This window comes from Salvia splendens, chromosome 16 (genome assembly GCF_004379255.2).
Source record: "Salvia splendens isolate huo1 chromosome 16, SspV2, whole genome shotgun sequence".
Classification (NCBI taxonomy): domain Eukaryota; kingdom Viridiplantae; phylum Streptophyta; class Magnoliopsida; order Lamiales; family Lamiaceae; genus Salvia; species Salvia splendens.
In genome coordinates, this window is record NC_056047.1 from 4,721,495 (window position 1) to 5,258,356 (window position 536,862).

The window sequence follows — 536,862 nt, forward strand, 5'->3', positions numbered from 1 at the left end:
TAGCTCTTATTTTTCTATCATGATTAATATTATTTTTTTGTACTTCTTCAATTCAGCCGAATATTATATTAAATAACAAAAAATAGTTTTAATCAATATTTAAAGTGTCCATGAATTAATACTTTTAATTAAAAAAATTTATTGATATTTAATAATTTAAATTTAAAATTTAGTTTTATAAAATTAAGTCTAATATTGAAATCAAGAAATAAAGTGAATAATGATAAAATGGAAGAAAAATGACAATTTTGAAATAATATCAGATTTAGTATATCAATGAAATAATATCAGATTTAAAAAGTAAAAGTGTAAAAAGACCAAATTGCCCAGCACCCCAAAAGGGCATTTTCGGGTGAAAAAAAAGCCAAAATGACAAATTTTGAAATAAGCCCTTAGTCCAGTGGCTATTTGCAATATTTTTAAAGTCCAGAGACTATGAGCGAGATAAATCCATAGTCCAGGGATCATTTTTTTAGTTCATTCAAAAAAATTTAACGAAGAAGGGTAAAAAAAGTCTTTCCAATAATGAGAAGAAATCGCAATTCATAATTTTGGATTTTGTAAGTAGCGAATTTGTTTTGGGTACAATCAATTGTACTATGCGACACCAACCGATGATTAGATATTCAAACTATGCATATTGTTCTGAAATCAGCTCATATTGATTTCTTAAATATACATGAAATTAGCTCATACTGATTTCTTAAATATACGACATTCCTCAACTCAGATAAGTATAAAATACAACATCAACTTCTAAAAAGACAATTACCAAAAAGAAAAGAGGAGATGGAACGGAGGGACACTCGCCTCAGCCATGTTCCTTTGTTCTTTAAATCTGCAAATAAGGATATATGGCAGGATGAAATAATATTAAATATATGAAAAATAGATCACTCGCTCTTGAATGACTTCGTAAAGAGGGAGGGTTGACCATTCTTATATAGATAAATGTGGGACAAGATTTGAATATTTTAACACGCTTTCGTACATGTGGTTTGGAATGATACATTGGGCTTCTATCACGTGGGTAGGCAAGACACGAGATGGTGAAAACAAATTCATCATAGATTTCAATTATCATGTTGTGCATGATAATACACGCATACATGAGTCCGATGTCATATTAGTGGAAAATGAGTCTCATTTTATATTTAGGAGATGGAAAAAAAATAAAAGAATTGCTATTTTTAAGAGATGAATAGAGTAATAAATAAAATACTAGTGATACAATATGAAATTAGTTAAAATAGAGATTGTGATGATCACAAGAGATTAGTTTAGACATGGTTTATATATTTTCCTCATTAAGTCACCACAGTCTAACAACTAGAAACTTGGGGTTGGGTCATTATCAATTACTAATATGGATGCTCCGAAAGCAATGGCAACCCGACGCCGATCAACGAGGCACGAGGAAGAGTACATGGTGCTAAACGACAACCAACTCCATCATTCAATCCCCCCAAAATATCTTTTCCACATGCTTCCCATTTCTCACCTCAACTCACCACTCACGAGATTTCAGATAGAGAGAGAGAGAGAGGAATTGAGTGTGCATTTCAGAGAGAGAGAGAGGAATTGACAATTGAGTGTGAGGAGACACTGTAGCAATGGCAACTTCCTCGACCGGAGGAACGGCGATCGCGTGCTCTAGGCTGATTCATGTCACCTCCAGATGCCGGAGCTCCAAGGTGTTGCTGCTGAAGAGGGCAAAGCCCTCGTTCTGCATCCGCTGCGTCTCCAGCGAACCAAAGCCGAGGCTGCTCGATCCAATCACTCAAGAAGGTGATGTCTCCTTTTTAGGTTGTTGATTTTAAAATGCGTTGAATTGGTGATTCATTCATATTTTTTCTGATTAAAGCGGTTTTCACTTTTACAAATTTGTGATGGTATTAGGAGTGGGGAGCAATTTGAAGGCTTCGGCTACCGATGCTGCGTCAATTGCATCGAACATCAAATATCACGCAGAGTTCACGCCGTTGTTTTCCCCTGACAACTTTGCTCCGTCGAAAGCTTTCTTTGCCACTGCGCAAAGCGTGCGTGATGCGCTTATTGTTAATTGGAACGCAACGTATGATCACTGCGAGAAAATGAATGTGAAGCAAGCCTACTATTTGTCTATGGAATTTCTACAGGTTCAGCTTTTCAACAGCATCGAAGCGCAGTACTAAGAATTTATGTGCAACTGACTACGTATTTGTTGCAATTTATGATATCCTGCAGGGTAGAGCCTTGCTGAATGCGATTGGTAATTTGGAGCTCACTGGTGAATATGCAGAGGCTCTGCAAAAGCTTGGTCATACTTTGGAAACTGTAGCTTCTCAGGTGAGCACGTTGAATGAATACTTTTATCTTCTGTATATGCGATCGTAACTTGTTTTCTCTCTCAGTTTGATCATTGCCTGCTCCAGAAAGTGTAAGATCACTGAAATTCAGATAACAGTTTGATTTTTGCTGTTTGTTCAGAACTTTGGTCTTTCGGGGTTTTAAATTGGCAAATTTGTTCCAAAAGAACTGTAAAAAACTAATTTTGTTTGTTTAATAGTAATTGGAAGAGAGAACGTTGGCTGCAAATATGGCATTATATTTGGGAAGTTGTTCAAAAGTTTATTTTGGAATCAACATTTGCTCAAAAATATGGGTGTGTGAGCAGGGGTCGATCCCACACTCCCCCTCTCCCAACTAAAAAAAAAGAAAAAAGAAAAAAAGTTGGAAGATGATTTATGTTATAAATGAAAAATCACGTCTTTAAACTGTAGATTTTAAAGTTCTCATGATAAATAGTGTTCTACAAGTAGGAGTTTAAAGTCTGCCCCTGTGTTTCAAAACAAACTCCCTCTTTACCTTCATGTTTTATCAGCATCTGTAAATCATGCATCATGACACATTATCATTTTCTGCCAGTTACGTGCATATATTCATTCTTACTTTTGTTGCAACCAGTAAATATCTGATTTCTCCTCTAATCCGAAATATAAATTTCAACTGAATCAGTTATCATACTCATACATATTCTATAAGACTCCTTTTTTGTATATATAGAAGAAACATTAATCACCACAATTGCCCCTTTATAACTTTTTCGGACTTTGAGTTTGCAATGAGCTAGTATATTCTTCTTTAATACTCACAAGTTCCTATTCCGAGGATTTTTTCGTGGCCCTAGCTAATTTTTCATTCTCACAGGAACCAGATGCTGCTCTTGGAAATGGTGGTCTAGGCCGGCTTGCTTCCTGTTTTCTGGACTCTTTGGCAACCTTGAATTATCCAGCATCAGGCTATGGCCTGAGGTACAAGTATGGCCTATTTAAGCAGCTAATTACCAAGGATGGCCAAGAGGAGGTTGCTGAAAATTGGCTTGAAGTATGCTTTCTCAAAGTTCACTATTCTATTATTTCTTTAAGAAAAAAATCTAATATTTTCTGAGCATTTAATTACGGTCAGTAGACAGGAGCCTAAACAAAGTCTGTTATTCATTTGTTCGTGCTCTTTACATTTTGGTAGCTGCAAGTGCTTATTTTACGGTCATCACAATTCACAACCACATATGCTTAATCTCAGTCCTCACTCCTCAACTTCTAATTTCAGGTTGGAAATCCTTGGGAAATTGTTAGAAATGATATCGCCTATCCAGTCAAATTTTTTGGAAAAGTCGTGACTGGTTCGGATGGGAATAAGAACTGGATTGGTGGGGAAGATATACTGGCTGTTGCATATGATGTGCCAATACCAGGATATAAGACCAAAACAACAATCAGTCTCAGGTTGTGGTCCACTAAAGTTCCTTCTGACCAACTGGATTTATGTGCCTTCAATGCTGGAGAACACACTAAAGCATGTCAGGCCAAAGCTAATGCAGAGAAAGTAAGTTTATCTGATTTTCGTACAAAATCTGTTATGGTATTTTTCCGTTGATCATAATGTGGATCCAGTATGCTTGATTTATGCTTTTGGGAATTGGGACTTCAGTAAGATTTGTTGTTATTCATTTCTATTGTAGCAAAACCAAATTCACAAATGGTTTGATATATATGCATGTGATAGTACATCCTTTTGCATTATTTCCTGATAGCATAAAAAAATTCACAAAAATAAAATAACTCATTTCATACAGCATGCATTCTTTTGCTGTTCACTTCTCCTTCTTCAGTCCATTTCAACGTGCTATTGGTATATAATGGATCTGTATAGTTGCAACAATAATAATTTTAGTACTTTCTTTGATATCAGATCTGTTATATACTTTACCCTGGGGATGAATCTGAAGAAGGAAAGATTCTTCGACTAAAACAACAATATACACTATGCTCGGCTTCTCTCCAAGACATTATTGCCCGGTTTGAGAGGAGATCTGGTGGAAATGTGAGATGGGAAGAGCTTCCTGATAAAGTTGCTGTTCAGATGAACGACACACATCCAACATTATGTATCCCAGAGCTTGTGAGAATTTTGATGGACTTGAAGGGCTTGAATTGGGAGACTGCTTGGAGGATTACCCAGAGGTACCTTCTTGTTAAGCATTTTTCTTGAAAGTTCAGACATCCAACTATTTGATAATGATATGCATCATTGAGTCATTTTTCTTTCGAAATCTTTGTTCCATGGTGCACTCTTAAAAGTGATGCCGCAATATTTTTTCTCTCCAACACTTGGTAGGCTAAGCATTGTATCAACAACCTGACAACTCTGCCGTACATTTGCCAAAATGCCAAACATTATGGATTTATATATTTCGACCACTGTCTGGATATGTTGGTAGTCCAACAAGTTTTTTTGTGATGGAAGTCTCATGTAGCTAAATTTACTAACCCGATTAGGTATGATTTCCAGAACTGTGGCATATACGAACCACACTGTTTTGCCTGAGGCCCTGGAGAAATGGAGTTATGATTTAATGCAAAGACTGCTTCCAAGGCATGTAGAGATCATACAGATGATCGATGAACAGGTAGGGAAGTAGTAATACTTTGAGAAAAATAAAAGCCTGCATTTCATCATTACATTGCTTGACTGTTGTATCCCTGTGCATATCTTTCAGCTAATTGGAGAAATAATATCAGAATATGGAACATCAACTCCAGAAATTTTGAAAAAGAAATTGGAAGCAATGAGAATTTTGGAAAATCTCGATCTGCCTGCTTCTGTTGTCGAATTATTTGCCAAGCAAAATGTAAGCTGTATGGATGAGACAGTTGAGGAAGTGGAATCTGTTGTTGAAGTCAAAACTACTGAAATAGATGAGAAGGAAACACCAAAGAAGAAAAAAGTTGTAAATAAGGAACCTGCTCCTCTACCACCAAAAATGGTCCGGATGGCTAACCTTAGTGTTGTTGGTGGTCATGCTGTGAATGGGGTGGCTGAGATCCACAGTGAAATAGTTAAAGGAGAAGTATTTAATGATTTTTTCGAGGTGGAAATCTCTCCCAACTTTTAATTGTCTCTTTTCGAGCAAGAGTTTTTAACTTGATGTTAAGCATTATCTTTCCCTTTTGTAGTTGTGGCCTAAGAAGTTTCAGAATAAAACAAATGGGGTAACCCCCAGGAGATGGATCCAATTCTGCAACCCAGATCTAAGCGCTGTAATAACTAAGTGGATTGGAACTGACGACTGGGTTCTGAAAACTGAAAAATTGGCAGAACTGCGGAAGGTACTCCATAGTGCTAAGCACAATTTTTGTGCTCATGTATGTAATGGACCATTGTTGATGTTACTAACTCCCCTTATTGATTTCTTTACTTCAGCTAAATGGTTACAGTTTTTAACTTTTCGTAATCAAGTGAGATGCATTCTGACTTGAATGGTGAAATCTTTGACAGTTCGCAGATAAAAAGGATCTCCATATTGAATGGACTGCTGCAAAAAAATCCAACAAAAATAAGGTTGCATCATTCATCAAACAAAGAACTGGATATTCAGTTAACCCTGATGCAATGTTTGACATCCAGGTCTCTTTCTCCCCTTTTCCCTCCCTCCTTGCATTTTCTATTTATTATTTTTAATTTAAATGGTTTCTAGTTTCTGTTTTAGTATGGACTTTTCTTGCTACACTTATGCATTTTAATTTCGCTGTTCCTCTGAAGATATAATGTTGTGTAGACTAATGATGCATACCTTTATCAGGTGAAACGTATTCATGAATATAAGCGGCAACTATTAAACATTTTGGGAATTGTTTATCGTTATAAAAAAATGAAAGAAATGACTGCAGCTGAAAGAGAAGCAAAGTTTGTTCCCCGCGTATGTATGTTTGGAGGAAAAGCATTTGCAACATACGTACAAGCCAAGAGAATTGTAAAATTTATAACAGATGTTGGGGCCACCATAAATCATGATCCAGATATTGGCGACTTGTTGAAGGTATGAGTTGAACCAACATAAATTGATAAAAAATCAAGAGTAGTTTATGGTCAGTTTTGATCATACTTATGTTACAAAGATACTTGTTTTCTTTGTTGATTCATTCAATTTCTTTCTAGGTCATATTCGTTCCAGATTACAATGTGAGTGTCGCTGAATTGTTGATTCCGGCAAGTGAGCTTTCACAACATATCAGGTAATGAAGCTAATATACTATAGAATTACAAGCATAAATGCACCTGATCCTAGATGGAGTAATTATTCTTCTTAAGCAAAGTTGTAAGTTCTTTCTGGTGTCTGCTTCCCCTACCCCTTTCAGTACTGCTGGTATGGAAGCCAGTGGAACCAGCAATATGAAGTTTGCAATGAATGGCTGTGTCTTGATCGGGACTTTGGATGGTGCCAATGTGGAAATTAGGCAGGAAGTAGGGGATGACAACTTTTTCCTCTTTGGTGCTCAAGCCCCTGAGATAGCAGGACTTCGAAAGGAAAGAGCAGAGGGCAAGGTATGGTGCACACACTCCCTGACTCGGTTCTTTTGCCTCAATTTAAATTAACAAACCGAGATACATGGTATTACATGATTTTTGTGGATATCCAAACATTATAAATCACTGGTAAGATCACAATTATGCGATTAGACAAGAAATATAAGTTTGAATCCGAACTCAATGGGATCCTGATCCGTTAGACCGTCTTACACAAGATTCTGTCGTCCATATCAAACGGTTCTTATTTTGGCTCTAAATGTAATGTCCATTGCAGTTTGTACCAGATCCACGCTTCGAAGAAGTGAAAAAGTTTGTGAGAAGTGGTGCTTTTGGCGCTTACAATTACGACGAACTGCTAGGTTCTCTGGAAGGCAACGAAGGATTCGGACGTGGGGACTACTTTCTGGTGGGCAAGGATTTCCCTAGCTATATCGAATGCCAAGAGAGAGTGGATGAAGCATATCGAGATCAAAAGGTAAGTGGTGCTACTACTACAAAGCAAGTTGTGTATCTTCTTAAAACATATATTGTGGTTGAATGTTATTATTTATTTGGCAGAGATGGACGAAGATGTCGATATTGAATACGGCTGGTTCCTACAAGTTCAGCAGCGATAGAACTATTCACGAGTATGCAAGGGAGATTTGGAACATCAATCCCTTGCAAATAATTTAGATATGAGTCGACTTTCAAGCTACCCAAACACTTTGATCCAACATTTTTGTATAGACTATAATAAGTGTATCATGTGCTGGTTGAGTCTCTGGGAATGAGTATTATAATTACTTACTGCTTATTTTACCAATCAAAATCCAGTGCAGAAACACATCTCCAGTATGTTTGTTTAAGACTAGTTAATCATAATTACAGATATATTCTATAATTATTTTAGAATTTTATTTTGACCCTTTTTAGTCACTTGTTTGAAATAGAAAAAACGTTCCTAATATTTAGTATATTAAAATTTTAATACATACTACTCCCATTGAAATAGAAAAAACGTTCCTAATATTTAGTATTAAAATTTTAATATATACTCTCTCGGTCCCACAAGAGTCATTTAAGAAATATAAAGAATAATGAGTTGAAAAAATTAGGGGAATATGAGATTATTTTCTTATATTGATTTTGTAATAAAATATGAGTGAAGTGAGATCTACTTATTATTTACTGTAAAAATAAAGTGTGACTCGTATTATGGAGGATAATACAGAAATAGTAATTTTTAATAGTTCTATGTTTAATGCAACTTCATTCCGAGAGTTTATAATAATGAAAAATATTGGACTGAAAATGAGAGGGAAGACAATCCACAGATTGTTGCAAGGTCATACATATATTGTGAATCCGTTGAAACCCAATCGTGATACAGTTAATGAATGGCCAATCCCCACCTCTGTCTCGCATGCTCAAACACCTATTCTCCGCCACCGCGCCACAATGCGAGTCCCTACTGCACCACTGCGCCACCGCCGCCAAATCCCTTCCCACCACCAAGAAGCTCCACGCCTACATCACTACCTCCGGCCTCCTCTCCACCCATTTCCTGTCCCTACTCACCTCCGCATACGCCCTCTGCGCCAATCTCCACTACGCCTGCAAACTGTTCGACCAAATGCCCAAACCAACCATCATCGCCTACAAAGCCATCATAAGAATGCACACCGAAACCGGCCACCCGCGCCGCGCCCTCCAACTCTTCGTCGATATGCACGGCTCGGACCGTCACCGCGCCGACGAGTACACCTACCCGTTTGTGATCCGGGCTTGTAGGGATTTAGTGCTACTTGAGCTAGGAATGGTGGTTCACGGCCTCACTGTTAAGAGCGGCTTCGTGTTGAACAGTTTTGTGGGGAATTCTCTGATTGCAATGTATCTGAGCTGTGGGGATAGGGATGGAGCTACGGCCGTGTTTGATTCGATGGAGGACAGAACTGTCGTTTCGTGGAACACGATGATTAGTGGTAGCTTACGGAATGGCAAAGCGAGGGAAGCTCTGGCACTGTTATGGAGAATGGTTGATGATGGCGATGGAGAAAACAACGTGGAGGTTGATTCTGCTACTATTCTCTCGGTTTTGCCTGCTTGTAGCTCGCTCAAGGACTTGGAGGAGGGGAGGAAAGTTCATCGGCTGATTATAGATAGAGGCATTGATAAAAGATTGGCTGTTCAGAATGCTTTGGTTGATATGTATGTCAAGTGTGGGAGCATGGAGGAAGCTCGACGTGCCTTCGATGGTATGGTGGAGAAGGATGTTGTGACGTGGACTACTATGATCAACGGGTACACGTTGCATGGGGATGTGGATCTTGCGTTGGAAATGTGCAGATTGATGCAGTGTGAAGGTGTGAGGCCTAATGAGGTGACACTGGCTTCACTTCTAGCGATGTGCGCCGCTTTGCCTGATTTGAAGCTCGGGAAATGCTTGCACGGATGGGCGATCCGTCACCATGTTGATTGTGATGAGAACGTGGAGACTGCATTGATCGATCTTTACGCTAAGTGCAATTCTTTTGGATTGAGTTTAAGGGTTTTCTCTAGGACTTCTCAGAGAATAACTGTGCCGTGGAATGCGATTCTCTCCGGTTGCATTCACAACAAGTTGGGTGGAGAAGCTATCAGCCTCTTTAACCGGATGATGCAGGAGGGGGTGAAGCTCGATGCAGCGACGTGGAAGAGCCTCCTCCCTGCTTACGCAGCTGAGGCAGATCTCCGCCAGGCGAGTAACATTCATGGCTACCTAGTCAAATCGGGGTTTCTGGGGAAACCGGACATTGTTACCGGCATGATTGACATTTACTCGAAATGTGGGAGCTTAGGGCATGCTCATGAGCTCTTTGATGGGCTCTGTATGAGGAACAGAGACATTGTGTCGTGGAGTTCGATAATAGCTGGCTACGGGAAGCATGGGCGTGGGGAGATGGCTGTTTCGATGTTCCATGAGATGGTGCAGTCCGGGATCAGACCTAACGAAGTCACTTTTACCTGCGTGCTGCATGCCTGCGGTCATGCCGGATTGGTCGATGAAGGTTTGAATCTGTTTAACTTCATGAAGCAGAATTGTCAAGAATGTGTGAGAACATATCACTATACTTGCATTGTGGATCTACTTGGGCGTGCTGCTCGTCTTGAAGAGGCGTATCAGTTGATTAAGGCCTCGCCGTGTGAGGGGAGCCACTCCGTCTGGGGGGCGTTGCTTGGCGCCTGCGTGATACACCTGAACGTGCGGCTTGGGGAGATTGCGGCGCAGAGGCTGTTTGAGTTGGAAGCGGACAACACTGGGAATTACGTGTTGTTGGGGAATATTTACTCTGCAGTTGGGAGGTTTGATGATGCTGAGAGAGTGAGACAGATGATGAATAGTATTGGATTAGTTAAAGCTCCTGCTAATAGTAGTGTCATTTAAGTTGTGGGATACTTCCATTTTTTTTAATTACGTACAAATTTTGCAGATATATTGTCACATGATATTTGTGTTTTGTTGTCATATTAATGTTATTGATGTTTGAATTTGTGTAAGAAAACAAAAAACAATGTGCAAATAGAGCATCTCTATATAGTGGACATGTTTTAGATCATCGTACAGAGGAGATAGGAAGTGAGCTTTTGTTCAATTCAAAATTGAGGAACAAATCCTAAAATCGACTATAGTTTATGAATAATCAAGAGCTATGATTCGAATGAGAAAATGGTATGTACAATTAGTTCATCAAACAGATCTTCGGAGACTAAACCAAGCTACCTCAGGTGGCAGAAGCACCAACTCCAGCTCCCAAGCCATGCTTCTTGGCCATTGAAGCATGTTTCTGACCAGCGATGTGATAGTTGAAAACCATGTCGCTGTTGCAGATCACGTTGCATATGTTGCATGCACGCACAGCAGTAGCTTCCGCTCCTCCTTCCAAAACTTTCCTTCTTTTTGTTTCCAGATCTTCTGTTCGAGCAACTGCTTTCTTCCGTGATTTTGTGGGTTTGGTTATCGCTGGATTCTCTTGTGGTCCGATGATTGGTTCACCTGTAGAAGTTGAAGGTAGAACGTGACTGGAAACAGGAGCCGGAGCTGGTGCTGGGACTGGAACAGATGCGGAAGTAGCTATAGTGGCAGGGAGAGGGCCTGCAGTGCTAGTAATTGCGGAGATGGGGGCTGCAATGACAGGTGTGTATATAGTTTGAGCTGCTGCTCCTAATTTTTTAAGATTTTTGAGGTGCTTCCTCCCCAATTTATGCTGGTCAAGAACACCCTTGCTGTTACAGTCGACTTTGCACACCTCACACCAAGCAGACTGCACGACCGTCGTCGTCTTTTTAGGGGCTTTTTTCCTGATTTGTCTTCTTTGTACTTGAATTGCTGGATTAGGCGTGCTTACACCCTACAACCACAAAATGAACTGATTGATTCTAATTTGAAGTAGAAAGGGTAGGAATTAAACATTATAGACATGCATCATTTAACATAATGAGAGTTATTTAAGAAATGCATGAAGACAATAACAAAGTAGATTGACAGAAACAGCTCCCCACTACGGTCACTGATAATTATGTATTTACAAGCTTAACACAGATTCATCATTTTATTTGTCCCCCTCTGCCAAAGTGTTCTCAAACACAATCTATACCTTCCCAAAGCATAGCAGTCGAGAACTAGTATAACTTTTCAATATGTCCGATATTTTCTTTTTTGATATGGAGATCTTTGAGGATTATATTCAACCATCATCCAGCAATTTATCTAAAACTCATATGATTGACACTATTTCGGAACATGGGATGCAATCTGTATGTTTTGATAATAATAGTTGGTCTGAGGCAAATATACCACCCTACCTCATCTTCAAAATTCAATGTGGGAAGTGCATTACAATAAGACACAGCCAATAGTAAATCCTAGTATTTAGGGACATCAGATATAGATGATTTACTAGCATTCAATAAGACTGATTTAAGAATCTTCCACTCTCAAGTTACTTAAACAACTTTTCATGAATGCTTAATCCTATAATAAGTTCCAAGTACTATAGCCATCACCACCATTTCAAATACTAACCCCTAGTATTCCAAGTGACAAAAAAACCCTTCTCCCTTCTTCTAGAAAGGGATGCATCTAGGATGTTTCTTGACTGCAACAACTAACTTTATCCAATCTTACAACATCTTTCCAGGATGATGATAATCTCGAACTCCATAATTAGGTTGCTGAACTCTAAAATCCCTATAATTATCAGAACAATTAGTGTAGTAGCCTCACCAAAACGTTTTAAACAATTTTTTCACTGTTTTCTTTCCATCAAGAAACCAATAGCAGTAAGTCGGATAATCTTGATTCACCATGCCAAGACTCATGCAGTAAGACCAATATTAAAAAGCTTCCCTTTTTAAGTAGCTTCTCTAGCATAAGCAATTCATTTATAAAAAAAACGTATAATTCACAATTGGCCGGAACGATGAATGAGAATACAACTCCAATTCCCGCAAAAATGATTAGATATTCTAAAATGCGCAGAGAGAGAGAGGGAGAAGGAGAGCACTTACAGCGGCATATGGAGTCGCGCCATATTGCCGGATAGCAGCTATCCATCTCGCATTTGGTTCCGGATAATAAACAGCACCAGCCGCAGCCGCAGCCGCATCAGCACCCTGCTGAGCCTCGTAACTCGGTTGCGGCGCGTAGTTCACTGGCGCCGGCGGTGGAGGTACGCACGGCGGATCAACGCCCGGCGGCTGAGGTTGAGTATGAGGCTGAGGAGGTAGAAAATAACCAGTATGGGAAGCGACATTTGATTGTTGGTAGGGATCGGGGACGAGATTCGATTGTTGGTAGGGATTGGGGGCTAGATTTTGAGAGTAAGGCAGTGAGTGATTGGGGACGTGCAGCACTGAGAATTCAGGATTAGGGTTAGGGTTTTGGCTTTGCTGAATTTCAGCCCAATTGGGGTAATTCATGGTGATGGAAAATCGGTGCTATAATCCAAGAAAATTGAATTGAAATTCTACCATAACCTCTCATTATACTCTCATTTCTACCATTGCAGCTGTACACTAATTTCACCTCTCTTTCTCTGTATTCATTTTTTTGGCCAAAAGATTTTCCAAAAATATGAAAATATATTTATCACGAATTAAGCGAAATTAAAAAATATGTAAACATAATGAAAAAATTATTGAAAAATCATGTATATAAACTTTGAAGGTAGACCTTGTATTGATAAGATTGTAATGATTTAAAGAAAATGTTTCTACTAATGTAATAGTTGGGTAAACCCTTTACTACATTTACTAACTGGAATGATTCTGTTCTTTTATCTTACTTAAGATTCAAATAAGTCCAGCCATGACTATGCTATATGATAAGAAAACCAAAAGAAAGATAAACTAATAACTGATAAAACTTCAACCAAATAAATACTTCAACAAAAACAACCATCAGCCATCATTAGAAATAAAATTCAACTTAGAAATGTTTACTAATACCAAAATAGATAATGACCCCAACCAAAATCCATACCTATTACCTGATGTAACATAATCCAACTATTAAACCTCTAAAAAACTAAGATGACATTTTAGAAATGTTCAAAACACTTAAGCAAGAAATAAAAAACAGATAAACGCTTTAGATTTCCCAAATCTAATCAGCACCAGACAAATCTTGAGTATAGCTGACAGAAGCCTCATCTTCATCTTCAATCACATTCACTTTCTTCATCTTCTTCTTTATCTTCTCAAAACAGACATCATCACAGCTATCAAACTCATCTTCCATTCATCGCTTCACACTTCCGTCAGCAATCCATTCAATCCCATTTTGTTTAGTAACAACTGATAAATCAGGTGTTACAAAACCTTTGCCAGAGACCTGAAAAAATCCATAAATGAGAAACTTAGTTGCCCTAAGACATGTAACAGAGGTCGGCTTAATTTTCTTAAAAAAATACCTCCACAATATCAGATCCAAAGAGTAAATCAGCCAAATTGACATCAGTATTGAGAACTTATGATGCAATGTTCTGAGGAACAAATTTCTCAACCACTTTTGGAATATTACAGATTTTGTTGACCGTATATTGATATCTACGATAATATTCCTTGCTATTCATACTTTGAATCTTAAAGAACACTTCTTGACCCACAAGCAGCTCCTCAATCTTCTTAGGAACATACTCCATAGCACAATTCTAAAACAACAATAAGACACATTAAAATAGAAAATATAACTACTACTGAAGCTAAACTCTGATTTAAACAGGCAGATTACCTCCATATTACTCCCTATCAAGTCATTCACCCTTTTTCCAATAAGTTGAACAACTTTTCTAACTCATGGCAAAATGGATGCATTACTTGAGTCATCAACAATGTTCACAACAAACTTGAACCTAAATAAGAGGAAAAAGGTATTGAATTTAATAACTTCTTGCAAAATATAATAAAAGAAACCAAAGACACACCAAGAAAAAAAAGAAAACAGATTAGTACCTCTTAACAGCTACATAAAAATTCTTAATACAGAAGTCACACCTAAACTTCTTGTCATCCAACACTCTAACTTTCTTCACACATGTCTTACATGCTAAATAATACCATTATCCAAAGTGAGGTTCAATTGATTCAACTTTTCCAAAAACCCAATAAGATCCATCCTGATGACCAAATTCAGAAATAAACTACTCCAATATTAAATAAAACTACAATCTGGAAATTAAATACAATCTGCTTTAACAAATGATATGGATATATAAAAACTTAATTATAAATAAGAACATTCTATACCTCCAAACAAACAACATCACCAAGAGACTTGACATCAAGATCATCAAACTCTCTACTAACCCTTACTCCAGTTTGATCAACAGAAACTTGTTCAAGGAATGTATCATCATGTTTAATCATATACAGTATAAATCAAATCAATTAAAAACATACACAATTAAATAACTAATAATTATCCATCTGAAGACCAATGCATGTTCCTAAACTCCTTCACTTCATCAATATCATAATTGATTAAAATTTTGGAAGCTTGATAATGAGTGAATACACCAACCTCGCCTAAAAATATAATAAAGAAATATTAATCCCAATACATGACAGCCATAAAACTGAACATTAATAAGATAGAAACACACCTCTGAAAACATTAGGCTTACAAAACTGCACTATGATTATAGGAACAGTCCCTTCAGCCTTTGTCAATTGAGACAAATAAGATTCCACATTGGAATCCCAAACTGTACACAATATTTTATTATGGCTGTTACAAATGTAGCACAGTTAGTTTGAAATAGAGAACCAGATAAATATAATTATGATATCTGAATGTTTAAAAATGGAATAAAACTCACTGTTCATCACTTATTTCAACTTCAATCAATCTATATCTACTTTGCTTAACAACTCTTCCAGGTGAAGTAATGACCCCAATGATGTCTGCCAAGAGAAAGATGACATCAGTCTACCAAACAACTGAAAAATAAGATCTGCAACACAAAATATATCAAAAGATTTATACCGAAAAAGGATGATTGTTCTTCATTCTCATTGCTTGCTATTTCACCAAATGGTTTAAATGAAAAAACCATGGCTGGAAAATCATTATCTCTGACTTCATACATCTCAATCCTGTAATTCATTATGAGTCTATATGGATGATTAGTAGCTTTGTTTCTAAGGGTGTTATCCCTAACAAAGAAGTTTTTTTATGTAATAGATGTCTCCTCTAAGTTTGTGTTCCAGATTCTGAAGTTCTTTCTTGAGAAATGTGGCTTGAATGTATGTCCCCTGATAATAATATAATTTAGATTTTAGGGATTAGATAAAGATCAGACATGAGAAATAAATCAATATGATAGATATTAAATATTAGATATATAGATATACATCAGAAACCTAACATACACTAAAATATATGTCTTTTCTTTTGCAAGTGAAATCTATTCTCAATTGCATGATACAGTTCCAAAAATGATAAAGGATGGTGACATTGAAGATCAAATGAAATACTTATAAATGACAGAAAGCTGGTAAATAATCCTAACCCTATTCTATTATAAATAATGTTATTCTTAATAACTTCTTAATCTTTTTTATACACTTCAGCCTAAAAACTATGGAATAGGAAGATGTCAAAGTAGTATCAATGGATTGGAAAAATATGGAGAGCATAAAAAAGAAGAATGAAACAGAAGAAAAAAGAAATCAAAGGTCAGAAAGGTGGTAAACAATCCTAACCCTATTCTATTATAAATATTGTTATTCTTAATAACTTCCTAATCTTTTTTATACACTTCAGCCTAAAAACTGTGGAATAGGAAGATAGCAAAGTAGTATCAATGGATTGGAAAAAGATGGAGAGCATAAAAAAGAAGAATAAACAGAAGATAGCAAAGGTCAGTTCTTCTATACTAAACTGAAGTATCATTCAAATGAGTATGATTAATGAAGTAGTAATGTAGAGTTACAGAAAAACAACAATCTAATCTATATAGACTCTAATCTAAATAATCTAAATAATCTAAATAACTAAAAATAACAGATATAAGATTAGGATACACTTTAATATAATGAAATTTTGAATATACCTTAGTATCATGAAAAACGGATTTTGTATTGATATCCCTATTGTCATCAGGAAGACCTCCAAAGACACGAACGCAACAGACCTTAACAATAGAGTTAGTTATGGCAGTGTGAAGATTCTGGAGCAAGGTAACATAGGGAGCCATAGTGGAGACTGTTTCCGATGTAGATAAAACAAATACAATAGAGTAAAATACACATATACACTAATTTTGATCTTCATTGCTTTCAGGTAGACAATATTAATATTCCATGACATGAATATAAGTGGATGACAAATATGCATGGAAGAGAACTACAATGTTAGAAAGATGGTAAAAATTTCTTAACATAGACTACACAATAATTTATTTCTTAAGAAACAGAACAATGTACTATAAATACAGAACTATCAGATAAGCACAATCATTTATTGACTTCTGTTTCTTCTTTTCAGGTGCACAAATAAAAGTGGATGAGAATCAAGATCAATAGAAAAAGTTGAAAACAAAGAAAAAAAGGGAAAGAACTGAAGATATCAACATATCAAAGGTGAGATATACTAAACTAAACTGCTTCTCCTTCAAATGAATATAACAATTGAGGTATTAGCACTGTCTAAAGTAAAGTTGCAATAAAAGAACAGAATCTATCACATAAGCACAAATTTTTTTGACTTCTGTTTCTTCTTTTCAGGTGCAGATAATCATCATCTATCAATGATAAAAGTGGATAAGAATAATGATCAACAGAAAAAGGTTGAAAACAAAGATAAAAATGGAAATAACAGAAGATATCAAGACATCAAAGGTGAGATATACTATACTAAACTGCTGAAATTTCAATTGCATATAAAGATTGAAGTAGTAAAGTAGACTAAAATAGAGTTGCAATAAAAGAACACCATCAATAGCTAAAACTACTGAACCTAAGATTAGGCAGAATAGATGAGGTGTAGGAGAATTAGATAGATTAGATAGATGGAAGAAACACATATACCAAAAGTAGAATGGTATTCTAAGCTGGTGAAGAAGAGATTGCAGAGTGAATAAAAGAGATGTAGAAGGGGGTATTTATAGATGTTTGTTGATGTATATTTACAGACACAGCAGAATAAAAATAAATAAATAAAGAAAACAGACATAATCATGAGTGAGACCTTTCAAATAACACGGATAAATGATAATCAAACAAAATCAGAAATAAAAAATAAAAATTCGATTAAAAAATATAGACTGATATGAAGAAATAAGTTATTTAATAGAACTACTAAATATATATTCAATCAATTTGGATTTTTATGCATGTTGTATTAAATATAGGGCTCATTAATTGGGCCACCTAACACAGTAATAAATTAGTATTAGTTAGTGTTTCCCTATTAATATCAACCCTATTTTGCAGGCATACCAAGAGATAAAAAATCTAATGAGAGATGAGTCGCCTCTCATTTTCAAGGATGAAGAGAGAGAAATACTGCTGCAACCAATAGAAAATAAGCAGGCAGAAGATGCATGCCTATATACCTCTTCTAATCTGCAAATATGTCTCAATGTGAAGGAGAAGGATAGAGAATAATAGATGCAATCATTACACAAAGAAGAAAGAGAGAGGATGCACGCTTAAACCTTTAATATTCTACACTCTACAATGTTGAAAAGAGAGGAGGAAGAAGAAAGAACACATAATAGGTAAGTACTTCCATTTATTAACTTTAATAAATATATTATTGTGAGATTAAGAAACTAATCCATATTTTATATGGATTTGCAGGATTCCTTAATATTCTATAAAGACAGAATTTTGACATCTTACAATCTAGAAGAAGAAGAACAAGAACAAGAATGAATGAATGAATATAAATTAGGTAACATATTTAATTTAAACACCTTTAAGAAGTATATAGTTTATAGTAAAATACTAACCAACAAATGATTCGATCTGCAGGTTACCTTAACATATAATTACACGTATGCTTGAAGACTTTAAGATTACACACCAATCTGTGTAATACAGAAGAGGAAGAAGGAGCAAAACAAAGGTAAGTTCATTAATGTATACAACTTTAAGCAATCTATTAGTTTTGAATATGAATTGAATGTATAGGTTTTTCAATCATATGATTTTAATAAACTGCAGGACTAATAAATATAACAATAAATGATTATTTTTTTATTAATGTAGATACTATTAGTTAAATTAGCCCTGACATCCATGTATTAATCACCACTTTTGGAACAAAAAAAATTCCAGTGGCTACATATAGTGCTGAGGTGAATACTAATAGTCCAGAAGATAATTCTATTAATCCCTTCCAATATTAAACCTCAAATATATTTATATCCTCCATAATATTCTACACAGATTCTCTTTATGCCTTGCAAAATCAGTAGTAATTAATTGTGTTCATCTTTTATTGAACATATGCATATCATACTAACTATGTCTATTCTATTTCTCTTAATCTCTATAGAAATCATCCAAGCTAAACTATATGAATATCCTTGCAAAGTGAGTTATAATCAACTGTGTTAATCTTGTATTGAAAATATGCATATCCTCTTGTATTGAAATATGCATATCCTGTTGATTTATGTCTATGCTATTTCTCTTAATCTCTTCCATGATTCAATATGCATATCCTTGCAAAGTGAGTAATAATCAATTGTGTTCATCTATATTGAATATATGCATATCCTAATCATTATGTATTTGCTATTTCACTTAATCAATTGTTCATGTTGTAAATGTGCAAAACTAATATATCCTTTATACTTGTTCAGGAAAATGAAGCATTGGAATTTGGAGAAGATATATATCTCAATCACCTTTGAAAAGTGTGATCTTATTGTGTTTTGTGATTGTAATAAAATAGGTATATGCTATATGGTGAACTGCACAAACCAATCAAACAAAGGCTAAAAAAACGAAAACCAAAAAAACATACAGCATTGAAACCATGAATGACAACAACAATATTCACAAAAAAATGCAAAAAAATGAAAAAAAAAAGATAACAAAACTTCATTTCCTGCCAAAATGCTGTCAGGTGGCGTTAGAAAAAACTGGCACTTTATATATTAATAGATGTCCAAATATAAGTCAAAATCAACTCATGAGCATCATTTTTATGACTTGATAATGACACGATTTGTCGTCACTAAACATTTCTTTTCTTTTTGTATACAATAGATTTAGAGCTCGATCCACAACCACTTTCTCTACATCATATAGTTAAGATGTTGTCATCTTCAAATAATCAAGATTGAAGCATATTTTTCCTCCCAACTCAACAATTTCAACATGGTTTGAACAAACTCTAAATGCAAATGTACATTGATTGATATACACTGATCAAAAAAACTGTTTTATTGATTGTATGTGAAGAATATGTGCAATTCTGCAAAAGAGCTAACAATCAAGAATTGGAAAGATTTCACCAAATCACAGCCACTGCATCCATCTCAAGTAGTGAGCTGCAGCGCCTCATACTCGCGGCTCCCCTCAACGAGCCACGAGCTGATCCCATCTCTTGCTCGACCCGATCAAATCCCATCGCTTCCATTCCATTTGATGCAACAACACCTCCAGAGTGATCAGAATCTGAGACGAGCTTCGAGAAACTTCCCACACCCCTAGAGAGCATCACCAAGCACCTAGCAGCCTCCTCTGCCTCAGAGGCGCCACAATGAGAAGCATCCACACCCGAAAACGAAGGATTCACACTCACAGTGCCCTTATACTTGATCTCGGATCTCTTCCTCCGAACCGGGCAGAAATTCTCAACAACAACACTAGACACCACCTTCATCACCACTCTCTTAGTAGAATGGCTCTTCATGTGACCAAACACGGCCCTCATGGATACGAACCCTCTGCCACATTCCTTGCACGAATGCACCTCCTTGTCGTTCTTGATGGAATGGCACCTCATGTGGCCAGAAAGAGCCCTCAACGAGGCGAATTCCTTGCCGCATTCTCTGCAAGAATTCGTTGTCTTTGCAGTAAGGGCGTGTTTGCTCTCATCACTATCTCCGAATTCTTCCACACAGTTGGGATTCACAGCTGATTTCTTGGAAGCTAAATGAGCCCTCATATGGCCTCCCAAAGACTTCCCACTAATGCAGGGTTTGCTGCAGATTTTGCACACGAATCTCTGTTCTTCAACTTGCCCCATTTTGATCCAAGAAATGAAGAAATTTGTCAAGAAGATTCGATTGTGGCGAAGCCAAGCATCGCATTGGGAAAAAAGATGAAAGATTTTATCAGAAACAGAGAGATTAGTAGAGAATCGGATCAGCAAAAAGTGGTCTTTTGGGAATGAGAGAAGAAGCAATCAACATAAATACAAGATCTGGTGATGAGAGGAAAGGCTCAAATGAAGACAGAGAGGTGTATATATGCTCAAGAAAATTGAGGAATGAAACTGCAATTCCTCTCTCTCTCTCTCTCAAGAACCATGAGAAATTGTATGGCTATGGAAGCATTGCATGTTAGCAAAGACACGAGGAACATACTATACTCGCTGGAAAGTGCATTAATCTTCATTTTTTCAAATCTTGAAATGAAAAAAGAAATTTCATTAGGCGTTTAAATAGCTATTTTAGGGTGTAAGGGAGAGTTGAAATGTATATTCACTTGAATTGTTATCATATCTTATTCGAGGGGAGATACAAATTCATAGAAGCTTATGGAATACGAAAAGAACCTTTCTTGATTTTATGTAATGTTATTCATTAATATCACATATCTCAAAAGAGGTAATTTGATATCGATTCTGCAATGAGACTTTAAGAGACCATACCAAAATATTACTCTATGAATTTTAAATATAACTATAGGGTCTAGTTTTTTTTTAATAAGATATTATGACATACCGTATTTATAATTTTGCTAGGATTTATATCTTAACTTCGATCTGTCAAATGAGGAGTATTAATTCTTCTCACCAAGAAATTATAATTATACATTTTGCTATAATTATGCTTGCTATTGTGCACTTGAGCACTTTGGATTGGAAATAATACCTTAAATTCATTTTATACATATGAAAGTGTGTACACAGTTTAAAGCGACTTTTTCATGCAATTTAGTGTGCTTTATTTTTAATTGTAATTGTGGTTATTTTTACAAACAGGTTAAAAGTAGAGATCACAAAGTAGAGAGAGAGATTAAAAGTATGGAAGAAGGAAAAAATAAGTAATACAAGTGTAAACAGATCATAAACTTAGGCCCAATATGCAGATCTTCCAAACTAAGAAAGGCATCATCACAGAAAAACTCAGAAACTGATCCTCAATGTTTAAATGAAGCAAACAAAACCCCCTCCAAAAACAGGAAGAGAAAAAAAAATGATTGTATAGTTAAAAAACAAGAATATAGAAGTTCATAGCCTGCCTCCGCACCTTCCTCCAATCCAGATTACTCATTTATGCAACAGCGGGCATGTCCTTGAGCCAAGCATCCAGCGGCTTCCCGATCGAGTAGACGATGAAACCGATTTCCCTCAGCTTGTTCGCATCCACCACGTTCCTCCCGTCAAACACGAACGCCGGCTTCTGCATGTTGTCATATACCCTCTGGAAATCGAGCTTCTTGAACTCATCCCACTCTGTCAGGATGCACACCGCATGCGCGTCCTTGGTCGCCTCGTAGGCGTCCCACACGCAGTGCACCTTCTTCTTGGTGGTGGGGCTCATCGGCTGTAGGTGGAGGGGGTGATCCCAGTCGAACTTATTCATCGAGAGGTCGCGTTGAATCTGGTCCTCTGTCACCTGAGGATCGTAGATGCTCAGCTGGGCCTTGTCACCGAGCAGGCCCTGGCAGACGTCAATGGCAGGAGTCTCTCTCGTGTCACCGGTGTCTTTCTTGAAGGCAAACCCCAAGATGGCGACTTTCTTGTTCGCGACCGTGTTGAACATGGATGAGACAATACGGTTCACAAAACGGCTCTTTTGATAGTCGTTGATCTTGATGACTTGCTTCCAGTATTCGGCAACCTCAGGAAGGCCGTTGCATTCGCAAATGTAGACCAAGTTGAGGATATCCTTCTGGAAGCAGGACCCGCCAAAGCCCACACTGGCATTGAGGAACTTGGGGCCTATTCTTGAGTCCGTGCCAACAGCATACGCCACTTGAGAAACATCTGCTCCGGTAGCCTCACACAGAGCGGACATGGCATTGACAGATGAGATTCTTTGGGCCAAGAATGCGTTAGCAGCCAGCTTTGAAAGCTCAGCAGACCACAAATTGGTGGTGAGAATGCGATCTTCAGGAACCCAATGGGCGTAAACATCCTTCAATGCTTTAACAGCCTTGAATCCTTCTGGGGTTTCCCGGCCACCAATGAGAACCCTGTCTGGGTTAAAAAGATCTTGAATTGCAGTCCCTTCAGCAAGGAATTCTGGGTTCGATAGGATCTGGTAGTTTATTCCCTTGCTGTTGTGAGTCAAGATTTTCTCAATGGCCTCGGCAGTTTTGACAGGAACCGTGGACTTCTCGACCACGATCTTGTCCGACTTAGACACATCAGCAATCATGCGGGCAGCACTCTCCCAGTAAGTCAAGTCAGCAGCTTTGCCTGCTCCAAGACCCCTAGTCTTGGTGGGAGTATTAACCGAGACAAAGACTATGTCGGCCTCAAAGACGTGTTTCTCAACATCTGTGCTGAAGAACAGATTCTTGCCACGGCAGTGCTTCACCACATCATCAAGCCCTGGCTCGTAGATGGGAAGCTGGTCACTGTTCCATGCACTGATACGAGGGACAGAAATGTCAACTACAGCAACCTCGATATTAGGACACTTGTAAGCGATCACGGCCATGGTAGGGCCTCCCACATATCCAGCCCCAATGCAGCATATCTTCACCATTTTCCCTTTGTTTTAGTTCCCTGGAAAGGCAAAACTCCTCATCGTATTGCAAACTTTAGCAGAATTATCAAAACTCGAGGAAAAGAACATCTTTAACACGAATTCTACTTATAGCTATCAGAGTCAGAAATTTACATCTATCAGCATCGCATAAGTACACACTAAACTAATATATGACTTTACATAGTTCAAAAGACTACATACAAATCCAACAGTTATGCAACAAAAGCAGCTGTTTTCACACAAGAGAAAGGGCAGATTGATGAACTGACCATCCCGGTTCCTGTTTTCATAATTCAATCAAACAGTAGTTAATTAGACTCCAAAAGACCACAAGCTCAAGTGTACCAGAACACTTAGTGTTTTAAAGATCGGATCTGATGTACTTCAAAACGAATTTACTCAATCTGAACAAGAGATCGTGCATATAACTAAAGTATCTCGATCAGATCTACCTAAAAAACACACTGCATGTTATGTTATCAGCTCCAAAAAATCCAATACGTGAAATTTAAGCTAAATCATACGCCATCGGAAGCAAGACTTTCCCACATCTCATCAAACTAGCATAAATCTACTAAAACTCAACAAATCAATCAGAAATTCATATGCAACCGTACACGGAATCAGTCAAAATGAAATATCACTCAAATCAAGAGAAATGCAGGCAGCTCCGTTTCAGATCAGACGCGGGAAGCACAAACTAGACCCTCAAATTAATCGAGGAACCCCTAACTTACACTCACTAACGCAAAAATTCATCAACACGCACAACTCGCTAACACACAATAACAGATTCAATAAAAAAAAGCAAAATCAATGAATCTCTCACACTATAACTAACAAACGAAGAATTCACCTCCAGATGGCGCGATCTGTTTCCTATGAGGAGAGATCTGCAAAGTTGAATGTGAGTACGAAGGAATTAAGAATTTCTTAGGAAGGCGTATAAAGCGGGGAGCTTTATATATAGTCGATTGGTGTTGCAAGATCTGCACCGGACATCGACTTGAAAAGACAAGACCACCCTTCCGCCCACAGCTTCTGGGAAGGAGAAAATGTGGAAAACACTCTTTCGGTGAGGTCCTGAAATACCAAAATTGCCCCTGTGGGATGTGTTTGGGAAGTGGTGGAGGAGTATAGGTGTACGCGTTTTAGGTGGCGGTGCATGAACGGTACAACGCTTCACCGGTTGTACCCTACGCTTCGTGGATGGTGCTCTGTTGTTGAAATGTCGAAATGAATAAATGTTGTTTATTTAACTAATGCAGATCTTGATTTTTACACCTTATTCTAGTGTGATTATGTAGTCTCTTGTTGTATGATTTATTATTTGTTCGATTAAATTGTAGTAAGAATATTTAAAATCTATTTAGTTACAATATTTATTGAAATTTAATGAAACTGAAAATGATGTGGCTATCCAAAAATCACACGTGGACTAGTCAATCAGTCATTTGCTAGGCATTGTGATGATAACATGGAATAGCGGTTTTTAACGTGTATGACTAGTTTATGTGTAATCCGATAAATACGTAATTATTATTTAGTTTAATAAAAAAGTAGATCGGTATTGTAAACTACAAATTGTAAAGATATGCTAAAATCAAAATCTTGTTATGCTTTAGGAAAATGATTACATTAATAATATGCTGTCTTAATATAAAATCACCAGTTATTTCAAATAAAAAAGGATAATTTGAGTTTTTTCCCTATTGGGTTTGAATAGGTTACCTTCAATGGAAGATTTTATTTAAGATACAAAATTGTACTCCCTCCGTCCCCCAATTTGAGTCACTCTTTGACTCGGCACGAGTTTTAAGGAAAAGTTTGAATGTGTGGTGTAATAAATGGAGTTAGGTAGTGAAATGTGGGGCCCCTTTGACTTTTGGTGTAATGAAGGGTAATTTTGATGTCCAAAAATGGTAAGTGGGAAGAGTGACTCTTATTAGGGGACGGCCCAAAATGGAAAAGAGTGACTCAAATTGGGGGACGGAGGGAGTACTATAAAATGTGGAGTAGTATAGTACTCCATAATACTACCCCTTCTTTCCACGTGACTTGTTTTATAATGTTATATGGGGGAAAATATATATGTAGAGGGATATGCTTTAATCTTTATAATTAGAGAATGAAAAATAGCATTTTAACTTTTTCGATTTCTATGAGAATGCATATGGAATGTTTGATGCTTTAAATATATTTTGTTGCATGAATAGAAAAATGTGGTCCATACACTGAAATCAAATTCAATGCGAAGATGTAATGTTTACTAATAGAAAATCAATTGAAATAGGTAGTTTTCTATTATAGCTAGCAAATATTTATCACATATGCTTCATTGTTAAATAATTTGGGGAGTATTATTTAATTTTTTGTAGTTACATGTTTGATGTCTTGAAACCTAACGGTTTGGTTTTAAATTTTTTTAAAGAGATTGCGCTAACTTGAAGATTAAATAAAGCTGATATTTAACTGCATAAATTTTAGCATTTCTTGACATTTAAGCTACAATGAAATAATTGGCTGGCGTTACTAAATAGGAGCTTTTCTTCATGATGAATTCATCATTATTTTGTTTTCTTCAAAAATCATGATTATTTTGCATTGCAAATGTGAACTCAATCAATCTCTTTTTGGAAAAACAGAGTATAATCCCCCTATTTTAGCCTTCTTCTTTTTTATGGTTAAATTTATTGATTTTATTTATTATAAACTTAATCATGAAAGGAGCCTCTCAATCGCGAGTTATAAATTTAATTATTCAAATGAAACTATAGGTTGAATCAAATGTCATGTCACTCATGTGTTTTTAATGGTTTAACATTTTATATTTGTAGTATTTTGTTTTTCTGAAGAAATGAGGGGATTTCCTTAGTCGAAATAACAATCGTTACAAATTTGTTGGAGACATTATAGTAGTTCTAGAGAGTTAGGTTGGTAGAAGAGGATAAATTTAGTTTGGCTCTCAAATTATGATAAGCTGTTTTTCAAAATTGATTAAAGAATACAACCAGATTATTAAGGTAACAAAATACTGATTCACCATATTAGAAAATTTTACTGGTAAAAATATATTAATTCTTTTATAATTCTTTCAGCCGTGCTATATATAGTTAGATTTTTAGTGAGGTTGACTATGGCTTGTAATTGTATGATGGTAATTCATTCTACGTATATGTTATAGTGTAGACTACTTGATATACATTGATTTTGGTATATATTATAAGTATATCGTATATGTTGATATAAAAATCATAATATTATCGTATTGGAATCTTCGATAAAGTATGATATTGTATCGAAGAATATACCAAAAAGTTGATATTTTTAAATATTTGGTACTATAAGTGCGATACACATTTTTAGTAAAGCTTTATATGAAAATTGTTTAATACGGAGTACTAATAATAACAATAACGATAATATTTTTTTGCTTAAAATGAAGAATGGTGAGATTTGAATCCAAAATATGTTTGTTACTCCCTCCGTCCACCAACAAGCTTTTTATTTTGTCATTTTCATCCCTCCACCAATAAACTTTCCATTTGGTTTTTTACTATTTTTGGTAATGAACCCACACATTCAACTAATTTTTATTACTCACATTTTATTAGAGTTTTCCATTTTTCATAATCCTTTTACCATTTTTCATAATCTTTTTAGCTGAAATTCTAAATGGTCAAGCAAATTCAAAATGTAATAGGAGTATCAACCATAATCAAGAAATGCATGACAAAGTTTATTGTATTGTACACATTATCTTTCTTTTTTTATCACATCATTATCCTATTCATTACCAATCATTATTTTAATTGCACGAGTATTATTATAGCAAGCCAAAAATCCAAAACACAACGGCAATGTAAAAGGCATAAATCCCACGGTTCAAATTCACGGGAATATTCAAAATAATCAATCCAACGCTCCAAAATCAAATCATTGAAACTAGCCGTTGTAAACAGAGCGTCCGAGCTCCAACATTATTTTCTTCATTTCCTCCCATTTTCCTTTGCCAATGAATTATCGATTTCATTCTGTAAATCCAGCCAAAATCTTCTCTCTCTAGAAACCGAGTGGTTGAGTAATTTTCCGGTGAATTGAATTTCCCCATGGATTCAAGCTCGAAATCCGGCGGCCCGGTTACTCCAGCGAAAGAAAAAATCGCCCGATCGAAGTCCGAGAATGTAAACCCTAACGTGAAGTTCTCGAATTCACCATTGATCACCAAATCCGAAAGGAGCGCCAAGAAATCCGCCTCCAGAAACGCAACCTCCAACCCTAAGCAGTTGATTGTTGCCTCGCCGTCGCCAAAGAAGAAGATTCGAGAGAGGAAGTTCGTGATCGCAAAGAAGAGGGTGCGAAACCAAGATCAGAGTTCCTTGGGCGCTGCGGCGGGGGCTTGTGAGAAGTGTAAGAAGGCGACAGGTAAATTGAAGTGCTTGTGCGTGGCGTATGAGAGTCTGCGCGCTTCTCAGGAGGTTTTTTTCAAAAATCGGGATGAAATCGAAGATGAGGTTTCCGATAAACTAGAGGATTTCGATTTGATGTCTCTGAAGGAAGGCCTAAATGCTGAGGGGAGATTGGAGGGGGATGGAGCCTTATCAGAGATTAATAGGGAAAACAAGGTTGATTTTGATGGGTCCACGGAGAATGATGATGGGGGTGTAAAGAGGAGTAGAGATAGGTTGTTGGAAGAAGCAAAAGTGCGAGTACGGACGCCAGGGTCTGGCAGGGTGATGAATTTGGTGAAGGAATTTGAGAAGCTTACGACGTTCAAATTGGGGAATTCTGAGGAAAATGATGTGGAGGAGGCGGAGAATGATGAAGTTGGTACAGATTTGGCATCGAGTGGACTGGAGCCACCACCTAAGGCTCCAGAGACACAGGTTTCATCTTCTTCGTTCTGTCCATCGATTTTTCAGCTGACATCAGAGAGCTTAGGACTTGATCCTCGTCGTTCATATTCATTAGACAGCAACGATGGAAGGTTAGTCAGTGTTGTAACTCAGATATACTTGATTGATTACATAGATAGTGTTCCTTTTTGTTGTATTTATCCTGTTTTGTTACATAGATAGTGTTCAAGTTTTGGGTCTCAACTAATATATGTGTCTTTGCAGTAGTGTTGCAACCATGACGACTGCTGGTGGTCAAAAGAGCAGGCGAAGAGTGAGAACTTTAGACCTTAACTTCTCTTATTGTGGCCAATTGTTTCTCGATTTTTGGTGTTCTTATATTTGTTTCCCATGTGCAGAGCACCGAATCAGCTGCAAATCGTACTAGAAGACTCTGGAAGAGAAAGCAGCGGAAAGTAACCTCTCTAAAGCCTTTCATGCTTAGAACAGAGGTATATGTCTTCCACCATAGTCTGACTGATGGCTGCCTACTACTATATGTACGTTGTAAAAGATAGAATGGTGATTAATAGGTTCCTTGCACATATGCATTTTGATTCTTCATACCAAGCAGATAATGGTGATAAAGGTTTGAGCATATTTTTGAGAAGCCAGTTGAGTTTTATAGTTAAGATGCAAAAAGTAGAGGCAACGGTTACTTGGTTCTATTTAAAGCAGGACTGAGTGTGATCATGAAATTGATTGCTTCTTAAATAGATGCTTGATGTGTTCTGCCGATTGCTTTCCACTACTTGTTTGCATCTCTTTACAAAACTGAAAAATTGGCAATTTCCCTACTGCAGGAAAGAGGAAAATGCAAGGAAGAAGTATTCATGAAAAAGTTACAGCAGATGATTGAAGAAGAAGAGAAGATGAAGGTACCCATAGCGCAAGGTCTTCCTTGGACCACAGACGAACCCGAGGTAAAGCTTTTATGGATATCTTTTGCTCAAAGGGATTGACAGCTTCACAGAGCTAATGATAGGCTAATGTTGGCATGGCATTATTGTTAAGAGGAACTCCTTTATATTAATGCTCTCAGTATCATGTTTATAGGTTGTGTTACATCTTTTATTAATATGTAGGGCTAGATCTAGTTATAGTTTACTCTTGAATATGAAAGTTGTTTTCGGTCATGCTCAAAATATTTAGGCCATACACAACTCTGTTAACCAGTCATTAATTCTGAACTTGTTATTATCTCAGTATTTGGTGAAACCTCCAGTTAAAGAAGTCACAAGGCCAGTTGACCTCGTGTTGCACAGTGATGTGAGGGCTGTAGATCGATCTGAGTTTGATCATCAGGTATTTTTATTGAATTAAACTGAAATCTAGTAACTCAAGTTATGAATGCCAGCATGTTGAATGATATGTGTCCCAATCTTGTGTGCTTTCCATCTACATCACAGTTCTTTGAATTTTATTGTTACCTTTTAATTCCATAAGGTATTTTCAAAACTTCACACTACTAATTATGGTTCGATATCAATAGTAGTAAATACTAGGCCTCCTCCCGCTTCATATTTGCTTAGTTTGGGGTTGGTTTCTCTTGAACTAAAGTGAAATATAATGAACAAGTTAATGGTTATGAATGCAAACATGTTCAATAGACTATCTGTACCAGTCTTGTGTGTCTTTTTTGTCTTATTGAATTGCTTGAGCAATCTCCCTCCACCACAAAGCTGCTGTACACATATCACAATTCTTTGATTTTCAAATGTCACACTTGGTTTGCCTCTAATTTTTCTTTGCTTGGTTTCTCTTGGACTAGAGTGACATAAAATGAACTCAAACTATGAAAGCAAACATGTTAAAAAGCTGATGTTTGCATATCACAATCTTCACTTTTAAATGCCATACTTGGTTTGCTTCTCTTTTTCTGTTCTTGGATATTTGAGTGTGTTTTACAACAAAGTGTGACCAAAATTTATTGTCTTTTTAAAGATCGCAATGAAAATGAATATGGTTGAACAATACCGGCTGGAAAGAGAGAGACAGCAGAAGGTAACTAACTACAGAACTACATTCCAAAACTGCCAGTCAACAAGAAGCTATTCTCTTTGAGATTGTTAATTCTCCTGGTTTTGCAGGAGGCAGAAGAAGAAGAAATCCGGAGGCTGAGGAAGGAGCTAATTCCGAAAGCTCAACCCATGCCGTATTTTGACAGGCCCTTCGTCCCCAGAAGGTCTGAGAAGAACCCCACCATACCCAAAGAGCCTAAGTTCAACTTACCTCAGCAGAAGAAGACCAAATGTAACTTGTCTTTAGATGACTTCGTAGCGCATTGCCAGTGAACACAAGCAAATAGCAATTCACTTTCTTGGTCATTCATTCTATCCGTTTGTATATGTTGCAATAATTTGTGAGAGGCTTGCAGTTTTGGGTGCTAAAAGATGATGTTTTGCTTGGCACAATGGTGTGCCAAATTTATTGATTTCTTCTTTCCTCCATTTCCCCTGAGTTCATCTTTACTTACATGTTTTCTTCCTTCTATCATATCTATATACAAGAATATATCATTTGATACTTCTCTCGTTCACTATGTATATCTTTCATTTGAGCAGGATGGACAGTGACAAGTCGCACAATTCAGGAGATTGTAACATGACATATGGCATAAATATGGAAGGCGAAATAGGATTAGAAAATATTTACTACTCTCTCCCCTTCCGTTACAATTTATCGCAGTAGAGACATTTCTTTTCAGCACGCGATTTAAGAAAAAAGTGTGTTAAATGAACAAAATAAAAAAAGAATAAAGTAAGAAAGGAAAAAGGTAGAGAGACAAAGAGATAGTAAAGTGAGAAGAAATGTTAGACTTTTACTAAAAATGAAAATGACTCCACTGCTGTGAAATAAAGTAGTGTATTAAGTACTACAATTTACAGACGTGATAATCTATCTTTGTTCACTTTGAGAAATAAATGGTAAATCTTTGGTGGTATATCAATGGACATTTCATTGTTTTCATTTTTATACATGCTGCGATATCATTCAAAAATAGCATGTATAAAAGTGTAAATTATAACGAAAAATATTAATATGAAGATACTTCTGTACACGTTTGTGAACAAATTATTATATAGTGGTTGTTCGGTTTGCAAGATTGTATCCGAGATTAAATTTAAAGTGAACAAGACGTCACAACTCAATCCTTAATTAGTCATAGCTAACCCTTATGACTAAAATAATCTCACAACTCAATCCTAGATTGTATCTTAGTATTATTTTATCTTAAAAACCGAACACCACCATAAAGAATAGATTGAATCTTTGAAGGCGTTAAATTCTTCATTATACGAAAATAAAATTTAAAATGTTTTCATAAAGTAAGATTAAAAACATAGTACCACTAGACTACTAATACTTTACTTTATTCTAAATCATGCTCGTTGCGAATAAAAATAATAGATTTACAACATGAAAAAAATAAGACCTTATCTCAAAGATAAATATAATAAAAAAAAATAGCATTATTAGATTGTAAGATAATACTTCACCAACCACGACCAATATTAATTTTATCAATTTTAGCCAGTCCATAAAAATCAAATAGAGTAGTTGTGACTAACTAGATGATATATTAAGATAAAACTCAAATAATACAAGTATATCTCTGAAAATTCAACAAAAATTAGAATAGAAAAAAAAAACATAAAACATTTCAAACAAAAGATTGTTCAACCATATTCGCAATGAGGAAGTTCTCAACAGACACAGAAATTAATCTATGGAGCAACAACAACAATTCTTCCAGCAACTTGATCAAGATCTCTTTGGCCGCTGGATGTGATCTTTCTTCCTCTGTAAAACAATCAGTGCACAACAGAAAATTAGAGGGTCAGACATGCTAACTAGGATTCTAGAGATCAAGTTACAAATGTACATATGGGATGCTCTAGCACCAGATCATTTCATATTTCTGTATTTGCATTTACAATACACATTAAAGATTATAAGTAACAAGAGAGAACTGAACTCCAGGTAGCCAATCACCACAAGTGAGGTTGCAAATAAGTGAAATCGAACAAAACTAGAAGACTTGCACTTACCCCCTTGTATCTAGCTCAAGAATGTTCATGTTCTGCAGCTGCTGCAGAATGTGACGTGCAACTGCACCGCTGCTTTTGCCAAAATGGCGTGGACGACTTCCATTCCTCTTGCTTCCACCATAAATCCTACGGAAGGCACCAACTCCAAGACCTCCCCTCATGTATACCTTTCTAGCCATGGAAGCTGCAAAATCAAAACACTTATTATCAAGACAGCATTGCAAAGCAGAACACCTTGATATATACCATAACATGATGAACCTATTAATAATATGGAGTACTAAATAATAGATAGAATTACCCCAACTTTGCAGAAACATGATTATGTAACAAAATAAAGTTATATGTAGAAGAGGTAATTACCAGCCCTAATGTAATACCAGTCCGGATCGTAAGGGGCAAGTTCTTTCAACACACCAGTTTTCACGATATCAGTCCACTCCGGAAGCTCCATCTATAGTAAAAAAAACAAAGCATCAAATGTGCTGAGTTAGTATACTTGAATCGAATTTGTAAACTGTAAACGAAACTACCAACTTCATCAATTTTGCTTCTCGGGAAATAAATATGCATATCTTTAATAAAACACAATATATTTTACTCTCCATCGCTCTCTATACTGATTCACTGTGTCTGTCATCACACTTTATGTCCAGGTAAAGGGGTTTTATAAAACCTAGCAGCTAAATACTATAGTAACATAAAGCTTCCACACTGAATTGAATTAAAACGAATAATACTCAATCATTATACTCGTGTATTCCCTGAAGCATACAAATTACAACACAAATTACGAAACAGATTAACGACAAGAAAAAAATATATAAATATGAAGCATTAAACAAGAAAATTTGGGATATTACATCTTAAATCGTCAAAAAAAACGTAGAATTTTTTTTAACCTTGCCGGAGCGCTTGAGGTGAGCGGCGTAAGCTTTGACGAATTCGTGTGGGGAGACGTCCTTAACATTTTTCGCAGTAGCCATTGTCGGAGAGATCTGTAAATCTCGAGCTGTTGCGCACAATACTACTCTCGGATGCTGTGGAGGAAGCTAGGGTTTTGGAAATTAGGGTTGTTCCACATTTTATAACTCTTCCCTCTGTAAATATTGGCCCGCTTTGGAAGCTTTGGGGTTTCAGTTTGGGCTTGGGCCCATTTTGGAGAAGTTAATCGGGCTTTTAGTTGTAAATGACTCATAACAATTCTTAGTTATTTTATTTTGCTTAAGGTGTCTTTTGGAAGATAAATCAACATATGTTTTTTTTTATTTTTAAAGAGACTTCATACTACCACGTCTAAGAAAAATAATTTTGTTTTCTTTATTTTGGTCCATCTATTAAAAACATTCACTATATATATTACTACTATCTTCAATGAGGTGAATCCCATATTTTTTATTATCAATATTTCAAACACCTTTTATATTTATCTCTCCCATTCTTTAGTAATTTTGTATTTAAAATTTGTGTTGTCCAGTGTTTTTCATGGACACGGATTGGACGTTGGAAGTACTTCCTCCATTTTTGTCACATTTTAACTGGGCATGAGTTTTGAAAAATATAAAGGAGAGAATTATAAGCATTAAAACAAGATGAATTTTTGTTATAAAATGAGTCTTGATTACATCTCATAAACTTAATGTAATGGTAGAAAGTGTGAATGAAGCAACATAAATAAGCAATTGAAAGAAGTAATGAACACATCCAGAGTCCAAACAAACAAGGTCTGAGAATAGAGGTGAATTAAAGAAATTATCCAACATTACCCAATGCCCTTCAATCTTCATTGTTTTAGTTTTGACAAATTAAGTGAGCGATATCAAACCAAATCAACACAAGTTTCAAACATTCTACCCGAGGCAGACAATTGATCAAGTCAGCACAAACAAAAATACCAGAAACTAATCATCTTTATGGCCTCAAAATATTAACATCACAAAACTTTTTAACCTGCTATCACTGCTGGATAAGATACAATAGCATCATGCATTCACAAAATTGCCCTCTCAGTGTCACCTTGGTTGAACCTTCATCTACAAGCATCAATCTACTTTTTCTGAAATTCCTTCACTTGATTATCTGATCGTCTATCTAAACGCAGACCCTATCGTTCGGTTGCTATGACTCATTATATTATGATTATCTATCTAGGATGATTATCCATCTAAGATTCACTCGCATGAATCAAACATAATAGATATTCGATTATGAGATAAAATCTTGCAGACCCAACAGGCCATCTAGGCAATACTAAAAGGCAAAAGACTGGATCCTGATCCCCAAAATCAACAATATTCAGACTTCCGATCAACATTCTTAGAGTCTGCCTCCCAATTATAAAACAGATAAAAAGGAAAACCCCTAAAATCAGCAAATCTGATTGATTGAATGAACTTACAATTGGCGTCTTCGGCCATCCATTCCTTCCAATCCAAAGTACCATCTTTCTCCAATTTCCTCCGGTTCATTTCCGACCCCTGCTGACCGCTTTCCTTACCCCCGGCTTTCCAATTCTCGGCGACTTCTTCCTTGGCAAAATCATCTTTCTTACTGCTTACACTATCATCACTGTTCGCTTCAGAACATCCCCCATTCCCCACATTCCTCTGCCGCAGTGCCCCGTAAACCGATGAAAGCGTGACCTCGCAATCTAAATCGGGCACCACGGAAGCAACCTCCGTGACTGTGCTCAGCGTACAGCAGTAATTCAAATCTCCGTTGATCAAGAGGGTCTCCTCCGTGGGGCTCTCGGAAATGAGAGACGATTTTCCCTTCCTGCTCTTCCTCTTCTTCCTCTTCCGGGGAGGGGAGGACGCAGAGGCACCATTCTGGAGACGCTCCGGATCGGAATGGGAGCGGGGAATTGCGGAGTACTTCTGTTACGTTTGTGAAGATATTATAGAGATTCGATTGAAGCGTTAAATTCTTCAACATACGAAAATAACATTTAAATTGTTTTCATAAAGTAAGATTAAAAACATAGTACACCCTTTACTTTGTCCTAAATCATGTTCATTGCACAGAAAATTACTAAATTTACAACATGAATAATAAAGACCTTATCAATCAGATAAATATTAAAAAAAAGAAAGAGAATTATTAGATTGTAATAGTACTTTCCCAACCACAACCATAATCCATTTTAATCAATTTTAGCCACTACATAAAAATCAGAATCGAGTAGATGCCTAACTAGATGATATATTAAGATAAAACTCCAATGATCCAAGTACATCTCTGAAAATTCAATACAAATTAGAATAGTAAAAAAACACGAAACATTTCAAACAAAAAATTGTTCAACCATTTTCGCAATGAGGAAGTTTTCAACAGGCTGGAAGATTAATCTATGGAGCAACAACAACAATCCTTCCAGCAACTTGATCGAGATCTCTTTGGCCGCTGGATGTGATCTTTCTCCCTCTGTAAAACAATCAATGCACAACGGAAAATTAACTAGGATTCTAGAGATCATGTTACGAATGTACATAAGGGATACTCTAGCACAGGATCATTTCATATTTCTGTAATTGCATTTACAATACACAAAAAAGATTAGAAGTGACAAGGGAGAACTGGACTCTAGGTAGCCAAACACTACAATACTTATGCTACAAGTGAGGTTGCAAATAAGTGAAATCGAACAAAACTAGAAGACTTGCACTTACCCCCTTGTATCTAGCTCAAGAATGTTCATGTTCTGCAGCTGCTGCAGAATGTGACGTGCAACTGCACCGCTGCTTTTGCCAAAATGGCGTGGACGACTTCCATTCCTCTTGCTTCCACCATAAATCCTACGGAAGGCACCAACTCCAAGACCTCCCCTCATGTATACCTTTCTAGCCATGGAAGCTGCAAAATCAAAAAGCTTATTATTAAGACAGCATTGAGAAACAGAACACCGAGATAAGTACCATAAGATTATGAACTTATTGATAAGATGATACTAAATAATGGGTATGATTACCACAACTTTGCAAAACATGATTATGTGACAAAAAGATAAAGTTATATGTTAGGAGATAGTTACCAGCCCTAATGTAATACCAGTCGGGATCGTAAGGGGCAAGTTCTTTCAACACACCAGTTTTCACGATATCAGTCCACTCAGGAAGCTCCATCTATAGTAAAAACAAAGGATCAAATGTGCTGCATTAGTATTCTCGAATAGAATTTGAACTGTAAAAAAAACTACGGACATTATCAATTTTGCTCCTCGGGAAATAAATATGCATCTCTTTAATAAAAGAATATATTTTACTCTCAATCATTGTCTATACTTACTCACTGTGTCTCTCAACACACTTTTTATATCGAGGAAAAGAGGTTTTTTAAACCTAGCAGCTAAATAGTAACATAAAGCCTCCACATTGAATTGAATAAAACGAATAATATTCAATAATCACATTCATGTATTCCTTCAAGCATACAAATCACAACCCAAATTACGCAACAGAATAACGACAAGAAAAAAAAATACCTAAATTTGAAGCAACCAACAAGAAAATTTGGGATATTAAATCTTATATCGTCAAAAAAAAGTAGAAAAAAAATTAAACCTTGCCGGAGCGCTTGAGGTGAGCGGCGTAAGCTTTGACGAACTCGTGTGGAGAGACGTCCTTAACATTTTTCGCTGTAGCCATTGTCTGAGAGATCTGAAAATCTCGAGCTGCTGCTCACAATACTACTCTCGGCTGCGAGGAAAGTTGTGGCAGGAGCAAGGGATTTGTAAATTAGGGTTGTTCCACGTTTTATAGCACTTCCCTTTGTAAATATCGGCCCGGCCCGCTTTCGAAGCTTTGGGGTTTCAGTTTGGGCCTTGGTCCATTTTGGTAAGTTAATCGGGCTTTTAGTTGGAAATGGCTCAAAACAGTTTTTAGTTATTTTATAGTATTTCTTAAGGTGTGTTTTTTATTTTTAAAGATCTTCATGCTATCAATTTTGGTGCCATCTCTTACGAGGTGGATCTCATTTTTTTTATCAACTTCAAACACTTTTTATATTTATTCCTCTCATCATGTATTAATTTTGCATTTAAAGTTTATGTTGTCCACTGTTAAAAATATTTTTCGTGGACATAGGTGGAAAGTACTTCATTCGTCCTATAAAGTGTGTCTCAATTTGATCCGGTGCGGGTTTAAGAAATTGTTCTACTTTGAATTAAATGGAGGTGTATAGTAAAATAAGGGCCTCACATTGAGAAAATTGAAGAGTGTATTTAATGTCTATTTTTGGTAAGATTTCAAGTGGGATAACTTTGTGGGACGAACGAAAATAGTAAAATAGGACAAACTTTATGCGACAGAGGAGTAATAATTTCCCATTCATCTTGTGGTCATATTGACTCAAACTCTCAATCTATTGATTAGAGAAAAATGTCCTATCTACTAAGATGTATTTAAATAGTCAATAAATAAACTATACTCATCTTCAAATAATAGTCTTCTTTTTTTCATTTTGGTTTGTCCCATAAAATTAGTTTAACTTATATTTTAGGCAAAACAAAATCTCTTATATAGGTGAGCCTCAATATTCAATAATACTCTATTACATTTTATTTCTCATATTTTACTAATTTTGCATTAAATTCTTTTAGTCAGTGAAGTCCCTATTTTTATGCGACGGAAGAAAGGAGTAAGGGTATACCCATAGTATCAGATTATTTCCTTCCCGACCCGATACACGCCGGGTATCGAGTAATCGCTATCGGACAACAACAGGAAACGTGGGGATCAGTAGTGTGCTTTAGAGTTTTGCGTGTACCAGGTATACCCGTTAACCCCGATAATACCGAATATTATTAGTATAAGCCATATACCATCTTTTAATACTTCATGTTCAATTATTGTTGTGAGACTCATCAAGAATATGTATACATGTCGAATAAAAAATAAGCCATCAAAATGAATATTGTAAACTGGGGAACATTATTGGCTATATTATTATTAGGAAGATGGAAATTTTCAATATTTTTATACATGGTGATATATTGTTTTTCTTTATATCACACAACAATAAAATTTTAATACTCCTAATATTAAAGGAAATGTGAAAAGTAAAGCTTCAACAATCTTAATGGTTTTATGAATCCAACTTTGGTTTGAAGCACTTTCGGTGCACAATTGAATGATCGGAATCAGCGTACTCAGATTTGAAAATCTTACATTCACATATAGAAGCACTAGTTCCGGGTCAAGTACGGGATATGCAACACGGATATCAGGTAATCCCAATATATTATGGGACAGATATTGGGACAATAAATTTGACTGAAACAAGGTATTGGGACAACCCCAGAAAGGAGTAAAACTTTGCTCTATTAGAGAATAGGGAAACTTGAGTATCCACTCCACTTTGATTTGTTTGACTTTGCTCTATTTTGTAACTTGTTCTGTATAGTGTAAATAATTATATGCTGTATATAATTTCTGACAGAAATGCCAATGCTACACGTACACACGATTCCGAATCAGAAGCCCAAGATTATTTTACTATTCAAAACAACTAAAAAATGAGTAGTATTACATAAAAACAAATGATAAAGGGAGATGACTTCATTACGAGATGATATCAACATAATGTACAACTGCCATCGCCCTAAACAAACAAAAATTTCCCATGTTCCCTAGAGATGGTAACAAATTTCAATTTCCCTAAATTCTATAGTAATATTCTTCTTGTAGTAACAAAATAACTACTATGAACAGATGAACACTAATTTAGGATCAATAGTAGGGCTGTTTTCAACCTAGGGAACTTCTAAATTTTTGCTTCCACTCCCATTCTATGAGCTGTACATGTTAGCTTTTACCTGTTAAGTACTTACAACTGTTGTCGCTGCCTCGTTCTCATGTAACTACCTCTCTTGCCGGCACTCTTGTTCATCATGGCCACACTGTTACCCCAATCTTCATCATCATAGCCATCTTCATCATCCATATCTGCCATTCGGACAGCCTTCCCTCGTCTTGTGCTCGTGGAGGGTGGCCGTTTCCTCTTGATGTTTGCTGAGTAGGTTGAATAGTCAACCGTGTCTTCCCTTAAGGCATTCTTGAATTCCTGAGAAGAAAACAATTTACTTTAAAATCCATTTTGTTAAGTATAAACAATTTATACTAACAGAGTTGTGAGAGAAATACAAAACCAAAAATCCGTAGTGTAATAGGAGTACATTATTATATATATATATATATACATTGATTCTACTAATATTCACAAATCGCAGCTATATGTGATACTGTAACTTATTTATTTAACATCTATATATTCCCTATTGTTAAGTACAGGAATTTATACCACAATTAACAAAAATATAATGCTGGAGAAAATTGGAAACCTAATAATGAAGGAGTTCTGACATATAGAAATAAGTCCAATAACGTATTCTACATTAAGGAGCCCATGTTAATGACGGACACAAAGCATGATCATGTGTTTGACAATCATGGTTAGACAAATCACAAAAGTATACCATGAGAACTTAAATCACCTGATATCTCCGGATGACGTCTTCGTAGGTGTTGGGAGGATCAATGTTAATATCACTGATAGTGAATGGAATATTCTGCCGTCCTAAACTTTCGCCTGGTTTAACCGGTTCATTAGGAGAAAATGCCTGACAAAATATAAGACTGAGTAAATGATTTTCATCCAAATAAGAATCTGAAGAAAGCACAAATTACCTGGCATCGGATATCATCTAGGCCATAAACAATCTTCAAGTGCCTCTTGAGCTTTAGAAGCAGTTGCAGTGCACCAGCTGCTAGAAAGCTGGCCTGAGAAACCCATAGTCAAGTTAAGCTACTTGAAGAACATAATCGTTCAATAAAAGCATCCCCACAATATTCTAATTCAACAAATGAGCAGAATGCTAGAGATGACAAATTGGTAATCAAGTGCGATCATGGGGAATGATTTTGATAGACAAACAATGTGGGACAGATGAGACCTATTTTACGATTCCGAAATAATTAACAATTGCATTTGTTGCTACTATGATATGTCCTGAACGAGGGAATATATATTACACCAAATAGAGGGGATTAATCAAACTTCATATGCTGATCTCTCCCATAGCCTTTTCTCCAACCGAATAGGAATAAAGTCTGATAAACATTATACACTACTCTATTTCTCACAATTATGAATATTTTTCCTTGTACACATTGACAAGTAGCTGGATAGGACAATTGCAACAAATCATTTCCTGGAAACACACTGGTTCAACTGAAATGTACCTGGATTTTCTGAAAATCACTTGCAGAGATGGTATAGGGATCTCTCGAGGGTATGGGATTTGTATTTGGATCATTACATGATTCTTCCCCATAAAGATGATTCGGTAACTCCATGGGTAGTGTCTGGTTCCCCTCAGTTGCCATGTTTATTTCAATACCAGGGTTTGTAGTGCTATCCAGTTGAGCAGCTTGCACCATACCATTCCCATTGGTTTTATGAACGTTTCCTTGTAATAAATGCAAAAAGTCCTTAATGTTTGATTCTACTGCCCCCGAGCTAACTTGTACCACTCGGTTTATAGTATAGATCAAATAAAGAGGCTCATCAGGTAATGTGAAAGGTAGTAGAGCAAGAATCTCTGCGCAATACCTGCAAAAGAGAGAAAGCAATCTCAGAAAACAAAAATTAAAAGTGGTGGTACCAACTTAGGTAGGCTGACGGTGCTTACATTAGAAACGGTATCACAGAATCACTGCAGGTCGGTGTTTCAAATTTGTGTACAATGGAGGACATGAATCTGTTTCTTGAAATACGATTTCCACGAATGAGCTTATAGATTCGAGCAACACCATGCCGCGCAAATGTTGAAGACCCAACATCTCCTTTTCCCTTAATATTGTTAAATAATTTAGCTGAGGACTTATTATTGGACATTTCAGGGAGATCTCCACTCATGGTACGAATGAAAATAAATGACAAATGAAGTCCATCACCAAGACGGCTTTCGCAGAAAGCTGGATACCTGAATCATTACAACTATTTAGTTTGTGTAAGACATCTAGAGCAAATACTAAATGTTACAGAGAGTAACCTACTTCTCATTCATATTCATCAAGAGATGATGAGACAACTTTGCATTTGCTTCCTCCGGATCTGTTTCAAGTGCAATGAGATATGGTACACAAGTAATAGGATGTACAAGACCTTGGCGCAGCACAATTTCAACAATCTGGAATCAGAAAAATCAACAATCAGTAATCAAAACTTTAGGAGAGCTCCTATAATAATAGCCATTTATTTCGCACATAACACTTTGTAGACCAAACCGAGTAATAACTTCAGCTGTTGTTACCCTATCAGGTCAACGAACAGTTGGTCATCATAATGTCATATTTATTCAAAATTATTCGCCAACAAGTTGTCCAAAACCTTATGACTACCAGCTAGACAGGGCACATTGTTTGGCAAATACCTTAAGAGCAGCTTGACGGACATGTTCATTTGCATCCAGACATCTTGCTAAGATGCTATTCCAATATAGCTGAACTATACCACCACAAATGTTAGTATCGCCAGCACCGGCAGCAACAGGGACACTGGTACCATCAGCAGATGGATTATTATCATCATTGCTAGCTTTATCTTTCTCCATTCGGCTTTCCGCATCCAGAAGATACTCGTACATGTTCTGTAATGATTGCATCTGACAAAGAACGCAATGAGCATAATGCATAGAGAGAACACGTGCATAGCTGACACAAAATAGTACCTTCAGACGAGCATCAGCACCAGTGGACAGAGTTGCCTCCAAAATTTTACCGACATCCTTTTGCAACATACATTCAGGACAAGCAATAAAAACATAACCTAAAGCCTGCAGAATTAATACAGCTAAAAGTCAAATTTTAAAAATTGTAAGGCAATAGAATCTCAAAAGGCGGGTACTATGCTAATACCTGTAATGCCCGGACTTTAATAATGAAGTCTTCAGCCTGAAGATACTTTTTGAATAAGTTGATATTGCTTGCTACATCCATGTTTCTTGGGTTGAAAGCAGACATATCCAACAATGGGCTACCATAGCGTATCAACAACCCAAGACAAAACAGAGATCTACCTACTTGCTGAAATGAAAGGTATACATCACTTAAAACGTAAATTTTTCAGCAAAATGGAAATATTGTGAAAAAGGAAACATTGTAAGTTTGTAACTGAACAGAAACTAAATATGTTTAAACTAATTTCTATTAGACAGCAACATAGTGCATTTTTAAAAGGGTCTCATCTAGGTGTGACATGCAAAGGAAGAGAAAAAACAAGCATAAGTCACAGTTATCCAGCAGCATTAAGCAGTTGCAGTGCAAGATATCTTAATCTGCGGGCAAAGAAATAATTCCACAACACAAATTTGCATTCTGACTATAAAAAAAGGTTAAAATATGCTCGACTGATAGAAGATTACAGGAAGAAATGTTGCCTCTAAAGAGCAAAAACGCTTATTTTTCAAATTGAAAGGACAAAAAAAATATTTCTGTATGATCACTAAATACATGTCAAACAGTAGACAAGAGCGAGCCAAGAACCATAATAGTGAAATTTCTAAGAAGATTACTAACCTGCTTGTTATCAAACCCCAATGCGTCCAGGCGTTTGTAGAACAACTGGATAAGATACTGAATAACACTTGCACCTTTTCCTGATACTTTCCCCACAGAGCATAAACATCTACAGAACACAATATGCAGATGAGCTAGTCATGAGCAAAAGAGACAATGTGGCTCCGAAATTGACAAATCTAGTATGGCACTAAAGGAAAACAAACGAGGGCTTGAGTGAATGTTGTATGGGAAGGCATCACAAAAATCTACCATCAAATGATGGTATCCGACTGACCTCCATGAGGAATAAGAGAGTTCCCTTTGAGAGAGATCGTGAAGAAAGCTAGAAGAAATTTACGAATACAAAAAAAAGCAACATAAAAGAACTTATAAGGAAAATGCAAAAAGTGGCAACCTTCTCACAATATGGATTGGGGGTATAAGATAGTAAATGAAAATCAATACATGTCCTAGTTATAAAAAAATCCTAAAATCTCTGTTCCTAATAAAAAAATTATGTGGTTCTTGTGAAAGCATATTCACAAAAGTAGGACATATTATTTAATCAAATGCATTGCTTAAACACAGATGAACTAACTAGTACAAGAAAAGTAAGCACATTACTTTATGCAAGCGTGGACAACTGTCAGAAAAGAGTGTCGGACTATCATTTGTTTGAGGTCTTGTTCAAGCTCCTCAGCAACAGTCTCGGGAAGTTTCCGCAATAATGGCAAGACAGAATCAATTATAAACAATATGCTCTCCAGCATCTGAGCAGCCACTCGATTGTCAGACTGTAAGGGGAGAAGGAAAAGGGTCACTTAACTTCATATCAAACTTTTGAAAACCTAATCCCACTCGAGAGTTCAACAAGAAGATCAAACAACCAAGACATAGTAAGTGACATTCCAAGTGTCATGAATGCTTCAACAAATGAAGCGATCCATAAGCATCAACACCACAATCTAATATGTATATCGTTAAAAAGGCTTGCATGCACCTATTATACAAGTCAGCAATCAATCATTATTCAAACTTTTTTATCAAAAAAGGATGCCAATGTAGAATCATAGTCATAACTGACAAGCTATTTTGGCAGAATCCACGCTCATACATGAAACTACAAGAGTATATGACTGGACACATAAAACAGCTACAAGAATAATTTATTGTGGGAAATTAGTTTAGCCTAAAAATAGAACTCATTTAACCTGACTCTTCAAATATGGTTGTAGTGTGATAATAAACTGTGAAGGGTCAGAGGCTGGTGCACATAATGTAGGATCCACCAGACAGAATGAATGCAGTAGAAGAATATATGGAAGCATGCGGACTTCTCCTTCCTCACTGTTTGTCTCAGCAACCTGGAATACAAGAGTATTGTTATATGATTTGATGTGCACTTAAACAAGTTTCAGTTCAAGAATAGGGAATTCAAACAATTAATGCACAAGGTCACCAAGTGCATGCACAACATTATTTAGTTAGTCAACTGATTGTTAGTGTCAAGGGAATTTATAGTGCCATAAGAAATTAAGGTTTCAGACAAGGCCAACATAGACTTTCGGGAAAATCACTCTTGCCATATTTGCAGCAGTGAATGAGAAGTAAGTAGGACCACTCCGAGCAACCAAACACAGTTTAATTTTATTGACTTTCGTATTTCCTTACTATGGTGGCTTCAAAAAAAAACTTTTAAATGTTTCATTTCAATTATATAATTCAACGAGTTGGACAAACTGAGGTTAATGGTCTTCAAAGAGATACACTACATGTCCAGGGACCACAAAGCAATGATAAGGGCTGAAGTACATTTTGTATAAGGAACAAAAGTGTGTTATATCAATGAAGCACGTTCTGTTAAACCAATACCTGCAATGCTTTTTCCAGCAGACACTTGCACATTAGCTCACAGCGCCTGCGTACGGATGAAAGTAATACAGGGTTTATCCCAGCAGCTTTAGCAGATTGGGGAAAGAAATCAAGGGCTAAGATTCTTTTAATGACAATAGCAAGGGGTTGGTGACTGGACATCCTTCTCAAAGTCTCAGCAACCTGTTCTGTCTTCTTAGTCACTTCTAGAGGAACCGAACTGTTATCTTTAAAAGTGCGGTTTTGCCAACCAGAAGGCTCCTCAAACCAAAACTCATAAAATGTCTTGCAGACCAGGTCCTACAGGAGGACATAGTAATACTGCTATATCAGCAGAAAAGATCTTAACATTTACACTGGTAAAGTTTTCTAAATATAGATCTTTAAGTATTAAAATTATCCTGACTCAAGCAATTTTCTTGGACAAGACATAAAAATTTCATACTGAAGATCATACTAGTATCATACAAACCTTTTGAGTAAAATTATTCTTTCCTAAGGTGTAAAAAAAAAGCAACACTGAACTAACGAAACTACACAAACAACAGCACATAAATTAGAAAACCACTCTTCAAAGTAATAAGCTTTTTGGTGGCTATTGTCTATTCTTCAAGTAATTTTAGCACATCCTCCATTTAGGAAATATATATAGGGAGTGTTACATACTCGCTACAAAACAAATATGCATGTCAATTCCATGATTCCAACAGGTAGTATGCTCAATAAACAAGCAAAATTAATAGCATAAGTATTCATCTGATAAAAAACTTATAATTTATAAAGTAAAGCCCTGGGCTTGAAAATAATTATGCACTTGAATTCAGTACCTGTATGCTGGATTCTTCATCATTGATACGAGAAATTATCGCCACAAAAGCAGTGGTGCTCTGTGAAAAGTCAATGGAGGAGGTACACATATCCTTGATAATTTTAATAGCTCGTTTTCGGACACTTACTCCAGTATCCTTAATCCTCTCTGCTACCTTTTCAAAATACTAGAAGAAGAAACAGGGAGTTAGAGCGTACAAGCAGACAAAAAAGCATTAAATATGCATAAGCATCCAAAGTACCTTTATGCCAACATCAGGATGTGAAGCAATGTGCTTTCCAACAAGCTCAAGTGCTGCTTCTCTTACTGATATAGCAGAGTCACAAAACCTCCCTTCAACTGCCGTTTGAACAAGCTTGTTACCCAAAACCTCAGGATCTGCTTCTACGATAATACTAACCTGTTACGATTGAGGAGTAATGCAGACGAAAGATGAGTCTCTTATGAAAAAAAATTATTCCATATGTACTTAATACCAGGACAAATTCAAACATAGATGAAAACAGGAAAGGAGGAGGAAAGGAGAGTAGCTAATGCTAGTTATTCATGACATACCGCTCGCATTGCCTTAGCACGAATCACTGGTGAGTTCTCCCTCAGGCTGGCCTGGTAATAGGATCATATAGAAATAACTAATCAGTCTCAGACTCCTAAATAATCTAAGCAAGAAGCAGTTTCACCCACCAAAAGCACTTGAAGTATCTTGTCAAATCCTCTAGCAAACGAACTCTTTTGACCCAATGCCAAAGTAATTTTTTTCACTGAATCCCTCGTCAGAAGAGAAGAAAAAGAAAACGAGTCACGCAGAATTTCTCTTGATTTCATCCTCGCGAGGAAGTAGAGGAACTTTTGAGGAGAAGCAGGATCATCTTTATACCAAAGGCAAAGATAAAACCTGCAAGTTAATATTTGCACAAAGTTATGGCACATAAAAATATTCAATTTTATAAAAAAAAAAAATTTGCTTTAGCAACGGACCAGCGCATAAAGAGGTTTAGTTCATCTGCAGACCCTGCATCCTGCAAATAATTTAGGAGCATTTGTTGAATAATCTCCTGTTTTGTTAGTGAGGATGAAGCTCGGGAAGATTTTTTGGAAATACGATTTTGTTTCTGGTCATCCTTGGATTCGGACTCGCAATGCGTTTTTAACACAAGAAGTTGTTTCTCGCATAAGCAAACCTGACAATCAAAGGTTCGAGAAGAAACATCCTGCTCTCTTCCTCCTATACAATCAAGATGGAATGGCCTATGACAGCCTTGACATTCGAGACTAGACCTTTCAGCAGTTGAATCCAAACAAATAGCACAGACATCTCTCAGATAGCTAGGGTCACTATTTTCACTATCCATCAAGACCTGTACTATCCAAAACTTTTCATTCCTACACACTACCGCATCATGTTTTAACCTTGCAGCAATTGTACCGAGAAGGTCAATGGCCATTGTTCTGGCAGAAATATCTTTTGATTTCGGCCCAGCATTCTGAAGTAGTAATACACACAGAACCTGCACAAACATTCTGTAAATATTGAGTCATGTGATCAATTCGTAAATCCACTTTGAAAAAGTACCTCTAGAATAGGAGCTGAAGCTGGATACTCCGGTAAGTTCAGAGTAGTGAGCAAATCCATCACAAGATTTTCCATCATTGACTTCAATTCAGATGCATCCTGATTTTTTGTGCTTGTATACCGCTGAAGAATTCGACTCCAAAAGAGGCAGCATGACTCTGTAACTGCCTCATGACATTTAGAGGGGTAATCAGCATCAATAGAAATGTCCAGTGAAGGATTTCCAGGAGTTAGCCTCACAGCTTCAGGAAGATTTGCACAATGATGAATCATTTGAATCAATAGAGCAGTGACTAACTGAATCTGCCTTTGTTCTTCATCCGGAAGATGATAAGTTCTTGGTACTCTTTTAGAAAGTGGCAGCTTTAGAAGTATTTGAATAGTTTCATCCATCATATATGTCCGATGCTGAGTGTACATATAATAAATCTGCACATCAAATTCGGAAGCAGAAAAAAAGTGCAGATCAGTAAAAGAAAGCAAGTACGAGGTTTCAGATGCAAACAGGCTCAGAAACAAGGTGTGCAAACTTCATTACCCCACCAATTAAACTGATTGCTTTCAGCTGCAAAAGCTGGATATTATCCACCAAAAGAGTCTGTAAACTAGTTCGCACAAGTTGCAGAATGCAACTATCTGATAAGCGTTCTATCAACAATAGCTGCTTAAGATAACTGACAATGGTACACAATTTCTGAACAATAATGTTTACTGTACCAGACATCCTGCCAAAATTTGAGATACCACAAAGAAAGAAGAAAAAATATCAGAAAGTACATGCAAATACAAACCGTGAATAATCAAAGCATTGTATTGGAAGCAAAATCACGCTACACAGTACCGGTTTGTTGTTGATTTTCTAACTCTTACACTCTTAGAAATTCGCCTCTTCTTACTGCTTGAGCCAAAATCCTCAACTTCATCATCTTCCTCATCTGATAATCAGAAATAAGCAATCATATCACATTAAGGACTAAGGTTTTGTTTATTACAGAACTACTCAAAGTAATTTTTTTCCACTCATTCTTCCATTTATAACCAAAATATGTTCTCCATGTTTTTCTCACTTATCCTCACATCAAACTTCTTTTTCAGAAGAACACAAACAAATAGAGAATCATATGATATCAACGAAAATAAGAATATGTTTATGCTAGAATTATTCATTATTTCTCACTCTTTCATTTATACATAGCCGAACACATGTCCTCCATGTTTTTATCACTGATGTAACCTCACATCAAACTTCTCTCATAATAACTCAGATCATAACCCAAATTAATATGAAAATTTTCATTTCCTCTTTTAGAGAAAACATATGTTTGTAAATAAAAATTTGAGAACCAAATTGGCAAGCATGAAACTACGAGGAAAACATTTACATCCTCTTGGAGAATGTAAGACCTGACAGCATGAAACTACGAGGAAAACATTTACAGAGAAGTGACTACACTTTGACAAATCCACATATGATAAAACAGTAATAATGACTTTAGATTGACAAAATTAAAAGCAATTCGCAGAGAAAGCAGCATCACGTACCATCCAAATTATAATTGGGTTTGTGTAGGGCCCGGTATGCTGGATCACATGCAAACATAACATCCAAAATTTGATGTCTTGAAAAATCCAAGATCCTTTCAATATACTGATACCAAGTACACCATAATTACAAACAATTGATACCGATAAACCTGCAGAGCTTCTGCCCACAATTTATGCCTACATAAAGCATTAAAATATATTTTCTCATAGATAATGAGAATACCTCTTCCTTGTAAATCTGTTTAGGCATGCCATCATGAGCCATAATAGCTAAAGCTGCATGAATCGACTCCAGAGCACAATAAAGGGATGATACCACCTCAGCATCCAACTAGAATTTCAAGGAACAACATGTAAATGATGTGTATTAGGGTGGAATATAATGATGTATATTAGGGTGGAATATAATGATGTGTATTAAGGTTGCATATAATACGACTGGGTTCAACCAAAACCATCCCCGACTGTCTAGCAAATGGAATACCCATGTCAGCCTTGCAAGTTGCAACAACGTCTATAAAGTAATAAAACATAAAAATTGGAAAAGCCCTTATCTCAAGAGATTCAGAAGCATACATGCACTATCAAACGATTATATAGCCCAAGAGGGAGTGGAAAAAACAAGCACATAAGATCAAATAATAATTCAATTTCAAGTGTGGCAGTCCAATTTTGTGAAACATATGATCTCATTATCAGTGCTTCTATAACAATTAAGAAAATAACTTTAACAATACATACATATCAGTTAACCAAGAGATTGAGATCAAAATAACTCCATTCCTAGTCACAGCCTTGTGTGAAGTGTGAACACTGAACAGCCTCAAGAAAAGTTTCCAATAACTTATGTTAGAGGTGAAAGTTATTAGCATATATTCGAATTAAGTATCTTTAAAAAACATTATATATGCATCATCACCCAATCGCTACTCAGAAACCACTAACAATTGCAAGTAACAATCAATCTAGTTTGTGAGTCGGCTAGTTGTACTTCTGCCGGCTACCAAATATTTGCAAAGTAAAAAATTAACTTCTCAAAATTAAAATGAGCACAAAGCGGATGCAGCCAAATCAACCATTTGCTGTGTCGTTAAGGTATTGGTCGCTTTCACACCTTAAAACAGTTACCTGGTCATCAACTACATCGATGCCTAATGACAATACGACATAACAGATTTATTTCTGTTAGTACTAAGCAATTTTAGTCCGAAAGTATCACATGCACTAAAACTAGGGAACAACCCAAGAAAACTATTTGTAGGAAAACCTGCAAGTAACAAGCATATGCAGAAAATGAATGTACACTGGTATAGGAAGTTACCTTCTCACAATCATCTATTGAAAGTCCTTCTGCTCGATGAATCTGGCGATCTAAAACTTTTAACATCCTTGAAAGAGTGTCAGCTGGAACTATGTGGAGTAAATTCTTTGATCGAATTGACATGATTTCATTGCCTAGAGCCTTAAGATCAGATTGGGTCAATGATTGCCATTCTGTTTCTTCTCTGTCATCAGAAGGAATTTCTGCTCTGTTACATATGTCCTCCAACCTTTCACAAAATCCCCCTACAGCTGCATCTGATGAAGCATAGCAAATTCAACCCCACAAATTATGAAGGAGGGAAAGAAAGCAAGAAAATTAGAAATAACAAAAAATAAAAAGAGAAAACAAGATAAACCAACACGAACACGCATCATATAGAAAGAGGGTGAGGGCAGAAAGTAAAACCTTGACCCTCACGGGAATCAGGAAAAGGAGCTGACGGTATGTCAGCTTTTGTTCTCCTTTTCACTTTTGGTTTTCGGGAAGAGTTAATAATATCCTGTTATCCGTGTTAAATTATCAGCCATAGGAATAGACAGTATTTACTCCCTCCGTCCACGAAAAATAGGGCTATTCCATTTTTATCCCTCGTTTTGGAAAAATGATAATAAATAGTTAAAGTGGATAGAAAGGAAAGTAAGAGAGAGAATAATATAGAGAAGTCTCTTGTCTATATTATTCTCTCTCTTACTTTTCTTTCTCTCCGCTTTAACTATTTATTATCATTTTTCCAAAAAGAGGGATAAAAATGGAATAGCCCTATTTTTCGTGGACGGAGGGAGTATAACTGAAGTTGCAACATTTTCCCGTGGAAAGTGACTAACATTATTAGAATTGTGATCTTGCTGATAATTGGTTGTCCCTAATGAGTCAGTTGGCGCTTGATTTATGGCAGGCATGCTCCACTCAAAGGACTTTGATTGGGTCAAATTACCTCGATTTGTTGACTCCATACCAGGACCTGAGAAACTTGAACAGAGAGACGGATTAGATAAAAAGTTCTTGCGGGTGATGCAGAAAATTCTTAATTCGGTAACATGCAAGGTTGAGCTGGTATCGATTATAGACCACAAGCATATTTAACGATGACATAATTGCGAGGAGTTGTTAGAAAAACAAAAATTGATAACAGAACTAGCCTAGTCCAAGTGATGGTCGAAATTTAAGAAATCAACATTTATTCAATTAAGTCAAATGATTGTTATCAATCTCGTATGGCGGCTTATGGCGGTTTGCCTAAAAACCGCCACAGGGATATGGCGTATTAGTATGGCGGATATGGCGGTCAATAATTAAATAAATAAAATAATACTTATATATTTATATATAATTCAGAAATTAGAAAATAATTAAAATATAACATTTAAAATACTTTAAACAATTAATAAAGTATAAAATACAACTCTAACCTCCATGTTTCTTGCATAATACCCCATTCCTAAATACAGTACACATGCAATGTTGTCAAATGTCAGATATGGCGGTGCTATGGCAGCGACATGGTGCTATGGCGTTTCCACCACTGAACGCCATGCCATAGCGCCATGGCGCCGCCATATCCGCTATTTGATAACATACTCAAATCCTAGCAAGTTCAAGTTCAAGTTCAAGTTCAAGTCCAGCCACCATAAGTATCTGCTTTGATACTTATGAGGATATGATAAAGTTGAAATCTTATACACATAAAAAGAATTCTGGAATGCCAATGATGGACCAGTTTACCTGGAGAGACATATTCAAGTGATTCTGCCTCATGTCTCAAAACATCATTGGTTATATTTAACTTGCCCATGTAATCATCTGGTTGAATGATTACTTCATTTTTAAGATTCCTACAAATGAAACCATGAAAACCCAAGCATATCAGAATATCAATCAGAAAAGACACAATTGTTATTACTTTTTTCCCCATCCAAGGGGTATAGTGGAGTTGAAGTGTTGAACCAATCTGAGCAACCTGGTCAGTAAGTATATATCAAAACAGTAAATATTGATTATTTTCTTAAAAAATATCTTTTCTTGAAATATAAATTTTAGTTATTAAATATTCATTATTTTTTACAACTAAGCTGAATTCGATACTTTATATCCTAATCAATAATTAAAAGTATAAATATAAGTTGTATATTAGTAATACTTCTGATCTAGCTTGCCAAATTCTTGGCCACGAGCAAATGAGTCAAGTAGTGCTGCCACGCTCAAATAGTATCTATTTTATGTTAACGACTCTTACTAAACGAGCCTTGTCAAATTGAGATCTTCACTCATTTGCGGCCTTTAGTTGCATGACAATTGGTTAAACATATCCAGGCGAGCTAATGATGATATTTCTTGTAATAAGTAACAACGCTAGTAAATTGATCATTTATAGTATTAGTAGGTGAATGCCAGCTTAATAATTACTCCCTCTATCCCAAGACAAGCGAGTCATATTCCTTTTTGGGATGTCCCACTATAAATGAGTTATTTCAATTTTTAACAAAAAATCATCTCTCTTACATTATTCTACACATACTTTATTCTCTCTTCACTCATCTACTTTACTCTCTCTCATACTTCACTAACTCCACTTTAACTATTTAAATATCAATTTCTTAAATCTTGTGTCCAAAAGAAGTGCTTCGCTTATCTTGGGACGGAGGGAATATTAATTAATATGCCTCCGCCTTAATAAAAGCTGGCTGGTTTATACATCTTCTCTCCCCCGCCCGAAGTGCAGAAAACCGCAGTAGTAACTTGGGCATCTAAACTAAATTATGTCTCAGGTGCCTTGAGAACAGCCATCAATCTTTTTTCACGTTTTAAGTTGTAACTGAAGTACAATCGGAGCCTTCTCGAACTGACATGAGTTGTATTCTCAAATATTCAACATGAGTTACACATGATCAAACATTTTCTATCTTGGCATTAAATGACGCCCAATGACTACCATATATTATATCTAGTCCAACTCATTTTTAGAGCATCTGCCACTTATCCAGACCAGTATTTGCCCAGCTACAAGCAGCAAAATCATTGACAGCTGGTGGGAGTTATAGAAACCATATTATGGAAGAAAATATCCTATTTCGTGTTGTTATAGGAGATAGGATAGTTTTATCCCATGACAGGAAACGGAGTGAGACTTGCAAAATCACCATTTTGCAGAATTTGGACAAGGTAAGTGTAATATCTATGATTACTTCTTTTTTAGCCTTGCGAGCAGGTACTTGGCCAAGGAGAGAATTGTGTTTTCATTCTTCGAAATATCTTAATGAGGAATAAATTTAAATAATTACATTAACTTACACCCTGGTTATGCAATCTACAAATGACAGCTATAGTTCATTGGCTTCTTATCTGGATTTTCTTAGCAATCCAGACATATTTACTGTAACAATTATCAGTAACTTAATCAGTGTGAAACAAAATTTCACTCAACCAAAGTTAATTTTATTATTTAAAACAAATGAATCTGCTTGAGAAATACTAGTTTCTTTGCTATTTCTGGTTTTGTGACACTTAAACCAGCTATTTACAGAAAATTAAAGAAAAAATTTTAAAAAAATGCCTACAGAAAACCATACAAATTTCTCATTTATGAATATACAAATTTTGTTATAGTACAAAATTATACGTATTTTTATAACTGAAGCGGATTGCATTTGTTTGTCAGTATTGAGCACCCTTATTAATGAAGCACAACAGTTTCAAGCTATAATTAGTAAATATGTATTACTACAATTTACAGACAAACGAAACGCCTAGAAATAGGGAGATAATTAAGGATCCAAAAAGGAGTAGGAAAAAGCTACATTTCCAGCTGTATGTTTATGCGTACTCTAACTCTCTAAGTGTCCGTTTGGTAGTTATGTTTCGCTTGGATAATGGGATTTATCCTAGCTCCACTTCCTGTTCAATATGCAAATTCAATTATCTCTTGAAACGTGTTACTTTTCCGACCCGCCTTGTTTTTCATGTTTTGATTTGTTAAATAATGGGTTGATTAATCTACATTCAAAATCTAATCATGATCTAATTCAAATTACTTTATTGCCCCCAGGCTTTCACATCTCCTATTTTGATTGAGATTTACTAGGGATATTTTATACAATTTCAATTTAAGCTTAAATACAAATTAATATGCCAAATATAGATTTGAAATATCTGTTAATTTATCTAGTATATCAAACACCAACTCATGTTAGTTTATTCACACAAGTTTAACTTATCTTATTCATTAACTAACATGACAAATTCCTACTCGGCTACCAAACGAGTCCTAGGATTGATAATAAGCCTAAAAATTTGCATTTATTTTTTAGCACCTGTTTCACAGCTTATAATCGTACTCAGTATTCAGAAATTCTTCATAATAGGTGATGTGAATGCAGAATTGGTGATGGTTTTAAAATTGAAGAAGCAGAGGAGAAGAAAAAAGTCAATTAGTTACATCCTGTGAAACTACTATACTAAAACTGGCACAATTAAATGTCATTTCCCAAATTTCTGAAATCCCGACCGTATAATCATTCCAAGCCGGAGCCAAAACCCAAACGTAACATTCAGTTCCACTAGAGCACCAAAAATCAGACACCATAAGGAAATCCGGAAGTATGAAGCGAGCTTACAAGTAAGATACATCAGCATTGCGGAGGAGATCAGCTATCCTTCCCGCCACATCAGCGTCGCTAGCATTCCTCCTGGAAGCGCCGCCTCGGTTGTCGAATAGTCGAAGTTCCTGATCGCGCCCGCCGCAGAATACTGGGAGCGAGGGCAGCGGCAGGCACGGCGCAACCTCCGAGTGAACTGTGTTCGAGAGACTTATGCCCCTGTGGTGTCCCCCGAAACCGCCTCCGCCGGCGGGATTCGACATCGAGAAGTAGAATTGAGCGGAGAAACTACCGATTGCCGAGCAATTTGAGTTTGAATTACTTGGGGAAACAAGGTTTGCCCTAGAGAGAGAAATGGGGGTGGAGAGAGAGTGGGCGAATGGCGGGGAAAGTTAATAGAAATTTTGGGATTTTTTAACAAGTGAGTGTGTGTTTTTGCGCTGACAATTTATATGTCGTGGTAAAAATTGAGGTCAAGACGCTTAGTTACGGTCCACGTATGAATCAACAATTTTGAATTTATTTGACCATTCTGTGACAATTTTGAATTTATTTGACCATTCTATGAAAATTTTAATTTGTAGTATATGAGATTCTGGATATAGCTAAGGTCGTGTAATGCGATTTTGAAAAAATGTTAGCAAGGCAGTGATCAAATATGATTCAAATAATAATTTGACTTTGTCCAGTTGATTATAGTTTTAAAGTATAATATATATTAATCATACTGACCCTTATAATTTCCCACGCTAACTCACATTTTTAACCGAACGAAAATTCAATTAGATAGATATCTATAATATGAATATGTACCCACACCGAATAATCATAACAATGGTCACATACCTTAAATTATAGTACTGTGTTTTATTTGCTATATTCATTTTGGAAATATATTATTTAATAAATAATTGAAATATAGAAAAATTAAAGTATAAGATAAAATAATATAAAAATATTGAAATGCATCTATTAAGGTAAAACAGAGGGACTACTATTTAGTAATTTATTATCCTAACAACTATGTTTTGTTCCATAGTCGTGTTTTGTATATTACCTTGCGTCAATATTTATATATATATGTGCGATCAACAAGTCAAGTTCGTATAGGTTATTTGACATAGTACATTGTATATGCTATTTTTTCACGTAATAATAAATGGTTGTCGTAAAATATATGCATATAACGGTTAATGAACAAAGCCTAAAATTCGAATATAAAATCACATGTCATGCTAGGTTTGAAAATCTATGTAATTGTAATATAAATTGAAAATCAAAATTAAAATTAATCTTTGATTATTGACCTAACATTTATGAAATATACATTGGTGGTAATATGCACTACGTGTATTTGCAACACGTGACTAAAGAACAACGTTAAAGTTATATTAGAATCACTAGTGGGGTATCATTGAAGAGTCTTCGACGTTTTAAGTTTGCAAACTGATAAAAAATTGATGTTCGAGAATAAATGGATGATACAGATTGAATACCACGAGATAGTGAGAGAATTTTCGGTAAGACGTGTTAGATTGGTTGATCATAATTGAGCAGTGATTTGTTGCAGTGCAAGGGGTGGTCATCGTCCAACTAGTGCAATTGGTCGAACGAAAACAACCTTCATAAGGTAAGAGTGTGGACTTAGGGATATTGCACATGTGGATTATTTGATTGTTCGTTCAACCTAGTTTTATATTTATACAAGGCAAGATGATGAGGTGGCCTTTAGGATTTGGTTTGCATATTACTATCGCAATTAATCAACTCAAGCACGGCCCGACAATGGGGACAACAATATTAAGTAGGGATAATCCAAATTTTTATTCGTCTCTCTATGTATATATAAACCAATTTCATCTATTAAGTTTCAAAGTCAATTGAAATAAAAAATGTTCATCACAAGTTAAGGTGAACTGTATCATCCACTTGTCACACAACATTTAGCCGAAAGAATCCCCAATTCTCAGTTTCTGACAATGCAACAAAATTCATTAGGTTTTTTTCAATCCAATCCACATTCGCGCTCTGCAACAACCGAGTGCGTAATTGCAAAAGGTATAATGCGTTCCAATGGATGTTGATCTTAATCATCGTGAACGATGTTTGGCGATGTTAAATTTGCTTGTACTTAAAATGGATTTGTATGTGCACATAAAGTTATCATTGTTGGATATGATGTAAATATGTGCACTTGGATACCAAGGGATTGACAGATCCGCTGGTTCTATTATAGTGCTGCCATTTTAATTTCTCCTATATCTTGTTTGAGTTGTGTTCTCGAATCTTATCCACTAAATGGTAATTGTTGTTGTTTCAATACTAAATTTTGAGAATTTTATGATATGGGAGGCATATATGAGCTCAAGGTGGCGGAGCACAATTTGTTCAACACCTTTGATTATTCGCTATTATATTTTCTTTTTGGGTTTGCACAAGTGTTTTGATCACTTCTAATTACAAAAGACTAAGCTTTTTGAGCAACACTCTGGCAGTCATGGTAAGCTCGTTACTCCAGGTTCGTTATTGGTTTATTATATTTATGATAAGATTTTACTACTTTAATTCACTGTTACTACTCTCCGATTGTGGTGAAATAGTTGAAGTTCGTGTGATAAATGACAAGAAGGGTATTCAAAGTCAATATATGCTTACCACATTTACATTATTGTTGGAGATTATGTCTCTTGTGTTGTTTTTCGTCTTTAGTGTTGTTACCATATGAAAGATAAGGTATAATTATGCAACAACATGGATACAACCTCATTTACATTGCTCTTTTTTGGTACTACTACTTATTAGGGAAAACTGAATTTTGGTGAGAACTGAATTAACTTCTCATGAATGCTCTCTTCTTATGGAGTTTCCTTATTTTTGGGTGGTTTTTTTCTTTATGTTTACTTTAATTAATATTTCTTGTTTTGATTTGCAGCTTGTTGAGTGTACATTATTCAAACAGCACGATGGGAAGAAGACCGAGTGCTTTCATCAAGTGAGCAAGAGACTCTATACTTCGGAAGAAGATTGGAGTGCTCCATCATGTTTTACACTTAGAGCATCCACAATGGCGCTCGTCGGGGTGGAATTCCCATCGGCGTGCAGGAATTCCGTCGCTGACGTCCGCCATTGTGCATGCCCGCAACGGACACGGAATTCCCCCGAGGACGTTGCAGTTCCGTGGCGTTAAGCGGAATTCCGCAATGGCGTACGTCAGAGCGGAATTCCCACCGGCATGCGGGAATAACGTCGCTGACGTCCGCCATTGTGCATGCCCGCAACGGATACGAAATTCCCCCGAGGACGTCGTAGTTCAACAGCGTTAAGCGGAATTCCGCGGGGAAGTCCGCCATTGCGTTGACTCCCGCGGAATTCCGCTTTATTTCATTTTTAATGGAATTTTTTTCCCTATTTGTGTCGAAATTTTAATTACTTAAATTGTTTACTTCCGGAAATTGCTTAATTTGTGAATTTGTGAATTTTTTTATTGAGGGAATTCCGTCGGGAATTCTGCGGGGAATTCCGCCATTGTGCAGTGGGAATTCCGTATGACGTGGCAGTGCAGTGAGAAGTCTTTATGACGTGGCAGGAGATGTTTTTGGGAATTCCGCGCCACTACAAATGCCCTTAGTACATTTTTAATTATTTGTTAAAATATTTTTCTTCTTTTTTAAAAAGTACATATGTTCTATGATTTTAATTATTAAATGAAATGATTTTATAAGAAAAATAATAAAAAAAGAATAGGAAAAAATGGAGAAAAATGACAAAAATCCTGAAAAATTCACATATCCTTGATTCCATATTCTAAAATTATTTTAATATTAAATTCGAAAAAGGTCAGCAATTATTATTTTTTTTCCAAAATTTCTCCTCATAATCTACCTGACATCAACTCATTTTAGGGCTGAGCTCAACCGTACTCCACCTCAAGAAATCCCTAAATTATCATCTTCTTTTTTCAATTCTGGCAATCAATAGACGTTGTTGAAGAAAAGCCAGGAGCCCTAACCCAAATCACTCAACGTCTCTCCAACGACCTAGGCCCCTGAGAAGGTCAGTGACATCTTGTAAACATATGTAGATGCATTTTCTGTTCTCAATTTGCTCTCAAAGGAGACATGTTTTAGCTGCTAAAACGATATTCATAGAATATGTTGCCGTTTGCCCTGCACGATTTCATCGATTATCCTTTTCTTCTGTTCACTCTACTTATCTAATTCTCTTCGTGATTTCTGCCTCTCAGATTCTATAACTGATAACGTGAATAATAATAAAGCTATTAAAGTCAGAGACAGAAAAAATAACACGCACACAATAAATTTAGTTCACAGATGTGCGCATTCAATCAAAACTTCTTTTGTAGGCCAATGGAAAAATTACAATTATTTTGCTTAAGCTTTGGAATCTGTAAAGTCTCAATCTTTCCCGATAAGTTATCGACGCACAAGATTTATATTATGCTATGGAAGCCATATCTGAGCTTAAGCTGGCGGAGCACAGTTCGGCACCTTTGATTATTCACTTTTACATTTTCTTTTTGGGTTTGCGCAAGTGTTTTGATCACTTCTAATTACAGATGAGCCAGCTGTCCGAGCAACACGCAAGCGATCATGGTAAGCTCATTACCCAAGGTTCATTATTAGTTTAACCTATATATGCCGAGATTTTACTAATTTAGTTCAATACTGCTATGCTTGTCTGACGGCTTCATGATTTTTCCATTCCGTGAATGCAGCAAAAGGGATTGAGGTTTTTGTTGGTGGGTTGCCTCGGACCATCGATGAAGAGAAAATTCGCCAGGTCAGTTCCAATAATATTTTTGTGATATACCTGTGTTTGGTTGATAATGTTTGGGATAATGAAACCAGTGCCCCCCCCCCCCTCTCCCAGCAATTCCAACGTGTACGTATCTATATTACGTATCCTAAATTTATGAAACCTAGTAGTACCACAACTGCTCTTGTGAGAGGTCGTAGAAACATTTAATTTCCATGGTCTGAGTCCGATTCCTTAAGTGTTATTTTTATCTTTTATTTTTGTGTTATTTTCTTAGTATTTTTCATTTCTCGTGTTATGTGGCTTATGCCCCCCTAGGTCCGCCAATGTATGATACCATACTGTGAAACAAAGGGCCCACAATAAATAAAATGGGTGGTGTAGAGATGTTGAACCATAATTAAAAGCAGGATTGTGCAGGTTCATCGGGTGATTATGATAGCTTCATAAATCATATTTTGGGGTTGGTATAGAGATTTGGATGTATTAGTATAAAGTAAACATTCACTGGAACAATTGTAAGTAAACAAGGTAAGATGACGATGAATTTAATGAACCTAATTAATATAGTGGGGGAATTATTCTCCATTAGGTCAAAAAAATTCTGTTCGGGTCGGCTGTTGATTGATTATGGCAGCCGTGGAGGAGTTGCGTTATACTTCTTGGCTAATAATTGTGTATGTTCTATTTGCATACACACACAGTCGAATTCCCTTATAATTACATTTGGTGTTTTGAAGGGTTACTAGGTCTCTGCTTGCAGACACTCACTGGGGATTGCCAGATCTTTTGTATATATTCCTTTTTCTAGGAAAAGTTTCAAGAAGATGTGCTTGTGTTGCTTATATCAACGTTGCTTTATTGATGAAATCTAATACATTGCTTCTTTCCTCAATCCATAAATGAATGTAAATATTATGAGCTGTTGGTTTTTAGCTATATTTGTCTAAATTTATTCTTGAAATAACTCGTTCTCTCAGGCATTTTCCGATTGCGGTGAAATAGTTGAAGTTCGCATGATAAAGGACCAGAAAGGCTATTCGAAGGTCAATACATGCTACCTCATGTAAATTATTGTAGGAAGATTATGTTTTTTGTGCTGTTCTTCATCTTCACTGTCGTGACCATATGAAGGAGAAGGTATAATGACGCAACAGCATGGATACAATCTCATTTCCATTGCTCTTATATTTTATTCACAGGGATTCTGCTTTGTGAGATTTTCGACGAAAGAATCCGCAGCAAGAGCTGTGAAGGAAAAAACTGGAATATTGGTGAGAACTAACTTAACTTCTTAGGAATTTTTTCTTCTTATGGAGTATCCTCATTTTTGGCAATTAATAATCTTCTGATTTTTTCGAACTATTGAACTTGACCGACTCATGTGGTGCTTGGTGGTGTCAATGCATTTATAAAAGATGCTCCCCTGCCAATGTATGTCTTTTTTCCTTTCCGATTTTCTTTATTAATATTTCTTGTTTTGATTTGCAGCTAGATGGGAAGAAGATTGGAGTGCTTCCATCAAGTGAGCAAGAGACTCTATACTTCGGAAATTTGAACAAAGGTTCGATACCTTGGTGTTATTGTTGATGTGATTTTAAAGGCACAGCAATATAAATCCATCAATCTTCTAATGGGATTCGAAACCAGGTGCTGCATTTATCCAGTATGGAGATGCATCCACTGTATGGGGTAGGGATCCCGTTAAAATCATATATTTCCTGAGAAATTAGAATGATGAACAAGCACATAAAATCAATGAATAAGAAACAAATGAATAAGCATTAAATTTCCACTACCAGGTGCTGCATTTATCCAGTAAGGATATGCTTTGCAATTTCATCTATTTGGTAATAACATTGCTAAGGGAACTATAATATATGTGCAAATAGTGTGCAAATAATGTGCAAAAGTGCTGGTACTTCATGACTATTTTTTGGCTTCGTTACTTTCCCTGAAGCTCAAGTGATTGAAGTCATTATTGTGCCTATTTCATGTCCTAAAATGTCTCTCTCGCACACATATATGCACACAGACCTCCATTTGGTTAGTTGGGATGATATATTATAATGTCTGGTTCCTTCACGATGGGCTTGCTTAATCTACCCATATGTTCTTCTGATGTCATTGGTCTGCTTTTATGTGTGGAAGACTAATTTTCTCCCTGATCTCAGCTTGGACTGCCGATGAATTTAAGAGAATGGTGCTGCAGGTACCTTTCTTTTGTTTTATGGGGGTTCAAGCAAAAGTTCCCATAAATTTCAACCAAGTTCCCATTCTGTCTCATTGATTGGTTCCTTTTTATGTGCTACAGATTTTCCCAGATATTGAATCCGTTGATCTTTCAATGAGTAATGACGCACCAGGTCAAAAGCCGCGAAACCGTGGTTTTGCCTTCGTCAAGTTTTCCTCTCATGCTGTGAGTTCTTTTCATTCTCTAATCTAGTTTTCCAGATAAAAGTCCTGAAATGCCATTGTTTTTAGTTCTGTGGTGAGAAATTATGACTTTCTTGTTGCATCTTAAATTATACAGGGTAGAAGCTCAGGTTGGTGGTTCTGATTCTGAGTTCCAGCATCATTTTTTGACCCATTTGTTAGAGGAAATCCTCATAAGTACTTAAGTATTATATTGAAAAATGAATTCCCAAATTTGACCAATCCTTAAAATATTTTCTATCTACTCACAAAACTGGAATTCTTTGCAAGTCTAATTCCATACAACTTGAAAACAAATATACCATTTAAAAAATAGAATGAACTGTATTTTTATCCATAACATATGGTCATTTTACGATTTTGGTCAAGAAAAATTATGTTCGATAGCTTAGAGTCATTAACATTATGAATTGGTCCATTTTTAGTCCTAAAAGTGACGACGCCGTTACATTTGACGGTCAAAGCGATTTTGACTCAATTAGTAACTTAAACACTAGACTAAACTCAAATTTTGTCCTTAACATATGAGCATTTTACAATTTTGGTCCATAAAGTTATGATTGCTAGTTTCAGCTTCTAATTTTTTTGAATTAGTCCTTTTTCTGCCCAAAAATGACAGAGCTGTTAAATTGTGACACATATAGGTTTCATAAGCTTTTGGCAAAAAGAATGGAGCAATTTATAATGTTTAGACCAAAGCTAGCAAAGATAATGTTCTTGACCAAAATTGTAAAATGCTCATATGTTGTTTAGGACAAAAATGGATTTTAGTTAGTTCAAGTGTTTAATTAATAGTAGTGTCTCAAGTTATTGAGTCAAAATAACATTTTACCATCAAATATAATGGCAATGTCACTTTTGGACTAAAAATGTACCAGTTCATAATGTGAGAGATCCAAAGCTATCAAACATAATGTTTTGGACCAAAATTATAAAATGACCATAGGCTTAGGATAAAAAAAATGAACTAGTCTTAAAAAAATCTGAAGAACTGTTAAGTTGTTATGCATGTTTTTTAGTAAACTTCCATCTCAAACTGTGAGATCTCTGATGATAATCAGTTCTCAACAATGTGCCATTGCACATTGGCATCAATTGCAACTCGAACCATACCACAACCAGTTCTTCTATTGTTGAATGTGCAAAATAAAACTAAGGGTTGATGAAGAATCCTTTATCTTCTGCTTCGTAGTCATTCTCTTCTTTCTTGTGTCAACTAAATCTAAAAGTATTTGGAACATGCCATCCTCTGTTTCACCTCTTGACTCTTGTATGATTCATGCCATACCTTCCAATTCATGCTGGATGCAGGAGGTCTTTACATTGTCCTGAAGAAATCATTATTCTCCACTCTATGCAGTCCAGTTAAATAAAACGGTTTCTTTATATTCATTACACATCACATTTATGTCATTCTACTGCATTCTGGCAATCCATTTTCTTCTGAAAACACAACCAAACACATTGACATTTCCCAATAGAAAACTATTCAAATTTCTTGATCTTCATCCTTCCTCAAAGAAAAGGATAAGAAGACAAAACCCAAAAGCTTCCAAAAATAGTCTGATTCTCCTGTCTACGTGCTAATGGTTAAATATTTATCCAGTAAACTTTCATGGTTAAAGAAGCTAACACTAAGTTTCTTGATAGTTAGATCCTATCAAATTCTTTTTTGTTTTATGGATGTGTCATACAATTGTATACCTTTCTCCTCTACTTCAATATACTACCTGAAATTCAAATTTGTAGCTTTTATGAATTATCAACTGTTGTTTCTGCTCTTGTATGCTCTTCTGAACCCTCATGTTGTTTGGTCTTCTAGAATCCCAAATTCATCCTTCAATTTTCATATTTATCACCTTAAACCATGTCCATGATGTCTATCTTTGACCTGGAATTTTGTGCTTTAGGTTGTTTTATGCCTGTTAGGAAAAAAAATCAGCAGTTTTAATGATTGTAAGGGATAATAATTATTGAATGACTTCCATGTGGCCCACTTTACACGTAAGTAGTTTGGCAGGGAGTTCACTTTGAGTGATGGGATGAATAAATAAAATATAGGCTAGTCCAGCATTTACTTTGAGGATTAGTTAATTTTGAACTTGCTTGATCATCTAATTCTTCAAGTACTGAATCATATGTTTTATCTGTCTATCTGTCTAACCTATCACACAAAGTAAACACCTTCTCACACAAACAAAATTTGATTCATTTCAGAGAAGAATTATTGTGTAAGCTTCCAGATGTAATTCTCATTGCAGAGCCTGGGTTCTCTTTACTTAGCTCATGTCTATCTCAAATCTATCATCTTGGTTGGTCCCCTCCTTACTTTTGATCAGGTGGGAGAATTTTAGCAAAAAAACTCAAAGAAACCATGAGCATGAAATCAACCCTCAACAACTTAATTGAACAACACTGAAATTTACCTCTGCAATTTAACATCGTTAATTCTTCTGCATCAAATCTGCAGTCAATTGTTCTAATTGAAGCAGAGGCCAATAAAAAATGAATGAATCCATTCTCTATCAGAAATTGAAAATACCTACTTCAAAATTCTTTAAACACAGGCTGCTTCACGCTCTCTACGAGTGGGCTCTCAACCAGAGTTTCGTCTTGGAAGTGTGCACCCAATTGTTCAGTGGGCAGAAGACTCTGAAATTGATGCAAAAGAACTTGCTAAGGTCCATAACCAATATTCTTATGAATAATAAGCTTAATAACTTTCAGAGATGCTGCTGTATCGTTGATCTTCTTTTCTGTTATTCCAGGTGAAAGTAGCCTTTGTGAGAAATTTGCCTGCTGATGCCGAGGAGAAATATTTAAGTCAATTATTTGACCCCTACGGGAAGGTCTCTACATATTTTGGCATTGATTTCAGCCTTTCTTTGATATATTACACCCACTTATCATGTAATGTTGATGCTTTCTTTCAGGTTGAGAGAGTGGTGGTGTCCAAAAAAGGTAGCTCATCTGTTGGGTTTGTTCATTTCACTGAGAGATCGGTAAGTTGGTTTACATTTTGTCATGTTCGTGATACATATGCCTCTCAAGCCGAGTTATTTTGTCTCCATAGGGTAGTTAGTTATATTTCTCCAAATATTTTTATTTGACTTGATAAGTATGTCTTCTTTGATAAAATCTTATTTATTTTCTTGTCTCCAGCACTGACTTCTATATAGTTACAGCCTCAAAACTCTATTAATTCTTATGCAGGATCTTGAGAGAGCCGTCGATGAACTGAACGGGAAAACAGTCAGAGGACCTAGGGAAGGCCAAGAGTATGTAATCCAGGTAGGTAAAGGTAAACTTACTGAAACTTCTGTGTAGTCTGGTTACTGCTATCTAATATTTCGTTCTCTCTCTACAATCTACTTTTGGTTTTCATTATGTTAACATGCATTTGAGAATAATATCTGAAATTTTTGCCTGCAAACAGGTTGAAGTTGCGAGACCTATGGAGAAAAGCAAGAAGCGAGTTCGTGAGTATCCAGAAAATACTTCTTCTATTTCTGACCAATCTAAAATATTAAGATCAAGTATCCATAATTCCCACATCTCGAGGGTAAATACATCTCCATCTCAATTATTATTATTTAAACATGATGACGATCACAATTTGTAGTAAATACTAGTAGTGCTAATTGTGGTGTGCAATAGCACCAACCAAAAGAAAGCATGGGACACTCAATTTTCAGCAGCACATTATAGCATTTGCAACACAGGAATTGGTGATATCGTATTTACATATTATTGTTGATGTCAAAAAAGAAGGCATAATTAAGAGTTGAGGCTCCGAAAATACTTCTTTCAGTTTCAGCTATATTTTAGTTTCTTGCTTGGTGATATTATATCTATAGTAGTATTATTTTCTTGGGCATAATGGGTTCCTCAACGCTAAAGAAACACAACGGTTGCATATGAAATCCAATCTTTCTCTTATTGAAGAAATTTATTTACAGAATCCAGTACTTCCTTTTTAGGATATCTTTTGTATAATCACGTTTCTTCATGGTCCATGACATGTCATCGCTGTCCTACAGGAATTGGAGCCTGCTGATCCTTACGAGGATGCCGTAATAGCGTTGCCTTTAGCTGTTAAAGAGCGGTTGCTTCGAATCCTACGACTTGGAATTGCCACCAGATTTGATGTAAGTAGTTCAAGTTGCTAATGACTGTTTGGTGATTGGTAATGCAATATAGTTCTTGAAGTAGCCCAAGCATATGAATGAAATCAATCAAGGCAGAGCAATTCCATTCCTTTTGAATTTGTTGTGCCAACCAAGCAAGATAATTGTGATTCCTTTCCTACATTGATTCAATTCCACTCCCATTCCATTCCATTCCGTTCCATCATACCAAGCATGACCTTAGCGTTCATCAGTAAACATGTACAATACCGTGTCTGCCTTCACTCTTAAGTTATTTACTGAAAATAGAATAGGGAATTATGAACATTAAAATATGTTGTGGACTTGTGGTCTGGCCACTTTGATCTACACACCCTGGTAACAATATGTTGTGGTCGGGCCTCTTTCAATTTGTTTTCACAGAGTTCATACTTACGCATACGGAGTAGATCGGTCAAAATCAAATGAACTTATCACGATGAATTAGCAGTATCTTTCAATGATCATATCATTTACTATTGTTTATTAATACTCCCCTAAATAGAAGATTAGAATGGAAAGGATTTGAAGAAATCTCGGTTGCACTAATTTTGTGTAAAGATTCGTGTATTAGATACAATACGACACAAGTTGCATTTTCTATATGGGGCCTGCAGTAGTTATTGCTTCTATATTTCGCATGAGAAATATTCTGCAAGTTTCACAATTTTCTTTTCTTTCAACAGATTGATGTCAACAGTTTACGCACTCTCAAGCAATTACCCGAGCCTATTGCTATATCCGTTCTTGACCAGGTTATAACAGCCACATGTACAATACGATTTGATGTTTGTTTTCCCTTGCAATAAAAGCTACTAGTCGATATGATGATTACGACAACAAGTTTCATCTATTAATTTCTTCAATCTTCTATGTAGTTTATGATATCAGGATCAGCTTCACACAATAAGTCAGCATACCTAGCTGCAGTGATCTCTGAAGTATGTAACTCAACTCTAATCTACTGGCTTTAAGCTTATTGCATTACTCATTGTTGAGCCATTCAACTTCTTTCATAGCACCTAGTCGATAAAGTGGGACCGGATCAGAGCTTGGTCAGTTTGTTGCGAGCTGAGGATGCTACTAGGAGCGAATACAAGTCATTCAACCTCTCGAATCATTTGTCATCCCCCGTTGGTTCCTTTACATCTCATGTAGACACTACAGCTAGGTATATTTTCTGTCTTGTGATGTATGTGCACACTTCACATAATGAACCTGGTCATTACATAACTATACTAGCCTGGTTGATTGCTAAATATTCCTTCGATGTCAAAATATAATATCTTCGATGTTCAGAATACATTACTTTCTTGATTGATTTTCAGGCATAACATTTACCATTCATCGCAACACCCGGATTATCCTTTATCTAGTCGAGCAATGTTAAGAAGAGCAAAACAGAGAGGCCGATCTCCGTATGAATCCGAGAGCATCCCGATTCCGAGAACAATACGGGATGAAGGAAGCCGATCTCGTTATGTGCCCGAGACCATCCCGATTCCAAGAACAATACTGGAGGAGGGAAGCAGTTCTCGGTTCGAGGTAACTCCACCACACCCCAGATCTTATGGCAGGGTAGCAATACAAACCGCGGAGCGACATCTATCTCCACCCCAAGCAGCACCAAGTTCATCTTATGCTAGATTAGATCCGAGTTTGATCTCCGACGTTAGAGGTGGTTCCAGACAGCAAGCGTCTCGACCTCAGATGAGATTCGATCCATACACTGGTGAGCCCTACAAGTTCGATCCTTTTACCGGGGAACCAATAGTTCATCCAGGCAATCCGGAGCACCACTTCTAAGGCTATTTTGGTTTATGTTATTTTTCTACTGTAATACTATTAGTCGATGATTGGCTGTGCTAGCATTCCTGTTACTTACTGATTTTCATTTCAGTGCTCCTGGAATTTTTCAACGTTTATATGGAATTAAACGTTCAGACAGTTCGATCCCAAAACCCAGACGTAACCCAAGTAACCCGAACTAGTGAAACTGAACCGGAATGAAATAAAATTAGCAACTTATACGGTTTCCCTACTTTTATTGTTTTTTTACGGGATAACTGCCTTAAAAGTCATCAACTTTGCACAAATTCCGATTTTTCCCACGATCTTATAAAGTCACCAACTTTGCCGGGTCGCTAGTATCTCCCAAATTGACCCGGCCCTGTGTTTTTCGGCAACTAAGTATCCTATGTGGCATGCTTGAATGTTGACGTGGATGACATCGGAAAATCGTAAAACGATGTCGTTTCTAACACCTAAAACGACGTCGTTTCTAACACCTAAAACGATGTCGTTTCATCCCTCACAATCGCTTTGCTCAACATCCAATGCTACTCTTCCCTTCTCTTGTCAACAATGGTGGCCAAATCGGGGAACTGGATGGTGCTCGCGGCCACTATTTGGATATAGGCCTCACGGGGACTAACCTCGACTTTTCGGCCTACTCTTCCGAGCTCAAGTCGGTTTTGGGGGTTTCGCAGGTCCAGCTCAACTATCTCGCCACCGCCTCCGACCTCGGCAAGGCCTTGGGCTGGTCGGCGGGTCTTGCCGTCATATGGATGCCGCTTTGGGCGGTAATGTTCGCTGCCGTGGCGATGGGGCTCGTCGGCTACGGCGCGCAATGGCTCGTCGTTGCTAACGTGATTACGCTGCCGTATTCGGTGGTTAGTTGCTTTCTCTTCCCCCCCAATTTGATTAGGTTTTGCTGATTCAGCTCCAATTCTATATTATCGGTTACAGTAAAATGCAATAATGCAATGTAGTATCTCGTAACATTGCAAATTCGATAGTAATTTGATTAGGTTGTGGATTGATCTGGAAATATTTGAATACATGAAGAATTATTTGCTCCTTTGTAAATGAAAGTTTTTATCACTAAATTGAAATGCCAATGCGTGTTTCTCCCCAATTTTAATCATTTTGATTGAATTGAAGCCTAAATTTCAACTGTAGGTACTTATATTTTGCTTGTTAGCTGGTTGCCGCATCTGCTGGTTCAACACAGTCTACTTTGTTCTCTGCATCAAGAATTTCCCCTCTGCAATGCCGTTCGCGCTCTCCTTCACCGTTAGCTTCAATGGTGTAAGCGCTGCTCTATACAACCTCGTAGTGAAGTCAATCGATCATTCCTCATCAGCTGTGTACCTCCTTCTCAACGCCTTGATCCCCCTCTTCATATCCGTTGTGGCTCTGATTCCCGTTCCTCGGGCTAAATGTGCTAGCTTTCTTCACATGCTATTTTGTTTTTAAATTTTATTTTTTAAATTTATTTTTTTATTTTATTGCACAGTCAATAATTGTTGACCATGTCAGCCGCCACGTCAATTAAAAACGACACATCAGCTCACTCGTTCGCCGGAAAAACCATCATGGGAAATCGGCGACTAAATGCAAAGTTGGTGACTTTATACGTCAATTTTAAAGGTCGTGGGAAAAACCGGAATTTGGGCAAAGTTGGTGACTTTTAAGACATAGGTGTGTTGACAAAAGTTTTAAATTTTCGTATTGAAATTGGAACAACACATGCATTGCTAAGTTAAATAAATTATATGATCCCTTGTTTTGATAGTTAATTCCTAGTATTATTACAATTGAGAGCTAGAAAACCAATTAAAACAAACAGTTGTAAACTTGCATTAAGAGTTTGGGCAGCTCGGTGTTGAAACTACAGCTTTTTGCTTAATCCAAAACCATACGACTTGGTTTGCTCACCAATGGTATATGTACCTTGCAAATAAAACTACCTTTTCTAAACCAACATAGTTGGGATGGTTGTTAAGCACCTCGTCCCTTAAGCTGAGGTAAGAGGCTTGATCCATGCACATATAAATGGACCAATCGCTTAGAGCGCTAATCATTGTCAATAGGAGAGATACCTCAGAAAAAAAAAACTCCCGAGAAAATGGAAGGGATTATGTAATGCAATTTTAAGCAGGAAAAAGCCATGCTTCCAAAGAAGAACCTGTCAATGGCATTATGGCAACATATACACATTCTAAAACCAATTTCATGAAAGCAAGTGAAACTGACACACTGCACTATATCAAGGGCCGTTCATTCATAAAAGAAAGGGAAACTGTTTCCTTTAAAACCCAAACAATGGAATTGCAGTCAGTCAATGGCCACAAACATTGATCACAACTCAACTGCATTACATAATTATTCAAATACGAAAAATAAAGAGAATATACACACAAGATTTGTTCTAAACAGTAGCTATACCAGAGAGGTGACTTTAGCCATTAGGCAAACTATAGTTGATATATACTGATATTTACTTCCAATCGAGCATATCGAGGAGCCACAGCACCTGGTCCTCTGAGTCTGCAGCGTCGCAGAAATCCAGCTCAATCCCAAAAACATCAATGTCACTTTCATTACCATGGTCCATGAATAGCAAAGAAATCCACGCCCTAATACCCGACACAAAAGGGTGTTCAGGTGAAAAGTCGAGGTAATCAAATGCCAGGGCCCGGAATGTGGAGCGATCAATATAATCACAAATAGACTTGTTTATAATGCAAGCAACTTTCTGGGTATCCCTTCGGCCTACAAATACAGAGACACTGACAATCTGACCCAAAGGGATGTTAAACCTCGGTTGCATTGGAAATGTCATCTTGTAGTCCGGGCTCGTCAAGTGCAACCTAAGAACATCAGAGATTCCATTTGGTGGTGTCCAGGACCCCTTTTGGAGTACGGGTCCTGGAACCACTTCTGAGAACATGAGTTTATCTTCAGTCCAAATGTCGATATAAAACTCCAAATCCTTCAAGGATAGTTTCGGTGGAAGCAGGGCTCTATACATCTTGCGTTTATAAAACGACTTGAATAGGTTGTGATAAGACAAAATAGGAGGGGATGACTGCTTGCAGACAGACGGCCATCGATTTGCACACAAGCATTTCCATAAGTAATCATCTTGAGCAATCTCTCTCCACTGCTTGCAAACTGACATACACGTCGCCAGATCTCTACCTTCTAGAAGAGGGAACACAACCTTCAAAATTTCCTCGGATGACATCTCCATCTCCATCTCCAGAGGAATAAATACTCGCAAGGCAAACTTTTTGAAGGCACCAGTTTTGCAGCATTAGAGAGTTGGAGACAGACTACCAGTACTTATTAAGTTTGTATCAGTTCCTGAAACCAATTGATGTACTTGAATATCAAATGCCCCTTATTACTGAATCATATGACAAGACTTTTCATTTGGATCCATAAAAAATGAAACTTCAAGTGGTTATTAGAAAACGAAACTAAGGAAGAAGATTGATTGCATTGAACATTCATGATAGCTAAACACATGAACAAGATTTCAACATAAAATGCATCAGTGTATTTCATCTGAAGTTAGCCTTATTGATGCACAAACACACAATATTAACATCACAAAAAATGATCAAAATCACAATGCTTTCCTCAACACATCAAAACCAAAAAAAATTGAGGCTTGCGATTTGATTTATACAAACTCCAACATCGATGAGACTTTTTTTGTAAAATTTTACTAATACCACAGCAGATCACGAAAAACAAACACAAGCCATTAATAATTCCAGGTCAAATTTAATGCATATTACCCACAAATCTCATCAATGGTACAAACAAAATTTCAAAAAACATTTTAAAGCATTATTCCAAAAGCACAATGTAGCAGAACATATGCATCTCCCAAAGCAATAAAAAGCCAAATGAAATCCAACCAAACGGACACAACGTAAACGCAACTAAAATTTCCAACACAATACTCATATCTAATCATCAATAAAAAAATCAATAATCGAATCCTAATTTCAATTTCTATACAACCGAATCCAACCCTAACTGATACTGTAATTGAACTAAAATCCGCGACGAAAGGAAAGGAAGAAAATTTTACCGTTTACGGTTCCGCAGCTATAAAAATCGATTCATCCCAATTTGAAGAAGAGGAAAATGAAAATGATACAGAACAACAAAACTTGGACCTTCAGATACTGATTATTAGTCTGCAAAGAAAATGCACAAATAAAATTAGAAAGAGAGAGAAAGTTTAGAGAGAGAGAGAAAGCAGCAAGGTGGTGGAATTCAGTGCAACGCGGCATATAAAAATGTGGGCCATCTACTCTTTGATAATTGGTTTTGCAAGGTGGCATTTGGGACAAAAATATCATCTGCTGTCAGATTTAATAATCATAATAATGCAGAAATGGATAACTTTTTTTTTCATTTTTCATTTTTCATTTTTCATTTTTAAAAACAGTTAAGCTTGTGCCACGATATTGATTATGTGATTGTGCATATAGTACGGATAAAATTTTTCCATAATTTATTTAGTTTGTGTCTTAATAACTGATTTTACTTTTTTTTTTACAGATAATTAAACATACTCCTCCGTTTTTTAAAAATAACAACTATTTCCATTTTGGGTCGTTCCTTAAAAATAGAAACTTTAAAATTTTTCTGTTTTATGACATGTAACCCACAATCCACTAAGAGCATCTCCAATGATCGGCTAGCGAGGCGGCGAGCGGCAAAACGACTAGCCGATCCGCTAGCCGCCATTGTAGGCCCGGAATCGGCTAGCCGATTTTTTTTTAATTATGTAATTTTTTTACAATTTACTTTTTTTAATTTAAATAAAATTATTGCTTTTTCCTGTATCTGTGTCGTAAATTTAATTCCGTATTTGCGTGATTGTAATTTTTAATTTTGTAATTCCGTAATTTGTGTGTGGAAAAGGGGTTTTTTTATTATATAATTTTTTTATAATTTACTTTTTTTAATTTAAATAAAATTATTGCATTTTCCCGTATCTGTGTCATAAATTTAATTCCGTATTTGCGTGATTGTAATTTTTAATTTTGTAATTCCGTAATTCGTGTGTGGAAGAGGGTTTTTTTAATTATGTAATTTTTTATAATTTACTTTTTTTTAAATTTAAATAAAATTATTGCATTTTCCATATCTGTGTCGTAAATTTAATTCCGTATTTGCGTGATTGTACTTTTTAATTTTTTAATTCTGTAATTCGTGCGTGGAAGAGGGGTCTTTTTTAATTATGTGATTTTTTTAATGAACTTTTTTTAATTTAAATGAAAATTTTGATTATTCTCGTATATGTGTCGTAAATTTAATTCCGTATTTTGTTTGATTGTCAATTATTTGTTTTATATAATTAGGGGTGATGTGGCTAGACTATTGATGGGCTATTTGCTTGTCTCGATGATGTGGCAGAAGGATTTTTAGTGCTGATGATGTGACAGGAAGAGTTTGTGGCTGGGCTATTGCTGGGCGAAAGCCACTGGAGATGCCCTAACTCTACTTTCACTATTTTTTCTCTTCATTTCTCTTACTTTACTCATTTTTCTTTTTCTCTCTCTTACTTTACCAATTTTACATTAAAACTCGTATCATTTTAAATATTTCTATTTTTTTTAATACAATTGTTAAAGACGAGTATTGGCCAAACATATTAACCATTTTATCTTTAGGCCTAAAGACTTGCACAATAATTGATTGCAAGGAAGTGTGAAAGAGAAGTTTATGATCGAGAAAGAGAAGGAGGCCCAAAAGTGATATAACCCAAACTTTTCTCTAGGCCTATAATTTCATGGGCCATTGAAACAACCAAAACCTACCTACATTATTTATTCTTATTCTTGAAAATCTAGGTTGTGAAAACTTTTGAACTTTATGACATTTTATCTTACAAAAAAATTATGACATTTTTATGTGTAGCGTTGAAATATTTCGAATTAATCTTCAGTACTTTCTCTTCCTCTGGCTCAAAAGTAAAAAAAGATTGGTTAAATTTTAAAGGAATGCTTATTTTGAGTAACATAATAGATCGATACGCAATAGAATTCATTTTCGAGTAGAAGATAGCGAAATAAACACAAATTACTTCAATCTATGGGTTTTAACTTTGTATACTTTTATCAAAGACATGTCTCATTCCACTAATTGGGGGAGTTTATAATGATCGAGGGGGGTCGAAAACTCTAACCATTCATTCATCTTATCATTTAAATTAAGTGACCATTCTCAAACTAAAAGGAGTGATATTCCTTTATGGAAATAAAATTATTTGCATCCTAACCTGCGTCAGCATTTTTTTTTCTTTTGAAACTTTGGAATAATAACTATATAAATTTTAGTAAATATTTTCCCCAACATTCCAAAATTCTGAAACATAATATATGAGATATGTTTTTGGGTTTCCCATACAACTGAGGTCTGAGGGCGACCCGTTTGGATAACCCATTTTTCAGTGGGTTATTTGAGTGAGTATGTGACCCCATAGAGGACTTGGTGCACACTCACTAAAAGATTTAGTATAATAATTAATTATCGACTAAAAATTGACCACTTATGATCACAATAGGCCTTCTCGTGACTACGCAATTTTTTTCTATAATAAGGTGAAAAAGGCAACGTGTTTCGAAAAAAATATTATTTTTGAGAGCAAAAATAAGAAGCAGCATTCCTCGTATGTAAGGCCAAATAAGGGTTTAAGTTAAATAACTTTGAATTTATATGAAAGAAAAGAGACAAAAGGATTTCCCCGATTGTCGCATTTCTCAAAAGCACGAGGTGTAGTTCTTGTCTGTGGGCGGCCACGCCATAACATGGCATGTGGACTCATTTACATAAGTGGGACACTGCTGTCTGTTTCCCTCAGATATCACATGAAATATCACTACCATAAGGTCCATAATAATTATACTACTTTTTTTATTTTTATTTTATATAAATTATTACTCCTATACTCATCCACATGCCCTCACTTCTCAATTTTATCTGAGTAACTACAAATTTGATTTATACATGAGGAAAGTAAGATATGAGAAAATATGAAATATCAATTGTGCTCAATTTGAGGCAAGTTTTATTGATATTCATGAAGGGAGTTGTCAAATTCTGGTAGATTCATTAAAATCTGAAAATTAAATTATGAATGAAGATAACTTCATAATTATCATATCTGCCTCATTTTTGGCAACATTTGAAAATAATATGTTACTCGATTTTAAAACACCAACGTCCACATAATTAAACACGCATCACTCTAAAGAAATGAGTTAACATAGCCATAACATTTTTACGTGTTTAAAACCCGATTGTTATAGCATCGTATTTTTCACTGAGAATAAGATAGATGAGATGATTGTCAAAATTCTTGTTTCGTGATTTAATTTTCAAATTTTTTTAAAAAAATGTAGACGGACCAAACTTTTTTGAGGAATTGATATTTATGGAAAAATGGAATTTTGGTGTACATCTACAACCTGGTGGCAGCTGCGTGCTGTCATCTGCTGCTGCAGGCTGTGAAAGAGAGGCCTTTGTCATGCAATATGGGAACACATTTCTATGCTCCCTTCCCTTCATTTCATTCACTCAAATCTTTACGCACACACTTCATAATTCATACAGTAATGTCGCATTTGAGAGAGAGAGATATGATAAACAAAATCATAAAACTGATCTAGGCAATGACAATAATTCATGAAAAAAACAAGAAGAAATTTTATAAAATGTAAACTAATTAAAGTAATCTAATTCGAATTAGTACATAATTGGCATGGAAACTGATAAATTAATTCATACTAATAGCCAAAAGGAAAAGAAGCTCAACCTTCTTCTTCCTCCATTCACCTTTTTTATCTTTTTTGGGGGGAAATTGTCCTCTTTCTTCTTTCCGCTTTTTTCGATGTATAATTTCTGCAACACTAAATTCCACCGATTTTTTGATGGAACATCTACCATCCATTCGCAAATAACTATATACGCATCAGATCGCGCGCACATCCGCAAACAAACGATAAATTACGCCGATTGATCGCACCTACAAAAACCCTAGGCAACTACTACACACCGTCGCGATTCTCCTGCGACTGCGATCCATAAAAATCGACCAATTTCTGCAAAACAAGCACCTGAGTTTTGAGGAGCACGATGTAGTCGGCGGTTTCGAGGAACAGCTGGTCAGGCTTCGCATCTCCGATTTCGGAGGGGATGAGGCTCCTCAGCGCCGCTAGCTTGCCGGAGACTGACGAATCGCTGTTGGTGGAATTGCGTGGGCAGAGCTGGCGCTTTCTGAGCCTCCTGCTGGAGTTTGAGAGCCTCCTCTTCAGCCTTCCAGCGGCGGTTGTGGCCGGGATCCTCGGCTTTGAGCCCATGGCAGCGGCGGTGAGTGGCGGAGTTGGTGGAGGGAATACGGCGTAACGAGAATGGCGTTATGGGCGTATATAAGTAGGGGCGGTGTCGACTGTGGCTGAAATTACGGAAATGCCATTTTCTACTTTTGTTAATAAATAAATATGGGAGATTTATTATAACATGTGTACTGTGTGGGGTTGGATTATTTAATTGAGGGGTGACACATTTGGTCTAGTATGTTATTCACATGAATTTCAGAATTGGATTGTCACGTTATATAAATAAATAAATTCACCAACTATTTTTCTGTTGATCAAATATAGTATATTCTTTATGTAATCAGATTGACTATGGAAAATCATAGTGAAAGTTCAATGGTATAAATATCAATCGCATTCATGTAGATTTGTAGTTAGTGGTCACAAATATGATGATGTTATTGGAAGTTTAAGATATTTCTAGAAATGTTATATATCTACTTAGAATTACCATGCACTACTCCTTAATTAACATGAAACATCCTCATTTGCTATATAAAACACCAATGAAAAGTAGAAGTACCCTAGCAAATAAACTAAAGCACAATATTCATGGGAATAATTCAAATGATAATGCATCACATTATTATATTAATACTATGCTAGAGGTTTTTTCCCTTTAAAGTAGATTGATAATGATTTACCATATTTTCTTTATGCACTTTCTACGCTCGAGCTCTATAATTGAAGGAAATACGTACAATTTTTTCGCATTATAGTAAGTGTTAAATTCTCTAAATTCTGTCCCACATCGACTTGGTGAAGATCCATTCTAATCTATATAAGTGTGGATAACCCTCCCCCTTATAAGGCATTTTAAGGGGTGAGTGGCCCATTTCTAATATGGTATCAGAGTGGGACCAAGTCGATGATGGTTTTCTCTTTATCTCTTATCTACCTCACGAGTGGAAGACCGATGTCTTTTCCGTCCCACATCGATGATGGTTTCTCTTGCATTGCCTACCCACGTGATGGAAGACCGATGTCCTTTCCGGCCCACACGTGAGGGGGCGTGTTAAATTCTCTAAATTCTGTCCCACATCGACTTGGTGAAGATCCATTCTAATCTATATAAGTGTGGATAACCCTGCCCCTTATAAGGCCTTTTAAGGGGTGAGTGGCCCATTTCTAATATTAAGTACAATATATACTAAAATTGATGTAGAATGCAATGATTTTATACAATAATGAAATAAATATCTATGATTTTTTGTAAGCAGAAAATAATTTACAGTTTAATCTATAAAATAATTTAACCTATCAAATACTACTTCCAAATAGGGATGTCAATGTAGCCCGCAACCCGTGGGCTGGCCCGAATAGCCCGCCAAATTTATAGGGTTAGGGCTGGAAATTTCTAGCCCGATAAAATTAAAACCCGATTAGCCCGCACCCGATTAACCCGCGACCCGTTAGGGCCAGACCCGAAAACCCGATGGGCTGGCCCGAAAACCCGATAAAATTTCTATTATTCTATTTTTTACTCCTAATTCGACACTTCATTGATTAATTTTATAATATAGATAACTAAAAAAATAACTTTCAAATTTTATATTAAATATACAAATTATGTATTGAATTTTTATTAATATAATAATTGATAAATAAATTAAAAACTTCAAATTCACTTAAAAATATTTAAATTTCTAAAATATGCATTAAAATTTCACGAAATATCTCAATTATTAGCATTTGATCATGTTTATGATCGAGTTTGACCATATATCTCAAATTTATCATAATTAAATATTTTACATTTTATGAATATAACAAATTTTCATCATTATTTATTGGATTGATCGCATGTTAATCTTATCGGTAGCAACCCGATTAACCCGTTGGGCTAGCCCGAAACCCGAGTTTTTAGGGTTAGGGTTGAACTTTTACAACCCGAAAGAAATCACAACCCGATTAGCCCGCACCCGATTGACCCGCAACCCGAGTAGGGCCAGCCCGAAACCCGATGGGCTGGCCCGATTGACATCCCTACTTCCAAACTTATTTTTATTTTCTCTATCTCATTTTTGTTACCTATCTTTTTCTCTCTTCTACTCGGTGGATGAGTCTTAATAATTTGAACACTAAAATCGAGTTCCAGAAAAATATCCGCCAGTATGGAAAGGGAATACAAAATTTTAAATAATTTGGGCGTTACATTTAAGAAAAAAACTGCATTTTCCTAATAATTATAGTTAAATTAAATTGGATCATGTGCCACCCATTGATTGGGCAAGTCATTGAGTGCTACAAAAATAAGTCCATGTGGCAATGAATGATTGGTGGGGGCCACGCCACGCAAGAGATATTTCAGCAGGGGTGTTTCCGTAATTTACAAAGAAGGGCACCACCAAATTTACCATCTCAATTGGAAATACGTTTAGCGCGGGAAGACGTAATTTAAGCAGTGAAAGCTGCAATTTCCACATGCATGCGACTCATCGAGACTCTTCTACTTGATTTCCTAAAATACCCCTCCATATCTAAATTTAGTTGTCCGGATATGGTGTATTCAATCAATCGCGATTAAATACACCACATGTCAATATCTCTGGATCGCTGAATTTTTATTCCTTGTACATTGAGTTATTTGATTATAAACTCTCATTTATTTATCCATCCAGCTTGGACAATGTTTATAACATTTGTTAAAAGTTTATAGTTCTAAAAGTATATTTTACCTTAAGCTAATTGTTAATCAACTGAGTTTAAATTATAACATACGTAACTAAGTTTAATAGGAACCTTTTTGCATTTATTCTTGAATTATAGTATAGTGCATATATCATTGTTATCTATTTTCCCACACCACACAAGACTATGTTACAACTCACCACACAATATTTCCCCCAAATCTGCCATCGTCTATTTCTAGTTAATCCCAATCAATATACACATTTTGACAACATAACAAAACTCCAGCAGTTTTATTCAACACATGAGTTGAAATTGTGATGATTCAAAAAGGCAAAGGAGAGCCAAAAAAGAAAAGAGAGAAAAAGCAAGTTCATGAGATTGTACATGGAATTAGTGAGACATCTTTATGAGTGGTGACAAATGCCACCCAATAATATTTGGAGGAAGCAAACCAAGGGCATTAGTGGCATGAAAAGGGTGTTGTGGCTTGTAAACCAGTTGGTTTTTTTGGGGGGTTGTGGTGGCCTCTCAAGGGCACATGCAACTGTGAGATGGTCCACCAAAGGTAGTAAAACCAGAGAGAGAAGGATGCACATGGAGAGCACATGCAGTAGGGAAAGAGGAGTGTACCTTTGATGAGAGAGAGAGGGAGATTGCATGTGAGAGATTAGAGACAGTGAAGCAGCATGAATTGTATTCCATGTTCTGCACATTCCCTGCATGCTACCACCTCTTTCCCTTTTAAGACCATTTATTGTTATTAGTAATAATTTTCACTTTCAAATATATATATTCTGATTAATAACTTTAACTCAAATTCAATGAGTTCATTGCCATGAATTAGTGGTCACATATTAATACATTAAGGGCAAATTGTTATAAAAATCATGAAATTCTGATTAAGTCCCCAAATTTTGAAAAATAGCCAATTATGTAATGATTTGGAAACTGAAATACTTTAGGCTAATCTAATATTTTAAGATTTTCATACTAAAATCAACGACTTTTGTGAGTGATATAAAAATTTACAAAAAATCATGAATTTCGGATACACAATTTCCTTCAAATACAAATAAACGAGTTAAGAAAAATATCAAAATTATGATATAATTGGCTATCTTCGTGGGATTAACTATCATTTAACCAAATTTCGTGTTCCATAAATTTGTACATAAATTAGTACTAAAATATTTGAAAGTAGTAGTAATTCCCTATTTTATCATTTTGCTGTATTTACTAGTAATCAATATGTCTACGAAAAGTAATTTTGGTAATGAATATGACGAATGTTTATGCAAAATTAGTATAGTAAGAGGATGAGAAAATGAAACCCGAATCATTATATAAAAACTTACCACAGATAGATATAGACTAATTTTTATGGACAAAACACAATAAAAATAAAACTATTTTTTCATGGACAATTGAAGATGCCATTTCAATTTCATGATTTCATCTTAATTAAAGGGACTATTGGTGATGCGCACGGTAGTATAAAAAAGGGATAATAGTTGCAAATTATAATTTGATGATAGTTTCGCTGCCTGTGTTTTTACCACAAATTGATACTAGTAAGTCTAGTATTAACATCACTACTGCTTGAGAACCATTTAAATAAATTGGAAAATTGTTTAAACATATATTAGTAATTTACAAACAGAATATATTAGATAATACAATGTTAAAGCTACTATTATTCATAACTTTGCTTTTTGAAAAAAATTAAAAATATCAAGAATAGAAGGATATAAATACAATAGCAAACAATTGAAGCACCCTTTATTCAACTGTGTAGGCAATAAATAAAGTAGAAAAAACTGGTGCATGAAAAATTGGAAATCTTTGCCCCATATAAACCGTCATTAATTAGTGACCACATATTGTTTGGCTAATTAGGGTTGGAATTCAATTATGTCACATGTCTGCACGTGGTTATTCGGATTAAACAAAATATTCACGTGAGCAAGGGCGGCTTATGCACGTGACGGCATTAATATAATTAAATAATTTAACGTAATCTCCACTGTCTTATCTCTCCTACCCCATCCAAAAAATTGAGATTCACAATTAATTGTTTATTAACTTAATTTTCGCATAAACATACCATAATATTAAAATAATAGCCTAACATTTCTTTGTAGCTTTGTAGTTGTTGTGCATGTCAGAAATTCTATTACACACAAATGATTGGTTATTAACTTAATGAAATTATATTATGGTCACTTTTGTACTTGAGAGAATATATATGCTTTTGGAATTCTGAAATTTCAATTGAAAATGTATGAGAAAACATTGATTTACGTAACTTAATGAATGAGTTTGTACGCATTTGTTTGTGTATGTTTAATAAAAACTAAAACCAATTTGAACTTTATAAATAAAAAAGAATGACTCATCACTAATAAAAAAACGTCTGAATATAATTATTGAAACTCAAAAGAAAGACAATGATATATTTGAAACGATTTCGCTTTCAAGTATTTCAAAATCAACACTCAATAATCATTTATAATGAACACACTTTTTTTAACATAATAAAAAAAATAAAATTGAACACACCAAAAAATCAAATGATTGGTCCTAAGCATGAATCAATTAGTAGTTTCCCTTAAAAAAAGTCAATTAACAGTAAAATTATTAATTATAGTATATAAAGATTATTCATGAGAAATACTATAAAAGAATTACAACTGCACTAACACGATAAGGATATTATTATTATTATTATTATTATTATTATTATTATTATTATTATTATTATTATTATTATTATTATTATTATTATTATTATTATTATTATCGGTTATGTGGCTTACAATTGAAATGAAACTTCTAATAAAATAGGAAAATGAGTTTTAATATACTTATTAAAGAAAGTGTACCTAATATTAATTTTTTTTGTTTTGGTAGCTTTACATGAACTAAAGATCAATATTTTGTTACACATCTATCAGATACAATTATACAGTACAATGCCGCCTAATAAATTTTCGTCCTTTAATTTGACTTATGCTTTATTCCTTTTGTTTTTATGTGGGTCCACGATATTTATATCATGAGCCAAAATCTGTTGTAGTAATTTCTTCGAACTTAAAACTCAACTAATTAAGAAAAAGTCCAATTTTATTTTCTCGATTCATTTATTCACAATTATTTGTAGCTCTTATTTTCTTGCATACTATGTATAAACAAATTCCGTGCTGATCTCTTATGAAACCACAAACTTTTACTACAACTTGATTTTTCTCAAAAACTTTTTTTTATCGTAACGTCAATAACATGAACTTTCAGTTTGTTGCTATTTTCTCAAAAAACACTATTTTGGAAAATTATTCTCTAATGCATCATTATGCATGTCACCTGTCAACGAGCCACGTAGATATTTCCAACTGCCACATATATTATTTTTTTCTGGTAAATATTGTAACAAAATGACAGTTATTTTTATAAGTGCTGCAACTTTAAGTTTATAGGAAGAAACCAAACTATGATAAAAATCTGTGGTTTAAATTTGTGGTCGTATCCTCTTTGCAATTGGTAATTTGGGCTCGACCTCTTTTCACAATTTCACTTGACTCCTATACAACTTAGCCCACCCCAATTCTACATAGTAGTATCATTTTTATGTTTATATTTCAAGATCCAATTTTCAATTTAATTTTTGTGCATATGTTTCAATTGATTACTATGACTTACTAGTATTATATCTCTTTTGAAAGATATTAACATTTAGTGATATAGTACATACTTATTAGGGTTATCATATAATAATACCTCTTTGCTTTTAAAATATTTATTGGATAAAAAAAATGTATGGCATCATAGTAAAAAATTAATAGTTCAAAAATATTTTCACACTAGTATATCCAGCCAATCACAATTGCAGAAATATATCCGGACTACTAAAATTTACTTCCCTTGATGGCATCCCATGGATAAACCCTAATTCAGTTGATTTGTGTGTTTTCATAATGGAAAAATGAAGATATCAAATCTAAGTTGATAAACTCCTAGTCTTCCTTAATCCAATCAACAAAATCACATAAATTCTTATGAGAGGAGCCTCCTACAACACTACTAGCCAAAGTCTTCTCTTGAAGCTCCATCACCCTTTCCTTATACCCTCCATCTCCCAAAACCATCTCCACCTTCCCCTTAATCTCCTCCCTCCCAATGATCCCATTCCCACCCTTCTCCAACCTCACTCCCACCCCCCAATGATCCACAATATAAGTCTCGTTAAGAAACTGGTCCGCAAAGTAAGGCCAGCACACCACCGGGACCCCACTACTCACGCTCTCCACACTCGAGTTCCACCCACAGTGAGTCACAAAGCACGCCACGGCCGGGTGGGCCAGCACCTCCTGCTGCGGGGCCCAGTCAACAATCTTTCCCCGACTTCGCACCCTGTCCTCAAACCCGGCCGGGTAGGCCTCGCTGACGTGGCAGGTTATGTCACTCCTCACCACACAGAGGAAGGGCAGCCCGGTCAGCTCGAGGCCGAGGGCCAGTTCGCGGAACTGGGCTGGGTCGAGGAGGGTGAAGCTCCCGAATGCCACGTAGACGACGGAGCGTGGCGGGTGGTGGTCGAGCCAGGAGAGGCATGTGGGGTTCTCGGGCCAGAAGTGGCCCGCCTGTTTGGCGAGGCGGCGGGTGGCGAGGAGGGGCCCGATGGGGCGGCAGTTGTGGAGGAAGTCGAGGGCGGCGGGTTCGAGCGCCGACGAGGAGTTGCAGATTAGGTATTGAGCGAGCTTTGCGGATTTGTTGTTTTCGACGATGGATTGGAAAATGGCTCTCCGGCCTGCTAGGTCTGGGAGACACACCCATGCGAAGTGGTTAGGGTTCATCTCTGGCATGGACGGCGACAGCCGGATTGGGTCGCTCTGCAGGGGCGTTCCTGCTCGAGTATCGAAAACAACAAATATTCCAGTGTAAAAAGATAAATGAAATGACTATATATTATTCACATAGGACTATAGTTGAATTTGGAACCCTATGGACTTTTACTATGATATCATCTTCTGTGTAGACAGAAAATTTAACTAATTATAACTAATCTTAGAGGATTAGGCGGTCCAAATTAGAAATAAATTACAACTCGTGTTTGTGTTGAGTATGGAGTTTGAAGGAAAATGAATTAGTCCACTACCGCGACAATCCAACTCAACCGCGTATGAGTCTACCCCACTTTTTATAGTGGAAACTGAAAGGATTAGAATTCGTGTTTTTTTTTCGTGCCTATATATGTACATTCTCTATTCGAAAATTATGCTCCTTCTGTCCCGAAACATTTTCCTTTTTGGATTGTCCTATTAAAAATGAAACATTTCTTAAAATAGAAATAACTTCATCTCTACCTGTTCATCTCTCTTACTTTACTCTTTCTTCATTAACATACAAAACAATACTACATAAAATCTCATACCGATAACCAAATGTTCCATATTTAATGACAGAAGGAGTATAATGAAATCATTGGATTGTATATTCAAATATAGTGAAACTATTGGATTTGACAATTGACATCACTCCATAGGTAGATTAAGATACGTATCGTTTCTAATTGGATAAATAATTTAAAATTTATTTCATTTGTCTTCGTGATTACCTATGTTTATTTCTTGATAGTTTGGGGGATGGCGTTAGCAAATGAAACAACAAAATACTTTACATCAGCGTAAGGAGAAAACCAGTAACAAACCGTCAGTGTCAATGACTCCATCGACGACGAGTTTTTCGGCGCTGGTGGTCAAGGCAAGCAGCGCGGCCGCTCCAGGGAGGAAAGCCGCCCGCTTGAGGTCGAAATTCCGGTAGGCCTGAGTGATCTTCGCCATGAAAACGTCAGTGATGATGCACGTGACCGCGTCGGCTTGCGTGGTGTTGATAGATCAGATGAGCGCCTCGAGCTCGGCCGGCAGCACCCGGCCGAGCGCCTCGACCGACTTGGCGAAGTCCATCCGGTCCTCCCAGCAGTCGAGGCCGTCCGACACCGACACCAAATGGAGCAGCTTCTCCGTCGCCTGCGGCGGCAGCGCCTCCACCACTCGTTGGTGGTTGGATTCGGTGTTGACGAACGTCACTCTCACGCCGTTCTTCGCTAGGCGTTGGCTCAGCTCCATCATCGGAATCACGTGCCCTTGTGCTGGATACGGAATCGCCACTACATGCGCTCGTCTCCCCATTTTCTCTTTTTTCTTTTTTTTCTTACACTGGCTTTATAATTTATAGGTAGAAATTCGAAATGTAGTGTTTGTCTAGTGTGGTTAGTTCTTGTTGGAGGTGATTGTTTTGAGATAGTTTCAGCCTTATATTAATTGAGTTGAGGCCGGCATGCAATGTGACAATATCTATACATCTTGCTGTCTCTAGTAATCTATTTTGTCATTTTCATTTAGCACAATGGAATTTTCCAAAATTTAAGTGGCGGCTGATGTCTCTTTTCTGCCAAATTTGTGTTTGCATCATTTTTTCCATCAAAATCTTTCTTCTTGCTCTTTCTTGTCAATACATAGCAATGTTCTAGTGCTTGGATACCACAGCTCATTCAAATATTTTGGGAATGAGTTTTAAGAAAGCATAAGTATAAGTGATGTAGTTATTTTGGGAATGAGTTTTAAGAAAGCAATATCAAAAGAGTTAATTGGATAAAATAAAGTAGAGAAGTAAAGATAGAATAAAGTAGGACATGAAATAAAATAGTAGATATAATAAAGTGAAAGAGAAAAAAAAATTGTATTTTGATTTTAAAAAAAGACTAATTTTAGGTGAGATGTGGAATTCAAATCACATATGGAGGGATTACTACTATCTCGTCTCTCTTTTGTCTTCTTTGGTAGGCTTTCAATAATTATAAAGTTTTTTCTTTAATAAATTTAAGATAATATTACAATCAACTGGTTCACAATAACATTTCAAACGGATATTGATGATTATAGAATTAACTTGGAAGATGTGTAGCTTGGGGTTTGATCGATTGTTTAGCATGTTCTCTGGTATTCCTTTGTGGCTTGATCAAGACCCGCGGTAACCTATGATATGTGTGGACTTGATCTTAGCTTAAGATCAGGGGTTTGTAGGGGTGCGCGTCGTTAACCTTTAGGAGAGCAACCAAAAAATAAAACCATGAAAAATATTGCTTGCAACTTTTACTTATACTCGGATGAGGGGATGTAGTTTGCATCCCAACAACTTTGAAAATCTTACTAGCAAATTAACTGATAATCACTCTAAACAATTTCTATCATCCTTTATCCATTCAACAAAACTGGAGAGATTCTTGCAAGAAGACCCTCCTTCTCTCACACTATCCACAGTCTTAGATCCAAGACTCTTCGCTCTGTCCTTGTACCCTTCATCACCAAGCAGAATCTCCACCTTCTCCACAATCTCTCCGGCCGCAATAACCCCGCTCCGGTCCTTCTCCAACTTCAGCCCCACTCTCCAAACCTCAACAATGTAGCTCTGGTTAAGGAATTGGTCCGCAAAATAAGGCCAGCACAAGAAAGGCACCCCACCGCACACGCCCTCCATCGTCGAGTTCCATCCACAATGACTAACAAAACAAGCCACGGAAGGGTGGGACAGCACCCTCTGCTGAGGTGCCCATCCCACCATCTTCCCGCGCTTCCTCACTCTCTCCTTGAACCCCTCCGGGAAGCATTTCTCCGCTTCTTGAGTCATGTCCGGCCTCACGACCCAAAGAAAAGGCCTCCCGGAGCGTTCTAGGCCGAGGGCCAGTTCATGGAATTGGCTCTTGTTCAAGAGAGTGAAGCTCCCGAACGCCACATATACTGTGGAGTTCGGGGGCTGCCTGTCCAGCCAGGATAGGCAGGCCGAGTCCTCTGGCAGGAGAGGGCCCACTGCGATGAGGTCGGGAAGGAGCTTCAGAGCTCCGGCCTCTAGCTCGTGGGACGAGTTGCAGATTATCGAGTCGGGGAGAGTCTCTGTCTTTATGTTTCTTGTCATGGATTGGAACATGCGTTGCTGTGATGCGAAGTTGCCAATCTGCAGCCATACTGATTCTTGGATCTTCATTGCAGGCATCTCTGGTGAGAGGCGAATCACATGTTCCTCCTTCAAGGGTGTCCCTACGCATCGCACGAGAGTAAAACTAGTTAAAATAAGCAAAGGAAAGAGATAGCCGTCATTTAAATCACGAAATTTGATCACTCCTATTAGATTAGAAAATGAAATATTAAATCACGAAGTTTCTGTTTTTCTAGTCGTGTACAGACTAGTGAATTTGAGGTACTAAAAGTTTGTTATCCCAGCTCGTTTGGACTTCCTAAGCTCATGATTACCAAGGACGTCGTTTTATACACAAATGAGAAAATTAAGAAACTTTGTGATTTAATACTGACCAAATTTTGTGATTAAAATGACAATTATCTCTAAAGAAAACGAAGCAAGGCTCTCACCATCGCCGTCAACGATCCCGTCATCGAGGAGGCTCTTGGAATGCCTGGCAAGAGCGAGAAGGGCGACCGAGGCAGGCAAGAAAGCCGATTTCTTGATCCCCAGTTTGTCAGCCAAAGCCAGAGCCCATATTAAGCCATAATCAGTGATGAGACAAGTGACTCTATCACTCTCTGTTGTGTTTATCTTTTCGATGAGAGCCTCGAGTGCTCGAGGGACGGCCCATCGATGCTTCTAGCTTCGCAAGGTCGTTTCTGTCCTCCCACGGCTCCAGGCCGTCGGGGACAGAGGCCAGAGTGATGAGCTCACTTATGCTTGACAGCGAGCGCATGACTCGGGCGTGGTTGAAGTCGGTGTTGACGAAGGTGACTCTGATGCCGTTGTGTGCCAGCCACTGTGCGAGCTCCATCAATGGGATCACATGGCCTTGGGCTGGATATGGCATGGCTAACACATGTGGCCTTCCCATTTTTTCTTTTTGTTCTTACAAAACACTCCATGTTTGTTCATGATATGAGTTTATGTAGTGGAAGAGTGTGAGAGTTCGACATCATTAATTTGTTGTTATGTTTGCGTTTCTTTGTTGATGACGCCGGTTTTCAACGGTTGTGGAATCTTGATTCTTGTGAGTCGGCCGGCTCAGGAAGATTTGGCTGTTTAGAACGGCTGAAAATCTATCTATTTTCGTAGAAAGCCAAATGGGCCGAAGCAGTCTCTCCTCAGCCCAGATCAACGGCCCAATACTATGTATGCATTTGAGATATGTACTTGAGACAGAGGTAGTTTCATTATCATATAGGGTTAGGCTTTTTTTTTTAATTATGATTATAAGAATTTTACAGTTATATCCTTTTCATTGTCCAAGAATATTAGAGATTGAATTAACCTCGGTTATTACTTTAAGTTAATTTTTCCATAGGAAAAAGTTCAAAACTTATAATACGAAGACTAATGTTATGTGACAGGGGAATTAGGAATCCACCTAACAAAATTAATATCCTTAGGAAGGCATTTGATAGCTATATTAGAGCAAATTAAAAGCTAACATATGGCTTCAACAGTGTGTGTGGATAAGAATGCTAATCTTCGTGAATAACTCATGTTATTTTATGACCAGAGAATCTCACCATGTAGTCAAATGTTTCATCCTATAAAATTAATCCCCCATTTTGATGGGTTACAATACACTAACAATTTTGAAAATTAGGCATAATATGATAAAATTACTAAGCTGTCCTCTATATATCTTTCTCATTCTCAAATCTCAATATGCATAGACATATTATTGAGGGTATTTTAGTATCGCCCCAAGCAAAAATTAAGGATATGTTGAATTTTTAACTAAATTATTGAACATATAGAAGTACATAATTAGTACTACTACAAATCATTATTTTCAGTCATTACAAAAACGAGAAACGTCAAGGTGAAGTATGTATATTCAGATATAAAAACACTTGTCTTTTTCTTCTCCCATGATTAAATCAGATGCTGTTACCTCGTCAGTTCAGTATCTGTTTTTGGAGAATTGACAGTGCAGACAACTAATAAGTCGATTTTTTATTTGTACATTTTAATTCTTCATTCGCTGACCTGTCGTACAAAACTACATTCAAAGGGACCCTTACATTTTGCCGACAAAATCATTTTTTTGTTCCAGTTCTGAAGAGCGATAACCTTGTACAGTTGTACCTGACAGAATCTACTATAAAGGGAATAGAAGCTTCTAGAAAGGACATTGGGATATTCATTTACTAAAAGAGCTACGGAGATGCACGTGGGCTAAAAAAGTTAAACCTAATGATTCATATTTTACATAAGACAAGAGTGAATCAAAAGTTTTTTGTTCAGTTCTAAAATTTTCATGCACAATACAGGAAGAGCCATGATTTACACAATAATGGGGACAAATATTAATTCATACTACTATCATCATAAAATATTCTAACCGTGTATATATTGCTTGTCTTTGTTTAAAATATTCTATATGGAGTACATTATTTAGTAGTGTGCTTTCCAAAAGTGAAAGATCTACTGAAAAACAAATAGCATAATAAATAAATAGCTTTCCTGATATATATCCTGCCTCTATAGTGGAAAAGGAAAGGGTCCTTCTAATTCAAGAAGATCACTAACCTGGCTTGCATTCATCACATGATGCATTTTATCCCATGTCAGTGGAAATGGTAACTCGAGTTCTAATTTGGTCTAAGATCACAAGGAAATACATTCTCCGTCTTCTGGTATTACCACAGGCATTGGAGATGCTCTGACATATGTCTGAGGGGTGGTTTTCTGCACGGTTGATAGGCCAGAAGATGATGCAGGATCAGCGTGCGCCTTGCAGTGGAACTTTGCAAAACGGTTGAGTGTAGAGAACTTTTCAAGTTCCTGGCTTTCCACTTTGATGTCCACTACTGATAAACTTCGATCAAGTCTGCCATCATCAGATTGACCATGATTCGTTTTTTCTTAAAAGATATAATTGAAAGATAACTTTGGCTCAAAGCCTCAAAGAAAACTGGATCAGAACTAAATGCTAACCTGTTAGTATTACAATAATCATAAAATTGTTCGATAGTAGTAGTACTTAACAACTTAGAAAATGCATATCCATTCAATGGAAACAATTTGATCTCTGCAATAGGTGAACAAATTCTTGCTTCCTTAATCCATAGTAATGCTAATCTAATATGTGCAGATGCTTCCATGACTAAAACATAGATATTCTTACCTTGAGAGGTCACCTTCAAGCTTCTCTGCCTGAGTAATTAAGCATTCGATAGTTTTTGAGAAACCGGATGGATTAGTTCTCTTCAAAGTGTTCAACTTGCCAGGTGACCTGAACGATTTATAACCAAGAAACTAGGCGTTCATAATGAATTAAACTGATATTGGATTGGACACTAGCAAATCAAAGTAATAATCTGGAGTACTAAATAGAGAAGAATTAAACTTGAAAATAGCAATTCTTACACGTCAATGCTATCCACCGGCATTTTACTGTTCAGGTTGCATGCGTTTCCTAGTGTAGTTCTCGCAGCGGAATATGCCAAATAGTCACAGTTTGAACTGGCATCTCCAGAGAGAATACCTTCTACTGGAGGTCTGAAGATCTGCTGCACAAGTTGTGTCGTGAAGGTAAGTCGTCTTTTCGCTTGTACCACAGGGTGCACATTAACAATTTCGGCTTCATTTTTCGCCTGCCAGTGAGGAAATCTCAGCAAACATGTCTTCGTTCATAAAAATTTTAGGAAATTATTTAAGCATTGCAGTACATCACGAGACCGGTCTCACCTCTTCCTGCCTTCTATTCAAAGCTTGCGCCCATTCAAACTCAGCCATGCTGCCAATAAGATAAGATTTAGCAGAGGGAAAATCAGATAACCAAAATAGTAAGCTCTTACTTATGCAGAAAATATGCCTACATGAACATTGAGGCAGAAACAAGAAAAAACAAGGCATCAGAACAGCAGAACCCATATGAGTTAGCTTTACATGGCCTTACCTGATGTTTTGAGGCCTTGGTGCTTCAGAATGAACTTCTTTGTGCCAAGGTTCCAAGTCAAATGCAACAATTTTACGCTTCCCCAGTTTTGAAACAGACAAATGTTGGTAAGAGACATCCGAAGGCAACATACTAGGGGATGATAAATGTTTACTCGCTATCAAGGTGGCAGCTGAAGAAGGCCAAGTACCACTTTCGTGAGAACCGTTGACAGAATCAACCTGCATATTCAATCTACTTTCCGGTAAATTTCCAATACATATTCCAGAGAATGGTTGCATTGCCGCAGTCACAGATTTCTGGTTATAGGTTGGTATGGCCTCAAAATTCTTGTTTCCATTATGCTTAAACCAAGATGGGGCCATTTGCAAACTGATCTGGGATTGGTTTGCTAGGTTTGAAGCTTCCTTGTCGATGGAATGACTCTGGGATTCATTCCAACGAAGTGACTCCATCTGTTGGGAACTCCGAAGGGAATCTGTCGATGAAGCTTTTGCTGGTTGATCATTGGACTCTTCTGTGAAGTTCCCCTTAACATTACCAGGTAAAAATGCACCAGCTTTATCTTTGATAGCAAAACTCTGCCCTCTAAACAACACCTCTCTAGAATCGGCAATTTCCGTCTGATGATTAAATGGAAACCTCTTACCAGAGTCTGTTTGACCATCTCCGGGCCGATTATACTGGTGGAGCATGGAGAAATTTTTATGCAAAGGATGGCCAGAGGCTCTGCAGTCAGTAGCAGAAAAAATCGCCGATTCAATGTCTTTCTGCTCTACTTGATAAGAGGGATGAGGAGATGCATGCCTCATGTATGAACCAGACGCCACTACATCTACTTCTGAATATTTTCTCAAAGACTGTTGTGAATCAGTATTGCTGCTGTGTATCTTGGTTGAGCTCTCGGGGAGGAAATTAGTTTGCTTCTGTTCATCACATCCTATTTTATATTTGTGTTTTGACCAGTCGAGACTGGATTGCTCTGGAGCCCAGGAAGTAGTCTCCAAACTGCTAGAAGCTGAACCAGGGGTACGAAACAAACTGGATGAGAACTTGTTGGCTCTTGGAGAAGTCGTGTCTTGCTGAGTGGTGACAGCTGTCCTGAGAGGCAGAAGCCCTGTTGGAAATCCAACACGCTGAGAAGAAACTGATGTTCCACACGGTTGAGCAGCTGCAACGTTCTCCATAAGGGAGGATCTGGGACCAGGGGAAGAGGCGTTGGTTCTTGACTGCAACATGTAACTTGGTAATGATGGAGTGGGATTTTGATTCCGGATATAATCCTTCTCATAACTATTTGGAAGATATCTGGCATTTATGTTTCCCTGCAGGTAGAAGGTTGACAAGTGAAGGATTACACTGATACGGTGATGAATCATTTAGATATATATTCTCGCCGTCACAGAAAACCGTTCTATGATTACATAAAAAAAAAATTCTACCCACCAACGACGAAGATGGAAAAAGTGAGTACGACTGTGGAGTACTTGAATCTGCAGGCCCTGGTCTTAAGCCAAGTTCTTGTGAATTGGGAATATTGCTGCATTGTTCAGAACACACAAGTAACAGAAGAATCAGTTCGCTCATGGATATGTCATGCTTGTTAAATAGATCAACCTTGATGCAATATGATTAACTCGAAACAAATACCAAATTAAGATTTGTGTATAGGCTACCGAAGTGATGTTACAAGCCCTAAAAAATGGAACATAATCTGATTTACTAGTTAACAATCCACATTATAAGTAAGTGTCTCTCTAAAGATATCATAACATATTCGGACATCTTGTATATTGTACCTACCTTTGAGCAGCCACATTTTGACAATAGAGATCTGAAGCACCTAATCCAGGACCCATCTTCTCTGACTCTACCGGATACCAGTGGAAGTTCGGCTGGTTCAACTGTAACAAGAGAACAATATAGTCACCGATTACTGTCCTTTCATGGAGAAAAGAAACAAAGTTATCTTTTGCAATGTACTCAAAAAGGGTTTAGCTTCCAACTAAAGGTATATTGGCCGGTACTGACTACTTCAATAATTTACCATGTCCATTGGACATAAGTTTATACAGATCCCTAATCATATAAAATTTATCAAAAATAGACAAACACTGCAAGGGTAAGACATCTCCGAACAACCTGACCAAAGGGCGTTTGAAAACCTCCAGAGATAGGATTTGAATGCCATAAGGTGTCTTGCAATTCATGACCTGCATAAGATCAAAATCTTCATTATTGTTATTGTTATAATAATAATACTAATAATAATAATTATTATTATTATTATCATTGCTTGTGATCGATACCCCAAATTTGCATGAAGGTCTAGAAAAAGGAAGTAGGGTACTTCTTAATATTTCAATTCTAAAGTTTGTCACAGAAGAGATAAACCAACACTTTGCCTCCGGAAGTTTTTCAGAAAAAAAAAAAAAACTTATTCAGTCATTATGGGATTCTCAGCAATCACGAGCAGTAAAGTTAGAGTATAAAAATGTGAAACATAAACAATGGAAGATATGGTGCAATGTTACCACCAGAGAAGGTAATGCAGGGCCTTTCTTCATATAAGCACATACAAAAGGTTAGGCTAACCAGTTTTTGGATTCTCCCTATATTGAGCAGTTCGAGTATTTTCTGAATGCAAAGAAGTTTGAACCGGCTGATTCCTTCCGATAGGATGCTTCAGCTGAGAGTTATAGCCAGTCGAGCACTGGCCTGAGATGTGGGAGCTCTCGCACTGAAATTCATCTTTCTGCTTACAGAATTGCTTCCCCGAGTGCTGAAAACCAGGGAAACTACATTTCATATCAGGTCTGGCGAACAACTGCTCGGGCTCTGAGCTTGGAGAGGAAACATTCTGTAAGTTTCTATGAACCCAATTATCTTGCAGATTTTCTCCATTACTGAGATTTGAGGGCTGATTATCGCTTGATGGTTCTGGATTCTGGAAGCTCAATTCACTCCACTCCTCTTGCACTACAGTATCACTGCTAGAAGTTTCAGTCACAGCAGACTGCATCAGAGCACTCCAGTGACCAATTTGAATAGACAGTAATGTATCCGCAAATGATGGGTTCTCCACTGTACAATCAAAATCTCCATTACCATTTTTGGCCCTGGTGTCAAATGATGACGACCAACCACGGTCATCCGAACTGTACAATATCTTTCGTTCCAAGGGATCCAGAGTAGCAGAAGCCTCAGATGTGTCAATTTTTGATACCTCTCCTGGAGAATAACCAGGCCAACCAGTGTCTTCAACTTCAAGCCTCCCCATGGATGTACTCCGCTGTGCTGTGATTCCTTGTGCGGAATAGTTCATAGGCAAATGATTGCTATCAGAACTGTGAAAAGGAACTTGCCCATACAGATTCTTATCATCAAACACTTGACTCGATAACAAGGAGCCATCTGACACAATGCTTTGGTCATCAGAGAAACTCCCTTGATGCACTGGAGACATGCCTAAAAGGCTGTTATTGCTATTGGTCGACAGATTAGCAGAAATATTACACGGATCTTGGGGATAAGGATATTGATTTAAATTCCTATTAGGATTCTGGCCGGGATCACCATAAATAGACATGTCAAATTGTGGAGGTGACAGGCCTTGTGAAAGAACCAATCCACTGGGGAACCCTTGAAAAATGCTGGATTCACCTTGTTGTGCCATTTTCGTGTTATCAAACATTAGCATTTGTAAATCACGAATAGAGCCCCTGTTTGCTGTAGGGGAAAGCTGAGCTGCTGAAGGTTGCCTTGACGCCATCAGCTGATCCACATAAACATGATTATTAGCATCACCAAGTTCTTGAAGCTGCTGCCTTCGCTGCAGCTCCTGCAGCTGTTTTAACATAATTTGGCGTTGCAACATCTTTACATCCACAAGCTTTCAACTGCTGACCCAAATTTGTGCCCAAAAAAGCAACCTAACCCCTCGGATAACCGAATCATGCTGCTTTACCCAAAAAAATGGAAATCCCTGTCACATTTGAAGAGTTTAGAATTACATGAAATATATGAGCGTCAAGCGATGCATAAACAAAAATGCAGATGTCCTAAAGGTTAACTAAAAACATCTGCAATAAATACTTCTGATGTCAAATTAAGACCAGTAAGAAATCCAACCACCATTGCCACCACCAAACTGCTACTAAATTTAGCTTCAACAATTTCTTTTCAAAAGTAATTTTGCCACAAAAGTAACCATGCAAAAACGAAAATTTAGGGCACAGCTTAACCAAAAAGAATCACATCAACCAAATTAGACAACCTAATAACACTTGCATAACACGAAACTATACACGAATTCTTCAGAAAACACAACTGCACCCTCAGGAATATCTACTCCAGTAGAATTTCAAGTGAATTAAAAGGAAAAGAATCTGATCCCAGCTGATGGTACTAGTCAAGCATTCAGAGAAAGCTGAAACAAAATTCAATCTTGATGAACGCACAAGCAAGAAGAGCGGCAAATAAACGAAGCTTGTGCAGATTCAGAGTTTGATCTGAGTAGAAAATAACTGTATTAACATAAAACTGCACGTTGTAAATTTAATTGTTCAACTTACTTTGTAGAAATATGAAGTGATTCGTGAAATGGAGATCAAATAGCGCAAATTAGCAACTGTTTTCTCTCTGTGTATATACATCCACAAAGCATGTACGTATACTTCCCTCACTGTACACTGCCTGCTTCTAGCTTTCTCTCTCTGAACAGTGAGAAGGTTGGTTTTTGCTTTCACACAAAAATTCTTTGAAAATAAAAGACATCGATTTTTTTTAACAGAAAATTAAAGAAAAAGAAATACTTATAATAATATGGTAAATTACCGTTAGGTACGGTCCCGAGCCTCAGGCTTGGGCTGTGGCCTTGCAGGCGTGTTGTGGCATGCGGAAATCTGAGCCGTTGGGCTAGATATTTAGCTTTAATTGACGGTCAGGGATGAAGGCGGAAACTCACGCACCTAGTGTTGTCGTCACGCGTAGACGCAAGCGCGTGGACGGTGATTTCATACTTCACTTTTTTGGTGTTATTAAAACAAAGCGAAATATTTTAAACTTTGATTTCAAAAATAATTAATTCGACGAAGTAAATCGGATTTGTGTAACATGTACATGTTCAATATTTAGCATAGGTGTGTTAAATATCGAATAAAATGCAAATTCAATATTAAACTTTTTCTTGTTTGGTCTATCAAATATCAATATTAATGCTGCAATCACGTTTTGGATTGAGTTTTTTCTATGGTATACGAATTATTTAGTTCATATAAAAACACAAATTTTATAATCAAGTATTGATGTTTTCAAAAAAAAATTAAAAATTAATACACTAAAAAATGGAGATGCGGGGGATCGAACCCCGTGCCTCTCGCATGCAAAGCGAGCGCTCTACCATTTGAGCTACATCCCCATTTGCTTGAAATCAATAGGTTTATTTATTTAGCTAATAAATATTTGCTGCTATCGTCTTTCTGGAGCTCATAAACCCGCGAATTGTTCTACGTTTTTTCACACAACACACACTGGCGTAGAAAGGGTGAGACTAATTGTCGCGCAATTTCAATCTAAAATCCAATCAGCTACGGAGCGTAGAAGAAATCCAATGACGGAGGACAGTTGCCCTAGGGTTGCATCATCATCGGAATCTGATTCATCGGTGACCAAACAAAGGTCCGCTGCTTTGATTTTGTTCTCGTTTACTTCAATTGCTCATCTACATATATATGTTCAATTACGACTCTTATTGCTCTTTCATCAAAACATATTGATTTCGCTATTATGTGTGGTTTGAGCAATAGATCGGAAACCTTAGTTAATGTATCGACAACAAGAAGTCAATAACTTTTTTAATGATGCTATTTGGGTTCAACTGATATGCTGATGAAGGTCGTTGTCCTAGCACCAAAATTTGCCATTGAAAAACAGGAGAGGATTTTTATTTTATTTTATTTTTATTATTTTCGTATTTTAGAATTGAGATATGAAAAATGATTCGAGGGGGTAAAGGTTAGGGACATTGTTGGCTTTATGATATCTAAGATGAAATTTATACTGACTGTTTCTTAGGGATGCATCTTTCGAGTTTACGATTTGATTTCATAGAGTGCTAGTATAGCTGTATAGGTCATTGATAAACCTACAATGTCGTAAGATTGCATCCCACGTGAGAGCTGCTGAGGTTTTAACGACAAGTTCTTTTGTAGAAGAAAGAGAAAGTGGGATCAGCCGGACGAATCATTGCTTTCTGCTGGAGTAGCAGTTCCAGGGATACTCCCTCTAGCTAACATGGGATATCTGCCCATGCCTGCTGTCTCCTTAGTACCAGGGGCTCCTCTTGCAATCCCTTTTTCCACTTCCAACTCCAACGCGCTACAAGTTATTCAGGTGCCTTTGCAGCAACATGCTGCTTCCATCATCCAAAAGCTAGTTCAAGTAAGTCTATGTTTAGTTTTCAAGAAGACATCGTGTTAATGATCCTTGCAAGTACTGCAGAGTTCTTGTTGTTTCTCATTCTCATCCTTTTCTTTGGTTTCTACTAATGATTTTATACAACCAAACTCAATTTTTTGTCGTCATTTGCTTGAATTTTCACGCTATCCACTTGGAGATCCATTGAAAATGCATGATTGCTCACAACTGTATGGCTTTTTCATTATAGCCGAAAATCCAAGATGAACTAATAGCTAGAGAAATTATCATAAACGATGCTGACTCGGCTATCCGGTATAGGCTTACAAAGCGCCAAACTCAGGAAGAGGTAACTATGAATGTTTTTGCTTAGTAACCTAAGACATTTGAAGAATAACATATTAAACAATAAACATCTAACAGAATTTAAAGATGCACAAGACTGGTTTTTTATTGATCCAGAGTTGATTATTTTTATGCAATTTTCAGATTCAGAAGAGCACTGGAGCTGTCGTAATCACTCGGTACATAGGCCTGCAAGTAATTTTATTTGCTTTTACTTTGCCTTAACTTATATCATCTGTTTTTTAATGTATACAGGGGGAAATATCATCCACCTAATGCCCCACCTAATGGTGAGAGACCTCTATATCTCCACATATCCGCAGCCGCACATGTAAGTACTTCAATTTTTTGTGTGATCAGAGAATTCACTGAAGGTAATTGATAAGAGATGGTTTTTTAATGCTGTCATGAAATCACAGCAATTGCAGTATGTTATTGTAAATATTGCTTTAAGCATTGTGTTTCTTTTGATTACTTGATTTCCTCTTCACTTTATGTGATGATATGCCGTAATGTGCCTTCAGTTAGAAACAACAGCAGAACGAATTAAAGCAGTTGATCATGCTGCTGCAATGGTGGAAGAAATGCTGAAACAACCAAATGCAAACAATGGAGTTAAGGTTAGTCTGATCCTCAGTAATATTTCAAGTTATATGATTCATATACCTCTGACCAGCGTTATGATTACTGTTCCAGGTTGATCATTTATTAAGTACCTGTATCTTTTTGGGATTTGAGGTAGACCCATCAGTAGACATCGCTTCCTGCATCCGTGGCCCAAATGTGAGATTTTCCTTCAATCATACTCACTGATTTTTCTTTGCCTAATATTTTGTGTTTCGTTTAGTTTCCCTTTTTGTTTTCCTCCATTCTGCTTCTTCCTTTGTCTTTTGTAAGTAGTGTTAGCGGTCGGTGTCCTTACGCATAGTAGAAAATGAATGGTGTCACTTCTTTGTGGAAAATGTTCAACAATTTTTCCAGTACCTCAATCATCTGTCTCTTATTTTGTTTCTTCTTTTGGTAATTGTCTGTCTTATTATTCGACTTTAAGCAAGGAGTTTTTGGATACATGATTTGTAGGGATCTTAGGTTTAATATATACTCGTGTATGTTTCTCTTACCACATGCATGTTGTTAGCTAGATTTGTTCAACAACCTATTTCAAAATAAAAGTATCTAATGTCTGAAGCTTTTTCTGACATCTCCATCAAATCTGGAGAGATTCTTTTCTGTTGCTGCTGGTTGGGTTTTGTATATGCAGGACCAGTATGTAAACCACATTGTGAATGAAACAGGAGCAACTGTCTCACTAAGAGGACAGCGTTCTGGGTTCGCTGAAAATGGACAGTGTGAAGGTTGTTATTGTGGTCCAGTTTTGTTGGCATTTCCATTTTCATTTCCATGTCTGTGGTAATTGTTCTTATGTTTTTCCCTGCCTGCAGAAACGCAACAACCTTTGCATTTGTTCTTGTCAAGCAATGATGCAAAACTCCTTGAACGTGCTAAGCTCTTGGCAGAAAATCTTTTGGATACAATTTGTGCTGAGTTTGGTTCATCTAGGTAATTAGATTTAAGTGGTGCTTGTTTTTAAAATGGATTGAGGACTTTGCCAATAACAGAAGTCTGTATTCCTGCTGTAGCTATTATGCATTTTTCTGTATCTGTCTACAGCTTCCAACTCCATCTGCTTGTGTCTAAGAGATATTGATAGTGTCTTCCTCATTCCGTCAAGATGAAACTAAGCTTCATATCCTTCCTGCATACTTTCCATCGTTGATATAGTACTATTTTCTCATATGTAAAATAGACAGGGGAAAAAAAATAACTCCCCTAAAAAATAAAAATAAACTGAACAATAATGTTAGAAATATATAATACTCTTGTTTCTCAAATACATAGATGGGTATTAGAACAGACCAAGTTATGTAGGCATACTGTGAATCTTGAATGTTATGAGAAATAACTGGAATGATATTTTGTTTTCACTGTTTAAGATATTATTGGCTTGTTATAGGTTCTTGATGGATGCACACAAACTGAGTTAGACATGCATCCTATGTGTTGCCAATTTTTGAATTAACAACTGGAAGAGTGTTGGTATTATGATTATTTAAGATTACTAACTGGAGTGGTTTTTATGAAGGATATCTTCATGTAAGGTGTATGGTGCTGTTCCACCTCCACCTCAGTTGCAAGCTGGGGTCAACAGTCCTGGAAATGCACCAAAACTCAATAATATACCTGCTTTCACGGCAACTACCTCTGGTTTAAGCATTATTGCCTCTCAGGGTTCAGTATCTCAATCTGGATTGCCAAATTCTGTACTACCTCAGACAAACACTTGCTATCCTCACGGGTTGACGAGTGGAACAAGCTATATTGGTTATGGTGGAATATATCCCCAAGTGACGCCTTTGCAACAAGTTGCTTTAGCCCTTAAGCACACGACTTCACCAGTTACTGCTACAATTTCTCCTGCTATCACAACAACACGCACAAGCATAGACCCACCGAGAGAGGTGCCCTCCTTTGCGAATGATAAACGTTCCCAAAGACGGAAGTTCCAGGAGTTGCCTGCTGCTGCAAAAGGCCCTGCAAGCATAAACCAGGTATTACCTTTTCTACTAATTACAGTAATGTAGGGGGAATACAAGGCATTTACTTGTCCAAAGCTTCACTGTAATAGGTTGATAATATCAATGGCTACATTTACTCTCACCACTGCATTTTGTCAGTAGCTTTTCTAGACTAGCTTATGTTTTGTGTCTCGACTCTCAAGTCAAATATGTATATACATGATTTGGAATAAAACTTTCCTTACTTTTGAATTCGGCCCTATTATGTGTTGTTTTTTTCTAATCTGTATTACTTCTTATTCCAGGTATTTTCACTGACCTTCTATGAAGCTTACAGGCTGGTACTGGACCTCTATATTGGAGATTTGCATGTCTCACAGGGTGCTAAATTGACATGGCATGTGATACTTTATGCTGTTCCATTGCATCTTTCTGGTGCTGGTCGAGATTCTGCTTATTGGGTTATATCTATTTATGGCATCTGAATGAAATGATTAGCTGTTTCTGCAACTTACTTTTCGAAAAATATATTGGAAGTCAAGTTCTCTTGTAGTTGCCTGGAAATAAAAACTATTGATAGGATAGTGCTCTGGCTTTTCTTATAAACCAGTCATCATGTTTCAAAACCATGTTTGGAGTATCTTCCGTTACTTGTCCCCCCATGTATACCTCGGTGTGCGTATAGAGTGTGCATTCCTTCTTTTAGTCTAGAAGCTTGAATAGTTTCTGAATTTTCCCATTTCCTATATTTATATTTGAGGCAGAAATTCTGGTTTATACTTGCATTGCTACTTGTGTACATGGTTTATGACACCTTATATTTGCTAACTTGAGGGATCTGTTGTTATATGCTTTCCCAGAAGAAAAAACAGGGATCCGAATTTCCCATGCCACGTGAACTAACTTCACATGTAGGTGTAAGAGATATTTCAGCTGTTCGAGATTCTAAAAATTCATCATCTTTTCAAATGCCTCCTCCTCCTCCTAAGAGTTTACTGCCACCTCCTCCCCCGCCAAAGTTCGACTCAACACCGCAACTGCATGTAAACAGCCATGAGACACATGAAACTGTCCCTGGTAACTTACATTTTTAATTGCTTTTATCTTTATCATCTTAGTTATCACATTTTCAAGATTGTATAGCTTCTTTTTATACATCTGTTGTTATTATCATTTCATCTCTTTTCCTCTAATATGATGCTGTGCTAGATACTCTAATCAAGTTAATGGAATATGGAGATGATGATGATGACGACAATGAAGACCTGAGAGAGACGCCACAAGAGGTGTTAAAAGAATGTTCAAGTTCCCCTCCCAAACCAAAACCTTTCTGGGCTGTTTGAAGTATGATATGACTGCAGCAGTCATATAGTCCACAAGACTACATTCTCCTTTTTTAAGTGATACCGACTGAGACTGACTGAAGGATACGTTGCTTGCTTGCTGGCCAGACCAAAAACCTTTATGGGCCGGTGTGAGAATCACGGTTTAAAATTGGTTAATTTATACACATCTCATGAAACGTACTTGTATCTCATGGACAACCAGAGAATGTGTAACTTGTTCACACCCACTGTTGAATTTTGGTTTGTACAAGGAAAATTCTGATGAGTAAATTTTACGACGAAAGATGCACTTATATACTTCCTCCATCCTTTAAATTTTGTCACATTTTTCTATTTTCGTCCGTCCCACAAAATTTGTCACATTTCACTTTTTACCAATTTTGGTAGTGGACCTCATATTTCACTAACTCATTTTCACTCACATTTTATTATAAAATTAATATTGTATATAAAAGTAGGGCACACTCTCTACTAACTTTTTCAACTCACTTTCCATTACATTTTTTAAAACATGTGTCCGGTCAAAGTGTGACAATATTTAAGTGACGGAGGCCGTAATAATTTTGTTGATTCAGAACACTTGGTATTTAGTAACACACAAATTGGGATGAAACCTTCTCACAAAGTAAGGATCCCTCTATGTCCTATTCGAAGTGATGTGTTTTTCTTTTTGAAACGTTCCATTCAAAGTGAATTATTTTTAAAATAGAAATATCAATCTCTACTTTATTCTCTCCTATATTCCTTTCGTCCTAAGATAGTTGAATTGTTATTACTTTTCGAAATGTTCCAATATAGTCTGAGTTGTTTCTTTTTCTGCACTTCATTTTCACTCATATTTTATTCTCTTTCTCTCTGATAATTTATTTTCTCTTATATTTAATTTTATATATACAATTTAACATTTAACACATTCATTGTTTAAATTTCATTTCCAAAAGAAATACATCAATTACCCTGGTGAGAGTACTACTTTGAAAAGAGTAAGAAAACCAAAAACACTTATGATGCTAGTACCCTAGTTTTAAAGTCATTACACAAGTCACATGGCATTGCAATGAGCAAATGGCAGATGCTAGAATTCAAAGAAATGACGGCATTAAAAAATATAGGTATAGCCCAAGAATCCAAGAAGATTCCTCCTTATGATGAGAAGGAAAACCTACACATTCATAAAAATAATCCACTTAAACCTCAAAAAGTCGTGAAACACCTTCTTGCAACAAGTCTGCCGAAATGGGAATGAAGAAGCATATATGATAGCACCCGAGTATTGGGGACACAAGAAAGTGAAAAATTTCAACTTATTTCCACATTATGAGACAACCACTCCTACAATTATTGGTAGCGTCTTCATTTCTGAGTGTTGGCATAATCACTGGGCTCCTCATTGTCATCCTTACCGAAACTGTCCTGCCCAAAACCTTCGTCTCCAGCTTCTGTTTGACCACCAACTGCTTCGGGAATTTCACCAGCACCTCCAGTTGTCCCAAAATCCGAGAACGAAGAAAAGCCAGTTTGTCCACTAGAGCTGTAGTTTCCATCAGCTTGTACAGAGTTACCACCACCACCAAAGGCACCTTCTCCTCCACTAGGGTAGTTACCAGAACCACCGAATCCACCACTTTGACTAGGATATTGGTTGCCACCATCATATCCACCTCCACCACTTTGGTATCCTCCGCGCCCATAGTTACCACCCTGTCCACCTCCGTAACCCCCACCACCAGAATATCCTCCACCACCATATCCCCCTCCACCAGAACCATATCCCCCACCTCCATAACCCCCACCACCACCACCATATCCGCCTCCAAAACCACCGCCACGAGGTTTTTCAGTAGCATAATTCACCCTAACCCTTCGTCCATGTAGATCCTGGAAATTTCATCATTAGTTTCACAATTCCATGCACATAAGATCAGATTAGCTCAAGTTTATCCATCTTAGTCCTGAACTGATAATATTACATTCAGCTTCCAGAACACTAAGTAAAACCAAAACAACCTTTAGGCATACTTAATGTCCACACATGTATTTTACAAGTATACAAGAAATTGCAACTAGGAAAGCAATATAAGATAACCTACTAAAAACAACATGGAAGGTAAAAATCTTTTATCAGATAAAGATAGCTTCAGTTACCAACTTTGTAGTAAAAACTGATTACCATTAATTCAACACAGACAATTACTAAGTGTTCTAGAGAGTGCAATACATCTTAGTGGAAGGTTAAAAAACAGAGCTAAGTACCTGGCCATCAAATGCCTGAATGGCGCTACTAGCAGCCTCAGTTGAAGTGAAGGTAATAAAGCCGAATCCTCGGGATCTACCAGTCTCACGGTCTAGAATAACTCTAGCTGCAATATAGAAGAAAAGGATTTGCAAAATTTGAATTTGTGAAAACAAAAATGTCAAGACAATGCCACTACATGGAGCTTATGCATACAATAAAGACACATGAGTCCATCACACTAAAGAAATTCAATTGATAAAATATTATTTACCACCACAAATGTTCTTATTCAGTAACTTCATAAATATATGTAGCAAGCGTACCAAGTAAAAGGAATATGTACATGAGTCATGAGTACATCAAGTTTACTAGGAAGACAGTACCTTCGACCACTTCTCCATACTGGGAAAAAGCTTCTTGTAAACTAGTGTCATCAGTGCTATATGAGAGGCCTGCGATGATATATGGAATTTCGTAAAACAAGACTCAGGAAAAAAGTTATTCACAAAAAATACAACTATTGTACCTCCAACAAAGAGCTTTGCAGAGGTAGACATGCTCCTCATCGCCTGAAACATCGAGGCACTCGGAGCCAGATATTGTGAACTAACATGCTTGCTGACAGCTTGTTTTAGAACATTGCCCACTCTGTTCAGAAATGCCATTGTCTAACCTAAAAAAAGAAAGCACAAGAACAGAAATAGAATAAGTAAAGGGAAGTACACATGACAAATGAATATATGTTTATTTAACCATTCGCCGACAAGTAAAATTAAAAGAAGCTCTGCTGATTTTTTTCTTAATTTGTTATAACCTGCAGTCGTGGAACTAAGTGATTCAATAGTCGATATCATTATCAGCGTAGACAGTGAATCAACCAAAACTATTTAACCATTTTCATATATTCTCACAATTTTTGGAGACTTCATACCCGAAAAATAGTCTTTGGATCTTACACAGGCAATATAGGGTTGAATATCCAACTTAAAAGTGTAATATCAAGTTTATTCAGAACAAATTCAGATCCCTTTTTCAGGAACAGAAAGGAGAAGAATAACAGGGAGACCAGGAAGCATGTATTCTTTTTTTGTGTTTATAAACACATTATATTAGAAATCAATAAAAAAAATCGAAATCTAACCATAAAAATGCAGTATCCTAAAAACTAGTCAACTATACATGCTCACACTGCCATAGCACAAAAAAATGCATAAAAGTACAGTCCACTTACACAATCATACATTTCCACATATCTAAAACGAGAAACACAAAAAACAATAGCCCTGAATTGGACAATTGGCCATTAACAAAACTCCCAATTTTTTAGGATCAGAAATAATTCGTAAAAAATCGCAAACCCTAAAAGCTCGTCCGCGTGAGAAACGAATATTTGAGAGGCAAATCGTCGGTGAATCAACAAAGGATAGTGAATTGTGAAAAAAAATATGAAAACGGGATGCAGGATTTTACCTGAGAGATGCAGAAAATGAAGAACAGCTTCTAGTGTCTGCTACTTCGCAAATCGCAAGGGTTTTAGCCTTGATAGCTGTAATCGTGTGTGAGAGAGTGTACACCCATACAATGTGCCGTTTGGACTCAGGCCGTTGGATTACCCAAAATATGTTTTCGACTCTACGATATACTATTACTTGGCGGTGTAAAGATCTTGATTTTTCAATGTTCAATTTTTTCGAAAAAACAAAAAAATGTTTTATAAAAAAATTAATACTAGTAAATGTTACTCCCTCCGTCCCACTTAAGATTAACCCACTTTTCTCCAACCCATCATATACTTGTTCCATTTTGACTAGGCTCGGATTTATAAAATGTAGAGAAACTTAAGTGAAGTGAAAATTGTCCCCTCATATCAAAATAATTTTTTTCCATTTTATTTTGTCTTTCATCTGCACACTCTTTGATAAAACTCCATAGAGTTAGAGGGTCATCGATCACAGAATTAACACATGTTAAGCACGTTAATTTTAAAGTTCTCATGAGAAGGATGTCAGGAAAGAAAAAGCATCTTGTTATTATGAGTAACATTTATTAAATCAGTTAAACTCTCCTCAATTATAAGTCTTAATTTTAGTGTGTTCGGTTCTTCTCTACTCATAATAACAAGAAGCATATTCTTTTCCGACGTCCATCTCATAATCCCTTTTATTTTTGGTGTGTTTGGTTCATTCATATAACTCTTTGTTTTGAAAGTATGAGTCGCTCCTTGTTCATACCATATGCACCGACATTAGCTCCCGATGAGCCACTCTTTGTCCATGTATATATGAACGATTACTCCATATTTTCCCCTAAGATGTGACCAGCTTCAATTCGTTCTTCCCCAAACCACACGCACACTGTATAATGAGAGATTCGGTTATGATATAATCTAAATCTCACACAGTCCCCATAATATATATATAGTACTAGTAACTATAAAAGATAACAGTACAACTTAAAGTAAAGAAATTGCATATCAAGGTAAGATCACCCAAACATTATAATTACATAAGAATCAAGATTAGTCATATTTTTCTACAAAAGTTAGAAATCATATTAAATGAGACATGTATTGAGGTCAGGACAAGAAAATATGGGAGCATATGAGATTTATGACAGTATCAACTCATGGATAAAATAAAATCAAGAAATGAACACAAAACTAATTCTCAAAAATCAATGTGAACAATGTATTTGATACACACAGCAAAAAAAAAACAGGACAAAAGCTGTTAGATATACATATAGAATGGAATGGTTTAATTTCATCAAACTCAAAAAATCACTATCTTTACATCATCATTTCCTATGGCTTCCATGCAAAGATTTCTGTGACCCTTCAAAAAGATCCAAAAGGTAATCCTCCAAATCATCAGCACTGTATTTGATGTGTTTCTCACTGATATGATTGCTGTGTCTCCCCACATATGTCCGGTACGCTTGGATCACCTTCAGCGACGTCGAGATCCGAAGGTCGTCTCGTAGCTGAGCGTCCGGGATCGACCACCCCGTCTGGCTCTTGTACACCTCCTCGAACGACAGGTAGAAGCTCTGCAGTCTCTCCTTGAGACTCTTCGACGACCCCGGGTTTTGGTAACCCTCATCCCTCAGCAGGGCGAGAATCGAGCTCCACGTGGCCCTCTCGTAGTTCATCGCGTGCTGCTGGAACTTCCAGTTGTGTTTCCGGATCCAATCGTCGCCTAGCACGGTCCGGAGATCGGACCCTTTCACCTTCTCAGCCATGTAATGGATGTTGTTCATCAAGAAGAGGCGTTGGAGAGATTCCTCCTTATATAGCTTCGCTTTCCCATCGAGGTTGGCTTCGAGAATCGAGTTCAGGGACTTGAAGTGTACGGCCATGGCTGAGGCGGACGAGGATCCGCTACTGCCATCCTCCTCGTCCTCACCCGATGGACTGGCATCGGGCGAGGCTGGGGCCGGATCATCCACTTCGTCACGGCCCTTCAGCACGACGTCTAGGGTCCGTCTGTAGTCCATCAACGCCTTGAAGTAGTTCATCACGTATCGAGTGAGCGGGTGGACCCCGCCTCCCGGGAACGCGTTGCTTGACACGTTGGACGCCACGGCGTGCTCGAAGTCGACGAAGGTCGTCTTCGCGCAGTCCCCTAGCCTCTCCAGCACGTCCTGGCACTCGGTCCTAACGCTGGATCCGGCCTCGTCCGGGTACAGAGCTGTGATGTCCGGCATCAGATCGTCGAGCACCTCGTACATGTCGAGGATCCGGATCAGCTTCTCCGGCTGGTGCGGCCCGATGGTGATGGCCTCGCTGAAGTTGAGAAGCTGCAGCATCGCGGATTTTGATGACTCCGCGAAGCAGGCTGATCCGAGCTCCCCGAGTATCTGATCTGCCAGTAGCTTTTCGCTACCAAGGGAGACGCGGACGAAAACCTTCATCACCCGGATCCATCTCCTGATCTTCGAGTTCAAAGCGTTCCACTCCATCTTCAACACATCCTCAATGCTCAGCTTCTCAACTTCAAGACTGAAGAGACAGTCATCCAAAGCATCCTTTTGGACATTCACAAACACCTGAGAGCACTCCCTCTCGTAACCCGAGTCGAACATCAAACCAGCAATGCTCTTCAAGTCATGAACCACATCCTGGTTCACGAGCTCCACCGCGTACTCCTCAGAGGTCCGGCCCATGCTCTCCCTAACATCCTCTAAGGAATCATCACCAGAGGAAATCACAGAGCCGGCCTCAATCAGATCATCCTCAGTCGAACGAAAAGACATATGCTCTGGCTCAAAAGGCTGCCTGTTCTGAACCAGCAAGTGCCTGAACTCCTCTTCAAGCCTAGCCATCGCAGTCTGAAGAACGTCGTGAGCCCTACGCAGCGAAACAATGTCCTCACTACCACTCCTGCTCTCCAAAACCTCGACCAGCCTTCGAGTCTCATCAACAGCTTTCATATAATCATAAGCCTCTTCACTGCTACAATCCCATATCATAGTAGACTGATTATTCTCCCAACTCATGACCTTCTCTTGAATCCGATCGAGCTGCTGCTCGATCTCATCGATCCCCTCTTCTTCCACTTCCTCCTCCGACACCTTATCCCGGTTTTCGCTAGCCATAGCTAAGCTGCTCAACAGAGAGCCAAGATTTGCCAAAACATTTCTAGCATGATCAGAGAGCTTCATATCTGATTCCAAAGCTCTCATGATCTTCTGAGCTGAAGCAATCAAGTCCTCTTCTGCTTCCATCATCACTTCTTCTGTAGCTGAGCAATCCCCCATACCACAAAACAAAACAAAACAAAACCCTAAAAAAATCAAGAAACTTCACAAAATCCCACCAAATGAAGCCTCCACCACCAATCCACAAATTCCAATCAATAAAGTGATTTTGATGACAATAAAACCCCCAAATATCCAATCCGAAAATATCAATGAATCACACAAATTTCACCCAAATTTACAGAAATGGCTCCTCAGTTTACAGGAAACTAAGCAGCAATCATGAAGGTCTAAAAAAGGGTGACTGCAAATACTCACAAAGATCAAATTTTTAACCAGTGCAACAAAGTAGCAACACATATATAAACTAACCACAAACAAAAAGAGGCTGGTATCTAACAAAGAAGAGCAAAGACTCTAAAAGGATGAATCTTGCAGCAGCTTTAGGAGAGAGAAAAACAGAGAGAGAGAGAGAGAGAGAGAGAGAGAGAGAGAGGAAGAATCCAGCTGACCCTTTACGGCTTAGCAATTGATGAAGGTGAAAAGGACAGTAATTAGTGGCTAATCAATGGGATCTCCACTGTATTAAATCTGAAGCACAAAAGGGTAAAATAACCCCAAAATCTCTGACTGTTGTTGCAGCTTCCTCGTGGCAACTGTGCTCCTGGCCTTTTGAGTTGTTTTTGACTGTCCCATAATATCTTGGTGCAAAAGATATTTATTTGAAAAGGGAGCTCAACTTGATCAACGAAATAAAAAGTCAATTTCAAACATTCGTGGCTTGGCTTTTGCTTTTGAGATTGGAGACGATGGTTAACAGCGATATAAGTAACAAGTTATTACAGTCGAATGATTCGATGATTGGGTTAGAAATTAGAACTTTCTAGGTTTATATTTTAACCTCAACTGACTCTGCATTGATATCTGTTTTTGGATCTTGTATTCATTGAATCTTGTCTCTTTGCACATATCTCAAAACAAAATTGTCACTGTCAGTTTTACTTCCATCCCATTATAGAATTTGTTCGTTTTGAAATGTTTAATTGTAAAATAGAGACATTTCTAATTTTCATTATTTCTATTTTTTAATGTTTCTTTTTAAAACAAGTTAAGATTTTTTCTCTCTCTTTTTTATTTGATTATTATTTTATTTTTTATACATTTCATAAATTAAATATTTTCTTTTGATAGTTTAGTTGGAAAAAACATTTACGGATTGTGTTATTTACTTCTTTTTTTGTAATTTTTTTAATAAGGCGAGTTTCATTCTCTATTAACACCCTCTAATAATTTCTTTTTTTCATTTTTCTCTTATTTTCCTGCTTATCAGATTATACATTAAAACTTATACGGTCTTATTTAGTTGAAAACTTATACATTAAAACTTATACAGTCTTATCAGATTATTATTTTATTTTTTATATTTCATAAATTAAATATTTTCTTTTGATAGTTTAGTTGAAAAAAACATTTACGGATTGTGTTATTTACTTCTTTTTTTGTAATTTTTTTAATAATGCGAGTTTCATTCTCTATGAACACCCTCTAATAATTTCTTGTTTTCATTTTTCTCTTATTTTCCTGCTTATCAGATTATACATTAAAACTTATACAGTCTTAAATATTTTTTTTAGGGTACTGATGAAGCTTAAAATTTTGAGCGATAGAAGTATATTATTTGCATAACTGGGGGAGGTTATTCAACGTGAGAAACTATGTAGTGTGTTACACATATAGTAATAAACTTGGTTTTCATTTGGTCGGTTTGGAGCGAATTATTTATGAAAAACAACTAATTAAGTTTCATTTCAATAGATATACATTGGATTCGGTTTGAAAATCTTCTCTAATTAAAGCAATAATTAATTTGATAGTTGGACGTTCACATACAAATCTATGTGCTACACAGTAAAACAAATGCTATAAAAGTGTGTTTTTAGAGTGAGTGGGCCAAATAAAAACTCTTTAATTATTCAAAAAAAGTTACACATTTTGACCGAATTTATAAATAGCATTTCTCTCTATAATTTCCTATGAAAATATGTATCAAGAAGCTTCCGTGATTGAATATCTTGACTTGCCCCAAATGGCATGCAATGAGAAGGCTTGATTTTTCAAAGTGGTAGTAGTTTTTCAGTTGCCAAAGATGACTCCAAAAATAAAAATCAAATTATCAAAATTGCACCAGTTTGTTACTTGAAATTGTCAGAGTCTAAAAATAAACCAAAGTCGACATTTAATTATTTATGTAAATGTCTAATTTCTTAATAGTGAGAGGCCATGATGGTTTCGTAGCTACCCACTCCAATTTGTATCAAATTAAGAGGATTAAACCGTTGAACTGAGATGATTATTTCTCAATGTTGGTTGGCTTTTACTTTTGACCAAATTTCAGGTACTGTACTTTAATCCAATTTGAAGTCAAGTCAATAAGGCCAACAGTAACGCGTCACGTGGGCAGCCCGTATTCCGTCACGAAGGAACGAGACGGTGGCGTGACGTGTTGCGGCGCTTCGTCTCGTTCCCAGCCCGTTCCTAGTTCCGTCACGCCGTGACGGTTGGCAAGATGTCCCGCCACACGCCGAGGAGACGTGGCGCGCCCCGGCGCCATGCATGACGCCCACTCGCCGGCCCGCAAGTGGGCATTGTCATGCTGACGCAATAATTTATTTTTTCAAAAAAATTCGAATTAAATAAAAAAAATCATAATAATAAAAAATTAAAAATGGTAGTAATATTACCGTTTATAGTCGTTTTCCATTTTTTTAATTTTTTTACTCTATAAATACTCATAGTTCATCCTCATTTCACACAAAACTACATATCTATTCTTCCCAAATCATCTTCATTTCCTCTCCAATTTTCATTTAACATCGCATCACAAAATGTCCAGTGACAGAAACTCCGGCGGGTGGGATCTCAACGCATTCGGCGACTGGGGGAGCATATACAACACATTGGGTGGTTCCGGTTCGTCGACGCCGGGCACCCAGGGTTCGTTGACGCCGGGGGTACCAACCACCCAATTTTGACGTGGATGCATACGTCCGTCCCTCCGCCACGCGGTATTCGCAGGGATTATCCTAGATTCAGGGGGATTATTCTGTTGAACCCACTCTGGAAGAAGGCCGAGGCGGTGGAAGGTCCAGGGCGGAGGCGGAGGAGGATGCGGATGAGGAGGATTTAGGCCGGCATCCGTACGGCCCCAAAGAAACGCTGGCGGTGTACAACGCCTGGAATACTCGTCTAGTGAGGGCGGTTCGGGCAGCGGGCCACAAGAGTTTGCCTCGCATGAGGTTGAGACCCCGGCAGATGATGTCGGGGGGTCCTCCCGTGGGCGCCGTCGGCCGCAAGGGAGAAATGCGGCGAAGGCGGCTAGAGGAAGGAGGGGCCGAGCCGAATCAAGCCAGACGGGCTCGGGCTCGGGGGACCCCCCAACTCCCTTATGGCCATGTACATGACCGCCATAATGGCGGACACTTCCCGCATGACGCCTGCCCAATACCAAGCCTGGCTTAACGGAATTACGTTTATGGCAGCACAACTTGGCATTCTGCTTCCTCACGGCTTCAGTGCACCTCCACCGCCTTCGGGGGATGATTTGCCGGCAGAGTAGTTTTTTTTATTTTCTATAAAATTGTATTTTAAATTATGTCTTTTTTTTTTGAATTTTAAGTTGTATTTTTATTTTATGTTGTAATTTTATTTTATTTTTAATGAAGTGTATTTTTTAATTGAATTTGGCTGGAAATAAAAATAAAAAATGAAATTGAATGAATAGCAATTTAAGGGACGATTAAGAGACGGAGGGTTGCAGGTTCCGTCCCTTAGTTAAGGGATGGAGTAAAAAAGTACAGTGAGACCCGCGAATAGTAATTTAAGGGGCGGTTTAGTGACAACGTTGTAGATGGCCTAAGTTTTCAATAGTATAACTATAACCATATTTTCATATTGAAATTGAATAACAGAATAAGGAACGAAGCATGGCTACTTGATCAACCACACAATCATTATAGATTAACCAAATTAAATAAATAAAATGATATTCACATGTACGTATAAAAACTTTTACAACATTCACCAAATTAAAACTCAAAATTGATAATTTTCACTTTTATTTTAATTTACTAACGGTGAATTTTTCCAGCCGCTTTTACATGTAATTTTCATTGATGTTGTGAGACGCATTGTGTCGTGACCCTAATCCCTGAAACGTATATCACATATGAATTATTAACTAAATCACAATATGTCATTATTTCGATCATGCTCATCCGCGACTGAACAATTCATTATTTCAATCACTTTTTCAATATTTGTATGATTTTCCTCTCTTCTACACTCTTAATATTCTCTCAACTTAACCATACATCTTTTTGATGATTTATCAATAATCACACGATTATAGTATCTTTTTATATTAATTTTAATAATATAAAGTTAGATATTAAAAAAATATATTTAAACACCAATAAAGTTGAGCAAATAGCCCCTACCTCATTGGTGCCTTCATGAAAAAAGAGAGAAAAACCAAGTGATCTCATTTCCTATATTGATAGACCACAAGTGGATGAAAGAGAGAGCTCATCATCCATTTTTTTAAATTAACATGGAGAAGAAACCTAATACTTGATAAACTTGGTTTTATGTTAATTTAAGCAATTTTGTCATCTACGACATCTTCAAATTTGAAAATTTTGACTTTAATTTTGTGATAAAATTATTACATATTGGAAATTGGTGTATTGCGACTATTGTCTTATTAATATTTAAGTTTATGCGGAGTCATGTGATTTTTTTATTTTATTTTTGTGTGTGTGTGTTTACATCTCCACATCCCTTAAAAGTAATTAGTTGAAAGAAATAATTTTACATTTCGGTTATATTTATCTTTTTTAATAAAAGGAAAAATAAAAAATAGAAACAATGTCCAACATCTCTTGGATTGGGTAGTTGACATCAGAATCAAAATTTGAAGAGAAAGATGACACATTAAATTTTGAAAGTATAGGAGTACTTCTTATGCACTAAAAATTTCAAGAAAGACTTGGATTGGGCCTTGTTTTCAGTAAGAACAATACCTCAATAATTCATCATGCAATAATTCATGATAATACATTAATGACTAAATTTATGTAGGGCTATCCAATCACAAAAATGATAAGGTCCAAAGTTAATTATCCAATATTCCAATATGAAAATTTAACGAGTATTTAACTAACAACATGAGATGGTTATAACATGAGTAATAAAAGTATTTTCCTGGCCTACAAATTCGATTTGTCCACCTCAAATTTGAATTGAATAATTAAAGTTTCATAAAATCCAATTAAATTATCGTAATGAAAGAAAACTAAGGTACAAATATTCTAGAACTTCAACACACAACTCGGCGACTTCTGCCAAGATCAACATAACTAGAGGTACCACAAATCAAAGAAAAAAAGAAAAACAGGGTCAAACTGCAAATCACGATTTAGGTAGGGGCTTCCCCTGCAAAAACGATCCGAATAACTGAAGCGCAGCTCTCGGTTTGAACATGGGCACTTCGTGACCCGCCCCTCTCACCGTTGCAAATGTTAGCCCTTTGTACACTTCAGTCCACCCTCCCACCTAATTCATTATTTCAAATTAATCAAATTGTGTACAATTTTCTATATTCATGAATTTTAATTTAAATACTCCATATGTCACTTACCTGTTTCTTGACATACCAAGGGTACCAAGGGATTTTGGTGTCCAACTTAAGTTGTGCTAAGGAATATCTTGTTGCAGTCACTGGCACAACTGAATCCACATCCCCACTACAAGACAAATATTGTATAATTAATTAACAAAATCCATTTATGGAAATTATTTTTTAAACCATAAAAGAAATTTCAGAAAATATCTTGACACAGTACTAAAAGCTCACCTAAACACCCAAATTCTCATTCCAGCTGCAATTAATTCTCTGTATATAGGGAGAATTGAGGCGTCCGAGTCATTCCAATTTCGATTCAAAGTCTCACTGCAACATTTTTTTTCAATATCAATTCAAATAATTCAACAATCAAAACAAAACAATCAAATATACAAAATTCACCTGCAAGCAGTCCATGTATACGGAATCCGTCCGCTTACGTTAGCATGTAGCGCCTTTTGCACGTCGGGCCTGTTATAGTAAATTTCCGCATATTTCTCCATGCACGGGTCGTATCCCGCCAGCTGTCTCATCAAACCCTGCAGTGACAGAGCCATAAATTTCACTCAAAACATTTTAACAAAAATAAAATAAATACTAGTAGTATAATTTAATTAGAGTGGATGACTGGATTTATAGACAGAAAAATCTGTTGGTAATACCCAAAAATCCGTTGGTAAACAAAAGTTTACCAGCGGACACTGGGCATCCAAAAATTAATCCGTGGGCAAATCCCATTTTTATAGTGTCAAACGTGATTACCGAGCGAGGATGGTGGGGGAGGCGCATGGTGCGACGAGTGGAGGCATAGGCGGAGCGGGAGCTATTAACGGAGCAGGGAGGGGCGTAGATGTTATACTGGTCAATGTTGCCAAACTCTTGGTCCATGGCGTAGTAATAGAGGGACTCGCACTCATTGGATTCCTTCTGGCGCTGGAAGTCGCACGTGCTCATTAGCCGGCGGTAGGTCTTGTCGGAGATCATGGCGTGGCTCCACCAGTAGTTCACCGTGCCAAGGTTGTCGTAGTGATTGTCGGTCACCGCATTTCCCACCTGCATCCGACGAGGATTCACAACTTTTTATTGATTGGCAACCTTCATTTTCCAACTAGGAATTAATGCTCGAAATTAATATATATCAACCAATTGTAATTACTTGTCGTCTTCATGGAAGCATATTGCACGTGAATGTTACATTTCGAAAGGGAAATATCATATTAGTACCAAATTTTCTTATCAATTAAACCACTTTATATATGTGACCGGAATCCTTTTTGGCGTACATGCAATCATTTAAATGGAGTACATACACAATAAAGCTAATATGAAAAGGGCAATTGAACAAATAAACTAATGAAATTGGATCAAACTTGCCATGCATCGTTAAATTAGTATTTACCAAATTTCATAATTTTTCCGACGTACCAGAAAGCCCTTGAGGTTAATTTTGTGGGTAGCATGGGCGTTGTAGTCGACAATTTGCTTAGCCAATTGAGGAACATAGTGGCCGGCGTAGCTCTCGCCGCTCAAATAAATCTCGCGATTCTTGTAGCGAGGGAATCGATCCAGCCAGCGCACCAGAAATTGAAGTGAATCCTTCGCTGAGAAATTTAAAAATAAAATAAATCAAAATCCTCAAAAAATACAGTACTACTCCTATAAATTAAGGCAGATGTTGAGAGAATTACCGGTGCGGCGGTCGCCGGTGTCGAAGAGGTCGGAGGATCTGTTGGTGTAAGAGAAACCGACGCCAGCTGGAGTTTCTAAAAAGAGTAAGTTCGCTAATTTGTTCCATGAAAACTTGTTCAGATTTAAACCAGATGAAGTTTTGTTAATTCTGAACGGTCCGATCTCCTCCGACGCACCGTACCCCACCGATGAACATCCTGGCCCTATTTAACACACCAAATTTATTAATTCAGAATATGGATCTCACATTTTTTTTTCACTCCACTGGTATCTTTTAATGCAAAATTATGGGATTATTGATATTGATAATAAGGCTCATAATACTATAGTCTGTCTATACACACATTTTTTTCAACCTTTAGGAAATTTATTAGAGTGTCAGTAATGCTGCTAAATTAAAGAAAATATGTTACATTTTTTTTTGTGCAATTAACCTGTTTATTGAGAAATGAAATACTAATATACTACTGTACAATAGTAAACAGTAGGGAGACTAGCACCTACAAATCTGTATTACTGTTTGCACGAATTAGGTCATGATAAGTGGGCCTAACCAAATAGTTCCATCCTTTTTCTGAGGCCAATATTTTGCAACCCAACTTTCTAAATGAGTCCAAATTATTTTTAAAAAATGCATTTGAATCCCTCTCTAAATAATCCTAAATTTAGAATTTTAATTACAGTAGGATTTATGAATTATGAATGACCTAACCTAATCCTTTCCGGGTGCAGGAAGCATGCTGACAAATTTAATATTCTGCAGAACTGTAATAGGCAGATGGATACCAATAAATGAGGACTTCTCCACCTTATTTATTCACTCTATTTAAATTTTACTGCATGCAAAAGTTCGATTTTTCAAAAGCTAAATCCAGCATTCAAAACTAATATACACGTTACATATTATTTTATCAGATACTATATGTTGCATAATAGCTAAGTAACGGTGAATTAATAGGGGCAAATATAATGCACCGGGCTAGAAAAAAAATCGAGATAAAATAAATCAAATATTAAAAAAAACATATAAATGACACACCTTTGAGTCTATATCACCCTTAATTTCTGCTTGTCTTCGATGAGACAAATATATGTATAAACTATTTAAATCAAATAATTATATAGTCAAACTTAAATGTCAGTGAAATACAAAGATTAGGTAACCATGAATGACAAGAAAAGATCTGGGATTTCTTTGATTTTCGTCAAATGCTCAACCAATTTGTCGGTTCATTTTTCATTTGTATTTAATCAAGAAAAGAATTAGTAAAATTGTAAAAAAATGCAATACATGCATCCGTACAGTAAATAAGGAGATGAAACAGTCACAAAATCAAAAAGTTTGCCGCCCTACCTTCTTTAATGCATGATTAATTTCCCACACCATGCAAAACTTCGTGTGTGTGTGTGTTTGTGTGTGAGAGAGAAAGAGAGAGACTTTTCTTATTCATTTCAAGATTTATGTTTCAAAATAATATACTTCATTTGATTAGTGTCCCAACTAAAATTAAGCGACCATAAAAACAAAATTTAATTATGTCCAACAATTTTGCGTTTTTATAAGAGGAGTTTGTTGTAGTGAGGCAATTAGTACCTCCGTTGAGCCAAACAACAAGGGGCTTCGACACGGGGTGCTTAACCGCCTCCGTAAGCCAGTAGAAGAGTGCGCGACCGGCAGCAGCGTTGACAGTGACATAGCCGGAGAATTGGTGGAAGGCGACCTTGGGCTGGCCCGGGAGCGCTATGATTCTGTCGGCTTCTTCCTCCTCATCAGCATGCGTTGCCGTGGCAACGGCAACGTGCAGCAGCAAGCTGAGTGCTGCAATGGTGGCGAGGAGGAAGGTGAAGGTTCTATCTCTTCTAGCCATTAGCAAAATGGCTGGCAACCTTTAATTATTGGTGGAGAGAGAAGAGAAGCGTGAGAGGTGGGAGATTTGATCATGTATATATTTGGGGGGAGGTGTTATTATATGTGTGTGTGACATAAAATTTATGATGCCATTAATGTGCACCAACTTACTACTTTCTTGGTTCAACTTCATCCTAAGAGGGTGAATTGGTAATCATTCATGGTATTAGAATGGGTTGATCAAGATGTCCCAACTAGAACTATATGCACTATACTACACATGTACACGAATCATTTTAATTAATTGATGTGTATAGTTCAAGGAAAGGAAATGTAGGTATTTCTTGAGTAAAGAAATAGTAATTTAAGAAAGATGGCTCAAATATGCATGGTGGGGGAGGGTTAAGTGAGGATTTGTAAATATCGTGAGAATGAAGAATCATTTTCAGTCATTCAGTCGTGTTATTGTTAGTAGCACTCCGTATTTCAAAACTTTAATTAATTAAGACTTAATTACAAAACTTGTGCCAAGAGATGATTTTAATGTCGCTATTTTAATTTTTGGATTGGGATTTTCCTTAGAAATTTAATGGTGAATCAAACCTTAGTAGTTTTTTCCCTTCTTCAATTTAGAAAAAATGTATATATGTAGTACTTTTTAGAGAAGGAATCGGTACAATTTTTTATCATCATCACATCCACCCATCATTCATCTCCAACTCATCGTTTCTCTCTTTTTTATAGTATAAATATTATTTTTTTTTATCAATTTTCAATTATTACAGTACTATATAACAAGTAATAATAGTTTCTTTATGATCCCCAAATTACCTCTTGGTACACATGTTTACTTTGTACATGTCAGAGATAGGTATATATCGTGACCTTTTCATGATTTATAAGTTCAAGTTACATCATATATGAAGCTTAGTCATATGATAAGATGTATGTTTATGAATTCGATTTATAAGTCAAACAATCTATTGTTTAATTATAGAATACTATGATAATTCATAAATGAATTAGAGGCGGCGAATAGCTAAAAACGAACCTACACTTAATTTTTTTTGAATTGAGGAAAACATTTTTTGTAATATCTTGTTCTTGGAAATTTAGAGATGGTCAAGGATGCATTAATTGTGAATTTCCAGTTTGCTGTATTAAGCTGCAGAAACCTTGAAATGCTCGAAATTTTCAATGTCAACATTTATTTCAGACAACTACTACTTTTAGTCTTCCAAAATTACCCGATTTTCTAAAAGATAAACATCATCCCTCGACCTCTATAATTTTACTCATCCAATTATTACTACTAAAAAATGCCTTGATTTTTTTAAAGGTAAAGGAGGACTTTATCTTACACGATCACAATATTAAAGCTATAAATAATTTAATTTTTTTATTAAAGTTTGTATTGTCTATTATATTTGCATATACTTAGCTTTGTATGGCAATATAACTAGTACTCCAATGTTTACACATTATCTACAATTTATCTATTATTATCATAAAAGTGTTTAAAAATTTTTAATGTAGCTATATATGTTCTATATACTATAATATTGTGTTTTAAAAGTCATAAAAGTGTATTTTAATAGTCATTATCTTCTTAAAACTTTCACACCCTTGTTTGTTTTTAGTTTTCTTTTTCACTTGTAGGTGTTTTATGAGTAATTCATATAAGGGATAAATAACACAATAATTTTCACTCAACCCATTGTATATGTAATATTAATATATTATTAAATGAAAATGCATTTATTATAAATTTTAAATTATTATAAAGTTGAGGAGATATTTTATTGGAAAAATCAAAAGTGGAATGATGATAATTGAATGGCGTTGACCAGATGGAGGGTTTGAGCGATATACAGTAGCAGTGTGACATACATCACTTCAGCATCCATCCATTGTTGCACAAATTATCATACAATCTGACATTTTATTCAATACATATATCAACTGCCAGACTATTTATTTACCACGCAACATTAACATCCTAATAAAATACTCATATAAATTAAACACCCTTCACATGATTTAAGCTATTAATCTTACAAAGACTCTGAAGATTTGTAGTACTAAACTATTTATCATGTTAGTGTTGATTGTTGAATTCTGATCCTTTATTTACGGCCAGGAAACTGGACTTAAGACAAATAGCTAAGCTTATTTTATTTTATAATAGATCTATGTCGTGATTATTAATCATCTAATCTCCAAATAAATTTATTTAGAGACATGCATGTGATATGCTAAGCTGTGACTTACTATATCTAGTTATCAATGTCATTCAAATAGTTTTTATTTTTTACTCCTTACCTTCATAGGTACTTAGGGTGGAATTATATAATCTTTTTTTTTCTTTCAATTTTTTACATATATGTAGGTCATTATCAGTGCCACATCAAGATTTAAAATTCATTCGAAATGAGATTTTTGTTAGATTTCAAGTTTATACCTTCATAGCGAAGATATATCACTACAAAAAAAAAACGGGATTTATCGATTTAGTTGAATTCGTAACATATACCGATCTATATATTATGATCACATATTAAAGAAATTCCCATAATCTTTCTAAAATTCTTGAAATTAGACCACTCGACATAAAATTGGAGGTCATTAACTTCATAGATTACGATCACAATAATCAAAACCAATCATCACTGTAGATTATAAAAAATAGAAGAGCAGATCTTTATAATTAAGAAGAAAAAGACCTGATTGAATAAAAGTACTACTATATGGATTATAACGAGGGCTATACAGATTTGTCATATTTGTAGAGTTTGATTTTGATGTTAATAATTTACATATGAAATTTAAAATTAAAAGCTTATTATTATTATTATTATCATTATTATTGATATTGCGCTATAGTATCACATGGTTATATTGCAATTTGAGTCCAAGATCAATAAAAGAAAGCAGCCAAGTAGCGTTAATTATTTAATTAGGCTTTGCAAATCCAATTCTCATTTAAGATGTATTTGGACTGAGCTTAATTCTAGACTCGGTCCTATAAATGAAACGTAACACCATAAAATTAGAATCTCGTGTAACGAATATAGTTGGTCTATGGAATATTGGTCAATTGTCCATAGCAATGTAAATAGGAATAATAAAGTCAAGGGTCCAAATATATTGTGTTATCATCTTGACTAGACTATTAATTTATTGTCGATAAAGATTATTAATAATGAAGCTATGACTTCTTCTTTCATTACTTAGGATAAGACTTTTGAGTTTTGAGTATTCGCCAAAATTTCATTTGTCTATGAAAAACTCGTTAGTGTGGTGTATAGTATATTAGTATGGATTGATTTTTTTTTTCATATTGATTAGTATGGTCGGTATAAAAAGATAAGAATGTAATGCTCGATCAATCATATTTTTTAAACTAGCAAGCCCCACCATCTAATACCGAGTAAACAATATATTAATTCACTTTTAGAAAATTTTTAATTTCATTACATAATAATGGTACACTATGATCCCTAAGAAAATATCGGAAAAATCTATTATAATCTTTTGACAAAATAACTATTTCTATACATCTTCACTACCTTGGTAACTTTTTCCTCCAACGAATTTATGTATTGATAATTATATACCTCGTCTCTTAAAAATAAAAAATTCTTTCCTTTTTGGCCCATCTCTTAAAAATAGAAACTTTTCATTTTAAAGTATTTTTATAATGCATATTATCCATACACATTAATTTATACCACTAATATTGTCGAGATGCATCCACTAACACTAATTGATAACTTTTTTCTCTTTTACTTTACTCATTTTTCCTCTTTCCTCTTTCTTACTTTACTAATTTTACGTTAAACTTAAGAGTGATGCTAAATGACCATAAATAATTTTTTGGAAGTAAACCGGATCGGTCCCGTCACAGTTAATGCACATAAAAAGTATAAATTTTTTTAAGACGATTATATCCTTAAGCCTTAAATATTAGTAAATGCTAAGCAAGGCTCTTAAATGATAAAGCTGGAGACAAAAAAACAAACTCAGTTTCCTTTCAAAATATAATTACGAGACTTGGGTTTCAATCGAAATTCCCCACGACACAATATAGCCTGTCATTACTTCTTTTGTTTGAATTTTTTAAGCAATATCCAAATTTATTTATACAAAAAATATATCTAAAAAATATCAAATCTAGACACCCCCACTCATCGGCTCCCTCTTTTTTTCTTTACTTATTAATATTATCCTTCATTTTCTATCTTTTCAGATTGTTCAATTATTAAAAATATATTACACCATATAGTTGTAGCACCTATTATATTCTTAAAATTTATATCGTAGTAGTAAATAACTAAATAGTACTGCATTAATTAATAATATTGTGATAACTTGCAGTCATTTGTATTTCATTGAGACTATTAATTTATAACAACTCATAATATTATAATATGTTAAACATAATAATCCCTAATATTAAAAATTCTAATAACGATTTATAGTGTATAAATTAATAATATCAAGGGTTGAAAATAAAACATTATTAATCTTAAGATGTTACTATATCACATGATAATATAAAATTTGACAAGTGTATAAGTTAATAGTATATTATTACGACATTATAATTGAACATTTAGATTTTTTATGTATACACAATATGCAGTGTCAATTTTTACATGTATAGTATGATCCTACATTTGTGATACTACTATAGATTAATTAACAATGATAATTGTATTATCAATAATTATAATTCTGTTAACAGTTTGTTATATTATATAACTATAGTATGATATTTTATAACTTAATAGGCTTAATCTACTTATAATTAAACTTCAATTATTTATTTCTAATTGATCTTTAATGCAACTAAAGATTAATTATTTCGATCGTATAATTTGATATTCAAATTAATTTTCATTCATTTAAGTAATTTAGATCATGAGTAGATTTTCGATTTAATTGGGTGTCATCTAGTATTAGATTAGATTAGAGATTTGAATTGATCTTCAATTTAACGAAGAATTTTTATTGGTCTTAGATTTATTTAATAATTTGGGATCAAATATTTTCAAGTATTAAATAAACCACAATGTAAAATCAAAGAAAAACTTAAAAATAAAATAAATGACACTAAAGAGAAAAAAAATACACGTAAAAGATGAAAAATAGAATGTTTAATTGATTTTCCAAAACTTATGATCTACTCCATTATTTTACTATTATTATTTATATTTTATGTATGATGTTTTGATTTTTTTTTTAACATTATTAATATGTTAAAGTGTAGTAATTGCTATCCTTTGTATACATCCCATTGTGGATGTACTTAAAAAACAATTAATTTTAAAATTGCAATATATTTTCAACTTTGTGCTGCCACGTGACACGTAACATGTAATATTGTAAAAAAAACATGAAATATATATTTGTAGAAGTTGTAAATGGATTTTCACAAATTGCATTTTAGTTATAGGCAGATTGTAGATGGATTTTCTGCAGATTCCCGGTGTCACAGAAGCATGCTTCAAAATCAATTGAATCTTCAATAAAATTTAAGTTTGATTGAACATTTACTTGTTCAGTTCATTAATTGAATAGAATGATAGAAGATGAAGTGAATCCCAATTGAATTTTATAAATTTTTAAATTGTTCAAGTGAATCAAATATCTATTGAATCTAAAATCAATTGGGAATTTTCGATCTTAGATCAGTTATTAGTTATTTGATAATAATTATAAATTGCGACACCACATAACATAATTAGTACTCCATTATAGTTTAGCTAAAACCTATAATTATCGGATAATTGCGACAATAACAATAGTAACTGATAATATTACATGACTCCATGTTGTAATAATATATTAGCAACAATATATTAATATGAAGTTGTATTTATAATTTTTAATATTTGATATTATTATTGGTATTGTCAATATAACCTATAGTATATTCTTGTAACAATTTTAAATGGTGTCATAATATAGTTTATAATAATGATATAAAGCTACTCATACCATTACGGCCAAACTCCTATAAGTAGTACAATGACCTTTAAATGTATTTTGCATTTAAAATTTATCCATGTTATCTATATAAGTCAATATTATTACTATTATATGTTATTATTAGTATTATTAGCAAGTTTAGTTATTGGCGTGTAAGTTGTATTATGTCATATAATAGTTATTTTTGCAATAATATGATAATTATATAATAATAGTTATTTTTGCAATGTAACAAATTAAATTATTTTACATAATACAGTAGCATCTAAAATACGCAATAATTTACAATATTAATATGTGACTTATATTTACAGTTTAGAAGACATGATCCAATTCTAATACACTTTATATGATATGCAGTACAATTATATAACTTTGCACATTCATGAAAATTGATTACCAAATTAGAATAGCTAGGAGTAACATTATATTTAAGATTAGTTGATCTTATTAAACTAGATCATAAAATATATATGCAAGCATATATATACTACTTATTACCATAATTTATTTATGATATATTGTGATGTCTCTTAGTTAATAGGTATGATATGATTATTTCCAATACAACATACATATAATTTGACATAAATTGTGCATAAATTATTTCGTAAATTGTGCATAAATTATTATGGAGAGAGAATATTGTAAATTTAAATTTGAAGTAAAAAATTGAGAAAGGGTAATTAAGTAAAATTATCTTAACACTAACTATTACTATTAATTTATTGTATTGACTTTTATAATTATTTACAAAAATACCATTGTGTGGCTGGCTACATTATGACTGCATAACATTACTCTAAACTTTAAGTTCAAAAAAATTATTTTAAAAAATAAAGGAAGTTAAAAAGTCTAAATCTGATAGGAAAATAGGCTTTTATTTTCAAGAAGTCTCCTCGAAAATGTGACTTCTATATTCTAATAGGAAAATAGGGTTTTAATAAAATGAGAAAAGAAACGATTTCATAACAGTCAATAGACTCGCTTGCCGTCGTGGACTCGTGGTGTGTTTCTGTGTGCAATAGTGCGTGGCTGCTTTACAACGTGTATAAAAATATTCAATGTGGCTATAAAATCATTAATAGTAATCCCTATGCTCTATTAAACGAGAACGAGAAGCGTCTTATAAATTATAAATTAAGTTGAAGTATCATTATTTTGTTCAGTAACACATCCACTTTTTTCTTCCCTTTTTAGATATCTAAATCGACCGTTAGGAACCCAAACGGTCACCTTTGGCAGCTGAATGACACCATCATCTTTTGACACTATTAAACTCCCAATTTCCATTTCTTGACACACAAACTCATATTCTCTCATAACTAACCAATTCTCAAATTCAATGGACACTGCTATGCTTCTCCAAACCCCTCCCAAACCCACCACTTCCGATGCCGACAACAGCCCTCCCAACGAACCAAACTCGCCGCCGCCTCCTCCTCCGGCCTGCAACTCCGGCAAGAACAGCACGCCCGACCGCCTCAAGGTCCCTAAACCGTTCAAATACGCGGAGAGGTACACTAGCCCAACTGATCAAATGATGTCCCCTGTTACCAGAAACATTCTTGCTAGAGGCAGAAAGGGAAGCAAGCTAATCCCACCCTCTACTAATCACCACAAGGTATAACCATTTTTTCAAGAATCTTATCATTTCTTGATCACCAACGTATTGATTCTTGAATTCTGATTTTTGCAGATTCAAGCTTTTAATCTTCAGGAATCAAGCCCTCTTCCAAATTGAGGAAAAGGAGTTTTGAAGTTTCATAGCTAGTTATTAAATACTCCACATGTATTTACTTCTGTAATATACAAATATATTATCAATTCAAGCATTTCATCGAACACAAAAGGGGCATTATTCAATAACATGATTAACAAACAAAATAGCTACTCCAATCGGACTTGGTACCACTGAATTGAGCCGACATCGCCATCGATTTCGAGCTCACAGACAGATTTAACTAGGTATTGAACAGCATCATCGATGGAATCAAATCGTGCAAGGTCGGGTGGAAGAGATTTACCCGGCCAATTCTGCAACCATTGTTTCAACTTGTCGCGCAATTCGTCTTCCGACACGAATTCCTCATCCTCGCCTGGCTCCATCAACACATAAGTCTCAGACTCCGTGTTGGATCTCCTTCTTCTCCTCGAGCTATCGACCTAATTGAATTAAGCAGCTTCAACCAAATCCTAATCGAATTGGGTAGGCTGAACAAATTACCTTGAGTAGATGACCTCGGAATTGGGTGTTTCGGAGATGAATCCATTTGTGGGGAAATGGAGTTGGCGTTTTGGATTGGGAGAATGGTAAGTGTGGATGAATTCTGGTGCTTGATGTTAATAATGATATCTTCTCCATTAAATCACATAAACACTGCTTCAAACCCTACAAAGAAAACAAAGGTTTGTTGTCAAAAATATTAAGGATAAGATGAATACCAAATATCATCCATACTTTTTCCTTCCTTATTTTGTTCTATATTGTTTCTTATATTTTCTTTTCACTTTTCATAGTTAGAAACTTAGAATTGCTAGCTAATACTATTTGTTATTGACATTTCTGAAGTAAAGTTGAAAATAATACCCATATAAGTTAGAGCAAGATTCAATCATCTAACATGTAAAATTCTCGTATACAAGACAAGACAAGACCTGTATGGTCAAATTGTTTTCATGTTAGTGAACTAATTGTAACTGATCTAGATTTGGGATATGTAATTACTAATAAGAATGGGTAGTTTTATAGATAAGTTATAACTACTTTATTAACCATAGTTATAATTGGCAAATGTCCGAAATGGAAGGTCGACCATCCTCATCAAAACGGATGCTTTCTTCCAAGAATAAACCCTCAAAAATCAACCACATTTCGTCGTGCAGCCCTAATTTGCACCACATTTGCAACGTTTCTTGATTCAACCAAGGTTTTGTTTGGTGTGTGATTCACTGGTTTTGGCTTCCACGCTAAAAGGGAACACTCCGATTGCTGCTTCCTCCACCATCTCGATTTTAGGTACGTACCATTTGTTGAATCAGATTCAGACAAGCCCTTTTGTCTCAAATTACAAACATGGATCATAGTTGTACAATTTTTGTGTTTCAACTTTTGCATGTCTCAATGATCAATGATGTTTTCTTTCCTAATTGCATTTGAATTTACACCTTCTTGATAATTGTGAGGTTTACCATTTTTTTAGAAATTTGAGGCTTTGTTGACGAGATAGTTGATAGTATATGGTAATCAATTAAACAATTCGTTGATCACGTCGAATTCAATTTTCTCAATTTGAACAAATTGGGATAAAAATCATAATAGTACTATAGATTGCTCTGTTTTTACATGTGAAAATCTGTTATTAAAAACATATGCTGATAGATATGTGATTGTGTTTGAATCAGTCATTTGAGGACTTTCAATACTCGGATGAGCTATAGAATCCGAGCAAGCAAACGGAACCATTGAGGACGAGCACGTAAGAAACATGTCTGAATCCGAGCAGGCGAAAGGAACCATTGAGCCCAAGGTCATAAGAAATGCCTCTGAACCAGAGCAGGCGAAAGGAGCCACTGAGCACGAGCACGTTGGAAACACATCTGAACCCGAGCAGGAGAAAGGAACCATTGGACACGTTAGAAATGTGTCCGAATCCGAGGAAGAAGACAGCCAAATAGTCGAAGAAGCAAAGGCTCGACACCTTACACCATCGTCTTCTGCATCCTCCTCCTCCTCCTCCTCCTCCTCGTCTTCGTGTGCTTCATTGGAACATGATGTTCCCATTGCCAAATCCAAGTCCTATGGAGACCTGCAGCTCGGCCAAGCATCCGTTTCCATGCCCAATTGCCCTCCTCAGACACCGGAATGGAGCATGTCAAGCGTGTCCCCTATTGTCGGTCCAGAGGGGCACTTATCTCCTACAACATCCCCTCCGGTCCAAACCATGGGGCACCCTTCCGATTATGACCCTGCCCGGATCCCTGCCTCTGTGTTCTCTAGCAAACCAGTGAATGCCTCAGATTGGAGCGTGGCCTCAACCGACTCGTTGTTCAGCATACACGGTGGGAACACCAGCTTTGCCAAGGACCAGTTTAGGTCCGAGGAGCTTGCAAGATTGGAGGAGTCGAGCAACGGTCAATCATCCCTTTACGCCTCAGAAGCCAAGCCTAATGAAATATGCAGTCTCCCTATCAGCCTTCCTCCCCTCATGGAGGTGCCATCGCACGAAGAGGGAAGTGTAAAGTCGAGCAACGTCTCTAGCCTTGAAAAGGAGGATTCCATCACCTCGGGGACCATGAAAGGAGGTCGTCTCTCTAACGAGAGTGGCACCTCTTCTGCTTTCCCTGCGTGAGATAACAGTTCTTTTTCTTTCTTTTTTTATGTTTTCGCCTCGTGTTAGATGTGATTGATCATTGTTGAATTTTACGAGTTTTTCTCATTTTTTGACCTCAGATTGGATAGCGAAGGCGGAAGGGCTAGCTCGTTGGAGAAGGTTGAGGAGAAGCCGGAGGTGGAAGCACAGGATACTAATAGTACGAATCCGGAATCCACAAAGGGGAAATGGTTTTCGTGGTGCCCGTGTTTGTCTCGTTGCTGCTAACGATCATGATGTCCACGACCGATATACACATATATATGCACCCTTTTGAAAATAGTCCCCAATGATTGGTGATATCTGTTATTGGCGTCGCGTGCTCAACCGGATGCGTGCCTCGTATCTCGGCTGCTGATACACTGAGAGTTGGTTCTTCCTCTTGGCAGCAAGGCTTGATGAGTAGTTTGCTCTGTTGGAAGCAAGCTGCAGGGATGATGATCAAATGAAACTTTTGTGATTTGATGCTGTGATCTTATATTCAGATTTGAGAATCAACTAAGCTAAATCATAATGTATGTATGTATCCATATATGAAAATGTGGTATCTTATTTTGTGTACGTGTTTGCTCTCTCATTTCAATATCATGGCACTAAATCAGTACCTGGCTTTTAACCACTCTATCATTAGATCAACACACGCACAATGTCATTGTTTACACAGTGATCCCACAAGCAAGAAATGATTACAAAATAAATGGTTTGGGATCGGAGGAATATGATTGCATGTGTGTATCATTTTCCACCAATAAAATTTCCTACTATGTATTAGCTTGAAAAATACTACTAGTACTTAAAAGTTTTAGTTAGGTTTGGGATTTTGATTTTTGGGCATGTGCTTTTAATTGTTAAATAATTAATTGAACGCCATTTATTAGATGGAAATTGTGTGAATCAGTTGGACAAGCAGTTCCAAAGATGGAATTTGTGTTCACAACCAATAAATTAGGGTACTAAATTACTTTTATTAGTTATTAAAGATGATAAAAATAACATTAAATAATATTTTTATAGGTATATACCTCATTCTCAACTAGTAGTAACTAATTAATCATGATACCAATCCATAGAAAGAAATTATAGTGCGTCTTTTAAAGCGAATTTTCAACTTTGTTGTGCTAAATTCATGACATGATGTGTGAAATTGATTTTTGTTAGGCAGGTGATCCCCTCTCCCTTTCTCAATATAGGTGTGAGTTAATTTCTTATTACTATAATTTAAAGATTTATTTTTAATAGAAATATAATACAAATATGGTTGAGAAATTGCATATAAGATAAAAAAATTTATGGTGCACCTTTTTAGGAACTTAAAAGTTTGTATCATCTAAAGAATTGATAGGGCGTGAGACTTTCCCTCTAATAAAAAAAACTAAATGATGGAAAGAAAAGTAAAATATGGAGTAATAAAAAAAGAAACCTGCCTTTTACGAAAAGAAAATTCAAGAATTTTTATCATGGGTCCAAAATAGTAGACAATTTCACACGTTAAGTAAGAGAAAATAAAAAAGTTAGGCCCATTAAATCAAACTTCAACCCAAAAACCCCATTGAAAATTGGGTGTGGGGACGCGGCGGCGATTCTAGAGAGAGGCATTTTCGTATTATAAACATAAAAATTGCTAAAAATAACAACAAAATTTAGAAAATGCTAATTTACATATATTTCAATGTATTCTACATCCAAGTTTTATCACTATTAATTTTGTAAAGTGCCAATAACCTATTGTTCACTAATTGCTACGGAGGAGAGAGAGAGAGTGTTATTGTTGACGAGTGAACATTATTTAATAAAAATAACTAATTTCTAAAAATGAACATTATTTTTTTATTAATTTATTCTCTTTTTCACTTTAACATTAAAATTAAATAATGCAAAAAAGGGCATATTCTTTATTAGAGTTTAGGATGAAGAGAGTGTTATTTATCAAGAAAAAGAATGCGATGATCAAGGAGTTCAATCTCATCGAATAATAATAGTAGCATAGTTAATCGACTTATTTATCGATAGAAAAATTTTCATCTTTAGCATAACACACCTAAAAAGGCAATTATTTATCACGTCGTAATCTTTTGGAACAAAGAGATTCTATAATAGGCCATATAGTAATGACGTTTCAACCTCCCAAGAAGTTTTATTTTATAATAAAAATAGAAAAAGAATAATAAATAAATAGAATAATGAAAGTAGAATTGAAGAAGATTGATGAGGTGGAGTAATCACCAGTCCTACTTGTAGTCTCACCAGTCAATCTTTAAGACCAAAATTTTGTGGAATTTTATAATGTTAAAATTCACAAACATTGAATTCAATGCTCAGACAAAATGTGAACACCAAACCGTTTATTCCACAAAGAAAACCAGCCTACTGTTCGTCTCCCTCCCTCTCTAGATTCCATTTACATCTAGGGAAAAGCTACCTGCGAAATTAGGGTTTGAGCTTCCACACTCGTTCTTGAAAGAGGGCTACAGCAAGGGGTCCGGGCTGAACTCGGGCTTTTCGAGCCTCAGTAATGGGTCCTTCTCCTCCTGTGGCGAAATGGCGCCATCTCTGTTCCCCGTTGAACCTCTTGATTTTCGTTCTTGCTCTGTTTTCAGCTCGGTACGACGCCGTTTCCTCCTCCGATTCGGACAAATCTGCCCTCTTGGAGCTGAAGGCGTCGCTTTCGGACCCTCACGGACTGCTGAGCAGCTGGAATCCCCAAAGCCCGGATCACTGCTCGTGGGCCGGGCTCTCCTGCGATTCGGGCTCTCGGGTCGTGGCGTTGAACATTACTGGCGGAGGTAATTCTCTCTCTTGTGCTAGAATTTCTCGATTCCCACTGTATGGTTTCGGAAATAGGAGGCCTTGTTTGGGTAAAGTTCAAATCTTGGGTAAATTGTCTGCTGCTGTTGCTAAGCTTCGTGAACTCAGGATTTTGTCACTGCCTTTTAATGAATTGAGTGGTGAGATTCCTGTGGAGATTTGGGGTTTGGAGAAGCTCGAGGTTCTTGACCTCGAAGGGAACTTGATCTCGGGCTCGTTGCCTAGCCAGTTCAGTGGGTTGAGGAGCTTGAGGGTTCTTAACTTGGGGTTCAATCAGATCAATGGTGGTATACCGAGTTCGTTGTCCAATTGTTCGGGGCTCCAGATTGTTAATCTAGCTGGGAATCAAATTAACGGGTCGATTCCACAGTTTATTGGTGAATTTAGGGATTTTTGGGGGCTTTATTTGTCATACAATCTGCTCACTGGATTGATACCAGTTGAGATAGGAGACAATTGTGGGAAGCTCGAGCATTTGGATCTTTCGGGGAATTATTTGACTGATGGAATTCCAAAAACGATTGGGAACTGTCGGGGGTTGAAGACGCTGCTTCTGTACTCTAACCTGTTGGAGGATGAGATTCCGAGTCAGCTTGGTCAGTTGAGTGAGCTTGAAGTGCTGGACATCTCGAGGAACAGTTTTAGTGGTGCTATACCGAAGGAACTTGGTAACTGTACAAAGCTGTCTATCCTTGTGTTGTCGAACCTATGGGATCCTCTTCCAAATGTTTCGAGCTTAGGGGGTGGTTATTCATCGGATAAGTTGGCGTATACTACCGATGACTACAATTTTTATGAAGGTTCAATCCCGGTAGAGGTTACTAGCCTCTCAAATTTGAGGATGCTTTGGGCTCCTCGAGCAATTCTGCGAGGAGATTTCCCTGCTAACTGGGGCTCCTGCAGCAATTTGGAGCTGTTGAGTTTGCCTAATAACTTTTTCTCTGGAAAAATCTCAGATGGGCTTAGCAACTGCAAGAAGCTTCATTTTCTTGACCTGAGTTTGAACAAACTTAGTGGAGGGATCAACGACAAACTTCCCGTTCCTTGTATGACTTTCTTTGATATCAGTGGAAATTCGCTGTCGGGTCCTATCCCCGAATTTGAGTATGAAGAATGTCCTCCTATTCAATCCATAAATGTGGATGCTTTCGATGTGTATGATCCTTCATTGGCATATGTAACATATTTTGGATACAGAAATCAGATCGAAACTGCTTTGCCAGTGAATAGGATTGGTGCGAGTCTCTTGGTTATGCACAACTTTGGTTCTAACAACCTTAATGGCCCACTGCAGGCAATGCCCGTTTCATCTTCAAGATTAGGGAAGCAAACAGCTTATGCCTTTCTTGCTGGCGGAAACAATCTTACCGGAAGCTTTCTTGGAGCTTTCTCCGAGAAGTGTGATCTTGCTGGAGGTATAATCGTTAATGTCACAAACAACAGGTTGTTTGGTCAAGTTCCAGCAGATATCGCCGAGTTGTGCAAAACACTGACTGTGTTGGATGTTTCCAGTAATCAGATTTCTGGAAGTCTGCCTCCCACCATCGGAGACATGGCTTCATTGCGCGTTCTTGATGTAAGTCGGAATCTGTTGCAAGGTCCGGTTCCTGCCAGCCTTGGCCGGATAAAAGATCTCAGATTTCTTTCGTTGTCCGGAAATAAGCTTGATGGCCCCATACCTCCAAGCTTGGGGCAGCTGCAGTCTATTGAAGTTCTTGATCTATCATCGAATGTGTTATCCGGTGGAATTCCCGACGTGCTTGTGAAGCTGAGAAACTTGACAGTCCTTCTCCTCAACAATAATAGGCTATCTGGGCCGATCCCCCTCGGTATTGCAAGTGTATCTACCCTATCGGCGTTCAATGTGTCATTCAACGATTTGTCCGGGCCACTGCCTGTGCTCAGTAATGTGATCAAATGTGATAGCTTTGTTGGGAATCCTTCTCTACGTTGTTCTCCCTCCTCACCATCTGATCAACGAGGGGGCACAGGAGATGACGGCACGATTTCTCCTGCATCTCCAAGCCGGAAACGAGGGAAGGGTTCCCTCCGTTCTGTCGAAATTGCCTCTATAACATCGGCGACAGCCATTGTATCGGTGCTGATTGCTCTGGTTGTACTTTTCTTATACACGAGAAAGTGCAAGCCGAGGTCCAGAGTGAGTGGAACTGTTCGGAAGGAAGTAATCGTCTTCAACGAAATAGCAGTGCCTCTGACGTACGAGAATGTGGTCCGTGGCACGGGGGGCTTCAACACGAACAACTGCATCGGGAATGGTGGATTTGGAGCAACATTCAAAGCGGAGATCGCTCCCGGTGTCCTAGTGGCCATCAAACGGCTCGCCATCGGGCGTTTCCAAGCCATCCAGCAGTTTGATGCGGAGATCAAAACCCTAGCCCGGCTCCGACACCGGAACCTTGTCATGTTGATCGGGTATCACGCGAGCGAAACCGAGATGTTTCTTATATACAACTATCTGCCCGGTGGCAACCTAGAGAAGTTCATCCAGGAGAGGTCCAGTAGAGCCGTTGATTGGAGGGTGCTGCACAAGATCGCCCTCGATGTCGCCCACGCGCTCGCCTACCTGCACGACCAGTGCGTGCCCCGCGTCCTCCACCGCGACGTGAAGCCTAGCAACATCTTGCTGGATCAGGACCACAACGCATACCTCTCCGACTTCGGGCTTGCTCGGCTGCTCGGGACTTCGGAGACGCACGCGACGACCGGCGTGGCTGGGACGTTTGGGTACGTCGCGCCCGAGTATGCCATGACTTGCCGTGTCTCCGACAAGGCCGACGTCTACAGCTACGGGGTCGTGCTTCTCGAGCTGATTTCCGACAAGAAGGCGCTCGATCCGTCGTTCTCTTCCTACGGGAACGGGTTCAACATCGTTGCTTGGGCGTGCATGCTCTTGCGGCAAGGCCGGGCCAAGGAGCTGTTCACGGCCGGGTTGTGGGACGTGGGCCCGCACGACGATCTGGTCGAAATCCTCCACTTGGCCGTGGTGTGTACGGTTGAAACTCTGTCAAACCGGCCGACGATGAAGCAGGTGGTGCGGCGGTTGAAACAGCTTCAACCACCATCTTGTTAGAGGTGAAAGGTGAACACACACCATATTTGTAGAGGCTGCACATTACAGGATATAAGTGTGATCTTTTTATTTATTTATTTTGCTTTTTTTGAGGTGGTGTTAGTGTTGATATTGTAGGTAAACTGTAAATTGTAGAGTAGTTTTGCCCTAAATTTCTAAAAAAAAATGTTATTTTCGGTATGAAGACTTCAATCTCATTTTATATATTCTCTCAAACAATTTTGAATAAAACTGAACCACATATTATTGCATTTTTCCAAATGTAGAATCGTCATTTTCAAATAACATAGAGCATTTATAGTTCGTTTTTAGTTAATTTTAGAAAATTTAAATTTTAAAAATACCAATTAGATCACTTTTTTAAAATGAACTAAAAATGATGTCAATGTTATCTAAAAAAATGATCTTCGTGATTTGATTTAATTGTTCGGCAATAAAATTAAGTTTTGTGGACTCTTTATTTGAGAAGACAATACTACATCTTAGTCAACAAAAATAATCAAATACATATTTAAAATCAAAACCGAAAATAAAATTCTTACAAAACAAATTAAAAAGGGAGGAATTTGGAAAGAAGAAGAGTAGCATACAATGTCATCGAATTACAAAGCATTGATCGTTCTTCATCAGCTCTACTCATCAAGAGAGGGAAGAAAACAACACTCAATGCCGGAACTAAGCCTTCGCGTTACAAGAGAGGGAAAGGGTTAACTACGATGTGCTTCAAGGGGTGCTCGACGTTGCCCCCACCACCGTGCTTGATGAATTCAGCCGGCGTGAGGAACATGCCATGGCAAACGCACACTATCCTAACTTCCTCGCCTTTCTTATATCTGTACAAGAATCCCTCTATCTTGTGGCCGTTGGGTCCGTCTCCCTTGGTGGAGACGTAAGGCATTTCACACATCGGGTTCTTGCTAGGAGGAGGAGGCGGTGGCTTGGCGTCCCTATTGGACGCTGCCCGGGTTGGGGGTTCCTGCTCGCTCTGGTCTTGTGATGGCCGGCTCGTAGGGGGTGGGACGTCGGCCTTTTGGGTCCCTCCTGCAACAAGAGAAGTCCATATTTAGCACCAAAATGAAACCATGAAATCAAATTTAGATACCCTTTACTTTCTATTTATGCATTATACTCCGTATAATCTAAATTGACAAGAAACAATCACTAGATACAGCTTCAGAAAATGAGGAAAAACGCTTTCAATGCTGAAGTAGGCTTTCCAAATAGGGCAAAAACCATCTTGTGTGAAATCAATGCTAACCTACTCCTCTCTTTCAATAACTCAAGAACAAAGAAGAAATCTGATTTTGCCATCATGTTCATCAACTCAAAGCTATTGATCTCACAATCTAAGGGGCCGTTTGGTAGGGAGATAGATAAGAACACACAATTTAGGTAAATTTAGATAAGATAACTCGAGTTATCGACTCTAGCAAACGGACCCTTAAGTGTCGATGAATGCGTAGAGATGGATACAATGTGAGATAGGAAAGGAATGGACAATCTAATATGATAAGCTATACATATCTAGATAAATACCTATACATCCATAACACTTGCACAACCAACCAACTCCACCACAACAACAACTTGCATATTTATGAATCTAACCATCCACTATGAGCTCAACCTATGCATCAACAAAAGCTCCATCATACAATACACCAATCAACTCCATCACCAACAACTCTATGTAGAGACAAGCCATCCATCTCAACTCACCAAGTGTGCAAAACACTAAACTATACTCTTTATCTTTCCAAAAAAGGAAAACATAACTAACACAGATTCATAAGCAATCCATAATCAAGAACATAACTTTATCAACAAATTAGGAACTAATTAATCCAATTTCTCAAATAAGATAGTTACTAATTAGGAAGGATTTTAAAGATGATTAATTACCCTCAAAATCAAGATCGGAAATCCCAGAAGAGCCCTGTGATCCAATGGAGCCTTGCGAGGATGAGAGTTCATACCCATTATTACTACTACTCTCCTTGTGCTGCACTCTCACATTCCTCAGCTTCTCCATCCTCTTCTTCCTCGCCGCCATCCGCCTCATCGACTGGAACTCCTTCCGCCTCCGCCACTCCTCCTCCACCTCCGCCGGCAGCGACCGCGTCCTCGCCAGCGGCGCCTCCACGCGCCCGTCGTCGAACCCCAAATTCGAAATCGAAGACGAGCGCTTCAGCCTCTTCCGCATTGGGTCCACCCCGAATCTCCCATTCATCGACAGCCCCAAGCTCAGCTCCAGTTCCTCTTCTTCTTCCTCTTCTCCATCTCGACTGCAGCTCTGTTTCATAACAATTCCGCCGCAAAGACTGAACCTTTCTCGCTTCCCATCAGCGCAATCCATCGAAGAAATGGGGCCCACTTGCCGGAGCTAGCTGGTTTGGAAAATATCAAGAAAAAAATGCGTCAAATCTGAATGAAAGAAAACTGGAATTGTTCTACTATTTTGTTAAGTTATAGTAATAAAAACGTACGGAAGCGAAGCCACGGATTCTAGTAGCCGTTGACGTGGATTTGGGTGTTAGTTGCAGAGGAGAAACGGAGAGGAAGGCACGAGGAGGAGAGAGGGATTTGAGGACTCATGGGGAAGAGTGAAAAGACGAAAAGGGTATTGGTGGAGAAACGTGAGGGGGCCGGGAGACTGACACGTGTTGACAGGAGGAGGATTGCTTGCTTTTTCTTTAAATTATACCAATTTCTGCCGAATATATCGCGATATTCGACACGCTTGCTGGCAAAATCCAACTCATGTACAAAATCCCATTTTTTTAATTTCAATATATTTACATGCAAATTGCCTATTACTACTATATTATTACTAAAACGACCTTAATACTATACTTGATACTCCCTCCGTCTACGATTTAAAGAGCCCTCCGTGTTTTAAGAAATTATTGGACTTTGTGAAGAAAAGTAAAATGAGAATATGAGTAGAATGTGAGACCTATTTAAAATATTAATTTTATATTAGATTGTGAGTGTAAAAAATGGGTGGAATATGAGGTTTGCATAATAAAACTAGAATAAAGTAAATAGTTCTATAAATCGTGGATAAATCAAAATGGCAAAAGAATCCTTTAAATGGTGGACGAAGGGAGTAATTTTATAACAAAATATAAATATGTAAATGCTACTCCTAGTCACTTCTTATAGTAGAATACTCTGTTTTGTAAAAATAATCTTAATCTAAATTGAATATGCTATACCCAATATTATTGACTTATTGTAGTGATTCTTCTATTTTGTCTCGGTATATATCTAGATGGACAATTTTATAGTTTGCGCCTAAACTTTAAAGTTATAATTTAATCTGATTTTGATTTTAATACAAAATTAAAGACATAGAAAAGCTTGTATTCTCAATGAATATCGTATCAAAGGTATTTAGTCAAAATATTTGATTGGTGAAAATTTTGATTTACATGATGTGACAAATGATCATAGTAAATTTCTTACAATGAGAAGTTATCAGAGAAGAACATGTCTGTACGTGAAACAAAAATCAGAAATCACGTTTCAAATAATTCATTCAATTTAGACATGAAAAAATGGGTATCTTTTGAATGGGATAAGTAAAGTACAATATTAGTTTAATTGTTTTATTCATTTTGTGAATATTATATAGCCAGTTGAGACCACAAGTGGGGTGGATTTGAGTTCGACAACATATAGAATGACCACTTTCATATACTTTATTATTCTAGATTAATATTATATTATTATCAATTAATGTCTAACGTGGCAATGCTATTATAATGTTACCTTTTCATGTTTTGTTCTCATTTTATTTTCAGATGTTATTTGGTAATCTAAGACGTGCTTTACTATTTCAGCCAAATTTTGGAGGTTGATCATGTAAATTTAGTTTTATTTATTTATTCTATGTAATATTACTATTGTTAACTTTTACTTAGATGGTATATATGAAATCCGATTTCTACTCTAATAATAAAATTTTAGAAATGTAAAGAATATGAAATCCATTCAAAATCATAAAGATAGTTTTAAGGTTAGTCAGCTCTATTTCACATTTGCATAAAAAATTGGAATTCAATTGCATTTTAAATATTGTACATTTAATTATTAATGCAACATGACATTGAATATGGAGTGTATTAGGGATCTCAATTGATCGCTACACCATGTATTGTCTTTCAGATTAATTATTTTAAACCAAAGCAAAATAGTATTTTTATGCAAGTTGTTTACCTAGTGACCTTGATTAATTACCATAGAGAAATTGATCAAAAAATTAATTTGACTTCAACAATAAACATAAGCAACTTGCCCCCCACCTTTTGTGTGTGTATTTTTATTTATCCTTTTATTTTTCTAGCCACTTGCAAGCTAGGATATGTTTGTTGAGAATAATGATACATTATCTTGACTATACAAACCAAGTTGCTATAATTGATTATAAGAGCATCTCCAATGGCGAACGTCCGGTCGGACTTTCGCGACGGGCGATCGGGACGTCCGCCATTGTAACACATACAGTCGGATACGGACGTCCCATATGGACGTCGGATGTCCTTGGATATCCGCGCGACTGGCAGGGTGGACGTCCGCCATTGTGGCGTGGGTCGGACGTCCGCCGTGGACGTCCGAGTTATAATTTTTTTTATAAAAAAACTCTATATATACGGCTCGTTGAACTTCATTTGTGAATTTTATACGGGTGGACGTCCGCCATTGTATTCGTGTTGAAATTTTATTTCCGTAAACGTAAATTGTTTTATTTGTGAATTTGTGATTTTTTTTTTATTGCGGGAAGTCCTAGTGGGAAGGGCGATGGGAAGGGCGGATTGTGCAGGGGAAGTCCTAGTGACGTGTCAGTGAGATGGGAAGTCCTATTGACATAGCAGGAGGTGTTTTTGTGAAGTCCTAGTGGATGTACGAGTGAGACATCCGTGCATTGGAGATGCTCTAAGGGCTTCCCCCAGCTTTCTTTTATTTCAGTCAGATCCTAAAATACTATTCCATACTCTAGTACTATTATTTGTTGTTCTTAATTTTATTCATTATTTCTTTCTACAATTATTTAATTAATGGGAATTTATATTTGATCTAAATTTATGATTTTACCGTTAACTTTGCCCTATACGATGTTACTTATATTATTTTTATATAAATTTAAAGGTTATAGGTATATAAATACAAAAAACATTCATATAATTTGATTATAGATTCAAATTTTAGTATGACACTGATTTTAATTCCGAGGAACACCACAATTCAACCATTGTCCTCCTTCTCTGATTCGGCTATTATCACCCCTACCTTTAAGAAAGAAAAAAGAAGATTATATTTATAGCCCTTGAACGGAAAACGTAGTTATTTAACTAATAAAAGCGCACCTAGTCCATCTTTTTATATGTCAGTATCAAATCGATAAAAATGAATGTTATGTCAATTAAAGTACTATGCATACATAGAAAAACTTTGTGGTAATATCATAAGAAATGAAACGAAAACATACCCAAAATTTTAAATTTGTGTATAATTTACTGGCACGAGTAAGGGTTTTAATAGCTCTAAATTTGGTTAATCATATTTCGATTTAATAGATCACTAAATAAATAGGATACTCATTACTCATTGAACTACAAATCATATTCAAATAGAATCATGTAATTGGTCCAAAATATTTAAAGATATTGAAAAGCACCAAAAAAAGCGCAGTTGTAGGGGAGGGGGTAAGATGTAAAATGAATAAAATAGAAGGGCAAATGAAGAAAGAATCAATGCACCAAATCTGAAGTGGGCCCTCCATCAAAATTTTGAAGTCGCGCTGTTGGGTGTGAAACGAACCACGTGTCATGTTGTGGTGAAGACTGACAGCTAAGGACCATGCAAGTTGGTGAGGGCGACGCGTAGAGGAACCAAACCGCGCCAGCAAGATTACTACGTCATGCGACTTTCACGTGCGACTTGGCCGCTATAAAATTGAATCTTATCATTATTTTTCCATTATTCGCATAGCAAAAGTTCTCTTTATTTATACAAAGGTTCTCTTTATTTATACAACGACGTCAACGTCCTTCAGTCGTCGCCCCTTTTCAACTATCAGTGCATAGGTATTGGTCTAGCCATCAATTTCATTGCCAACTATAATTAGTACAATATGAACTATTATTTGGCGGATGAGATATATCCTATTTAGCCCATCTGTATGAAGACAATTAGAAGCGCAACAGACGAAAAGAAGATCTATTTTGCGGGTCGTCAGAAGACAGAGCACAATGATGTGGAGTGGGCATTTGGTGTGATCCAGGCTCGATGGGCGGCAGTGAAGGGTCCATCACGACTGTGGTATATTGACAACATTGCTGATATCATGTACGCTATATTATCATGCACAACATGATTGTCGAAGATGAAGGTCCAGCATTGACTGATTGGACCAATGATGATGTTGATGCAGCCGGTCCAAGCCACGGCGTGGCCACCGCCAATGTACGTATGTGGATACTTCATGAAGAGGCCGACCGAGCCCGTGCATTTGCCGACATGCGCCAACAAAAAGCCCATATTCGACTACAGAACGATATAATTGATGAGCTATGGATGCGGATGAGTCTTCGTTGATATTTATATGTAATTTGTTTAAACTTTTTTTTGTTGAAATGTATTTTTTTATTTTTTTATTTAATGAAATTATCATTGCACTTTCTCCGTCCGTATTCGTGTTGAAATTATAATTCCGTAAATTGTTTGATTTGGTGAATTTGTGAATTTTTATTATTGTGGACATCCTTGGGGACGTTCGTCATTGTGGAGTGTAATGTTCTTATGATGTGGCAGTGCAGTGAGATGTTCTTATGACGTGGCAGAATATGTTTTTGGGAAGTCCGTTGGGATGTCCGTCGGGACATCCGTCCCACTGTGAATGCTCTAAACATTTTGGTTTGCCCCGTTATTTAATTTTTCATAGGATTTAAAATTAAGTTAGTTTCTGAATAATTAATCTTTAGAAACCTTTATAGTACTTACTTCCTTGTTAACTTATTCATATTGTTTTTTTGAGATGTCTAAGATGAATGAGTATTTCATTTTCTATTATTCTCTCTTAATTTTTTATTTTTACTTTATTTCGTTCTTATTTTATTTATCTTCACTTAGTATTAAAATATCATTTTTTTTAAAATTACGTACCGTCTCATTTAGTAAATGACGGAGTAAGTAGCTTTTTTATCTACTAGAATTTGTATATGTGATTTCTTTTCTAGACTACTAGTATCTCTTTTTAGACAACAAATGATCTTGTAGCCATTATTGGACAATGCGATCTGAATATTTTTACAAATTAAAAGTCTAATAAATCGGTTATAGTATACAATTATAATGTGAAGTCAATAATATTCATAAATCATAAACATTTTTCTATATATTCTTGAAAAAATATCAGATAACGTTCAAAACTTGCAGTATTTCAAAGTAACAACTGCAAAAGTATCCACGTCATCTAGAACGTGGAATTGAAATTTTCTAACTATCCTCTGTCAGGAAAATTGTCAAAGTTAAAGAATTCACAAATTTAATACTAAATTAATAAATTAAAAAAAGAGAAAAAGAGAAAAATAATTAAATATTTTTAATAGAAAATAAAATTTATCTTATTAGAAATAATTTTTTTAATATAAATATAAAAAGCTAATTTTGATGGACGAAAAAAATGGAATTACATAACTAGTTTTCATGAAATGAAAAATGAAAAAACTATATTCTTGAACTATATTAACATGAAACATATATATAATATATTCATATACTACACATCTAAAGAAGAACGACCAACATAACATAAGATAAGATATAAAGAGAGTGGTTAATGTTGGTGACCTTGACCAATGGTCACGCGTTCAAGTCTATCAAGACACAGCTTTTAGAATTTGATGTTTATCTCCCAATAAAAATAAATATAAACTAGTACTATAAAAAAGAGACTAGTAAAAAATCAGCAACATTCACATAAAACACTGATCATAAAACCAATTTTCATTTTTCCCCAAAGATAAAGATATCATAGTCATTTCAAACTACATTCCTATAGGCTGCAAGTATCCCCTCTACTCTAGTCAAAATTCTGTTGCAAAAGAGGGCTAAAGGAGAGATTTAAAACTGATACTACTACACTTAATACCCATTCCGATAATCTAAGGTAAACCCCCTCTAATCTTAACTTTTGATATTGCTGCCAGGATTAACACACATTGATGTTCAGGCATCACACCTCTGTCAAAATTGCCCCCAACGTCCACGGATCTTATGCTGATGTAGTATTCTGTGTTGGGTTGGAACGATGACCGCCCCTCCCTCTTCCTTGCTGATAGCCATCTCCGCTGCGCCCACTGCTAAAGTGTCCACGGCCTCTTAAGCTATCGCTTCTGACATAGGTCTGGCAGCCATTATAATTTCCACGACTCCTGAAGCCATCGTTGCGATATCCTCCACGTGAAGGAGTAAATCGACCCCTCCCACCACCAACTGTGCAGAACCAACGTCAATGTCAGAAGAATGATTTTCTCAAAGAAAATAGTTTCCAGAATAAATGACTCAATCTAAAATTGAAGTCCGCATATTTCAAGGATTAGAGATGGTGAAAGTTAGGCTCCTACTAACCTCGGGTGGTTGTCCTTTTTATTTCCACAACAGCTTGGCGATCACCAATAGTTATCGGAGAAGCCTAATGAACAGAGGCAATTTTACAATAACGTAGACTATGAATATAGTTTAAAACATAATTTACGACAATCTATAAGAAAATATATCAACAAATTTTCAACAATTTTTGTTCAGCTCAAGGTCTACAGGGAGTTCTTTATGTTGACAATGGAGGCAAGCATCAGTACCATCTCACAAATGCAGCCACTCGCAGAAAAGTAGCATACAGCATAAGAAAATTAACGTCCCAACTGCTTCGTATCTCTTACATCAAAATAAAAATGCCATCACTCGTCTATTGACCAGAATGCCACTTCATCATATCAACCTATTAACTAATACACTGTAAGGGTGCCCATGAATAAATGTATAAACAAGGTACCGTGGAAAATATAAGGGGGCTTTGCCATTCATTTCAGTATTAGAAGCATATTGCTGAGTCCAAATTTCCTAACAGATTGGGTTTATGTTTTTCTAGAGTCAATAGAGATTGTTTCAACTCAAAGATCCCATCAAGTGACTGCATATCCTTTTAAATTAGCTTAATCCATGATAATGAGATACTAAGAATTACAAGATGGCCATGATGATGAGAGAACTTCTGAAAGGAGCAGCAAAGTCAGAGTGGCATTTCAGCATAAGAAAATGCTCCCAAGTTACTTTAAACAATACCAGATTGGTCACTCCCTCACAAGTCTTGGCTATGTCATATGGTCATGGCTAAGCGTAGAAGAAGAAACGAAAAAGGAAAGAGAAGGAGAGGACATAATTTGAAGATCACGTACCTTAATTGCACTTTGCATGGAGCTAAACTCTTGAAATTCAACAAAGCCGAAACAGAAACCTTGTTGTAGCTAGAGGAGATGTAGAGTCAATATCAATATAATATTCGAGTTGAAGAATGCAGAGCAACTAGCATTAATACTAACCTTGTTACCCCTGACTTGGACCCCATGTGGCTTAATAGCTCCGAATTTCTGAAATTCAGATTCAAGCTGAGAAGCTGTAACACTTAGAGGCAAATTGCGGATATATACGGAGTGGCCCTCAACTGTAAGAAATAACAAACAAAAAGCATATAAGCTGCTGCAGAGATAAGGAGGGGTCATGAACAGACAATATTTTGTCGACATCCCTAACCTATCATCACATCTTAGAGAAGGTTTTGCTTTTTTCTTATGCTAATAATTTAAGTCAAGTTTGTCAGTGCTCAGTCATTCATCTAATATGAAAAATACCAGATAAAAAAGAATACCTTCGTCCTGAGTATCTCGACTTTCCAATGCATTGGTGGGTGCAGCAGGACTTGAAGATTCAGGAGCAGGATGCTCTGCTGTGTTGACTGGCTGCTTCTCTTTTTTTGCTAAAACTACTTTTGATGTGTTAGTAGGAACATAAACTTTGATAGAACCCTTTTTTGTCTGCGAACTAACAATAGAAGCATATGATTTTTTTGGAGCATCCTCCTGGGGTGAGCAAGGAAGTGATTCTGCAGCCTCCAGTACACGATTCTCATTCACACGAGGGTCAGCTTCTGCCATTTCATCAGTATCATTAACGGCATTCCCATCATAACCCCCATTAACCACTTCATCATCAACTACCACTTCATTAATTACTTCACCATCAACTACCCCCTCATTAATCACTTCACCATCAACTACCCGCTCATTAATCACTTCACCATCAACTACCACCTCATTAGTCACGTCATCATCAATGACCCCCTCAATATTCTCAACTTGAGGCACTAAGGAAGACGCATGGTTGGTACGGGGGGATTCAACAACTTCAGCAGGTTCTAAGGAACAAATGAACACGATGATAAAGCAAAGACAAATCAATTGATAATCATGAAAAACAAAAGAAACAATTATAAAGCCAACCTGCATTTGGCTCCAAAGAATTTGACGGTGTCTCTTGAACTCCAATGTCCACCACCGGAACCATATCTGATCCATTTACATCTACATACCTAAAAATATCATTTAAAACATAGTATCCTTTGTCTTGAGGAGCAAGAAAAAAGGTTTGCGTGAATTTCCTTCTTAGGCTGTCCTTTCCGGTCAAGCAGCCAGTCACTAGGACAATTACTCCATCCTTATAAGAATCCTGTGCATCAGCAGTCTTTATCTCTGCCTTGTAGTTCTTGTAGTTCAAGGAGCATATTTTATCATTGATTCCCTGGTATAACAAGAAAACAGACGATTGTTTATATAATTTGAATAAAATCTGTGAGATAAACTTAAGTAGGTTGACTTCTTCACGTGAAATAAGACTGATAGTAGTCCAAATGGACACTAATTAACTTTAAACTGTATATATATGTATATTAGCTAAAAGTTCCAGTTCTCTATGATTTTTCTATTATTATAGCCAATGTTTCTAAAATTATACTTGGACTGAAAAGCAAAATCATAGCCAACTTTTATGCCGGTCAAAATAAACTGATGAGGTTTCCGTTCCGTGTAGATCTAATGTAATTATATATCATGATCATCATCAATATATGTTCAAGAAATTTAACCCCAAATATCAAACAATCACACATACAGACAGTGCGTCCTGATGACCGTGGCCAATGGCGTATGGCAACCACAATGATAATTTTCACTTCCAAAGGGAAGAAAAATAGCTGTTTGAAAATAAAACATGAAAACTTTTGTTCTCCACATTATGCTATTATAGAAAACTAATGATTAAATCGAAAAGGAAAGAAGAAAGGCTAATCGAAAGAACACTATTGCCAACCTGAACTTGAAGAGGTTCCTTTACATTTGGAAAAGTGGGTTTGTCATGATTATTATTATAGGGTGAGAGAGAGGGAGGCCATTTGAATTGATGCCCAAATTCTAATCTAGCATTATTTCAATATTCCAGGAACAGATTAGGCATCAGAACTGAAGACAACAAAACAAGCATGGAAAAAAATATTTGGAATTCGCGTTCTGGTAATAGCAGTAGTCTGCGAGTCTGTGGCAGACTAGGTACTGTTTGATTTTCCTGGGTTTTTTAGTTAATATTGATGATGAGTAATTGATATAAAATGTACGTTGCAATAACATTAGTTAATGTCAATCAACATCATAAATTAGCTATACATTCACATAACTGGTCAAAGTATGGCTAAAGTAACAATTAATAGAATACTTGGTGTCAACAAAAATTTGATTAATTATAGCTATTGCCTATTGGCCTATATAATACACACACCCACACCCACATATAACTTTGGAGAAATTTACAATTGTAATATACCTTGGGGAGATCTTAGCTACAAGTATATTGGGTTATTTTTTCAAAAAATTAAAGCACGACCTTAGTAGCAGCTGCTTACCAGTTTACCTAAAACTTTTACTTTTTGATCTTTAAATATTACAAAAAGCAACACAGATGAATATGCATGTTCGATTTGATCAGCCATCGAAGGACCTAATCAGCAACGGAATTCTTTGATAGGTGTAGATGTAACCATAGTCATGGCTAGAGTGACTAGTGACTATTTAGTGAAATGATTGAGGGAGGACCATAGAGGTCAGGGTTAGGTTTTGCTATTAGAATTTGAAATTCTATCACTGAATGGAAAAAATTGATTCAGGGGAAAGATGGGATGGATCATGGAGGAAAGGGAGTCAGTTGTGGTTGCAACTCCTGCAGCCAATGACAGGATACAGCTATATACAAGTAGCAGAAGCAGGAGTCAGTCTTGGAATGAGGGCTTGATGTACCAATAGGCAACATTTAAAAGGCTCGTGCATGCTTGCACATTGATCCAGAGTTCGTGTTATTTTTCAAGTAACCCTATATACGTCATCACAATACAACATGGATAAAAGACGCTCATAATAAAGAAAGACTCAACCAAGTCCTGTGGACTCATCGCATATAAAAATGCATAAGTTAACACTATTAAGATGTTTGTATGTCGACATATTAGTTTTCTTGATGTTGAGACTTCAATCTTTCAACAATGAAGAGATCACTCCATCTCGGTTTTGGTCTCGCTCTTATTTAGCGAGTCTTCCCTATCCCTTCATACTACCAACTATATGTCACCTAATCTAAAATTTGAAGCAAAAGCATGCTTTGATGATCCTGTGCCCACCTCCCACTCAAAAGGAAGACAAAAAACATGGCCTAGTTAATAAATATAATTCCATAATAACGCTCAATGTACATTTATATTTGGATGGCATATACAAAGATGAGTTGAAACATATTATTGCATGACAGGTGTCACACTCCTCGCACCCCAAGAAAAGTATCCCATATAAATTTCAGAAAATGTAAAATAAAAGAGGAAATGTATTAATATTAGTAGTATATTAACAATGGAAATAATCACTTTAAGGATAATAAAGTATTCTGTAAAATTGTCATACTCACTTTCATCGTTGTCACAGTGGTCATATGGCCATCAGGCTCTGGTCTACTCAGTAAACTTGTATCATGGTAAAATCTGAAGACCAATTCAGGAGAGTGGTGGAGAATATGGTAATACTGATCCACAAAAGCATTTCCAATCACTTGAGCACTTGGAGTTGGGGGAGGACTCACACTTTGCGCAGCCATTCCTGCCAGAAGCTGGAGTCAATCTTAACATGTATTTGGAGTTTTGGACTCTTTCACACACAAAGTGGGAAAATAGAAGAATAAGAAAGGGAAGTCTGAGACAACTCCTATCTGGCTTTTAATTAATATGAAATCAACATCTTACGAGTTAGCTAATCAGACATTAGAGCCTACAAATGCTGAAATAGAATCATTTGCCATTAGTTGACTTACTATAGGCTGTTACATTTTGCTACAAGTGATTTGTGCAAGAAATATTTCCATGTTTTTTTTAAAATTTCTAAAACAAAGAACGGTGGTCCAATATAGCCATACTGTTTTTGAAATCAAGAAGCCCATCAAATAAAAGATTAACAACCACAAAGACCTAACTACCCACCAGGACAAATATAAACCCAAATCGCAATGATAAAATGAGCATAAATCGTCAATAATTACTGGCTGCGGTAACATATAAACACAAACGTCCTAATCATCTAGCAAAACAAATAAATCATAAGAACAAGGAAAATTGAGATAAACCATTTTAATATTTAATAACAATGAATAGTAGACACTTTTGAAAACTTCCAACAAACACATAATGATTAATCTTCAGAATTTAGTAAAAATATTCCATCGTATGCATCAATATTTGCACAAAACTCCAAATCCCACAATGGAAACAAAACCCTCAGTTTTTCCTTATTCCATCAGAAAATCTAACCATTAAAGTAATCTGATAAACACATTAGCAGAATTATGAGGGTGGCAAATGAAGAAATTAATAATCTCTTGGTTCCTAAAAAAGCACATATTTCCAATAATTTAAAAGACAGAAGTAAATGATTCATATATATCCCCCTTTATTCTGAAAAAGCAGACAAATACAGCAAATAAACAGCATTCTCGAAAACAGTAGTTCGAATAAACAAAATCAGTACAGGGTTACTGAGAATAATTGGAATTTTTGGGGGAGGGCCAGAAGGCAGGATTGGGTGTGGGTGGGCGACTGAATGCGTGTGTTAGAGAGAGAGTGATGGATAGATGGGTGTTTGTGTTTGTGCGTGCCAGATGAGCAAAAGTGAGCAACTGTGTGTATATATAGACAGAGGCCAGAGGGAAAGATTTTCGACGAAAGCGAGGGGAAACCCAGTAGCCTGGAACAGCTAGGCAATGACTTAATGCTTATCTGTTAAAATTCAAATAACATGACCGTTGTCCATTTAAAAGTAAAACTAATCCACAGAAAGCCACGATCCCTTTTTTATGCTCAATTTACGAGATGATTTAACCGTTATCAGTGAAATTATTTTAATAATATTGGGAATTCACCCCAATCTAGTAGTACATCTACCATTATTGTTGATACGAATGAAACATAAGAGTCAATCAAAAATTAAATTCCTTAGCAGCGAACCATATTCAATCTAAATGAAGCAAAAGTTCACAAGCTGATACATATCACCACAATTTCAAGGGAGTTTTTAGCATTCACCCACTGTGTATATAGTATTCCCTCCATCAAGCCATAGTAGAGGCGTTTCTTTTGGGCACGAAGATTAATGAATAGGTGTTTAGTGAGTTGAGTGGAAAGAAAATAAAGTAGGAGATAATAAAGTAGATAAGTGAATAGATAATAAAGGAGATGAGTGAAGAGATAATGAAGTAGATAAGTGAAGAGATATGAACAAAGAATCAAATAGATAATTGAAGAGAGCACAAAGAAGAAGAGACAACAAAGTAAGGGAGATTAAATGTGTAGAATTTTGCGATAAAGAGGAATGCCTCAATTACAGTGGGGTGACCAAAAAATGAATATGACTCGGCTAAAGAGGACAGAGGGAGTACAAGGTTTACCAATATATCACTCCTAGTACAAGCATATGACAATTCTATAGGGATGTCTTCTCAGCTATAAATAATCCTTTAGGCAAACGTAGTAGCTCTGACTCTACCTGGAATAAGACTCGCAGTAGACCAATGATTCTAACATAACTCGAGAATGAAAGAGGAACTGAATGAAACATTATCACAGGGGTGAAATATGTCAACACGTTTGGTTTTTGGTACTACCCCATTGAGCTTCAAGGAGCAAGCAGCTCACTTCAGAAAAATAGTACTGGCCACGTTTTGTGTAAACTCACACCTTGAATAATCCTCGTCAAAGTATTCGTAATTTCTTGAGCACTAATGCACAGTGATGTACACAAAAGGTTTCAATAAACCTAAAACCCATTAAAACAAAGAGGTAGAAGCAAAAAAGCCTCAGCACTCTTAAAACAACATTAAAAACCAAAAGGCCAAGTGTTGAGATAATGCTACACCACTGATGAGCGGCACAAAACCAGTTTCAACCAGATACCCCAACCATGAATCAGTAAACATTAGTCTATAACAACTACAAACAATTAAAAGGATCAACTTATCCCAAAAACCCTAATCAGTTTGTGCATCAGCCTATAAACCCACACAATGCCTAAAAATGCAGCCTATTAAGCAACAATGTTGATATAAACCCCCAAAACCCCAACAATGCAAACTAACCTATTATCAGTTCTTCACTAATTCTACCATCAGATCTGGCCGTGACGGGATTCGATACTACCCCGGAATCAAAAGCCGCCGCAAAATGTGGGAATCGTCAGCAATCTATTCACACAATCACACATTTGCCATCATTTAAAGCCGGAGAGAAAATAGCGTCGAGTACATCACTGATCACGCTTAACTAGGAAAAGCAGTAAAACACGTAGATAGCGGTGTCGACATGATCAACTTGATTGAATGCGATTGAGTACCTGATCAATTGGATGTGGAGAGAGAAAGAGAGAGATCTACGCGATCGTGAACAAAGAGAAACAGAAGAATCCAGCAGAGTTGGAAAACTACTCGCTGCTAAAGCATATAATTTGTGCTCAATTAAACGTTTATACATATTTTTGCATAGTGACGAAAAATTAAAATTGTTTAATCCACAAAGATTAAGCTGGATGGACTAGAAAAGGTTAATCAATTATTTCAACTAGCTGGATATTTTTTTAGATTACGAAATAAAATGTGATCTCTTATTGTGCCAATGATTGGTTATATATTCCCTCCGTCCCCAAAGAATATAGGGTTGGCATGTGTTCTAATGTAAAATTGGTAAAGTAAGAGAGATGTAGAGAAAAAAAAGTAAATAAAGCATTGTTAGTAGAAAATAAGTTCAACCTCATTAGGGAGAAAAGACTTTCCAAAATTAGAAAGTGCATATTTTTGTGAGAAGAACTATATCGCAGAGAGAAAATAGATTAGGGAGAAATATTTTTTTATTCCATCCATTGCTTAATCATGGAAGATTATTACAATTTCTACGATTGATATATTACTATACCAACTAAACTATTCCACTCCACTCATCCCTTAAAAATAGAAATTCTTTTTTTAGCCCGTCCCCTAAAATTAAAAACTTTATTTTGTGAAATTCATGGGATTCATTTATCACTAATACACTTTCTCTCCATTTCTATGGCATTTCAAAAATTCTTATTTATACTAATAATTATTAATAGATCAAAGTAAAATATGTGTTCTTTAAAAATACAATTATAATAAATTAGGTATTTTTAAAGAAAATATAGTTTAGTTTGACCTATTACAATGGTATAAAAGATAAATGTAAGATAAATAAAATTAGAAATCAACCAAAGAACAAAATGGCATAGATTTAAAAACGTAGTCGCTTTACACTGGTGGCGACTCTATTTTCGATATACTCACATCTTTTTGGATATTGATTTTACACAGTAATTTCTGAGCTGCAATAGAAAGAAAATCCCCAAATTGGATCAATGGCGTCCGCTGCGAAATCCCTATTCCAAACCCTCCGCCGCTACATCAAGAAGCCATGGGAATACACCGGCCCCGTCGCCCACCCTGAATACCAACACTCCATCCCCAAGGCGACGGACTACCGGGTTTACTGCCCCGCCACCGTCCCCGGCAAGGCCATCGTGCCCAACTCTCTCCCCGATACTGTTTACGACATCAAGTATTTTAGCCGAGATCAGCGCCGCAACCGCCCCCCGATTAAGCACACATTTTTGAAGAAGGCTGACGTGGAGCGGATGAAGAAGGAAAAGACGTTCGATCTGAGTGAGTTCCCGCAGCCGTACCTGACTGCGACTGTTGTCGAGGACGAAAATGCCATCGGCGGCGGATACCAGAAGTAGAATGCTGGTATGGATTTTGTTCTTTAATTTAGGTATTTACTTGGGAAGAATATTTCGTGTATTTAGCTATTTGACTTGAGATGGGGAATTGGCTCATTAAGATTAGTTTACAGTTTATGTTATGTTTGCTACTTTGGTTGTCTCACTGCCGATACTTCTTTTGATGCTATGGAGATTGGTGTTTGGATACGAATCTTAATTATGTTGTAATGCGCTCATATGAGTTGGTCTTGCACGATCTGCATCCTGTTTTTTCAGGGTTAGTAAATCATATCTTGATTTGTTGTGCCGCAGATGCTTGAGTATGAAGTTTAGAAGTATCCAATATTTGTGAATATGTAAATACTCATCCTAGTTTATGACTGGAGGTTCCAGAAAATGTCGTAGGCTAAGTAAAATTTTGATAATTCTGGATGATATGTGTTGCATGACCTAACTGATCGTGCCACTGATCTAAACAGTTTGGTGGGATTCATGTATGTGGATTTTAGATGTGGGTGATAAAGGATATCATTGGATGACAGTATTTCTGGATTGAAGCTTATGATACTACTATGTGGGTTATGAAAATACCTGTTGTTAATACGTTGTGCCGCCTAAGTATTGTAGACAGGAGAATATGGACCATTTTCTAGCTTCTAATTGAAGTATCTGTAGTTGTTCAGTATGATGACATATAACTACCCAAAAGGTAACCTGGATTGTGTAAACTAAGCAGCCAAGCATATACTCCCTCGCTAGACTTTCACCTTTGATAAGGTTATTTCTGATTAGTGTTTACTTTTACAGGACGTGTGTAATAATCTCATCCTTTTTATCTTAATGCTGTAATCCATATTTGAGCTATGCCCTTGCTGCCAAATTCATTTTGAAAGCACTACCTGGTTTGTACTCGTTTCATTGCTTTACTAAATTACTCTGGATATGGTAAGAGCTGCCTAATTTGAAGTACAAAACTCATAGTGGTCCTATTATAGGCCCAGGATAAATATAAATATGATACAAAATTGGTTTTGTGCAAGTAAAACACTAAGACTTGGAAGTGATGTTTTATTGCCTTTGTATGCCATGTGTACCAAACACTTGATTTCCATGCACATAATTTGATATCTTCAGTTTTCCTAAGTACTCATCAGTCTTATATCTTATCCAAGCAATGATTTAGGACATCTACCCCAATATTAGAGTTGAGAATTGCAACAGACAGGTTGACCACCCTTTTTTGTCTATGATGTAGAATCTACCTGATCAGCAGTCATTTGTCATAAACTGTAATGTATCCTAAGCCAGTTTCCAGAATAACTTGTATAACTAAGCACCTAACTGGAAGTTTTATATTTCTATCCAGCTGGCCCTGCTGTATATTCTGTCTTCCAGAATATACAATAGTCAATCTAACAAGCCCACCCACGGTTCAAAATTCTGGGCACGCATGTTAAAAGAATTAGATCAAACTAGATTATGGTGATGTGACAAACTTCACAATGACTTTGCAGCATTTCCTCATATTCATGTCTTGCTTTCTTGGTGGAGATAAGCATCTTACCTGATTATTAAGAAAATCTAAATTTGTGCATACATTGAGAAATTTATCTTGCTATTTCCATATTAGATGACCTTCTTCATCCACCCCCCCCTTTTTTTGATAAACTAGGAAGATCTGGTTTATCACTCTGAAGTCTGAATGTCCTAAGGGTAATTTTCTTTATGTAACAGGCTCGTGAGCTGTGACTGCTATCTGGCTGCTTGAAGTTCTGATAAAATGTAAGCTTGGTTTTATGCAGCTGGTTTTCTCTGTCCAGATAATTTTCTTGAAACGAACAAGTTGTATTCCATGACATGTACTTTCTTACCCGAGTTGTTTCCCCAATAATGTATTCTCACCTCAAAGGAGTATTTTGCAGCTCCAATGTGTTTTATATCTATAATCATTGCTAGATGTGCCTTATTAGGCTTTTGCTTTCTGCAATTTGAATTATTACAGATTTTAAAGCTTGTATTTTTTTGGGGATCAATTGCTTCAATCTGCACATTATAGTTCTCTGCTTTCTTAATGATTTAAGATGTAGTCAGTTAAGATTAAGCTTAGTGAAGAAAAGGAAGACATCCTTCACATGAACTCCCACCTGGGCATATGACTTTTGGTAGATAGCATTCATTTTCTATTTCACCTAGACAGCTAGACCCAATTAAGTTTGCTGCCTTCTTTAATAACTATCTCGTGCCTTCCATTCCCCAGACTACTGTTGTTGGTTAAGTTTTCAACTGAGTAATGTTATTTTGTTGCTATACTGAGACAGGCCAAAGTGATAAGTTCATTGTTCACATCGTGAATTAAGAGCTCATGATGATAGATTGCATTGAAGACTTCATAATTTGTTGTTGAAGAAGCTTGATTGTTCTTGTACCTTGATGAGATTTTTCACTGGAGGAAAATTATTCAGTGATTGTTAGAGAATATATGCTCCTACACTATTGTTCTACTCAAAGTCCAGTTTCAAGTATGTTGTACATAATTAAAAACTTGAGTAAGGTATAGTATCTATACAGGAGGCAGATGCACGAAATAAAACACAGTAGTACATATTCTCCACGTGTCATACAATGTGCGGTTGGATGCATTTAGTATGATGAAAAACTTAGCTGGCTTGAGCATTATATGGATTTCTACCTTAGCGATAGCTACTTGTGACATTCCTTGCTTACATCTGAATCACAGTTTTTTAATTGATGGGAGTTCATTCTTGTTATGTCTCATCTGGTCCATAGCTTTACATTTTCACCATTGTGGTGTGGAATTTCATTTTCATGCATCAAGATGGAATGAAATATGAATAATGCATGAACTTAGATTATACTTGTAAAATATGATATGATAGTAGAGAGATATGTGTATGGGGGGAGTAAAGTGCAAGGGAAGCACACTCAGTGTGTTGTAGTTATCCATCTACAGTTGCAACCCTGCGCGTGCCTATGCATATTACCTTAGCACAAATGCAATGTGTGATGTGTCATTTCATAAACCCACTATTTTGCATTTTGTAACTACCAAAAACATGTGTAAATTTTTGTATCACTTCAGTTTTAATGAATATGAATTTTATAGGCTGGACAGTGGGTCCTATAATTAAATTTGGTAAAACCTCAGAGCATCCACCATGGGACGGATGTCCCGGCGGACATTTCGACGGACTTCCTAAAAACACCTTCTGCCACGTCATAAAGACATCCCACTGCACTGCCACGTCATAAGGATATCCCACTACACAATGGCGGATATCCCGATGGACATCCACAAAAAACAATAAAAAATCGGGACGTCTGCCGGGACGTCCGTCGTGTCAACGCAACGACGGAATCCTGACGGACGTCCCGGAAAGCCGCAGAACTCCGGTGTCCGCAGCGGACGTCCGTATCCGTATGCATGCTGCCTAATGGTGGACGTCCCGCGCGGACGTCCGACACGCCGGTCCGACGTCCGCCGGGACATCTGCCATTGTGGATGCTCTCACAATCAAGATCCCCATCCCCAACATCTCTTTATTATTACTCTGTATCTTCTTGTAAAAGACAATTTGGTGATACTATGGATGATGTATGACACATAAATCTTTTTCCCTTTCTTTTTTAATTTCCTCTCTTTTTCAGCCTTTTCTTTCCCACTGTTCATATTTGGTATTCTTGTCGTGCACGAGTTAATATCTAAAAACAAGACAATAAAAAGGTAAGCAATAATTTGCTAGAAAAATTCAAGTTTGAACTCACTTTTCATTTTTTTTCAATCTCCTTTTTCTGTAAATAATATAATGCGTCAATGAAAATATAGTACTCCTATACAACTTTCATTTATATGCAAACATTAAACTCCCTCTGTTCTAAGGAAGATGACCCATTCTTTGAGTGACATGAGAATTTTTGCAGTTTTATTTTGTGTTAAGTGGAGAGAATAAAGTAAGAAAGATATAAGATAAAGATAAATAAGTTTCTATTTTTAGTAATGAATCATCTTGGGTGAGACAAACTAAAAAAGAAAGTGGGTTATCTTTGGTGAGACGAATGGAGTAATTTTTTATTCCTTTATGATAAATTACTTTAATCAGTGAGTAATATGCATTTTCATTTGAGCTTTGCATATTGCTCTCTCTGTCCCTGAAAAGTATGAATATTTGGTTTGACACGAATTTTAATGTGTAATTGAAAAAGTAAGAGAAAGAGAGAAATGACATTGTAAATAGTTTATGGAGAGTAAATTCCACATCATAGTGGTGTAGTATGATATAAGTTGTAAATAAAATAATGTTTATGGGTAATGAGTTGTTTAACTTTTCTTAAATTAGAAAATTTCTATTACTACTAGGGACAGACTAATAAAAAATACTTTTCGGGGATGGAAAGAATATTTTAATAATAAAGCTAGGCATTATATTATTATTTATTGTAGCTTATCATAGATTAGAAAGATATTTTAATTGTAGTATTATTTTCTATACGATGAGACAAAGCTCAACAAAACTTTGTTTACATGTCTTTACTTAGGTAGATGTTTATTGTCCAATCAAGTTAAGTTATTGTCCAACCTAAAGGAATAAAAGAGAGGCGTTGTGGTATTATACAACTTTTATTCTTGTATTAAAATTAGTCTTTATTTTTTATTTAATTATAATTTTCTTTATATATAAATTATAATTAGTTGAACTCCCTGAATAAAAATTACGGGTGCCTTACTGGTCTCAAGGGTCAAAGTAAAAAATAATTATAAGAATATTGTGTAATGATGGCTCAAATTGAAGGCATGAATAAATAGGAGTAATTGGGTGTTATGTCTGTGATCCGAATTCCAAACGATGAAAGAAATAAAAGCTTGAAGAGATTGAAAAAAGTGTTTGATAGCAAAGATTCTCTATTATCAACACGATTTAGGTGGGCTGATGATACAAAAGCAAGAATGTGGAAACAAGGAAAAGGAAGAAACAAAAAATAGAAAAGAAATGACATGCGAGTGAATTTAGGGTTCCACAAGATGAAGTGAATTTGACCAATCTCTAAATATGGAAGCAGTGAAGAAGAATTGTCTTATCTTTACTGTACTGCTGCTTCTGTAGATGCAGGTTTTGTTATCATATCATCTCATGCCCACTGACAAAGACATGCATTTATACACACACACACACCCTATGTCTATATATATATAAATGTGTCACTCACCAACAATTTTCGACATGATATGAAATCGGGTCGGGTTTTAATTGTGTAAATAATGTTTTTATCGTATAATGTCTACCCATATTATATCATGTTGTATGAGTTAGGTTTGGGTTCGTGTTCAGGTTAAGAATTTGGGTTCAAATTAGGCGTTATTGAGTTGAGCTGCTATTAGGTTGACCTGATAACGACTCAATCTGCTCGATTTAATATTTATCATCCCTGTGTCGCATTAAGTGTTATGTAATCATGTGTGTGTATGAACCCAATATAGCAGAGATTAAGCAGAATTGAAGGTGAGAAAAAGCAAGTAATTAAGAAGGATTAAATGCTTCTATGCAATAATGCAAAAGGTGGCAGAGGGAATAGGGAAGTGCACCTGCAAGACTGCAAAACCATGAATTATATACTAGTATATCATTTTTATAAAGATATCTGAACACCATTAATTAATAAAGCCCACACCATAATTAGCCTCAATAAAGTAGCATTAAAGTAGAAGTCCCTCTTGTATTTCTCCAATATTTGTCTTTGCACAACAAAAAGGCCATAGAGTGTAAGGTCAAGAATCTAAGCCTTCCTAGGACTGGTGATACTAGAATTCCTCTTCCAGTTATTGGGAAGTCCAAAATCTAGCTAGTGTGACATTTAGCATTTTTCAACAATATGCACTAATTAATCAATATAAAAAGGTTAACTATATGGTCACATTAGGAGAAAGCACTTTAGGAAAAAAAGTTAATTTTTTAAAGTGCTTTTGATCATGTAGTGTGTGTGTTTACATAGTCCTTGACTTGAACATGATTTTTCCACATGGTGTGACTTTAGTGTTTAGACATAATGTGTGACCAAACTTTAAGCTCAAGTTTTGGAAACTATGAATAGTCACACACTCACACAAACTATCTTCGATCCTTAATGTGCTCTAAGAGTGGTCCCTTTTGTGTACCTTGACAAATCATTTCTATATCTAACTTTTTTTTCTAATTGATTGCTAATATCATTCAACACTATAGTGCATTTCTCTGTAATTTTAATTTCTAATACTTTATCCAAAATAATGTTAAAGTTGGAAAGTACTCCGTATAAGCAAAAGTTCTTGTGTAAACCCATTTTGAAACCAACAAATTAAATCTATATACCAACAAATTTTGTTTACAAATTGTGGTTTTGCTCACTATATATATATTCTCTAATTATATACTACTTAATTTAAAGAAAATGGTATAATACGTATGATATATTGTAATACTATCATAAACATGTGTATTTTTACTAATTTCATGAATTGTACATATTTTTGCTTATTTATCTAATAAAAGTTAGTATTGAAACAAGATTCATTTTGTATTAAAATTAATATTTTCTTGAAAATTGTAATAAGATTCGTCTATTTTATACGGTTTATTTTTGTTATGTAAATTCATTACGTGTGTCACATATGTCATTTGCTGGCTGTAGAAAACCCTTTACTTTCTTGCTACTTACAAGACTCATGTGTTCCATTATATACCATGTTGACGATTTTTATATTTTGACTATATATGATATAGGTATATGTATTTTGTTGTGTGACACTTATATTACTATGTAAATTTGTATCAATACTATTTTGATTAAATGGAATAGTGATGATAAAAGGGATGTAACACTGACAACTCTGAGCAACCCCTTGTCTGGGATCAGGGGACCATTTATTTGGCAATAATGCAAAATGGGTACCTCTTCTAAATCTAACTGCTTCTTTTTTTTTTTCCATAGATCCTTATCACTGCCCTAATTTTACATATTTTGATTTTTGAATAAACAAGAAATTTATAATGATTTTTATTTTATTTTATAAAAGTCACTAATTATTTCCTATTTATCTCGTAACTGTTGTGACTCGATCGAACCCTAAGTATTGGTTGAGGGAACGTACTCAAATACGAAAAAATTGACAGTTTGTTTCGATAGTTATGACTTGATTACCATGAATGAAAAGGCAAAAGTTGGTGTGTGACATGATTGTTTGAAATAAATTGTTGCAATAAATGTTTGTTTGGTTATCTATCTCTTCATTGCATGTGTAGTTATATTGATTTGAAAAGTGAAATTTTGAAATGTAGTTAAACCTTAAAGAGCCTGCTATATGATTTTTTTTTCTTTTTAAGTTGTACTCCCTCCGCTCCTTGTTAATAAAGGCGTTTCTTATCGGCACGAAGATTAAGAATAACGTGTTAAGTGGATTGTGAATGAAGTAAGAGAAAAAAAAAGAGATGATTATTTTTTGCTAAAAATAGAAATAACTCAATTAACTTGAAAGTTCCCGAAATAATGAAATGATTCTATTAACATGGAACGGAGGGTATATATAGGGGTGGGTTCAACATACTATACTACATAGTTATGTTAATTTAATAAGAGAAAACAGGGACGAATCTTGGTCTAATTTGGCTTAACATAAACAATGAACTTCATCACGTAATTTTTCTCTTCTACACTATTTATTTTGTGTGAAGCAAAGGAAGTGATCAAAATTCAAAAGACATTAGTCACTAGCTCTCTCTTATGTTCTACCACTTTCCATTAGAAATAATTGAGGTTTCTGGCATCAAATTAGCAGTACGTACATTCAATTATTTTTGGTGAGTACAAATAATTTCTTAGCTAGGAAAGTAGATGCTAGTTTTATGCATACACATTTAGTCCTCCAACAACAGAGTAAATAGCCTTAATGAAAGTGTGTGTGCAGATACACAGCAGCAAATAATGTTGAATTCAGTTATCTATAAATGCAGTTTGCCACTAACATCCAAAAAACCTATTCATAGCCCTTGTCACACATTGCTCATATTTACCCTTTTGAGATGGATAGTAGTAGTAATAAATAAATACTCTACTATAAAGATAGGAAATATACCATGACCAATCTCAACCCTAATTTCTTGCATCCACCATTTCTCAGCTCATGATCTTCCTGTCGATAAGCGATGAGTACGAATCACAGTGTGAAACCTCTATGTATGCCTTAGATTCTTGGTAGGCAGCCCACAATTTTTTTTAGAACCAAAAGATAAGCATTTAATGATTGAAGAAAAGAATCACATTTTAAATGCCAATCCCTTCAGAGAAAGAAAAGTTCAACTTCAACTCTTGTATTATGTTATATTCCTACATATCATGATCTGTTATGCTCTAAGAGCCTCCATTAAAATCATGCAATAAAATTCACCTCTCTCTATATATACAGCCTACAATTCTTTTAATTTATACATCAACAAAATATATATAGAAGTGTGGTCCTCTTCATCTTCTCTATAAATCTTGAAGAAAAAATCAATTGGAAATCAGCTGGTCCCTCACACCCCAAGCCAACATCAGAGTGACGTTACTCTCATTCCAAAAATTCCAAAAATCCAATTTGAGGTACCTCCATTTTAGTATCTACTTGTATCATTTCATAATTTGTATATATTGCTGTCACACCTAACTAATTCTTGGCATAAGTTGTAATGTGTTACTGATAAAGATTAGTGCTTAGGAGATCAAATATTGAAAAGAGATTAGAACAAATTAATGTAGGCGTGCATCTGTCAAAACCATGTGATGGGAAATTCACTATAGTGCTTTTTGTAGTTGTCGATAAAGCATTAAAGCCCACTTTTTTTTTTTCTAGAGAAGAAATGGTCCCATTGATTGGAAATGCACCGTCTTCTTAGCTAGATTTTGAGAAAGAAGTTGTCTTAGTTGAAACTTGGATATTAGTCCAAAAACTTTGACAGCTACTTAGCTAAGCTCAATTTACCACAATTAATTTTCAAGATTTGAGAAGGCTTTGATGAGATTTTGACTAACACATTCTGATGCCGGTCTACACGTGGCGCCACCTCCACCATTCTTTGCTTTTTCTTTGAGCATATATTGTCAATCCAATGCCCAAATATCTTCCCTTCTTCTCCAATCATCACATTTTTGTATATCTTTATATGCTATTGCTAGCTAGGGAAATTGAATTTCTCAGTCACAATTTTTCCTCTTGATTACTACTGCAGCAGTATTCTGTCTCACAAAATCATTTCAGACAAGCTGGAGTAAGTGATTTCTTGATTTCATATGTATATATTGGAAATCTGAAGAATTCAATTGATGTTCTTGATTTCCCCTAACTTTGTTATAGAAAAAGTCTTGAAGATTTGGAAGAGGGCTCTTGTTTTCTTTAATCCTATTTCTTGAAAAAAGAATTAATTTGTGTGTGTATATATATATGCAGGTAGATTATCAAGATTCATGCTTACCTTAAAGATAAAATACATAATACATGAATGATGAGATGAGTACAAGAGAAACAGCAAAGCAAGAGAGCAGCGAGGGTTTGAAGGCGGGGGCTGGGCCGGGGCCGGGGGCGTCATGGAGGATGAAGGATCCCCGGATAGTCCGCGTGTCGCGAGCCTTGGGAGGCAAGGACAGGCACAGCAAGGTGTGCACTGTCCGCGGGCTGAGGGATAGACGCGTGCGTCTGTCCGTCCCCACCGCCATCCAGCTCTACGACCTCCAAGACCGCCTTGGCCTCAACCAGCCGAGCAAGGTCGTCGACTGGCTGCTCAATGCGGCCAAGGCCGAGATCGACCAGCTCCCTCCCCTCCAATTCCCCCCTCCCGCCACATTCCTCCACAACTTCGATCAACAACAACAACAACACAAATCCAAAAATGTCTCATCACAAACACAAGAGAGAGATGATCATCATTGGCCAACATCAGTTACATCACCACTCCCTCATCATCATTCATACCCTAACCCGAATCCGAACCAAAACCCGAACCCAAACCCGGCCTCGTTGCTCATCAATACTACTACCACTTCTTCTACATCTTCAATTCCGTTCAATTCGTTTGTGAGATGGGATCCTTCAACCCTAACCCTCTCCCACCCGCCGCGAAGCCCTAATTCCTCGCCGCCGCCACATCAGCAATCCGATGACTGGCACAATTTCAACCCGGTGGCGCCGCTCCACCACCACCACCACCACCAGCAGGTGCTAGTGTATCACCAGCCTTATTTCCAGTCCCAAATCTCCGCAGCCAACGGCGAATTCGACATGAAGCAGCTCAACAACTACCAAGCCTCATCCACACCAAATGTGGATGAGCCATCCACACATTTCAACATGACTACAGCCAATCTCCTCCCCTCACAAAGCAACGACGGAGGCAGATGATCGATAATCGAGATTGTGATTTCATGTTGATGAGAAGAACGTGACACACAGGTAATTAAGGTGCTTATGTATTGAGTTTATATAAATGTTGTGTCATTAATTTTTCATTTTATTACAATAGATGAATTCAAGGGCTTGTGTTATTACATGTAGCAAATCAAATTATATATAGGATTGTAGTAGTAAGTAGTAAGTTTATAAATTATTATCATAGTAACATTATTTTCCCTTCTTTCATTATTTCTTGTGCTACAAACTGATGACTAATTCCCCCAAAATTTGTTTGCCAGACTGGAAATTGATTGAATAATCTAATTATTTGCATGTATATATGACTAATTATCAAAATTAAAAATCTAGGTAGCATGGTCCCTGCTCCGGCATAAAATAAAATCTCAATTTTTCTTGTTCATGTACTAGCTAGCAATAACATTAAAGTGATGTTGAAGAATATAATGAAATCAGATTAAATGCTGCTGATAATAAGCAGAAATGTCAACAGAGGAAGAAGATTAAGGGTTTTGTGAATGAGACAGCTTCAGATTTGAAGATCCAATTGGAATATAACAGATCAAGAGTACTGGTGAATGAGAAAAGAAAAATGGAAATAAAGAAATAAAGAAAGATGAGTTGTGGTCCACATTAACAAAAAGTGAAAAGAAAAAAAGAAGGAAAATGTTAGGTTCAAGGTACATGCAGTTGATTAGGGTTTGGTTCTATCTTTTGTGAATCTGTGTGTGCATGTTACAAGGACCACATCTTTCTCTCTCTATATCTCCATCTCTCTCTCTCTACACATATACATAAGTGCTCAGATTGGCTGAGCTTGGGGGAGCTGGGGTGGGCTCAAGCAGCCCCAACAAGTTCATTATTATTAGTATTTTTTAAAATAGTTTTCAGTTTAATTATAAGTTAATTATTTCGATATTAATTAGTCTACTTGTATGTATGTGCATGTGTGGTCTTTTTTAGCAACTGCTCTGCAATTTAGGGCAATTTTTGGGTTCTCTTGTCAGTATATCCGAATTAAGTGTTTTAATTAAATTAAGTAGGCCTATGATCAATATCAAACCATTCTTAAACCTTAAACGCCGAACAACATCATAAAGTTGCAATGAACTCCGCATTATTTTATAATGATGTATTTGGCGTTTAGCGTTTAAAACTAGTTTGGTACTGTAATACAACCCACTCCTATATATAACATGGATGATTGATGTTTGGCCAAGAAAAGGTGAAGGACCATGTATTTATTATTGGTATAGATGTCTGATTTAGAAGTAATGGATGTGTCTGTTGATATATTCTCACTTCAAAGAATTAAGTTCTTCTTTTAAAAGAAAAAAACGATTTCAAGGGATTAGGGTTTATAGGGTTATATGGTTTTGCTATTTATATATTCGTATAACTCTTACCTTTGTTATATTATATGGCTGCTTAATTAATTAATTTCAAAATTATTTTCCTTTCATTTGATTGAGCTAATTGATAGTATGTGTATATTATTAGACAAATGAACAAAATATCTAATTATTAGACAAATGAACAAAATGTCTAATCTTTTTCAAATATTATCTTATATGCGGGCAAAAAATGCATATTACCGTTGCTAAAAATTGTTTTTATTTAATTTTCTAAAGTTCATACCATTTTAAAAAATTTAAAAAAAATTTCCCACATTTTTCATTTTTTTAATAATTAAGTTCATGTCATTTTATAACTTTGATAAAAAGTTGGGACAATTTTGTAGTTGTCAATGTTTAGGCTATTTTTACAAATGACGGTAAAGTTTGGATCCTAATTAAATTGATCCTTCTAATATTAACATGCCATATATTTATAAAATTATGTCTATATTACTTACAAAAAATTACGCGGAGATTTTATGATGTATTGTTTAGTATTAATTAAACGAAGAGAAAATGAATTATGAAAAATGATAAAGTAAATATAAAGTCGTATTGTTATTTTCATAAATATGTAGTGAGATATCATAAAAAGAAAATTTCATATACTATGACTTGTTGTTATATTCGATTTTCATTAATTAGCTAATCACATATATCAAAATTTATGTATATTTTCTAAAATAAAACAAACCCTAATCGAAAACCTAACGTTAATGCAAATTTCTTTTTTTATGAAATGCATATTATGTTTAAATGATATAGCCGAACTAAGCTGTCACCAGGCCCTATATATTTTTTGGGGGTTGGACTAAAACGCAAGGTCCACATCCTGATCTACTAATAATTTTTTGGAAGAAAACATCATTTTGACATTTTAGAAAATATTAAATCCAGAAATTAGGGGTTTCAGTTCATTCCGGTGTGAGTTGTAAGGAAGGATTTATGGAAGAAAACAACACCATTTTGACATTTTAGAAAAAAATTAATTTCAGAAATTACTCTGTAGCCCGCCCCATCTCCCATTACGGGTTTCAGTTCATTCCGATGTGAGTTTAAGAAATACTCCTTCCGTCCCACTTCAGGTATAGGTCGCATCTTATTTTAAGATTGGAGTTTAAAATGATTTTATTTGTTGAAGAATGCTTTAATACCTTTAAAATAGTTTTTATCTGAAGAAAACATTAACGGCACATTGCTTCGAGAAAAAATTGAAAGAATATTGCATAACTAATTGACTCTAATTAAAACTCAGAAAAAAAATTATTTTTTCGAACCGAATGAAACAAACCAAAAAGTATCCACATATTTATAACATTTCATGCATCGACGTAAACTCGATAACTAGGATATAAATATTTAAAAAACTCCAAATCATATAACCAAGATCAAACTCAACTATAAACATATTTGAATAAAATCCCTTTCGCGTTGATCCAGCTGACATGGACTCGACCAACACTTGTTCAAACAATGATATGAGAGGATATCGAGATCACATCATTCCATTGCAGCAAAAGGCGATTCCGTCGCCTTGGCGGCCCCCACACTCCGGCCCGACATCATGTGAGGGGGTTCAATCAGGGTACGCAGTAGCCCGTTAAGGGGGAGACCTTAACCCACTGGCTGTCAGAAGCCCATCTCCCAATGCCTCACACTTGTGACTGAGAGATGGAAGCAACTACACGACAGCAGTGGGATCGAACCCAGGCTCATTGCAGCAAAATCTCCCCCTCCGTTGCCAACTGCGCATCATTCCATCTTTTGATGCTCAGGGCTTGATGAGGGCTCGTGGACTTTGGGCCTTCGGCCACCATGTCATGGGCCTTGTGATGTTTTAGAGCTTAATGGGGGTTGATGGCTTAATTGGCATGATTTGAGTGATTTTTCCTTTTCCAAAGTGTCATTGCCTAATGCCAAATGGCACTCTTGCATAGACCAATAAAGTATAAAAATAAATTCCATTAATAAAACAGTAAATATAATTAAAGATTAAAAAAAAATTGTCTACAATAACTCAGACTCTCGCAAACATCAGAAATAGAGTAGAATGCACAAAGATTGACTAGTTAAGGAGTAACAATGTTTAATTAGTTAGTAAAATGACCTAAATAAAAAAGCCCGTCTAGCTCAGTTGGTAGAGCGCAAGGCTCTTAACCTTGTGGTCGTGGGTTCGAGCCCCACGGTGGGCGTTATATTGTTTTTTCGTATAGCCATAAACGACGTCGTGGGCGTTTATTATTATATTTTTTTTCGTATAGCTGCGAAACGGCTTTTCGTATAGCCATAAACGACGTCGTGGGCGTTTATTATTATATTATTTTTTTCGTATAGCCGCGAAACGGCGTCGTGGGCGTTTATTATTTTTGAAAATTAGACTGATGCGGCAATATTTTCTGTTTTACTGAAAATTAATTTATACCGACAACAATAAACGACGTCGTCAGCATGAACCGTATGCTAACAGTTTCCCGCTTTTTTTTTTGGACAGTCACAGAGTAAGCTAATTGTCGCCAGATAGTTAATGTAGTGCGTTTTCCGTGTTTCAGGGTCTCAGTTCCGTTTGCAAAACTTTTTCAATTCTGATTGAACCCTAGTTTTGCTGTTGATACTTCGAAAATTGCTGATTTTGTTTATGCACAAGTACTTGTGAACATAACTCAGCAGGGCTGTCAAATCGGGTACCCGCGGGTATCCGACCCGAGATTTTTGGGTACCCGATCCCGAAAATCCCAAAATTTGCTACCCGATACCCGATCCGATTCGGGTATCCAGTCCCGAAAAATCGAGTACCCGATCCCTATTTAATTTTTTTTTTGATTTTTTTTCATATTTTTTCAAAGTTCAAACTTGTTAAATACTTACAAATTCCAAATTCTAGAAGTTCCTAATCCTAATAACAATACAACATTCAAAGTTATAATTTTCCAATCACAATTCACAAGTTATAACAATATAAGTAATAAAGTAATGTACCTAAAATCACACACGTTGGCCTTATTTAGTATTTCCTTCAAATTTTAAATTTGGTTCCAAAAGTAATAAATTTATTTAATTTATCTCTTGTAGTGAATTTTCCATCAATTGAGGAAAATACTAGTGGGAAATCCACTTCTAAACTAAGTTTATAGTATTTGAGACCAATTTATAGTGAAAAATATCATGTTTTGGCCAAGTGTTATGATTTCAAGTATTCTAATATCCCAAAACATATATGTGATTTTGGACTACAACATTTTGATGGGATGGGAATACAACAGCAACAACAATAACAACAGCCGTGGTTTGCGAATTTGCTACAAATGCTGAAGCCAAGGTTTCTGATTTAAGGTACATGTCATTTTAGATTCTTGTATTTCAGAATCATTTGTGCCAATAATACTTCTACAATTTTCTGAATTATCACAAATCAACAAAATTGTATCAAATCGAACTAGAGTTCGGATCCAAACACAAATTCAAAACCCACGTTAAACCCCAAAAATCCCAATTCCGCAAACCAATAAAAATCCAAAACCATTATCAAAGATCCAATCTTTGACATCACTCCCAACCAAAAATATAAATTGCAAATTAAATAAAACATTAGTAAAATAATATAAAATTTTCGGGTTTTCGGGTATTACCCTAAAATCCCAATAACCCAATACCCGATCCTGACCCGAAACTCGATTTTTCGGGTATCCAATTACCCGATTTTTTCGGGTTCGGGTATCGGGTATCCAATACCCGATATCCATTTTGAAGATGCCTTGAAGCAATTGGTAACATGATGTTTCTTCATATTTATTTATACATAAATCTGGTCTTGTTTCATTTAAGGATTTGCCCAGGCACTTGATAATGCTTTGAATTTCATTTGCTTAGTCAATGTATGGGATCCATTACTTGATAATTGATATTCGGACGACCCTGGTTGTTTTAATTTAATATACTTGTTAACCGCGGAAGAAATTATTCAGCTTCGTATTGGTAAACTTAGCTGGAAATGTTATATTACAGCTCGTGAACTACTCACTGCACTCAGTTTGTATGACACAAGGAGTAGTTCACTATCCGCAGATAAATACAGCTAGTATGCCAACTCAAGGCCCTAAGTCTGATATGTGAACTATGTTGAATCTTGGTGCTAGCATCGTATGCAACAATGTCGTTCACTTAATTTTGATGTCTATGTCACTGTAGTTTGGTTTGTTATAAATTGTGCCACAACATAAACAAAGTGACTGTAATTCGACATAAGTGAGATGTACTCTATATTCTAGAGGGGTTATATTTCTTTATACTACATTACACCAGACATGTTATAGAGAGGAAGAATTACATACATCTAAGCATTATGATATATCAAGTAAGATAACAGCAGGCAACATACTACTTTCCAAAGAGTTTCCTGCAGTGCCGTTTTGGCCAGTCAGTGACATCCATAGCATCACCTGTGATCACTTCATTTATCAGGTCTTTGAAAATCTGACGTTCAATGTCCAGCACCAGAGCAGGAACCTCACCGCTGTAATCTACCCAATCATCTGAATTATGCATCATATCTGCATTTAACAGCCTGGTCATCTCATCTTCCTCCTCAAGATCACAATCGGATATCCTGCACAGACGGTCCATCTCCAAATGTACTTCCGTCAACAGCCCTTGTGGACTAGCCCGTTTCTTTTCCACTGTATATAATCTGCTTGAAGTGATTTTGCGGACTAGTATTTCATCTACCAGATCAAAAATCATCTTTCTCTGGATTCTCTTGTCCAAATTCATCTTGTCATTCTTTTCAATGACAGCTCCATTCACTGCCTCTCTGATGTCCTCTGTTTGTTCCAGGACATGAAACATGTCTGGATTGATCAGGTGGTGCGAGGAAAAGAGCTTCTCAGTCGTTGAGATGATACTTGAGTCTTTGAGGAGCCCAGATGTCAGTAGTATCTTGTTAATGTATCTATAATCAGGATTGAGGCTGTCATTATGATTCACAGAAGCTCCATCTGTTTTCTTGTTCAACTGTGTAAGCTCTTGAACCGAGTATCCCATGTTTTCTAACTTCTGATTGTACTTGAAACTATGATTCAGTCTTGTGCAGTCCATTAAATGATTTAGATTCTGACGACACCATTGTTCATCAGGACTTTGGCCTTCATCTGTCCAGTCCAAAAAAAACAACAATAATATACCAGTCAGATATTGCTTTCAAAATCTTGTGCAGATAAGTTATGAAGTATACGTCAAACCATGTCATGCATACTAGTTCTCTGATACACACACTTTCCTGGTGATATTAGCCGATTTTTTAGTTTCACAATAACAATGTGACAAACCTTCATCTAGGAACATTTAATATGCAACTTGTTTCTGCAATTTTAAAAGAATTATGGCACACTGTACTGCGAAAAAAAGGCAAAGAAATGGCACAAGGGAGTATACAGATATCTATGGTATTCATCATTCGCTTCTAGATATTTTAGTGTTTCAGATTAAATACATATATAGAGAATCATCATGGCTGGATGAATTAAAGTTTATCACTACCAACTATCACAACTATGTATTACTAATCTCATTTCAATTAGTTTCTATCAAAGACCTAACTGGTAAATGAGAAATAGTCTCCAGCTATTAATGTCTGACACATGCTAAATCTTTTACATGTGTTGGAAATGCATTGAGTCAAGTATTCAAGTAATTGTAATAATCTTGTTTTGATGATTTAGGTAAGTGTTCCAGATTGTTATACCAAACTTTATCTAATAAACAAAAATCACTAATCAAGTTTATAATTTTGAAGACTGAAATTAGGTTGATATTGAGAGAAATGGAGTTATACCTTGAAAAACTGTTGTTATTTTCTTTATTGGAGATGGTGAATCTTCACAATAGAATGTATTGTCAAGAACCGAGATCGGGCTAGGTTGTTCCAGCATGGCTACAACACTTTCAACTGCTGGCATGCGTTCTCTAGTTGTTGACATAAGATTCTGAAGGCAAAAAAGGACACTTGTTAGTGAACCAAAACTAGCTAACTATACAAGCTTGGCATACTATCAATTTTGCACATACCTTATCTTGTCTAGTATTTGTTTTGATTGAGCGAGCCAGACTTGTCACCTCTGTTTCCGACTGTGAGACTATGCTGTTGTTGCTTTCTGATACAACAGAAGCTGTGTCACCTTGGTAGCTCATGTATCTCGTCTCACCACTAATCTCGCTCATTTGGTCATCACTCAACTGATGATCCTTTGCTTTCACTCTGTTTTTTCTGTTCTGAGAGCCTTTTTCCATGGCTTTCTTGCTGCCATACTTTCCAACCCTCGCCAATTCTGATTCTGCCTTGACAGCATTTTGTTGTAATCTTGGACTCACTGTTCCAGAACTCCTACCAGGACTAGAGTAATTTTCAACTTTCATGCGTGGAGTTGTTGTCGAGACTCTATCCAGTTCTGAAGAGCTCCAAGAAATCTTCTTTTCACTAGAATGAAGATGTCGACCTTGATTCTTGACATTTCTATTCTCTGGTATGAGATTGTTAGCTTTTTGGCTGTGAACTGAACTTTCCCTGTGATATTTAGGGGTGAGGTTCTGCAGATGTGATGTTTCTACAGTGGACAACCGAGCGGGAACTGAAAGTTTAACTTTCTCCATCACTTTGGCTGGTTTTGCGATCACAATAGAATCTAATTGCTTCAGACTCCGAGGCTCCTTCACCGTAGGATGGCAGAAAGTCTTGTTGTTCTTCCACATTGCTAACTTGGAATTCTGATGGGGGCAGCTTTCTTCCAAACACCCTCTCCTTTGCGATGTGAGCTGTACAGCAACTCCTCTTTCATCCTCCATCCTTGCTCTCGTTTTCTGCATTGCTTCAAGTATCTGTTTAAGAGCTCTGAGGTCCTTACCCGACTTCTTGAATTCAAGTTCGGTTATCCTCTTCTCAATCTCACCATAAACTGAAGTTTGATGCAGGGTAGTTGTGGCAACTTTTCTGCATTTGGAAGCCATTTTCGGAGAACATTGACTGGAATCCTGTTGCCTCCAGGGAGCTGGTTCCACAGGAAACCTTGAAAATGTGGTTGGTTTCCTAACAGAACTGGCGCTCTGCAATTTTGGTGATGGCAAAGCAGGAGTGTTTTGTGAAACACGAGGAGAGTGGTTCAGTTGAATTTGCTTGTTGTGTTCCTCTGCTGGCTGTGAAAGGAACGCTTCTTTGATGCATGACTTCATCGTTGGAGTCCTGATCTCGTCTGTGGAAATGGCTCCCGGGAAAGCATCCAAACCCATTAGCCTTGCTACGACACTGGATGTTCGTTGATGGCTTCCAAGTTCTTGATTCAAATGGAGAACTTGGCTGGATTTCTCATTCTCCACTTGCATTTCCCTGCCAAGAAAGTTCAATCTCGACTCAAAGGCCTTCATAGAATGGGTTTTGCTGTCTAAAGACAGTCTTGGCAGTTCTTTGGGCTTCATGGCCGACTTATACACCTCCCTTGATTCTCTTCCATCGTAAGAGAAGCGAGGAAGTGCAAGCCGCTCGTCTTTGGCTAGACCACGAGGCACTCCACTTTGACTTGCAGCTTTCGGCTTCTCGGTTTTGAATGGCTGCAAGGGTCTGGGGGAGTCGATGTGTTTCATCACGGTCCCTCTTCTTTCATCATTGCTCTGGGATTTGATGGACAAACTCCGGACTTCTCTGTGCATCGAGTCCTTCACTACATCTCGAAGATCTTGCGATCCGGTGCCCTGAGTCGGTGAAGGCTGGTGTGCTTTTGTAGATGTGGTTTGAAATGGGCTTTCAGGGATACTGATTTGTCTTAGTGAAAGTGTTTCTGGCTGAATGGCTTTATTGAAATCGAGCGAGGAAAATGTTGATGAGCACGAAGAGGATGAAAAGGAGGCTCGGGATGATTCACTGGAGATTCTTGGTTTCTCTTTCTGCATCTCCACACCCTTTTCCTGAAAAATGTAAGTCGTTCGATTATCTCCAAAAGTAGTTGTAAATACTAACAGGTACAGGAACCGTGAAAGGAAACTCATTTCTTCCTTACCACAACGGATTTTGTTGCATATTGCTGCCCCATTTGGTGCTGCCCACCTTCAGAAACGCAAAAGGTGCATTCAATATTAGCAAAATTGTAAGTGAATAAGTGCTTTGAATGTGATAAAAATTAATTGCTCTTATTTACATGAATTCTTGGAACTGGTCAATGTCTTAGTATTCTTTAACTAAATTCATCCAGCCTTACAAATGTCTCTGCTCCTATCCAGTAGTATCTTGTCTTAAAGTAGATTACCACAACTTACTTCACATTTTCATGCAACATTTTCAGTTAAGAGTATTAAATTATTTGATATCTAATAGTGACTTAAAACTAGGACACTTTCCCCAGCTATGAGAGAGACACACACTACTTCAATTAAATTTTATACTACCATAAACAGCCATAGAGAAGATGAAATAACAAATTCTTGTAGCAATGAATTCATATATATTATGGAGTTTAATAAACTGAAACTTAAGGATTACCTTGGAGCAGCCTTTTGCTGCTGCAGCTGCTAATACGCCTCCCGGTAATGAAATGGTGACGGTCGAATATTTGAAAAATCCCATTCATGCATCCCATCTGCTTCCGAAGATCTCGGTTTTCATCTCGTAGAGACGACGACATCTTCTTCTCCACTCTCTCTGCTATGCCTCTACAATATTTTTGTGAAGTTGAGTCACCTAAAAAATGCTACCTAGTTCAAGAAATCATGCATTTACAATTATATATGTGCAGGGATAAGCTTAAAAACACATGCATCATAGATCTTTCACAGATAAGTAGCTTCAGTTTTAGGATATTTCTTGTCAAGAAAAAGTTTGGAGTTACAATCTATCTGTCACCGAAAGGATATTAGTCTTGTCAAACATTTCTAGTGTTTGGCTTTTATGAAAACTCTGAGAAAAAGAAAGAGAAGACAGTGCACTTACACAGAAGGTGCAAATGATTTGTTTGATGACTTGAGATCACTGGTCTAAAAATGATCACTTTTTAAGATTCCAGTGATAAAGGCAGACAGTTTCCTCTGTTGAATGCCACCACCAAATTGAAGAGACTGAACAATGAACCTAGATCCCAATTTCTCACCTCCAATGTATCAGTGGAAAAAAGAAAAAAACAATCAAGAAAAGATGTTATTCCTTTTGGGTTTTTTTCCACAGAGAGAAATATAAGTTTGTACTAGTATATCTTTTGGCTCTCAAAAAAGGCTGCTGGATTTAGAGGAGGCTAGCTTGTAGTAGGAATGGGTTATCTTATTTATAAAAACAGGTTGTTTTATTTAATTGTTTGAGGTGAGAATGTGGGTCAGATCTAGTGTGAATAAGTGGGACATATTCTTTTGTTTTTTTTAGTGATTATTTTCTTGAAATTTCCATGTGGACAGTATGAGGTGGGGTGGGTCTGAGTTCTGGCAGGAGGACCTCTCTATATGGGCATGTGGGCTCTGTCAGTAATGCAAGAAAGTGGATTGGTGCACTGGCAGTCCCCTTTGAGTCTAAACCTGTTTTTTTCTTCCCAATCATCTTGAAAGCAACATGAACTTTTTTCTGAATAAAGTATTTAGCAATTTGTTCAATCATTACATGTATCTACTCCAACTCATGAGCTTTTGATTTGATGGTGGGATTATTATTTTCATTTCTTGATTTTTTGAGTTGTGATATGGAGTTGAGTATCATGATCATCAGCTGGCTGTAATAAATTCTAGCTGCAAACACTTCCAAACTGGGCTAGCTGAAAGTTATTATTGGGTGGTTGAAATTTAATCCTCTGTCTCACATCACTTCTGCTGCCATAAAACAGATTATCAGTTTCTGTACAATGTCGTTGGAACTATTCAATGCTAGATTTCTCATCAGAAGCTTCACTTGTAAGAGAACTTCATTTCACTAGTCCCACTGGCCATGATACGGGGCCCGGTTGTGGTTCGGGCCCTTGCCCCCGTGGTCGTTATATGACTAAACCTACATTAATCGCACTGAGGTACGATGAATTCCTAGTTAGATGCATCGTCGTTGTATGATTATAACCTGTATTGATCACATTAACATATGATATCTACTTAACATACTCTTTTTGAAAGGAAATAAAATACTAGTACTATATTTGATTTTAGTTCTGGCATTTTCCTAAAATTCAATTTTAAATGATGAGAAATTGTTTTCTGAACTATTCTTCACATATATTTGGAATTCAATTCAAAGACTGACCTTGCAGTTTGGCATCTTCCCTCTGTGTATGTGTAAGAAGTAAGCACTGTAAAATCTGTGTCAGTTTAAGCCTTTCATCAATAAATGAGCAACTTTTTTTCTTACATGTGGTCCGATTATTAGGTCCATCAATTCATCAAATTTATATGGGAAAGATTGCACAATTTTATAGAAACACAATTTTTTTCCCATTTAAAGAAGGTTTTGAGAAGGTTTATGCAAGTATCATCTGTCTATGTGCCACAATCATCTCGAATTTTAGTGTACTTTAGGAGATTGAAAGTAATAACATTGAACTATGTAACCTACATTAATATCTTATCACGTCACTTGCACTATTCATGAGTCTTTTGTCTTCTTTTCCCTTATCACTTAACGTTTGCTACCATATTATTATCTTATCACTTCACTTGCACTATTTTGGGTCTATGGGAATAATCGATAAACAAGAATTCACTAAAAAAATTAAATACATAATAAAAATTTTAAAAATACAAATCATTTATTGAGCATACTGAATGTCCCTATAATTTTTTAGTTAAAATTAAATCTTGTCACATTAGATGATGCGAGTTGTTAAAAAAACAGAAATAGACAGAATATTGCAATTTTGATGAAGTTTGAGAGAATTTGAGAAGTATTGTATTTAAATTTGAGCAAAAAAAATTGACACACTTTTGATGGTATGGATGATGAAATATTGCTGTTTATTGGCTTGTGCCTCTGCATATTTTGGGACATTATGGTTCCCCACCCAATCAAATATAGCCAAGAAATTGCCTACTTGTTACCCTCCATTAATTAATGCCATGTCTTACTGTTTCTTTTATTTTCTGAATTTCACATACTAAACATTAAAAAAATGAAATTTTAAATACAGATAACAACAACAATAAAAAAATTCAGAGAACTTCACTAAGTTAGAATGTCTGGATAGTTAAGTTATTTTGTATTTGTAAGGTGAGAATTATATTGAAGAACTTGCATTTAGTTTTAAGGTTACATAGTCACTAACATTATTTTGCTAATTAAGTACACTATTAATCCTTTTTGATGGCCTAACCAAATAAAATTGCAAGATGTTATTGGTAAGGCAAAGGGTTTTGTTATTAATGCCAAAAATTGCATTTTTTAGGCGCCTAATGATTCGGCTTGTCAACTTCATCGTGTTATATTATACTATACACTTGATAAGTGGCAATTATGTGTAAAATACTAAAATTGCATTTTCTTAGGATTTAGGACTGTATGTAGTGCACTAATTATAGCATGCCTCCTTCTCTTGTATGTGTTATATTATTTGTCATTTATTATAAGGACAATACGTGAGATTGCACTTGCAAATATAAATTTTAAAGAAAATATATGAGTGGAAATTGATAAGAATTTTAAATACAAAAGAAATCTTATCTTATACTATCAATTTAGAGAATCTATATAAAAGTTTTATTATAACACTAACACAAGTGATCATGCTATAGGTATAACTGAAATTAGTTAGCATAATTAAACCAAATCTATATCTTTATAGTTTATAATGATAGGTATAGGCAGGCATACATATTTGCTTTCAATGGACGAACTCTACCCAACTTATTGCAGCTCTTGATTAAGGAATAATTAATAGGGGGCTAATGTATAAAAATAGTACTACTAATTTTCATTGTCTAACGATACAAACTAGTATGAATATTAAGAAAAGAGATAACAATGATCATTTAATGCTTAATGAGTTAATGTATTGTTTTGTCTTAATTGGCAAATAAGTGACTATGCTTTGTTGGTTGCGAATTACTCCCATTTTTTAAAATAATTCACAAGTAAACACACTCTTGGTCGTAAAATATTTTTAAATATAAAGATATAAAGATATCAATAGTTTTAAATTTTTTTATACTACTAGTATTATTACATGTATTTACTTGTGGGAATCCGCAACTAACTATCTTTGGTCATGATTATATCGCACACAACCAATTTGTTTAGTCTTTTTTATATTTTTTAACTGAGGGAATCTGCATTGACTTGAAGAAGCTTCAACTTTCAATTTCATAACATAAACAAATAAAGTAAGCAAATTCATTTAGTTCCTTAATTAGATACTCAAACATTACTTTCTCTAATAAAGTAAAGTAAAGAAAGTGAAAAGTAAATTATTTTACGCGTACCCTAATCTCGATCTTATCGCCTATTTAATTGCAAGAACAATATAGGCAAAATGGGAAATGGGCAAGTGGAGAGCTTTCTAAAAGAAAGGGGTGTAATTACCAAGAAAGACATCTACCAACTTAACTATCAAAATTATTTACTCTCTTCAATAAGTATTTCTAATAGTCAAACTTTGTATGATAAGAAAAGAAGTGGTAGATCGTTTGAAAAAATCATTAAATTGATTAAATTGGTGTTGATTTATGACTAATATTTTTATTGCGATTATCCCATGATGTTGGACTGGACAGTCGGAAATGTTACTTGGACAAAACGTTCGACCACTTAAACGATACTTTTTCGTTTGTTACAATAAATTTTTAAAAAAATTATAAAGTTTGGTCAAATTCTAATAAGTTCTACAAGATTTAGAATCAGTCGCTGATATTATGATTTACCAGCAATATTATACCCTAAAAAATTGATCTTTTAATTCATATTTTTCCTAATTATTGCATTTTTTACATTAATAATAAATACTCCATAAAATAGAAGGTTTTGCTATATTTTTACAATGTAAATCTTATCCGAATACAATGGAAATCATAAGTATTATATATTAGTAGTAGTACATGTATAAAATAGAGGTTCTTGGCAATCATATAATATACAAAATATAAGCATATACTCAAAATGCAAATAGTACACCACATACATAGTACAAAAACTTAGCTTTCATATAATATGTAATTCTCAAGTTATTTGACTAGACATCCCAAACTACTAGAAATTTGAATAAAATTGATAGTTGAGAGGTTGGAAAAAGAGGAAAGGGGATGCATTGCCACATAGGATAAAGTAGAAGAAATGGCATGAGGGTTGCCTCAAAATTATAAGGCAAAAACCAACTAACCTATCTTAATCAACTCAATAGCTAATACTATGTTCCAAGAAACCCCTACCCCATTCCCTTCAACATGATTGCCACTTCCCACCCCCACCAAATCAACCCACCATCATGCATTTTTTTTAAATTAATTAATTATTGGGATTATTTTACTTTAATTTTTAATTTATGGTTAGTCAAGATTGGGATAATTTCCTAATTATTATACCATGATCATGTGTATGTGATATTAATTAATCTTATCAGTATTGATGGGTATGAATAGCATTAGGCAAGAAAGGTGTTGAAGTTCGAGTGATCATTAAATAAGGGACCATTAAAGCATCACATGTGAAGTTTTGAAATCAATTACATAAATGGAATGAAATAAGTTCTTGAATTCTAGCTCAAACTCATTATCGTTGTCATTCAAGTATTTATTTGAGCCAAACATTTGCCAAATTAATATAATGATGATTCATACATATATATTACTCCACTCCCCAAAGTTTGGTATAGTGTATTATAAGAAAATATTTTTAAAATATAGTAGAATGTATCTCCTCGAGGTAGCAAAGATAATTAATCAGGTTTATGTTAGATGAAATCCATCAACTGGTGCAATTTGCAATTAAATAAAGGGCTCTATGTACTTTCAATAATCAAGATACTATTATATTAATGACTTCGAAAATAGTCAATATAGTATAAAAGTATAATTAACTAGGTCTAAACGATTTTGGAGCCACTTTTACATTCCTCTTTGTAACATTTTACTAAAATCCAACAAGCAATCATAAAATATTAACCTGATCTAGATAATTTTATTAATAATTGTCATTTCCGCAAATTACATTCTTGCCACCAAGAAATAAAAATTTAAAAAAAAGTAGAATTAGAATTGAAGGTGCTTGATGACCAAGAATTGTCAAATAAAAGATAAAATTAAATTATTGATTGAGAAAAAGTCAAGGAACAATTAACAAAACCAAGTTTTTGACAGATCATTAGATTTTGAATTGAGTTAGTCATCTCTGTGCACATGCCAACCTCAAAAAACACTCTTTCTCCTTCATTGTTTTCTGCACTGTAATCCATTGGGATCTGAAAAACAGAGCATTTATTATACTTCAAATAACCATTACTTTTTAACTACTACTAATTTAATTTGTTATCTTGAGATTAGGATGCAATTTGTGTTAGGTTGAATAGATATCCAAATGAGGAAAAAGATTGGAATAGGGATCTTGGGACCATGTAGATTCTCAAGATTCAATCTCTTCCCTTATAAACTTTTGATTCTTTAATATAATAACTCTAAAAGGGATCTTAACCACCAATGTATTGGGAAAAAATCACTAATTTTTTGTGGTTTATTTATGATTATGAACTATGTGTAGTCCAATTGCTAGTTATCAAAGATTCATAGGATTTTTGACAGCTAACTTAAGGAAAGATTAATTGGATTTTATCATACTATTTGATTTTGGAAAAATTAAAAATGAGATTGTACAGTTGCATAAGGGATGATGTCACTTTGTATATTGTGTCAACACCTACTTCCTGTACAAAAGGAAAATAATGATGAAGAATCATGAATATTATTGAACTCATTAAAGTCATGAATTTTTCAATATTGTGACAAAATGGTAAGTACTATGCACGTTATTTTTTTTGGTCATATTAATTTGCAATATGCTTTTAGTTTGTGATCATATAAATCCATCTTTACAGAATTAAGTGATGAATTATTAACTTCATAATATATAAGAACAAGCAAGTTCGAAGTTAGCTTAGTTTGGATATTATTTGGTTGTGGATGAATGGATATATACAAACTCCCTACCTTTAAATTATTGGGCTTAACTTAAATAGGACTATTCCTAAAATTCCTCCACTTGAGTAGTTCAATGTTCATTAACTATTGCCATGTGATTTTGGCTTTGTGCAAATCTATTCATCTTTTCCTACTTTTTCAAATGGCATAGGCCCTCAACGCATAACATGATTATAATTTTTAACCAATATTGTATGCTTTGTTTCACATGTGCAATTAGTGGGAATAGTACTAATTTGGTATGCAAGTCTTATGGTTCCCATAGTTATGACAAGAGGTTAATTTTGGTGAAAATTTACATGTGGTGACTAATCTTATTTTGCGTGAGATGTCCTATTTTGGGGTAATACATACGAGTTTGCGTCAATTTTAGTATAATGAATCGGTGATACAAATAGTAAAAAATTGAAGAAATTACAGTTGTTGCTATAGTAGTTTGTCCGAGTAGTCTCAAGTGGAAGTTATTTTAAGAAATAGATAGTTCAAAATTTTAATTAGTTTCAAAAGACTAAAATCAAAACATTAAATCATGAATTTTATTTTATTTTTCTCAATTGTCTCTTCTGTATGCAAAATTGCGTCTTTTTTAAGATCAAAACTCCATTGCTTTATTAAAATAAAATAAGAAAATAAAAAAAATAAAGATAAATATTTATATTAATAAAACGATTCTATTGTGAGCACCACTAAAAGAAGGTGTTTTGTTAGGGGTGGGTAGGTACGGTATACCTTACCGAAACCACCATACCGTGTACCTTACCGTAAATTCGGTATGCGAAAAAATCATACCTTTACCTTACCAAAATTTTCGATATACCGAACTTCGGTATACCTTATTTTCAGTATGGGGAATTTTCATATCGATACCGTACCTCATTTTCGGTATGCCGTACCGAAATTCGGTAAGTATGCGGTATACCTGACTTTCAACATCAATAAAAATAGAATATTTGAGTTTTTATAATATTATATATATTTTATTATTTAAAAAATATATTAAATATATTTTTTTTCATATCTATATTTATATTTCACCATACATTTTATAATTTAAAAATATATAAAATATAGTATTTTATATATAATTATATTTATATTTCATGGTATATACCTTAATTTACGGTATATACCGCGGTATTTTATAATTTTCGGTATGTCGCGGTATATGAAAATTCATACCGTTACCTTACCAAAAAATTTCGATAAGGTATCAACCTTACCGAAAATTGCGGTATACCGAAAATTCGATATTTTCGGTATTTTTTCAGTATGAAAAGAACGGTATTTCGGTATTTTTCCCCAGCCCTAGTTTTGTACTAGTTTTGTACATGGATGAGACAATTGCAAAAAATTGAAAATTAATAATTTAATATTCTAAATTCAAACTTATTAAACTAACCAATTTTTAACTAAATTTCATAATTTTAAATGATTATTAACCCTTTAAAAAAATATCAATTAAAAACAATTTGTCTTTTACGTGTACCAAATCGATATATGAAATTAATGTAAGATGAAATAACATTCCTCAAAATAATGAACCTTCAACTTATTTTTGGTAATTTCACCTTTTGCTTATCCATACATGAATGCAAGTGTGCGTTTCTCCTTAAATTTGGGACCAAAACTCATGCACCTTGTCCTATACCTGTTGGCATTCATAATTTTGATGGACATCAACATCATAATTATCTGATTGTCTGCTCTCATATTTTATACACTATGAAATTGTGTCAAATACCTCCTAGAAGCCAAAGACAAAATATACATACTTTTTTTATATGATACAAAACAATCAAGCCAAGAAAATAACGAGCTAACATTACAAAAGCAAAACACGAATATACAGACTTAGCAAACTATTTAATAAAAATCAATTTGTATATAATATATACATCCAAGTCCACCTATTATTTTCAAAATTTCAAGATCGTACATCCGGATGAAGTTAGTACTGTAGGTCAATATTAAAATGCAAAATTCTTGTTAAATATACATATAATCCAAATCCAAACCTAACTTTCACATGATGACATCCATGTTCCATGTGGGAATAAATATGACTCCTTTAATATTTGTCCAAACAACAAAGTTCATGGGTTGCTTTTTTAGACATGTCCAAAATTTAGCCATTTAGATTTCCAAACCCCATTTCTCTAATAGTTGAATCATATACTAGTATTAGATAGAGATTGGAATAGAACACACCCCAATCTAATTACTTGCTTCATTTGCCCCAGCACTCTAGGTGTTACATTGCAATCAAACAGTACTAATTAACAATTTATGATGCCTTTAGTCTTCATGTGGGGCATTCTCTTCTGTGGTTCTTGCAACTACTACGCATGCTTTGTCTCATGACTCATATTCCCGTTGCTTTCACTCTCGCTCCCGGGCACCCACGTTTTCCTTCTTGGGAGGCTGAAACGACGTCAAATGTTGAAACACGAACCATCCGTTCCTGTCCTCTTGGGAGGTTGAATCTTGATTTGATCTGCATTTTTTCTCAGCAGCCAAAAGCAACAGCTGTGAACACCCAGAAAAGAGATTCTCATTTCTCTTTCTGTTAGAAAACATGATGCAACAGATCTCCAATTATGTCCTAACAGAGCTCATTAATTCATAAAAGATTTAGGCAATAATTATAAAGAGTTAAGTACATGTTTCTCTCTTGAGAAGAAATCAAGAATTAGAATAAATTAGAATAAGTTTTTTAGTACAGATTATAACACTACATAAAGAAAGAATGGGTGAATCTTCTCCAATGATGCTCCTCCCACAAGAAAGAAAAACTCCAAACACTATCTGTATCTATTTCTTTCTATATCAAATAAACCTAGCTCTGCTATCAGATTGGTTCTGAAACCTTCCTTAAAAAAGAATATCAGGAAACAATGAAAGGTAATAATGCGTAGTGTTTGTCGAGATCATTCATTAAGCTCACTTAGCGTAGGTTGGGAACCGGGACTGTGTCTTGCAACTCTTTCGGCATACTCTGAAGAACGCCCGAGTAAAAGGTCCAAGACAAGTTACTCTCGTTTATAGAACTTTGGCCAATAGGATGCTGCTCGACATACTTCTGCACGTTTTCAGATTGCAACAGTCCTTCTAAATAAACTCGGAGATCGCCTCCAGGGCCTGCAATGAAATTTTTCATTAGTTAATTACCGGACAACTAAATTTTAGGCCAAGTTATGATACAGTATCTGATGGCAACAGAAATAAAGATATCGCGCTTTCAGAATTTAAATTTTACACTGCCAGACTACCAATGCTCTCAAGTCTCACCTAATGAATTATCATTTGAATCCTTGTAATGATACGAATTTGGGAATATTGCAGTATGCACCTACAGAGTAATCAAAACATACTAAGTTAGGGCGCAAAATAAGCCGAGCAAGTAAAGTAAAGAAACGTGAATATATCTTACTGGGTTCAGTAAGGCCTTGTAAGGAGAATCATCTAATAATAGTGTATTTGATTCATTATAATCTCCATTCTTCCAAGGCAGACTAGGATCATCATTTTGCCAAATTTTCCTTAGCTCCTTGAACACCAAGGGTTTATAAACGTTTTCAAGGGTATTGAATCCTGTTTGAGTACTGTGAGACATATCCTGCATTAAATTTTGAAACTTATGTATCATAAAATCTTACATTGGTTTTTGGTAAAAACTAAACTTAATTATCCAACCAACAAGACAAGACAGGACACCAAACAGGTATACTCGATTTGCATCAGTATAATTCACATCACACGTACCACAGAAAGTATTACTGTATTAACTAATTTGATTGAGAAGGCATGAGTAAAATTGTAGCGTGACAAACTCTATGGTTTTAGTTATTGAATGCATTAAAACAAGAAGGCAAATCAAGACAAACTATATAGAATCGATCGAGATATCTGGAAAAGGATATTTTGCACCACATTGATGAAGCAAATTGTGTGTTGCAGAGCAGAATGCTTACCCAACAAAATAGCAACTTGTCTTTCTGATCTCCCAACAAATAATCAACAACTCTTTCAATAATTCTCCTACATATGAATAATGGATATTTCAAAGGCATGAAAATCAAAAGAGGAATTGTTGCATCAGACACAGATACAGAAGTCACAGAAATAGATAAAAAAAGATAGGCATACAAAAATATACACACACACAGGTGAGAGATATTGGAAAGCAGCAGGAGGTCTGAGAATTACTTGGATCTTGATGACCAGACACCCACATCGAAGTTCTGGAAGCAAAACTTAAGAAAATCATCACAGAAGGGCCTCTTGAAAACTACAAGAACAAAGAAAAAGGAAAGTACTAATTTGGTCAGAATGAATCTAATGGTTGGACATTTAATCAAGAAATTTTCATATAAATGGGAGGGCAAAATCTTACTTGCCCGTCCTAGTATATGTTTGTCCGCTCTATAACCTTGTGGTGCAGGCATCACAATGTGTGCAAGTAAACCATTTACATCAAGGACAACAAGGTTTCGCTTAACTGAGTGCACAGGTGTTATTCTCGTATAACATCCTAGATCCTTTGACAAATATTCTGCTCCATTCACCCTAGAGAAAGAAACATTGGAAGTCCTCTCAGCATAGTAAGTGGAGAAGCTCCCACCTTCAGCAGATAAAGCTGATAAAGATGATTCTTTTCTCACAGAAAGCTCAAAATCTTTAGCTGGACATTCATTTTCAGTTACCATGCTGTCAGTCCCTTTTTGGTTGCTTTCCCATAAGTGAAAATATGATGAGCCAGTGACCGGGTTCATGATTTTGATTTCATGTCTTAGTGGAGTCCCCCTTGGTCTTTTCCCATTCAGATTCACTTCAGCAGAACTTTCTGTTGACCTTGTATCAATACTACCCTGGTCCATATTTCGAATTTCACCCTCAGCAATCTCGTCAGGAATGTTCTCTGTTGACCCTGCAGATGCTTTAGGATTTTCTGCCAGCGATTCCACTGTTAAATCTGCTTCAAGAAGATCCTTTTTGAGATCAGTATCCCATGTATCTCTAGAAGCTTCCAAATTAACATCCATCTGGCTTGTTTGTGCTTCAATTTTCTCCATAGCCTTTCTATGCCTACGTTTCTGTCTCTCTCTTTTTAATGGCAACAGAACTATCTCAAGCTAGGTTGTGCAATAACTCTATGATACACCTTGTAAACTGTTCTTGACTGCAATATGCTTATAACAATAAAATTTCAAGTAAATCCAGATTCCCTCCTACCCTGATTAAAATTATTTTGTAACTTTACAGATTGACCTGAATCATAAACAATAAAAACCAAAGATCAGAACTTCCATGACAAAAGAAGAAGAAAATACAAAGAGTGAGAATATAAACGGCATAGAACATCAAAACAAATATACTACTGTACTAAGGAAGACATACAGAGATTCTACATCCTTAACATTTGACATGATCATCAATAGAATGAGAACATTCATATAAATTAACATTGATTCTAATATTAAAACAAGGGATATGAATTATCTGATACTATTAGCCATCACACGAAAAGAATAGTTATGAAAAAAGGGAATAGGGCATACTTAACAATCACTTTTTCTATCTCAATGCAACCAAACAATTCCTAAATCAACCACTTTGTAAACCAAAACAAGTCTCAGCATAATATTGAATGCCATTTGTTTGCACATAATCTTCAATTCTATATTTGGTTACACAACCACATACACTTAAATCTGGTCTTCATTCGAGAAAACGGAAAAAAATGTAAAATAACTGCATCGCCGAAGTTTGAAACAACAAAAGCGGATTTGAATCAGAACGATAACTTCAAACAATAACTTGATACAATCGAAAAGTGAGAAATTCCATACCCGTATGCAAAATTCAATCCAAATTCCACACAGAGATAGAAAAAAAGCACGTCTCTGCCTCAAGAGGAGATGAAACAGTTGCGAACTAATAGATTAATTAATAGTTACTGAATATGTATAGAATCACAAGTAAAGAGAGTAAGACGCCTCCGTAAATGCGAGGAGATGGTTGACCTGAAGATGAAGTTTCCATGGAAGAAGACGAGCGGCTGCCAACGTTTTTAACCGTTCGTTTAGTGAAGCGTTAAGCAGAGCCGTCGATTCAAATCTAACATTTAATCACTGATTAGGACCTAATGAGTAATGATATTAGTATTTAGCAAGTGTAAATAATGGGTAATATAATAAAATTATAATATTTGGAATAATAAGAAAGAATTACTATTATACTCCAAATATTTAGAAGATAAGAGCATGGTACACAAAATTCTAAAATTGGATTCGGATATAAGATTCAGATTCCCTATTAGATCTGAATTAATTAGTATAAAATTAATTCAACCATAAAAAAATTACTCGCTAAATATAACAAGATTGGAGAGGATAAAATTACGCAATCCATAACGGATTTTCGAACTGAATTGGACCATATTTTCCTTTTTAGGAGGCCAATTCTTTTTATTAACTAACCTTTGTCCCAGATTTGTGATTCTATTTCATTTATACTTATTAAATTTAGGAAATAAATTAGACTTAGTAAACTGAATGGTCATTCTTTCAAGCAAAACTTGTTAGATAGTACTCCCTCCGTCCCCGAATAAGAGTCGTTAATTTCGATTTTGGGTCGTCCCCCATTAAAAGTCACTTTTCATTTTTACCATAAATGGTAGTAGGCCCCACATTCCACTAACTCACTTCACTCACATTTTATTATAAAACCAATATAAAAATGTGGGTCCCACATTCCACTAACTTTTTCAACCAACTTTTCTCTACATTTCTTAAAACTCGTGCCCGGTCAAAGAGCGACTCCTATTAGGGGACGGAGGGAGTAATATATAAAACTAATAATTTATTTTCAGAATTTTTTGTGAAAACTGCTCCCAACTTTTTTTCTAAAGAGAAACAGTAATTATTCTCGTGAACCATATTTTTAGTTTATTTTTTAGGCCCAGCCCAATCTAAGTCTAAAATTCAGTGGACAAAGTGATTGGGCCGCTTCCTCTAGGGGCTGAATTTACTGGGTTTGAGTTAATTCAAGAGTACAAAAATATTAAAGAAAATGCCAGAATCATCAGTTCATCAAAATCAATTTAAGTATTCCCTCCGTTTTTCCATAGTTGAGTCATTTTTTCATTTTGGGAAGTTTCCTCATAGTTGAGTCATTTCCCTATTTAGTAACTTTTTTCTCTCTCTTATTTTACTCTCTCTTACTTTATTCACTTTCTACTTTATTCACTTTCTACTTTATTCTCTCGAGTAATATGGAAATTAATTTCATAGGCATAGGTAAGTCGTTTGAGTAACATGGAAATTAATTTCATAACCGATTTCTAGGGTACTAGACTATTAGTTGTGCCTAACTTGTTATTAGGTGGGGCTTTCTCCGTAGTAAGCAAATTCCAAATGATTAAGGCGTCTAGGAATAAGTACACCTATGTCTTTTCGAAGAAATCATTTGCATAAATCTTCCCAACTAATGAAATGAAAAAAAGAATAGTCTCGAAAAGAAATCATTTGCATAAATCTTCCCAACTAATGAAATGAAAAAAGGAATAGTCTTTTTTCCTACTCAATGAGTAACCCAATATAGTCATATATAGTGTGCAACCACGAGCACCCCATATTTGTTGATACAACATGAATTAATTATGATACACATACTCTTTAGTCTTTTTTCACTATGAAGTGGTCCAAACATTTGAACTAGCTACTTATTCTTAATTTATTACAATTAATTGTTGGACCACATATGTATCTAAAAATTAACGACATTAATTAAGTTTGGCGTTTTTGTGCCAAACATGTGTAGCTACTACTCTTCTTTCACAATCACAGAAACCACCAAATTGTCCGCACGGATAGCTCAAATGGCCTTCAAGAAATAATTGAGTCCAAGTACAAGGAAACTCCGCAAGTTATCATTCTTGCTGCCGCAAATCATGCAAAGTATCATTCTTGCTGGCGCAAGTTATCATTCTTACACTGGCGGACTATCATTCTTGCGCAAGGAAACTATCATTCTTGCACAAGGAAACTATCATTCTTGAGCAACTCATTCACGTCAAGCTGCTGATTTGATTAAGTGATAGAGCCGTTGGAGCTCGAGGAAGAGATCAAGAAAGGAGCTCGGTTTGGTGAGCTGAAACTAGCCGTTGGGAATCAGCGGTTATAACTGTTTTGTGTGAAATCAGTTGATGGGTTATTTCTTGTTCTTCGCATATATAGCTCGATAGTTTCCAGTTGAAAAGATAGAAGAAAGAATACAGAATACACATACACAATTAGGAGATTATTGCTCTAGCTTGCGATTAGTTTGGAGTGATTGAATTGTGAGTGTGAGTTCATTGTATTTGAGAGTTGTTCATCAATAAGATTCCGGTCATCTTCTCCGTGGACGTAGGTGGTTTATCACCGAACCACGTTACATCGTTGTGTGCTTTATTCTTTCGTTCGTGCGTGTGTGAGATCGGCGGTATCACGACCCAACAAGTGGCGCCGTCTGTGGGAAGATCCCAGAGTTTTTCTTGTTGATTGTTTTTCTGGGTGAGTTAGGGTCCAGAAGCTCTGGTGTCTAAGCCGATCTTGACGATTGTCCACCGTCTGTTCGAAGAAATGTCCACGGCCAAGTTTGAGGTGGAGAAGTTCACCGGCAGAAACGACTTTGGGCTGTGGAGGTTGAAGATGAAGGCTATCTTGATGCAGCAAGGCCTATGGGATATCTTGAAGGATGGCACCGAGGCTAAAGAAAAGCCTGAGGCCGATGAGAAAGAAAAAGGAAGGCTTCAAGATATGCAATATAAGGCTTACAGCACCCTGATCTTGAACTTGACAGATAGGGTGCTGAGGGAAGTTTCCAAAGAGGAGACGGCTGCGGGCGTTTGGACAAAACTTGAGTCATTGTATATGACCAAGTCTCTTGCAAATCGTTTGCATTTGAAGCAGAAACTTCTTGCTTTCAAGTTTTCAGATGGAAAGAGCATTTCTGAACAGCTTGAGGAGTTTGGGAAATGCATAGATGATCTTGAAAACATTGATGAGGTGATTAAGGATGAAGATAAGGCTTTAATGTTGCTCAATTCCCTGCCCAAGAGTTATGAGCACTTCAAGGATGCAGTGCTTCTTGGTAGAGAGGCCAAGGTTACATATGAAGAGATACATTCTGCATTGAAGCTGAAGGAATCGCAGAAGGCTGATGCTAAACAACCTGATCCAGTGGCTGAGAGCCTGCATGTGAAGAACAATCAGAATAAGAAGGGTTCCAAGAAGAAGTTCCAGAAGAAGGAAGAAGGTGGGGGGTGGAAGGAGAAAAGGAGCTGTCACTACTGTAAAAAACCCGGCCATTTAAAGAAACATTGTTTTGCTTGGAAGAAAAAACAAGAACAAGAAAGGGCTGGGAATGCAGAGACCGCTGATCTGGCTCAGGATGTTGAAGATAATGAGGCTTTGAATATCCACTCAGGGGCCAAGATTGAAGAATGCTGGATCATGGATTCAGGTTGCTCCTTTCACATTTGTTCCCACAAGTCTTGGTTCCAAGAATTATCAGATTGGGAAGGATCAGTGATACTAGGGAATGATCAAATGTGTAATGTCAAGGGCATTGGGAATATCAGACTGAGAATGAAGGATGGGAGTGTGAAAACTCTCACAGAGGTCAGATTTATACCTCAAATTAAGAGAAATTTGATATCTCTTGGAATGTTGGAATCAAAGGGGTGCAGGTTTGATTCTGGTAATGGGGTTCTTAGAGTAACTAAAGGCTCCAGAATTGTGATGGAAGCTCAAAGAAAGAACAGCCTATATTACTTGGTTGGTAAGACAGTGGTGGATTCTGTCAATACTGCTCAGTCAGAGAACTTGAATCTTTGGCATGCCAGGTTGGGGCATGTGGGTGAGAAGGGCATCAGAGAACTTGCTAAGCATGGGGTTATGAAGCTGGGTGCAACAGAGAAGTTGAGCAAGTGTGAGTCCTGTATGCTTGGGAAGGCCAAAAGGTTGCCATTCACTGGAGGAAAGCACACATCTACAAGACCTTTTGTGTATGCCCACAGTGACCTATGGGGGCCATCTCCAACAGAATCCATAGGTGAAGGTAAGTATTTTATCTCCATCATAGATGATTACTCTAGGAAAGTGTGGATTTATATTCTGAAAGAAAAGTCTCAAGCATTTGAAAGATTCAAAGAATGGCATACAAGATATGAGAATGAAAGATGATCTGTCTTGAAGTATCTGCGGACTGACAATGGGATGGAATTTCTATCTGCTGAGTTTGATGATTTCTGTAAAATGAAGGGAATAAGGAGGCATAGGACAGTGCCTAGGACCCCTCAGCAAAATGGATTGGCAGAGAGAATGAATAGGACATTGCTAGAAAGAGTGAGATGCATGTTGTTCTACTCTGGGATGCCAAAGAAATTCTGGGCAGAAGCTATGTCTACTGCAGCTAATCTGATTAACAAATGCCCCTCCTCAGCAATATCAAATGAAACTCCAGATCAGAGATGGTATGGAAGCCTTGGTGATTACTCCACTCTGAGGGTGTTTGGATGTGGTGCCTATGCACATGTCAAGCAAGATAAACTGGAACCGAGGGCAAGAAAATGTGTAATGCTGGGGTACCAAGATGGAGTGAAGGGGTACAGATTATGGAACTTGGATAGAGCAGGCCAAAATATCATTGTGAGCAGAGATGTGACATTTAATGAAGAAGAGATGCCATTCAAGAAGAAGAAAGAAGTATCTGATGGTGAGAGCAGCAGCTCAGGAGTGCAGATTTTCGAGTTTGACAAAGAATACCACAGATCAGATGGTGATGAAGATTCTGAGATCACAGAGAACCAGGAAGAAGGTGGAGCATCTAACCATCAACCAGCTCAGGACACTAATAGCCAACAGTCATCAGAACAGCAAACTGATGCAAGTCAAAGAGTTAGAAGAAATCCCAGAAGAAATGCAGGATTGCCTAGCAGATTTTCAGATTATGATATGAGTTTCTTTGCTCTTTGTGTGGCTGAGGTGCTCATGTTTTCAGAACCCTCAACCTATGAGGAAGCCATAAGTTGCAAAGAAAGTCAGAAATGGGTCAGAGCCATGGAAGAAGAAATAGAATCCTTGCTGAGAAATGGGACTTGGATTTTGGTAACTGATCCAGGGACTCAGAAGCTGATAAGTTGCAAATGGCTATTTAAGAAGAAGGTAGAGGTGGGGGAAGTTGAAAGCATACGGTTTAAGGCAAGGCTGGTTGCTAGAGGGTTCACACAAGTGGAGGCACACAAGTGGAGGGTATTGACTACACTGAGGTGTTCTCTCCAGTGGTGAAACACACATCTATTCGGATCTTGTTGGCCTTGACAGCTCATTTTGATTGGGAGCTGCATCAACTTGATGTGAAGACAGCTTTTTTACATGGAGATTTGGAAGAAACAATCTACATGGTGCAGCCTAAAGGCTTTGAGAAGCCTGGAGAGGAAAAGAAAGTGTGCTTGCTGAAAAAGAGCTTATATGGCCTCAAGCAAAGTAGTAGGCAGTGGAATAAGAAATTCCATGAGCAAATGGAGTTGATGAATTTTGAAAGGTCAAGCTTTGATAGTTGTGTGTACATCAAGAAGAAGGGAGATCTGATAATTGCCTACCTGTTGCTGTATGTAGATGATATTCTACTGGCAGGTTCAAACAAGAATGAGCTGCAAACTGTGAAAGAGGAGCTGAGGCAGAAGTTTGAGATGAAGGATCTTGGAGAAGCCAAGAGGATCCTGGGTATGGATATTGTCAGAAACAGAAGAAAGAAGGAATTGAAGTTGTTCCAGGCTGACTACATCAGAAAGGTGGTGGAGAAGTATCAAGTGAAAGATGCGAAGCCGGTTTCCACTCCACTGGCAGGTCATTTCAGACTTAGCAAAGAACAAATGCCAAGAACAGAGGATGCTAGGAGAGAAATGAGCCTGATACCCTATGCGAATATAGTGGGCAGTGTGATGTATTTGATGATATGCACAAGACCGGATGTAGCTCATGCTATAAGTGTGGCTAGTAGGTACATGGCTGATCCGGGTAGAGAGCACTGGGCTGCTCTGAAATGGATTCTGAAGTACCTAAAAGGATCTGCAATGATTGGTTTAAAGTTTGGCAGTGAAGCTTGGTCTGAAAAGGATGAAGTTCTTGAGGGATTTTGTGATTCGGATTATGCAGCCAACTTGGACAACAGAAAATCTCAAAGTGGCTACATATTCACCTTATTTGGAACAGCAGTCAGCTGGAAATCGAATCTACAGTCTGTGGTTGCGTTATCCACAACCGAGGCTGAGTATATTGCATTAACAGAGGCTGCAAAGGAGGGAAAATGGCTGCAAGGGATCATGCAAGATCTGGGAATGGAGTTGGGAGCAGTAAAGATTAACTGTGACAGTAACTCAGCAATATGTTTAGCCAAACACCAAATGTTCCATGAGAGGTCGAAGCATATAGATGTGAGGAGACACTTCATCAGAGATGAGATTCAAAGTGAAAAGATCAATGTGGTGAAAGTTCCTACCGAAGAAAATGCATGAGATATGTTGACAAAATCTCTGCCAACTTCGAAATTCAAACATTGTTTGAAGTTGGTTGAAATTGTGGAGTGTTGAGATTTGTAACAAGGATTGAGAAGGGAATCTAGATATTGATGGAGCTTTGCAAGGACAAGGTGGAGATTTGTGGATGTGTGTCCATGCAAATCATGCAAAGTATCATTCTTGCTGCCGCAAGTTATCATTCTTACACTGGCGGACTATCATTCTTGCGCAAGGAAACTATCATTCTTGCGCAAGGAAACTATCATTCTTGAGCAACTCATTCACGTCAAGCTGCTGATTTGATTAAGTGATAGAGCCGTTGGAGCTCGAGGAAGAGATCAAGAAAGGAGCTCGGTTTGGTGAGCTGAAACTAGCCGTTGGGAATCAGCGGTTATAACTGTTTTGTGTGAAATCAGTTGATGGGTTATTTCTTGTTCTTCGCATATATAGCTCGATAGTTTCCAGTTGAAAAGATAGAAGAAAGAATACAGAATACACATACACAATTAGGAGATTATTGCTCTAGCTTGCGATTAGTTTGGAGTGATTGAATTGTGAGTGTGAGTTCATTGTATTTGAGAGTTGTTCATCAATAAGATTCCAGTCATCTTCTCCGTGGACGTAGGTGGTTTATCACCGAACCACGTTACATCGTTGTGTGCTTTATTCTTTCGTTCGTGCGTGTGTGAGATCGGCGGTATCACGACCCAACACTTGTGCACTATATACACTGACGGGGCCAGAAAATTTACGGAGGGGTGAGTTACTAAGAGTTGTAAGTGAAATTTAGTGGATACAATATTGTGATTAATAGTAGATGAAAATTTAATGAAGGATTGTATATGAAGTTAAGTATAGAACGTGTTACTTTGTGAAAAAGGTTCACGTGCATATCATGTATTATCATCATGGTTTAGAACAATCGTATCTCTACATGCTTTTAGTTGCTATTCTATCAAATCACACAAAGTCAGAAACTCCACATGATTTTCATGATTTTTTCTTGCTAAATTTAACGCAATATGCATTGCCCATAAAGGGTATTATATGTCATCTTATAGTAATTAGTAGTATCAAATTGTTCCGGATTTGTGTTAAATTCTTTAAAGTCTACACTATTTCAAACTCCAAAAAATTTAAATAGATATTCATATATAGCAATGTCACAATTGGCCACCAAAAACAGAGGTGGCAAAATGTGAAAAGTTGAATAGGAAAAGATGGAGAAATTGATTGTAAAGTAGTGGTTTTTTTTCCTTTGTCGTTTTAATAATAAAAAAAGGACTAAGAAGACTAATATTGTATTTCATCCGTCCATTAATAGAAATCCTATTTTTGACATCACAGGTTTTTTAAAAAATTTAAAAATATAGGCAAAAAAATTATAGAGGTATGGATATCACTTTTATTTATACTCTCTGTTAAAAAGTACTCGCACCGAGTATTTAAAATATCCAAACTAATTTCGGTTTAGTTGTGAGTAACGAGTGTGTCTCATTTTCATGTGCAGTTATCCGCGGATACCCGGTTTTGAACCCCTGTAATATTTTCGTGGGAACAATTTGGTTTTTAGAAGTTTAATGAGAAGTAGTACTTTAGTATGGGTTGATTGATACATACTTATTTAATAGTGCAGTTGGGATTCGAGGTGGGAGTTGCATTTAATATAGAACTACAAACCAATATGGATGTCGATCCCCATTTATGAAAACAATGAATCTAAAAATATCAAACCGCCCCCTTTTGATTTAAATGTGGTGGATTTGTAATATCATAAAGTTTCTCCATCACACTCCTATGATTCTATCTATTATCAACAATTTTAGCAGCGAACATACTCCTTCGTTAACATATTTTGGGTACGGATTTTAATGCATAAATAGTCAAATGGAAGAAAGAAATAAGTTGATTAAATTATAATCACATCAATAGAGAGAGAAAAGTTATCAAAAATAGAAATATGTGTATATATAAATAGACATGAGTGGATAATATATTTGGTGGAGTACTATATATTATAACTATCAAGTTGTAAAGATTACAATATTTTTGGCTTGTAAATGAGTTGGGTGTTTATAAAAAATAAAAAGAAGGAAAGTGAAAAGGGATGGGCTGAGTTTGACTGGATGTTTAATGTGGAGTTGTGATAAATGAAATAGTTTTCCAAAAGTTTAGGTTGCGTTCTATATTTAGTTAACTTTATTTTAATACAAATTGAATTAAGAAAATTGACTATATTATAATTGAATTAAGAAAATTGACTATATTATGAGATATCCTAAAAAGGAAAGGACGACTAATTTATTAGTATATAATTGATTGTATAATAGTATAAAATATTCAAACGAATAAATGAGACCATACACCAATTTTATTTTCGATTGCCATTCTTGGGGGTATCAATTAAATTGTATTTATGTGAAACACCAAATTTTATTTGTTTATTAATTATTCCCTACAATTTCACACTTGAAAAGTTAAAAGTAATAGATTAGAGTTTAATTTTCATTCCGGAATTGCTCAAGCAAAATGATCTGCTTTTTATTTTTGTATAATCGATTTTAATAATGAAATCCATATTCAATTAGTAAATAGCTAAATGTTTGTGGGTCTACTTTTAATAATTTGTTATTTGATTACAAATCCCTAGGTGAAGAAGGCAGCTTCCTATATCATCCTCGTTTAATGATAATTAATTTTTAATACTAGCTGAGTCAACTATGACAGGTTAACAAATAATTAATGGATTACCACTTTAATTCAAATCACAACTTTATTAACGGTGAAAAATAAAATATGTTAACGTGATGTCGTGTTTAATTTTACCCTTTTTTGACTCAACACCTGAATATTAATAGTGACATGCAATTATATTTCTATTAATTTCAATATTGAACGTTAACGTATTCGAATTGAATTGAAGCCACGTCGCAATTTCTTCTCGCCAGTATGCTTTTCAGTTTTCAGGTAACAATAAGTTCCGAAAATTTATGAAATGATGATGTTTTTCTAAATATATTGTTGGAAAATTACGAAAACATAAATACATAATAGTAATAATTGAAAAAATATGGTGTACTGGATCATGAAATTAATGAAAGATTGTATTAAATGAATTATAGAAGTCAATATATATAGTTACAAAATCGGTGAGAGGTTGGGAATTAAATTCAAATTCTCGTGTTAATAACATTCAATTTTATTGATTTTGATGTCGTACCATATATTTCCTTAACAATGTAGCTAATATATCCATGGCAAATTTGGTATAAACAAAAAACAAAAACTTGATGCCGACTGGAATAATAAATCAAACCGACACGCATCTCTTAAAAGATTCGTAGGCTCAAAATTAGCTAAAGGCTGAAACTCTGTTCGTTGTTCGTTCCCGTGAAGACATTTATTTCCGGTACACAGATTAAGAAAAATTGTGTTTAATGGGTTAAATAAATGGAGAATAAAGTAGGAAATGAAAAAGATTGAGAGATGAAGAGATATTAAAGTAAGATAGAGTAAAGTAAGTAGAAGAACTGAGAGAGTATTATCTTGCAAATTCAGAGTCTAAACAAAATTATACACTTTAGATTTCAGGTTAAAAATAATTCATCTTCTTTTTATTAATACAAAACACAAATAGATTCTTTAAGTATAAGAAATCTGCATCTTCCAATTGTTTTAGGGTGTAGACAACAGGTGTGTGTGTCACTTTACGCACAACTAGTACAAGCACTACCGGTAGTGGCAGATGTAGAGTTATTTACCGATAGAGACTGCGATTTCTAAATTTTATTTTAAAATATATTTTGAGTAATTTAGATTATTTATAGGGATTTTCACATAATAATTTACACTAAATTTGAATAAAATTAATAAAAAAACTAAAAAAAAATTCAATGAGTGCTTTAGCCCCTCCTCCCTATGACATGGGTCCGCCCCATGGCTACCGGTGGAAAGGAGAGTGCACACGCTTCCCCATCTAATCGGTATCACGTGTTAGCGTGTGCCCTTCATTTGCGAGTTGGGCATTCAAGATTTAATTCAAACGTTTAAAATAGTTTTTTAACAATTAATTTTGGAATATGTGTCTTACATATTTGAAATTAAAAAAAATTGTAAGAGAAATGAAATTCAATTTTCTTATATTATGTAGTACTAGTAAATTAAGAATTATTTTGTAATACTCACACCACACTCTTGTCATGCATTTTCGATGAAAGATGAAACATAAAGATATGTGAGCAAGACGTGGGGGTGATTGAAATTTCAACGTGAGATGAAAATTGTAAAGTTCATCCACACGGCTATCTTTTATATATATATATATATATATATATATATATATATATATATATATATATATATATATATAGGTATTTGATCAAAACAAAAATGGTCTTAAACCAAGAATTGCAGACGGGTTTTTGTCCATTGGATTAGACAATCTAATCTTTAGATTACATTAATTAACGGCTAGATTTATTAGGAAGATATTATTATTTTAATTACTTATAATCTAAAAAGGTTAATTAAGTAAATTGCATATTGTCGTTAGTTATAGTATTTCCTATGATTGTGCTCCTTCATCTCTCTACTAACTTCTCTCCACTAACTGCTCTTTAGCGTAGGTTATCAGCCCATAATTTCTTCTCCTTTAATCTTTCGTCGAATTTTCATACCCTATTCCATTTACTGTAGTTCTGCTAAGTCTTATCATTTGAAGATATGCAAAAATTCTCTGTCGATGTAGTTATTGTGGTGTAGTATACGATGCTATGACCCAAATATTCATTTATTATGACACAAATTAAGCATATGATGCTATGACCCAAATATTCATTTATTATGACCCAATGTATGAATTCTCATATACTATTAGTTTTTTTGCCTAATTATGCTTATTATGACTCGTACATGCATATATTATGACATGAACTGCTAATTTACATAATCAATTTTTTCTCACAAGTTAGCTTGGTTATTGTACAAAATTCCCACAACAAATTAATGATTTTATTTTTATCTTTTTTGCTCAAAATGACTCTAACATGTACGAAGTATGACATAGAGTCATCTTATACTTTGTTTTTACTTTTCAGAAGAGATCAAACAACCATTATATTTTTACCTTGGTCATAGAGTCAGAAAAATAATTCATATTAAAGTCTAATTTGCAGAAACAATAAAATCCAAAGCCATTTTAAAGTATCACCCATTGATGAAATAAAATATTTGAAAACCCATATGTTAAATACACACATAATTATATCAATAAAACATACTTTAAATCCAAAATTTATGACATGGCCACTACAGAAGCTCTGTAGCTTGCTATCATCTTTTCAACGTCGATCATCATTTTCTTGTTGTCCGTTGCATAATGTTTGGATGTCGATGTTTTATTGGAAAGGGAGCTGTGATTATTTTCGGCCAACTTCAACACAATACTTTTTAGCTCTTAAATACTTAAGCGCACCCTTATATCTAGTCGATAGTCCACAATTCCAATGGCCTTCTCTCACCCATGTTGACTTCCATCTGAGAAAATAAACATTGCAGTCACTTATGACATAAAAGTGATACAAACATGACCTAATTCATATATTTCACTTATGACATAGAAGTGATACAAACATGACCTAATTCATATATTTCTACTACATAACCCATAAAACTATTCCAATGCTAATCAATGACCATACATTTATTTTAGGTGATTCCAAATTGAATGCAACCTATAGAAACAATAACAGTTTGTAAACATGACACAAAACTGTTACATATATGACCTAATACACTCATATTCTGATATGACATATATAATTGTTTAGTATGACCCAAAAGCATATCTATTTTTTTAATAATTGTTTTTGCATGATTCAATTGTATTACCTCTCGGAGCCTTTGGGATCTTTTGTAGCTTTGTCTTCGCGGATGTTCTCTCATACACTACGTGAACAACAGATTTAAATTACAAATCGGCATGATTTTGTCAACTTTAAGTCATGGGTTACAACATCGTACTAACCTTTTCCGTCACGAGGTGCGGATCCAGAGGCTCTAGTGTTGACCATGGTTGTAGTAGCTTTTTTGTTATCCTTCTTCGTCAAGTTTTGAATTCTGCCAAGGTTTTATGGTAGAGGAATCAGTTTTTATGGAAAACTCGATTTTTGGTGCAGACGAGGTTGAGATAGTGGAGGAGACGACTAATGTTTACAGATTTGTATGGTTGGGCGATTGGGTAGAGATTTTGGTGATGGGGTTGAGATTTGGGTGTTTTGTCGTGTAGATTCTAGGGTTTGTTGGGATGGGGTTGAGATTTTGGTGAGAGAGATGCATTGAATGGCGAGGGAACCGAAGAATCAACTTAGAAAACGTGTGGAGTAATGATCCCAATTAATCTGGTCTTAATTAACGGAAGGGCGGTTGTTTATATTTTCTATACCTAAATTGCCCTTTCATGACATAGATCAATCCTATTATGACCCACAGAAATTGTTGACAAATCCACATCGTGGCCATTCATTTCCATATCTTACGGTCCATAATTGGTCTGTATTTCTATACTTAAGGGCTTCTTTTGATAGATTAAGACCCTATATATATATATATATATATATATATATATATATATATATATATATATATATATATATATATATATCGGGAATAAGATTTATATCAAATGTTATTTAGCACTATGAACTAATTTATGAGCATTTAATGTTATTTACCACTTAACCATTGGACGTACCATTTAATTGATTTAGTTTTTCCCTTTTTTTCATGAAGCAACACCCTTTATATGGAGTATATATTATATGTAAAAGAAAGAAAAAAAGCCGTTAATTCTAGGATTTTATAAAATAAAAAATTGGTAAATGTAGTGTAGAATGTATGAATGTTTGGTGTATAAAATTCAGATACTTTTATGCTGTGGGACCTAGTTAAGGGGAAGCACATTGCTAATATCCATTACTTTTGAGGTCAAATTGTGAATTATATATCTCACTAGGCCCTAATATCCCTCAACCAGAAACTAAAAGGGTCAATTTATAAATAAAAGAAACAGTTGTTACCCACGCACGTTCTTAACCCCTAACCCCGCCCCCTTGAGCATTCTTTCTATGTGTGAGCTGCTTTCCTTTCCTCTTTCGTCATCTTCACATTCACAAAACTGCCAACTGTGAATCCAATCGATAGATTTTCGCACCTATCCGTATACATTTCTACGGCGCCGTACGCATATACACACATACGGTATACATCTACTTGCATGCGATGATCCACTAGCCATCGAATTCTGAAACAATCGTGCTGTTTTCTATGGGGACGTGTTTCTCCCGCGGCGACAGATCGCCGCCGAAGAGGAGAGGCTCCAGGCGAGTCGCGAACCCCGCGGCGGACGGAGGAGGAGGCGCGGGGAGCAATCGGTGGGCGAGGATGCGCTCGTCGAGGAAGGAGGAGACCTTGATTCACGAGCGGGCGCTCGCGGCGGCGATTCTGTTCCAGCAGCAGCTGCAGAACGGCGACGGCACGGCGGCGTTCGATCGGTCGGCGTCGCTGAGGTATCCGAACGGGCACTCGAAGAGGAATCAGGCCTTGCCTCGGAGCTCGAGCTCCAGAGCGCGGTCGCTCACTGACCCCCTGCTTCAACCTCATCAGCTAATTAATCAGGTAATTTTACAGAAAAATGGCACAATTCGTTGATATATTATTTTATTAAATCTTATTTTTACCCGATAACTATGCCTGGGGTGGTGATTAATTACAGAGATTTTGATTTGTGTTTTCATTATGATTATGATTGCTCCTTTTCCCCAAAATATAATTAGTTTGAGTTTTATTGAAGTCTGTGTTGCTTTAAATTGTTAAACTAAAAGCAAAACCAAAATCCTTTGTTTGGTATGAATTTATTATAGAATTTAAAACTGTGCCTATATCTTATTTCATCATTAATGACTCGAATGAATGAGCTTTTAACAGTAGAACCAAACTCTTCATTTATGCTCACACTTATTGATTTCAGTTAACCTGGTCCAAGTGACTGTTTTCAGTTAACCTGGTCCAAGTGACTTTCCAATCTCAAATAAAAAAGATTGGTCGTGTTTGTTTTATAGTTAAGTAACTGTATTCAAACGATTTTTTAATGATAAATGTCAAATTAAGTACATTCACATAGTTACTTTATTATAGGACATTGTTCCTCAGTTATGTTGAACATTCAGCAACTCAGGCTTGACACTCTTGCTTATTAGAACTGTATAAATGTTTCTTATTTTTGGTATCCCAGTTTTGTACTATTTTTCAATTGTTTCTGGAGAATGAGAATTCTTGACCTCTGTGAAGCATGAAGAGATTTTTACTGTATTAGTTACTTCGTTTAGCAGATAAAAGAAGAACATTATACATCATTTGTAATCTCCTAAACACATTCTTGATAATACCGTTGTTTTAGCGGTCTCTCTGCCTTCTGATAACATTTCTTACATTGGTACTGCTAGTTCGAACTTCTGCCTACTTGCTTCCTCCAGTCTTATGAGTTGGTCAATTTGTTTTTCTAACTGACAGGATATCAAGCTTGACGACCTAGAGACTAACCATTTTGTACTTGTTCATGGAGGTGGTTTTGGTGCCTGGTGCTGGTATAAAACTATTGCTCTATTGGAAGAAAGTGGATACAAAGTCACAGCAGTAGATTTGACTGGGTCTGGTATTCATTCATTTGATTCAAACAATATTACAAGTCTTTCCCAATATGTGAAGCCACTGACCGATTTTATGGAAAAGCTCACTGATGGTGAAAAGGTTATTGTTCTAGAACCTTACATGATGTTTTGGCTCTTTTTATTTGTACATTTCTAAGTTTAACCAGTAAAAAGTAAAATGTTTGTAAGTTTCTTAAATTTTGTTTACTCCTAACTAATCCTTATTCCGAATATTCAAGTCATTGTTTCTCATTGATGTGCTTGATCCTTGATATATATGCAGGTTATTTTAGTTGGTCACGATTTTGGGGGTGCATGTATATCATATGCCATGGAAGCGTTTCCTACTAAAATTTCAAAAGCTATTTTTCTTGCCGCAGCTATGTTGACGAGTGGTCAGAGTGCCCTTGATATATTTTCTGATAAGGTTATTTTTCTGCTTGACTACTACCTAATTTTATTTGTGGATTGACTACAACCTAATTTTATTTGTGGAATCAAATACTCACTCCCACTTGTATGGTGGGAGAAAGTGAACTTTTTATTGTTAAATGTTAATCTTCCACTCAAACTTGACAATTGTTTCTTACTTGAGATGATCACACTTTGTTGTTTCGATTTGAATCTATGTTCAGTGGATGAGATATCTTGCTGCATTGTCATGGTGATGGGAAATGAAGTATGTTTGCAATTTCAGGTCGAGTCAAATGAGTTGATGCGACAAGCTCAGGTTTTTCTGTATGCCAATGGGAGGGATCAGCCTCCAACTGCTATTGATTTTGACAAATCTATCTTGAAAGACTTGCTATTTAACCAGAGTCCCACCAAGGTATTGTGTCCCGTTACCAGTTGAAAGTGAAATGCTCTCTGTCCGATTATAAAAAAAATAAAACCCTCAGTTTTTAGTATGTTGTACTAGTATGTGCTGCTAGCTAATTCATTATTCAAATTCTTCCCACAGGATGTTGCATTGGCATCTGTCTCAATGCGGCCGATCCCCTTTTCCCCGGGTTTGGAGAAACTCTCCTTTTCAGAGACAAACCATGGGTCTGTGAGAAGATTTTACATTGAAACACTGGAAGACAATGCTATCCCGATTTCTGTACAGGAAAGCATGGTAAACAAAAGTCCCCCGGAGCGCGTCTTCTGTCTTAAAGGTGCTGATCACTCACCATTTTTTTCCAAGCCTCAAGCGTTGCACAAGCATTTAGTTGAAATATCTAGGATTCCTTGAGCCGTACCTGTTTTGAGTAGCTCCTTCCTTGATTCAATTGCACTGGCATCATCAAATATTGTGGTAGACAGATTAGGCGTCCTGAGTTTTAAATGGCATCAGTGATGCTGTTGGAGATAATTTGGCTGTCATTCTCATTTTAACTGATACTGAATATTTTAGTGAAGTATTTTATTTTCTTCTCGTTCTCAAAATATTTATATCAAATGAATGGGATATTCTTGTTCTCAAAATATTCCCATTAAATGGATGGGATAGTTCATTTTTGGACGATCACATCAAAGGTGTTACAACTTTTAGACTCTCAAGACGACAACAAAAGTGATACTCCTATTTCTTTTGTGATTATTTCTGTGACGTGAGAGACTGTTAATTTGGAAAAATTTTGTGATTATTTTTGTGACGTGAGAAACTGTTAATTTGGAAAATTTTTGTGATTATTTTTGTGACGTGAGAGACTGTTAATTTGGAAAATTTCATCATTAACACAATTACAAGTGATATTTTTGTGAGATGTGAAAACTTGTGTTGATTTGAATAATTTAATAATTAACAAAACAAAATTGAGTAAAGACTTGTGAGATATGCATGCTTATAACTAATCTACGTTTCAAGATTAACCAATAACTTGCAATAAAATTTAGATATTCATGTCATATTTATAAAGTACAATCTCAGCATAATTTAGAGCATACAAGTATTTCTTTTCAAATAAATCAAGGCAATACTAGTATTTCTTTTCAAATAAAGCAAGGCAATTTTTCCAACACGAGATTAATATAAAGGTTGATTTTTGACAAATTAGAGCACCAAAGGAAATAACTCCTAATTTGCAGGCCCAATCAACATGCATCAACTAGAAACTATATGCAAACACAAATAACTTGATTAAATTGAATTCAAAATAAAATCAAGTCTGCATCAACACATCAACCAAGCCTATGAGACAAGCATCGGAAATACTACAGTCTCATCCCAATCCCCAACTCAAAGTAATTGTCACATGCAAGCTAATTCCACCCAATTCTTCAACAGAACAAAATTAAATAGGAGTATAAAAAAAAGGCACTCAAGCGGGCTCAATAGTTATTCATTCATAGAATGTGCATTCTAGCTGAAAGAAAATGCATCGATCTAACACCAAAACTTCACTACATAGCAATCCACAATAACTAGCTATTCTAAATTGAAGTTATCACAGTTCCAACCAATTCTTCAATCCAACAAGTTAATAAAGTAGATATAAAAAACAAAACATTTAAGCTTCAAGAAATTGAAAGCTCAATAGTTATTTCATTGATATTGCATTCTAATCCATCTCTCCATATCCAATCCATCTAACACGAAAACATCATTGCAATTTGCATAGATATCCAAAATGGAGTAACAATTTTGAAGACGCAAGTGAATAAGCATAACAAGAGAACCCAAATACTTTGATTCCAAATTGTGCTTCGTATGGAGTTCAATAAACAAAACAAAAGTCATACATCAACACTATAATCACTACATCGATTCATCACGAGTTATCGGATCTAAGCGAAACAAAACACGATATAAAGGGGAAGAACAAAAAAAGAAGCCGACCGCATTTAAAATCCGAGCTTGGTGCGGCGCCAGTGGCGGCGCTTGGCGTTGTAGCGGATGGTGTTGTCGGTGCGCATCCGGATCCAGTAGGGGATAGGCCTGTTCTGCCTCTGCTTCTTCGCCAGCTTCTTCTTGATCATGAATGTCTTGTGCGACGGCTGTCAGATTAACAATTAAACAAACAGTTAGAGATTGAATGCATTACCAATCAGATAAATTACAGAAAATATGTACAGAGAAAGAGAGAGATGCCAACCATGGCTGTGTCTTCTGCGAGCTCTGGTCCTCTAGGGTTTGCAAAGCGGCAATGCTTCTACTTATATAGCAAACCCTAGTTACTGTTAAATCATATTATCGATTTAATAATTAATTTAATTCTGTTGTGAAAAAATAAATAAAGAAAATTTGCAAATCTTTCCATTACATTTATACATGATATAACTATAGTGGAATATTTTACGAAAATGGTAAAAGTTGGAGATATTTAAAGAGTGTAAACTATATAAAAAAATAATATAAAACAAAATTAAGTATAAAATGTATTTTTAGAAAAAAAAATACTATAAAATTGAGAATACAAAACAGCATTAACCCTTTTTTTTATTCTATCATGAAAATTGCACCTACCAACTTAAAGTTCCAATTCAAATTAATTTTAGGAACAAAAATATCAATTTATAAAATCTTTCGTTAGTATAATACGCAATATAAACTCTGGTAACAAATCCTAAACCACAAAAAAAAAAAAATCTTAAAAGTATGGATAATGTTAGTAAGTGATAGATAGGGTCCATTAGGTGCAAGGATTTGTGGTAGGAATATGTGAGTCAAGAAGTACTAATTGAAGAACAAAGAAAAGAGTCGAGTTTTACAGATTCACATCAATTTTTGATCATCACTGCTTCACACAGTTTATAAGAAAATAGCTAAAACCATTTCTCATCGGCAAAAATCGATGTAGGGCTTTGAAGCGCCTATCATTCCCCTCGCCGCCGTCTGCCATCTGAGCACTCAAATGTGCTTGTTCGCAGGTCGTTGTTTGTTTGAAGGCCATTAATTATATTCCCAAATTTGCTTGGATCTCATTTGGGCGGAACTTTAAATTTAGGGAATATTTGGCTTTTGCTGAGGAGTGATTGTTTGATTACCTTTGTCCTTCCTCATTGGGTTGCCTTTATACAAACAACGGTGCTGAGTTTGAATTCGATAATGGGGGGTAACATTAACGAAATGTGATGATATTTAGAACTGATTAGAATTGGTTAAGTTCTTCACAGATGAAGTACTAAAATGTCAACACATGCCATTCTCGTCGGCAGAAAAAGTTTGTGACAAAACTCAAAAGTTGTGTTTTCATACAGCACAACACCATCTTGCCACTCTGGTCAATGTTCATCATGAACCTTTGAAATTGATTGGACACGGAAGATGAAAAATGAAAACAAGGGCTGCCATTTTTCAGTTGCTAAGCGTAAATGTATCCTTTCATACTCAAGTGCCCATCATTCATCTCCTTCACACATCACAACAACAATAATAGAACCATGAACCTGTGTCGTTTTTCAGTTTTGTGTCTCCTTATCACTATTACAATGATCAAGCTCGCATCACAGGTGACGTCTCCATTAATTGTGGGAGATGGCTGGGAGATGTTCGAGCGAGAGTTTCTTCAGGGCTGCAATTAAGTGGCTCGTCAACAGTCTCACTGTAGTCCACAATTGGGCATCTCTGCTGATCCAACTGCGCGCCTCTCCAAGTCCAAGTTCTCTTACTCATTCCAAGTGAATGCAGGTCACAAAATTATTCGTCTTCACTTTAACCCTTCAGCATATAGAGGTTTTAAAGGTCTGAAAGACTTATTCACTGTTGAAGCCTGCTCTTTCACAGCGCCTTCCATCACAGCCGGGGCTCTTGGTGTGAATACTTTTGAAAAAGATTTTTGTTTAGATATACCAGAAAACCAACAGCTTAATATAGTTTTCTCTGCTCAAAGTAGTCCATCCTTAGATACATATGCTTTTATAAATGGTATTGAAATTATCTCAGTACCTACTAGTCTTTCTTACTTTCGGGGTGGAGATGTTGGACTCCAGATGGTTGGCCAGAAAGCCCTGGTCTATGTTGATAGCAGTATCGCACTTGAAATAGTCCACCGTATGAGCATTAAGCAGGATTTGGTTTCATCTGCTGATGGTTCCAGTGACGTGTTTGCAATGTGGTTGACTGCCCCCAAGCAGAAACCTGGCAATATCAACAACATAACCTGGAACCAACCTGTTGATGTCGGATTCAGGTACCTGGTTAGGCTTCATTTCTCCGATAGACGACTCAACATGGCTGAGACTATAGGCCTGAATTTCAAAGTCCTGATCAATGAAATAGTTGTAAGCACTGATGGTGGCATAGTCGAAGTAAGGGATGGTAGCATCCCCTGGTACGAGGACTATGTGGTGTTGTTGAATGGCCACAAACAAGAGGGGAAGCTCAATCTGGTTATTTGTCTGCAGTCAAATCAAGATTTATAGGATATGCTTGGACCTCTTAAAGGATTTGAAATACTGAAGCTGAGCAATCCTGATAGCAGTCTAGCCGCTCCAAATCCTCTGCCTCCAGTTCAGGATTCACCACTGTTGACTTTCTACACTTTGTTTATGATTATTGGTCGTAGAAATGCAACTATGACTTTTGCAATAGCTGTATTTTCTCTAGTGAATATTATTGTTCACTTGTTACTGAAAAGTTGGGGAAGTTGGGAATCTAGCAGTAGTGAGGAGGAAAACAAGCCATCAGCTGGGGCTGAAAGGCTCTTGCGTCGTTTTTCACTGGCTGAGATTCGATTGGCTACAAGAAATTTCAATAATGAACTTATAATTGGAAAGGGTGGATTCGGTAGAGTGTACAGAGGCCACATTGATAAAGAGCAAAAGACTGTTGCTGTAAAGAAGTTAAAACGAAATTCCAGGCAAGGAGCACATGAGTTCCTGACTGAGATTGAAACTCTCTCGGAGATCTGACATATTAATGTTGTGTCTCTTATAGGATATTGCAACGAGCATAGGGAAATGATTCTTGTCTATGAACATATGGCATGCGGATCACTGGCTGATCACCTCTACATACTTCCAAAGGACAACCGTAATTGTTTCTCTTTCACCTGGAAGCAACGCCTAAATATCTGCATAGGAGTAGCTCGAGGCCTAGAATATCTTCATACAGGCTGTGGCATCATACATCGTGATTTAAAGGCCTCCAACATCCTGCTTGATGAAAATTTTGTAGCTAAGGTCTCAGATTTTGAATTGGCCAAACCTGAACAAAGAAATAAGCTACAAAGCCATGTCAGCACAAAAGTTAAGGGCACAGTTGGCTATGTGAATCCCTATTATGTCACAACCAGTAAACTAAGAAGGAAAAGTGACACATATTCCTTTGGTGTAGTGTTGCTGGAGTTATTATGTGGGAGAAGGGCAGTGGATTCAGAAGTTTTAATGGATGAGCAGATTCTGACCAAGTGGGCTCGAGATAAGATTAACAAGGGGGAAGTTGATCAGATTATAGCTTCAAGTTTAAGTGAGGAAATTTCACCGAACAGCTTGAAAACTTTTGTGGCTATTGCAGGGAGATGTTTAAATGATGACCCAAAAAATCGGCCAACATATGTCTGAAGTTGTGCTACAGCTTGAGTTTGCACTTAAGCATCAAGAGGGCAACTATGATATACATCAAGAAGGCAACCAAAATTTGGTGTTGAATGAGATAACAAGTGTTTCAGTTGACTTACACCCTTCAACTTCTAATGATAGAATTGATGTATCTAGAGATGCACCACCGATAATTACCACTACACAAAGGCAGAATCTCACACTTCCTCTCGGCAAACAAACTAGTGGAAAATTTGGTACATCTGGAAAGAAACAATGGACAAGATTCTCAACTGTTAAGCTATTCAGATTTCGGCCATGCATGCATTTCGGAAAAGAGCCAAGCCTTCCAAGAAAAATGAATTGTTATTTCAAGGTATAGTTGCAGTTTTTCTTTCATTATAAATGCCTAGATTATTTTCTTCTGTATTGAAACCAACGAAGCCTACCCCAGCAGATGTTCAACTGATAGTGCCCTTTTTACTTTTGAAACAGAAATTGCTGTTGGATCCCTGCAATATGATTTTGCTAGAATCAGAGCTGCAACCAATGATTTTTCATTTGCTAACAAGGTTGGGCAAGGTGGATTTGGGTCTGTTTATAAGGTAATTGAATATATTATTTCAGTATATAAGAAACACACAATTCTCATTGGTTAATTTAGTATTCTTTTATTTTGAAATCAGGGAATTTTATCAAATGGTCAAGAGATAGCAGTCAAAAGGTTGTCTTCTAGTTCAAATCAAGGCAACAATGAATTTGTAAATGAACTCTTGATATTGGTGAGGCTTCTGCACAGAAATTTGGTAAAACTCTTAGGTTTATGCCAGGAAGGAAATGAGAGGCTTCTCATATATGAATTTGTTGAGAGATCTAAGTCTAGACCTCATCCTATTCGGTAACAATTTTCTTTTATTTGTATGGAACATCAATCTTTATGCATGTTGGAACCCATTTTCACTATACCAAAAATATTGTCACTGGAGCTTTAAGAATGATATATGCTTATTATAATATGCAGACCCAATGAAATGTTCGTTGTTGGATTGGGATCGGCGATACAAGATTATACTGGGCACAGCGATGGGACTTCATTATTTGCATGAGGGTTCTGAACTCATAATCATTCACCGTGATCTAAAAGCTAGTAATGTACTTTTGGATAAAGATTTGAACCCCAAAGTTGCAGATTTTGGCATAGCAAGAGTATTAGAGGCAGGTGAAAGTTCAAACACCAGCAGGATTGTTGGGACTTAGTGAGTATCTTGCTATGCTTATACTGTTTAAAAGACTATATTTACAGTCACAGGTTGAAGTCATTAACCAGAAATTATGAATATGTGCCTTACTAAGTCATTTGTTTGTGTTGCAGTGGATATATGGCACCCTAGTATGCAATGCATGGAACTTGCTCTGTTAAGTCGGATTTGTATAGCTTTGGAGTGCTGGTACTGGAAATCCTGAGAGGCCAAAGAAACAAGAATTTCATGAATGTTGGGGGCCTCATGAATCTTGTAACTATCAGATATGGATGTATAGTTATATACCTTATTGCAAAGTTAATCATATGAAACCATATATGGTTGAATCTGGCAGACATGGAAAAGTTGGCGCGAAGGAACAGCTGCAAATATGATAGATCCTATCGTGAGGAGGGGTAGCACGGATTCTCTGGACATAATGTTGAGATGCATGCACGTTGGGTTGTTGTGCATTCAGGAAAGCCCAGCTAGTAGGCCAACAATGGGTTCTGTCACTCAAATGCTTGGTGCCTCCACCAGCATACTCCCTACACCTTCAGAACCAGTAGCTCATATGGTATCTGAGGAATATCGTCCAACAAATACATATTACAGGCAGGCTGAACCTGAAGCATCTGTCTGTAATATGGATATGTCAGAAACTGAGTTTGATCCGCGGTAATTTAGATATAATTTGTCATACAGTGGAGGATTTGTGTTTATGAACTCTAAAATTGTTGAATCACAAAATATGCAAGTTGGATATATTATACTTACTATATATGTTTATTCTGCACTTCTATTTGCTCCCCTTTTTCAGTTGCTTGTTAGTGTTAAAGAAAATAAAATCTTTAAATCAGCATCAGTAATAAACTAAGAAAGAATATATTGATGAGTGATGACTATGGTATGGACATTATGTTTGGTCCATAGTCAAGTCAAGTCAAGCAGTGAGGTACATCCTCCCCGCCCCCCAAAAAAATAAAAATAAATGAATATAAAAAAACAAAATAAATAAAATAAAATGAATGACACAAGTACTTATATGTTTATTATTCAAGAAAACGTACAAAAATAATTACATTTCTACATAATCAATGTGTATTTCCTAAACTGCATTGGAAGTACTCAAAAGTTACATACTGCTCCACAGCTCTTGTTGCTGCGGTCAGATCGCGTCTCTATCCAGCATCTGAAGCACGCTACACATGGTTGGTCGGTCACGTGGATGCTCTAATGTGCACTGTAAACCAACTCGAATGCACCTTAGCGCTTCATTGGCTGGAAAGTGCTTATTAAGTGAGCCATCTACCATGTTTAGTGCTTTTCCTTCGCTCTGCAGTTTCTGTGCCTGAAGATAGAATACAGTTTTCTCATATATACCATTCAAGTTTACTAAAACTAGTTTTAAGATTGCACTAAAAGTAAGTCTAACACTTACATAGTCATGAAGCTTCATCTGTTTTAGCGTATGAAATCTCCACGCTCCCTGCCCACTTACGATCTCCAGTATCACGACTCCGAAGCTGTAAACATCTGATTTAACTGAAACTCGGCCGTGCTTCAAACGATCTGGAGAAATATAGAATCTGTAAAACACAATTTAAATAAGACAGTTGTTTGTTGCAAAGATGCACGTTGGAAAAAGACAGAAGAGGAGCGAGAGTACTTACGTGGTACCTGCAGCAAATCCTGTTTCTACTTCGGTTTGATGTTCTAACAATTTCATAGAAAAGCCAAAGTCTGAAATTTTAGGAACCATCTCATGGTCCAGTAAAATGTTGCTTGATTTCGGATCTCCATGAATGATTCTGAGTCTAGAATTTTGATGTAGATAATCAAGTCCTCGAGCTATCCCCTTTATGACTTTGAACCGGACTGGCCATGGAAAGCTTTTCTTTTTCTCGTCACCTAGGAATGAACTTTATAATGTTCAATTGTATCTCTGTAACACTGACCATATTACTAACATACTGTAAACTAAGAAAATGAAAATTTGGAGTCCATAACATCTTCCAGTGGAGATGATGTCAAGATTATGAAGGAACCAACCTATAAATTTATCTAGACTTCTGTTTTCCATGAACTCATATACAAGGAGTGATTCTCTGCTATGACTGCAGCAACCAAGTAGCTTGATAATGTTTTGATGGTCGAGATTGGGAAGCAGATGAATTTCGTTTTTGAACTCCTTGAGTGATTGATCGGGAGATGTTTTGTGCCTTTTCACGGCAACTACTTGTTTTGTAAGTAGTACACCCTATTAAACACAAATGATTTTAGTATCGAGCAAGACAATTCTAGTTAGGGGCCTCTATATCTAGTACTCAAAGGGTTGAAATGGTGTTAACTAGAAAGATAGTCACCTTGTAAACAGAACCAAATCCACCCTTGCCGACTTTATTTGAGGAGGAGAAACGATTTGTAGCAGCTGAAAGTGTATCCCAATCAAAAACTTTCAATCTTAGCTTTGCATCTCTGATTTCTGCAGTCACAACCAAATGACCAATCATATGTTTTTATTATTTTACCAGTAATTATGAAGTACAGAAGTAGTAAAATGCTTCACAGTTTCATTACCTGATAGTAATAGATCATTTTCCTGGGATGAATTACTTCTGTTACATGGCCATCTTGATACCTTTTGGCTAGTTTGCTTTTTTGGGGAGCATGTGAGAATTTGCAGTCCTATATTAGGCACTGATGACTGCACTGTGTCTGCTGGTAGTCCAGTTTCTTCATACGAACTTAATATCTCATCTGAAGTCAAAATCTGTTTACTTAACTGTTGTTGCTCAAGTGCAAGTTCAAGCTGCTGCACAACTTGGGACATTGTTGGCCGATTATTTGGTTCGTCTTCTAAGCATCTTTCAGCAACCTCCACAAATGTCTTGAGGCTGTTTACAGAAATCTCATCCCTCAAACTCTGATCTACAATCTGATCAACTTGTCCCTTACTGTTCTTATCATGAACCCAAAAGCTCAAAATCTGCTCATCCTCCGTTACTCTTAAATCCACTGACGGTCTCCCGCACAACACTTCCAACAACACCACCCCAAATGCGTATGTGTCACTTTTCCTTGTTAGCTTACGCGTGCGGAAATAATGTGGGTCTAAATATCCCCTCGTGCCTTTGACATTTGTGCTGACATGAGTTTTTGACTTGCTTCTGTCCTCTGGTTTGGCCAGACCAAAATCAGAAACCTTAGCTGTCAATTCTTCATCAAGGAGGATGTTTGAAGCTTTTACATCGCGATGTATCACTCCATGGCCCGTATGGAGATAGTCTAGCCCCCGACCAGCACCGATGCAGATATTAAGGCGTTGTTTCCACGTGAGAGAAGAAATGTGGCGTTGTTTCCTTGAACGTCTGTATATGTGATTACCCAGTGTTCCACCAGCCATATAATCATAAACGAGAATCATTTCCCCATGCTCATTGCAGTAACCTATCAGTGAAACTAGATTAACATGACGCAACTCAGAAAGGGTTTCGATTTCAGTCAAAAACTCACGTGCCCCCTGCTTGGAGTTTGCGTTTAACTTCTTTATAGCAACAGTCATTTGGCCTTCATCAATGACGCCTCTGTAGACATTGCCAAACCCACCCTTTCCAATTAAACGCTCCCCACTGAAATATCTGGTGGCCAGTTGGATCTCAGCTAGAGAGAAGCGACGACAGAATCGTGCAGCTTTGGGTGATGGATTATTTTCTTCCTCAGTGCTGGTGCTATCTTCCCAAAGTTCTCTCAACTTGTGAACAATGATACATAATAGGGATACTATTGCTATTGTAATAGCAGCAGTTGCATTTCTACGGACAAGAGATGCAAGGAAAACTAGGATTGTTTGGGATAGTGAATCCCGAGAAGGAGACAGGGGATTTGGACTAGCCTGACTGCTGTCTGTGTTGCCCAACTTTACTACTTCTGATCCTGCAATGACTTCATTGCTACCGAGAATCTCGATGCCATTTATGAAGGCGTACGTATCCATTGTTTGACCACTTTTAGGAGAGAAACTTATGATGAGTTGTTGGTTTTCTTGTATGTTTAACCAAAACTCCTTCACAAAAGTATCCACTCCAAGAGCCTCAGCCGTGAGTGAAGCACTGAAGCCACTCAGCAAGGTGAATGGACCAGCTTCAATGCTGAATAAGTCAACTAGCCCTTCAAAGCCTCTGTATGAAGCAGGATTAAAGTGAAGGCGGATAATTTTTTGACCGTGACTGACTTGAAACAGGTAGGAGAACTGGGAACGCGAGAGTCGGGCTGTCTTGTTGGGAACTGGATCAGCAGAGGTCAACTTATGGTTGACAGTGGAGGTCGTCGACGAGCCTTTTATTTTCAGCACGGAAGATAATCTTGGTTGTGTATCTCCTACCCATTCTCTCCCGCTGCGTGCTGCAGAGGTTTCAGATGAGCCAGAATTGATAGAAATGTCAACTGTGAAGTAAGTCGGATTACTGGTCACGGCTATGATTGTGATGAGCAAGAAGAGAAATGGTGTAGTATGTGAAATTCGAGCCGGTTTCATGGTTCTGTTTTGTGTTGGTGTGTTAATCATGGTAAATCCTGGTGATCCACTATATAAACTACTGTCTGATTTTCTGTTAGTTGGTGTGTTGATCATGTCAAAACTGTCATTCTCGCACCCATTTTTCAACTGGTTTTGAGGCAGGTGTTGAAAGATTGTTGATGTTCCTTTTAGATTTTTATTTTAAACCAAAGTCATAGGTTAGATACTTATAATAGAGTGACAAGCTTGAATGAAGATAATAATATTGGTTTAAATCTCAAGCAACACCAAGGGATTGGATAAACTACTGGAAGGCTGAAGCAGCAAGGCAGTAATTTAATTTTTAGTCAAAATGGGGGTGAGGAGTGATGTCATCCGAGTCTGAATCCAAAAGTATGAAATTTTTTATATGCATGAGTCATGACTGTAGTTTGCTGGTTGATCTGTAAATTTAACAACTAGTTAGCAAGATTAAGATCCCTCGGGAGATTGGTTTCGGTTTGGGTTTGGGAGTTCAATTTCAGTTTGGAGTTTCGGTTATTTTGGTATGCAAAACATGTTATTCTACTTAACTACGTTTTAGATTTGTACTATCCACTGATGCTGTCCGTTCTCTATCTGTTTCTGTCATAACTCATCAACAGTCTATGATTTGTATCACCGAATTCCCCTAACTCGGAGCATGAATCTGTGTCTGGTTTCCGTTTCTTTTTTAATTCTCTGCTTATCAATCACATTCTCATCTTGTAGTGTTTATCAAGTTGACTTCACAGGTGATGTATCTATCAACTGCGGCTCGGCTGGAGCTTCTCTGGCTAAGGCTCGGAGAATCACCCCCGCCTTCATTTTAATCCCACGCCATGCAGCCCTTCCCGACGAACGAGTGAGAGCTGGCTAGGTGCCATTGACTGTGCAGCTTGAATGAGATTCGTGGCTTGAGGATAGCACACTATTTATATTTATTGTAACAAACCCCTTTCGGTTATGCTGTTTTGTATACTAGCTAAACTATAGTTTTTGGATTGTAATGCTGTATATAGCATGGAGTTAATGCCTTTGAAAAATATAAGTTTCATTCCTATGTCTAGCTTCTTTCCTTCCTGTTTGTCTATTTTCATGGAGCAGCTGACAAGAGCGACAGCGTTTGATGCTGCAGCTCCGGGATTGTAGCCGCGCAGCCACTGTGAAATACAGCAGCCCCCCACCCATTGTAGAGTGAATCGGGAAAGGGGGTGTTTACAAGTCTTGATATATCGAAAACAAGTCTAGATAGCACGTGCTCATAATCAAGAATGCACTGTGCCTGTGATTACGATGTTTAGTTGCAAAATTAGGTGGAGGAGAAAGGTCATTTGCAGCTCAAGACAAAGCCACATTAATTGAATCTTCATCAAATCCAGAAGGTCAACGTCAAATTTGTTAACTATATGAGAACAAAGGACCCGCCAGCTCTGACATTTTTCATTACTATTGCAGGTCAACGTTGGCTATCAAAGTCTATTCAACATTCTATGATTCTATCCCCAAATTGAACCATCATCCCTATTCTCTTCTAAAATCAAGCTGACATTTTTGTCAACTGGTAGCACAGACGGCCGACAGAACTCGTTGATGCAGTTCAACTCAACTCAGATCAGAAAACTATCCCACCTTCACTTTAATCAGTAAGTTTAGTGATTCTCAATAATTTTGGTAAAATAGTCATGTTTTATGATAAAAAAATTATGGTGAAAAGCTGGAAATCTTGATATACATTAGCAGTTTCTGTAGTTTACTGCTGCATTATAACTTGTTCCTGTCCCTCTTTCTATATATAGTAGTACATTTTATGTTATTATGGGAATATTTGGTCTCTCTTAACCATATGCCTTTGGAAATTTTCAATACCTACCACAGCTTCTTTGATCAAGTGTGATCATTACTAGTTTCCTAATATCCATTATCACCGACGTCAACAGCACAAATGGAGCCATGAAAATGTCTCAAAATTCACTTCCTACGCTGTTTCTCTTCTTGTTCATCACGATCACAGTCGTAGCTAGCAACCCGACTTACTTTACAGTCGACGTCTATGTCAGCTGTGGCTCAACCGAAACTTCTGTATCACGCGGCGGAAGAGAATGGCTAGGAGAAACACAGCCAATATTTTCTTCTCTGCTGCAATTAAAGGGCTTGTCGATGACCTCCACAGTCATCCACGAGTTGGCCTCTGCTGATCCAGTTCCCCACGAGACAGCCCGAATCTCGCGTTCCCAGTTCTCCTACCTGTTTCAAGCCAGTCCCGGGCAGAAAATCATCCGCCTTCACTTTAATCCGGCCTCTTACAGAGGCTTTGAAGGGCTTGTCGACTTGTTCACTGTTGAAGCCGGTCCCTTTACCTTGCTGAGTAACTTCAGCGCTTCACTCACTGCTGAGGCTCTTGGTGTGGATACTTTTGTGAAGGAGTTTTGGTTAAACCTTCAAGAAAACCAACAACTCATCATAAGTTTCACTCCAAGAAGTGGTCAAACATTAGATACGTACGCCTTCATAAATGGCATCGAGATTCTAGGTAGCAATGGGGCCTTTCCTAGTCCGAATCCCCTGCCTCCTCATGATTCACTATCCGAAACAGTCCTAGTTTTCCTTGCATCTCTTGTTCGAAGAAATGCAACTTCAGCTATTGCAATAGCTATTATATCGTTATTAAGTATCATTGTTTACACGTTGAGAGAACATTGGGAGGAAGTTAGCAGCACTAAGGAAGAAAACAAGCCATCACCGAAAGCTGCACGAGTCTGTCGTCGTTTTTCTCTTGCTGAGATCCAACTGGCCACTAAATATTTCAGTGACGAGCGTTTAATTGGAAGGGGTGGTTTTGGCAATGTATACAAAGGCCTCATTGATGAAGGCCAAATGACTGTTGCTATAAAGAAGTTAAACCCAAACTCCATGTAGGGGGCACAAGAGTTTTTGACTGAAATCGAAACACTTTCTGAGTTGCGCCATGTTAATCTAGTTTCACTGATAGGTTACTGCAACGAGCACGGGGAGATGATTCTGGTTTATGATTTTATGTCTGGCGGAACCCTTGAGAATCGCATCTACAAGCCTTCAAGGAAAAGACGCCACGTTGCTTCTCTCACTTGGGAACAACGCCTTAACATCTGCATTGGGGCTGGTCGGGGGCTAGACTATCTACACACGGGCCATGGAGTGATACATCGTGATGTGAAGCCTTCAAACATCCTTTTGGATGAAGAATTGACAGCTAAGGTTTCTGATTTCGGTCTGGCCAAACCAGAGGACAGAAGCAAGTCAAAAACTCATGTCAGCACAAATGTTAAAGGCACGAGGGGATATTTAGACCCACATTATTTCCGCACGCGTAAGCTAACAAGGAAAAGTGACACATACGCATTTGGGGTGGTTTTGTTGGAGGTGTTATGCGGGAGACCGTCAGTGGATTTAAGGGTAACGGAGGATGAGCAGATTTTGAGCTTTTGGGTTCATGATAAGAACAGTAAGGGAGAAGTTGATCAGATTGTAGATCTGAGTTTGAGGGAAGAGATTTCTGAAAACAGCCTAAAGACATTTGTGGAGGTTGCTGAAAGATGCTTAGAAGACGAACCAAATAATCGGCCAACAATGTCCCAAGTTGTGCAGCAGCTTGAACTTGCACTTGAGCAACAACAGGAAAACAAACAGATTTTGTTGTCGAATGAGATGGAAAGTTTGTACGAAGAAAATGGACCATCAGCCAGCACAGGGCTCTCGTCTATGTCGAATGCACAATGGAAAAATCTTACTAGCTCCCCAAAAGTGCAGGCTAGCTTCAAGATGGTTAATGCTATGCTATCAAGATTTTCGCTGCCGAAAATAGGAGGTAACTCATCCAAGGAAAACAAACTTTTATTAACAGGTAATGAAACTGAAAATCACCTTACCACTTCTTGATTCTAGTTATTATTTTCTGTTGCTTTAATTCCAACAAAACTAATGAAAGGTATAAAATGTGTGTGACTGCAGAAATCGGAGAGGCAAATGTAGGATTGACCATGTTTGATTGGAATACACTTTCAGCTGCTACTAATCGTTTCTCGTCCTCAAATAAAATCGGAAAGGGTGGATTTGGCCGAGTTTACAAGGTGACTGTTTCTCTAGTTTACACCATTTCATATGTTCTTTGTATCTGATATAGGCCTTTGCGATCTTTCGACTGATTAAACCATTCATGTTGAATAGGGTGTGCTACCTACAGGACAAGTAGTTGCTGTGAAAAAGCGTTCGACATCTACCCCACAATCAGTCCAGGAATTCAAGTGTGAAGTCCTTTTGCTTCCCAATCTTCACCATCAAAACATTATCAAACTACTTGGCTACTGCATTCATAGCAAAGAAAAGCTGCTCGTATACGAGTTCATGGAAAACAAAAGTCTAGATACATTTATCGGTTGGTTTCTTCATAATCTATACACCATCTCATTTATCTCTCTCTGTCTCAACAGGGTGTTAGTAATATATCAGTTCTATTGAGCTACAACTTTACATGATAAATTTCAATCGTAGATGATGAGAAGAAGCGACACTTTCCATGGCCAGTACGATTTAACATCCTAAAGGAGATAGCTCGAGGACTAGTTCATATACATCAACATTCTGGTGTGCGAGTAATTCATGGAGATCCCAAATCAAGCAATATATTACTGGACCGTGAGATGGTTCCTAAAATTTCAGACTTCGGATTTTCTAGGGCTTTGTTACAACATCAATACGAACTAGAGACAGGAATAGCTGAAGGCACCCCGTAAGTATCAGGATGCGTTTCCTCCCCTTCTCTCTTCTCCTACATGAACAACTGTGTTAATCCTTGTATGTGTTGCAGCTTCTATATATCCCCGGAGCGTTTGAAGCAAGGCAGAGTGTCGGTAAAATCAGATGTTTACAGCTTCGGAGTTGTGATACTGGAGATGGAGAGTGGGCAGAGAGCACGGGAATCTTTCTCAGTGAATAAGATGAACCTTGTTGACTATGTAAGTCTCCAACTTATGTATAGTAAAAATCTTAAAATTTACATATATGATTATGTCTTACTAATGCTATATATAGTGATTTTTGATGAGGGAAATGAATGTTATGTTTAGGCACGGAAGCTGCGGAGTGAAGGGAGAGTATTAGAGGTGGTGGATGCGACAGTTGGTGGGACGGATGAAGCGCTGAGGTGCATTAAAGTCGGGCTGCGCTGCACCTTAGAGCATCCAGACGACCGGCCAGACATGCCTACCGTGCTTAAAACGCTTGAAGGAGAAGCTCTCTGACTGCACATTGGAGATGTGAACAAGATCAGGAGAGTATAGACTTATGCCAATATGCTTTATGTGGTGATTAGGTCCATCAACACTTGTTTGTTGGATGTATGTTTCTGGTATAACAATTTTATTTTATAAATTTTTTTGAGGTAAACTGCAAAGAAAAAGGCTCCAATGAAATATCACCCTGCTCCAAGCCATTATCAAAAAGTAAGATCACCAACTTGTTTTACATACTATACATGAATAGACAAAACATGAAACTTTCCAGCAAAGTTACAGCCAGTTCACTTCACTGTAATAAATCTAAGAAAACAAGGAACGTAAGGTGAAACTTTCTGCCAATTCATTAGAATGTCTCCAAGCCAATGGCGACCGTTGCATGCTGCAGAAGCTCCGGTTGAGCCGCAGTTGATCGAAACATCACCTGTGATGTCAGGTTGATTATTAGCACAAGAAGAGAATGTGATGATGAAGCAGAGGAATTGCAAAGCAACTGAAATCGGAAAGGGATCCATGCTCTAGGAAAAACAACTGAATACAGTGATGAATGATGAGTTGGATACCTGCAAATTCATTAGAATGCTAGTTGTCCTACTTTGTTGAATCAATCTTATTTCCAGAGTGCTTTATTCCAATATATGTGTACGAATTTATAATTACGTAAGGGAGTTTGTGATTAAATTAACTTATAAACCACACATTTACATTAGTTCATCTCCGAAGGGATTTCTTTTTCCCTTTTTAAAACGAACATGAGACTTCACCTTGTTATACAACAGTACAAGAAGGATTGTAATCTCTTGTGCATCTGTAACTAGTTTCTATCTTCAGTTTTAGTCGAGCCAAAATCGGATACCTTAGCTATGAAATTTTCATCCAGCAAGATCAAACTCCACTTTGGACACAATTCTCATATCTGAAGAGGGTTCCAGATAGATACAGCTCATCTCTTACTGTAAGCCATGTAGTTGACTTGCAGTGGCTCCACACTGCAATACATGGTGACATTGACCAACAAATCAGAGTCTAAACCAATACCAGACAAAGGCACAAGGAAGAATTTGTGTACCTCCTTGACTCAGCCATTCATCTCTCTTCTCCTGTTCTTGAAGAGAGCCTCATCGCCCTGCTCGAGTTGGTCATGCCTGGAAGGAGCAGTGATCATAAGAAACTGTGTTTCACCACACCATTGAAGCTAGTTTGTTATGTAAACTTTGTTTGACAGCTAATATAAAAATTGCACCGCCAGTTATTAAATATAGATTGAAACTTCTAAATGTAAAAGTTCAGTATATATGTCACTTTCAGAAAGAAATCAGAACATCCACCAAAACTATATACTCTTCAAGAAAAGTGAATCGACAGCAATGCAGTTTTAACAGAGAAAAAGACACTAATGAATTCAACATCCAACAATAGTTTATATCAAAAAATCATATGTACATGAAAATTCATGGATCTCTACGACTACTGTAGGACCCATAGATGTTGAGAGGAAGCTGCACTTACAGTTTCCAAGAAGATGAACATTTAAGTAGTTTGACATCTGTCTCTACAGATCGTTGTGACCGACGAGTATGAAACGTATGAAAAATGAGAGGACTAAAATGATAAAACAGCTGGATTGCAAAGGTGATCATTTAACACCTAATGTTTATTCCTCTGGTTCACTGCACAACTATGAATCCCTGTCAATTTCCATTCATTCTTGCATTTCTATGCTTCCTCATCGCACTCGCAGCCGCTAGGAATGATGATCCAACTCAACCAACACATGATGTTTCTGTTAACTGTGGCTCTAGAGAACACCATGTAGCGCCCAATGGCAGAAAATGGCACGGAGACAGACAACAGAAACATTCTTCCTTGCTGCAGTTAAAAGGCTTGTCCACCGTGTCGACTCCCATCCAGAAGTTGGCCTTGGCCCAACCAGTTCCCTACAGCACGGCAAGAGCCTCTCGTTCCCAATTCTCCTACACATTTCAAGTGGATGCAGGTCAGAAAATCATCCGCCTTCATTTTAAACCCACTCCATACCAAGGCTTTAAGGGCTTACATGACTTATTCGCTGTTGAAGCCGGTCCTTTTATCTTTCTCAGTAACTTTAGCGCTTCTCTTACTGCTGCCGCACTTGGTGTCAATTCTTTTGTCAAGGATTTCTGTTTATATGTCAATGAAAATGAAAAACTAAACATTTCTTTCACACCTGAAAGTAGTCTTTCTGTGGATACATACGTTTTTGTTAATGGCATTGAGATTATCTCAGTGCCCGATACCATTTCTTACTTTCAAGGGGGAGATGTTGGACTCCAAGTTCTTGGCCAGAGGTCTGCGATCTTTGTTGATGATAGCAGTGCACTCGAGATAGTTCATCGATTCAAGATCAAAAAAGATCTTGTTCCATTTTCTGATGATTTGGACATCTTTCCAAAGTGGGCAACCCGAAAAGCAGAAAATGTGAAAAGCAACACATGGAAAATAGCAGTCCAAGTAGGATTCAACTACTTGATCAGGCTTCACTTCTCTGGTCTCGGACTCAGGATTTCAAAGACCAAAGAAGTATTGTTTGATGTCCTAATTGATGAAATGGTTGCTTTCACTAATACTGACATGGGAAAGGAAAGTGAAGAAAATGGCATTCTTCGTTATAGGGACTATATGCTGACAATGAGGGGGCTGAAAAGAGAGGCTAAACGTGATATCTCAATATGCATACGCTCATACGATGAACTCGTAGATGGGAATGAATTACTTGAAGGATTTGAGATAGTTAAGTTGAGCAATATCGATAACAGCCTAGCCAGTCCAAGTTCCCTATCCCTACCAAAAGATTCACCATCTCTAACCATCCAAAATTTGAACTATGCTTTGGGTCATAGAGATAGAATTGCAGCTGTCATAATCACTGTTATTTGTCTGGTAAACGTCATAGTTCATAAGCTGAGGGAACGTTGGGAAGCTAACAGTTTAGAGGAAGGCAACAAACCATCAGCCAGGGCTGAACGACTCTGTCGCCATTTCTCGCTAGCTGAGATCCAATTAGCCACTAGAAATTTCTGTGAGGGACTTCTAATCGGAAGGGGTGGATTTGGCAAAGTCTACAAAGGCCTCATTGATAGTGGACAAACCACTGTTGCTGTAAAAAGGTTAAAATCAAACTCCAAACAAGGAGCACATGAGTTCTTGACAGAAATTGAAACACTTTCTCAGCTCCGGCATGTCAATCTAGTTTCTCTGATTGGTTATTGCAATGAGAAGAGAGAGATGATTCTTGTGTATGAGTATATGGTCGGAGGAACACTAGCTGACCATCTCTACAAACTTCCAAGGTACAACATCAACTATTCTTATCTCACATGGAAGCAACGCCTTCATATTTGCATTGGGGCTGGTCGTGGACTAGACTATCTCCACACAAGCTATGGAGTTATTCATCGTGATATAAAGGCTTCAAACATTTTGCTGGATGAAAATCTCATAGCTAAGATCTGTGATTTTGGATTGGCCAAAACTGAAGACGGAATGCTGAGCCATGTTACTACAAATGTCAAGGGCACATTTGGCTACTTCGACCCTAGTTACTTCCGATCACGAAGACTAACAAGAAAAAGTGACACCTACGCATTTGGGGTAGTGTTGTTGGAAGTATTATGTGGAAGAGCAGCTGTGGATTCATGGGTTGCAGGAGACGAGCATATTTTGTCATGGTGGGCTCGAGATATGATTAAGAAGGGAAGAGTCAATCAGATTGTCGATCCAAGTTTGAGAGATGAGATTAGGTCAGACAGCATCAACACATTTGTTGGGATTGCTGATAGATGCTTGTCTGATGAACTAAGAAATCGGCCAACTATGTCTCAAGTTGTATCACAGCTAGAGTTTGCACTCGAGCAACAGGAAAGCAAACAAAATGTGGTGGTGAGTGAGATACAAAGTGTTCCTGATAATGAAACTGATCTTTCAGCTAACACAAGGGAGCCAACAATTACCTCAACATATCCACAGAAAGCCACTCTGTCGAGAAAACAACAAACTAACAGCAATGTTGTTAGTGCTCATCGTTTTCCATCAGAAAAGAAACTCGCGAGGAATGCAGTAATGAATAAGCCACCACGGCCTTGGCTCTGGGGGGAACTTTGGAACAGAGTTAAACCATCCAAGAAAAGCGAGTTGTTTTCATCTGGAAAGCACCATAGTAAAACCAATATCCATATTCAAGTTTCTGCTGGAAAAGCAGAAACTTTTGAAGCAGACATACCACTGCCCAAGTTTAGTTGGGCTACAATTGCAGCTTCCACCAATCGTTTCTCATCTTCAAATATAGTCGGGCGTGGAGGATCTGGCAAAGTTTATAAGGTTAGTTGTTTCTCGAATGACCAATCGTTATAACAAGTTTCATTTTCACGACCTCCCCCTAACTGAACAATACATTTTTATAGGCTGTGCTACCTACAGGAAAAGTAGTTGCAGTTAAAAGGCAATCACCAGCATCCTCACAAGCTATGGAGGATTTTAAAGCTGAGATTCTTTTGCTTTCCAGTCTTCAGCATCGGAACGTCATAAAATTACTAGGCTATTGCACTCATAGAGATGAAAAGTTGCTCGTATACGAGTTCATGGAAAATAGAAGCCTAGAAACTTTTATAGGTTGGTTGGTGCCTCTACAGATTCTTTTTTCTTGTTGGAAAATAAATGAGATCGCAAGTTTTGGATTCCACAATATTATTTTCATAATCAAAGTTTTTAAGAAATTAAATTATTTACTAACTTTTAATTTCATTGCTGAAGCACAACATCGGCACTCACGCCTTCAATGGCTTCTATGGTCTGTACGCTTCAAAGTCATATTGGGGATCGCTCGAGGACTTGTCTATCTTCATCAAGATTCTGGGCTGAGAGTGATTTACAGAGACCTCAAATCCAGAAATATTCTGTTAGATGCTGATATGAATCCTAAAATCACAGGCTTTGAGTTTTCCAGGACTTTGGAAGAAAATCAGCATGAACTAGAAACCACAGAAACAGCAGGGACAACCTCGTAAATTCAGGATCCTTCCCTCATATACCTCCTATGTCCTCTTGTCATCTTTCCAAATTTTTTTTATAACCAAATTTAATTTTTCTGTCTTTGCAGGAGCTATATGCCTCCAGAATACCTCGAGCAGGGGAAACTTTCACTAAAATCGGATGTCTATAGCTTTGGAATCATAGTCCTAGAGATTGTAAGCAGCAGGAGAGTCTGGAATATAGCTTATGGGGAGGCCATGAAGTTCCTTCCTAGCTATGTAAGTATCAATGAAAAAAGACATGCATATGGTTATGTAAATACAAAGTAATGATCAGTCTATAAAACCGGTCGTTTTCTAGGCGTGGAAGCTCTGGAGCGACGCGAATCCATTAAAACTAGTAGACAACTTACTTGGAGGTGCATTTCCAGTAGACGAAGCACTAAGATGCATTCAAGTTGGTCTCCTGTGCACACAACGGGACCCAAACTGCAGACCCGAGATGCCTTGTGTTCTCAAGATTCTGGAAGGCAATGAGCCACAAGTGGAGCCGAAAGTAGAGCTACAAAAGCCGCCACTCCCCGGAGAAGATGTACCAACTGGTGGTGTACACAGTAACGAACCTGTCAGCAATGCAACGATGGAGCTCATTGAGACGCTGGAAAGATGAAACTGTCTGTTTTATTTTGACAGAACTTCATTTACAGAAGAAAAAAAAAAGAAACAGATAAAACTGCAGGGTCAGGTAACACAGTATCTTTATATGAATGGAATTTGTGGTGCGTTTACACACTGCATTTGTATTGTACGCTTCAAATTTGTTGTTCGAGATTGAAGAGAGCTTCAAGAAAGGGTTTACACATACGTATACAATCAGAATCATGATCATTGAACAGGGATGACATGTAATCAAGCAACCATCTATTACCGTTTTACGTCTATCCATTTTGCAAAATTATTATGTGAAACATTCAAGTCTACATGAAATATCTCATTACAATCATGCAATCAAATCTAGGATTATCTGAATTGAATTACATAATCATAGCTCAAGGTAGGCAGTTCAAACACTTAAAGCAGAAAAATTCACAATACTCAAGTTCAAACTTTTATTTGAAATTAATTATAAGATCACAAAGATCAAGAAAATAACCCCCAAAAAAAATGTGCTATTTAAGGAAAGATTTTTAAGACGGACGTCCATCTATGGCGGAATAACGACGGGAAGTAAAATTAGCAATGGATTATGGCGGGAAAATATAGCTAGCTAGCCAGCGTTCATACTCTTTCCCAATCTGCGAGCCCTAATCGAATTTCTTACCCAATTTTCCTAATCTTCTAGCCGTAATCGAACTCCGTCCACCTCTCAATATCACCTGAGAATCTGAAGCTCTCGTCGTCAACCGATGACGATTGCCGAGGCCGCTCGCTGGAGAAGCTTCAAACCGCTGCAATTTTGACGTCTTTTGCCGCCACCGCTGGAAATTTTTGGAAACCTAAGTAAGCCCGGTTAGGTCTCAATTTCTGATTTTGTTATTTTCTCCATTTCGATATCACTCAGCTTTTAGTTTCTGGATCGTCAATTACTACTACAGCATCGTCAACATCATTGAATGCTGCACTCATTTTTTATGGCCTCTTTTTTGTAACGAACAGTTGATTTGCTCGAAAATCCCATCTTTTGAAACGATAACCATTGAAATCGACGACAAGTGTTCATCCTAGTGGAGTATCTCACCGAATTTGACCGAAAAAGCTCTTCCAAAAACCAAACTCTTTTCAATGCTTCAAGTAAATAACTTGGTTTTTGTTGATTTGTTCATTACAAACTGTGTATTAGTATTAGCTATGTTAGAATCAATATCCTTCTTTTTGTTTCGTAGTCTTATAGTTATGTTGATTCCTTCATACATTTTGATGCTTAAAGAAGTACTCCAGTTATAGCCAGGACAAAGTAACTAGTAGAGATGCAACATCATTACCACCACCACCACCATCATATGATAATCTTCAATCTATAACTAATATACCAATCTATATACTCCAAAGTAAGATAGAAGTGTGCAATGATTTTGCAGAATTGTGTGAGGCTGACATAAGAGTGCCAAAGTATGAATTTAGCAAGCTTGCGGCTGCTACCAATCTATTCTCCGAAATATGATTGGACAAGGTGCATTTGCTCGCGTCTACAAGGCTGATTATTTCCCTTTTTTATCCCTTTCGATATTGCACTGGTAAATGACTGGATGAGTTTATCCTTCTCCAAACTAATTCTAATCTGAATCTTCGTATAGGCTGTTTTACCCACAGGAAGGACAGTTGCAGTTAAGAGATGTTCTTCATCACAAGACCATTTCTGCTTCTTGATCTTGAATGTAATGGAACATTTGCACATAGATGAAGAGAGACGTTGTAGGTTTCAATGGTCAGGACGCTTCAAAGTCATAATTGGAATTGCAAAAGGAGTTACTACTATTTATCTCCATCAAGAGTCAAGTCCGAAAATGATTCACATGGATCTTAACCCCGCCAATATATTACTGGACAATGATACGAAGAACTATAATTTTGGCATAATTTTTACTCCCTCCGTCTCTCAAGAATATGCAATCTTTGCTTTTTAATATATCCCACAAGAATATGTATTTTTCAATTTTGGAAACTCTTTTCAATTAATGAGGCGGGATCTATTCTCCCCTAACAAACAATACTGTAATTATTTTTTTCTCTCTCTCTCTCTTAAATTACCAATTTTGCAAACTCATGTTAGAACCCAAAGTGTATAGTCAGTGACGGACGTAGGATGGTCTAATTTACTATTTGCAGTGGTGTACTAGTATTTTTCAATATTTGTCTCACTGCAAGTAGTTGTGGTATGTTGGTAGGAAGTTACGAGATATATATAAATGAATAATGAGTAATGAATAATAAAATGATGGTGACAATAACTCCTTTTGTCCCACTAAATATAATGCATTTGTTTTCCTACATGAAATTTTATTTAGTGTTATTTTATAAGTAAAGTAAATGAATATACTTAATAAAGTAAGAGAGAGCAAAATATAGATATGATGTTGTTTCCATTTTAATGGGAAGTAATAAATAAGGAGAATTTTTTTATTGCAAAGTGTGCGAAACAAAAAAATGAAGTGGGGTGCATTTGTGTTTCTGCACTGAGATTTTATTTAGTGTTATTTTATAATTAAATAAGAAATAATAAAGTAAGAGAGTGAAAAAAAATAGAGATGATATTGTTATTATTTTTGGGAGAGTAATAAATAAGGAGAATTTTTTTATTGCCGCACAAACTAAAAAATAATGAAGTGTGTGCAAGTTAAAATTAAAAACTCATGTATAACAAATAAAGGTGGTGTGTGAATGGATACATAAAATTGTCCTTCCCCGAAGATGAATCTATTTATTCATCTTCTGAAACTAATAATATATATATAGTACTCTATTTATTCATCTTGTAAAACTTATGAATATTGGGGGTTCCATGGGAGTATAATTTTTTAATATAACATATAAAATATATTTGAATTTTAGGTATAAATATATATCAACCATACCACTTGTTAATAAAATAAGGGGAAAGGGAGACTGGGCAGTTGGAGGCCACAATATTACTTTTTGTTTTCTTGTAAAATTGAATCGGTAACCCAGCATAGACTAGGATCACCGATAATGGTGGTCTTTATATTCAGTTACTTTTTTTTATTGAGTCTGCTTTCCTTTATTCTTGGTTTAATTTGCAGATGTTGGAACTGCAATTTGAGGGAAGAAGACATCATGGAAGGTAAGAGGAATCCAAATTTACGTTATTAAACCTGTGTATTTCTGAACAGAGATTCTAGTAGGTGTTATTACAACATTGTGTATTTTAACAGAGATTCTACTACACGTGTTATAAAGCTAATTAAAGATGAGTTGTGAGTGTTGGAACAGAAGTCTCTACCATTTTCTAAATATTTTGAAGATGATTTTTTGAAATCCACTCTTATCTCAATTAAATTGGCATGTGAAGAACATGATGTTAAAACCTATCCACGTAAGTTTTATATGGTGAATTTCTCTAACACCTAATAAAATCAGTTCCATGTTTAGGATTAAAACTAATAAAATCAGTTCCATGTTTAGGATTTCGTCTTACCAAATCAAATCTCCAAGCAGAAGTGTTTTTATCAGCTCGCCAAATGTAGCTCCATTTACTAGCTAATCCAGAACCACAAGAAAAGATGTAGAAATCGAAATTAAATAACAGCAAAAAAATTAACCAATTCATTCATAAAATTCTTATTGGTTGCAAATCTTGTGTAATTCTTCTCAACAACAATGGAGTGTTGAGTTTGTGTTTTTCACTGATGTGTTCATAAAAAGCCTCAATTATTCGCAAAACACCTTAATTTTCACTAAATCTAAGTAAACTTCATACAATTCAATAAATTTTCATATCCGAAAATATCACCTGAAATTTTTTTGAAGATATTTAACGGCGAACAAAAAATAAAAGGGTCAGAATATATAAGTTGGGAACTTGGGATAAGAAAAAAATTATAGCACTTCTACATTCATTGATTTATCATTTATGCAGAACGTTACTGTGGCCAAATTTATGGTTTGGGCTATCAATTTCATACCTACCTATCTCACTTATCATGATACTATGATATTTCTGCAAATTAACCAAAAATAAAAAAATTCTAGACTGCAAATAAAATTACCTTCCTACTAAATTGTTGATCATGTTGACCTTAGTAAGGCAAAGTGTAGAATGCGGCTTCAGCTGCTTCCCAGCAAACTCCTCGTCATTGAGCTTGATATTCAGCTGAGATGAGCATATGTGGTATTAGCCAATATCTTGGTCATCTGACCGAGGAGCATCACGTTGGCTTTGAAGCAGCTGCATGGTACTGGCATTTTGTAGACGTGGTTCGGTTATTCCCATTTGTCTCTATCTATTGGTGGGGAGGTATATGAAGGAACGAATCAGTGGACTGAGGAATGAAAGCTCGAAGACAAAGAGAACCGGGCTTTTCCAAAGAATTACTGCAGCTTTCCCACTCCCTTTGATTATCATATACAAAAAAGTATCTTCCACTTTCCTACCAAATCTCTCTCTATTCAGGCACATAAATGAAGGGATGGAAGAGATTATGGCGGATCATGTTCACCACGAAATGACTCGAAATTGGATCTTGGTCTATTTGAGATTCTTTCTTTTAATCGTAATCAATTCTTGTCTCTCCTTTCTTTTCTGAACAAATCGAAGAACCTAATGGATCGAACTCATCCTTGGCCTCCCTCAGTTTGTGCCATCTCATAAGTATCAACCAATGAAACGAAGTCGAATAGGTCAACTCCTTCTGTGAAACATTATTGATTTCTGCGAGTTTGACACAAAAGCTGAGTCAAGCTCCGCAGCATCACGAACAATCTTGATTGATATTTATTATCACCCCTATTTGTTTTGCCTTCCTACCGAAAGCAGGTATGGGAGTAGACAAGAAGCAAGAAAGAGTGTAGTTGTTCTTCGGATCTGTATCTAGTTTTTGCTGCTATCGACGTGTAGCTCGAAAACCGCAAGAAAAGAGCAACTTTATATAAAGTTCCCAGCCTTGTTTTGCTATCCATTCCACTGATGAAGAAGCTAAATTCCGAGACTAGGCATTATCACATACGAAATTGTCATATATTGATGTTGAATAGATTTCTTTTTGAACTCAGGTGCTACCGTCTTCAACAACCAAACTTCAATCATTGAATGGGGAAGTAGCGATAGCCCATCGAGCATAGAGATCATAGCTCCGAAGCTCAACCAAGGTGAGTTTAGTCGATGTATTATACGGGGGAAGTCAAATTGGGGTCAGAGACCCTACCTCTACTTGGCTTGGTTTTGAACCGAAAGTGGTCAAGTCAAAGTCTACAAGATCAGCTGCTGATGCTTCTAAGTTCTAAGCAACCTCCTCCTCTTTGACTTCGAAATTCATCTTTCCGACTAATCATTCATTCATTCCAACCAACCAGATCCTCAGATTCCAAGAAACACAAAGATCACACCAGAGAATAATGCATCACTTTTCACTTTCCATTGCTCTGTTGCTTCTTTTTCACCTTGGTGCATTTCCAGTAGCAACTAGTAATGATCCAATTACAGCCACATCCAAGCTTTCCATCAGTTGTGGCTCGGTTGCCACGTCTGTAGCTCTCAACGGCAAACAGTGGATTGCAGACATACAACCAAAAGGATCATCCCTGCTACAGATAAAGGGTTCATCAACCGACTCAACTCTCAGGCATAGCTCCACCTCTGCTCATCAAGTTCCCCACAAGACAGCAAGAATCTCTACTTCTCAGTTCTCCTATGCATTTCGAGTCAGCCCGGGTGAGAAAATTCTCCGCCTTCACTTTAATCCCGCTCCATATAAAGGCTTCGAAAGGTTGAACGACTTGTTCAATGTTGAAGCTGGGCCCTTTATTCTGCTGGCTAACTTTAGCGCTTCATTAACTGCTGCTGCTCTTGGTGTCAACACTTTTTCCAAAGAGTTCTGCATAAGCCTAGAACAAAACCAAATGTTTAGTGTAACCTTTTCTCCTGTAACTAGAGATACTACATATGCTTTCTTAAACGGAATACAGATAATCCCAGTACCTCTACGTCTTTCTTACTTGAAAGGAGGTGATCATCGAGCCCAAGTGGTAGGCCGCAAGGCTCCAGTGAGTATTGACAATACCACTGCACTTGAATTAACACACAGGGTTATGAAACAGTATTTAGTTTCATTTTCTGATGAATTTGATGATAAAGAAAAGGAAAATGAGATCAATGGTCTTACCAGGAAAACATCAGTAGATGTTGGCTTTAGGTACTTGGTCAGGATTCATTTCTGCGACCTAGGTCTCCAAGGTGAGGGACTCAAAGTCCTTCTTGATGAAGTAATTGTGGATGTTAACATTTCTGTAGAATGGGATGATGAATATGGCATCATAGAGTACAGAGACTATGTAATGGCAGTTAAAGGGAGAAAAGAGGAGGGTAAACGAGAGCTCTTGATTTCCCTGCAGTCTAATGAAGAGTTTGTTGATGCAAATCAACTCATCAATGGATTTGAAATATTCAAACTGAGCAATCCTGATAACAGTCTTGCCAGTCCGAATGTCTTCCCTCCAAAAAGTAATTCTCCCCTTCGGATTATCAACATCTTACTGCCTATTCTGTCTCAAGGAAATGCTACTGCAACTCTAGCAATAGCCATACTTGCTATGATGAATATAATTGTCTATAAGTTGAGGGAAGTCTGTGAAGCAAGAAGCACTACAGATGAGGAGAACATACCATCAGCAAAGGCTGAACGACTCTGTCGACGTTTTTCACTGGCTGAGATTCAATCAGCCACCAAAAACTTCAGTGGAAGGTTACTCATCGGAAGGGGAGGATTTGGTAAAGTTTACATTGGATTTATTGATAATGGACGAGAGACTGTTGCCATAATGAGGTTAAAATCTGACTCAAGACAAGGGAAACATGAGTTTTTGACTGAGATTGAAACACTTTGTGAGCTCAGACATATTAATCTTGTCTCTCAAATAGGCTACTGCAGTTATCAAAGGGAAATGATTCTTGTTTATGAGTACATGCCCAGTGGCACACTGGCTGATCACCTCCATGAATATGCAAGGGAAGGCAAAGATTCATGTTCTCTCACTTGGAAGCAACGCCTAGATATCTGCATAGGAACCGCCCGAGGATTAGAGTATCTCCACACAGGCAACAGAATCATATATCACGATGTTAAAGCTTCTAACATCCTCTTGGATGAAAATCTCATAGCCAAGGTCTCCGATTTTGGGTTAGCTAAGCATGAAGATCGAATCAAGCTACAGAGTCATATTGGCACAAGAGTTAAGGGCACACATGGGCACATGGACCCATATTATCAAAATACAGGCAAGTTAACAAGGAAAAGTGACATATATGCCTTTGGTGTTGTGTTACTGGAAGTATTGTGCGAGAGAAAAGCACTAGGTCCTAGGTTCGGAGAGGAAGATTTATATCTCACCATATGGGCTCAAAACAAGATTAAGGAGGGAGAGGTTGATAAGATTGTGGCTTCGACTCTGTTGGAAGAAATCCTACCAGATAGCCTGAAGGCATTTGTTGAAGTTGCTGAAAGATGTTTGCACAAGGAACCAAAGCAGAGGCCAACGATGGCTCAAATTGTTGTTCAACTTGAGTCTGCACTTGAGCTTCAGGAGAGTGGAAAGAGTGCTGAGTCAAATCACGTAGTTCTTGTTGCTAATGATGTATGTCCAACAAATGAACATATGACATCTTCTGCAAACACTGCACTATCAGCAGAAGCCTTCTCAGATGTATATGTTGATACATCTCCTCCTATGGAACAAAGAAATCTAAACTATTTTCCAGATGGAGAAGAAGAACCGAAATCGTATAAGGCACATTTTTGGGCATTAGATGCACTATGGAACAGGTTAAAACCATCTAAGAGAAAAGAAATCAGATTAGCATCAGGTATTAAATCATTCCAAACACTTTCTTTTATATGCTAATTCTTCAACCTATAATTAAAACACCAAATCTTTATACTCCAAAAGTAAGATAGAAGTGTGTAATGATTTTGCAGAATTGTGTGAGGCGGACATAAAAGTGCCAAAGTATGAATTTAGCAAGCTTGCGGCTGCTACCAATCTATTCTCCAATTCCAATAAGATTGGACAAGGTGGATCTTCTCGAGTCTACAAGGTGACTCTGACAAGGCTGATGTTTGCCCTATTTCATTACTCTAGATATCAAACTGAGAAATGCGTTTATTCTTCTCCAAACTAATTCTATTTTGAATCTTCGTATAGGCTGTATTACCCACAGGAAGGACAGTCGCAGCTAAGAGATTTTTTCATCCATAGACCGCGACGTCCCTCTGTTCAAAAATGAGATTCTTTCAGTTTCCAGTCTCCATCACCAGAACATCATTAAACTACATGGATATTGCATTCATGACAAAACATGGTTGCTTTTGTATGAATTCATGGAGAATGGAAGTTTAGATAGATATATATTTGGTTGGTGTTTTAGACTCTTTCCCTAGTTTTTTTCAATTTCAAATGGATGGATAAATATAGAACCTAACATTTTTTCTTTTGTTTCTTGAATGTAATGGAACTTTTGCACATAGATGAAGAACGACGTCCTAGGTTTCAATGGTCAGAACGCTTCAAAAGTCATTATTGGAATTGCTAAAGGGATTATCTATCTTCATCAAGAGTCAAGTCCAAAAGTGATTCACAAGGATCTTAACCCCACCAATATATTACTGGACAATGAGATGAATCCTAAAATTTCCGGCTTTGGCTTAGCCAGAATTACTGAAGATGACCAATCACAAGTGCCCACCTGTATTGCTGGGTCCACGTACTATCATGACATATATCCTTTCCTTTCCACCACTCTAACTTTGTCTTTCTGAGTCCTGAATAACGATATTTTGTTTCTTTGATTTGTGTGTGCAGAGGTTATCTTTCACCAGAATTTTATATCGGAGGACGAATTTCAGAAAAGTCAGATGTCTACAGTTTTGGTATATTAGTCATGGAGATATTGAGTGGAAAGAGAAGTAATACAGAAATGGAGAATCTCATTGGCAGTGTAAGCATAACTAACTTTCGTGATATTCTATGTATAATGTGAATGCAATGCACGTTGCTCATGGATAGTAAGGATTGAGGTTATGCAAATAAATGAACGAGAGCAGTCTTTTCAGCTACTATAGATGCATGAAACAAAAGAGCAGAACGCAAGTGAAGATGCAATTTCAAATAGACAAATGTGTCTATACAGTGCAGTGGTCTCAGAGAGCATTTTCCAGTTCATTCAATTGTTATGATAATATGATATGATGAATGTCCAGGCTTGGGAGCTGCAGAGAAGAAATATGAATGTATTAGGGATGGTGGATGCATACCTTGTTGGAGAGTTTTCAGAGGAAGAAGTGCTGAGATGTGTACATGTATGTCTGTTGTGCACCCAGTCAGAGCCGCAACATCGCCCAACGATGGCATCTGCCATAAGAATGTTGCTCGGAGAAGACTTATTGCTGCGAGACAAGGTGGAACAAGCACAATGTCCTTCCAATTTCACCACAAACTGGCCATATTGCGTCCCCTCTACTTCAAGAAATTGGTCAGAGGAGACCCAGGCGAGTCAGAGACACTGAGTTATTCTACTCGGTAGCTTCCAGTTGACAAGTTTACACCCTTTGCAGAGCTCAGTTACCCCTCCTCTGCTTGTTTGTCTCACTACAAATGCATCATTTCATCAAACAATGGAGGAGCAATGAAGCTAAAGATGAGTTCAAGTGTTCAAGAGTAGTCTCAACCATTTGTAGATATTTAAAGATGATTTCTTGGAATCCATTCTCACAATTAAATTGATTGTGAAGATGTTAAAATCTGTTAAGTTACTAATACTGATGGGACCACGTTATTTTTAAATGGTCAATTTTTCCATTAGTTTCTTGTGCAAGAAATTTAAGAAATGAGGACTCTTGTGATGTCTTTGCTTGTATGTTCGTTTGATACCACAAAAACCTGAGTGCTACATTAAGAAAAGATTGTAAGAACATGTCAAACATAGCTCTAGGCAATTCGAGAAGACTAAATATTTTGCTCTAGGCAATTCAAGAACATGTCAAAAATATCTATTCATAAACGGAATTAGAGATAATCCCAGTACCACTATGTCATTCTTTCTGAAAGGAGGTGATCATCGAGCCCAAGTGGTAGGCCAGGCTCTGGCCTCTGGTGAGTATTGACAAGTACTAGTATTTAGTGTTAAATTCAAGTATCATATGCAAAATGATTATAAAAAACTAACGGAGTACTACTCCCTCCGTCCCATTCAAAATGAACAATTTCTTTTTTTGGCACGAAATTTTATGCAATGTTGTTTTTATGTGTTAAATAAAAATGATACAACCATTATAAAATGTCATTTAAGTGAAACATCTCAAAATGACATGTTTCTAAGTGAAAAATTGTCAAGTGGGACATTTAAGTCAATATAAGTGGGCTATATCACAGTCACGTTATTATATACAAAATGAAACTACAAGGTTATTTGAAGTAAGTTAATAAGAAATAACCTTTCAGTGAATTGGCCCCACGAAGAAAGATTTTTTGATGGGATGAAGCTTCCATGTCCAATTCTTCTCCGTGAACACGGCTAAGAAATAAAAAGGAACCAACCAAGAATTGAAAAGATGCGAAATGGAAATATACTGGATAAAACAATAGCCGACATCAGACTACTTTACCAAACAAATCTTGTGACTGAGCAAGAGCAAGATGATGCAAATCGACAATTTAATCTTTAAATAAAACAAGAGCCTCTAGAAGTTGACTTGAGAATAAAATATACATATCACAGTATAGCAGGATATGATCTATAGCTAGCTTACATTCTCCAACAACACAACCCATCTTTCGAGAAAACAAAGATTAAAAATGCCAGTTTCAAAATTACCATTTATTTTGATATTCCTGAGTTCGTTATGCCAAATCTCTGTCATCTTTGCCAGCCACATTCCTGCTGCTACTAATCCCCTGCCTAACAGTATTGCCATTTCTTGCGGTTCTTCGGGCAGCTTGGCTGCGCTGGATGGACGTTTTTGGATGGGGGATTCTGGACTTGAATCCACCTTGTCACTCCAGATCAATGGAAAGCCTTCCAACTCAAGAGCCATCCACCAACTTACTTCATTCGATCCTGTGCCCTGCAGGACAGCTCGAGCATCGCACAACACATTCAGTTACATCTTCCGAGTCAAACCCGGACAGAAATTCATCCGCCTGCATTTCTATCAAGATTCATACAAGGGGTTTAAGAGATCGGAAGCTCTGTTCACTGTTAAAGCAGGTCCTTACACACTCCTCAGCAACTTCAGCACAGCTCTTGCTGCTGATGTTTTGGGTGAAAAACATATCATCAAAGAGTACTGTGTCAATATTGATGATGGGCGGGCTTTGACTATAACATTCTTACCAGCTCAGGGGAAAAAGAAATCAGATAAGTTCTATGCATTTGTCAATGGTATAGAGGTTGTCTCAATGCCCACCGGTCTTTATTTCACTCCTGAAGGGGAGTTGGGTGCTCTTGTTGTCGGAAAGAAGTACAGATTCTACGTTGATAACAGCACGGCATTAGAGCTGGTTCAACGGTTGAACATTGGTGGAACCTCCATCTTGCCGGCTCAAGATTCCCGCCTGTTCCGCAGATGGGACGAAGACTCCAAGTACTTGCTCGAAAAAGGTGCTCATCCTGTTAATACTTTAACTACAGTTAGATATGCAGACATGTTAACATATGTTGCTCCAGTTAAAGTCTATCAAACGGCAAGGGTAATGTTAGCAGACACTAAATTGGGTGCCAGTAGTCTTAAATGGAAACTGCCAGTGCAATTAGGATTCAGATACCTAATTAGGCTACATTTTTCCAAGTTTGATCAGCAGACAGCAGAGAGTCCCAACAAGGACTTCTCTGTTCTAATCAATAATCAGATAGCTGAGGACAATGCCAATATCATTCAATGGGGTGGAGTATCTGGAGTTGCAGTCTACAGAGACTATATAGTGATGATGGACGGAGATAAGATAGAGGAGAAGAGCTACCTTACCATCCTGTACCAACCAAAGTTTGAATCAGCAGCAGAACAATTCCATGGCACATTGATTGCTATAGAAGTATTTAAGCAGAGCAAGCCCGACAACAATCTAGCAGGGACATGGCCAGTTCTTGAGTTGCAGCACTTGACATCAACACCGCAGCAAAAGAAATCAAAATCAAGTTACCGTATTAACTTGATCTCGGGTATCCTCACAACTGTACTAGCCTTAATGAATGTTGCAGTTTACAACCTTAGAAGAATTTCAGACTCCAGCTCCAGAAGGAACATGGGATCATCCTTGGCGGAAGATCGATGCCGGAAGTTTTCAATTGAAGAAATACGTTTGGCGACCAACAGTTTTGATCCTCAGTTTCAAATAGGCAGTGGAGGATATGGCAGAGTTTATAAAGGGAACATCAACAGTGGGGCAACTGTTGTTGCAATCAAGCGATTGAAAACAGAATCTCGGCAAGGAGAAACTGAGTTTCAGACGGAAATCAAGATGCTATCCAAGCTCAGGCATGTCCATCTCGTTTCACTAATTGGTTACTGCAATGATGGCCAGGAGCGGATTTTGGTTTACCAGTATATCAGCCAGGGAACACTTGCCGATCATCTCTACAAAGCCAACAGACATGGAAGGTCTAATCCTCCACTTCCTTGGGAACTTCGACTCAAAGTCTCAATTGGTGCTGCACGTGGCTTGTATCATCTTCACTCACGGCACAGGATCATACACAGGGATGTGAAAACCTCAAACATTCTGCTGGATGAGAATTGGGTTGCCAAGATCTCAGATTTTGGGCTGTCCAAAATGGGACCACCAAATGATTCATTCACCCATATTAGTACGAATGTCAAAGGCACCTTTGGGTACCTAGATCCAGAGTACTTCTTGACTCGTAAATTGACGAGAAAATCAGATGTCTATGCATTTGGAGTGGTTTTATTTGAAGTTCTTTCTGGAAGACCTCCAGTGAACATAAGACTTGACGAGGAGCAACACAGCCTGGCTGGATGGGCTCGATATTGCATACGAGATGGAAAAGTGGATCGACTCATTGACCCCAACTTGATGGAGCAGATATCACCTGCGTGTTTAAAAGTGTTTGTTGGAATTGCAGGCAGATGTTTACACATTCAACCCCAGGGAAGGCCTTCAATTGCAGATGTAGTGGTGGGCCTTGAATTAGCTTTGTTATTACAACATACCAAAGATCCAATAGAACAGGAGGAAGAGGATGAAAATGCTGGAAGAATTTACAGCGACCATAGTGATGGGGTCATTTGTATGGATGATATAAGTCTCCCAACTGTAGAATCAGACAGGATTAGCAGTGAAGATGATCCCAGCCCCAGTACAAGTAATGGAGACAATGATCAGAAGAGTAGAAAAAAGAAGGCCATGGATAATGGCTCGAACAATAATTCCACACAAAGATGGTGGTGGGACCCATTTGGGATTTTACCAAGAACGACATCAAAGTCAAAACAGCGACGTGAGGTAATGCACCAGTTTTCCCTCCAGGAGATTCAGAGAGCCACAAATAATTTTCACAAAAGTCTCATGATTGGCTATGGAGGATTGGACAGTGTTTATAAAGGATACCTAGATGGTGGTAAAAGAAATGTAGCAATCAGATGCTCAAGAGCTACAGAATCTATAGTATCCATGGCCCATGAGTTGCAAACAAAGAAAGATACTCAAATGACATCTTCACCAGCTCAAGATTATGCTCTGTCTCTGATAGGGTATTGCAAGACAGAATCAGACATGATTCTTGTGTACGAGCACATGGAAAATGGGACACTCTATGAACATCTGCATGATGCTTTAAAGGATCCCCTTCCATGGAAGCGAAGACTTCAAATCTGCATTGGTGCAGCTCGGGCTCTAGAGTACATTCATTTCACAGTCAAGCAGACAATGCTTCATCTTAACCTGACGTCAACCAACATCTGGTTAAATGAGAACTGGACTCCCAAGATATCTGGATGGGGTTTATCCAAAATTACAGGAAACAATCAGGTACCAGCAGTCATCAAGAGTAACTGGGGGATTTTGGATTCAAATTACATACGTGGAGAGCAGCTAACAGAAATGTCGTGTGTCTACTCGTTTGGTCTGATTTTGTTTGAGGTGCTGTTTGCTGAAAAGGAATCAGACCGCTGGCTCAATGAGGATCATGTGACTCTTGCCCAGTGGATCAAGTCATGCACGAGGACTAACCTATCTGGTTGTATCGATCCCTTTCTAGTTGGGAGAACAGCACCAGACAGCCTAAAGATATTCGTAGAAACTGCTGGAAGATGCCTACTGGATCGTGGAATTGACCGGCCAACAATGACAGATGTTGTGGCAAGACTTGAGGATGCATTACAGCTCCAAGAAGCAACAGAAGCTACTAAGGGTATCCAAACCCGAAGGAGATGACCAGTAACCCATATCGGGCATGTTTGCAAGCAAGAGGATCAAGAATGTTCCAATGAGTCGACGCGAGTCAAATGTAGTTCAGGGCTCTGAATTCCCCTTTCTGTTTTTAAATAGTAAAATAAGTTGTGTGTGTAAACTGTAAAATACTAAGATGATGAAGCATATCCTTATCCATTGTACCATACTACCATATAAGCTCAAATTTATGCCTAATGCTCTTCACATGTTCTTCTACTGGATTCTTTCATGTCAAGAACAATACAAAAGGGGAAGCAGAAGTTCAGCAAGATAATGTCTTATTTCTCCAATTTGAAATCACATCATATTCTGGCATTCGCATTGCTCTTCGCATTCATTCTCAGGAGTCGGAGAAAACTGAAAAATCTTTGATAATAGGGGGTGTTTGGTTTGAAAGATTGTATCCCGGGATTAAATATGTAGTGTGTTTGATTTATGAGATTCAATACCACAACTCAATCCTAGATAATCATGAGATAATTAGTCATAGCTAACCCCTTATGACTAAAATAATCTCACAAACTCTATCCTAGATTATATCTTGGGAGTACCATTTTATCTAGGAAAACGAACACCACCTATATAAAATCTTAGTTAACAACAGCCTATGATACAATTCGAACTGAATCACCAAGACGGATAAAACAAGCAAAAGCTCAGCTAAAAAATCAACAATGCGGACTCAATTCCAGAGAAGCGCAAATTCATATGTCACATAACTAATGCATGGAATTCATACTGTCAAATTATAAAGTTGGAACTTGGAATCAAAGGTGCAATCAGCGAGAAGCAGAATTGAGAGGAATATACCTGAATCGCACCCAAGACTCCTGCGCGCATCGCACATATTTTATCTATATACTCCATATATATATGAACATGATTGATTAAGTTTTAATTGTGATAATTAAGGTTTAATAAAGGTAATTATGTGAACGTCAATGATGCTATTCAAATAATTATGGTTTATTGCACCGAGGGAAAATTAATTAGTAAGAATAATGTTTTTATATTAGAAAATATTTAAATTGAATGAAGTGTTCAAATTATTATGAATACAGGTTTATTTTATACTTTCTCCGTCACATGCAATTCAATGTTTTTTTTACTAGTTTATTTCAACTAAGATAATCTCTTTATTTTGGAATAAAACATTCAAATATCCAATCACATTTTTTAACAAAGTTCATTTTTAGTGTCTTTTAAAAATGTGATCCTCTTAATTAAGATTGAATTCAACCGAAAATTGGGAACGGTTTAATCAATATTTAGGCACTGGCTTTACGTACCAGTAAAGATTTTCACCCCTGCCAAATCGTGCTTTAACTTAACGTAATTAATTAACACTTGGACTTAATTTAAAATTGATACCAGTATTTTTTGAGGCTTGATTAACTTGATATCAACACTTGGCTTATTAGTTAAAAATAAAACACGTCTCATTAAAAACGTTTGATTTTCTTATAATATTAGGGAATGTATAAATTTGAGCTATTTTATTGGTATTAACATTGTTGTTATTATTGCAGCAAAAAAGGCGATTCCGTCGCCTTGGCGGCCCCCACACTCCGGCCCGACATCATGTGAGGGGTATTAACATTGTTGTTATTATTATAGGAGTACTATGTGGCACAGATTGTTCAGAATCAACCATTTAGGCCACTATGCACGATTAGGAATCTTTTTTTGTCACAAATTTTAAGAAATATAAATTGAAATATAATAAGTTGGTGGAGAAAATGTCTTCTTTAGAAGCGTTACTAATATTGGCTTCTCACCTTCAAATTACTTCATCAGGGCATGTCTATCAAAACTAAATATACCTGTAATCTCATGCCTCCGAAATTTCGTTTCATGGCTTTGAATCCGGATGCACGACCTAAGAGTGTCCACAATAGGAATGACACTTCAATGGACAAGTCACTTTTTTTTGTCAACGGCCACTTTTTTGTCCACGGCCACCAATAAAAGTATCTGCAGCAATAGTAGACACTTTTTTGCCACATTTTTTTTTCAATTGTTTGTATATTTTAAATTCAAATTTGGAATAGAGAATTGGAATTGAGTGAAAATAATGAGGGGGATAGGGTTTGGAATATTAGTTAACTGCATATGATACAATTTGAACTGAATCACCAAGACAGATCAAACTTTGATTCTTCAATCTAGCATCAACATCTTATACTAGTGTAATTCTATTTCTCTCATTTTCGACCAAAGTTGTTGATATTATTATTATTATTATTATTTGAATTGTATCACAAATTAAAGCAGATCAGTTAAATTTTTAAAAATACTAAATACTAGTATGACCCATACAAAATAATTGTAAGTTATTATAGTTCACGGCATAAAATTACCAAAAATATAAATATAGACTAAAACACATAAATGATTCAATTTACAAACAATCAAAACAGTTTTCTAATCCTTTAACATATCTAAATTTAGTGTTTATCAGCAATTCCAAAGTTAGACTTGAACAACGAATTTGACGCTTATAACAAATTCGATTTGCTCATCGCTGGTCGATCAATCCCTTGAACAACTCACAAATCTCTCTCGCCAACCACATTTTACTGTTAACAATAATATCCTGAAATTATAGTGTTTCAACTTCCAAAACAATCATCCTTCTCCGGCTCTCACTATCCTTTTCCTTTTCTGTTGTCGGCTTGTATTTCAGATAATTTACATAGCGATGGTATGAGACTAGTCAAAAATGGTGTTGATGCATAAGGACCATGTTCTAAATTTTGATATGAAGCAAAATTGGAGATAAGAGATAAGATATAAACAAGCTCAATTATTAAACAAGCTCAATTATACTCCATACAGCTCCATTCACCTGCAAACTTACAAATCTTTGCAAACTTATAAAACTATACATTTTTTATCATCCACCTCAACGACCATGAAGTTCCAAACTATTAATAATCTCCTTCTTCTCCTCCTCCTCCTCCTCCTCCATATCTTCCCAGCAACAAGTGTTGCCACCACAGTGCCTGCTTACACCCCAGCAGACCATATCCTCCTCAACTGCGGTGCCTCCGGCGTCTTCAAAGACACCAGCCACCGGAGTTGGGTGGGTGATGCCGGGTTAAAATTCATGCCAGCAAATGCAGCCGCCATATCTTTATCATCCACAGCCTCCAATATATATCCCAATGTTTCTCCATTCCCTTATCACACCGCTCGTATTTTCAGTAACTCTTTCACCTACACATTTCCCATCACCAAAGGCCAGAAATTCCTCCGCCTCTACTTCTACCCCAACACCTACTCCGACCATAACACTTCTAAATCTCTCTTCTCTGTCTCTGCAAATTCCTTTACTCTACTGACCAATTTCAGCGCTTTCCTTCACTCCCAGAATTCTTCACAGCCATCTTTCATGAAAGAATTCACCATCGATGTCCAAGATTATAATCAAACACTAGTTTTAACTCTCTCCCCAGAGCCATACTCCACCGGTTTCGTGAACGGCATTGAAATTGTGTCAATCCCGGATGAAATCTACTTACACAGAAATGATTCAATCAAACATGTCGGCAAGAACACTCAGATATTTCATCTGGGTCGCAATTCAGCTCTTGAGACTGTTTACAGGCTAAACGTTGGCGGCGGCAGAGTTAATATTGAAGACGACAGTGGCATGTACCGGGCGTGGTACCCAGATGATGACTACTTAAGTGGCCAAGCTTTTGGTTACACTCAGGCCATCGGCAATTCCGAGGTTAATGCCACTGTTCCATACATTGCTCCAGATATAGTCTACACAAGTGCCAGAATGACCTACAACACCAGCAGCTTAAATTGGGAATTTCCAATGGATTCAGGGTTTAACTATCTTGTCAGGTTGCATTTTTGTGAATTTACGCAAGGTGTAACCAAGTCAGGACAAAGGACTTTTTCGATTCTCTTAAACAATATCGTTGCTGATATTGCAGCCGACGTTGTCTCTTGGGCCGGCGGCCATCTAATTCCCACCTTCGAGGACTACACTATATGGCTACCTGATTACCACAACGATCGTGGGAAACAAAACCTGGGTCTGTCTTTGTCTCCTAACTCTGCAAAAGATCGACAGTATCGTAATGCTTTCTTGAATGGCCTTGAAATATTCAAGCTCAATCGTACCAACGGGAGCCTAGCATCTGCCAACCCTGAGCTTTTGGTCGAATCTTTTGAGCTGACGGTGAAGCCCAAGCAGGAGAAGAAAATTCGAGTAATGTCTATAATTTTTGGGAGTGTGGTTGGCTTCCTTGCGGTGGCTGGAGTCTCGGCTTTCCTGATTTGTCGAAGGCTGAAACCATCTTATGGCAGTGCTGCCGAGTCATCATTCCAACCTTCTTCAACCACGTCAACATCCACAACTAGTACTAATGCAGATTTGCATCCTTGGAAATCCTGCAGATATTTCTCGCTCGCTGAGATCAAAGCTGCAACATCCAACCTAGATCGAAACTCCATCATTGGGAGAGGAGGATTTGGGTGCGTTTACATGGGAGTCATAGATGATGGTGCCACCACCGTGGCGATAAAACGGCTCAACCCGTCGTCAAATCAAGGGGCTCATGAGTTCCTAACCGAAATCCACATGTTGTCAAAGCTGAGGCACCTCCACTTGGTATCACTAATCGGCTACTGCGACGAGGACGGCAAGATGATCTTGGTGTATGATTACATGGCCCACGGCTCTTTACATGACCATCTCTACACCTCCCACAACCCCCAATTATCATGGAAGCAGCGCCTCCAGATCTCCATGGGCGCTGCAAAAGGATTGCACTATCTCCACACTGTGGCTGAACACGCTGTCATACACCGTGACGTCAAGTCCACTAACATCCTACTCGACCGAAACTGGGTCGCCAAGATTTCCGATTTCGGACTGTCCAAAATGGTGGATTCAAATGATTTTTTCACGCACATCAGCACCAATGTCAAGGGCACCTACGGGTACTTGGATCCGAAATACTTTTCGACTCATCAACTGACAAGAAAATCAGATGTGTATGCATTTGGAGTGGTTCTGTTCGAGCTTATTTCTGGAAGAGCAGCAGTGGATGTGAGGCTGGATGAGGAGCAGCATAGCCTGGCTGTATGGGCTCGATTTTGTGTGCGAGAAGGACGAGTGGAAGGACTCATTGACAGCAACCTTGAGGGGCAGATTTCAGCAGGTTGTTTGGATGTGTTTGTTGGAATAGCAGGGAGATGCATACACATTCAGCCATTGGAAAGGCCTAGCATGGCTGATGTGGTGATGGGCCTCGAATTAGCAGCGGCGTTACAGGAGACAACGGTGGTGTATGATGATGATAATGATTCCGGAGGGATTCGCAGCGATCAGAGCCAGGTGGTTGTTTCTATGGATGTGATATGTGGCACAAATTGTTCAGAATCGACCGGTTAGGGAACTTGAAATATTAGCAAGTATATATACGAAGTATGTCTCTACACAATCAGGAGTCCTTTATTTGTCGCAAATTGTAAGAAATATGAAGAACGGTGAGTTGAAAATGTAATAAGTTAATGGAATATACGGCCCACTTACTAACTTAATGAAATGTGAGTAACGGTAAAATGAGACTTGCATAATACAAGTGTATCATGTGACTCTAGCCCAGTGGATCAAGTCATGACTAACCTTTCTGGTTGTATCGATCCCTTTCTAGTTGGGAGAACAGCACAAGATAGCCTAGAGATATCCGTAGAAACAGCTGGAAGATGCCTACTGGATTGTGGAATCGACCAGCCATCAATGACAGATGTAGTGGCAAGACTTGAGGATGCATTACAGCTCCAAGAAACAACACAAGCTATTAAGGGAATCCAAACCCGAAGGAGCTGACCAGTAACCCAGATTGGGCATGTTAGCAAGCAAGAGGATCAAGAATGGTACCCAAAATATAAAGTAGACGATGGCACATATCCTTATCTCATGTAGTACTACCATACTACCATGTAATCTAAATTTATGTCTAATGGTTTTCAAATGTTTTCTTTAGGATTATTTTATAATAAGAACAATACAACAGGGAAAGCAGAAGTCTATATAAGCAACAGAGACACAACTATTGGCTCCTCGCCTTCAAATTACTTTATCATCTTAATAAATAAACGGCATGTCTATCAAAGTCTTTAGAATCTACCTGTAATCTCATTCGTCAAGCCGCAATGCTTTTGCCGAATGTTGGTTTCAAGGCTTTGAATCGACCTAAACAAGTCCAATAGCCAGAACAAAGATAATTAACAATAGAATAAACTAATAAACATAATCAGTTACTTTTAACTCTCACCTAATTCAAACAACAATGCAACCAGCAAACTGTGGATTTCTTTGGTCCAATTTGACATTTACATCATATTCTGGGCATTCGCTTTGCTCTCCGCAGAAATTCTCAAGAGTCGGAAGAAAACCGAGACTTCCATCATCAAACACCACATAACAATTCGAATTGAATCGCCAAGACGGATAAAACAAGCAAAAGCTTAACTGAAAAAGATCGACGCTGCGGTCTCAGTTCCAGAGAAGCACAAATTCACACTCTCAAATTATAAACTTGGAATCAAAGTGCAATTAGCGAGCGTCTGATATAACGTTTAGTACTAATCGTTTCGATTTATATATTTAATTTAATTTTAATTTCTTAAAAAATGTTAATTGAAAATTTTAATTTCATAAAATTGATAAAAATCAAAACTTAATTTACTAGTTGACCCTATAATTTCAAATTAATTAATTAAATAACAAATTGATAAGGTGCCCATGTCGGAGTTGAAGAAATGGTCATTACACGAGGGCAAAAATACTTGGTCTAGTTTGCAAGCAATGGAATTTGATGAATATAATCAAGTGTCTAACTCCACTATCCTCCTTCCCAAGTTACAAAATAGAAAACACGTAGTATAAAGGAAAACGAAGAAGAGGCTGGCCTCACCATCATTTAGCTCTTGATTTACATCAGATTTTGAGAGGTGCTTATAAAGTGTGTCAGTTACAAAACTGCCAAAAAACATATGGAGTAGTACATTTATAGGAGATTCTTCTTCCCATATTCCAACATGAAAGCTCTTGTTGCAAAGGCATGTTTCCCTTGTCGCACGGAAAAGGTATTGGTTCCTCCCTCAACGGGAACACAGTCTTGACAATTTTAATCATCCAATATCGGCTTAACTGAGAGAACACCTCCGGTCCAAGGATAACACCAACACAATCAAGTTTGAATAACTCACTGAGAAAGCATAAAAGCTGTGAGTGGTGGAATGAGAAATATGAGGACTATCACCAAAACATTATTGAATTTCAGCTGCCTTGCATCTATGTTTCGAGTAGTGTCGACCTCAGAGGGGGGATTATCCTGCCCTGCATTGGCATCGGTTTTTGATGAATCATCCTCCTCCATCTAGAAACAAACATTAATCACGTGTTAACCCCAGAAAAGATATGTTAAAAATCGCTCATAATAAACAATAGCGTCTTGCAAAGTATGTCTCCAAGACAGATTCTCAAAAGTGAAATTCAAAAAACGTAATTACAGGAGAGAGCTGTGTGATAGAGGAAAGGATAAGCTTGAGACAAAAGCTAATAATCTGATGCACACCAAACATCTTTTGGTAACTAAAAACGTAGTACTTGATTGATACATAGTACTTTAGTTTATTTTATTCTTTTACGTGCCTCCCAATTATATAAGAGAACTTAGAGAGTTAAAGAGTAGAACTCTTGTATGAGTGAATTCACATGATTTAAATTTAAAATATCCATATTGACGGCTTGGAGCAGCACAGATCAAATAAGAAGCTTACAATTAAACTATAGTATTAAGGATGGAGAAAATAACAGAAGCACCAACCTCATAACTGATGGCTGAAGAGCCTGTATTTTCCTCATTAACTTCTTTTCCAGGACTTCCTTTCTTGTTATTATTCTTAGAGAGCTTAACTGCTTCTACTTTAGCCCGTTGTAAGAACCTCGCTGCAACTTTCTTCTCCTTCATTAAGGATGATATCTTGGACATGAAACAGAGATACTCGTTAGTGGAAAAATGGAGATTCCTTAGCAAAAAATGAATATTCTAGAATTTCCAAGTATGGTATAGATCTCTTACATCACAGTCACTAAAATACTCGCAACCTCCTTACTACGCGAAATTTCTTTTATTTGTAATCTATTTGAAAAGGTAACAAGCCTATAATTAGTGAGTAAAAGGATAAGGGAAAAACAGGTACATACTTTTTTAGCATGAAAGCTGAAGTAGACCGATTAACAATTTTTTTGCGTGTTTACAAGTCAGCTCTGCTATTTACCTATCCCCATCCCTTTCATTCAATTCGTGATACCAAACCCACAGTGGAGTGTCAACTGTCATTTGACATTCTAGATTTAGAACTTCATCATGTCAGTATTATTATGACCCTCCATGCCACATATATCCATAACAAAACACATGATGCAAATGCAGAATTCTACAGAAAAAATGGATTGACTTTGATCCCATAACCGACTTGCATTTTGGTACAATATTGAAAGAGGTTTTTAGCCTGCATCCTCCTTAATTCCAAATAAATTACTATTAGACTGCAGCATTATGAAATATGCTGGTTCTGCCCCCATAATCTTTCAATGAAACATCTTTTAATAATAATTAAGAAAATAAGTGCAATACATTGAAGATCCTACTAGGATAAAACTGTGGCAGAAACACATAAATTAACTATTGATAAATCTTCAAATATTAGAAAATAGAGATAAGCACTGAAGCATGAGGTAAGGAAAACCACTTTAGAAGACATGCAACAAAATAATTTGATTTCTATATTTCAGAACAACACCATAGTCATAAGCCATGCACATATACTAGCTAGAATAGGACATATCTCAAAAATCAATAGAAGCTTACAAGCATTGGGAACTAAAAGTTAAGGGGTAATGCAAAAGCATTGTGCTCCTTAGGCAAATACCATGAGAACATTTCTTAGAATAGTTTAATCAGATCCTTTCCAGAAGCTCCAGGCACACCCCATAAAACAAATGTTTTTAATTAAAAGGAGTGGAAATCCAATAAACAAATAATATGACCAGCCACTATGACCAAAAGAGGCTTTGTTACCAACTTCTCGAGTTTAAATTGTGCAAAGAAGTGTAGCTAACCTGCTTATGAAGGCGCTCTCTTTCAAGTGCCAACTGCAACACCAAATCTGTAATCAATTTAGTACGCACCCTAATATCTTTTGCAGTTTCATTCTTGGCTTCATTGGCATGCTGCAAAGAGGTTTCTAAGTGTTCCACTCTATTTGTTAGAAAATTTATGTCATCAGTCAGTTCCGCATTGGATTCAGATAATAAAATACACTTGTCTTCAGCACTCTCAGTCTGACTTTCGGCCCTTAGAACCTTGGATTTTAGATCTTCAATTAAGTTTCCCATGTCCTTGATTATGCAATCTAACATGGATTGCTTCTCTTGACTAGCTTCAGCAGATGCCACGGCATGATCTCGCTTAATCTCAGAATCCTTCAATTGTGTCTCCAATTGTTCCACCTGATTAGTTGCATGAGTAATGCTACTCTTCAAGTGGATGACATCTGTTGTAAGCTCCTTGTTAGACATCCTAAGCTTTTTACAATCAGCTTCAGCAATCTCAGCTCTCTTTTCAGCTTCAGAAGCCTTTTCTGTCAATTCATTATTTTGCTCATTAAAATTTTCAAGTTTAGATCTCAACTCCCCTTCTCGTTCAATCAACCGATTCATACTAAGCTGTGCCATCTGGATTCTCCCACTTAGTTCTTTTGAAACCCCGGAGAGTATTTCGGCACTATTTTCTGCCTCAAACAATCTTTCCCATGTATCATCAGCTTCAGAAGCCTTTTCTGTCAATTCATTATTTTGCTCACTTAAATTTTCATGTTCAGATCTCAACTCCCCACCTCGTTCAGTCAACCTATTCATACTAAGTTGTGCCATCTGGATCCTCCCAAATAGTTCTTTAGAAACCCCGGAGAGTATTTCTGCACTATTTTCTGCCTCAAACAGTCTTTCCCATATATCTTCGGCTTCCTGTTCCATGCGAAATACTTCTTGCTGCAGCCGGAGTTTTAACTCTTCTTCAGTTTCTCTTGCCTCAGTTAGTTTCTTCTCAAGATTCAATTCCCGAACTAAAGATTTCTCCAGCATTCTCAAGCAACTCTTCTGCTGTTCTGCTGTCTGCGTTTTTATCTTTGCACTCAAATTTTGATCGTTGTTATTTTCCAAACAACCAACATCTTCGTTATCTTTCCCTGTCAATAGTTCAAGTTATTATTAGATAAAGAATCACGTTCTCTATAAGATATAACTCTCAGGGTCACATCATTGAAAGTGGATACGAAAGACCAGCGCAACTCCTGATGGACAACATGGCCTCACAATCAAAAGTGACTACATCCCATGTTAAAGAGGTAAAGTAAAACAAAATGTAATTTAAAAACTTACGTTTTTCATCATCAAAAGAAGCTAATAAGATCCTCTGGAAGTTGGCAGATTGCTCCTTTAAGCCAGTAACCTGCTCGAAAGACTGCTTCAAAGAATCCTCACAATCATGCAACTTATCTTTTATATCATAAAATGTATCACCAAGTTGCGTGAATGAAGAAACAACATTGCGAGAGCTGACAATCTCAGTATGAAGAGCTGATAGGAATTTCTCCAGTTCTGTAACTTCAGAGTCCAAAAACCCAGATAGGAGGTCATATTCTAATGCTTTCAGCACTGGACCTTCCTGAGTATGAATTTCTACCAAAAACGCCTCAAAATCACTTCCCCTTGAAGCCACATGCATGACAAGTACATCTAAATTAATCAACTTCTCGGAGGAACGTGCTATATCTAACTCAACTTTTGTTAAATTTTCTGCTACACTTTCTACTTCACGCATAGTGTCTCCACCAGAAGATACAACTTCAAGTGAATCAACATTATTTGATTCAGACTCTAATTCACCATGAATGGCATTTTCAACTGAAGAGGGTTTGTCTTCAATACTGTCTGAGTCCATTTCAAGTCTTACAGTAAATTCTGTACTTGTGTCCTGAAAAAGAGAGAATACTTTGTGGTTTATCATATTGTGAACAACCAGAAGTTAACCTAACCCAGTAAAGAAGATGCATAATATCAGAAAAAAGAACGAAGTACTATACACAATCCAAACTACTGGCAAGTATAAAGAACATTTGCATGTTATATGGTCGAGTGAAACAGGAAACATGAAAGATGAAGAAACAAAAAAAAGTTCAGTACAAGTGTTCCTTAGAAGTTTCAGTAAAGCTACCTAAATCTGTAAATTGTGCACTAAACAACATAACTTTTAACTACCAATAAAAAGTTTATCGCATTAGTGACACATGAATGCCACCATTTCCACACTGTGAAGGAGAAACTGTATTATAGATCACATAGGATCATAACAAAATTCACAGGTTCAATACGAGAATGATAGCGGTGTCTAAATCTAAATGCACACTATCATATTTTTTCATGTCCCTATGCCTTTTAATTCTATGCATTTTCCAAGCCCAAATTAACCCCAATGTTTCACAGCTTCATTATTTTTCTCTATCCCAGTCTGTCAGTCAAGTGGAGATACAGATACTCTAAATCAATAAACTCATTTTATTGGAATACCAACATCCTAAATGCACAATTTGCTTCTGCCACTTCCAAAATTTTAAAAAGCAAATAAACTCGAGTATTTGTGATCAAATTTTTGTATCCATGTAAACCCAATCCTACAAACATAAAGCCACCTGCGGCGCCATTTATAATTAATTAGTGGCAATATAAGGTTTTAGAAGTACAAGGTCTTGTTCTCTCTAGATGATCCTGAAATGTTCACTAGTCAGTGGCCATGATTGAAATTTCTTACAATTATGGAAGCACCAAATCCAAAATACAAGCAATCATATAGCATCAATGGTTTACTGATTGAATTGCTTAAACAAAAATATCATATTATTCGATCGATATACTATCATTTGCTTTTACATGGCGCAGGCAGGCAATCATGATTCATGATGATTGGGGAAAATCAGCAGCTAAAATTTGCCTTCTAATTCATAATTCAACTCAGCAGAAGTTTCCATATTACTTATAAGAGAAACATAGTTCCGAAAAACGAAACTTTGTGCAGCTCCAACAAACTACAGTATCATTGCTTACACACACAGATGCAGCAGCACGAATCAATTCTCGATAAATTAAACGAAAATGCTCAAAGAGTAATTAATTCGTCAGCTGACAACAATATGGTGCTACAATCAATAGACCCGATTGAGAGTGATTACAGAAGATATGAATGATGGAAAGAAAAAAAAAAAGCAAAGGAAATCATTAAGAACGAACAGTTCAGAAATGCCGCGGCTTGGCTTGGTGAGTGGTGACTGTGGAATTAATTTAACTGTTTTATTTATTATTTCACTATTTCTAGAAAATATGATTCAAATTAACCGACTCAGAGTCTGTTCGGTGTGGTCACGTGCAGATGATGCAGGCTGTCTGCTGCTTTATTGAAGCTTTTGGGCCCTACGATTCATCAACAGCTTGGGCTTTTTCTTAAACAGAATGCTTCCTAAGCCCAGTAAGAAACCCACTTCTTCAGATCTCAATAGATTTTTTTGGGGTGAAGCTTAAACTTTAAGATTATGGAGTAATAAATAACATAAACTTTCATAAAAGTTGTATTTATCACCGAAATTTGGAAAAAATATATCTTCAAATTTCAATGAAGTTATAATATGATTGAGCATAGACTTTGAGGCTCGCTATGACGTGAAAAAGTTAAGGTAAAAGACTTGGAAATTTTATATTCCACTTAGCGAGTTTTCAACGCGGGCTTAAAATTCTCTCATCCATTTAAAATATTCAGGCCTTTGTTGAGATGCTCCAAGTGGAATTTGGAAGCCACATCAACTTCAAGTAGGGACATGGGCGGATCTACTTGGAGGCTTGGTGGGGCATTTGCCCCTCCTCAAAAATTTATACCCGTGATATTTTTCTTCAAATTTAAAAATTTATTTTAAATTCTCTTTTAAATGCCCCTTCTCATTACAACAAAATTTGATTATAACTCTATTTTTGCCTCTCCTCTCGTCAAACCCTGGCTCCGCCCCTGAGTAGGGATGTCAATTGGGCTAACCCGCCCCGGTTTGGGCCAATCCGCTCGGGTTTTCGGGCTATATGGGTCTGGGTTTTTCAGGTTGTGAATTTTTTGGGTTATAAATTTTCGACCCTAATCCTAAATCTTCGGTTTTCGAGCTAACACACGGGCTATTCGAGTCCAAAGTAATCTTACGTGTTACTTTCTATCCAATCTAATATTCTAGCTTATAAAAAATAAATTGTCTCAAATAGTAAAGTATTATCAAAGTGATCAAGAGAAAGAAAATAATAACAATTGAAAATTGAAATAAAATATATAAACAGATCGCTTAATTAGTAGCACACTTGAATCTGACTGCAATTAAATCAAAATCATGCATTTCAAATGAGTTGAATGACATTCTTAATTGTGTACCTGAAAAATAAATTATAAGCCGTTAAAAAAGATAGTTTAGATAGTAGTATGTCAAAAAATTGTACTTCATGTCAACCATATTTCATATAACCCTAACTTTCAATTTGAGAGAAGACATACTTATCATATATACTTCATATCAATGTTGCGTTTAATATTGAATTAACATATACACTTCATATAGATATATAACCCAAAATTTTAATTATGTTTTGTTTTAAATGCTGGACCAACCCGCAACACACTCGGGCCAACCTGCATAACCCGCTGACCCGAACGGGTCAACTCATGTAGCCCTATTCTACATTTGGGTTCCGATATTCAGGCCCTAACCCTATGATTTTATCTGGTTATTCGGATCGACCCGCGAATTTTGGGCTATATTCGGAGGCACCTTGATCGTCGATTGGGTATGGCCGGTAGCCACTCGGAACGCCCGAATCTTGGGTGAGAGGAGGGGCCGAATATTCCGTTTCCGGACTATGAAACGGTTGCGAACCGAACCATTCGGGGTTCCAACCGTGAGAGCCGCTTGGGTTGTCGTCGTTACCGGACATAGTGGTGTTGTAGGGTGTGAGAGGAAGATGAAAATGGATATGAGAGATTGATGATGAGAATTGTGTAGTGAAAGTGTGAATTTTTTGGAGTGAAATTGGGGGTATTTATAGATGAAAGTGTGTATTTTTGGGGTAAAAAAAATAAAAAAAATTAAAAAGTGGGGAAAAACGGTTATAAACGGATATAATTTTTTGGGGAAGTGAAATTTTTTTTTTTTTATTTTTTATCGATTTTTTTAATAAAAATCCGATTTTTTAAAAAAAAAAATAAAAAAATGTTTGAAACCAACGGCTATGCCGTTGGCGAATCAGAGACCGCCACGTGTGCGTCCGCTGGCACGGACGTGCTCGATACATCGAGCAGCGCCGTGCCAGCGGCGCGGTTGCAGCGGTGGCGGTCCTTCGCCTTGCCTCTGGCACGGACGGCGGTGGCGCCAACCGCCACCGCTGCGGATGCTCTTACACATCATAATTCAAGTTCAAAAATGTAAGCTTGTGCCATTTTTACATTTTTTATGAAAATTCAGGTATATATTTATACTTAAATTTAATTCAATTTTGCATATGTAAAATAATTGAGACGAAATCCGATTAGAATATATAAACATTGTAAAAAAATTCTCCACATTCGATTGATCACCATGTGTTGTCCAGCCATGAAATATCTCCTATTGCATGCAAAGTCTATTTTAAAGATTCCCAAGGGCATCCGTAGTGGCGTCTCGTTGCGAGTTCGGTCTCGGCCCGGCGAGAGAGCCCGCAGCGAGACGCCGCTGCAACCTATCCGTCTCGTCGCTTAGCTCATGGGGGAGGATGGGTTGGCGGGCCATCTCGCCACGCGGCGTGACGCCCACCCGCCGCTCCGTGAGTGGGCATCGTCATTGCTAGCGCAATAAATAATTTTTTTTAAAAAATCAATTTTTCGCATAAAATAAAATAAATAAATAAAATTTTCAACGGTAAAAAAATATATTTTTTCTTTTTTTATTCTATAAATACTTCTACTCTTTCATTTTACACACAAACACACTATCCCTCATCTTTTTTTTCTTCTCATCATCACTATCCCTCATATCATCTCTCTTTCCTCTCCAATTCTTCTCCCAAATTTAATCCATTCATGAATCCATTTGAGCAAATGTTGTCTCTTAGTTAAGAGATGGGGTAAAAAATACAGCGAGACCCATGAATAATGAAAGAATGAGACGGTTATGAGACGATATTGAGACACGGATATGGATGACCTAAATAATACAATAGAATTATTTGACTTACATAACTTAGAATCTTAATTGTTTGCACATCATAAAAGTTACGGTATTTAGTTTATCAAAAGTCATTTCTCTTACACGTTCGTCCTAGTTTACATATCACATCTTCAATGTGATCCCTTGTTAATAAAGATTACCTTCAAATGTTTCCAGAATATTCTAATTCTAATTTTTAAAAATCTGAAAAGGATAAGAGCAAAATCCCATTGATGTTTTCAGAAAGTTCAAATTTTCGTATTCAGACTTCTGGAGTATGTGAAAAAAAAATTGATTTATGAAAAAGATGGATGAAATTTTGCTTTTGTCGGATTCAATAAATATAAACAATCGATTATCTATTCATATTTTTATTGGTCAGAATATTGATAATTATTTAGACGTTACCCTACCCATTATTTATAATCCCTAGATACCAAATTACTCAACGGTCACTGTTTTTCACATCTACTACTATACTATATATTACTGTGACTATTTTTCAAAGAATTGACAAGTAACTCCTTGCTGGCCATCAACCTTAGTGGATTTGCAACATGATTTGTAAAATCATGGACTTGCACCCTTTAATTTTAATTATAGTGCATAACAAATTATTTTATACATACTATTTATCACTACTATTATTATGAAATACATGCCAGTGTTATGCTAAAAACAATAGTAATATTTGCTATAGTATTTTATATTTATGATAGTAGTTATTTTATTATTTAAATCTGGAAATATGATCAATTTTTTTTTATCAATTACTACTATATCATATTTTAAAACATAATACTATGACATTTAATTTTTTTAAAATTATGTGAAAGCCGATCAATGATCATCATAGCACCGGCCACCTTATATTGACATGAAACCCACCAATGTGTACTGGTATTCGTCAACTCGTAGTAGCCTTCACAATCATATTCAAATTCACATTATTTAAATAAATAAATTTCGTATCATCATGCTACTATTTTATTGTTATTAAGACTTATACTTACGCGGCGGCCACTATTTTCCTAATAGATTAGCACCAAGTCCTAATCACGTAAATAATAAAATAGAATTAAGCTTTCTTTAGGCATTCACAATCATTTTAGAGGCCAAGAAGATGCGTCGTGATTCCGAATATTTAATCACCCAATCAAAATTACTGCGTGATTCCAAATAATCACCCAATCAGCAAAAAACAATAATATGTGTATCTAGGTGTCACAATGGGAGTCACATATTATTTTAAAGATATTGTATAGTAATGTTCAATGTGACTGTGATTAACTATTTTGCCCAACTCCGTTTTTCCATGTCCACATATTAAAATAAATGATCAAATATTGAAACTGTCAATATGTAGAGTATATGATACCATAAGTATTGGCCTTTTACCCATGAAATCATCGAGGAGTTTGCTTTGATTCGGTTTTAGATTCGAGTTCTATTATTGAAACTTTATTTAGTGGTTTTTATTTTTCATCTGTAACAAAAATAGACAACGTCAGAAATTTATTATGATAAAAATGTAATGTGACTCCTTTTTAACAATATATTGTGAGATAGGTGAAAATAAATATTGATGTACACAAAACTAAATTTAAATTTAGAAACGCAGAACAATATCATGCTTAGGGTAGTTTTAGGTTATTGTTAGTTTATTTTTAGGTCATTTTAACAAAATATGACCTAAAATGATCTTAACATGACATCAAACCCGAATTTTATAATATGACCTAAAACTGCTTAATTAGGACCCTCCGTGTTTTTAGTTATTTGTTGACCATTATATCATCTAATCCTAGGGCCAAGATTTGGGTTGCATTTTTGGATTTAAATGCATACTTGTTTTGATCATCTCCTGGGGTGTTATAATATTTAAGAAATAGAGTAAGATAATAAATTATAGAGTGAATTACATATTTAGGACCTATACTTATCACGACGAACGTTTGCGGTCCTTATACTTGCAAAATATCATTGGTTGTCCTTATACTTGTACTTATGCACGTTTTTAAAGTTCTTTTCACTTTTTTAATACCTTTTTCAAGATGAAAATACCCCAAATGAGTAGGGGGCAAATTTGTACACTATTTTCCTCTATCTATAACAAAATTAGAACTGAAATTATGGATTTGTTAATCTTATTTCCTTGTGTTCTGTAATTTTTTTGAGGTGATAAATTTTACATTTTCATGTCGTTTTCCTTCATCACACTAGAGTATTTGTGATTATGCTTAGAATGTGGAGTATTATAATTAATGATCTCGTAAATAAAAGATTAAAAATTTGAATGACGAATTTCAACAAGTGAATATTTGAATCTAATCAATCGTAAAGCGAGGAATAATAAGCGATAAATGGAATGGTGAAATTATGGTAATTTTGTTTGAGTGTATTTAGCAAGTGGGCGGTGCCCGACGACTTATGTGGGTTCTCATATCAGAAACTTCACTTCGCAATTCTAACAAAATAATGTAAAATAAATTTCTTAGCTGAACATTTCATTTGTCTTATTTCCTTGTTAAAATATGTTCCGCCTCAATTTGTCTTGTAATTATACAAGTCATTTACAGAAAGAGGGAAAAGGGAGAAGAAAGAAAAAGGAGAGAAAATAGTGTATAGATTTGGCCTCCATTTATTTGGGGGTATTTTTGTCCTAAAAAATGTCAAAAAGTGAAAAGAACCTTAGAACGTGCATGAGTACAAGTATAGAAACCGTAAACGATATTTTGGAAGTATAGGGACCGCAAACTTGCGTCGTGATAAGTATAGGTCCTAAATATGTAATTCACTCTAGATTATATATAAAAAAAATTGAAGGGCATTTGCCCGTCCTAGCTAGAGGTGTCGAAATGGGTACCGGTTATCACTCGACCCGATGCCTATTATCCGCTACTGTCGAGGTTAGGCCCGAGGTTTGATACTAGAAATTGCTAAATGGCATGTATTAGTGTACCAGATTAAGATCTGTTATCCAATGTCATTTGACATGTGAATTGAATTTATAAGCTTTCACCTTTTATTGTTCACAAATCAGAAATCCCGATTCATGCTTCCCCGCACACGGCTAATTGGTGTCCTTGCCAAATTTCCACCCTCAACCAGATGATAATGCTTTCTGCAGACCGCGTCGATAGTCCTCAACTTTTCATTCTACTATTCTAGATTGCTACTAGCAATTTGTCAAATGATGCATCGTTATTATGTCTAATCGTTTGCTTAGTTACTTGGATAAATTTACTTAATACTAAATCAAATATAGAGTTGAGGTTGGTTTATAAAAACGTACTGGTGGTACCCAAACGTCACATCATTTATCTAATCACCCAATATAACCTTGAATAAGTTTGTGAGGTCATCGAATCGTGTAAAAAAACGACATCGAGCAAAGTTAGTGAATTTCATGAAATATTCAATTTATTTAGTTAGTCACTTAGTTGGTTATTCTATGCTAATATGGATTCATGATCAAAAATTTATAAAACTCATACTCCCGTGCCCGTCTCGTTCTAAGTGGAACATTTCTTTTAAACACAAGATTTTATGTAGTGTTGTTTTGTGAATTAAATGAAAATATGATAAAGTAAAAGAAAAAAAATATAGAAAGTGATACATTTTAGGAAATGACTATGTTTTAGAATGAAACATAAAAAAATGAAATGTATCTCTTAGAGTGAGACGAATGGAGTGGGTCGAATGAAGTATCGTTCATTTAAACGCTAATGCCAAAATATGTAGACATTGAAATACTACTGCAACTCGTTTACTATAAAACTTTATAGAACTCACACAATTCATTTAAATATTGGCAAATTAGGATCGAACGATGTCATATTGGCATGTGTTTCAAATTCATTTAAATTCTTATCCCAAATTCAAATTTATTCTACTTGCGTATTTATAAATCATTCATATTTTGATCTAAATAAGCTTTGCTAGACTTACCAGCAATTAAACAAAAAACAAATTGAGACTTCATATAATTGGACAAACAAAAATAAATCAAATTGTTAACGTGTCTCTGTCCAAGTAGGGAGTTCACGTACCATTATTGCCCTAGGCAAGCTTAGTTAGGAGTAAATAAATAAATTTATGATTAATCATAGTAGATTAGTAGTATGTAACAGCTAATTATTGGACAAAATAAATACTCTCTGAATATAGAACAAAAATAAAAACAAACATTCCACAAAAAAATATTCACGTGTCTTCATCTTCTTCATTTGGATTTTGTATAAAGCATCGAAAAATCGATCAGCAAACACACCATTCGCGTCCTCTCAAGTTTTTGGAGGTCACCTTTTTTCTCTATCTGAAACGAAGGGGACCCCCAAAGCGAAATCATCCATTGAAAGCGACACCTGAGGTCGTCGTTTCACCGCTGGAAATTATCGTTCCATTTTCTGCTCGCAGAAAAATCTAAGGTTTGATTTTTTCTCTTTTTTCGATAATTTTATGTTCAATAGTGAATCCTCATTATTAATATTATATACAATCGTGAGAAACGTTGCGTGAAGGAATCTTCTTCTCTCTCTTTATATTCTATATGTGTGTTGATTGCCCCTCTGTATCAAAGCAGTCATTTGGCGAGATATCGAGTTTTCCTTGTTGTTCATTTGTTATTTCGGATTTCAGATCGTTCGATTGTTTGTTTTTCTATTTGTTTCGGTTCACAAATTTTGATAAGAATATACGAAAATTGATGTACACAATTGTACAGGGTTTCTTTAATTTTGCTTCGTCAAGTTGAGGGATTCGTTTTGTCAAAATTATTGATAAAAGTCAATTTCTTTGAAGGATCCTTATTAAGGTAAGCGAGTACATTAGCTCATCCTTCAATTGCTCTGATTTATCGTAGATAATTTGATTTTCATTTTGTGAAAGTTATCAGATTTATCTTGATTGGAGAAAATTGATTTGAATCTTATTCATTTGTGCAGATTTTTTGTAAGGACTCAAGAGTTTTGTCTATTAATACATTCTAAAACTCTCCTTTAGATAATTTGAAAAAAAAGGTTTGAAAATGACGATTGGAGGTGTTAAGCCTAACAGAGAGAAGAAGCCAAGGAAGAGCAAGCAACCACTTGTTGATGAGAAATCCCCGTTGCTGCCCACCAAGCATGGGGAAGATAGTTTTGATGAGTTCAATGGGGCTTCCTTCAGCGGGGCGGTGTTTAATCTGTCCACCACAATTGTAGGTGCAGGAATCATGGCTTTGCCTGCCACCATGAAGGTGTTGGGACTTATCCCAGGGGTTGCTGCAATCATCTTTATGGCATTATTGACGAATGCTTCGATCGAGTTCTTGCTCAGGTTTAGTCGGACAGCAAAGTCGGTTTCTTATGGTGGTCTTATGGAGGATGCTTTTGGGAATTGGGGCAGAATCTTGATTCAACTTTGTGTATTGGTTAATAACATCGGCGTGCTTATAGTGTACATGATTATCATAGGTAACATCTTGATTGAATTTGAGTTGTTTTGTGCCTGATGTGCATCCTCCGGATCTCAATTGATTGGACTCTTATTCATTGTAGGTGATGTGCTTTCTGGAACCACATCTGATGGAGTCCACCATGCTGGTGTTCTGGAGGGTTGGTTTGGAGTACAGTGGTGGACCGGACGATTTTTCGTTCTCGTTGCAACCACACTTGCTGTATTTGCGCCACTGGCTAGCTTAAAGAGAATTGGTAAGCTCCCTTTTGTTCAGTCTATCTATTAATTGGAAGATAATACTTTCTGCAATCTTCAATTACTTGATGAAATTAGACTGCATTGGAGTTGATGGAATACTTTTGAAGATCAGGTGCAGTGTTCTTTAGATCTGTCAATATATTTAATGATTGGAATTACATTGTCAGTGAACACCACTGCACACATAAGTGAGAATACTAATATGATCATGATGATGATCATAACAATAATAATATTCAACTGCTCATAAATTTCGGAATATCAACCAATGTAGGTCTTTCCTGTTAATATGCAACATAGAACCTCATAATCTTAAGCATAAGAGGAAACTTGCTTAGTTTTTTTTTTCATTATGAATCTGCTATTTGCATGTTTTGTTCGTAGGTTGTATCTCTTTCTGCATATTGCTGGGCTAAATTATTCTTATATTTGTGTTTGCAGATTCATTGAGATACACATCTGCTTTATCAGTTGCTCTTGCTGTTGTATTCCTTGTTATTACTGTGGGGATAACACTCTACAAGTTGCTAGATGGAACCATCCAAGCGCCTAGATTGTTCCCAGAAGTTGCAAATCTAACGTCGCTCCTCAATCTTTTTACTGTAGTTCCTGTACTTGTAACTGCATATATCTGCCACTACAATGGTAAGTAATGAATGTGCATTGACTAGCTTGCATTCTGATATGCCTTTCCATTTTGGAGGTTCATTGGCCATTTGAGAGTTACTACTAATTTTATAGTATATTTGAAATGGTCATCTTGGCACTAGCTTTTCCCTAACATTATTCTTCCTCAACATGATTACTTTGATATTTGATATAGTCCTATCTTCTACACAGTAATAGATTATTCATTAAGTCTTTCGGATGAAAAATCTCTGGTATCATGCAAGTTTGAATATGCTTCTTCTGTGAACTGCCGGAGGAGAGAATTGTGTATGTTCACTAGGAGTTGCTTATACTGTGCAATAGCAATATTCATTTAACTGAGATGTTTCATCATTAGATTTCTAAGCCTCGGATTAATTCTGAATCACGTAGCTATTTGCTTTCTTGACTATGATTCATTTTCTTTTATTTGAGTTATAGTACTATTTTAGATGGAGTAGCCTATTTTGACGACAAGCTATGTTTGCAGTTCATTCAATAGACAATGAACTTGATGATAACACAAAGATAAAGGCAGTCGTCAGCAGTTCCCTTGCTCTCTGCTCAAGTGTGTATGTGATGACTAGCATCTTTGGGTTCCTCTTATTCGGTGATGAAACTCTCGATGATGTATTGGCCAACTTCTCCACTGACCTCGGGATTCCATTTGGATCCGTACTTAATGATGCCGTGCGCGTTAGCTATGCAGCCCACTTGATGCTTGTCTTCCCTATTGTATTTTATCCATTGCGGTTAAACTTAGATGGTCTCATTTTTCCAGTGGCAAGTCCTTTGACTACAGATAATACGAGGTTTGCATCACTCAGTATTGGGCTCATTGCTGTTATCTTTGTGGCTGCAAATTACATACCAAGCATTTGGGATGCTTTCCAATTCACTGGAGCAACTGCAGCTGTTCTAATCGGTTTCATCCTTCCTGCTGCCATTACTCTCCGGTAAGTCAATAATTTAGTCATGACTCAGGCTGAAATCATAACAACATTGGCAAACTGCAATATTTCACCAAGAACAACATTCTGTCTGTAATCTCTTTATAGTTTACTTATAGTAGTAATTGTTAAAACTCTTAAATCTTGTCCCACATCGACTTGGTGATGATCCTAGCTCCTCTATATAAGTATGGACAACCCTCCTCCTTATAAGGCCTTTTAAGGGGTGTGTGATTCATTTCTAATAGTAATATATACTAAGCTCTCTTTACATGTATTTCCTCTCCTGAATGTCTGGTCTTCAGCTCTGTGATATATGGTGTTGTTGTAATTCAGCATGCTAATCAACAATGAAATGTGGTTTTGTTTGTGCAGAGATCGGTACGGCATATCCACGAAGAGGGACAGGATCCTAGCCATTGTCATGATCGCCCTTGCCGTCTTCTCCAATGTGATAGCGATATACAGTGACGCCTATGCATTGTTGAAGAATGGCCCATCTACTCGAGAATGAAGCATCCACCGATCGTTTGGCCCAACTTGGTAGAGAGGTAATCCGAATGCGACTCGTCTTATTAGCAGGATACAGTATCGTAGAACTGTGCTCGGCCAAATTCGATTGTGCCATCGATCTGCTCAACTTAGATGTTGAGTGGCGTTTCTAGAAATGTACAGAGTTGTTTGTGCAACCCAGCATCTTCTATTCCTATGCCATTTGTTGTATTTCAGTGTGTTATAGTAGTAATTTTGTTTGCGAGCTAATAATGTGTATAAACAATAAACTATAAAAAATGTGTATGAATATGCCTCTGTTTTTGGTTATGCAGATGAGTGCAGTCTCCTTTCCTCTGTAACAGACTATTTTCAATTATATTGGATTTGAGACATATTGGCTTTTCTCAAATTATCTTTCTTTAGATTAATTAATTTGTAGTGCATGGATTTTGCATTTTCATTACCTAGTTGGCTAGTTCCATAAGATATAATTGAAGTAGAATTTTCCCAACTTGGTGAGAATCTGAATTGTATTAGTGTATTTAGATTTATTAATTCAAAGTTAAAACGAGTTATTAATTCTTTTTCTTCTCGCCTCCTACCACCATATTAAGCTTTCCATCGATCGACTAAAATAATTTTTTTAATATTTTACCATCATTAAACACAAAAAGTAATTTAAAAAAATTTAATGATAATTAGTAGAGTAAAAATGTTTTGTAAAATAAATCAGATAAAAGAGAAAAAATAATAGAAATGTGAATTATAGAAAATTACACTCATTCCGTAAAAAGAAAAACTCTCTATAAATAAACTAATTTTGATAAATGACTTTAAACTAAAAAAACATGACTAGGAGTATTTTTTATGAACAAAGCTGTAAAGTAATATTACTACAGTAGTTACTATCTTCAAAGAATGACATATAATTTAAAAATGAATGGAAATGAGTAATTATTATGTAACCCTCTTCTCAAAATTAGAAATATTTTCGTATTAGTAATTTATCCACATTTTTAAAATTTTCGAAATTTTCTAATTAGTGAGAAAGCTTCTGTGGTCTGTGGACTCTGTTCCTAGGAAAAATTTGGCGAATTGCTTGCAAATCACAGAACCAAACCAAACGCCGTCGTTTACGGCTGCACCACCGCCACCAATCCACCTATCTCCGCCGCACGCTCAGAAGAACACACACCATGGCTACAAGCATGGGCTCTCCGCCACCTAAAAACACCACCGCTGATGATGCTGCCGTCAAGCCTTCAACATCCGAGCCAACGGCGATGCCGCCGCCTCCACCTAGACTCTCGAATCCTTCCAAACCTGAACCCGCCGCTGAGCTATCCCAAGGCCGCCAAGAAGAAGCCGAATTAAACACTAACAGCAGTATATCTCCAGGAAATTCGGATCAAGCTTCTAATTCCAGCGAGAATCCGAGTAATGGTGAAACCAAACAGGAGCAGCCGAATAGTAATTCGGCTGTGCCGTACAAAATTCCTCCGTGGAGTGCACCCCCTGGCCATGAGTTCTTCCTTGAAGTCCTCAAAGATGGGGCAATAATCGATCGATATGATGTGTTAGTAGTTCTCCCCTTTTCTGTGGCTATTGTATCCCTTTAGTTTTAGTTTATGTGCACATTGAGATTTTCATCAGGAGTTTGTTTTGAGTTACGCCTCTGCTGTGTCTAATTTCAGACACGAGAAAGGGGCTTACATGTTTGGCCGCGTAGATATTTGTGATTTTGTGCTCGAGCATCCTACTATTTCTCGGTTTCATGCTGGTATAATTTATTTGCCTGCCCTTTCTACCGTTATTACACTTTATATCTTTTTTATTGTTTTTTGGATACTGTATATGGCTCCAATAAGCCTTTTGAAGCTTCAGATGATTTCTTTTGTGTGAAATATATAGCTAATTCACTTGTTTACTCATGAGATTCTTAGTACTTATGTCCTCGTGGAAAACTGTTAATTTCTGTGGGAGGGAGATCCCTATGAGAAATGGAACATATACCTTTGGGAAATATTTGACTGTTTCTGCTTTGCATTGTTTTGTTGTGGTTGATGGAAGATATATCTAATCGATGCTGGATCCTTCTACAAAGAAGGAACATGGGAAATGTAGGGAATATTTTATGCTTCCGAGTGTTATCTTCATGAACTTGAGAAGTCCATAGTTATTAATTATCCATAAATCGTAGCTCTGTTTTTTCCTGTGTACTTTCTGTTCAGCTGTGCTTTTCTTATGTTCCATTGGTATTTGGTAATAAAATATGTAATGAAACTGCCAAGTATATCTTATAGTACATCTTTTGTACTATATGAGTATATCTTATATTTGGAGCTTGATAAAGTCTGGAAATTCCTAAAGATGTACTCCTATTTACTAATTTTCTATTATTAATTCCTTGCTTGGTTCCAGTTCTTCAGTTCAAGAGCGACAGAGGTGTATACCTCTATGACCTTGGCAGTACACATGGGACATTTATAAACAAGAACCAGGTACAATTTCCTTTACCGAACTCTCGCGCATGCATTACATCTGCTGATCTGCAATAACTTTGGTTTGCTGTTCGTTGAATTTGTATAGTATTACTTTTACCTATCATTCATGCAAATTTTTTGGGTATCATATATTCATATCCCTTGGTAATACACTGGGCCCTGGTCACTATTTATTTAAGGCGAAATATTGAGATTATGTTTGAACCTTAAATTTAACGATGTCCATTGGATCATTGCGCTGATCAGTAATCATAGAATATAATTATCTATGGATACAACTAAGAGTCTTACTTAAGTCATATCTCCATCAAGTGATTACTTGATAATTCATACCATATGCTCCTTGAATAAGGAGGTGAATGTTGTGCCTCTTCATGTACTTTTGCTGTATGATAGACTTCCGGTAAATTATGATATTCTTTCTAATTAAACTGTTGGGCGAACATCAGGTAAAGAAGAGGATCTATGTGGATTTGCATGTCGGTGATGTCCTCCGGTTTGGCCAGTAAGTAGTATCATTAATAAATTTTCCATGTATTGGATATTTGCATATTTTGATATGTTTTTTACTGTGGCATAACTTGTGACCTCTTTTTCATGCCTTATTTTTTTTGGGTTTTTGTGCAGCTCATCTAGACTGTACATATTTCAAGGACCATCTGAATTGATGCCTCCGGTAAGTTCCTTTAATTTAGAAATCATAATATTAACAGCATCGCTTGTATAATAGCTACTCCCTCCGTCCTCTAATAGGAGTCCTATTTGGCTGCGGCACGGGTTTTAAGAAATGTAAAGAAAAGTAGTTTGAATAAGATAGTGGAATGTGGGTCCCACTTATATATATATATTAGTTTTATAATAAAATGTGAGTGGAATAAGGTGGTGAAATGTGGGGCCTACTTACCATTTATGGTAAAAGTGAAATAGGACTCTTAATGGGGGACGGAGGGAGTAGTATAATTTGGAAGGCAACTGATATATTGTGGTATTGTTTTGATAGGAAGCTGATTTAAAGAGGCTAAGGAAAGCAAAGATGCAACAAGAAACAAAAGACATGGAAGCATCACTTTTACGTGCAAAAATAGAGGCTTCTCATGCTGATGGGATTTCCTGGGGCATGGGTGAAGATGCTGAAGAGGAATTGGAGGTTTGTTGCTGATATTGTTCAAGTGTCATGTGAATTTTTTACAAGATTTCGTACTCCTTGATAGAATATGAGTGAATATTTAGTATGTTATTCCTCTACATTCATGGTCTGCCATGTTTCATTGATAATATGTTTTTGTCCAATCTTGCCAAATGGGTAAATTACTGGGAGGCAGGTTAATGTTCCTGCTCTCTATTGGTCATTGTGGTTGGAAAGGAGTAGGTGAATTCTTGAGGATAAAGAAGAGAATAGATATGTTTAATTTTAGTTGCTTGGTGGGTCTAATAATGATTCTGAGGATTTATGTTTGCTGTGTTTCAGATGTAGCTAGATGTTGAAATGTAATTTACCAAAGGATGTTAACACTGTTTTTTTTTGTGGGGGTGGGGGGTACTTGTGCTTTATACAAATCTCATTTCTTATACTAAAAAGTGGGATAAAACTCAAGGAACACTAATCCTATGTTTTCCTACAATGTTTATTGGAAACTAAGAATGAAATTTGTGTAGATATAATAAAGCCTTCGTGAGAATTTCAAATTCATATCGGGTGTTCAGTGTTGAAATTGATCTCTGTTTAAGAGCTTTTAATTCCGTATCTAGTTCTTAGTGGAATACGGGACTTGCTCATGTAGGCGCCGGCCTTGATGAACAATATGCCCTTGTTTTCTTCATATATATGAATTCTTGTTGGTTTTGTCATGGCCCATAACGTGTGAATTAAATTTTCGTACTGCAGTAATACTTTAGAATGGCATTGGCTTAGTTTAGTTTACTTATTTATTTTAAGTTCTAGTGTTCTACAAACCAAATATACTAGACACTAGAGTACCTATAATGTTGTTATTTTCCTTCCAAATTGTGGCATGTTTTCCTCGTCTTATGGAATATGTCCTGTCCTTTTGCTTTCTCTAGTTTCACAAAAATTGCATGATTTGTCTTTCTTCACTAATAATATGATTTCTTGTTCTCCACAATTTTCTGTTTCATTACTCTTGCATGCTTTATCGAATATCAAAATTTTGTAGCTTCTTTTTATCTTCGTCTTCTTTTGTTGAAAAACAATTCTTTATGTTTAGGATGAAGCTGAAGAAATAACTTGGCAAACTTACAAGGGGCAGCTTACTGAGAAGCAGGAAAAAACTCGAGATAAAGTTATTAAGAGACTTGAAAAGGTTTGTTGTGTGTTTATTGCTTTCATGATCAATGTTACTTAAAAAGCGGCCATGATCCTGCCGTGGCAGCTTTTTGTGATTGCTTAATCATCCTCTGTATTATGTCTCTTGCATCTATTTGCATCCAAAGACATTACTGTTACGATCTTCTTGACATGTAAGATCAGAAGGTGAATTCATGTGATACATGATTGTAACATGCATATTTTGGTCCTATTGATCTGTAATCTGAGAGGGAATATCATATGTTTGATTCCCTCTAACATAGATCAACTTTGTTTTTTCTAGAAACCATCCAAAATTGTTGAATGGACAGTTTCATGGCAGCTTATCTGAAAATGGAATGCTAATTATGGGAAGAAAGATTCAAAGAACTCTTTTACCTCATATAAGATTCTAGTCTGAAAGATGTAGTGGGTTAGTTGCACTTGGAAGTGCTGAACCTCTAACCTAGACCATCCTTTTGTTGCAATGTAGCATATCTATCACAGCCATTTAATGCTCTGTCCCATAGAGACTTGGTTTCAGGTCTACGGCAAAATATTAGTATGGCTGAGGAATATTATGCTTTATTAACTGGTTCCGCCACTTTTGTAGATAGCTCATATGAAGAAAGAGATTGATGCTATTCGAGCAAAGGACATTGCTCAAGGTGGCTTGACACAAGGACAGCAAACTCAGATTGCTAGAAATGAGCAAAGGACGTCACAGGTATATGAGTTAGGGTTTATTTGTTACTTATGTTCAACGTCTTGTGCTTCTCTTTCATATACCATTTAAGTATTTTCTGTATTCCTCTTAGCTGAGTATCGTGAAATGCAGTTTTATTACATCAAGCAGATCTGACAGCTAAACTTTATTCAGTAGCATTTATCGACCATCGACCTATCTATCAACCCCATGATCAAGATGTATTAAAAATACCAAAAGAGAAACAGATAGGGAGGGATATGAGGACCATAATATGATTTGGATTTTTGAATTTACTGCATTTTTGTTCACCACAACGAGGGATATATTAAGCTGGAAATTAGTAACTCAATAATTTAGTGATTGAGCATTTATTTTTCTGTTTTCTCCAATCCCCTTAACATAAGGATAGCATCTTCCAATGTGGGTTCACAGACTGCCTATTATCAGAATATATAATGTATTAGTGTTCGGAATTTGAATCAAATTCTGCAATTCTAATACCCAAAGCTTTATTTAGATAATGGAGGAGCTTGAGAACTTGGAAGAGACTTTGAATGAAAGTATTCGGGAAAGTATAGGTGCAAAAGCTGGTAAGCTGCCTCGTGGTAAGCACAAAGGACCCATGGGAGATGATGAAGAAGATTATATGAGGTACTACTGTAAAAAAGCAGGTTCTCTTTCTGTTTAAGAAGAAGCCTATGAATGCTTAATTTCCATTTATGGTGTGTTCTGCCTCAGTTCCAAGTAAGGTCACTGTAATGAATTCCATTGAAACAGTCAACTGCATTTTCTTTTTCTAACTGCTGCATGTACTGTATGTTATGTGATTACTATTGATTATGAACATCTTTTCTTGTCGGAATGGTGCATTTACTGTCTTCTTGATCAACAGTGACGATGATGATTTCTATGATCGGACAAAGAAGTCCTCAAAACCCAAGAATGGTGAAAGTCAATCAGTGGAAACTGCTGATTCTCTTCTTGATAAGAAAGATGCTCTGGTTAAACAGATAGAAGATAAGGAAAAATTACTTGCGGATGAGGATAAATCGGCAGCAGTGAATGAGATTGCTGAAGCTGGAGATGCACTTGATGCATACATGTCTGCAGTGTCATCTCAGCTGGGTAAGCTAGTTGACTTATTGTGATATTTAGTCATTTTCATAAGCCAACTGTTGTCCCCTTTAATTTAAAATGGATGCTCTTTTGGTTGCAATGCTTGATGTCATGCATTCTAATGTGTTTAAAGATACTCACCTTGCATCATGAACTGGTTATCAGTTACCATGCTGATGCCATTTTTCTTTCATATGTTTTCAAAACTTGCCAAAGCGCTTACAGCTTTGTGCTTGTGCAGAGAGAGAAAATTCAAACGTAATGGAGCTAACATGAATGCTGCATCAATTCCCGTTAAGAAAATTAGGGAAGTAATGTTTCCCTTGAGTTTCATTTGGAGTTGCATTTCACACATGCTGAACAGTATAAGGCTGGAAGTTTAGCTTATTGAAATGAAAATTTGACCAGTCCTTCTAAATGGTTGATTTTCCTTTGTTCAGTTAAAGCAATCAAATCTACTCATGCAGTTGTTCCATTGTCATCTCCTCTACCTTTGACTTTCCTCGTAATTATGTGTCTGTTTCATCTATCAGCTTCCTCTCCGCCGCCCTTCCAGTGGCCCCAGCTGCTCTGTTCCGTTAATTGGTTTAATAGTGGTTCCTGGTAGATATTAGCCATATATTAGTTTTCTGACCGTGTTCTGTTTTGTTTCCTTGTTCGGTGACAGTTTCGGATAAAAAAGGAAAGATCCAAAAGGATCTGTCGACTCTCCAATCAGAGTTGGATAGGATTGTTTACTTGCTGAGAATAGCAGATCCATCCGGAGAAGCAGTTAGGAAAAGACAATCCAAAGACCTGAAGCCTAAGATGACAATCGAGAAACCTGTTTCTCATGCAGGCAATAAATCTGCACCAGAGACGAATAAAAAGATCGACCCTTCGCCAGTAAAGAGTAAAACTAGTGTACCAGAGGTTTCATTAGTTAAAACAATGAAAGAAAAAGCTACAGTTAAGGCAAAATCAGAACCTGACAGTACGAAGGATGAACCAGAATTTACAAACAATGAGAGTACTTCTACCGCGTATACTGTTGCTAAGCCTCAATGGCTTGGTGCTGTAGATGATATCAAAAAGCAAGAACCTGTGCTGAAGCCAACAGAAACGCAGGAGAGCGATGAGTTTGTAGACTACAAAGACAGGACATCTATTTTGAACAAACCAGATTCAGCGGATGGGATAGAAGATGCAGCACCTGGTCTAATCATAAGGAAGCGTAAGCAAGTTGGTCCGTCCAAGGCCAGTGATGCCGTAGATTCTGAAACAGCTGCTGCTTCCCATTTCAAGGCAGAAGATGCTGTGGCCTTGCTACTCAAACATTCTAAGGGATACCATGCAGCAGATGATGAAGATGGAGCTGCGACTGAAGACGTACCTGAAAATGAAGAGAAAGAAAAGACGGGCGGGAAAAAGAAGAAAGTTCTAGGTCCAGAGAAGCCATCGTTTCTCGATGAACCAGATTACAGTTCCTGGGTGCCGCCCAAAGGTAATTAGTTTACAACTTTACTATCAAGGTACAACATAATGAAATCTGATATGCGACTTTCTGTGCTCACTTTTCGTTCCACTCTCATTTTCAGGTCAATCAGGCGATGGACGAACCTCCCTGAACGATCGTTTTGGTTACTAAGGCAGCTGCTTGTTGGGATGGCCTTGATTGTACTTCAACGTTTCTCATTATAATTTGATCTTCTAACGAGCTACTGAATGTACCTGATTATACGTGAAACATAGTTGAAATTTTGAACATCACTAATGTGTATATTGATTGCAAAATATGATTAGTTTTTACGTTTATTTTGCGTTTATGCTGAACACTTAAACTTGATTCAAATTTAATTGTCATGAACACTAAACAAGTTTCTCGTAAAATTGCAAAGACTAAACATATTTTCTCAAGGTTTGGAAAAGCACAGTACCCCCTTCTATCATTGCTCTAAATACACTAACAAATATTCCCTTCATCTACTGAAGTTTCACTATTTTTTCATTTTCGTCCGTCCCATAAAATTTGTCACATTTCACTTTTTTTTTATCATTTTTAGTAATAAATCTTATATTCCGCTAACTCATTTTCACTCATATTTTATTATAAAACTAATGAAGTATATAAAAGTATGACTCACGTTCAACTAATTTTTTCAATTCACTCAAGGGATAAAGTTAGTCATTTTTATTACTAAGTATAACATTTCTTAAAATCCTTGCTCCATCAAAGTGTAACAAAATTTATGGGATGAAGGGAGTAGAATTTAGTCATTTTTATTACTACATGACGTGTTTCTCAGTTGGTGTGAGTGTTTAACTATTAAGTTTGTCATTCAGAAAAACTTGATTTAATTTTCTCTCAGATTTTCAATTATTTTCAAGGTCGTTCAAAAACTATAATACTGAAACCAAAAATAATTCACTTCAAAATAGTTCAGGTTTACACCATTACATAAAGCAACATATCAATTAGGACTTTGCAAACTAAAAAATGCACTAATTCGATGCCATGATAGTCGACATAACTGAAGCCGCAAAATATTGAGGCAGAATCATTAGAAAGTCGAAGTTGTAACATGGTATACCAAGCAATCTACTACAAGGACAGCAGCTTCCTTCCCTAAGCAAAGTTATCATCTACATATCCGTTTCCCATTTCAAAACCTTGATCCAAATGAACCAGCCCAGGAGTTTTCTATTGGGACAAGGCAAGCCAATGCCCCATGTATCATTCTCTGTCGCTCTGTATCTGGTAATAACAAATAACAATTCCAAAATTACTAAATTAAGTGGCTATGCTTCTTCTAACCATATCATTGGTGCTAGAAGTCAGAATTGGAAAATTATGAAACTTCCTCCATAAACCACTTCCACCAATCTAGAGCCGAAACTACAAGAGACTGGTAAACCATACAGTGTTGGACATCTTTGTCCTTCAACATATGCCCAATTCAACCAGTATCTATTGACAAAAAACAAGGTATTATTTCATTTGGATGTGCGACCTGTTGTAATCATCAGCTTCTTTGTCATGGAGGGAAAGAGTTTTCAATATGAATTAAGCTCGTTAGAAACAAATGGATATGTGTACGATGGCAATGAAAATACATTATCTGCAACTTGAAGGTGTTCAAAACATGAAACTGATAACCAATGAAATGTTAAGATTACTCGCCGCCTGGAAAATCTAAATACTAACCCAAAGGAAAGAATAAAAAAAAGGTCTGAGCTATTTCAACTGACCTCCCCTCCATCGTCAGACCTTTGTCCCCACAGGCTTGAAACAGTCGATATTGCACAAAACAGCTGATCTCATCATCTCTCCGAAGCTGCCATAATTAAAGTCTGACGGTCAAGGAAAAGTTTTGGCAAATTTGCAAAATACGTAATCTTAGGAATTAAAGGAATGATAATAACACACATATACAGTGAAGGAATTTCAGATATCTAAGTTGAGGCCAACCGATCTATGCTGTTCCTAGCTTTCTCTGGCTGCTCAGCAATATTACTGGGCTTTTCTGCTAACTCCGTACTCTTTCTTGATCTTTCTCTCTTGTCAACACTGGCTCTGGATTTCTCCTTTTGGTCTATACTTTCCCTAGGCTTTTCTCTATGATCTGTGCTTGATCTAGACTTTTCCCTATGATCTGTGCTTTGTCTGGGTCGGGAATCTATACCTTTTTGTGTGTCCATTTGATCCACAGATTCTACAGATCCACTTCTCAGATGCGCTGATTTCTCAACAGCTAATATGAATTTCTTCAAATGCTTTATGTATTCTGGGTAAAGCTCCAGGTCACAGTGATTGCCCCCTTTAACCCATAATGGCTCGTACTTCTCTTTGCACAGCTCCCAGAGCTGCTTACCATGAGAGCAATCTACCACATCATCTTCAGTGCCCTGTTAAATACCAGATAGAGATGCATGTGTTAAGAAAGAGTAGATTGATCTCCTACGTACCATAAAAAACCTACGCAAGCATGATCTTAGCTATATATAGCAAAAAAGTGTAGGTCATTCCTTGATAACTTTTTTTAAGGATGTTGGGTTATGGGAGCATGGAAATGTCTTCATAAAACATTTACAGTATTATATGCATTTTAGAGTCTACATAACGGGTATGTGGTGGATCGGGTGGTACTGTTCGAGTCTCTACAAAGTGTCCAACTGACAAACTACCACCGACTTAATAAAAAATACTACTATAAATGTCATGATTTAACAGTACATATACCACTAAATCCAACTATTATGCTAGAAAATTTTACCTATCTGAGCATATAATCCCTAATTTTTTTCTGTTACAGTATTTCTAGGTAGGGATGATGCACAAAAGTGTCAAAAACCATTCACATGATCTCAAGTTCAGTGACATGTATTACCAAAAATAAATTTAAGAGAAAATGGAAAAATGGAAACAACTGTTGATATTTAACAATGGGCAGTATACTATAACAAAAAAAAATATGATTTAAAAGCTTCAGTTGAGGATTAATTCTGTATTTTCTATTCAGGGTTTATTTTCTATCCTTGTTTTGTTTGATCTTTTTTGTTCTTACTGTTCGCTTACAGTCATCCTCTGCCTTTACTCTTAACACATTCACAAAGCAAATACAAATGATGTTCTAAAATCAGCCCACTCATTAAGTACAAACCCCGCAACATCCAAAAGGCAAATTGATTATAAAAAATAGGAAAGGCATCACATGACCACCAACAGTAGGGAAAATCAAGCCAAGCCGGATCAGTTATGCTTTCAAATTGCGGAGAAATCAGTTAAACCGCTTTGATTCAGTTCTTAACTTCCAAAAGGCCAAATATCTCTCTCTCTTAATCAGTTCAGCAGTCAAAAGTTCTCACTCCCCATAATAACTTTCTGTATACCTTTCTGTGCAGCCTCACATCTTGCCATTTTCTACATATCTTCACATGGCTTTTGTATCTCGTTTGTTCTCCTATTCCCATTTTTTTATTTGAACATCTTGTTCTTCGAATCATGAATATGGGGGTTCTTTGCAATAGAAAGATAGAGAAGGAATCATGGTACATGATCCACAACTATTTTGTTGTTTGAGATGTCCAAATGAAAACAAGAAACTGAGCCAACTGAACCATAATTTGGGTTTAGAAGAACTGTGGCCTCCATTTATTCAGTTTTGATTGGGTTCACAATTTATGTAATTTCATATTTCAATTTGGTCTATTATGTGACTAACAGATGGTCACTCTTAAGAAAATAGCCTTTGTCTTTCAAAATAATGTCTGCACTGTGTTGGAGCATTAAAGGTAAATGGAACTAACATGTTTACCAACAAACCTAATGTAAAATGCTAGAGTTTACAACTAGTCTTATAGATTTATACAGCCAGCAAACAAGAAAAAGAAGATAAACACAATACTTACATGAATAACCAGCACTGGGCACTGGACCAATGGGATTTTGTCAATATTCTGTAGAAAGAGCAAAAAGAACAAGATATTACAATGCTATGCAACAAAAGTGCAAAACATGAAACACTTATGGGAAATAATTACCTTATAAATGTCAAACCAGTATGTGCGTTTAACAGGATACATAACTCTAAGTCCTGACAGGATTGGGCTGTGAAGAACCACAGCCCTTAACCTGGACAAACGTGATGAAAGATCCAAAGTAGGACCACTCCCTACCGACTGTCCATACAATATTACATCTTCCTCTTTTACCCCATAAGTTTCTTTCAGGCACTCATATGCAGCTTCAATGTCTGCATAAGTATTCTGCTCACTTGGCTAAGAAAAGAATGACACACAAAGTTAGCCTTTTTTCAATTAAAAGCTCCTCAAAACTAGAATGATGTCCCGCTTCCCATACCTTTCCTGTGGATTGTCCATATCCGGAATAGTCATACCTGCAGCCAGGAAAAAATTATATTCAGTAAGCATCCACACTTCATATTCACTGTTTAGCCGGATTTGAAACAAATATAATTCTTATGAAATAAAGTTCAAATAGGTTCCAAAAATATGAGATCTATATAAGAAAAACTTAATCTGAATTAGATACTCCACATACAATATAGTAGTAAAAGGTAAATCAAGTAGATGAATAGATAGTATACATGAAATTTAACTAGATTGACATAATTATGACAGTGGCAATATAAGCAATATGCCATCACAATTCAAAATCAGCTCTCAGTTACAATAACAAATATCCGTATCTAATCCAAAGCTCAATCCAATTCTTATTCCAATCCTAATCTGTTGCAGGATGTCAGTGTCCTAATCTTCAATAATTCACCTATAATTCCTTATCCTTTTGCAGCTGATGCAGGGAAATTGTGATTGAACGCTGTCCTTGCCCTAACGAGGAGCGAGTGATGCCATCAAGCTACACCGATCGTGGCTAATTTACCACTCATGAAATAATTTCATGATCCAGAGTTCCATTCATAACTAATCTCACCAGTGAAACATCCAAAACCTAAATATGAACGAAAAATGTAATCACATATCTCTATGAAAAATACCCCATCAAGTTGACTCGGAGGTGGAAGCTGAGTTCACTGAAGAGATCATACATCTGCCCTAGATCAGCAGCGTTCCCGTGCGAGTACAGCAGCGTCAGCTTCGCCGAGGGATTCTTCACGTACACCGCCACGATCTCCGTCCCCCTCTTCGTCTTCACTTTCAAAACATCGACGTTATCGTGGTTCGCCACCTCCGTCATCTTAAGCTTCCCCGTCTCCTCCGCCACCATCCGGTACGACGGCGGATTCGGAGGAAAAAACGCAAACTTCGCCGCCATCGACGACGTCATCCCCCCCATCGCACACTCACAATAATTTACACCCTAGAAATTAATCAGCACACAAAGAAATCGAGCAATCGAAAATTGAACCCCTGCCTCCTGATTCCAACCAACAGAGATTGTTTTCATGAAAAAATTACAACGAATCGGGTGATTGAACCGAATCTAGGTTCAATTATTGACGTTTGAGAGAATGTATAAAACGATAGATACAGAGGGGAAGCTATATGTAAAGGTGCGCGTTTGTGTGTATGTGATTTTGAAAGGGGGAAAGGAAGGAGGGATTTCCGCCGTTAAAGTGGATGGTGACACGTGTGAAATCCCCAATGATGATCGCATCGGAGGGTGAACAGTGATCCTCTTCTTCTTAAATCGTCGATTATGCGAAAGCGATTTAAGGGGAGGTCTGTCGACACGTGGCGGAGGAGGATTGGATTGGTGTAGGTAGTGCAGTAGTTGCGGGTTAAAGTGTTTTTTTAATAAGTTACAGTTTTTTTTTAATAAGTTAAAGTTTTTTCTTTTAATAAGTTAAAGTGTTCCCCATCTACCCCCGAAGTGACTCGGACCCCCGGCCTAACGGTCGGAGGTGAAACGTCTTACCATCGAGTTGCGCTTCGTTGTCGGGATGGGAAGGAACGAGTCAGCCAACCTTTCCCCAAGCACGGGTCCAGATCAGTTAACCTATCAACCCAATCAAGGGGACGTCGTTAACCTATCTCCCCCAGCTCCTGGGTCCAGGCCAGGATTCAAGAACCCCCAGGGGAAATTAATCCCCAAGATGCGCCTCACAGGGGTCAAACTCGTGACCTCTAGGATGACGCGGTATCCTTATCTCCCTCCTCAATCACTTTTAATAAGTTAAAGTTGACTAATAGGGTTTTCTCAAAATTAATAAAATGAGAAAAGGGAGAAGAACTTAACTAAAAGTGTTTTTTTTTATTTGTTTTTCAAAATAATTGAAAAGGTGATTTTCTAATAACATGAAAAAAGTTGATTTCTTTTTGTGTGGTGGGGGTTTTCCTACATGTGCTTAACATCATTGCGCAATTTGTGTTCATTTCATAACATTTTATGTGGTAGCTTTTGGCAAAAATCCAAATTTTACTTATGATTTCATATGGATCCTGAACAGTGATGGATTGTCTTTTAATTTTTTGAGTTATTTACATTGAGAGGCATGAGATGATAATTACTTAGATAGATCATTTTAGTTTCATTTGATCATATTCCCTTGAGAATTAAATAAATATTTGAAAGGGGTGAGATTTGTAAGGATATAGACTAAATATAAATGAGCATTTTACTTAAATGAAAGACTTATCGAAATGTTTAACTTGCATATACTATAAATATACGTTTCATTTCATTTTATCGATTCAACTTATATTGTCAATTTCATCGTTGAATGTTCAGAATTCAACTTGAACAACCGAAAAGCTAGAAATTCATCACATTGATGTTAACCCAATTGTACAAACATTAGGTGTCAATTGAGAAAATTGATAATGAGAGATGATAACATAAATAACGGGTATGTTAATTCTTCAATCAATTATGATTTTAAATGTAGAATGAAAGTCTAAATCTGAACTTCAAATTTGTAAAAAATTATAGTATCATATACTAATAAGATTACGACATTACTAAAATGTGTTAATAATTGAATGTATTTACAGCAAGGTTTAAAATTTGAAATTCAAAATGCAATTTTATCTATTTTGTTTTATTAAATGGATATGGATGTGCTATTATACTGCAAAATTCAAACGGTCCAAAAGCCCAGTGGGTGGGCTGGCTGCGTTATGAATGTTCTTTATCAGTGATAAATGACAGACCACCAAATAAATAATGATTCAGCAATAACTCTTCAGGAAATTAGGACTTTATTTATAGAGAACTTTCTTCCAAAATAATAATCACATCGACATTTTTTTAATATAAAAGTCAAGCTGCAATAATTGTGATTCTATTAATACCTTAAATACTTAATTTATGTGGAGAAGTTGGTGAGTTCATCATTGATTGCTTATGCTTATGGGAATGAGTATTGTGAGAGCAAATCTAATGCTCCTACTAATTGATAGTTTGAGACGATGTGTTTCGGTCATATTTATACTTGTTAAATCCTAAAAAGTATTTTTGTATTACTCTAGATAACCATTGTATTGTACTACTCCATCAAAGATATCTTAGATTATTAACTTTTTCCATAAATTCGTAATTGAAAAAAATTGATTTTAGAAATAATGTAGTTATATAGTGTAGAAAATGTGAATAACAATATCTTTTTATGTGGGATTTTTCTATTGGTGATAAGCATTAAAATTTTGATATGGAATACAATTTTTTTTTTAAATGGAGTATGAATTAAAAATCTGATCTTAAAATAAAAGGTTCGGATATTGTGCCACGCAATTGAGAATCGTTATGACTTATGGGCATAAAAATCACTAACCATTTTTAATAATGGTAACTCATAGTAATATAGTAGTTTCTAAATAGGAATATTTTAAGTTCATGGCCACCCTATAATTGCATCATAAGTATTGAATTTTCTTGTCCTCGGTGGCAATTAAGAATCCATTGAATATATATTACTATCTGACATTGTCTAATTTTCTACATCTATACGTCTTAAATTGCAATTACGTTTTCCTTTAATATGAATCATCATTGCTTATTTAAAAGAAATAACTTTCTAACAAATTTAAGGTAAAACCTATCTAGCTACATCAACACTACTCGTTATTAAAAATTTAACACTTAAAGAGAGTTTTCACTTTTCAATATTATTTCAGTGGTTACTTTGTATAGTGAATCAAATAACATTAACTTCATTCAATTAGAGCGCGTACAGTTTACAACAATTAACCACGTTTTTATTAATTAAATAATTATTATAGGAGTATATTTTAACATAGTTTGTTTATTTTGAACCCATATTTTGAATATTGTAATCGAATTAAAGATTTTTCGCAATCTTTCTAAAGATGCATATAGAATATTTATTTAGAATGACATTACATGAAAATAGAAGTTTTTTGCGTCCAAAATACTACTACTACAATGAATGAAATTAAAAAGAAAGAACAGATAGAGTAAAATGGCATTAGTAATAAAATACTATGAGTACTACCCCTCCGTCCACGAATAAAAGTTCCGTTTTGCCATTTGAGTCCGTTTGTGAATAGGAGTCTCGGTTCACTTTTACCATAAATGGTAATAGGGTTTCATCTTCCACTAACTCATTTCACTCACGTTTCATTTAAAACTATTATATACAAGTGGGACATTTATTCCACTAACTTTTTTCCACCCACTTTTCTTAACATTTCTTAAAACCCGCATCGTCTAGAAATGAGACTCCACGACGGAGGGAGTATTTCACAATTAGTTCAGAGAAATATATTTTGAATATTACATACTTACTCATATATTCCGTTCCAAAATAGTTAAAGTATTTAACTATTTTTTTATTTATTAAACAATTTAAGTTAAGAGAATAAAGTAAAAAAGATAACAACTGTTACGTTAAAAGTTTCATATTCAATCAAGTCCCACTAACACAAATAATTTTAAGAAATGAAACTCGAAACTGGGCATTGCTCAAATAAAACAAATCGAAACGCAAAATTTGAAGTATATGTGAAATCACTAATCACTTTCTGATAGGGCCCTCGATCTTGTGAATCTCGTCTAGTAAATCTCGCCGAATATCATCTCCAATATTTTAGCGTATCTTTTATTTTAGTTATTTATCTTTATTTATTTTTAAAATCTTTTGCAATCTTTTATTTTAATTATCTTTCTTGATTAGCAAGATATGTTTAGGGTTTAGAATTCTATAAATTATAGAATTCTATAGTATTTTCATTCATTTAGAAATAAAGTTAATTACTTTCATTCCCGGTTCTGGCGGAAATCGCCCCCTAGCACCCACCTCAATTAGTGTTTATCTTGTTCTTCGTAATCGTTCGAGTGCTCTATTGCTGATCGATAGGATACAAAAGCCTATCAATTGGTGCTTTTACTAGGGATCATGACTAGACTCAAAGTGAGTGGGAGAATAAAATGTGGAGTAACAAATTAGTAACTTCACGTACTTTTACGAGGGATCATGACTAGACTCAAGGTGTCCACCTTAGAATAAAAAATGTACATGTAAGTATGTAACTATTTGTTCACGGTGATGATAACTATTGAGGTAATTTCCTTATAAAATAGAGTATTTTTTAGATGAAACAGTATAAAACTATATGAGTGTGTACAAAGTTAAATTATTAGTACATTAATATAGAAACCACTTGATCAAAATCCGTCTCCACTTTGCCCATGGATTTTAATTAAAATTTGCTTTGAACAAAAAGCTTTAGTTAGCAAAGAAAAAGTTATTGCACTTTCTTAATTAGCAGGAGTATTTTTGTTTTAATTATGCATAAAAATTCTTTTTTTTAAGAGAAGATTGACTGGGTGCTATAGATTTGGGACTTTAATTGATTTTATTAATCAGGGGTTTAAGTGTAGAATAAAGCTACATGGTCATATTATGGACAACCATAAATTGATTAAATAGCAAAAAAAAAAACTGATTTTTTTTTAATTTTTGGTTTAATACTACTTGATTTTACTTTTATATCATTTTCATTATTTATTGCTCAACATGTTACTGTTGTTCTTTCGCAGTTTTTGTTCAACTTATTACTATTGTCATTTTTTTAGTGTTGCTCAACGTATACAGTAATTCGTGATATTAATATGTTTTACATAATGGAATTCAAAGATAAATACCAACTCACAAGTTCATTCACACGCATATAAGGTTATATCAGTAATTCTAATTTTTTTATATATGTAAATGGACTAAATTAACTTTTTATGGCCGACCATAATATGACCATTTAGTATCACTCTTAAGTGTAAGGGGTATAAGGACCAAAATGTCTAGCAACTCTTTTATACGTGACATGTCAAAAATTTTACGTGGCTTAAAACGATATAGTGTTGTTACATTGATAATTGAAGAAAGATTTATCAGTAACCGACTAATTAAGGATGATAATTGAACACTGATATCAAGACCAAATTCCTAATAAAGATTAGTAACCGACTAAGGATGATTAAACACTGATATCAAGATGACTAATGCTCCTCGTGGCCTAATGAGGTGCTAACACCAAAACTACTTTCTTAAATAATTCCTTAAAAGGGAAGAAATTGAGTAATTCTATGCAAAAATAACTAGTAGCCCACGTTCTTGATGCTCAGGTTAATTTTCTTTGGGAAAATCTCTTTGTTAATCTCAAAAGGAGTGTGTTTACTTTCCACACACCTCACGTTTTAATCTCCAAATTTGGTGATTTTCTTTTCCAAGTAGTATATTAGACTCCATTGGTGAAGTGAGTTGAGTTTGTGATCAATGATTATGAGCTGAGTGGTATATTAATAACTAAATCATGCATAAATATTCTAAACAAGTTGTTTAAAACTAGCAAGATTCCTTTCCAAATTTTGAATGAAGTCATGCTGAACTTTATAATTAACTCATCAAGTATTAGGTATCCAAAGATATGATTTTCCACTCTAATCCCTCTCTCTCAGAGATCATTCAACACTGGTAAACGAATCTCTGACTACTGATAATTGTTTACTTAAAAAAGAAATTAAAAACAACCCTGATGTTTTAGTTTCACCTTTTTGCTCATGAACTTTCTAGTATAATAAGGGTAAAACAGCTCATAATCACTGTCAACTTTTGACCTTGTATTTCACGTGTGACTTCCAAGAAAGTTTAGTTTGAAAACATTATTATGTGAAATATTATTATTGCATGGAATTTCTATTACACACCTCTTGTGATATGTATATGGAGTACTTATTAAAATGGTGCAAGATCAGCAGTATCTTTGGGCAATGCAGCTACACCACTATTCGAAACTGGCATCTGTTTTCATATGGTTTATTCAGTACATTTCTGATTATTAAATGTGATTATTTTATCTATTGAGTCTTCCTATGTCCTGTTTGTAGCCAGAACCAAGCTTAAAATATTCGAATGCAAGCAGCTAGTTGTCGGAATCCTTACCTTTGACTCCGGTTTGAACTCTATAAAACCACACATTGCACTTTCTGGGCTTCTCTATTCACTACTTGTTGCAATCTAAAATCTAAAATTGAAGTCATTTTTGAACAAACTCTGGAGAAAACAAAGTAGATGGCGCATCGATGTTTTTCAGGATTACTATTGAGTGTTGTGATCATTCTGGTTGCTCTTGGATCTGCAGAGTGTGATCAAGGTAGGTGTAATTCTTGTTATATGAATGTTCATGTTCAAGATCCTTTTTTTTTTGCTAAAAATTGAATCTTTTTACAGGCAATCTTGGAACATAATCACAGAAAGATGTGTTTCTTCAGAGTGTGAGTCTCTTTCTATGTTTGGACACTTTGTTTCATATTACTTGATCATGGTAATAATTATTCAGTGTCAATGAAACAGGATGTTGAGATTCTTTTGGGGAGAAAAATGTTGCAGCATTCCCAAGAATCCAACTCCAAGAAGACCGATGAAACAAAGGCGTTGATTGAGGCAGCAGACAAGGTAGCAAGCCTAATGCGCAAGGACTACAGAGGGATGGCGCGGCGAAAGCCACCAATCAACAACCATGTGCCTGAAGACTGAGGGATGATGCAGTTTCTGTTAGCATAGATTAATTCCTATTGGCTTCACAATTTTGCTCCACTGAGTGGGGCCACTCCACATATATATAGTTTATGTAGTCCTAAACAAAAGTTAGTCATTCAGATAGTTGTCTTTTATAGTTGTCTGATCACAAAAAAGCACATGATAAGTGTAGGAGTTTGTGTTTGTGTTTCTTTAGCATCATCATCATCAATAGAAGACTTGTTAGTATTGTACATTATACAATACAGTTGTTTAGTTGTGTTTTATTTTGTTTTGTTTGTGTCAAACTTTTGAGAGAAATAAGTTGTAGAGACATCAAACCAGTATTGTTATCAGGTTGTTGTCAAGCAATTTCTACCTACACAACCATACATATGCACTCAAAATTATTATTTTGATTTCACAACACAATCCCATTTGTGTATTTCATGTTTCTTCACAATTGCCAGCCATTCTTTGAAAAACAGAAACCAACAAATAAGAACTCCTGCAGAGAAATAGGCGAAGAGTTAATTAAGATTAGTCTATTATAAGGTCACTTGCCATCAAAATTGATACATGAGCTTGAATTACACTACTATTACAAAAAATATTCCAATCTCAGTTAGTCCTGCTTCTTCTTGCACCATCCCAAGAACGCCCATCAAACTGCCTCCAACGACCGATCTCTCTGCCCCAACTCGGACACCAACACAAACACGAACATGGCCTTTGATCCATGTCAACAAGCAGGCATTCTCAGTTCTCACACGTTGGTCCCGGAAAATCCTATCCTGTAGCTTCAATCAGGTGGTATCCATACCATACGAAAGCCATCTGTACAAACGATCAACCAGATCATCTCCGTCACCTTTCCCCACCTTCTAGCTCTTCTTGATCATCCATTTGTGTTTCTTCTTTGTTGCTCATCTCTACTCCACTGCCTTCATTGCTGTCACCGACTTGGCGGAAGAGAACTGCAGCATCTGGCGAATCCGGGTCATCTTTGTAGACATCATCCACCTCATCGCTTTCCTTGTCCCTTGGATTTGAAGTGGCATTCCTGTCCATCCAGGACGGGCACTTTGCTATAGAAGCTAACACTTTGCGCAGGGGTGGTTGGCTTAGAGGGGCCGAGGTATTAGCCGGAACTGCACCAGGTTGGGAACCCCCTGAGCAAGAGCACTCGGCGACAGGGAAAGACAGAAAAGACAATGGTTTCGATCTAGTGAGTTCCTCTGTTAGTCCATCAACTATGTTCCTTCGCAGATGCCTGCGTACAGACGCTATCCACGTCCCGTTGACTTGATAAAGGTGGTCGCGTATCTCATCTAAGACTTTCGCCATCACTTTCCTATAAGAGGAGAAAAAGCACATTATGTCATGATAGGGGAGTCGAGACATCATCCCTTGCCACCAAACCACCCAATGCAAGAAGATAACATTGCAAACTTGAAATGACAGCGTGAAAATATAAACCTCCCAATATATGGCAACGTATTTTTACACTAATTGATTATTGAGCAAACAAGAATACAGCATCAGTAGTATTGAAAAACTACCCTAATATAGGAGGTAGAAGTTAAGAATATGGGACTAATACCTGTCTATTCGAAAAGTTTTCAAGGAGGCAGCCTGATAAAGCCTGTGTCCCATTACCAAGCTAGCAAAATTTGGGTTTCCTCGACCATCACGATCAAATCCTGGCACGAACGCATCTGCTTCTACACATATAGTGTAGTCAATTGCTTCCCACAGCAATTTGTGTGCATTGGTTCTCAACTCCATAACTGTACTCTCTGGTTCGTTGTCGCTCTCAGCTACCCAACCCCACCAGCCTTCAATGTTGTAAGGATATTTGAATCTTGCTGGGGGTGGCGGGAGTGGACGGGGGCGAAGACCAGAATTTTTCCAAGCATCGGGTTTCTTTTCCACTTTAAGTGGAGGCGAAGTCTTAGGTTTGTCTACAAGGTTGGCTTCACGGCCATACATTTTGTCCAACTCCCATACCATGCTTAAGGAAGTCCGATCTACAACATTCTCGAACATAGCATGAAGGGGAATCAACTTCTTCTGCCCACCAAAGACCTCTCCACCAGAAACGTAAATAATAGTGTCCCATGAATAGCCATAAGCACGAAGAAGAATACCAATCTATAGGAAAAAACAAGGAACCATATCAATTGTCAACCATCATATCACACATGGAATGCTTAAAACAACAAGCACTTGGATCAGGATATTAATCATTAATAGCTCAACAAGAATAATAAAAGCAAAAAAACAGATGATAATAAGTCAACATACTTCCTCAGGCATAAGTGGACATAAACCGCGAACTCGTTGCTCAGCTGAATCCACAGTGAGGTTCCCTTTGACGATTCCACGTTTAATCATCCAAGCTCGTTTATGTTGAATGAGCTCAGTGTGCACATCCTAGAAAAATTGGTGGCACAACACTAATTAATAAGCAAACCTTTGCAGATGAAATTAATATCACCAACTTTTGTAAACCTATCAGACATTCAGAAGTTCCCGAAAGATACCTGAAAGAGTTCAGCACAGCCATTATAAGCTAATGCATCTCTTGTCATTCCAGGATCATAGGCTATAAACGGCCGGCCTGAAGATCTTAATCTGTATAGGATCCTTGAGGCAAGTTCTTGGACCTCCTCTCTGAACTTCAGAGCATGGAAAGCAACCCGACACCTTAGCCTTTGATATTCTTCTAACTGTGGAGGAAGTAAGGCCTAGGAGACAAAAAATTCAACCACAACGACATAAGTAACCAGTTGCACAAGCGGAGATATTCAATTAACGTTGAGACTTAAACAATTAACTATTCAACCAAACTAGTTCTTTTACAAATTATATTTGGAAATGCATAATGCAGATTACTCATTGACCCAATGGCCAAAGAGTTCTGAGCTACCCGCTTTCTTTCTGATATTGCTTTGATCATAGTGGCATCAATGATGACAATTGTACAGTATAAACCACCAAGAGACTAGGGTACCTGCAAGCATCCACCATCTGGGACAACAAGCTCGACAACCGCGTGCTTTTTCAGCACTGGCAGAACATGATGAAGATAGAAATATGGAGACGCGGAGCTTGGTACTTTGAAAGAAGGAATTTCTTTCTTCCTTCTTGCTCCTTTAAGATCCTTAGGCAGTGTTTTCACAACTCTGATATCTCCAACCAAAGCTGTCATGAATTGATCCTCGCTATACAGGTAGGCAAAACTCTTGAACTCTGTGCTGAATAACATAAGAGAAATTATAGAGAGATAAAGAGATAAGTTCAGAAAGCATTCAAGAAAAATTAACACAACAATGACAGCATCCTTTGGTTGTATTGTAAAAGCATGTAGCCATGTCAGGAAAGGAACCGACCTGATCCCTTTGCTACTCGTTGTGGATTGAATCTCGGGAATCACTAGAGTGGCATTAAGAAGCCGAGCAACCACAACAACATCACATATCTGCAAACACATAAAGTGATGAACCTTTTTAATAAGATTTTTAAATAAAATAAACCAAACTACTGTATGCAGTAATTACAAGAGTTCATACTCACCGAGTTCCTTATTTCATGAAAACCCCCTCGTATCCTTACAAATATAAATCTGTCCGTCTGTGGAGGAGGAGCTGCAGTGTATTGAGAACAGAGTTAAACAGCAAAGAATGCATTTCTTCTATTCCCAAATATTGAAAACAAAGGACATTTACTAGTAAGTAGTACTACTAATTTCAAATCTTAAACCAAGTTCTTGAAATAATCAAGATAAGATATACAATCAACACCCCCAGATATCATAAACATAATTCAGCTCTAAGTTTTGATTTAAACCCTTGATCTGGAGAAAGGAAGCAATGCTGTGTGTGAATAGTATACTCCATTTTGAGCATTGAATAAGCACACACAGAAGCAGATCTAACCTACATAGTTTGCTCTAGGATTTGCATAGGGATTTAAAGATTCAAGATGCTTCACAGGGGCCCAAAGTCTTCTGTACAATCCAGGCTGCACAAATCATGAGATTCAAATCAGCCAAGAATGAAAACCAAACATGATTCTTGAATTAGATTTAAAAAACAAAACATGTACAGTATACTACAGCTAAGAATTTCCCAAAAAAGATAGTAATACAGAGTCAAACAAGACATTCTTAAACAAATAAACATTATGATTCTGAAACACAAGAAAAGAGGAAAACTGGCATCGGAAATCGAAAACCACATTTTATAAGCTAGCAAAAGAACAATAATTAAAAAATTAACCACAAAAGATTGACCCCACTAATCTCACCACATAAACAAAATTATTACACAATTGTAGCTTGCATCAAACACAAAAAAATCACTACTTTCCATGATCCACACCGCTAAATTCTGCGTTTCCGAAAAGCAAAAAAGGTGCAATCAACCCAGATTCAAACGAAAAACGACGCCTCAAAGCGAAATTGGAGGAAAATTAGCATAAAAGATGAGATCTTTATGACATTACAGGTGAGGGAGAATTGGCATTCTCGAAAATGGGCCTCCAAGAGAAGATTGTGATTGAAGATTTATACTCGGAAACAGTAGCACCAACGCTGTATCTGGCGAGAAGAAAGTGGGTGAAGAGAGAGAAAGCGGAGAGGACAAGACCAAACAGTCCGACCCACTTGAGCTTGGACTTGAAAAGCAGCGGCTTCGCCTCCCCGCCGGCGCCGACGCCACCGAGTTTGGTGGGGGAGACCCACTTCATGGTGTGGAGCTATTTCACGCGCAGGAGCAATGAGTGGGCGTGAGAGGGAAAATGAGTAAAAAAGAATAGTGTGAGGAAGCGATTGCGACAGTGCGAGGAGGTGGGATGTGGGAGAGTGGGTTGTGGTGTGGAGATTAGGAGCATAAAAAATTAAAAATCCTTAAGACAGGTTTGTTTGTCGTTTTATAATTTCATGCACTAATTCATAGGCTCACCCGCACTCTCGCTGGCGGCGCGTGCACTATACGACAGGAGCTCATTGACTAACGCCACATCCACATAGTTAAAAGGCGAGCCAAAATTTCAAATTACAGCTGTACTCATTCTAATTTCATTATGTTGCATTTTTTTGAGATCTTCTCTGAAAAAGCTTGGATCCTTTACATGTTGCTATTCAGAGTCTTTGAATATGCCGATGAGATGTATGTTAATAATTTGTTTCATCCTACAAATACTTCTTGTTGCATGCGCTTAGAGTGTACGAATTTTTTGTTATTAAATGAAATGGAACTACAAATACTTCTTGTTGCATGAATTTTTGTTATTAAATGAAATGCAAATGCATTTGGGGTGTACTCCCCCGTTCCATAGTAATAGAGTCATTTTGTCATTTTGATATATTCCATAGTAATAAAGTCATTTCTCTTTTTAGTCAAAGTCAACACATTTTTCCACATCTACTTTACTTTCTCTTACCTTTTCCTCTCTTCATCTCTCTACCTTTTTTTTCATTTTTCACTTTATTCCCCATTTACTTAACTCACCTAATACATTTTTTTTAATTTCCGTGCCGAAAAGAAACGCGTTCATTACTATGGAACGGAAGGAGTATTATGTTAGATGATAATTGTTTGAAAAATAAATCATAAATTTATTGGTGCCCCTTAATCATATGGGATGTAGCATTATGTACTATAGATTAGTTGAGCTTAACGGTTTTCAAGTCGTAACTTTTTTTTGTCATAATCAATCTTTTCTTTTTATCTACAATGATCATCAACTCGTTGATTCAAGTAAAATTGGCATTTTCTTTGAACCTATAGATCAATAAACCAAATTTAAAATGTCAGATAAACTTTTACTATAAATCTAGTGTGATGATTCGATCTACAAGGTCTTAATGTGATTCTAATTAATTAATTCAAATCTTATGTTACACTTGGATTAATGAGTGGATTCACTGCAATTAGTACACATAATTAACATGATTACTCGGTGTAGTATGAGACCAGATTAGATTGATTTGACCCAAAAAAGAAAATATTGCTGTATGATGAAATTGGTCGGACATCATCATTTAAACAATAACTATACTTTCTAAATTAGTGTTTATAACTAGTCATTTTCATACTGAAAAAGTATATGCAATTCGTAATAATTCTCCAAGGTGAATAATTTCTAGTACAGTGAGCTACAGTTTGTCTGCAATAAAACCATACTCTTCTTCTGCCTTATTAGTAAATTATTCCTGCAAATCACTAAATTAAATTAAGCCATTAATTAAAGTCATTAAAAGGGTGAAGACGTGAAGTGGTGGCGCGTGCGCCGGAGTCAACGGCAGTAGGAAGTCACGTGACTTTGCGCTGTGCGGCACGTGGATATCTGTAGTGGCGGGGTCCTCCGGGGGCATTTTGTGAATAGTATAAAATGTAAGGAGTGCAGAGAAAGAATCTGGAAGTCGGGAGAAGGTGGATTTGTAGTGGAAAGGTGGAATAATTGGAGAAAGGTATTTGCAACTTGGTCCCTGGGTGATGGCCCAATCAAAGTATTTGGGTCAGATTTGGTATACATATGTGGTCAAGCTATTTAAGTTTGATATGCAGAAGATTGGGTGCAATAGGTCACACTCAATTTAATGTTGACTATGATCAATTCTGTGATTTTGACATGGGAACTTGATAGTATGGATCACATGAAAACAAATCCTATTCTATTACTTATCATTGCAGCAAAAAAGGCGATTACGTCGCCCCCCCACACTCCGGCCCGATATCATGTGAGGGGGTTCAATCAGGGTACGCAGTAGCCCGTTAAGGGGGAGGCCCTAACCCACTGGCTGTCAGAAGCCCATCTCCCAATGTCTCACACTTGTGCCTGAGAGATGGAAGCAACTACACGACAGCAGTGGGATTCGAACCCAGGCTCACTGAGAGATGGAAGCAACTACACGACAGCAGTGGGATTCGAACCCAGGCTCATTGCAGCAAGATCTGCCCCTCCATTGCCAACTGCGCTACGCCCCTGCAGGCAATTCTATTAGTTATCATTCAATTAGATTGTGGTGGAAAAGAAATAGTTTAGGTAATAGGAGTATGTTGCATTATCTCTAATTCTCTATCGAGTTATAAATGGATAATGCATCCACGACTCAGGTCTAGAGATGGGCGAAAAATCAAATTATAAATATTTTGAAATACCATGTTTATTTTCAATGATTAATTACTGATCTTCCAATTATCTAATAATAACATTTGATATAATTGTTTTATAAGTCTTCCATCAATGAAAAAATATCCATATTTGTTACTATTTAATTTGTCCACAAAATGATGTCTACATTTGTTTTTTCCATTAGCTATAGTAATATATAAAAGTGGGATCTGTATTTCACTAATATTTTCATTTATTTTCGTTCTTATTTTTTTAAACCTGCACCGAATCATAGTGAAATTAGTATCCTTTTAAGTCAACTAAGAGCACTCTAATTATTTAACAATAACATTTATCAATCTTCGTCAACTAAGAGCGTATAACACTTGTCTTATTAGATATCTACAAAGTCCACAAAGGTTAAAGAATGTGCATCTATCCTTTTTGAACGCTACTACAATACTATAATTTACAATCACAATATTTCTAACTATTGATAAAAACCATATTACATCCAACATCTAACTTGATATTTATACACTTCCTCTACTAACCAAATACTACTAACATATAATTATTTTATTAACACGCCTCATTGTCAATGTTGCACACACTTATTAGGCACATGGAATACTTTTTTTATCATAGTATAATTGATGTAATAAGAATATATAAATGGATGTCGGGGTGAGAAATATTTGTGATTTAAGATAATTCTTTTATTGGGGTTCATAGAAAAAAGATAAAGAATAAATTATTGGAGGTGTGAAATGATGTTATTATGTGTTGAGCAAACAGACATCGCATGAGGTATATAACTTTCAAACTATGCAATATCGCTGTCTGTTTATAGAAATCAATAACTACGTTTTTTTACATTGATTTTTTGGGAGTTATCCAAAAATGATGTTGAGATGAATTATGATCTGGATTTGTATGTGGTTGGTCATGTGTTATTTCACTCAAATCATTATATCACATCACATAATAATTACAATCGATGGTTAATCGCATACAATTGATAAAGTATCAAGAATAAAACCTTTCTTAAAATGAATCATTGCACCTTTTTACTAAATTAAAGACTTTTTCCAACATTCATTTTTAGGGGAAATCGACCAGTATTTTAATTTTGCCACAAAAAAGAAAATATAAATAAAAAGTCTTAAAATATTTGATTGTTCTTTTACCTTTCAAATTATTGACAAACTCTTAAAAATAGAATAATACAGTACTCAATAATTTACTTTTTCCTTCTAAATAATTTGGTGGAAAGAATGAGGAATGAAAGATTAGTTGAATACCTAAACTATTGATCTTTTGACATGATCATGCACAAACTCGATTTAATTTTAAAATATCCAAATTATTGATTTTTTAGCATAAATTTCTGGAAGATATGCCATTTATGCAAAATAATTGACTCGAAATAAATTAAATAATTGATACGATATATTGGCACGCTTCACACACAAAAAAAGTGTATAGAGATATACAGATACTCCCACATTTCATTCAATTTACGCGGCATATCATTATTGTTAATGTATGGGAGGAACAATTAATGGTTTAGGTACGGATCCTATTAAATTGACAACTTCAAAACTAGAAAGTGGAAACAATTCATTTTTCTCTTAATCCACTAGTTTCTATAAAATCAGTAATAGATTACTATTAATTAATGATATGTGTCCGTTTTATTAATGTCATTTAATGCATTTTCTTAGTTTAACAGAAATAATGAAAAATATTACCGAAATAGTATTTCTCTATAGATTCTTGTTATTAACATGTTCACATTCTTGTTATTCACATGTTCACAACGCACGTTGTACTAGTAGGTGGTATTCAGTTGTCATTACTAATATCATGAGACTATCCATATAGGATTAAGTTGTGGGATTATTTTAGTTGGAGGGGAGAGACTATGACTAATTATATGAGACTATCAATTTAGGATTAAGTTGAAGGGTTCAATCTTATGAACCAAACATGATACATATTTAATCATTAGATTTAATCTTGCCAACAGAACACCCCGTAATGTATTAATGACTTTGGTCCACATTTTGTGCACACAAATCACATGACTCACGACGCAGACTGCAGAGGGGTCCAACTTTTTATTTTTTGATAAATTGGGGGCCAAATATCTGTTACGTTTTATTCAATCCAATTTTCGAATATATTTTAATGCTATTTTTGTTGTTAATATTGTTTTTCTCTGACACGATATTTCATATTTGTAATTGCAAAGGGAATGCATAATAACTTATTTACAGTTCATGACCTGTATATGATTTCTTTATTATAAAGAATAAGAAATAGAAGTATCTATATTCTGAAAACCATAAATTTTTTTCACTGAAATATGTAATTGTTTAAGCGGATTTGATAAATTTCATTATATAGAATAACCTTTCAGCATATGTGTCGTTGCGATAAAAGTAGGACCAATTCATTGAGAAATATTTAGTGTATTTAAACTGTTCATTAAATAATAGTGTCACACTTTTATATGGTAATGTGAAATTAGCAATATTATTTCAAAAATAATACATAGACAGTACAAAATAATTTGAAAATTAAATTTTGAAGTGATTAGAAAATCATAACCAAAATTTTAAAGAACATAAAATAATTTTCCCGGTGAATGAATAATATCTATCATTCCATCTCAATTCCTATAAAATAGTAGTAATAAATTTATAATAGTGGCAAACATCAAATGAAATCTGCCGTAAACTGAATCACATTTTGGACTGTGCTAGTGGGCTTTTAATTAATAATAGAGTCAAGCCCAAAAGAGTAATAAGCCCAATAAAAAAGAAGTTACTGAAAACACAACAAATAACGCAATAGATAAGCCATTTTAAGGGCTTGATTATTGTGTTTATCTTCTTCTCGATATCTATTAGAACTGGTATTATCTTAAATTCATAGTTACTCCCTCCGTCCGGTTTTAGGAGTCCCGATTGATCAAAATCGTGTGCCCCGCTTTAGGAGTCCCGGTTGGGATAAATTAATAAAAAAAATGCTTACAATTCAATTTAAAAAGTGTTATAAGTGGGTCACAATATCCACTACAACATTTATTTATTACATACTCAAATACTTTTTAAGACGTGTGTCAAAAGTGAGTCTCAATATTCACTACAACATTATTTATTACACACTTAAACACTTCCTTAAAACATGTGCCCGACTCAACCGAGATCCTAAAGCGGGACGGAGGGAGTAGTATTTATTTATTTTGTTTGAATTCATATTTATTATTTTTGTTGTATATCATTAAATGATAACATAAATTTGTTATAATGATACTACTATATCATTGCACTTGTGAAGATAGTAAATGGCATTTCAACCCTCTTTTTTTAACATAGCCACTTTAAGTATACATACTTATTACTTATAAAAGTACATAATCATGCATTTATCGAAATTAAAACAATTAAGAGAAATATCACAATAAGCTCCCATATAAAAAGTACAGAATCATTGCTATCAAAGTAGTGCAAAGCACCAATTGGCGTTGACGTTGACGTTGACGTTGACGTTGAATATTCTTAGTTGTACTATTTGATCTCTCACCAAACGTTTATGAAAGCCATTTAATTCAATTATAAATTACTATTTATTTATTTCAAATTGGGATTTTGTTGCCCTGCAATCTAACCACTCCAACCGTGAGAACTAAGATACAATTGTCCACCTTTAATTTTCTTAATTTTTGGGTAATTCTATATTAAATTCCACAATGAAGTTTGTATATTATGCTTTCTTTAGTCTTTACCAAACAAATTATTGCCCATTGAAATTAAACTCGAGTATTGATTATAAAGCCAAAAGAAGAAAGGCAAAAAACAATAAAATCGCCTTCTTACCTCAAACTTTCACATCATTGCCATTTTAATTGTATTAAAATTATTTATGGGATAATCCGATAATAGAATACTTTTTCAAACAAAAGCAAGCGACAAAGAAATGCAAAAATTATACTAGTAATTCATTTTTTAGGTAACATTTTGGATCATAATAAATTAATTATATTAATGTTTTCTGATCAAGTTTTTAGAACACAATCCATTCACTGCGGCTAATTTGATTAGAATTATTTGTTTATATTTTTATTATTATGTGTTAATAAAATATTCATTGTTAAAAAGAATAATAAAATACTCATTGTTGAAAAAGATGTATAAATAAACCATGAAATTTCGTATAAAAATAAGAATTAAAGGCGGACTTGGCCAAGACCAATATACTCTTTATGGACCAAACCAATGATCTTATAAAGTTTATTAAAATCAAAAGCTGTCTGCCTAAATGATGAATACCAATAAATTTACATAATTTCCTTTCACCAAAACCCCATGTGGTTTAAAAATTATTTTGTTTTCCATCTAAACAAAGAGGCGTTTCATTAAATCAAGAACCACTCCACCAAAACTATGTGCAGATTTGAATTTTTTAAGTTGATCAAGTCATACGCAGCTGATCAAGAGTCTTCTGTTGCTGTGGTTTGAAATGGGTGAGTTTTCTCTTTGAAGTTCAGTTTTTTCAAAGAATTTACTTAAAGTTTCTTCTTATTTGTGTCGCCATCGTCAGTTTTTGTTGGTTTTTGGAACAGATTTGTAACTTGCAAGCAGTTTATCTTTGATGAGGACATCCATGGTTGTGATAAAAATCTGATCTTGTTAATCCCTTTTTCGTTCTTTTCTGAAAACCCTTGAGAATTTGAATTCCTTTTCTGCGGTGTTTCCAACTGTGGTGCTCTGTTTTGTCATGTTACTGAAATTCCATAATTTGTAAATGAATGGGTAGCTGGAGTTATACGAGATTATATTTAAGGGCATGGAGAAAAAGGTGCAGTTATGTTGAGAAATGAATTAAGTGCAATTGAGAAGCATGAAGATGAGGGTTTTTCTTGTATGCAATCTTTTGCTCTATGAAATGTTGGGATGTAAGTGATTGGATGTATGTGATTATAAGGCTGTTATCAAGAAACTGATCATGAACCTTGGTGTTTTGTTATTTTCTTCTAGTATTGGTTATTCTGTGTGTGTGAAGTATTATCAAGGAAAAGAAGTGAAGGGGATTTGGAACTTTTCTTCCCAACCAAAGGACTGTATATGTTGCCTTGAAATGTAACATACCAGCATAACCATATGATGGTGTTGAATTTTCTGTTACTTCTTGGTAAATATATGTTCTTGTATCAGTCCGATCTAGTGCTGTTGTTTTCCTCTTTACTTTCATTTCCACTGCCATTTAACTTGCACCTTTGCCATGTACAGTTACAGTGAACGAAGTACGCTTGCTGCAAGATGTTCCTGTCTTCTTTTCCTAACAAAAGACCAAAGGATGATTCAAAAAGCTGATTTGGTTATTATTGGAATCTGTGTTGGCTTGGCAGCAGGCATACTTATAGCTTCTCTTATATTTTTTGGCATTCGCTGGCACAAAAAGCATGCTCGTCTTCAGCAACGTGAAAATGAACGTTCTCCATCTACTCTTCCAATACGTAGACATGGCTTAAATATGAGCGTTGATTTTAGTGCATCTCTTTCAAGTTCTGTGACTAACGGACCTACTGAGCCCATCCAGAAACCCCATCATTCTTGGTGGAATAATACTACCAAAGACCGATTTGCTTCTGTATCCGGCATTCTAAGATACTCGTACAAGTATGTAACCTGAATGGCTTAGTTCTCCTCCTCATTTTACATTTTCGTCAAGTGTTACTCTCGTCGCCTTCTTGAATAAAGTATATTAACAACTTATGAATGGTAGTCATTGGTATATTGAAGAATTATATATAACTCGATATACTTTCTTGTGCATATTCAGAGACATTCAGAAGGGGACACAGAACTTCACTACTATTCTGGGACAGGGTTCTTTTGGCCCTGTGTATAAAGCTACAATGCCTGCTGGTGAAGTGGTTGCTGTGAAAGTTCTTGCGTCAGATTCAAAACAAGGGGAAAAAGAGTTTCAAACTGAGGTAAATGGCAATGTCCTTGATAGTTTGCTTTGATTTATCCTTGAATAAGTAGTACTATATTTTACACACTCCATGTCCGAGCTAGGCATTACTGTGAGCTGCCATGATATCATATGCGTCAGTTATCACATACCTTATGAAATTATTAACCCTTTGGGGGGAAGTTTGCTTTTCATGATTGATAAGAGATATATTGTTGAGTATTTTTATCCTTATTTTTTGGATTTCTCCAATCCTACCCTTTCAATGGGATATGAATGAAGCAAAATTGGCTCAATGATAGAAGTTATAACCCATCTAAGTTAACAATGGATTAGCCTATACTAAAGTATTACTTTGAAAAAGTAACAGAAACGGTGGAGCAGTTGAGTTCAAGATTTTCTAAGTGAACCTTTTTCGAGTTCAGAGTTTTGACTGAATATTCTTAAGAGGTTTTGTGTTTATTTTATTGGTGTAATCTCATATATATTTGTGTGCATGCTCATGCGGATCAAGTCAGCTTCTTTATCTTATTATAATTTGCTATTCTTCTTTTCAGGTTTCTTTGCTGGCTAGGTTGCATCATAAAAATTTAGTGAATTTGGTCGGATATTGTGTTGATAAAGGGCAACACATGTTAGTATATGAGTTCATGAGCAATGGAAGCTTGGAGAACCTTATATATAGTAAGTTAATAAGTTGAGAGTTCTTTAAGAGCTACTGTGTGTTTTAAATACTGTGTTTATTTTAGAGTTCTTGAAGACCTACTGCGTGTTTTAAATGATTAATTCTTGCTTCTTTATCTTGGTTTCTTACACCTCAATTATTGCTAGACTTCTTTGTAGGGTATTAAAACCGATTAATAATTTTGTGTTCAACTCTAGCTTACCATGTAGCCTTTTTATTTCTTATGAACTGCTCTCTCTCTATCACTCTCTCATATTGTTTTGGGTTTAATAAGACGTGCTCGTATATGCTCAGATGATGTGGAACAAGCATTGAGTTGGGACGATCGGGTTCAAATAGCACTAGACATTTCACATGGCATTGACTATCTTCATGATGGGGTAGGCTTAATGGTGTGATGATAATTTAATTATTTTGCTATCTTGGGCTTTTGATCAAAAATTTGTTGGATTTTTTGGAATAGGCAGTGCCTCCTGTCATACATCGAGATCTTAAGTCAGCTAACATATTGTTGGATCGTTACATGAGAGCAAAGGTAAACATGTATGAATACAACCGCACACACCTTTTCTCTTCTTTCTGTTTGATGCAATTTTTACTGTCATGAATGCAACAAAAGAAAGTTCCTAGAACTAGATTCCTGAACAACGGCATGGCCTGGGGATTTATTTGTGTAATTTTATCAATGAACTAATATACATCAAATAAAAAATATGAACAATAACTTTGATTGTAATTCTCAATAAATCACAATCTCTAGTAGTAGGTTCTGTATTAGGATGTGAGCTAAACCGTAGAAAATAGCAAGGAAAACACTCTGAGCCTAATTATTTTGTTCATGGACAGATCATATAACAAAACAATAGAGAAAAATAAAATTCTGTGAAACACCAATATGAAGATTTGAGCATACAATTGAGTCTATTATTAAACTGCATCAGTTAAATGACCTTATTTTTTCCTTGAAGTTTTTCTATAGGTAATCAATTGTTGATATCACTAAAATATAGGACACAAACACCTTTCGTACGTACCATATGTAGGTATGAGTGATATATTCCAGGAATTGTGTATTCATGCAAAATTCGTTTAACAGGTTGCTGATTTTGGGCTGTCGAAGGAAGAGCATTTTGATGGCCGCAACTCGGGCCTTAAAGGTACATACGGATACATAGATCCCATGTATATATCCACAAACAACCTCACAACGAAAAGCGACGTGTACAGCTTTGGTATTATACTCTTTGAGCTCATCACAGCCATCCACCCCCACAAGAACTTAATGGAGTATGTCAACCTTGTAAGACCTATAATTCTCCCTCTGCTGAATTTCGCTGACACGAGCTTGCACTTTTGTCGATTTCCTGACTTAATTTTCTCGATCCCCTCTAAGGCCTCCATGAGCCTGGATGGCGTGGACGATATAATCGATGCAAAGATGGCAGAGACATGCAACATCGAAGAAGTGAGGAGTTTAGGTAAAATTGCTCACAGGTGCTTGCACAAAACACCCAGAAAGCGCCCCTCGATGGGGGAGGTTTCCCAGGCCATTGTGAAGATAAAGCAGCAGAGGAGGCGCCTTGTTAAAGAGGACACCATGTCTTTTGCAGGAGAGGATTTATCGATGGCTGTGAGTCGAATCGAATGCCAACAGCTGGAGCTGAGACGAATGGCCAGCATTGAGGAGAGGCCCAATGAATGATTTTGATTCTTTTTGGAGAAAGAGTTAAACAGTCTGTAGTGTCTATATAGATTTAGGACTGTTAACCGTAATGTGAGTCAGGACTCACTACTTGAGTCACCACAAATATAGAAGGCAAAAATTTATTTAGGCGTTGAAAAGGCGTATAGCATAGCATCTCTCTATAAATGATATTTATCATTTGATATTGCAATAAAAATCTTGAAAGTGTGGAATCATTTCCTAAAGAATTGAAATACCAAAAAGATGGTAAGAAAGCCAAAAAATGTTTCTGAAATGTTATCCAACAATCAGCGGCAGACCTATTCATTTTCCTAAACAGAGTTTTCTACAATCCTGCAACTCAAAGGGTGATTTGAATCTGTACAGATTCTTAAATAAAAGAATTGTGTAAAGGCCGGCCTCATCCTCATCCTTGTCTTCGTCCTCCTGCAAGCATCTGTTCTCATAGTCTACACACGAGCTGTGTGCTGTCAATGTAATCTACACGAGCATAATATACGTGCCAAAAATGTCAAGTATCTGCAGCAAGGCATTCCTGTGGGTTGCTATAAAAGTAATCTTCCTCCTTCGGTTTGTCTGAGATTATAGCACGCTTCTTGGGGCTCCCCACTCGGTTTTCATGAGCCTCCTTCATGTGGGATGAGAACTCATCCCAGCTCAGCGTTCCTTCGTTGTATTGATCGATCAAATCAACCAAAATTCTCCTGTTAAGTAGAATAGTCTTCTTGAAACCTAAATACCTGGGAAAAATTACAAAGCTTTTTTAATCCACCTAAATAGTTGAGTGGGAAATCACAATGCAAAATGCTGTGTATTTTTCCTCGACCAAGATCAGAATGCACAGCAAACCAGTGCATATGTCACAACAACGAAAAGATGGCTAAATACACACCTGCGATGTCCTTCTACAACTCTAGCCATATTTCCATCGTACGTGGGAACAAAAACATCACTCTCCAATGAAACAAGATAGTCCAGAGCAGCCATCTGTGACGAGTGATTCTTGAAAAACGACAAATCAGAGGGCTCCAACAACATTTCCTTTGTAACCTGTTTGCAGATTCAGCGCCATGCTCAGAAGAAAGTATACTTTTTTAACAGGCTACATATTTAGGTCTAAGCACGATCCTTTACTGACCAGATTGGGGAACGCGTTAGTCAAACTTTTCAGTCGCCTTTTTCCACCATAAATCTCTCCAGCTGCTATGTATATTTGAACATTAGGATCAATACCAAGAGCCCTAAGCACTAGAGCAGTTTCTTCAGGCGTCAAAGGGCATAGACCGTCTTTCCTTTTAAGGTCGGGATCTATGACTTTCTCCTTCCACCCAGGGTTAGAATATCTAGTTACATCAGGTATTCACAATCAGTAAAAGAATGTCACACGTTGTCCTCCATGTTTTCAAGTAAAATAAATTTACCTCATTGCAGTCAGTTCATTAATCTCATTGGTGTTGCAGCCTCGAGTGCAGCCAGAAAAGGACAGCATGTCCATTTCGTATCTAAGGTGGAGCACAAGGAAAGAACCTTTTCGTCTCAGCATCCCGACCACTTTTCTGCCCAACTCCTGGATTGGGGCAGTAAATCTCAGTGCATTGAAATTCACTTTGCAACGTAGCTTCTGAACTTCCAGTGGCAATCCGTTGTTGGCAAGGCGAGCATCAGTTTTATTCAAGCGTACAACTTTATGCCTTTTAAGAAGTGGAAGAATCTGCCAATATCAGAAGATCATCATCATCATTGCTAAGAATTCATACATGCCATTGGGCCCACAAATGTCAAAAAAGGTAAGATATAATCATATAAGCAACAAACTGTTATTCTGCCATCCGAAAGACCAACCTGCTGATGGTAGTAAGAAAGATTCGACCAACTAACAGGAGGCAACTCATGGAACATTCCACGTTCTACTCTCCTTTTAAGCCGTGGTGGAAGTTCTTTCAGTATCCGAACCTCATCCCTCAATGATAGAATGAAGTGATCAACATCGAATATATCCTGAAAATCACTGCAGCAGAGAGAACAAAATCTAATAAGCAAAAGACACTGGTGATATAGGATGTGAGTACGTGAAGTAATATCTATAATTTATATTGACCTCGGATCTGCCCAAAACGATGTTTTATCCAATTCAGGGACAATTAGAGTAATGTTAAGGTGTCTGGCTATGGAAACCATATCACAAATCTGCAAAGCAGTAGATAAGAGCAACTCTGGTTAGGGAAAAACCAACAAGTTGTCAGAAAGAACAAACCAAAAACTATGAAAAACTCACAGCTGCTCGCATTTGGTTGAGCCCTCCATTGCAAGAAACAACAAGGTAACCATTATTGTTGTATACTCCTAAAAGAAACCAGAATCAGATCAAGCTGATTTCAGCAAAACAGAAAGCATAATCATCCAAAAATGGAAACAAGTATCTTAAACAATTTTGGAAAACCTACACATCTCCCAAAACAATTAAACAGGTATCCAATAATCAGCTAGAGATAAACTAAAAAAGCACACTATCCCAGAATCAAACACTAGACACCAAAACCAAAACAAGAAAAAATCTTGAAAAATGAAAACTAACTCTTAGGTGGATGATGAGGCCGTTTGGGCAGAAAAGAAGACACAGTAGTTGCATCATGCATTATGGGAGGGATGGAACAAGAAGGCCAGCTCTTCAACAACTTTGGCCCCCAATCTTCTCCAACTGCCACAAATTGCATAATACATATCCATATCAATAATGTGGTGATTAATCTCAGAATCCATAGCTTCATTCTAGCTTGAGAGAGCCTCAAATACATGGTCTCTGCAACTTCCTTTCCACCCAAGATATTCATCCCCACATTCCAATGCGGATGCCTCTCGTCTGCCTCAACTCCATCCTCCAATTTACACATTTTCACGCCCTCAAAACTTCATGATCAAGCAATGGATTTTCAAGAACCAGAGATAGTGAAAAGAAACTGGCAGATTGATGCAAAAAGTCGTATCAACCGGCAGCAGAATACATATATATGGTTCAGAAGAAACACAATAAAGATATGATTTTTGAATAATTTGAAGCTGTCTTTACGCAAAACAAGGCGAATCTAAATTGCGGAAAACTGGTATTAAATGCAATCGCCTCGAGAAATCAAGATTTTCTAATTGGAAATTCACAATTTTGTTAATCTTGATGGCAACAATTCAAACACACGCAATTGTTTCATCTAATTAAAATCCAGCCACAATGCGAGACTTCCACATGAATCTTGAAAACGAACGGATGAAATATGAGAAATCGAGAGACCCTATTCAAGAATTAGGAATTGCTGAGTGATGAAGAGCAGTTGATGGAAAAAGTGTGGGGGTTTTAAAGATGCTAAAAAAAACTGAAAGTGGCAGTAGTTACGGTCGGTGCAAGCCAATTTTTTTCCTTTTTTTTAATTTGTTAATTCATTTTTAATTTTTGATGAGAACGAGGCGTGTATTTTGGTAATATAGTTTGGTTTAATTCTAAAAAGATACGGTAAATCTTGCTAACAGAATATACATAATCTTTTTTTTGAAACTATATTGATTTTATTCCTTGTGAATAAATCAATAAAAATTATATGGAAAACACTAGTAAATAAATAACTCCAAATCAATACTGCTACTATAAAGTACTATAATTAAGTTTTGTAGCCTACTTAAAATACAAACTATAAAATATTTTTGTTTCATAAAAGAGATTGTGTTTTGAACTCTAAATTGGACGTGAATTGTTCACTAATTGTAATGTTACTAACTACATTAATGTGTGTAAATCGTATTAAATGTCGATGGACACAACATAATTGTTTAGGTAAATATTATTATAAGTAGCCAGTAGGCTTCAAGAATAACTTAGTGGCGATAGGAGTTAAAATTTTTACACGTGGAAATATGTTGCTGTCACAGGAATATATTAGGTGGAACATTAACAATTTTAAATATAGCAAGAAAACTACTCCCTCCGTTTCTTCATAGTTGAGGCAAAACTTTTCGGCACTGTGTTAGATAAATAGATAAAAAAGTAAAAGAGGGAAAAAGTAAAGAGAATAAAGTAGAAAGTGAATAAAGTAGAGATAATACAGTAAGAGAGAGAAAAGTAAGAAAAAGAAAAAAGTTACTATATAGGGAAATAGTTTTCCAAAAAGGAAAAATGAGTTAACTATGGAGAAATGGAGGGAGTATAATAACTCAAAATTTGGAATATTTTGGGTACGATAAAAATCCAGGCTATTTTTGGTAATATTCACGTCAATTGATCTTGGTAAATTCAGTGAGAGATTTATGAACTGGCGCAGTCCAATTTTTTGGTTGCATTTGTCTATATTAAGCTTTGAATATATTTTTTAAATTACATGGAAGATATATTAAAAAAAGGAAGGAAATAAAAGCATTTATTTTATTAAAATAATATTGCTTAAAATATTATTAAACGAGTGAGAGTCGTGAGATGATCGAGAAATTAAATTGTAAAGTTTTGATTGTAAATACAAATTTTATACCTTGTGAAAATAACCCTAAATAGAACTGAGGTTAACTCAAAATAAAGAAATGAATTAAAATATAATTAAGAAATCAAGTCTAACATTTTGAATTGCTTTTCAATTGGTTATGATTTATTGTATGATTGACTGCATCGATTAGTTCCGATTTTTGGCAGGAAAAAAATATAACTTGGTTAATGGAGTAATTTATTTTTGAGCTGATCGAGTAATTAATTTTTTTATATTAGTACTTTAAAATGGAGTATATTAAACATAGGAGAGTGATCAATTGCTAACTCACTCTCTAACTACAACTAATTTAAGACCATAAGATTTTAGAAATCGGTCTAAAATTTGTCACGTGTAATTTTCATTTTTATTAATTAAATCGAAAAAAATTTAAAAAAACTACCTAATTAGGGTTTTGGATAAAAATGTTAATATAGTATTTTGAAAATATCAACACGATGCTTTGAGAATGTCAACACATTGCTTATGTCAACACATTGCTTTAACAATGACATACTACATATATTATATTGACATATTTTATATACTATATTGAAATTTGTTGGTGTACGAAAAAATTGAAAATTTTTGAATTTTTTTTCAAATTTTGACATCGGAACATATGCAAGTGAGATCTCGTTAGAATCCTTATGAAATTATCTTTAATTTGATATATGTTGTGCGAAAAATTAATTTAAATCGAGAAAGTTATATGCGTTTTAAAGTTATGTGATATTTTTCAAAAGTTAGTTATAATAAGTTGACCTTAATATCTTTATTGACATTTTTTTTATCGTATTGACATTTCGGAGCTGATTATCTAAGCATTTGATTTGAATATCTAAAAGCTATTATTTAATTATAATTAGCAATTAAGTATTGAGTAGGAATATAACACTCCCTTTAAACATAATGTATTAATTAATTTTTAAAAGTATTTAGTCTTTTTAACTATCAATGTGAATCAGGTTGGATGGGCAAGAGTCTTGTTTGATTCCAAGTCAAGTTTTAGGTAAAACATCAATAAAGGAAGGGGAAAAACCTTATGCACTCTTAAATTTATTCTAAGTGGTCATTATTGATTTCAAAAAGGCTTCCCTGAGTTTTGTATCATTTTAATAAAGAGTGATGATTTAGAGACATAATGTCTCCAAACCATAATACCCCTATGTCAATTTGCCATAAGCCAAATTATAATATGGACTAATATACCCTTATTTTGAATTAAATAATAATTGAATTAATAAATATATATCAATTAATCATAAAATGAAAGATAATTCATATCAAATTACTATCTTTTATCTAAATATACATTAATCAAATTATTATCAAAAGTCAACTCATATCAAATTACACTATTTTACCTAATACACTCAATCAAAAGAATATATAATTAATTTTTTGATTGGGGTACATTTGTAACGTTTTTTAAATTTAGAATTTAAAGAAATTAATATATTGGAACGTAAAGAATTACTACTATCAAAAGTATGAAATTCTTAAATTTTAATTTGTCGTATGTTACAGTGAACTGGAGTAAGAACTCTAATATTGCATAAGAAAAGGAGAAATATTAACTATGTACTTTAAGATATTTAATAGATGAGTTAAAAATGTGTAATAGGTTCAACATAATGTTCTAAAAATTAAGAATTTAAAGAAATAAAAATTTTGAATGTAAAGAGTTAAATTAAAATTATGAAATTCTTAAAATCAAAATTGTAAACTTCATTAGTAACAATGTATAATTTCTATTAAATATAAAATTGTTTAAATTCTTAAAATTTTGAAACTTTACTTTGAATCCCGATAAAAAATAATCAAATACGGAGTACTTTTAATTCATCTAATCAATATTTTAAAAATATAACTACTATTTTATATTTTTTTAATAAATTGAATCTGGAAAGTAAAGGTATATAAATTTTTTCTCATTATAAAAATATGTATTTTGGAAAGTAAGATATAACCTTTTACAATTTGTATTTTAAAAGTAAATGTATATAGTTAACGTTCCAGAATTAAAACTCTTATAAACAAATAATCTGTTTTATAAATGTAGGAGTAATAAGGTATATGAACATCTTTTAAATTTAATTACAAATAAAATACATATAATGTTAAATTAAAAATATCATTTCCCATTTCAAAGCTTCAAGATTTTGTTCACAAGATTTGAATAATTGAATTGTTAGTTGTTACAGGTAGATTTTATTTGATTTTAGAGTATATATTTGCTTAAATCATGTCATCCATATAAATGCACACAACTTTCCTAAGCAAGTAATTCTTAAATATAAAAAAATGTTTTTATATGCACAAGGGTAGTATGGTATATGTACAAAACATTTATTTAAATAAAAATATAAAATAAAATCAGTATATGCTTTCAAGGATATTAATATATACAAAGAAGTACTCCGATTCATAAATTTTAACAAAATATAAAACATATAAATGTCACAAGTGGAGCAGTAGTTGAGTCATACAACTTTTACTCACCAGCCTTTTGCTTCCACATTTTCTTCAGCTAAAGATTCTTCTTTTAATTTCAATACCATATGGTAATAATCTACACTTGTTTGTAACAATTAGTATTATCCTTTTGAAATTGATGAAATAATAATGTCATATCAATGGTTTAAATGAACAAATATTTAATAGGATACACAGTTCATAAGAAGCTAAGCTTTGTGAGCTGTGAAGTGATTTTGTACAAATTTGGAATTTTCGAAGGTGACAATAGCCCGTGAGTGTTTGGGATGAATTTGTTATTTTTGGCACAACATTGTACAAATCTTTTGACAATATATCCATACATTTCCTATATATATAATCAATGATTAAATCCTGCTTGTTATGTTAACCCTAATTAGGGTTAACTACAAGTTGTTAACAATAAAATAGCTAGAAATTCGGTATCTCATTAATAATTCACAGTGCATTTATGATATAGTAAAACATTAAAGAATAAAGATTAATTAACAAAAATTATTCATACAAAATGCCCTTAAATTTTAAACCGGTTTTTATTTTAACCGATTTTCTTATTAACTTATTATCTCTTTACTTAATTGCCCTTTAGCTATATTTGTAAAGTTAAATCAATCAAATTACAATGATTATATTTGGAAATAGAGTATGCAAGTATTAAATACGGATGATCACTTCACAACAAAAATGTGCCATTTATTTAGAGAAAATCGCATATATTAAGGTTACACTAAGAAATTGGATGATAACACTATTACTTTTCTAAAGCATTCCAAATAATTGAATGTGAATACTATTATTATTTTGTTGGATGGCAAAAGTAATAAAGATATAATAATAAAATTTAAATGTAAAATATTAATTATTCCATTACTTTTTTGATGATAACACAAATAAATTAATTATATAAATGCAGGCAGTCATTTTTTAATTACTTAGATATAAGAATAATTTAACGATAAAATAATTGAAAATGAATGACTATGATTATTTCGTTTGATGGTACACTAAGAAATTAAGTATACATACAAATATAGGCATTTTTGTAATTTATATATTTCAAATTTATCTAAAAATAAAATAATATGATATGAATCACAATGATTAAATTGTTGGAGAGTGACACTTAAGAAATTAGTATATATACATCTATTCGCTTTTATAACTTAGAATTTAAATGTACTATTATTATTTAATTGTACGATAAAGCTAAGAAATTAAATATATAATCATGTAGTCACTTATAACTTGAAAATTGGAATTTTCAGATTTTTTTATAATAAAATAATTGGATGTGATTGACTATCATAATTTCGTTTGATGGTAACACCAAGAAATTAAGTATATATGCTTTAGTCATTTTCATAGTTTAGAAATTTAAAAATTATTTAATAATAAAATAATTGGGTGTGAATGACCATGAATAAATTGTTGAATGATAACATTAAGAAATTAAGTATGTATGCATATAGTCGTTTTTATAACTTAAAATATTAAAAATTATTTAATTATAGAATAATTGTAAAATACTATTATTATTTTTTGGATGATAATACAAGAAATTAAGTATATATGCATATAGTCATTTTTTAATGTTTGAAAATTTAAAAATTATTTAATAATATATATTGGATGCGAATGACTATGATTATTTCGTGTGATGGTAATACTGAGAAATTAAAGAATCAAAATAAACAAAAAAAATTAAAAATTAAGGAATCAGATTACTTTCCAGACGGAATCTTGGCAACCAAACACAACATAAGAAATTAAGCATATATGTAGTCGTTTTTATAACTTTGAATTTTAATAATTATTATTACTTCTTTGGATGATAACACTAATAAATTGAGTATATATATGCATGTAGTCGTTTTTATAACTTATAGAAATAAGAATGTTTTAATAATAAAATAATCGGATGTGGCTATGATTATCTCGTTTGATGCTGACACTAAGAAATTAAGCACAATATATATGCATAGAGTCATTTTTGTAATTTAGAAAGTTAAAGATTATTATATTTAATAATAAAATAAATAAATGTGAATGACTATAATTAAATTATATACAACAATTGTAAAGAAATTAAGGATATATTCATGTAGTCGGTTTTTATAACTTAAATTTTTAATAATTATTCAATAAATACAAAGTACTAATATTATTTTTTGATGATATAACTAATAAATAAGTATACACTCCAATGTAGTCATTTTTTATAATAGAAATTTAAAATTCATGTTATAATAAAATAATTGGACGTGAATGACTATGATTATTTCATTTGACGATAGCACTAATTAATAAATTAAGTACGTCTCATTCAAGATGTCCCCCTTTCTTTTTTAGTTTGTCTCATTTCTTATTTAAATATTTAACTTTTTTTCTCTACTTACTCCACCTAACAACTTATCCTAAAATCTCGTGTTACTCAAAATGTTGACATCTTGAATAGGACAGAGAGAGTATATAATTTCTAAAAAGATAATTGGATGAGAAATACTATTATTACTTTTGATGGTAACACTTAGAAATTAAGTATAACAAGTTTTTTATAATTTAAAATTTTAAAAATTATTTAATCATAAAATAATTGGATGCGAGTGACTATTTATTTCGTTTGATGATAACACTATAAAATTAAGTATATATGTACTTAGTCGTTTTTATAATTTGAAAATTTAAAAAATCATTCAATACTAAGATAATTGTTTCATTTGATGGTAAAATTATTTAGTCGTTTTTATAACTTAGATTTTTAAAAATGATTTAATACTAAAATAATTGGATGTGTATGGCTATGATTATTACGTTAGATCATAAAACTAAGAAATTAAGTATATACGTTTTCATAACTTATAATTTTAATATTACTTAATATTAAAATAATTGTATGTGAATGACAATGATTATATCGTTGGATGATTACACTAAGTATATATACACGTAGTCATTTTTATAACTTTAAATTTTAAAATTATTTAATAATAAAATAATTGAATTAGAATGACTATGATTATTTCGTTGGACAATAACACTAAGCAATTAAGTATATAGACATGTAGTCCTTTTTATAACGTAGGATTTTAAGAATTATTTAACAATAATAATAATTGGATATGAATGACAATTATTATTTCATGATGATAACACTAAGATATGAAGTATGTATACAAGTTGTCATTTTTATAATTCATATTTTTTATAGATTATTTTATAATAAATTAATTAGATGTGAATAGCTATGATTATTTAATTGCATGATAACACCAAGAAATTAAGTGTATGCATGTACTTGTTTTTATAACTTTAGAATTTTAAGAATTATTTAACAATAAATAATTAAATGGCTATGACTATAATTATTTCGTTGGATGATAACACTAATAGATTAAGTATATATACATGCAATGATTTTATAACTTAAAATTTTATAAATTATAAATAATTGGTTGAGAATGACTTATTTTGTTATAAATAATAAGACTAAGAAATTAGGTAGATATACATGTATTTATTTTTATAACTTATAATATTGATATTATTTAATAACAAAATAATTGGATGCAAATAATTATTGTTTTTATCATTGAAAGATAATACGAAGAAATTAAATATATATGCCTATATTTATATTTATAATTTAAAATTTTTAAAATCATATTATAAAAATAATTTGGTGTCAACGACTATTAGATGAGTGAATTTAAAAGTTAAAATTATTGTTTAAATATAATATAAAATTCTCTATTTTAGAAGGTAAGTCGGTTCAAATTCTTTTATTATTATTTTGCAAATTTGAAGAAAGCCAATCTATAATGTATCTATCTAAAATATTATAATTTATTATGAATTTGTTTTAATTTATTCCTATTCAAGATATTCATCCAAAATTTATGAAATCATGAACCATATCAGTCTAATTTGTAGGGGAGAGTTTAACTTTTGACACAATGGAGAAGAAATATCCTCAATTTATTGTTAATGGAAGAATAAATTATGCAACGTTTAGTCTACAAATTACTGTAGTAAATCATTCCCTAATTAAATGTATAAATGCTGATTATGAAAGATTCAATCTTTCCTAAATGATTATAAAAGGGTAGTAATGTAATACCTTAAATTAATTAATCATTATTAATTTATTATAAATGTAAAATTACTAAAATACCCCAAAATTGTATATTAAAATACCCATCACCAACAAAATAATTTACATGTGGTACATGCACTCTGACAACATCCTTTATTACTCTTTTATTTGTTTTGCAGCACTTAATTCGGCCAGCTGATTTTTCTCCGGAAACGTTAATTATAACTTAATTTATCGTGAAATTAAAATTAAAATATGTTGACCCAGCTGATTTTTCTCCGGAAACATTAATTATAAACATTAATTCGGCCAGCTGAAATTAATTTATGGATAGTTGGAAGATAAAATCGGGCAATTTAGACTTAAAAAGACAGAAACAGGAAATTGTCACCAGGGAATAAGTATAGGTGAAGAAAAAATATAATTTTCCACAATCCAGAAAAATTAGAATGATGAATCTTAGAACACATTTTTTGGTTTGGAATTGAGTGTTTAGTCAGCTTTCCAAATGCAATTGTCTCTGCAAAGTGCCTTCTTTTCTCTAGCTGCTTTATTCAATGGAAAAGGACTTTGAAATGAATGGGAAGAGTTGGAGTAGTAAAAATAAGATTTAGGGCACTAAAATAACACTTTGATGTTTACCAAACAAATCATTTAAAAGAAACATAAGTACATATTCACTAATAACTTTCTCCCTCTCTCCGGCGATAAGAGTCTCATTTTTTCATTTCGATTCAACCGTCAATAGAAATCTCATTTTACTTTTACTATAAATGAATAAATGGGTCGCAACTGACTGCAATCGTAGACCACATTCCATTACCATATTCAACTCACATTTCTTAAATCTCATGCGAAAAGAAATGAGTCTCTTAAACGTGCACATGTACTGATGGAGTAACCGTTAAATGACTTGAAAGTGAAAGCCCTTTCTGCAACATCGAAGAAATAAAGGAAGTTGGTTTTATGTTTGTGTAAGAATTGAAACACCTGGGTCCATTTATAGTCACAGTTGGCAAGGTTGGGATGTACATTTAAAACAGAGGCAAGGGAATTTATTAGACCATAAATGAATACAAATCTGCAATGGCAACATTAAACCTTTTTTGGCCTCAGTTTCTTGCACATGTAATGTAACTATACAAAAAGAGCTAACAAAGTAACAAGATGGTCATTTTCCTAGATTTATGGAAGCATTGACGAAATCCTCGCATCTGGTATATCCAGAAGCTAAAACATCGGATAAGGCATCCATGATGTCAAACGACTCCTGCAGATCGGAGGCTGAGGTGATGTCCTCCAGCCATGAGAGTAGCTCCTTGGAGAAGGCTACCATATCCTTCACATTCGATAGTCTCTCTTTCATGACGACCTCCCAAGTGGTTTGGTCTTCCCCTCCCGCCCCTCGTGTTTGGACCGTCGAAGACTTTCTCACCTTCAAGTATCTCTGGAGCTGTTCAATCAACCCAGTGTACACAAGCATGGGCTGAATGCTGGAAAATAATTCGTCAGACCCACTGCCATCTCCCGACTCTGCTCTATGCTGTGTAGAGCGACCTTGACGTTGCACGTATGCATGATATATTCCGCGCTGTAAAAAGGCCCGCCGATGTTGCAACCATGACTCGTATGATTCTGAAAGGAGTGAGCTGACCATCATGAATTGGACAGTCTCCTCTGTTCCGCTTGAAGGTGGTTGTGTTCCAGGAGAAATTGTGGAAGACAAATAAGTCGAAATGGATTTAGCCAGATTATTTCGTTGAGAAGAGTCGTGGTCTAAAAGGTGCCATGCCATCTGTATCATGAAAGGTAGAAATTTGGAGTTGCTATCCTTTCCACCACCTCTACAATCAGTGCTGAATGATGCGCCAGTGGCAAACCGAGCTAGCATCTGCAGATACATTTTACATTGTTAAAAGTATGACTCTTAAACCTAAGTAAGGCCAGAGAAAGCAAGAGGTAGACTAATAACCCACCAAAACAATGTCATATGTTAACAATCGCAGCCGGCTTCCATCAGCGCGTCCCAATGCAGTAACATAGTCCCAGTACTGGTCAACATAACGCAAGTATTGTCCCGTTGGAACAGAGGGTCCTCTCAGGGGAAACAAATTATTGCAGAGAGTTTCATTGTTCCTCAAGGCAGCACCATCCCATTCCTTCTTCGGAGTTCTTAGGCCAGCATCAGCTCGTTTAGCCTCTTGATGGCACTGGAAATGTATGATGTTGAAATGGCTGACAGTTGTATAAACACAATCACCACGGGCACTTCCAGAAGTTCCACCACCCAAGTTTACACGCTTACTGTAAGTATACACACCCAATAAATCAGTAGGTCTCAATCGGTAGCCCTCCCGGCAAACCATGCAAGCAAGCCCATCTTCCTCATCTTCAACATCTTCAAAACCCTCAAGAACGGGCTGAGCAACAACAATTCGCTCACCACCATCTGATGTCACTTGCCGCATTCCAAGCCCCTTAAACCACAAAGTAATATATTAGACTCCAAAAGTAAATAAAAGCAACTTACACACATCTGCTTTCAAGTCATCATCTGCTTTAAATATTACACGTAAAGGTATAAGCTGTACATCATCCCTGGTTTTATTCTACAGTTTTAATATTATGTGATTTTTGGCGAATCTTAAAGCTACATGTTCCAGCCACGTATTTGATGCAATTACTTCCATAGGAACCACAAGACTCATCCTGGGTGTGATAGGGAAAAAGATACATTACTTAAAACTGAATATTAGTTACAAAAGAAATGAGAAGTACCTGAAGCAACTGTTTTCTTTTCTTCAGAGCTAGACGCCTCATCTCATCACGGGTTGCATGTCTTAGTTGGCGAACTTTTTCTGCTAAGAACCCATTTTCTGTTCCTTCCTTATCAGTAAAGGTATCCAACAAGTTTTCAGCCTTCGCCCCTATCTCCTTTTCACCAGAAACACTCTCTAAAGCATGGAGCAAAGGTAAAACTCCTTCCTCATCGATGCACCGCTGGGTACCCATGTGACCCATTGACAACCCCCTAAGCATAGAGAGTATAAAGGGAACAGAAGGCAATCTTAAATTAGCAGCCCAGTCCTCAGTTGATTTAAAACCAGCCTGTGCAACACACGCAAAACACACCTTCAAGTGTGTCACAGCAACTCTAGTAATCCCTCTCTCCAATATGATATCTTTCAATCTCTCACCACAAGAGCTTGTCTTAAGAGATTCACAGACCCTGATGAAATTCTCCAGTGCAAATTTTTGTTTGGCAGCTTGCTGAGCAATCTTCTCATCCTTGGGGTTATCGTCAAATTGCTTTTGTAGCTGGTCAAATTCACTCCAATTTTGCAAATGAGGCTCAAAGTGCTGAATAAGAACTTCCATTGCCGCAGGTTCTCCATAAGTCAAGTATGGAAGGATTCTCGCAACCATCTCTGTATTCCTCTGCTGTTTACTAGATTTCTTAAGTCCTGAAGGATGAGATAATCGTTCCAGGAACATGAGAACGATTTTCTTAGCTTGTTCACTGTTACCAGCATCTTCACTAGAGACTGTAAACACCCCTGGTGTAACGCTGATGTTATCACTCTCGTTTGCTTCCAGAGTGAGACTCTCCACAATTAAAAGAATTCCCTCGGCTGGTTCCATAGCATCAACCCAGAAGGCACGTCTTGCGGTTTCAAGCAGTAAACCCAAAGCCCCCAAGCTTAGTAACTTTCTTCTGTTATCCCTTGTCTTACAACAAAGCATTAACAGATTTAGCACAGTAATTAACTGCTCTTGGTTTGACTTCAGATCATCTCGCACACGCTGTTCATGTAGATCAAAGATTAGAAAACCCAGAAAACTGAACTAACAAGGATTAAAACATAAAATGATGCAAGCTTCTACTCTTAGGTTTACTCAAGACTTCTATTCAGTCAACAACCCTCTCCAAAAGGAGGGGCTAAAACAAAATAAACACACACACACACACAAATACACCAAAAAGGATATAAAAAAGGTTAGTAGGGTGTAAAACCGTTCGTACTTGAACCATGCTCAAGAGAATTTCCAGACCACCACATTCTCGTACAGCGCTGGTTATTGCAAACTCAACCTCAGGATCTTGAGATTCCTCTCTATCCTCATCCAATTCTTTAATCATGGGCTCTGTAGCTTCACCATCCAAACCCTGTGGATATTGAATCACACATTACATTAAATAGGGAGATGAAAAAAATTGAAAGAAAAAAAACTTTCCATTTGTTAACAATTAATCAACCATGGGGTGAGTTGCTAAAAGGTGTAAACAATGAAGATTGTAAAGGCAACCTGAAGCCGGTAAGTCACTGTCATTGGAGGACAGTCTCTGGTTGATGTGGTAGCATTAACAGACAAAAAACCTGTCCCAGCGGCTGCAGCTAAAGTCTGACTATTTGATTTTTTCCAAACTTGCTCATAAACTTGAGGAACACTCAAATCAAGAGAAATAATGTTTCCTGCTACCAGCAATTCCATCCCATAATCATCTTCTATCAGTCCCAGGAGGTCCAACTGGTGGCATATCTTATTTTTCACATCACGCATCAGAGGGCCAATTTCAGCACTTGAATAAGGATTCTTGGTCATTGATCCCCTAATAAATTCCTCCTGGGTATGTGCTTTGTTCAATATTAATAGATATACTGGCTCAGTTTTCGTAGGGCAGATCAAGTTGCAGAGCTGTTCCAAAATAAACTGTGAAATAGACAGCGTGATGGTTAAATTTAGCTCATTGTACAGAATCAATAATTTTGAAATGAAAGGAATCGAAGGGCTCTTGCATCAATAAACAACAATAATAAAATATGAAATAATAATAATAATAATAATAATAATAATAATAATAATAAAGTAATTTTCAGAAAAAGATGCATTTTTTCAGGCACGACTCTTTGTGAAAGAACAAGTTTTCTGTTATCAACTTGTTTTTTCCCAACAAAAAATCAATAATAGGATAATACAATATCAACCTAATAAAGAATGAACATAAGATAGACAAAATTAGCAACCATATTACAGTGTCCTCTATAGTCAGAAAAGTTTCTTTCAGTTAATTTTCATAGTAAGGGTTGAAAAATAAATCAATTACATACCATCGAAGTGCGCCTTTTCTTATCCTCTCCATGAACCTGCAAGCCACCAATACATGCCTGGATGAAATGTCTTTTGTTCTCGTCGCTCTCAAGCAAAAGACTGTCAAGAAGATCTTTAAGAAGCCGATTACAATCGCTAATTAGTTTAGTCTTTTGAACAATTAATCCCCTAATCACAATCAGCGCCTCAAGAACATCGGATAACAACTTCTCTTGCATGAACCTGACAGACAAATGGGAAAAATGTTCTTAACCAAATATAAATGTATGCAAAAACACACACATAATATATTTAATTGGAAGGAAACTGAACATGATAAATACAAACCTTGATCTGATATTCGGAACCTCCAAAAATTTGCCAAGGAGCTCTATGAGCTTATGAAGAATAAACCCTTGTGATATATCAATGTGGAGGCTTCTCTCCAAAGATTCAACATTGCTCACTTCCCGCATGATTAGCTTGCATATTGTAGATAAACATCCTCTAACAGTAAAAAATATACGAGCATCATCTGAATCTATCATTTTAAAGAGCAAGTCAAAATACTCAGCTGCATTTTCACTAGCAGAAAGAGTAGCCGGCAACAGAGACAATAACAAATTCAGCAACCGAAACTGTCTGGATGAACTTTGACCACAAAGAAGATTAACTAGCATGCACATCTCAGATCTTATAGATTGTGAACAAGCACTTAGTATTAGTTCAGTAACCCAGGAGCCAAGTTCAAACAATTTTATTTCGCTCTGAGCTGCCTTACAAGAACGCCGCTTCCATCTGAGACCATATTTCATGGCCAGATAATCAAATATCTGAGGCCGAGATTTTTGGCTGACTCGGACTGCCTGAGAAACTTTATACTGCCTCCTCACAAAATCAAGATAGGATGTGCCCTTTTCCCATTCAGAATAGCTTAGTAACTGCATGTCTTGAGTCTTAGAAGAGCCATCCCAATTTTTCTCAGACGGCTCTGACACAGATCGGTTCGCATTCGCAACTGCACTAGAGCCAGATTCATATGAGTTGTTTTCATTTTTCACGGGTGGAAGTGAAGTTAGCTTTCCACTCACTGGCTCTTTATCCACCAAATCAGGTTTTGGTGGTGTACATGCATGCAATATGATCTTCAGGCAAGGTAGAATAACATGCTCAGATATAGCCGGATGTTTGGCACCCAGCTTGATTGATTTAAATAACAACTGGAAGACAATTCGTAATCTTGACTCCCAGAATTCATCTGCTAAGAAGCAGACATCTGAAAGCAACATTAGTTCTTCACGAGTTGTCATAGCTATATCAATGGAGTGATGGTGTTCAAGACAGTAAACAACTTTCTTCTGTAGCAAGCCATTTAACTCTGCCACTGCATTGGCATCTCCCTCTGAGAAGGCACAAAGTGCTGCCCTCGCTTGAACTCTAGCTGTTTTTGTGCCCTGATGTATGTTGTTCTCAAACAACTCTCGCAGAATGCCAGAAGCAACAAGTTGCTTTTTAGAACTGGCATGTTTTGAGAGCACTTGTAATATCTCGAGACACTGGGTCACAAATGTACTAGCACAGCCATAACAACTATTTGGAGATCTCAGCACAACAAATCTCGAGGCTGCAGCATGATTATCAGCATTCTTCTGGTGCAAATAGTTCATCAGCACCCTCCGGAGGCCTTGAAGAGTCTGAACACTTTTACTGACAGAATCAAAGGCTGCTTTGCATTTCTCACCATAGAGCACACCAAGAAGGGCAATTTTACGGTTGATCTTACAGGATGGTCCAGGCAAAGATACCATCATTTGCTGCACGGAATCTTTCTGTTGAGAATCCATTTCATTCTCAACAATGCTTGAGACAATCTTCAGTAATGGTTTCTTGAAACCCAAGAGCTGTTGATACCGTCGATGAGCATTTTCTGATTCAGACTCTATAGCAGCTAGTCCTCTTTTCATATCGTCATCATTTTCCATGCTGTCAAAAGTAAAGCTAGGCTTGGCCATGAAGTTGAATTCAAAGCGACCATATTTGCTGAAACCACACTCATTGCACAGAAACGAGTCCAGATTCTCATAATTAATATTACGGCATTGCCTGCATTGATAAGCATTCTCATGGCAGTTGCCACAGATTCCATGTTTGTCAGTCACAGGTCTACTACATCGTGGACATTGCAGAGGTTCGAGAGATAATGCTTGAAGATTTTCATAGAAAGAATCCAACTCAATCATAAAATTACATGCCGTTATGGGAACTGGAAAGTCCACTTTGAGTTCTGTCTGATTGAAAGCAAGATGGCATACCTTTGCCCTCTTCCACAAAGACCAGTTGTTTTTCAATTCTGACAAATCAGCTACAGGTCTATTGTTGTAGTACAAATTCAGCACTTTCACTGGTTTTGATTTACGAGCATCATGAACATTCATTGTGACACTCTGAATGGTGTAGCTACCTGTGCATTTAACAATGATACGATTGTCAGTGAACTTTGTGTCTGACTTCAGACTCTCTAGCTTCATTCGACTATATGGGACTTCAGGTGAGCTACACGCAACACAAGGCTCACTCTCAAGATAATAACCATCAAATTCAACCAAACCACTCAATGTGTTGTAGATGCGTGAATTTGGATGGTTAGCCAGAAGTTCATTCTGTGAATGAAGCGTCTCAAAGATGCATTTAATTACATCAGAGGTTAAGCATCTGTCAATGATTTCACCATTTTGTTGCTTTAAGGAGTTGTCTGGTGTTTTTCCAAGTAACAAAGCCAGAAGTTCAGTATATTCAATGATGTTCTGACCATACAATGGTAAGTGTTTCACTTTTTGCAAGAGAACCGTTAGCATAGTCTCCTTGAATAACTGCTTACCATGGTACCAGGCACCAAGAAGAACAAACTTGGCTTCCCGACGCACAGTACTTGAATTCCATTCCAATAGAAATGTGTCAACAAATTGCCTCAGGCAGTCATCACCACGGTCAGTAAAGACAGTCAGTGCCTGTTCCATGTCCATGTATGATTTCTCCATTGTAGATTCACTTCCTTCTTCACTTTTCTTCTTTTTCTTAGAGTCAAGCGATTGTCCCCCAAACTTATTCGAACTCATTCCTCCGTCTCCATCTTCAGCCTTCTGTGAGGAGTGATTCATATCCTTTCCAGTGTAAAATGCCAAATTCAAAAGTTTCAGGGACTGGATAATGCATTCTTCACCAAAAAAGAAAACTCCATTCATGAGGAAGGATAAGACACCTGCATGCCTCAAGCAATACTTCTGCCAGTTTCTAGGTCTGGCTGCAGATACCTCAGCAATTGTAAAAAGGCACTTCACCATTTTTACACTTCTTTCATAAGAAATGGCGCCCTGGAATCCACCAGATTTACTAATGTGTTTATTGAGCTTACTAATTTCAGTAGAAAATTGCCAGGTATCTCGTACACTGTAATAGTGTGTCTTGCTACCGCAAACATGCAAAAACAGCCGCCTAGCATACCTCCTTATGAAAGTTGTATGTGGATTGTTGATGTAACTGCAAAGGACATCCTGATAAGCATCAAGCTTCAAATCCCTACCAGAAGGAATCTTGTGCGTCTTCTCTTTCTCCCCACCTTTATCGTGCTTTTCAGGTCGAACTAAACAGTAAACCAACCGAAAAGTATTCTCGAGCAATAGACGGTGGTAGTCAGCAAAAATATCTGAACGGTGTGATTTGGCATATGAATCTGAGAAGAATGGTGAAAAATTGCCAGCAGGGAGCTCTCTTCTGATTGTTAACAGTGCACCACAGCCAGGACCAGTATTTGATCCTTGAGTTTCAGCACTTACAGAGGGAGACTTAAAGACGTGCACAAGCTGCTGCAGAATGTCCATGAGATAATTAATAAAGACTTGTTGCCTAAGAAAGCTGCACGCTCTATGCAGAGAAGATGTGAAGTCACTTTTCTCTAGGCCGTCAGAGGTAGATGAACTTGATAATGATATGGAAGATAAGATCTGCAAGGTCGTCTTGTCCTGGGGATCTGTTTCCCCACCAGATTTTGATACAGTAACATCACCCCCCGGTTGGTTCCAGTTACGTAGCATAAGGGTGAAGAACATAAAAATAAGTATCATCACTTCCCCAAAAGATGAACGTGTCCGGGCTTCAAATGGTTTATCCATTTTAATCTCGTCAATGAACCACTTTATTAGCTTCTCCAAATTTAAGCTCTCAATCTCCACACTACCAGCAAAAGGACCACCAATAGCTGAGGACAATCTGTAAAATATGTGCATCACAGGAATAGCTTGAACTCCAGAAGTACTCTCTGTCCATCCTTTTAGTTGTCCAAGGAGCTCAGAGAGAAGTAAAGAATTGACAGCCCTTTTAGATGCAGATATGGTAACAGGGTCAACTGTTGAGTACTCCCCTGACTCATTAGGCTCCAATTCATGAATTGATGGATCTGAATTCTGTATGTTGACATCACCAGCAACTGGCAACATATTAGCGTCACTTAAATCATCTGTGGGCAGGTGAACTTCATTACCGTCTCCACTGAATGTCTCTACTTCAATTGAAATTGCAGTCATTCGATGATCTCTAGAATGTGGTTGAGCAAGTCTCTCTGCATCTAGTACTTCATAACATGCTTCACATAAATCAAAATCAGGACAAACAGTACAATGCCATCTGCGCCTCAATATAGGAACAGTTGAGCAGCCATCACAACAGTATTGCACAGAAGAAGTAATGGAATCTTCCTCTACCATAATTGGATTAGTTCCACTAGTAGCATTTATAGCATCTGCATGAAGGGAAACAGATGTTGCATTCTCCATGGCATCATCAGCACCTAACATTGTCTGCTTTGGAAAAGGGACCTGAAGCAGTCTAGAAGATATAGCCAAGCTGAAAAGGGAGCAGCAAATGTAAGTGCATGGGCAGTACACGAAGGTTAAATCAGTTCACAATTCACAACTTTGATTATAAATTTACCTGCTGGCGCTTTGAACAGCCTCATTAGTAGAGAAAAGAAGCTTTTTGAATAAAGTAACAGCAGGGGCTACAGATGGCAATCCTGAATCTTTTCCATGTAATGTCAGGCATTCCGCAAAACAATAGATAAGTTCCACAGACGAGATGACAATGTTGTTCATAGTTTGTGAGTTTGGCTGCTCTACATCCAAAATTCCCCACAGCACTTGCATAAGTCCATCGACTACGTCAGAACCTACACGATAAGCAATGCTTCTATATATGATTTAACCGGGGGAAACTAAAATCATCTCCATACACAACGAAACACCCTCCTTATTATAAATTGAACTTGTGAAAGCTCAGTGAATAGATAATCTAGTAATGGAATTATTGTATGTATCTAGTACGGCATCGATTAAACATTACCATTACTCTCAAGAAAATTTGCTAAGTTTGAGCGCCGATGCAGTGCAATCTTGGAAACTGCTCGCATCTGCACAGTAAACTCCTCAATAATCCACCCTGCAGCAAGCTCCCCCATTCCCAACTTCAACAAGAGTGTGGCTATAGACTTTACCACTCCACTAAGACGCATGTTGTCCTTCACCTGAACAGAGTATCCAGAGCCAATATAAATCAAATGCATAAAAAACTTCACATAAAACGAAGTTTGGTGAAATATGAATAGATAAGCAAGTATAACATCAGATATCAGGAATTACTTGGTAATAGATCTCTCTTCTGGGAAAGACAGCCTGCAGAACCCAGCTGGCAGCAGTCTGTAACAAAGGCTTCCTGTCGCTCTCGAATATTGTTTCCAGTACTTGCAAACATTTAAGGTGGCTTCCCTCCACTTTATTATCTTCAATCTTCGGGGATCCCTGAGGTTTCCCAGACATATAGATCCTAGATAGGAGTTTAAGACCGTCAGCTACCACTTGCTCCTGTATAGAAGAAGATTGCATTGCCGCCGGAGACTTTCTGGCTGAACCTATGGACCATGAATTACCACCGAGCACCCGACCTTCCATATCCAAAATGGCATCCATCTTCTCTTTCCAACCAAATTCATCTTTTGCTCGGCCATATACTTCTAAAGAGTCTATTCTTGGCAAAGCAGATCCACTAAAGGTTCGACCAATAGATATTGTGAATTCTTCATCAGCTAGGAGTGATTCAGCAACAGTGAAGGGAACATCATACCAGGAGCGCATTCCTTCATCCAGTTTTATCACTCTCTGAAATATAGTGATTTCAGAAGGAATGTGGCTTACTGATGTGTTACCAACGTGCAAGCGAAAACCAACCATGACAGTGTCAGGATTTGAATTGGACACTGTTATCTAAAGACCAAGAAAGGTATTGTTAAATAATTGAAAATATGAGCTACAATACAACTAGTTGCCATACACTGCAAAATAAATGTCCATGTCATAGTTCACTACAACAACAAATAAATACTCAGTCCCATTCAGTTTGTTAATCTTCCTGAACTTTGACACACAAATTAATAGATAAAAAATTGCCCAAATTAACCTTAATTAATGAGAAGAATGTGAAAACTATGACATTTGGGAATCAATATACTTTGAACTAATTAATGAATGCAAAGAACTGAAAACTAAAAAACAACCAAAAGAATGGGAGAGAGTGAAAATGAAAATGCACAGCTTCTTCAGCTGTAGATCAAGTTAGAGTAATCATATGATGAAATCTTATAATTCAATTAACTACACCACATAAAATGTAAATCCATTATCATTTTTATTCTTTCTAGGAAATATGTTCACATAAATCTACCATTAGAAGTTATTGTAAGAGCACATTCCATTCTGATTAGCCCGTATAATGTTCCTAATGAATGCAAGTGGGTAGCCAGAAATTAATGCAGATCAACTCAAAAGGAGTGAACTACGTTTATTGCTCAACTGCATCATGTTACCAAGTGCATGCGTGAATAGATGAACATTACGTATGATCTACAGTGAGGGAAGTCAGATCGAGACAGAAGCATACTAGTGTAGTAAGAAAAAGGAGACCTGTAAAGATGCTTTAATCCAATCAAAACAATGAAGTAACATTACCTTGAATCCAGCAGGGTTAGGCCCCTCCAGAAATCCATCTTCAGATGCTAAAGTTTGGTTTGCTCCCTCAGAATCACTATTCCTAATGGCATCACCAGTGAATTTCACATCTTGTGTAATGCAGACAGTTTTCTCAAAGAAATCAAGTGAAAATTCTGGTTTTTCACCCCCATAAGCTTTGTTTTTCAAAATACCAGAACCCAATTTCTTAACCTTATCTGACATCAAATTTACACCGGTCTCCACCCCAGCATGGATGTGGGAGTATATCTGAAGACTTCCATCTTCATGCAGAAGAAGACAATGGATTTTGTCTTTTGTTAAAGGCCTATCAGCAGTAACTCCAACCAAAGGAGAAGTTGAACCCCCGGTGTGCTGCAAATTCTGTGCAAGCACTTCATGTTGTCCCAAAGAGATAGCAAGCATCCCATTGGATTTTAGATTAGAATAGCAGACAAATAGCCCACTACCACCCAGTAACTCTTTCCATCGATGCAAACCAGCAGGCTGGAGCTTACCATCAACGTCATTCTCATGCACTGCAGATGTGTCTATCACAGATGTTACATCTGGATTAAAGCGGCCAATTATGGAACTCCCATCTTGATATGACAGAAAGAGCAATTTGTGAGTAGGTGAAAAATACAGTGAGGAGCCCTTTCCAGTTTCAGTTCTGCCCTCAACTTGAATAATTTCCTTTAAGGGCATGCTACTGACATTTGCTGTTGCTGACAATTCCAACCTATACAAGTTTCCAGACTCTGAAAGGACAATGAGAAACATTCTACAGCAGGAAGCCACCAAAAGGGCAGCATCAACAATTGTATCGTCAGGCAATGTGATATAGTGTACAGGACTGATATTGTCTTGAGAGAGATCATAAATTTTTATGAATCTGTTCGTCACCACCATCAGCTGAACCTGGGAACTGGGAACCCATTCAACACGTCTGATATATGCACCTTGTAGAGCAAGCTCAATCGCTAATCGATCAATCACCTCACCTCGGTGATTGACGGTAAGGACCTGACAATCTTCATAGCCAGCTACAACCAAATAATTCTCAACAAGTGCATTGAAAAGAAGATGAACGATCTCAAATCGAACAACATTTTTTGAAAGAGGCTTCACATTAGCCTTATCTGCAGTCACAGGAGCAATAGTAGCTTGCCCAATTAATTGCCCAACATCAAATATGGCCACTTTATCACCTTCACCAACAGCTAGTCGACCTCGGCCACTGACACTAAGTAATGATTTGACTAGAGATCCACTAGTCAGATGAGATTTGAGCTCCTTTGCATTTGAATAATCTGCTTTTATCTTCAAGTCTAGTGAACCGCTTTTGTATGCCTTCTTCAATTGTAAGAGGTCATTACTGTAGTGGGGCACTTCCACTTTTGCTAAACTAACTTTTTTATCTCTCATCATGTTGGAGTCTCTGTTTCCAGTAATGTAAGGTAAGAATGATGAGCAAACCCCTAATATGCGATTTTCAACCTCCAGTTCGTCAAGAAGCAGCGGCATCTTTTCCTGGACTTCCATTGGAAGAGATAACCTGGTAGAGGAATCCAGGTCTATCAGTAAATCCTCATCAACATCTGACCCACTGTCAGGAAGCTGATCACCATTATCTGAAAGAGAAAGAAATGGCTGAAAGTTACCAGCACTACGTTCAGGTGCACTATTACTTCCAGTAAATTTTCGAGGTTTCAAGCACTGACAACTGCTACCTCGAACACCTCCTGCACCACAGTCACAGAAAAACCTACTGGAGCGGGAGTACACAACACGATGACCACGATGACAAATTTTTGCACAGACGGAGCAGCAGCCTTTCGAGACAGTAAGATCACACGTATAACAGAAGTACCAGTGCTGTTCCATAAAGTTGCTGCCACTAGAAGTGAAGGTGCAAACTTTAGATGCAAGAGCTCTCTCAGTGTTACTATCCTCCTCCTCGTCCTTATCAATGCTACCTAACTCACCATCTGAGGTCCCATCATCTTCATCGTCGTCAACGGAAGTTGCATCACAGTCAACAGATGCTGGAGCTCGATTAGCAGAGGGAACCAAATCATCAGCATTTTTCCTTGAACCAAGAGTTCCAGAAGACAAAGTCCCTAAACCTGAACTACATCTAGAAAGGGATTTCCCAGAGGACTTCTCCAAGGTGCAAGTGGGAGACCCACAATCACTGGTGATCATTGTAAGGAATCCAAAAAGATACTTCAGTCCTTGAATCAAGCGCTCATCATCAGCCAGTTTCTCCATCAACTCAATAGTTCTCTGCAGCAGTGACTTAATCAACAATTCCCCTTTGGAGAGCGGAATGATAAAATTGTAATAACTTTTAGATATACTGAAATCATATAGAAAAAATGCACTATCTAGAGGAATTAGCAAGGCTTGATGTAGATGGATCTGCGCTTCCTGCAGCTTGGATTCACTAGTGGGAGACACAAGACTCGTAAGAAAGTTCATGGTTGATTCTCTTAACGAAACTGAACCTCCCAGTAACCTCATCTCTAGCCACTTCGATAGAGAAATCAAATCCATGCCAATAAACTTCATCTGCAACTTCACTTTGACTTCAGGGTAATCACCAGACAAAAGATCTGTAAAGAAGTTGAGCACCCTCATATTTACAGATTCAGAAAGGCAGTGATCTAGAGCATCAAACAGAACCAATATATCTCCACGTTGGGACTCCTGGAAGTTCTTGTTTCCAGAAGTATCCTGCATAGAGAGAAAATTTTTGAAAATACTGCTCCTTGAAGGATCTCCCTTTAGGCTGTTGGCCATATTAACCATCTTCAACACTATGTATTCGTGGATACTTCTATCAAAGTCTTTTTCTTTATTAATACTTCGCAGAAACTCTTCCATGCGCTTCATAATGAATAAATTGATGTAGTCAGGAGCATCAGGACCCATTTTCAAGGCTTGGCAAATGTGATCAAATTTACCATCAAGACTTTGAAAAACCTTGTCACACTTCATCGACAAGACCAATTCAAGAATTTCATTGATCACCTCATTTTCCTCCAAATCAGCTCCTCTTGAAACTTCTATATCAAGTAGTCCGTCAAGGCTAACAATAATTCCTTTCATGTTGAGGATACATGAGGACAGAATTTCTGTTGGAAGTTGAAGATGCAGGGGAAATCCATGGAGTGCAACTTCCCAGAAAATTTTAGATTGAATTCCCAGAGCAAGTTTTTCAATGATTTTACTTAACCTCGACGGAAGCTCAAAAAGAGAGTCGAGAAGGCATGGTTTGGTGCCCAACTTTTGGGGAAATTCATCCTGCATGTTGTTATCTAAACCATCATATTCAAGAAGCAGAAGAGGGAAAAAATTAACAGAAGAGTGAAGCCCATTTTGGAACACTGAAGCTAAAGCCCTCTGATAAACCCATAAGTATCTCTTCAGTAAAGATGACAATACTTTGAATAGCATCGCAATTTGTTCAGCAGTGAAAGATTTGTGGACAAGTTGTTTAGTCAGCCCGAGAAACTCAGCATCCAGATCAGTGATATCTGGTTGATTAGCTGTCTCTAGTTGGTGTGAATTTCCATTGTTGAGTCCCTTGGTGCTAGTAGAAAGCATGGATAGTACAAAAGAAAGCCAGGATCCAGTCCTGAAGAAGTCCCACCCGAGTTCCTCGAAATCATCCCGCATAAGTGAACCATGCAACTGCTGAAGCAAATTTAACATAACACCTGGGGTGGTGCTGTAGTCATTGCTAGGGTGGGATTGACCTAATATAAAATGACTGGTAAAATGAAAGTTCTCCATATCTAAGACATCATGAACCTTGACACCACTGAACGGAACTTGCATATGTTTCAGAAACAATCCCTCAGTTGAACTTGGAATATCCCAGCAAAGCACAAAAAGGTACCGCTCAAGAATAAGCTCATCAGCACTGGCAGCCTTTTTACCATTCCAAAGTCTAAGAATCTGTGAGAAAGTGACAATTGTATTTTCCCAACTCAAACCAAACCCTTCCACTGCTGGAAAATCTCTACACAGAGAAGCTGGAAGGGGAGCAATATCAATTAACTGATTCAGCAAAGTCATGTTTGCTTGTGTTCCACTGGAATTCATTATATCCTCCAGAGCAGTGGCTGGCCAGGATGACCAATAGTTAGTAGAACCAGGTGTGCTTAGCTCGGAGGATCCCCTCAATTTAGTTCTGAAGTCCAGCAGTAGCAATGATGGACAAGCACGCGGGTGATACATCATATGACGCAGTACCAAAACCAACCTTGAAACCAGTAAAGACCAACATGACAACTGCATACTATCAGAGGTCACGGAGGGAATATCAATAGCTTTAAATGATGAAAGTATTTGATTTGCCAGCACACCCTTTTCCTCATCAGATGACAAATGAAAAGCCATTAACATAATCTCAATGTGAAACAGAGAGGGCAGAGTTTCAACAATATCTTTCAAATCAGAGCTTGTTGAGCAAATTGTTTTTGCCTTTTGATGAATAAATTTGAAAAACAGCTGGTAGATTTTGGTTCTTAATCTAGAACCAGAAGAACCCTCTCGACAAACAAGTATGTGGGCAAGCAAAGCTAGCATCAGATCATTGTAAAGATGTGCACCATTCTCAACTTTCAGTATTTTGTCAACAACTGACTCCTCAAGAGATTCAGGGAAAGCTCGAAGCAGCACAAGTTTCTGCAGCAGTTCAAAGCAATACAAATGCACAGTGCCAAACTTCTTTTCTTCATGCACTAGATTATTACCACAAGTCCTTTCTTCAGGATTATAGACCTTACAATTGAGTATTGAAAGAAAAATATCAATATGGTTGCCATTAAGCTCATTAATCGCATTTTGATACATCTGTGGATGTGACTGAGGAGAAAATACACAATTTTTTAGGAAACTTAGCAATTCAGTTGCTGCTTGAAATGGCATATTACTGAACCGGGGTACAGAACTGGGTGTAGCATTTGACTGCTCACATGCATCAGCAGAACCAACAGAGCGAGCACCCTCAGAAAAAAGATCCCCAAAAAGGGCTTCATCTTCATGACAAACAACACATTCCACTTCACAGGTAATAGAAGCTTTTGTCCTGCTGGAACATGATCTTTCCAATAATGGCTCTAATTTTGTGCTCTTGGAATGAAGGAAGAAAAGAAGATTCATCACATTGTCCAGCCATTGAACTGATGATGGAAATAATATTTCAAGCAAGTCCACCACAGTATGCTTTTTCAACAATATTACTTTCCCAGAACCGACATGGCATGAAGGAGAATCGAGCCCTAAATGACTGTCTGGAAGCCAAGCATCATCTAACTCAATGAAATGAAGAGCCTGATCCTTAATATCTGAAATGAGTTTTAGAACAAAAACAATCACCCTCGGAAAGTAAGCCAGGGGGGGTTTGTGGCTGGGCAAGTATTTATCAAACCTCCAGACATCACAACCCAAATTCTGCAAAACAGAAGCCGCCACACATGCTTGGATGTTCTGGAACACAAAATTCTTACAGAAAGTTGCTTGCATTACTCGAAGAAATTCCTCCAATATGTGGGCAGCAAGACTTTCATAACTACTTTCAACAATAGTGTTGGCATTTACGAACTCAAAACCAGTTCTGAACAATATAGGTAATATATCGATGAAGGAAGCAGAAGAATGCAACAGAAGGTTGTCTGAGTACAAAATCGGATGACTCTTAGTAACACTTCCCAGCAAATTCAGTATCCTTAGACAAGTTGAAAATTTTCTCCGTAAATTTAGACTGGCCTGTTTTTCATCCGATGACACTGGAAGTTCTACAACTTCTTTGCAGAGTAAGATGAGACGATGATTACATCTGAGATGAATAACAGCCCAGTGCTGAGAAAGAGTTGTCAACTTATTTGCATTGGCGGGAATAGACTGTGCAACTGGATTCACAAGATCAACTTGTATGGACTCAGAAATAAATTGTATCAACAGATCATTGTCTGCTTCTTTTTCCAGAGAGCAAATGGACCCTTTAGAAAGAAAAAAAATTAGGAGTCACATAAGGCAGTGAAAGAGGATAACAACAATCTATGATCCTATCTTTTCTATGAAACAATACCTTGAAGCATACACTTAACATTGTCCTGCCAGAAAACAGCATCGTCTTTATCAACAGAACTAGGCAACAAGTCCACAGGAATGCTTGTTGGACATGACAGAGAAATGTCTGAATCCTTATGCACCCCATCAACTAGCAATAACTCCAACATTTGTAGCATTGTATTCTGGAAGAGGGGGATAAGCAAGACAAAGAAAGAGGATGTTATAGGAATATTTCTACAAACAAAAATATAATAAAACAGTTGGGAAAAAAGAACAAATGAGTTGCCCAGACTCAGAGGAAGGTCTTATTTTGTTCACAAGAATGAAAGTGAGAATGAACAACTTGCTAGATTGGTTTTTATATCCTACAGTGCACTCAACCCAATCATATACTTGTATCATGAATATAACGCATGAAACCTTAAATCAGTATTATTAAGAAAACAAAAAATTATAGTTCTAAAAAGAACTTACTGCGAATCAACAACGGCATGCATAGGGGTTCAGAATTATCTAGACATAATTGATCCAAATGAGGAAACCGCTGAGACAATCTCAGGCCAGCCAAGAGCATTATAACTAGTAGATATGAACGAAGCAAATCATGTGCATAAATGGAACCTCTATAGTATAGTCATATTTGGAGTGAGCTACAGAAATTACACATCTCCTATTTTCTAACAGGACCGATCATCACGCTGGAATCCACCCAATAAGAAATAATATCCATGCTGCAATATGTTATCTGAAGATAAGCGAATAGCATTGTGAAGGTTTTCTACCAAGGATCAGGAACCAACACTTATATGCATAGATTTTACCCACAACACTTATAAGAACAGCATGACAACAGAACTTGAAGTAAATCAGTCTCTTCAATAAGTAGCGAGAAAACCTGAAGAGTTGAATCATCACTTTTCCCAATCCATTTCTCCAAATAACACAGAGCGAATTCAATCGATTGTTGGACCACCGCCACAACCACAGGCTCTACTTGCTCAACTGCCACATTACACATACAACAGAACCACAGCCATTATCACTCATTCGAACGACATCTATAAACCCAAAGCCAAAGTAATAACTACCAAAACACATACCAGACAGAGATCGGATTGCTTTAACAACAGCAATCGAGACACACGCCAGAGCGTGTATTCGAGTTTGTTCCCAAACCTCCAGCCCTAACTTACCGCCACCTTTACCAGCATCGCCGCCGGAATCAAAATCCACCGGCCTCACCGACTGCCTGAGGATTGAATAGAGCATCTGGAAGCCTACTCGGAGTACGGACGCCGACGCATCGGAGCGGAGCCTCTGAGAGAAATCGTCGGACGACAGAGCGGCGACGAGAGCAGCGATCTCCTCCGCCATGACACTCCAGAGGGCGTGCAAATGCGCGATCAGCAAAAGTTCATGAAGGCAATTGATCGGAGAGCGGAGGACAGCTCTCGCGGTGGAAATTAAAGAGTGAGGAGAGATTTCTCGAAAGGAATTTGCATAAAGTGAGTGAAGAAAGCTGACAGAAAATTCTGTAGTGGTGTGAGGGTTTAGACGGGAAGCTCAGGGTATCCATATCCGTGCTCTCGCCAACGAGTACGGATGTGTGCGGGACCCACTTTTACTCCCTCTTCTTAGGCAATAGCACAACACCTAAATCCTTGCTCTTCCGCAAATACATGCTCAAGGGTCCACCATTTTATTATTCAATTTAAATAAAAACATTTAACATCAATAAAATACATTAAAAATAACTGAAATAATATTACAAATTTAAAAAAAATTAAAAATTACATAATTAAAATCCTAAAAATGAAAATTTTCATAATTAAAATCTTAAAAATTAAAAATTACATAATTAAATTAATAAAATTAAAAAAAACTCACTACTCGTGGTCGAATTTCGCCGAAATAGATGATGAATGTGTGTATTTATAGATGATTTTGGGATTAAATTTTTTAAAAAAATCAAAAAAAATTCAAAAAAATGGTAATAAAATCGTTATATTTTTGGGAATCCAAAAATATATTTTTTAAAATTTTTGGTATTATTTTTTATTTTTAAAAAAAAGGAAAAAAAAAAAAAGAAAATGCCAACGACGCATAGAAACGCATCATGTCGTCCTGCTCGCTGACACGGACGTGCTCTTAGCTAGGAGCAGCACCGTGCCAGCGGCAAGAGCGCAGCGGCGGACATCGGTGTGCTCTACGTTGTGGATGCTATGAGAATTGAGTTGGAAAATAGAAAGTGTAATTAATTTTGAATTTCTCGTTCATAAAATAAGATTAGCATTTCACGTTGGTATAAAATACTGTATTTCAACTAAACAGACGGAGTATTTTGATATAATTACATTTCAGTTTGATATGTTCCGTGTCAATGACATTAATATTTGTTCATCCACGTAAATAGCAAAAAAATGATTAACATAGTCTTGTTTTTGATCTATACAAATAAAAACTAACTGTTTTTTCTCATTTAGATCTATAACTTAATGCCACGGAGATAAAATTTGAAGACGTCGAATGTTCGATGATGAAATGTACTACTATATCATAATGGGACCTAATGGAATAGTTTTTATTAATCATGTCAATTTTAAAACTTTTTATAGCAATTAATATATTCAGTTTGCAAGATTGTATCCGTGATTAAATTTATGGTGTGTTTAGTTCACGTGATTCAATTCCACAACTCAATCCTAAATGGATAATCATAGGATAATTAGTCATAGTTAACCTCATATGATTAAAATAATCTCACAATTTAATCCTATACTATATTTTATACTCCTATTTTATCTTAAAAATCAAACACCAACTTTTAAAGGTAATGGAGTTTATAAGAAAAACATTTTAAATCATTTTAGACAAATAGGCTCCAATAAGTCAGAAGTGGAATAATTTACCATATGTATCTACTTACTTAATTTTGTTATTTCCTCAAATTAGTTCAGAATAAAAAAACAATCAACTCTTTTTTCGTTTCCCGTGACATAATATACTATAGTTTAACAGTTTTCAATGAACAAACATATTGTATTAATGGTATTAATCGATTATGTGACAACACTTTATCATGTATTTGATCTCATGATAAAAATTAATGTTCATAATTAATTAAATCGTGAAATCTGATCAAGAACTTGTCAATTTTGTGTGGTTTGAAATGGAACATTAAATGACGACGATTACATTTTTTAAAATTGTTTTATCTTCTTATAAAATATTGTCTTTTGACAACATTCAAAACAATATTAGTAATTACTTTAGGTGAAAAGTATTATAATTAAACGTAAAAGACGATATTTGAAATAAACAATTGGAATGGCTAAGACGAATATAGATGAGAATTACATGTAACATGATTAAGTAACAAAGGTAAAACCCAACCAAGCAACTAAATTTATTAATTCATCATTATAGGAGTACATGTATAGTATATAGCTGCAACATCATCACGGCTTAGAAGAGACCTCAGCCGGCGGGCCTCCCGGAATCACAGGTGGCAGAAACGGAACAGGAGGGACAGGCAGCGGAGGTAGAGGAACCGGGAGTTCTGGCGGTGGCGGCGACGGAGACGGAACCACACCCGGAATAACCGGCGGCAAGGGCAAGGGCAAGGGGAAGGGGAAGGAAGGTGACGAGGGCGGCGTCGGGAGAAGGGGAGGAATCACCGAAGGCGGCGGAGTAGGCAGCACTGGCGGAATGATTGACGGCGGAGGAGTCGGCAGGACCGGAGGAATCAAGGAAGGTGGCGGCAGAAGGGGGTTGGGAGGCAGTAGACCGGGATTCAATGGATTTGGCGGCAGAAAAAACTTTTCCGGCGAGGGGGGGTGATGCCTGGCTTCTGACAAGAATGGGGAAGTGAGCAAGATGAGTGTGAGAATCCAAGACATTCTGACTAGTTGGGATTGTGTACTTCTCTAGTAGATGGGAATGCTCCTTTTATAACAAGTTCATGGCTAGTGTTGTCTTGTGACAAATTTGTAATATTAGAAAAGGGCAATTAAATCATTGGCAGAAGGTGGCAGCAGTTATTTTATTGAAGGCAAAGGAGATTGAGTGTAGGAATTTGGGGTAGGGATAAGTTATCTTATCTTGGTTGGCTGATTTTAATGTTGATTGAAGTTTGTTTGGGAGTAGGGGTGTGGTGTCCCACATTTTATTCACGAGAAGCTTATAGGATTGGAATTCACCACACCATATGATTGAACTCACTTTCATAAATTTAAAAAATTAAGTTGGAGAATGTGTGTTGAATGTTACCACATCAAATTAATATTGGGTCTTTTTTTGTAGAATTGGTAAAACACACACAAATGTGTGGGTTTTAAAAATTACTATATTGAACTTGAAAATGCATACAGCCTATGGTCTTTGAAGACGCATTTGGCGTTCACATTTTTTTTTCCTTTTATATTTTTTTTAAGGAGGATCAGCGCCGCCCCCAACATGGGTAAAGGCCAGTGAACCCATCATTGTCTGGGTGGGAACAAACGAGTCCACCTACCTCCCCAAGCACGGGTCCAGGCCACCCCCCAGCTCCTAAGTCCAGGCCAGTGAACCCATCACCCCCAAGGGAGATTAATCCCCAAGATGGGTCTCCCAGGGGTCGAACTCGTGACCTCCGGGTTAGACGCGGTATCCAACGCCCTTTATTGCTAAGCCAATGGGCTTGGATGCATTTGGGGTTCACATTTACATATAATGGGTTGCTCAAGTAGTAAAGCTGAAAGAATTTAGTTAATTTGCAATGTGGTTTGAATCCTACTGGCCACGTTTCATGTTATTTTCGTTTGATTTTGCCTCCAACTTTGTAACTCTAAATTTGAATTTAATAAATCTACAAATATAGATGTTTATCTAATAATATTATTTATATAATTATATATTAAAATTAGTAGGAGTCATTGAAATATGGTAATATTTAAATTTAGTTGGATTCATGCTTTTATTCTTTGACTTTCTAATATTAAATGAAGCGGAAATTTTTGGCAATCAACTATATTTGGTGTGTGCTATATATATTATTCGACTATATCTGGAGTGTGTTTTACATGTTTATGGATTACAAACACTATCTATATATTAACTAATTATATCCGGAGTGTGTTTTACATGTTTAATTATAGATTACGAACATTATCTATATATTAACTGACTATATATAGAGTGTGTTTTACATGTTTATGGATTACAAACACTATCTATACATTAACTGACTATATCTTGAGTGTGTTTTACATGTGTATTGATTGAGATACTATAATATGTCCAAATTGTTCTATGTCATAATTGCTTTTTGTCTGAAATTTCAAATATCATTATCCCATCATCAATGCAACATTTTTAGATGAGAAATAAAATTGAATAAGAGTCCAAGTTTTTAGTCCATTATTTAATTCCAAAGCCCTTTAAAAATGGTTAATGGTAAGTTGATATCGGTATAAAATATGATAGTATGAAAATATTATTGAAAGAAAATCGAAGTGATTTAGATGGGCAATGATATAGATGGGTTTATTTCTCTTTCTTCACGGGCGTGTGTTTATTCTCTTTTAAATATCGTAGGCGACAATAGATTTGGACACGTTTTTTGTCGGTATATTTACTATTTATATCGCATTGGGACATAATACATGAGGTATGTGTCTTGATATAGGATGAGAGGATCATAATATATCAACAATTAAAAGTTAAATAAAATTTACGACTTATCTTTTACACTCATACAAATGCATACTCTCACACACCCTAGTTTTTTTCCTTTTTTTTAGTTGACACTAGTTAATTTCTTTATATTATTAAAATTCTCAGTCTACAAATTCAATTAAAGTATCTTACACGAGCAGAATGTGTGCGGTATCCACTCTAAAGTAATTTACATGCATTTTCGAGTTAACAAATTCCCCCCATTATCGGACCTAAGGATTTTGATTTGTTTGTTATACTGAGTGTGCACCATATTGTAGAACAAAGTAAACTTCTCGAAAACATCAGATTTAGATTTCAAAAAATATACCCATGATAAACGTGTGCAATCATCGATAAATAACAAAAAATACTTAAATCCAAGGCTACCCAAAACTGGTGCGGGGCCCCAGACATCAGAGTGAATCAAAGAAAAGGTGGTGTCCACACGAGAATTATTGAGTTTATATGAGTGTCTATGGCTCTTAGCAAAAAAACAAGTATCACAATTGAAAGAAAACTGAGTGCTGGCTAAGTCGGGAAAAAGCATACGCATGTATCCTATGGAGGGATGTCCTAACCGGCGATGCCAAAGCCAACCATGTGATTCTGTTGTTCCGTGAGTCAGCATCGCAGTACCGGGTTGGGCCATCTTGTCCACATAATACAATCCTTGTTGTTCAGTGCCACGCCCAACTGTCATCCCCGTCTTGATATCCTGTAAAACACACAAATCGGGCTCCATTAGAAGTTTGCACTTTAATTCTCTAGTTACATGACTAATTGAGAGTAATTTGTGTGCTAATAACGGCACATATAGGCAATTCGAGATCTGCAATGTTGGAGTGATCTTGATTGTGCCCGCCCCCTGGACTGGAATTATACTCCCATTTGCTGTCTGAACATATTTCTTATGTGGAGCAGAGATATTAGTAAAATCAGTAAGTTCATAAGACATAGTATCAGTAGCACCACAGTCAAAGATCCATTCATGCTCTTTATGTTGATTTCCGGATAGTGATGAATTTGCGAGGGCTTGGAATTTATTGTGGCAAGGAATGTTGGGGTTAATTTCCAATTCTGGGTAATTTGAGGGTGTTTTTGCGAAAACACAAGAACTGGTGGGTGTATTTAGATACTTTCCAGAAATGGGTGGGTGTATTTAAAGGTTCCTATCTTTTGGGGGTTTGAACCATGAATACCGAGAGTTGGTTGGCTCTGGGCGACATTTATAGGATGGCTGGGGCAGATTCGCAATTTCGGAAACATTAGAGATTAAATTGCACAAAATACTACCTCCTTCCCAAACCCTAGCCGCCGCTGCCTTGGCTGGTTCGTCGGTGTGGACCGCTCCTCCAGCCTCCGTCTCCTGGCCTGCTGTGCCGGTGCTACCCGCCGGATTTCCGGTGTCGGCAGCCCGGTCAGCGATCGCAACCGCCGCTCGACCACCGCCATTTCTGTTCAACGCTCGCATCGCCCTCGCCTTTTTCATATCGTCCCACCAGTCGGGGAATCCGATGAGGTGGAAGCACCCATCCTTGGTATGTCTCTTCCCGCAGCAGTGTGAGCACGTTAGCCGGCTTTTATCCTCGTCGGAGCGCCTGTTCCACGGTCGATTGGCGGTGGTTGGTGGCTGAGTTGGGCGTCCACGATCGATGACCGCGAGGCCGGAGCCTATTCCGTCTTTCCCGGTTCCTCCAGATCCGACTCCGAGTATGGCATCGTTGTTTGATTCTCGGCGAACTATACCGTAAGCTTCGCGTACCGTTGGTAATGGGTCGCGCCTAAGTATCTCCTTCTTGATTGCATCATATTTATCGTCTAATGCGGTGAGAAATTGGTAGAGGCGTAGTGTCTGCTTGTCCATCGGCTTCAATTCCCGTCGATCAATTGATATCCATAGTCCTTGGAACTTATTCCATATGGCTTCGAGCGATGCTCCTTCTTGTCTGACTGTGTTTGTTTGTCGGTGTAGGTCGTAGATTTGGAGTGGGTCGCCCCCGCTGCCATATGTAATGGCGAGACCTTCCCACAGGTCATACGCCGTCGCATATTGGGACACTTCATTGACCAGGTCCGTCTCTATGTTGTTGATTATCCAATTGAATACGCAGTGATCGCGTTGTTGCCATTTCGGAAAAAATGGATCAGTTCGGGCGGGCGTGGTTGTAACTCCATCTATGTGAGACGACAGCCCCTTTCCCCCGATTCCTCTATCCATCAGATTTGACCAGAGAGGATAGTTTCTCCGTTTAGTTTCGGCTTGACTGTGATCTCACCCAATGATTCTGGGTGATGAGGGTGATATGGTGGTGGTGGGTTCTCCTTGGTTGGTTCGGATTTGAGGCTGGTTTGTTTAAGGAACTCCGCGAATTGTGCGGCTAGTTCCGGTGGAAACACCATCATATTTTGGGTGGATATTTCTGTGGCTTGGGTTCTAATGTCGCCGGAGTTGAATTCCTCCGTGTTCGACATGTTTGCTGATTTGCCAAAGAGTTGGGAAAGGTTTAGGGATGATGATGATAATTTTCTGAATCCTTACCCGCTCGTGATACCATATTGAAAGATTGAAAGATTGTAATATTTCTTTGTATTGATGAATCATTCGATAGGTACACCTTGATATAGGCCATTTTACATTCTCATATGGTAAGGAATAATCTATTCCTAGACAATGTAATCATGTATCAACCCTATTAAATGAATATCAATTATGCACTAATCTTGTCTTCTTGATTTATGGTAAGTCTTCGTGACACAGTATATATAACCCTCGTATGAAAATATTTATTGCATAATTGCATCTCTCATTGTATTTATGAAATTTTTAGTCATAACTCTCGATGAATGTCAGATTTTTATTTTTTCGTACATACAAATGAGTCATAGCTGTGGCTAGCCAAAAGTTTAATTGTACTATAAAATTTGTAATAAAAGTAAATAATCCACGTTATAGGTCCATAATCCTAAGAAATCTAGGCTACAAGGACCGTGAGATAAAATTGAGACTATATAATCCCATTTAAAAACCACATATTGGAAGAATTATAACAAAATAAAGTTGTGGAAAATAATCACACAATTCATTAGGCTTTTAATCAAATTAATTAAGTGGTGAAAATATTCACAAAATTTTAGAAGATTCAAATTTTACCCAACATCAGCACAAAAATGAAATTATAGCCGTCATAGTTTGAGGCTTTGTGTTTTAATGGTTATTTTTTGCCATAACCAAATGTTTTAGTATAAAGAGTGAACTGTACAAAAGGGCCCTAACTTTTCGTGCTGTAACAGCAGAGGCCCATAACATTTAAAAATCCCACCATAGGGATCTAACAAAATATACAATCACAAATCGTGTTTTTTCAGACCATAACACCCTCAGGGCTTGGAAGGGCAAAATTACCCTTTTGTATGGCCGCCACTGCAGTAGCTGCTGCATGTACTGTGGATGATGTGACAGGAACATCAATTAGTTTACTTGGTAGCAACGGCTAATACCTTTTTCCTTACTGTCACATTCTTTTCATACCTTTTTTTCCATACTGTCACATTCTTTTCATACCTTTTTCCTTACTGTCACATTCTCTCTCTCTCTCTCTCTCTAAATTTGAATATGTGTTGCAAGCTGTAAATGAATGTAGAACCCCTTTATTTTGTATTGTTCCTCACTGCAACAACCTTCTCCTACTTCTTCAATCTCAAAATTTAATTTTTTAAATAATTAATTATTGATGTTCAGCAGCAGCATTTCTGTTTCCTTATAACCTCCATTCAAATTCCCCCATGGATTAACACTAATTTTTACATCTCAATCTCTCTTTCTAACTGAGTCGCATTGTAGCTCAAAACCCACTCCCAAGATTCAATTTTGTTCCACATTGCTCCACAGCAGAAATCCAATTCGGTAGCAATGGCGCCGTGGTGGGGGAAGGAATCCCACATAGGCACACCGGTGGTGGTGAAGATGGAGAACCCCAACAACTGGTCAATGGCGGAGATAGAATCCCCTTCCGACGAGGAATTCCTGAACGACGCCGTCTCTGATTAATGATGTTAAAAGTGACTTTTTATTGCCTAACTCTGATTAATATAATGATTAGGTTAAGATTGGTGGGTGGAATTATATTACAATCCCCAATTTCTTAAAAGTTATCACTTATATTGACAATTTGGGAGAGAGAATATATTATACTACTATCAAACAAACTTTTATTTGAAGAAAAGTCACCAATCTAATAAAAGTCAGAGAGAGAATGTGCATTGGAAGAAAAGATACCCCATTAACAGAATAGAATGACAGCGCACACAGCAGACAACATAGAGTGTCAGAAATGGTAGGTAAAGAGACTAAACTGTCCTTCGGCCCATTTTGGGCATTTTCGTCCAAAAAATGGCAAAATATGCAAGGTTTGTGATTGTATATTTTGTTAGATCCCTATGGTGAGATTTTTAAATGTTAGAGGTCTCTGATGTTACACAGCGAAAAGTTAGTGTCCTTTTATGCAGTTCACTCTAGTATAAATGGAACTGGTCACCAGAGTTTTAATATGGTCAAGTCCTCTTTTAATTTGGTGCATGTCATATCATAAACTATACTTAATAATGCATTAATTTGTTGACACTGGAGCTTTAATTTGGTCAAGTCCATTTCAACTTGGTCAAAATCCTAAATCATTGAAAACTGACTAATAATGGTTATTAATTTCTTGGCCATAAGCTAAAACAAAACACACGATTCATCGGTGAGATGGGCCTAAGGATCCGGCCCAATCTGGCTCAATATTTTTCAATTTATTAATCATAGAGGAGTGGTACTTCTCAACTCAATGTCATTTTTACTACTGAAATTTCAATCCAAGCACATGCAATGTTAGAAGAGGATTTTTAATTTGCTCTGAAAAACAAATTGTATACAAAGATAGTAGCATATCTCTTTAATAGCTAATTAAATATATACTTATAATACTACTAGTATAATTTTATAATTATGTAGCAAGTACATAATTTATGTTGTATCAATAATAATATAATATTATTATGGTCATGATTATTGAGGAAACTCAAGAGGCAAAAATGCAAAAATACTCCCATTATTTATTTTTATAATAAAAGACCAATCAGTCATAAGGTCGACGGCAAGTTTGGCCCCACAATTGGTTTCACAATTATACGGACAAAGCTAAATCCAATAATTAATAATACGAGTAATACTTCAACCATAGTTTTATTTGTTTTCTAATTTTTTTTTCCTTCTTTTTTCCTTAGTTTCCCCACTCATTCTAAAGTTTCGAAGAAGTCAGGGGAGGAGACTGGGTCAATATTTAAAACCAATTAAAAACTATACATCGTCAAAAATAAATTTTAAGTCAACCGATTTTTATTGGATTAGTAACTGATGATTCCGCGAATTATTGATGATGATAAATGCTCGTAAAAATAAATCACGACACAGAGAATTTAACGTGGTTCGATTTACTGAGGTAAATCTACGTCCACGGGGAGAAATGGGGGCAGGTTTGTATTGCTTGATCTGCCAAATACAGCTTACAACACAGACTTGCTATATGATTGTTTCTCTAGAGAGATTCTAACCTCTTCTATCAGATCTAAGTTCTATTTATATAATGAACTCAGATCATGGCTTGCGTCACCACCCTAAGTCGTGGATGTCGTGTAGGTTATGGCCTAAGATCGTGGGTGAAGCGTAGGTCATGGCCTACGATCGTGGCCTGAACTGACATCACGTGGTAGTGGGTGTGTTGGACATCCGGTATGGGTCCACTAACTCCTTGTTCGGTCGAATACCGAGACCGAACTGCTTTGGTTGCCGATCTGAGAGTAGAGCTTGATGCCGACCTGAGAGCAGAGCTTGATTGGTTGGCTTTTACCGAGCTGTAGGCTGAGGCCGAACTCTTTGGTAATGCCGAACTGAACTCTTGGGCTTTGGGCTGGCCGAGCTGTCACTGCTATTGGGCTTGTTTAGTACGTACCCCATCACTACCCCCCCCGAAAAGCGAAGTGATTCATTTCGGCGAAGCGAGTCACTTCGGCATTCTGGAAAAGGGTACGGGGGAGGCTGAAGTCAGGGGACGTGCCCTGCGCGTGACTGCATTAAATGCGGCATTAAATGCGACAGTAAAATCCGGCCGTTGAATCCTGAAAAGGTGGGATATGAAACGGTGCGATGATTTGAAATCTTTTCCAAATCTGATAAATACCGTCTTTCTTCATCATTTGAACACCTTTGCTATTGGCTTCTTCTGCACTCTCTATCTTCTGCGTGAAAAATTTCCTTCCGCTTTCAAAAATTTCTTCAGACTACCTTCACCTTCAAAAAGTAAGAAAAATGTCTTCTTCTTCTTCTTCGGAGTCGGGTAGCGTTAGGAAAGGGGGTAAGGGGTCTTCTAGCCGGAAAGAATCCGGGGAGAAGACCGTAGAGTATTTTCACAGTATCTTGAGTAAGGATACTGTGATATCCCTTTACGAAAAATACTCTTTTCCTGGGGGGAAGGCGGTGGTACCTGACGGTGATCACAGGGCTGACTCCCCGCCGGAGGGTTACGTCACCGTGTACGAGGCCTGCTTAGAATGCGGGCTTCGTTTCCCCCTCCCTTCTGCCTTTATAGATTTACTAGATTTTTTTCAGCTTCCTTTAGGCCAGGTGACTCCGAACTCTTGGAGGCACTTGTCGGCCTTCGCTGCCGAACTCCGTAGGTTAGGAAGGGATTTGTCTTTGAAGGCGATCCTTAAATTCTTTCAATTTAAGAGGAAGGGGTCTTGGTTTTACTTGATCCCTTTACAGCCCTTTAGGGCCTTTTGTAAAACGAAGTGGCCGAAGTGGCAAAATCGCTTCTTCTACTATGATAGGACCGCGGCTCCTAGTTTTCCCTGGAGAGGGCCGGAGTCCGTTATCCGTCACCCTCGGCCTGAACCGTTGGACGAGCTCGATGGCGAGCTCAACAAGATTCCCATAGTTAGGAAACAATACACGGAGTCTGAGCTCGTCAAGGGCGACGTCGTGTTCGACATCTCGTCTTCGGACGAAGAGGCCGAGGGTGAGGATTTCTCTTTATCTTTATGCTCTACTGCTTTAACGAAGAAAATCTGACTTTGCTTTCTTGCTTTTTGGCAGTGTTCATGTTGAATAAGGCTATCAGAAAGTCCTCCGAGCTTGTGGAGCCGGAGAGAGAGAAGGCTACCAGCTCGGCGCCTGATGCCGAGAAGAATCCGAAGAGGCAAAAGACCTCTTCGGGTCCAAAGAAGCCGGAGTCGACTTCGGCAAGCAAGAAGGGGAAGACCCAGAAGCCCCCAAGGGCGCCAGAGAAAGACGTGGTCTTGGCGCCTCCTTCGGAGCATATCTGTGAGCCATTTTTATGGCCCACGGACTTCGCCGAGGTGAATTGTCTTCTTGATTCCTTGGCTTGGCTTGTCTTGTATTTTTGGTGCCCTCTGTTAACTTTTTTCCTTATCCATTTTCAGAGGAATGATATGCTCTCCAAGCTCGTCGCCGTCGAACTCTCCAAAGCGTCCAACGACTATGCCGAGATGCAGAGGAAATTGGCGGCTGCTTGTCACCGGGCCGAGCAGGCTGAGGCAAACTTTGAGAAAGCCAGGGCTGCTAGGATTTCGGCCCAGGATGAAGCTCAGTTTGCCAAAAACCAGCTCGTCATCCAGCGAGAGCAGACGAAACGGAGGGATGCTGCCGCCGTGGTTGCCCAAGGAGAGGGTCTCCGTGCCTACACGGAGAGACTCTTTTTGAGCAGCCAGTTCTCGGCCTTTGTCGGTAGTCTGGTAAGGCTAATTGCCGATAAGGGCGAGCAGGGGCCCGACGTCGTGCTGCCTCTGTACAGCCGAGAGATAGCTGCTCGGCTTCAGAATCTGCCGCTCCTTGAGGAGCTCGCTTCATCCTCGGTCCTGCTTTCTGCAGACCGAGTCCGGAGTTGTCGAGCTGATCGGGACGAGAACCTGGAGGCTATCTTTGCCTCCGTGGGACCCGTTTCACCCGCTTCGACTTACAACGGAGAGGGTGAGGCCGAGCTGCTGGAGCCGGAGGCCGAAGTCGAGCGGGCCGGGCATCCGGAGGAGGAAGCCGATCAGGAGGCGGAGGCGAGGCCGGCAGGAAGCGAGGCCGAGGCTGAGGTAGCCCAAGAGAAAGAAGCTGTACCAGACCGAGGAGCCGGAGACGAAGCTGGCGGAGTATGATTTCGTCTCCCTTCTCTTAGTCTAGTTTCTTCCTTGTAAAATGGCCTTGAAGCCCTAGTGTAAAAAATTTTCCTTGTGAATGAAAAATTCTCTACACTTGTCTTCGTATAGCTTTGCGTACTCGCCTTTACTCCTGTTGTATTTTACTATCTGCTCGGTATAGCTGCCGAACTAATATAGCTGCTTTGTACCCAAGGAGATGGAGATACTTCACTGGAAACGGCTGTACTCTTCGGCTTTGGACGAAGCTGAGAGAAGAGCTATAGCCGATCAGACGAAGAATGACGAGCTTCTGGCTCGTTTAGTGAAGCTGGAGGCCGATATCAAGGACTTAGAGTCCGATAAGAAAGATCTGGAGGCCGAGCTGAATACGGCCATTGCTGAGAGGACTGCGTATGAGGATTACATCCGTGTGCGCGGGGGAATGACCATATCAGAAGTTCAGGAACGAGTTGACGAACTGTGGGAGGAGTATAATGTACTCCGGAGGAACAATGTGCTGGAGAGCTCGGCTTGCCAACAAGTCGTGAAATCATTGCGGCGCTGGGCTTCTCGGTATGACATTGTTCTTGCCCGGCGTCCTTCAATTGAGAGATTCCTCCGGCATATCGCGCCAACAGATGCTCGCACTCCAGATCAAACCTCTGGTTCCCTTGTTCAAAATCCTACTCCCAGCCAACAACGAACTCCGGAACAGCCGGAAACGTCAAGACGAGAACGGGCTCAGGAGCAACCGGAATCGTCAAGACGGGGACGGACTGAAATTCGCCGAGGAGTTGTGACTATGAGCGAGCAAGATCAGCAGATGCTTATTGCAGAGACTCTTCATCGCCGAGGTGTTAGGACTTCTCGGGCTCGGGGAAGAGGCGTTGGGTCGAGGATAGCATCTCGTCGACCTGCTTATTCTTCATCTGCTCGGAACAACCGAACTCGGCTTCCAGAGGATTTTGCAGATAGGTGGCTTAACTTCAGCAACCCTGGACAGTAGAATAGTCCTTTGTAATAGCGTAACGCCATTTTGTAGGGTAGCGGAGTTGTATGCCGAACAAGATTTGATAAATGAAATTTTGTTTTCGCTTCTAACACTGTATTTACAGCTTAGCGAAAAAATTTCATCGTACTTGTCCTCGGTCTTATGAAGTAAACTTCTTTGACCGGACTTGGTCCTTGGTCTGATGAAATAAACATCTTTGACCGGACTCGTCTTTGGTCTGATGAAATAAACATCTTAGACCGGACTCGTCTTTGGTCTGATGAAATAAACATCTTCGACCGGATTCGTCTTTGGTCTGATGAAATAAACATCTTTGACCGGACTTGGTTTGTGTTCTAATTTGGCGATTTTTGTCGCCGGGATCGAACTTTCCCTTGTCCTAATTCGGCGAGTTTTATCGCGTGGATCGGACTTTCCCAGTTAACCGAAGTGGTCTTATGCAGTAAACCTCTTTGACTAGACATGGTCGTCCCCGGTCTTATGAGGTAAACTTCTTTGACCGAACTTGGTCGTCCTAATTCGGCGAGGTTTATCGCGTGGATCGGACTTTCCCTAATTGCAGTTCGTTTCAGACGAAGTGCTTATTAAGCTGAATTGCGGTCTTGTATCCTCCTTGGAAGCTTGGACTCACAATCGTTGGCTTATTGCAGTTCGTTTCAGACGGACTGCTTGTTAAGCTGAATTGTGGTCTTATATCCTCCTTAGAAGCTTGGACTCACAATAGTCTTTAATAATCGATCTAAAAAGGGGATCAGTCTTTAAAGAACGATATACTTTGGTACCATTTGTAAGAGACGACAAGCACATAGGGACAAAACACATAGAGAAAAAATGAAAAAGACGAAAGAAAAAAACTTTAAACTTTTTATAAAACGACAAGTAAAAGGTGCAAGTAAAAAACAAACAAATAAAAACACATACCCCTATGACCGAACTAGACACGAGACGGACTGACCGGACTTGTCTCTTACAAGTGGAACTTCTTGAGGTTGGAGACGTGCCATGTTCGGGGTACTTGTTCTCCTGACATGTGAGTCAATTTATAAGACCCTTTGCCGAGAACTTCGGACACCCGATATGGACCCTCCCATGTGGGTTCGAGTTTGCCCAGCTTTTCTGCTCGGCTTACTTCGTTGTTTCTCAAGACGAGATCTCCCACTTGAAATTGAAGCTTTTTCACCCTTTGGTTATAATACCGGGCTACTTGCTCCTTATACTTGGCTGCTTTTATGCACGCCAATTCTCTTCTTTCTTCGGCGAGATCTAGTTCTGCTCTTAGTCCGTCGTCATTCATTTCTGAGGAGAAATTTAGGGTTCGGGGACTGGGTACGCCGATCTCCACCGGAATTACGGCTTCAGTGCCGTACACCAGGCTATACGGAGTTTCACCGTTGGAGGTTTTGGGTGTAGTTCGGTAAGACCATAGGACTTGAGGGAGATTTTCTACCCATTGTCCTTTGGCTTGTTCTAACCGAGCTTTTAACCCTTTCACCAGAATCCGGTTCGTTACTTCCGTTTGTCCGTTTGCTTGGGGATGGGAGACCGAAGTGAATCGCTGTTGAATGTTCAGCTCTTGGCACCAATTCTTGAACGTCTTGTCGGTGAACTGAGTCCCATTATCCGAGATGAGGATGTGGGGTATGCCAAATCGGCACACTATGTTCTTCCAGACGAAGTCCAATGCCTTTGAGCTCGTTATCGTAGCTAAAGGTTCAGCCTCCACCCACTTCGTGAAGTAGTCCACGGCAACGATAAGGAATTTCATTTGCCGAGGAGCTTGAGGAAGTGGTCCCACTATGTCTATGCCCCATTGCATGAAAGGCCAAGGGCTTTGCATAGTGTATAGATCGGTCTGCGGCATCCTTGGGACATTTGCATGAATTTGGCACTTCGTACACTTCTTGACGAGCTGCACTGCCTCTTGTACCATGGTTGGCCAATAATATCCCCATCTCAGAACTTTTTTAGCTAAAGCTCTGGCTCCGATGTGGCTACCGCACGATCCTTCATGAACTTCTCTGAGGATGTAGTCCGTCTCTTCTGGTCCTACGCACCGCAATAACGGCTGGAGGTAAGACTTTCTAAAGAGGACTCCTTCATGAAGTTCGTACCGAAGAGCTCGGCAAGTGATCTTCCGAGCTTCTCTCTTATCCTCGGGCAATTGTCCTTGATCCAGATACTGCAAGATCGGCGTCATCCAGTTCGGCGAGCTGGATACAGAATGTACCTCGGCTTCATCAATGCTTCGATGCATTAATTCTTCCGCCTTTGAGCTAGGATCTGAGGCCAACTTACTTAAGGTATCTGCTCGGCTATTTTCCGCTCTGGGAATGCGGATTATCCGGAAATAGGAGAAACTTCGGCTGATGCTTTGCGCTTTGTCCAAATACTTCTTCATTCTCTCGTCACGGGCTTCACTTGTACCCAACATGTGATTTACTATGACTTGTGAATCACAATGGACTTTGAGAGATTTGACGAGTAGACTTTGCGCTAACTGGAGTCCGGCCAGGAGGGCTTCGTACTCGGCTTCATTATTAGTAGTGGGGAATAGGAAACGAAGTGAGTAGGTTACCTCGTGTCCGTCGGGAGCGACAAGTAAAATACCAGCTCCACTTCCCATCTTGTTTGAAGCTCCATCTACGAATCCGCTCCAGCAGTCCGGCGGCTCTACTTCGGATTCCAAGGGTTGTGCTAGTTCGGCATTGGCAGAATTCTTCTGTTCGGCAATAATAGGAATTGCTTGATCGAACTTCGCTTCTGCAAGAAAATCTGCCAAGGCTTGTCCCTTGATGGCTTTCCGAGGTAGATATTCAATTGTGTGCTCTCCCAACTCTATAGCCCACTTGGCGATTCTGCCCGATGCTTCTGGCTTGGTCAAAACTTGCCGAAGAGGTAGATCGGTTAAGACGCATACCTTGTGAGCATAGAAGTATGGCCGCAGTCTCCTTGCTGCATTTACTAACGCCAGAGCAATTTTTTCCAGAGGTTGATACCTTGTTTCTGGACCTCTTAATGCTCGGCTTGTAAAGTAGATGGGAAACTGCTTTAGGCCTTCTTCTCGTACAAGCACCGCGCTGATGGTTTGATCCGATGCCGCTAAGTATAAGAATAGTACTTCGGCTTCGGCTGGAGCAGAGAGAATAGGAAGCTCGGCTAGATAACTTTTGAGCTCGTCAAAGGCCTTTTTCTGCTCGGCTCCCCACTCGAACTTTGGTGCCTTTTTCAACACCTTGAAGAACGGCAGTTGCTTTTCGGCTGCTTGGGAAAGGAATCGACTCAGTGCGGCTAGACATCCGGTTAGCCTTTGCACGTCATGTATGGACTTCGGCATCGCCATGTTCTGAACGACTTGAACTTTTGAGGGGTTTGCCTTGAGTCCGTCTTTTGAAACCCAACAACCCAGAAACTTTCCCGAATCTACCAAAAAGGTACACTTTTGGGGATTAAGTTTGAGGTTGGCTTTCTTGAGCACGTTGAGAGTGGACTTGAGGTTGTGCTCGTACTCCGAGGTGCTTTTGCTCTTGACGACTATATCGTCAACATATACTTCGACTTCCTTTCCAATCAGGTGCCGAAAAAGCTTGTCTACCATCCTTTGATAAGTGGCTCCGGCATTCTTTAAACCGAATGGCATCTTTTTATAAGCGAAAATGCCGAAATCAGTAATGAAGGCCGTTTTTGAAGCGTCAATCTCATCCATTAAAACCTGATGGTATCCTTTGTATAGATCAAGAAAACAAAAAATTTCAAAGCCTATCAGAGCTTCTACTTTTTTATCTATGTTCGGAAGGGGATAGCAATCTTTGGGACAGTGCTTATTTAGATCGGTGAAATCTATGCACATCCGCCATCCTCCTTCCTTTTTCTTGATCATGACAGGATTGGCCACCCACGAAGGGTACTTCACTTCGAATAACACATCCGCCTTCAATAATTGACGGACTTCGTCATGGATGACTTGACTTCGTTCTGCCGCAAAGAGTCTTTGCTTCTGTTTTATCGGCCGGACCGAAGGATTAATATTTAAACGATGAGTGATTACCTCGGGGGGCACTCCGGTCATGTCCAACGGAGACCATGCAAAGACGTCTTTGTACTCCTTGAGGAGCTGGATGGTTTTTTCCCGAAGTAGAGGCGTTCCCGCGAAGCCGATCTTAACCGTTCTGGATGGGTCGTCTTCGTACAGCTGAACTGTCATCGAGTTCGGCTCATGTATGACTTCGGTCATCGCCTCTGACTCCGGCTGCTGTGATTGCTATGCTTGGTGGTGCCGATCTGACTGCTCGGCACTTCTAAGCGCAATTTGCAGACATTCCTTTGCTCTCTTTTGGTCACCTCGGATGACCGCTATCCCTCCTTTAGTAGGGATCTTGATGGTGAGGTGATAAGTGGAGCAAATGGCCCGAACTGTGTTGAGCCAGTCTCTTCCCAGGATGACGTTGTACGGGGACCGAGCTTTCACCACGAAAAACTCAATCATCGTACTGGAGCTAGTAGGCGCTTTCCCCACCGTGATCGGAAGGCTGATAATACCTTCAGGGCGGGTGTCCTCCTGGGCGAAGCTCTTCAGGGGAAGCGGAGCCGGGCTGAGCCGAGCTGGGTCCACTTCTAGTTTGTCGAAGCACTCTTTAAAAAGAATGCTGACTGACGCTCCTGTATCCACAAACACCCTGTGGATCAGTTTGTTTGCCACTCCGGCTTGGATGACAATGGCGTCTTGGTGAGGAGAGATGGCCGGGACGGGATCAGCATCCGAGAACGTAATCACTTCGTCCTGCTTCAGCCTTTTATGCGTTGGCTCCTCTCGATTGGAGCCCCTGCGCTCTGACTTCAGGGACGACTTGGTCTTCCCGGCAGGGAGAGCGTCAATAGTCAGGATTACTCCATCATATTGCGGCTCGTCATCGTCTTCGGGATCCGGCTGCCTTTTCGGATCCTGAGGAGCGCAGTTCGCACCTCTCTGCTTCTTATTCTTCTTTGACTGCTTGCTTTGGTATTTTTTCAATGTCCCTGCCCTCACAAGAACATCGATACCTGCAGCCAAGTTTCTGCACTCCTCGGTATCGTGACCGTGGTCTTGATGGTAGGAGCAGTAGTTATCCTGGGGTCGGCGCGCGGCTGATTTCGTCATCCGCTTTGGCTTTTCGAACAGGTCAGAGTGCAGTTCGAAAATTTCCGCTCTCGGCTTGTTCAGCGGTACGAACTGAGCGGGCGGCTTCTCGGGATTGAGACGGGGTCCCAATCTGTCTTGCACCGGAGTCCTTTGAATCCTTTCAAAGGGAGTTCGGCGAGGATGTCCCTGATCGCCAAAAGGAGTCCGGCGAGGATGTCCCTGATCGCTATGATCGGGCTTCCTCCTGTCTCCTCGGGACGATGAGCTGTCTAACGACCGTTTGCGACGGTCTGCCTCATCGGCCCGGGAGTACTGGTCCGCAATGTCCCACATTTCCTGAGCTGTCTGCGGACCGCACTCAACGAGCTTCCTGTAGAGAGCTCCGGGCAGGATTCCATTTTGGAATGCCGAGATGACAAGCAGATCGTTGAGATCGTCTACTTGCAGGCATTCCTTGTGGAATCTTGTCATAAAGTCGCTGATCTTTTCGTCGCGACCTTGACGAATGGAAAGCAGCTGAGCCGAGGTGATTCGGGCTTCCGCTTTCTGAAAGAACCTCCTGTGGAAGGCCTCCATTAGATCTCGGTAAGATCTGATGCTGCCCTGGGGGAGGCTATCGAACCACCTTCTCGCGTTCCCGATGAGCAGCTCGGGAAACAGCTTGCACATGTGGACCTCGTTGAGACCCTGGTTCGCCATGTTATACTGATAGCGCCCCAAGAAATCGTGAGGGTCCACGAGCCCGTCGTAAGTCATCGACGGAGTTCGGTAGTTCTGCGGTAGGGGAGTTCGGGTGATGTCGTCCGAGAACGGAGTCTTCAGTGCTCCGTACACGGCGAATCCGATATCTCGTCGGTATGGAGGAGATTGAGTTCTCCTGTGATTCCGGTACCGAGGAAGATCAGGAATATGTCGGGGTTGAGGATTCTTCTTCCTGGAAGACACGGCACTACTGCGGTAGTGACTTTCATGTCTGGATGAGGAAGGAGAATCCTCCGTTTTCGTCTTCGGCTCTTGGCTCTTTTGCAGGAAGGCTAAGAACTCATCCTGCTTCTCAGCCAAGAACAGCTTGACAGCCTCATTCAGATCAGGCTGCTGGGAAGACTCAGTGGGACGATTTTTGGAGCGGCCTGTTCCTTCGCCATGAGAACTGGTGGTGGATTTATCCCTAGGCTGTTTTCCAGACCTATGGGATGGATTGGCTTCCTCCGGGTTCTCACGGGCAGGAATGCGGGTATTCTGCGATCTGGTATGCATTTTTTGGGTGGAAAAAATGGATCAAAAATTCGCTTTATCACAAATTTTGTTCTTCGTTTCCCACAGACGGCGCCAGTGATGATTCCGCGAATTATTGATGATGATAAATGCTCGTAAAAATAAATCACGACACAGAGAATTTAACGTGGTTCGATTTACTGAGGTAAATCTACGTCCACGGGGAGAAATGGGGGCAGGTTTGTATTGCTTGATCTGCCAAATACAGCTTACAACACAGACTTGCTATATGATTGTTTCTCTAGAGAGATTCTAACCTCTTCTATCAGATCTAAGTTCTATTTATATAATGAACTCAGATCATGGCTTGCGTCACCACCCTAAGTCGTGGATGTCGTGTAGGTTATGGCCTAAGATCGTGGGTGAAGCGTAGGTCATGGCCTACGATCGTGGCCTGAACTGACATCACGTGGTAGTGGGTGTGTTGGACATCCGGTATGGGTCCACTAACTCCTTGTTCGGTCGAATACCGAGACCGAACTGCTTTGGTTGCCGATCTGAGAGTAGAGCTTGATGCCGACCTGAGAGCAGAGCTTGATTGGTTGGCTTTTACCGAGCTGTAGGCTGAGGCCGAACTCTTTGGTAATGCCGAACTGAACTCTTGGGCTTTGGGCTGGCCGAGCTGTCACTGCTATTGGGCTTGTTTAGTACGTACCCCATCAGTAACCAATTATTCTAGAGATGGTATAGTTTAATCTATTAACAAATTAAAACTAAATGATATAATTAAAAATTAAATTGCATAATTCAGGTAAGAGTTATGTAAACATAATACAGAAGATCTAAATATATCATATCATATGATTTTGGTTGATCTAAAACTACGAACCATATGGATATATACGTGATATGTGATCACAGAAACCATATAAGTCCTGATTATTATATTTCAATTGGATTTCGACAAATCCGCACATTAGTTTGTCTATATATAAAAAGAATGAGTGTATACATTTTATGGTCACAATCTTTATATAAATTCTCAATTTAAGTATGGCTTTTACTTTTAAGTAATGTAAATGTAAATAATGGTAACAAAAATTGAGTTGTTTCAATCTCAATATAACGGCTGGAAATTCTTTGTGTGATTAAAATATTACCATACATGATAAAATAACAAAATCAATTCAATTTAGTTACAAAATATATGCAAATAATAACAATAATAATAACAGTAATATGTCTATAAACTGATTTCTTTAATTACAAAACTATTAAAATGAATTAATTCCTTATTCGTAAATAATTTCATTGCCCTCAATTTCCTCGTCGGCAATAAAAACAAATACAAAATCCAAAATTTTGTTGCCTTCTCTACTTAAATACGCAGATCAATATCAGTTCTCTACCAGAAAATATTTAGATAACATCCTTGTGTAATTGACCTCTGATTATTCGGCTCCTCTTCTCCAGAATTACCTACCCTCTTCATATTGGTTCGTATTTTATGTTTCTTGTTCTTTCTATTTTCCATTATATTTTGGTTTCGTTTCTTTCGTTTTTTGATCAACCAATTTAATATTTTGTGGGGTTTGGTATTTCCTTTGATTGCTGATGTGATCACAAATTTTGAGGTGATTATCCGTTTCTTGGTGTGAAGGAAGTGAAAAAACTCTAAAAAGATTGCACCTTTATCGTTTGCAATTTATTTTCTAAATTCTTGCTATATCTGTAGCCCTGTTTTCGATTGTTGATTTTTATGGTGGCGTCATAGAAGCTCTTTTTAATGATATGGAGTTTCTGATTTTTGAATTCTGACTTTTGTGTATTTGTAATCTTGTGTTGTTGGGAGAGTTGCTTCTTTTTCTCCAATATCCGATCATGCAATTTTATTTTAGTTCTTTGGCCTTGGCAGGTTGTTTGAGGTCTCCCCCTATAAGAAAAGGCAGTTTTTTACTTGTGGGGAGAGGCTGCTGGTTCGCAAAGCTAGCTCAACTTCTGCGAGCTCGGGGGCCTCTCTCTTAGTAATTGAGCTACATTTGGGTGGTGGACATTAATCTTTTGCTATCTCTGTGATAGATAACAGGGTTTGTTGAAGACATTGAGAAACAGGACAGGTAGATTTTGTGAAGGTGTAAAAGGGTGGAAGGGGGTTTATAGGGGTTGGAGTCGAGTATCGACAGTAGCCATGGGTGCTTCTTGTTGCTGCTTGAGGGATGAATTTGAGGATATTGCTAATCCAAACAGCCCAACATACAGGAATTGTGTATGCCTTGGTTCCTTCCTTCCGAGTTTCGTGCATATGGTATGTATGCTATGATGATACATTGTCTGTTTATGGATCAGTGTGTCTCTCAGAACTCAAATCTATAATCATATACTATTATTATGCATTATCTTACCTGTAGTTACATGAGTGTTTAGCACGTCGTTCTGCCTGCATCATGGTCATGTTTTGACAACAAATAGTTCACTGGATATTTAGCTTGCTTTTATGTCATGAATCTTTGCGAGTGATAAAAACATTCTGGTGCAAATCTGATTTACTAAATGTTGAATTTACAGTATGCATCTCTGTTTGATAGAGGGGAAGAAAATGCCTTATCCCCATCCACTCAGGGAGGATCATCATTACATCCTATTGTATCGCTAGATAATTCCCTAGCTGAGATGTACCGCGCTCCTCCAAGACCTCTTCCATACGATGTAGATCCAAGAAGCTTCCGCTTGCAGCAGCTTGCTAGGCTGGACTTAAAAAGAGAGAAAGGATCGAGTCATTCGCATGACGAAAGTGAACAATTGAGAACTAGCGGAGTAGATGATCAATCAGAACTCTTGAGTAACAAAAACAAATGGAACGAGTTTGCATGCCAAGAAGGATCAAAAGATTATGATTCAAGATTATCATTTAAGCTCTCAAACTCCAAAATGGCAACCGGATACGCTCATATTAATGCTTCTACAGAAGATGAAGATGTTTGCCCGACATGTCTTGAAGGTGGGTTAAATACATACTGCATTTTTTCATTATTCCTTCGCATTCGTAACAAACACTCACATTGCCCAAAATGTATTTGGGTGCAGGGGGAGAGGTTGCTTGATAGAGGGCTGAAGCTATTCCCTTCGCATGGCGAGCTTTGGGTGGTGCGAGGGATGAAAATCCTTTATCCTCCGCATCACCCTGAGCTCGCCATACGAAGGGAATAGCTTCAACCCACTATGAAGCAACCTCTCCCCTGCAATGCCCCCCTTTTATTTGTGCATTAGTTTTAATTTTATACACCTAATGCTTCCTTGTCTTGCAGAATATACTACAGAAAACCCAAAAATAATTACAGAATGTTCCCACCATTACCATCTTGGATGTATATATGAGTGGATGGAGAGAAGCGACAAGTGCCCTGTTTGCGGGAGGGTATGTAATATCTGTCGGTGTATATATTCCCTCAGAACTTTTGTTTTGTTACTCTTAACTAATAAAAATCTTTGTTGTTGTATTATCGTTCTAAAAATCGTTCAGGAAATAAAAACTTAGCTTTTAAATTTAGTAGTAGGATATGTTGATATGAAGTGGCATGATATAGTTCTGCTTATGGTCTAACATCACTTGGTTGGATTCCCAGGTGATGGCGTTCAATGAGACGACGTGATATATATATTCGTGAAGTTTTTGTTGTGGATGAACCAACACCAACAAGGAAAGGAATAACAAACGAGGTCAAGAAAATGCAGAATACACCTAGCTAGAATTGGTTGAATCTTTGTAAGCTGATTCAATTCAGCATAAACACCCATGGCTTATAATAATTTTGGAGCCTCCAAATTACTTCCTCTTCTGTAATTGTATAGTGCACAGCCCTTTTATCTATTGTTTTCATGAAGAAAGTCTAAATCCTTTATAAAATTAATTGGTGTGAAGAAGTTTATGCACATAACAATCAATTTATTTTATTTCTGTTGCATGGATAGAACTGATAAGTGATAACAATCATAACATCAGAATTCAGACATACATCACAATTTGTTCCATAATGTAACTATTTTCTTGAAAGCTATGCAGGCTTGATTTTGTTGCTCGATTTTAAGCGCTTTGTTACCCTTTTGAAGTGTTCCAACAGGGCTGTGCTGTCCGGTAGATTTTCTTTGATTACAGGTTCTTGTTTGAAATCCAGAGTCCATCAATGCAGCCTAGGAAGAGTTTCAGGTAGCAAAACCGGTACCCCACTTATGTGTTCCATGCATCCGAAAGGGTAGGGCGAGTCAGCCGAAAAACAGGTCCACTGTATTAATAGTGTTTCCCCCGAAGAATTTCTTATCTCCTAGGGCCTCCTCTTCAAGGATTTTCAGAGTTTCCAGTACTTGTGCTGCTGTCTTGTGTGTGTCTTGAGTTCTTTTTGTGTTTTAGGTTCTGACTGTGATTACAGGTGAAAAGAAGCATAAATTTTACATTTTGCTGCCCGAAATCGATCCAAAATCGAGCCATGGCTCGCTCGTAAGGATCTTCTGGCAGTAAGGGTGTCCTATCAGGCCATGTGTCTTCAATATACTGTAAGATCACAGCCGACTCTACGATGGGCTTTCCTTTGTGAACAAGCACCGGAACCTTCTTGTAAATCGGATTGTACTCCAAGATGGCTGTGCTCTTGTTGGAGAGATCTTCTTCGATGTATTCGTATTCCACACCTTTCAGCTTGAGTGCCCATATCACTCTCTAATCACATAAGGGCTTGCCCACATGCCATGTAGCCTTACTTCCATTGATGGAGGAGGTAAGCAAATTATGAACTCTATAGTTAGCTAACATATGACTTTTATATTCCCACATATATTTGTTTTCTTGTAAATTTTTTTAAAACCATCTATAACTTTATACAAGTTTTATTCCTTTCCAAGAAACTGCCAAAGGGAGTACAAGTCAAACAAATTGGGTTTGTTCCTCAATTCCACTGTGATGTGTTCAAATTAGACTTCTTGTGCCTGATGGCGACGTTGCCAGACTGGAAAAGAATCATTTTTGAGAATGTTTGTCTGTGATTTTCTATTAAATATTCCTTTTATCTTCTGAGTTAGTTTTTTATACAATGTTTTTATCTTTAATGCATAACCGATGTTTACTAATTACTATCCTGCAACTATGAGTTTTATATACTTCCGAATCATTAAGATATAATTTGGTAGCAACATTTGTTGATATGGAGTATGTGTAGTGTTGTTTTTTTAATCTAATTAGAGGATGTGGAGAAGACAATCAGAATTCAGACATGGATCTAGATTCAATCATCAAGTAACTTGAACTGTTATTGCAGAATGCTAGATTCCTATCAAGATTCATATCTGTTCTTGATCGACAGAAGATGCTTCCTCAAATTTACGAGCTCCGGAAACTGTGCCTCTGTGTCAGGAAGATTCTCCTTAATCCCGGGCTCTTCCTTGAAATCCTGCATCCACCGGTGCAGCCTCGGAAGAGTTGTGGGCCCCAGCACCTCCACGCCCACAACTCGTTCCACTTGCTTGAACGAGGTAATCCAACCGTAAAACAAGTCCACCAAACTAAGCGTGTTCCCACCGAAGAACTTCTTACCTCCCAACGCCTTGTCTTGAATGATCTTGAATATTTCCAACAGGTCTTCCGCTGCCTTCTCTTTGCCTTCCTCCGAGCATTCAAGGAAGCTTTGAAATGCGTAGCCCTGCGCACACGATCACGAGATACACCAAATATTAGTTCACTCCAAAACAAGAACAACGAGGAGATTGCCTAATAACAAGGTCTCACTCGATTTAATTACCTTTTGATCTCTCCATAGGCGATCCAGAAACGAGCCATGGCTCGCTCGTAGGGATCTTTAGGGAGTAAGGGTCGACATAGTCCTAGTCGAGACCATGTTTCCTCGATGTATTCGAGGATCAAGGTCGACTCCGCGACAGGCTTCCCGTCGTGGATGAGAACTGGGACCTTTTTGTAGACGGGATTGTAGCGGAGAAGGGCATGACTCTTGTTGGAGAGATCTTCTTCGACATAGTCCTAGTCGAGACCTTTGAGTTTGAGTGCCCATATCACTCTTGGAACAAACTGGCTTGCCTCGGTCCCGTACAACCTCAGTTTGCTTGCCTCTTCCTCCATTGATGATGTAAGAAACCAAAACTATGAATTTATAGATTCTTTATTGTTCCAGTTAAAGATGTAGATTACTATTCCTTGATATATTTCACTATCAAGTTTTAATCATGAATGTCGATGGTATTGATGATTGCAACTAACATCTGATCTAACACACGACGCGGGTTTCCTCTTCACCACACATTTCGACTGTTCATAGTCACACATTCGGAAAATTTTAATTTATGACTTTGGTTTATTTTTGATATAAACCAACCACTTAGCCAATTCTAAATGGCTTGACATGATAAGATAAATTAAGAGATTGTGTATACTTTATAACTATGTTTTGAATTGATTCTTGACAAAAATGCAAAATTGAGAGCACACGAAATGGACAATAATTTTTATGAGGGTATTTTTGAAATTTTTTTATTATGAATACGAGGATAATTAAATAAGAGGTGATAAGGATGCTTAGGGTGCACATGCGAGCCTAATTAATGAAATACTTATTTGAATAATTTGATTTTTCTAACAATTATGTTTTATCACCCGACCAGGTGTATCCTAACAAAGTATTCTCGTTGAATATAAACACTGTTTCAATGAAATATGAATACCACAACCAAATTATTTGTCCATTGTATTTTAAAAGATCAACTCATATAGTAGCTTCAATTATAATTTACAGCAATGAAAACCTCATAAGTTGGCAGCACAATACTTTAATAAATTCAACACAACACCAAGGCTAAGTTTAAGATCACCTCAAACACATAATAATGAGGCTTGACACAGACGCACAATCAAAGAGACTATTGTCCCTCACTCGGTTCAGGCACCAGTCATGCAGCCGCTTGAAAAGCTCGTACGAAGGTCTCAGGTGGCTGACCTCCGTTCAGCTGGGTCTTCCCGTTTATCTGCAATAGTCGGTACCAAGCTCTTAGTTACCAATTCCCTCATGTTTTCACAGAGTTTTAAGCAGGGCCTACCGTGTAATGAGGGACTCCATTGATTTGTGATGTGTAGCGTTTGAGGTACTCGTTAACCTTACAACAAAAAGAACAAGCGTGAATTGGTGATACGAGCGAGACAAGGAAGCAATGGGAATTGTTTCTTGTTGGAACTATACCTCCTTGAGTCCATTGTTGGGATCTTGTAGAAACTCGGCTGCTCCTTCTACTCCAACCTTTTTGGCACACTCCACGAGAAATTCCCTTCGGATACAAAAGAGGGGCAATGTCACGAGCATTCAAGCAATACACACCAAATGTTTGATGCCATAAGGCACAAATAGATCAGCATTTTCATCGTGTGGAAGAATGAATAATACTACGATTACTAGCAAATAACAACAGCAAATAACCCCCAACAAAATAACAAAAGAAACCAACTCCAGCCAAGAATGATATTGTCATAACTCATAAATCCACCATTAACATCCCCAACACGAAATATACGTATTCGATTTAGGAGTGATAACAACACTTCCAAAGAGAAAACAAAAAAGATGGACTTCCATAGTAAGAAAGGGGACACACACCTATTCTTGCCAACACTCTGAAAAAGACAAAACATAAAAGCTTGAAAAATGATTTGGTTCACACAATCACACTGAGTTATGAAGAAAACCAACGCTAGAGAGTTAAACCGAGCTGAAATAAAAAGGATTACTAACCTATCACCTATATACTTCCCCTGAGTGAAGTAGCCATTGTCAAGCTCTTCAACAAGTTGATGCTGCTTGTCTGACCCCTGTGTCCCCGCAAACCATATCAACCTATGGCTATCCAATGTGTTCCCTCTACACATCCAAGCAAATAAAAAAATCAACAAATAAAAACCTTCTTTTTTCCCATAAACGAAGTTATAAATCGACGACATACGTGAGCCCTGATGTGTCATAATTATCCATTCCCAAGCCCTTAAAAATCTACACAAACCAACACAAATCAGCACCAAAAACAAACAAAAAAGCAAAGGATTACTTCAAGAATCATAAAACTAGAACCTCAGCCATTCGAGATTCCATCTGTATAGAGCGAGGCCCAAATCGATTCAGGTAATAGTCCTTCTTAACAACGCCTTCTTTAGGCGCATGAGGATTAAGCATATAGGGATGCCATTGGATCTGTAATCCAAACAAAATTCAAGAATGCTAACAAAAGCGAATAAGGCCAAAATTAAACGAACATGATTAGGTGACCTCGAAATCGAATTGATCACTTGATGAAGCTATTGCCTTGTCCAAATTCTTTTTCCCCACGTAGCACCAGGGGCAGACAGTGTCAGCAACGACGTCGATCTTAATGAGTTTCTTTGCTCCGCTGCTACTCATCGCGGCTATCTTGATTGATCTACAAGAAGAAATCAAGATACAAATTCAGACAGCCGAAAATCTAGATTAAGGTTGAGAATCAGACAGAGAGAATAAGCAGGCAAACCTGGAAATCCGAAGAAGCTGAGGGTTATTGGAACAGTGGAGAAGCATACAAGATTTGTGGAATGATGGGAATCGAAATATGCGTATTTATCACGTTTGACTTGTGGAAATTCTCCGCGAGAAAATGTTCGATTAGTTTCAATTCTAAATTATTGACTGAGCAATTTCAAAGCTACACACAAGGCAAATTGATTATAATATTTTCTGTCATTTGAGATATACAAATATTGATCTTTACAAGTGTCGGCATTGCAGGCTTGGCCACGATTAATGCCGTTACAGTTTTATGACACGTTTTTTTAATGATAGTTGACTAAGAGAATTATTACTCCGTATATTGTAATGTATATATGACTACCCTATAATTTTAGGTGAAATGAGAAGGGAGGTGAAAACCAATGAAAATATATGTTAGTACTAGTTTATTTGATAGTTGAGTGAGGGAGAGTTTAAAAAATAATTTAAATTAATTAATTTATCAAAATAATTAATATAGAGAGATTGTTTTATCAATATATAGACATTTTGAAAATCGAATTTAATAACTTATTGGATACTACAACAATTCTCGCGTCAAAGAAAAAATCAGTTGGAGCGGGCAGGTCGGGCAGGAATCTGAAATCACGTACGGGCAGTCCGCCCCATTCTTTCGCCAACTTCTTCGGAAATCCGATAAACCATATTTTCCCTCGAAAATCAACCCCAATTCTTTCCAACGTAATTACATTAATCATTTCTGTCACTAAATCCATTCGGTACGCGGGAATTTCTGATCACTGCTTGAAATTCCTCCGACTATCTTCCCGCGACTGCGATTGGCAATCCCCAATTTTGATTAGACCAAATGGAGATCGACGAGATATTGGGGGAATCGAAGCTGGCCAAGATTCCCACCAAGAGTGTGATATACGTTTGGGGTTACAATCAGTCTGGACAAACTGGCCGGTCGGGCAAAGAAGGGAATTTGCGGATTCCAAGGCAGCTGCCGATGGACCTCTTCGGCTGCCCGGCCGCCGGCGGAAACTCGCGGTGGCTCGATATTGCTTGCGGCCGCGAGCATACCGCCAGCATCGCATCCAACGGCTCGCTTTTCACGTGGGGTAGTGTTGCCTTTGTTTCTCTATTTGTTTAATCTCAATGCTTTCCTAATTTTGGATTGGATGATTCTCTTTGCACTTTGATTATGTTAATTTGTGGCTGCAGTAACTTGTCTTGTTTCAATGAAGAAGAAGATTGCTTGATGTTGTTTTCTATTCAATGAAAATTGAATCTTTGAAAGAGCTGAAATTTGGGACATTGTGGAATAGGGTTAATTCCTATTTGCACACTTGCAATTGTGTTCCTTCTGAGTCCTGTATGTGTATACTGTAAATTTTTTGTCTTGGATGGAATAATCTAGATAAAATGGATACTTTGTATTTTGTTTGTCGTAGAAGTTTCGTTCTAGTTGGAATTTGGTTAATGGGCATATACAGATAGCCTCAATATGCATCCACCATCCATGTTGGTGTATGTAAATAACGGATTTTGCTAGAATTCTGACTAAGATTATACCAGTTCCTGATTAATTGGAGCTATCATTTTTCTTGGCTGTGCCTGTTTCATGATCTTGTCTGTATCGGTATGAAGTTCTGTCTGGTGCACTGTACTAGTGCTTTTATGCGGCAAACTGGAAAGTTCTTAGCATGTTTATGTCATCTGTCGACAGGGGCAAATGAATATGGGCAGCTTGGAGATGGAACTGAAAGGGGGAGGAAATACCCGAAGAAAGTGAAGCATTTGCAGTCTGAATTTGCAATCTCTGTATCCTGTGGGGCACATTGCACTGCTGCCATTGCTGAACCGCGTGAAAATGATGGTTCTATGTCAACAAGGAGACTGTGGGTCTGGGGGCAGAATCAGGTATAATGGGTGACTTGGTTAATATTACAACTTCTTTGCTCAGCAGTTTGGCTCGATGTTCTTAAAGGAGGCTCTTAATAATTTTTGTTAGGTCCCCCTTGTAGCTTGTACTATTTTTTTAGCATGGTATAATCTGATGTCACTCACATCTGGTATACTATAGAGTAGAAGTTACATCAGTATAGTAAAGCTTACTTCAGGAAAGTATATACACTTTATGCTCATTTGTTTTTTATTAGAAAGTAAATTCTTATTTGTGGCGCATAGGCTGATAAGATCTACTATGTATTTAAGTTGCATTGCAGTTTTAGATTTTGTGTACGTATGAGAAGCTTCTTCTAATAAATCACTTTTTGAAGATTATACTTCTTTGGGCTTCGTGACTAAGTAAATTTTCTTGTTTTTTCCTTCACAGGGTTCTAATTCTCCACGTCTATTTTGGGGAGCCTTCACACCAGACACAGTACGCAACTCTGTCCAAAATAATCATAAATACTCTCCCTTTTTAAATGCTTATGTTAATTCTAAATAATTCTTCCATTGCACATTTGCATGACATGTGCTCACTTCATTTGGTTTACATCTTGGCATTTTGCCTCTAGATATTTTCCTCAACAAGGTTTTTAGTAGGGTCTCTGAGATCTAATCATGTACCACATTCACAAGCTTTAAACTATGTATAGAATGTGGCAATTCAAGCTTTATTTTCCTTGTATACATTCAGATTTTTTTTCTATATGTCCTTGTAGAATAAATTCAACTATATCTTTTCTTCCTTGTTCCAGGTTGTTCGCCAAGTTTCTTGTGGAGCTGTTCATGTGGTTGCTCTGTCAGAAGATGGCATGCTACAAGCATGGGGTAATGTCAGCCTAAATTCAATACCTTATATTAGCATGATAAGATAATCCTTTTTTTTTCTTTATTCATTTTCATTGTACTTGTTTGTTCTGATACTAGATTGCAATTTGGATTAACTTCTTGATTCGATCTGTGTTTCAATTTTTTTTATTACATCGTAGCCTAAATGAACTGTGACATTGAAACTACTAAAAATGGTTGTTTAACATTTATTAATCAGAATTCTATCACTGATCTGGTAAATCAGGCTATAATGAATATGGTCAGCTCGGCAGAGGTATTACCAGTGAAGGACTTCAGGGGGCTCGTCTAATTAAAGGCTATGCTAGGTTCCTTGATGAAGCCCCCGAGCTTGTAAAGATTATCCAGGTTTCATGTGGAGAGTACCACACTGCAGCTATATCGGACACTGGCGAGGTGTAAGTGTTCAAGGGTTCTATTAGACTCTTAGGAATAAGAGTTTAGGATGGAAAATTTTATCGAACATTTTGTTGTGCAATTGTCACAGACAGAGTTCAGATAGTTCCATTTTTTATTTCTGAGTTCTCACACTGAAACATCATTTTGTTCCATTGGTCCAGAGTTGTGGACATTACATGTGGTTGAAGATCCTGACACCTATTTAATTTCATTTCATTTTTTTGGGGTTTTCACTTATAGCCTAGTTCTCACCCGTTTCACAATTACATACAGCTACACTTGGGGACTTGGGAGCATGGGCCAACTCGGGCACTGTTCACTTCAGTGTGGTGATAAGGAACTGTTGCCTCGACGTGTAGTTGCTCTTGATGGGATTGTTATCAAGGATGTCGCCTGTGGAGGCGTGCACACATGTGCATTGACTGACAAAGGGGCTTTGTATGCTTGGGGTGGAGGTCAGGCCGGTCAGTTGGGCATTGGACCTCTTGCCGGATTGTTTTCTTGCAAGCCTAATGGATCCGACATGATGCTCCGCAACTTGCCCGTCTTGTTGATCCCATTCGGTGTTCGACTCGTCTGTTGTGGTCATTCCCACACACTCATTTGCAACAACGAAGGGAGAATATATGGATGGGGTTACAATAACTATGGACAGGCCGCTAACGAGAAGTCTACTTACGCATGGTACCCTTCTCCTGTTGACTGGTACGGTGTAAGCTTTTAGGATAAAAGTCTTCAATTTTAAGAATTAATCGCATGGACAAATGCTGAGCGAAGCTTCTTTCACGTAGGTGTGTTGGGGAGGTTAGGAAGTTAGCCGCCGGAGTTGGCCACTCAGCAGTACTCACCGATGCATTTTCTTTGAAGGAGCTGTGTGAGTTTGCACTTGCGAACAATGTAAATCAATCGAACGCATCAGTGATTGAGGATGTTGCCTCGAGAACTGGTTCGGATGCTCTAGCCCGCTTGTGTGAAAGACTGAGGTAATAAAAAAAAAAGTCTGTTTATTTTTGCAAAACTACTTAAAAATGCATTAGAAAATCCTCTACATTTTATGGTTAAAAATTCATCCAAAAAATTTTGCAGGGAGCATTTTCCGAATGATGGAGTTTGCCACAATGAGATATAATATTGTGACAGCATAGTTAGTGAATTGTGGGTGCAGCAATTCTATTTTTAGTTGTAGGTTTTAAAGTATGTTTGGTAAGTAAAGACTAGGAAACACTGGTACTTATATTGTTGTCTGTAAATGTTGTAACAAGCATCAGCTTGACATTCTTGCTGGGTGAATACTCTTCAACTGTATTACTATGATTTATCATTTGCCTTACTTTTATCTAATAAATGTACACTTGGATTAATTAAAATATTTTGAGGATGTATTTCTAAATTTTCAAGGCTGCACTTGTGATTGTTTTCGTCTTATCAAGAAACCTTCGTGGCTCTTTAATTTACTCTTCAATCTGATGTTCCATTTCGTAATTGTTGAACCTATCATAAACTCATTTCGCATATTTTATTATGAACCATATATTATACTATAAAAATTGGATTCATAATTTACAAAACTTTTCTAATACTACTCCTTACTACTAGTCACTGTAGTACTTATATTTCTTACAACTCGTGGTGAGTTAAAATGGTTCAGTTATCCATGGATGAATCGGGAGTTGGTATATGCTACTACAAGAATAGCTATATATTGAACTGGGAACAACTTCTATTTTTCAAAGGCCCATTAGCTCAGTTGGTTAGAGCGTGGTGCTAATAACGCCAAGGTCGCAGGTTCGAGACCTGCATGGGCCAATTGCAGTCTTTTTTGATGTTTTGTTGAGTAATGAGAGTGAATAATCTCGATTCTGATTAATATACAAGTACATAATTTCGAATCCTGTTATTGAGTTGAGTATCAATCCCACAACCAAACTAGTCCACTAAACAAGAAATAGCAAAATTACAATATCACCATTTGATTCTATCTCAAAATATGTATCCTCCTCCACTGATATAATCCATAGCATCGCCTCCGCCACCGCCGCCGCCGCGCGAATAGCCACCAGCCTGATTATGAATGGCCGTCTTACTGCATCCACTCTGCTCATCCATATCCCATAATCCACCAACATTCAAGCAGTTGTCAAAATCAGACCAACTCCACCTGCTATTATTGTTATTATCATGAGCCGTTCCCGACATTAATCCATCACTCTCCATCACTCTCTCTTTCTTCCCTTCTCTCATCTCGCTTGCTTCCTCATTACCAATCTTATCATCAATTCTTGCTTCCTTTTTGCATTTCCCATTCATCTCATCACGCCATGACAACGACGACGACGACTTCCTCTTCTTGAAATGCGTCCTCCAGTAGTTCTTTATCTCGTTGTCCGTCCTCCCCGGCAAATACCTTGCTATAGTTGACCATCTACACAAATTTAACAACTCAATACACACTCTGTTACAAACCAAACAAAAGAACTCGTCCCAATTAATACTACTACTATCTTATCAAGAGATAGTCTATTTATTTCGTCTATAAACTCCACATCAGTTGAGAAAGAAAGATGCATACTTATTTCCCCAAAGGGCATGGAGTTCAATGATGATCCCTTCCTCTTGTGGAGTAATATGGCCCTTCTTAAGCCCAGGCCTCAAATAATTAACCCATCTCAGCCTGCAGCTCTTCCCACTCCTGTTCAAACCTGACACCAAAATAAAAATAAAAATTCAATGCAATGAAACGCAGCTCAGCTGGTATTATTCATACTCTTTAAAAGAAAAAGTAAAAACAAAATTTTCAAAAACTCAAAAACACACACACACGTGTGTCTGTGTGTAAGTACCTGCACACTTAGAGACACAGCTCCATCTCCCCTCTCCATAGCTGCTAACATACTCCACAAGCAGCTTATCCTCTTCAGGCGTCCACGGCCCTTTCCTCCATCCTTGCTCTGCTACTGCAAATCCCATTATTTTCAACCTCCAACTCTTGTATTGTATTGTATTGTCACCAATTCTTGAGACAGACAACCTAATCACAATCCTCTCACATATATATATTAATGCGAGTTGTCGCCTTCGCTGATCATCTCAACATAGCACCACGGATTAAAGAAATCAAGACCAACGTCTTTAGTCATCAAGGATATTTTGTTCTTTGCTTGGAGATATGTATTTTTTTTAAAGTGATCCTTACATAGCCCGCCATGTGTTGAACAGCAAGGATGGGTTGTGCTGACCAGTGAAGTTTCAGCAAGTGTTGATTCCAAAAACACGGTTTTAGTACGATGAAGGACGACCCCAATTATTATTAAAATCGTGCTTCTTCTTTTTACACCTTTATTTGTTTTGATTTATTTGTATCCTGTCTTTCCGCTCTTAAAAATGAGATATGACCCAAATATGGATTTTTCACAAACATAAAACTTGATTGCAACAATTGATTTTTTTGAGAAAATCAAATCATATGTGGCCTTAACCTATTATGCATTACCGTATCTAATCTAATCTAATCTAATCGAAGAAGATAAAGAAATTCGATGAAGGCAACAAACTAATATTGTTTACGAAAAAAAATCATCTAAGACCATGAAAAAAAAATATTTGGGATTGAGGTTTAGCCTAATATTTGAAATGACATCGTTGTTTTTCCTGTCCGATTAGTACATCTAGACTATCCGGCAAGATGCATATGATTCGATTTCACCGAAGTAATCAATTTGTGGGAAATCCCAAAAACACAGCCAAAGCTCATAAGTTTGAAGCTGTGGAAAATTTTAGTATTCGACTATAGAGTGAAATTAGACACAATAATTCAAAATTGTTTAATTTTATCCACGAACTTACATTTTTTGTAATTTTCTCCAGATTCCACCATTAATACGCCAATTCAAAATAATGTAACAACGACGTAGTTTCTTAAATCAGCGTGTCTGGTCCGAAAACGATATAAGAATCAATTGTTAAACAATGGGTTATCTTGAAAAAGAGTTCATTAATATCGTTCTGACCTTAAAAAATATTAGTAACTTAGCAGTTAGTTCAACATAATTAACACGTAGCTTTGAATTTAGAAGTAACGGCGAATTTGGTTAGCACTTAATTTCAATATTATATAGTAATAAAATTTGTGGATTCTAGGGTAATTATTCCAAAAAGAGATAGGAATTATTAGATTCAGATTGCAACGTGCATTGAGCCGTAAACTATATAGTGGGTTGTAGTTGTGTGTTTTTTTGTCTAGGAAAATGGCTTATTATCCAATCAAAACGAAACACATGTTGTTGGTCGTATCTTTAGATTTTATGTTGGTGATCATATTGGGTCGAAAACGACGTCGTAACCTTTTGAGATTGAGAAGGTTCTTGATGCCAAAACCAGTAAATGGGGTGATTAAAATATGGAAAGGCGACGAGAACAAATGAGTCACTTCATGGACGCGTGGACTTAGCCATTTAATTATGCTATTAATTAATTAGCATAGTGCTATATATAGGTAATGACGTGGTCTCCCCTTGGGAATTAAATATGTGACACCGAATTTTTTATATGTAATTGGAGAATAAAAGGAGTCAAAAGTGCAAAGATCCTGGATGCTGGATTTGGTAGCTAGCTAGGGCATGGCATTCTTATCTTTAATTATAAGTGAAGTTTTGCTACATGGGAGGAGTATTTAGGGACCTAATCAATAATAATTTAATTTATTGTGAAAACGATTGCTTTGTTTATACTTTTAATTTTGTTGTGTCAATACTTAATTGTTGAGTATTCTCGTAATAATCGATGAGTATGAGATGAGATATACTATCAATTTGTACATTAGAAACATGGAGATGTGTGTGACATAGCCAAATCTTTTTAACTTTGTTTTTACTTTGTTATTTGTTTATGAAGTTAGTTCTAGATTTTTTTTGTTTTTATTGTATCCCAAATTAAAGATTAATTCATCCTAGCAGCTCAATCCCTCGTCGGCGGATTCCCTGCTTTGTTGCCGATGTCTGGTATTTAACATCGCGCATTCCCCACCCTGTATCACATCATCTCGGGATTTCATATATAAGGCTCTTTAGTTAAAGCGTATTTTTCAATAGTATTTCTCGTTTTTTTTCATAAATTGACATATAGTTGGTTGGAAATGTTTGATAAAAAGTTTAGTTCGGTTTGAGCTTCAAAGAGATATTGTTAACTTGAGCTTATAACAAAACAATCAAATTTTTCATACAAATATTATTGGAAGATATACTCAAATTATAAAAAATAGAGAAATAGATATATTTAAATAAATGTCTATTCCTTATAGAAATCCATGTCATATCTTGTATAAATATCTTTTGGCGATTAGAGTATCAGCAATGGGGGCGAGATGTGTTTCAAAATAGATATCTTCATAAATTCATGTGCCCCTTGTCCGACTAAATAAACCTTGATACTCAATATAATTAATGGCATTTTTTTTCAAAATCCTACTAAAAATGTTAATGATTATGCCCTACGTAATTGATGTTTTTAATTGATAAATCATACTACAAGTATACAACAAAGAACGTAACTACGTAAGTAAATTATAAAAAAAACGAAATGAATATCTTAATTGATGGAATAGTGGGGGAAATGCATGTTAACGTCTGAAGTTGATATGCTTCAGAAAACACATCTGAAGTTGATCTTGTCACTTTTGATAAAGATAGAATACAATGATAAATTAATTATATATGTCGAAAAAAAGGCTTCTAGATGTAATTTTTGGTGCATGAACAAAGTCTAGTAAAATATTTCTATATCAAAAAAATGGAACTCCCATCCCACGTACAGTATGAAATTTATGGGCATGATTATTTTTACTTTGATCACTTATTATTTTCTCGATTAGTCGATGCTCATTTTATTATTTTGCTAGTCTTTATTTGTATTTGACTTTAGACACTTCCAACAAAATGCATTAAATCTCTCATACACAAAATTATGTACGAAAAGGAATAATCTCTGATTAATCTTGAATGCGTTGTTTTCATGGTCAAACATTTGAATACGGTAAAAATAAATATTAATCATGAAGAAGAAGATTTATATACATTTGACATGTGTATATATATGTCAAATAATGTAAAAGTAATTGTAATGACCCTATAAAGTATTTTATGAGGCCCAATAGAAATTGAGAATGGGCTTTGTGTGTAAACTAAACAATATTTACTACTTGCTGTTATATGGGCCAGGCCCATTTTCATTATTTTATTTGCTAAATTTTTATTACTAAAATAACTTGCATATTCAACTTTGCCCTTCCCCTTGTCCTTAGTGATGGAAGAATATATAGTTTTTTTTTCTATACCAAATGAATATTTTAAAGGGGAAGATTATGGTTTTTATCTCGTTATTTGAATCATGTGTTTTCCTCTTGTCTTTTTGGAAAATCGCCACTAGTTACAAACGTGAAAATGGGATTTTGTAGCAATGTGTCATTGGACTGAAAAATAGGTGCAAAGGTTTGAAATTTTGGTATTAGTTCTTGTCACTAAGTCGTTGTAAATATACTTGGCTCATTGGCTGTCTTTGCACTTGCAAATTCATCTTAGGATTAATTACTAACTGAACATAGAGTTGTTCATAAATCTAAATTTAATTATATACATAAGTTAGAAAAATTAATTAGAATGAAACTGATTGTCCATTTCTATTTTGCATGTTTCTTTAAGCTTTGATTCTTGTGATTGTCCTACTAAATAAAAACATAAGCACCAAACCTATGTACGAAACACACGTTAAATTTTTTATTATTAGTTGACAATTGCGTCCTTAACATAGTTATTGTAATTACTATTATGAATTTGTAATAAATTGAGAATCAAGACAACCAACAGTCCAGAAATGTCCACTCCATAGCATCATTAACAAACACCAACATTTGTATTATGCTATTGTATTTTTCTAATACTCCCATTAGCTAATTGCCCTACATCAAAATCAACATTTTCAACCAAGAAAAGATACCTTTATCCATTCATAAATCTGTCTTCCCCAACACTTGCATTAATTAGCTAGAAATCCTTAATTACGAGTTCTTCATCTCAATCACAAAACCTTGATGTAACCTTGTCACTGAGCTTACCACCAAGAAATGATGCCCTAAATCCCCAAGAAAGAGGTATCAAGCTCATCCAACTTTTGCTAAGTTGCGCCAACCATGCCTCCGCCGGCAACCTCCACCACGCCGACACGTGCCTCCGCCACATATCAGAGCTTGCCTCCGTCACCGGCGACTCCATGCAGCGGCTGGCCTCTAGGTTCGCCGCAGCCTTGGCGGCCCGGCTAGTCAAGCGATGGCCGGGTCTTTACAAGGCCCTAAACAATGGTGGCCTTGTTGGTTTTGATTTGGATCGGGCCAAGTCCATTTTTGCGCGGGCTTTCCCTTGTTTGGGCTTCGCCTACGGGGTTATAAACCGGACCTTGGTTCAAGCCATGTTGGGAGAGCCAATGGTCCATGTTGTTGATTTGGGCTGTGGTGACCCTAAATTATGGGTACCTTTTGTTCGGGCCATGGCAGATGGGCCTAATGGGCCGCCTCATTTGAAGATCACATCTGCTGGTATAACCAATGAGGCTCAACAGAGATTGGTGGGAAGGATTTTAAAAGAGGCTCAGTTCGAAAATGGAGATTGAGTTCAATCATGTGAATGCTAAGCTTAGGATTTGACTTTGGACATGCACAAGGTCAAACGAGGTGAAGTGTTGGCAGTGGCGGATCCAGGATCCGGAAATGGAGGGGGCGGAATATATAGTATTAGCTTGGTTTAGTGCGGACATGGCTATTTTTTTTATTGTTCGGGGCGACGCCGGAGGCAAACGGAGGGGGCGGACATGGTAAATTTACATCCCGATAAGGGAAAAATAGTCGCACGGAGGGGGCGACCGCCCCCTCCTGCCCCCCTAGATCCGCCACTGAGTGTTGGCATTGACTTCAATTTTGAGCCTTCATGTCCTATTGGCCGAAGACGGCAGCATGGACGCTCGTTTCCATCTAAGCAAAACCAATGAATGCAAGCAAATGACGAAGTTTCTAGAAATGGTAAAATCGGCTAGGCCGAAAGTCGTGCTACTATTTGAACAAGAGTCGAATCACAACTAGGGTCGTCTAGTGGATCGCTTTGTGGAAGGGTTACACTTCTATAGTGCCTTATTTGACTGGATAGATGCGACATTTGGTGCATCATCGTGCTCAGATCGAGAAACCCTAGAGGAAATGTTGGGGCGGGAAATTGAGAATATCGTGGCGAGATCAGGGTTGGAGAGGGAGGAGAGGCACGGGAGATTTGCGAAGTGGAGGGTTAGATTTACAAGTAGTGGGTTTAGACCGGTTCAACTGTGGTATGACACAATGGATGGTTAGATTTACAAGTAGTGGAGGGTTAGATTTACAAGTAGTGACAAGTGGGGAATATATTTTATTTTTCTTTACTTAGATTTTATTGTGGGCGGACGAGTATACCACTAGAGCTGGGAGGATTCAAAAAAGCAAGGTAAGAGATGGTATTTCATTCTCAATTCTTGACGCGAATTTCAATGTTGTTACAATTATCACCCTTTGCAAAAGAAATGAAATGAAGAGATTTCTTAAGGCTACAGTGCGGGGCGTGGTTATCTATAAGGCCAACAAGATTTGTATCAAATACACTGAACACTCATTAATACTTTGAATTGAGCCTAAATCCCGCTATATTTAGAAAGGTGAACACACCCTAAGGGCTAAGGACCCGTTCGCTTTTCATGGTGGGGAATGAGTAGTATTCCCTCCGTCTCATAATAAATGACTTTTTTTGATGGATAATAAGTAGTACTTCCTCCGTCCCATATATAACATCTTAATTTAGACAACTTTTAAAGTTCAAGAAAAAACACATGAGTTTAGGAAATAACAAATTTGGGTCATCCCATATATAACATCATAATTTAGATAACTTTTTAAGTTCAAGAAAAACACATGAGTCTAGGAAATAACAAATTTGGGAAAACATGCCAATATTTATTACTCAATTGTCCATAATTGATGTCACACTTTCCTCTTAGTTTGTACCACAAAAGATGTCACATTTTTTTTGGAAAACACTCTCCCTCACACTAATGTAAATATACTATTTTCTTTTTTCACCTAACACACAAAATAACATCGCTAAAACTGGGTCACTGAACACACACACTCCCTCGGTCCCACTTTAAGTGGAGCATTTCTAATTCGACACATGATTTTATGTATTGTTGTTTTGTGAGTAAATTATAGAGAATAAAGTAAGAGAAAATGAAAAAGTAGAGAAGGGGAATATTTCTATATTTGAAAATATGTCATTTAGAATGTGACGGAATTTTAAGAGCAGTTGTTAGATAGAATAAGTAGTATAAAAAATAAGCAATTGAGAATTTTAACAAGGAGAAATAAGAGAAATTTATTTCCAAATATAAGATAAATTAAAATGGAAAGATGAACATCTTAGAACAAAGGGAGGACAGTCTTGGTGGACACGTCCTAAATCTGCCTCTCATTTTACTCTAAGTTTGGGCACTCAGAAGCAAAATTCTCTCATTTAACCTAAAACATTCTACTAATTTCAAGTAGACACCGCTCGATTCAATTCCATTCCAACCTATATCATATATTCAAATTACAAAGAAAAATATGTGATGTGTGTTTTTGGCTAAAAAAAATCAATATATAAAATAATGGAGAATGAATTCAGTGTTCATAGTTTTTTAATCTGATATTTAAAATTACAAAATATATTAGAATTTAATAAAGTTTCATGTTTTCACCACTTTATCATTTTAAAAATATTTTTTAGATACTAGTTTTTACTATGAATTTATTGTATCATTATTAACATTAAATTAAATTAAATTAGTACTAGTACTCCATAAAACAATTTTATGAATTCAGCCTTCACTTAAAACCCTTATTGTCTATAATTAATTTCAGAATTCCGTCCTCATTTAAAACCCATCTTCTTTATAATTAATTTCATCCTAATTTTGCAGATTTTCCACACGAGGTAGGGTTTTGCAGGAATCCCCAAACAGTAATCATACTCTCCTTCTATAATATGTGAATCTCATGTTTTCCCAATTCTTTAACAGCAAGTAGAATTTTCAGAGGTTGCATATCCCTCCACCGCTACCGTGTTCAAGTTATGGCCGGCTCCGATGAAAAGATGGGAGATGAAGAGAAGCGCGCTCCGGAAACACCGGCATCATTGGATATCAATGATTACACTGTAATCAAAGAAGGAGAGGCTGAGATTCTGATGCACGTTAAAAACCAAGTCTTTTTTAACAAGGCCCAGGTTTATTGAGACATGCTAATTCGTGTTAATTGTTCATGTTTAGCTAGGGTTGTATTTTTAAGAAACTGAATCCGTGATGACACAATTGGATTTTTGCAGTAAATTTGATTGATTGCACGATTTATGAGCTTATCTTTAGTTTATTTAGTTAAATTAAATGTTGTATTGCCTTAATAACTTATTTTTCGCAAAGATTAGCAGTGTGTTGGTTATTCAAATTGGGAGAAGTCTTAGTTTTGGATTGTGATGCCAGGTCAATAACAGAGACATATCTCTAGCTGTTTTGCGGACATTTATATCGAAACGCCAGCAAGAACACGAAGCTAGGCTGCTTTCCAAGAAAATGAAAGTTAGAGCTAAGGAGGTTGTTAAACCGGAAGCTATGGAGCATGATGAGAAATCTAATGGGCAATGTGATGTCTCTAAAGATATATCTCAAGATGAACCCTGCAGCATCTCGGAGAATTCAGGAGCCAACCAAGGGGGAAAGGTACCAGAAAAGTTGAAGCCGCCACGAGTTTTGGAGGTTGGTATTGTGCTATGTGTTGCTTATGTTGTTTACTCTCGGGAATAACTATACTATTGGTTTCGCATTTTGTTGTATCATCTGATAACATGCTTTACTTATTTGACAGGCATTGTCAGCCTCTGGTCTTAGAGCTTTGAGATATGCTCGTGAAGTAGAGGGAATTGGGAAAGTTGTGGCCCTGGATAATGATAAAGGTAGTTCTACATTTGTCATTAATTATGCAACACAAACCAGGAAGGAGTGGTTTTTCTCCCTTTTGTTTCTTTATTATGCACGTAATTGGTTTTGTGGCTACAAGTCCAATGAAAGAATCTTCTTGTCTTTCTTTTCTCGTGCTCTACTGTTAATTGACAGGGTCCAAGATAAAATGCTGATATTACTCTTCTTCTGCAGCATCTGTTGAATCTTGCAGGAGAAATATTAAACTTAATGGTTCAGTTGCAATTTCAAAGGTGGAGTCCCATCTTGTTGATGCTAGAGTCTACATGCTTACACACCCAAAAGAATTTGATGTGGTATGTACCTGAAGGTCAATGCATTGTATTTTGCAACCCAGCGTTGTGTAACTTGCATTCTGATAATATTTGAGATTATAAGCTAACCTTGTAGTATTATGTAACATGAAAAGGATAGAATCAAATTTTTCAAAGAAGTTTCTTGCTTCCACATTATCATTATCATTCTATAAATGTACAAGTTTAAATTTGGCTTTCACAATTCTAGAATTCTCATATTCGGATTGGATGCGCTATTCCTGTGTGACTTGACACATTCTAAAAATCTCATATTCAGATCGGTTGCGCGATTCCACATTATTGCGCTCTCTTTACCTTGTGTTATAGCCTGTGTGACTTGACACATTTTACTTTTTGCGCTGCAACATCTTCATACTCCTTTCATTCAATCCCTTGATTTGTATTCCAGGTTGATCTCGACCCTTATGGTGCACCATCTATTTTCCTTGACTCTGCTGTTCAATCAGTTGCTGATGGAGGCATATTGATGTGTACAGCAACAGATATGGCAGTGCTTTGTGGGTCCAGTGGAGAGGTTTGCTATTCCAAGTAAGATTGGTTTCTAAGATACTCCCTCTGTCCGCGAATAGGAGTCCTGTTAGATAATTACTATAAATGGTAAAGATGCCCCACATTTCACTAGCTCACTCCACTCACATATCATTTAAAACTAATATATACAAGTGGGGGGATGTATTCAAGTTCAACATGTAAATATTGTCCAAACATTCAACTGAATCTCAGTCCCACGATTTTGTCATCTAACGGTTAGATTAATGCCACATGTCATTTAATAATGTAGATTTTCATTCTAATAATGTACACTGACTAATAATGTAACATTATAGTCTATTAATGTAGATTTTCATTCTAATAATGTACACCGACTAATAATGTAGATTTTTCGTCAAATAATGTAGCTCGGCTATTTTGATCATAACCATCCAATTCAAGGATCCAAGGGCTTTGATTTGGTTGAAGCTTAACACTAAAGAGCTGCGACGACCCTAATACACCCCTACAAGGGGGACCCATATTCCACTTAACTTTCTCCCACCCACTTTTCTTTACATTTCTTAAACCCGTGCCGGATATAAATGGGACTCCTATTCGCGGACAGAGGGAGTTTTTTTTTTTTGAGCTATGATTGCTAGTTCAAAGAAGTAGTATTGACTAGATGCTTGTTGAACCAGATATGGAGCCTACCCAGTGAAAGGAAAATATATGCATGAGATGGCTTTGCGGATCCTTCTTGCATGTATTGAGGTGAGTTGGTTTTACTGAGGTATTCTGTTAAATAATTGAAATTCTTGGTTCCTAATTAATTGTGCATGCACTCAAACACAACTTCCCTTGGAGATACCTTATTCCTCTTCTTTTCTCATTGATTGGTGCTTTTGTTCTTTATCAACTGTCGACTCCAGGAGTATTGTATGTTACTTGTTTAATTCATGGTGAAAAGATACACACAACTTCACTCATCACAGTACATTCCAAATGAAGCAAATTCTTAATGGGAGGGTCCGGGGAAGAGGTGGCTTGGTCTAATAATAATGAGACTGATATTTATAATTTTGAATAAAGATTGATATCATTAGTTTGTATCTACTCATCGTGCATGACAGTAAGATATGTGCATTTTTTTTTCTCCAAATAATGGTATCTCAAGTTATGCTTTTGACTGGATTGAAAACTGTAGCTAACCACTTGCTTCAGACAGCAGTTAAAGTAGCACCCCATCCAACAATTAATTACTTTTTTATTTAATCTTATTGCATTTTCACCTTATCAAGTAATGTAACCATTATGCAGAGCCATGCAAACCGCTACAAGCGTTACATTGTCCCTGTGCTATCTGTTAAAATTGATTTCTATGTGCGAGTCTTTGTCCGTGTATTCACGTGAGTATCTCTCTTCAAATTTCTCATTTATTGAGATAGTTACTTAGATTAATATAATTAACCCGATTTGGATCATCATGGGTGCTCCATTTACTAGTTTATTGATTTGTTAGCACGATTTGTAATTGCTTGCAGCTCTGCAAGTGCAATGAAGAACACTCCTTTGAAGCTGTCCTATGTTTATCAATGCTCTGGCTGTGATTCTTTTCATCTTCAACCAGTTGGGAGGAATGTGTCCAAGGTAAACATACAATATTTTGAGATGCTTAACTCTGTGATACATAAACATAGTGGCATTGATAGTGACTTAAACATTCACATCACTTAAATTCTCTAGCATAATATTGCGTATCTTAAAGTCACTTGCACTTCTCAGAGTGTATGCAAATGCCTGAAATCGTGCTATCGTTCTTTGCATAAACATCTTGGATAAGTCAATTATTTCATATTTTAGACCATTTAGCTCTTAGTTTTCCTCTCATGGGTGGTCGCTGGCATTTACCTTTGAAGGACGCGTGAGGCTTGATTAATACAAGGACTTAAATACATCTGCTTTTATGAGTGTACAGGCTGACAAAGATTTTGTCCAAAATTATTCTTCATTCCATAACCAGAACTTGAGCAGCTATGTTTTGGTAGTTACCTTAGTAGCTGTATGTCTTAATTTTAATTTTTTTTGTGATCTCTACTAAATTACTAATGCCTATGTATCTGACTGCAATTTTTCGTCGTTTTTATTACTGAATCTAGAATACCAGTGTGAGATATCTTCCTGGATTTGGCCCTGCTGTTGCCCAAGAATGCAGTGATTGTGGGAAGAAATACAACATGGGTGGGCCTATATGGTCTGCTCCAATCCATGATATGGAATGGGTTAATTCAATTCTGACAGACGTGAAGTCTATAAAGGAACGGTATCCTGCTTTTAATAAGATTTCTGCTGTATTAACTACAGTTTCTGAGGTATGTGCCCTTATCATTTTCAGTCAATGCTTATTATTTAAGGAGTTTAGAAATTTTTTCAATAGACAATCAATTTATCTGTGTGGCTGTTATTTCAGAAGTCCACGTTTCCTCTTTTAACAGCAATAATCTTTCATTTCCCCAAAAACATGAAACAGCTGAAATTTTTTGTAACTTGTCAGTGTTTTTCTTAAAACATGCAACTGTTATTGCAGGAGTTACCAGATGTCCCACTATATCTTAGTCTGCACAGTCTCTGTGCAACTTTGAAATGCACCTCGCCCTCTGCAGTTATGTTTCGTTCTGCTGTAATTAATGCGGGATATCGCATATCAGGAACTCATGCATGTGAGCTAGGTTTGAAAACCGATGCGCCTATGGATGTTATATGGGATATCATGCGCTGCTGGGTAAACACAGTGTTTCTTTTTCCCCCGTGGTCTAAAATTATACCATAGTAATCCGCTGCATTTGCTTTTTTAATTAATCTGGAAAAACCTCCCATCATTTCTTAAATTTCTATGGGAAAACAATGCTTCAATATTAGAATGAACTCCTAGGGAAATGACCATTGCCTAGTACAAAACAATTGATGATTTTTTTTTCTTATTACTAGGTGAAAACTCATCCTGTGAAAGCTCAGTCACCTGGTATGGCTGGAAGTGTAATCCTAGCCAAGGAACCTGTTCTGCAGGTGAAAACTTTATCTTGGTTTTCATTTCTTCGTGGTTTTGTGGAACATATGGGATCACACTAGCGCTTCGTTATTCAATACCATTATCTACTGGAAATTGATTTAGTTGAGATATCGTATGTGGAGATCTCTCTCACACAAAGGTTGGTTTACTTTGTCGATTGGCAGGCTAATTTTGCACGAGCTGCTGCTTCCCTTAGCAGAGCACAGACGAAAAAGGTTGCAAGATTCCTCGCCAATCCGGAGAGGCATTGGGGGCCTAAGCTCAGGGCAGGACGACAGATTACAAGCAAGCACGCCTCACTTCTGGGTCCAGAGGTAGTGAACAGACTACAGAAGCTCAAGGAAGTTGAGGATGAGCCAGCAAGTAAACATAAGAAGATAGAAGAATCCACCCCCAAGGAAGTTGAGGACGAGCCAGCAAGTAAACGTAAGAAGACAGAAGAATCCACCCTTAATTTATGATAATATGACTCTGGCTTGGCCTAGCTGCTGGGAGTCAGTCTGCTGCATTTCTCCTATGCAGAGAGAAATATGCAATAACCGCACAAGATTCTCAGCCCATGAAATTCAGCATTCAAACCAGCATCAGTTTTGTTCCCAGTTTTTATCGTTATTATTATTCTACGTCTCCAACTCAACTTGTGTTTTAGATTTTCATTATTTAATTGATGAGGATGACACGCTAAACAAGTTTTGTTTGTATTTTTGACTTGCAATTTTGCTTGATTAATAGTATATTTTTTTTAAAACCCAGATTTCTTCGTCTTGTTGTCATCTTGAACTTATTTCTAAAAATGTGACATGGAATATGTGATGTTCATCAAGAAAGAAGACTATATTGATGGTGAGAAAATGTGATATAGTATCCCATTTATTGTTTAATGATGATAACAAAAGTGATGATATTTGCAGAGTTAAACATGTGTTGGTGATCACTTAGTAAGCTTAGCGGTTGGAACCAGCTTGGCAGGGGGGTTGAGGTCATCCCAGGCCTGAATCCACGTCTCCATTGCGGCGGACAGCTTGACGAAATAGGGGTCAATTTTGCCAAGCTTGTCCTTGACCTGTTTGGCAAGCTCAATGTAGCACTTCTGCACAGTTGTGGAATCCTTTGAAAGTATGGCTGATTGGAAGAAGGGGATGATCTCTTCTTGCCAGAATATCCCATTGTACTCTTTTCTCAGGTTCACAAAGGGGTTGCTTGCTTTGCTGTGCCAAATGTAGGGCAGCCCCGTCTTCACTCCCAACCCCAAATGATCGCAGATGACCTTGATGCACCAGCCGGCCCACATGTCGTCGTAGCGCCCGATGGGCTGGCCATCTCCCATGAGGCCAAAGTACATGGCTGGGCCGATGAGGTCTCGGTCAAACCCCAGGTTCATCCCGCACATTGGGAAGAGGGTGCCCTTTGGTATCGTCATCACTGCATCTACATACCTAGTAGTAATATATACACAGTGAGTTGGGATGATGAGATGACTTTGTTGTTGTTGTTGTTTACCTGGTGTTTCGCTCTCGTGGCTTGACGAGCTGCGTGGGGGCGTCGTAGTCGGGGATGTTGAGCCAGAGGCCGTGGGAGACGGCGGTGGGGACGCCCTCTCTGAGGCTGAAGGGGTAGCCCCGGACAAAGTCAGCTCCCTCTCTGTACGGGTCGTACAACGTGTTGAAGAAGAGCGGGGTTGATGGGCACAACAGATTCTTGATGTGTTGGTCTAGGGCGTTGATCGGCTTACCAGAAGGGTCGCTTGCAACCTGCGCATGGTAACTTGTCTCAGAAGACTATCAGACAAACAAACATGAGAATTTATTTCAAAAGACTAGTCTGTCATATCAAGAAGATGATGAGGGAGGGGGTTGTTACGAAGCAATCGTCGTCGATGGTGAAGATGTACTTCTTCTTGGAGACCATGTAGCCGAAGCAGCGGCAGGCGGAGTCCTTAAAGGAGATGCAGGAGGCGCGGGGGCCAAGGATGCGGTTGATGTCGTTGCGGTTGTAGAGCTCGTAGTCGAAGCCGTCGGGGACTCTGATGGTCTTGGAAGGGTCGCCGTCTTGGACTATGATGAGGTGGTAAGGTTGGAGGAAAGGCCTCCACATCTCCAGGAAGTCGAGGTTTCGGATCGTCGGTATCACGATGTCGAGCTCGTCTTTAAGCGGCGGCGCGGCAGTGGCCATGGTGAGAGAGTGAGAGAGTTAGAGAAGGAAGTGGTGATGAGAGATTAGTGTGTTTATTGTAAGAAAAGGGGAGAGGAGGGGCGGATGTGGCGGGAGATTTCTGGAGGGACACGGTTCTCGTGTAACGGATTCTTTTTCTATTTTTAGTTTTTGCATGTTTTTTCTATTGTTAATTAACTTAATTGAAATAAATTTTAGTTTTTTCGTATAAAAAGTAAAATTTGATTTGAAACAATCACATATTCATGTAAATGGGGTTTGATCAATCCCATGTTCATTGATTGAGAATGTACATATGGAATTAAAATTTATTCTCATTTCATTTATATGAACATGTACACAAGTGTAACGAATTAGTATGAAAATAAAATGTACCAAAATGAATAAAAATATAATGGAAAATATAACATTTCATTTTCAAATGAAGTGGCTAATTGATAAAATAGACACGGTGCAAAACTGCAAGCTAAATTTACTAATAAAATTTATGAAATTAGCAGGGATAAATTTTATTCATTCGATATAAAATAACATTAAGTATAGATTTCAAAGGGGTGTTTACAATTATGGTCAATAAATGAATTTGAATATTGTCATAGTCAAACGTCGGAATGTATTTATTTAAAAGTCAAAGCATTGAAGGAGCTCGCATCACACAAACGCAACCCATATGTATACCTATCAAATCAAATCCAAACAATTTAGTTTGATACATAATCTATCATCAACAAGCATGTAATAGCTGGACTTGATTTTGGATTCGATTTGAGTAAAGAAAAAAAAAGACTACAGGAAGGGGACAAATATAGTCGCATATTCTCTGAAACAACTAAAAGCCACTGAATAATATATTTAAATAATAGTAAATTAAGAAGTCCATTATTTAACAATATGACTTATTAGATGACAACCTCATCAAATTCTAATTGGTCTTCTCAACATCGATCGTATTAGATTCTCGTGGTTTGGTGGGAAGTTCCCCTACACATTTTGTCTTCTAATTACTAATTATTACTACTTTCCCATCTCAAAATTGAATATGCATAACATAGACTTGCTCGTAGAGTATATGTAATGCTCTACGAGTCTATGTGCAATCTGCAATGTCAAATATGAACCGTCACTTCAAAAAATAAATGATAAAAATCTAAGATATGTCAATAGGGCATTCACTTCACCTAGAATATTACATACCTTACATTTAGAGCATTATTGCAATTTGGACATTAGACAACGCATATATTAAGAATGAGTTTTGATATGCTCCATTCCCTCGTAGATATACATCCCTCAAGCAATTAAATAAAAATTAACTGTAATTGTCAATTAAAATTAAACACATTAAGATTTACTATTTAATAATAAAAGAAGGAATAAAATAAAATAATTAATGGATAGAATAAAAAGGGTGGTCCCGCCAAAAGATTAATCCCGCCTAAAATTTCAACCTAACAAAAAGCTGCAGAGAAACGTCAATGGCGGAATACAGATTTTTCTATCAGATGAGAGGAATCGGGAGACGAACTATGGCGATTCACCGAGCTGATAAACCTTGTGAACATGCATTTGGTATCTCAGCAGGATTTTCCGCGAGTAATCGGTAAATCAACCCCACCAGTCATACCCTAATGTTCATTTAATTTTTGTTTGTTTGATGTTCAACATAAATTTCCATTACTTATATGATGTGGATTTTCAATTACAGTTCACCTGTTTACGTATGTGTGGAATTTGGTTTCTCTACTCTCATGAATCCATAATAAAAAGTGGAAAATTCCGTGTCCATGGATCTCTGATTGTGAAGTTTCAATGAGGCAAAAAATAATTGATGATTCCTTTGTACAGTGCAAATTATTGAACCCTAGTAAGCTGGGGAATCGATTCTCTAGTGGATGGTGTTGGCTCAATTTTTTTGTACATTCACAAAAGCTAGCTATAATCATCTGATACGCTAAAAGTTAGTTGTTCCTCTTTGTACAAATGCTCTTTAGGGAGTAGAAACCCTAATCTTGAGCCCGTTGGGCGCTTCGACTCTAGGAAATTTCATTAGCTTGTTTTCCTCTACTTCTTCCCATCTGTATCTTGTCACAAAATAGTGAAGGAATGTAGAAATTTCCGCCAGACCGAGTTCCTTTCCAGGGCACTGTCTTGTTCCTCCTCCGAAAATCAAGAAATGGTGCTGATTTTCTAGGCATTTTCCCTGAATTTCAGTAAAGTATTAAGGTTGTTAGCTATTGCTTTTTGAGAACAAATTATAAAGGGTCGTTTGTGTGCTAATTTGGGTGATATACTAACCAGCCATCTCCATGGATTGAAGGTATATGGATCGGGATAAAGGCATGGGTCGTAGTTGACCTCCCTCGTGTACACATATATCCTCCATCCTTTGGGAATTAGATAACCTGAATAAGTATATAAGCAGAACACCAGATGAGTGACTGTACAAGTAGTATGGAATTGTGTGTATTGCAGCAGATAATATTAGTCTAATTTAAACAAGAACTGATATCATTTGTTTAATTATCTCTCTTAACAACCTTGTACATACATCACCAGGCTAGCTAATCGTGGGATTAATGATTACATGAAAAAATAGATTGCATTAATTGTTTTTAGCACTTGATATTGACAGGTATAATTGTTAAAGTTTCTTATTGGAAGGACAAAGCAGTGATAGTATTGAGCTCTCTCCTCTTATCCAAAACACGGACAAAATAATTCCTTAAGACAAGATGGGGTATCAATGGAATGTCTTGGGTTGTAATGGTAGGTTTTCCATGTGGATCATGATAGAGTAGGGTCCATACATAAAGGTGATCGCTTAGTCTATGATTGCTTGTATATGCAACTGTTGCTTTTTATGTAATGCTTTAATTATTGATGAGAGAAAATGTCAAAATTGCTTAATAATTACAAACTAGTCTTTGAAGAAGTAAATTCAGAACTTTATTTTTGTTTTCTGTGGCTGCTGAATAATAAAGGAAGCAGAGAGGAATATAAGGAAAATTTAAAGAGATTGTGCTGCTCACCATTAATTTCCATATCTGTAGTTGTCTTTCTCAAAACTCCATTTACTATTGTAGCCAGTCTGGATGTCTCGTATATGACCTGCAGTAGTTATATCACATGGCATATATATTTAGCTCGAAATTCTATTAAGTTTAACCGAAGTAACTATTTTTGGTTGAAAGTTGGCAACACTCACCGCACGTGTGAAGCGCATGGATCTGTAGTCTTCATAATCAATAGGATCCTCAGGATTTTTTCTTTCCCTTATCGCCATATGTTCTTTCTGGAAATTTAAAGTTGAAACACAAGTTAAGAAATTTCCACTTCAAACATGTGTGCTTCGTGACTGAAATTTTACTCACCCTTAATTCTTCTAGCACTTTTGGATGATCATGAAGATACTTGACAGCCATCATTGAAGTAGTCGACATGGTCTCGTATCCAGAATACAAGATGGTGATGATCAAGTCGATCATTTCCTCATCACTTAGCTTGTATTTGTTCTCTTCCCCTACTAGAAGGCCAAGCATATCCCTTTGTTTTTCTCCAGAAGCTCTTCTTTCTTCAACTAGTTTCCTTAACCAGCATGTAATGTTCTGTCTTGCCTGTCGTGAATTAAAACTGTTAGCATTCATAGATTTAGACGAGTCCACTGCGGCAGTAAAGAAGTGTTAATATTTTTTACCTGAAATCCACGATGGTAATTTGTGCCGGGAAGGTTGATGGGGAGGGAAAGGGTTCCCAGGACCAGTTTGAAGAATTCAGGCATGAATGCTTCTGATATTGAGCTTGCTTCTGTGCTTGCAATTTGTCTAAATGATGATAGAAACGCCATCTGAAACAATATCGAGGTTTTTTATTGGATCAGAACAGAGTTTCAAAAGTAAATTCTACTGCATGAACCAGTGATTAGATCTAAAGTGCTAATACACACCTCTTTTGTTTTCTCTTGGATATCAACAATCTTGTTATCCCAATCACTTAGGTGAGATCTCATGAAATCGTCGATTTTGGGCAAGAGTTGATCTTTAATCATCGTGGGGCTGATAAGAGAAAGCAAGGCCCCTCTCATGTACTTGTGAGCAGAGCCGTGGACGGCTGCAATGTTGCATTTCCCGAGTATGTCCAACATCGATTGAGGATAGCCGGGGACAAGGCCCTTTGCTTCATTAACTAGGATGTACCTGTTTAACTCCGGATCCATCGATACTATGGTAGGGCAACCTAGTATGTGTGATTTGAAAATACTCCCAAATCTGCAAGAGCAGTGAAGGTGAAAGAAGTCATGGTTAGTAGAGCACACCATTTTGATTTTTGGTATAAGAAAAGTTGTATCTTTTTATCAGTCATCATGCAATAATCATGCAATTGCAAGTTCCTATATTGATGATGTACTCTTTTTCGACTAGATTAGAAAACATGACATTCTTAACTGTGCTAGAAATAATGAGAGTGACCTTGATCTTTGGTTTTTCATGAAGGCTGGGCCTTGTTTTAGAAACTCAGTGGTCTCTCCGAACAGTGGCCACCCCATTGTACCTGGTGGCAATCCTTTCTTCCTGTACCTTACCTCGTTCCATTTCAGGAGAGCAACACTCAAGATGCAGAGACCCCAGAACCCCCCTAGAATCACAACAAAGCTGGCCATTGATCCTCCCTAAAAGCTCACAACTATTAGAGAGGGGGAGGGAAAGGTCGAAAGGGAGAGCTGTAAAAGGTGTGTGATTTGCTCTAGTTGTACTGGTTGGTTATGACTCATGAGTTCGTGCGGGTGTTTATATAGACCTGATGAAATCAGTGTGTGTGTGTGTGTGAGAGAGAGAGAGAGAGAGAGAGAGAGAGAGAGAGAGAGAGAGAGAGAGAGAGAGGGCTGGGGTATAGGGGATGCCTAATACGCCAAAATCATGCACGCTAGAAAGGTAGGACCTAGTATTAAAACCTGAAGGCACAGTAAATAAATAAGTTTTTGTTGAAGTAAAATTTTGTAGATAAAAAAACTGCTTTAGCATTTTCTTGATACCACAAGAGCTTCGTTTTACTGTCCTGTCAAACTGTATGTGGTGCACTGTCCAACTGGAAAATTTTAATTGTATGTGGGGAAATAAATTACTTTACACAATTTTCTAATACCTTCTTTTAGTTGTCATTCTTAATCATTTGGTTATCTATTAAACATTGGTTTGTTAAAATGTGTTGCATAAAGAAAACTGCCTTGGGCTGATGTAAGAATTATATGCCATTGATGAAAGCACATGGGAAGCCATGGGACTAAGTTGTTCACATGTCTGTCAAATAGATCTGTGCACCAAATTACAACAGTCACTGGGGACATGTTCTTGGTTAGAGAGAGTGAGTGATCCATTAAATAACAAAAATCACCGAGACACGTTCTTGATTATTGAACCGAATAGTGTTTTTTCTCTTGAGTTTGAACATAAAAGTCCTATCCTTTTCCTTGTGATTAGATTGAAACTGGGATCTATAGGTTATATAGTTCCTAGTAACTTTTCACGTGAAGTTTGACTTTTGGACTGTTTCCCACTTTTTAACTTTTCCTAACTTTGTTATCCAATAATTCCCCATGTTCTAATCTTTCATCACATCTCAAATTTCAGTAACTTTTTGAAGCCTTGTGCACAGGAAGAAGACTATAAAAAATGGCAGACCAGAGACCCCTTTTTCCTGCCTAGCTAATGGCCATCCACTAAGCATGATTAAGTTAGGATTTCTTTTGTCATAATACGGTAATAAACATAATTTTTTTGCTTATCTTACCAAACCCAATTTGAAATGACTCTAGATTTGCGTTTCAGCATTCACACATGTATGCTAAAGGACATTCTAGTTCCACTTCTACCCCATGTTAGGAAACTGACTGCTACTCTCCTGAAATTCTTGATAATTAGTATAAATGTCAGAATTTATTATGCTTGGTGTAGTTAATAATAATAGTTATGTTGACTGTTTTGAACAACGTTTCATTTAAACGTGGTTTTATTATTTGAATATGAATAGGTCGGCATAGAGGTAGGTGTACACATTTAATTGGAAAACCCATTTTTTAGACATGGAACACTTGAGCTACTAATTTTTACTGTACAAAGCTGTTACTCATTTGATATAATGATAATTTAATAGGAACACTTTTACAATGACACGCAATTGTTGGTGTCGGACATAGATATGGAAATGTGTTGGTTGTTAAAACTTAATACTAGTACTACAATAGATTGGATTGTAACTACATACAAAATGATGCCGTACAGGAGGGCGTACATGGTCGACTAGTCTCATCAGTAGGTGTGAGATTATTTGAGAGAGGGTATTTGCATATTTATTCTCCTAAAACAGGGTTTGTCTTGTAATTTTCACACTTATATCATCATCTCTCATTTTGCTTATTGACTTTGGGTATGATGCTGATGCCTTGTCGTAATGTGGCGCAAAAGGTCGGTCAGAAAATGACTTGAAGAGGAGTGTGGATCCTTGAGGAGATCCTTGGAAAGGGATTTGACACGACTGACACAGTGCCACTTTTGCATTTCTCAGCAAATTGCTAATCATCGCCCACTTTTATCTCAAGGTAATCTTAAACTAAGGATCTATCTCTCTTTTGCTGTATTTGATTAATTATGTTGTGTATTAAATTTGTTACGATTATCTATGTATTCACATAGTACATATTTAGGTGGCTATCCATAAAAAATGGAAATAGCTAACATCATTTCAATTCATTAGGGGATCATTTGGTTTGATAGATGATATATGGTAGATTAAATAGATAACACAATTTTGAGGTGTTAAATATTCATATTATTGGAAGATTGGAGTGCAAGTCGAATTGTTGAAATAATAAGTGCACACCGATTGAATTGATCCTAGATGTAAGAACCCGAAGCTCGAGTTTGGAAAAAATTAACCATTTTGAGCTACATTATGTGGGGATCAATACGAGCTCAACTTTTATTGAAATGTTTCAATCCTATTTTGGATAGTGTAAAATAATAGTATTATGACTAAGTTATTCTTTGAATTAAAAGCGAAATATTAATACACCTTAGTATTACCATCGAAATGTACTAGACCCATGTGTACTTAGCAATGTTAGTAGCAAAACTATCATAACTTATGAACTACACAAAATAAATTTACCTATTCTAAATCATGTAAACTAGGAGTAATTTTTATGATTGAGTTATGTATGCAAAATATTTAGATAACCAACTCTTAAAACAACTAAGCCATGACTAAACCTCTATGGTGAGATAGCTAAACTATTTTGATGTCAATTTATTTATTGCCGTCTTAAGGCCACCCGCAACGCGTCGCGCGGGTGGCCCGTATTCCTTCACGAAGGAACGAGGCGAATGTGTGACATGTTGCGGTGCCCCGTCTCGTCCCCAGTCCATTTCGCGTTTCGTCACGCCGTGACGGTTGGCGAGACGTCTCGCCACGCGCCGAGGCGACGTGGCGCGCCCCGGCGCCATGCGTGAAGCCCACTCGCCTGCCCGCGAGTGGGCATCGTCACGCTGATGCAATAATTCATTTTTTTTAAAATTCGAATTAAATAAAAATAAATAAATAAAAAATTAAAAACGGTAATATTACCGTTTATAGCCGTTTTCCATTTTTTTTTATTTTTTTACTCTATAAATACTCCTAATTCATCCTCATTTCACACACAACTACACATCTATTCTTCCCAAATTATTTCCATTTCCTCTCTAATTTTCATCTAACATTTCATCATAAAATGTCCGGCGACGGAAACTCCAGCGGTGGCGGCTCCGGCTGGTGAGATCTCAACGCATTCGGCGACTGGGGGAGCATGTACAACACATTGGGTGGTTCCGGTTCGTCGATGTCGAGCACCCATCGTCGACGCCGGGGGTACCAACCACCCAATTTTGAAGTGGATGCATACGCCCGTCCCTCCGCCCGGCGGTATTCGCAGGGATTATCTCAGATTCGGGAGGATTATTCCGTTGAACCCACTCCGGAAGAAGGCCGAGGCGGTGGAAGCTCCAGGGCAAAGGCGGACGAGGAGGAGGAGAAGGAGGATCTAGGCCGGTATCCGTACGGGCCAAAAGAAACCATGGCTGTGTACAACGCCTGGATCAGCGTCTCGTACGATCCCATCGTCGGGAATCAATAAACCCGGAAGTGCTTCTGGGAAAAGGTCACCGAGGCGTACCACCAGATTAAGCCGAAGGGGTCCCACCGCCGCACATATAAGATGCTCCGCGGTCACTTTGATCGAGTGCCGACATTCTGAGGTCGGCTTTACGGGTCTACTTCGACGACACCGGCAAACAATTCAAATATGTCGATGTTTGGGAGGTCGTCAAGGACGAGGAAAGGTGGGCCGGCGGTGTGCGGTCCAGCACGAGCTCGACCTTGAAGCGCACGAAGCACACGACGAGTGACCAATACTCGTCTGGTGAGGGCGGTTCGGGCAGCGGGTCACAAGAGTTTGCTCGCAGGAGGTTGAGACCCCGGCTGACGATGCCGGGGGGTCCTCCCGTGGGCGCCGTCGGCCGCAAGGGAGAAATGTGGCGAAGGCGGCTAGAGGGAGGAGGGGCCGAGCCGAATCAAGCCAGGCGGACTTGGGCTCGGGGGGACCCCCCAACTCACTTATGGCCATGTACATGACTGCCACAATGGAGGACACTTCCCACATGACGCCCGCCCAATACCGAGTCTGGCTTAACGGAATTCCGCCTCCTCACGGCTTCAGTGCACCTTCATCGCCTTCGGAGGATGATTCGCCGACGGAGTATTTTTTTTATTTTCTATAAAATTATATTTTAAATTATGTCATTTTTATTTTTTTAGGATTGTAATTATATCTTTTTTTATTTTTTTGAATTTTAAGTTGTATTTTTATTTTATGTTGTAATTTTATTTTATTTTTAATGAAGTGTGTTTTTTTAATTGAATTTGGTTGGAAATAAAATAAAAATGAAATTGAATAAATAGTAATTTAAAGGACGGTTAAGAGACGGAGGGTTGTCGGTTCCATCCCTTAGTTAAGGAATTGAGTAAAAAAAGTACAGTGGGATCCGCGAATAGTAATTTAAGGGACGGTTAAAGGACGGTTTAGTGATAGCTTTGTGGATGGCCTAAGTTGAGATAGCTAGCTCTGGTGCACTTTGATGGTGAGTTTTGTGGTGTAGTTGTTAACATAGATTAGTGGAATTGCGTCATAGAGAATTATTTGATGCAAAGATAGAGGCAAAAATACTGCCGACAAGACTAAAACTACTACTATATGAGAGAAACCGTGTTAAATAGTAATCACAAAAAAATTCGCAAATATAGTGGGACAGAAGAAAAAGATGGGGTTGCATGAAAGAAAGAGATGTGGATGTAAGAACTGTAGAGCACAGGTGGATCAAAAAGATGTGCACGGAACTGCAGAAAGGAAGCATACGATAGGCTGCAAAAGGTTGCATATATACTATACATACATTAATAATGTTAGAGAGAGAAGGTTCGTGTGTGTGTGTGTGTGTGTGTGTGTGTGTGTGATAGAGAGAGGAATGCCTACCCACACGCACACATGCAAAGCTGAACTGGAGAAGTTTTTGCTTCATTAAACGAGTGATATACAATCAAAACTCCAGAGGTGCACGAGGGCCTCCATTTTGTTCTTTTCTGCTTTTTGCTACCCCCCTCCCACCCCACCCCTACCATTATTTTTCCTTCAAATTATTTTCTCCATTTGCATTTGCTTCCCTCAATTATATGTAGAATAATGTTTTCTTCTATACTTCATAAAATCTGCCCTTCTACATTTATCCTAAATTATTCCACTCTACGATTTTTATACTCTCAAGTTTATAGGCACACTTATGTACATCCAAATTTATTGTTACATAATTACTTAAATAAATTAATTCTAATTAGGGCTTTTAATTAGGATATACGTATCTGTAATCAGGTTTTTGCCTGATTTTTGTTAGTCTTATGGTTTAAGTATTATACTCTACATACATCATGCATATGCATCTCTATTGGTTTTGGCACTAAACTTGTGAAATTTGGTTATCTTATCAGAAATTTTGGTGCTTTTTACTTCTATTGTGCCCATTTTGCCTTCTGAACCGATTAGAGATGATTTTTTTACTTTAAATGTTTTCTCATAAAAAAAGAAGTTTTTCAAAGGAGAATAGAAAAGAGGGTAAAGATAAACATGTCTTTTTGAAATATGGGATAATGCCCTTATATTAATTTTCTATTTGTAGGTTTTGTATGCTTCTTCACTTTTATATTTCCAAAAGTGCGGACTACTAGACAATATTCATATAATGCTTAAATTATTGATAATTCCCATAAAAGATATCGATAGTATACAATTTAGGCAAGTGCAAGGGGCAAAATGATTTATAGTTAATTAAAGTTGAGAGGACAATATAACTACCCATTGCACTAGCAAGAGCTACAGATATCTTTGGAGTCAAGTGGTGTGAGGATAAATGATTTAAATTAACACTACTGCTATATTTTTATCCGGTAAACTTGTAATTGTAATTGTAATTGTTAAGAGTTACTGTGCACGGAAAATCGTAAAAATAGTTTTTTAATAGATTTTTCAGTTGCTTCACGTTTGATTTTTTTTTTCAGTACTTGAAGAAGTAATAAGGATAGGATAATTTGATATTGGAGAAATTCGATATTTTCATACTAAAATATTAATATATCAATATATGCATACATGGGGATCAATATTATCCTTATTTGTTAATTGGTGGGTCAAGTAATAAATAAGGATGAATCATTTTGTTTGATTTGAATTTATAATCTGAAAGTATTAATATATCAATATATGCATACATGGGGATCAATATTATCCTTATTAGTTAATTGGTGGGTCAAGTAATAAATGAGGATGAATCATTTGTTTGATTTGAATTTATAATCTGAAGCTTCCTTACCTAATTGGTTATAGATATTGCATATCACAATCTTGAGATGATTGCCAATCATGTATACTATTCTCATACTGTTGTTGCAATTGAAACTCTATCTTTCACTGAAATATAAACTAGGCATGGGTGTGAATCATTCATTAATGTTATTGTTGTTCGGTGCATCTATTTCACACACATACTTTGAATTCACATTATATTCCCATTTTCCACACAAAAAACAAGAATTGTATGGATTGAATGCTTTGGGATATTTGCGTTCATAGTTAAAAAAAATTATTTCATATTTATTTGGCACTCTTAAAAATTATTTCATATTTATTTGAACTTTCAATTTAATTGTTAAACAGAAGGCCTATGCACTTACAGTGTTAAATTTGTCTGAGATTTTTAAGAGTGTTGACTAAAATAGAAAAAAGAAACGATTTGTGTGGACAATGTTTGTGGTGTATGTTACTATTTGTAATTTCTGTCTTGGATGTTACTGTGCTTGTTACAACGTGTGCACAATCTGCATAGTGCATGTCTGCATTTCTTATCGTGTTGCGTAGTGGTGTTGTAAATGTGTGTGTATTCTCACGTTGGCAATGCGTGTATTGTGTAGTGCGTTTGTCATAGGCAGTTATGTTTTTGGAAAATTTGAAACTGAAAAAATGAACTCGTTATAATCTATCATTATCATTATCATTATTAGTAATTTAGTATCATATCCATTCTTACAATTAATATGCCTGTAATATATCTTGTGTTATTTTATATCCAAGGTCAGTTCAATAATTTCATAATTAATTTACTTTTTCATTTTGTATATAGGTTAAGAATAATTTTGTACTCCATGTAAAAATATTTTACATACATTTGGCCTTTTTCATTTTATATTTAACAAGCAATTTGGAGTATGTTTTTGACAAGTTGTGTATATTCCGTCGCCTCATATCTTGTAGCAGGGGCGGACGCAGGATTTTTTGTCAGTAGGAGCTTTACTGAATATTAGCATTGTCAACAAAAAATAGTCTTATCGTGAACAGAACAAGTTTTAATGCATATTGATGACGTAACAGAGATAAAGAGAAATAATAGGTATAAAATATAACAGACAAGGAGAAAATTTGGTAAAAAAATATCCATAAATACAAATGACAGTGGACATACCAAAAAAAAAATTAGATAATTTTTCGTAAACAGATAGAGAATTTTTTGTGATAAGAATATTATGTAGTAATAAAAATACAGAAAAAATGTTTTTACATAAATAAATTGAAAAGAAAAATAAGATAAAATTAACTTATTATTGTTTAAAGTCATTATGAAAACGAATTTTAAGTTTACTTGGATAATTTGTAAAGAAAAAGGAAAAAGTTATAGTAGAGAAGAAAATTTAGAATCTGTTGAATTCATAAGGGAAAACCCACGTAAGAATAATTAAAATATTTTATTAATTAAGCCGCGATTTTAAATTATAGAAATTATTCTTACAAATAGGTTGGAGAAACCCACGTAAGAATAATTTATCCCAGATGCCATACCAATAAATAAAAATTCTTTAATTGTAGTGATCCATAAATAAAAATGATGAAAGAAAGAAGTTGGGAAAGAAGACTGTTTTACCCAGAACTGTAGAGTGAAATTAATGCGTACGTGTGGAAGTGACAGAGACAGCAGCAAAAACATGGGCCTCTGATGATTGAGTGAGTGCACGTGTGGGAGATGCATCCACGTGCACTCGTTTTTATTCACTCAAAAAATTGATTGCATTTTGTCTCTTTGCTCAACGACTATTAATTTTTGCTATGCCTTGTGATATTTGTTCATACACAAATAGAATAGGACCGCCGGTTCACAAACAGGAACCGGACGGCGGTTCAGGCGGGCTGGTTCAGGTTTAAAAAAATCGTAAATCAGAATCGGCGGTTCACCGGTTCCAACGGTAGGATTCCGGCTAGGGCGTAGGTTTTCAGGCTATGTGTGCAGAAAAACTGGCGGTTTACGTCAGAAACCGGTGATTTTTGATAAAAACCGCCTGTTTCCGACGGTTCAGGGCCTGAAAACCGGTCAGAAACCGCCGGTTTTCGGCCAGAAACCAGTGATTTCCGTCAGAAACTGTGGACTGAACAGCTGGTTCAGGCGGTAAACCGACCAAAATTTGAAATTTGAACTTGTTTTTTATTTCTTCAAATTTTACTTCTATAAATACCCCACTTCCCCCATTATTTTTACTCACCCCATTCTTGTGTTAACAATGGTTTCCTTCTCAATCTCAATTTCTCTATTCTCTATCCTCATTCTCTCTAATTGCTCAAGTTGTTTACTACTATATTTGTTGTTGTGTTCGTAATTTACCATTTATTCAATACTCCATATTCCATACTACTTTCATTTTGCATTTATTCAATACTCCATATTCAATACCTAGTCGTCGAGAAGTTATGGAAGAGGTTTCCCGAGTGGCGGCTGAACGCATGCAAGTAAGTTCTAAAAAATAAAATTATTTTTACAATTCATAATTTCATAAGATTGAGTTTTTTAATTTTTTTTTGTGTTACTAATTAAAACTTCAACTTATATAATATTTATAGATAGAAGAAGATCATAGGGCCGCCATGCTACTCGCTCAAATGCATCAAGGTGGGGGGCAGTGGTAGTTCCGTGCAACAAGATGACGAGTAGGACGTGGCTATATCATCGGACTCGGACAACAATGATGATAGATCTCGTTCTCGTATTTCGTCTAGCACCAGCGGAAACGAGGACATGCCTCCCCTGATCCACCCACTAAACAAGCATTGAAATCTGATATTTTTGTTAAACACTACAAGAAGGTTCCGATGGTAATTTCAAGTCCTAATGATCTGATCTCTCAAGAAGAGACATCGACAGCATGCATATTGTAACTATTGTGATAAAGTCTACAAATTTGTGAGTGGTGGGGGATATGGCACCCTCCGTCGTCATTTGGTGACAAAGCATCCGGTAGAATGTGGCACTGCCGCTACCCAAACTCAACTAAACTTCCAACCCGGTGGCTCAGGTTCGTCAGATACGCCTCTTTTTAAATATGATCCTAAAAATTTGCTGACGTTATGACTAGATGGGCTGCAATGAAGCATTTTCCTTTTAATCTTTATGATGACAAAAAAATTAAGGTTACTATGCAAAGTAGTTTGAACGTAGCTGTCAAAAGAGTAGGTCGAATGACCGTTCAACGATCTACCGTTCGACACTGTTTGGAGAAAAAAGTTGAATTATCAAGTTATTTACTCAACTTGGGACACAAAGTGAACTTTTGCTCAGATATATGAGCTGATTCTTTTAATAGTCATTCATACATAGGCATTACGGTTCACTTTGTGGACAATAGTTGGACTTTGAACAAGCGTTTGATTGGTTTTAGAGAATTTGAGACACCAAACACTGCGCCCGAAATTGCTTCTTTAATTATTCAAGTTTTGAATGAATTTCAATTATGCAATACGATATTTTCTGTTGGTTTTGATAATGCAACTGCTAACACTGCAAGTATTAATGACTTGATTGCGGCTTGTGCTCCGGTTATCGGTGGTAAGTATTTTCATCAAAGATGCATATGTCATATTTTGAATTTATGTGTACAAGATGCGCTTGACTTATGGCAAAAGCATGTTAGTCCTATTAGAACTTCAGCTAGATTAATCCATCAAAAGCCGCCTATTGACAAAGCTTGAAAGAAGTATTGCCATCAAAAGAAGGTAAGATATACGAATTTTACCATGGATGTGTCTCATAGATGGAATTCGACATACGATTGTCTGAATTCTACTTTGGAGCATAAAGATTCTTTGTGTGATTTTTTTAGAACCTATCTCGTTTCTGATTTATATCTGTCGCATAGTTGTTGGGATCATAGCGTGAGTTTATTTAAATTGTTCAAATATTTCAAAAATGCGACTGTTGAATTATCGAGTGTTTATTATTGCATTGTTGTTCGTGTTTTAGAGCATTGCATGTATATATCACTTGGTTTTAAAACTGCGATGAAAAATGCTTGCTTTTCTCCCGAATTGATGTGTGTTTTATATTATATGATTGACAAATGGCTTAAGTATTTCACTGAGATTCCAACGGTGTTTTTGATTGCAAAGGTCTTGGATCCAATATGGAAATTAGACGGTACTTCCAGGATTTTAGATTTTTATTATAACAATTTGAGTTCTATTGATCTTGGTCCACTTCAAGCATTGCAAGCGGATACCAATGACCAATGAGGAGTAAATCTTATCGAAACATTTCAAATAAACCTCCCTGATCGGTCAATTGTCCAACAAACCTTAAAGTTTAACTTGCGTGCTCTCTACACCGAATATGAAACCAAGTATAACAGTACCCACCAAGTCAGAAGACCTACCCCTCCTCAACAACATAATTTTGACTTGGCATTTCAAACTGATTATGATGACCACGACGTGCAATCCCAATTAGCCGACCTATACAGCTACAGCACCGGCGGAAGGTCGACCTCAGGTATGGTAAGTGAGTTAGATTTATATTTCGATTCACTCTTTCCTTTGGTGATGAAGGTCCTACTCCTCCGCCCAAATCGACGTCCTCGATTGGTGGAGAACACATGAGAAAGATTTTCCCATACTTGCGTCAATGACCAAGGAGATTTTTCAGTTCCGTCTTCCACTTTCGCCGTCGAGTCCGCTTTCAGTGTTGGATCACGTGTGTTGGGTGAATCAAGAAGTAAGCTCTCCGCGAAAAATATGTAAGCCGTGATGTTACTTGATGATTAGGCCAAAGCTGACATCAGAGAACAAGAAAATGATTGGGATGATCGTCATGAGGAATCACAAGAAGATTTCACAGGGGATGAATCGTTGGCCAACCTTCAACCGTCGGCCAAGCCAAATACGTAAGTAAGGTAAGAGAACTACGTGGGCTTTGAATCCCTAATGCAAATGAGCATTGGGGATACGTAGGCACCTCAACTTAAAATTTAAATTTAAGTTGAGTTCAAGTCCTTTTTCCTCAATTTCTTTTTTTTTTTCCATTTGTTTCTACTTTAGAAATATGCAAATACAATTAAATAATTATATTTGTATATACTCTAGTCGGTGAAGTATATTTCTCTATAAGGCTAAATCTGGGAAAATTTTAACAATTCTACTGTAATTATTGATTGTTAGACTAAACTCAACATTTAAGGTTGAATTGCTAAAGGTGTCCTCAATTTAGTTATGTAGAAACATCTCATTCGCCGACTAAGAGTATATATACTTATAAATTTATTGTTCAGAGCTTCAAGTCTTTTTTGTAATTTGTAATTAGTTTCGTTGTATTTAAATTTTTTGTTTAAGACTTCAAGACTTCAAGTTTTTTATGATTTGTAATTGTTATAACTTGTAATCTCAATAAAATTGCAATTTTTATCGTGATTTTTTGAATTTTATTTACGCACATTTCATAGATAAATAAATAAGAAAATGCAAAAAAAATTACGAACCGCCGAACCAGCCCGGAACCGGCGGTTCTGAACCGCCGTCCGAACCGGCAGTTTTTTGAACCGGAACCGCCGGAACCCTTGGCGGGCCGGTTCAGGTTCATGGAAATGGTGAACCATGAACCGTCGTTTCCGAACCGGAACCGGCGGTTTATGAACCGTGTGCATGCCTTGTTCTCATCCATGGTTTTCATCTTTCCTACTTTTCTTAATCACATTGAATGGCATTGGATTTCACAAATTATTATAAAATGGAATTTTATTTTATAAATACTAATCCCGTCCATAAAACATAGTCTTGAATGTGGATGAAACGGATTTTGCCTCATTGGAGAGGAAAACCATACTATGAATAGACGGAGACTAATTTTAATGGACGACCTAAACAGAAATATATGACTGTTTTTCATGGATGGATGTACGCATAGAACTGTTCTTATTGATAGACAAGGTCATATACAGTCAGTCTTGATTCATGAATTTTCTTTTCATATGATAGAAACTAATCTTGGATAGTCTTGGATCAACTCAATTTTGAATAATCTTTTGAACAACCAAACCTAATGTAGTGTTATTCATTGCATTTTCGCTCTTTTCAAACTATACCAACTCATTTAAATTCCCATCCCCATTTTAAACTACTTTTTAGTATGAATTTAGCGTTAGATTCGTTGCATGGGAATCCCACAAATTAGTTGGGTTGTATTTAATAATTTGGTTTGTTTTTATTTAAATAAAACTTATCAACTCGTTATAGGGATGATAATGAAATTAAAATTGTCTCGGGGCATTTTTCTATAGGTCATATTAGGTCAAATCTCTAAGTGTTTCGCCTCTTTGAATATGATATACTTGGATTTAAATTGACCTGCAAATCCAACTCATTGGTAGTAGTTCTTAATTTTACACTACTGCCTAATAATTCCAAATTTGACATAATTGAAAAATTAAAATGGACAAAGTTGATTCGAAATACAGAGACGTCCCAGTGCATTCAGTATTCTGTCTGGTTTATCTGATCACATCATTAAATAAAATTAAATGAAGGGATTGCTTAAAATTGGCTAAGTGTCACATTCTTGAATGGTCCCTTTCGGCTGCAGGGTTAAATTCAAATTTTACTGTGTTGGTGGATGGATAATATTAATGCAAGTATATAAATGGTAGCCCCTCCTTTTTCTTTATTTTGTACTTAATCATTTAATCATTTTTCTTCAGTTTGGCTTATAAGCACATATATGTAACCTACCATTTATTTTATTTTGGAATTAGTATCACTTTTGTCATGCACGAAAAAAGTTATGATAATGAGATTCCATCTAATTGATTATGAGCTGGTGTACCTTTGTTTAGTTAGGTTTTAGAGTAGTGAGTTGGAATGTGTTTTTGGCTTGTCTAATTCTTGCATCGATGTTTCAATACCTACCTATTATTTTTTAACTTTGGGGGTGGGAGAATAGTGGTAGGAAAACAGTGTGATATTAGAGTGTAAAATAACAAAAAGAAAAATCTCACGCAACCTAAGGTGGAGATAGTGTAATACTCCCTCCGTCCCACTACTAGTGAGACATTTTTATTTTGCAAAAATGATAGTAATAAATAGTTAGAGTGAGAAGAAAGTAAAAGTAAGTAAGAGAATAAATATATATATGACTTTCTTCTGTATTATTCTCTCTTTTACTTTACTCTCCACTTGAACTATTTATTATCATCTTCGCAAAATAATGGTAAAAAAGAAACGTCTAACTTGTAATGAAACAGAGGGAATATTAGGGTGTAAAATAAGTAAATGGAGTAACTCTAACTGCTTCGGAACGACTATGATTTACCCTCTCACTCAAAAAAAACAAAATAATAGGAGTAACAAAATAAATGGTAGGTGGACCAATCCGATTGTAGCATTGAGCATAAGATTTTGGTTATAGATATGCACCATGTCGTATGCAATATGAATTTGAATTACAAGGCATTTCCCCTATCGTTTCTCTGAATCTTTAGCTGTGAAGTGACGTTTGATTATCTACAAGTATAAAACCATTTTCACGAGACACGTGTTTCAATAGTATTCCTATTAAATTTTAGTAGTTATTAGACCATCCACAATGCCGCCCAGCCGACTGCCCAGCCGAGCGCCGGCGCTAGGCGGTTCGCTGGGCGGTCAGCTCGGCGCTATTGCAGCGCCCGGATCGCCCAGCGCACCGCCTAACGCGAAATTTAAATTTTTTTTTTTCGAAACACTATATATACGCGCTTTGCTCGTCATTTTCATGCGCACCACTTGTTTTAACGAGTACTCTCTCGTTAAATTGGCACTCCTTTTTATTATTGTATTTTTTTTAATTAATGTATTTTTTTAAATTATTGTACTTTTTAAAATTTTAATATTATTATTAAACTTTTCCCGTATATGTCTCGTAAATTAAATTTCGTATATTGTGTGATTGTTAATTATTTCATTTTGTATATATTTGTTAATAGTGATGTGGATATTATGTGGCTAGGCTATGGCTGAGCTATTGCTGAGCTATTTGCTTGTTTTGATGATGTGGCAGGAGGATTTTTAGTGCTGATGATGTGGCAGTGGCTAGGCTATGGCTGGGCTATTGCTGAGCTATTCCTATTGTGGATGGTCTTACGAGCAGAAATGATCATGTTATAATAGTACTCTCTAATTCAATTCAAAGTTTCATCCAATCTCTACTGGCATTCCCATATATGTATATACTACTCCTTCTCCGTCCCACAAGAATATGCACTCTTTCCTTTTTAGTCCGTCTCACAAGAATATGCACTTTTCAATTTTGAAAACTCTTTTCTCTTTAATAAGGTGAGACCCATTCTCCACTAACAATACTTTAATTACTTTTTCTCTTTACATCTCTCTTACTTTCTCAAATTTTTTTGCATTAAAACTCGTGCCGAATTCAAAGTGCATATTCTTTGGGGACTGAGGGAGTACTACTATATTGATTGGTTATAATTATGATCTCCATAATTTAATTACGTTTTATAATTCATTAGATCCAGTGACCAAATGTTAAAAATGAAGAGAATTATGGAATACTATTATTTTGTCCACTTCCATATTAATTTTGCTCCAATGCACGCCAAAAATAATTAAATCAAAATGGTAAAAAGGGAGTACTATTTTTACAAAATATATTTATAAATTACAAAAAAAACAGCATAAATGGTTGAATTAACTGATATTAGAGTTTGGAGGGAATGAATAACTTGAAGGAAAAGGGCCTTGTGATTGTTAGTGTATGATGACATAAATCGTGTATGTACAGACCGAGACGTGTGCGACCAAGTTTTTTGCTATCTCTTTTTTCTATGTATTTGTTGCTCTTTCCTTGTTTTGACTTTAGTGTATTTAGTCTGTTTGTTTTGTGTTTTGCTGTGTTTTCAGATCCATGGATCTCCATGTTAATTTTTTTGAAAACTATTGCTCAAAGACTAAATGGAATTCAGGGCTGGCAGGAAAAATGAAATCCCAATAGATTAATGAAGGCAGAAAGTAAACATGTTGGACTTATTTCTGGAAAATAATGTTGTCACGAAAGGGGGGAATATCGCTAGTGGCCAATAATCGAATTTTTGCATTAATAGATGTACTCTTATCTTAGGCTGCAACTTTAGCAATGGCTTTGTGTGTGTTATAATTATTTATAGTATCTTGTCAGAGAAACAGATATATTTTTTAAATCAAAGTTCATGTAATTGGAAGATCGTTATCTGGAGAGAATATGTATGTCATTTCTAGTGTTTTAAATTTGATGCATTTGATATTTTAGTGATCAAGAATCTTTCGATAATCTAGAGCTCATGAAGAATGACTTATAAATTGTAACATAATAAAGCTATACAGTGAGCCAGACACACTTATTTTAGTAAATGTACATATATTAATAAAGCTATGCATATATTTAATTATCCAATTTTAGTAATTTATCAATAATTAAAATCTAATTTTTTAAATTTATTCTACAAAATTGAAATCCATTTTGTGTAGACAACAATAATGTCGCTGATGATTCCGCGAATTATTGATGATGATAAATGCTCGTAAAAATAAATCACGACACAGAGAATTTAACGTGGTTCGATTTACTGAGGTAAATCTACGTCCACGGGGAGAAATGGGGGCAGGTTTGTATTGCTTGATCTGCCAAATACAGCTTACAACACAGACTTGCTATATGATTGTTTCTCTAGAGAGATTCTAACCTCTTCTATCAGATCTAAGTTCTATTTATATAATGAACTCAGATCATGGCTTGCGTCACCACCCTAAGTCGTGGATGTCGTGTAGGTTATGGCCTAAGATCGTGGGTGAAGCGTAGGTCATGGCCTACGATCGTGGCCTGAACTGACATCACGTGGTAGTGGGTGTGTTGGACATCCGGTATGGGTCCACTAACTCCTTGTTCGGTCGAATACCGAGACCGAACTGCTTTGGTTGCCGATCTGAGAGTAGAGCTTGATGCCGACCTGAGAGCAGAGCTTGATTGGTTGGCTTTTACCGAGCTGTAGGCTGAGGCCGAACTCTTTGGTAATGCCGAACTGAACTCTTGGGCTTTGGGCTGGCCGAGCTGTCACTGCTATTGGGCTTTGGGCTGGCCGAGCTGTCACTGCTATTGGGCTTGTTTAGTACGTACCCCATCACTACCCCCCCCGAAAAGCGAAGTGATTCACTTCGGCGAAGCGAGTCACTTCGGCATTCTGGAAAAGGGTACGGGGGAGGCTGAAGTCAGGGGACGTGCCCTGCGCGTGACTGCATTAAATGCGGCATTAAATGCGACAGTAAAATCCGGCCGTTGAATCCTGAAAAGGTGGGATATGAAACGGTGCGATGATTTGAAATCTTTTCCAAATCTGATAAATACCGTCTTTCTTCATCATTTGAACACCTTTGCTATTGGCTTCTTCTGCACTCTCTATCTTCTGCGTGAAAAATTTCCTTCCGCTTTCAAAAATTTCTTCAGACTACCTTCACCTTCAAAAAGTAAGAAAAATGTCTTCTTCTTCTTCTTCGGAGTCGGGTAGCGTTAGGAAAGGGGGGTAAGGGGTCTTCTAGCCGGAAAGAATCCGGGGAGAAGACCGTAGAGTATTTTCACAGTATCTTGAGTAAGGATACTGTGATATCCCTTTACGAAAAATACTCTTTTCCTGGGGGGAAGGCGGTGGTACCTGACGGTGATCACAGGGCTGACTCCCCGCCGGAGGGTTACGTCACCGTGTACGAGGCCTGCTTAGAATGCGGGCTTCGTTTCCCCCTCCCTTCTGCCTTTATAGATTTACTAGATTTTTTTCAGCTTCCTTTAGGCCAGGTGACTCCGAACTCTTGGAGGCACTTGTCGGCCTTCGCTGCCGAACTCCGTAGGTTAGGAAGGGATTTGTCTTTGAAGGCGATCCTTAAATTCTTTCAATTTAAGAGGAAGGGGTCTTGGTTTTACTTGATCCCTTTACAGCCCTTTAGGGCCTTTTGTAAAACGAAGTGGCCGAAGTGGCAAAATCGCTTCTTCTACTATGATAGGACCGCGGCTCCTAGTTTTCCCTGGAGAGGGCCGGAGTCCGTTATCCGTCACCCTCGGCCTGAACCGTTGGACGAGCTCGATGGCGAGCTCAACAAGATTCCCATAGTTAGGAAACAATACACGGAGTCTGAGCTCGTCAAGGGCGACGTCGTGTTCGACATCTCGTCTTCGGACGAAGAGGCCGAGGGTGAGGATTTCTCTTTATCTTTATGCTCTACTGCTTTAACGAAGAAAATCTGACTTTGCTTTCTTGCTTTTTGGCAGTGTTCATGTTGAATAAGGCTATCAGAAAGTCCTCCGAGCTTGTGGAGCCGGAGAGAGAGAAGGCTACCAGCTCGGCGCCTGATGCCGAGAAGAATCCGAAGAGGCAAAAGACCTCTTCGGGTCCAAAGAAGCCGGAGTCGACTTCGGCAAGCAAGAAGGGGAAGACCCAGAAGCCCCCAAGGGCGCCAGAGAAAGACGTGGTCTTGGCGCCTCCTTCGGAGCATATCTGTGAGCCATTTTTATGGCCCACGGACTTCGCCGAGGTGAATTGTCTTCTTGATTCCTTGGCTTGGCTTCTGTCTTGTATTTTTGGTGCCCTCTGTTAACTTTTTTCCTTATCCATTTTCAGAGGAATGATATGCTCTCCAAGCTCGTCGCCGTCGAACTCTCCAAAGCGTCCAACGACTATGCCGAGATGCAGAGGAAATTGGCGGCTGCTTGTCACCGGGCCGAGCAGGCTGAGGCAAACTTTGAGAAAGCCAGGGCTGCTAGGATTTCGGCCCAGGATGAAGCTCAGTTTGCCAAAAACCAGCTCGTCATCCAGCGAGAGCAGACGAAACGGAGGGATGCTGCCGCCGTGGTTGCCCAAGGAGAGGGTCTCCGTGCCTACACGGAGAGACTCTTTTTGAGCAGCCAGTTCTCGGCCTTTGTCGGTAGTCTGGTAAGGCTAATTGCCGATAAGGGCGAGCAGGGGCCCGACGTCGTGCTGCCTCTGTACAGCCGAGAGATAGCTGCTCGGCTTCAGAATCTGCCGCTCCTTGAGGAGCTCGCTTCATCCTCGGTCCTGCTTTCTGCAGACCGAGTCCGGAGTTGTCGAGCTGATCGGGACGAGAACCTGGAGGCTATCTTTGCCTCCGTGGGACCCGTTTCACCCGCTTCGACTTACAACGGAGAGGGTGAGGCCGAGCCGCTGGAGCCGGAGGCCGAAGTCGAGCGGGCCGGGCATCCGGAGGAGGAAGCCGATCAGGAGGCGGAGGCGAGGCCGGCAGGAGGCGAGGCCGAGGCTGAGGTAGCCCAAGAGAAAGAAGCTGTACCAGACCGAGGAGCCGGAGACGAAGCTGGCGGAGTATGATTTCGTCTCCCTTCTCTTAGTCTAGTTTCTTCCTTGTAAAATGGCCTTGAAGCCCTAGTGTAAAAAATTTTCCTTGTGAATGAAAAATTCTCTACACTTGTCTTCGTATAGCTTTGCGTACTCGCCTTTACTCCTGTTGTATTTTACTATCTGCTCGGTACAGCTGCCGAACTAATATAGCTGCTTTGTACTCAAGGAGATGGAGATACTTCACTGGAAACGGCTGTACTCTTCGGCTTTAGACGAAGCTGAGAGAAGAGCTATAGCCGATCAGACGAAGAATGACGAGCTTCTGGCTCGTTTAGTGAAGCTGGAGGCCGATAATAAGGACTTAGAGTCCGATAAGAAGGATCTGGAGGCCGAGCTGAATACGACCATTGCTGAGAGGACTGCGTACGAGGATTACATCCGTGTGCGCGGGGGATTGACCATCTCAGATGTTCAGAGTCGAGTTGACGAACTGTGGGAGGAATATCTTGTACTCCGGAGGAACAATGCGCTGGAGAGCTCGGCTTGCCAACAAGTTGTGAAATCATTACGGCGCTGGGCTTCTCGGTACGACATTGTTCTTTCTCGGCGCCCCTCCATAGAAAGATTCCTTCGGCATATCGTGCCAACAGATGCTCGCACTCCAGATCAAACCTCTGGTTCCCTTGTTCAAAATCCTACTCCCAGCCAACAACGAACTCCGGAACAGCCGGAAACGTCAAGACGAGAACGGGCTCAGGAGCAACCGGAATCGTCAAGACGGGGACGGACTGAAATTCGCCGAGGAGTTGTGACTATGAGCGAGCAAGATCAGCAGATGCTTATTGCAGAGACTCTTCATCGCCGAGGTGTTAGGACTTCTCGGGCTCGGGGAAGAGGCGTTGGGTCGAGGATAGCATCTCGTCGACCTGCTTATTCTTCATCTGCTCGGAACAACCGAACTCGGCTTCCAGAGGATTTTGCAGATAGGTGGCTTAACTTCAGCAACCCTGGACAGTAGAATAGTCCTTTGTAATAGCGTAACGCCATTTTGTAGGGTAGCGGAGTTGTATGCCGAACAAGATTTGATAAATGAAATTTTGTTTTCGCTTCTAACACTGTATTTACAGCTTAGCGAAAAAATTTCATCGTACTTGTCCTCGGTCTTATGAAGTAAACTTCTTTGACCGGACTTGGTCCTTGGTCTGATGAAATAAACATCTTTGACCGGACTCGTCTTTGGTCTGATGAAATAAACACCTTTGACCGGACTCGTCTTTGGTCTGATGAAATAAACATCTTCGACCGGACTCGTCTTTGGTCTGATGAAATAAACATCTTTGACCGGACTTGGTTTGTGTTCTAATTTTGCGATTTTTGTCGCCGGGATCGAACTTTCCCTTGTCCTAATTCGGCGAGTTTTATCGCGTGGATCGGACTTTCCCAGTTAACCGAAGTGGTCTTATGCAGTAAACCTCTTTGACTAGACATGGTCATCCCCGGTCTTATGAGGTAAACTTCTTTGACCGAACTTGGTCGTCCTAATTCGGCGAGGTTTATCGCGTGGATCGGACTTTCCCTTATTGCAGTTCGTATCAGACGAAGTGCTTGTTAAGCTGAATTGCGGTCTTGTATCCTCCTTGGAAGCTTGGACTCACAATCGTTGGCTTATTGCAGTTCGTTTCAGACGGACTGCTTGTTAAGCTGAATTGTGGTCTTATATCCTCCTTAGAAGCTTGGACTCACAATAGTCTTTAATAATCGATCTAAAAAGGGGATCAGTCTTTAAAGAACGATATACCTTGGTACCATTTGTAAGAGACGACAAGCACATAGGGACAAAACACATAGAGAAAAAATGAAAAAGACGAAAGAAAAAACTTTAAACTTTTTATAAAACGACAAGTAAAAGGTGCAAGTAAAAAACAAACAAATAAAAACACATACCCCTATGACCGAACTAGACACGAGACGGACTGACCGGACTTGTCTCTTACAAGTGGAACTTCTTGAGGTTGGAGACGTGCCATGTTCGGGGTACTTGTTCTCCTGACATGTGAGTCAATTTATAAGACCCTTTGCCGAGGACTTCTGACACCCGATATGGACCCTCCCATGTGGGTTCGAGTTTGCCCAGCTTTTCTGCTCGGCTTACTTCGTTGTTTCTCAAGACGAGATCTCCCACTTGAAATTGAAGCTTTTTCACCCTTTGGTTATAATACCGGGCTACTTGCTCCTTATACTTGGCTGCTTTTATGCACGCCAATTCTCTTCTTTCTTCGGCGAGATCTAGTTCTGCTCTCAGTCCGTCGTCATTCATTTTTGAGGAGAAATTTAGAGTTCGGGGACTGGGTACGCCGATCTCCACCGGAATTACGGCTTCAGTGCCGTACACCAGACTATACGGAGTTTCACCGTTGGAGGTTTTGGGTGTAGTTCGGTAGGACCATAGGACTTGAGGGAGATTTTCTACCCATTGTCCTTTGGCTTGTTCTAACCGAGCTTTTAACCCTTTCACCAGAATCCGGTTCGTTACTTCCGTTTGTCCGTTTGCTTGGGGATGGGAGACCGAAGTGAACCGCTGTTGAATGTCCAGCTCTTGGCACCAATTCTTGAACGTCTTGTCGGTGAACTGAGTCCCATTATCCGAGATGAGGATGTGGGGTATGCCAAATCGGCACACTATGTTCTTCCAGACGAAGTCCAATGCCTTTGAGCTCGTTATCGTAGCTAATGGTTCAGCCTCCACCCACTTCGTGAAGTAGTCCACGGCAACGATAAGGAATTTCATTTGCCGAGGAGCTTGAGGAAGTGGTCCCACTATGTCTATGCCCCATTGCATGAAAGGCCAAGGGCTTTGCATAGTGTATAGATCGGTCTGCGGCATCCTTGGGACATTTGCATGAATTTGGCACTTCGTACACTTCTTGACGAGCTGCACTGCCTCTTGTACCATGGTTGGCCAATAATATCCCCATCTCAGAACTTTTTTAGCTAAAGCTCTGGCTCCGATGTGGCTACCGCACGATCCTTCATGAACTTCTCTGAGGATGTAGTCCGTCTCTTCTGGTCCTACGCACCGCAATAACGGCTGGAGGTAAGACTTTCTAAAGAGGACTCCTTTATGAAGTTCGTACCGAAGAGCTCGGCACGTGATCTTCCGAGCTTCTCTCTTATCCTCGGGCAATTGTCCTTGATCCAGATACTGCAAGATCGGCGTCATCCAGTTCGGCGAGCTGGATACTGAATGTACCTCGGCTTCATCAATGCTTCGATGCATTAATTCTTCCGCCTTTGAGCTCGGATCTGAGGCCAACTTACTTAAGGCATCTGCTCGGCTATTTTCCGCTCTGGGAATGCGGATTATCCGAAAATAGGAGAAACTTCGGCTGATGCTTTGCGCTTTGTCCAAATACTTCTTCATTCTCTCGTCACGAGCTTCACTTGTACCCAACATGTGATTTACTATGACTTGTGAATCACAATGGACTTTGAGAGATTTGACGAGCAGACTTTGCGCTAACTGGAGTCCGGCCAGGAGGGCTTCGTACTCGGCTTCATTATTAGTAGTGGGGAATAGGAAACGAAGTGAGTAGGTTACCTCGTGTCCGTCGGGAGCGACAAGTAAAATACCAGCTCCACTTCCCATCTTGTTTGAAGCTCCATCTACGAATCCGCTCCAGCAGTCCGGCGGCTCTACTTCGGATTCCAAGGGCTGTGCTAGTTCGGCATTGGCAGAATTCTTCTGTTCGGCAATAACAGGAATTGCTTGATCGAACTTCGCTTCTGCAAGAAAATCCGCCAAGGCTTGTCCCTTGATGGCTTTCCGAGGTAGATATTCAATTGTGTGCTCTCCCAACTCTATAGCCCACTTGGCGATTCTGCCTGATGCTTCTGGTTTGGTCAACACTTGCCGAAGTGGCAGATCAGTTAGGACGCATACCTTGTGAGCATAGAAGTATGGCCGCAGTCTCCTTGCTGCATTTACTAATGCCAGAGCAATCTTTTCCAGAGGTTGATACCTGGTTTCTGGACCTCTTAATGCTCGGCTTGTAAAATAGATGGGAAGCTGCTTTAGGCCTTCTTCTCGTACAAGCACCGCGCTGATGGTTTGATCCGATGCCGCTAAGTATAAGAACAGTACTTCGGCTTCGGCTGGAGCAGAGAGAATAGGAAGCTCGGCTAGATAACTTTTGAGCTCGTCAAAGGCCCTTTTCTGCTCGGCTCCCCACTCGAACTTTGGTGCCTTTTTCAACACCTTGAAGAACGGCAGTTGCTTTTCGGCTGCTTGGGAAAGGAATCGACTCAGTGCGGCTAGACATCCGGTTAGCCTTTGCACGTCATGTATGGACTTCGGCATTGCCATGTTCTGAACGACTTGAACTTTTGAGGGGTTTGCCTTGAGTCCGTCTTTTGAAACCCAACAACCCAGAAACTTTCCCGAATCTACCAAAAAGGTACACTTTTGGGGATTAAGTTTGAGGTTGGCTTTCTTGAGCACGTTGAGAGTGGACTTGAGGTTGTGCTCGTACTCCGAGGTGCTTTTGCTCTTGACGACTATATCGTCAACATACACTTCGACCTCCTTTCCAATCAGGTGCCGAAAAAGCTTGTCTACCATCCTTTGATAAGTGGCTCCGGCATTCTTTAAACCGAATGGCATCTTTTTATAAGCGAAAATGCCGAAATCAGTAATGAAGGCCGTTTTTGAAGCGTCAATCTCATCCATTAAAACCTGATGGTATCCTTTGTATAGATCAAGAAAACAAAAAATTTCAAAGCCTATCAGAGCTTCTACTTTTTTATCTATGTTCGGAAGGGGATAGCAATCTTTGGGACAGTGCTTATTTAGATCGGTGAAATCTATGCACATCCGCCATCCTCCTTCCTTTTTCTTGATCATGACAGGATTGGCCACCCACGAAGGATACTTCACTTCGAATAACACATCCGCCTTCAATAATTGACGGACTTCGTCATGGATGACTTGACTTCGTTCTGCCGCAAAGAGTCTTTGCTTCTGTTTTATCGGCCGGACCGAAGGATCAATATTTAAACGATGAGTGATTACCTCGGGGGGCACTCCGGTCATGTCCAACGGAGACCATGCAAAGACGTCTTTGTACTCCTTGAGGAGCTGGATGGTTTTTTCCCGAAGTAGAGGCGTTCCCGCGAAGCCGATCTTAACCGTTCTGGATGGATCGTCTTCGTACAGCTGAACTGTCATCGAATTCGGCTCCGGTATGACTTCGGTCATTGCCTCTGACTCCGGCTGCTGTGATTGCTATGCTTGGTGGTGCCGATCTGACTGCTCGGCACTTCTAAGCGCAATTTGCAGACATTCCTTTGCTCTCTTTTGGTCACCTCGGATGACCGCTATCCCTCCCTTAGTAGGGATCTTGATGGTGAGGTGATAAGTGGAGCAAATGGCCCGAACTGTGTTGAGCCAGTCTCTTCCCAGGATGACGTTGTACGGGGACCGAGCTTTCACCACGAAAAACTCAATCATCGTACTGGAGCTAGTAGGCGCTTTCCCCACCGTGATCGGAAGGCTGATAATACCTTCAGGGCGGGTGTCCTCCTGGGCGAAGCTCTTCAGGGGAAGCGGAGCCGGGCTGAGCCGAGCTGGGTCCACTTCTAGTTTGTCGAAGCACTCTTTAAAAAGAATGCTGACTGACGCTCCTGTATCCACAAACACCCTGTGGATCAGTTTGTTTGCCACTCCGGCTTGGATGACAATGGCGTCTTGGTGAGGAGAGATGGCCGGGACGGGATCAGCATCCAAGAACGTAATCACTTCGTCCTGCTTCAGCCTTTTATGCGTTGGCTCCTCTCGATTGGAGCCCCTGCGCTCTGACTTCAGGGACGACTTGGTCTTCCCGGCAGGGAGAGCGTCAATAGTCAGGATTACTCCATCATATTGCGGCTCGTCATCGTCTTCGGGATCCGGCTGCCTTTTCGGATCCTGAGGAGCGCAGTTCGCCCCTCTCTGCTTCTTATTCTTCTTTGACTGCTTGCTTTGGTATTTTTTCAATGTCCCTGCCCTCACAAGAACATCGATACCTGCAGCCAAGTTTCTGCACTCCTCGGTATCGTGACCGTGGTCTTGATGGTAGGAGCAGTAGTTATCCTGGGGTCGGCGCGCGGCTGATTTCGTCATCCGCTTTGGCTTTTCGAACAGGTCAGAGTGCAGTTCGAAAATTTCCGCTCTCGGCTTGTTCAGCGGTACGAACTGAGCGGGCGGCTTCTCGGGATTGAGACGGGGTCCCAATCTGTCTTGCACCGGAGTCCTTTGAATCCTTTCAAAGGGAGTTCGGCGAGGATGTCCCTGATCGCCAAAAGGAGTCCGGCGAGGATGTCCCTGATCGCTATGATCGGGCTTCCTCCTGTCTCCTCGGGACGATGAGCTGTCTAACGACCGTTTGCGACGGTCTGCCTCATCGGCTCGGGAGTACTGGTCCGCAATGTCCCACATTTCCTGAGCTGTCTGCGGACCGCACTCAACGAGCTTCCTGTAGAGAGCTCCGGGCAGGATTCCATTTTGGAATGCCGAGATGACAAGCAGATCGTTGAGATCGTCCACTTGCAGGCATTCCTTGTGGAATCTTGTCATAAAGTCGCTGATTTTTTCGTCGCGACCTTGACGAATGGAAAGCAGCTGAGCCGAAGTGATTCGGGCTTCCGCTTTCTGAAAGAACCTCCTGTGGAAGGCATCCATTAGATCTCGGTAAGATCTGATGCTGCCCTGGGGGAGGCTATCGAACCACCTTCTCGCGTTCCCGATGAGCAGCTCGGGAAATAGCTTGCACATGTGGACCTCGTTGAGACCCTGGTTCGCCATGTTATATTGATAGCGCCCCAGGAAATCGTGAGGGTCCACGAGCCCGTCGTAAGTCATCGACGGAGTTCGGTAGTTCTGTGGTAGGGGAGTTCGGGTGATGTCGTCCGAGAACGGAGTCTTCAGTGCTCCGTACACGGCGAATCCGATATCTCGTCGGTATGGAGGAGATTGAGTTCTCCTGTGATTCCGGTACCGAGGAAGATCAGGAATATGTCGGGGTTGAGGATTCTTCTTCCTGGAAGACACGGCACTACTGCGGTAGTGACTTTCATGTCTGGATGAGGAAGGAGAATCCTCCGTTTTCGTCTTCGGCTCTTGGCTCTTTTGCAGGAAGGCTAAGAACTCATCCTGCTTCTCAGCCAAGAACAGCTTGACAGCCTCATTCAGATCAGGCTGCTGGGAAGACTCAGTGGGACGATTTTTGGAGCGGCCTGTTCCTTCGCCATGAGAACTGGTGGTGGATTTATCCCTAGGCTGTTTTCCAGACCTATGGGATGGATTGGCTTCCTCCGGGTTCTCACGGGCAGGAATGCGGGTATTCTGCGATCTGGTATGCATTTTTTGGGTGGAAAAAATGGATCAAAAATTCGCTTTATCACAAATTTTGTTCTTCGTTTCCCACAGACGGCGCCAGTGATGATTCCGCGAATTATTGATGATGATAAATGCTCGTAAAAATAAATCACGACACAGAGAATTTAACGTGGTTCGATTTACTGAGGTAAATCTACGTCCACGGGGAGAAATGGGGGCAGGTTTGTATTGCTTGATCTGCCAAATACAGCTTACAACACAGACTTGCTATATGATTGTTTCTCTAGAGAGATTCTAACCTCTTCTATCAGATCTAAGTTCTATTTATATAATGAACTCAGATCATGGCTTGCGTCACCACCCTAAGTCGTGGATGTCGTGTAGGTTATGGCCTAAGATCGTGGGTGAAGCGTAGGTCATGGCCTACGATCGTGGCCTGAACTGACATCACGTGGTAGTGGGTGTGTTGGACATCCGGTATGGGTCCACTAACTCCTTGTTCGGTCGAATACCGAGACCGAACTGCTTTGGTTGCCGATCTGAGAGTAGAGCTTGATGCCGACCTGAGAGCAGAGCTTGATTGGTTGGCTTTTACCGAGCTGTAGGCTGAGGCCGAACTCTTTGGTAATGCCGAACTGAACTCTTGGGCTTTGGGCTGGCCGAGCTGTCACTGCTATTGGGCTTTGGGCTGGCCGAGCTGTCACTGCTATTGGGCTTGTTTAGTACGTACCCCATCAGTCGCTCTATATAAAATTTACATTAATGTCACACCTAGCAAACGAATTTCTAAAATAAATCATCAAATTCGGAGGTATGGGGATTTGTGTTACATTTTGAGTGAAAATCATGTTTCTTATTATCAATGCATGTAAGTCACATGTAATTATGGCATGCCACTATATCAGATGACATACAAAATACACTCACATGATCTAATTAGTGATCGTAACATTAAAAAATCTTATTTTGAGTAACGGTGTTTAATTAATTGATTAATTAAGATTGAAACGTTGAATGAAATGTAAATTAGGTGCCTGATTCCCTTTATAAAAATAAAATAAATTTAAGACTTTTGTATGGATAAATTATAAAATATGCTTAATTTTGGGCTCCCCATGATATGATAGGTCTAAACATTAGCATTGGGCGAGTTACTTTCCAAGTATTGACATATCGGTACATGCATGTGTTAATTTTATCATCCGATAGCGACAGGTTTTGAATAATCATTTATAGATATTTTTCATACCAATAATTCCTTACATCAATTTAGTGACTATACGTACATTCATTCGTAGTTAATGTTTCGTTTTGGGATATATGTATCTAAACCAAGAATGCATAATATTGGTTGCCCTACTTTATTATGAGTGTGTTCAAGCAATGTCTTTGTACGTAACATAAATGTACATCCTCTTAGATTGGTTTTCTATCTATCATATGTGTAGATTACAAAATACTAGTCCAAATATTAAAATGAAAGGAACATGTAAATTTTTTTGAGTGAATAACTATGTACAGTATATACCACGACTCCTAGCTTGAAGTTTGTCGTGATGTTTTGAGGTCATGTAATTTGATGGGGTACGGACTAAACAAGCCCAATAGCAGTGACGGCCCATCAGCCCAAAGCCCAAGGAAGAGTATCAGTTCGGCATTACCAAAGAGTTCGGCCCCAGCCCACAGCTCGGTAAAAGCCGACCAATCAAACTCCACTCTCAGATCGGCAAAAGCTACTCGGCAATAGTTCAGCAGTTCGGTCTCAGTATTCGACCGAACTGGAAGATAGTCAACTCATGCAGGATCACATGCAGGATAGTGGACCAAGCACAGAGATAGTGGACTCATGCAGGATAGTGGACCCATGCAGGATCTCCATGACCTCCACGACATTCACAACCATCATTAGTGGTGATGCAAGCCACGATCTTAGTTCAATGTATAAATAGAACTCAGATCAGATAAAGAAGGGTTAAGTTCTCTAGAGATAAAATATCAAATAGCAAGTCTGTATTGTAAGCTGTAGAAAACAGATCAAGCAATACAACTCTGCCCTCTTTTCTTCCCGTGGACGTAGATTTACCTCAGTAAATCGAACCACGTAAATCTCTGTGTCGTGATCTGCATTTTCCTGCATTCATCACCATCAAAAATTCGCCAAACCATCACTGGCGCCGTCTGTGGGAAACAGAGAACCAAATTTGTGATAAAGCGAATCTTTGACCCTTTTTCCACCCCAAAAAAAATGCATACCAGATCACATACTACCCGTAATACCGTTCGTGAAAACCATGAGGAAGCTAGTCCAGCCCGCAGGTCCGGAAAACAGCCTCGGGAGACATCTACTTCCAGTTTTCACGATGAAGGAACAAGCCGCTCAAAAGGTCCACACACCGAGTCTTCCCAGCAGCCTGATTTGAATGAGGCTGTCAAGCTGTTCTTGGCTGAGAAGCAGGATGAGTTCTTAGTCTTCCTGCAAAAGAGCCAAGAGCCGAAGACGAAAACGGTGGATTTTCCTTCCTCATCCAGACATGAAAGTCACTACCGCAGTAGTGCCGTGTCTTCCAGGGAGAAGAATCCTCAACCCCGACATGTTCCTGTTCCTCCTCGGTACCGGAATCACAGGAGATCTCCATCTCCTCCATACCGAAGAGATGTCGGGTTCGCCATGTACGGAGCATTGAAGACTCCGTTCTCGGACGATATCACCCGAACTCCCCTTCCACAGAACTACCGAACTCCGTCGATGACTTATGACGGGTTGGTGAATCCTCATGACTTCCTGGGACGCTATCAGTATAACATGGCGAACCAGGGTCTCAATGAGGTCCACATGTGCAAGCTGTTTCCCGAGCTGCTTATCGGGAACGCAAGAAGGTGGTTCGATAGCCTCCCCCAAGGCAGCATTAGATCTTACCGAGATCTAATGGATGCTTTCCACAGGAGGTTCTTTCAGAAAGCGGAAGCCCGAATCACTTCGGCTCAGCTGCTTTCTACACGTCAAGGTCGCGACGAAAAGATCAGCGACTTTATGACGAGGTTCCACAAGGAATGCCTACAAGTAGATTATCTCAATGATCTACTTGTCATTTCGGCGTTCCAAAATGGAATCCTGCCCGGAGCTCTCTACAGAAAGCTCGTGGAATGCAGTCCGCAAACAGCTCAAGAGATGTGGGACATTGCGGACCAGTTCTCCCGTGCCGATGAGGCAGACCGTCGCAAACGGTCTTTAGACAGCTCATCCCGAGGAGACAGGAGGAAGCCCGATCATAGCGATCAGGGACAAACTCGCCGAACTTTTTTTGGCGATCAGGGACATCCTCGCCGAACTCCTTTTGAAAGGATTCAAAGGACTCCGGTGCAAGACCGATTGGGGCCACGTCTCAATCCTGAGAAGCCGCCCGCCCGCCATGATTCCGGTTGAGATCGGCGTACCCAGTCCCCGAACTCTTAATTTCTCAGCAGAACTGAATGAGGACGGACTGAGAGCCGAACTAGATCTGGCCGAAGAAAGAAGAGAATTGGCCTGCATAAAAGCAGCCAAGTACAAGGAGCAAGTAGCCCGGTATTATAACCAAAGGGTGAAAAAGCTGCAATTTCAAGTGGGAGATCTCGTCTTGAGAAACAACGAAGTAAGCCGAGCAGAAAAGCTGGGCAAACTCGAACCCACATGGGAAGGTCCATATCGGGTGCCAGAAGTCCTCGGCAAAGGGTCTTATAAATTGACTCACATGTCAGGAGAACAAGCACCCCGAACATGGTACGTTTCCAACCTCAAGAAGTTCCATTTGTAAGAGACAGTCCGGTCAGTCTTGTGTCTAGTTCGGTCCTAGGGGTATGTGCTTTCTTTGTTTTTTACTTGTGTTTCATGTTTGTCTATGTGCGTTTTGTCTGTCTATGTGCGTGTCGTCTCTTACAAATGTTACTGAGGTATCTTGTTCTTCGAAGGCTGATCCCCTTTTTAGAGCATATATAAGCCAACGATTGTGAGTCCAAGCTTCTAAGGAGGATACAAGACCACAATTCAGCTTAAGAAACAAGCAGTCAGTCTGAAACGAACTGCAACAAAGGGAAAGTCCGATCCACGCGATAAAACTCGCCGAATTAGGACAAGGGAAAGTCCGATCCACGCGATAAAACTCGCCGAATTAGGACAAGGGAAAGTCCGATCCCCAAATTAGGACAAGGGAAAGTCCGATCCGAGCGATAAAACTCGCCAAATTAGGACACAAGCTTAGTCCAGTCAAAGAAGTTTATTTCATAAGACCGAGGACCAAGTCCGGTCAAAGAAGTTTACTTCATAAGACCAAAGACGAGTCCGGTCAAAAAAGCTTACTTCATAAGACCGAGGACGAGTCCGGTCAAAGAAGTTTACTTCATAAGACCGAGGACGAGCACGATGAAATTTTTTCGCTGAGCTGTAAATACGCAGTGATAGAAGCGAAATGAAGATTTCATTTATTAAAACTTGTTCGGCATACAACTCCGCTGCCCTACGAGAAGGCGTTACGCCATTACAAAGGACTATTCTACTGTCCCTGGTTGCTAAAGTTGAGCCATCTATTCACAAAATCCTCGTGAAGCCGAGTTCGGGCGTTCTCGGCAGCTGAAGAATAAGCAGGTCGACGAGATGCTCTAATCGACCTACCGCCTCTTCCCTGAGCCCGGGAAGCTCTAGCACCTCGGCGGCAAAGAGTCTCTTCACGAAGCATTTGTTGATCTTGCTCACTCATAATCACAGCTCCTCTACGAACTTCAGTCCGTCCTTGTCTTGACGTTTCCGGTTGCTCCTGAGTCCGTTCTCGTCTTGACGTTTCCGGCTGTTCCTGAGTTCGTTGCTGACTTGGAGTAGGGTTTTGAGCAAGTGAATCAGGGGTTTGAGCTGGAGTGTGACCATCTGTTGGCGGGAAATGCCTAAGGAATCTCTCGATTGAAGGACGCCGGGAAAGAATGATGTCGTACCGAGAAGCATAACGCCGCAATGAATTCACGACTTGTTGGCAAACCGAACTCTCCAGCGCATTGTTCCTCCGGAGTACATGATATTCCTCCCACAGTTCGTCAACTCGTTCCTGAACTTCAGAGATGGTCATTCCCCCGCGCCTGCAGATGAAATCCTCATACGCAGTCCTCTCAGCGACGGCGGTATTCAGCTCGGCCTCCAGATCTTTCTTTTCGGACTCTAAGTCCTTATTGTCGGCCTCCAGCTTCACTGAACGAGCCAAGAGTTCGTCATTCTTCACCTGGTCAGCTATGGCTCTTTTCTCAGCTTCGTCTAAAGCCGAAGAGTACAGCCGCTTCCAGTGAAGTACCTCCAGCTCCTTAAGAGTTCAGAATATAGAGCAGCTATGTCAGTTCGGCATTTCAGATTACTGAGCAGGTAGTAAACCACAACAGGAGTAAAAGAGAGTACGAAAGGCTATACGAAGACACAAGAGCAGAAAGAAGAATTTTTTCATTCATAAGAAAAAAAATTTTCTACACAAGGGCTTCAAGGCCGTTTTACAAGAAGGAAGAAACTAAACTAAGAGAAGGGAGACGAAATCATACTCCGCCAGCTTCGTCTCCGCCTTCTCGGTGAGGTTCAGCTTCCTTCTCCTTGTCTGCTTCAGCTTCAGCCTCGGCCTCCCTGCTCTCCCCAGCCTGCTCGGCGCCACCGTAGCCGATCTGCTGCGCCTCCTGCTCGGCCTGCTCATCGCCGGTCTGCCGCTCATGCTGCTCGGTCTCACCCTCTCCATGGAAAATTGGAGCGGGTGAAACTGACCCTATGGAGGCAAAGATAGCCTCCATGTTCTCATCGCGGTCAGCTCGGCAACTACGAACTTGGTCTGCAGAAAGCAGGACCGAGGACGAAGCAAGCTCCTCAAGCACCGGCAGACTCTGAAGCCGAGCTGCTATCTCTCGGCCGTACAGCGGCAGGATGACTTCGGGACCCTGCTCGGCTTTATCGGTCATCAGTTTCAGCAGATCACCGACAAAGGCCGAAAATTGGTTGCTCAGAAAGAGTTTCTCCGCGAAAGCACGGAGAGCCTCTCCTTGGGCAACCACGGCAGCAGCATCCCTCCGTTTCGTCTGCTCTCGCTGGATGACGAGCTGGTTTTTGGCAAACTGAGCTTCATCCTGGGCCGAAATCCTAGCAGCTCTGGCTTTCTCAAAGTTTGCCTCAGCCTGCTCGGCCCGGTGACAAGCAGCCGCCAACTTCCTCTGCATCTCAGCATAGTCGTTGGACGCTTTGGAGAGTTCGACGGCGACGAGCTTGGAGAGCATATCGTTCCTCTGAAAATGGAAAAAGCAAAAAGTCAACAGAGGGGCTACAAAAAATACAGAGAAAAAAAGCAAGGCCAGAAAATCAAGAAGAAAGTTCACCTCGGCGAAGTCCGTGGGCCATGCAAAAGGCTCACAGATATTTTCCGAAGGAGGCGCCAAGACCACGTCTCTCTCCGGCGCTCTTGGGGGCTTCTGAAGCTTCGCCTTCCTACTTGCCGAAGTCGACTCCGGCTTCTTTGGATCCGAAGAGGTCTTTTGCCTCTTCGGATTCTTCTCGGCATCAGGAGTCGAGCTGGTAGCCTTCTCTTTCTCCGGCTCCTTAAGCTCGGAGGATTTGCGGCTAATCTTATTCAGCATGTACACTGCCAAAAAGCAAGAAAGCAAAGTTAGTTTTCGCCGCAAAAGCAGTAAAGCACAAAAAAGAATTCCTCACCCTCGGTCTCTTCATCCGAAGACGAGGAGTCGAACACGAAGTCGCCCTTGACGAGCTCAGACTCCAGGTACTGCTTCCTAATCATAGGAATCTTATTGAGCTCGCCCTCGAGCTCGTCCAACGGTTCTAACCGAGGATGAGGAATCACGGACTTCGGCCCTCTCCAAGGAAAGCCCGGAGCCGCTGTCCTATTATAAAAAAAGAAGCGATGTTGCCACTTTGGCCACTTGGTTTTGCAGAAGGCCCTAAAAGGCTGTAAAGGGATCAAGTAAAACCAAGATCCTTTTCTCTTAAACTGGAAAAAATTAAGGATTGCCCTCAGAGACAGATCCTTATCTAACCTACGCAGTTCGGCAGCAAAGGCCGATAAGTGCCTCCAAGAGTTCGGAGTCACCTGACCTAAAGGGAGTTGAAAAAAATCAAGCAGCTCTACAAAGGCAGGGGGAAAAGGGAAACGAAGCCCGCATTCCAAGCCGGCTTCATAAACGGTGGCGTAACCCTCCGGCGGCGAGTCAGCCCTATGAAGGTCGTCGGGAATCGCAACCTTCCCCCCAGGAAAAAAATATTTTTCGTGTAGGGATATCACAGTATCCTTGCTCAAGATGCTGTGAAAATACTCTACGGTCTTCTCCCCGGATTCTTTCCGGCTAGAAGACCCCTTATCCCCTTTCCTACCGCTACCTGACTCAGAAGAAGAAGAAGAAGACATAGTTCTTACTCTTTGAAAGTCTGAAGAAATTCTTGAAAGCGGAAGGAAATTTTTTACGCAAAAGAGAGAGATTGCAGAAGAAGCAATAGCAAAAATGTTCAACTGATGAAGAAAGGACGTATTTATCAGATTCGGAGAAGATTTCAAAATCATCGCACCGTTTCGAATCCCACCTTTTCAGGATTCAACGGCCGGATTTTACTGTCGCATTTAATGCAGTCACGCGCAAGGCACGTCCCCTAACGTCAGCCTCCCCCGTACCTTTATCTAGAATGCCGAAGTGACTCGCTTCGCCGAAGTGATTCACTTCGCTTTTCGGGGGGGGTAGTGATGGGGTACGGACTAAACAAGCCCAATAGCAGTGACGGCCCATCAGCCCAAAGCCCAAGGAAGAGTATCAGTTCGGCATTACCAAAGAGTTCGGCCCCAGCCCACAGCTCGGTAAAAGCCGACCAATCAAACTCCACTCTCAGATCGGCAAAAGCTACTCGGCAATAGTTCAGCAGTTCGGTCTCAGTATTCGACCGAACTGGAAGATAGTCAACTCATGCAGGATCACATGCAGGATAGTGGACCAAGCACAGAGATAGTGGACTCATGCAGGATAGTGGACCCATGCAGGATCTCCATGACCTCCACGACATTCACAACCATCATTAGTGGTGATGCAAGCCACGATCTTAGTTCAATGTATAAATAGAACTCAGATCAGATAAAGAAGGGTTAAGTTCTCTAGAGATAAAATATCAAATAGCAAGTCTGTATTGTAAGCTGTAGAAAACAGATCAAGCAATACAACTCTGCCCTCTTTTCTTCCCGTGGACGTAGATTTACCTCAGTAAATCGAACCACGTAAATCTCTGTGTCGTGATCTGCATTTTCCTGCATTCATCACCATCAAAAATTCGCCAAACCATCATAATTGTTTTCGGATTAATTGGGGAATGGTTTCCAGGTTTGACAGCCATATTTATGAGTGAGCTGCTTGTCTTTTTTTTTTTGATTGCCACATTTTGCCTTTTGGCTAGGTTGTGTTTTTCCTTTCTAGAATTGGTAGTTTGTTTGGTTTTTTTTTCCACTCTTTTACTCTATATCTGACTTTGGCCTGCCTGCATTTTTGAATCATCAAAATATATATGAATCATGACTACTAAATCAACACAAGATGTATTCACTCATCATCATCAACAAAGAATTGAAAGATTGAGAGAGCACAAGCATGTATGTCCCAAATGGTGTGCTCTTCCAACCAACATATTGCAGAAGAATCTCACCTTTAGGTTGGCTCCACTTCACAAATTCAATAATCCCAATTTCCATGCATAAAAAATAAAATAAAAGAAGGGAGGAAAAGAAGAATACCCCCACCCCATGTGTAAATAAGGTCCCCCCATATAAGCATTTGAGTGTTTGTTTGATGCCCAATTTTTCCATTTGCTTTGTCTTTGTCCTTGCCATTGTTTCAACCTTTATTTCTCCCTTGTACCAATCCTTTCTTCATATATACCTATTCATTATTAGGTTTAATTATTTTCAATTTTTTCCACATGATGTCAAAATAAAAGGCGCGAGTGCCATGTGATCTGGTGACTGCTTGCCCACAATCAGCATCAAGATTTAGCCCTCTCCTACAATTTCATGCTCACTAAATCTAAATTGCATGTTACCCAATTATATTCTCTTCCACCCTCCCACATTCCTCCCCAACCCTACAAGTTTTTTTCTCTTCTTTATTATTATTATTATTGAATTGAAATATGAGGTAGGAAGGAAAGCATTACATACCCATTTATATCCCTATTTAGGTTTTTGACAAAATTAATTAAATACTAGCTAGTATATATATTAGGGTTTGTGGTTTTCTTGGATAAATTAGCAAAGCATGAAAGCATCGTTACATGCACATTTATTTGTCTTATTTCTCAGACTCTATCTGACATATATACCATCTTTTATGGCGTCCGATAAAGTGGGGGACCTAAATGGAAAATGATATTCTAATTATTTTAGGTATATTATGTTATCTTTATGAGTGCAATTGTGTGTGAGTTGCCATATACTACAATTTAGAGCTTTTGTTATGAGCCAGGTATTTATATGGTTCAAAAGTTTGTAGTCTTGTAGATATTATTTATCCACAATGAAATACAATGACATAGTTCATGTTGATTGATCACACGAAGTGTTGATGATGCTGTAGAAAAAATCATTACCAAGTCGATGTGAAAGAAGAGAGTTTTTTCTGAATCGATACAACATTTGTCTAGTAATTGTGGTTTAGAAAATATGTCATTCTTTCAAGAAACAATATATCTTGAGAAAAAACGATGATATTTATAAACATTCATTGCAAGCACGGTCGATATTTAGTTTATATACATATATATATTAACTCGTATATACTCATAATATACATGAATTTCATGAATGTGGGCATGCATATAAAGTAGTCTTACATGTAAGGCAATAGTAGATTTTGGTATTTTTAGTTGGTCCTTTTTCTAATCATTCTTATTGTCGATTGGATTGGATTTTCTTTTGTGACTTAGTTATGATGTGCTAATTTCAATTTCATTATGTATGATAATGTATCAATTTTAGGTATCACTTTATCTTGGAATTTTTTAATAGTTATCTGTTAGCGCAACATGAGACACATTTAAATTCTAGTAAACTGTAGACTATCGCAATTTAGAGCAACATAAAGAAGCATTTAAATTCTAGATAACTTTCTATACATGTATTTTCGACATTATTTATTGTTGTATCTTGTATATTTTAATTTTTTATTGTTAGATAATTGAGTCGCCATATACATATAAATCTTCTAATTAACATTTTTTGTTACATAAAAAAAACTGGTCTATTTGTAAAGAGTCGCAAAAGAAATATGTTAAATTAAAGACGTTAGATTTACATCTAGCTATATATAGTCGGAGAGGGAAAATAATGTTAGTATCAGTATGTGATTCACTTTCATTAATAAGTTAATAATAATAAAAATATATCCAACAAAAATGGACGAAATTTAATCTAGTATAGTATCTATAGTCGTTTAAGCTGCCAACTAACAGGACCTAAGATTATCTGATCAAATTATTGACACTAACAATATGTCTTATATTAAACTAATTTACATAATAAACTAAAAATGAAGTGAAATCAATTTCTGTTCAAATAATAATGTGAAAAATTACACAATATATGGTGCTATTTTCAAGAATTTTTGGGGGGCTGGGCCCCACTCGGATCCCCTCCTTACACCGGATATATAGAGGTATGAGTTAAGACGAGGCATATTTTCTTGTGCGTTATGAACATTTCTATACTGAAAATAAAATCACCCAACAAATGAATACTAATTACTACTCCCTCCGTCTCAGCTTAAATGAGACGTATTCCTTTTTGGTACGCCCCACCCTAAGTGAGACGTTTCCATTTTTGGCAACAATCAACCCACTCTTCCTCCTACTTTATCCTCTTATCTATGTTACTTTATCTCATCTCTTACTTTATTCTCTAATTCCCTTTCTTACTTTATCTTTTCTCTTACTTTTTCTCTATTTCTCTTTCTTATTTTACTCTCTCTCTCTTACTTTACTATTAATAATTTATTTCACTAAACACCACTACCTAAATTCTTGTGCCGAAATAGAAACGTCTCGCTTAAGTCGGGACGGAGGGAGTACGATATAACCATGTACAAATATACACATGAACAATTAACTATGGGATTGCACCTGCAATTAAAGAATTTTAACGAAAATATAATTATCATAGCTCAAAACAATCATTAGTCGCACTTCATGAGTTAAATAGGAATAGTAGATTTAATTTGATCAATAGAATATATCAGTGTTCAATTTCCATATTGGATTTAGTTTGTACTATATTCCAACAAGCAACATATGCTCTGATATATGTCATTCCAACAAGAAAGCAATGTTACAAATCTAAATAATTAAGTAAGACTGATTATTGTACTCTTGAATATATTTTACAAGCACTTCATAAAAAAAAGAATCTTTGAGAAATAATTAGAGTGCCTTTGTTTCGTAGCTACTAATCATATTTTCTAGTTTTGCAGGCACCAATAACATGAGCCCCATTATAATTGGCATCGATCAAATCAATTCTTTAAACTTTTGCATATTTGACCATAAATGTTTTCACAATGACTTACTATTACTTAAGGAAAATGTGACAACATAGCAAAAACAGTACATATGTTTTTCACATTTGCAAACATATTAATACACGGCATATTTCAAAGGGTGACATTCATCTATACAAATACAAATAAATAGTAAAATTAATCATATATTTAGTAATTGTACATTTAAGTGTAACACACGTCCGGATTATTAATTAATGAATCAACTACTTTGTACTAAACTAAGGAAATAATTGGGTGGATCTCTTTAAATTCTTGTTTTCGGTAATTATTGTTTGGATTTCTTTTAATATATCTTAGGATTGGTAGCATGTGTAAGATGCCACCTAATCACATGCTCCCCACCTATAATAGTAAAGACGGATTAAATAATTTTCTCAACAAAACACTTTTATTTGAATATTATTGTAAAGCTCTTGATTTATTGTAAAACACAAGGATTCTTGACATAAATTAAGCAGCCGTAGTGGGCGTCTCTACCATTAAAAATTCAAATTTTCATCAAATGAAATCACTTCATTTAAAGGAAAATCTAGCAAAATACTTAATAAATCATTAATTTGCAAATCACATCTTAAACAATAAATTAGTCTTGCTATTTAGATTCAGGAGGTTTCTAAGTATTTTTAACAATATTAATGTTCTTAATTTCACATATTTTCTCTAATATATCCCATCACACAATTTGAATATTGCAATGGCATTATTACATCAAGATTTTGAAGCATAATGCAACCATGTTATAAAGAATATGCATAAAGTTAAAGGGGTCTGAAATAAATAGTTATATTGACCACACAATAAAATAGCCTTTAATTAAATCCAAAACGTTCATTATCATATAATCATAGTAGTCATCATTTTAACTTCTACTATTACTGATATAACACAAATTAAAACAAATAAGCACACCATCATGTCACCACATATGGGAAAGGACTTCAAAATTGTGTTTGTAATCTTTCTTTTGCTTTTCGAGGGGAAAATCATAATATTATATATTTACTTTTATTCAAATTAGGTTAAGCGCATAAATACCTATAAGGGTAACGAAATAAAAAGTAGGTCATATTCAATGAGAAAAAATTACATAGTCATGACATACCAAAGTGGCAATATAATGTGGTATGTCTTAGTAATGAAATTTTGACATGTGCAAACATTTAAGATCTCACTTCCAACTAGATAAACTATAAAAGTAAACTATGAAATTAAAAGAATTTTTTTTGCAGATTCCATATATGATAGATGGACCATATATAACGCATGAGGAGCTCCATCTTTTCATAATTTTAAATTTAATTGGTACAACATATATACGCATATATTTACAGGGAGATGATCAAAGTATAACTAATATTAAGTGTATAACTAGAGAACAAATCTCAGCCATTAGATCAAAATGATCTAGTTCACTATATGGGTGATTTAGTTCACTACAAGAGTGATTTAGTTCACTACAGGAAGGAGTGAACCAAAACACCATTATAGTGAAGTATTTACTTCGTGAAGGATTTAGTTCATTGTAAATGCATTTTGGTTCACTCCTTCCTATACTGTACTAAATCACTCTTATAGTGAACTAAATTCGTGTTATCTAGTTATGCATTTAAGTAGTGGTTTCCCTAGATCACTACTCTTTATTTACATGTTCGTAATAATTTTAATTATTTTTTACAATTTTGAATATAATGACTATTTCGTGCAGCAATCATCTATTATATTTTTAATGAAGTTTTGACATGATATAAAGTAGTGAAATTTAGATATTATTATTATTATTAACTATTTTATATTTTAACATAATAAATATTCATTTATATAGTTAATGTGCAATACTAAAATAAAAAAATTACATACACGATTTAATTTTTAGCATTCAATGCTAATAAAATTTAATTATTATTTTTTATTTGTGTAGATTTTTGTTTATATATGTATATATACAAACCCAAAAAATTTCATCAAATCTTAAATGGGGTGCAATATTATTTTAACACTCACTTGACTTTTGATCGATTATTCATTTTATTATCAATTGTGTGGATATATATCTATATATTTTATGACTATATATGATTGTCTAAATTGGCATTGTTTCCATAATTTACAATAATACCTTCTTTTATAGAGCAATTAAATGTATTTCCATAATTTATGCATCTAGTTAGAATGTAGTTGGAAGTGAGACTTTATATGTTTCCACATGTCAAAATTTTATTAGTAAGACATACCACATTACATTGCCACCTTAGTATGACATGACTAGGGAATTTTTTCTCCATATTCAAGACGTACATATCCCTCTTATAGTTTGTCCCAACCAATATTACTATTTTTCATGTTTGGAATAAACTTTTTCTTTTCTCTCACATTTTTTTGATGAGAAAAAAATACTCAAACCAAATCACTGGTGGTCTAGGAGTTTGTCAACTGAACGAGCACAATCGAACAAGCACAACGTCATCACAAAAAACAAAAGAGAAGCAATATCTAAATCTATTCTAAGCAGATTCCAAACGCAAAAATCACATAAGGCTACACTACCATGCCAAGCCACGCCCACAGCCACCCAGCTAAACAAGTAAAAAAAGTACCAGCAAGCAATATCACATTCAGCAATCCCTACTTCTTTGTTGATACGAAAAGTTCTAGTCACTTCTAATCTCTTCGAGACTATAAGTCATACTATGTGTCAGTGACAATGAAGAGTTTGTGCACCAATCTTTAATCCGTGTACCAAGTCTCAAAAGTAATCGTTTCTTCTCAAAATTCTATTTTGGCTTCAAATCCTGAAAAATAATCATATTGCGAATATAGCCTAAATGGACCAAAAGATAACATATAGTAATTAACTATTTTATCTCTCAACATTATTACCGTCAATAATTCTACCTAAAATCCCCTGTATTATATAACCCTTAATTGGGCTCGGGTGGAATTAAATCTGAATGAAATGATGTTTTGGAAAGTGCAACAGTGCATCATTTTTTTTTGCTTTTGTTTTTGAGAAAATAGTGCATCATTTATTAGGTGTTTGGGGTCCATATTAATGTAGCGTATACATAAAGCAAGATCTTCTCATTCTTTTTTAAAAAAAAATATTTTAATATAAATACAAGTCCACATGTACTCCAATTTTTTTGGCATATATTTAATACAAATACATACTGGAATGAATCATCACTCATAATAAGCTGTATTTTGTAGCCCACTATTCCTTACATAACAGCGGTACGTCCACATTGAAAAAATCTAATATGAATTGATTAATTTCTGGCCCACTTTTATAACATATCCTTATTTTAAAAATATTTAATGAAGCACAATAAATCCTAACTTTGAGTGCGATTCATATGATTACGCCAATATAAGTAATAAGTTCCATGACATATAATACTCAACCTTTTAGATAGTAGGAAGTCAACCTGTAGGGTTTATGATTATATCTAATGGAGTATATGTATGTGATAAGTAAAACATGAAATTATAATCTCTCTCCATCCCTTTCATTTTTGTGCATGGGAATTCTAACTTTATTGAAGGAAAAAAAAATGAAAAATCCACATAGAAGAGAGGATTATTGTGGTATATTACGACATATTATTAGTACTATAGTCTTAGATTAGTGAATAGTGCATCTAGTTGTATGAACTTGGTGTTCTTATCCCAAGCTGAAAGAATAAAACAAAATGGAATTTCGAATCTGTAATATTAATATTTACAAACTACTGTTTTGTAAGAATGATATACAATTAAAGAGATCATGTTTATATATATTTGACATCTTGTGTTATCAAATAGTGGAGGTTGAGGAACATGTTTGTCATTCAACCACAAGTTGTACCATATTCTGTATAACATCTCGTAATTAAATTTGTTCAATAAAATCTTTGATTTTTTCTGGTATAGTTTTGAGTGATTTGTGAAAGTGTAAGTATTTTTCCTATTGTTTTATCTGCCGTGTTTTCGTGATGATAGGTTTTTGTGTTACTAATTTTTTATAATTTACAATTCAATGGTATATTTTTGCAACTCAATTATAGAACAAGTTACATATTTCTAACTTCAAAAACTATAATTTGGAGCCAAAGGTGTTTCGATTTGATATCACTTAATCTAATGATTTGATTTCCGAGAGCTTCTTCTAACATGTTTTTCACGAGCGTGTACATTTTGCACCATGCTGCACATTATAAAAAATAAGATAAGTTAATAAGACTGCATTAAAAATGAATTCGAAAGCCCAATCTCTGAAGCCGAAGCCCAAGCTATATAGAAATCTAGCCCAACCCCAAGCCCAAGCCTATGTTAGTTTCCTATCTCATTAATTAGATAGGTATATCAAATTAGAGTAAAACACATATAAATAAGCACTCTATGTCATCTTAAATTAAATTTGCATGTACTTAAATTAGAAAACAAAAAAAAAAGAATTTTTCATCTTAGACCTGATACCTCTATTAATAGTTTTTTTACTTAGGGAAGGGGAAACGAATTTAATCTGTGGACCTCAATTCAACTGTAATACTCATATCAAACTAAGTATATTACTCCTTCATAAAGATTTTACTACTATATAATAGTAGTATGTGTATTAAATTTATAAAATTACGAAAATCAAGAATATAAATAAAGAATGATATGTGGCTAAAATAAAACAAATTTAGCTAAGAACTTATTACAACGCAAGAATGGACGTCGTTGCATCCGCACAAGAGCTCTCCATTTAACAAATCCGTCGCTTCAAATGTTCCTCCTCCTTCACTCCTCTGCACCAAAATTTAATAAACCAGTCTCATATTTCACTAATAATATTTTAATTACATTTTCTTTTTTCGAACTCAGTGTCATCCACTATCAACTACTCCTGCTCTATTTTTTGTGAACGAGGTACCTTATAATAATCGACAGCCACAAAATTAGCCCAACGGTTGCCGGTAGCGGCATGACACGTGTGTGGCATATTGGCGAGGGCACCAGAGTTCTCCACACATGTGAGCAGTTTCATCGGCACCGACCTGAAATAGTTGACCAGAACCAACGATTTCGAGGTGTCGCTAAGAACCGAAGACTCTCCTCTATTGAAACACTTGTCCTTCATTCCATCATCCCCATCTGCAATTATTTAATTCGATAGATAAGATAATAGTGAGATATAATATAAGAAAATTTAAAAAAAAATTATCCAATATACACAAAAAATCTTGGCATTGTGGATGGAGACAGACCAAGATACATTATCAACTTACATTGATTTTTGACCATGTAATTCCACTGGTAAGCGATGCCTTCGGTGGCTTCCTTGGATTTTGAAGAAGTGAACACGAGCAGCCTTTGATTGCCGGCCACCATGTCGGCGTCGCGCGGCCAATCACCGCCGTTTTTCGGCATTTTGGACAGGGAAACCAGTACTTCATTAGACCTGTGTCTGTGGAAAACCTTTGTCAATCCCTTCGGTGTCTTCACGTAGTCTTCGAGAATTATTGTCACGATTTCAGATGGATTTCGCGACATGAACGCCTCAATTTCCCTCAACGTGTTTAGCGCAGGTTCCTAGGGGTCGTTTGGCAGGAAAGATAAATAAGACAAAATATGATAAGAACATACATTTTAAATTGATTTATGTCGGATAACTCCAAAGATAGATAGAGGTGAGTACAAATTTGGTGTAATCGTAGCATTGGCCTCCAAAGGAATGGCAGAGCCATATGTCTCCCTCGAAGTCGTAGGTATCGAGCATCAGAGCGCGAACGCCGTCCTGAGAAGCCGGAGAGATGTGATTAGTGATGAATTTTTGTGGATGAAAATGAGAGTTTGAAGATTATACATTGAGTTGTTGAGTGATGGTGTCTTCCTGGTTCGAGAAGGTAAGCCTTGGTTGTCCATCTTCGATTGCAAAAGCGATATGGGTTGTCAAGAATGCGTATTTGTTGAATGGTAGTGAATTGTTCTGCAACAACCATTAAAGTATCTAGTGTAAGCAATTGAATAAACATGGCTATTTAGATATTGATACAAAGTGAAATAACACTGTGCGGGCAGGGGTTTTTTCTTCTTTTGTATTAGACTACATATATCATTCCTCGTTTGTACTGCAGTTTTTTTTTTGTTCCGGATTTGGGAGAGACGCATGACCCTCATGCGTCACCCGTTAATGAAACGCATGACCATGATGCGTCTATGGGTAAGACGCATGAGGGTCATGCGTTTTTTAATTTTTTTTTATTTTAATTGAAAGACGCATGAGGGTCATGCGTCTTAGGGTAAAACGCATGACACTCATGCGTCTCTCTTAGAAATTTAAATACGCTCCATAGCTTAGTGGTAAGAATTATGTGTTGTCATTGTGGAGACCCAGGTTTGAATCCTAGCGGCCACATTGCAATTTTTTTGGGAAATTTCTAGTACATATTTATTTAAAAGTTAATTAAAAGGAGTATTTTATGTCAATTTCTAGTACATGATTATTTAAGATATTTATGTTAATTAAAAGTTCCAATAATTTATTTGATAACCGTTTTGAATTGTTACTAATTATAATTTTGAAATAGTATTTTGTACTAGTAATTACAATTTTTTTGATTAATTGCTAGTACATAATTATTTAAAAGTTAATTAAAATGAGTATTTTATGTCAATTTCTAGCACATAATTATTTAAGATATTTATATTAATTAAAAGTTCCAATAATTTATTTAGTAACCGTTTTGAATTGTTACTAATTACAATTTTTAAATAGTATTTTGTACTAGTAATTACAATTTTTTTGATTAATTGCAAGTACATAATTATTTAAAAGTTAATTAAAAGGGGTATTTTATGTCAATTTCTAGCACATAATTATTTAAGATATTTATGTTAATTAAAAGTTCCAATAATTTATTTAGTAACCGTTTTGAATTGTTACTAATTACAATTTTTAAATAGTATTTTGTACTAGTAATTACAATTTTTTTGATTAATTGCAAGTACATAATTATTTAAAAGTTAATTAAAAGGAGTATTTTATGTCAAATTTTAGCACATAATTATTTAAGATATTTATGTTAATTAAAAGTTCCAATAATTTATTTAGTAACCGTTTTGAATTGTTACTAATTACAATTTTTAAATAGTAATTTGTACTAGTAATCAAAAAAATTGCAATGTGGCCGCTGGGATTTGAACCCGGGTCTCCACAATGACAACACATAATTCTTACCACTAAGCTATGGAGCGTATTTATATTTGTAGGAGAGACGCATGAGTGTCATGCGTTTTACCCTAAGACGCATAAAAAAAAATTAAAAAACGCATGACCCTCATGCGTCTTACCCGTAGACGCATCACGGTCATGCGTTTCATTAACGGGTGACGCATGAGGATCATGCGTCTCTCCCAAATCCGGAACAAAAAAAAACTGCAGTACAAACGAGGAATGATATATGTAGTCTAGTATAAAAGAAGAAAAAACCCGTGCGGGCAGTCAATAAAACGTCCAACTACTTACACGACCTAGTTTAATACACCTGGTCAATCATATCTTTAATTTGTACACATATACGTAATACGCATATAGAAAGTCTGAAATTTTCGCTACGAAGAGAATTTAGAAAAATATCAAAATTCTGATATATATAGTCATTTAAAAAGTTAGGATTGATTAGAAATTGACTAAATTTATTGGTTTTTCAGCGGATGGCCCAATTTTAAAATTAGCATTTCCTAAATAACAAACAAATTTTTCATTAGAGCAGACCTTGCAAGCTCCATTAGAGCAGGCCGAGCCGAGCCGAGCCGAGCTTTAACAGTAGCAACGCTGTGATTGCTGCAGCAAACACTTTCCGAATCGCCATCAAATTATATAAATCTATTCCAAAAAAATGAAATTTTCCCTCACATAATCAGAATTAATTTAATTTGTCCGAGTAACCAATGGAGACGATTGTTTTATACTCCTATGTATGTAAAGTTGAGCAATAAAAGACGAAATTTGATTTAGCATTCCATGCCAAGCTGCCTAATCAATGCTCATACGACTTTTGGTATGAAAACATGAATCTTTCATTTTTGTGAAATAAATGTTTAGTGGCTTTTACTAATATGACAAGATTTAATTTTAACATTAATTTGGTCAGTTCTTGCGACTTTAGAGGTTATATCAAGAAGACAAAATCAAGTGTTTTGCAGATTTGCAGTTAGTTCAATTTATGGCTTAGTAATTAGTATTAACACATGCATATATTGATGAGATTTCTTTTCTAAAATATATTCAAGTGAATATAAATATATACACATGCATACACATACACCTGTAATTAGCATTAACTATTACATACACACGAAACACATACATACCTGTAGTATAAATATCATTCATTAAGTTTTAGTAACAGTTTTTACTCACTATAGCTAGATTTATTATAGTATAAGGTATTTAAATTGAGATTATAAAATAATACTAGTACTATAATTATGATATTTAGGATTATTATTGTTTAAAGTAATTGGGCTGGACACCTATAAATGGGCTTGAAGCCCATAAAGAAAATATAGATGGAAAGTCATTATTAAGATCTGCAGCTATCTTTGCTTAAAACTAACTCAAGCCCAAACACGTGGACTATACATACTTTTTCCTTTCTTTCCTTCAACCAAAATTCTTTCTACATTCATCTAACTAAATCATTATCAACAATTCCTAAAATATTAGTTGAAGAATAAAGACCATCATTTTCTTGCCATTTTTCATCTTTTGGCTAAAAAAGCCCCTTCAAAGGTTTGGATTGCAATCACGTTCAAAAGTGCTAAAATATGTTGATTATCAATTGATCATAGTATATAAGATTATTTGATGTGTATGATCAGATAAACAACACAACTACAAAATAGTAGATCCAATCTAACCGGCATGGCATGTCTTCAATGGTAAGTAGGTTAGTTAAAGTGGCTCCCTCAGCTTCAAATGCATGTTTATGAACATTATTCTGTTTTTCTAGGATAAATGGTCGATTTTGTCTCGTCGTTTGAGGAGTTTATTTGAAAATGCCTCATCATTTGAGTAATTTAACAAAAAAAATTTAGGTAAAAAATGTCCCTTAACAAACACAAACAATGTGGCAAAATCGACCATTTATCATTTCTTTTATTCCTTCAAAATACTCCTTTCTTTTTATTTTCAAGAAAATCATTTTCTTGGCCATTTCTAGAAAACTGTTCTCTGTTAAGGAATGTCTTAGCACTGATTAACCAGAAATTCGATTATGACATCTGAACCAAATTGGAGAATCAATTGCTTAATAACACATTAGATTAATACATAAGTAAATGTGTTCTCTAGAATGTTTGTTGACCAAAATAGATTATACTAAAAGTTCAACAACAAATTGGCAATTTCATATTTATTTTTGCTTCCAACATTACAAGCTCTATTTTATACTCCCTTTGTCCCATAAAAGTTGAATCACTTCATTGTGCACTCGTTTTGAAAAAATCGTAATAAATAGTTAGTAAAATCGAGAATAACATAGATAAGAGTCTTATCTACGTTATTCTCAATTTTACTTTACTATTTATTACGATTTTTTCAAAACGAGTGCACTGAATGAAGTGACTCAACTTTTATGGGACAGAGGGAAGTATATAGTAAAGCTATGTTTCCTCTTTTATGGAGTACTATTATTTATTTATAAAGTGACATGAAGAAACATGAATTCCATAAGTTTTATATATACATGCAGCAGCCTGCAAATGTCACTAACATCCAACTACCAGAGGGTGGAGACATTTCAAATACTCTACAAAAACTTTCACTTTACTCATATCTTTCTTACATTCTAAACATCTTCCCTCCAACAAAAAGATACAAATTTTGGCTCTTACACAAACATAAATTCTGACATTGTCTTTCTCAAATTCAAGAAAACATGAATTTTTTCATTGCAGCCTTCTTCCTCTCTGTGCTCTTTTCTTCCACAGGTAAATATGACTTGTGCCTCTTTCTATCATTTCTGCATTTACATGGTTGAATCTTCTCAATTCTGTGTTTTTTTTTTCGTCGCAGCCGCCTACGATCCGTTGGATCCGAACGGGAACATCACAATCAAATGGGATATCATGTCTTGGACACCAGATGGCTATGTGGTTAGTTACTCACAATCAAAACAAAATCTTGTTTTCAATGACATTTCATCTATAGCTTGTCTGAGTCTTCTGTTTCTTTCCCATAGGCTGTGGTGACGATGAACAATTTCCAAATGTTTCGACATGTCATGAGCCCCGGTTGGACTCTGGGGTGGACGTGGGCGAAGAAAGAGGTGATATGGACCATGGTCGGAGCACAGACCACGGAACAAGGCGACTGCTCCAAGTTCAAAGGCAACATCCCGCATTGCTGCAAGAAAACGCCGACCGTGGTGGACTTGCTCCCCGGGGTTCCTTACAACCAGCAGTTCAGCAACTGCTGCAAAGGTGGAGTCTTGGCCGCCTGGGGCCAGGACCCCACGGCCTCTGTCTCCGCCTTCCAAGTCAGTGTTGGCCAAGCCGGGACCACTAACAAGACCGTTAAACTTCCTAAGAACTTCACCCTGTTAGGCCCAGGGCCAGGTTACACTTGTGGCCCTGCCAAGATCGTGCCTTCGACAAATTTCCTCACCCCTGATCGTCGTAGGAAGACTCAGGCGCTGAGTAAGTCAGCCATTTTTGTGATTTTGATGTGAATATTGTTGTTCTGAGATCTGATTGTTGTTTGCAGTGACATGGAATGTGACATGTACATACTCTCAGTTTCTGGCGCGGAAACACCCGAGCTGCTGCGTCTCCTTCTCGTCCTTCTACAACGAAACAATCACTTCTTGCCCTTCCTGTGCTTGTGGCTGTGAAAACAAACACAAATGCATCAAGTAAATCTTGCTTTTTCTCTTCACAGTATAGAAGTTTTTCCTCCTTACATATTAGTATAAAATGAAAATGGTTCTTGAAACAGACCCGAGTCGAAGCTTCTGAGTGTGGTGGGAGTGAACACTCCAAGAAAAGACAACACGCCTCTGCTACAATGCACGCACCACATGTGCCCGGTCCGGGTGCACTGGCACGTGAAGGTGAACTACAAGGACTACTGGAGGGCGAAGGTCGCCATCACCAACTTCAACTACAGGCTGAACTACACGCAGTGGACCCTCGTCGTTCAACACCCGAATCTCAACAATGTCACTCAAGTTTTCAGCTTTGATTACAAGCCTCTAGTTCCCTACGGCTCCATCAGTAAGTTCTTTCATATCTATCCACCAGCCATCAATAAAATCAAGAAACTGTTATAATCAGACATCTGATGGATTCCGATTCCAAACTTGACCTGCAGATGACACAGGGATGTTTTATGGCATGAAATTCTACAATGATCTGTTAATGGAAGCAGGGCAATTTGGTAATGTACAGTCTGAAGTGCTTCTTCAGAAAGATAAGGACACTTTTACCTTCAAGGAAGGATGGGCGTTTCCCCGGAAAGTCTATTTCAACGGCGAGGAATGTATGCTACCCCCACCGGAGTCTTACCCGTTCCTGCCAAACTCTGCGCCTCAGAGTCGAGCTTTCCTCACAACATTCATAATTTGTGTTGCGTTTTTCTTTCTGGCAATGATGTGATGATGATTGGCTTCCAAACCTTGTAATGTTAGAAATTTTGAGGATATGATCAATTCTACAGAACCAGATGAGATAATATACTTGATAGTGCAATTTGCACTGCCATTTTTTCCCACACTGTTAAACTTTTTGGTTAGTTAGAAGAGATGGAGATGATGAAGATCAAGACATGAAGTAAGTAGCTGGAAATAGATAATTTAATTGAAGTACAACATATCAAACTGTCCTCGTCTCATTGCATTTATATCAAAAATTTATGAACATGAACAACACCACAGAAAATAATGCAGATGGGATTCACCAACAATTACAGTTAGAAATCTTATGCTCGTCGCGGGTTTTGTGCACCTGAATCATGTGAAATACATCAAAACGACACAGGGACGAAGAACTTGAGTTGGTCAATTTTCTTGGACTTTCACAACGAAGTTCTGCAATGGCAGCCACACTGACATAAACCTTGCTGTTAAAGATGGACGATTCTCAAACACATGAGAAGTGGAATGCGATCACTATGAGCATAGTGATGAGCAACATCAGCAGGGAGACGTTTTGTCGTAAACACAGTTATCCCCATTAGGATCAAGCGCGTCGTATGCTTCTGAAGATAGACAACGAAGTAAACATTTTATAAATCGAAGACAAAGAAAGACATCGAACATCAAATCATGATGTAGCCCCGCATTCTCAGCAGGTACTCAAATTTCAGTACAAATGAATCAAACACAACTACAGCAAAAGCTACACTATACTATTGTGATCTGCAAATACAAATCAAAACCTACTGAAAGCTTAACAACAAATTAAATACATCAATTCTGTTGTTTTACACCTCAACACATCAAGATTAACTAATCCTAAATCTCCCTCGATTAAGTTAATGAAATCACTAGCATTCTGATTGAATTTCCATACGCTCGAAAGCAGTAGAAGAATCAAGATCGAATTTTTATTTTTCTACAACAACTCAAGATTGGCAACCGAATTCACCTTAAATTCCCAATTACTAACCAAAGCCAATTCCTGATTTAAGAAAACTAAGCAGTGAATACCTTAATCTCGAATTAGCCAACTAAAGCAAGCTAAAAATGCATCCAAATCACAAAAGATCCGAGCTTTTTAATCGGATCAAACAGGGAAAACATCATTTATTATTCCCAGATAATTTGGAGCCCACCAAGAAAACCTTTCCCACCAACCAGATTTACAGTAACTAAAAGAAAGAGAAAAGGCAAGAATTACCTATCGAAGTGAAGGTGAAGCAAGAGAGCAAGAAAAAAAGCAAGAATGTGTGAGGAAATAGAGAAATGTACCTTGATAGTGTATTAGTATGAGGAGATACTTAATTGGTGAAGATAGAGAAATACCTTGATAGTGTCCAAAGTTATACACTTAATATTAGTTATACTTTGATCTATCTCCCACGTATATAAAAGCAACATACTATTAGTGTATTAGTATGAGGAGATAGAGAAATGTACCTTGATAGTGTCCAAAGTTAGTGAAACCGTGGTTGCGTACCGACTCCGTAATTGGTGAAGCATAGTAAGAAAGTTGGTATGATTGTGATGACGACATAATTTACTCTTATGAATGTCTAAATAGACTTGTTCTAACATTGGGAGATTCGCGTCTTTACACTCCCAAACATCAGGAGACTTGTAGGTAAAGGAGGTAAGCAATGGAGCATAACTGTGTCTGACTACGTAGCAACCGTAGAGTTTAAGAAGTCTGAGCATTGGAGCTTTTATAACAAGAGGGACATCACGAAAATACTTGATGAGAGTTAGCTTCTCCATCTCGGGGAGGCGGGAAAAGGGCTGAATGCTGTAGAAACCAAACTCTCTGATGTCGAGCTCCCGCAGCGTTTTGCTGGCAAGAAACTTTGCGGGTAGCCTCAGTAGGCTGTAGTCGGGATGGAGGAGGTGGAGGTGGAGGTGGAGGGATCGAAGGCCGTGATTGATGGCGTAGAGCACGCAATCCTCCATGAATGAGCTGTCAACTCCGCCGGCTAGGAGAATATTTCCGGCGAATGAGCGGTGGAAGTGGTGGACGGCGGCTGCGGCGTCGCGGTGGGAGAGAAATTGGGAGTGAGAGCGTATTAGGGATCTTCTCTCTTCAAAGGGGGAGTCGTAGCTGCTTTTGGGGAGGCTGAAGTGGAAGCGGAGGCCGGGGTCACAGGTTTTTCCATCTCTTGGAGAGAATAGCTGTTTCAACAGCTTCAAATATGCCGATTTTATCCAGGATCAGACGGAGAATATCATCAATGAGTTGGCTCATTCGGTCTTCCGCCATTCTTTAAACTTTAAAGTCGGAGCTCTGATTTAAATACAGAGAGTCGCGCGATTCCCACACCCAACCCTAATATGTGTATTTAATTAACAAATCAAAATCTAATTAAACATGGAAAGTGGAAACACATACTTATCATCACCGACTCATTTATTTACGGCAAAGATTTGAATGTATATTCCCCAATTTTTAATTAGGTTTATTAGTTTTACTTAACTAAACTTTATATTATAGTAATAAGATCTTTACTAGATATTTTGCCATTAAAATCTTTAGTTTCAAGAAGATCGGCTCTAAGCCTATACCACTAAGCTATTCCCTATGGCTCCAGCCACCAGCAAAATCAAGAACCTGTTAAGTATAATCAGACATCTGATGGATTCCAAACTTGACCTGCAGATGTTTATCTTCTACAATGATCTGTTAATGGAAGCAGGGCAATTTGGTAATATGTACAGTCTGAACAAGTACTTCTTTAGAGCATCCACAATGGAACGCCCTATGCTCCGCCACATCATCATTTTATCCAGTGGCGAAGCCAGAAATTTTACGATGAGAGCCCAAATTACTATTAATAGTTATAGGGGACCAGAGGCCACCTAGCCCCAATGTGGCTTCGCCACTGATTCTATCCTCCTACCCTTCCACCTGCAATGAGACGCCATAAAGTCCGCCCTATAATTTTAACTATTATTTTGTTAATTAATTTTATGTTTTAAAATATGTCATGCAAAATAATAAAAAAAAACACCACGATTTAAAAGCAAATCATACATTACTTAATTAAAAAAGTTACAAGAGTGGAAATAAAAAAACAAGTTCATTATAGATAAAAACCTGGTCTAAAGCATTCCCAACTTGCGCTGGAGATCGTCGATCATCCTCTTGAGGTATTCGGCTTCACCCGGGTCCTCGCACTGCCTAAGGGCGTTGTGCGTGTCCAACAACGTCCTCCGGTTGGCAGCCGCCACCAACTCCGCGTAGGCATGTCCCGCAGCCGTAGTCGGGGCCGAGGTCCGGGCCGGGTTCTGTGAGGACGTCGCCTTCGCATTGCCCTTGTTCTTGGCAGTCTTGTTGCCAATCGGATGTCGGGAGGACATCGGTGTGCCCGAACTCTCATCCTCTCTGGTTGAGGTCCATTGTAAGTGCGGCGTTGTCGCTGCTCGTATAATCACCGGCGGCGGTGTTCTTCGTCCTATTCGCCGCAACCGATATGGGCAGAATCCCTCCTTGGAACTTCTGTTTGTCCTTCAAGATGAGCCAGGAGTTCTAGTGCTTGAAATCGCCGTACAATGAAATGTACGACGCAAGCGCTTTATCGCGCACATCAGTCAAACTCTCACCGTCGCCCTTCTCCCTCAAGCACTTCTCTTATTCTGCCGAGAACAAATTGACCTGCTTCTTCACCTGCTTCCAGTGCTTGCAGAGCTGCTCCCTATGGCACTTGTAGGCGACTGTCGACTTTGCCTTGTTGTAGCGATCAGCGATGCGCTTCCAGTACGCGATTTGGCGTTGGTTGTTGGCAAACACCGGGTCCTCTGAAATATAAACCCAACACTTCGTCAAGACAATGGTTTCTTCTAGGTTGTAGTTCGTCCTCCTTGTGGCTAATTCTTCATTCTTCTCTGAATGTGGCAACTTCTGGGCTCTTTGCATGTTTCTCTTCTTGTAGGGGGCGGAGCCCGCAGCGGCGGCGACGGAGGCAGAGGTGCGGCCGTGGGGGGCTGGGGCGCGGGTGGGAGACGGCTCTATGTCTGACAGCGCGTACGAATCCATGGTGAAATCCGGATCGTACTGGGTGTTGGAGTCGAAGGGCCGGTATTCATCAGGGTCTATACCCGGCCACCGTGCACCAACACCGAGCATCAAAAATCCATCGGGACTATTCAATTTGGGAAATCACCGGAATTCATTATAAATTGAAATAGAGAATGAGATGAAAGAGTGAATGGAAGAGTAAAGGAAGAAATAGAAGTGTGGTGTATATATATATAAATTTTGAAGAATTAAAAAAAATGGAAAATGTGTTGCATTGGGCGCGCTATTGTCCGCGTCGCCCGCAATAGGGCGGACGATAGCATGCCCGATCCGTGCTCCATGGCCAGTGGTGGATCCAGAACTTTTGATTTGGAAGTGCAATAAATTTTTACATGAAATAATAATGTTACTCAGAAATCATCTTTTACATTATTTTGGGAAAGTATTATTGAAAATATTTTCAATGGTTACAGTTCTAGACACCAACTTGTTTTGACAAAATAAGAAAATTAAATTGGTGGCCAAATAGAATCAAACACGTGATCTTAGCAATGAGAAATGAGTGCAACACCATTGGACCATTGTGATAGCTTTGACATTAGTTACTCTCAAATAATAATAATTACAGAATTTTGGAGTACCACTGTCCCCCCTTGTCATTAATTGGCTCTGCCAGTGTCCATGCCCTATCGTCCGCATAGCTACAGTGGCGGACGATAGCGGATGGATGCTCTCAGAAAGATAAGGATACTTTTATCTTCAAGGAAGGATGGGCGTTCCCCCGGAAAGTCTACTTCAACGGCGACGAGGGGAGTCTTACCCATTCCTGCCAAACTCTGCACCTCAGAGTCGAGCTTTACTCACAGTGTTCATGTTCTGTGTTGGGTTTTTCTTCCTCACAATGATGTGATGATTATTGTGGTTCCGAGTTTATAACGTTAGAAATTTTGAGGATGTGTATCGATTCTACAGAACCAGATGAGATATACATGATAGTGCAATTTGCACTGCCATTTTTTCCCTCACTGTTAACTTTTTAGTTAGATTAGAATTTAGATGATGTGAAGATGATCAGACATGAATATAGATAACTTAATTGAAGTACAACGTATCAAATCGTCCTCGTCTCGTTACATTTATATCAAAAATTTATGAACATGAACAACACCACAGAAAATAATGCAGATGGGATTCACCAACAATTACAGTTAGAAATCTTATTCTCGTCGCGGATTTTGTATACGCCAAAACGACACAGGGACGAAGAACTTGAGTTGGTCAATTTTCTTGGACTTTCACAGCAATGGCAGCCACACTGACAAAAACCTTGCTGTTAAAGATGGAAGATTCTCAGACACATGACAAGTGGAATGCAACAGATATGAACATAGTGATGAGCAGCATCAGCAGGGAGACGTTTTGTCGTAAACTGGAATTTGGTAGAAACGGATATGCATCTGGAGGCGGCATAACACAATTATCACCATTGAAGTAAATTCTTCTAGGGAAACCCCATCCCTTTTCAAAAGTGAAAGTAGATTTGTCCTTCCGGAACAGAAGCTCCGACTGCACGTTCCCATTGTGGCCGGCTTGCTCAAGAAAGTCATTATAGAATTTCACACCGTATAACATCCCAGTGTCATCTGTCACAAAAGAAAATAATGCAATGTGAAAAAAGCAGTGGAAGCTGAAATGTGCAGTACTCTCTGAAGTGAAACATACTTATGTTTTGGTATGGGTTTAGTGGCTTGTAGTTGAAGCTGAATATCTGTGTAAGATTGTCGAGGTTGGGGTGTTGGACAACTAAGTTCCACTGGCTATAATTCATCCTGTAATTAAAGTTCGTTATTGTGACCTTGACCCGCCAATAATCCTTGTAGTTCAGCTTCACATGCCAATGGACACGAATCGGGCACATATGACTTGTACATTGGACAAGAGGCGACAAGTTATTACTTTTTTCACGAGCAGATACAACTGAAGCAATGTATGGTGAATCCGGGCTGCAAGGAGCAAAAGGAAAATTCCACAATTAGTGGCAAAGTTTAATTTGGGGAAAAATGCAATGCAGAAGATAAAATATAGAAGCAAGAACTCACTCCACACAACTTCCTGGCTGAGTAAGGTTGTTTTGGCAACCACATGTACATGTAGGACAAGGGACAATTGTATCATTGTAAAAAGACGACAGTGAAACACAGCATGATGGAGTTTTTTGAGCCAGAAACTGTGAATACGTGCATGTCACGTTCCATGTCACTGCAATGAGAGAGAAGAAGTATGAGTAAGACTAAATAGGGCCAATTTGAAGGTCCACTTTGCTATCGGGAACCAAATATAAAATCAAACAAGAATGGACAGCTAACGAGACCCCATTAAAAGATCATTTGATGCAACCCCACCATGTTTCTCATTATCAAGAATCAATCAATATATTTGTCTGAACAGAGCAATGGCATGCTACATAGTTCATCGTTATAGTCAAATACCCGATGTATGAATAGGATAGCACAAAGAGGATAGCTTACTCATTGCTTGTGTTGTTCTTCTTCCATCAGAGGTCACAAATTTAGTCGGTTTCACAACTTTTGCAGGTCCACAAGTATAACCAGGCCCTGGTGCTTTGAGTGTGAAGTTCTTAGGCACCCTAACTGTTTTATTGGTAGTTCCCGCTGCGCCAACACTTATCTGGAATGAGCTTGCAGCATTACTCGGATCTTGTCCCCACGAATTAATCACCCCTCCCTTACAACAATTTGCGATCTGCTGATTATAAGGAGTTCCAGGCAATAAGTCAACAACCGTGGGGTCTTTCTTACAACAATGTGGAACATTCCCTTTATATCTCGAGCAATCTCCTTGCTCGGTGGTTTGGCCTCCCATCATGCTCCAAATCACTTCTTTCTTCGCCCATGTCCATCCCAAAGTCCACCCCGGTGCTGCAATGTGACGATATTGTTGGAAGTTGAACATTGTCACAACCGCCTGCAAATTTCAACAGATGCACGGGGATATTATATTAGTATGTTAGACGGTCAGTATAAACACTTGCACACAATATAAAGTGTTGAAGGGTTGCATTCAAGGTGACAATAGAGCAAACTGCAGATGTGATAAATCAAATTAACACCTACCACATAACCATCGGGTGTCCACGTGATAACATCCCACTTAATTGTGATATTGCCATTAGGATCAAGGGCATCGTATGCTTCTGAAGATAGACAACGAAAGTAAACAAGTTATAAACTGAAGACAAACAAACACATCAAACATCAAATCATGATGTAGCAACACATTCTCAGCAGTACTCAAATTCCAGTACAAATGAATCAAACATAACTACAGCAAGGCTACACTACATTACTGTGATCTATAAATACCATAAATCAAAATCTCACAGAAACCATCACACTTCAACACATCAAGATTAACTAATCCTAAACCTCTCTAGATGAAATTAGTGAAATCACTAGCATTCTGATTAAATTCACATACACCCGAAAGCAGTAGAAGAATCAAGATCGAATTTTTATTATTCTACCACAACTCAAGATTGGAGCAACCAAATCCACCTTAAATTCCCAATTAATAACTAAAGCCAATTCCCGATTTAGCAAATAGAAGCAGTGAATACCTTAATCTCGAATTTGCCAACTAAAGCAAGCTAAAAATGCATCCAAATCACAAAAGATCCGAGCTTTTTAATCGGATCAAACAGGGAAAACATCATTTATTATTCCCAGATAATTTGGAGCCCACCAAGAAAACCTTTCCCACCAACCAGATTTACAGTAACTAAAAGAAATTGAAAAGACAAGAATTACCTATCGAAGTGAAGGTGAAGCAAGAGAGCAAGAAAAACAGCAAAAATGTGGGAGATCTGAAGGAGAGCCCCATTTCCACCAGAAGCTAAATCTCGTGATAAGCCACCGCCTGTTAAGATCTGCAATTTGTAGAGGGAGAGGGATGGCAACTGGAGCTCACTGGACTTTAAATAAAGTCAATTAGTTAAACATGTCATCACATTTAAAAATCATTTCTTTAATCTCAAATCGCTGCTAGCTTGTGATTTTTATACAACCCTCATTTTTTCAAGATTTTAATAAATATATATAGTGGCGTTGATCGATTCATAATGAATATGACAACTAAGCGTGAAAAATCAGTGAGAAAAGACAATTTTCCAATACTAAATTGAGTTTGATTTGACTAAGCTTAAATAAACGGTGTTTTCTTAGTGACTTTTGTATTCTCTCAAAAATGTAGTAAGTGGCAAATCCTTGGTCTGGCAATTTAGTTGCCGGCTAAATTTATAAACTATTTTATTTTAAATTGTGTATATAATCGATACCTTATATTATTATTATTACTAGATAGGAGATTTTCAATTTAATTGATTGCAAATTGCTTGGGTGGCAATTCTCAAAAATATTAGTAGTATAAAAAGATAAAATATTTTCATTTTTTCAATGGTATCTAGATTAGAGAATAGTCTTAAATGATAATTGAGTCGATGATCTCTTCATTAGAAGTCTATCTACCCACTTGGACAGACTTGGTTCGAGCCATTTTTTATGCATTGATTTGTGATTCTATTGTGGATTCCAGGCAACCTATTATGACATACACTTATGAATTAATGTCCAATTAAACACACGGATTCCATCTTAAGCAATCTAGTGATTGTCGTTATTATCAATCCCTACTTATTGTTGCTATCATCAACCCCGCTTAAGGTTGCACTATATTGCTTATACGACACACAAGACATAGATTCTGTTTTTTTTTTCTTTATATTTTAATTATTACGGTCATTCAAATGATCAAATCTAAATATATTTCTATACTTTTTCTGCGAATAATTGTCTCGTATTTTTTTATCGTTCATCCATAAGTAATTGTTATATTTTTATACTTCCTCCGTCACGACTAAGATGACACATTCCTTGGCCGGCACGAGATTTTAGAAGTTATTGGTTAAAGTGTTTAATTAGAGAGAGGAAAGATGGGTCAAAGTATTAAAATAGAGAGAGAAGTAAAGGATGAATATTTTAATATGAGTGAAAAAAAGTTATTGGGTGTATTAATTGGAGAGACAACGTTTCCAAAGGAAATGTGTCATCTTAGTTGGGACAAACTAAAAAGGAAAACGTGTCATCTTAGGGCATTAGCAATGGGGCACCCTATGCACCGCCACATCATCATTTTATCCTCCAACCCTTCCACCTGCAGTGGGGCGCCCTATAAGCCGCCCTAAAGGCTGCCCTATAGGTTTCACTATTATTTTGTTAATTAATTTAAATGTTTTCAAATATGTCAATGCAAAATAATTAAAAAAAAAACACCATGATTAAGTAAAAACGGCAAATCCTACATTGATTAAAAACGCCCTATAGGACTATTCGGACTTGGGTATTCACCAGAATCCATTTTATAGTGTAATTTGAGAGTGGAAATGTGAATGGAAATGTTAAAAATGTGAATGTGGGGTAGGGGGTATTTATATAAAAATAATTTTTGAATTTTAAAAAAATAAAAACGCGTTGCATTGCCCGCGTCATCGTCCGCGTCACCCACGGTGGGCGGACGATGGAGCGGATGATGCCCTATCGTCCGCGTATCGTCCGCGGACGATCTGTAGGGCGCGGAAGATGCATCAGGCATCGTCCGCACACCCACAGTGGCGGACGATGGCGCACCCGAGGCATCGGGCAGCCTATCGTCCGCCCCATTGCGGATGCTCTTAAGCGGGATGGAGGGAGTACTTGTTTTGTTTTAATTTTTAAATTTTGTCTTGATTTGATTCTCCTTGATTGAGATGTGCTTTAGACTATCTCTAATCATACAACAAATCTCATTATTAGTGTAGAAAACTTCAACAATTATATTGCAAGTTCAAACTCATTTTTAGATGTTTCAACATAACAACACCAAATATAGGGGTACACTATAGCTATTGCAAAAGTTTGTTAGACATATACTAAAATGATCTAAAGTTTGAGTTTGATATAAATGATTGGAGTAAAATTACTTTTGGGTGTACATATACTAAAAAATGTGATGTAAATGATCGGAGATGCCCTTATAATATTCTTCATCAGACTTTTTGATACTTGGTTTAAATTAGTTTGATAAATAATTTATATTCATATATTAAAGTTATTATTTTCATTAAAAGTTAAAGAGTCATTTCAGAGAGTTGTTACATTTCTTTAAAGTTTGGATTCATTTTAAGGAGTCAATTCAGTCTCTACTAAAAGTTTGCTCATTTCAAAAGCTTTTCAATTTTGACTTGTGTGTATCGATAATTTTTGCTTGTTTTCGTGAGTATTTTTTCCTTCTTCACACTATATTGGATTTTTCATCAAATTATATTGTATCTAAATGTAATTCTTCAGGAGTTGGAGGCTTTTGTGTAATAATAATTTATAGGTAAACGGTCAATCATATATTGGCAAATTGAAAGTCCAAAATGTATATACGACATAAATGAAAAGATTGTGGAATGGAGTTGGGAAATGAAGTCCCAAATCACTCTTTTTTGTGAGGATGCGCAGTGGGCTACGTTACGTTGTCTTCAAAAAAAGTCCACTTCCACAATTAATTTTCCAATCAATCGTCTCCAAAATCTAATTTATTACATTGAAATAAGTTGAAAAAATTCCCACTAATTATCTTAGAGTCTCCACTATGGGACCGCCACGCCTATAGCCCCGGCGGGGCGGTCCCGGGACGGTCTATAGTGCAGGCGACGTCCGCCCCCGAGGCGGACGAGGAAATGGGGGCGGTAGGCGGCGGACGGGCATTCGGCGAAACGAGGGCGAGGACGCGCCGGGCGTCCCTTCGCTGCGGCTATAGGCGCGCCGGCCATAGTGCCCGGCGATAGGCGCGCCGACGGTCCTCGGTGGATTTTTTAATTTTTTTTAATTACCTCTATAAATACCACTCTCCACCACCTATTTTTCACCATTTTCACACAATCCCTCCATTCACTATCTACACTTTCACTCTCTAAAAATGCACGGTGGAGACGACGAATCACCCGGCTCGCAGGAATCGGGCTATGACGGCAATCCTTCACAGCCGTCGGCCGACTATCCTTCACAACCATCGGGATATGGCGGCTATCCTTCTCAGCCGTTGGGATATGGTGGGGCTCCGTCCCAGCCGTGGAGTTGGAGTCAATATCCCCCACCATGGGCATCGAGTCCAAACCTTCCTCCATCTTAGTCGTGGAGGTCTTCTCCAACGTCCCCATCTTTTTCAGCGAAAATCTGAGTCGCTCCGCATTTGGAGATTACAGACCCAACCTCGACGCGCTTAACCAGCCGCGTCCGGAGTCCCCTTTCCAATCCAGCCAATCTCATTTCACCGAAGCAGATCAAGACGCACTGGATACTATGATTGGTCTGCTCACTTCCGGCGTCCCGGATACGCCGGCAGCACGGGTGGAAACGCACGTTCCGACCCGAGGCTCTGGGGGGTGGCGACGGTGGCGGTAGGGGCTGAGACAGCAATGGCGGCACACGTGGCGGCGGTGGCTCCAGTGGCGGCTCGGGCAGCGGTGGCGGCAGTGGCGGGGGCGAGGGCAGTGGCGTCAGCGGTAGCGGTGGCTCTGGCTCCAGACGGAGCAAGCTCTACACCAAAGCGGAGTCCATTGCCGTGGCGAGGGCGTGGGATGCCATCACATCGGACCCGTAGTGTGCTCCGATCAGACCGAGGGGAGCTTTTGGAGGCGCGTCATGATGGCGTACGACGAGTTCAAACCCGACGGCGCCGAAAAGCGCGACCCAGAACAGATCCGCAAAAAGTGGGGTAGGATTCTACTGGGTACCAAGCGGTTCACGTGCATATACCAGAACAACCTTCTCCACGCTGAGAGTGGCCGAAGCGAAACAGACGTGAGGGCCCTGTCGCTGGGCCAATACAACACGGAACGCTGGCCGATGTTCACAATGTGGGAGGAGTATCGAGTCCTCGCGGATTGTCCGAAATTCAAGGCCATCTGAGCGCAAGAGGTCAATACAGCTCCTTGGCCGAAGCGTACAAGGCACAACCTTGTCGGGGACTACAGCAGCGGAAGCGGCTCGCACGAGTTCGAGCAGCCCGACTAGCAAGTCGAAGAGCCAGCCGCTACACACACTAGACGAGGACGGCCCCCGGGACAACAGACCTCTATCCGCAGCGTCAAGAAGCTCATCTCTCGGATTGAGCGTCGGCTAGGGTTGGCTGATGATGCTCCTGGGGAAACCGCGGCCGGCAGCAGCGAGGGAGGATAAGGAGAAGAAGAAGAAGAAGAAGAAGACGAGGAAGCCGACTCCGACACCAAGTAGACGGTGGCAGAGTTTTTAGTTGTATTTTATTTTAAATTTTCGTTGTATAAGTTTACCCTTTTGCAATACAACGAATATTCGGCCCCAATTACCTCGTTTTCTAATTATTTACATTGCGATGATTTTAATTATACTTGATTGAAACTAAAAACATTTTAAAATGAAATTTAATTATAAAATTTGGGGCTATTGGAAGTGTCCACCATAGTGGCGGAAACAAATTTTTGGGGCTATGGACAAAAAAACTGAGATTATAGACAAAAACTAGGGCGGGGCTATTGGGGTGTCCGCCTTATAGTGAACACTCTTAGAGCATCCACTATAGGTGAAAGGGGGCAACGAGGGGGCGATCTATAGTGGCTGGAACGTTCGCCCCGGGGCGGACGAGGGTAGCGGCGGGAAGGGGGCGAAGACGGGGCGGTGGGGGATAGGCGCGCCTATCCCCCACCGAGGCGTGCTGGTCTATAGTGGGGCGACGGCCGGCGCGCCTTAGCCCCCTCGAATTTAATTTTATTTTATTTTTTCAAAAATTTCTCCTATAAATACCACTCCTCCACCATCCATTTTCAACATTTTTTATTTGTATTTTTATAGGAGGAATCGGACTCCGCCACCGATTAGACGGTGGCGGCGTTTTTATTTGTATATTTTTGGACGTTCGTTGTATAATTTTACCTTTTGCCAGTACAACGAATATTCGGTCCCAATTACCTCGTTTTATAATTATTTCAATTCTGCTGATTTAAAAACGAAATGAAAAAATTAAAATGAAAATTGGTTATAAAATTTTAGGGCTATTTGGAAGTGTCCGCCTATAATGGCGGAAACAAAAAATTGGGGCTGTGAATAAAAAAAGGGGTGGGGCTACTGGGGAAGGCCGCTTAGAGTGGATGCAACGTCATCTCTTTTTACTTGACTTGGCATGATTTTTGTGCTTTTGTTTTATTTTCCTTTCTCCACCTTGAGAATTGATTGGAGAGGTAAAGTGTTAAGTAGTTTCTCTATCAATATGATATAAATAAAATATTATGGATTGGAGAGGTAAAGTGTTAAGTAGTTTCTCTATCAATATGATATAAATAAAATATTATGGTTATTATTTCTTGCAAGAAACATAATGGTTGGTTTGAAAATGGTCCCATGGCCGCAAATACTAAATAGAAGTACGGATGATGCACTTGACAATTTTCACAAAAGAAAAAAAATTATTTTGGAGTTAGAAAATTAATTATTTAAAACTTAATCAATAATTAAAGAAGTAGTCAAGGAGTATAAAGAAAGACCGAAGGAAACTAATAAAACACACCTATTTTAAATCACAACTAACAATAAAAAATGAATTAAATTAATTTAAATTCAATTCAGCCCCAAAAAAAATCATAAACCGTAGCCACGCATCAATTTCTCTATGGCAGAGGTTTCCAATCTCCACCGGCGCCGGCAGTCACCGCCGACATACCGGCGATCCATCGCGACTACCATTGTCTCCCACCTAGAAGAAGCCGTGCACGAGGAAGAGGAATTCTTCAATCAGCCGCATCCATTCGTCTTCGATTCATTCTCCCCACCGCACAATTCCTCAAATCCCTCTTTCTTCGATGACTACGCGACGTCGTTCGATCTAGGGTTCAATTTGAACTCAGAGCCCGAGAATCCGGGGGGTTGCGAGTACGAGGACCCCAATAGCTTCTTCTTCGGGGGCGAAGAAGACGACGACCAGATGAATTACGTCACAGATCTGTTCGAGCCACGCCACCCGCACCCGGCGGAGGATCTGATTTGGGAGCTCGATTCGCGCCGGGTGGAGGATCCGGGCATGGAATTCGGATTCGGACCGGGTCTGCGGGTTGTCAGCATGGATTCGGAGTCGGATACCGAGGAATTCGAGGTAAATGTTGGCTTTACTAACGATGATGACGATGATGACGACGATGATAGTTTGTTTGGGGTTAGGAATCATAGGTATTACGCTGGTGACAATAATAGAGAGGAATTTGAATGGGAGGAGGTTAGTGAGAGGGTTCAATTTGATGAGAGGGAGAATTTGAATATGGTGATTAATCGAATCGAAGAAATCTCGGTTTCATCCAATATTTCCTCCTCGGATATTGATAGTTCGGATTTAGGTGGTGGTGATGGTGAAGGTGTAGAGGTAGGGCGTAATATCGGGTGGGAAGTGCTGTTGGCAGTCAATAACCTAGAGAGAAATCTCGAATTCGAGATTCCTGGAGAAAACAGCATCATCAATGGGGGTGAAGGTGAATCTCTTCCGCATACTAATCTTCCAGATGATTATATCTTGACAATGGAATACGATGCCCTTTTCGGGCAGTTGGTGGAGAATGACAACACGTCGAAAGGCAGCCCCCCGGCTGCAAAATCTGCGGTCGAGAAGCTGCCTTCGTTGGTGCTGACAAAGGCAGATGTTGGGCAGAACAATAGCGTGGTCGTGTGTGCTGTTTGTAAGGATGAGTTTGCGATTGGTGAGAAGGTGACTCGGATGCCTTGTTCCCATCTCTACCATGGGGACTGCATTCTGCCGTGGCTTAGTATGAGGAACACGTGCCCTGTGTGCAGGCACGAGTTGCCAACGGATGATGCTGACTACGAGAGGAGGAAAGGCGGGAGAGGAAGGGTTCGTAGTGGAAATGCTGCTAGCTTGTTTGATGATTTTGAGGTCAGGTACAATTTTGAAATTCTGCCTTGAAAAGGCACATTAGAATATGGGTTAGAGACTCCATCTTTGTTTTCTGGTATGTTTAAATTTCATCCACGTGTATTTATTTACAAGTATTGAGGTGTTGATAGGGCATTTGCAAGTTATATAGATCCTTGGCTGAGTATGAAACTACCTTGTAATATTCAGCATTAGGAGAAGGAGATATCAGTCATAGAGACTAGTCAGTCGGAGGCATGATCTTGTAGGGTCTTCTTGGTGCTATCGAACTTAATGAATAATTTTTCAATACGATATTAGTGATCGGAAAACAGAACAGCTTGATAACTTGTGGAATTGGTGGGTTATCAGTTTGGAAAATAGTGTAGGACTAAGTTGCAGAATTTTCAGTTGAGCAGAGCTATGAACTATCGCGTTGCTGGTGGCTGGTGAAATAATTCAAGGTTGCATTCTTTCATTTCAAACTATCATGTTTAGCTTTTTGGCATAGCTCAATAGTTCCCGGCCTTCTGCATATACTTGGGATCATGGTTAAGGCTAGTTTTTATTGCTAGCAGTTGTGTTTCATATGGATTGCGAGTCTCTCTGTTTATACATTAGAGACATAGTTTACAACATTGTATATGATATACACCAAACATTCCCTTTTTGAATAAATCCAATATCATTTGCTTTTGCCAGATAACAGATTGAGTGCTTGAATGTTGAAGTTGAGTGCTTGGTCACTCAACTGAATTAACAAATTTTATGGAATGAGATGTTAAACACTTCTAGTCTCCCACAACTGCAATCCCATTTGAAATAGCATGGATCTACGTTCTTTAGGTTTGAATGCCATATTTAATGCATCTTAAACACTCTAGCTTTTGACAATGAGAAGTAGAGGGTTGTCGAATAAGTGCTAGGTAGAGTTGAAATATTTTTCTTATTTCTTTGCTTGTCAGCTATAATGGTTGAATTCTCCTAAAAATACCATATTATGGGTGATACATATATGGAGTAATATAAATATAAAGACGTATTCTTAAAAAATCACATCATATTTTTTTTAATTGGATGGTTCTCCATGGGTTTTATTACATATGAGTATCTTTTAGAGAGGGGTGAAAATAGGTCAAATTATGCTCTATTTAGCTTCAAGGTACTCGACCTATTCCATTGTAGCTAGACCTAACTATGTCGTTTTTTATGTTTCTAGATTTAGGTCCATAGTTTAGCTCTTGATTCCTTTGCCGAACCTCCCCACACTTATAATCTTCCCTTTTATATGAAAACTAGCATTACACCCGTGCTATGCACGGACTAAGATATTTCCAAAACATTGATTGTTAGTTTCTATATGATTGAAACAGAATTATAAACAATATTATTATTCAAAAATTATAAACAAAAGATCATAGCATATAATAACAATGAACAAAATGAATAATAAAATTTTAAGTTATATGAAGGTGAAAATATTTACAAATCAATATTGGAACATAATTAAATTATAGATAGAACTTTCAACTTCATCCTTGAAAACTAAAATCCTTATCAATTCTAAAACCTTTTTTATGGCAACCAAGAATGCTGCAAAATCACCACAGGCAGCATATGTTGTTTTTCAGCCCACCTAATCGTTGCATATAATAACCGTGAGACTAAAAAATAAAGCAACTTTACATCCCACAAAACAAAAAAAAAACCTAAAGAATGTATAATTACCACTTTCCCTGATGAGATTTAAGATATTGTTCATCAAAAGCTATAATTTAAGATTGTCCTGGTGAGACACTTCCTAGTCGAGTTTCATTTCATTGCAATATAGTGACCCTATACACTAAAAACTCAAACCTTGAAACCTAAATCCTAAACCCTTAACTTTAAAATATACTCATCATGACCAACAAGTGAGCTAAATATCAATAAAATTCTCATTCCGTCCCAATTCAATTTTACTTTGTTGATCACTTATTCAATTTTGGGGGTTTTAGATCTGTATTCGATATCTTACACTGGGTCGGCCTACGTGATAATCCTTATTGATAGTAGATGTTTTCTTACCTGAATCATGGCTGTAAATCTGTTTATGTGCTCATATCAAGAAAGTGCTTTACAATAGAGCTATGTGAACCGTAAACAAAAAAAATCTTGCTTGCATTCATCCAAACATCTAATTCGGATTTTATTTTATTTTATTTTGGTGTAATAATTAGTTTTAATAAAATGTGAATAAAGATATAATCCGACTTATAATGATTGGCCATATTCTTGGTAAATAAGTACGGAAAATTAGATATTAAAAAATGTTCTGAAAAGGGAAGTTAGAAAATATGTTAAGTTTTTTAGAAATATTCAAAATGACAAAATATACTATTATTCATGTATTGAGGATATTATTATGATTTAATTCGGTAAGTGCACCAGTGTGTGTCTCATTAATAAAAATATATTTTAAAACATTGATTTAATAATATAAATTAATTAATTAAATAAGATTAGAAACAATACCATTATATGAAAATTTTAAAAAAAAATCTACGTGAATAAACCTTTTTGAATTTCCTTAGTTATGACATGATTTTATAGCAATTATATAACATTTATGCTATTTCCTTCACCCGCACAATGCACGATTCATTATATTTCTTTCAGAAATGTACTCCATATAATAGTATTAAATTTTTATCCATTAAAAAAGCGTAATATAGAAAAATCACTTATAAAAATTAGCACATAAACGTTGATTAAATTTTTTTGGATATTTACAAAAATGCAAACACACGTTAATTAAAAACAAATAAATAAGGCAAGAAATAACTCAAACTTAAAAGTATGCAAACTTTAGTTGAATAAGTGGATGTCCAAGTAGTAAATACGAACACTCCAACAAAAAATAATCCTTCAATTATTTGCATGAAATTAATGTAGGCATTACAAAACAAACACCAGTCTAACATATGAAATTATGAACTAAGATATGACCACCATGAGTTCTCGCGGAAATGGGAATGAATTGGATATGTGAAGATAATACATTTGGGAATTGTAGAATACTTTAGAATTATCATTTTCTTTAGGTTAATAAGTAGACCGAAGTTGAACTACTTTGTAAAAGTTTTTCACAATTGGGACCAAAGACTTCCACATTATTTAGACACTGTAAAAGTTTTTCCCACAATTTAATCAATTTTTTCCCTTGTTTAATACAAGAATTAAGTATAGTGATTCTTACTCCATAGAGGTGAAGCATTACATACCTCTTAAACTTTCTATGGATCCAATTATATGATATGAAATCTTTTTGGAGGGATTGATTACACGAAGAATATCATTTAAAATCTGCTCAACCTGATTATAGCCATTCATTTTGATTGTGCCTATGACTATAAGCACTCTGCATATAAACCAATACAATTTATAAATTATAAGGAGTAAATTTCTGATCTTTCCTTACGTAATAACAAAATAACAATTGAATCACAACATAGCAGTGATAGCACATTAAGAAGACTCCATTAGGAAATGAAAAAGTAGCCATATTTGTTAGCATAAATATTTCCACTTTCAATTTACACAACCTAAAATCAAAAGGACAATGGAAATAGGTAAATACTAAAACCTAAAATATAAAAAAACAAAGAAAAAGAACCTCAAAGTGCTCGTCCAATTTCAGGAAGCATGAGGTGTGGAGTAGTGTTTTTATAGGAAGAAAGAAGTTGAAAACTTAATGGCATGAAGACGTGGGTAGAAGAAAGGATTTATCATGGATGTTCATCAAATAAAAACCTCCACTCAATCACGTAGGCTTTTCATAGTTCACACGTTTTTAGCTTTTAATCAAACATTTATACATTTTTAATTTAATACAAATTTTTAAATCAAATGGCTATCTTGTAAATTTCTCCAAAACTCCCCTTTTATCAAATATATATGACCGCATAAGAGACTATTCATATGCTATTTCCTCCGTCTCACTCAAGATATATATAAATCGGTATGTATGCAACAACAATTTTGCCTTGTACAAAATAATGAAAAATAAGTAAATTCACAAATATTACGACACAATAATGTTGTTTTTTATAATAAACCTAAAATTAAAATAAAGAGTATATAGCAATTTTGGAAAGATTGAATTATAATAAAAAATAAAATATTAGTATAAAACAACATTCACATAAATAATCAAACATTATTTATTGTAATAAATAATCAAATATTATTTATTGTGATAAATAATACTTTTTCCGTCCCACAATAAGGGTCGCATCTTGTCATTCCGGTCCGTCCCACCGTAAGAGTCACATTTGAGATAAAATTATACAGGCGACATTCTAACTATTAAAATCGAAAAAAACTATAATAAGTAGAACAGAAATCACAATGAAAATAATAAAACAAACCGAACTATCATTAGTGGAGTCGTGAATTCCCTCTTTCTGCAAGACAGATTATGTCGCGCCTAATGCTCTCGAATTGACGTATTGTTTCAAAGATAAAACTCTCTTAGCATATAGAAGCACCTCAAACCAGCTAGACACCGACGAAATTGCTTGAGCTTCGAAAATCTAGAATACAATGCTTCTAAAATACACACTAAAATGTAGTGAGATTGAGAGATAAGAGAGTATACTTTCGTTGGTGTGTAATCCATATACAACTCCATGCCTCCATAAACAACTCCATGCCCTTTATAGCTACAAAATAAGGATATGGAAGGTCATAAAATTAACACACTACAAACCACAAAATTAAGACAATTAAGATTACTTGACGTGAAAAGGCAAAGGACTCCCATGATCACCTTCCACTACTCACACCATTATTCCCACAAGATAATCTTTTAATTGTTTTCTTAATTTCTTTGCATGCTGTTACATGTAATTTGATGTGGGGAATTGATCTACATGATTGTGACGTAAAAGTAGTGATGGTTTATATCAAAACATGATCACACATTAAACCCAATAATTAGTGATGGTTTAGTCATGTGTGCATTTAATGCATTAAACTGATCAAAATTAATATTTTTACTGAATGCTCTAAACGCATGAAAATTAATCCTACTACATAATAACCCTATAAATTTCTAAACGCATATTGAAAAAATTAATTATTTTACATAGTGGATTGCATTTATACATCTGAAACTGCCGTATAGAATTTCAAATTTTAATTAATTACAATGGCACCCAAAACTTATAAATTATTCAAAATTTAGCCAAAACTCACCTTTTATATTAGTATAGATGAGCATTAAAAAATACTTGTTCTTCTTTTATTCATCTTGAAAATTGATAAAATTTCATTTTAACTAAGCCCAAAACAAAGTACTCACTCCGCAGCCTTTGTTCGCAGTCATTAATTATTCTACTACTAGGTTGACATATGAAAAAAACATCTTGATTACCTTGGTTCATCGTAAAAAAATTAACAATCAAATTGGGTAATTTTGTACTCCTTTCCCCTTTACCAAAAAAAAAAAGGAAAGAATTGGAAAATGAAAACTGGTTGGTTATGTTCAATGGAAAAAATCTCCCACGTGAAGACAAATAGTAATACTCCAATTCATAAGTCCACAATTAGTACTTCAATAAATAAATCTTCTTTTATTTTTTGGTAAATATCTCTCTCAAATGAATAAGATCTACTTTGTTATCCATTAATAATATTCGAAATACTTTTATTTTCATTATTTTCATACTTTATCAATTTTATATTCAAATTTATGCCATCTATGATCTGTTACTAAACTATTGGTAGTGAAAGTATAAACTAAACTCTGGCCGACAAAATATTGACAAAGTTGTGAAATTGAAAGAATTAATATAGAAGTGCCCCAGTCAGATAAAGGCATAAAGCTCTTTGATAATCCCTCAATAAAACCATGACTATTAGAATGTGTAGCTTTCTTCAATCATCCAACCTCTTGTACTCATTTTTTATAATATCATCACAATAAATAAGTATCATCTGGGGAGAAAAAGGAATAAGATATTAAAAAAGGCACGATATCGATTAAGAATGACGATTCATATCACACAAAATCCTCGTTTTATAATAAAAATCGTTGTATAAATACTAAAGTATTGGAAACATACAATATTTCGAATTTTTTTTTCCAAGTAGTGTGTTCATAAAAACAGAAATTTTAGGCTTATTGTAATCAAAATGACAAATTTATAGTATTAATATTAATTGAGAAATACCCATATTTTGAATTTTCCCAACATAAAGAAGCTTACTCAAGATTAATTAACCAATTCGTTCTTGCAAACCTTATTCATATTAGATATTTTTAATCAAAATCACTTAATAATCTCACACAAAGAAAATTACTAGTAAAAAATATCATGACATCCGGCCCAGTATTGTAGACATATTTCGGCCCATTAGCCCAAAAATAAGGTTGCACTTTCCAACACAGGCGTCGCCACCGCACCAGATTGAGAGAAACAGAGCTCCACCACCGCCTGTTGCACCGGCGCCGCCATTAATGGATTTCTCCGCTCTGAATGAAGCACTCGCGTTCAAGTCTTACGACAAGGTCGCAGGCATATGTGATACTCTAATGTTCCTGGTAATTTACAAGCATACCCAATTATACCCTCCCATTCCCCGCTGCAAACCCTAGCTTTCTCTCGCTAATCACTTTCATCTTTCGCCGATCACAGGCTGCATCTGAGGGCGTCTCGTATCAGCAAGATTGGCCTTACGCCATTCATCTTATCGGTCACATCTACGTCAATGACATGTAATTTTTGGTCCCCTTGTTAAATTTTTTTAAATTGGAGAAAATTTGTTGTGATTATGTTTTTTTGTTTGATTGTGTTATCTGGTTGCCGTGGTGTGATGGCGATTGTGACTGTTATTGTGCTATTTGAACTGTTACAGTAACAGCGCAAGGTTCTTGTGGAAGAAGATACCTTTAGCAGTGAAAGAGAGCCAGCCAGAAGTATCAGCCGCGTGGAAAATTGGGCAGAGGCTGTGGATCAAGGATTACGCTAGTGTTCATGAGGCTATTCGTGAGTTTATCTGGAGTCCACAGTGTCAGGGAATCATGGCAGCTTTCTCTGGTGAGTTTGTGTGTGTGAACTAAATTAGTACTCCTATTCATGCTCTCAGCGACTTGCCTCAGTGAAAAGAATTGATTGCATTGTGTATTGTGTTGGAGATTCCATTGATTTGCTGTGGGACATTGAGTAGTTTTGCAAACGTAGCCTAAGTCGACGCAACATTACTTGTGCATCCAACAGCTCCATGAGCTGTTTCTGTTGAGTATGTGGCCGTAATGAGGAAAACTATATGCATACTACCTTCTTTAGCCTTCATATCAACAATGTTTTCTTATGCCATTAATTGATTTATTGTAGAAATGTATGCTATCTTGCTCTGTTGAGATACATTTGATCTTTTTGAACCTGTGCTGATTGTGGTACATAGTCGTGGTTCTTTCATGATTCATTTTTTATGTCTTTTCATACTCCACTTATAGTCATTATCTGTGTAAGTTAAAAGTTCCATTCCTCTTCCATATGTGATGCTAATATCAATATAGTGACCCATGATAATGATTCTTGCAGTACTGATATGGATTCACCAGAAACTTTATGTGAATAAGTTTTAAAATTAGAACATCTACTATCTTTACTTGATTTTTTCTTCAACTAAATTGCATTCTAGTGTCCTTTTGTGTGGGATAATGTTAAAATGAGTATGACTTGTCAAACTTTAAAAGGAAACCGGTTGCTAAGACCTTTATTATGAGTACTGGATGGCCTTAAATAGCTACAACATAGTCAACAGGATAATGAACTACTGACACTATATCGATTATCGGGAGCCTACTTGCAGCTTGATCTCCTTTGTCCTATTTGTCATTGATCTATAGGCATATAAAGAATACACAATGCAAGGCGACTTTTCCTTGTGATTAAATAGAGACTTCAATCTTGCATCAAGAGTTTAGATCTTTGTTTGTACTCTCTCACTCTCTGTTGATTCTTGTACTAGTGTAGAGGAGGTTTTTAAGGACGCTTAGCACATTGTGTAGTAGTAGTAGTAGTAGTAGTAGTAGTAGTATCATTTTGCTGCTGATCAACGTTGATTACCGGAACATACATCTATCGTTAAGGCTCATGTCTAAACTATTGCAGAAATGTACACCAAAAGGATGTTTGAACTTCTACAATCTGCTTATTCAACCATAAGCATTCAAGATACTGCTCTTTTCCTTGGAATGAGTGAGGAGGACGCAACAAATTGTAAGCTCCGTCCATTGCTTAGACAATCACTTATCTGATAGTTAAACGATTGTTTGAATGATGTCAAACAAATGTTGCTGTTGAGTTTCGTTAATAGTGGGTGATTGCTCTCTCTTTGCAGATGTACTGCAACACGGCTGGACTGTGGATCCTGCATCCCGGATGCTCACCGTGAAGAAGCAGGCCGTCGTGACTAAACAGAAACTGGATCATAGTAAATTACAGCGGCTGACTGAGTACGTTTTTCACCTCGAGCACTGATACACCAAGTCTGGATGCATATCCACATCGATGACACGCTTGAGCTGTTCATATGTCTTCCTTTATTCGACATAGATGTTTTAGCATCTCTTCCATGGACGATCTTCTGTCGTTTTGTAATCTCATAAAATATTCACTGGTTTATGATGTCAGAATATTTGTAGTTACTTCATTTGGGTTTTTAGATTAGTTAATTGCCATTGGCGTATCTCATTTGTTACTAATATCAGAGGAGTATTAGGCATCCGCAACGCTGACTCTTATTTGTTTCTTAACCGTCTTATCTCTTAACTATTCATGGGTCCCACTGTGATTTTCACTCCATCTCTTAACTAAGAGACAGAACCTGCAACCCTTCATCTTTTATCCGTCTTTTAACCATCTCTTAACTTACTATTCATTCAATTTCATTTTTTATTTTTTTTTCCAACAAATTCAATTAATAGAAAACACACTTCATTAAATAAAATAAAAATACAACTTCAAATCCTAAAAAAATACATAATTTAAAATACAATTTTATAGAAATTAAAAAAACTACTCCGTCGGCGAATCATCTCCCGAAGGCGGTGGCGGTGCACTCAAGCTACCTGGAGGCGGAATACCAATTTGTATTGTCATATACTCAATTCCGGCAAGATGGACTTGGTATTGTGGAGGCGTCATGCGGGAAGTGTCCGCCATCGTGGCGGTCAAGTACATGGACAATAGGGTGTTCGAGCCCGAGCCCACCTGGCTTGATTCGCCTCGGTCCCTCCTCCCTCTAGCCGCCTTAGCCGCCTTGGTCCCTTGCGGCCGACGGCGCACACGGGAGGACCTCCGACATCGTCTGCCGTGCCCTCAACCTTCTGTGAGGCAGCCTCTTGTGCGGCGCTGCCCGAACCACCCCCACTAGACGAGTATTGGGCACCCGCCGTGTGCTTTGTGCGCTTCGAGGTCGAGCCCGAGCTGGACCGCACACCGCCGGCCCACCTTTCCTCATCTTTGACGGCCTCCCAGACATCGACATGTCTGAATTCTTTGCCGGTGTCGTCGAAGTAGACTCGCAAAGCCGATCTCAGAATGTCGGCTCCCGTGGCTCCGCTTTGGTAATGAGCCGCTTCGTTCTTGTAGACGCCGCAAAATTTTTTGACCTCCCCGTCGACTCGGTCAAAGTGAGGGCGGAGAATCTTCAATGTGCGGCGGCGAGACCCTCTTGGCTTGATCTCGTTGTAGGCCTCGGTGACCTTTTCCTAGAAGCACTTCCGGGATTGTTGATTCGTGACGATGGGATCGTACGAGACGTTGATCCAGGCGTTGTACACCGCCATCGTGTCCTTGCGGCTGTACGGATGCCGACCTACATCCTCATCCTCCTCGGCCGCCTCCCCCTCTTCCTCCACGGCGTTGAATGCCCTGGAGCTTCCACCGTCTCGTCCTCCTTCCGGATGGGGTTCATCCGGATAATCCTCACGAATTTGGGATAATCCCTGCGAATACCTCAGTGCGGAGGGACCAGCGTGTGCATCCACATCAAAATGGGGTGGTTGGTACCCCCCGGCGTCGACGAGCCCTGGGTGCCCGGCGTAGAAGAACCGGAACCGGAACCACCCAACACGTTGTACATGCCCCCCAGTCGCCAAACGCGTTGATGTCAAACCCGTTGAAGCCAGAGTTTCCGTCGCCGGACATTTTGTGATGAGAGGTTAGATGAAAATTGGAGAGGAAATGGAGATGATTTGGAGGATTTGATGTGTATTTGTTTGTGAAATGAGGATGAAATATGAATATTTATAGAGTAAAAAAATAAAAAATAAATAAAAAAAGGAAAATGGTCGAAAATAGTAATATTACCGTTTTCGATTATTTATTTTTAATTAAATTTGAATTTTTTTTAAAAAAAATATTTATTGCGTCAGCGTGACGAAGCCCACTCGCGGGCCTGCGAGTGGGCGTCACGCATGGCGCCGGAGCTCGTGGCGAGAAAACCCGCTAGGTGTCTCGGTGGGACGGGCGTCTCGGCGAGACCGGGACGCGTCTCGCCGCTGTCTCGTCTCGGTGGAACGAGATACGAGCCACCTATGAGACTTCGTTGCGGGTGGCCTTATGTCATGCTACTTTTTCAAGATTTTCTGTCGTTTTGTAATAATCTTATAAGAGTGTCCACAGTGGGAGAGCCGCGACCCGTGGCTCGGGTGCGCGGCCCCCACTGCAGAAAGCCACGATCGATGGCTGGGAGTCGAGAGCCGAGAGGGAGCCGCGGCCGTGGCCTTCACGCGGCTCAGCCGTGTGTTCCGCGGCCCATCACTGCAGCGGGCCGCATTTCGTGGCCCAGCCACCGATTTTCTTTTTGCTTCTTTTTTTTTATAAATACACACTATTTTTTCCTCCATTTTTTCTACCCCAATTCAAACACCACTCTTTCCAATCTATTTTAATTCAACTTCTGAAATATGGATTCCGACGATGAACGGTACCAAGAAGCGGTAGATCTGGAGTTCCAAAACCTGATTGCAGCGGTGCAACATGAAGCTGACGAGGCGGAGGCGGCGGTGGTAGTCCCTCGGCCGTTCTATTATCGGCGGTATATCGACCGTGACCATGCCTAGGCTGACCGCCGGTTGATGGAAGACTACTTCAGCGAGAATGCCCGTTATCCGCCAGAGATTTTCCGTCGGCGATTCAGAATGTCGCAACAACTCTTCGTCCATATAGCGACGTGTTTGGTGCAGCGGTTCAAGTGCTTCAACTTGCGATATGATGCCACCGGTCGACCCGGCTTGTCGACATATCAGAAGTGTACGGTGGCAATTAGGCAGCTTGCCTATGCCGGGCCCGCTGACATGTTCGACGAATACCTACAGATGGGCGAAACGACTGCCCTATAGACGTTGAGGCAGTTTTGTAGGGGCATTAAGGATATCTTCAAAGGGGAGTATCTACGGAAGCCAACGACCGATGATTGCTAGAGACTGATTGATATGCACAGGACTTTACATCATATTCAGGGATGTTGGGGAGCATCGATTGCATGCATTGGGAGTGGAGGAACTGCCCGGTGGCTTGGAAGGGCAGTTCACTTCTGGTTTCAAAGGCCGACATCCCACGATGATCCTGGAAGCCGTTGCTGACTACCGCTTGCGAATCTGGCATGCGTATTTTGGTGTCGCTGGGTCGAACAACGACATCAACGTTCTACGATCTTCCCACCTATTCAATGACGAGTGCCGGAGTGAGAGTCCGCAAGTTAGATTCATGGCCAACGGCACGCAGTACAACACGAGATACTATTTGGCCGATGGGATATACCCTCGCTGGCCCGTGTTTGTGAAGTCGATCCGACAACCCGTTGGGCAGAGGCAAACCTACTTCGTGAAAAAACAAGAGGGTGCTAGGAAGGATGTTGAGCGAGCTTTTGGTGTCCTCCAAGCGCGATGGGCCATTATACGGTGCCCGGTTCGACAATGGCACGAAAATGATGTCTCAGACATCATGACTGCATGTATCATATTGCACAATATGATAATAGCTGACGAATGATTTGCTGCAAAGCGATGGGCACTGGAAGATGGTGCTAGTTCGAGCTCGGGTATTGTCATGGAGCCCCTGCATATGGGTGTACCACGTACTAATGAATACTTGATCCAGCGGTACACTGATATGCGGAGTCAAATATCGCATACAACACTGCAGACTGATTTGGTTGAAGAGGTCTGGAACCATAGAAGGAGCGCCGCAGAGTGATATGAGTTTTCGGGTTGTTGTTTTTAAACTAGAAAATTTTCGTTGTATAATTTTCCCATTTTAATATAATACAACGAAGTTCTTGATAAACTTTTTTTTTGGTTAGGTTGTGAATTTTTTTTTATTTACAATCCAAATTATTTTATTTTAATTAAAATTATAAATATCATATATTATAGTCTAATAAAATTTATTGTAGTTAAATTATAAAATATTATTAAAAAAGTAAACAAATTAATTTTTATTTTGGAGCAGGCCACATTTCGTGGTCCTTGTTATTTACCATTGTGGAGAGTCCAGGAGAACCATATTTGATGGCCGGGCCAACTTTGGTGGACTCTCTAAAAGTCATCTACCTGAAACTCCTTTTTTTCCAAAATTTAAGTCTTTTTCATAAATAAAATTTTATATATTCCGTCCAAATTTAAGTCTTTTTCATAAATAAAGTGTTGTATATATTCTTTTTGTGTTGTTCCAATGCTACTTATTTTATCTTTCTTTTTTTGGTAAAATTTTAATAATTTCTTTTCTTTACTCTGACTTCTTCTTTCTTATTTTATTTTCTTTTTACTTAAATTTTAAATATAAATTTCTTAAATCCGGTATGAACGAGGGAGTATAATGATAGGTCAACATCAAGTTTAATATGCGGTTTTGTAAATTAGAAACATCATTAAATACATATGGCAGTTCTATCGAATATCAAATGAATGCAACCTGACATAATAAAATAAAGAGTACTTCTGAAAAGCAGAAAGTGAAAAAAGACGTTAGGTGCCAATCTGAAATGAGCGAGTACATATAGCTTTGTATACTCTCATCATCCCTCGCTTTCTCTCTCTTCGCTTTATTCAGCCGCTCATCTCTACAAAGACGCCATTTCTACACTCGCAATAGAAACTCTCTCACTGTCGGGTTGGATCAGGAAATTTCGATTTTTCAGTTCCGTGAAAAGCGGCGAAAACGGTTTTGAATTTCATGTTGATGGCCTCGCCGAGGGTGATCGCGTCCAATTCGGATCTGCCGCGTGACTCCCCTCCCTCCTCCATTAATATCCACTCCGATCAACCACCTAGGGGTTTCGGCTCCATGAATATGGACGAAATCTTCCGGAACATCTGCCCCGATTCCGCCTCCTTCGACACCGGCGCCGGAGAGGCTGCCGCGGCGGGGGGATTTTTACCCGGCAACGGAGGATTGAGGAATGTCAAGACGACGGAGGATGTTTGGAGGGATATCGTCATCGGCGGCGGGGGAGAGGCAGCTGCGATGACGCTGGAGGCTTTCCTGACGAAGGCGGGGGCTGTGAACGAGGAGGAGGTTGGGGTTCCGGCGCCGCCTCCGCCTGGGGGTTTTGGAATGGAAGGTGTGATGGTGAATCCTGCGCCGGCGACGGCTCAGTTTGCTGCGGCGGGGTGCGTGCAGAATGTGATTGGTGGTATGGAGTTTGGGAGTGGGATGGCGGCGGGGAGCGGGAGAGGGAGAGGGAAGAGGAGGGTGGCGGTGGACGAAGTGCCTCTGGATAAGGCGACGCAGCAAAAGCAGAGACGAATGATTAAAAATAGGGAGTCTGCTGCTAGGTCCAGAGAGCGGAAGCAGGTCTCTCCCTCTTGTTTTTTTTTTCTATTGTTTTTGCTTTTCCCCAATTTTTAAATGAAGTAGGAGTAATTCTTTCACTACTTTATTTTTTCAATGCATGAAGCTTCGTTTTTGCTTGCTTCTAGGCTTATACCGTGGAGATGGAGGCTCAGGTGACAGCCCTAGAGGATGAACATGACAGGCTCTTGAAACAAGAGGTGCCTCTCTCTCTCTCTCTCTGTTGGGATGCACTTGCATTTTCATTTGAATGCCTAGAATCTGTATGTTTTTAATCTTCTAGGGAGATTGCTGAACCTTTCCCCCCTTTGAATTGGTTTTCTGATGTGGAGAAGGTTCTCATAAAGCTCTAATTTGCAGGCTGAAATGAACAGGGAGAGATACAAACAGGTATATATTAATATTGTTATTGTTCACCCCATGACTCATCATTCTTGATAACTGAGAATATGTTGACATTTTAGCACCTGTTATACGTTTCAATATGTTTCTGTTGGAGTAAGCAATCGGTTATTTTTGCCATGGCTAAAGTAAATGTATACTCTATGCCATGTGCTTATGAAGTCTCTACGGCTACACACTTTGTAAATCTTGGTCAGGATTGTCTGTAATCAAGTTTTAGAATCAGCTTCATATTTTGGCATCTGACCCTACTTGCTAATTGTTTTAAGTTCTAACATGTAGCATTTGTGTGTGGCTTAAGTTTCCACAGTAATCTAAATCACAAGTATCACTCTACTCTAGCTGTAAGGACATCTGTTTGATGAAAATCAACTTTGATTGGTCTGAGATAAGAGTGGGAGAACTGACATACATGAACCTATTTGTTTTAACCACTCTGTTTGATCATCTGTCTGTAGTTAGTTATCAGCGCACCAATTGACGATCTAATACAAATGCATGTGATATCAAGATGCATGCTTGTTATGTGTTTAAATTTAAATTTACAATGGTATCAAATTGTATCAGGAAACTTGTAAGTATGGTTGTTATGTAGATACAGACATTATATAGAGTACTAGTATTATTTTGTGGTGAAGAAGATTGAATCCCTAAAATAACTGAAAATGTTTAGGTCATTGAAACGTCATTATGGCTATTATTACAAAGGGTGCCTTAACTACAGAAGTTTAACAATCTCATACCAGTTATGTATAGAAGCTTAACAAGCACACCAGTGATTCAGTTTTCCTCGATGGAGTAAGCTTGGAAGGCTTTGTAATTGTTTTAAGATGCAGAGAAGTATATAGTTTAGTTACTAGAACTTATACATTGCTTGTATATGCTCACAAATTGGACAACTCACTGAGCTAGATTTTAATGCCTAGCATTCTTGACAAGTTAAACCATAACGAGAAACCTCAAGAGTATACAGATGAGAAGTGGAAGGCTCCTCTGGATAGAGACATTATATATATTTTGTCAGGAGTGTTGGTTGACAACATATCTCTAAAGAGCAGTCTATTGAATTCCACTAACAGACATCAGTTATCAATTCTGATTTGTGATTGTCTGAGCCACCTGTTTCAACTTCTTACATATTTGAATCTATGTTCTTGTACAGTTTGATTGTGTTAGTCTGAATCACTGATCATCCATAATGGTGTAATGCAGCTCATGGAGAATATAATTCCGGTGGTGGAGAAGCGAAGACCTCCAAGAGTTCTGAGGAGCACGCGCTCCATGTAATGGCAGGTGCGCGTGGTTGACGATGATAAAGATTGTAGAAAGTAGGTCTTGTTGCCCTGCCATAGATATCCAGCAATGTTGCATGAGGATGTTCTGGCACGAGCTAGATACGCAGTTAGCTACAGATGCAGTAGTGTTCTCTTTCAAGGGGAATTGCTGAATGAAGCAGTCTGAGACATGTAAATCAAAAGCACATCTTGATCTCTATACTGTTTACAGAGGGAATACAATAAATCAGTTTACACTCTCTATTTGAAGCTCATCTAGTGGTTAATTATTTCTTGATGTAATAACATTTCTTTAGGAAAATGGTGGAATCGACTATTGATTTATCATTACACAATTTAGTAGCAACAAAAAAAAAACATTTAAGAGAGAGAAAGTGTTCTTGAAATGACAAGATTAAAGGGCAAATCTTTCCCAGACATGCACATTATTTAACAAGAATAAAGAATCAATCAAGAAAAAAATTGATGGCCAGCCTCACACAGACAGAGACCTGGAAACAGAATGACACAACAGTATTTTACAAGAAAGTACTATATATCACTAAGTACAAAATCTACCTGATAAAATTTTATAACTGTGGTCTGTGGCCAACATTGCAATTTCACTAAGGCTGTGTGGCCTTGCCAAGGAACTCGAGAGCGACAAGCCATGACTTTCCTAAACGTCTCGCGTAGCTTGCACTGCAGTGGCTCGAGTCCCGTCTTAAAAGCCCCACACGCTAAAGACAGCTCGTTGACATTCTCATTAACTTCATCCTTCAGCCTGTCCGACAGTGGGAACTGAGCAGCGTCTACCGAGTCTGTCAGCTGATGCACACACTTCTCAATCTGATATATCTCCTTCAACAATCCACAGGTGTTGCGCTGCTCTCTCTTCTTGGACTCGTCCATGATTCGGCTATGGAGCAAGAACAGAGGCGTGCTCCACGAGAACTGACGAGGGATTGCAAAGTGGATCTGCACGCCACGGTCCTGACAAGGGATTGCAGCAACAAGAACCCACAACACAAACATCAGAATAAAGCTCATTGCAAAGATGAGCATTGCCAAACCATTAGTCGCTGCTATTTCGTTCGTTTTTGGAGGAACCAATGTTCGCAATGGACTGGAGCTGCTTAGAGGCTGACCAAGAATGTGGCACGCTCCAAGAGAGTGACCGAGAGTGCCTTGATGATGAGCTCCGTTGGTGTTCCTTGCCTTTACGCCCAAAAGAGCGGTTTCTGTGTGAAAACACTGAGCCGGTATCTTTGTCATCCAACATCAGTAATGCCAAATCCATCAAGGCTTTTCTTGCACGACGAAACTGGCTCTCGCCAACCGTTCTCTGCTTCGCGTCAAGAGCACACACCACAATCTCCAAATGCTTCTGCCAGACACAAACGGTCTCAACACCATTGCGAGTTGCATTGAAGATATCCATCGCCTTGATGGCTCTCTCGAAATACTCAGTAGCAAGCCTGTCTGCTGGCGGCTTCGAAAGCAGTGTTTTGTTATCGGATAACAAGGTGCTGAAATCCTCCTGGGACATAGTGAACGCGTCCAACAACTTGTGTATCCACGAAACAGAGAGGAGCTCATCCGCACTAACCACTGAAAGATCGTGGAAACGGGCAAAAACCTGTCGTTGGAACGACTCAAGGCACTTGATATTCGGATCATGGCTCATTTCTGAATGAACCTGATCACTTCTTACAGTCAATATAGAGCGGCGAAATGATGCAAAAGGGATATGGCATCCACGATTATTTGGAGAAGGCATTTCTTCAAATTGTAACAGAACTCCTCAAACTCCTAAAATCTCACTCGAGTTTAAAAAACTAGGCATTAAGTGAACCCTAATTAGGCCCCAAATCAGAGAGCAGAAACTTGCAAAATCTCCAAACCATGATCTAGCCAGAATTTAACTTTATCAAATGACATAGCATAGCATAAACAACCACTTCAGATTTCAATTACAAATACTATAAATTTCCAAACCTTGATCAGTAAAACCTGAAAAAAAACACAAATTTCGCCAGAAAATCAACGGAGTTTAGTCTCAATGAACATCAACTCATGAACACAATTGAATTGAAAAGATTCAACAGAGTTCTAGTCAGACTAACGCAGATAAAAAACAGATGTTTAGCAAAAACCAAACCAGGAAAAAACAGAAACAAAGGAAAATGAAACCCTAGGGAATGGCACGAGAGATCATATGAATGAATTGGAAGGGGAATTTTTACACTGCAAAATATTTGACGCAAAGAAGAATAAATTAAGGCCGAAAATTTGAAAGCATGAATCTACAGGAAAGAAAGACAACTGTATAACTGCTGGTGGCTCTTAACACGCACTATTGTGTGTTTCTGTGTATTTGATTTATATAGAAAGCTCTACTACTAGGACTACTATTTTCGTACCAAATTAATTAATCGTTTCCTTTTGGAATATTGGTCTTACAAATAATAAATTTTGGCCAAATTTTGATATGTAGGAGTAAACTAGTTAAACTATAAAGTTTATTAAAAATCTGGAAAAAATACAAGTGCTTCTGTCAAACTATATTTTATATTTAAAAAAGAACTATGTAGGAGTATATTTTATATGAATGAAATCATCCAAGTACTTTTCTAAGAGACATAATTTAGAATTGATTATATTAGTATGTTAAATTGTTAATAGTACTCTATGGTGGCGTTCGGTTGCCATGACTAATATCATGAGACTATCCATCTAGGATTAAGTTGTGGGATTATTTTAGTTCGAAGGGGGAGGCTATGACTAATTATCATGAGACTATCCATCTAGGATTAAGTTGAAGGGTTCAATCTTATGAACCAAACATGATACATATTTAATCATGAGATTTAATCTTGCCAACTGAACACCCCCTATAAACCCAAACATTCTTCGTGGTATGACTGACCTTGATTTTTTTTTCCATTTTATCCAAATTTAAAATTATTACCTTTCAATAATGCGTTTCCGAATTGAATGTAATCGACAAGACACTAGTCACATTATCCTCTGTTATTGTCAGAGCATCAGCAATGGCGCCCGTCCCGGTGGAATTCCGACCGACGTGCCGGAAGTCTGCGCGGGACGTCCACCATTGTGCAAGGGAGGCACGGATACGGACATCCGCTGCGGACACCGGAGTTTCACGGCGTTCCGCGGATATCCGTCGCGACGTCCGTGCGGACGTCCGCGCAGACGTCCCGATTATTGCATTAATTTTTTTTTATTTCGGGATGTCCTTGGGGATGTCCGCCACTGTGCAGTGGGATATCCGTATGACGTGTCATCCGCAGTGAGATGTCCGTATGACGTGGAAGAATGTGTTTTTAGGATGTCCGCCAGGACATCCGCACCAGTGCTAATGCTCTCAACGTGATGCTTAATTTCCTCTTTTCAATTATGTATAATTATTACTTTATGTAACTTATCTATGTTAATAGTGAAGTGTATGTTTTACTCCCTCGTCCCTGAAAACACAAAACATTTGGAAGATCACATGTTTGAAGGTGGGACTAATAAAGTAAGACAAAACTAAAAAGAAAAAAATGATTAGAGTATTGTTAATGGAGAATGAGACTCATTCATTAGATAAACAAAGTTTTCTTAAATAGAATTGGTCTATTTTTAATGACATTTCAAAATAAAAAAAATATGATTTATTTTTTAGGGGATGGAGAGAGTAGTATTTTATCTCATCCTTCATCTTTTTTGCAACTCAAAAAGTTTGAAATTGAAAAAAAAGAGAGTATATTTTGAGTAAACTTAACACTAAACTATTCATTAAAAAATCAAAATAGTAACCAAAAGTCCAAATTTTTGTGATTAAAAATGAACCAAACTAAGAAATATTTTTATTTAAATATAAGTAAAACAGTTTTTCCAATTATAAGCAAATCGATCCAAAAATTGAAATTTTGAAGGAAAAGAAATTAGACGTGATCCAAATATCGACCCAAATTTGTATTTTATTTTGATTTAATTAGATTATTCGAATTATGAATATTTTCCTTACCTTTAATTGGGTGGATAACAATAATTGAAATTGTAAAAACAAATAATAAAAGGCAGACTACATAAATATTGATGGACAATCACTTTCTTATCCCATATTCATGAATGTAATGTATGTTCCTTCAATAATTGACACCTATTTATTTTTCAATACAGACATTTCTATAACACAATTTCCCCCAATGTTACTCTAATGTTTTGGGTCTTAATTGCAATTAATCTTTGATGCGATGTCCTACTAGATCAAAAATAATTTCTAATATACTAATACTAAAAGATGCGTTCACGTATAAAAACTAGATATAAAATCTAAATAGAATAAAAATAAATATAAAATGAATTCATTTTATTTAAATACTTAGATAGTTATGGGCTATATGTGATAGCTATTGGGCCATATATAAGTATGCTAAACGGGCCATAAAATGAGATAATTTATTAATAAAAAGGCCTACTCAAGCCCAATTCTCCAAGGGCTTCAAACTAATTGCAACAAACAAGTTTATATGTTAAGACACTACAGTAATTATTTTCTCTAAAACAAATTAAATGTATCCATTTCTTATAACAATTAAACCTAGCTATAAAATTAATATGGCTCTTACTATCTTATAGAAATATAAGGTTGATGGTTGGGCGAATTTTTGATGGTGATGAATGCAGGAAAATACAGATCACGACACAGAGATTTACGTGGTTCGATTTACTGAGGTAAATCTACGTCCACGGGAAGAAAAGAGGGCAGAGTTGTATTGCTTGATCTGTTTTCTACAGCTTACAATACAGACTTGCTATTTGATATTTGATCTCTCGAGAACCTCGTCTCCTATCTGATCTAAGTTCTATTTATACATTGAACTAAGATCGTGGCTTGCATCACCACTAACTAGGTCGTGGCTTACATCATCACTAATTAGGTCGTGGCTTACATCATCACTAATTAGATCGTGGATGTCGTGGAGGTCATGAGATCTTGCATGGGTCCACCACTAAATAGATCGTGTAGTGGAGGTCGTGGAGGTTCTGCATGAGTCCACTATCTCCCAGTTCGGTCGAATACTGAGACCGAACTGCTGAACTATTGCCGAGCAGCTTTTGCCGATCTGAGAGTAGAGCTTGATTGGTCGGCTTTTACCGAGCTGTAGGCTGGGGCTGAACTCTTTGGTAATGCCGAACTGATTGGTCGGCTTTTACCGAGCTGTAGGCTAGGGCCGAGCTGAACTCTTTGGTAATGCCGAACTGATTGGTCGGCTTTTACCGAGCTGTAGGCTAGGGCCGAACTCTTTGGTAATGCCGAACTGATACTCTTCCTTGGTCTTTGGGCTGATGGGCCGTCACTGCTATTGGGCTTGTTTAGTACGTACCCCATCACTACCCCCCCCGAAAAGCGAAGTGAATCACTTCGGCGAAGCGAGTCACTTCGGCATTCTGGATAAAGGTACGGGGGAGGCTGACGTTAGGGGACGTGCCTTGCGCGTGACTGCATTAAATGCGACAGTAAAATCCGGCCGTTGAATCCTGAAAAGGTGGGATTCGAAACGGTGCGATGATTTTGAAATCTTCTCCGAATCTGATAAATACGTCTTTTCTTCATCAGTTGAACACTTTTGCTATTGCTTCTTCTGCATTCTCTCTCTTTTGCGAAAAAATTTCCTTCCGCTTTCAAGAATTTCTTCAGAATTTTTTCAGACTTTCAAAGAGTAAGAACTATGTCTTCTTCTTCTTCTTCTGAGTCAGGTAGCGGTAGGAAAGGGGATAAGGGGTCTTCTAGCCGGAAAGAATCCGGGGAGAAGACCGTAGAGTATTTTCACAGCATCTTGAGTAAGGATACTGTGATATCCTTACACGAAAAATATTTTTTTCCTGGGGGGAAGGTTGCGATTCCCGACGACCTTCATAGGGCTGACTCGCCGCCGGAGGGTTACGCCACCGTTTACGAAGCCGGCTTGGAATGCGGGCTTCGTTTCCCTCTTCCCCCTGCCTTTGTAGAGCTGCTAGATTTTTTTCAACTCCCTTTAGGTCAGGTGACTCCGAACTCTTGGAGGCACTTATCGGCCTTTGCTGCCGAACTGCGTAGGCTAGATAAGGATCTGTCTCTGAGGGCAATCCTTAATTTCTTCCAGTTTAAGAGGAAGGGATCTTGGTTTTACTTGATCCCTTTACAGCCCTTTAGAGCCTTTTGTAAAACCAAATGGCCGAAATGGCAAAATCGCTTCTTTTTTTATAATAGGACTTCAGCTTCGGACTTTTCCTGGAGAGGGCCGAAGTCCGTTATTCCTCATCCTCGGGTAGAACCGTTGGACGAGCTCGAGGCCGAGCTCAATAAGATTCCTATGATTAGGAAGCAGTACCTGGAGTCTGAGCTCGTCAAGGGCGACTTCGTGTTCGACTCCTCGTCTTCGGACGAAGAGACTGAGGGTGAGGAATTCTTTTTTATGCATTACTGCCTTGACGACGAAAACTAACCTTGTTTTCTTGCTTTTTGGCAGTGTACATGCTGAATAAGATTAGCCGCAAATCCTCCGAATCTAAGGAACCGGAGAGGCCAAAAACCACCAGCTCGGCGTCTGATGCCGAGAAGAATCCGAAGAGGCAGAAGACCTCTTCTTCGGATCCAAAAAAGCCGGAGTCCACTTCGGCAAAGGGGAAGGGGAAGACCCAGAAGCCCCCAAGAGCGCCAGAGAAAGACGTGGTCTTGGCGCCTCCTTCGGAACATATCTGTGAGCCTTTTGCATGGCCCACGGACTTCGCCGAGGTGAACTTTCTTCTTGATTTTCTGGCCTTGCTTTTTTTCTCTGTATTTTTTGTAGCCCCTCTGTTGACTTTTTGCTTTTTCCATTTTCAGAGGAACGATATGCTCTCCAAGCTCGTCGCCGTCGAACTCTCCAAAGCGTCCAACGACTATGCTGAGATGCAGAGGAAGTTGGCGGCTGCTTGTCACCGGGCCGAGCAGGCTGAGGCAAACTTTGAGAAAGCCAGAGCTGCTAGGATTTCGGCCCAGGATGAAGCTCAGTTTGCCAAAAACCAGCTCGTCATCCAGCGAGAGCAGACGAAACGGAGGGATGCTGCCGCCGTGGTTGCCCAAGGAGAGGCTCTCCGTGCTTTCGCGGAGAAACTCTTTCTGAGCAACCAATTTTCAGCCTTTGTCGGTGATCTGCTGAGACTGATGACCGATAAAGCCGAGCAGGGTCCCGAAGTCATCCTGCCGCTGTACGGCCGAGAGATAGCAGCTCGGCTTCAGAGTCTGCCGGTGCTTGAGGAGCTTGCTTCGTCCTCGGTCCTGCTTTCTGCAGACCAAGTTCGTAGTTGCCGAGCTGACCGCGATGAGAACATGGAGGCTATCTTTGCCTCCATAGGGTCAGTTTCACCCGCTCCAATTTTCCATGGAGAGGGTGAGACCGAGCAGCATGAGCGGCAGACCGGCGATGAGCAGGCCGAGCAGGAGGCGCAGCAGATCGGCTACGGTGGCGCCGAGCAGGCTGGGGAGAGCAGGGAGGCCGAGGCTGAAGCTGAAGCAGACAAGGAGAAGGAAGCTGAACCTCACCGAGAAGGCGGAGACGAAGCTGGCGGAGTATGATTTCGTCTCCCTTCTCTTAGTTTAGTTTCTTCCTTCTTGTAAAACGGCCTTGAAGCCCTTGTGTAGAAAATTTTTTTTCTTATGAATGAAAAAATTCTTCTTTCTGCTCTTGTGTCTTCGTATAGCCTTTCGTACTCTCTTTTACTCCTGTTGTGGTTTACTACCTGCTCAGTAATCTGAAATGCCGAACTGACGTAGCTGCTCTATATTCTGAACTCTTAAGGAGCTGGAGGTACTTCACTGGAAGCGGCTGTACTCTTCGGCTTTAGACGAAGCTGAGAAAAGAGCCATAGCTGACCAGGTGAAGAATGACGAACTCTTGGCTCGTTCAGTGAAGCTGGAGGCCGACAATAAGGACTTAGAGTCCGAAAAGAAAGATCTGGAGGCCGAGCTGAATACCGCCGTCGCTGAGAGGACTGCGTATGAGGATTTCATCTGCAGGCGCGGGGGAATGACCATCTCTGAAGTTCAGGAACGAGTTGACGAACTGTGGGAGGAATATCATGTACTCCGGAGGAACAATGCGCTGGAGAGCTCGGCTTGCCAACAAGTCGTGACATCATTGCGGCGCTGGGCTTCTCGGTACGACATCATTCTTTCCCGGCGTCCCTCAATCGAGAGATTCCTTAGGCATTTCCCGCCAACAGATGGTCGCACTCCAGCTCAAACCCCTGATTCACTTGCTCAAAACCCTACTCCAAGTCAGCAACGAACTCAGGAACAGCCGGAAACGTCAAGACGAGAACGGACTCAGGAGCAACCGGAAACGTCAAGACAAGGACGGACTGAAGTTCGTAGAGGAGCTGTGATTATGAGTGAGCAAGATCAACAAATGCTTCGTGAAGAGACTCTTCGCCGCCGAGGTGCTAGAGCTTCCCGGGCTCAGGGAAGAGGCGGTAGGTCGATTAGAGCACCTCGTCGACCTGCTTATTCTTCAGCTGCCCGGAACGCCCGAACTCGGCTTCACGAGGATTTTGTGAATAGATGGCTCAACTTTAGCAACCAGGGACAGTAGAATAGTCCTTTGTAATAGCGTAACGCCTTCTCGTAGGGCAGCGGAGTTGTATGCCGAACAAGTTTTAATAAATGAAATCTTCATTTCGCTTCTATCACTGCGTATTTACAGCTTAGCGAAAAAATTTCATCGTGCTCGTCCTCGGTCTTATGAAGTAAACTTCTTTGACCGGACTCGTCTTCGGTCTTATGAAGTAAGCTTCTTTGACCGGACTCGTCTTTGGTCTTGTGAAGTAAACTTCTTTGACCGGACTTGGTCCTCGGTCTTATGAAATAAACTTCTTTGACCGGACTCGTCTTTGATCTTATGAAGTAAACTTCTTTGACCGGACTCGTCTTTGGTCTTATGAAGTAAATTTCTTTGACCGGACTAAGCTTGTGTCCTAATTTGGCGAGTTTTATCGCGTGGATCGGACTTTCCCTTGTCCTAATTCGGCGAGTTTTATCGCGTGGATCGGACTTTCCCTTGTCCTAATTCGGCGAGTTTTATCGCGTGGATCGGACTTTCCCTTTGTTGCAGTTCGTTTCAGACGGACTGCTTGTTTCTTAAGCTGAATTGTGGTCTTGTATCCTCCTTAGAAGCTTGGACTCACAATCGTTGGCTTATATATGTTCTAAAAAGGGGATCAGCCTTCGAAGAACAAGATACCTCAGTAACATTTGTAAGAGACGACACGCACATAGACAGACAAAACGCACATAGACAAACAAAACGCATATAGACAAACAAAACGCGAGTAAAAAACAAAGAAAGCACATACCCCTAGGACCGAACTAGACACAAGACTGACTGACCGGACTGTCTCTTACAAATGGAACTTCATGAGGTTGGAAATGTACCATGTTCGGGGTGCTTGTTCTCCTGACATGTGAGTCAATTTGTAAGACCCTTTGCCGAGGACTTCTGACACCCGATATGGACCTTCCCATGTGGGTTCGAGTTTGCCCAGCTTTTCTGCTCGGCTTACTTCGTTGTTTCTCAAGACGAGATCTCCCACTTGAAATAGCAGCTTTTTCACCCTTTGGTTATAATACCGGGCTACTTGCTCCTTGTACTTGGCTGCTTTTATGCAGGCCAATTCTCTTCTTTCTTCGGCACGATCTAGTTCGGCTCTCAGTCCGTCCTCATTCAGTTCTGCTGAGAAATTAAGAGTTCGGGGACTGGGTATGCCGATCTCAACCGAAATCACGGCTTCAGTGCCGTACACCATCGAGTTCGGATCCGATGTGACTTCGGTCATTTCGCCTGCCTTTGACTCCGGCAGCAGTGATTGCTATGCTTGATGGTGCCGATCTGATTGCTCGGCACTTTTAAGCGCAATCTGCAAACACTTGCTCTTTTTTGATCACCTCGGATGACCGCTATCCCTCCCTTAGTGGGGAAGGAGTTCGGCGAGGAAGCCTCTGATCGCTATGATCGGGCTTCTTTTTGTCTTCTCTAGATGAGCTGTCTAAAGACCGTTTTCGACGGTCTGCCTCATCGGCACGAGAAAACTGGTCCGCAATGTCCCACATCTGTTGAGCTGTTTGCGGACTGCATTCCACGAGCTTTCTGTAGAGAGCTCCGGGCAGGATTCCATTTTGGAATGCCGAAATGACAAGTAGATCATTGAGATCATCTACTTGTAGGCATTCCTTGTGGAATCTCGTCATAAAGTCGCTGATCTTTTCGTCGCGACCTTGACGTATAGAAAGCAGCTGAGCCGAAGTGATTCGGGCTTCCGCTTTCTGAAAGAACCTCCTGTGGAAAGCATCCATTAGATCTCGGTAAGATCTAATGCTGCCTTGGGGGAGGCTATCGAACCACCTTCTTGCGTTCCCGATAAGCAGCTCGGGAAACAGCTTGCACATGTGGACCTCATTGAGACCCTGGTTCGCCATGTTATACTGATAGCGTCCCAGGAAGTCATGAGGATTCACCAACCCGTCATAAGTCATCGACGGAGTTCGGTAGTTCTGTGGAAGGGGAGTTCGGGTGATATCGTTCGAGAACGGAGTCTTCAATGCTCCGTACATGGCGAACCCGACATCTCTTCGGTATGGAGGAGATGGAGATCTCCTGTGATTCCGGTACCGAGGAGGAACATGAACATGTCGGGGTTGAGGATTCTTCTTCCTGGAAGACACGGCACTACTACTGCGGTAGTGACTTTCATGTCTGGATGAGGAAGGAGAATCCACCGTTTTCGTCTTCGGCTCTTGGCTCTTTTGCAGGAAGGCTAAGAACTCATCCTGCTTCTCAGCCAAGAACAGCTTGACAGCCTCATTCAAATCAGGCTGCTGGGAAGACTCGGTGTGTGGACCTTTTGAGCGGCTTGTTCCTTCATCGTGAAAACTGGAAGTAGATGTCTCCCGAGGCTGTTTTCCGGACCTGCGGGCTGGACTAGCTTCCTCATGGTTTTCACGAACGGTATTACGGGTAGTATGTGATCTGGTATGCATTTTTTTGGGGTGGAAAAAGGGTCAAAAATTCGCTTTATCACAAATTTGGTTCTCTGTTTCCCACAGACGGCGCCAGTGATGGTTGGGCGAATTTTTGATGGTGATGAATGCAGGAAAATACAGATCACGACACAGAGATTTACGTGGTTCGATTTACTGAGGTAAATCTACGTCCACGGGAAGAAAAGAGGGCAGAGTTGTATTGCTTGATCTGTTTTCTACAGCTTACAATACAGACTTGCTATTTGATATTTGATCTCTCGAGAACCTCGTCTCCTATCTGATCTAAGTTCTATTTATACATTGAACTAAGATCGTGGCTTGCATCACCACTAACTAGGTCGTGGCTTACATCATCACTAATTAGGTCGTGGCTTACATCATCACTAATTAGATCGTGGATGTCGTGGAGGTCATGAGATCTTGCATGGGTCCACCACTAAATAGATCGTGTAGTGGAGGTCGTGGAGGTTCTGCATGAGTCCACTATCTCCCAGTTCGGTCGAATACTGAGACCGAACTGCTGAACTATTGCCGAGCAGCTTTTGCCGATCTGAGAGTAGAGCTTGATTGGTCGGCTTTTACCGAGCTGTAGGCTGGGGCTGAACTCTTTGGTAATGCCGAACTGATTGGTCGGCTTTTACCGAGCTGTAGGCTAGGGCCGAGCTGAACTCTTTGGTAATGCCGAACTGATTGGTCGGCTTTTACCGAGCTGTAGGCTAGGGCCGAACTCTTTGGTAATGCCGAACTGATACTCTTCCTTGGTCTTTGGGCTGATGGGCCGTCACTGCTATTGGGCTTGTTTAGTACGTACCCCATCAAAGGTGTATCTAGTTTATGATTTATATTTCAAGTTACGCCAAATACTGTTAAGCTCGAGCTTGGTTCGTTTAGTTGCGAACTTCTCTAAACAAACTCGAATAAGCTTTAATCAAGCCCAAAACGAAATAGTTTTGGAGTAGCTTAGTTTTAATTTTGTACACTTCTTTCCCCTTCCCCCCAAAAAAAGAAAGAAAATTAGTAAATGAAAACTAGAATAGATATGTTAAATGAGAAAAAAAGATCTCACATGTGAAGACAAATAAATAATAGGAGCATAAACTAAATTCTGTCTGAAAAAAGTAAATTGTAAGTAATTGAAATGGTTAGTGTAGAAGTGCCCCAATCAGATAAAGCACTATGATAATCCCTCTAGAAAACCATGATTATTAGAATGTGTTTAGCTTTTTTCAACCAGCCTTTTTAGTAGCACTAATATAATTTTAAGAGGTGGGGGCTCAAGATTATTGCCTCAAATATGTCATTATGTTTTGACTTAATCTCGCTCATTTTCAAATTAAGCAAATAAAGTAAACCACTTGAAGTAAAACTGGTTTTTTAAATTAAAGAAATCATCCAATTGCATCAATATGTTGTCTAAAGTGATTTTATAGGATAGGAAGCACGAGCATTTTAATTTTTTTGTTGATGGAGATGGCTCCAATATTGGGCTTCACATTAGTAGTGGAGTTCGACATTTTTTAAATTAGTTATATCATTATTTTTGTACCTCAATAAAGTGATTTGTATAATTGAGGATTGACGATTGATTCCTAATCAAGGTTTTATTTTAGTTTATGTGAGTTTTAATGAGTTTGGTGGGTTCTACAAAATCTATCATAAATTCACCTCCTTTGATATCTTAATAAAATAAGAAGTGTCCCAAAAATTGATTAAACTACGCTTATATGTAATTCATGTAAAGACAATAAAATAGCTAATTAGTTTTTTTATTCAGAACTACTGTAGTCTGTAAATGTTTTTTTAAAAAATTAGCCTTCGATATTCCCTTCGATTTTGTGTTAAGAGTGACGGTAATTGTGGGCATCATATTCCCTCCGTCCACAAAAAATAGGACATTTTCATTTTCTGCATTCGTTTTGAAAAAATGATAATAAATAGTTAAAGTGGAGAAAAAGTAAAGTACGAGAGAGAATAATGTAGAGAAGCCTCTTGTCTATATTATTCTCTCTCTTATTTTTCTTTCTCCCCACTTTAACTATTTATTATCATTTTTTAAAACGGGTGCAGAAAATAAAAGTGACCTATTTTTCGTGGACGGAGAGATTATATGGTTTCACGTGATTGTTCATTTCAGGAGTTTAAATAAACAAAACTAATATAAGCCGATGTGAAATGGGTAGTTTAATGATAATGGAACATAATTTAACTAGTAAGATATTTTCTCTATCAATCTAATTAATTCTGTTCGTCCCAAAAGGTAATGAATTGCGGTGCAAATTTTAATTAAAGTGATTGATATTATAATCAAAGAAATGGTTTCATTTTATTAATAATAATGATAATAGTTAATAAATATATTTATTGATGAATAAAAGTAGGGATGTCAGTACAGCCTACAACACGTGGGTTGACCCGAATAGCCTACTAAATTTATAGGGTTGAGGTTGGAAATTTCCACCTGATAAATCACAATCTGATTAGTTCGCAATCCAGTAGGGTTGATCCGATAAGTTGGATCAAGGTGCAACTATTGTTTATTATTTCATTTACTAGTTGACAGCTAATTCGATATTTTTATAATATAAAAAAGTAACATTCAATTATACTAAATTATACTAAATAAATATGTTAGACTTTTATAGTAATATAACAAGGGAAAAATAAATTAAAAAATTTAAATTTAATATTAAATTATATTTAATTTTAAGCAAATATATCAATATTATGATAATTAAATGTTTTCATCTTATAAATATGAATATTTTTTAATCATTAAATTATGGGTTAATTTTACCAGTCGCTACTCGAAACTTGAACCGTTAGAATTAGGGTTGAATATTTACAACTTGATAAAACACAATCTGATTAGTCCGCACATGATTAACTCACAATTCAGGTAAGGATGGCCCAAAATCCATTGGACTGGCCTAATTCCCATCCTTAAATAAAATGTTGAAATGGAAATAATTTAATTTTAGGTACGGAAGGAATAGATTAAGAAATTGAAAACGAAAAGCATGCATCAACCGATCGATTAATGTCTATTCCCAAAGATATTTTAAATGATCTTGTTTAGCATAAAATGATTTTATTCTTATCATGTCAAGAAAATTATAGGATTGGAATAATGTAATATGTCGAAGCGTGAAAATATACATAGACTACCCCGACCAACCAGTGGTTCTATGAGTCTTAGCTAGGCACCACAATATAAATTTTGACAACATCAAAGGGTGTATATCACCTTGGTTTCACAACCCAATACATTGTAGCAAAAAAAACGATTCCGTCATCTTGGCAGCCTCCACACTTCGGCCCGACATCATGTGAGGGAGTTTAATCAGGGTACGCAGCAGCCGTTAAGGGGGAGGTCTTAACCCACTAGCTGTCAGAAGCCCATCTCCAAAGGCCTCATACTTGTGCCTGAGAGATGGAAACAACTACAAGACGATTACTAGATTCGAATCCAGACTCATTTCAGTAAGATCTGCCTATCCGTTGCCAACTACGCTGCCCCTAACATCCTACAACCTGCGATTTAATTTCATCATTGTAATCCTAATTACTTCGCCTTATTTATTATTCCATTTCCCCAACTTGTATCCTCAACTTTATTAATTGTTACTGTATTTATAATATTGGGTTTGAGTTCACCGTAATCTTTAAAATTCTATTCCTTTATCAGTCTAAAGAAAAAGAAACGAGGAAACAAGAAAAATAAAGATACCAATTCTATTTTACTGTATTACTCTCCTATTCTATTAAAGATATTTATTTTTCTTTTCAGTCAATTCTAATAAAGTAAATCATCATAAATATATCATAGTACTATATTGTACTACCCCTCTTTATTATTATTTCAACTATGTTTATCTTTTCATTAATATATTTAACTATCTTTTTTCTACTTAATATACTAACAATATCTTATAAAATTTAGTCCTATACTACCTTACCTAAAATGTGCTACCCAATAAGTGTGCCATCTTCTATGATAAAGAGGAACTACTTTTTTAAATTCTTACACAAACTTATCATGTGTATGTAAAGAATATATACACATATAGTTTTTCTTAATTCCCCATTTAAAGATGGCGACATCCTTCAATAGCACGGAATTTTAGGTGGAGTAGTTGTGTGTGATAAAGTGGAGGAGAAAAAAATGATTGAATATTTTAATGAGAGAGGAGAAGAGATTTATTTCCAAATATAAAATATGGACATCTTGTGTAGACAAAATAAAAATGAAATTTGGATCTCTTGAATGGGACGGATGAAGTACTTAATTATGAACATTAATGACACTCCATTTATCCATATGGTTAGTGGTTATGGTGACTCGGACTTCTAATTTATTTATGAACCGAAAATTATTTTACCAACTAAATTGCACTTTACCATTACACATACGACATATCTACTAGTAAGTTTGAATAAATATATAACTAGACTACTTGTTAACATCCCAAATATAAGGCAAGACAATCACCTAAAGTCCTATCTTCACTTTTTAAGGGGCCAAATTTAAAGCCATGATATGTATTTTTATTTATTTTTAATTAGAAGAAGAAGAATAAGTAACACAACCATTTGACAAGTGAGATCTAAGAATTATTTCAGTCTAAAAAAAGAAAATAATGCCTACAACAGTTCCAGATTCCATGTTCAGAAGCACTGATACTCGACAAACATGCGTGCTCATGGCGACACGTGTTAGGTGAAACAGTGGCATTTTATTTATACTGTAACAACACCTCTTATAGTAATAAAAAGTGGGAAAGGAAGAAAAAAAAACATCATCGGCAAAATGTTTTGTTAACACCAAGATTAGTGAAGAATAGCAGTTGCCATATGCTATTTATAACTAAACACCTTTTTCTATCCACATCGTTAGTGGAGCAAGAAACCTATAGCAATTTGTATCAATGGGTCCAAAATGATACTCATAATGCAAAATGCAATAACCCCACCTATATATAATATACATATATATGATACCTCATTATTGCACCAATTTGGCAAAAAAGTTGTTGTATTATAATATTGGTATAAAAAAACATATTTATTAATTTTATACTGACTTTACCAGGGTTCAAAAGTGGGAGCTAAGTTACGTAAGGGTTTGCACAAAATGATGTTATCCTCTTGATTGCATTTAATATGAGAAATGGGGTGGGCTATGTGAAGATGTGCTAATACTAATAGTATTCGATAACATTATTTGAGTACGTATCATCGCTACAGATGCAGGTGTTTGACAATCGAGTTTGCTTCCACTTATACATCTATTTGTATCACGTCATTAATGAAATTGTTGTTTTGCTTGTATCAGTTATTCGCTTTATTTTTATTTTCTTGTCGACAAACTTTGTTTCTTGTGTTGTGTATCATTGTAGTTTTGTTTTAGCATTTAAAAGATTAATTAGTTTGTTGCCTAATCTAACAACTCTTTTTCGTGTAGTTTGTTTGGATCTGCTGATCTCATTATGAATTGAAATTAAATCTTAATATTTTATTACCAAGTAGTTTAGTTTTTTATTTAAATGATACTAGTAGTATACTATATGTGTAGTGTATTGTACATAAAGACAGAATGGAAAAGAAAATAGATTCCATGCATTAATTTCGGTGTATATATAATCGTCAAAGTCACTATTATATAGTAGGGGTGAATGCTAATCGATTCTTGATTAGTATTCACACAGAAATTGAGTGCAATTTTTCTGCTGCAAAGAAATATTGATATAGTGAGTTCAACATCACAACGTCAGTACTATTAAGAAATGGATCAAATATGAATCTTGTCTTGATATGTGAGGTGTAGAAACTCATCTTAACATAAATGTGCAACACAAACCGGCAATTATTTGTTTCTAATGCAATTGTGACTGAACCCATAAAAAAAAGTCTTGTGGTGCATCAACTTAGTTAATTAAACTAGGTCTCAAAACCCAACTAAAAAACTTGATTTGGCGTGTAGATAAAATATCACATGGCCAAGCGAATTCTCGCATGAAACATGAATTATACTCCTATACTACTACTACTACTACTACTACTACAATAAAGGAGGAAACTCATGCCCTTTCTTACTTTTTTTTCTAACATATAATTAGAAAAAGAAACTAAGAAATGACAAGATATGATTTAAAAATAATACATTTGTATGACTCTGATCAGCCACAATATATGACACGTCTTCGTTAACGAAGTTGACTCATATTTTAAGAAATATTTTAGAAGTTTTATATTACCTTCACATATAATTCAAAAGTATTACTCTTGTTATGTAATTTTGTGAAAGAAATCAGCTATAGGCCTGCGTTATATGAAAATGGGATTTTGTTGGTGCCGCCGCTGCCGCCCCAACATTGCTATAGCTTCTAGGCTTTCAACTTTCATGTCAAAATCGAAACATGTCGACTGATATTTCTTATCAAATTCAACTTTTTATATTTAATCGTGTTGCTATCATATTGAAAAATGAAAATAACAAAAAAAAACTTATGAGAATATGACAAGGGTTACAAAACGACAAAAATGAAAACTATTTCGAACCTATCATACGATAATTTTTATTTCGTCATAGGCATAGCCATAAAGACGTTTAAATCAATCACAAAATTTCAAATTTTCTCAATTATTACATTCAGATACAAAACAATACAATATTTTTTTTTAAGAACAAAAATACATATACGAGTATCACCAAAAGACATCATTTTGTACACAAATGAAACAATTGAGAAAAATTAAAACTGTGCGAGTATTAGTACTATTTTGTTTCAAACCATATGGGGCCGACTTGAATTTAATTTATCTCTGTAATTTAAATGGCTATCATCTCATTCAAATGCTGATAAGTTACACAATAAATAAAAGCTTATAAAGAATTAAGATATAAGTTGGACAAAATAACGCACGTAATACGAGATTGGTATTTCCTACCCAAATGCACACCACGATATGGTAGCAAATATAAATAAAATACACAGGAAACTACCATAAAATAATATACTCGAGCCATATATATGGTGAATGACTGACACCATAGGCCATAGCATGATATATAAGTATTATTTGTTCAAAACTTTCATTCTCCGCAAAATTAGGGGAGAGAGAGATAATAAGGCTAAGGGCAGCTACGAATAGAGACAAAAATTGATTGGGATGAAGGCATGATTGAGAGAGAGAGAGAGGGTAAAATAAGGCTAAGGGCAGCTACGAATTGAGACAAAAACTGATTGGGATGAAGGCATGATTGTTGTAAAGAAATGAAATGCTTTGAATACCTGAAAGAAAAACTTTAGCTTAGGTCACTTGAGTGGGGTGCACAAACGCCTTGCATTGCATATGATATCATGGACTAGAGCACCTGAACAAACGCCTCTGGCCCTATCAAATAATCACAAAGATCTCCTCATTTCTCTACTCCTAAATTTCCATCTCCAATCACCATCATATACTACTAGTACAATTCTCCGCTATTGTAATACGTATTTCATTCTTTTATGCTACTACATCAATCCAATCTGCAATCTCTTCTTCGATTTTTATGTGACAAAAAGCAACGACGTGTGGTCGACACATGTGGTTAAAGTAGGGTGGAGCCATGCACTTGTGGGGTGGGAGCTGGTGTGCCCAACACCCCCACGCCCCCACGCGGGCTTGTAACCTAGGGCCCAGAGGGGGAAGATCATCGTGCACCTGCACTTTCCTGACCTCTATTCACATTTAGAAATAAAAATATGTGTATTTGACTCTAAAAAGGGACAAAGTCAGGTGTTACATCCAGCACCCCTCCGTGGAATACCCCGACCGTTGGTTTAGGGCACTGTCCCTAATTTAACTCTTACAGCTAATGTTTTTCTGTTTTTTTCGCAAAGTGAGATGAAAAGCACTGAGGTTACACTGGTAAAAATGATGGGATACAAGCATATTTTTTGAAAGATAGATAAGATATGCTGACGGGGTATTGTGCCTCAAGTGGGTAATCGGTATTTAATCATTTCTTTCACATCAGCCAACCCCATCTTTTTCTTTTCCCTCCTTTATTATTAGTAACCTCTCCCTCTGTCTAGAGTGTGTGTGAGAAAGATAGGAAGTAGAAAAGGATATCTTACGTCTCCAAATCTTTAATTTTTTATTGGCAAATGTGTTTGACTAAGTTACCAGAAATTTCCTATGGAAATCCTGATATATAAACTAGAAATGAAATTACTCATAGTGGCGTCCTCACTATTAAATTCACCTCACTTTTATCATGCTATTATTTGGGTTTGGAGTATTTACCTGCATCAAAAGGAACTTGTTCAGTGTTGGACCATTTTCCAACTACTGTTTGCTCATATAAGCTGCTTGACATTCCTCAACCTACAAACAAAACCGATACATAATCAAGTGGCATAAACCATGTCCTCTGTTAGATTATTCACTGGGTATGCAGTTTAATTCTACTCAAAATTCTCAACGGTTAGAACAAAACCATTGTTAGGACACCTAAAGCTGGAATAAGGCGATGAACATAAAACAAATGAAATGACAGGCATCCTATTGGAGTCTATACATTAGTCTACCAAGAAACCACACTTTGTCACTTGGTCAAACAAAAAAAAAACCTAGGCAAAGATTGATGAAATTGTGGAGGAGATTCCTTTAATGTTTAGAAGCATCCCAAAAGCAGCATATCTCTTCGTCCAATATAAATCTATAGACTTACGCAGACCAAATCTCTGAAAACACGCCTTGTTCTAAAAAGAGACGTAAATAATTTAGTGTATATACTCATGTACAATAAAACATGCAGCAAACTGAAAAAAAGGTGATCAAGAAGAAATTAACTAGGATCAAACATACAAGGTAGCAAAATGGGCATCATGGTTATGGTAATTCTGGTGGACTGTCTATCGAGGAAAATGGCAATTCGAAAAGATATCAAATACAAGTACAGTATAGTACAGTACGCAAAAAAAGGTGGGGCTGATGTACGTATTCAACCACATTAATCATCTTTGGCCTCTTTATGGCCAATATGGGGAAACTCTCATTGAAAATGAAATGAAATGAAATATGGGAAGAGTAAACAAATAAAACAGGGGAGCAAACAGACAAGAAATGAAAGAGGAGTCAAATTTCATCTAATGGGATTGTTGACTACTGAGGCCACTCAACCCAATATCAAGAAAGCAATTAACTCTATAAGAATTCTTCTACTTGAGGCATTACACATTTCCTTTTTTAGTGGAAGAATACATTTTAAAGTACATCCATACATTAATCACCCACCCATTGTCCCATCCCACCACACACCGTATATGATTTTCCAAACTGCATAAAAAGTATTGGTTGTGTGGTTAAAATTGAACTTCATATCCTGTAAAAGAGATCTCGGTCAGGGAGATTCACAAATCAGCACTAACTTTTGCTTAAACAAATGGAACTTACTCCATGAACACTGAACACTTGCAGCATTAGATTAGACTCAGTGAGAAGTTCATCATGGCTACAAAAACATTAATTAATGGACTTCCTACATTATTTTGGTAAAACATAAACCTTCTTGACTAATCATCAACTTGCAAACATCGGCCTAATGTTTAAACAATAAATGGAAACAGTCAAGCTGGCAGAATAGTGAAAATACTAAAACTTTTCGAATGAGGATTCGACAAGTTCGACTTGAGAATACATAAAGACACCTCAAGTTCTTTATCGCTTGGTCTTATTTAGTGAAACAGATAATGCCAACAAACTCATATTTCTCATATACATACATAGGTGTTCGGGAGTAATACAACATAGTGTAAAAGTTTGCACCATAGCTGTTCAAGCCACATTGGTAAATGGACCGTTCTGTTCACTAATTCAACTAGAATAGTTTGTGCTTATACAGCCTTATAGTTAGCCAATATCATAGTTCTTCAAAAAAATTTGTGCAAAAAATTGCATAAGAATAACTAACAATGCACTACATTCTTATCCAGTTTTAAACCTCACCAATAATAGATGAAATGCAGTTTTCAGTGTCCAGATGGCACTCAAAATAAGAAGCATGATATCATGTAGTCAATTTTTGCGTCTAAAACATTCATTTCTACCAGAGTGCACTGCTTATGCTTCCTGCAATGCCTCAGGAAAGGGTTTTCATCTGATATTGAAATTTGATCAATGTAAAGAGTATACCGTATCTTAATTATTAATTATGGTTCCAGAAAAGTGGTTGCTGAGTCACTAGTTTCTTTTATGCAAGTTTTCCACTTTTGGAAAAAGGATTGCTGCCCCAGTCTCCTCCTATTCATTCGTGTCCTTGAACATTGCCGGCTACAGACCAATGTTTAGTAGAAATTTCTAACTTTGGCTGACAATTAAAACTTTTCCAAGTTGACTTCACTAACCATTTCTTATGGTCTATTCCTTCCATAACATTCCCCACATCAATTATTATAACCCCAATTATAAACTACCCCACCTGTAAGCATTCTATTTTTCATGAGATTATCCAATTCTGATCTAAATTTTAATTCAACTTGTATAGATTGCTGATTGCCTATGTATGACTTCATGCATCATGACATACAGCCATGTATAGATTGTACATGGACAGTGCATAGACTAATACATCCTGTTACATAGATTAATATATGAGAGCACATAAGGCCAAACATAGTTTGGTGTCAATCCTGCATTTTCATTTTTTGAGGAATTCTACTGTACTCTAATTTCTTACAATGGGGCCAAACCACCTTTTTGGCTTTCTATAAATCCACCCCTTCCCACTAGTTTCCTTCGCCTTCAACTACCATCAATACTTCTTTCTACGATCTCCCATAAACTTATTCCACAAACTCATTTCAGAAAATCTGCCCAGTTCCATTAGAGCAATGCAGCCCAATGAGATCATTGAGCTTCATTTGTTATTTCCTTCCAACTCAACACAATATCCTCCCAATTTCGGCTTAACGAGTAACTACCCACCAGCTTATCAGTTTAGCAGGTTCCCCAACCCTTTATACCAACTCAATACCGCACCCCAAGTTCAAGAACTGAATCCACAGTCAACATGTTTCAGCAGTAACTCGACATCTGATGAAGCAGATGAGCAACAACTAAGCATAATAAACGAGAGGAAGCAAAGAAGAATGATTTCAAACAGAGAATCTGCAAGGCGATCACGCATGCGCAAACAGAAACACTTGGATGAGCTTTGGTCACAAGTAGTCTGGCTCCGTAACGAGAATCACCAGCTCGTAGACAAGCTGAACCATGTATCAGAGAGCCATGACCAAGTAGTCCAAGAAAATGTTCAACTCAAGGAAGAAGCTTCAGAGCTTCGTCAAATGCTTACCGACATGCAGCTGAACAGTCCTTATCCTTACTTAAGAGAGCTTGACGATGATCCCAGCAGTGACTTGGCCTAAGCATGAATGATGTACTCATATTTCTTCCTCAGTTTCCTGATTTGTTACTGAGATAGATGCTGTGATTTTTGTCTTATCTTGATGCCTTTAGCCAATTGTTGTTGTCTCGATCTATAAGAATCACAATCCAGTTATTATCCATATGAGTTAACAGTAAGCTGCAATAAAGTCTAAATAAATCCAATGATATTGTCAAAAAGGCTAAGTTTATTTAAGTCCTGAGAATAGATTCATCCATGACACAGGCCCCAAACATTTCTGAACTGCGACCACTTAGTAATCGTCTAGTCTGACACATGCAGGCTCTAACAAGCAAGATTTGCATACAAGAATCTGAACACACAGCTGCACCATCATAATTTGAAATACTTAATTCAGAAACTTCCAGAAGCAACACTCAATTCCTAAATACATTGCAACATACCCAAAGTAGTGTTTATATAAATACAATAAAAAGCAAAACGAAGATGAATGCCCTAGAGTGTCATGCAGCATTTCAAGTTGGATAACAGTAGTTTCTTCAGACAAACTATGCTAGCAATTACCAGAAGTGATTGCCATTAATTGACATCAACCAAACAGGAACCTTTGTTGTTTTTCCAATTAACCAGGCAGACATCACAGATGATTTTAGTTTTGGCTAAAAATATGTTTGGTGTGGCGTTTAGGGACCACTTCAGTTCCTCTAAGTCATATTCAGTTCGGTATCTAGGGGACACACTGTTTGTAACAATCTCACCATCAATTTTCAATGCCACAAGGAAATCATGCTTAGTTATATCATCTTCGCCTACGACTTCTTCTCTTCAAACAGTAATAACGATGAAAATATACTCTAATTCGAAGATAAATCATGCGTCACTGCCGTACAATGTTTCCATATGGCATTCTAGGAATAGAAATTCATCGCGCATTAGGGATTTAATCTGGATAATGAAATCGAATTCCGAAAATTCACCTTCAAATAATTTCTGTAGTTCAGAGCTAAATCTGCTTCTCGAAAATGACAGCTACGAAAATTGCAGGGTTTGAACGTTTCTGAAGAAATTCTCTCTTTCTTCAAACATATAGCATGTATTAATAGAAATTGAGTAGTTGTGTAAATCCGATTTACATGTATTGTTTGGCTTTTCCAAATAATTAAAATTCTGTATTTAATTATAAATGCCAAACTAAATAGTATAGTAGCTAGTTTGATTTTGATATAACTAGGTAAGCAAGCAAATTAAAAGAGAAACATTAAATAAGATGAAAGTTACTATAAACTTATAGCTAAATTAGGAGTATATTATTGTTCCCAACTCGACTTTAAAATTGATTATTGATGCAAAAATAATAAAAAAAATTGGTCAGCCATCGCCGACCTAGTCTTCAAAAGCCTCTTTAGGTCCAATCAAGTTTTCGATACCATGTTAGATCTGCACCGTCGTTGCCAACTGCGCTACGCCCCTGCGGGCTTTCGATACCATGTTCTTAATAAGCAAAGTAGCTAAAGCTAACCCACCATTCATGAGAATAGAGGCCGTATATAGTAATTTATATTATTCACGTATTCTTAATATGATCCATAACCCTTAAAGTATTAAGAAATTGTGTTCTAATATTATTTTTACATAATTAATAAATGAAAAAGGTTACATAATTTTAGTATGCCATCAATCTGAATTCAATGGTATTAGATGACCATATGAATACAGAGCAACCGAAGCTTTAATATTACCGTAGCGGTGCATTAATTTCAATAGAAGTTCCGAATAAAATAGGTGAAATTAAAATAGGAATACAAATAAAAATTATGGAAGAGTACAAGAAGAAATGTGTAGTTGTCCAAAAAATAAAATGGAGAACGTGTGTTTTTATAGATAAAATAAAAAGTAAAATAAAGCAACGTCATATGACAGCTCGTGATCAACCCATGAATAGCATGATCAAGCATGTCTGCACGTGGAGACGTCGCATGCTCAAGACGCTACAACGATGTGTGAGCATAACAAATCATTCTCAATACTCTCTTGAGCACGATGTTGTTGATGCTCTAAACTAAATAAATGAAAATATTACAAGCTAATTTCTTATTTAGTAAATAAAATATTCAATTATCTATTTTATTAATTATAGAAAAAAACAATTATTTATCGATCATGAAAATAAACTTAAATTATTAATCAACAAGTCTAATAAGGCGTTTTGATGCCTGGCTACCGCGTGTTGAATGGCTAAGATGTTAACTCTAAATATAAATCATAGACTCGTATAATAATCTAATAGTAAAAGAGTCCATATTCATGCCTTTTATTAAATTGCATTTTCATGAATCGGAATTAATACTTGTAATTGATCTCTATATAATTTTTACTATTACAAAAGTATTAGAATTAGAATTAAATAAAAAATATATTATTAATATAGAACTATTAGTACTATATTAAATTATTCATCATTCTACTTTGCTCTTTTTTTTCGTCAATCTAATTCTGTTGTTCGTAGATAGACTTGGACACTTGGTCATTAGTCACTACGCATATTTGTTGGACCATCACATGCCTTTGGGCTACCATCATTCAGTCCGAAATAGTAATTTATTTTTGGTCCAAATTCACCTACTTCTTTCAAAGTGATTCAAACTATTTTATTTATTATCAGTCCAAGTTCAAACGTATTTTAGTATCTTACAAATACTCGATATTTTAGAGCATCTCCAATGGCGGCGTCGCCACCGGCACGCCGATTTTTCGCGGACGCTGGTGCTGACGCCAAACCATTGCAGCCGGCGTCGGCGAAATCGGCGTCAAAATCAATTCTTGGGCTGATACCGATCCGCACGGCGCCATTGTAGGCCCCGGATTGGCGTCATACCGGCATCAGATTTTTAATTTTTTTTATTTTTCGAAACACTATACATACGCGCTTTGGACGTCATTTTCATTCGTATTTTGGCCTACGGGACTTCGGCAGACATGTGGGACGTATATGTGTCGTATATTTAATTCCGTATTTTGTGTGATTGTTAATTGTTTGTTTTTCATAATTGAGTGATGTGGCTGAGCTATTGCATGTCCAATTGCTTGTCCAGATGATGTGCCAGGAGGATTTTAGTGCTGATGATGTGGCAGTGGCAAGGCTATGGGAGGGCTATTGCATGTCCAGAACCACTAGAGATGCTCTTAGTACCTTACAAATACTCGATTTCAGTAATTTTATTTTTGCTGATAACGTGGTTCATTAAGGGCATCCGCAATGGGCGGACGATGGCACGCCCGATGGCGCGCATCGTCCGCGCCATCCATCGTCCGCACCCATTGCGGGTGCGCGCCATAGCACGATAGTCGCGCCCTATACTTCGGTCGCGGAGGATAGCGCGGACGATGGCCATCGTCCGCGCCATCGTCCGCCCCATTGTGGAGGTCGCGGACGATCAACCGCGGACGATGGCACGCGGTTTCGTTTTTTTATAAATACCGTTCATTTGTAACATTTCATTTCACTCGATTTTATTTTCGAAACTTACATTTACATAATTACTACGAAATGGATTCAAGACCCAATAGTCCTACGTTTAGCGCAGGGGCGCATTGGCCGGGTACAGAACCCGGCGATTATCGTTCGTTCGACACCAACACCCATTACGATCCCAATTTCAGTACGGAATCGTATGGGTTGTCTGACATGGAGCCGTCTCCGCACCGCCCAACCGCAACGGCCGATCCCGACCCCGCAGCGACCGCTTCCGCCCCAGCCAGAAAGAAGCGGAACCGGCAGCGGGGGCAGAAGTTGCCGCTTCCCGGTGATTGCGATGAGTACGCCCCCGGCCGTACGAACTACAACGACGACGAAACTCTCACTTTGGCCCGGTGTTGGGTAGATATATCGGAAGATCCGATATTCGCGAACAACCAGCGACAGATCGCGTACTGGGAACGCATCGCGGACCTCTACAATTCGGTCAAGCCGCCGACCGCGTACAAGCTCAAGCGTGAGCAACTCCGCAAGCACTGGGATCAAGTCAAGAAGCAAGTGAACTTGTACGCGGCGGAGTTCGAGAAGTTCACGCGGTCACAGGGGAGCGGCGAGAGCTTGAGTGACGTACGCTCTAAAGCGCGGTTGTCGTACCGGTCGATGTACGGCGACTTCAAGCACGAGGCCATCTGGGCGCTCTTGAGGGACAAGCAGAAGTTCCAAGGTGGAATTCTGCACACTGGTGCGCCGAAGAGGACGAAGACCACTGAAGCTGGTGATTACACGAGCAGCGCCGACCCCGACGAAGCCGAATATCTCCGGGCGTTACTCGATGAGCTGCGTCGGAAGTTGAGAATTGGTCCGACTTAGTTTTTTTTTTATTAGTTCAATGATGTAACTTTTTTTATTAAAACTTCGCCGTTTGTTATTTAGACCGTTTTTTATTTACTCGTTACTTGTTATTTGAAAACAGTTAAATTAATTAAACAAAACATTAAAATGATGATGTGGCGCGTCATAGGCCGCACCTTAGGGCGCCCCACTGCAGGTGGAGAGGTAGGAGGATAAAACTGCTGACGTGACGCGCCATAGGGCGCCCCATTGCTAATGCTCTCAGTAACATACAAATACTCGATTTCAGTAATTTTATTTTTATAATAATGATTAATTTTTCACAATTCAGAACATTCTAGGTAACAGGCATTTATAGTTTCCAAAAATACACCCAACCAGAAAATAATCACATGAAAAAAGGAATATACCACCACGAAATAGGATCCTATAAAAATATTGTTTAAAAATAAACCAAATACTATAAAAATCGAATCTTTTCAGTAAATCGAGTGTCTGAATATAAATTAACTTCTACCGCTTGTAATAAAAGATGAGCTCATATCCAGCAGCACTCTATTATCCAATTTAATATTAGTAATTAGAAATCGACGAATTTTGATTACTTAAATATTAATTAATTGAAAAGAAGATCTGCATTTTCTGCCACCAACCGCAGCCCAACAACCATCAAGTGTGGGGAAAAAGTAGTTGGCCGAATTTGACCTTCGAAGGCGTTCAACATTTTTGCACTGCCTAATATTTTATTTCTGTGCCCCATAAAACTAGATTAATTAGAAATAATATACAGTAAATTAATACTAATAAAAATAAAAAAAGAAAGAAAAAATAGCTAAAATATAATATAATAAGGTCTATAAATAATAAAATAAAATAAAAGAAAAATATAAATTTCCAAATTAAATATTGAACTAGTATTTATGTGACATACAGAAAAAGGAAATTCAACCATTTTTATAGGTAAGAGGGAGTATAATTCTTATTTATTTCTTTTCCTCTTCCTTTAATTACTCTCTGCAAAATTCTCAGATCTTTGCTGCTCAGTGGTTTCGCTCTTGCCTAGTCAAATTCAGTTGTAGCTCAAAACCAGGGTATGGCCTTCTTTTTCTGATCTGTTATTACTTGTTAGCAAAAACTGGATGAGTTTATGGACTTGAATTTGTGTTTCTTTTTTTTCTGCGGTTGCTTATCGTCATTTATTTCAATTTCGGAATTCATGCCTTTTTGATCGGTTTAGGTTGATGCAATTTAGTGGGAAAGGAGGTTTTTTTTGGAATCAACATTAGAATTGGGAATCGAAGTGATTTGGTTGGATTGTATCTAAATAAGCTATCAAAGTTTTTGATGTTTTATTGGATTGATGTATTAGAATACAGTCATGCCAAGTCTTGAGCTTTGTTTAAATTCCATCATGATTTTGAATCGGAAGATTGCTGATCAGGATAGTACTTGTGTAGCAAGTTTGAGATCTAATCGAATTTAATCCAAATTTTGTTCCTAACTGAATGATTTTCCGATCTAATTAGTGCCTAAACGAGGGAGTGCTTACCAAGTTACCATACTTAAGTGGACTACATTTGTTTTAGTGATTCTTTGCTAGTATTTAATTACTGAATGAAGAATAACTTTGCGAATTAGAAGCATAAAAAAAAGCTCTGCTTTATAAGAACATAACAGTGAACAAGGTTTTCCCCTCCGTAATGAATCAATAATCGTGCGAAATCGATGTCATTGGCTTTTCTTCTGTCCGAGGCTTCCAATGGTTATATGTTGAGAAAAATTCTCAAAAACAAATTGTTCCTTTTTGATGCATTTAGAGTTGGTTAGTTTCTCATTATATTTTAATCTTTATTATTATTTCATTGGTCAGGAGAAAGGATGGCTGAGCAATCTCCAAAACTGAACAGAATAGGCCTTGCTGGCCTTGCTGTTATGGGACAAAACTTGGCTCTCAACATTGCTGAGAAAGGCTTTCCGATTTCTGTCTACAATCGGACCACATCTAAAGTAGACGAGACTACTGAGAGGGCGAAACTGGAAGGAAATCTCCCTGTGTTTGGCTTCCATGATCCTGAATCATTTGTCAAATCGATCCAAAAACCTCGTGTGATCATCATGCTTGTGAAGGCCGGGGCTCCAGTTGATCAAACCATCAAGACACTCTCCGCCTATATGGAGAAAGGGGATTGCATCATTGATGGTGGAAACGAGTGGTATGAGAATACCGAGAGGAGGGAGAAAGCCATGGCCGAATTAGGCCTTCTCTACCTTGGCATGGGAGTTTCTGGTGGTGAAGAGGGTGCTCGGAACGGACCTTCAATGATGCCTGGAGGGTCGATTGAAGCCTACAAGTACATAGAGGACATCGTACTCAAGGTAGCAGCCCAAGTTCCTGACAGTGGTCCTTGTGTGACCTACATCGGCAAAGGAGGATCGGGAAACTTTGTCAAGATGGTCCACAACGGAATTGAATATGGTGACATGCAGCTGATTTCTGAGGCTTACGATGTGCTGAAATCTGTTGGAAAACTGTCAAATGAGGAGCTCAAAAACGTCTTCACGGAGTGGAACAAGGGCGAGCTTCAGAGCTTCTTGATTGAGATCACTGCCGACATCTTTGGCATCAAGGATGATAAGGCAGACGGTTACTTGGTCGACAAGGTGTTGGACAAGACAGGAATGAAAGGTACTGGCAAATGGACTGTCCAGCAAGCTGCAGAACTGTCGATTGCAGCCCCCACGATCGAAGCCTCTCTAGATTCAAGATTCATGAGTGGTTTGAAGGAGGAGAGAACCGAAGCTGCCAAAGTGTTCAACTTCGGAGAGATCATATCTCCCGAGAAGGTCGACAAGGAGAAGTTGATCCACGATGTGAGGCAAGCTTTGTATGCATCCAAGATATGCAGCTATGCTCAGGGAATGAATCTCATTCGTGCAAAGAGCATCGAGATGGGATGGGGCTTGAAGCTGGGAGAGCTGGCCAGGATCTGGAAGGGTGGATGCATCATTCGCGCTATCTTCTTGGATCGCATCAAGAAGGCATACGACAGGAATGCTGATCTCGCCAACCTACTCGTGGACCCTGAGTTCGCCAAGGAGATCATGGAGAGGCAGTCGGCCTGGAGAAGAGTCGTGACCCTTTCAATCAGCCACGGCATCAGCACCCCTGGTATGTCTGCTAGTCTTGCCTACTTCGACACTTACAGAAGGGCAAGACTTCCGGCTAATCTGGTGCAGGCTCAACGTGACTATTTTGGCGCGCATACTTACGAGAGGACTGATATCCCCGGAGCCTTCCATACTGAGTGGTTCAAGCTTGCTAGGAAGATCGATAACTGAGGTTCGCCATTTTATATTTTCGATGGAATAAAGTCTCGGCGTAGCTCATAAATGTCAATTGCATTGGATTCAGGAACATTTGAAGCTTCTTTCAACTACTTTATTAGATAAACTCAAATTTTATGGTGCACATTTGTGTTTTATTATTATTATTATTTGTGTTTGGTTTTAGTATTTTGGTGTTTCAGTTTGATTTCTCTTATATACTTAAAACAGCCTAAATTGTTGAATAATGAATGATTGAAATGTTTGGAATGATACAGTAGTATGGATTATAGTTGTTGAACATGCATAGTAGATGTCTGTTTTATTCAGCCAATCACACTTACCATATCGCTCATCTGTCTAAGAAGGAACTTGTGACTAAATGTCATGTCTAATTTTATCTCTTTATCTTTGTCTAGTCTTCATAATGTCAAGATTATATTGTATCTCATGATATATCATCTAAACTCGCCCTTGAGTTTTGACTACTTTAATAGTACTACACAAACTCGATCTTAGTATATCTCATATTTATCTTGTCTAACAAACCAACGTTACTAAACAAATGAATAAACTGATATTGTGGTTGACGCCCACGGGTTAAGATTTCTTTGTTGACATGTACTATGTCATATCTTCAAATTAAACTTTAGATTCTCCTTTTTTATTATATATAAATAACAAGTGCAAAATTCAAGCCAACTCGGCCCGGCCCAAAAATGTATTGGGCCATGCAAAATGCAGCCCAACCTATATATGCTCGTATTCAATTCACAATTAATTTTATTTCCAAAAAATTTCAATTGATTTAATAATTAATCGTGACAGTTATCCAATTCTAGCTGGCTAGTAGCGTAGCTAGTTTATATAAGAATTGATTTAAATAAATGGTGACGAATCTCGATCCATTATGATCCTTAATTATAGTGGGGTGTACTAACATAATCATTTTATTTTGGGTGTACTAACATAATCGAGAAGGAAAAGGTTGTACAATCAATATCAATGAAGTAGAAGTAGTACAGAAAAAAAAAGGAATATGCGAGGGAATATGTGGGGAAAAAGAAATGTTTGTGTGAGAACATAGTGGCCTTCATTTGTGAGTCGTCAATTGATTCTCCCAGAAATTCATAAATTTGTTACATCTGCTGTCCACTCATATTATTAATACTAACTCATCCCATAATCATTAGATTCTTTCACTTTATTCAAACCTACTTACCGAAATCGAGACTACCAATGCATATTTTCCGCATCTTAAAAGGATGCCCCTTTTTTTCTCGGCGTCTTTCTCAATTTTTTTTTAGAGATTTTAGATAACTTATGATGATTTTTGGATTCAATTAGAGAAAAAGAAAGCAAGAAAAGAACTGATGGTAGAGGTTTCTTGGGATGGAAAAAAGTGTAGGAGTGGAGTTGGTGTATAATTTGACACTTGATACAAATCAGCATAGAAACATAAATTTATATGCCACACAGAGACATTTTCAATACTCAATGGGGGTGTTCGGTTGACAAGATTAAATCTCATGATTAAATATGTATCATGTTTGGTTCATAAGATTGAACCATTCAACTTAATCCTAGATGAATAGTCTCATGATAATTAGTCATAGCCTCCCCCTCCAACTAAAATAATCCCACAACTTAATCCTAGATAGATAGTCTCGTGATATTAGTCATGGCAACCGAACGCCACCAATATGGATAACTTTATGAACAAGCACTCAAGTCTCAAGGTCAACTTGGTACCATGAAATTAATATTGAAATGCTATAAAATTATATTTGAATTTATAATATTCTAATTGAATTCAGAATTTTTTTAGTTTGGTAAAATAAATGGTAGACATGAAATTTTATTTTAATTCCGAATTCTTCACTTGGTATGTCAAAAAATCAAACATTGGCTTTAAATTGAATATTTTAAAAAATAAATACATTAAATAAGTACATGATTATCGCTACATTAATTTTTTCATATATTTTGAGTTGTTTATACTAATGTATGTTTGTGGGTGTGATAAAGGGATGCGTGTGAACATTGTATTGTTGTGGTGTGCTAAGTGTGTGTGCAACGTGGCATCTTCTAAAATTTGATCTCCTTTCTTTCAAAACCTCATAAATAATAATAGCAAAAGAATAAGACAATAATGATTTTGGGTGTAGATGTGAGGCAAATTGAGTAATACAAGGCCGAATTCTAATCTCCAATTCTCACCCTCACAAATAATCATTTTCAACCCCAAAATTTATCTCTACTGATTCAGATCAAATAATCAGTCAATCCAAGCCAGGTAATCAAACACAAACAACCAGTAAAAGGCCTAAAAGTCAAAATTGAAGAGTAGTCGACACAAAATGTATAAGGTGTACAAATTAATATTGAAGACTTATGTTTCTCGAGTATAAAATTTCTACAAATCCAAACTCAAATGAAGGATCCTAGTTGAACACGAGATAAAACTATCGTTCTAAACTCCTTGATAAGAGACTAAATTAACAATGAAGATCTCGAGTGACATGTGTATAAATTGTACACAAACTCAAGTAGTAACATGACTATAACTGTCCATAAACTTAAGGAACTCAAAGTTAGAAGAAAATTGTCTCAAAATTCAAACTCAAATTCAGATTGAAAATCAATACAAGATAAATGTAAAAAAAATCCCGATACTCGACTTTAGGGGGAGTATCGGAAGAAATCGAAAATAATCAAGAAGAATATATAAGTTCATTTCTTCCATAAATAGAGCCTATTAAAAAAGTAAAATGTGAATATTAATATAATGGTTGTACTTAATATATTTGTCGTGGGAATTAGTGCTACGAGCCTAAAAATACCGAATGTCAATTAATGTTAATGCAAATTGAAGAATATTACGAAACCAAATTCTAAAAATTAGACTTTGATTTAGTGCATTCCCTAAATATCGATTCCATACTGTTAAAAGTAACAGGCTTAAATTAAAAAAAAAAGTGATTTATCCATTTAATTTCGTGAAGTCACGTCACTATTGGCAAAAATAATTAAACACCCCCTTTGCAATTTCTAAGCAAATCAAAATACCACATTTGATCTCAAAAAATTTCAATAGAAGAAAAAATGGCACTACTTGAATTGTAGTTGTACATCTTTAATTTTTTGTGATCTGATGAATATTGAAGACATGCATGAACCCAATTTTGACATGGGCCTCATAATTCTCATTAATCATATGTTCAAAAAAATCGATTAATAATAACCAAAGGCAGCAACGAGGAAGAAAGGCTGACAATCCTATCAAGATTTTGCGTCTTTGTGACTGTGTGCATCCACTGGATTTGTTCATATTTGAAGTGCCATTTAATACAAGTGTGTGTGTGTGTGTGTGTGTGTGTGTGTGTGTGTGTGTGTGAGAGAGAGAGAGAGAGAGAGAGAGAGAGAGAGAGAGAGAGCAAGTGTCTCCCAATTCCCATTACTCAGTGTGTCTGAAATGGAAAATGCATAGAAATAATAAATGGTTAAGTTAAAGGCAAAGCAGCCACTTCCCACCCTCTTTTTATTTAATAAGATAAAAACAAAACAAAACAAAACAAATTCTCTCAACTCATCATTAATTCTTTGCGTGCTCGATCCGCCGCATCCCATGGTACACCGATTTTGCCCTAATTTTACAAGTTTAAACAAAAGCAAATTGTTTTTATGACCATTTCACTATTTTTACAATTAATTAATAACAATAACATATTCTCAGTTGGCAAACGCAATTTATTAACTGGACTCTATCTCTAAATTAAAAGGCACTTGGTAAAATAAGAGGGGTAATTAATATTTCGATTCATCACAATTGAATGCGACTTTACATAATATTAAATTCTATTTCCTGTGTATGATGATGGCCATGGATGCAAAATATTTATTCTTTGATGATTCTACCTGAAAAAAAAAAGCAGAAATAATTTGTGAGGTGAAGTTTCAGTTTCATTGAAGAAAAAGGCCTAAATAGAAGATAGTAGCTCTCCGATCCCTTTCCACTTTTATTAGTAATATTGTGTTGGAATCATATTCTAGTCGCCGCGCGCAGATCATAATTACAGCTATTATTATTATGATATGATTTATTCCAAGCTACTTTTTTAAGACTCAATAAAGTTAATTAATTAGATTAAAACATAACAATATTCATCTCGATTAAATATTCGACTCGTACCAATTGGATAATGAAATTCCTCATTTGATTTGTATTCATTACAAGAACCAATTCTGTGTCGTGTCAAGAACTGAAGTGTTATGCGTACTCATGATTAGACATGTTTGGTTTATCTTCAGAAAATGAGAGGTCATGAAAAAAGAGAGAACAAAGTATAGTAGCTTCAAATTCAGTAATGAATAGTATATTAATCTATAGTTTGGGTTAATTATCATAACTTTTAACTTTAATTTACCACAAATACAGAAATGATTCTGTATCCCTTTTAATTCAATTCTCTACCAAATACAATTCTGAATTCATCAATTCAATACATAGCAATTTTTTTACTTTCACACTGTTCATAATTCTGCTACTCACTAAACCCTCCCAATTAATCTTATTTAAACTAAATTACACATATCGTCAAATACAACTGTACAAATTGATTTCAAGAACACAGCCAAAATTCCAGAACCCAATTAAAGCAATGAGAAGATTAACAAAAGAGAGAGTAAGAGTAATTAGTGAAAAGCTTCTTGAGAAACTCATATATTTATGCTCATTTATCAGATTACATTCCCGAAGATCAAATACAAAAAAAAACGGAAGGAAGCCTCAAGCAATTATTACAAAGCGAGACGAAATAAAGACAAAATGTAAACCAAAATTTTCCTACAAAATTGTTCTGAAATGAATTCAGACATTGCAAAGGCAGGTTTGAGGTGGCATGGGAATAGCGAGGTGGGTGGGGTTGTCGTCTCCGGCCATGATGACGACGATTTTGGGGGTGTTGTCGGCGACGGCGGGGGCGGCGGGGGGAGGCGGCGCCTTGTCGTCGGAGGTGGAGCGCCTGCGGAATGAGCAGGCGAGGATGATTAGGGCGACGGTGATGAGTAAAATCATGAGGCCTAATCCCACAAAGAGGTATGGCAGAGGAGAGCTCCAATGCCAGAATTCTTGGTTTGAAGAAACTTGGGGTGGACTCCTCATTTCTTTCTCACTTTCTCTCTCTAGATTGATTTGTGAGTGAGAGTTGGTGGGTGGGCGAGATGGGAGGAAGAGATGACCTCTTTTATAGACAGCTGCTGCCTGCGTCTATATATTTATGTATAGTGGGAAATACTTCAATTACCCTTTCTTTATTTTTACAATCTTCATCTTGTAATAAATATTCCTATTACATAGAGAGAAATTAAAAGCTATAAATTCTTGGTGTGTACTTGTTATGTTGAAATTTTAATTTGTAATTGGGTCTTTTGTTTTTGGTTATCGGAAATAGACTACTGATATTATTGAGTTAATCCTAATTAACTACTAAAACATGTAGTAGTACATAAATGTGGCTGATATAATTGCTATTTACGACTCCTCAATTGTGAAAATGGAATAATTAGGAGAATACTTTTATGATTATGTGATTGCAGATATGTCCTTGCTTCTGTATTGTGTAGAACTAACTGAATAGTGAATATGATATCTAACCGTGTGACAAGAGATTCTCCAAATTTATTCAATGAAATGATTACTAATTTAAAAAATATGAGCTGTGAACTGAAAATTAAATACCAAATCCTCGAAAGAAGAAGAAATTAACTAATTTTATTAATTAGGTGAAAAAATGAGTATATAAGAATTGAGAATTGTGATTCTATTATTAAGATGCGATCAGGTGTTTATTTTATTGTTTTTTTCTTCTTATTTCTTATATTTTTCTGATTTTTTGTGACAAGTACTCATATAAGACTTCAATCAGCGTAGTATAGGAGTATCAAATTCCAAACTGAGGCACTTCTAAAAATAAAGACTAGATATGTATATATTGTAAATAAATAAAACAAACAATTGCAATCATTACAGATATTTTTATATAATTAATAATATGATCTTCATATTCTTACAAAACAATATTGTGATGTTATTGTATACTGACTGTGTATTAAGATAATACTGTAACAAAATTAAAATTACAATTTAATAAACGTGTATTAATGAACAAATGGTATATTATTTGACATTATATTATTATTAGTTTGAATAATGTGAGTATAGTAGCTGTTACAGTGTAACTTGGCCATCCACCTATCTGCCGGCCACTTTACCCATTTTGATTTGCCTCCCAAATTCATTATTTTTCTCTCCACTTTAAAAGTTGGACACAGTTATTTTCATGATTCATCACTTCAATCAAATTGAAATCCAAAAACTTCAAATTTCGCCACGTGAAATTATATCTCAAATCCTAAAATAAATATATGTATGAATTTTATTAAATAACATGTCAAGATTCACAAAACGTAGACATGTTTAGAGCAAGCTTGTGATCGATGACATGTTCATAGTACTTTATGAAATGACTTAATAGTGAGGCGCCTTTTATTGCAGCAAAAAAAGCAATTCCATCGCTTTGCCGGCCCCCACATTCCAGCCCGACATCATGTGAGGGGGTTCAATCAGGGTACGCAGTAGCCCGTTAAGGGGGAGACCTTAACCCACTGGCTGTCAGAAGCCCATTTCCTAATGCCTCACACTTGTGCCTGAGAGATGGAAACAACTACACGACAGCAGTGGGATTCAAACTCAGGCTCATTGCAGCAAGATCTGCCTCTCCGTTGCCAACTACGCTACATAGTCTGGCGGATCGTTCCGTAAGACGATATTCATGTCTAAAGTAACTCATAATGAATTGTGATCGATGATCCATTCCTCGCAAAATATAGTTATAATATGACTTTTGCGAGCAAAAAGGATTAAAAAAAAAGTAATGCAAATTTTGAACAAAATGGATAAAGTTTGGGTAGTTGAGCTGGCTAAAGTATTCAAGTATGTTACCATTAGTATATTAATTCTGATTAGTTCAATTTGTTTTATAGTAGTAAAAGGTTTTACTTGATTCGTACTATATCAAATATAGGGAGTGTTGAAGCTGAGTCACTGCCCATTAAGCTTCGTTTTCCAGAAGAAATATGTTGAAATAAAATGGACTATTTTTCCCACTCAAAATAAGGCTTAAAATATGCAAGTATGACGAGACATGGAGGGTTCCGTTAACGAGATGTGCAAAATTATTGTCTTTTCTTTACTTTATCTTTCAAATCCAGCAACTCCAATTTTACTTTCTTTTCCAATACAATTTCTGTAATAAATCGGATGGTTTAGGATAGTTTCCTGAAATCATTCTTAGATCATGAGGATCGATGCATAATAAATATCATCACTTCGTTAATTTAATGAAATAATGATCGTGAGTTCTAATATCATATTTACATTTGAATCACAATTCCATTGGAAATTCATAGTACTCCTTTATGCTATATAGATATATAAATGACTTAATAAAAAACTTGTTTATGTTAATAAATGTAATCTACACACATATTCATGATTATGATTTATGATTGTTTTTCACGGAATAGTATTTTTACACATATTTTAATGATATTTTTCATTATCTACACAACAAAAAAGTTTAGTAATGAGTTAACAATTCAATAATGGTTGTTTTCAAGACTCCAAGTTGATGCTATGTTATGTTGGATTGAGTATTAAAATGAACAAAATATATAAATAAATAAATAAAGAAGAAGAAAGAGAGAAGACGATGTATATTACTACTACAATTCACACCTGAGATAGCAAAACTGCGTTCCTAAAAAATTACGCAATCCAACAACATCACGTGATAAACATTTCATTTTATATATTCTTCTTCTTTGAAACAATTAATACTTCTCTTTGTACACCTTTCTTTGTACCACCGAATACATAGTAAAATTAATATATTTGATACAAATAATACTTAATTTATGAAGTACACTATTAAAATCGAAATAATATACATGTAAAGTGACAATAATGCTAACATGTTATAAACTATAAAGTGCTTAATTACAAAAAGTGGTAATTTTATAGATATGATCTTTTAATATTTATATGTTACATAGTGCTACAAAAGCAACAAATATTTTAAAATCGTCACCCCTTTTCTTAAAAATAATACTAAACGGATGACTCAAATCATGATCGTGTCAACTTCCCCCACTAGAAAGCAAAAAAATGAATCCTATATTTATAACATAGAAGAGCTGCAAATAATTTTAAAAAATGAAAAATTGCAGCCTCGTTTAGACTAAACGTCTTCGGGAATACATGCCAAATAATTCTTCATGCCCAATCCTTTAATAAATACAGTATATATTATGCTGCTTTTCCTCCCAAAAATGTGAAATACAACGGCTAATTGGACAACAATCCCATCTTTTTATCTGTAATTAATTAATTGTAACTTCGGAAGTTTAGTTATTGTTTGCTTTTAAGGTTTTCTATTAGTATTTGCTTTTGTGATAATTCGATATTTTGTGTATTTTTGTTGCTTTTGTGATCTTTTTAGTTTTGTGCTTTATTTTTGTGATCTTTTAAGTCGTGTGGCTGGAGGTGGGTTCTTTGTCATGTGTTGTTATATGTAGTTTCTCTTTAGGCATTAGTTGTTACGAAATTACGCATTTCTACTTATGTGATTAGCGGTTGACATCAACACGTGTGCTTTTTTTTTTTATTTTTAGCTTTTGCTACTACATTTTTTTTCAATAATTTTTTTTCTTGGATATTATTTTTGTCGATGTTTCTATTTTGACTTGTTTTTGTTCCACTAGTATTGCATTTTGTTTATCCTCTTTTAACTTGAACATTTTGTAACACATAAAAGAATTTATTACTATAAAAAATTATAAAAAATCTCAAAAAGCGTGTATGGATATTATCGGTGACTCAGCCAAATAGTAGATTCCAGCCTCGTTACAAAAAATTAAATTAAATAAATAAATCCAGCCTCGTTTGGTTAAGCTTTAATTAGGAGATTTCCTTACTCTTTCTTTCATATTCCATAACAATAATTATGATGCAATATTTTATTTTGCTTTCATTACTTTCAATTCATACGAAAAGGTTCAAACTCCAACCCTAAGGATCCCTACATCCCGATCCGATAGTATTGTAAGGAGTGTTAAATCATAGTACACAGTGATCCGCTAAGGAGGAGGGCTTAACCCACTATCTATCAGAAGTCCACTTCTCAAGACCTCACACTTGTGCACGAGAGGTGTGGCAAAAAACATAATAATAAAAGATAATCATAGCATTGCTTTCATTACATCACCACGGTCCACGGCCTATAGTATGTAAGAAAAAAAAAGAAAAAAATAAATATTACTAACAGCTTAAATAGTGGAGTACTACTAGTAACATCAAAGTCATTGGCATTAATTTGGACTGGGGCAGTTACAAAAGTAACAATTTGAGATAACTAAAATAATGTTTCTTGTAGGAGTATAAAGTATAGGACTGTGGCTTTGAATTTACACCTAAATCATAACTAGTATTTCCTCCGTACTATGTTACTTGCATTGTTTCATTTCGACTATCACAAACTACTTATATTATTTTTAGTTAAAGTTAGAATTAATGTATTTAATTAATATGCTAGATTAAATTAAGAGCTTATTTATTAAATGATGTCTCGTTACTTTTCAAATTCTAATTTAATTACACTGAAAAGTCAACCCTAAATTTATGGTCTAAATGAAAAATGCAAGTAATATTGGAGGGAAGGAGTATTATATTTTTGAGTGATGCTAAATGGCCATAATGTGGCCGGCCATAAAGAGTTAATTTAGTCCATTTACATGTATAAAAAAAATTAGAATTACCGATATAAACTTATATGTGTGTGAATGGACTTGTGAGTTGATACTTATCTTTGAATTTCATTACGTAAAACACATTAATATCACGAATTAGTGTATATGTTGAACAACAATCAAGAAATGACATTAGTAATAAGTTGAGCAAAAACTACGAAAGAGCAACACTAACATGTTGAGCAACATATAATGAAGATGATATAAAAGTAAAATCAAGTAGTATTAAATCAAAAATTTGAAAAAAAATCAATTTTTTTATTATTTAATTAATTTATGGTTGGCCATAATTTGGCCGCCTCTATTTTTTACAATTCTCATCATGAAGCAACTGAACTGTCAAACGGCGGCGGATTTGAGCGGTGTAGAATTTGATGAAAAATTTCTTAAACTAATAAAATTATAAATATTTTCCTTTATTGAATTGAATAATAATGGGCCACTTGTTTAAACAGCGAATATTTTAAGGATCTTCTAAATTCTAGTAATATAAAAAAGGTCGGATTCATCGAATCAAAAATATAATGACGACATGCAAAGTAGAAAATATTACACTAAACAAAAATTAGAAATATTCTAATGACGTGCTTCTGCCATTTAAAAATTCTTATTTAAAAATGAAACCTTGAAAATAAACAAATACGGATTATTTCAAATCCTAACTCCAAAACTAAGTTAATAAAACGCTTCTTCTCCATCAAATAATCTTATTATAAATGTAAATAAGAAATTATTATTGTCGTCTTTGTCTAGCCTTTATTTTGTTATAAGGGTCTTGACATTTGTTTTATTTGTCTTGTATTGATTAAATGTACACACGGTTCTATTGAGTGGTATGAGCTTTTTGATTTTATTGAAAAAAGGGGATGCACACATTTATTTATTTTTTTAACTTTAGAGGGTTTTGTAAACGGACAAAAAAATTAGTAATGCAATTAATGAAAAGTGTGAGTCCCCTAAATTCATTGTGCTTGTTGCCCATAGAAAACGTTGTAGTAATATTTCATTTACAAGAATTATTACCTTTGACTTATTTGTAACACAAATTATTTGGAAATGACGTGACGCATAAATCATGTCTCACTATTTAATTATTGTATCGTATGCCTTCGATGTAATTCCACTAGACATTCCATTTCGTGTCGATATTAATAACCAATTTGAGTGATTCCTTTATGACTCAAAAAACAAAAATATAAATATATTATGTGATGGTTTGTGTCAATACATTATCAATTAGAAAAACCTTTCATACAAAATTAAAATTAGGGGAAATTATCACAAAAAATGAATTCAATTCACATTAATGTGACATCATATGATAAATCAATTCTTAATAATCACATTAATCCAAAACAAATAGAAATCATTAGGTTTACCAAATTCTCGTTGATTTTGACTCAAAACCAACATTTTCTTTGTCAATTTTTTTCTTTCACAGGTCAATTTTATTGACCTTTGATGTCTTTAACAGAAGAACCAACAACATAAAAATTAACAATGTGCGCTACTAGTAGACAAAATAGTTATCATTCTGGATTTGTCAAATTCTTGTTGATTGATTTGGACTCAAAACCACATTTTGTTATTATCTTTTTATTTTTGGAAGACTCCATCTTCTTCAATATTAATTCATTTATTTTAATATAAATGGACATATAACAGATTCTTTTTCCAGTTTTCAGACGCCAAGTAAACAGACCCAACATATGTAAGTGGGAAATTAATTTATATTCATCAAAAAATAACAATATTGCCACAATTGAGGTGGTTTAATCGTTTATTAGATGCATATAGTGGAGATATGAAATCTCTTATTATATTCTCCTATAAAAGAAAAGAAATACTGAAAAAATATTGTTGAATCTAGAGTCTTTGGCATATCAACATAAATCCCTCTCGTTATCATTATAAACAACTAAATCATATACCGTAATCTTTATTAATTCTTAAGGACATATTTTTATAAATATTTCTAATCCAACCAATAGCATACTGATGATCAATATAACAATCTACTAAAACTAACGCCAAAATAAAACCAGAAAGAATTTTTTTTAATACCATGGACATCTGCTTATAAGCTCCCTCACGTTGGCCAGTACAAAAAAAATAAAATAAAAATAAAAATAAAAATAAAAATGTCAATTTAACTTAAATGTGATGAATTACTAGACTTCCTCTAGTCAAAGCGTCGCCTCACGCTGAAGTCTGAACAGCGTCGACTATACCCTTTGTTGTTTTCAGATTTGACATTAAGAGCAAACACCCTTTTGCTGCGTTCCGTTGTTTTTGGAGTTGACATAAGAGCAAGCGAAACGTGTCATGAAGGCGATGAAGAAGCGTAACTTAATTGAAAAGACGCTTACCCTTGTAAGCTCCAACTGATAAACGTAAATGAAAAACCATTATTGATACTTTATTAGATGATTTAAAACTCTAATATCCGATTTAAACATTTTTCTTTTTTTGGGTTTAGCGTAGACTATACATTTATTTCCCATTTTAGTGTAATAAAAAAAACAAACTGCTATAAGTATGATGTTTGCTGAAATATAATTAGTACACAAATATTTTCAAATGATCTTGAATCCATCACCATCACAGTAACACTTGATTCATTTTTTTTAAAATAGAATAATTAACGTGGTAGACAGGGCCTCTCTTTAAATGTATCATTTCTTGAATAAAAACAGCAGGGGCAAAGAAAAGGGACTTCAACCATTTCCCTACACACATTAGATCAACTAAGACAACTCTGACAATTAGAATGGAATGGTTGCAATTTACAAATGATTTCAAACATATATGCTGTTCATAATTTGAAGTACCTTAACTCCATTACAGCGTTGTGCCTCCGCCATCTGACATTAGAGACGCAGCCGCTGCAGCAGCTGTGGGAACAACTCCAGTTGATACACCAGGTTTTGATAGATGGAGCAGTCTGAAAATGGAACATTGTACATATTGTAAGGTCATATTCCAGTAAAACCTTAGAGACCACAAAGCAGTCGAACTTACTTACAAAAGCTCTAATTAAGTAAACACGATTAAGAATCTCTTTGCACTTCCAACTAACAGAAAACAATTTTGAACCGGAAAATGGCATGTGGGGATGAAGGAAGAAATATTACTTAATTTACTGGGGGTTGGTGGTATACATATCATGAGTCCGTGCCTTTGGGTTCAATTAACTCTAGCCAGTTCCCAAAACTAAGACAATAGCTGACCCACCTTTCATAAGGTGTGGTGATCAGCTCTAGAATTACTACATGTACCATAATTAAACTTGTTTGATTTGTGACACACCCAAGAAGCACCGAATAGCTTAGGACTGCAAAGTTCACACTCGAACGTTTTTAGCAGAAGAATAAGAGATAGTTTATGAACTTACGGTGCTAGGTATTCACAAAAAGATGATACAGCCGCAACAATCTCAGTATAGTTCTCTGATGATGCAGGGGCTGTTACTTCAACCAGCTGGATACCAGGTGTAACAGGCACAGCATCGTCAGTTGCATGAAGTTTCGGCATCTTATTTACACAGGATACTGCCACTGTTATCTGAGTACCTCTTTGGAATTGGAAGGAAAATCCTACTCTCAGCAGCTCATGGTCTAATTTGTATCCAAGAGCATAGAATAAGCGGAGAGCATTTTTGCTTACTTTACTTTCTGCCATAGTCCTTACAAGCACCGAAATTTGCTCAGCGCCAGCACCCCTCATAGCACCACCAATGTGTCGGACAGTCCTGCACATTAAATGATATTCATTACAAATTTTTCTTAGCTGATAACATAAATGCACTTGGTGGAAGACCCTCGATTCCTACCATGTGGGTTCAGGCTTCGCAAGGTCACATAGAAGTCGGACTTCTGATGATACCAATCCTAATGGAGAGAAAGAACAGGAATAACAGAAATACTAGTATAAATTAAGCTATCCATTAGAGACATTCAACTTGCTAAGAAGTTATGAGACATACTAAGTGCAAGTATAAAATATTGAGTACAAGGCCAAGGACATTGCAATTATGTATAACCATGGTTAGCTGTAAGTAAAATAAAACAGAATGATTTATACCTAGGTTCGGTACACTTTTCAAGCACAATTCATGAACCTCTAAACTCTCTCGGTGAACGCCACAAAGTCCTTGAAGAAGAATTTCCAGGGCTTCAACATGCTGAGAAATAGTGTGATGTTAACTAATGTGTCAAAAAAGATGAAAACTATATTCCAGGAGATGAAGACAAATTAAAATTAAGGCAAAAAAAACCCAAAGCTTTTAAAAGGTGAAAATAGCAAAACTGGAAAAAGCAGTCCTATAAGAGTCCACAATTCATCCACATTCCCAAAGTTTAAGTTCATCATCATAATCACAAAATGCAGGAAAACAACAGAATTCGGAAAATATTGGCAAATTAGTTCAAGTTCAAGCAGTGAAATAAACATAGTAGTCAAATATTCTACTACAATCACAGAAAAAGATTATACTTTAACTTACCTTAGTCTCTATAATTCCCTGCACCACGCATTCCATCTTGATCCCCAAATTCTCTCTAAATTGATCTGATGTACACGTACATAAACTCAGTACAGTCAAGTGAGTTAATATCCTAAAGTCCAAAGAAACTATGAAGCACATGGAACGTCAGGGTTGAACCGTTAATTTAGGGTTTTAGCCAAACATAATGAAATCGAGCTCAGCCCGTGCCCGTGAAAAATTAGTATGTTAATTATTACCCGAGCTCGAGAAAAAGCACTTTATGCTAAGACGGACTGAGCTCGAGCTCATCTCTTACAAAACATGATTCTGAATTTCCACGATACGATAAAATCCAACAAATCTATATTCTTGTAATATACCTGCAATGTAGCTGAAGCGCGGTGGGACGAGCAGTGGAGATGCTGATCAGTAGACGACAGCCGAGGAGAAGAAATGAGAATGGCGAGCGGCGCCAGTAGAGGATCGGTGGATGTGCAGAAATCGGCGGTGGGGAAGGAGAAAGGGTTTCTTCAATTTGGGAATTCTGATTTTTGAGAGTCTAAATAAAAAGACTAACAGTAAAAGTTGTTTTCTTCACTTCTCTATTTGATTTTCCTTTTTTAATATTACAATAATTTTGATGATATAAAGTTTAAATTTGTTCACTTTTATGTGTTCTCTACTAATATTTTGTGAATCTTAATCAATAAAATAGAGATTTTCTGAACTGTACATTGGTTTAATTTATCGTTCTGTTGAGACGAACATAAATTGATATTTAGACAAAATAAAAAAAGTAATGGTTTATATTACTTCCATAAATATAACAAAAAAGAAAAAAGAATCAACACTCCAACTTACAAAATCACTCTCATGCATAAGAGAAAAAGAAAAGCTACCCTATACAGTAATGAGGAAACACCAAACCATTTCTGCAGCTTACATCTTTGCTATGCTATTTTCAAACATAAAGAAAACTTGGCTTTCAAATTTAATAGCCTTTTTTTAAATCTCTCTGTGAACTTCCCCTTTGAGAAGTGTGATGATCAAAACCACAAGCAGTTGTTTCTCATCTTGGACCAGAGAGCTCTATAGCCTGTGCAAGCAACGACGAATCATCGGTCAGGTCCGAATATCTCTCTGACGACGACAGCTCCTGTGTCTTGAACTTGTGTGACTCTACTCTCTGAGATGCCTCCCATCTCTCCGCTAGCCCATCGCCTTCAAGCATGCGAACAACCTCCGACATCTTAGGCCTCAGCCCGGGAAGATATTGAGTGCACAGCAATGCCACTTTCACTATCTCCTCTAGCTCGATTCTATCATAGTTGTTCTTGAGATCTTTGTCGATGAGATCTTCGAGCTTCTTGTCTTGGTGAAGATTCTTGACCTGTGATCATTTATGGTTACAATGTTTAAGACTTTCTTAACAAGATTTAAGATGTAGTATAGTGTTTTTTTTTCTACTTGAATGTGAGTAGTATATAGTGTGGCTTACCCAATCAAGAACAGCTCCCTTCTGATTAGCTGATTTGCCAAACTGTAGTGCTCTTTGTCCAGTGATGAGTTCAAGGAGAAGGATTCCGAATCCAAAGACGTCGGTCTTCTCAGAGGACTGGCCCGTCGAGAGGTACTCCGGGGCTATGTGGCCGACTGTGCCACGGACAGCAGTGGTGACATGTGAGTCCTGATGGTCTAGGAGCTTTGCCAACCCGAAATCACCCACCACCGCCTCACAGTAGTCGTCGAGGAGTATGTTTGCTGCCTTGACATCTCTGTGGATTATCTTCGGGTCACATTGCTCGTGGAGGTACAGCAGCCCCCTTGCAGCTCCTAGGGCGATCCGCTTCCTCGTGCTCCAGTCTAGGACCGGCTTGGCTGCTCAGTTCATCAAGTGCCATTAGCATACATGATTGATCGATCAATCAAGCATGAATTTTATTTTATTTTTACCTTTGAGGCGAGAAGCTACGCTGCCATTCGACATGTAGGGGTACACCAGGAGTTTCTCGGTCTCTGTCATGCAAAAACCGTACAGTCTGAGGAGGTTTCGATGGACAGCTAGGCTGATCATCTCGACTTCTGTTTGGAACTGTCTCTCCCCGCCTGCTGTGCTTCCGTCTTTGAGGCGCTTCACAGCCACGGCTGTGCCATCTTGGAGATAGCCCTTGTAGACGTTGCCAAAGCCGCCTTTTCCTAGGATGTTCTTGCTGCTGAAGTTGTTCGTTGCGAGCTGCAGCTGCCTGAAGTGGAACCTCCTCAGGTTCCCGAGTGAGACTTCCTCGTGCTCACGATCTGAGAATATGGATACGATATGTCATCAATTCAAAATCTCAACTAGGCTAGCCTGCTTTTGAAGATGAGGACTCGGGTTCATACCATTAACATCAAAGAACCTTTGCTGCTTACGCCTCTGTCTTCTCCAGAAAAACAGCCCGAATCCAGCAGCAAGCAGACAGATGGCTGCCACGCTCGTCCCAATCACAAGGGAAAGCTTGCGATATTTCGATTTGGAAGAGGTAAGAGCTGCTGAGATAACCATGTAAGGATAAACAGACACATACACATATATGCAAGATTTGAACAATAACATAAGAATTTTGCATCATACTTTGTGTAGTGTTTAAGGTCATGGACATCGGCATCAGTGCTACGCCACCAGCACATTGAGGTTCGAAGCCTCTGTTACATATCAAGGGGTTCCCAATTACACTGCAATCACAACAAGACAATGCATACACTAAGTTCCACTTCTTGCAACAAAAGCAGACACAAAAGATCGAAACAGCATATATCTTACTTGAACGTCTTTGAAGGGAAACGAGGCACAGGGCCGCTCATGTTGTTGTAAGACAAGTCCCTGAAATCAACACAGAAAAACATCAAAAATACATTATCCACAGAAATGGATCAGCAAATGGAAGAAGGAAAAGGGATGTTATTTACACTAATGAAAGCTGAGTCAAATTGGTAAGTGACATTGGAATCTCTCCAAAGAGACTGTTGTTGTTGAGCCTCCTGATATAGATAGCAACACACACACACACCATTAGACCTCAAAACATTTTATCACCCTACGATTTTTCCTAAGAATTCGAAGCTCGATTCTCACATGTACTGAAGAGTTTTCAAGAGGCCTAAAGAGGGAGGAATGCTGCCCCTAAACAGATTATTCGAAAGATCAAGCGTTTGAAGCCTCAACAGCTTCCCAAGCTCGGATGGAATCGGTCCCGTTATGTTATTGTTCTGCAACAATCTACAACACATCCAACATAAATCAAATTCCTTGCTAACAACTATAATCAAGAAAATGTGCCAAACGTCAATATCAATCTCAAACATTCATTATGCACTCACATTATCTGAAGATTAGTCAAGTTCCCAATGCTAGGAGACAGAGTGCCAGATAAATTCTGACTAGGACTCCCTCTGCACCAAACAACAACCTATTAACCAAATTAACCCAAAAAAAGAAAGAAGCAATTTTTTCTTAAATCCTCCAATTTTTTGAGAAATCTATAATCAGAAATTCTTACAAGCCAATCACAAGATTCTGAGAGGAACAAGTGACCATAGTCCAGCTACATGGATCAACAGCATCACCATCCCAATTATCAAGAACCCCATGAGGATCCCTCAAAGCAGCTTTAATCCCCATCAAAGCTTGCACTGCACAAACCACAGAAATTAAATTAAACACACTATTTGAAGATACAACACCCTTAAAGCGAGCATCAAGACAGCATTTTTAATCTCTGGGACATTTTCTTACCTTCAAAGTTGACACCTTTTGCGGAAAGCAAACCGTTTGCAGAGGTCCAAAAGCAAAGGAACACGACTGCCCAAACCGCTACCTCACTCTTTCTTGGCGTTTCCATTGGAAAATAGACAAAAAGGGAATGCTATAAAACCTGTTTACTGCAAATGGGGAAGGAGATGAGGTTCAGCAATGGCTGAGGTTGTGATAATATGAATTCTTGGAAGGAGATTCATTTTCTGGCAGTCCAAGAAAGAAAGTTGCTCAGTCTTTTGTGTTTGTATAAAGGAAACTAGCATGCTGTCACGGGTCAGGTGCTTCTCAAGGAAAATAATAATTTACTTAAAAAAAAGATGGGATGAATATTACAATAACATCATCTAAACTTAAGGTGTTCAACAAAATCTTTGTCAAGATTTCAATTTTTTAGTGAGTTAATCAAGACAAAAGAAATTAAAAATTTAATAAATAATGCCCAGACAAAATAAATCCAAGTATCTACATGGGCCATTGATTCACTAGGTAGACATATTATTTCATGGAAAATAGTAAATTTGGGGGTAAGTACAAGATAATTTTGTCATTATCTCTGTAAACTTTATGTAATGGTATTTTATTTTTTTCACTTTGGGAATTACAATTTTTTGAACAGTTAATGGCGAAGGACAGAGGGGGAATCCAACATTCCCTGAATTTGGCCATTCAATAAAATCCCAAAATTTAATATAAATTTAATGAGGAATGTGAGAATCTCAATAAAAGTAGCTTAGAGATTGATAGTGGTTTTGGTCACCTTCCCATTACCATTATCCAATAATTTTGTTTTTGCAAAGACTAAAAAAAGACCAACACTTTTTCTTTGCTTCTGTACTTGATGCATTTCTTCATCATTATTTTCGTGGTGAGAAAAACAAATGCAACATTATGAGTGGTAAATTAACCCAGATTATTATTAGAAATTACTTTATTAAGTTTCTAACTGAATTTAGTTTTGAGTGCTGAATATATGCCATATATTGCGAATGAAAATAACTTATTTTTCCAAGGTAGTAACTAAAATGTTTTGTGCATAATAAGAAAAGCTCAAGCCCAAAAAAAAAAATGTTAAAGAGTCTATAAAAGCGCACAATCAGGCAACAGAAAACAAGATATCAAACTGAAACAAACCCCTAAATCAACAAGTAAGCAAAGAACGTTTTCATAGTTGTAAACATAAGTCTTAAATTAGAAATCTCTTTTTACTCTATTTAAGTTTAAATAAGATCAAGAGTCTCAAAGTATTTAGTAAATAAAACTCGAGATTTGGCTCTAGTTCATGGTACGCACACCGAGCACGATGATTTTTGGTACGGTTTGATTCAGCTAGATTGCACACCCCTCGATATCAAACTCAAATAAAGATCATTTGTGGGATGACTCAAGTCATAGGTGTATAAGAGAGAGGGAGAGAGTCTTTTTAGAAAAATGATGAGAATTTTGGATAAGATTGAGCCCATTTGGAGAGCGTGACATTAGTTCTATGATTGTAGGAGACAAACATGTTTCTTCTTCTCTTTATTTTATAGTCATCTTTATTTCTGCCTTTTTCTTTTCTCTTACAAAAGATTACTCATCACTTCCATTATATCTGCACATGGGTCACCCCAACTGATGATTAAGAGAAACAACAAGACAGAATCTTTATTTTCATTTCTGCATTGTTCAAGATTCATCGAGCACCTATGTCCATTCCCACTGAATTCATCTCTATTCACCATTTTATTATACATATTTTATTTTAAATTGTGAATTTTAATGTTTTTTGGAGAATGATCTAGTGGTAAAATGATATTGTACGATTGTCTTGTGTGATTTGCAAGCTATTGTGTACGAGCGAAAATTTATGAGTGATTTGCAAGCTATTGTGTACGAGCGAAAATTTATGAAGTGCACGCACAAAAAAGATTGTTGATTCTCATGATATTAAAGACTTGGGAATTATTAAGTGGCTGTATATAGACCAAGTTTGGTAATATTAATTTACTCTCAGAAGAGAAATAAAGAAATCAAGTAAAGTTGTTTCCTCTTTTTCTTTTTCCTTATTACTTTTTATTTTTCTTTTTCTTTTCTTTTCTTTTCTTTTCTTTTATGAAGAAGAGTAAAATAGAAAAGCAAACGATCCCATTTAAAAATGCACGATTCTGTTTTAAGCTTTTGGCGACAAACACGATCCTTGAATTGGGGTATAGCTTACTTTAACATAAGTTTTAACCTATGTCAAGTGTGTTTCTAATTTAATGTGCTAACTATATATTGACATAATAATATCTCTTACGAAATTAAATCCTAACTTGGCATTATTTTCTAATTATTACATTTGGCCATAATTATTAGTTATTTTCATGCATCTCTACGAGTAGGTTAGTTATGGGTTAATTTTTTTGTCGTTCTAGAGTATAATTAACGTTCCATAAGTGTACTGGACTTTTTGTTTTTTCCTGCTTTGGGAGAGACGCATGAGGGTCTCCATTTAATGAAACGCATGACGGGGATGCGTTTTACAGAAAGACGCATGACTCTCATGCGTCTTTCAATTTTTCATTTTTTTAAAGACGCATGAAGGTCATGTGTCTTAGGGAGAGACGCATCTCCATCATGCGTCGCTTTTTTTTATTTTATAGACGACGCATGACCGTCATGCGTCTTAGGGAGAGACGCATGAGGCTCATGCGTCTCTAATTTGCATAAATCAGACCAGACGCACGCGACAGAGGGCAGACACGAGAGAGAAAGAGCAGACGCAACTCGGCGATTTCGGCGATTTCTTGGCGATTTTCCGTCATATTCCGGTAAGTTTCCTTCAATCTTTCAACATTCCTCCCTTATTTGTTGTTTATTTGCATATTTTGTGTAGGTTTCTCTCAATTTTGTAAATTAGGGTTTATAAGAAATTGTTCATATTTGACCGATGTTTTGTTGTTTTGTTAGTTGTAATATATTTTATTGGTGAAATTCATTCTATTGTATAGTTTTTGATATGTTTGAGATGCTTGGTGTTGCGATTTTGGTTGTTATTGGAGAAGAGAGTAGGGATTGAAATGTATCTTGTAATTTAACCTTCTAATTTAATAGTTATATGTAAATTAGGCCTTATAAATCATGAATTGTGATGAATTGGAGTTTCTAATATATAGTATTCATTGGATTATGAGTGAATCATTTGGTTTATAATGTTTTGTTGTTTTGATGATGATTTGAATTTATATGTTATTTGAATTTTAAATGTGAGTTTGTAATTGTTGTCTTGTGAATATGTTATTAGATTAGATGGAAACACATTTCAAATAAACTACTGAAAGATGGCACAACACAAGTTTTCAAAGTTCGAAGGACGGAAAGTAAGACATGGGATGTGGACATGCATGAGAATGTGAGATATTGGCTTGACCTATTTGGTTTTAAAGGCGAGATGGATTGTGGGAAGTCGATGAGGGTCGGCAATGAGCTTATCACGGCTTTGATTGAGCGTTGGAGGCCGGAGACGCACACTTTCCATCTACCAATTGGAGAGGCGACGGTGACCTTGGAAGATGTGCAAGCCATTTGGGGCTTGAGAGCGGACGGTCGCGTTTTCACAGGACGTGACCATCATGTCGGATATCCCGATTGGCCTAGCAAGTGCCGAGATTTGTTGGGATGGATACCGGATACAAACACAGAGACAAAGCAAGGCGGTTTGCTGATGATCGCTCTGATCAACCAGACGAGGATACCTTTGGGTGAAGACCTACCTACATATATATACATCTAAAGGGCACGTATCAATGCCCTAATTTTGTTAGGAGGTCTCATTTTACCAGACACCACGGGGTGTAAGGTTCCTTTTATGTGGTTGAATGCATTTGAGGATCCGGACGAGGTGCAGAATATTAGTTGGGGAAATGCGGCTTTGTCGTACCTGTATCATTACCTGTGCGAGGCTTCCATGGATAAGAGGAAAGATTTGGGTGGGCCTATGATGCTTCTGCAGCTATGGGCGTGGGAAAGAATGCCCACATTGAGGTCGTCGTTCATAGGAGCACTCGTGCACGAGCCATATACGCCATGTGGCGCCAGGTATATATTTAAATATTTATTTATTTAGGCATCTTGGGTTTTTTTTACATCAATTTTATTTATAGGTGGAAAGGAACTACGCAAATAGGAAATGCTCCTAGATATTCGGTTGAGCATTACCGTGATCAAATATCCCTGATTAGACCTGACCAGGTGAATATTATTTTAATGTTGACTTAATTTATGAATTTATTATCAAGTTAATTTGGCGTTTGCATTGCTGGTTTGTAGTTTCTGTGGACGTCATATGCACATTGCATACTGTCTGACTACTGCAGTGATGTGAATGGATGCTCCTTGTGCGACACTTACTTGGTGTGTTGGTCCTATGTCGAGGCACATGAGGCTGGACGAGTGCACCGACAGTTTAATCGGTACCAGGATATTCCTCAATATGTAGATATGATGCTAAAAATTGCCGATCATTTGGGTAAAAATGATCGGCGTGGTAAGAAGGGTAACAATTGGGAAAACACGCATCAGTTCTACATTGGGGAGTGGGACATGAGGTATGAAAGGTTCCAGGCAACCGAAGATGCTGGAACGATGTCCATGAACATTCCTATGAGTCCGGGGTATATGGTGTGGTATAACAAGATTACAGTGACGTACCTGACTCAACCCGGGGCACGGTCAACTGCTGGGATGAACGAGTCAGCTTCTTCGATGAGATTATTTGTAAGTTTGTTATATTAAACTATATGCTTTCATGTGTTATAGATAGTTTCGTATTGATATTTGTATGATTTTTTTTTATCTAGGTTGAGGGTTTTCAGCAGGTTTGGCATTTAACTAGTGAAGAAGAAATGGACCCAAGAATGCGACATATTCGAGAAATTGCTAGGCATGCCCTTCAGTCTACGAACCACGCTGATGTCATGGAGTATACGGCTTCCCAACACCAAGATGTGGTCATGCCTTATCAACCACAAGTAATTCCACCACGTCGTGGAGTGACTGGTGTTCGGACTGGAGGACACGGTTTCACAAAATAGTTCAGGATGTCGCAGCCGCATCCCGATTATGTAGTACCAGAGCCGATGAATCCAGAGCATGACCCACCTCAGTGGTTTTTATATCCGACACATGAGTCTCAATCACAGCGGGACCGTCCCCTGTATTCTCCAAGCCAGCCTGAGCCTGATTGGAATCGTTGCCCCTATTCACAAAGTCAAGATGTGCCGCAATGGAGTGGAGCCCGAGCATCAGTCGATTCATTCTTTCAAAATTATCAGTTTGTGCCTCATGTACAAGTTGAAGAGGAAGATGATGATGAATTCTTGCATGATCCAAAAACCACTCCCAACTGTCGCCAGTTTCTTTATCAACAATAGCATATGCAATAAGTAGACATTTCTTGTTGGCATCAACACCACAAGCAACAAGCAACTTACCTTTAAATCTTCCTCGAAGGTGAGTCTCGTCTATTGTTAAAACTGGTTGGCACTCTTGGAAAGCATGTATAGCAGGCCCAAGTGCCCAGAAAACATAGTAGAAGACTTTATTACGTCCCTGGCTCAACAACTCATTGTGCCTCCACTCAACAATTGTGCCTGGATTCCTTGACTGCAGTTCAAGCATGTAGCTTGGCAAATCCCTAAATGACTCCTCCCATCCACCAATTACAATCTCTATAGCCATTCTCCATGCATACCATGTCTTCTTATAACTGACTACCACATGAAATCTGTCATGAACAAATTTTTTTACGGTTGCGGCTTTGTACTCGACATTTTTTAGCAATTGATGGCGAATACACAAAGCAATCATTGATGATGAAAAGTTAGCATGTCCTATATCATTACGATGGCTCTCGCAACTATGGCGTCCCACCCACTTCCTAATTTCCCACATATCATCATGGGCCCTTTGTGTAACAGAAACTTCCCACGAACATTCATTCACTTTTTCAGCGTCGGTTTTGCTGATAATAACTACCCCATCTTCTGTCCTCCCTGCTGGATATTTGCATACGGTATGTCACCTTCTTAATTTGCTCTCAACCACCCGAAATTGTCGGTGTTGCCTCAGACTCCACATAGTAGTAGCCGTCTTCATATGCAGCTTGCTATCATATTTTATTCTCGCATTAATCCGATACGGGTGCTCTTCATCCCAGTACATAGTACTGTGTTCATTACCAACATCAGGTACCTCAAAAGGACCACTCGGTAGTCTGTGAAAATATTTCAACCCACTGTGAACGTATTCTGGAAGTGGTTGTTCACCTTGCACGACGGGTTTACACACTATCTCCCCATCACTAGAAACATCACCTGGAGAATCATCATTTAAAATAGCATCAGATGATGATGACTACAATGGTGGATCAAGGTCTCTTCGTACAACATCAACATCAATATGCTCTTGCACATTCACTTGATTTTCATTCTAACATTAGCAGCATCTGCAATATCTACTTGCTCATTCATACCACAATCAAAGCTCATATGTTCAGCCCTCGCAGATGATCCAACAACTGGTGGGATTTCTAAATTTCCAACAGACGAATACTCAACAAATAATTCAATATGACGAGTAGAATTTAGAGCCTCATTGAACATAGACATCACGCTTTCATCACTGTCAACCCCAGTACATATATAACTCGTACCGGTACCAAAGGGACAATGCCTCCATGATATTTAGATGGAGTGTTGAAATGAATCTATTCTTATCTTTAGCACATATCATTGCAACTAATTCAGAGAATGAAACACACGAATTCAATACGATGGAGGCTCTCGCACGAGGAGGACCATAACAAATACCCACTTGAGGAAGTTGAACTATTCTACCACCCCAATATAAACTCACAAATACTTGCATGATTTCTGCAAAAATATATACAAACCAATTTAGAGACAATTTTTTTTCTATAAACCATAATTTAGTAAGTTTAAGATAAATTTATTAGAAACCCTAATTATATGCAAATAAACAATAAATAAGGGAGGAATGTTGAAAGATTGAAGGAAACTTACCGAAATATGACGGGAAATCGCCAGAATCGCCTGAGTTCGCGGCTGCCTCTTTCTCTCTCGCAGAATATGAGCTACTGACTCGCCTCGCGTCTGTTTTGTTTAACATAAAGACGCATGAGCCTCATGCGTCTCTCCCTAAGACGCATGACGGTCATGCGTCGTCTATAAAAAAAAGCCACGCATGATGGAGATGCGTCTCTCCCTAAGACGCATGACCTTCATGCGTCTTTAAAAAAATGAAAAATTGAAAGACGCATGACTCAAGACGCATGAGAGTCATGCGTCTTTCTGTAAAACCCATCTCCGTCATGCGTTTCATTAATGGGAGACGCACGACCCTCATGCGTCTCTCCCAAATTAGGAAAAAAAAAAGTCAAGTACACTTATGGAGTTATGTTCATGCTTTTAATTGTTAGCATTTAGTTATTATGATTTGATTTTTTTTCTTCTTATTATAATAGGATTTATACTACCACTTTTATGCTTTGTGCTAATTGTAGTGCATAAGCACAAATGATCAAATCGAATTATAGGGGAAAAACCATCCAACTCTCAAAATTGAAATTTATAAAATATAGTCTTCTTTATACACAAAAATGTTGACCACTTAACTTTTTCTCTAACGAGATAAAGAAAAGTTCCGAGCACAAAAATGTGAAAATGCATAAAAATGACCCAAAAATAGCTTTCAAGTTGTTGGCCTTTTCTTGAATGACAAAAGATTGATTATTAGTACTAGAAATAAGACAAACACACTGGTATTATTCGTTTAATAACAAATGAAAGGAGCCCAAACCATATCTTATAGACATAAGGCACCATAGAAATTGAATATTATTCTTTCATATATTAGTGGAAGCAAAGATAATGTCCTAAAAGGAAAATATTCTGGTCCATAAAAGGTTTAAGTACAATAATTAAAAGTGATGAAATTAAAAAAAACCTAAGACAAACATATGGGTCATATATGTCCGATCATAATGTAAGAGAAAAAATTGACCAAACAAGAGAGAAAGAGAGAAAGCTTTAAATGTGTAAATGACAAAAATATCCATTCGGATTAGAAGTGATGTGTGAAACACAGCTGGGTAAAATTGTCTCTTTGTTCTTTGGATACCAAAACTCAATATTTTTATATATTGTGAGAGGGAATTATGCTTTGGGACCGTTTGCCTCCAAACTGATCAATCCAAACAATATGTTCAAAATTTCTAATGTCTTTCCATTATATTCACACTTCTTTCTCGTTTACAAATTTCAAATAGTTTGGATTTTTTTGTTATTTATAATTTTTACTTTTTACTCTATTTTATTCCTTTTGTAGCCAAATTATATCAATGAGATGGAAGTGCTCAACGTGATAGACACAAGCAAAAGAAATGGTCCTACGTTATCCCTTATAGATGATACAAATTATAGTAATTACTCACAATCTACCTAGGAAAATCAATAATTACTTTTAAGGAGTAGTAGTGGTCTATTTACAAGACACATATATGCACATAGTATATATAATTACGAATATTAGTAGTATTAGTATTCATAAGAAAAGTATGAAGTGGTTGTGTTTGAAGTGATTGTTCACCAAATGTGGATATAGTTAATTATGTTTTTTGTTTAGTCTCGGCCTTAAATCCCTCAGTCACAGAGCTAAAGCACTTATATTAATAATTACTCTAATTTACAGCTCAAAGAGATCAAATACTGATATATATATGAACATTAGACATAATATGATGGAGTCCAATCATCAAGTCTCTCAATGTAACCTTAAACCTAATCAAATTGCTTTAGTTTTCGAGAAAACTATTACTATTAGCAAAGAACCGTTGAATTAATTATGGCATGTCGTCTAGAGGAAAGAGCTAAGCACGAATCCAATGATAATTGATGATTAATATACACACTAATTAAACACTCAGCATAATTAGAAATCGAATTAACATTATTAATTTGTAAGATGAGGTGAGGTGATGCTTATATATTCTCAAATAGCCCCCTAAATTTGTGAATATAGTAGACCATCATGTGTTGCCTAGGTACAGTTTCCAAAGCTGCTTGTGTAACCCGTCAAAATTGTGAATTAAATTTATAGGCTGAAACATAGGGTGGTTTTTCGAACCGTAAAATAACACGGATCATTTACTAAGACTAGCATGTGTACCAAACACACAATTAAAACCGTATAAAAGCTCCGAATTTGCTCTAACATAGCTACGAAACGATCGAACATTTTGGATGGCATATTATGAAAAAAATTCGAGCATATAAGAGGTAGTAGTATGTATTAATGTAAAATTGTGGTCCCTTAGTGAGTAAGAGATGAAGTAGTACTCCCGGTTTAATAGGTACTAATCATCACAGGCTGATTGCATTTTGTCATGCTACCTCATTTTCATATACTCATCAGTAACAAACATAACAGAATGTGTCAAACACAAACCTCCAATTCCACATACAGAGCAGAGCTGCTACCTTCTTCTGCAATAGAATTATGGGGTTAAATACATATATATATATATAATATAAATAAAAATGTGGTGTCACCATCATCGCGTTTTGCTGAAGGAAGTGTCACATTTTTACAATATGGTGATGGTGGTTGCATACTTGCATCCCATCTTGGACCATCGCGACAGTTGTGACACTGCCTTAAAACAACAACAATGAAATGTCATTTTCTTCCATTTTATCATTTTCCACACCTTAACTTTCAAATATATGTATACCACTATGTTTGTGAGAAGCTTCGATATTTCTATTCCAAACTTTGTACCTTGTCCCTACTTAATTAGCAGCCTCAATTTTTACACAAGTTTCTTCTAATTTTTCATAGGACTTTCTAGGATTTGGTGTATTTGATTTTGAAACTATACATCTAGAAGTTTGAATATTATTGTTTGGATTGCCCTCCCTTAGTTTCATTTAGTCGCGAGTTGGAGCGATGAAATTGGAGTTTTGCAATTGTTCGAGTTGCAATTTAGCAGCTACAATGAAACTGATCGGATAGAAGAGCAAAACACAACAACCTAAATACTGAATTTGAATTTAAAAGTTTTAGAAATGTCTAAATAATCAAGTTTATTATGCCATTTTTTTGGGTCGAGTTAGGAAAATAACTTTGGCCTTAGATATACTCCCCTTATGTAAACTTGGAAAATGGAAATACATTTTCTGCTCGAACATAAAAACGATATTCATATATAATTTACAAAAGAAATTAAAATATCCATTCATGTCTTCCGCGTAAAATTTCCAGCCCAAAAATATGGATTGGACTATTTTGCAACTGAATCAAAAAATCAAACCATAAAGTAAATTTTGGATATAATTTACAATAAGCAAGTCTGAATTTCATATCTCTATGTTCAATTGTAACTTATGAGGAGACAAAGAGGCAATCCAAATAAACAACTAAATAGCCGAATATCCCAATTGTTGATGTGGTGTGTCTGTATGTGTGGCTAATAGAGTTTGAAATACTAGTGTCAATTTAAGTGAGATTGGACAAAGACAAAGTGCATCTATCAAACTCGACTATATATAGGACTGGAAAATATCTTACATCTTGAGAATCTCTTACATATGGAGTAATTTATCTATTAATAGTTTCTGGCAAGTTTTATAAAGCTTATTGGACTGGCAGAATAAAACCTGGGCTTTTCATTTGGGCCTGGCCCATCTATCTTTATTTTCAGATACTATTGATTAGCACTCATCAAAACTCAATACACCCATAGGCAGAGTGAAAAACCAAAATTCCAAGGGGAGAAAATCCAGTCTATTACATTATTGATCAGTTCATATCAAGATTCAGCAAATCCTGCAATATTGAATAAATTGGCAAACATTTTAAAAGCATGAAGACCTCCCACTCCCCTTCCTTACTAATAGTGTACCAAAAAACAAAACTATCACATCTAAACACTACACCGCAACATCCGCAGCCTTCTTCTTGGCTGCACCCGACATGTTAGAAGTGAACAGATCCAAAACATCAGCATGATCTTTAACATATCCTGGGCATGTTGCAAGGAAGTCGTGCGCCTGAGACTGTCTTCCGGCTGAGAGATACGCCTCAAACAACCGAAGGAAAAAAGGAATCGCTGGAGATCTCTTCGAAGTCATGCCCTGTGTAAATGCAACAGCTTCTTCAGTAGTTCCTTTCTTGGCAAGGTACGGGATGAAGGAATCCACATCGGCAGGGTAGCCTTGGTTCTTCATCATACACATAACATCTAGAGCTTCTTTGAAATGTTTTCTGGCTAATAGCCTCCTTGTTAGTGTTTTGTACAACGTGTGCCTTGGCCTTAAGAATTTCTCATTAACCATCTTCTTAACAAACTTGTATGCCCCCAATGGCCTGTTTTGCTGACAGTATGCGCCGACCAACAAGTCTATAGGGCGCCCGCCACAAGAGGAGGCACCTAGTTTCTTCACCATCTTTTCAACGCTAATAGATGCTCCATCCAGATTGTGCTCCTCGCAGAATCCTTTAACTAAAGATATCCAAGGTGAATAATCGAAGGAAGCCATCATCTTATCCACAAACTCCAGCGCCTTTCCTGTGTCTCCATACTTACTGAGCTTAAACGCAATCTTACGCTGCACATCACCAGAAGGGACATAACCAGCCTCCATCAACTCTGCCAATATGCTATTGCACTCATTCATCCTCCCCACACTAATCAAAGATTTGACAAGTGCCTCGACGATATTATCAGTAAACGCATTTCCATTAGCCTTGAAGACCTCAACAACTTTCAGAAACGAGTCCATATCTAGTTCTTCGCTGGCAACTATTTTCTTCAAAAGCAAAGTGCAGTCCTCAACAGACGGCTTATTCACACCATTCGCTGCAAATTCGAACAAATTCACAGCATCCTCTATCATTTTCTTCTTAAGAAACTGCTTACAGACACTAACATAGGTCTCCCTCGCCATCTCATGCCCTTCACTTCTCATTTCATCAATGAACCTCCAAAATTTCTGACTGTGGTCTTCATTACCCAACACTCTTGCTAGTGCATTATACGAATGCTCATCATGCTTAAACACACCGCTATCCTCAACCCACCTAAAGAAAATCAAAGCTTTATTCGGATCGCCTCCAAGCATCCCCAGCACCCCCTTGACCAGATCACTCGAGAACTCCACACCCAATTCTTTCAACTCTTTCTCAACATCATCTCCCCAAACTTGTCCCCTAATGATCTCGCCAACCCTAACACAGTCACTTACACCAGAATCTCCTCCGGCCACATCCTTGCTCTTGCGGCCACCGAAACGCGTTGCATACACAGCCTTCAACTTCTCAACGTCATCAATAGCCCCATCTTTCATAAACCTCTCAGAAATTCTATCAAATGCGCCCCTCTTCACACCGTACCGCTTCTTTTTCATAACATTAATCAATTCCCAAGTTTCCTTCACAAATCCATTACCCCCTAAGATCCCAATCATCATATTATACGAATTACAGCTCAAAATCTCCCTCTGACTACCCGAAACCCAATAAAAAATCCGCCTGGCAACATCAGGGTCAATATTGGGAGTTTTTAACACTTCTAAAATCAAATCATGCGACACGATAACATTCTTAGAATCTAAATCGGACTTAATCGCGTCAATAGAAATTTCAGGTTTAGAGAAAATTTCGATTAGAGCAGCTTGATCGGCCCTTGGTTTGGGAAGCTCGACGGCAGGGTCCGTGGATGAGGTGAAATGGCGAGTTAGTGAGAAGGGAATCGGGATCGGGTGAGGTGCAGGTGCGTGGAGGAGTGAGGAAGGGAAGGAGCGGAAATGGTGTACCTGAGAAATGTGAGGCGCGGATGGAGGGTGGCAGCGGAGGAGAAGAAGGCGGAGGCATTGGTTCCTCATTGTATTGGATTGATCTCGAGCTGTTGTCTTCTTCAATGGATGAGAGAGAGAGAGAGAGAGAGAGAGAGAGAGAGAGTTGGGGGCTTTTGATAATGTTCAAGAACTTCAGATTAGGGTTTTAAGGGGAGAAGAGAGATTGATGGAATTTCGTTTTAAAATGATCTGATAATACAGGCATTTAGTAAAAACAATATTGAAAAGTTCGATTTTTCGAATATTTTTAAAATTGGTTTGATCCTTTTTTTTGTTTTGTTTTAAGATGAAATTATATCTATTATTTTAAATATTTATTCGATTAGGTTCAGTTAAGTTCGTGATTTAATTTGATTTTCAATCTCTGAGTATTATTAACAAATGTGGAGTATTAATTTTAAATTTATTGAAATCTAGGTAGATTAGATTCATATTGCACTCCATTTATGTCAACTTGAGTTCGTACAATATCTTTTATTTTTCAAAATTATAGTCACTACATAGTGTAATTTTGATGTTAGTTAAATTCTTTATAAGGAACCTTGTAATAAAAAAAAGGTTACTGGAACATGATGGGGAGTGTATTTGGCGATGATCTCATATGATCATATAATTTAGATTAACCATGCATTTTGATCTAATTATCTACCTTGTATCTTCATATAAAATTAATCAAGTAATTGTCAATTATTTTCTGACATGTAAATACTTGATTAATCTTAGTTCCACATATGAAAATAATGTATATACAACAGTTACCGATTTCGAATACAAATAATATTCAAAGAAGTAGTGTTACATTAAGTTGGATAAATTTTTTCTATCATATATATACTAAACATTTGATAATCACTCAAACCAGACGGTCCTTAATGGAGTAATATTATTTCGAAAACTGTATTGTATTTTCACTAGAAAACTACGCATTGGGTGGTGGAACAATACACAGATTAAAAATAATAAGTATTTTATTATATCAAAAGAAGAATCTGACGAGAGACTCTTGCCTCCCTAAACAGAAAAAGGGAACACATATAAAACAATGAAGTCATGAACCCAACTTCAAACAAAGGTAAAAAAATATTAGATGGAAGGTTCGGGTCTCAATTGTTAGAGTTGACTGCATCCTTGACAGCATCAACAGCACCTTGTGCCTTTGCCTGAATCTGCTGTCCAGCCTATATATATATATATATATCATGGAAAAACAAAAGATAACCAACATCAATAATTTATTACAATCCATTAATGAACAAAGTAAGAGATGTGATTTGATTACATTTTGAGCTGATTCCTTGGCAGACTCTGCTGCATTGCTAGCCTTATGTATCAGCTGGCTGCCCTTTTCCTGCATTTCCACAAACATTCAACCATAACTCTACAGTTCATCAGGTATTGCTTTAGTTTCTAACACAACATGTACGTCGTTAGTGTACCTGCGCTTGGCCCTTTGCCACTCCAGCGTGGTAGCTTGCGCTGTTGGAGTTATCCATTCAGATTGGTTATTAATCACAATTGAGAGAGAAGAGTGTTTGTATGCGTGTGTGTGTGTGTGCGAAAACTCGTATTGGGAGATATGTTAAGATTGGCAATTTATAGCATCTGAAGGGCTGTTTGATTGGCTATTCAAAGGGGAGGGGGGATGATGTATGCTGATCCACAAAGATAGGAGTTTCTATCTTCCATTGTCGGTTTCTTCCAAAATTGGCACTATAACTTGGATTAAAAAATTGGGTATTTATTCCAACAAAGTTCCATCTTAATACCACCTATGAATGAAGCTAAGGGCCACAGGCAAGCAATTCTAGCAGCAAACAAATAACATTTCTGTAAATTTCTTGACATACCATTATGTTCTTCAGAATAACTATCAATAACTTTTCAAACATCTATAGTATAAAATGCATTTATAACTAAAAAAGATTATGTCCATAACTCAAACAGAGTATACATTTAGTAAAAACAATGTATAAAGGGAAGAACAGAGTTATAATATACATTCAATTCAAATATCATACCAAACATTGTGTACGATAGAATAAAGATCCTGGACACATCCAAGCAATTTTCCCATGAAATATTTTGTAATTGCTATGTTAATATGATTGAATCAGCTAAAATTGTCTTCCGAGCATACCTGATTGCGTACGAGCAATGGCATTGACTGGGGTGCTTGAGACTAGTTGTTGATGAAAACAGAAATTACATCCAAATTATAACTTGGCTTGCTGAAACTTTTGGTATATGGACTTTGAAATCAAACCTCTATCAGTAAGAGTACTCCAAAAAGCGTCTAAGTTGGTCCCATCCTCTGCGTACGAAGCACTTATACTTCTGAATATTTTGAGCGTCAACATCAGTCTCCTCTGATACATTTCGTCTAGCAATGCAGAAGCAGAAATGTCATCTCCACCTCTGAAGTGTGCATAAGCCAGACTCGAGTAGATCACAGTATCTCCTAATATCCCCCTCGTTTGCATAGCTCCGAATACTCTTTGTGCACAACCAATTCTTTCTTTCTTACACAATCTTCGTATCATTGCTCGATACACACTGATGTCAACACAAATACCCCCCTGTACTAGCTCATCAAGCAATGCCAAAATAGCCTCATCGTCATTTCTGTTGCAGTAGAAATCCACAAGCCATGTGTATGTACAATAACTTGGGGATAATCCAGCCCTAATCATATCAAATAACATCTCTTTAGCACTGTTTATCTCCTTCGATTTGCAGTACCCGTGAATCAATGCCTTGTAAGTAAACTGATCAGGCCTCAGACCCGCCTCCAACATCCTATTTCTAAACTTTAAAGCAGATCTCATATCACCTATCTTGCAATAAGCATTAATCAATGTATTACAAGTCACAACATCAGGTTTGATTTTTCTATCACCCATCTCATTCAATATTTTATTTGCATCCCCCATCCGGCCCTCTTCAAATAACTTCCGCAGAAGTGCATTATAGGTAACTACGCCAGGATACAACCCGTTGGCCTCCATTTCACCACGCAACTGCAATGCTTTGACAATATCACCAACTCTGCAATAACCATCAATCAAGGTAGTATACGTGACATGGTTAGGTACATCACCTTTAATCTCCTTAAACAGCCTCCAAGCCTCCCTCATTCGACCTTCTCTGCAATAACTATAAATAAGTGAATTGTAAGTTACAATATCCGGACACACTCCTCCTTTTTCCATCCTATCCTGAACGCATAACGCCTCATAGTGCATACCCTTTTTACAGTACAATGAAATCAACGTATTATACGTGAAAATATCAGGTGACACGTTGTTTGACTCCATTTCAATCAACAACTCCTCCGCCTTCTCTGCATCCCTCGACTTACAACAAGCATGGATCAACACATTATAAACAAGTAAATTTGGATGAACCCCAACTTTAACCATCTTTTTATACACTTTCCACACCAAATTAGTCAGCCCCTCTTTCACCAACGAATTCAAAAGTACAGTACAGGCGTGCAGGTGAGGCTTATATCCGCATACCCTCATATGCTCAAAAACTTGAACCGCCTCTGAGGTCATCTTTGAATCAGCATAAAATATCACCAACCAGCTCAAAACGTGAGCATTTACATCGGGATCGCAGCAACTATTCACAAGAGCATTTAAAACAGCAGGAGACGACAAAAAATCTCTTCTTGCGATCTTCTCGACCAAATTTTGAGCAGCCCTAAAATGGTTCTGTTTCGTGAGAGTACAAATCAGGGTCCAAGAAGATTGCAACGAATGCTTGTACCCTGGGATTGTTTCCACCCATTTGAAGAATGACCATGAAACTAAGAAGCCATTTACAGAAAATTCAGATAATACTTGGTTTATAACAGATGATGTTACGCTTGAACCAATCTTCGGTTTCAAGAGTTTATCCCAATAGCCCTTAACTACGACTGCACATACGGTTTTAACTAGTAGGCTCTCACTCCTTGCAAAATGTAAGCATTCCATCGAAAATCAAGATTTTCCGGGAAGCCAATTGATCTTCTGTATTGGTATACTTTATAAAATTCGCATATAATTTGACTTACCAGCGACAGAAAATTGGTGCGAGCTGGAACACGAGATGTTTCCCTCGAGCGTGTTTGATGAAATACTTGTGTGAAGGAGATTCAACATCGGTGAAGAAGTTGAGCTGGAGAACAAATACAATTAGGGCTTCTTGATGTTGTTGAGTTGAGGCTGCAAGAGGACGGCGAGCACAAATCGACAGAAGCAGTGGCGAGGAGCAATAGAGCTCGAGAGAACAACGGAGACCAATGACGGACCCAGGTGGGGTTGGCCGACCCCACCGCCGGTCCGTGAATACCTCCGAGAACCTCACAAATCAGCCGTCGACCCCACGCTTTGGCTGCTTCGTGTCCATGGAAGAGAAATGAGGAAGAGAATTAGAAGAAAAAAGATTAGGGGAGAGGTGAAATAGTTTCACCAGAGAGAAAAGGCTTCATGAGAAAATTGAAAAAGAAGAAGAACTGCAGTTCGAAAAAGACGAAGAAGAAAGCAGCGCACCACTGTAATTTTGTTTTAGTAAACCAAGGGAATTTTTTAATAGTAGTACAACGTTATTATATTTTCTTCTTTTAATTGTAAACTTAAATACTCCGTAGTGCTTTTAACAAGTGTTTGCAGTTTGTTTGATTTAATTAATGTTTTATTAATAGTCCAAGTAAATTGAAAATGTGTAAAATATTAAAAATAATTGTCATTTAATATGATTCATTAATTTGATTTGATTTGACTTTTATTTTTATTTGTAGTTAAATAACAATAATATTTGTAAAATTACAATTTAAAATTATATTATTATATGATGTGTTTTTTTATATTTTTAAAAATATGGATACTAGCATTATTTAATTACCGTGCTTAACAAACATAATGCAACATATTAATTTTATTAATATATATAATAATTATTTAAATATTATGTTATATATAATCAATTATTTTTCGACCCCACGAGTTCAGTTTTCTGGATCCGTCATTGACGAAGACAGCGCCAAGTTTGTTGATGTGCAGTCTGCTGAGAATAAGGGAGAAAACGGGGACTTCGGGTAGTTGTTGGTCGGTGAGTTTCGCCACAAACTGAGAAGAAGGGATTACACATTACAGCGACAGAAATTGAGAGTGAGAACTGAGAAATGAGAGAGACTGCCAACGAGGAATTTGTTTATTTGATTGTTTGTTTGTTTATTTTTTGGTGGCTATATTTTTTTAGTGGGCCGGATATAATTTAATTTTTGGCTTTCTGCAACCATAACCAGAGTATAAATAAATTTGGGTACTGTATGACAATAATTTAACCTATAGTTGATGATTATAATATAATAATGGGTTCACAACCTCACATTCTCTCATGTTACTTTTTCAATAACACTATCTTAATGCATGCACCGCAAATTGAATAGACACTCTTCATACCTAGCCTCTAGAAATGTCCAATTCCTCCACATGCATAAAGGATATTGCCCTGCCTTCTCTACTTGTTGTGACCCATCCCCCATCTTGAACGAACCTCTTTAAATGTTCTAATATTCTTCACATGCAAAAACATATGCCCTCTCTGTCTAAACATTTTGACCCACCTATGCCAAGATGAACATGGCAGTACAAATTTGCAAAAGAGTATAAATTCAATCTCAACGGTAGTGATCAGCAGATGATGCTACATTTTTAATTTAAGCAGATACGGAATATAAGAAATGAAAAACAATGTAAAAGCAAATAACAATACCTATATATCAAAGAGAGGGTACAGTAAAATGCCCCTCTTTTATAACAGCACTGGAAAAGTAAAAAACCAAAACACAAACGACTAAATCATAAAAAAATTTCAAAACAAGTTCAACATATCTCAGAAACTGAGCAAGAACCCTAGTAGAATAGTATTCATAGAAACGGAGACTCAAAAGAAAATTTATTTCTTTTCGATTTCCTCATCCTCGCTCTCACTCCAGCATTGGTGCAGAGTCGACATTGGAGATCCACAGCCCGCGGCACTAGTGAAGTTGCAGTAGATAACAGATCCACCATCACCGAGCACCTCGCATCTCCTCTCTGCACAACCATACTTTGCAATGTCCAGTTTAAAAGCAGACTCAAGCTCCTTCCCAGCAACAGAAGCTCGCACAGCCACGGAGAATTTGGCCGGGTTGAAGCACGCCAACACCCTCTCCACGAGCTGAGTCAAGTCTACCTTCCCAAAATCATACCCGCCTGTTTCAAAACTTGCATAGCTGAAGCCATCTTCTGGGGTGACATGGATAGTAGACACCGCGCCTCCCTCGATCGAGTTCATGGAGTAGCCACATGGGTCAAAATCAAAGTCACAGATCTCTGATTCAGGGAGGATGTTCCTGATGCCAGACGCATCGGTCATGATAGCAGCAGAGCTGGATTGGTTCTTGAAGAACACAGAGGCCTTCTTCTGGTCCAGATTGGTCATGCACATCTCAAGGGTGTACACAGGTTCCACATCACTCGACGGCTTCAAGTAGGCTGAGTAGACATGCCACTTCTCGTGCTCATCAGCATCTCCCATCACATAGGCTTCGCTCATCAGTCCAAGTTTGGAGAAATGGTCGTCAAGAACAGCAACTTCCTCGTTGAAACTCCGGTGGGGGAATGGTTGAGCACCCGGGAATATGAAGCTTCCACGGGAGTATCTAACAGAGCTCACAGTCAGTCCAAGTCCATCAGCCAACCTCAGAATCGGTGGGATGGACAGCAGCAGTTTTGTAGTGCCACAAGTTTTCAGAATTATCTGGTATGAGTAGACAAAGAGGCTCGACTCGGACAGGACATAGGAGTCGACATCATCGTTCTTCAGAGATGCAACAATGGTGCATTGTGCTGGATCTAAGATTTCATCCAACTGTGCTTTGGTAAGCGCGCGGAGGCCATAGCCGCCGGTGTCAGCAAATACTCCGGGCTCAACAAAAGAGATCTCGAGCCTCTTCTCATAACCCTCAAACCCAATTGCAGAGACTGGCATGTCCATTTTGGCTTAATCGGATGGCGGGATACTTTGCAGAGAGAATAACAAGGATGAGGAAAGAAAGAGAGAATTGGAAAGACAAAATCTAAGCTATAATCCTGCTAGCAAGGCAGGGTGGTTATCGTAAAGCTTGACGAGTCTCAGGATGGCTTGCGAGCGCACTGCACAAGAGGGAGAAGAAAAGGTAGAAGTTAGAAAAACAACATACAGAACAAGCAAAGTCAGAACGATTAAACCGTTGAAATTGGTGCTCACGTTTGAGTATGCAGCAGATCTGAATTTCTTGATTCCACCGTTCGGTCGAACGTCTTCAATGCTGTAACCGAGGGGAGCTTCGTAGAATAGGGATTTACTACTGCTAGATTTCTTCTTCCCACCCTTTGACTCCATCAGATCATTCAATTTTTCCTGCAAAATGAATCAAAAAAAATTAGAAGCTAAAACAAACAGTAAAAGTTAACATAACAAAACAACAAAAACAGAAAAAGCATTACTATAAAGGCAACAATGATTTTAAAAAGCATGCTACAAATTATAATTACCAGAGAGTACGTTATAATCATAGCAACAGTACCTCAGGAAATATAAAAGTACTCAAAAGACATCACATAATTACCTTAGCTATATGAAAATACTCAGTTTGTTTACAACTCAAACTAAGACGAAATACTGCCGTGATAAAAATATGTATATATGAATATGGTTAATTCAGCAATATTAACAATCGATATTTTAGTCCAGAAACAGAATTGAGGAGCTTATAGGGAAAAGAGAAACGCATTGACGGCAAAAATAAATAGAATGACAAAACACAGAAAAATACAACGGAGAATAAAACGGATCAAAATAATCACAGGCGAATTTGTAAACTAGCTTCGCGAATCACGTATTATTATCACATAAAACTCGATCTACAATATATCCAAAATCAAAAACAAATTTAATATCTAAAATTTATCGATATGTCATATGCAACAATGAATCTACAAAAATAAATTAAAACGACTAGAACAACGGAGATCTGAAACTTACGAAAAGTTGATGATTATAAATAAACCAAACGACCCAGGAGGCTCCTTATCCCCAAGCTTCGGCAAACAAAACTGAAATTTCAAGGAAATATAAACAAAATCTCATAAGCAAACAGTTTCATGCATTAAAACAAAATCGAAACGACGAACAAAACTGACTCACGTATTAAAATAAATATATTCTTGGAGAAGATCGAAAACAAACCCTAGATTGAGAGTTCTCGACCGACTGAAATGAAAAATCTTCTCCGAGGAATAAAAGAGTTCTGTAGAATTCGGTATGTGGAGGAGCGATATTTGAGGTCGGCGGAATAGGTTGGGACTTGGGAAGCTCATTAAATAAGGAGAGAGTAGAATGTGCGTGCGACGCGTGTTGCCGTGAAATTACGGATGTACCCTCCGCTTACTTGTGCCGCTAATATCTGTTGGGACGATTTTGCCCCCGAGGCATCAAGAATTTTCTGATTTGCGAATATTTCTACGCATAAATCTGATGAAGATAATCTTAAATTTATCACAATCTTTTATAATTATATTTATTCTAACGATGGAATCTTGGAGGATGGCTTACTAATTTATTCTAAGAAATGAATTATTATATTGATATTAATATTCTACTTCAATTCTTTTCATAAATAATGTCCAAAACTTAATTAGTAAATAACTATAAATATGAGATAAAATTGATAAATATGATTATATGAAGAAATGATTATTTCCTCAACATTAGAAATAGACACTCATAGTTAAAGATTACTAACCATGGATTGAAATTTGAAATGAAATGAAAATAGTAATTTCGTTCCTATTTTCTTATTCCTCCATATCAATCGGTTTTTATTGTATAGAATCACAATTAATACAAATATTAATGATTTATTATTGAAAATTAAAATTGGACTACATACATAGACCCAAATTTAAGTTGTTGAAATATAAAATCGGACTAGATACATAGACCCAATTTAAGTGATTTACAACTAGAAGATTTAGTATCATTATATTCGACTCAACACCCTCATAATTTATTTATTTTCATATTAATTTTATAAATAATTCGTACTCCCTCCGTCCCGGACTACTCGCACATTTCCTTTTCGGCACGGAGATTAAGGAATGAGTGTATAGCAAAGTCAACAATTGCGGCTGCAGGTGATAATTTTTACTAAAAATGGAAAGAGTGTAAATAACTTGAGACGCCCAGAAAGGAAATAAATGCAAGTAGTCCGGGACGGAGGGAGTATTATATTATATGCAACGCATTAAAAGTCGATAAATATGACATTAAATTTGAATAATCAATACTGCTATTTAAATGTCGACTTGACAGATCATCCGACATAAATTTAAATTACTGTTTATTCAACACAATTTGAGCCACAGAAAATGAATAATTGACACGTGGATGAAACGAGGACCGTGAAAAATATATGTGGTGGGGTAAGGGTGATTGTAGGCCACACATTTGGATTCACAATACTCCATTTATGACACAATTAAATAAGAGACAAATAGAACTGGATTATTTTCTTTCTTTGGATATTTCCACAAATTTCTGGCACTCACCAATTTTGATTTTTTCCTACTTGCTTTTCCATACAATTCTTTTCTCATGAATAATGGATTGTGACTCACCTTGTCCTTTCAAAATAAATAAAGTTCCAAAACAAAAATAGCAAATGATTTGTTACATTGTCGATATTGTGTCAATTCAGTGTGTGGGAATATATTCGAGGTCAAGTCAACTTACTTCTCATTTTCTACTTAGAGCATCTCCAGTAAGACTGGACGTCAAATAGCTCTCACATAACCTTCACACTGCCACATCATCAGCACTACAATTCTCCTGCCACATCAGCTTGCCACATCAACTGGACATCAAATAGCTCTCACATAGCCTTCACACTACTTATCCACATCACTAATAACAATTATATAATTTAATTTACACTCGTATCAACATACGGAATTTAATTTACGAGACAAATACGGAAAATTCGAATAATAATATTAAAACTTAAAAAGTACATTAATTTTTTAAAAAAAGTACAATAATTTTTAAAAAATACAAAAATTAAAAAGTGCATTAATTTAAAAAAGTAAAACAAAATCACTCCTCGCCGTCGTCCTCTTCTCCGTCGTCGCCCAGCGCTTCTTCACCGTCGTCGCCGCCGCCTCCGTCGCCACCTACGCCGCGGCTATTCCCGCCGGTGTCCCTCCTCATCGCCTCCAATTCTTCACGCTGGCTCTGGAGCAATACACGAAGAAAATCCTTCACCTCGGGGTCCACCGCCGCTTGGAAGTCGGCTAAGGTCTTCACCATTTGAGGGCGCGTTTGTTGGCGCACGAAGAATTTGAGCTCCTCGGTAGACCTGCCGAGGGGGGATGTCGAATGGACCCCCTGGGAACTCGGGGTGCCTCCCCTCGCAACCTGTTGCGCCCGCCTTTGGCCAACCGGGCGAGGTCGGCGACCGAACGAACGAGGAGTCGGGACCTCCTGGGCCGTCTCGGGGAGGTATGTCGAACCACCGCTGCTGCCGCTATAATATCCGGTATAGTTCAGTTTCTGCCTCTTCGGCCAGCCAGCGTCGACGCCTGCCCGGAATTTCTCCGACTCGTTGAGCACAACGTAGCAGTTCCAGTAGGTGAACTCATAGTACTTCTTCTGCGGATCGGGGTAGGCTCTCTCCGCAATCCTCCTGCAGTCTTCCTCTTTTGGCCACTGGTCTGCATGCGGAGGGCGTTGGCGTACAAACCCGAAAATCAAGAGACGCCAGACCTGATTCGGTCCCAGCACTTCCGGACCTCCTCCCCGGTGAACAGTCTCCCTTCAGGGCAAAATGCCCTGTAGGCTGCGGCTACCTTGGCCCACAAGTTGACGATCCTCTGGTTGTTCGAAACGAGAGGATCGTCGCAGACACTCACCCACGCCTTGGCAACCGCAACGTTCTCCGCGTCCGTCCACTTCCTCCGGCCCCGGATTTCCGCCTCCGGCTGCGACGACTCGCCGACCTTCTTGGCCTTGCCCTTCTTCTTACCCCGCCCTACTCCCTGACTTTGAATGAGAGTTTCCGGAACCTCGTTCATATCAAAACCCAAGTCCGCTAAGGAGAAGGTCTCTGTATACTGTGCATCCGTTGGGGTCGATGTGTGCGAAGAACCGGTGGAAAAATCAAAAGTCGGCCGATAGGCGTTGTCCCCCCCGTGCGTCCCCTGCGTTGAGGGAATCATCTGCTGCGCCGGTGGCTGCATCCCGGGTGTCCACCCCGGCATCATCTGCATAGGGGGCTGCATGCCGGGTGCCCCCCCGGCATCATCTGCTGCCACGGGTACATGTTGTAGTACCCGGTCATCGGAGGCCAATCACCTCCCCCAGGAGCCGGAGAAGTATGGGACCCTACCCCGGGAGTCGGGGCCGTCTGAGACCCTACACTGGGAGGCGGGGGAGTCTGAGACCATCCCCCGGGAGTCACTGGAGTACCTTCGTAGTTGTTCTCCATTGCTCGTTATTGATCTTGAACAGAAAGTAAGATAGAGAGAGTACTCGTTAAAACAAGTGGTGCGAATGAAAATGACGTTCAAAGCGCGTATATATAGCGTTTTCAAAAGGAAAAAAAATAAAAAATAAAATATGACGCTGGTTTGACGCCGATCCGGGACCCACAATGGCGCCGTGAGGATCGGCGTCGGAACCGGTGTCATCGCGCGAATCGGAATGGCCACGCCGATTTCGACGCCGATTTCGCCAACGCCGGTTCCAATGGTTCGGCGTCAGAACCGGCGTCGGCGAAAAATCGGCGTCGCGATTTTGACGCCGTTACTGGAGATGCTCTTACTAGAGATCTCAAAATTTGTACCATTGCATATGATCTGACGGTTGTGCCACACCACAAGATATTTCTAATTTTTAATTAGAATCGACATAAAACAATCACATTATTAGATGGATTTGATTTTCACTTAGTATCGACATAAAACAACCATATTGCCATATGGGTCTAATTTTCATCCATGATCAATATCAAATGACACAACCTTCTATCGGTAAATATATCTAAACGGAGATATCAAATGACATTATTTTTATTTGTATTTTTTATTTGTGTAGTGTAATTACAATTTCACTTGTTACCAGAATAAAAAAATATCATCACCATTATTATATGCCTTGGATATTTGTATAACTCTCCAAAGCAAAAAAAATTAATCTGAGTACATTGTCACATGACATGTATCAAGTCAATCATATTTATGGTTACTATTTTGAGGGCTCCTTTAGTTGTTGTTTATTCAATCATAACCCATCTGTCTAATAATTTTTTTATTTAAATGTTTCAAGTTACATATTTTAAATTCAAATACGTATAACCTAACGGGTCCTCCTCTATTACTTATAGTATCATAATTCAAAATTAAGATCAAATCTACACCCTTAGATTTTAAAATTAATGGATGAGATTAAACCTCACGAATTTCAATAAATAGTTGATAAAATATCAACAAAGGGGTAAGATCGTCATTTAGTTAATATATTATAATTTTCGTGATTTTTTTATATCAATATAATGTATTACAAATATCAACACAGTGACATGAAAATCTCAACACAAGTACCAAAAAATATCACACATTTTTATTGAGATTGTACATGCATTATATTGAGATTGTTTTATGCATTTATTGATAAATCTGCTTATTAACATATACAAAATCGAAATAAAAATTACTCCCTCTGTCCCACTTTAGGAGTCCCGGTCACTTTTGCGCACTCGTTTTATAAAAATGAGAATAAATAGTTAAAGTAAAGAAATGGTAAAGTAACAGAGAGAATAATGTAGATAAAAGTCTTCTCAACATTATCCGACTTTTTACTTTACCATTTCTTTACTTTAACTATTTATAATAATTTTTACAAAACGAGTGCGCAAAAGTGACCGGGACTCCTAAAGTGGGACGAAGGGAGTATCAAATTTCATCATTCGAACGTCGTCGGAATATATGCAATTGAGATCTCGTTAGAATCCTTATAAAATTATCATTAATTTGATATATTTTTTACGAAAAAATAATTTAAACCGAGAGACTTATGTAAATTTAAAGTTTTGAGATGATTTTTGAGGGGAGAAAATAAGAATTGACATTAATACCCTTTAAATTTAATTAATAATTATTTACATTTAAAATATAAGGACATCCGCAACGCTGTCTCTTATCTGTCTCTTAACCGTCTCATCCCTTAACTATTCATGGGCCCCACTGTACTTTTCACTCCATCTCTTAACTAAGAGACAGAACCTGCAACCTTTCATCTCTTATCCGTCTCTTAACCATCTATTAACTTACTATTCATTCAATTTAATTTTTTATTTTTTTTTCCAACAAATTCAATTAATAAAAAACACACTTCATTAAATAAAATAAAAATACAACTTAAAATCCTAAAAAATACATAATTAAATTCGTGGCAAAATAAATAAATAAAAAAACATAATTTAAAATACAATTTTATAGAAATTAAAAAAACTACTCCGCCGGCGAATCATCTCCCGAAGGCGGTGGCGGTGCACTCAAGCTACTTGGAGGCGGAATACCAATTTGTCTTGCCATATACTCAATTCCGGCAAGATGGGCTTGGATGGGGTTCATCCGGATAATCCTCCCGAATTTGGGATAATCCCTGCGAATACCTCGGGGCGGAGGGACGAGCGTATGCATCCACATCAAAATGGGGTGGTTGGTACCCCCTGGCGTCGACGAGCCCTGGGTGACCGGCGTAGACGAACCAGAACCGGAACCACCCAACACGTTGTACATGCCCCTTAGTCGCCAAACGCGTTGATGTCAAACCCGCCGGAGCCGCCACCGCCACCGCCAGAGTTTCTGTCGCCGGACATTTTGTGATGAGAGGTTAGATGAAAATTGGAGAGGAAATGGAGATGATTTGGAGGATTTGATGTGTATTTGTGTGTAAAATGAGGATGAAATAGGAGTATTTATATAGTGAAAAAATAAAAAAAATAATAAAAAAAGGAAAATGGTAATATTACAGTTTTCGATTATATATATATATATATATATATATATATTAAATTCGATTTTTTTTAAAAAATGATTTATTGCGTTAGCGTGACGAAGCCGACTCACGGGCCGGCGAGTGGGCGTCACGCATGGCACGTCGCGCAAGCGCGTGGCGAGACAACCCGCGAGGTGTCTCGGTGGGACGGGCGTCTCGGCGAGACGGGGCGCTGCAACGTGTCTCGCCGCCGTCTCGTCTTGGCGGGACGAGATACGAGCCACCCGCGAGACGCGTTGCGGGTGGCCTAATACACTTATACTATTTTAATCACTAGATCTTCTAATCTAATAGTTAAGGATTGATCTCAATTTTAAATTGGTAATTAGTTAACAATTGATCACGTCCCTAGCCATTTACATAAATGAACATATAATGGGATAAGCGTTAAGGTCACCATTTGTGTTGTTACTATGAGTATATGATTTGGATATAATCCTTTATTTAACACGTTGAATATGTGTGCTAGCATTATTGTATGATAATTTTGACCAACGAAATACATTGAAATTTAACGAAAATCATCCTCACAATTGATGTTGTACACGTTTCATCATCTTAGGTTCGCACTTCATTGATAATTATTTGTGGTCCAAGTCAAGAGAATAAAACTAAAATTTGTGACTAATAATTCCTTCAAATCAACTCCAATTGACTTTTACAAATCATTTCAGAAAATAATGGGCAACGTTGGGGTGTTTTAAATGGTAGAGTTTATAAATTGCACGTATATATTTTTAGTGTTGAACTTGTGATAAAATTATTTTAGAACAATAATACAAGTAGTGAGTGAATGTGTGGTGGGTCCTTTTTTCTTTCTCTCTTGAATATGAAGTATTTCGATCTATTATCCCTGATCTCTCAATTTGTGTCGTCTCTTTGACCTGAAAATGATTTTATAAATAATAAATCATATTATTGGTATCGATCGATGTCAATCTATTTATTTGTCTAAGATTGCACGAAAAAGATAAGATTCATTATTATCTTAATTTTATGGGAACAAGTTGATATGCCTAATGATTTAACAAATATTGGTCTAATTAACGTGAACAACAACATTACGTGAAAAGCATATTAATTTGTTTGTCTCTTTTGGGGGGTCATATCATAATATCTTAATAATGGATTTATGCCATTTTAAGAAACTTTTAGTCGTTGGAGATGTTAGTAGTGGGCACAATTGTCTGGTATCTAATTCAATTGTAATTGAACGAGAGAATGCCAATTTTATGTTGAATAAAGATAAATATACCTAAATAAAAATTAGTTTTGTTAACAGAAATGATATTGAAAATTTATGACAAACTTTTCTTATAATTTCGAACTTGATTTGAAAAAATTATATAATAGTCAATAAAAACATTATTCCATATTTTTAGATATGCACATATTTAATTTAAAATCTTAATATTTTCTTAAATTATTGCATAATGGATGTTTGTAAATTTTATTAAAGACAATCGATAATGATTCATCATTTACTAATTATGACTTTAACACTAGACCTATTAGATGTTCTTATCAACTGAATTGCCCTTTATTATTTTATAAAAATTATTTATATTTAATCTATCAAATCGAACACGTATCTATGCACTAATATTATACAAAGATATAAGTTCTCCAAACATTCCTATTAAAACTTTAAGAGCTCGACTTACAAATGGAAAGAAAATATAAAGTGAGATTTTCAACTACTCTTAATAATTAATGGCCCAAACTAGAATAGTCTAATAGACTTTGAATTGTAGAATATAGTACTCCTTAATCTCGGAAAGCCCGGCCCGCTAAAATATTGATTACAAATGTTGGGCTTATATATTGTCATACACCCAATATTGGGTATTTTCGTTCATTGTTTTGAATAATTATTTGAGTCTCATCAAGTTTAGAATTATGCTCGATAACTAAAATATTCGATGACAAGAACTAAACAAATACTATTATTAATGATTTATCTACGTTGTGATACTTGTCAGTTGTCAAGATTTGGACAAAAATTATATTTCAGTGGTTATAATTTTATAATATTTGTAATGAC

At 37.3% G+C, this 536,862-nt stretch overlaps 67 protein-coding genes, 7 long non-coding RNA genes, 3 other non-coding genes and 5 pseudogenes across 119 annotated transcripts; 35 read left to right on the forward strand and 47 right to left on the reverse strand.

Annotated features, from left to right (window-relative positions):
- The first annotated feature begins 1,457 nt into the window (after positions 1–1,457).
- Positions 1,458–7,663, forward strand: LOC121771693 (alpha-1,4 glucan phosphorylase L isozyme, chloroplastic/amyloplastic-like). Its single transcript, XM_042168540.1, has 15 exons — positions 1,458–1,788; positions 1,900–2,138; positions 2,227–2,328; positions 3,190–3,366; positions 3,592–3,867; positions 4,234–4,505; positions 4,834–4,951; positions 5,042–5,413; positions 5,499–5,651; positions 5,821–5,949; positions 6,125–6,361; positions 6,481–6,557; positions 6,681–6,867; positions 7,127–7,327; positions 7,411–7,663. Exons 1-15 carry the CDS (start codon positions 1,614–1,616, stop codon positions 7,525–7,527), a joined length of 2,832 nt encoding a protein of 943 aa, XP_042024474.1. The 5' UTR covers positions 1,458–1,613; the 3' UTR covers positions 7,528–7,663.
- A 457-nt stretch (positions 7,664–8,120) lies between these two features.
- Positions 8,121–10,303, forward strand: LOC121769887 (pentatricopeptide repeat-containing protein At5g39350). The gene has a single exon (XM_042166655.1). It carries the CDS (start codon positions 8,228–8,230, stop codon positions 10,256–10,258), a length of 2,031 nt encoding a protein of 676 aa, XP_042022589.1. The 5' UTR covers positions 8,121–8,227; the 3' UTR covers positions 10,259–10,303.
- Positions 10,304–10,388: 85 nt separating this feature from the next.
- On the reverse strand, positions 10,389–12,936 carry LOC121769888 (zinc finger RNA-binding protein 2-like). The gene is made up of 2 exons (XM_042166656.1): positions 12,382–12,936; positions 10,389–11,222 (listed from the first exon to the last, which is right to left on the reverse strand). The coding sequence occupies exons 1-2, from the start codon at positions 12,790–12,792 to the stop codon at positions 10,596–10,598; spliced, it is 1,038 nt and encodes a 345-aa protein (XP_042022590.1). The 5' UTR covers positions 12,793–12,936; the 3' UTR covers positions 10,389–10,595.
- Positions 12,937–13,255: 319 nt separating this feature from the next.
- On the reverse strand, positions 13,256–14,179 carry LOC121771407. Its single transcript, XR_006044029.1, has 3 exons — positions 14,105–14,179; positions 13,785–14,024; positions 13,256–13,705 (listed from the first exon to the last, which is right to left on the reverse strand). It is a non-coding gene; the product is annotated as an uncharacterized LOC121771407 (long non-coding RNA).
- Positions 14,180–19,840: 5,661 nt separating this feature from the next.
- LOC121771979 (zinc finger protein 560-like) lies at positions 19,841–20,581 on the reverse strand. The gene has a single exon (XM_042168886.1). It carries the CDS (start codon positions 20,579–20,581, stop codon positions 19,841–19,843), a length of 741 nt encoding a protein of 246 aa, XP_042024820.1.
- Positions 20,582–21,575: 994 nt separating this feature from the next.
- On the reverse strand, positions 21,576–24,284 carry LOC121771699 (UDP-glucose 6-dehydrogenase 1). 3 transcript variants are annotated; one of them, XM_042168548.1, is made up of 2 exons: positions 24,136–24,284; positions 21,576–23,296 (listed from the first exon to the last, which is right to left on the reverse strand). In XM_042168548.1, exon 2 carries the CDS (start codon positions 23,274–23,276, stop codon positions 21,834–21,836), a length of 1,443 nt encoding a protein of 480 aa, XP_042024482.1. In that variant the 5' UTR covers positions 23,277–23,296; positions 24,136–24,284; the 3' UTR covers positions 21,576–21,833. The 3 variants fall into 3 exon arrangements, with proteins under 3 accessions (XP_042024482.1, XP_042024484.1, XP_042024485.1); XM_042168550.1 differs by having other exon boundaries at positions 21,576–23,559; positions 24,136–24,178; XM_042168551.1 differs by lacking the exon at positions 24,136–24,284 and adding an exon at positions 23,481–23,495.
- A 2,993-nt stretch (positions 24,285–27,277) lies between these two features.
- LOC121770082 lies at positions 27,278–30,624 on the forward strand. The gene is made up of 7 exons (XM_042166885.1): positions 27,278–28,266; positions 28,400–28,448; positions 28,534–28,626; positions 28,978–29,097; positions 29,381–29,479; positions 30,119–30,178; positions 30,265–30,624. The coding sequence occupies exons 1-7, from the start codon at positions 27,389–27,391 to the stop codon at positions 30,466–30,468; spliced, it is 1,503 nt and encodes a 500-aa protein (XP_042022819.1). The 5' UTR covers positions 27,278–27,388; the 3' UTR covers positions 30,469–30,624.
- A 1,111-nt stretch (positions 30,625–31,735) lies between these two features.
- Positions 31,736–33,296, reverse strand: LOC121769906 (40S ribosomal protein S19-3-like). Its single transcript, XM_042166685.1, has 4 exons — positions 33,129–33,296; positions 32,590–32,680; positions 32,227–32,410; positions 31,736–31,978 (listed from the first exon to the last, which is right to left on the reverse strand). The coding sequence occupies exons 1-4, from the start codon at positions 33,210–33,212 to the stop codon at positions 31,903–31,905; spliced, it is 435 nt and encodes a 144-aa protein (XP_042022619.1). The 5' UTR covers positions 33,213–33,296; the 3' UTR covers positions 31,736–31,902.
- Positions 33,297–35,411: 2,115 nt separating this feature from the next.
- On the reverse strand, positions 35,412–36,948 carry LOC121769905 (40S ribosomal protein S19-3-like). Its single transcript, XM_042166684.1, has 4 exons — positions 36,786–36,948; positions 36,257–36,347; positions 35,895–36,078; positions 35,412–35,649 (listed from the first exon to the last, which is right to left on the reverse strand). The coding sequence occupies exons 1-4, from the start codon at positions 36,867–36,869 to the stop codon at positions 35,574–35,576; spliced, it is 435 nt and encodes a 144-aa protein (XP_042022618.1). The 5' UTR covers positions 36,870–36,948; the 3' UTR covers positions 35,412–35,573.
- Positions 36,949–38,688: 1,740 nt separating this feature from the next.
- On the reverse strand, positions 38,689–54,918 carry LOC121771383 (sister chromatid cohesion protein SCC2-like). 2 transcript variants are annotated; one of them, XM_042168166.1, is made up of 28 exons: positions 54,536–54,918; positions 51,648–51,757; positions 50,750–50,886; positions 50,331–50,424; positions 49,923–50,179; positions 48,825–48,932; positions 48,599–48,704; positions 47,898–47,991; positions 47,595–47,781; positions 47,057–47,485; positions 46,462–46,991; positions 46,168–46,378; positions 46,039–46,089; positions 45,725–45,883; positions 45,482–45,649; positions 44,655–44,954; positions 43,994–44,146; positions 43,407–43,576; positions 42,801–42,909; positions 42,141–42,308; positions 41,954–42,058; positions 41,657–41,887; positions 41,280–41,413; positions 40,913–41,206; positions 40,464–40,833; positions 39,909–40,001; positions 39,716–39,841; positions 38,689–39,285 (listed from the first exon to the last, which is right to left on the reverse strand). In XM_042168166.1, the coding sequence occupies exons 1-28, from the start codon at positions 54,778–54,780 to the stop codon at positions 39,049–39,051; spliced, it is 5,376 nt and encodes a 1,791-aa protein (XP_042024100.1). In that variant the 5' UTR covers positions 54,781–54,918; the 3' UTR covers positions 38,689–39,048. The 2 variants fall into 2 exon arrangements, with proteins under 2 accessions (XP_042024100.1, XP_042024101.1); XM_042168167.1 differs by lacking the exon at positions 54,536–54,918 and having other exon boundaries at positions 50,750–50,894.
- A 3,478-nt stretch (positions 54,919–58,396) lies between these two features.
- Positions 58,397–67,842, forward strand: LOC121770663. 2 transcript variants are annotated; one of them, XM_042167428.1, is made up of 19 exons: positions 58,397–58,570; positions 59,094–59,130; positions 59,253–59,317; positions 60,274–60,339; positions 60,496–60,567; positions 60,785–60,857; positions 60,944–60,985; positions 61,468–61,505; positions 61,608–61,712; positions 64,297–64,410; positions 64,498–64,578; positions 64,663–64,731; positions 64,943–65,020; positions 65,166–65,291; positions 65,770–65,877; positions 66,582–66,650; positions 66,774–66,836; positions 66,915–67,066; positions 67,224–67,842. In XM_042167428.1, the coding sequence occupies exons 2-19, from the start codon at positions 59,094–59,096 to the stop codon at positions 67,699–67,701; spliced, it is 1,836 nt and encodes a 611-aa protein (XP_042023362.1). In that variant the 5' UTR covers positions 58,397–58,570; the 3' UTR covers positions 67,702–67,842. The 2 variants fall into 2 exon arrangements, with proteins under 2 accessions (XP_042023362.1, XP_042023363.1); XM_042167429.1 differs by lacking the exon at positions 60,944–60,985 and having other exon boundaries at positions 58,398–58,570.
- Positions 67,843–69,942: 2,100 nt separating this feature from the next.
- On the reverse strand, positions 69,943–71,976 carry LOC121772604 (F-box protein At5g39250-like). Its single transcript, XM_042169775.1, has 2 exons — positions 71,786–71,976; positions 69,943–71,046 (listed from the first exon to the last, which is right to left on the reverse strand). The coding sequence occupies exon 2, from the start codon at positions 70,937–70,939 to the stop codon at positions 70,178–70,180; it is 762 nt and encodes a 253-aa protein (XP_042025709.1). The 5' UTR covers positions 70,940–71,046; positions 71,786–71,976; the 3' UTR covers positions 69,943–70,177.
- Positions 71,977–75,755: 3,779 nt separating this feature from the next.
- LOC121771980 lies at positions 75,756–76,067 on the reverse strand. The gene has a single exon (XM_042168887.1). The coding sequence runs from the start codon at positions 76,065–76,067 to the stop codon at positions 75,756–75,758; it is 312 nt and encodes a 103-aa protein (XP_042024821.1).
- Positions 76,068–82,610: 6,543 nt separating this feature from the next.
- LOC121770741 (UDP-glycosyltransferase 83A1-like) lies at positions 82,611–84,783 on the reverse strand. The gene is made up of 3 exons (XM_042167509.1): positions 84,653–84,783; positions 84,421–84,619; positions 82,611–83,616 (listed from the first exon to the last, which is right to left on the reverse strand). Exons 2-3 carry the CDS (start codon positions 84,551–84,553, stop codon positions 82,730–82,732), a joined length of 1,020 nt encoding a protein of 339 aa, XP_042023443.1. The 5' UTR covers positions 84,554–84,619; positions 84,653–84,783; the 3' UTR covers positions 82,611–82,729.
- LOC121770742 (UDP-glycosyltransferase 83A1-like) lies at positions 84,608–84,901 on the reverse strand. Its single transcript, XM_042167510.1, has one exon. It carries the CDS (start codon positions 84,899–84,901, stop codon positions 84,608–84,610), a length of 294 nt encoding a protein of 97 aa, XP_042023444.1.
- A 933-nt stretch (positions 84,902–85,834) lies between these two features.
- On the reverse strand, positions 85,835–88,242 carry LOC121771137 (annotated as a pseudogene).
- An 832-nt stretch (positions 88,243–89,074) lies between these two features.
- On the reverse strand, positions 89,075–95,408 carry LOC121771523. 2 transcript variants are annotated; one of them, XM_042168321.1, is made up of 10 exons: positions 95,217–95,408; positions 93,238–94,627; positions 92,785–92,855; positions 92,446–92,546; positions 92,089–92,182; positions 90,643–91,967; positions 90,432–90,480; positions 90,111–90,337; positions 89,869–89,976; positions 89,075–89,571 (listed from the first exon to the last, which is right to left on the reverse strand). In XM_042168321.1, the coding sequence occupies exons 2-10, from the start codon at positions 94,517–94,519 to the stop codon at positions 89,349–89,351; spliced, it is 3,480 nt and encodes a 1,159-aa protein (XP_042024255.1). In that variant the 5' UTR covers positions 94,520–94,627; positions 95,217–95,408; the 3' UTR covers positions 89,075–89,348. The 2 variants fall into 2 exon arrangements, with proteins under 2 accessions (XP_042024255.1, XP_042024256.1); XM_042168322.1 differs by lacking the exon at positions 89,075–89,571 and adding an exon at positions 89,607–89,772.
- A 580-nt stretch (positions 95,409–95,988) lies between these two features.
- TRNAA-UGC lies at positions 95,989–96,061 on the reverse strand. The gene has a single exon. It is a non-coding gene; the product is annotated as a tRNA-Ala (tRNA).
- A 72-nt stretch (positions 96,062–96,133) lies between these two features.
- On the forward strand, positions 96,134–101,619 carry LOC121771514 (protein RIK-like). Of its 2 annotated transcripts, XM_042168309.1 has the most exons (12): positions 96,143–96,321; positions 96,855–97,083; positions 97,310–97,408; positions 97,549–97,583; positions 97,660–97,735; positions 97,929–98,024; positions 98,101–98,187; positions 98,666–98,759; positions 98,847–98,964; positions 99,548–100,013; positions 100,841–101,057; positions 101,190–101,619. In XM_042168309.1, the coding sequence occupies exons 1-12, from the start codon at positions 96,254–96,256 to the stop codon at positions 101,321–101,323; spliced, it is 1,719 nt and encodes a 572-aa protein (XP_042024243.1). In that variant the 5' UTR covers positions 96,143–96,253; the 3' UTR covers positions 101,324–101,619. The 2 variants fall into 2 exon arrangements, with proteins under 2 accessions (XP_042024244.1, XP_042024243.1); XM_042168310.1 differs by lacking the exon at positions 101,190–101,619 and having other exon boundaries at positions 96,134–96,321; positions 100,286–101,030.
- An 833-nt stretch (positions 101,620–102,452) lies between these two features.
- Positions 102,453–105,182, reverse strand: LOC121770744 (glycine-rich RNA-binding protein 2, mitochondrial-like). Its single transcript, XM_042167512.1, has 5 exons — positions 105,033–105,182; positions 104,089–104,235; positions 103,946–104,014; positions 103,580–103,686; positions 102,453–103,204 (listed from the first exon to the last, which is right to left on the reverse strand). Exons 2-5 carry the CDS (start codon positions 104,225–104,227, stop codon positions 102,680–102,682), a joined length of 840 nt encoding a protein of 279 aa, XP_042023446.1. The 5' UTR covers positions 104,228–104,235; positions 105,033–105,182; the 3' UTR covers positions 102,453–102,679.
- A 1,010-nt stretch (positions 105,183–106,192) lies between these two features.
- Positions 106,193–109,092, reverse strand: LOC121770743 (exocyst complex component EXO70E2-like). Its single transcript, XM_042167511.1, has one exon. The coding sequence runs from the start codon at positions 108,318–108,320 to the stop codon at positions 106,359–106,361; it is 1,962 nt and encodes a 653-aa protein (XP_042023445.1). The 5' UTR covers positions 108,321–109,092; the 3' UTR covers positions 106,193–106,358.
- A 4,447-nt stretch (positions 109,093–113,539) lies between these two features.
- LOC121771305 (serine carboxypeptidase-like 25) lies at positions 113,540–117,583 on the reverse strand. Its single transcript, XM_042168086.1, has 8 exons — positions 117,227–117,583; positions 115,632–115,835; positions 115,369–115,544; positions 114,706–114,996; positions 114,346–114,482; positions 114,175–114,270; positions 113,959–114,064; positions 113,540–113,873 (listed from the first exon to the last, which is right to left on the reverse strand). The coding sequence occupies exons 1-8, from the start codon at positions 117,498–117,500 to the stop codon at positions 113,730–113,732; spliced, it is 1,428 nt and encodes a 475-aa protein (XP_042024020.1). The 5' UTR covers positions 117,501–117,583; the 3' UTR covers positions 113,540–113,729.
- Positions 117,584–124,622: 7,039 nt separating this feature from the next.
- Positions 124,623–125,327, forward strand: LOC121771293 (proline-rich receptor-like protein kinase PERK12). Its single transcript, XM_042168075.1, has 2 exons — positions 124,623–125,099; positions 125,175–125,327. The coding sequence occupies exons 1-2, from the start codon at positions 124,821–124,823 to the stop codon at positions 125,217–125,219; spliced, it is 324 nt and encodes a 107-aa protein (XP_042024009.1). The 5' UTR covers positions 124,623–124,820; the 3' UTR covers positions 125,220–125,327.
- Positions 125,271–126,172, reverse strand: LOC121771292 (protein CHLORORESPIRATORY REDUCTION 7, chloroplastic-like). Of its 2 annotated transcripts, none has more exons than XM_042168074.1 (3): positions 126,066–126,172; positions 125,703–125,867; positions 125,271–125,641 (listed from the first exon to the last, which is right to left on the reverse strand). In XM_042168074.1, the coding sequence occupies exons 2-3, from the start codon at positions 125,838–125,840 to the stop codon at positions 125,366–125,368; spliced, it is 414 nt and encodes a 137-aa protein (XP_042024008.1). In that variant the 5' UTR covers positions 125,841–125,867; positions 126,066–126,172; the 3' UTR covers positions 125,271–125,365. The 2 variants fall into 2 exon arrangements, with proteins under 2 accessions (XP_042024008.1, XP_042024007.1); XM_042168073.1 differs by lacking the exon at positions 126,066–126,172 and adding an exon at positions 125,937–126,031.
- A 141-nt stretch (positions 126,173–126,313) lies between these two features.
- On the forward strand, positions 126,314–128,409 carry LOC121771291 (cell wall protein RBR3-like). Its single transcript, XM_042168072.1, has 3 exons — positions 126,314–126,494; positions 126,881–127,823; positions 127,929–128,409. The coding sequence occupies exons 2-3, from the start codon at positions 126,964–126,966 to the stop codon at positions 128,074–128,076; spliced, it is 1,008 nt and encodes a 335-aa protein (XP_042024006.1). The 5' UTR covers positions 126,314–126,494; positions 126,881–126,963; the 3' UTR covers positions 128,077–128,409.
- A 1,722-nt stretch (positions 128,410–130,131) lies between these two features.
- LOC121771700 (LRR receptor-like serine/threonine-protein kinase RPK2) lies at positions 130,132–133,928 on the forward strand. Its single transcript, XM_042168552.1, has one exon. It carries the CDS (start codon positions 130,361–130,363, stop codon positions 133,742–133,744), a length of 3,384 nt encoding a protein of 1,127 aa, XP_042024486.1. The 5' UTR covers positions 130,132–130,360; the 3' UTR covers positions 133,745–133,928.
- Positions 133,929–134,226: 298 nt separating this feature from the next.
- On the reverse strand, positions 134,227–136,351 carry LOC121772423 (ninja-family protein AFP3-like). 3 transcript variants are annotated; one of them, XM_042169528.1, is made up of 3 exons: positions 136,231–136,351; positions 135,647–136,131; positions 134,227–134,785 (listed from the first exon to the last, which is right to left on the reverse strand). In XM_042169528.1, exons 2-3 carry the CDS (start codon positions 136,098–136,100, stop codon positions 134,433–134,435), a joined length of 807 nt encoding a protein of 268 aa, XP_042025462.1. In that variant the 5' UTR covers positions 136,101–136,131; positions 136,231–136,351; the 3' UTR covers positions 134,227–134,432. The 3 variants fall into 3 exon arrangements, with proteins under 3 accessions (XP_042025462.1, XP_042025464.1, XP_042025463.1); XM_042169530.1 differs by having other exon boundaries at positions 135,647–136,127; positions 136,231–136,343; XM_042169529.1 differs by having other exon boundaries at positions 135,647–136,336.
- A 5,385-nt stretch (positions 136,352–141,736) lies between these two features.
- On the reverse strand, positions 141,737–149,995 carry LOC121770593 (nuclear transport factor 2-like). 2 transcript variants are annotated; one of them, XM_042167339.1, is made up of 9 exons: positions 149,773–149,995; positions 149,519–149,623; positions 146,807–146,994; positions 144,307–144,604; positions 143,676–144,221; positions 143,350–143,471; positions 143,206–143,274; positions 142,379–142,442; positions 141,737–142,243 (listed from the first exon to the last, which is right to left on the reverse strand). In XM_042167339.1, the coding sequence occupies exons 3-9, from the start codon at positions 146,990–146,992 to the stop codon at positions 142,023–142,025; spliced, it is 1,506 nt and encodes a 501-aa protein (XP_042023273.1). In that variant the 5' UTR covers positions 146,993–146,994; positions 149,519–149,623; positions 149,773–149,995; the 3' UTR covers positions 141,737–142,022. The 2 variants fall into 2 exon arrangements, with proteins under 2 accessions (XP_042023273.1, XP_042023272.1); XM_042167338.1 differs by lacking the exon at positions 149,519–149,623.
- A 726-nt stretch (positions 149,996–150,721) lies between these two features.
- LOC121771270 lies at positions 150,722–153,149 on the forward strand. The gene is made up of 2 exons (XM_042168050.1): positions 150,722–151,192; positions 152,902–153,149. Exon 1 carries the CDS (start codon positions 150,805–150,807, stop codon positions 151,183–151,185), a length of 381 nt encoding a protein of 126 aa, XP_042023984.1. The 5' UTR covers positions 150,722–150,804; the 3' UTR covers positions 151,186–151,192; positions 152,902–153,149.
- A 6,889-nt stretch (positions 153,150–160,038) lies between these two features.
- On the forward strand, positions 160,039–161,824 carry LOC121770924 (transcription factor TCP13-like). Its single transcript, XM_042167698.1, has 2 exons — positions 160,039–160,460; positions 160,640–161,824. Exon 2 carries the CDS (start codon positions 160,688–160,690, stop codon positions 161,585–161,587), a length of 900 nt encoding a protein of 299 aa, XP_042023632.1. The 5' UTR covers positions 160,039–160,460; positions 160,640–160,687; the 3' UTR covers positions 161,588–161,824.
- A 3,288-nt stretch (positions 161,825–165,112) lies between these two features.
- Positions 165,113–165,185, forward strand: TRNAK-CUU. Its single transcript has one exon. It is a non-coding gene; the product is annotated as a tRNA-Lys (tRNA).
- Positions 165,186–167,207: 2,022 nt separating this feature from the next.
- LOC121772428 (protein LONGIFOLIA 1-like) lies at positions 167,208–172,273 on the reverse strand. 4 transcript variants are annotated; one of them, XM_042169536.1, is made up of 6 exons: positions 171,959–172,273; positions 171,512–171,681; positions 171,033–171,079; positions 169,054–170,940; positions 168,821–168,971; positions 167,208–168,137 (listed from the first exon to the last, which is right to left on the reverse strand). In XM_042169536.1, exons 2-6 carry the CDS (start codon positions 171,651–171,653, stop codon positions 167,368–167,370), a joined length of 2,997 nt encoding a protein of 998 aa, XP_042025470.1. In that variant the 5' UTR covers positions 171,654–171,681; positions 171,959–172,273; the 3' UTR covers positions 167,208–167,367. The 4 variants fall into 4 exon arrangements, with proteins under 4 accessions (XP_042025470.1, XP_042025472.1, XP_042025469.1 ...); XM_042169538.1 differs by having other exon boundaries at positions 171,512–171,709; XM_042169535.1 differs by having other exon boundaries at positions 171,512–171,719.
- Positions 172,274–180,781: 8,508 nt separating this feature from the next.
- LOC121772198 lies at positions 180,782–184,216 on the reverse strand. The gene is made up of 7 exons (XM_042169201.1): positions 183,960–184,216; positions 182,504–183,378; positions 182,317–182,398; positions 182,082–182,148; positions 181,541–181,726; positions 181,399–181,459; positions 180,782–181,248 (listed from the first exon to the last, which is right to left on the reverse strand). Exons 2-7 carry the CDS (start codon positions 183,180–183,182, stop codon positions 181,055–181,057), a joined length of 1,269 nt encoding a protein of 422 aa, XP_042025135.1. The 5' UTR covers positions 183,183–183,378; positions 183,960–184,216; the 3' UTR covers positions 180,782–181,054.
- An 11,701-nt stretch (positions 184,217–195,917) lies between these two features.
- On the reverse strand, positions 195,918–197,013 carry LOC121771362. The gene is made up of 3 exons (XR_006044007.1): positions 196,701–197,013; positions 196,565–196,621; positions 195,918–196,210 (listed from the first exon to the last, which is right to left on the reverse strand). It is a non-coding gene; the product is annotated as an uncharacterized LOC121771362 (long non-coding RNA).
- Positions 197,014–197,777: 764 nt separating this feature from the next.
- On the forward strand, positions 197,778–200,808 carry LOC121772466 (putative methylesterase 11, chloroplastic). The gene is made up of 5 exons (XM_042169582.1): positions 197,778–198,349; positions 199,244–199,480; positions 199,664–199,807; positions 200,078–200,209; positions 200,342–200,808. Exons 1-5 carry the CDS (start codon positions 197,999–198,001, stop codon positions 200,612–200,614), a joined length of 1,137 nt encoding a protein of 378 aa, XP_042025516.1. The 5' UTR covers positions 197,778–197,998; the 3' UTR covers positions 200,615–200,808.
- Positions 200,809–203,636: 2,828 nt separating this feature from the next.
- Positions 203,637–207,850, forward strand: LOC121771981 (annotated as a pseudogene).
- Positions 206,926–207,765, forward strand: LOC121771982 (putative receptor-like protein kinase At4g00960). Its single transcript, XM_042168889.1, has 4 exons — positions 206,926–207,098; positions 207,215–207,232; positions 207,278–207,356; positions 207,439–207,765. The coding sequence occupies exons 1-4, from the start codon at positions 206,926–206,928 to the stop codon at positions 207,763–207,765; spliced, it is 597 nt and encodes a 198-aa protein (XP_042024823.1).
- Positions 207,851–208,216: 366 nt separating the features above from the next.
- Positions 208,217–211,625, reverse strand: LOC121772775 (putative receptor-like protein kinase At5g39000). 2 transcript variants are annotated; one of them, XM_042169993.1, is made up of 6 exons: positions 209,664–211,625; positions 209,450–209,568; positions 209,136–209,343; positions 208,757–208,994; positions 208,525–208,672; positions 208,217–208,434 (listed from the first exon to the last, which is right to left on the reverse strand). In XM_042169993.1, the coding sequence occupies exons 1-6, from the start codon at positions 211,618–211,620 to the stop codon at positions 208,252–208,254; spliced, it is 2,853 nt and encodes a 950-aa protein (XP_042025927.1). In that variant the 5' UTR covers positions 211,621–211,625; the 3' UTR covers positions 208,217–208,251. The 2 variants fall into 2 exon arrangements, with proteins under 2 accessions (XP_042025927.1, XP_042025928.1); XM_042169994.1 differs by lacking the exons at positions 208,217–208,434; positions 208,525–208,672 and having other exon boundaries at positions 208,876–209,005.
- A 1,299-nt stretch (positions 211,626–212,924) lies between these two features.
- LOC121772774 lies at positions 212,925–217,051 on the forward strand (annotated as a pseudogene).
- A 39-nt stretch (positions 217,052–217,090) lies between these two features.
- On the reverse strand, positions 217,091–226,759 carry LOC121772779. Of its 4 annotated transcripts, none has more exons than XR_006044394.1 (6): positions 226,624–226,759; positions 226,053–226,114; positions 222,313–222,522; positions 217,963–218,038; positions 217,750–217,882; positions 217,091–217,317 (listed from the first exon to the last, which is right to left on the reverse strand). It is a non-coding gene; the product is annotated as an uncharacterized LOC121772779 (long non-coding RNA). The 4 variants fall into 4 exon arrangements; XR_006044395.1 differs by having other exon boundaries at positions 226,053–226,110; positions 226,624–226,753; XR_006044392.1 differs by lacking the exons at positions 226,053–226,114; positions 226,624–226,759 and adding an exon at positions 223,221–223,357.
- LOC121772773 (receptor-like protein kinase FERONIA) lies at positions 218,544–222,363 on the forward strand. The gene is made up of 3 exons (XM_042169992.1): positions 218,544–221,249; positions 221,333–221,931; positions 222,028–222,363. Exons 1-3 carry the CDS (start codon positions 218,544–218,546, stop codon positions 222,227–222,229), a joined length of 3,507 nt encoding a protein of 1,168 aa, XP_042025926.1. The 3' UTR covers positions 222,230–222,363.
- On the forward strand, positions 223,265–224,659 carry LOC121772780. The gene is made up of 3 exons (XR_006044396.1): positions 223,265–223,399; positions 223,978–224,069; positions 224,194–224,659. It is a non-coding gene; the product is annotated as an uncharacterized LOC121772780 (long non-coding RNA).
- LOC121772776 (receptor-like protein kinase FERONIA) lies at positions 225,705–232,481 on the forward strand. Of its 2 annotated transcripts, none has more exons than XM_042169995.1 (6): positions 225,705–230,432; positions 230,545–230,663; positions 230,771–230,980; positions 231,094–231,329; positions 231,428–231,563; positions 231,826–232,481. In XM_042169995.1, exons 1-3 carry the CDS (start codon positions 227,969–227,971, stop codon positions 230,822–230,824), a joined length of 2,637 nt encoding a protein of 878 aa, XP_042025929.1. In that variant the 5' UTR covers positions 225,705–227,968; the 3' UTR covers positions 230,825–230,980; positions 231,094–231,329; positions 231,428–231,563; positions 231,826–232,481. The 2 variants fall into 2 exon arrangements, with proteins under 2 accessions (XP_042025929.1, XP_042025930.1); XM_042169996.1 differs by having other exon boundaries at positions 227,588–227,722; positions 227,927–230,432; positions 231,094–231,563.
- Positions 232,482–233,220: 739 nt separating this feature from the next.
- LOC121772772 (receptor-like protein kinase FERONIA) lies at positions 233,221–237,226 on the forward strand. Its single transcript, XM_042169991.1, has one exon. It carries the CDS (start codon positions 233,420–233,422, stop codon positions 237,011–237,013), a length of 3,594 nt encoding a protein of 1,197 aa, XP_042025925.1. The 5' UTR covers positions 233,221–233,419; the 3' UTR covers positions 237,014–237,226.
- Positions 237,227–238,597: 1,371 nt separating this feature from the next.
- LOC121772782 lies at positions 238,598–243,613 on the reverse strand. Its single transcript, XR_006044397.1, has 3 exons — positions 243,334–243,613; positions 243,187–243,251; positions 238,598–239,005 (listed from the first exon to the last, which is right to left on the reverse strand). It is a non-coding gene; the product is annotated as an uncharacterized LOC121772782 (long non-coding RNA).
- Positions 239,547–242,881, forward strand: LOC121772778 (receptor-like protein kinase FERONIA). The gene has a single exon (XM_042169997.1). It carries the CDS (start codon positions 239,946–239,948, stop codon positions 242,445–242,447), a length of 2,502 nt encoding a protein of 833 aa, XP_042025931.1. The 5' UTR covers positions 239,547–239,945; the 3' UTR covers positions 242,448–242,881.
- A 331-nt stretch (positions 243,614–243,944) lies between the features above and the next one.
- LOC121772042 (WPP domain-interacting tail-anchored protein 1-like) lies at positions 243,945–249,464 on the reverse strand. 5 transcript variants are annotated; one of them, XM_042168976.1, is made up of 5 exons: positions 249,414–249,464; positions 247,509–248,103; positions 246,189–247,315; positions 244,891–245,046; positions 243,945–244,440 (listed from the first exon to the last, which is right to left on the reverse strand). In XM_042168976.1, the coding sequence occupies exons 2-5, from the start codon at positions 248,068–248,070 to the stop codon at positions 244,267–244,269; spliced, it is 2,019 nt and encodes a 672-aa protein (XP_042024910.1). In that variant the 5' UTR covers positions 248,071–248,103; positions 249,414–249,464; the 3' UTR covers positions 243,945–244,266. The 5 variants fall into 5 exon arrangements, 4 of the variants coding, with proteins under 4 accessions (XP_042024910.1, XP_042024909.1, XP_042024908.1 ...); XM_042168975.1 differs by having other exon boundaries at positions 249,231–249,449; XM_042168974.1 differs by having other exon boundaries at positions 249,057–249,449.
- Positions 249,465–256,594: 7,130 nt separating this feature from the next.
- On the forward strand, positions 256,595–260,587 carry LOC121772178 (amino acid transporter AVT6A-like). Of its 2 annotated transcripts, XM_042169178.1 has the most exons (7): positions 256,595–256,818; positions 257,115–257,204; positions 257,335–257,844; positions 257,929–258,081; positions 258,527–258,730; positions 259,224–259,689; positions 260,059–260,587. In XM_042169178.1, exons 3-7 carry the CDS (start codon positions 257,418–257,420, stop codon positions 260,195–260,197), a joined length of 1,389 nt encoding a protein of 462 aa, XP_042025112.1. In that variant the 5' UTR covers positions 256,595–256,818; positions 257,115–257,204; positions 257,335–257,417; the 3' UTR covers positions 260,198–260,587. The 2 variants fall into 2 exon arrangements, with proteins under 2 accessions (XP_042025112.1, XP_042025111.1); XM_042169177.1 differs by lacking the exon at positions 256,595–256,818 and having other exon boundaries at positions 256,880–257,204.
- A 616-nt stretch (positions 260,588–261,203) lies between these two features.
- LOC121772322 (kanadaptin-like) lies at positions 261,204–268,632 on the forward strand. Of its 2 annotated transcripts, XM_042169370.1 has the most exons (12): positions 261,204–261,754; positions 261,873–261,958; positions 262,600–262,679; positions 263,132–263,187; positions 263,310–263,358; positions 263,683–263,829; positions 264,908–265,003; positions 265,601–265,714; positions 266,214–266,347; positions 266,589–266,821; positions 267,480–268,295; positions 268,390–268,632. In XM_042169370.1, exons 1-12 carry the CDS (start codon positions 261,375–261,377, stop codon positions 268,437–268,439), a joined length of 2,241 nt encoding a protein of 746 aa, XP_042025304.1. In that variant the 5' UTR covers positions 261,204–261,374; the 3' UTR covers positions 268,440–268,632. The 2 variants fall into 2 exon arrangements, with proteins under 2 accessions (XP_042025304.1, XP_042025306.1); XM_042169372.1 differs by lacking the exon at positions 261,873–261,958 and having other exon boundaries at positions 261,615–261,754.
- Positions 268,633–269,200: 568 nt separating this feature from the next.
- LOC121771993 (alpha/beta hydrolase domain-containing protein 17C-like) lies at positions 269,201–273,913 on the reverse strand. 9 transcript variants are annotated; one of them, XR_006044233.1, is made up of 7 exons: positions 273,310–273,913; positions 272,652–272,688; positions 272,333–272,569; positions 272,201–272,248; positions 270,475–270,697; positions 270,041–270,126; positions 269,201–269,546 (listed from the first exon to the last, which is right to left on the reverse strand). XR_006044233.1 is itself a non-coding variant. In XM_042168904.1 (7 exons), the coding sequence occupies exons 1-6, from the start codon at positions 273,606–273,608 to the stop codon at positions 270,054–270,056; spliced, it is 1,131 nt and encodes a 376-aa protein (XP_042024838.1). In that variant the 5' UTR covers positions 273,609–273,912; the 3' UTR covers positions 269,201–269,759; positions 270,041–270,053. The 9 variants fall into 9 exon arrangements, 5 of the variants coding, with proteins under 5 accessions (XP_042024838.1, XP_042024837.1, XP_042024841.1 ...); XR_006044234.1 differs by having other exon boundaries at positions 269,201–269,759; XR_006044232.1 differs by having other exon boundaries at positions 270,219–270,697; positions 273,310–273,912.
- Positions 273,914–280,767: 6,854 nt separating this feature from the next.
- Positions 280,768–285,127, reverse strand: LOC121769839 (O-fucosyltransferase 27-like). Its single transcript, XM_042166599.1, has 9 exons — positions 284,758–285,127; positions 284,190–284,274; positions 283,828–283,898; positions 283,644–283,732; positions 283,265–283,508; positions 282,795–282,998; positions 282,556–282,684; positions 281,852–282,402; positions 280,768–281,602 (listed from the first exon to the last, which is right to left on the reverse strand). The coding sequence occupies exons 1-9, from the start codon at positions 284,998–285,000 to the stop codon at positions 281,116–281,118; spliced, it is 2,103 nt and encodes a 700-aa protein (XP_042022533.1). The 5' UTR covers positions 285,001–285,127; the 3' UTR covers positions 280,768–281,115.
- Positions 285,128–291,690: 6,563 nt separating this feature from the next.
- Positions 291,691–295,972, forward strand: LOC121771856 (calcium/calmodulin-regulated receptor-like kinase 2). Of its 2 annotated transcripts, XM_042168747.1 has the most exons (9): positions 291,691–291,904; positions 292,419–292,572; positions 292,671–293,060; positions 293,224–293,377; positions 293,916–294,042; positions 294,338–294,423; positions 294,507–294,578; positions 295,140–295,343; positions 295,437–295,972. In XM_042168747.1, exons 3-9 carry the CDS (start codon positions 292,738–292,740, stop codon positions 295,743–295,745), a joined length of 1,275 nt encoding a protein of 424 aa, XP_042024681.1. In that variant the 5' UTR covers positions 291,691–291,904; positions 292,419–292,572; positions 292,671–292,737; the 3' UTR covers positions 295,746–295,972. The 2 variants fall into 2 exon arrangements, with proteins under 2 accessions (XP_042024681.1, XP_042024680.1); XM_042168746.1 differs by lacking the exon at positions 292,419–292,572.
- Positions 295,973–295,975: 3 nt separating this feature from the next.
- On the reverse strand, positions 295,976–299,085 carry LOC121771855 (rhamnogalacturonan I rhamnosyltransferase 1-like). Its single transcript, XM_042168745.1, has 8 exons — positions 298,324–299,085; positions 298,024–298,091; positions 297,847–297,935; positions 297,591–297,756; positions 297,170–297,459; positions 296,887–297,091; positions 296,641–296,798; positions 295,976–296,488 (listed from the first exon to the last, which is right to left on the reverse strand). The coding sequence occupies exons 1-8, from the start codon at positions 298,637–298,639 to the stop codon at positions 296,260–296,262; spliced, it is 1,521 nt and encodes a 506-aa protein (XP_042024679.1). The 5' UTR covers positions 298,640–299,085; the 3' UTR covers positions 295,976–296,259.
- Positions 299,086–307,868: 8,783 nt separating this feature from the next.
- On the reverse strand, positions 307,869–326,587 carry LOC121770966 (auxin transport protein BIG-like). Its single transcript, XM_042167754.1, has 14 exons — positions 326,170–326,587; positions 325,965–326,071; positions 325,086–325,251; positions 318,983–324,996; positions 317,621–318,241; positions 317,325–317,505; positions 316,917–317,151; positions 312,279–316,829; positions 311,951–312,173; positions 311,148–311,552; positions 310,864–311,007; positions 309,618–310,643; positions 308,816–309,316; positions 307,869–308,730 (listed from the first exon to the last, which is right to left on the reverse strand). The coding sequence occupies exons 1-14, from the start codon at positions 326,441–326,443 to the stop codon at positions 308,011–308,013; spliced, it is 15,168 nt and encodes a 5,055-aa protein (XP_042023688.1). The 5' UTR covers positions 326,444–326,587; the 3' UTR covers positions 307,869–308,010.
- Positions 326,588–347,641: 21,054 nt separating this feature from the next.
- LOC121771551 (E3 ubiquitin-protein ligase At3g02290-like) lies at positions 347,642–350,197 on the forward strand. The gene is made up of 5 exons (XM_042168369.1): positions 347,642–347,789; positions 348,209–348,598; positions 348,859–349,291; positions 349,599–349,708; positions 349,917–350,197. Exons 2-5 carry the CDS (start codon positions 348,482–348,484, stop codon positions 349,941–349,943), a joined length of 687 nt encoding a protein of 228 aa, XP_042024303.1. The 5' UTR covers positions 347,642–347,789; positions 348,209–348,481; the 3' UTR covers positions 349,944–350,197.
- A 1,287-nt stretch (positions 350,198–351,484) lies between these two features.
- LOC121771552 lies at positions 351,485–352,865 on the reverse strand (annotated as a pseudogene).
- A 145-nt stretch (positions 352,866–353,010) lies between these two features.
- Positions 353,011–355,024, reverse strand: LOC121771550 (uncharacterized protein YwbO-like). The gene is made up of 8 exons (XM_042168368.1): positions 354,838–355,024; positions 354,600–354,750; positions 354,405–354,524; positions 354,280–354,326; positions 354,072–354,197; positions 353,526–353,610; positions 353,386–353,442; positions 353,011–353,313 (listed from the first exon to the last, which is right to left on the reverse strand). Exons 1-8 carry the CDS (start codon positions 354,882–354,884, stop codon positions 353,239–353,241), a joined length of 708 nt encoding a protein of 235 aa, XP_042024302.1. The 5' UTR covers positions 354,885–355,024; the 3' UTR covers positions 353,011–353,238.
- Positions 355,025–355,401: 377 nt separating this feature from the next.
- On the forward strand, positions 355,402–359,385 carry LOC121769900 (ultraviolet-B receptor UVR8-like). The gene is made up of 8 exons (XM_042166678.1): positions 355,402–355,936; positions 356,545–356,738; positions 357,154–357,201; positions 357,524–357,596; positions 357,844–358,015; positions 358,290–358,721; positions 358,808–358,999; positions 359,103–359,385. The coding sequence occupies exons 1-8, from the start codon at positions 355,681–355,683 to the stop codon at positions 359,143–359,145; spliced, it is 1,410 nt and encodes a 469-aa protein (XP_042022612.1). The 5' UTR covers positions 355,402–355,680; the 3' UTR covers positions 359,146–359,385.
- Positions 359,386–359,748: 363 nt separating this feature from the next.
- On the forward strand, positions 359,749–359,822 carry TRNAI-AAU. The gene has a single exon. It is a non-coding gene; the product is annotated as a tRNA-Ile (tRNA).
- A 90-nt stretch (positions 359,823–359,912) lies between these two features.
- LOC121771160 (MYB-like transcription factor EOBII) lies at positions 359,913–361,121 on the reverse strand. Its single transcript, XM_042167948.1, has 3 exons — positions 360,857–361,121; positions 360,586–360,715; positions 359,913–360,438 (listed from the first exon to the last, which is right to left on the reverse strand). The coding sequence occupies exons 1-3, from the start codon at positions 360,981–360,983 to the stop codon at positions 359,997–359,999; spliced, it is 699 nt and encodes a 232-aa protein (XP_042023882.1). The 5' UTR covers positions 360,984–361,121; the 3' UTR covers positions 359,913–359,996.
- A 3,329-nt stretch (positions 361,122–364,450) lies between these two features.
- On the forward strand, positions 364,451–366,399 carry LOC121771983 (annotated as a pseudogene).
- Positions 366,400–367,927: 1,528 nt separating this feature from the next.
- On the forward strand, positions 367,928–373,699 carry LOC121771998 (probable tRNA (guanine(26)-N(2))-dimethyltransferase 2). 2 transcript variants are annotated; one of them, XM_042168911.1, is made up of 13 exons: positions 367,928–368,050; positions 368,136–368,341; positions 368,595–368,867; positions 368,977–369,064; positions 369,264–369,385; positions 369,795–369,934; positions 370,579–370,651; positions 371,198–371,286; positions 371,422–371,527; positions 372,037–372,249; positions 372,465–372,659; positions 372,866–372,943; positions 373,112–373,699. In XM_042168911.1, the coding sequence occupies exons 2-13, from the start codon at positions 368,189–368,191 to the stop codon at positions 373,406–373,408; spliced, it is 1,827 nt and encodes a 608-aa protein (XP_042024845.1). In that variant the 5' UTR covers positions 367,928–368,050; positions 368,136–368,188; the 3' UTR covers positions 373,409–373,699. The 2 variants fall into 2 exon arrangements, with proteins under 2 accessions (XP_042024845.1, XP_042024844.1); XM_042168910.1 differs by lacking the exon at positions 367,928–368,050 and having other exon boundaries at positions 368,057–368,341.
- Positions 373,377–375,176, reverse strand: LOC121771999 (probable UDP-arabinopyranose mutase 1). Its single transcript, XM_042168912.1, has 3 exons — positions 374,808–375,176; positions 374,448–374,698; positions 373,377–374,383 (listed from the first exon to the last, which is right to left on the reverse strand). Exons 1-3 carry the CDS (start codon positions 375,117–375,119, stop codon positions 373,879–373,881), a joined length of 1,068 nt encoding a protein of 355 aa, XP_042024846.1. The 5' UTR covers positions 375,120–375,176; the 3' UTR covers positions 373,377–373,878.
- Positions 375,177–376,881: 1,705 nt separating this feature from the next.
- Positions 376,882–379,887, reverse strand: LOC121770076 (cytochrome P450 85A1-like). The gene is made up of 8 exons (XM_042166878.1): positions 379,586–379,887; positions 379,063–379,384; positions 378,814–378,963; positions 378,491–378,733; positions 378,325–378,411; positions 378,149–378,227; positions 377,415–377,521; positions 376,882–377,319 (listed from the first exon to the last, which is right to left on the reverse strand). Exons 1-8 carry the CDS (start codon positions 379,774–379,776, stop codon positions 377,107–377,109), a joined length of 1,392 nt encoding a protein of 463 aa, XP_042022812.1. The 5' UTR covers positions 379,777–379,887; the 3' UTR covers positions 376,882–377,106.
- A 41,977-nt stretch (positions 379,888–421,864) lies between these two features.
- Positions 421,865–423,359, reverse strand: LOC121770834 (PI-PLC X domain-containing protein At5g67130-like). The gene is made up of 5 exons (XM_042167609.1): positions 423,167–423,359; positions 422,999–423,097; positions 422,589–422,892; positions 422,234–422,454; positions 421,865–422,108 (listed from the first exon to the last, which is right to left on the reverse strand). Exons 2-5 carry the CDS (start codon positions 423,077–423,079, stop codon positions 422,007–422,009), a joined length of 708 nt encoding a protein of 235 aa, XP_042023543.1. The 5' UTR covers positions 423,080–423,097; positions 423,167–423,359; the 3' UTR covers positions 421,865–422,006.
- Positions 423,360–427,052: 3,693 nt separating this feature from the next.
- LOC121772282 (COBRA-like protein 4) lies at positions 427,053–429,076 on the forward strand. Of its 2 annotated transcripts, XM_042169310.1 has the most exons (6): positions 427,054–427,296; positions 427,382–427,461; positions 427,548–428,004; positions 428,072–428,219; positions 428,303–428,580; positions 428,678–429,076. In XM_042169310.1, the coding sequence occupies exons 1-6, from the start codon at positions 427,245–427,247 to the stop codon at positions 428,959–428,961; spliced, it is 1,299 nt and encodes a 432-aa protein (XP_042025244.1). In that variant the 5' UTR covers positions 427,054–427,244; the 3' UTR covers positions 428,962–429,076. The 2 variants fall into 2 exon arrangements, with proteins under 2 accessions (XP_042025243.1, XP_042025244.1); XM_042169309.1 differs by having other exon boundaries at positions 427,053–427,461.
- LOC121772285 lies at positions 428,530–431,140 on the reverse strand. 3 transcript variants are annotated; one of them, XR_006044320.1, is made up of 4 exons: positions 430,443–431,140; positions 429,310–430,328; positions 428,793–428,980; positions 428,530–428,671 (listed from the first exon to the last, which is right to left on the reverse strand). It is a non-coding gene; the product is annotated as an uncharacterized LOC121772285 (long non-coding RNA). The 3 variants fall into 3 exon arrangements; XR_006044321.1 differs by lacking the exon at positions 430,443–431,140 and having other exon boundaries at positions 429,310–429,562; positions 430,014–430,430; XR_006044319.1 differs by lacking the exon at positions 430,443–431,140 and having other exon boundaries at positions 429,310–430,430.
- Positions 431,141–434,068: 2,928 nt separating this feature from the next.
- Positions 434,069–437,094, reverse strand: LOC121772281 (protein COBRA-like). The gene is made up of 6 exons (XM_042169308.1): positions 436,839–437,094; positions 436,146–436,225; positions 435,540–435,996; positions 435,111–435,270; positions 434,734–435,014; positions 434,069–434,654 (listed from the first exon to the last, which is right to left on the reverse strand). Exons 1-6 carry the CDS (start codon positions 436,909–436,911, stop codon positions 434,362–434,364), a joined length of 1,344 nt encoding a protein of 447 aa, XP_042025242.1. The 5' UTR covers positions 436,912–437,094; the 3' UTR covers positions 434,069–434,361.
- Positions 437,095–442,672: 5,578 nt separating this feature from the next.
- Positions 442,673–444,709, forward strand: LOC121772283 (E3 ubiquitin-protein ligase CIP8-like). Its single transcript, XM_042169311.1, has one exon. The coding sequence runs from the start codon at positions 442,756–442,758 to the stop codon at positions 444,052–444,054; it is 1,299 nt and encodes a 432-aa protein (XP_042025245.1). The 5' UTR covers positions 442,673–442,755; the 3' UTR covers positions 444,055–444,709.
- A 5,722-nt stretch (positions 444,710–450,431) lies between these two features.
- LOC121770020 (COP9 signalosome complex subunit 8-like) lies at positions 450,432–452,758 on the forward strand. The gene is made up of 5 exons (XM_042166813.1): positions 450,432–450,589; positions 450,684–450,763; positions 450,904–451,085; positions 452,166–452,273; positions 452,395–452,758. Exons 1-5 carry the CDS (start codon positions 450,506–450,508, stop codon positions 452,532–452,534), a joined length of 594 nt encoding a protein of 197 aa, XP_042022747.1. The 5' UTR covers positions 450,432–450,505; the 3' UTR covers positions 452,535–452,758.
- Positions 452,759–456,987: 4,229 nt separating this feature from the next.
- Positions 456,988–459,802, forward strand: LOC121770700 (bZIP transcription factor 12-like). The gene is made up of 4 exons (XM_042167469.1): positions 456,988–457,856; positions 457,982–458,053; positions 458,214–458,243; positions 459,468–459,802. Exons 1-4 carry the CDS (start codon positions 457,236–457,238, stop codon positions 459,540–459,542), a joined length of 798 nt encoding a protein of 265 aa, XP_042023403.1. The 5' UTR covers positions 456,988–457,235; the 3' UTR covers positions 459,543–459,802.
- Positions 459,242–461,867, reverse strand: LOC121770701 (protein ROH1-like). The gene is made up of 2 exons (XM_042167470.1): positions 460,109–461,867; positions 459,242–459,751 (listed from the first exon to the last, which is right to left on the reverse strand). Exons 1-2 carry the CDS (start codon positions 460,802–460,804, stop codon positions 459,686–459,688), a joined length of 762 nt encoding a protein of 253 aa, XP_042023404.1. The 5' UTR covers positions 460,805–461,867; the 3' UTR covers positions 459,242–459,685.
- Positions 461,868–476,193: 14,326 nt separating this feature from the next.
- Positions 476,194–479,863, reverse strand: LOC121771398. The gene is made up of 3 exons (XR_006044022.1): positions 479,454–479,863; positions 478,890–478,970; positions 476,194–477,992 (listed from the first exon to the last, which is right to left on the reverse strand). It is a non-coding gene; the product is annotated as an uncharacterized LOC121771398 (long non-coding RNA).
- Positions 479,864–479,943: 80 nt separating this feature from the next.
- LOC121771397 (basic leucine zipper 43-like) lies at positions 479,944–482,219 on the forward strand. Its single transcript, XM_042168178.1, has one exon. The coding sequence runs from the start codon at positions 481,478–481,480 to the stop codon at positions 482,012–482,014; it is 537 nt and encodes a 178-aa protein (XP_042024112.1). The 5' UTR covers positions 479,944–481,477; the 3' UTR covers positions 482,015–482,219.
- A 5,051-nt stretch (positions 482,220–487,270) lies between these two features.
- Positions 487,271–489,919, forward strand: LOC121771396 (6-phosphogluconate dehydrogenase, decarboxylating 2-like). Its single transcript, XM_042168177.1, has 2 exons — positions 487,271–487,413; positions 488,193–489,919. Exon 2 carries the CDS (start codon positions 488,201–488,203, stop codon positions 489,659–489,661), a length of 1,461 nt encoding a protein of 486 aa, XP_042024111.1. The 5' UTR covers positions 487,271–487,413; positions 488,193–488,200; the 3' UTR covers positions 489,662–489,919.
- A 4,597-nt stretch (positions 489,920–494,516) lies between these two features.
- On the reverse strand, positions 494,517–494,810 carry LOC121771987 (protein GLUTAMINE DUMPER 6-like). Its single transcript, XM_042168893.1, has one exon. It carries the CDS (start codon positions 494,808–494,810, stop codon positions 494,517–494,519), a length of 294 nt encoding a protein of 97 aa, XP_042024827.1.
- A 6,739-nt stretch (positions 494,811–501,549) lies between these two features.
- On the reverse strand, positions 501,550–504,574 carry LOC121772698 (mediator of RNA polymerase II transcription subunit 18). Of its 5 annotated transcripts, none has more exons than XM_042169894.1 (7): positions 504,380–504,574; positions 504,018–504,082; positions 503,597–503,696; positions 503,346–503,403; positions 502,908–503,264; positions 502,345–502,457; positions 501,550–501,789 (listed from the first exon to the last, which is right to left on the reverse strand). In XM_042169894.1, the coding sequence occupies exons 2-6, from the start codon at positions 504,051–504,053 to the stop codon at positions 502,355–502,357; spliced, it is 654 nt and encodes a 217-aa protein (XP_042025828.1). In that variant the 5' UTR covers positions 504,054–504,082; positions 504,380–504,574; the 3' UTR covers positions 501,550–501,789; positions 502,345–502,354. The 5 variants fall into 5 exon arrangements, with proteins under 5 accessions (XP_042025828.1, XP_042025826.1, XP_042025825.1 ...); XM_042169892.1 differs by having other exon boundaries at positions 501,550–501,897; XM_042169891.1 differs by lacking the exon at positions 501,550–501,789 and adding an exon at positions 502,179–502,242.
- A 213-nt stretch (positions 504,575–504,787) lies between these two features.
- Positions 504,788–508,099, reverse strand: LOC121769983 (protein NSP-INTERACTING KINASE 1-like). 2 transcript variants are annotated; one of them, XM_042166769.1, is made up of 11 exons: positions 507,772–508,099; positions 507,536–507,668; positions 507,357–507,428; positions 507,112–507,255; positions 506,946–507,017; positions 506,800–506,859; positions 506,611–506,711; positions 506,379–506,528; positions 505,953–506,294; positions 505,498–505,877; positions 504,788–505,389 (listed from the first exon to the last, which is right to left on the reverse strand). In XM_042166769.1, the coding sequence occupies exons 1-11, from the start codon at positions 507,875–507,877 to the stop codon at positions 505,069–505,071; spliced, it is 1,881 nt and encodes a 626-aa protein (XP_042022703.1). In that variant the 5' UTR covers positions 507,878–508,099; the 3' UTR covers positions 504,788–505,068. The 2 variants fall into 2 exon arrangements, with proteins under 2 accessions (XP_042022703.1, XP_042022704.1); XM_042166770.1 differs by having other exon boundaries at positions 506,379–506,525; positions 507,772–508,098.
- A 3,105-nt stretch (positions 508,100–511,204) lies between these two features.
- LOC121771988 (serine/threonine-protein phosphatase 7 long form homolog) lies at positions 511,205–512,846 on the forward strand. Its single transcript, XM_042168895.1, has 5 exons — positions 511,205–511,514; positions 511,596–511,851; positions 511,917–512,004; positions 512,083–512,529; positions 512,613–512,846. Exons 1-5 carry the CDS (start codon positions 511,205–511,207, stop codon positions 512,844–512,846), a joined length of 1,335 nt encoding a protein of 444 aa, XP_042024829.1.
- A 5,748-nt stretch (positions 512,847–518,594) lies between these two features.
- Positions 518,595–520,852, reverse strand: LOC121771784 (pentatricopeptide repeat-containing protein At5g15980, mitochondrial-like). The gene has a single exon (XM_042168664.1). The coding sequence runs from the start codon at positions 520,713–520,715 to the stop codon at positions 518,763–518,765; it is 1,953 nt and encodes a 650-aa protein (XP_042024598.1). The 5' UTR covers positions 520,716–520,852; the 3' UTR covers positions 518,595–518,762.
- Positions 520,853–521,638: 786 nt separating this feature from the next.
- Positions 521,639–525,238, reverse strand: LOC121772643 (pentatricopeptide repeat-containing protein At5g38730). Its single transcript, XM_042169830.1, has 5 exons — positions 522,952–525,238; positions 522,826–522,867; positions 522,125–522,164; positions 521,968–522,036; positions 521,639–521,866 (listed from the first exon to the last, which is right to left on the reverse strand). Exons 1-4 carry the CDS (start codon positions 524,666–524,668, stop codon positions 522,018–522,020), a joined length of 1,818 nt encoding a protein of 605 aa, XP_042025764.1. The 5' UTR covers positions 524,669–525,238; the 3' UTR covers positions 521,639–521,866; positions 521,968–522,017.
- A 1,194-nt stretch (positions 525,239–526,432) lies between these two features.
- Positions 526,433–529,065, reverse strand: LOC121769800 (S-adenosylmethionine decarboxylase proenzyme-like). Its single transcript, XM_042166559.1, has 5 exons — positions 528,909–529,065; positions 528,747–528,817; positions 527,970–528,122; positions 527,859–527,875; positions 526,433–527,718 (listed from the first exon to the last, which is right to left on the reverse strand). The coding sequence occupies exons 3-5, from the start codon at positions 528,102–528,104 to the stop codon at positions 526,635–526,637; spliced, it is 1,236 nt and encodes a 411-aa protein (XP_042022493.1). The 5' UTR covers positions 528,105–528,122; positions 528,747–528,817; positions 528,909–529,065; the 3' UTR covers positions 526,433–526,634.
- Positions 529,066–536,862: the final 7,797 nt, after the last annotated feature.

Excerpts from the sequence above, each read along its gene's own strand:
- LOC121770020 (XM_042166813.1), top strand. The coding sequence starts at position 450,506 with ATGGATTTCTCCGCTCTGAATGAAGCACTCGCGTTCAAGTCTTACGAC. Across the intron at positions 450,764-450,903 it reads CACATCTACGTCAATGACAT|TAACAGCGCAAGGTTCTTGT; the intron begins GTAATTTTTGGT and ends GAACTGTTACAG. Across the intron at positions 451,086-452,165 it reads AATCATGGCAGCTTTCTCTG|AAATGTACACCAAAAGGATG; the intron begins GTGAGTTTGTGT and ends AAACTATTGCAG.
- LOC121770924 (XM_042167698.1), top strand. The coding sequence starts at position 160,688 with ATGAATGATGAGATGAGTACAAGAGAAACAGCAAAGCAAGAGAGCAGC.
- LOC121771998 (XM_042168911.1), top strand. The coding sequence starts at position 368,189 with ATGGCCGGCTCCGATGAAAAGATGGGAGATGAAGAGAAGCGCGCTCCG. Across the intron at positions 369,386-369,794 it reads ACCCAAAAGAATTTGATGTG|GTTGATCTCGACCCTTATGG; the intron begins GTATGTACCTGA and ends TTTGTATTCCAG. Across the intron at positions 372,660-372,865 it reads GGGATATCATGCGCTGCTGG|GTGAAAACTCATCCTGTGAA; the intron begins GTAAACACAGTG and ends TCTTATTACTAG.
- LOC121772604 (XM_042169775.1), bottom strand. The coding sequence starts at position 70,939 with ATGGAGATGGAGATGTCATCCGAGGAAATTTTGAAGGTTGTGTTCCCT.
- LOC121770593 (XM_042167338.1), bottom strand. The coding sequence starts at position 146,992 with ATGGCTGCGCAAAGTGTGAGTCCTCCCCCAACTCCAAGTGCTCAAGTG. Across the intron at positions 142,443-143,205 it reads CCATGCAAAGTGCAATTAAG|GCTTCTCCGATAACTATTGG; the intron begins GTACGTGATCTT and ends TCTGTTCATTAG. Across the intron at positions 142,244-142,378 it reads AAAAAGGACAACCACCCGAG|TTGGTGGTGGGAGGGGTCGA; the intron begins GTTAGTAGGAGC and ends GGTTCTGCACAG.
- LOC121772281 (XM_042169308.1), bottom strand. The coding sequence starts at position 436,911 with ATGGGGCTCTCCTTCAGATCTCCCACATTTTTGCTGTTTTTCTTGCTC. Across the intron at positions 435,997-436,145 it reads GGACACCCGATGGTTATGTG|GCGGTTGTGACAATGTTCAA; the intron begins GTAGGTGTTAAT and ends TGAAATTTGCAG. Across the intron at positions 434,655-434,733 it reads AAACCCATACCAAAACATAA|ATGACACTGGGATGTTATAC; the intron begins GTATGTTTCACT and ends CTTTTGTGACAG.
- LOC121770743 (XM_042167511.1), bottom strand. The coding sequence starts at position 108,320 with ATGGGGGATTGCTCAGCTACAGAAGAAGTGATGATGGAAGCAGAAGAG.
- LOC121771523 (XM_042168321.1), bottom strand. The coding sequence starts at position 94,519 with ATGTTGCAACGCCAAATTATGTTAAAACAGCTGCAGGAGCTGCAGCGA. Across the intron at positions 92,856-93,237 it reads TAGGGAGAATCCAAAAACTG|GTCATGAATTGCAAGACACC; the intron begins GTTAGCCTAACC and ends GATCTTATGCAG. Across the intron at positions 91,968-92,088 it reads TTTTTCCATCTTCGTCGTTG|GGAAACATAAATGCCAGATA; the intron begins GTGGGTAGAATT and ends TTCTACCTGCAG.
- LOC121771693 (XM_042168540.1), top strand. The coding sequence starts at position 1,614 with ATGGCAACTTCCTCGACCGGAGGAACGGCGATCGCGTGCTCTAGGCTG. Across the intron at positions 2,139-2,226 it reads TGTCTATGGAATTTCTACAG|GGTAGAGCCTTGCTGAATGC; the intron begins GTTCAGCTTTTC and ends GATATCCTGCAG. Across the intron at positions 5,652-5,820 it reads AATTGGCAGAACTGCGGAAG|TTCGCAGATAAAAAGGATCT; the intron begins GTACTCCATAGT and ends AATCTTTGACAG.
- LOC121770834 (XM_042167609.1), bottom strand. The coding sequence starts at position 423,079 with ATGCTCGATACCTACGACTTCGAGGGAGACATATGGCTCTGCCATTCC. Across the intron at positions 422,893-422,998 it reads GCTACGATTACACCAAATTT|GAACCTGCGCTAAACACGTT; the intron begins GTACTCACCTCT and ends AACGACCCCTAG. Across the intron at positions 422,109-422,233 it reads TGGCTGTCGATTATTATAAG|AGGAGTGAAGGAGGAGGAAC; the intron begins GTACCTCGTTCA and ends ATTTTGGTGCAG.
- LOC121771551 (XM_042168369.1), top strand. The coding sequence starts at position 348,482 with ATGGGTGCTTCTTGTTGCTGCTTGAGGGATGAATTTGAGGATATTGCT. Across the intron at positions 348,599-348,858 it reads TTCCGAGTTTCGTGCATATG|TATGCATCTCTGTTTGATAG; the intron begins GTATGTATGCTA and ends TTGAATTTACAG. Across the intron at positions 349,709-349,916 it reads AGTGCCCTGTTTGCGGGAGG|GTGATGGCGTTCAATGAGAC; the intron begins GTATGTAATATC and ends TTGGATTCCCAG.
- LOC121770082 (XM_042166885.1), top strand. The coding sequence starts at position 27,389 with ATGGATTCAAGCTCGAAATCCGGCGGCCCGGTTACTCCAGCGAAAGAA. Across the intron at positions 28,449-28,533 it reads GTCAAAAGAGCAGGCGAAGA|AGCACCGAATCAGCTGCAAA; the intron begins GTGAGAACTTTA and ends TCCCATGTGCAG. Across the intron at positions 29,098-29,380 it reads GGACCACAGACGAACCCGAG|TATTTGGTGAAACCTCCAGT; the intron begins GTAAAGCTTTTA and ends TTATTATCTCAG.
- LOC121770966 (XM_042167754.1), bottom strand. The coding sequence starts at position 326,443 with ATGGCGGAGGAGATCGCTGCTCTCGTCGCCGCTCTGTCGTCCGACGAT. Across the intron at positions 317,152-317,324 it reads AAATTTTCTTGAGAGTAATG|GTTCTGACGTAGTCGATGGA; the intron begins GTAATGTTTAAT and ends CTTATCGTGTAG. Across the intron at positions 310,644-310,863 it reads TTCTCTTGAGCATGGTTCAA|CGTGTGCGAGATGATCTGAA; the intron begins GTACGAACGGTT and ends CTACATGAACAG.
- LOC121772282 (XM_042169309.1), top strand. The coding sequence starts at position 427,303 with ATGACTTGTGCCTCTTTCTATCATTTCTGCATTTACATGGTTGAATCT. Across the intron at positions 428,005-428,071 it reads TAGGAAGACTCAGGCGCTGA|TGACATGGAATGTGACATGT; the intron begins GTAAGTCAGCCA and ends TGTTGTTTGCAG. Across the intron at positions 428,581-428,677 it reads AGTTCCCTACGGCTCCATCA|ATGACACAGGGATGTTTTAT; the intron begins GTAAGTTCTTTC and ends CTTGACCTGCAG.
- LOC121771988 (XM_042168895.1), top strand. The coding sequence starts at position 511,205 with ATGGATTGTGGGAAGTCGATGAGGGTCGGCAATGAGCTTATCACGGCT. Across the intron at positions 511,515-511,595 it reads CCAGACGAGGATACCTTTGG|ACACCACGGGGTGTAAGGTT; the intron begins GTGAAGACCTAC and ends TCATTTTACCAG. Across the intron at positions 511,852-511,916 it reads TATACGCCATGTGGCGCCAG|GTGGAAAGGAACTACGCAAA; the intron begins GTATATATTTAA and ends TTTTATTTATAG.
- LOC121771784 (XM_042168664.1), bottom strand. The coding sequence starts at position 520,715 with ATGAGGAACCAATGCCTCCGCCTTCTTCTCCTCCGCTGCCACCCTCCA.
- LOC121772423 (XM_042169528.1), bottom strand. The coding sequence starts at position 136,100 with ATGGATTGCGCTGATGGGAAGCGAGAAAGGTTCAGTCTTTGCGGCGGA. Across the intron at positions 134,786-135,646 it reads TTCCGATCTTGATTTTGAGG|GAGGGACCCAAAAGGCCGAC; the intron begins GTAATTAATCAT and ends CTCTTGTTGCAG.
- LOC121772773 (XM_042169992.1), top strand. The coding sequence starts at position 218,544 with ATGTTTATTCCTCTGGTTCACTGCACAACTATGAATCCCTGTCAATTT. Across the intron at positions 221,250-221,332 it reads GATCTGGCAAAGTTTATAAG|GCTGTGCTACCTACAGGAAA; the intron begins GTTAGTTGTTTC and ends ACATTTTTATAG. Across the intron at positions 221,932-222,027 it reads GAAACAGCAGGGACAACCTC|GAGCTATATGCCTCCAGAAT; the intron begins GTAAATTCAGGA and ends CTGTCTTTGCAG.
- LOC121772322 (XM_042169370.1), top strand. The coding sequence starts at position 261,375 with ATGGCTACAAGCATGGGCTCTCCGCCACCTAAAAACACCACCGCTGAT. Across the intron at positions 263,188-263,309 it reads GATGTCCTCCGGTTTGGCCA|CTCATCTAGACTGTACATAT; the intron begins GTAAGTAGTATC and ends GTTTTTGTGCAG. Across the intron at positions 263,830-264,907 it reads ATGCTGAAGAGGAATTGGAG|GATGAAGCTGAAGAAATAAC; the intron begins GTTTGTTGCTGA and ends CTTTATGTTTAG.
- LOC121769905 (XM_042166684.1), bottom strand. The coding sequence starts at position 36,869 with ATGGCTACAGCGAAAAATGTTAAGGACGTCTCTCCACACGAGTTCGTC. Across the intron at positions 36,079-36,256 it reads CTGGTATTACATTAGGGCTG|CTTCCATGGCTAGAAAGGTA; the intron begins GTAACTATCTCC and ends TTGATTTTGCAG. Across the intron at positions 35,650-35,894 it reads CTTGAGCTAGATACAAGGGG|AGGGAGAAAGATCACATCCA; the intron begins GTAAGTGCAAGT and ends ATTGTTTTACAG.
- LOC121771987 (XM_042168893.1), bottom strand. The coding sequence starts at position 494,810 with ATGAGGAGTCCACCCCAAGTTTCTTCAAACCAAGAATTCTGGCATTGG.
- LOC121771699 (XM_042168548.1), bottom strand. The coding sequence starts at position 23,276 with ATGGTGAAGATATGCTGCATTGGGGCTGGATATGTGGGAGGCCCTACC.
- LOC121770700 (XM_042167469.1), top strand. The coding sequence starts at position 457,236 with ATGTTGATGGCCTCGCCGAGGGTGATCGCGTCCAATTCGGATCTGCCG. Across the intron at positions 457,857-457,981 it reads GGTCCAGAGAGCGGAAGCAG|GCTTATACCGTGGAGATGGA; the intron begins GTCTCTCCCTCT and ends GCTTGCTTCTAG. Across the intron at positions 458,054-458,213 it reads ACAGGCTCTTGAAACAAGAG|GCTGAAATGAACAGGGAGAG; the intron begins GTGCCTCTCTCT and ends TCTAATTTGCAG.
- LOC121770742 (XM_042167510.1), bottom strand. The coding sequence starts at position 84,901 with ATGGGGAGACGAGCGCATGTAGTGGCGATTCCGTATCCAGCACAAGGG.
- LOC121771383 (XM_042168166.1), bottom strand. The coding sequence starts at position 54,780 with ATGTCGAATCCCGCCGGCGGAGGCGGTTTCGGGGGACACCACAGGGGC. Across the intron at positions 51,758-54,535 it reads AATGCTGATGTATCTTACTT|GAATCTTAAAAATGAAGTAA; the intron begins GTAAGCTCGCTT and ends TTTCATTTGTAG. Across the intron at positions 44,147-44,654 it reads TGCTGGAAAAAGCATTGCAG|GTTGCTGAGACAAACAGTGA; the intron begins GTATTGGTTTAA and ends CTTGTATTCCAG.
- LOC121772283 (XM_042169311.1), top strand. The coding sequence starts at position 442,756 with ATGGCAGAGGTTTCCAATCTCCACCGGCGCCGGCAGTCACCGCCGACA.
- LOC121771999 (XM_042168912.1), bottom strand. The coding sequence starts at position 375,119 with ATGGCCACTGCCGCGCCGCCGCTTAAAGACGAGCTCGACATCGTGATA. Across the intron at positions 374,699-374,807 it reads CCATCGACGACGATTGCTTC|GTTGCAAGCGACCCTTCTGG; the intron begins GTAACAACCCCC and ends TACCATGCGCAG. Across the intron at positions 374,384-374,447 it reads CCACGAGAGCGAAACACCAG|GTATGTAGATGCAGTGATGA; the intron begins GTAAACAACAAC and ends TATTACTACTAG.
- LOC121769887 (XM_042166655.1), top strand. The coding sequence starts at position 8,228 with ATGAATGGCCAATCCCCACCTCTGTCTCGCATGCTCAAACACCTATTC.
- LOC121771305 (XM_042168086.1), bottom strand. The coding sequence starts at position 117,500 with ATGGCTAGAAGAGATAGAACCTTCACCTTCCTCCTCGCCACCATTGCA. Across the intron at positions 114,271-114,345 it reads TATACATGGACTGCTTGCAG|TGAGACTTTGAATCGAAATT; the intron begins GTGAATTTTGTA and ends AAAATGTTGCAG. Across the intron at positions 113,874-113,958 it reads CTTGGTATGTCAAGAAACAG|GTGGGAGGGTGGACTGAAGT; the intron begins GTAAGTGACATA and ends ATAATGAATTAG.
- LOC121771396 (XM_042168177.1), top strand. The coding sequence starts at position 488,201 with ATGGCTGAGCAATCTCCAAAACTGAACAGAATAGGCCTTGCTGGCCTT.
- LOC121769839 (XM_042166599.1), bottom strand. The coding sequence starts at position 285,000 with ATGAAGTGGGTCTCCCCCACCAAACTCGGTGGCGTCGGCGCCGGCGGG. Across the intron at positions 282,999-283,264 it reads CAGATGGTGGATGCTTGCAG|GCCTTACTTCCTCCACAGTT; the intron begins GTACCCTAGTCT and ends TTTGTCTCCTAG. Across the intron at positions 281,603-281,851 it reads AAAACTTTTCGAATAGACAG|GAAAGTGATGGCGAAAGTCT; the intron begins GTATTAGTCCCA and ends CTCCTCTTATAG.
- LOC121769900 (XM_042166678.1), top strand. The coding sequence starts at position 355,681 with ATGGAGATCGACGAGATATTGGGGGAATCGAAGCTGGCCAAGATTCCC. Across the intron at positions 358,016-358,289 it reads ATATCGGACACTGGCGAGGT|CTACACTTGGGGACTTGGGA; the intron begins GTAAGTGTTCAA and ends AATTACATACAG. Across the intron at positions 359,000-359,102 it reads CGCTTGTGTGAAAGACTGAG|GGAGCATTTTCCGAATGATG; the intron begins GTAATAAAAAAA and ends AAAATTTTGCAG.
- LOC121772775 (XM_042169993.1), bottom strand. The coding sequence starts at position 211,620 with ATGAAACCGGCTCGAATTTCACATACTACACCATTTCTCTTCTTGCTC. Across the intron at positions 209,344-209,449 it reads GATTTGGTTCTGTTTACAAG|GGTGTACTACTTACAAAACA; the intron begins GTGACTATCTTT and ends TGTGTTTAATAG. Across the intron at positions 208,995-209,135 it reads AAGTCTAGATAAATTTATAG|GTGACGAGAAAAAGAAAAGC; the intron begins GTTGGTTCCTTC and ends GTTCATTCCTAG.
- LOC121772466 (XM_042169582.1), top strand. The coding sequence starts at position 197,999 with ATGGGGACGTGTTTCTCCCGCGGCGACAGATCGCCGCCGAAGAGGAGA. Across the intron at positions 198,350-199,243 it reads CTCATCAGCTAATTAATCAG|GATATCAAGCTTGACGACCT; the intron begins GTAATTTTACAG and ends TCTAACTGACAG. Across the intron at positions 199,808-200,077 it reads TTGATATATTTTCTGATAAG|GTCGAGTCAAATGAGTTGAT; the intron begins GTTATTTTTCTG and ends TTGCAATTTCAG.
- LOC121770744 (XM_042167512.1), bottom strand. The coding sequence starts at position 104,227 with ATGGCATTTCTGAACAGAGTGGGCAATGTTCTAAAACAAGCTGTCAGC. Across the intron at positions 104,015-104,088 it reads TGCAAAGCTCTTTGTTGGAG|GCCTCTCATATAGCACTGAT; the intron begins GTACAATAGTTG and ends ATATCATCGCAG. Across the intron at positions 103,687-103,945 it reads GTATGGAGAAGTGGTCGAAG|CTAGAGTTATTCTAGACCGT; the intron begins GTACTGTCTTCC and ends TCTATATTGCAG.
- LOC121771993 (XM_042168904.1), bottom strand. The coding sequence starts at position 273,608 with ATGGGGGGGATGACGTCGTCGATGGCGGCGAAGTTTGCGTTTTTTCCT. Across the intron at positions 272,570-272,651 it reads ATGGACAATCCACAGGAAAG|CCAAGTGAGCAGAATACTTA; the intron begins GTATGGGAAGCG and ends TTCTTTTCTTAG. Across the intron at positions 270,698-272,200 it reads GCCCAGTGCTGGTTATTCAT|GGCACTGAAGATGATGTGGT; the intron begins GTAAGTATTGTG and ends GGTATTTAACAG.
- LOC121771293 (XM_042168075.1), top strand. The coding sequence starts at position 124,821 with ATGGACACTGCTATGCTTCTCCAAACCCCTCCCAAACCCACCACTTCC. Across the intron at positions 125,100-125,174 it reads CCTCTACTAATCACCACAAG|ATTCAAGCTTTTAATCTTCA; the intron begins GTATAACCATTT and ends TGATTTTTGCAG.
- LOC121772042 (XM_042168973.1), bottom strand. The coding sequence starts at position 248,136 with ATGATAAACCACAAAGTATTCTCTCTTTTTCAGGACACAAGTACAGAA. Across the intron at positions 247,316-247,508 it reads TTCTTTTGATGATGAAAAAC|GGAAAGATAACGAAGATGTT; the intron begins GTAAGTTTTTAA and ends AACTATTGACAG. Across the intron at positions 244,441-244,890 it reads CTTCAGCCATCAGTTATGAG|ATGGAGGAGGATGATTCATC; the intron begins GTTGGTGCTTCT and ends GTTTGTTTCTAG.
- LOC121769983 (XM_042166769.1), bottom strand. The coding sequence starts at position 507,877 with ATGGAAACGCCAAGAAAGAGTGAGGTAGCGGTTTGGGCAGTCGTGTTC. Across the intron at positions 507,669-507,771 it reads AAAAGGTGTCAACTTTGAAG|TGCAAGCTTTGATGGGGATT; the intron begins GTAAGAAAATGT and ends TGGTTTGTGCAG. Across the intron at positions 507,018-507,111 it reads TTGAAAACTCTTCAGTACAT|GAGGCTCAACAACAACAGTC; the intron begins GTGAGAATCGAG and ends TATCTATATCAG.
- LOC121770076 (XM_042166878.1), bottom strand. The coding sequence starts at position 379,776 with ATGGCCAGCTTTGTTGTGATTCTAGGGGGGTTCTGGGGTCTCTGCATC. Across the intron at positions 378,412-378,490 it reads AAGTGCTAGAAGAATTAAGG|AAAGAACATATGGCGATAAG; the intron begins GTGAGTAAAATT and ends TTAAATTTCCAG. Across the intron at positions 378,228-378,324 it reads CCATGCGCTTCACACGTGCG|GTCATATACGAGACATCCAG; the intron begins GTGAGTGTTGCC and ends TAACTACTGCAG.
- LOC121771982 (XM_042168889.1), top strand. The coding sequence starts at position 206,926 with ATGGGACTTCATTATTTGCATGAGGGTTCTGAACTCATAATCATTCAC. Across the intron at positions 207,357-207,438 it reads TTGGGGGCCTCATGAATCTT|ACATGGAAAAGTTGGCGCGA; the intron begins GTAACTATCAGA and ends TGAATCTGGCAG.
- LOC121771855 (XM_042168745.1), bottom strand. The coding sequence starts at position 298,639 with ATGTGTAAATTGGAGGATGGAGTTGAGGCAGACGAGAGGCATCCGCAT. Across the intron at positions 297,936-298,023 it reads TCAACCAAATGCGAGCAGCT|ATTTGTGATATGGTTTCCAT; the intron begins GTGAGTTTTTCA and ends ACTGCTTTGCAG. Across the intron at positions 297,757-297,846 it reads TCGTTTTGGGCAGATCCGAG|TGATTTTCAGGATATATTCG; the intron begins GTCAATATAAAT and ends TCTCTGCTGCAG.
- LOC121771980 (XM_042168887.1), bottom strand. The coding sequence starts at position 76,067 with ATGGGCTCAAAGCCGAGGATCCCGGCCACAACCGCCGCTGGAAGGCTG.
- LOC121771550 (XM_042168368.1), bottom strand. The coding sequence starts at position 354,884 with ATGCTTCTCCACTGTTCCAATAACCCTCAGCTTCTTCGGATTTCCAG. Across the intron at positions 354,198-354,279 it reads TATGACACATCAGGGCTCAC|AGGGAACACATTGGATAGCC; the intron begins GTATGTCGTCGA and ends TTGGATGTGTAG. Across the intron at positions 353,314-353,385 it reads ATGGAGTCCCTCATTACACG|ATAAACGGGAAGACCCAGCT; the intron begins GTAGGCCCTGCT and ends CGACTATTGCAG.
- LOC121772198 (XM_042169201.1), bottom strand. The coding sequence starts at position 183,182 with ATGGAGAAAATTGAAGCACAAACAAGCCAGATGGATGTTAATTTGGAA. Across the intron at positions 182,399-182,503 it reads ACATATACTAGGACGGGCAA|TTTTCAAGAGGCCCTTCTGT; the intron begins GTAAGATTTTGC and ends TTGTTCTTGTAG. Across the intron at positions 181,249-181,398 it reads TTCAAATGATAATTCATTAG|GCCCTGGAGGCGATCTCCGA; the intron begins GTGAGACTTGAG and ends ATTTCATTGCAG.
- LOC121771856 (XM_042168747.1), top strand. The coding sequence starts at position 292,738 with ATGATTCAAAAAGCTGATTTGGTTATTATTGGAATCTGTGTTGGCTTG. Across the intron at positions 294,043-294,337 it reads CTTGGAGAACCTTATATATA|ATGATGTGGAACAAGCATTG; the intron begins GTAAGTTAATAA and ends GTATATGCTCAG. Across the intron at positions 294,424-294,506 it reads TTGACTATCTTCATGATGGG|GCAGTGCCTCCTGTCATACA; the intron begins GTAGGCTTAATG and ends TTTTTGGAATAG.
- LOC121770741 (XM_042167509.1), bottom strand. The coding sequence starts at position 84,553 with ATGGCGAAGATCACTCAGGCCTACCGGAATTTCGACCTCAAGCGGGCG. Across the intron at positions 83,617-84,420 it reads TGGAGTCATTGACACTGACG|GAACGCCCCTGCAGAGCGAC; the intron begins GTTTGTTACTGG and ends ATACTCGAGCAG.
- LOC121771397 (XM_042168178.1), top strand. The coding sequence starts at position 481,478 with ATGCAGCCCAATGAGATCATTGAGCTTCATTTGTTATTTCCTTCCAAC.
- LOC121772643 (XM_042169830.1), bottom strand. The coding sequence starts at position 524,668 with ATGGAATGCTTACATTTTGCAAGGAGTGAGAGCCTACTAGTTAAAACC. Across the intron at positions 522,868-522,951 it reads GAGTACTCTTACTGATAGAG|TCTCAAGCACCCCAGTCAAT; the intron begins GTTTGATTTCAA and ends ATCAACAACTAG. Across the intron at positions 522,165-522,825 it reads CATTGCTCGTACGCAATCAG|CGCAAGCTACCACGCTGGAG; the intron begins GTATGCTCGGAA and ends TAACTCCAACAG.
- LOC121769800 (XM_042166559.1), bottom strand. The coding sequence starts at position 528,104 with ATGGAGTCAAAGGGTGGGAAGAAGAAATCTAGCAGTAGTAAATCCCTA.
- LOC121771292 (XM_042168074.1), bottom strand. The coding sequence starts at position 125,840 with ATGGAGAAGATATCATTATTAACATCAAGCACCAGAATTCATCCACAC. Across the intron at positions 125,642-125,702 it reads TCCGAGGTCATCTACTCAAG|GTCGATAGCTCGAGGAGAAG; the intron begins GTAATTTGTTCA and ends TAATTCAATTAG.
- LOC121771160 (XM_042167948.1), bottom strand. The coding sequence starts at position 360,983 with ATGGGATTTGCAGTAGCAGAGCAAGGATGGAGGAAAGGGCCGTGGACG. Across the intron at positions 360,716-360,856 it reads CTGTGTCTCTAAGTGTGCAG|GTTTGAACAGGAGTGGGAAG; the intron begins GTACTTACACAC and ends TTTTGGTGTCAG. Across the intron at positions 360,439-360,585 it reads CATGCCCTTTGGGGAAATAA|ATGGTCAACTATAGCAAGGT; the intron begins GTATGCATCTTT and ends AAATTTGTGTAG.
- LOC121771700 (XM_042168552.1), top strand. The coding sequence starts at position 130,361 with ATGGGTCCTTCTCCTCCTGTGGCGAAATGGCGCCATCTCTGTTCCCCG.
- LOC121771270 (XM_042168050.1), top strand. The coding sequence starts at position 150,805 with ATGGCGTCCGCTGCGAAATCCCTATTCCAAACCCTCCGCCGCTACATC.
- LOC121772178 (XM_042169178.1), top strand. The coding sequence starts at position 257,418 with ATGACGATTGGAGGTGTTAAGCCTAACAGAGAGAAGAAGCCAAGGAAG. Across the intron at positions 258,082-258,526 it reads GGCTAGCTTAAAGAGAATTG|ATTCATTGAGATACACATCT; the intron begins GTAAGCTCCCTT and ends TTGTGTTTGCAG. Across the intron at positions 258,731-259,223 it reads ATATATCTGCCACTACAATG|TTCATTCAATAGACAATGAA; the intron begins GTAAGTAATGAA and ends CTATGTTTGCAG.
- LOC121770701 (XM_042167470.1), bottom strand. The coding sequence starts at position 460,804 with ATGACAAAGATACCGGCTCAGTGTTTTCACACAGAAACCGCTCTTTTG. Across the intron at positions 459,752-460,108 it reads CAGTTATAAAATTTTATCAG|TATAGAGATCAAGATGTGCT; the intron begins GTAGATTTTGTA and ends CTCTGTAAACAG.
- LOC121771979 (XM_042168886.1), bottom strand. The coding sequence starts at position 20,581 with ATGGGGCAAGTTGAAGAACAGAGATTCGTGTGCAAAATCTGCAGCAAA.
- LOC121772428 (XM_042169536.1), bottom strand. The coding sequence starts at position 171,653 with ATGTCGTCGTCTCTACGAGATGAAAACCGAGATCTTCGGAAGCAGATG. Across the intron at positions 170,941-171,032 it reads ATGCAACAAAATCCGTTGTG|GAAAAGGGTGTGGAGATGCA; the intron begins GTAAGGAAGAAA and ends TACATTTTTCAG. Across the intron at positions 168,972-169,053 it reads CAAATACTAGACAAGATAAG|AATCTTATGTCAACAACTAG; the intron begins GTATGTGCAAAA and ends TTTTGCCTTCAG.
- LOC121772698 (XM_042169894.1), bottom strand. The coding sequence starts at position 504,053 with ATGGAATGCGTGGTGCAGGGAATTATAGAGACTAAG. Across the intron at positions 503,265-503,345 it reads GCGAAGCCTGAACCCACATG|GACTGTCCGACACATTGGTG; the intron begins GTAGGAATCGAG and ends TTTAATGTGCAG. Across the intron at positions 502,458-502,907 it reads TTTTGTGAATACCTAGCACC|ACTGCTCCATCTATCAAAAC; the intron begins GTAAGTTCATAA and ends TTCCATTTTCAG.
- LOC121771514 (XM_042168309.1), top strand. The coding sequence starts at position 96,254 with ATGACGGAGGACAGTTGCCCTAGGGTTGCATCATCATCGGAATCTGAT. Across the intron at positions 96,322-96,854 it reads TCATCGGTGACCAAACAAAG|AAGAAAGAGAAAGTGGGATC; the intron begins GTCCGCTGCTTT and ends GTTCTTTTGTAG. Across the intron at positions 101,058-101,189 it reads GACACATGAAACTGTCCCTG|ATACTCTAATCAAGTTAATG; the intron begins GTAACTTACATT and ends ATGCTGTGCTAG.
- LOC121770663 (XM_042167428.1), top strand. The coding sequence starts at position 59,094 with ATGAGCCAGCTGTCCGAGCAACACGCAAGCGATCATG. Across the intron at positions 64,411-64,497 it reads ATGCAAAAGAACTTGCTAAG|GTGAAAGTAGCCTTTGTGAG; the intron begins GTCCATAACCAA and ends CTGTTATTCCAG. Across the intron at positions 64,732-64,942 it reads TTCATTTCACTGAGAGATCG|GATCTTGAGAGAGCCGTCGA; the intron begins GTAAGTTGGTTT and ends ATTCTTATGCAG.
- LOC121769888 (XM_042166656.1), bottom strand. The coding sequence starts at position 12,792 with ATGAATTACCCCAATTGGGCTGAAATTCAGCAAAGCCAAAACCCTAAC. Across the intron at positions 11,223-12,381 it reads GCGCGACTCCATATGCCGCT|GGTGTAAGCACGCCTAATCC; the intron begins GTAAGTGCTCTC and ends TTGTGGTTGTAG.
- LOC121771291 (XM_042168072.1), top strand. The coding sequence starts at position 126,964 with ATGTCTGAATCCGAGCAGGCGAAAGGAACCATTGAGCCCAAGGTCATA. Across the intron at positions 127,824-127,928 it reads ACCTCTTCTGCTTTCCCTGC|ATTGGATAGCGAAGGCGGAA; the intron begins GTGAGATAACAG and ends TTTTGACCTCAG.
- LOC121772776 (XM_042169995.1), top strand. The coding sequence starts at position 227,969 with ATGCATCACTTTTCACTTTCCATTGCTCTGTTGCTTCTTTTTCACCTT. Across the intron at positions 230,433-230,544 it reads AGAAATCAGATTAGCATCAG|AATTGTGTGAGGCGGACATA; the intron begins GTATTAAATCAT and ends ATGATTTTGCAG. Across the intron at positions 230,664-230,770 it reads GATCTTCTCGAGTCTACAAG|GCTGTATTACCCACAGGAAG; the intron begins GTGACTCTGACA and ends ATCTTCGTATAG.
- LOC121769906 (XM_042166685.1), bottom strand. The coding sequence starts at position 33,212 with ATGGCTACTGCGAAAAATGTTAAGGACGTCTCCCCACACGAATTCGTC. Across the intron at positions 32,681-33,128 it reads ACCTCAAGCGCTCCGGCAAG|ATGGAGCTTCCGGAGTGGAC; the intron begins GTTAAAAAAAAT and ends TTTTTACTATAG. Across the intron at positions 32,411-32,589 it reads CTGGTATTACATTAGGGCTG|CTTCCATGGCTAGAAAGGTA; the intron begins GTAATTACCTCT and ends TTGATTTTGCAG.
- LOC121772778 (XM_042169997.1), top strand. The coding sequence starts at position 239,946 with ATGAAGTTCCAAACTATTAATAATCTCCTTCTTCTCCTCCTCCTCCTC.
- LOC121772772 (XM_042169991.1), top strand. The coding sequence starts at position 233,420 with ATGCCAGTTTCAAAATTACCATTTATTTTGATATTCCTGAGTTCGTTA.